Genomic DNA, 576,716 nt, shown 5'->3' with positions numbered 1-576,716 from the left:
TACATAGTTTATGGTCAGGATCTGGTTTGAATTTTTTGGTTGTTACACTTAACATTGAAGTTGTGTGTTTTATTTAGTGGAGATGGGGTTTATGAAGGATTCCTTTTCTTACCAAACGGAGTTCTAAACTGCAGCATGAAAGTGCCTTGAAAACATATATAAAATCAATAAACTGTTTTGTTTATAGTCCACACACTTCTGTTTTTGTGCTTGCTTTAAAGACCTGTAATGTACCGCGGTCAGTGCAGGAACACAACAGGATCCCATTGCCAGTAACAGCGTCAGTTCTTTCATTGCAACTGATGAAATCCATAGTTTTACATCTGTTTGTAGGGAGACTGTATGGTGAAATGCTTGCTTTATGTGATCGTTTCCTCATTTCCAGTCTTGCTCCTTGGTTATTTTTGTGGTAATGCTTTATATGTGCTGGTAACCACTACTGAGACGTGAAATCATTTGCAGACTGAGGTTTTAGCTGCAAAACCTTTGCATGGCATCACAGTGAGACGGGCATCGGGTCTCATAAATTTGTTGGGGAAAATGAAGCCCGAGCAGATGATTGAGCATTGATATGGGATGGTACCGAGCATCAGGACTTCCTGGAAGAACACAGGCAATAGATCAGAATAAATACATGCAATTTACAGTGTGTGACCGATCACAGTGATTTGCTCCAGCAATACACTGTACTTCATCTTGCATAGCAACTTTTGTGTATGGTACATGAAAGCATATTGATGCCTTCATAAGGGAGAGGCACGTAGGAAGCTGATTTGAGACATCAGGGAAGCTGCTTTGCTAGCAGAGGGCACTGAGGAAGAGATTGATTAGCGAGAAGCGGAAGATAGGAGGATGGGACAGAGACAAATACTCTGGGCTTACATGGAGTTTCTAAAAACAAGGGAAGGTCATTTGGAAGCAGACCCATGGGCTTGTTTGAAAGGCAGAGGTGATGTGCTGGGCTGTGCCTCTGCGAAGTGGGCTATGATCCACCACGCTGCTTGGGGAGCTCACCTCGCTGCCAGGGAAAGGGAAGAGCAAGAATCAAGATGACGAGTTTTGTTCCCATTAGAGGGGAGAGTTGTGCTTGTGGGGGATGGCAAGACTTAGAAGCTCAATTTGCTTTTTCTTCTGCTTCCTTCTGCAGCTGGCAGGAGATCTAGTAGAAGTAAATCTCCTATGGCATGAACATTTTGAATGTTGACTTACAAAGGTGGCTGCCTATCAAGAAGTCCACTTGTGAGGATTCACCAGGTCAGATCACTAAAATCCTTCGTTACATAACCATTGCCCAGACTGGCTGAGCCGAGTTGCCTAGGGTGTAACTCAGATGTTAAAGCCTCTTGGTGTGAATATTGCCTTAAAAATAGAGCTGCAGTGTTCCTAATGTCTTGGTCAAAGTGCAGAAAGGAACAGGGTGAAGTTGCCCAAGGTTTTGACTGATTGTAATCGCAATTAATGATTAAAGGTAAATCTAGTTGTCTGCAGACACTGAAATATATTTATAAGTAAGGCAACAGAGGTCTTGATTTTGAGTACTAAGCTAGCTGATGCAGGTAAAGATGGACCTGAGCTTAGTCCTTGAAAGAAATGAAAGCAGCTTGAGGAGTGATCTCATTTAGTAGCTGGGCTTGCACCACTGGGGCAACGCTCTAGTGTTGAGGTAGACCAGGAGGCCTCCCATCCTCCTAGGGTGAAATCGGCTCGCTCCCTGAAATGCCTGTACACCAATGCACGCAGCATGGGGAATAAACAGGAGGAGTTAGAAATCTGTGTTCGGTCGGGGGGCTATGATCTAGTGGCAATTACAGAGACTTGGTGGGACACCTCGCATGACTGGAATGTGGTCATGGATGGCTATGTCCTGTTCAGGAAAGACAGGCCACTAAGGAGAGGTGGTGGAGTTGCTCTTTATGTGAGTGAGCAGCTAGAATGTATTGAGTTCTATCCAGGGGCGGATCAGGAGCGAGTTGAAAGTTTGTGGGGGTGAATTAAGGGGCAGGCTGGCAGGGGTGATACTGTTGTGGGTGTCTATTACAGGCCACCGGACCAGGATGAGGAGGGTGATGAGGCCTTCTACAGGCAGCTGAGAGCAGTCTCGCAATTACAGGGCCTGGTTGTCGTGGGGGATTTCAACTACCCTGATATTTGCTGGGAGGCCTACTCAGCCAGCCATCCTCAGTCCAGGAGGTTCCTCCAGTGCATTGATGATAACTTTCTGATGCAAATGGTGGATGAGCCAACTAGGAGAGGAGTGCTGCTGGATCTTGTTCTCATTAACAAGGAGGGTCTGGTTGAAGAGGTGAAGGTTGAGGGCAGCCTTGGTTGTAGTGACCATGAGACGGTAGAGTTCAGGATCTCATGTGGCAGGAACAGAATAGCTAGCAGGATCACAACCCTGGACTTCAGTAGGGCCAACTTTGGCCTTTTCAAGCAATTGCTAGGGGAAATCCCATGGGACAGGGTACTAGAAGGTGAGGGGGCCCAAGATAGTTGGTTAGCATTCAAGTACTGCTTCTTCCGAGCTCAAGATCAGAGCATCCCAACAGGTAGGAAGTCAAGGAAGGGTACCAGGAGACCTGCATGGTTAAGCAGGGAACTGCTGGGCAAGCTCAAGTGGAAGAAGAGGGTGTACAGATCATGGAAGGAGGGGCTGGCCAGTTGGGAGGAATATAAGTCTGTTGTCAGAGGATGTAGGGAGGCAACTAGGAAAGCTAAGGCCTCCTTGGAATTAAACCTTGCAAGAGAGGTCAAGGACAACAGAAAGGGCTTCTTCAAATACATTGCAGGTAAAGCCAACACTAGAGGCAATGTAGGCCCACTGATGAATGAGGTGGGGGCTCTGGAGACAGAGGATAAAAAGAAGGCGGAGTTACTGAATGCCTTCTTTTCCTCTGTCTATACTGCTGGAGGCTGTCCTGAGGAGCCCCTGACCCCTGAAGCCCCAGAAGAAGTCAGGATAGAGGAGGAATCTGTCTTGGTTGATGAGGGCTGGGTCAGGGACCAATTAAGCAATCTGGATGTCCATAAATCCATGGGCCCTGATGGGATGCACCCGCGGGTGCTGAGGGAGCTGGCGGAAGTCATTGCTAGGCCACTCTCCATCATCTTTGCTAAGTCGTGGGCAACGGGAGAGGTGCCTGAGGACTGGAGGAAAGCGAATGTCACTCCAGTCTTCAAAAAGGGCAAGAAGGAGGACCCAGGTAACTATAGACCAGTCAGCCTCACCTCCATCCCGGGAAAGGTGATGGAACAACTTGTTCTTGGTGCTGTCTCTAGGCACATCAAGGATAGGGGGATCATTAGGGGCACTCAGCATGGCTTCACCAAGGGGAAGTCATGCTTAACCAACTTGATAGCCTTTTATGAGGATGTTACCCGGTGGATAGATGATGGTAAAGCTGTGGATGTGGTCTATCTCGATTTCAGTAAAGCGTTTGACAGGGTCTCCCACAGCATCCTTGCAGCTAAACTGAGGAAGTGTGGTCTGGATGATCGGGTAGTGAGGTGGATTGTGAACTGGCTGAAGGAAAGAAGCCAGAGAGTGGTGGTCAATGGGACAGAGTCCAGTTGGAGGCCTGTGTCTATCGGAGTCCCTCAAGGGTCGGTACTGGGACCAGTTCTATTCAATATATTCATTAATGACTTGGATGAGGGAATAGAGTGCACTGTCAGCAAGTTTGCTGATGACACCAAACTGGGAGGAGTGGCTGACACACCAGAAGGCTGCGTAGCCATTCAGAGAGACCTAGACAGGCTGGAGAGTTGGGCGGGGAGAAATTTAATGAAATATAACAAGGGCAAGTGTAGAGTCCTGCATCTGGGCAAGAACAACCCCAGGTATGAGTACAAGTTGGGGACAGACCTGTTGGAGAACAGCGTAGGGGAAAGGGACCTGGGGGGCCTAGTGGACAACAGGATGACCATGAGCCAGCAGTGTGCCCTTGTGGCCAAGAAGGCCAATGGCATCCTGGGGTGTATTAGAAGGGGTGTGGTCAGCAGGTCGAGAGAGGTTCTCCTCCCCCTCTACTCTGCCCTGGTGAGGCCGCATCTGGAATATTGTGTCCAGTTCTGGGCCCCTCAGTTCAAGAAGGACAGGGAACTGCTAGAGAGAGTCCAGCGCAGAGCCATGAAGATGATTAAGGGAGTGGAACATCTCCCTTATGAGGAGAGGCTGAGGGAGCTGGGTCTCTTTAGCTTAGAGAAGAGGAGACTGAGGGGTGACCTCATGAATGTTTATAAACATGTAAAGGGCAAGTGTCATGAGGACGGAGCCTGGCTCTTCTCAGTGACATCCCTTGACAGGACAAGGGGCAATGGGTGCAAGCTGGAACACAGGAGGTTCCACTTAAATATGAGGAAAAACTTCTTTACCGTAAGGGTGACCGACCACTGGAACAGGCTGCCCAGAGAGGTTGTGGAGTCTCCTTCTCTGGAGACATTCAAAACCCGCCTGGACATGTTCCTGTGTGATATGGTCTAGGCAATCCTGCTCCGGCAGGGGGATTGGACTAGATGATCTTTCAAGGTCCCTTCCAATCCCTAACATTCTGTGATTCTGTGATTCTGTGATTTACACGTGACTGCACAAAATACTGTTGAAGAGCAGCTCTAGGACTAAGATTAGACCAGGTGTAGAAGTAAGCAGATGTGGGACAAAGCACCTAGAAGAACAAGCAACTGCCTACTTCATAGCATCTCTTAGTCAATCTGTATTGTCCATCCCAGGTCTTATACGCTGATAGGAATGCTGCAGTATAACCATCAGTGAGACAAGTTGCCCATTTTCCTTCCCTAAATCACCTTGCTCCTGGTTGTAGGACTTAGGTTCATTTAGGCTTCCCTGTTGTGATAATTTCTGGGATTCTGAGATGTTTCTTTGGCGATCCTTGGTTCTGAGTATGGGATGTTCTGAGGATGGGAAGCCCAGTACTTCTGTGCGTGCCGCTCAAGAGCCAACAGGGTGGTAATGGTTGGTCACCCCTGATCTGTGTCGTGGCCTACTCTAATCTGAACACACAATTTACACTTAAAGACAGATTATACCCATTTCCATTTCCCTGGTTCCGCAGAAAGCCCCAAAGTTTCTAAAATGGGTTCATGATGCCTGTATGTATGATATTTCCTGTCATACCAGGCTGTTTCACAGAGAGAGGGCGAGGGCCTTCCCTCTGCCCAGCCTCTCTGCTCTGCTTCAGCTGTCTGGGAGAGGTCCTTTCTTGCATCTTGATGAGTGCAGCTGCAGAAGAAGACGTTGCTCTCAGGGGCTGTTGGGTAGTGGAGCTCTGCTCTGTTTTCATTGATTCCCCACTGCCACCCTGCTGGGAAATTCCCAGCCTGGCAGCTGTGAGCAGAGGGCAGTACTTTGCTAAGAAACCTAGAGGTACCCATGTTCTGCTTTAGAGTTTTAACTTCCTTCTTTTTTTTAAAAAAAAAATTCTTTAGTTTTTTAAGAAACATAAATCCAGAGCAAGACTATATAAGCATATACATAAATCAGAGCCTCTGCCAGGAGCAATTGTAATAGTTTAATTGTAAACAGTGCCTCACCTCCCAGGCGTTAGAGCTACCATCTATATAGGATGGATGTACGTACCTGAATCCAGCTTTGCCCATTACCTCAGTGACGGTTTATGTCGTCAGTCGTGGATGTTGTCATTTTCTTCAAACAAGTCTGACTGCCTAGCAGATTTACTTGTCTCTGTTATGGAACTGTTACAGGGTTTAATGCTCACTGGTCACAAGTCACCAATACTTGTGTCTTTAGTTTATGGGAAAGTTCGATGAGAAGTTGTTCCAGTATATAGATTTTGGAACGAAAAGTTTCTACTACTTCAAATGGTGAAAGTCTTTGTAACTCCAGAGCCCTTGGAGCTGATAAGCATATTTCAAGGAATAGCATGGCTGCTGTTGGCAACTTCTCCAGCTTTTATTGTTTTGGGAAAAAACAAACCAACCCTGCTACATATAAGTAACTCTGTAGAATAGTTTGAAATAAATAGCAAAATATATTTTGCCTTACCTTCTTCACACTCTTTTCTGATGATGTGAGACATGGACCTGTTTCTTTCTTAGCTATTGATATCATAAATGAAAGACGGCAAAAATGATGAGGCTGGTTGTTTGTGTGGCCAGTGCAGAGTCCACTGAGACTACGACTGCCTTTCCCTAGCAAGTGAAGAGCAGCTGTAGCTGGAAATGTGTTTTGGATGCTGCATGGGGAAGTCATCCAACTGGTTACACTGACAGCACGTTCTTAAGAAATACTGAAGGTGGATCTAGCAAGTATCTCATGAAACTATTTTATTTTCTTGTTTACAGTTTCCATAGAGGAACGGAAGTTGTTGTTTTCCTACTAGGAGATATTTATATTTACAAAGTACTCCACTGAGCTCAACTTTTTGTCCCATGCTAGAATGGACGACACAAGTGACTAATAGGTTCCACATAAGCATGTGATTCAGAGAGAAAGAGATGCCTGACTCAAAGTTTCTGCAATCTGCCTTTGAAGTCTCCCCGGGCACAGGAAACAGCACAGCCTCTCTCACTTTTGGGGCAGACACACAGGACTTCTACATCCTTTCAAAATAACACAAGTATTGGAAATGCAGACAGTTACACAGTGGATCTGAAGACTGGCTGGTTGGAAGTGACTTCTTTGTGCCAATTTGCTCCTTCAAACCTAGCTCAGAAGGATCTCTCACAGGGGGTGTAATGGGAGCAAACACCCCCTGTTGGTACCAGGATGTTGCTCAGTGTGCGAGGAACACAAAAAGGAAGAACATCTAGTGAGCTCTTTCACTCCAGGGTAAATCTCAACAAGGAGCTGGGTATCATCTGCTTAGTTGATAACGTACATCAGCATTTGTGAAACCTTCAACACTGCCACAGAGTCCTGGCAGTGCCTGGTTTGACTGGGAGATGCCAAAATCAGACTGGCCATTCTTTGGGCTTGCCTTAAGTTTACCGCTCTCCTCGGTGGTGGAGTAGGGAGCCCAGGGCTGGCAGTTCAGGGTAGTAAATCATCTGGCCCTAGCCTACAACTTGGCTGGGTTAATAAACCAAACTATGTGTTTCCTTGCTACTGTGTTTGCAAACCCTACATGCTCTGGGAAAGAGTTGGTGGTGGTAGGTAGGGATGGTGGATTGGGACATGCATATAATATTGGGGGAATCCAGGTTTAAACCTTCTTCCTCCCTGACTGAGAAAGCTGTCCTCCTCCACTCCCAGTAGAGAGCCCAAAGCTGTGAGCCAGAGGTGCTCTTTGCAAAAATAACGCATGAATAAGGAGACAGAGACTAAAGCATCATTTAGGGTGCTCTCCAGAGAACTGGGGTCAACTTTACGGTAAGTCAGGCGAGTGCTCTGCCCTTTCCACTACTGTGTGCAAAGAGCAAGGGAAAGGTATGTTCCCCTACAGGAAACCTTCCAAGCTCTCAGGGTAAAAGAGCTGAGCTGGTTTAGGCATTACCTGAGTCATTGACCAAGGAGCTCTGGGTTCTGAGTGGGCACTGGCCCTGTCCTGCAGCCAGCGACTGGGAACCAACCTCCCTTTTGTGATCCAGACTTTGTTCATTCCTCCTGGTTGGCCTGTGTTGCAGGCACATTTCACTAGCTACTCTGAAAACCCTTTTCAGATATCTAATGCTCCTTTGTACTGTGTGGATGAGTTTGTGTGTCTAACTCACTAGCTTGCAATTTTTATTTTTTTTTTTTATATAAAGCCACTGACTCCCAGCGTGGTGTTGTCTAAGCATTCAAATCTTCCAGGACAAAGGTATTCATAAATTTTCTTCTCCAGAGAACTTCCCTTAGATGTTAATGACAAGGGTTTTTTCTCCTCACTGTTTTACAACTTTTTTTTTTTGTTTTCTGTTTTCAGATAAACAATCCCACAAAAATCATATCATGTCTTTCTCTGCAGTCTCAGGCAAAGCAATTTTTCTGACATTTTACTGTCACACGGCAGTTACCCGACAGACACATTTTCCCATTGCTTTTGCAACAATGCTTACTTTCTTTTCAAGTTTTGATGAGTTATATTCATCTATGTCTGCTCTGTCTTGACAAGTTATTTCCCCATTGCTGCTTCAGCTTCTACTGTTACTCTAACATCTGATAAGAAAGCCCAGCTGGCAGTAGATGTGAATTTACCATGGCAGAGTCTTTCTCAGATGTGTACAACACAAAATCACACTCTTTCTTATAACCCATGCTGTTTTGGAACCACTTTACAAGAAGGTATTTTGATTTGTTTTTAAAAATGCAGGAGGCAGCCTTCACAGAACACTGCCTGAACTTGCTGCAGAACCAACTTTTATTAAATGCTGCTTTTAAGAGTGTAGGAATAATAATATAAGGGTGCGACATTCAACTTCAAAATCCTTGTGATTTGACATCAGGTTTCTGAGGTCAGGGCATTTCAAAACCTGGTTCTGTATGCAGCTGAAAGTGATACAAACAGCTGCACGCGTCTAAGCTACAAATAGATTAGGGACAGTATTGCTAAGCACAAAGAAAGCCCCCTCATCAAGTATAAATGAGAACGATATTTAATAGGAAGCTGGTATAAAATTTTATCAGCTCAAATATTTCATGCAGTCTGCACAGCCATCTTTGACATATGGTAAGGATGGTGTGAGGTGATGACTATGCATTGGGACAAGATGGCACAAAAGGCATATTAGTATGATGCTGTCATCTCTTCATTGAGTTTTGTGGGATCTCATGAAGTTTCCTAGTGTCTCAGGTGTGCTGATACTTCTTTTTGTTGTAACATACCTAACTAAAACCACTGATGATCTGGCACTGAGCCCAGAAGTTATCGGTGGTTCTCCTTTCCTTGTCCTCACTAACAAGGTGGTAATTTCTTTGAAAGAAATCACTGGAAGATGAAATGCAGCAAGATGAATGAAGTCTAACTTTCCTTGATTTGTGCTTTATAGGCCCTAGTCCTGCCCTTCCTCAGGTTCACCTTCAGCTCCTTCCCACATATCTTACACAGAAAATCTTCCATGCATCCTGTGGCTGATTCAGAGCTACATGTGTCCTGACAATCCAGCCAAAATGTGCCTACACGCTGGCCAGATGGCTGCTGCCTCTTCAAATAGAGAAGATGCTGAGTTGGGCCTGTCTTTCACTCACTGTGAGATACTAAATTTGGCTTCTTTCCTCTTTTTGGCTGCCAATTTTCAATGAACTTGTAAGAACTTAGCATCTTTGAGAATGTTGCACATCTTTCGAAGATGCTCATGCTGGCTGTTGCAATGAAATTGGAGTTAGGAGGCAGGCAGGCAGATGACATAGTTGCACAGGGGTTGTTCCTTTAGAAAACCAGGCTAGAAAGGAAGAAGAACAATTCAGAGTTCAAAGAAGTTTTCAGTGTTGCATATATTGGAAGACTGAAATGTGTAAAACAGCTACACAGAAGCAATCTGGTAAAATTATGTTTTGTAGATAATTGAAGAATGAGGAATTAAGTTTTAAAACATATTCTGTGATTGTCCAAGATAAATGCTATTACCACCCTGCTACAGTTTCTCCTTCGTCTCCTCTTCCTTGTGGTACTCTTAGTTATTGGGCTTTTTTTTTTTCCCCCTTTTGACCCCTTTCTTTCTTTGCTGTCCTTCAGTTGTAATGGGAGACCGGGCTTCTGAAAAATCTCCAACCACGTTCACACACAACTATATCTGAGGGAAAAGACTTTAAGTCAAAGTGGAGTTTGCCTCCTCCTAGGAAGCAGTGACACTGAACAGGAACTACAAATGACTAGAGGTGACAGTAGAAAACTGGTTCAGCCTGATCTGCAGTCCAGTGCTGTAGATCAAAGAGGATAATCCTTGGCTCTAGTGGCTTAAGGAAGAAGTATTATCTCCATACTGCATTGAAGGGAGCAAAAAGGAGCGTATTTTTCGGTGTTAATGTCCATGTTTGGAAAAGTAGTTGAAGTAGGAAAGGAACGTAAACCAGAGTGATTTGGTGAGGGGGAATATTTGAGGAAATCAAACCTCTCCCTCTTATGAGAAGACTAATAATGCACAATTTTGCTTTGCGAAACAATGACCAAGATCTGGCTTGATGATGGCCTGTGGAAGGTTAACAGGCAGCAGGTAACACAGGTAACAAAAAGAAGGCAGATTTGATGCTGACTGTGAAGAAATTTAGAAATAACAAGAAAACTTTCTGAGTGCACAGCTTAACTATTGCAAAAACATACTTGGGAATATTATTGTGCTTTTGTTTATTTGGAAGTCTTCAAATTAAGTCTGAAAGTCTTTCCTAAATATGTATTGTAACCCAAAGACATTAATAGGCTTAAACAGACTTAAAGTCTAAAAATTTATGAACTCAAGGAATGAATCAGGCCTTCTCAAGCAGAAGTGCCCCGGTGAAAGAATGAGGTGAAAAAGGAATGCCAGCAGCCAAGCAAAGGGATCCTACTCACCTCATCTCCTTGGGGAAGGGGAAATGAATGGGCTGGCCTATTTTGATGCCCAAGCACATCCTCCTGGGCACAGCACACAGAGTCTTTCCTTCCTGGCCTCTAGTTTCTCCCATCCCAACAATTTCCAGTCTCTGTCTCCAGGGGTGGCGAGTACTGCCTTCTGAGGTGGTGGGATGATCATTAGGCTCTTGCCTATCTCACACCTTGCTCTGACAGGCAAACTGGTGCCTAAAGTTCTCCTAAAATAACAAAAGATCTATACTATGCACTTCATCTCTTTGAATTACACTATTATATAGTATTCTGCTGGGCATTTTGGGGTGCAACCAAAGATACCTTAGATTTTAAATGTTGGCCGGAGAGCACTCAGTCTGTGTCATCGCAGATGTTTTTATCAAAGTCTAGTGAGACTTTGGTTTGGGATGGGAGTTAAAGGGTTGGAAAGAAGGAGCAGAGCAGGAAGCATTGCCTTATACTTCCTTAGGCTTTTGTTAACTAATACTTTTATTGGAAGAGTCAAGTAACCATCTGGCTGCAGCCAGTTGCCTGTGCAAAGCCCAGCAAGGGCGGTCCTCAAAGCGCCATGCTCGGAGAGCTCAGCAGTTCTCCTACTGCCCAGTGTGGAGGCACTTTAGGTGCTTCTCCATTTCTAAACAGAAGAAATTAATATTCCTTTTCAGAAGGAAATGACACTGGCATTTGTTCCTGAATGAACTTCTTATCTTAAAGAGTAAGGCAAGGAAATGTCTACGACACTGGAGGAAAACGTTACAGCTGTTTTGTCCTGCATTTTCACAGTATGTGTGCAGCTCATGCTCTTGCAAAATGGAGAAAAGCACACTTTATTTCTCACTTTGGATTCAAATTCCTAAAAGGTTTATAATAAGCAGCCATCTGGCTGCTCTTTAGTGTCCTCGATGAAGTAAGGACAGTAGTCTGAACTGTGTATCCACAGAACAGGTGTCCATATCATTGTAAATTACCAGAGTAATGGGTAAAGAGGCCAGAATCTCTGGGGTATATGTAGTCTTAAGTAACCTTTCTATAATGAATGGGCTTAATTTAATTTTTTAGACCATTAAACTGTAGAGGGTTTCTGGTTGGGTTTTTTTTGGTTTTGTTTTTCTAGACAAAAGTATTGTGAGACTACCTAATGTCAAGTTTTCAGTGTTGCTATATTTCTAATACTAAGCCCCACGTGATGGGTGCTGTATACCTGTCCTGAGATTCTTTGTCTAGAAATAAATGCACTAGTCAAATTAAATGAGACAAAATACAAATAAAGACAAGCTGATTCCTTTTAAAAAAGCTTACTTATCCTTCAACACTGCTATTTTTAATTCTGATAGTTAAACTGTTAGGGTGAAAACAATGCAAATTATTGCAATAGAGGAAATAATAGGGGAAGGACACTGTTAGGTTGCAGCCTAAGAAGTAAAAAAGGGTGAGCCTTTCCCAAGACAAAAAAATGCGGTATCTTTATAAGCATGATATGTCAGCAAAATAAATAAAATCAGGTTTGAGAAAATTCTTTTAACTTTTAAATCACAAATCAACAACAAAAAATATTTTGAGCAAGAATGGATTTGTAGTGGGTTTTCTACATTTTCTCTGAGTGGAATTTAAATTAGATTCAGTAATTCAGTAGTTTTATGGTTTTTAGAGTCACTAGATGATAATACCATCCCAGCAGAAACCTGTTTGCAGTTCTATTAGATAGATAAGCCACTCCAAATGGGGTGTTTTTCAACACCCTGAAATACTCGGATTACATTAGTAATGGCAAGAACTGTGTATTTTGATGTACATATTCAAAGCAGAGTATTTATACATTTGGGGGGTTATAGCAGATGTGAGAACCTTAATTTTTCTAATAACTTGGAAATATTATCAATGTGACCTTTAGCTTTCAAATGTCAAAGGCAGAGTATCTTTTGTCTCCCAGCTTCACAGTGAATAATGAATGACGCATAGTTGTGGTTAGTTCTGCCTGACATCCTTCTGTCGTGAAACCCACCCCTTTCATTACCCAGAAATTACTGATAGTCACTTGCTTTCATGGGAAAATATAAGTTTCTGTTTCATTCATGCTTACTTCAGTTGAAGTTGATGTATTAATGACTTTTTAAACAAAAGGGACATTTTGTATTCTAGTGTCAATTAAGAGAGCAGAGGATTCAAGGATTTAAGCTTAGCAGCGTGCAGGAACGTTAAGGGAAGTAACTAAAATTTTGTCCTTACGCTCCTCATGTATCAGTTCAGTATAAACCCAAATATTTTCACAATTTTAACATCATTTGCAAAATGTGTAGATCTATGGTTCCTCTGTGACCACTTGCTCTGAAAAGGAGGAAATCAGTAGTAAGAGGTAGCTAAATATGGAGATCAAGATTTAAGAAATCCCGGCTTCTAATCCTAACTGTCACTGATTTAGTCAATGTCTTTAGGTGAAGTGCTTTAGGGGAGGGACCATTTGCACATATCTTCAGGACCTAAAAATGAAGGTATCAAAAAAGCAACAGCTAAATAAACACCTACGCCTTGTCTTCTGTTTGCCTCAAATTTCTTGACTCTGAGCAATAATCTTTATCTTCACTGAACTGACACAAAGATTTACATATTCATGTTTTTAAAAGGATTTTGGAGTTCTTTATTTTGAATAAAGCGATGGAATTCAGCCATATGCCAGTCTTGGGAAAGTGAGAGATCATGGAAAGTAAATAGCTGCTAATAGGGGAACATAATAGTGAGAACAAAAACTGGTCTGAAAACGAAGGTCCCTGCAAGGGACTTAGCAGCAGTCTGGGGTGCAAAGGCACCTGCAGTACAGGCTCAGCCCTACTGCCTTTGCAACTCACATGCTCGCTGGCTCTCATGCAAACCACCCTCACATGCACCAGGCAGGTGGTCCCATGGACTGCAGTGGCACCCACCCACTCCTTTCACACCACAGGGGAAGAACCCACCCGTATCACCACAACTGTATGAGGTCCCACACCTGCTCATGCCTTTTTCCATCCCTCTCCTTGCCTTGTTCAGCCTGCTCAAATTATACAGCTAACTCTGCCTTTCTCCTCCTTGGTTCATGCCACAGAGCCCTCACCTACAGTAGTCACTCCCTTTAACTGAATTTAACTGGTTCAATCTTCCCTATATCCAGCTACTGCTACTTCCAGTTATGACTTTTTCAAAGTGTGGTGTAGTCTTGGTGTCTCAGTGTGGTGTAGTCTCACTTCATTGTCCAGATTTTTTCTATGTTAAGAGAGAACTCTTAAATACGGGATTAACATCTCTTCATGGGTGTTAGAAGCATACTAATGGTAGCAACTGGAGGAGGAAGATACCCACACATGTCTGAATCTGTCCTTCCAGCAATTCTCTGCAATGCCCCCTTCCTTGAAATAAACCTGTTCTGTGTTCGCAGGATACAACCATGCTACAGGCTCAACATGTTTCTTTTCAATGTGTTTGTGGAAAATACTGCTTTATTTTGTGCACTGACAAAAAAAAAGCATTTCCCTTGATTGTCATAGACCCCATCAAGACAAAAAAGCAGTGATATGAATGTGAATAAAGCTTGTGTGACCCTGCTTGCAATGTGTCTAACATGATGTCCTGGTTTGGCCTAAACCAGGCCGATTTTCCTTTCAGTGATTTTTACTTTCAGCTAAGTCTCCTCTAAATAACTGCACTTTCTGAAACTAACTGCATGTTTTTGCAGACAGTGTCTGCTTCCAGGACTGATAACGCTCGAAGTTTGTAGTTATCGCTGAGGCACCGGTAGGGATGTTGTGCAGTAAGGCTCTTGCTGTACTTTTTTCTTAGAGAAACCAAGGTCACCGCTGAATTCCTCACTGCTTACAAGTGAAAAGCTGAAGGGGGGGTCGCAGCTGCAGGGGGGAGCAGACAGGGCAGGTGACCCAAAATTGACCAACGAGGGTATTCCATCCCATACACGTCATTCTCGGTATAAAGCGGGGGGATCACGAGGGTCTCGCCCTCTTGCTCGCTCTTGCTCTTTCTGCTATGGCCGGTGTCCAAGGAGGACTCTGTCTGTTTTCCTGCTGCCCCCGATCCTGATCTGTGCATCCCTGAATCCAGCTCTCGACCGTCGCTAGGCCCAGCCTGGGCCTTCCCGGAGCCTGCCCTGCAGTGCCGGTGGTGACGTTGCTGACATCGGGGGAGCTCGATCTTGGTTTTGTATATATATTTGTATATATTTGATTATTCCAATATTATTATACTCTTTTTCATTATTATAGGTTTATTAAAACTGTTTTAACTTTCCAACCCGTAAGTCTCTCTCCCTTTTCCCTTTCCCTTTCCCTTCGGTTGGGGGGGGGGAGGGTTAACAGAGAGCGTCTGCTGCAGGTTTAATCGCCAGCCCAGCTTTAAACCGTGACAGATACATTGGCGCCCAACGTGGGGCTCGAGAGAAGCTCCAACAGGTTCCTCTGATAAGTCGAATCCCAGCTCCGGCGGGAGGAGACCCGGAGAGCTCAGCTGAGAGAGTATCAGATTTCTTCCTTTGAGATTTATGAGGGGTTGGAAATTAAAACAGATAGGGAAGATGCTGATGTCATTTTTGAGTACTGTGTTATCTCGTCTTTTTATAGAGTTTCTTTCACAGTTGAGTATTGCAATGATGCCTTACCTGCCGTGGGCACTGTGTTATTGTTTGCTTCTTATGAATGTTTACATGCGGTTTAGCAGTGGGCGCTGGTCGAAATGTATTGTTTTGGTATGGGGTTTGATACTGATTTATGCTGTGATAAACTGGGCAGTTACTATTCCGATCTCTTATCTCTATAACACAATGATGGGCAGTTTTAATCGCGAATCAGTAGCAGCGACTTCATCTGCACGCTCCAGGCGTCCTTTAGCTGATTGTGTTAATGATTACACTTCCAATTTTACTTCGGGAAATAGTACCTTCTCCTTTTCTGCCAAGCTGATTCCTCTAGATTTTGTGAAATTCGGATGGTGCTGTCTAGGTGGCATGTTTTTATTTTCGGTTGTCCTGAATGTGTTTCTGATGTGGGATAAGATTAAGTATCGGTGCAGGGACAGGTGTAGGTGTTATGCAGCCACCTCAGATCCTACAGCGTGTGCTGCCGCTACAGCTCGCACCGCAGCTGCTACACCCCCCAAGATGGCCACTGCAGCTACTCAGACTCTAACAAGTCTCAGCACTCCCACGACAGCCACTGCTCAGACCCCATCTACTCAGACCCCAGCATCTAACGAATCTGTACCAATTGCTCCTGTAACCAGGAAGAAATACCAAAAGAAATCAGCTCGTGAAGAGGAGGATGATGACTCAGAGCCTTCTAAGGCAGAGCCATCACAGGACCCAGGTGAGGGCCCTTCTCAGGCAGAGTCAGGGCCTGACACAGATGGGGGTTCCCTTGATCGTCATTTTAAAGCAGACCCATTACAGAAGAAAGGTCGTTCTAAAGCAGAACTATCACAGGAGGAGGACTCGGATGTAGAGATAACCTACCACTCCTTATCCCTGAAGGACCTGAGAAATATAAGGAAAGATTTCAGCCGTTATGATGGTGAGCCAATTATTACCTGGCTGCTCCGATGCTGGGATAATGGGGCAGATAGCATGCAATTAGACGGTAGAGAAGCCAGACAGTTGGGATCCCTGTCCAGAGATGGTGGTATTGATAAGGCGCTTGCAAGAAAGTCAAACACTATCAGTCTCTGGAGGCGACTCTTGTCAGCTGTAAAGAGCAGGTATCCCTATAAAGATGATGTTATGAGCCACCTGAGCAAATGGACCACTATAGAAAAAGGTATTAACTACCTTAGACAACTAGCTGTGCAAGAGATCATTTATAGACACCCACGGGAAATTGTAGATCCTGTAGATCCTGATGAAGTGGAATGCAACCGATCCATGTTCCGGAAGGTTGTGAAGAATGCTCCACCGACATATACCCATACATTGTCAATATTAGTCTGGGGAGAAAATGCTATGGCACGACCTAGTGTGGATGAAATGGCTAACTGTATGCGACAGTATGAAGATAGTATTTCTTCCCCACTGCAGGCCCGTGTCTCGGCTGTGGAAAAACTGACAAAGGAAAACAAGGACTCATTTAAACAACTGTCAGACAAACTGTCCAGGATCGAGAATAAACTTGACTCTCTACCTACACAGGCACGCGTTGCAGCTGTTAAGAGAAAACGCCCTCCTACAGGACCAGCTCAAAGGAAACGGAACACATCACGAGGTATCCTGTGGTTTGCCCTGCGTGGTTATGGGGAGGACATGAACAGATGGCATGGACAACCTACCAGTACCCTACAGGCACGAGTACGTGAGTTGCAAGCTAAAAGAAATACCAGAGAGAATTTTTCTAGGAGGATGGCTGCTCCAGTTACCAGTGAGCAGGACCCCAGTCAGGGTAGATGGGCCTCAAATTCCTTTTTCCAAAGTGTGAATAGGAGAAATGAAGGTCCAGTCCCTGTGAGCAGCACAAATCCATTTCTTGATTAGGGGGGCCCTGCCTCCAGCCAGGTGGAGGAAAGGGACAACCGAGTTTATTGGACTGTGTGGATTCGATGGCCTGGCACATCAAAACCACAAAGGTATCGAGCCTTGGTAGACACTGGTGCACAGTGCACCCTAATGCCATCGGATCATAAAGGGGCAGAATCTATCAGTATTTCAGGAGTAACAGGAGGATCTCAAGTGTTATCTGTATTGGAGGCCAAAGTGAGCCTAACTAAAAATGAATGGAAAAAGCACCCCATTGTGACTGGCCCAGATGCTCCGTGCATCCTTGGCATAGACTACCTCAAGAGAGGGTATTTTAAGGACCCAAAAGGGTATAGATGGGCTTTTGGTGTAGCAGCTGTAGAGACTGAGGACATTAAACAGCTGTCTACCTTGCCTGGCCTCTCAGAGGATCCTTCTGTTGTGGGGTTGCTGAAGGTTGAAGAACAACAGGTGCCAATTGCTACTACCACGGTGCACCGACGACAATATCGCACCAATCGAGACTCCCTGATCCCCATTCATAAACTGATTAGACAATTAGAAAATCAAGGAGTGATTAGTAAGACTCGCTCACCCTTTAATAGTCCTATATGGCCAGTGCGAAAGTCTGATGGAGAATGGAGATTAACTGTGGACTATCGTGGCCTAAATGAAGTTACGCCACCGCTGAGTGCTGCTGTGCCAGACATGCTAGAACTTCAATACGAACTGGAGTCAAAGGCAGCCAAGTGGTACGCCACCATAGACATTGCTAATGCATTTTTCTCTATTCCTTTGGCACCAAAGTGCAGGCCACAGTTTGCTTTTACCTGGAGAGGTATCCAGTACACCTGGAATCGACTGCCCCAGGGGTGGAAACACAGTCCTACTATTTGCCATGGACTGATCCAGACTGCACTAGAAAAGGGTGGAGCTCCAGAACATTTGCAATACATTGATGACATCATTGTGTGGGGTGATACAGCAGCAGAAGTTTTTGACAAAGGGGAGAAAATAATCCAAATTCTTCTGAAAGCTGGTTTTGCCATAAAAAGAGGCAAGGTCAAGGGACCTGCCCGGGAGATCCAGTTTTTAGGGATTAAATGGCAAGATGGGCGTCGCCAGATCCCGATAGAGGTGATCAACAAAATAACAGCTATGTCCCCACCAACTAACAAAAAGGAAACACAAGCCTTCTTAGGTGTTGTGGGTTTCTGGAGAATGCATATTCCAGATTACAGCCAGATTGTACGCCCTCTTTATCAAGTGACCAGAAAGAAGAATGATTTTCAGTGGGGCCCTGAACAACGACAGGCCTTTGAACAGATTAAACAAGAGATTGTGCATGCAGTAGCCCTTGGACCAGTCCGTATGGGACAAGATGTTAAAAATGTGCTCTACACCTCAGCTGGGGACAATGGTCCTACCTGGAGTCTCTGGCAGAAAGTACCAGGGGAGACTCGAGGTCGACCCCTAGGATTTTGGAGTCGAGGATACAAGGGCTCCGAGGCCAATTACACCCCAACTGAAAAAGAGATACTGGCAGCATATGAAGGAGTTAGAGCTGCTTCAGAGGTAATTGGTACTGAAGCACAACTTCTCCTGGCACCCCGATTACCAGTACTAGGCTGGATGTTCAAGGGTAAGGTTCCTACTACTCATCATGCAACTGATGCTACATGGAGTAAATGGATTGCATTAATTACACAGAGGGCTCGAATAGGAAACCCTAATCGCCCAGGAATCTTAGAAGTGATCATGGACTGGCCAGAAGGCAAAGACTTCGGAATGCCACCAGAAAAGGAGGTGACACGTGCTGAAGAAGCCCCACCATATAATGAACTACCAGAGGATGAGAAGCAGTATGCCCTGTTCACCGATGGATCCTGCCGTCTTGTAGGAAAGCATCGGAAGTGGAAAGCTGCTGTATGGAGTCCCATACGACGAATCACAGAAGCCACAGAAGGACAAGGTGAATCAAGTCAATTTGCAGAGGTAAAAGCCATCCAGCTGGCTTTAGACATTGCTGAACGAGAAAAGTGGCCAAGGCTGTATCTTTATACTGACTCATGGATGGTGGCAAATGCCTTGTGGGGGTGGTTAAAGCAGTGGAAGCGAAACAACTGGCAGCGTAAAGGTAAACCTATTTGGGCTGCTGAACTGTGGCAAGATATTGCTGCTCGGCTAGAGAAACTAGTCGTGAAGGTACGTCACGTAGATGCTCACGTACCTAAAAGTCGGGCAACTGAGGAACATCAAAACAACCAACAAGCAGATCAGGCTGCTAAAGTGTTCCAAATAGATTTGGACTGGGAACATAAAGGTGAACTATTTTTAGCTCGGTGGGCTCATGACACTTCAGGTCATCAAGGAAGAGATGCAACATACAGATGGGCTCGTGACCGAGGGGTGGACTTAACTATGGACTCTATTGCACAGGTTATCCGTGATTGTGAAACATGCGCCGCAATTAAGCAAGCCAAACGGTTAAAACCTTTGTGGTATGGGGGGCGGTGGTTGAAATATAAATATGGGGAGGCCTGGCAAATTGACTATATCACACTCCCTCAAACCCGCCAGGGTAAACGCTATGTGCTTACCATGGTGGAGGCAACCACCGGATGGCTGGAAACATACTCTGTGCCCCATGCCACTGCCCGGAACACTATTCTGGGCCTTGAAAAGCAAATCTTGTGGCGACATGGCACACCAGAGAGAATTGAGTCGGACAATGGGACTCATTTCAAAAACAGTCTCATAGATAACTGGGCCAAAGAGCATGGCATCGAATGGGTATATCACATCCCCTATCATGCACCAGCCTCTGGGAAAGTTGAACGGTATAATGGGCTGTTAAAAACTACCCTAAAAGCAATGGGGGGTGGAACCTTTAAAAACTGGGATAAGCATTTGGCACAAGCTACCTGGCTAGTTAACACCAGAGGATCTATCAACCGAGCTGGCCCTGCTCAGTCAGATCTTTTACATACAGTAGAAGGGGATAAAGTCCCTGTGGTGCATGAAAGGAATCTGTTGGGAAAAACTGTCTGGGTTCTTCCTGCTACGGGCAAAGGTAAACCCGTTCATGGGATTGCTTTTGCTCAAGGACCTGGATGTACTTGGTGGGTGATGCTGCAGGATGGTGGAGTCCGATGTGTCCCTGAAGGTGATCTGATCTTGGGTGAGAATACTTAATTCTGAACTGTATGATGTTAATTGCTGCATAATACTAACAGTGTTCATAAGTGTCTTTCAGGTTGAAGCAGTGGTGATGGGAATAGAGCTAGCTGCAAGTGGTGTCCAGTAACCTCCTCGAGACTGACATCTTTAACCTGCAACCCGTGGGCATGAACCGTGACAAAACTCATACCATGTCTCCTGCCCTGAGAGACTCCTAGCCAGATGGAAACCCACAATCCTGAACTAAATGAACTTGATGAACTTTTTTTTTTTCTGTATAGAGATGAATCATAAACTAATGTTATCTGTATATATTTTAAAATGAAAAGTTAGTGGTGATCTGAGTATGACGTGAATGGTATGGAATAAGGGGTGGAATGTCCTGGTTTGGCCTAAACCAGGCCGATTTTCCTTTCAGTGATTTTTACTTTCAGCTAAGTCTCCTCTAAATAACTGCACTTTCTGAAACTAACTGCATGTTTTTGCAGACAGTGTCTGCTTCCAGGACTGATAACGCTCGAAGTTTGTAGTTATCGCTGAGGCACCGGTAGGGATGTTGTGCAGTAAGGCTCTTGCTGTACTTTTTTCTTAGAGAAACCAAGGTCACCGCTGAATTCCTCACTGCTTACAAGTGAAAAGCTGAAGGGGGGGTCGCAGCTGCAGGGGGGAGCAGACAGGGCAGGTGACCCAAAATTGACCAACGAGGGTATTCCATCCCATACACGTCATTCTCGGTATAAAGCGGGGGGATCACGAGGGTCTCGCCCTCTTGCTCGCTCTTGCTCTTTCTGCTATGGCCGGTGTCCAAGGAGGACTCTGTCTGTTTTCCTGCTGCCCCCGATCCTGATCTGTGCATCCCTGAATCCAGCTCTCGACCGTCGCTAGGCCCAGCCTGGGCCTTCCCGGAGCCTGCCCTGCAGTGCCGGTGGTGACGTTGCTGACATCGGGGGAGCTCGATCTTGGTTTTGTATATATATTTGTATATATTTGATTATTCCAATATTATTATACTCTTTTTCATTATTATAGGTTTATTAAAACTGTTTTAACTTTCCAACCCGTAAGTCTCTCTCCCTTTTCCCTTTCCCTTTCCCTTCGGTTGGGGGGGGGGAGGGTTAACAGAGAGCGTCTGCTGCAGGTTTAATCGCCAGCCCAGCTTTAAACCGTGACAGATACATTGGCGCCCAACGTGGGGCTCGAGAGAAGCTCCAACAGGTTCCTCTGATAAGTCGAATCCCAGCTCCGGCGGGAGGAGACCCGGAGAGCTCAGCTGAGAGAGTATCAGATTTCTTCCTTTGAGATTTATGAGGGGTTGGAAATTAAAACAGATAGGGAAGATGCTGATGTCATTTTTGAGTACTGTGTTATCTCGTCTTTTTATAGAGTTTCTTTCACAGTTGAGTATTGCAATGATGCCTTACCTGCCGTGGGCACTGTGTTATTGTTTGCTTCTTATGAATGTTTACATGCGGTTTAGCAGTGGGCGCTGGTCGAAATGTATTGTTTTGGTATGGGGTTTGATACTGATTTATGCTGTGATAAACTGGGCAGTTACTATTCCGATCTCTTATCTCTATAACACAATGATGGGCAGTTTTAATCGCGAATCAGTAGCAGCGACTTCATCTGCACGCTCCAGGCGTCCTTTAGCTGATTGTGTTAATGATTACACTTCCAATTTTACTTCGGGAAATAGTACCTTCTCCTTTTCTGCCAAGCTGATTCCTCTAGATTTTGTGAAATTCGGATGGTGCTGTCTAGGTGGCATGTTTTTATTTTCGGTTGTCCTGAATGTGTTTCTGATGTGGGATAAGATTAAGTATCGGTGCAGGGACAGGTGTAGGTGTTATGCAGCCACCTCAGATCCTACAGCGTGTGCTGCCGCTACAGCTCGCACCGCAGCTGCTACACCCCCCAAGATGGCCACTGCAGCTACTCAGACTCTAACAAGTCTCAGCACTCCCACGACAGCCACTGCTCAGACCCCATCTACTCAGACCCCAGCATCTAACGAATCTGTACCAATTGCTCCTGTAACCAGGAAGAAATACCAAAAGAAATCAGCTCGTGAAGAGGAGGATGATGACTCAGAGCCTTCTAAGGCAGAGCCATCACAGGACCCAGGTGAGGGCCCTTCTCAGGCAGAGTCAGGGCCTGACACAGATGGGGGTTCCCTTGATCGTCATTTTAAAGCAGACCCATTACAGAAGAAAGGTCGTTCTAAAGCAGAACTATCACAGGAGGAGGACTCGGATGTAGAGATAACCTACCACTCCTTATCCCTGAAGGACCTGAGAAATATAAGGAAAGATTTCAGCCGTTATGATGGTGAGCCAATTATTACCTGGCTGCTCCGATGCTGGGATAATGGGGCAGATAGCATGCAATTAGACGGTAGAGAAGCCAGACAGTTGGGATCCCTGTCCAGAGATGGTGGTATTGATAAGGCGCTTGCAAGAAAGTCAAACACTATCAGTCTCTGGAGGCGACTCTTGTCAGCTGTAAAGAGCAGGTATCCCTATAAAGATGATGTTATGAGCCACCTGAGCAAATGGACCACTATAGAAAAAGGTATTAACTACCTTAGACAACTAGCTGTGCAAGAGATCATTTATAGACACCCACGGGAAATTGTAGATCCTGTAGATCCTGATGAAGTGGAATGCAACCGATCCATGTTCCGGAAGGTTGTGAAGAATGCTCCACCGACATATACCCATACATTGTCAATATTAGTCTGGGGAGAAAATGCTATGGCACGACCTAGTGTGGATGAAATGGCTAACTGTATGCGACAGTATGAAGATAGTATTTCTTCCCCACTGCAGGCCCGTGTCTCGGCTGTGGAAAAACTGACAAAGGAAAACAAGGACTCATTTAAACAACTGTCAGACAAACTGTCCAGGATCGAGAATAAACTTGACTCTCTACCTACACAGGCACGCGTTGCAGCTGTTAAGAGAAAACGCCCTCCTACAGGACCAGCTCAAAGGAAACGGAACACATCACGAGGTATCCTGTGGTTTGCCCTGCGTGGTTATGGGGAGGACATGAACAGATGGCATGGACAACCTACCAGTACCCTACAGGCACGAGTACGTGAGTTGCAAGCTAAAAGAAATACCAGAGAGAATTTTTCTAGGAGGATGGCTGCTCCAGTTACCAGTGAGCAGGACCCCAGTCAGGGTAGATGGGCCTCAAATTCCTTTTTCCAAAGTGTGAATAGGAGAAATGAAGGTCCAGTCCCTGTGAGCAGCACAAATCCATTTCTTGATTAGGGGGGCCCTGCCTCCAGCCAGGTGGAGGAAAGGGACAACCGAGTTTATTGGACTGTGTGGATTCGATGGCCTGGCACATCAAAACCACAAAGGTATCGAGCCTTGGTAGACACTGGTGCACAGTGCACCCTAATGCCATCGGATCATAAAGGGGCAGAATCTATCAGTATTTCAGGAGTAACAGGAGGATCTCAAGTGTTATCTGTATTGGAGGCCAAAGTGAGCCTAACTAAAAATGAATGGAAAAAGCACCCCATTGTGACTGGCCCAGATGCTCCGTGCATCCTTGGCATAGACTACCTCAAGAGAGGGTATTTTAAGGACCCAAAAGGGTATAGATGGGCTTTTGGTGTAGCAGCTGTAGAGACTGAGGACATTAAACAGCTGTCTACCTTGCCTGGCCTCTCAGAGGATCCTTCTGTTGTGGGGTTGCTGAAGGTTGAAGAACAACAGGTGCCAATTGCTACTACCACGGTGCACCGACGACAATATCGCACCAATCGAGACTCCCTGATCCCCATTCATAAACTGATTAGACAATTAGAAAATCAAGGAGTGATTAGTAAGACTCGCTCACCCTTTAATAGTCCTATATGGCCAGTGCGAAAGTCTGATGGAGAATGGAGATTAACTGTGGACTATCGTGGCCTAAATGAAGTTACGCCACCGCTGAGTGCTGCTGTGCCAGACATGCTAGAACTTCAATACGAACTGGAGTCAAAGGCAGCCAAGTGGTACGCCACCATAGACATTGCTAATGCATTTTTCTCTATTCCTTTGGCACCAAAGTGCAGGCCACAGTTTGCTTTTACCTGGAGAGGTATCCAGTACACCTGGAATCGACTGCCCCAGGGGTGGAAACACAGTCCTACTATTTGCCATGGACTGATCCAGACTGCACTAGAAAAGGGTGGAGCTCCAGAACATTTGCAATACATTGATGACATCATTGTGTGGGGTGATACAGCAGCAGAAGTTTTTGACAAAGGGGAGAAAATAATCCAAATTCTTCTGAAAGCTGGTTTTGCCATAAAAAGAGGCAAGGTCAAGGGACCTGCCCGGGAGATCCAGTTTTTAGGGATTAAATGGCAAGATGGGCGTCGCCAGATCCCGATAGAGGTGATCAACAAAATAACAGCTATGTCCCCACCAACTAACAAAAAGGAAACACAAGCCTTCTTAGGTGTTGTGGGTTTCTGGAGAATGCATATTCCAGATTACAGCCAGATTGTACGCCCTCTTTATCAAGTGACCAGAAAGAAGAATGATTTTCAGTGGGGCCCTGAACAACGACAGGCCTTTGAACAGATTAAACAAGAGATTGTGCATGCAGTAGCCCTTGGACCAGTCCGTATGGGACAAGATGTTAAAAATGTGCTCTACACCTCAGCTGGGGACAATGGTCCTACCTGGAGTCTCTGGCAGAAAGTACCAGGGGAGACTCGAGGTCGACCCCTAGGATTTTGGAGTCGAGGATACAAGGGCTCCGAGGCCAATTACACCCCAACTGAAAAAGAGATACTGGCAGCATATGAAGGAGTTAGAGCTGCTTCAGAGGTAATTGGTACTGAAGCACAACTTCTCCTGGCACCCCGATTACCAGTACTAGGCTGGATGTTCAAGGGTAAGGTTCCTACTACTCATCATGCAACTGATGCTACATGGAGTAAATGGATTGCATTAATTACACAGAGGGCTCGAATAGGAAACCCTAATCGCCCAGGAATCTTAGAAGTGATCATGGACTGGCCAGAAGGCAAAGACTTCGGAATGCCACCAGAAAAGGAGGTGACACGTGCTGAAGAAGCCCCACCATATAATGAACTACCAGAGGATGAGAAGCAGTATGCCCTGTTCACCGATGGATCCTGCCGTCTTGTAGGAAAGCATCGGAAGTGGAAAGCTGCTGTATGGAGTCCCATACGACGAATCACAGAAGCCACAGAAGGACAAGGTGAATCAAGTCAATTTGCAGAGGTAAAAGCCATCCAGCTGGCTTTAGACATTGCTGAACGAGAAAAGTGGCCAAGGCTGTATCTTTATACTGACTCATGGATGGTGGCAAATGCCTTGTGGGGGTGGTTAAAGCAGTGGAAGCGAAACAACTGGCAGCGTAAAGGTAAACCTATTTGGGCTGCTGAACTGTGGCAAGATATTGCTGCTCGGCTAGAGAAACTAGTCGTGAAGGTACGTCACGTAGATGCTCACGTACCTAAAAGTCGGGCAACTGAGGAACATCAAAACAACCAACAAGCAGATCAGGCTGCTAAAGTGTTCCAAATAGATTTGGACTGGGAACATAAAGGTGAACTATTTTTAGCTCGGTGGGCTCATGACACTTCAGGTCATCAAGGAAGAGATGCAACATACAGATGGGCTCGTGACCGAGGGGTGGACTTAACTATGGACTCTATTGCACAGGTTATCCGTGATTGTGAAACATGCGCCGCAATTAAGCAAGCCAAACGGTTAAAACCTTTGTGGTATGGGGGGCGGTGGTTGAAATATAAATATGGGGAGGCCTGGCAAATTGACTATATCACACTCCCTCAAACCCGCCAGGGTAAACGCTATGTGCTTACCATGGTGGAGGCAACCACCGGATGGCTGGAAACATACTCTGTGCCCCATGCCACTGCCCGGAACACTATTCTGGGCCTTGAAAAGCAAATCTTGTGGCGACATGGCACACCAGAGAGAATTGAGTCGGACAATGGGACTCATTTCAAAAACAGTCTCATAGATAACTGGGCCAAAGAGCATGGCATCGAATGGGTATATCACATCCCCTATCATGCACCAGCCTCTGGGAAAGTTGAACGGTATAATGGGCTGTTAAAAACTACCCTAAAAGCAATGGGGGGTGGAACCTTTAAAAACTGGGATAAGCATTTGGCACAAGCTACCTGGCTAGTTAACACCAGAGGATCTATCAACCGAGCTGGCCCTGCTCAGTCAGATCTTTTACATACAGTAGAAGGGGATAAAGTCCCTGTGGTGCATGAAAGGAATCTGTTGGGAAAAACTGTCTGGGTTCTTCCTGCTACGGGCAAAGGTAAACCCGTTCATGGGATTGCTTTTGCTCAAGGACCTGGATGTACTTGGTGGGTGATGCTGCAGGATGGTGGAGTCCGATGTGTCCCTGAAGGTGATCTGATCTTGGGTGAGAATACTTAATTCTGAACTGTATGATGTTAATTGCTGCATAATACTAACAGTGTTCATAAGTGTCTTTCAGGTTGAAGCAGTGGTGATGGGAATAGAGCTAGCTGCAAGTGGTGTCCAGTAACCTCCTCGAGACTGACATCTTTAACCTGCAACCCGTGGGCATGAACCGTGACAAAACTCATACCATGTCTCCTGCCCTGAGAGACTCCTAGCCAGATGGAAACCCACAATCCTGAACTAAATGAACTTGATGAACTTTTTTTTTTCTGTATAGAGATGAATCATAAACTAATGTTATCTGTATATATTTTAAAATGAAAAGTTAGTGGTGATCTGAGTATGACGTGAATGGTATGGAATAAGGGGTGGAATGTCCTGGTTTGGCCTAAACCAGGCCGATTTTCCTTTCAGTGATTTTTACTTTCAGCTAAGTCTCCTCTAAATAACTGCACTTTCTGAAACTAACTGCATGTTTTTGCAGACAGTGTCTGCTTCCAGGACTGATAACGCTCGAAGTTTGTAGTTATCGCTGAGGCACCGGTAGGGATGTTGTGCAGTAAGGCTCTTGCTGTACTTTTTTCTTAGAGAAACCAAGGTCACCGCTGAATTCCTCACTGCTTACAAGTGAAAAGCTGAAGGGGGGGTCGCAGCTGCAGGGGGGAGCAGACAGGGCAGGTGACCCAAAATTGACCAACGAGGGTATTCCATCCCATACACGTCATTCTCGGTATAAAGCGGGGGGATCACGAGGGTCTCGCCCTCTTGCTCGCTCTTGCTCTTTCTGCTATGGCCGGTGTCCAAGGAGGACTCTGTCTGTTTTCCTGCTGCCCCCGATCCTGATCTGTGCATCCCTGAATCCAGCTCTCGACCGTCGCTAGGCCCAGCCTGGGCCTTCCCGGAGCCTGCCCTGCAGTGCCGGTGGTGACGTTGCTGACATCGGGGGAGCTCGATCTTGGTTTTGTATATATATTTGTATATATTTGATTATTCCAATATTATTATACTCTTTTTCATTATTATAGGTTTATTAAAACTGTTTTAACTTTCCAACCCGTAAGTCTCTCTCCCTTTTCCCTTTCCCTTTCCCTTCGGTTGGGGGGGGGGGAGGGTTAACAGAGAGCGTCTGCTGCAGGTTTAATCGCCAGCCCAGCTTTAAACCGTGACACATGGAGAATGGCTAACATTCAAGTTTTCTCAGTAACTACGTTATGTCAACATTTCCTGGTTGCAATAGTCATGGATTTCTCTTTCATTGAAACATGATGAGTTGGGCAATGTGGCCTCTTGCTGGGCAGTCTGGAAAGATGAGGCTACAGACTGCACTAAAGTACAGCTGAATCCACTGTTGCAGATTCCCTTTGTCCTCCACACCCATGGTGTTTTGTTTTCCCTTTTGTTCCATGGGCACCTCTCCTTTTCAATTTCATTTTTCCATGGTCTGATGTAAGGTTAAAGAACGAAAGAGAGACACAGGGGGAAAAAAATAAGGGTGGAAAATACCAGGAAAAGATCATTACCCAGGTGCTTAAATAACAAGGCACTCTCAAAGTGCACAAAGAATAAGATAGTCCTTTTCTATTATTTTTTTCAAGTTATTTATTTCTCTAGGACTCTGTTGATTTAGGTAAATGATACAATGACTAAAGATGACTGCCTACATGTTATTCACTTTTCTTGAAACTTGCACCCGTTTGCTGTATTCTGACATAAGACAGGTGGTTAAAAGAGTGTTTGCTGCGATTGTATCTGAAGGCAAAATTTGAAAAAAACCCCAACCATCCAACTGATTTTCATAACAGTGGTTCATTTCATATATGCAATCTGCTCATAAAAATGTCAACAACAAAACTCCTATTGGCTTCTTTGGATTGAGCTGCTGTTGACTGTATTTGTTCTCTCTTCCCGTCCAGGAAAAATGAGTTTTAAATTTCATTCCAAAAGCACAAGGATTTGTCAGTGCTTCTATTTTTTTTCCAAAGGCAACTACCATTTTCCTATGTTAGCTGTCCAGAAAGCCATGTGCTGTGGCTCCCAAGTGCAGTTATCAGTTCTGGTGTTCCAGTGGAAGGTGCTGGTGGAGAGAAAAGGTCTCATATCATTTATGTCAACCTCAGAAGGCAGATGGAAAAGTTGGATTTAACCCAAGGTTAAGTCAGGAGACTTGCAGACAGCAAGGCATACAGTGATGGGTTCTAACCTGCTGTGCTGTGCATCCTCTGGAACAGATTTAAGGGCCATAGTATCCTTTGTAAATACCAGCTATTGTAATCACAAAATCTGAAGATCACAACTACAGAAAACATTGAGGTAAGAGCCCAACTTGGTGATTATGCCTATGCTGGTAAATTAAGCATAACAGAGATCTTTTTCTGGCACAGAGGCCAATCCTCTTAGGAGAGCCCACAGCCTATTAAACCCACTTGCCTTCCCGAATGTAATGGCCACAACTGGAAATTACCATGTCTAGGAAATTTTGGGAGTCTGCTTGTTGTCTTGGACCAAAACCTTGCTGAGGACAATTCTAATGATCTACTAGCATCAAGTGCCCCTGCCTAGGCACATCCCACAGCCCTATTTAATTCATTAGCACTAGTCTACCCAGCACAATCTGTATGCCTTGTACATTAGTGCAATGCTAATCCTCAATACACAGCTGGTACAACATAAGACAGGACCAATTCCGATAACTTTTTTGGCAAAGTTTGAGTTCTTGGACCCTATGTTTAAGTACATACATAAACTCCAAAATCTTAAGCCTCTTTGAAAAGAGAGATTTTTCCCCTGTGCACTGTAAGACTCTACTGGAGGAGATTACAACACAGGAACAGCATTGCCCTGTGGCTTGCAGCTGTATGTTCCACTGGTCTGGCATTGTCGTGTCCCAGCGAACAACAGCCCCATCCTCTGTGGGTCTGCAAAGTCCCCAGGGAGATTTCCTCATTGTCAAAAAAGAGAAAAGATTGTTCATACCAGCAAAATACAGAGACGAAATGCTTAAACTGATAGAGGATGATAGGAGAATATATAATCCCTGTGGCTTCGCAGTTATGTAGATCTTAGTTTAATGAGTTGTGCTAGTCAACCTTTCAAAAATACGTGTGTTCCCATGTACGGTTTGGCTTCCTGATTTCCTTCACACTGAATTCTTCTGCAAGACAAGAAGGGAACAGCTTTTGCAGTTTTTATATTTGAGAAATAAGCCATTAATAGTCAGGAATGCTCTAAAGGACATTCAGTGTGAAGGAAACGAGAGGAACAAGTGATCAGAGTGGTTTTCATGACCTCAGCACTGAGGAAGACAAGAAGTGACTTATGCCCTGTTGCTCGTGAGAAGTACAATGTCTCGGGAAACTGAGTTTTGTGAAACTATTTGGTTTTGTGGCAAAAAAAGAAAAAACAGATGACTCACTGAAAATAAACAGGAATTTGAGATTATGACCACAGACATTCAGCATATGACACAAAATGCTGAGTAAGTTTGAATAGACTCCTTTGCCAGCAAACAGGAACTGTTTACTGATCTAATGGCTTAACTCTGACATATTTTTAAATGAAATGTTGTAATTCTCAGGGTTAGTTGGTCTCCTGACCACAAAAAAAAAAAAAGGCCTGATCCTACCAGTTGCCACACATCACAAGTGCTGCTGAGGCTGTCTACGCTAAATCCAGCTTCTCAGCAAGGTGCCCCTTAACTTGCCAGACAGAGTATTAAATACTTTTCCCAGGGTAATTTTGCTCAGGTAGAAGAGAATAGACAGTGTGATCCCCTGAAGGAATAAGGAAAGGTTAATCTTCTAGCTGCACACAACTGAACTGAATGACCAAGTATGTCCATACTATGATCTAGCAGTTCTGGTGATACAAATGAGGACCCACATTTAAAAATGGAGAACCTAAGACTGTTCTTCGCTTCCTGGGGAATTCAGATTATTTCACCTCAGTGGAAAAAGCCTGATTTACATACATGTAGTTCCTGATTCCATATTGGCCTGTTCTGTCCTTAAACAGGGACAGAATTTTAAAAGTATGTTTTAAATATTCAGAACTAGTATTGCAGATTTCACATCATTTTAGAGTGATCAGGATCTTAGAAGAGATATCTAGGCAGCCTGGCATAGAGTTTTCAATGATTTAAAATTGTTTAATGGACCTGGATGAATTATTTATTATGAGTAATTCATGTGACCAACGTGGAAATTGCTCTGCATATAAATAATTCATAATTTTTAAAAAATTAAAATTATTATTCAAACTGCCTTCACAATTAACAAGGCTTAGAATTTGACCCTGCATACATTTGGTATGTCAAAAGGTGCGAAAAAAGATCTTTTATATTACGCTGGCTGCCTAAATTTATTTTTCTTCCTTCTCTTTGTTATGATATTTTGAGGTAGTGTGAACAAAAAAAACCCACAAGTTCCAAACGGAAAGAAAGAAGTGAGAGAGCACGAAAGTTCCTCGTCCAGACATTAGGTCATGAATATTCGTGCTGTTTTATGCTTTAATAGCTAAACCATAGGGAAGGCATCAATTTCCATATGCAGTTGCCTATATTGAGCAATGTTTAAAAAAAGCACAGTGCACCCTTTCCTGCTTCTCTGCAGTCACAGTATTAATTACAGTGAATTAATTGGTAAGTCACTTCCTTGGCCCCCTTTATAAAACAAAGGGCTGCTTTTGGAGAAAATTAAGTGTTTAAAAAGTTCTATCTATCTAGCTGAGATGGCACAAACTGATCCACTTTGATTTTTTGATTTGCAGATCTCCTTGGCATTTTCCAGTGCAGTTCGTGAACATGCAGTTCATTTAGAGAGAATGTAGGCCTGTTGACAGTTGGCTTGTTTTTCTGTTGCTGCTTGTGAATCTCATAGAAATAGTCCACAGATCATAAATTAAAAATAGTAAACCAGGAAACAGCACTGGAAAATGTTTTTAAATCACTTCTGTCATTTCATTTGCAGGATACAATGTCTGAATTACTTCAGACGAGGAAAAGAGTGCTTACTGTGACATACCTGTCACAAGTAAAGCTAAGGTGCTAATCCAGGAAGGCTGAAATATTTGTACATTGAATGATACTGGGAGAAGTTATGTATCTTCCTTGACATTCAAGAAAATAACCAACTGATAGCGATTTTCCCTCCAAAACTCCACTTTAAACCATATGCTGGATCACTATGTTAAAAAGTCATATTATGATCTGCATGTCAAAAGTAAAAGTATTTTCAGTTGTTGCTGGGTAGTCCCAAATCTTGCATGCGTCTTTGTGCATCTGCACTCTCCTGGGACCATTTTCATTACAGCCCAATAATCCAATTAATCCATTATCTGCACTTAGCCTTTATCAAGACAAAGTGACATATTGATTTTCAAGCATTATACAAATGGCCAAAACAGAGTGTGTCATTTGAATGTAAGTGTTCCACTGAAGTCACATTATTTCTAAGATTCACAAGGCCTTTCTTAGTCTAGACCTGTTTCCTTCTGAGTAGACGGACTCATTTATAGAAAAATGTGTCGTACATGGCAGAGACATAGCATGTTTCAAAAAATTCTCACTTGGGTGACAGTTTTAAGACTTTTGGGTGTGTAGTTCCCACTGATGATAGCAAAAAATACTGCCATTTCTTCCATGTTTGCAACAATTTATTAAGATGCCCTGTTCCACATCGGGTGCATATATCGGGTGTATATATGATATACATACCTATGGAGAGTGGGATAATTCCAGCAGCAATTTAAGAAGGTAGATATGTAACAAGCACCATACTGGAGCAAAGGCCATCTACCCCATTATCCTGTGTCCACTAGTGGCCAATATTGGATACTTTTACCCAAAACATAAATCAGGAGAGAATGCATACCTATTATTTATTCATATGCTCCTAATATCTGTCCATCTGTGAGTTTTCAGACTCAAAGGAGTGCTTTTTTTTTTTCAATAGCCCATGGTGGCTTTCTCTGCCATGATTTTGTTTAGTTGCTTCTTAAACGTATGTAATTTTTTTGTGTACCTAAGTTCCTATGGTGCAAGACAACAACTTGAAAGTACTTAGGTCTGTGTCTAGCGGAGTCCCTCAAGGGTCAGTACTGGGACCAGTACTATTCAATATATTCATTAATGACTTGGATGAGGGATTAGAGTGCGCTGTCAGCAAGTTCGCTGATGACACAAAACTGGGAGGAGTGGCTGACGCGCCGGAAGGCTGCGCAGCCATTCAGAGAGACCTGGACAGGCTGGAGAGTTGGGCGGGGAGAAATTTAATGAAATATAACAAGGGCAAGTGTAGAGTCCTGCATCTGGGCAAGAATAACCCCATGTACCAGTACAAGTTGGGGACAGACCTGTTGGAGACCAGCGTAGGGGAAAGGGATCTGGGGGTCCTAGTGGACAGCAGGATGACCATGAGCCAGCAATGTGCCCTTGTGGCCAAGAAGGCCAATGGCATCCTGGGGTGTATTAGAAGGGGTGTGGTCAGCAGGTCGAGAGAGGTTCTCCTCCCCCTCTACTCTGCCCTGGTGAGGCCGCATCTGGAATATTGTGTCCAGTTCTGGGCCCCTCAGTTCAAGAAGGACAGGGAACTGCTAGAGAGAGTCCAGCGCAGAGCCATGAAGATGATTAAGGGAGTGGAACATCTCCCTTATGAGGAGAGGCTGAGGGAGCTGGGTCTCTTTAGCTTAGAGAAGAGGAGACTGAGGGGTGACCTCATTAATGTTTATAAATATGTAAAGGGCAAGTGTCATGAGGATGGAGCCTGGCTCTTCTCAGTGACATCCCTTGACAGGACAAGGGGCAATGGGTGCAAGCTGGAACACAGGAGGTTCCACTTAAATATGAGGAAAAACTTCTTTACCGTAAGGGTGACCGACCACTGGAACAGGCTGCCCAGAGAGGTTGTGGAGTCTCCTTCTCTGGAGACATTCAAAACCCGCCTGGACGCGTTCCTGTGTGATATGGTCTAGGCAATCCTGCTCTGGCAGGGGGATTGGACTAGATGATCTTTTGAGGTCCCTTCCAATCCCTAACATTCTGTGATTCTGTGATTCTGTGATTAGGTCAAATATTGGAAAAGAAAGAGTTTAATCCCAAATCTCTTCATGGTATTCATGAGTTTATCAGTGTCTATAATATCTCTTCTGGTTTGCCTCTTTCCAGTCCCAGTCTACATAGTTCTATATTTTCAGCACTATATTTGTCTAAATGCATGTTGAATTCTGTGCCACCCTCAAAGCAGGTAGTCCTGGCCATGGCGAGACAATGGAGACACAGCCATTCGCAAACCCATAAATTCAAGTGGGTTGTCCCCTGGGGAGTCCCTGTAAGAGAAAATGGGTTTGCTGATAGAGATGCCTTGCAGGCTAATCCCACTTACCTGACTTGCTCTGCAAAACAATCCCTCCACCCCCAAAATGTAGTGTGTGTAGAGAATGCCACGCTCAACTGCTAAGCCCGTGTTAAAATTGGCAGAAAACATGCATTGCTGTCATTTTTCAACGGAGCTTGAATACTAAGCTCAGCTTCAATGACACCACTGTTCACCACAGGACCACTGCCAGCAATAAACTCAGCCTAAGAACGGCAACTGAAATATTTATTCACAAGCACGATTTCAGGCTGCACATGGTCGCTCTTTGCACATGCATTTCTAATGGCATGGAAATGACTTGTTTCCTACTTAGTGTTATTTCTGCTTCAGTTGCTTGGCTCTTGCTCACAGTCCTGGAGCCAGACTGCCAGGGGAACAAAAAACAATGCCAGATCTTGGAGACAGATGTGCTCTTGTCAGGAGGATCAATGAGCAAGGTGCAGGGCAGAGCAACTGTCTTGTACTGCGGCTCACAAGGCTGTGATTTGTTGTGCTACCTCCAAAAGATAAATGAGGTCTTGAGTCGGAGTGAATCTTCTAATTGAATTATCCAGTGTCCCAGATGGAGATGACCTTAAAAGCCCAGACCATGCAAAGAAGATATAATCTGAAAGGAAATCTGGTTCACATTGCACTTGTGCATCCTCCTGGGTTTTGCCCTATTTATGACCCAATGAACCCAGCATCTGCTATTTTTAATGTCTAAGATAAATATTTATTTCTATTTCTGGTACTGAGCAGCTAGTATAGGGAGCCCTTCTGCAGGAACTAGGAAGGCTTACAGCTGTCTCCTAAGCCATTGACAGTTCTCAAGCAGTTCAGGTGGGATTCCCAGCCAGGGCTCAGTTGAATGCCTGGCTATGAGGCTGTGCTGCTGTCAATAATGGGAGGAAGCAAGCCTGGGGATGCGGCGAGGCTGGGGATGCAGTGAGGCTGGGGATGAGGTGAGGCTGGGGATGAGGTGAGGCTGGGGTTGAGGTGAGGCTGGGGATGCAGTGAGCCTGGGGATGCAGTGAGCCTGGGGATGCGGCGGGGCTGGAGATGCAGTGAGCCTGGGGATGCGGTGAGGCCAGCATTTCTTGGTCCAGCGGCACACCCCATGCAGTGCAGCACCGCCTGTCTCTGTCCCAGGCTGCAACCCAGGCACCTGAGCAGCTGTGGACCCTGTCTGTGGTTTCTGCTTGAGAACCCTTCCAGGATATCCCTCTTCTCTGGTATGTATGGTCACTTGTCCTCTTGTACCTCTGATTCTGTGGCTCTTACCCACATGAGAAATTTTGTATGATCAGGATGGTTGGTGGAATGCTTTGCAAATATTGTGGCCCTGTCCTACAAAGAAATCAACACGGGCTGACCCTTATGGCTGTATCTTGCCTCAAGGGCAGACACTGCCTCTGTGCCATCACGCTTAGGAACTAGGAGGATCTAGTAGATCCTGCAGGATGTGAAAGTAGACAACGAGTAGTCCTGTCTTACTGTGAGGAAACTGAGTAAGGGAACTGACAGGGCACCGACAGGGCATGTCATTTCATTTGATTAGATCACCATTCCTGACAATTTCCTCCAGACGTTTAACATCCGGAATGGTAAAAAAAAAAAGGTTCCTCATTTACCATGCACATTTCACACAGAATCACAGAATCAACCAGGTTGGAAGAGACCTCAGGGATCATCGAGTCCAACCGCTGCCCCTACACCACCCTGTCAACTAGACCATGGCACTAAGTGCCATGTCCAGTCTTTTCTTAAACACATCCAGAGATGGTGACTCCACCACCTCCCTGGGCAGCCCATTCCAATGTCTAATAACCCTTTCTGTAAAGAAATTCTTCCTAATGTCCAACCTGAACCTCCCCTGGCGAAGCTTGAGGCTGTGTCCTCTTGTCCTATCGCTAGTTGCCCGGGAGAAGAGGCCGACTCCCACTTCACTACAATCTCCCTTCAGGTAGTTGTAGACTGCAATAAGGTCACCTCTGAGCCTCCTCTTCTCCAGGCTAAACAACCCCAGCTCCCTCAGCTGTTCCTCGTAGGTCAGACACTCCAGACCCTTCACCAGCTTGGTCGCCCTCCTCTGGACTCGCTCCAACACCTCAACATCTTTCTTGAAGTGCGGGGCCCAGAACTGGACACAGTATTCAAGGTGTGGCCTCACCAGTGCCAAGTACAGGGGGACGATCACTTCCCTAGACCGGCTGGCTACACTATTCCTAAGAGAGACCACGATGCCATTGGCCTTCTTGGCCACCTGGGCACACTGCTGGCTCATGTTTAGCCGGCTGTCGATCAGCACCCCCAGGTCTCTTTCCACCGGGCTGCTTTCTAAGCACTCTTCCCCCAGCCTGTAGAGCTGCCTGGGGTTGTTGTGGCCGAAGTGTAAGACCCGGCACTTGTTCTTGTTGAACCTCATGCCGTTGGTCTCGGCCCATCTACCTAACCTGTCCAAATCCCTCTGTAGGGCCTTCCTACCCTCCAGCAGATCCACACTCCCACCCAGCTTGGTGTCATCTGCAAATTTACTGAGGGTGCACTCAGTCCCTACGTCTAGATCATCTATAAAGATATTGAACAGCACCGGCCCCAGAACTGAGCCCTGGGGAACACCACTAGTGACCGGCCGCCAGTTGGACTTCGCCGCATTCACCACCACTCTCTGGGCTCGGCCAGCCAGCCAGTTTTTAACCCATTTAAGAGTCCACCCATCCAAGCCCCGGGCAGCCAGTTTGTCCAGGAGGATGCTGTGGGAGACAGTGTCGAATGCCTTACTGAAGTCTAGATAGACTACATCCACAGCCCTGCCCTCATCTACTAAGCGGGTCACTTTGTCATAGAAGGAGACCAGGTCGGTCGAGCAGGACCTGCCTTTCATGAATCCATGTTGGCTGGCCCCGATGCCCCGATTGTCCTGCATGTGCCGTGTAATGGCACTCAGGATGATCTGTTCCATCACCTTGCCTGGCACCGAGGTCAGGCTGACAGGCCTATAGTTCCCTGGATCGTCCTTCCGACCCTTCTTGTAGATGGGCGTTACATTTGCTAATTTCCAGTCAGCTGGAACTTCTCCAGTTAACCAGGACTGCCGGTAGATAATCGAGAGTGGTTTGGCAAGTTCATTTGCCAGTTCCTTCATTACTCTAGGGTGAATCCCATCCGGGCCCATAGCCTTGTGGGTGTCCAACTGGCACAGCAGGTCACTAACCGTCTCCTCCTGGATCATGGGAGGTTCACACAGCCCCCCATCCCTAACTTCAGGCTCTGGGGGCCGAGTCTCCTGAGGACAACCGGTCTTGACATTAAAGACCGAGGCAAAGAAGGCATTGAGCACCTCTGCCTTTTCCTCATCCCCTGACACTACACTACCCTCCTCATTCAGCAAGTGGTGGAGGCTCTCCTTGACCCTCCTTTTGCTGTTGATGTATTTGTAAAAGCTTTTTTTGTTGTCTTTGACTGTAGCAGCCAAATCGAGCTCTAATTGAGCTTTGGCCCTTCTAATCTTCTCCCTACACGACCTGGCCACGTCCCTATAGACCTCCCAAGTTACCCGACCCTTCTTCCAGAGCAAGTAGGCTCTCTTTTTTTCCTTAAGTTCTAGTCTAAGTTCCCTGTTTAACCAGGCCGATCTTTTTCCCTGACGGCTTGCCTTCCTACAGACTGGGACAGCCATTTGTTTAGCTCCAGCTTCCTGCCACAGAAGCATTTGCTATTTGAATTTGCTTAGGTAATAAAATTACTGAAACTTTCTGTGTAGTTATTTTGGTTAATATTACTTGCCATGTATGCATCATTCACTTCCAATGACACCGAGTAACCCTTACAAATATAAAGTAATGTAAATCAAATTTCTAACAGTGTGGTGTCGAACATTAATACTACTCAAGTTGAAAGAAAATCCATGCAAGTCAAAAAATGTATCAGACAGCAGTCAGGGGAAGGATGATTCTTCTGGGTCTATAATTGGCCGCTGTAAAGTAGGCCAGCAGAAGGTCTGAAGTGGAAAAGAGAAATCCTGACCTACAAAAGTCAACATGCCTTCTAGCTAGTGACTCAAAAAGTCTTTAGAATCTGGTAGTTCATTTAATCCCCCATTGTTTTTTTCCAGAATTGTAGGAAAAGGTACAAAGTCCTTTTTCCCATTTAAAAAAAATATTTCAGAGTGCTCTGGTCTTGGAAGACTCTTGTTTGTAAGAAATGAAATGCTATATATTAAAAAACACTGGTGATGCATGCAGGTGCCAGCTGAAAGTGGACACATTGCAATACTCTGTACAGGCTGTTTCCTTTTCCTTTGAAAAATACATTTCTGTTGGTTATGCTGAACTCATTGTGAGCTGCTTAAATATTGGCTAAATATCACATCAACATTTAAAAAGCGTCAGACTTCTTCATATCACTCCTACGATCTCTGAAGCAAGGTTTCTGTAGAGAGGAGACTTGGCATATGTATCAAACACATCCTCTGAAGATTCATCCAGTTGTATAGATGTGTCTTCAGATCAAAGCTTTGGGGAAAGGGAATGAAGGAGTTCTAAAAAGCACTGGATAACACCTGAGAAGGGGTTATTTCATAGTGCTGTGTTTGAAAACATGCCAATGCTTTTTCAATCTACCTGCATGGTATGGAGACATGCCATATAGATTAAAGTACTACAGAAGGTTCAACTTAACTTAAAAAAATAAAGACCAGAAAATTAAACACTTGAACTCTGCCTTTAAACCATTCATTAAAACAATACACACACCAACCATGCCTTCTCCATTAGATGTAGTGCATGTGAAAGGCCACCTCTGGAGTTTGAAGTTTACACATACCAAAGGAAGAAGTAAAGAATGGTCCTTGACAGGGAGGTGTTCTAATATTTGCAACAACATAGTTGAGCCCTAATCTAGTGCAATCATTTCACAGGCTGTTCTTTGTACCTTTTAGCATTGAGCTGAGTCAAAAGGCGATGGCTCTTATAGTGGTTATAGCAGGATAAATTAATTCCCAGTGGTGATTTAGGTTCAAGCCACAAAACACAGGTAAGCAAAAAGACATCCACTTCCCTCAGTGTCACTTTCCTGCACTCAGAACCTCCCTGGCATGGAGTTAAACCATCAGGAACTGAAGTCTTCCAGTTGCAATCCCAATTACAGACCAGCAATTCTGCATCACTACAAAGCTGTGAATACTGCATGACACTTGAAATCCTGTCCAGCTCATGACCCTTTCCCTAATGAGAAGTCAACCAATCCCTTTATTTCCGTCTGTTTCAATGCACAGACCTTTACATTCTTTTTTTCTGGAGGGGTACAGACCCCTTAGAAATGTCATATATATGTAAAGAGACATATAACGTATTTGGGTTTGCTATCTCGGTCACCATTTCAGGACCCCTGAGAAACACACATACATTCTCACACACATGCACATTCCATAGATCACTGGTTGGAAACTATGTGTCTTTTTCTCTAAGATAAACTCTTCCATGTCTCTAGCAATATGCATTCACAAAGCAGTGGATTAAGGATGATCTGTCTTTTCAGGCTTGTCTTGCTTCGGATTGTTGATTGCTGAATGCTGAGGATATGTGAGCATAATTCTAGTTTGCTTTCCTTTCTGAAAGGAGCTAACAACCCTGATGGCATCGTGGGTGGTCTAAAGCTCCTTTGGGTGTCATACCATGAGCTACTGAGATGCAGTTGCAGTTTAGGTATTATTGATTATTATTATTTATTTATTATTTATATTTATTATTTTATCATTATCTATACACAGGCCACTGTACAGCATATAGAAGCTGCAAAGATATCTTAGAGATTAGGCTGTGGATGTCATAATATAATATTTTCAAGCTTCAGCATACTGACACTTTGGGATGGGTTGTATCTTATAGGCACTCTCAGTAGATCTACTGAGTGAATTCTTAGTTGCTTGTGGCTGGCCATTGTTTATGCATCTGTCCTTAGCAAGGACTCTAAACCCTACTGAACTCTTCGGGAATCTGGCTGATGGCAGAACAGGATTGGATCAGACCCAATAAAATAAATAAATATTTATTTTCAATAAAATAAATTAATAAAGAAAATAAAAAATAAAAAAATTATAAAGTTTGCTAAATTTGCATTATAAATATCTGCCATGAATGAAGAATGTTACAGTTTTGGCCCGTATTAATATATTTTATGCTTATTTCCCCATTCTTTCCCTGTTTCAGCTACTTTCGTGTTGTTGCAAGGTGCAGAACTGCAAAGGATTAAAAAGCACAATAGAAGGAACATCTGCAGTTTCTCATCAGTTTTTATAGACAGTAATATCCTTTGGCTAGGCTATTTTAACTATCTTGATAAAACTTTATATTCCTTCTACAAAACTCCATAGGATTTTACAGGAAGCTCCAGAGACTGCTGACAAGTGCTGGACATAGCTGAGATAAAAAGTACACTGTTGCTTGCTGTGCAAGATTAACGACATATGATTTTCTCTGTTACAGTACCATATCCAGGAAAAATATTATTAGCCCTACACTAAAAAAAAGTTTTGCACACTCTATTTCAAAGGCCAACAGTAAGCTTGTACAGAATTTTTTGTAAAATCTGTGGGATTTAATGAAGGTCTCTCTTTTTGCAGTCCAAATGAAATGGGGCAGCAAGGATAAAAAACTGCAACTCTGCAATGTGAAATCAAGCTACAGAAAAGAGAACAGTTTATCTAAAATTCAAGTGGACCTTTTTCATGTGGGTGTGATTTAACTTGCAGTAACCATATAGAGTGCAAGAGAGCTTGCTAGACTAGTTACTAAATGTTCCAATTTGCTTTATTTGCACTCTACATTCTTCCATTTTTTTCATTCTTATCTCTCTACACTTTTGTTATTCACAGCCAGGAAATGGGTAAATATAGAAAATAGTCAGAAGATAATGCAGAGAGGTAGAGGAGAAAGAAAAGCAGAAACCATGGAGAGAGTAATGCATGCATTTTACTATTAGCCTACCTACAGTAAAGTCACTGTAAGTTTGATGTGGTTTGTTAGTAGGGGAGAAGCAGCTCATTTCTCTGACTCCAGGCAGGAGAAAGCCTTGACTGGAGCTTGGACAAAAGTGGAAATAGTCTACTGAACACTCATAGCTTTTAGTTGAGAAATTAGAGTCCTGGGCCTGAGCTCAGTTTCATCACGTATCTACTGACAATGACAAGGCACGAAGAGGTCACCTCGAGCACAACCTTGGTTTCATCATCAGTTTAGACTGGCATAAGTTGCCCCTGCAGGCTCAGAGCTGGTCGGAGAGGCACTGCCACCCCTCCCAGAGTCTTTTCCTTCCTTATGCCCCACTTCTTGCCATGTGCTGACACAGAAGTTTTCATGACTGTGTGCTGCACCCAGTCAGGGGACTGATTTTCTATTTTAGGGTAAAAATATGGTGGAAAGCAGTAGCAAATGTTGTCATAATCAGATGAGGGTACTGCTTATGAGGCTGAAACTGTTCTGGTTTCTAGATTTTTTTGATGAATCACAATGTCCAAATATTAGAGGTTTCTGAGTAGACAACTGGCTAAAGTGTGGAGGAAAGCAAGGAAGACATAGGAGTACATAGGAAATTGATAGAAAAAGTAAGAGGAAGGAAAAAGGAGCTAAAATAAGCATAGGGTGAACAAGGAGGAAATAATACAAAGCTGTGAGTGGATAACAGGAAGAATAATAGCAGCAGAAAAATGGCAGGTGAAAAATGGCAAATGCCAAAAAGCAATGGAAAAAGGTCACTGTTGAGAAATTTCTGAGTGTCTGTGAAGCACACAAACATGAAAACTGGAGATAGTGGTGGAAGCATGTTATGGCTGATGTCTGCCAAACTGTGATTTTTTTTTGCATCCATGTTATCACAATAGAGGGAAATGAATACTGTTCCATCAGTAGCGTCTACATACCATAATTTTTTTCTTTTAACTCTGTTTCCTTTGCGTACTTCAGAGAACTATAATTAACTTTTGACAGGGCCAGCATCTCTCAGATGGCAACATTATTTGAGCAACAAAACAACTTCACAATCCCCACCTCAATGAGTATTCAAAAACGTCATGAAGTCTGCAAGCTTCAGGCCTTGCTGATGAGACCATGGCACATTCCTGGGAATATGAGCCCCCTTTATGAAGGTCTAGGAGAAGGTTTCTATCTTGGGCTTTGGGGTAATTAAGGGGTAGGATGGGCACTCAGTACTATAAACTTCACATCCAAACATCTACATACTGAGGAAACCACATGGGAGAGGGCAGCAGGAAAATCAGATCTCAGGAATGTGAGAGAGAGTGTGCTGCTTTTCTCCCAGACCATCTTACTCTGCCTCAACAGGGGCATTTCCATCTCAGCTCTGGCAAGCGACTTTGCAGCATCTCACAGTCATTCCTCTCACCCTCTACTGACCTGTCCAACATCACCATTTCCTTTATTTTTGACTGTGCTACCCTGCCTTTGAATTTGCGACATGGTGAGAACAATGACAATAAAAATCTTCTAATAACCACTGGGGCACAAAGTTTTGTAAGAGGTGAACAAGATGCATGAAGGTACACATGGGGCTAATATGGCAGAACGTATGATTTATATTGAAGTTGTGTTACCATTTGCATGAATAATAACTCAGTTGCAAGTTACACCTCCATGTGAGTAGTTACCATCATCCAACAACCTCCAGGATGGGACTGAGCAAGTACCGGAACTGATGAACTTGGGAGAAGAGGAAGTGAAGGGAAAAATTTCCAGTGTTTAGAAAGCTTTACATAAAGTAAAGCTGACAGCATGCTATCTAACTTGAAATCTGGCCAGGAGAAGAGAGTGAACACACCTATGATTTCAAAATGTACTATGAAACTTTTAATCACTGTAGGTGTCAAGAGACTGATTTTTTTCCCATCATATATATTCTGGATGCCTTCATCTTTTATATAGCATTTATCATCATTATAACTAAATGCTGACATCTAAGAGGCAGTTGTATTTCCTCTGAGAGGAATAAGAAAGCATGAAGGAAATCCGAGAGTTTGTAAAAGGGAGTTTGTGGCAGTGAGCTGGCTCAGCTGAATGGGCGTGCCTGGCAGCACACAGATCTGCTTCTGTAACAAGTACAAACACTTAAAACTGTATCTTAATGAGGGTCTGAAGGGCTTCTTTCCACTTGCGAGCAAAACTAAAGTGGCTGATGGACTTAGCTATCTTTCTTTCTTTTTTTTTTTTTTTTTTAATTCAAGCTTTACCATCCAGTCAGTTTCCTCCAGGTCTGCTATCAATCAGCGATAAGCACAAACCACCCAAGGTAGGGTGCTTCACATTCTCCTTGCCTGGAGGCACAGACTGCTTCATACTTGTTGGGGCCATGGCATTCTCTGTGGAGCTGCCCTGACAGCACAAACCTGGGAAAGAACTGCACGAGCTGTAGCCGTGCTAGGTGTAGGCAAAGGATTTACCCCACTGCCTGCAATGAAGTACAGAACAGATCACTCTTATGGAAAGAAAAATAAGGTGTGGGGAAGAGACACTCACAGGTTGACTGGCAGCTTGACACGCGGCTGGAAACTGTAATGACTTCAGCCTTTGTTCCCAAGAAGTCGATAGGTGACAGATGCTGGATATGAATGTAGATTTCCCAAGGGAGAAAAAAGAAACAGTGAAGGAAACAGAGCTCTCAGCCAAGTAATTAAAACTATGGGGCCATACTGCAACACCTCAGATTAAAATGCACATGGAAACTAGCTATTTCCATAGGGCAGACGTGAGCTGAATGGAGCCTGCTAGCGCAGCAAGAATCTAAGACAACATCCATCATTTAGGAAAGATACCAATGAAGCTTGTCTTGCACCACATGATGAGATGCTCTGTGGTCTTTAAAAGGCAAATTTTCAGCACAGCCAACTAAAATGTAACCGTTTAGTCATATGTCACGCTGAAAATACACCCTGTATATGTATAATTGAATGTGTGGATAGAAGAGCCTATGTCAGGGCTCAAATATAGTATCTATACTAGAAAATATGAAGAATAAAAGACTAATTCAAATTAACTTAAATCATATGAACATGCAAAAGTTAACTCAAACTCTGGATAGTTGCAAAGCTCAACATATGCTTTGCTCTAAGCCTTTGATAACATGTTTGTTAAATAGCAGTAGAAGTGATTCCTGAATGGAGACAGGACATCTCATAACAGGGATTACACCTCTGCTTCTCTCCCTGCACTCCTCCATTCCTAAATACCGGAGTGACCTGGTGGTGCGTGTCCAATAAAGCTATCACATTTTCCCTGTTAGCGATATTCTCCAATCTTTCCCATGATTCATTCAGCTTCTGTCACATCCATTGGTAGTGTGTTATTGCATAGCAGGATACTAAAGAGGACTGACTGGCGTAGCAGTGAAACTTTCAGAAAAATCTTAGACGTTAAACAGATGAAGCTTTTACGAAAATTTACAAGCCTCCAGACTTCACTGACATCTGCAGGTTTTTAATAGCTTATGATAAGCTAAAGTTCTGCTTAGTTTTGTTTTGTTTTGTTTTAAGACTTGAAATTAAAATGAAAGTATCCCAACTGCCTGCAAGTCTAAAGATAGCCTCATGGGATCTGGGTGGAGTGCGTGTTTGTGAGAGAGAGGGCAAGAGTAAGAGAAATGTATAAATAGACCCTGGACTTCTGTTGAAGTCTCAAAAATTTAGAAAAAACAAATGCTGACTTTCTCACAGCAGCAGAAATTTAGCTACAAGAGACTTCCTATTTATGAGGTTTAAAAAAATAAATGGGATTCATACTTACCCTATCCTATCTGAACACCACGAAAAGTGAAACAATAACAACACATCCAGCTCCATCCACTGTGTCAGTCATTGTACAATGCTCCTCCTGCTGCAAACACTACCTCCAGGGAGCACTTTGTGATGACTCTGTGGACAGAGCATCAGCAGCTGGGCTGCAGTCCTTGGGATGCTTTTGTCCTTAGGCAGTACGATATTGCCTCTCCCAGCACATGGGAGAGGAGCAGGATGCTACTGATTACAACTCTTACTGGTACAAATACTTAAGAATAGACAAACAGACATTGTTTCCACACCTCTGTGACTAGTAGATGGATGATTAATGCACACTGGTGTGGCTGGGTGTTTTATTATCCCTGACACAACATTAATTGTTGCTTTTCTTACAGTTGGTACCAGGGCTGTAAACGGAGTTAATGGTGATGTACATGGTGTTCTCAACTCTGGTCACTTTAAACAGATTCCAGGCCTCCAGCCAGTCCAGGAGAAGCCATTATACCCCCTCATATACTCAACCTTTTATGCCACCCTTCACCCACCAAAGAAATTGGGGCTGTCTGATTGCAATCCGAGGCAAATATAAGGGAAGCTGAGACTAGGAAGGGGTGAGGAGAGGTGTTCTTTTGAGTGTTTGTTTATGGTCTCCATTTTTTTCTTTTCTTAGTACCCAAATCAATACTCAGAAGTTGGTGTTAATAGGCAGTAGATTAAATGAAGTAAAAATTACTGCTATGAGTACCAAGTCAGCTCTTCACCTGCCCTGGGAGGAATGCCTCTGACTGGGCTCGAGACAGAGACCATGTTGGCGCTGGAAAGAGGGCCTGAAACAGATCCCCATGGTGGGGCTATCACCCGCACAGCCAGTTTGTGGATACCACAAGAGGTGACATTGCAGCTGGGAGAAGAAGGACTAGGCAAGAGAGACCTGTGGGGCATGACCAAGCCCTGAGGGATGATCCAACTCAAGGGTCCTCAAATTTTGGGTCCCACACAGTGCTTCTCCAGTGCAAACCCTGCCAAACAATCACAAAAAGTCACCTTATCCATTTTTGAACTGAATTTAATTTGTTCTGGTCATTAAAATTTTGAGGGCTAATTCCATTTCTAGCATTTGCTGAGCAGATCCAAATATGGTTACTGTCGAAAGAGCAAATGAAAGTAACTCAGACTTGCTGGTTCCTTTCCCTAGTTTTATTCTAATATGTACTTGTAAGATTACATTTACATTTGCTCACTAACCAAAATACAGATTTTTAGAAGAAAAATGCAGCATTGTCTGAAGTGCATTCTGAAGTTCATCTGAAAAGTATTCTGAGAGAGATGATTACAAAACCCTCAACTCGAAAAGCTTTATAGTCAAGCACTGACCACAAAGCCTGTCATCCAAATTCTGATCTCAGAGCAGCATAAATCTAGTGTAATACCCATGGTTTTGGTGGAGCTACTCCAGTTTTACATAGCAGTAACTGGGAATTGAACTTGGAGCTTTGCCTTTTATTTTGTCCAAAAATGTGAAAGTAGAAAAAAGTATGCTTTCGACATGGAGTCCCACAGGAATTCAGAGGGTCATCACATTGAATCATTTTCCCAATAACTCCCCATGCCTTCCCACAAAAAAATTTCAATTCACAAAGCCCTCAGTGTTTTGTCAGCTCAGCTAGAATAAGAAAAATAAAGCACGGTTTGGCTGACATACACATACAGAGATTAAACATAGGTGTGAAACATTTTCAGTGTGAGACATTTGATAACCTTCTTAAAGTAGTACTGTGAAGATGAAATAGTTATTTTCAAAGGCTTTTAGAATGTGGAGGTGAAGTACGACAGCTATCATGTTAATAATTGTCATAAAAGGTCTTTAAGTTAATAGCAGAGCTCTGGGTACATGCTCTTTCATCTTTGCTAAGACTGAAGGCTCAGGTTTAGATTGCAGCATAAAGGCACAGTGCTGAGGGAATCTGTGGTGAACATGTAGTACCCAGGATGTGGTTAGAGGCCTCAGCATCCTTCAGAGTGGTGCATTTAGTGTGAGGGCTTGTCTGCATAGGGACTTACCCCTGATTAACTCCATGTGTGGACACTCCTATTCCAGAATAGCGGGTGGAGAACAAGGCCTTAGGCTGGAAAAGCATTGTCTCCATCTCAGTATTATCCTTGGCCATGACCCCAGTGATGGGTCTACACATCTGCTGAGGAAGCTGAGGACAATCTGGCAAGTGAACACAAAGATCGCCTCCCCAGGCAGTAGAAAGGACCCACAGGCTGGGGTGCTCTCTGAAACAAAAGCCTGGCATGATTGCTTTTGCATACAGCAGTATGGCAGTGTTCCCCAAATTGCTGTGCATGAGAAGGAAAATTGGAACCAGCTGTGTCAACATGCACCATAAATAGAATACATTTCTCAGGAAAACAGCCAGCAAAAGTAGAGTATAATAATGTTCAGCTCAGCATTTGCATATTACTAATGCCAGAAGAAAGTATTAGAAGAGGCAATGGAAGAGGATTATTCTTATTAGAAGAACAAAGCATTAAGAGGTATACTGACCGTGGTATTAAGGCACTATAAGCCTTGACAAAGACAGACCAAGTCTGTGACAACACATGAAAATTCAAGAGCAGCATTGTGGTTATTTGGAATAGTTTGAATTAATATAGCCCTGAAGAGTTTATCTGGGAATTCACCCACTGTGACATGTAGCCAAGACGAGCATATAAACCTCAAAATCCTTTAAGGAAGCAGTTTATAAAACTCAATGAAAAAGAGACTAAAGTATTTTATTAGAATCTCTTCTGCTGGACTGTGGAATCTAAATGCTGTATCCCCAAAGGAGAGACACAGCCCAGACCAATGCATAGACGTTGGCATGACCTTATGGCTGTAATCATCTTGGGTTTAGTTTTTGCAGTATGCATTGCTGGGTGTTTTCACCAGAGGGCCACTTGGTCTTGCAGCTGAGCACACCTTACAACAGTGTTGTGTTAACAGGGGAATGCTTGCTGCAGAAGAGGGAAGTGAAGGGCAAGGCCATCGCATTGTGAGAGGCTCTTTGCTTGTCTGTTTGGGATACTGAGGTCTACACATCCATAAGTTTTTCCTTTCCAGTGCTGCAGGGTGAAACATAGGCACAACAGATAGGCTGTTTTATTGAGATACTTTCATAGGGGATAAGATTTCTATTTCCTCTATGCACACTAGAGAAATTGGCTCTGCTTAAAAAAATACATCAAGCAGGGCATTTCTGATCCAGTCTTACTCTTCTTTCTGAAATAATTTTATCACCTCTGTGCATGCAAATCTCAAAAGAGGTTGTTACTGTCTGTAAGTAGATTGGCTTTATTGTTATGCTGAGCAGCAGAAGAGGAACGTGGATTTGGAGTGAAGGCTGGGAATGGGCAGCCAGCCAGCCCAGCAGTGCCGCCGCTGACTGATAGCACAGCCCCGTTTCTTAACATCTCTTATGGCAGGCTTGAATAGCTAATTCATTTGATTGAACAGCAGACAGTAGTGCCCAGAAGTAACGATAATCATAAACTGCATTAAATTCACTAGGCTGTGTTTAGAGGTAGTCAAATAATCATTCATTTTAAGTAATTCACCTTATTATGCATCTAATACTCCATCTGCCTGGGAATTAAACACATACAAAAGGTGATTCCAATTACCCGTTCCTCATTTGCACTTGTTTCACTAATATAGCGTGTGTAGATGTTTTAGTGTCTAGTTTTGAGTAGTCTATGCAAAATTTTGCTATTTATGTTTCCTTTTGACACCATCAAAGTCACATGGTGTCATTTCGATTTACTCTGTTCACATGTGCGTATGGGGGTCTGAGCACCAGCAACTGGAGTCAGACCGCTTGTCACTGGTCCTGTGTGTCCACAAGGCCAGCAACTGGGGCAAACGAGCATATGCAAGCGACTGTGGGATCACTAGCAAGTATCAAGCAGGACTCGCTGGTGAGTATGTCAAGTGGCCTGGGAGCCACTGTGGGATAAGTTTCTCCTTCTAGTTACTGGACCATATGCTAAAGCTTTCATTTGATATTACCAGATCTATAATTTCTGTAAGCAAGAAGGTGGCTTATTTCTAATTTTTGCTTCATGGAGAGATTATTGATATATACTGTTATCAGGCAATTGATAGGACAAGGGGTAACGGTTTTACACTGAAAGAGGGTAGATTTAGATTAGATATTAGGAAGAAATTCTTTACTGTGAGGGTGGTGAGACAGTGGAAGGGGTTGCCCAGAGAAGTTGTGGAGGTCCCCCCCTGGAAGTGTTTGAGGCCAGGTTGGATGGGACTTTGAGCAACCTGGTCTAGTGGAAGGTGTTCCTGCCTGTGGCAGGAGGTTTGGAACTAGATGATCTTTAAGGTCCCTTCCAGCCCAAACTATTCTATGGTTCTGTGATTCTATAAATTAATACACTATTCCAACATGAAGCGAAACATCTGACTTCAAGCCCTTTAAAAAAAGAGAGGTGCAAAAGAAATTGGGAACTTGTTTCTTTTTTATAAAAGATACAAAAAATGCAGAGTTGTCTAAAGAATGATATTGAAGGTACTGGTACCATTGGCCCTAATAGAAAGACCAGGTGGATGGTTTCAGTGGGTTCCTCCTGTTCCCAAAGGAAGTCGGATTTGAGAGCTAAGTGTCTCCTGATCATCCAGTGGCTACTATTCCTACACCCCAGAGCTAACAGAGCAAACAAGCTCCTGCTGACATCAGGTCACGAGGCATAAGGAATATTTTCTAGGTAAAAGGAAGAGAAGGCAAATCCATTACTGCATACTTAATGCTTTGTATTTTAAGACCTGATTTTTCAAAGCTTGATATAATTCTTTTGAACATCTGCTGACAACAGTTTATTCATAGTTGATGGAAATTATCTCACCTTATGCGTGGTTTGAGTAATGACTCTACCTGTCACTATAATAATCGATGACAGGATAGAAAGAGGCAAGTTTAGGATTTAATTTACCTATTTCTTAAGGTGGCCAAGGTGAATTGCATCTAAAATGTGTTTCTCTTCTCTAGAGCTAGAAAGGAGCCCAGGGTTATTTGTTCACCTGAAAACATATTCATTGTAGGCATCAAAAGCTAAGCAATATGATCCTTTATTGTTCAACTTGCCCTGGAGGAAGAAGTTTGCTTTTCATGCCATGTTTTTAGTCAAGCTTATTAGGTAGGATGTACAGAATTTCATAACAGTCAAGGAAGATATCATAATGGAGGTCATATTTTATGTTTCTATTAGACTCTGGAAAATTTTTAAACTGTGTAGTTGTATGAATGTGTTGGACCTCCTTTTTATTTTGCACATCATAGACACTGAGCTGCCTTTGCCAAACTCTTTTGGAGTCCCAAATATTTTTTAGTAAAAGAGTCTTTTAGAGGTTGCTATGACACTGTATTTTAAATAGACATTAATAATTTTTCCTTGGGAGATTTTGAGCCTGTTTAGCCTGATTATTCTTTATTTCCTGGGAGGCAGTTTCTATTGTGACCCTAGCTGCTAGAAATTCTCCAGGCAAAATACGGAGTTTGCATAATATTAATTAGACCATCTGCATTCAATCGATGACACAATGGAGCCCTTAAAGTAGCTATTATTTTCATCTGACTGTATTTAATATTTTACTGTGGCAATTCCCAGTGTGAAGTAATGAATACGCTTCTGAAACACTTGGCCTATATTCTGTGCTTTCGATGATGCACAGAGAAATATCTTGTTCTTAACAAGGGGCCACATCAAGAGAGGTTCATGCTAATCATAGCCAGAGTATATTTTACAACAAAGATAATCCAAGAGAGAGGAATGGATATCACCAAATGCTCTTTGAAAGCTCCTATCTTGTGATGCAGTTGGGTATTTGTTCCACACAGTTAACAGAGCAGTCTGTAGCACCACATTTGAGGTAGACATCTCCCAAGCATGCGATGTGTCAAACTTTGCAGTTCACCAGCTGGCAGCAACCAGCAACCATGCTTTACAGTTAGTTTGCACCTGTATCTGAATGTATTGATTTCTTGTCATCTTCCAAAAGTGTCTGCAAGGTGCTGGGGTAATTTTAAATTTTATGAAATCTTACATGTCTGGAATACATGGAGCAGCCATGGTTAGGTGTGTCTGCAAAGCTTCCATGAGAGATGGTGGCTTGTTTCTGCTTATAAGATGACGGTTATATTTTTTCATATGTGTTTGTGAGGAATTATCTTCAGTAAGAGCAGTTACTTGAGTGTTGCCCAAAATATACACAATAACAGTAGAGTTGTCCCAGAGAGCCTCTCTTTATTTCCTTCTACACCACCTGAGCCACTGCTTACAAGGTGGTACAATAGGCTGTGACATAAGCAGGTTTTAATTAAATCTGAACTAAGCTTTGCACACTAATGGGTTAGTTATTCCATGCTTTATGCTCACAAGAATGCTACAGCACTGGTCTCCGTGACCAAGGAAGGCAGGGCTGGAGCTGTTATGCTCCAAGACCTCTTACATTCAAGCTTCTACAAGTCTTTAACTAAAGCATGGCCCTCTCCCAAACATTTGGTTCATGGCAGAGGTGTATTTCTGGCTGGAGTTTTGAAAGCTGCACAGTTTTCCTTTTAGAAATGTAACAGTAGTCATTTCCAAGGAAAGCATTTGCTCATAAAACTCAGCAGAAAAACGGACAGTGGTACCCAAAGTTTTTACATGTATTCCAGGCAGTGTCTGCATTAGCAATTTGATTTGAAGAGATTTTGTTTCTCTGTTTATCATGTGCTGGTTTTGCTCTCCAAGTAGTTTATGTGTTTATCAGATTTCCTTCAAAGGGAACTAAATCAGATGCTCCACTCCACTGCCTGCTGGCATCTTTAGGTCCCACATCCATACATGAGCTTTGACTGCAAGTGGGTCACCAGGAAAGTACACAAAGGAGAGGCTTCCAGGTTCAGGAAGAGCTCCCACAGCACTCCAGCATGCTTTTACACTCCTGGCATCAATCACTACCCTTTAACTTTGGTAAATTAAATAACATAAATACCATGCTTTGAAAATCGCTTGCAGTGTATTCTGATAAATTACAGAACCTGAATCATGTTATAATATCACTTGGAAGGAATGGAAACCTCTTTATAGATATTACAAAGGCAGATGATATAATGTCTTTTAGAAAATGATGGGCCAGGTTCCTCTTTACTGTAATTCCACTGAAGCTCAGAATTGCACAAGGGGTGAATTAAGTGCAGTGTTGATTTCTAAAGATTATTGCTTAGATCTAGTGTTTAGATCTTCTGAATGTGTTACACCAGTGAAGACACACGGAGAGCTACCATACAGCTCCTGGTCATTCAGCTAACACCGTGTTCATGTGCTCAGTTCACCCTGTGGAAAGCCGGGGAATCACAAGAAATTAAGCCATTGATCAGAGAGGGACAGCAAAGACTGCATACAAAAAATACTTTAGTAGAATACATTGCCCTTTGTTACTTTTTTGTTTTTTGTTTCTTTCTTTTTTAATAAAACATGTACTTAAAATTCTCTAAGGGCCTTTCAAATGACCCAAGTTTTGCTGTCAACTTCAGAATTCAATAAAAAACAAATGGAAAATGTTTGACTTGAAACGTTCTTTGACATGTTTATTAGTTATAACTAGGAAAAGAACATATTAACTTGAGTGTATGGCTGCATTTGCCACAACAGAGTGACAGCTCTGTTTGCAGTGTTTTGCCATCTGATGCACTGGGAAAATTCATGCCTAGCATCAGTTTGGGGACAAGGGTTATGTTTCAGGACAGCAAGGCACCAAGTTCTTTCTAGACTCTGCTACAATGTCTGGGAAGCCAGGAGATCTAGTACCAACAATGGTTGATAGGCTACGCCTAATTCTGGGGCGGGTTCTCATTCCTGACACATGTTCAGCACAAGGGTTAGCTTAAGTTTAGGATCAGGATCACTGGGCTTAGAAAAATAAATAACGTTCATTGTCAGATACTGCAATGTCCATGGGTTTGTTGATGACACTGGTGAGCAGATAACGTATGACCAGTGGTGAGCACAGAGCTAAGATAACTGGTATCACAACACCTAAAATCCACACATTCTTTCTCTTGAGTAATGACTGAGATCCAGCCCTTTTAAACGTCAAAGCATTCCTATAAGAAGGCTGAGTAAGTCCAGCTGCTTGACTCCAACATATGTTCCCAGTCAGTGTTCCTATATGGGAGCCAAGTCTTTTTAAAAAGTGACAAAATCTTGTCAGCACTTCATGACCAAAAGGCTAACTCTTCTAGAAATGTGGCATGTTGAAAACAGTAACCGAGGACACCACATCTGTCCCCTCATGCTGACGGTGTCACGAGTTTAGGTTAAGCACTGAAGCACACACTTAGCTGCTTTGCTAAAGAGCAGATGAAGGGTGTGGTTGTGAGAAATGGGGTGAGCAGATCTAACATCTCATCCCTGTCAAAGGGCAAATCCTGCTCCCCTCCTCTGTCTCTGGCATGGTGGCTAGTGGCTGGTGGCTGCTGTCTGGTGGCTGCTTCTGTTCCTTCCCTTGTCCTAGTTCTGGCACTCACCTGATCTCCCAGTTGAGTAATTCAGCTCTCACAGATAGGACAAGGGAGAAAAGAGCGAGCTGTAGCTCAGCAGTCAGAGCTGAGTCTTACTTAGTGGCAGCCTAAAACTGTAGGTCTGGAGATGTGTCATAAGAATTGTGGATTTACTTACATAAAAGATCACCCTACCAATGAGGAAAAATACTCCACTGTTTGGCTGGTTGCCCATATTGCCCAGTGCAATTGCACCAGTTTCTATGACACCCTGGTGAAGAAGAGGCACCACATCCTTTCCAGCACACTTTGTTTATCCTGAGTAAAGAGCACCCTGTCACCAACATGGATGTACCCTTCCCATTGCCTGCATCTCCCTCCGTAACTTGCCTTCACCTTTCCAGCCACAACACCACTCTTCCCTGTGTCCTGATGAGTCATTAGCAGAGAAAGTTTCAGGAGCATTAATCAACAGAACTTCAAAAAAATGCATTTATATTTGAGATATGAAATGATCTTTTCAATAACACATATCATGTATCTAGTTACCTTAATACCTTAGTAATTCTCAACCACAGCACTTTAGGTTTGTTTCAACTATTCTGTTCTTAATCCTGAGCATTAGAAAAAATTTGGCTTTTTTTTCCCCCTGTGTTCTGTATTTATAATGGTTGAAACATTAGCTTAGGTTTTTCAGTTCTTGAAGATCAGGTTTGGCCATGAATTTAAAGACTGACTCTGATTCTGAATTTGTGTACAGCTCAGAACGCTCAGACAAGTCTCATGGTTCAAGAATATCCTCAGATAAAATCAACCTTTGACCAAGCAAAGATAACATACAGGCATCACTGGCTATTTCCTAGTTCTAGCACACAGTCAGGTAGCCATCAAAATACAAGGGTGAAACTGATAAACACTAGAAATTCGGAAGCTCAGCTGCCTTAGAATGAAGAAGAAATACTTCTGCTCTTTCTGGCATAGAAAGGGAAGTCTCATATCTTTTCCTTTCTGTCACGGTTTAAAGCTGGGCCGGCTATTAAACCTGTGGCAGATGCTCTCTGTTATCCCCCCAACTCCTCCCCCCAAAGGGAAAGGGAAAGGGAAAAGGGAGAGAGACTTCCGGGTTGGAAAGTTAAAACAGTTTTAATAAACTATAATAATGGAAAAGAGTATAATAATAATAATAGAAATAATCAAATATATACAAATATATATACAAAACCAAGATTGAGCTCCCCTGAAGTCAGCCACATCACCACCGGCACTGCAGGGCAGGCTCCGGGAAGGCCCAGGCTGGGCCTAGCGACGGTCGAGAGCTGGATTCAGGGATGCACGGATCGGGATCGGGGGCAGCAGGAAAACAGACGGAGTCCTCCTTGGACACCGGCCATAGCAGAAAGAGAGTGAGACCCTCGTGATCCCCCCGCTTTATACCGAGAATGACGTGTGTGGGATGGAATACCCTCGTTGGTCAATTTTGGGTCACCTGCCCTGTCTGCTCCCCCCTGCAGCTGCGACCCCCCTTCAGCTCTTCACTCGTAAGCAGTGAGGAATTCAGCAGTGACCTTGGTTTCTCTAAGACTAAGTACAGCAAGAGCCTTTCTGCACAACATCCCTACCGGTGCCTCAGCGATAACTACGAACTTCGAGCGTTATCAGTCCTGGAAGCAGACACTGTCTGCAAAACATGCAGTTAGTTTCAGAAAGTGCAGTTACTTAGAGGAGACTTAGCTGAAAGTAAAAATCACTGAAAGGAAAATTGGCCTGGTTTAGGCCAAACCAGGACACTTTCCCTTGTTGTTCCTTTTCACCATTATTGCAATACCTGAGGTTCCCAGAAACATCACGAATACTTCCATGCTATAGCTGTGTGTAGTAGGGAAATGTGATAATTTTTGTTTTACAGGTGGAGGTTAAGGCACAGAGGTTCAGTGAAACAGCCGCACGATAGACAGGAAGTTTGCTTGGGAGTTTGGAACTCAAACTTCGTCTCCAGGAATAACTTATGCTAACATGTAGGTTTTTCATATAACTTTTACACTAGCAGCCCAGGACAGATTTATCATTCTTCAATAACGCTGGTTTCTTAACTGATCGCGAAGGTACGGAGAGGCTGTGGAGAGCAGTCTCAGTTTAATGCTTAAGCCATGCCACTTTTGCCCTACTTTAAGTATCGAATATAGAACAGGTCCTGGAAAAAAACCCACATTCCTCAGCAAAAAAATATGAGCCAAGATGACAAAGCAGAAAAACTATCTGTAGCTAGTTAAAATGAAAGAGCAAGAGTTTTAAAACCTTTAACCAGAGCAGAGCAATTTTCAATATTACAAATAAATTTCAGTTCACCCTGTGCTTTTCAGGTAAATGCAGATGGCAAGGGAAAGGTAAGTGGAATTAAAAACAGTCCTCAGAAAGTATTTTTCTTGAGAAGAAGACTCAAGAAAACTATAAACTATAGAGGAAACTTTCCACAGAATTAAAAAATAGGGTTACTTATGAAATGGATGAAACTGCATTCTTAAATGTTTTAAGAATATTAGCATATCAAAATGTATGTATTGAAGAGAATTTTTGTCAGTACTCATCCTGAAGAAAACAAAGCTTTACTGTAATCCTACAAAAAGAGAAGTTATAAAAAAGACAGAGCAAGGCCCTTCTCAGAAGTGCACAGCCAGAGGACAAGAGGCAAAAGGCACATATCCAAATTGCAATTGGATTTAAAGAAAAAAAGCCTCATGATGAGAGTCATTAAGCACTGGCACACGTTTCCAGAAAGGCCATGAAATTTCTCTCCTTGGAGACTTTTAAAACTCAACTGATAAAAACCCTGAGAAACCTGCCCTAACTTCGAAGTTGGCCCTGCATTGAGCTGAGAGATGGACTAGATGAGCTGCAGAGGTCCCTTCCAACCTGCAATACTCAGTGTTTCTGCAGTCAAATTCTGTAATAGTGCAGCACAGGATAAGCTCTGGTAAATAGATCAGATATTAGGAAGAAAACCTTCGCAGTGAGGGAGGTGAGACACTGGAACAGGTTGCCCAGAGAAGTTGTGGATGCCCCCTCCCTGGCAGTGTTCAAGGCCAGGTTGGATGGGACTTTGAGCAATCTGGTCTAGTGGAAGGTGTCCCTACGCATGGCAGGGGGGTTGGAACTACATGATCTTTAAGGTCCCTTCTAACCCAAACCATTCTATGCTTCTATGAAATCTCTGGTACAGAAACTAGGGGTCAAACACTTGGAAAACTGGTGGAAGGATAATACATGAGTACGTGTCCACTGTGCCATTGCAGTATACCCAACCCATTCAGTTTTCTGTTGAATTATATAGCAAAAGAAAAGTGAAATACCTTAACTTAAACTTCTGTGAAAAAGACTTCAGTTAATTATTGTGACCTATGGTGTTGGTGTTTTGAGAGGTATTGGACTATTTGGACAAGTGGTTTGAATGACAAACTATGTTCTTATTAGACAGTTCGGCTTCATAGTTCAGTTAAATTGAAAGACATCCAAATACTTCTGATCTTTCTGAATGCATACATCACCTGTTTGAAGAAAGACTTGTTTCTTCTTAAAATCTGGGCCAAGTAACACAAACATGTTAAAAGAGGAGTGTCCCCCCTCTAGTGTTACCCACAGCAGTGACCAAGCGCTATCACAGGGACTCTACCACAGCAGGTCAGCGCTCAGCAGCAGCCTGAGGGATGGGTGCTGCCAGCATGGCACTGCTGGACTCCTCCCACAAACTGTCAAAGACTTTACAGAGGAGAGATGCCCCTGCTGCGGCAAGGGTTTGCTGATAGCATTTCAAACATTTATAACTTGAGGCTCTTTCAGCCTGTGCAGAAAAGTTTCCCACAGTGATTTTAACAGGCAGAAAACATGCTCCCAGAAAGAGAAGCTGGTGGTTGTTGATCACACAAAACATAATGATGCTTGCTAGGCTTTTGCAATTCCTATAATGTAATTGATGAGCAACTTAGGGGACAAATTGGTGAAATGATTAGAGAAACCATTAATCACACATACAAGTGATTTTACTGTGGAAAGTTCCCAGACACCTCTGCTAGGCACTAATATAGGATTACACATTTCGTTTGACTAAAACCAGCCTGTTACACACCAACCCTGCACCATGATTTCACAGTGATACCCTTTATTCCAGGAAAGAGTGGTGACAGGGAGGATCATGGATCCGTGATCTAATAGTGATAATCCACTCATATTTTGCAGAATATTTTCTGTTAAGTACTCTTCAAAGCAGTGTAAGCCAAAACCCAGTTGTTCCCCTAACCTCTAAATTGTCCCTCATTTAGTTGCAAAGTTATGTATGCAACATCTTCTATACAGTATATAAAGATTCAAGAAACTGAGGGTCTAGCATAAGTTATTGCAGCCATCTATGTCTAATGAGCAAGGCACAGACTTGCCTGACAGGTGCTTTAAAAACACAGTAAAAAGTGGTCTCTCTCTCCAGTTTTTCATTCCTTTGAGGGCACTGGTGCAACGAAGCACAGTTGCTGATGGGTGTCACGATTTCAAATGCAACTGAGTTTAGTGCAATCCATCCTTGAAGTACAAGCTGCAACAACTTGCATAAAACATCTCTCCAAATTGAGAAAACTCACTGGGAGTAATCAAGAGTATACACTTTCAGAGATTTCCTTGCACCTGCACTAGGTTTAGTTAGCACATTTTAGCTTATTTAGACCTAAATGTAAGTTCTTTGCTCAAGATAAGGCAACAGATTGAGGCACAGATCCAGGCAGAGGCTTTGGTATAACTCTGTGGTTACTGGATCCATGTCTTCTTTGAAAAGTACGGGTTGCCTGCATGCAAAGTCTTGTCTGTGCTGTAGAGAGCTTGTGAGTTGCAGTGAATAGCAGAGGTGGCCAACCCCAGGGATGCATTTTTCTGCATGTGGATTTCTTGTTAAGCAGAAATATAGGATATTTCTTCAAAACCCTGTGAATATTGTAATTCTTGATGAGAAAATTATCTATTTTTACACTATCTTAGTGTTACTGTTTGGAAGAGAAAAGGCAACTTTGATTTTAAATAATTTCTTTCCTTTGAGAGACAAAAAAGTGAGAAAAGAAGTCAAAATATATGGCAGAACGGTTTTCGCTCTTTTTTGTCAACTTCAATTCAGAGACTGCTTTGTGTGTTTTTTTACCTTTAATAATAAACAGTTATGTTGTTTCAGTAGGAATAGGAAGGAAATTAAGATGGAAAGAGAAAAAAAAAGAGATTAGATGACTTTTGCTAATCTTTAATGAATTTTTTTCTAGGCTATTTGCACGATAGATCCTTTTGAAGAATTACATTGCTAGTGAATATTTTATGAAAACGGATCTTAGATGAAATCCTGTTGAAATATTCATTGGAAGGATTTCAACCAGCTCTTACAAATAGCCTTTATCTTTATAATTTTCGTTACAGTCTGTTTTGTTTTCTAAACAGCAAAAGCAGTGAAACAGATTCCATTTACATACCAGGAACACAAAGGCAGAATAACTCAGCGATAGGATGCAAAACACAAATGCAGCCTTGAAACATGTCTGCAAAAGTAACTGGCCAAATTAATGGTAATTATTTATATTTTAAAAGGAAGGGTTTTAGCTCCTGTTACAAGTAACACAACTTTTCCCTTAAAGGTCACTTATCAATGTTTTTGGCAATACTCCCCTGCTGTTCGCCAGCACATCTATGGAAGCAAGTTTTGGCAGGTTTAGGAATATATGGTGCCTATGTTCCCTGCTTCCTGCCTTTGTTACACTTAAAGCTAAATTGCTGCTGGACTCCTTCCAACCATGATATGCCGCAGTGCCCTGGCAGCACCCTAACAATTTGCTTTAAAAGCCAGAAAATCTGGAAGTGATGACAAGCACCAGATTAGAGGCAGCCAGAGCTGACACCCTAACTCACGGGTACCACAATGTTTTCAGGGAAGGACTTTCAGGCCTTAGTTGAGCAGTTAATCATAGTTTAGAAAATCTTTCCGCTGCGTGTATACTTGAGTGACAAAACTTCAATGAGTGCTTGGAATGTGTGCTAAAATATTCACATCTCAGATATTTCAAACATTCGCATTTAGATAGATATAGATATATTCAGATAGAATATTCTTCCTTACTATCTGTGTGACTAACGAACCAGGGATAGAATATGCTGTAACATGCATGATCCCTGAAGGGACCGAGAGGATTGCAGGAAAACAGCAAGGGAAATGTGCATCAGCTCTAAGCTATGCATGACGCTTCCCTTTGAATTAAATAGCTGAAAGTGTGCTTGGAAGGGTTTTCCTTGGGGAATTTTGTTAATAAAAATGAAGGTCCTAAGCAGCTTATCTTAAAAGTAAAATACTCTGATCAGGACAGGAAGAAATAATACTTACTTTTACTTCTTTGGATTTGACACTCCAGTGCTTATTGACTGGCTTCACTGGGAGTTTTATTCATCTTTAAACTGTAGGAAAACAATTTTACAGTTAGCACTAAACATACACAGAATTTTGGAGAGGACAGGTAATGTTTTTTTCCTACCTTTGTACAAAATCCTTTTGAAGTCAGTCCTTCTCTCCATTATAATCTTAAAGCTTTTCCCCTGAGATCTTAAGCATTTTCTTGGAGGGGAAGGCCTGTAGTTCTTCAGAGAGAATAAGAATATTAATTCTGTAACTGAAGTGCATCCAAATTCAAAGCAATATTCTTGGATGCCATTAAAAGGAAAAGTTAGGATGCAAACACCGGCTATGCATTATGTTAGTAACCACTATTTCTGCACCATTGATTTCATTCTGATAATAGCTGTCACAATTAAATCAACTCATATACCTCATTCTTACACTGTCAGTGTAAAAACTCAGTCTGTTAAAATACAAGGTTTTAGTAGAAAGATGGTCAATATGCCATTGTACGAAGCGTGAGGGTAGATGTTGCAGAGCAAAAGATGTTTTTTTACAAAGCAACAGACAACTCTATTCTAGAGACAAAAAAAACCCACAGCTAAATACAATAAATCTAACTACATTACATCAGCCTCTCTTTATAATGTATGTTTTAGTAATGCGTCAAAATACACAGCAGTTGTAAAGTTCATCCAGGAGGAAACTGAACACCCTTCACATAAATTTAATGCAGCTTGTTACCCAAAGCTCTATCCTTGCAGAACACTGTTTGGAAAGCATAAGACTTTGTAGCAATGTTTTATATTAATTTCTGCGGTGGTGGAATTTAACTCCCAAAGAAATGTCTTGGAAAACACTCAGTGCTTTTTGCTTCACATGACCATGCCATCAAGAGGAGATGAAATATGAGCATCTGCTCGTTGCACTGCACAATGGTATGATCAGTGCATGAACCTCGTTGGAAAAGCAAAAGCCACAGCAATGAAGCAGGCTAAGACAGAATGAAGTCAGGCACAAGGAGCTTGGACATGTTGGCAAGATGTTGAGGTGGATGGTTTGTCAAAGCTGATGTGACTGGACGTTCCAGATCGGTCGCCAAATGGAGAGGATAAGGACCTCGGTCAGGCCTCACACCTGGCATTGACACCCTGACTGCAAGGATGAGGAGTAGGGCTCAGACAAGTGCACTGGCAGCCCTGTTTTACATGTGACCAGCCCCATAGTACCCCTTTCTGTCCTGTCCCCACTGCCTTCTTCCCCCATCCCCTACCCCTAAACATTCCTTAATAAATTTTGCACAGTCCCACAGGACTGTCTCAAATACCCCAAATCCTCATGTTCCTCCTGTTTTCCCCTTCTTATCCATTACAAAGGCTGGCCCTCACCAAAGTTGTGTCCAGAGTTTCTCAACGGCCCATCAGTTAGTGACTGGAGACTTTTTGTCTTTGGCAGTATCTCCATTACCCCTCATCTATCAGTCTTGTATCTCTGTCTTTGTTTACCACTCCCTGCTTTATATATTATCAACTTCACATGGAAAAGGCCCTTGACTGGATAACCATAACGAAGCAGATGCTCTCACCTTCCACGTACCCTTATGCTACCTGAGGGGATTTTGTAAAGTTTGCTTTATTTGACTGTTCTTCCTACAGGTTGTTTTGCCCCAAATAGTCCCATCTACCACAAGGCCTAGTACGTGCAATAGGAATGGGAGGCAGGGATGGCGGAGTCAGAACACAATTATTGACAAGCTTGGATTTATCTAGTAGGCAAAGAGCACTCTTCATTGCATGTTACCTTTGCAGCACTGTATGTGAGGCCACTTGATTAGGAAAAAAAAAGGTATTTGCATAAATTAGTCTGCTGTCAGTTTTTCCACGATGTGAAATCTCCAGGAACAAGATGATCCAAAATTATATAAATCACATATAATTTTAAACAAGCAATTGAGGCCAGAATCAGGATAGTTTAATGGTGCATCTCTCACAGCTGAATTTTCTGAGGTTACAGCTGGAAGCATCCCCCCATTTCATCTCAAGAATGGTGCAACTTTGGCTATTGGAAATTAACGTCAGCATCACTCTGCTGTTCTGTGACAACTGAATGTTTCCATTGCCAATCTAGAAACAGTCCTATAGTTTCCCTGTGCAACACATTATAAAATTCAGTGTTAATGCATTTGTAGAAATTATAAAAGCAAAGGTGGTGGACTGTAAATCATTGAACTTTTAATGGGAATTCTGAGAAGGGGGAAAAGTGACTTGTTTTTACAAATGATGCAATTCCCGCTATTAAAATGAGTCAATAAAATGCAGCAGGCACAGTAATTATCACACACAGTCATCTGATGTCTACTTCTGAACCTGTTAAGGGGGTACACCAGCAAATTATATAGTGAGATTCCTAGACACCCATGAAAGAGGAAAGGATACTGAAACTTTTACTTAGAGTGCATCACAATGAGGATATCATCTGAAGACAGAGCAAAAGGACATACCCAGGGCTCAGTGATTTCCAAGCTGACTGCTGAGTGAATGGTAGAACGAAGATCAGAAATTTTCATGGACTGTGCTGCTGGGGGTGATGCACAGAGTGGGTCTGTATAAAACTCAGCCTCTAGAAAACACCCGTGTATTTCCTGTTGATCTTCGGCGGCATAAAATTAATGTCACAAGGGCTGCTAACTGGTATTTTCTCAAGCTGGCTGGCTTAGCTTTCACAGTAGTAACCTTGCAATTTATGTAAACAGGAAGAATTTTGCATCGTACCAGAGGTAAAGGTATTTGGCTACTGCTTCCGAGCAAGTCTGAAATATATATTGTCATCTTTCTGGAACTTGTAAAAAATGTCCGAAATGTAACTATTTACAGGTACATAATATTGGAATGGAAAAGTTTTTACATTCCTAAATCATACTTAGATTTCTACTATTCCTCTTATTATTTCAGGCTTCCAGAAATTTCCTGCTGATAATTGCAGAAATTCCCTCCCCCCAGCATTGGGGCAGGCTGCGATTTTCAATAGCACTTGACACACAGCCACGTATTCTTGTTTTTTGCTACAAATACATGCTCTGGGTTTTAAGTGCTTGTTAAACACAGCTGCAGTAACATTGTGGGGAAGCATCCCAGAATGACCTCTACACGCTTGAAACAAAGCATTCGGTATACAATAGGCATCAGTCAAAGTTTCACAGAATAATGAGCACTACACACGACACAAAAGGTTTCTGTGGCTTGAATGCTGCCCTTTTACCAGGAAGTGAGTTGGAAAAGGCTTGGCTTATTTATAAATAAAACATAAGTGTTTGGATGCTCATGTGCTCAACAACATGAGTTGCTCAAAGCAGATGATCGTAAAGATCAGTTCTAATTCTCCTTTGCCTGGCATCATGGAGCAGCACCTCTAATACCAGCATTTTTTGAAGTGATGGGAGAAGACAACCAGGGTCAATATCATAGTCTGTCTTTTTATGCAGTGTCTTTTAAGATAGGAAGTTGCTTAATGGTGGTCTCCTGTCCTGATTTCTGTTATCCCATAAATAATGTTGAAACAAGTGTGGCTTTGTTTTTTTGAAGTATCCCAACTTCTGGCATTAACAGATTCAGCCAAAAGGAAAAGATCCATAAAAAGAGCAAACCTGGTTCTGCTCTCCCTTCTCTCTGTTTGTAGTGACTGTGGAGGTGCTGATTTCACAGGACTAACTCCAGAGTTAGCCCTGACTCAGCCAAGTCCTTCAACGCTTAACTCCAAGTACACAGGAGATACCCTTCCTGTTCAGCAAAATGCCTCAGCACAAATTAAAAGTTAAGCATATGATTTAGTCCCACCGGAGTCCCAGGGACCGAATCATGTGCCCAGAAGTTAACCACATGCTTGAATGTTTGGCTGAATAAGCACAGAGCAACTGAACCACAGCCTTAAGCTAGCACGGGCCGAAGTCTCACATCGGCGTTTGAGATTTAATTATGAAGAGGCAGAGCATATTACTCCTGCTTTGTCTCTCCCCCTCAGTGGCACTTTTACAAGCAGAGCTCTTGAGAGATGGCTGCGGCCCAGGTCCCCAAGGACTGCTGTTGCTCAGCTCCTGCAGCTCTGTGGTCACTCAGCCAGGGGCCATTGGCCAGGCTTGGGGGCATTTGCCTCCAGTGTGGGGATCTTTCCACCTTGCCAGGCTCTGCTCCAGTCACCTGTAATGCAAGAGCTCCTGGTGTGATTTCCCAGGCTCTGCTCTCACAGGGGGCTGTGCAAGCCCCAGTCTGTCCTTCGCTTTCCCAGACATCTTCAGGTAAACTTCTTCCAGCCCTAGCATCTCTAAATATATCTCATTTCCACTTGCCCCACATAGGCAGTGCCACCTCTGCATCCCCTTCTAAGACAGAGCTGTGTACGCACACTCCTGCCCTCCCAGGGCTACGGTCCCTCCTCCTCCCCTCTCCTGGGTGCAGCCCTCCTCTCTCCTTGTGCTTCCCCTCTCCCTGCTGGCAGGAGGCTCCCCAGATCCTCCATAGCACTTTTTCCCCCACATCAGGGCTCATTCTACACCCCATCCTTTCATTCCCCATACTGGGGTCCCACACAGTCTGTATCACAGGCCACAGTCTCCCCTAGGGATCCCCAGGCCCTCCCATGCCCAAGGTTATGTGCATTCATCTTCCTTGGGGGTGGAGGGGGAAGGAAGTTATTAGGGTGTCAGACATTATGGCCAAACCCTGGGAAGGACGAGCACAGCACTGCTGCACAGTGAAGCATCAGAAAGAGTCATGAACCGGTTGCTCGATCTACAGACAATTGCAGTGGTGCTCGGTGCTGTGAAACAGATGGCACGTGGGAGAACATGTGTCTCCCATTTCCCCCTGTTAGCATTCTTGATTTCCAGGAAAATTGGGGTGTCTAAGGCCCTGCTGCTTGTCCTGTTCCCGGGGGGCTGGCAGGACTGTGCTCCAGGCAGCGGGGCAGGCAGGCGGGAAGGGAGCATGTCCAGCCTTTGGTTGCTTGGCCAAAAGACAGCAACGAACGGAGGCAGGCTTTTCACCTCACCAGCCCAGCAGACAGAGCATGGCTTTGTGCTTGGTGCCTCCATGTAATAATGATTAAAAACTAGAAAGCCCAGGCGCTATCTCCTCTCTCCGCCTCAAGCCTTTGCTCTGCCTGGGTTTTAGCTAGTTAACTGTCACTGTGTGCCTCCGGTGGCAAGGAGCTATCCCTCGATTAACAGCCCCTGCTTCTCCAAAGACCTTCACCTTGCTGTAGGCCTACTCTTTGCTAAAAGCTAGCCTGTATGTCACGGTTTACAGTGTGATTCCTAAAAAACCATTCTGGGTTTGAGCCAAGTGTATTTCAGACTAAGCTGGTTTTACCCCAGCCAGCATGGAAAGCACTCATTCTGCTCTCACTGCAGTTTAAATGTTGTGAAGTTAAACCAGCGTGAAACTCCATGTACACAAAACTTGGGAGTGCCCTGGGTATAGCACACATACCTGCATCTGGGTGGGTTCAGCATTTGGCAGAGCATTAGCAGTGGTGTGTCAGGTTTGTTAATTGTATGTGGGCAAGACCTGATGTAATCCAGAATAAGGAAATTATGTACAGAGCAAACTCAGTTATTACTATGCTTGACTGACCTCCATAAATCCAGTAACAAACTTTAAGGTGCTGTTTCTCAACTTTGTTTACAGTGGAATTTTTTTCAATTATGTCCAATTAATTAAATAAGTAAATTTAACATTTAACTCTAGCACAGCCAGGCTACAAACCATTGCCTCTATGGAAAATTACTTCAGAACAGAGTCACGATGATTCATACAGAAGCCACTTCCTTCTGCAATAAGCAAACATTTTGGCCAGTAAGGACCTTAGGTCCATACAGCATGTTTCACAGTCCTTGTCCTTGCTGGAGTCTGCGTGGGTTCACCCGAGAGAGCACAGCATAGGTCCGTTCCGGGAGAAGAGGGAGAGCACAACTGCATCTCACCCAAGTACAGACTGGGGATGCAGCTGGAACACATATCCAGGCATACAAGCACTCTCATTGCCACAGCATAGGCCTATAAGGAAACAAAGAATGGAGGAAAAGGGAAAATCCAGAAAAAGGATAGTGAAATGTAGAGCCAGGGGGAGAGAGGAGCAGCAAATGAATATGGAGTATGAAGGCACAGAGCCCAAATCAAAAGAGAACTGCTTGCAGCCTTGTTCAGGTTAAAGCAGCAGCTGGCCTCAGAAAAGAACCACTCTTGGGAGAAAGAAACTATTTTAAACTGCCCTCGTGCTCCTGTCCTTTCACAGTGACTCACGCTGTTCTGCCTGCTCTCAGCTTCAAGGCTCAATTCTGTGCTAGGACACTGATTGAAAACATCTGGAGGCCTGTACATACCTACTGACAGCATGTTCATCTTGGCTTCTACAGAAATTGATGGTTGGGAGGGTTTGAAGCATCTCAAACAGAAAAAGAAAAAAACACAACTGAAATCACAAGGCTGCTAGGAAGTGCGAAGTGCAATGTCACCACCGTGCTTGCCTGTTGGGCCAGCAGAGGTAGGGGGATGAAATGACTTCTTTCCTAGCCACAGCAGGAGTTTTACTGAGGCTGTCAATAGCGTGTTTAAACCTGGACTCTAGAAAGTAGCTAAAGCAGTACCACCCAGAGAAAAATGAAGGCAAGAGCTTAACACTGAGGTATTCTTTTCACAGTGTGTATCTGGATAGAAGACAATTTGAAGTCTGATTCTGCATCTTCCCTTACAGTAGAAAGTATTTTTCAGTTAAGTCCTGAATGAAGAAACTTCAGACACGTGGTTAGTTCCAGCCTAGAATGTTTGTTCTGAAATAATCTCCCATAGAAATGGTGGTGCATAAAGAGTTGAAGAAAGAGAATACCAAAGAGCTAGAAAATAAATGCCCTGACTCTTACGGTATGGCTGCCTTTGCGTACAGTCAGACAGTGTCAGTGGTTATACAGTTGCCACTGTTAAATAATTTTCTAAATTCTGTCAGTTTTTGTTATTATAGCAAATCTGACCTCATCCTGGTCCCATGCCAGGACCAAAGAGCTGCTCTATTTACCCACTGTTGATGCAATGTCTAAACTCAAACGGTTTCCAATAGCTGGTTAGGATGGAGGGGGAAAAAAAAAAGCAGTGCTAGAACAGCAACTTCTGACTGAAATATAGGTTAAGGTGCTCACCAGTTTGTCTCATCTAAGTCGGTAAGTAAAGGCTTCTTTTTCTTTTTCTAGAGCCCATACTTCTGAATCAATTTTTCTGTGCTTTCAGGTCTAAAAGACTTGGCAGGGAGAGGAGGGACACTTCAAAATTAGATTTAAGTCCAAACCAAAATCCTGAATCTTACCAATGGGCTGTTTTCAAGTTATTTACTTATTTATCCTGTTTTCTTAATTTTTTAAAAGGCCAGAAGCGACCATGAGTTCGCATAATTTGACCTCTTACATACCACAGAATTTTTGTGTGTTAAGGACATGTTTGTCTGAGGAGCATCTTCTGGGTACTTTGCTCTTGATCTGAGGATTTCAGATCACCACTTACCTTGACAGTGTCATATACAACATGTTGATCACCCTCACCTCTCCTCTGAGGTCTACGTAGAGAGAAAATATCCTATATCTAACCAGGAGGCTAATGGTAGCCTACCGTGAAGTGGGATAAGGCAACTCAACAGCTCACTGGCCCAAAAAGCACTGCTCTGTCTCTCCTATAACCTCGTGCCAACTTCTCCCCAAGCAATTAAATTCAACAATTTAAAAAAAAAAACAATAACACTCAGCTTGGTTTAATCTGCTTATGGAAGGGTCTGACAAGTGCTGAAGCCCCAGGCTAGGAGCAGGGAGGGTGAAGCAAGCCCCTGCCTTAGAGCAGCAGCCTGTTAGATCAGCTCTGCTGCTCACAGACCCATAGCCTCAAACGGCCAGGAGGTACAAGGAACGGCTTTTGAGCTGTACATAAATTCAGGATAAATGCAGGCTCTACAGGGCTGCTTTTACTTACATTTAGTTACATGAACTGAGTAGATAAATGTCCGGTTGCATCCTGGGCCATACAGGGAGGGAAGAGCTGTTAACCCCTGTACAGCAGGGAGGGAACATCAGGAAGGTCATAACAGGTCTAATGTCTCTCTTAAGTCCTTAATTTTAAGCAAGGGTTTTAGTTCCTGGGATGCGAGTATACGCATCCTTCTTTGAGGATTGTGACCAAGAAATCGGGTATGGCATGGCCATGTTTTGAAGAAATATTCTCTGAATGGTAAGTGGGTGTCTCTGTTTTTTGGCTTGGTTTGAGTTTGCCATAGTGGTTGCTTAGTGTCAGCCATATCATTTCCTTGGGTCTTTGGTGTGCTGGAAATACACCACACTTCAGGGTAAACACAATAAATTAAATATCATAACTGTTTTTGCGTGTTCACAGCTTATTGTGTGTGTAAAGTGTGGTAGCTTTCATTAAACGGTGTGGCTGAGCAGCAGGGCAGCAGGCTGCTGCATTTGCCCTGTTTTGGCTCCACTTCATGAAGTCAGACAAAACCATGGGGAGGACGCAGTCCCTGCTCTGAGACCTGAGCATGATCAGCGGAGGGGAAGGAGAGGCTGGGGGTGCCAGGATGTGCTGCAGCAGTGGCAGAGGCCTGTCTGAGGCAAAGAGCAAGCCAGAGACAAACCTCGGAGATGCCCACAGAACAAGCAGACCTCCTCAAGATCTAGGAGAGACTCGCTACAGTTTCTGAGAAAGCCAGCAAGCTGCTGGAAGTTGTTAGAGTGAAAGCAGGAATTAAAACGGATGGACATTGCAAGGTGACCATGGATGGGAAGAGGGTGATGATGGTGGGGATACTTGCTTTTGGCTACTCATCCTGGTTTTAAAAACCTGCCTTATTTTAATACATGGTTTTGAATGCTTTTGGAGCCAAGCTGTCTCTATGTTGGTGATGTTACTGTAATTATATTTAGGCGTTGGGTTTGCAATAATTTCATATAACACTCGTAATCTTCCAATGGCTTTATATTAATTAGTAACACTTGCAAGTCAGAGAGAAACAAGACGTTCTCTTTTTTGAGGTTGGTATGCTTCCAAGAGCTCAAAAGATGATGGTGAAGAGAGACAGAAGAGCAATGCCCCCATGTGCCTATCCCTACCCCCAAACCAGGTCCAGCGTGTGTCGTTCGGGCCATTTGATTAACTCTCTTGCTCGACCCAGACCCTTAGTCCTTGGATAATCCAGACTCCCATTTTGCAAACTCTCCCACCCCAGAAGTAAATCTGCACTGCTCAGCTCCCTTGTTCCCCAAATCTTCTTCCAAACCCTGTCCCAATTAAGTCTGTCCCAACTCCCAGCCTGGCTGCAGCTCTTGGGCTCCATCACTGCTGACTAGCCAGGTATCACTTATCGGTGTCACCGCTGTACTGGTTGCTCTGACAAAGTCTGCCCAGATGAGACTCTGGGAAAAAAAGGTAGGGTACAGGCAGGTAAAAAAGCAAAATGCTATTTTTAGTCATGTCAAACAGGGGAAGGTTTATAGCAGACTCTTTTAAGTTAAAGCTCTGAGATTTCCTTACAGGGTACTTTTTTCCTTTCTTTTTTTCTGTTAGTTGAGCTACACCCTTCACAAAAGGAACAATCTTCCTGCATCAATGTATGTATAGAGCACTACACCAACCATCTGTCTTCTATCTTGGCACTTTTTTCCTTCAGTGCAAATTCCAATGAATCTTTTTGTTAAATAGAGAGGAAAATGTTTCATAGATGCCATAAAACCCAATTTTTTGTCTCTTAGCCAAACCACAGTAACTTCATAAAATGAATTCATTTTCCATAATGCATCAGAGATACTGTGATCAATAAAGTAGAGTGGAAAATAATCTGTTGTATATTTCTGACATGAGAATTACAGAAGGAATAAGAATGAATGTAATCTATGTCTGATAATTAGCACAAGAGTTAGTGCATACTTACACTATGTCATAAAATCTCTGAAGCAGAAACTGAGATCGTCTGTACCACAAACGATATGTGAATCTAACAAAAACCATAATGGGTATCTGGTAAATAATTTATATTATAACAGGGAGTTTTTTCTGTTGTTGTTGTTGTTACTATTACTTTTTTTTAAAAATTATATCAATGTAATGCTTTGGACATCCATCTCTTTCTGATCAGATCTTCCTGTTGCTCAGCTCAAGCTTACATTTGTCACTGGAATCTTGTTATAAGTTACTGACCTTTTTCTTGTTTTGACTTTTTTTAGGAGTGTAGAAATATGATGGAAGATCAGGTTCTTTCTTCTGATGTTGTCCTACTCACTCCACCTAGATCCAAGCAGATTGTTATATTTGCATTTCCTCCTCCCTAATAGGGAGGAAAAAGAAAAAAGGAAAAAAAAATATATTTTAAAAATATTTTCAAAATTCATGATGACTGGTTTGCAGAATAGAGCTAAATCCCTACTCTTTTCTGGGGAAACTGGCTTAGCAAAGAAATGGGCAAAGATTCAGCAGAAATCATGTTCCAGGCTGAAAGAAAAGGCTTAAAATGCTCACATGAGAAACTTTTCACATCTGCCAAGTGACCCAGGCTTAGCAGTGATTTTTTTTTTTCGTTTCTCGTTGTTGCTCATAAATCTATGAAACACGTTTATAATTTGGTATAAAATTCTTCTGAAATTTCTCTCCTTCCTCTGCAGATTGGTGACAATTCAAAAATGTGCCGGTGCCATCTTCCAGGAATCAAGTGCATTAGCCACTCTTGTTTGTGATGTTCAGGTCCTTCAGCAGCATCAGTGGTGACACTTGTGATGACACAGATCAGTCTTCCTCTTAGTCTGATCCCCTGGTTCACATCTGCATAACCACTTGTCCAAACATGCCAAAGCAGTGCATAACCAACCACCACTCAGGCACAACTGCTCTGTTTCCCAGAGTTATGGTTTTTCCCAAGCTGTTTCTCACTGACGCAACCAGTAACCTGCTCTTCAGAAATATTGTCAAATCACAGCCTTTCCAAGTATTTATTCTAGGTAGAAATGTGTTTGTGTACACTGGTTGCATGTAGCTCCCAGGAAAACAAAAGGCTTCAGGGATCTTCTTCCTCAGCTCCCTCTAGTGTGTCAGCAGGACAGCAGATTGTAGAGATGAAGCCAGTAGTATTTTTTTGTATTCTTTGTCCTAAAAAACCTCAGCACAGCTGAACTTTGCTCTGGCTCAAAATCCTTTTGCTCTCCTTGGGGCTTTTAACACACTAAGTCTTTCAGTTTTACCTCAAATAATTCCTTCCACCAAGTAACCCTGCCTGGACTCCTAACAGCTCCAGTGTTCCTTCAGTGAACTCCTTGGCTCAGCTGAAGCCAATGACCTAAGTCCTCTGGCCTGCAGGAAAGGCAGTATTTCAGCTCTCGTTCTTGCAAACTTTCTTCATCTTCAGTGTACCCCTTCATTTTTATTTTTAATTTCCTATTGTTGTTTCCTAAACCTCATTCTTCATTGCTGTTTCACAGAAATTTGACTCAAATTCTCCATTTCCTTGGCATGTGCTGCTCTTCAGATGCTCCACTTAAGTTTTGCATATGTGCTGGTTGGGGGTGTCTGTGTCCTGTTTCAAATAAAATCATCAGAGCCTTTTTACTGGCTGGGTACATTTAGTGCAAAGTCTCACTGCAGAAGTGAACGTTTGCTCAGCTCCCAGAGCTAGCTGTCTGTTCATTTATAACACCAAGCAGTGCCCATGTTCATATGCTCGCCTGATTGTTTTTTGGGGTTTTAGACCATTACTGGTGCTTATGAATGCAAACAATTCAGGGCATTTGCCTCCTGAATGCAAACCGAACTTCTGATATCCTGACCCACGCACATTTTTAATCCTTGATGCCCAAGTGCTGCAACAGGCGCAGTCTCAAAGAGTGACCTTCCACTTTGCTGGAATGTTGCCCAAGCCTCCTCCTCTTCATGGCTCTTTGGATATGATTAAAGTGCCGTGGTTTTGAGAGGGTTATTTGATGTGTGAATTGTTTTGACTGCCAGTGCAGCATGATAACGACATATCGTTAGTCATTGCTCCTTGGATTGAACATATTTAAAGCAGGAACTTGCAGTTATGTTTATAAATGCAAACAAGGAAAAAAGAAAGAGAAATACTGCAAGCGTGAATGGTGGCCTGCTGTCTCCTGTGAAAGGGATGAGAAAAATCTTTCTTTTTACAGAAAGAAATATTGATTCAGTCAATCAACTGGCTGCTGGAGTGGTAAATATTTGCTTCTATAGATGTGGAAATGATGTTTATTAATGAAGACCTCTACTTAGAACATACTTGTTATCTTGAGAACCATCATGTTGTGAATCTGCAGCACTGCTCCTCCTGGTTTCACCACATGGAAGATGCATTTACACTACAGTGAGATCCCAAACTCTCTTTGAAATGCCACCAAAAAGTATCTTTGTATTGTACCTGTATTCTGACTCTTTGAGGATTCAAAATCACTGCTCCTTTGGATGAGGAGCTTGCTGACACTGGTACCATTTGAAACTTGATCCTTCAATTGCTGACTCATACAGCAGTCAGCTTAAAAGAAATGGCAGTTCTATGAACGTCTGGTTTGTAGTTATGAAAACATCACCTCCTTCCCTGCAGGGATCAGGAAAACTTTTTATCTTCCTTTCTCTCTTTCCTTCCCCACCAATATTGATGTTCACCAGAATACTTCCTGTTTAATTTAGTTCACACCTGCTGCTTTTGCAGAGTCTTGATGCTGTTAGCATTTCTTCTAGCCTTTCTACATGGTAGAAAGCAGTAGTTTTCTCTGGAGTGTGGGATGTGATAACCAGAAGTGAGCTACTACCTGAAAACATATTTAGAAAATGGAATTTATAAATGTTGTCTTTTGTGGCTGGAGTTACAGCAGCATTATTTTGACTCCAGTCTCTCCATATTAAAAAACATCTTGAAAATCAAGAGCTGGGTGAAGGATCTTTTAAAAGCTGTATGCCATGCCTGTCTTACATTCTTAAGACACATTGTTCTAAAAATACCTAGTGGTTTGTGTCCAGATCATTTTACCCTGGACATTGGGGTAAATGCACAGGCATATCAAAATGAAGAATGATGAGTCTGTCCATTTCTAATTCCCTTGGAGAACAGACATGATCAGTTATAAAACAGTAATTAGTAATCAGTAATTAATTAAAATTTAATCTCTTTGAGTAGGTGGTAAGAAATTAGGAGTGAGTCACGCTAATCATGTCTAGGCTAAACTCAGAAGAATGAGCTTCTTTACTCCTTCCCTGTCAGGTGTGTTTGAGGGCCCATATCAGATTTTGTATCATCATTTTGGCTGGTTTTGTGTTTCCCTTCTGCTTCCAAGTTGAAACTGGCAGAGACTGGATGTGAACAAATATCCTAGCAGCACTCTGAATTGTGCTGCCAATGGTACTTGAATCTGAGTTCCCTGCTGAAGAGCTAACACAATTGTTTGGTGTCTCTCAAGCACCATTTTACTTGACTTGTCGTTTGGGAGTGGTCCTTGGAGTCAGCCATCTCCTTACTCATGTCCAAGTACTGCTTTGGAGGGAGCTGGCTAGAGGAGCCCTGAGCAGAGCCAGCATGTGAGCCAGTGGTTAATCAGCGTAGACAATTGTGCTGCCAGTGCTCAGACTCACTCCTGGCCCTCTTGTATTTGGCAGATAAGCAGATAGGCCTTTGACTCATCTTCTAATGATGCTCTGGGGCTTATGTGGTTTGTTTCTGCAGCTCTGATACTTAAAAGCAGTTTAATAACACGAAATCTGTATCCTTCCCTTCAGACTGACCTCTTCATGAGCCCTGGAATTGCATTTGAAAGGTTGTTGTAGACCAAAGGTGAGAGGTCACAATCTGGAGTGTTATGTCCAGCTCAGGGCTCCTGGGCACAAGAAATGCATGTGCCTACTGGAGGGAGTCCAGTGAAGGGCCATGAAGATGATAAAGGAATTAGGGCATATGATGTACCAGACGAGGCTGCCAGAACTGGGCCTGTTCAGACTGGAGAAAAGAAGACTCAAGAGGCATTTCATCTGTGTGTATAAAAACCTGCTGGAAGAGTAAAGCAGTAGGAGCCAGGCTCTTCTCAGTGGTGCCCAGTGAAAGGACAAGAGGCAATAGACACAAACTGAAATACAGGAAAATCCATTTAAACATAGAAAAATAGCTCTTTTAATCTGAAGGTGGTCAAATAGGTTGCCCAGAGAAGTTGTGGAGTCTCCATCTTAGGAGATATTCAAATCCTGACTGGACATGGCCCTGGGCAGCCTGCTCTATGTGACCCTGCTTTGAGCAAGAGGTTGGACTAGATGATTGCCAAAGGTGCCTTCTAGTCTCAGCTGCTCTGTGATGCTGTGAATAGAGAAGGATGTAAAAAAAGGTCCTTATTATTACTTCTTACAGAAAACATTAGCAATAAATTCTACAATTTTATTAACCTATCTGACACATATGGATGTACTGCTGTCTTATGCATATGCCTCTTAGATGCTTAAGTGGAGAAACACCCAATTTTGTTGTGCTTATGAAAATTATATACATACGAATACTGTATGTTTTTTAAAATTGGTGTTAACTATAGGTTCTGCAGATTTTTTTTCTCCCTCTCTCTCCTTGTGACAGAATGGCTCACCACAGCCACCATTTTCAACCTCACAGTGTTGAGGAAGTCATTGTTGTAAACACGAGGTCCTTGAAGAGGGAGTGAAGAGAAGCCACATCTCCCCTGATGTGCTAGGCGGTGCAAACAGCTCTGCCTGGCTTCCTTGCCCCAGCTCGGGGTCTGGTTCTGTGGCCAGCAGCAGAGTCGTGCTCACAAGTGAAAGGGACAACTTTTTTAAGGGATAGCCCTTATAGCTGGAAGCAGCAGCTAGCTGTACTGCTACTACTCTTCTCCAAATTTTCTCCAGTCAAATATCCAGAAAGTTTTGAAGGTAATGTGTGAGCATATATTTTTAAAAGTTAATAGCTTGGGGTCTGAAGCTGACTTGAGGCTGCCTGTAAGGTCATAACTGAAGGTCATAAACCGAAGAACTGCTGTGGGTATAATGTGCACAGGAGTGATGGGCAAAACAAGAACAGGAGCTGTCAGACCCAGACAGATGGGCACAAGGAAAATAATGAATGATATTCAGGAAAAAAATACAAGGTATAGGAACTAGGAAGACTAGTCCCGATGCTTAAAACAACGTAGTCTTGTGTAGAAAAATGGCAGGGATAGAAAATCTTTTTAATGACAATCATGTGCTTTTTCTGTGTTTTCCCCAAGGGTGGTGGAGTATTTTTGTGAATCTATGACTAATTTTTGAGTTCTGGATTTCAAGCCAACTCTACAGTTAGCTAAACCTTTTAGTATTTTTAGTAAGAGTACTATATGGATGCTTTCAGCCAAGTTAGTCACACACATAAACACAAATTTTTTACTAAATAGTCTATTATTCATTAAGGTTTAATAAATATGGTTGAGGAGGTAAACAAGGAGTTAGTACTTCTTTCTATAACAAAATTGATCGTATATTTGATGTGGTAGGTCAAAACTTACCCAGAACTAGGACAGAAAATAAACAGTGCTTTTACAAACAAAATGCCTGTCTTTAGATATGAAAGACTTGGCTTCTTTTGCAGAAACATTATGGAAGATGGGAGAGATTTTTTTGATGAAGCTGTGGACTTCTCTGTGTAATTAACTGGTGACAAGAGTAGCGAGGCTGTTACTAAAGAGAAGTAACCCAGCCTGCTGGTATTGCCTGGCTGAATGTGAATCTGCTGAGGATGCCAGTCAGTTTCATCATAATGAACTAGTGATGTGACTTTGATATTAGTTTTATCGTATTTCAGACCAATCTTTTTGTAATGTTATTTTGTTAAATGATAGAATTCTTATAGTTAATGATATACGTTACTTCTGATTTTTTTTCTCTTCTTTATGTTAGCTTCAGCAAACTCCAAGTTTTCTTCTGAAGTCTTTCAAATCTGTGAAGCTCTATAAAGAACTTTTTCTCATATTCATATTGAAGTAGCTGAGTTACATTGTATCTTGAAAATTTTTATCAAGTATTTGCAAAAAATGCAAGTCTTACCAGATGCACATAAACATTTTCCATAACACTAAGAATTATTATGTTGTATAATAAATAACCTTGTGGGTAAGTAACACAATTCTCACTCTTAAGGCATTAAAAACTTATTACTGGACAAAGCAGTAAAATTCTACAGTAGACAATACCTTGTCAAAGATACCTCATGGATTTAGTTACTATGTAGCAGAGATTTATTTACTTCAGGCTTCTTGGGTCCCTGTTCATCATTCTTTTTGGCATTTCATACTATTACTAGCAACCCTATGTCCGATTAAAAGGAATTGTTACAAGGACTGTTTCCAAACCAGAGTCTTCACAGGTACCTGTTTCTGTGTTACTAGCATAAAAAACTAGGCTTGAGGGCTGTAAAATGTGAATGTTCAACCTGTTTTGTCTGTATTGTAGTAAAAATATGATCTGTGTTTTGGGTTGCACTCACATCCATCTTATGTATTTATTTTCTACCATTACGACATCCTATATCACTTCGCTGAAATTCTTAGTGTGGAACTTACACTACAACATGGGAATTTAGAAAGCAGAAGAAATGTGGTGATATGTAGACTCTCACAGTATGCATCGTGGCTGTGCTGTTACAGTCTTTCTTACCTTGGCTCTCTGTAGACTAGTAGAGCTTGCGACCATCCCCTTTGTTGTATTTTGATCTCCATCCATCTCTCCTTAAAACACAAACAATGAAGGAGAGAGAATGAACAGCCAAAGACTTCTACTACCCTCACTCCCATGATAATGAAATTGAAAGCACAGCCTTCTCAGCTTGGCTGTCAAGGGGAAGCATCCTGTATGGCAAATCCAAGACTCTGATATATTTAGGAGATGTAAATAAAACACAATAGATGCCTCACAGGAGGAAAAGTTTTTGTTTGGTTGTTTGTGTTTTGCTTATTGACAGTGTTTCCAAACCCGCGCTGCTGGTTTGTTCATGATAATGTTCTGAGCCTCTTAATTAATCCCTCTTTGCTCATACTGCAGCAGTGCCGAGATGCTCCAGCTTTGTACATGGCACTGGACAAACCCTTAATAAAGGGCTGAAGATCTTTTTCCTCCTCTCAAATTATATGAAGTGAATAGCTCCAACAGTTGGAAGAGGTACAAGACATACCAGGCAATAGATGTGATTATGGCCTGTCCAAATTTGAGCCCGTTCTTGTGGGTAACCAAGGCAGTGGAGACGTGGTGACACGTTTCAACATATACTAGTGCCTGACGTAAAAATAACCCCTCAGTCCCAGGTGCAGAGGCTGATGTCAGGAGCTAAAGCACACGTCACCGTGACTTTACAGTGGCTAGATGGAGACAGCACAGTTTTAGCATGTATCATGGTTGTATCTTCATTTTTGTTGTGTAGATGTATAGGATCAATATGAGACCACACAGTAAACTGGCTGAACTCTGCATGCCAGCTGTCTAATACCTGCCAATATTTTGTCAGCTTTGGTGCAGAGATGGTTTAAGGAGGAAAGTGAGACAGGATTAGGAGTGTGATGACTTGACTTTAATTGCAGCTATTTTCCCTCCACTGCCAGGTGGGTTTGACAAGCTAAAGCTGGGGTGTTGAGCTGGTGATGCCATTGCAGCGGTATAGTTTGCTCTGCATAGAGCAGCAGGAGCGAGCCAGGAGCTGTGGTGGAGGGAAGGTGGATTCAGAGAGTAGCCAGACCAGTAACAGCAGGGATAGGTAGTCTAACTAGCATGGTTCAGTAATCTCAATCCTCAGTGAATTTGAGCTGCAGAAAGCAGCAGATCTTCATTTACACGGGCAAAATAAGTTCTTCAAGGACTATTAGAGGTATTATATGGATCAGACCTCCAACCTGTGTTGCTAGACCCTGGGAACAAGTCACTGCATTGTCAGTAAGGGATGTGTACCTGAACTCCCTACAGCGGTCTCCTCCTCCTCTTGCAATTACTTGATTTAGGGTGTTTGACTTATACACTGTTTTGGTGTTGAAAGGTGCTTTCTACCATTTAAAGCAGAACAGAAAATTTTTAGCAAATTACAAAATGCTTAAAAAAAAGAAAACATTGGTTTTGCACAGATTGATAGAAAGGAAATTGTTAGTGATTCTTCCCTAATTAAAATAATCAGGCTACAGAAGCATTCTTTTTTTAACATGTTCTTCTTTGGTAAACCTTATGTTTTATTGAATATGTTTTTGAATATTGTCTTTGTAAATCTGAGAAGATTTGGGATTGCTTGGATTGAAAAGGTGCTTTGCAAGGCATAACTTGGGCCCAGCTCTTCTTATTTCAAGTCAAATATTTTTCTGAAACAGAATAGGGATTTATTTGTGGATTTTTTTTGGAAATGACAATGAGCTTGGAGACTGTAAGAAAGAAACCATATGGCTTGGGTTACCTTACCTTCAGCAAATACTCTTAGTAATTGTTACTCTGAAAGCATATATCAGATTCATGCTAATCAAATCATGTGTTAACCCATCATCATGTCTTTCTGCTGCATCATTTTGTGATCCATAACCTAAACAGACAATCTTTCTTGGCAGTCAGACCAATCTGTTTCCATCATTTCTGCTGGCTGAACTGACAAAAAAATAATAATCTGCCAGCTAACTGGCATAATTAAGAATGGAATTTTGAAAGTACACCTCCCAAAACCCAATTACTGGCGGAGTATACACTTTCTCACTTACACATTGGCCAGATCCTGTAACTTCTACTGAATGATAAAGCTCCTTTGTCCTGGCAGCCTCCACTTCCCTGTGGATCCCACAAGCTGTGTGTAAGGATGTGCCAGTCCCAGGTAGCTGGCTGTCTCTGCTTCTGGCCAGCCCAGTTCAGTCAGGTCTCCTGCTGAAGGGTCCATGAACTGTCAGCAGGTCCAGCTGGATACCTGCATAACAGCATCAGGGACGTGACTCACAATGCTTATCCTTCACTTCTGACCATGGTGCTTGCAGTACCAGGAGGGGAAGAGCTGTAGGATTTCCATTTTGGAAGTCAGTAGAACTGACTGAGTAAGGACTCTGGCAACTTGCTTTGTAGACAAGCATCAGGCGTCAACTAAGCGTAACAGCTGACTGTCTTGTCATTGTTTGTCATTCAGTATGACATGTATACATATTGATATATATTTAATCTGTTCCTTGTAAATTGCTTCTTTTCAAAGGGGCTAATATTCAGTAACCACAAGAATAAGAATACTGATACACTTTTTCTTATTTCCTACTGGATTCTTTGTTAGAAGTGCAAACCTTCCTAGGCAAGGACTGGTTTTCACCCCATATGCTGCTTAGGAGCAAATCTCCCCACGTAAAAAATTAGTTCTGCATTAGATGCCAAACCAGGACAGATGCCTTACCTCAGAGGAGATCTGAATGAATCCTGGAACAAACACCTAAATGCTGGAGGGGGGATGGAAGTTCAGGTATGTTATTATCCTCAGTGATTTCAGTGCAGTAGTTTCAGGCAGCTCCCAGCACAGTGTGCCGTATTGTGGATTTGTTTGTCTGAGGCAGTGAACTAGGTTTGAAAAAGGGTGGGCTTGCAAACCAAACCTCCAGACCTTATATTTTCAAAAACTACTTTATTTCCAGCTCTTTCTTCAGGACAAATAATGATATGAAATGCTTCTTATGTTTAATTTGGAGACTAATGTAGGATATACCAAATTGTTCAGGTTCAAACAGCAGCATGATTATTATGGAGTACAGCGTAATGCTGCCATGCACCTCGCTAGGATGGGTGGGGAAACGCGAGTGTGCAGAGCAAAGCCGGGACTGGTACCTGGGCTTTCTTCCATGCACCCTCAGTACCGCCAGCCCTGCTGCTCTCTGGGGAATGAATGCCACAAACTGCCTAATTTTAATCCATTTCCCAAGCTGTGGGGAGGAGGCTGTGACCAGAGACAAAATTATATCCTTTCCTGCCAAAGCCCAAGTCCTCAGGAAAAATATTTATTAACCACTTAGGCAATTTTGTAAAAGCAAGCAATGAAAACAAATGCTTTATTTAGTGAGTTCTACAAACATTATAAAACCTGTTACTGAGATAATATTATTTAGCTGATTCTGTTACCACTGGTGTTGAACCTCTTTTTCTTTTTTTTCCTAGCATTAATCCATCTCACCTTACTGATTTTACATATTAACTGAATTCGTTAGTGGAGCAGAGATTTGAGCCAGCTGGATTTCACTCAAACTGGATTACCTCATGAGGACATGCAATCCATCAGACGGGCTAAAGTAAACACTTTATTGGGTCATAGTCTTCCTACAGCCCAGCCCATTTAAAATCCTGTATGAGATCACTGAAATCTCTAAGTAGATTACATGCTTCCCATTGTAACACGGGGAAGTGCATGGGAAACAAAGGATTTGCATCCAGCAGCCAGCCGCTCCTGCCTCAGCCAGCCGCGCTGCCGGGAGTGGGCAGGTGTCCCTGCTCCTGCCCAGGTGATGGGACGTGGCACTGGACCCACGCGCTTTAGTCATTCAGAGCATTCCCTGTCTAAAGGCAACGCATATTTTAAATAGAAATGGCATATCTTGCTTTGGTTTTATGGACGTATGTTTTATTATTTTGAAATACTTTAAGGGATTAATCTGTTTCCTATTCTTCTGTCAACACAAGCCAAATCTCAAAGGTGTGTATGGCAAAATACCCGTGAAACCAACCCCAGTGGCAAATGGAAGGCTGGATTAGCAAAGAGTCTTATCATCACAGGTACTAATTCTGCCAAACCTGGGTGTTCAGGTATCTCTGCTTGCCCGTGTGAGACCTCTGAGGCCAATGGAGCCCCTGGTGAGGCACCATCCTGCTTAGCTGGCTGCTGGCATGGGGTCCCCACTCCAGCGGGGAAAGCCCCATCCCAGCCCTCCTGCTGCACCAACCACTGTGAATGAATTCGTGTGAATCGTTAGCCTAATTTGCTAAATTGTCCCTAAATAATTCCTACCAGCTACACATTGCTCAGCACTACACCTCAGTATCTATGGAGCTGCTGTCTGCTGCAGCGTGGAGAGGGTCCGAAAGCATCTGCTCCATGCAGGGCTCTCATGGCTGCGGCAGGGGTTTGCTCCTTTGTTTCTGGCTGGGAAATGGATGTGCTGCAGCCCAACTGGGAGCGTTTAGTGGCAGATCTGATTCTCATTTTCCTGCCTCTGGGGTTGCCAAGGCAGCAGCTTCTTTGTATGGCAGGAACATGAATTATGTGTTTATGTTTCAGCCATCCTGAATATTCAAAATACCATACTGAGATTTATTAAGACAAGACACTTCTTAAACACATATTAAAATCATTGTAAGAATTAGCCTCTTCCCCCGCTCCCCCCCTTCCCCCCATTCTAATTGCAGAGAGTTACAGTTTGGGGAAATCTGGAGCAATGAGAAGAGAGGTAGAAGATCTGCTTAGAGCTCACTGGAGGGACTTCATGGAATAACATTGCTCTGAAATGTGCAATTGCAATGAAATACCTTATAAAGGGAACAGAGTACACAGGAACTGTTTAAAAATGGAAAAAATGTAATGTTTTCATTGTCTTTTGGAAAAGCTTTTTAAAAAGTATATTGTATTGAAATCAAACAGCCTGGAAAATCCTTTGGAATTTTTACTAGGAAGAAAACTGAATTTTGGGGCTTTTATCCAGCTTAAAATAAAGTCAAACTTCAAAATGTGAAACAATTTTCCAAACCAGAATTTCCATTCTTCATACGGCTATCAGTGTGTTGTCTGTGCCCTGCTTACATTGTGAGAACAGGATGTGAAGGTAGTTGCAAGCTAAGTTTTTGTTAGCGGTCAGACTCAAGGAGAGTTTATTCTTCCATACATTCAAATTTTCTAATCCTCTTCTTTTATTATTTTTTCCAGCTGCTGAGAGAGTTTCTACTGATTTCCTACTCGGAGGGAAATTCCACTGAAGTGTGGAAAGGAGGAAAGTCAGAATGGGAAGCCAATGCCAGATTAAAGAAGTGTCTTGTCAGTATTACACATGTGGCAGGGAAGCAGCACAATTCTTTACAAACAGCAGCTCCAGTGGAGACACTGTGTCAAGCTCCATTCTTCCAAAAGGATGAGAGTTTCCACATGGGATTACAAAGGACAACACAAGTTTGACTAATCTTCCTTCTGCATGAAATCCTTCAGATTAGTCCATTGTACAGTCCCAACCTTGTGACACAATCTCAATTACATTTTGATAGGCAAAGAAATGTCATAAAGCCCTACCCTATGTATCTCCCCTTCTGAAATATTCCTTGTGAAGGATCTCTGCTCAAATCCTTTGTAACTGAAGTCATTGGAAGCAAAGATTTCTCTGGCTCTCTTATCAGATCGCACTGCGTGATAGGATATGACTGAAAGCACACCTCTTTTCGCATCTGTTGTATTCATCTCATCTGTAAGCCTGTTGCTGTTTACATTAGCCATCAAAGCCAACATGAAATGCAAAGTGAAGATGAACAATGTCCTAATTCTTTACACTAATCAGGGCAAACTCCTTGGAGAGTTTGAGGCCCCGACACTGAGTCTTTCATCTACTGCTCAAACATTTTCAACTTTTTCATTCAAAAAAGGTTTTCAACTTTGCTTTCAGGCAGCCATGCACCACCCACTGCTGCTACAGAGCTGCTGTGGTGGTGATGCTGTAACTCACACAAGGAGCCCTCCACTTCCCCACACCTCTTCCTCACACGCTGTCCCCACACACGGGGGGAGGACGGCTGGGTGTATGGATGCTGTAGGAGCCTCTGTTGCAGCAGCCTTCCTGGGTGCTTTTGGCAGCTGCTGTAGCTTGTAGTAGCCCCAAAGAGCAGTTAAATCTTCAGAGATACTCGGCACGTAGAGATGGATTATCCAAGATGAAGGTGATCAGGGCTGCCTTGGGAAGGGCAAGGGTACCACTGCACAGCTCATCTGGATTTACACAATGGGATACTGTGTCTGTGTTTAAGAGTGAAGTTCCGTCCTAAATATTCTTGCAGACTGTTTGTATGCTAGAGGTGGCTCCATTGAAACGAATCTATGTCCCTCACCTTTTAAAACCTCTGTCTATAGACTCTCATTTGATAGGGCACAAGCACTTTTAATCTGTTCTGAAACTGAAAGTCCAGATTCCTCATCAGGATGTCTTCTTATTTGTGCTCTTTTTGCTGGTCTTGCTTCTCCTGTGTATTTTCTCTAATATACATTCTGTATACTTTTTTTTATATATATATATATATATCAATATATATTCTAAATAACTTGGAAACTCTCCCCTCCCTGGACACCTCAAACATTTGACAAATCATGTACATAATCAACAACATATCATCCAATTGCCAAAAGCTGACTATTCTTCTGCATGATTAAATCACAAAATCCCATGTGTCTGTCTTCTATGTAGGGATGGATTCAAAAGGCAGCTGTATTCTGACTTCTATTCTTTTGTTCGGAGCATTGCACAAGCCATGCTAACAATTACATAAATCAGCCTTTGGTTAACATTAACTGATAGTCTTTATTGATCACTGGCCAAACTTCTTTTGAATAATCTGTATTTAATTCTGTATTTAATCTCTCTTCTGAGTGTTATTATAAAAACCTAACCAATAAAAAGTCCTTTAAAAGAGTTGTTTTACAGTGTCCTTCCTCAAAATTCAGCTTATTGCATTCATTGCAAAAACCACACTGAAACATGCTTTAAATGAGTATGAATTAGGTGGAACATCAGGGGTTTGTTTGATCCTTGACTAACTTGGTATACTCTGGGAGTGGTGTTGTTACCAGCTGACCCTCCCCATCACTGGGACAACCTTAGTGCACACTGGTGAGTGTGTTTGCTCTCTGTGCCCTTGCCAAGCCGGTTGCACACCCGTGACCATGCCCTCCCATCATGGCCTTTTTCCTGTCCCACCTTGTGAGACAGGATACAGAAACAGGATGGATTCATGGCTTATCATTTTTACTATGCTTATTTATTGCTGCCTTGCTGTGTAAGCAAAACAAATGCGGTGAGATTTAGATTACAAACCCCAGCTAAGCCGTCCAGAGCTGCCTCTGGATCCCTGAGTCAGCAGCATCCCGCTCCCTGCCTGGACGTGGGGGGAGTGAGCAGCCCTGCAGCCTACCGATGCATTACCCCACAGCCTTGCAGCTGGACCCATGGGCCCCAGATGTGCCCCCTCTCCTTAGGGCGGCCCTTCTGCATCTGCACCTGCTGAGCTGGCAGCAGGGGAGGTGCGGGAGCCTGCTGTTAGGTCACCGTTCATCTGGTCTGATGCACCGTCAGCTAAGTGATCTCATCTCGTCTAATTATTGTCAAAAAAGGACTTTCACAGTCTGCAGGGGGATGGATCCCATCTGTCTCTGAGCAGCGACACGCCTGATCTTTGCTTATACACTGGATGCTTTCTCATGCCAGATGTTATGTTAGCTAGACTGGCCAGCCAGAAAAATTTTAGTGGTTTTAGAGGGACTGTGACAGCTCTTTGCCCAGCTGGGTCTGTTTGCCTACCATAGGCAGGATTTAATCAGTGTCGAAGACACTAAAGAAGAGCCAAGGAAAGACCACCTGCATTTTTGCTCTGTAGATGCAATCTGATATGCACTGGGTCTGCTGAGCTGCTTTAATGAGATAGCATTTGTATGTGAGATTTGATCCTAGGGCACTCTTGATATATCAGCTTCATATCGGTTGCCAACAGCCAGCTACTCGTAAAGATGTTAAGCACCAGTTTATTCCGAGCCTGGAAATAAATGAACTCCCTCCAGTATACTGGGCTTCCTCATTTCTTCCATCACTTTCTCTGGCAGAAGTGTTAGTGTCAAGGCTCTCTGACATATTTCACGTCTCTGGCCACAGATGTCCTCAGTACATTAAAACTGTTTTGAGATAGTTGTGGTGAATGTATTTAGTTCTGTCCTTGCCATATACATTTCTGAGAGTATTCATTTCCAGCGTGCTCTTTGTGCTGCCTTCATATTTTCAAGGAATCAAGTGTTTCTAAATGGCTGGGATCTTCTAATCTTTTAAAGGAGTTTTGCATATTCCTCATCTAGGCAAGGGTATATTGTTTTTGGCATTCAGATAGGATGGACTTAGATAAGCCCTGGCTATGCCTGATCTATATTGATGTCACTTGGAGTAAACTTATCTCTTGGCCAAGTTTAGTGCTTAGCATGTCACAGTTTTCTACAGGTACTGTGCAGGGCTCTGGGGATAAGACGTAGACATAGAAACCATAATTTGGAAAATAATGGTAATCTTGAAGAGAACTGGGTTATGGCAGAATTTTCAGGTGCCTGACAGAGTGTTGTCATGCAGCAGTGAGCCAAAGACTGAAGAAGCAATTCAGAGAGCAAGAACGAAAACTTGCTGGCTGCTTGAAGCTGCAGTTTGAGAAAAAAACAGAAGATAAATCCTGTTGTTTGTGTCCTTCTTCTCTGGTGCTGGGGGAGTGCTGTTCCGAGCAGAGAGGGTTTCTCTCTGTGGTGCTGCAGGAGGTACATGCCCAAAAGGAAATCACAAAAAGTAGTGGGGAAATTAAGGCCCAAAGCACACAGGTCGTTTTGCAGCGTCTTACTGATAAATCTGCATTCTCTGCTCATATTAACCAGGCACAGTTCAAATTGTGAGGCTTTTCATTAATTGATGTGAAACAGGTACTTACGTGTAAGGGGGAACATGATTGCCTCTGTAGTACAAGCCCGAGCAGGATTGCTCTGGCTCCTAAATCAGCCGAATTGTCTTGCAGATGTTAAAGCCTGTTTCTACTAATCTCCCTGCCCAGGTCCACATTAGAGGTAACCCCCTATTCTCGTGCACCCATGAAAGGCCTTGTTTGAATTTAATGTGCAATTGGTGGGTTTGGCATTTGTTTTTTTTCTGTTCGTTTATTCAACCTTAAATGTAAAATTGCTCTCATCCACACTTGGAAATCTAACCATACCTATCCCTCAAGTTACATGCAATGTTATTTTCCAGGTACTCAATTTCTCCCTTCACATTCCAAAATGCAAATAAGATGCATGGAAATATATTCAAATTCCTGTCATTTGGAGTTATGACTAAATTATAACCAAACCAACAGAGTATAAATATTAACTCTTCTGTATGGCACTACCTACCTGATGGGTCCAAATCAAGGAGAGGTTCCTGTAGCTACTGCATATTAATTTATTTCACTTGAGTTGCACTTAGAGGTAATAAAAGTATATTTTATGTTATGTTTGATGGACAATTCAAAAAACATCTTTAGCTTTCATTTCTCTGGGATGTAATCTGGGATACACATCCATCCTGTGTATCAGGGCTTTTGCAGCTTGCCAGAGCGTGAGCGTTTTGGAGCTAGAAAACCGTGGCCCATCTTATACTGCAGGTCCATTTCCCTTACCGATTCTTAAAACTAACAAACTATTCCTAAGGAAAGAAATTATTTATTCTTTTTATTTATTAGTTCTATGCTAAAGAAACAGGCAACTATGCTAGCTCTTGTTTGTGCAGGCGGTGCAGCCTCACTCTTCAAACGGCTTTGACCAATTCTGTGAAGGGCTCAGAAACACTCTGACACCTGGCAGCTGGGTTGTGCGAGAGCAGGTGCCAAAGGCACCCACCAGCTGTCTCCACAGGACCACACTGCCTCCGAGCCCTGGCTGCCCCATCCAGCATCCCCCTCCCCACCGCTGCTCCCTGCAGGGAGAGCAATGCTGCTGTCAGAGGGGAAAAATTGTCTTTCCAGCACCGTTTTGACCAGTGGTTCTCGTAAACTGAGCAAACTCCATTCTGACCTGCAAATATGCTCGAGTTCAACTTGTCTGATTTGAAACCAGATTGTCACTGGTGGGTCAGACTGACCTACTTTTTTTCTGCCCATGGTCCAGCCCGGAGGAACGGCCACTCTCCTTCCCCGCTGCATGTCCTGGCGCCCTGCACGGTAATGCACCTTACCCCGTGATGCAACACATTTCAGCTCATAATAAAGTTATCGGCTCATTCCCTGAGCCTCAATCCCTGGAAAGATCGCTGTCACAGGATAGGAGGGCAGCTCGTGCTCCCTCTGATGTCTGGCTGCTTTACATGGGGAAAGGAGCAGGGCAAGAAGAGTTAAGAGTGCATCTCCACCTGTGAGGGCAGAGTTTTTGCATTTAGCATACAGTTTTCGTTTCCCCCAGCTAACATTGGAAGAGGCCAAAAGAATTACTTCTTATGCCAACTTGAGCACATCAAAATGCTGTTTAATGCAGAGTCCAAGTTTGGCTGGAACTGTTTTGATTTAGTAATGTCTCTTACAAATACATGCCAAAGTATCTAGTTTTCCAGTAATAACTTCAGCACTGGCACTACGACTTTATAAAGCAAATATCAGGTTTTAAAACCTAAAATGAATGTGTTTGCAATTAGCTGTAAATATTAGGTCACTTTTGTGATTTTTATCTTTCAAATTTAGGAGCAGGAGTTACCCAAAATGATACAACTATGTGTTGCATAGGCATTAATTTGCTCTGTAAAGTGAAATTGGGCTTTGCTAATGAGGGAGAAACCAAAAAATTGCCTAATGTAAGACATACAGAAATTTACCTAGCTTTATAGAAAATAATTCCCTCTAGCACCTTGTTCAATGCACAACACAGCTGAGCACTATGATATTTCTGCACATCTAACTTGAAGTGATCTTCAAACACATTATTAAAGATTCAAAATAGGTTTTCGAGTGTGCAAATTCAAGAAGCATTCAGATTTGGGTTTTGGTTAGCGAACTTCCGTCTGAAAAATTCAGGTTCAGATTCTCAGTTCCTCCAAGGTTTCTGAGCATTTAACTTTTTTATTTTAGAGATATTGCCAGCCACCTCAACAGGGGAAGGTTCCTACTTCTTTATTTTCACCTCTTCTTATTTCAGTGATTACAAAGTGAGGAACAACTTTAAGGAAAAATATATTTGTGGGAAGTAAGTAACTTCTGGCAGGAATAAAATGTGATTTCTTAACAGACACAATGGAGCAATGAACTTATTCATCAGCCAGTTCATACCTAGCCATGTACTACGGCTGTGTCCTTGAAAGTAGTTTTGAATAATGTCTGCCTCTGAATCTTTTTTTGTCTTGTTTCTTCCCTCGCTTTCCTCCTCCACCCCTGCGGTCCCTCTCCAAATTGTGCATAGATTCTCAGTCCAGGATATAAAGTCAAATCCATGTTCCATAAACATCACAACCCTTCAGGCTTTTCCCGTCACATGGGGCTAAAAATTAGAGCACTGTTAGTATCCAACACGCAAAATATAAAGTCCCCTGAAATAACAGTATATTTTTTTCAGGAACACAGCTTGTCTATTACTGGTGTCTGTGAATATAATTTTCACTCATACACTCTTGTCTGCTATTGTGACACAAACACTGCAAAGATTTGGGAAGGTGTTTCTTGATTACACTGTTTATTTCATTGTTAAAAATGAAGAATTTGCTGAGTATCTCTTTAAAACTGTGTCTATTTTCATACAGGAGGCTCAGGCTGGACAGCAGCCAGTCTATTAATGCAGGAAACTGGTCAGCTTTTACAGAATATTTGCTAGTCCCTGCAAGATTCAATCTCCACTAAAACGTTCCCTGTACATTAATTGCAATACTAGAGAAGACCACACATTTTTCTTTTTTATTTAGTCATGACAAAGAACCCATTTTAGTTGTCAGCAGAGTTTACACTAAAAGCATCACATGCCTTAGGCTCTGCCTTAGTCTGCTATCTGGCTGTCTTGGTGCATTTGTTCTACTTATAGCAACCACAGATGTTTCCAAGGAACAGTTATTTTGGGAGGAACAAATATTGGAAGTGCACATTCTTGATGAAAGTATTGATAAGAAAAAATTCACTTAGTAAACTAGCAATTAATCATATGTGGCAGCTTTCTTACACTAGCACTGGTGACATCTGCACACCACTGTGGTGAGCAGGTGGAGAGCAAGGCAGCGCAGCGCGGTCGGCTCAGCCTCCAGCGGGACCTCCCTCTCTTGCTCCGAATGCCAACCTCCACTTTGTGTAGTAAGGTGCCTATTAATAATTTTAACAATGGTATGAGGAATGAGGTCTGTGCAGTGTGAAGCAGGTGGAACCGTTCGTTACAAACTGTCATTTGTACTTTTCCATCAGTTATAACACTGTGCTTCATCCACAGCTACTCTGCTGGAGCTGGAGTCGGCTAACATGAGTCTGACCCCAGACTCAATTCCCTTACCAGGAGCAGACTTGCTCCCTTCTTACAGCGACTCACAGGCCGAGCAAAATCAGACCCATTGTGTGGAGCCTGAGATTTCTGCATTGTTGAAGGAGCATCCCAAAATTTGGACTGCCTCCAACACAAGAAAATCCACTTCAGGTGTGGATTTGGCCCTGGAAAGCTGCTGTTTTTAAAGAAACATGCTGCTTATCTGTATGTGCAATAGGTCACTATTGAAGCCTCATCTCCTTGATAGCCACTTAGATATCCAGCTAGTACAGACTTTTATGAAGTGAAAGTCAGGCTAACTCAGCAGTGCAATGACGTGGAATGGTAAGGCATAATCTGTTTTCAACATACCGTTCTTCATACCCCTGTACATCTTGGTTGTGGCTTTATGGATATCAACATCTCAATCCAGCATCCTATTCCACATAAGAATTACTTGGTGTTACTGTGTGGTGTCAAATCTCTGTCCCATCTTCGGTTCAGAACAAATTCTGTTCTCTTTTAGCTGAGATTCAAATACTTAAATATTTTTTCACCTAATAGGAACACAGAATTTTCTTACTGATGGACACCTTTGAAGTCTTTAAAAAATTCACCAGGTGTGCAACCACCTTTGAGATACAAGGAAGGAAGAGGTGAAATCTTTTATCAGAGTAAGTAATGCAAATGGAGGAAAATACGCGCATTTTTGTGTATGCAACTCCCCTCATGATGTCCTGAAGAGGGAGCTGAGAAAGATTTTGCATACCCCAAACTTTATGAATTCTTGTTCTGTTTTTTTTCTTCAAGTGTTAGTTGCTACATTTATGAATACTGCTTCTCTTACAGTCTTAGATCATCATGACAATAACCACGCTAGGGCTTTAAAACTTAACATATTTAGGGTATGGGATGGAGTCTTCCAAATCCAATGGGAATATATGGAAGCCATTCACACCAGTTGCCTTGATTTAGATCTGCAAGGAGGACAGAGGATAACATTTTTATCTTGGTTATGTATATTTTAGTTAATGCATAAATTTCAATTCAATAAGAACTTTACCCACCTGTCTAGACTAGGAAATCACTAATAAGACCTAAATAAAGGCAGATTTGGAGGGCTGTTTGGGTAAGGAATAAAAAAATACATTCATATCCACCATAACAGAAAAGATTTGTCATATTAGGAATAATGATGGGAAATATTATAGAATCATAAAACCATAGAATGGTTTGGGTTGAAAGGGACCTTAAAGATCACCTAGTTCCAACCCCTCTGCCACAGGCAGGGACACCTTCCACTAGACCAGGTTGCTCAAGACCCCATCCAGCCTGGCCTTGAACACTGACAGGGAGGGGCATCCACAACCTCTCTGGGCAACCTGTTCCAGTGTCTCAACACCCTCACAGGAAAGAATTTCTTCTTAATATCTAACCTAAATCTACCCTCTTTCAGCTTAAAACCATTACCCCTCATCCTATCACTACATACACTTGCAAAAAGTCCCTCTCCAGCTTTCCTGTAGATGCCCTTCAGGTACTGGAAGGCTGATAGAAGGTCTCCCTGGAGCCTTCTCTTCTCCAGGCTGAACAGCCCCAACTCTCTCAGCCTGTCTTCATAGGAGAGGTGCTCCAGCCCTCTGATGATTTTTGTGGACCCCCTCTGGCCTTGCTCCAACAGGTCCATGTCCTTCTTATGTTGGGGGCCCCAGAGCTGGATGCAGTACACCAGGTGGGGTTTCACGAGAGCAGAGTAGAGGGGCAGAATCACCACTCTCAACCTGCTGGTCACGCTTTTTTTAATGCAGCCCAGGATACGGTTGGCTTTCTGGGCTGCAAGCGCACATTGCCAGCTCATGTTGAGCTTCTCATCAGCCAACACCCCCAAGTTCTTCTCCTCAGGGCTGCTCTCAATCCATTCTCCATCCAGTCCGTATTTATGCTTGGGATTGCCCCGACCCATGTGTAGAACCTTGCACTTGGCCTTGTTGAACTTCATGCAGTTCGCACAGGCCCACCTCTCAAGCCTGTCCAGGTCCCTCTGGATGGCATCCCTTCCCTCCAGCGTGTCGACTGCACCACACAGCTTGCTTGCTTTCGTCAGCAAACTTGCTGAGACTGCACTCAATCCCACTGTCCATGTCACCAACAAAGATGTTGAACAGCGCCGGTCCCAATACCAACCCCTGAGGAATGCCACTTGTCACTGGTCTCCACTCAGACATCGAGCCATTGACCACAACTCTTTGAGTGTGACCATCCAGCCAATTCCTTATCCACTGAGTGGTCCCTCCGTCAAGTCCATGTCTCTCCAATTTAGAGACAAGGATGTCATGTGGGACAGTGTCAAATGCTTTGTACAAGTCCAGGTAGATAACATCAGTCACTCTTCCTGTCCTGGTTTGGCCCAAACCAGGCCAATTAGTCTTAGAGAAACCAAGGTCACTGCTAAATTCCTCACTGCTTACGAGTGAAGAGCCGAAGGGGGTTGTACCTGCAGGGAGGAGTGGATGGGGCAGGTGACCCAGGATTGACCGGCAAGGTATTCCATCCCATACATGTCATTCTCACTTTCCTGCTTATCACTAACCCACTGCCTCCTTGAGGTGGGGCCCAGGAGGGAGGGGCCCTCCTGTCTCCCACTGATTGGTACCAGCTTTGCCAATTCTCCAGTTAAAAGCCTGCAGGTGTGATGGCAGGGAAGCTATTGCATTTTCCCCTCTGCCCGTGCTGGGGGGAAGCTATTGCATTTTGCCCTCTGCCCGTGCTGGGTGGAGCTACTGCATTTTCCCTTCTGTCTGTGCTGGGGGGAGGTACTGCCTTTTCCCCTCTGCCTGTACTGGGGGGAGCAACTCTGCCTCAGGAGGATTTCCAAGCTCTTGATCTTGGTTTTGTACATATTTGTATATATTTGGTTATTTCTATTATTATTGTTATTATATTCTTTTTCATTATTATAGTTTATTAAAACTGTTTTAACTTTCCAACCCATAAGTCTCTCTCCCTTTTCCCTTTCCCTTTCCCTTGGCGGGGGGGGAGAGGGTTAACAGAGAGCATCTGCCACCTGGTTAATAGCTGGCCCAGCTTTAAACCGTGACAGATTTATTGGGGCCCAACGTGGGGCTCGAGAGAAGCTCCAACAGGTTACTCTGATAAGTTGAATCCTGGCTCTGGTGGGAGGAGACCTGGAGAGCTCAGCTGAGAGAATATCAGATTTCTTCCTCTGAGATTTACGAGGGGTTGGAAAGTTAAAACAGATAGGGAAGATGGTGATGTCATTTTTGAATGCTGTGTTATCTCATCTTTTTATGGAGTTTCTTTCACAATTGAGTATTGCAATGATGCCTTACCTGCCGTGGGCACTGTGTTATTACTTGCTTCTTATGAATGTTTGCATGCAGTTTAGCAGTGGGCGCTGGTCGAAATGTATTGTTTTGGTATGGGGTTTGATACTGATTTATGCTGTGATAAACTGGGCAGTTAATATTCCGATCTCTTATCTCTATGACACAATGATGGGCAGCTTTAATCGCGAATCAGTAGCAGCGACTTCATCTGCACGCTCCAGGCATCCTTTAGCTGATTCTGTTAATGATTACACTTCCAGTTTTACTTCAGGAAATAGTACCTTCTCCTTTTCTGCCAAGCTGATTCCACTAGATTTTGCGAAATTAGGATGGTGCTGTCTAGGTGGCATGTTTTTATTTTTGGTTGTCCTGAATGTGTTTCTGATGTGGGATAAGATTAAATATCGGTGCAGGGACAGTTGTAGGTGTTATGCAGCCACCTCAGATCCTACAGTGTGTACTACCGCTACAGCCACTAAACCCACTGAAGCCTCGGCAGCTTCTACCACAGCTGCTACACCCCCCAAGATGGCCACTGCAGCTACTCAGACTCTCAGCACTCCCCCGACAGCCACTGCATCTACTCAGACTCCAGCATCTAACGAATCTGTACCAATTGCTCCTGTAACCAGGAAGAAATACCAAAAGAAATCAGCTCGTGAAGTGAAGGATGATGACTCGGAGCCTTCTAAGGCAGAGCCATCATATGACCCAGGTGAGGGCCCTTCTCAGGCAGAGATAGGGCCTGACACAGATGGGGGTTTCCTCGATCGTCCTTTTAAAGCAGACCCATCACAGAAGAAACGTCCTTCTAAAGCAGAACTATCACAAGAGGAGGACTCGGACGTAGAGATAACCTACCACTCTTTATCCCTGAAGGACCTGAGAAATATAAGGAAAGACTTCAGCCGTTATGACAGTGAACCTATTATTACCTGGCTGCTCCGATGCTGGGATAATGGGGCAGACAGCATGCTATTAGATGGCAGAGAAGCCAGACAGTTGGGATCCCTGTCCAGAGATGGTGGTATTGATAAGGCGCTTGCAAGAAAGTCAAACACTATCAGTCTCTGGAGGCGACTCTTGTCAGCTGTAAAGAGCAGGTATCCCTATAAAGATGATGTTATGAGTCACCTAAGAAAATGGACTACTATAGAAAAAGGTATTAACTACCTTAGAGAACTGGCTGTGCAAGAGATCATTTATAGACACCCACGGGACATTGTAGATCCTGTAGATCCTGATGAAGTGGAATGCAACCGATCCATGTTCCGGAAGGTTGTGAAGAATGCTCCACCGACATATACCCATACATTGTCAATATTAGTATGGGGAGAAGATGATATGGCACATTCTACTGTGGGCAAAATGGCTAACTGTATGCGACAGTATGAAGATAGCATTTCTTCCCCACTGCAGGCACGCATCTCGGCTGTGGAAAAACTGACTAAGGAGAACAAGGACTCATTTAAACAACTGTCAGACAAACTGTCCATGATCGAGAATAAACTTGACTCTCTACCTACACAGGCGCGCGTTGCAGCCGTTAGGAGAAAACGCTCTCCTACAGGACCAGCTCAAAGGAAACAGAACACATCACGAGGTATCCTGTGGTTTGCCCTGCGTGGTTATGGGGAGGACATGAACAGATGGCATGGACAACCTACCAGTACCCTACAGGCACGAGTACGTGAGTTGCAAGCTAAAAGAAATACCAGAGAGAATTTTTCTAGGAGGATGGCTGCTCCAGTTACCAGTGAGCAGGACCCCAGTCAGGGGAGATGGGCCTCAAATCACTTTTTCCTAAGTGTGAACAGGAGAAATGAAGGTCCAGTCCCTGTGAGCAGCACGAATCCATTTCTTAATTAGGGGGGCCCTGCCTCCAGCCAGGTGGAGGAGAGGGACAACCGAGTTTATTGGACTGTGTGGATTCGATGGCCTGGCACATCAAAACCACAAAGGTATCGCGCCTTGGTAGACACTGGTGCACAGTGCACCCTAATGCCATCGGATCATAAAGGGGCAGAATCTATCAGTATTTCAGGAGTAACAGGAGGATCTCAAGTGTTATCTGTATTGGAGGCTGAAGTGAGCCTAACTAAAAATGAATGGAAAAAGCACCCCATTGTGACTGGCCCAGATGCTCCGTGCATCCTTGGCATAGACTACCTCAAGAGAGGGTATTTTAAGGACCCGAAAGGGTATAGATGGGCCTTTGGTATAGCAGCTGTAGAGACTGAGGACATTAAACAGCTGTCTACCTTGCCTGGCCTCTCAGAAGATCCTTCTGTTGTGGGGTTGCTGAAGGTTGAAGAACAACAGGTGCCAATTGCTACTACCACAGTGCACCGACGACAATATCGCGCCAATCGAGACTCCCTGGTCCCCATTCATAAACTGATTAGACAATTAGAAAATCAAGGAGTGATTACCAAGACTTGCTCACCCTTTAATAGTCCTATATGGCCAGTGCGAAAGTCTGATGGAGAATGGAGATTAACTGTGGACTATCGTGGCCTAAATGAAGTTACGCCACCTCTGAGTGCTGCTGTGCCAGACATGCTAGAACTTCAATACGAACTGGAGTCAAAGGCAGCCAAGTGGTACGCCACCATAGACATTGCTAATGCATTTTTCTCTATTCCTTTGGCACCAAAGTGCAGGCCACAGTTTGCTTTTACCTGGAGAGGTATCCAGTATACCTGGAATCGACTGCCCCAGGGGTGGAAACACAGTCCTACTATTTGCCATGGACTGATCCAGACTGCACTAGAAAAGGGTGGAGCTCCAGAACATTTGCAATACATTGATGACATCATTGTGTGGGGTGATACAGCAGCAGAAGTTTTTGACAAAGGGGAGAAAATCACCCAAATTCTTCTGAAAGCTGGTTTTGCCATAAAAAGAAGCAAGGTCAAGGGACCTGCCCGGGAGATCCAGTTTTTAGGGATTAAATGGCAAGATGGGCGTCGCCAGATCCCGATAGAGGTGATCAACAAAATAACAGCTATATCCGCACCAACTAACAAAAAGGAAACACAAGCCTTCTTAGGCGTTGTGGGTTTCTGGAGAATGCATATTCCAGATTACAGCCAGATTGTACGCCCTCTTTATCAAGTGACCAGAAAGAAGAATGATTTTCAGTGCGGCCCTGAACAACGACAGGCCTTTGAACAGATTAAACAAGAGATTGTGCATGCAGTAGCCCTTGGACCAGTCCGTACGGGACAAGATGTTAAAAATGTGCTCTACACCTCAGCTGGGGACAATGGTCCTACCTGGAGCCTCTGGCAGAAAGTGCCAGGGGAGACTCGAGGTCGACCCCTAGGATTTTGGAGTCAAGGATACAAGGGCTCCGAGGCCAATTACACTCCAACTGAAAAAGAGATACTGGCAGCGTATGAAGGAGTTAGAGCTGCTTCAGAGGTAATCGGTACTGAAGCACAACTTCTCCTAGCACCTCGATTACCAGTACTAGGCTGGATGTTCAAGGGTAAGGTTCCCACTACCCATCATGCAACTGATGCGACGTGGAGTAAATGGATTGCATTAGTTACGCAGAGGGCTCGAATAGGAAACCCTAATCGCCCAGGAATCTTAGAAGTGATCATGGACTGGCCAGAAGGCAAAGACTTCGGAATGCCACCAGAAAAGGAGGTGACACGTGCTGAAGAAGTCCCACCATATAATGAACTACCAGAGGATGAGAAGCAGTATGCCCTGTTCACCGATGGATCCTGCCGTCTTGTAGGAAAGCATCGGAAGTGGAAAGCTGCTGAATGGAGTCCCATACGACGAGTCACAGAAGCCACAGAAGGACAAGGTGAATCAAGTCAATTTGCAGAGGTAAAAGCCATCCAGCTGGCTCTAGACATTGCTAAACGAGAAAAGTGGCCAAGGCTGTATCTTTATACTGACTCATGGATGGTGGCAAATGCCTTGTGGGGGTGGTTAAAGCAGTGGAAGCGAAGCAACTGGCAGCGCAAAGGTAAACCTATTTGGGCTGCTAAATTGTGGCAAGATATTGCTGCTCGGCTAGAGAAACTAGTCGTGAAGGCACGTCATGTAGATGCTCACGTACCTAAAAGTCGGGCAACTGAGGAACATCGAAACAACCAACAAGCGGATCAAGCTGCTAAAGTGTTCCAAATAGATTTGGACTGGGAACACAAAGGTGAACTATTTTTAGCTCGGTGGGCTCATGACACTTCAGGTCATCAAGGAAGAGATGCAACATACAGATGGGCTCGTGACCGAGGGGTGGACTTAACCATGGACTCTATTGCACAGGTTATCCATGATTGTGAAACATGCGCCGCAATTAAGCAAGCCAAACGGTTAAAACCTTTGTGGTATGGGGGGCGGTGGTTGAAATATAAATATGGGGAGGCCTGGCAAATTGACTATATCACACTCCCTCAAACCCGCCAGGGTAAACGTTATGTGCTTACCATGGTGGAGGCGACCACCGGATGGTTGGAAACATACGCTGTGCCCCATGCCACTGCCCGGAACACTATTATGGGCCTTGAAAAGCAAATCTTGTGGCGACACGGCACGCCAGAGAGAATTGAGTCGGACAATGGGACTCATTTCAAAAACAGTCTCATAGATAACTGGGCCAAAGAGCATGGCATTGAATGGGTATATCACATCCCCTATCATGCACCAGCCTCTGGGAAAATTGAACGGTATAATGGGCTGTTAAAAACTACCCTGAAAGCAATGGGGGGTGGAACCTTTAAAAACTGGGATAAACATCTGGCACAAGCTACCTGGTTAGTTAACACCAGGGGATCTATCAATCGAGCTGGCCCTGCTCAGTCAGACCTTCTACATACAGTAGAAGGAGATAAAGTCCCTGTGGTGCATGAAAGGAATCTATTGGGAAAAACTGTCTGGATTCTTCCTGTAACGGGCAAAGGTAAACCCATTCGTGGGATTGCTTTTGCTCAGGGACCTGGATGTACTTGGTGGATGATGTTGCAAGATGGTGAAGTCCGATGTGTCCCTGAAGGTGATCTGATTCTGGGTGAGACTGCTTAATTCTGAACTGTATGTTGTTGCTGCATAAGTGTCTTTCAGGTTAAGACAGTGGTGATGAGACCGGAGCTAGCTTCATCAAGTGGCGTCCAGTAACCTCCTCGAGTCTGACATCTTTAACCTGCAACCCGTGGGCACGAACCATGACAAAAGAGAGACTGCTAGCCAGAAAGACTGCTGAGAGACTGCTAACCAGATGGAAACCCACAATCCTGAACCAAATGAACTTGATGGACTTTTTGCATAAAGATGAATCATAAACTAGTGATATGTATATCTATATTTGAAAATGAAAAGGTAGTGGTGATCTGAGTATGACATGAATGGTATGGAATAAGGGGTGGAATGTCCTGGTTTGGCCCAAACCAGGCCAATTAGTCTTAGAGAAACCAAGGTCACTGCTAAATTCCTCACTGCTTACGAGTGAAGAGCCGAAGGGGGTTGTACCTGCAGGGAGGAGTGGATGGGGCAGGTGACCCAGGATTGACCGGCAAGGTATTCCATCCCATACATGTCATTCTCACTTTCCTGCTTATCACTAACCCACTGCCTCCTTGAGGTGGGGCCCAGGAGGGAGGGGCCCTCCTGTCTCCCACTGATTGGTACCAGCTTTGCCAATTCTCCAGTTAAAAGCCTGCAGGTGTGATGGCAGGGAAGCTATTGCATTTTCCCCTCTGCCCGTGCTGGGGGGAAGCTATTGCATTTTGCCCTCTGCCCGTGCTGGGTGGAGCTACTGCATTTTCCCTTCTGTCTGTGCTGGGGGGAGGTACTGCCTTTTCCCCTCTGCCTGTACTGGGGGGAGCAACTCTGCCTCAGGAGGATTTCCAAGCTCTTGATCTTGGTTTTGTACATATTTGTATATATTTGGTTATTTCTATTATTATTGTTATTATATTCTTTTTCATTATTATAGTTTATTAAAACTGTTTTAACTTTCCAACCCATAAGTCTCTCTCCCTTTTCCCTTTCCCTTTCCCTTGGAGGGGGGGGAGAGGGTTAACAGAGAGCATCTGCCACCTGGTTAATAGCTGGCCCAGCTTTAAACCGTGACACTTCCCTTACCCACCAACGCTGTAACCCCATCATAGAAGGCCACTAGATTTGTCAGGCACAATTTACCCTTAGTGAAGCCATGTTGGCTGTCATGGATCACTTCCTTATTTTCCACGTGCCTTAGCATAGTTTCCAGGAGGATCTGCTCCATGATCTTGCTGGGCATAGAAGTGAGACTGACTGGCCTGTAGTTCCCTGAGTCTTCCTTTTTTCTCTTTTTAAAGATGAGGGTTATGTTTCCCCATTTCCAGTCAGCGGGAACTTCACTGGACTGCCACGACTTCTCAAAAATGATGGATACTGGCTTCAGTATCCATCCAACTTCATCTGCCAGTTCCCTCAGGACCCACGGATGCACCTCATCAGGTCCCATGGACTTGTGCACCTTCAGGTTCCTTAGATTGTCTAGAACCTGATCATCTCCTACAGTGGGCAGTTCTTCATTCTTCCAGTCCCTGCCTTTGCCTTCTGCGACTTGGTCAGTGTGGCTTGAGCACTTGCCGGTGAAGACTGAGGCAAAAAAGTAATTTTTCTCCATATCCTGGGTAAGCAGGTCTCACACTTCCTTTCAGAGAGGGCCCACATTTTCCCTAGTCTTCCTTTTATCATCTATGTACCTACAGAAGCATCTCTTGTTGTTCTTGACGTCCCTGGTCAGATTTAATTCTATCAGGGCGTTAGCTTTCCTAACCTGATCCCTGGCTACTCAGACAATTTCTCTGTATTCCTCCCAGGCTGCCTGCCCTTGCTTCTACCCTCTGTAGGCTTCCTTTTTGTGTCTAAGTTTATCCAGGAGCGCCTTGTTCGCCCATGCAGGCCTCCTGGCATTTTTGCCAGGATATATCTCTTATTTTGTTCTTAACCTCCTCATTTAAATCCCAAACAAGGATAATACTACATTTAATATTGCATTTTTTTAATCTAATTACTGCTAATTCAGCAGGATAGACTTGCATTTTTTGTCCCAGAGAAAAGCAATTCAGAGAGTAAACCTTTCTAAAGTTAATACAGATGCAAATTACACGTTTCAAGACAGATGGCATGTACTCTAGTCCTTTGCATCAAATCCTAATGCAAGCAGATTTTTTTGAGAAATATATCAAAACCCACTATACGCTCAATGAAGATTCTGAAACTATTACAGTTAATTTTGTTACTTTCTCAAAGCACTGTGTATAGGTTGGTGTAATTAACTTCTGAATCTAGGAAATTGCACATCAGCACAAAATTTAAACTATGTGTGTATTTGGAAGAAAACAAAAAGAAAACTTGACTTGTGTGGTGGGTATGCAGTAGGATATTTCATTGGGAGCAGTTAGTAGTCAGAAAGGGGCACATTTGCTGGTGGCGATTATTATGCACCAGAGTTTATTTTGCATGAGCAGCTATTTTCAAAGTACAGACAATGGATGTGAATGCATGGATGTGTATGTAACTATACAGGCATTCATAACTTGCAATTGTGGTCCTGATATTTCAGGCAACAGAAAAGGCAATAAAAGATAAGGACTCATTTCAGTGCAAGCTTGTTTTGCACCCTCTACACATGCGCATGCTCACATCAACATACCTACAGCAAGCCGATCTGATCCCTTTGAGCAAAGCCCTCACTTTGCATGGTAGCACAGTTCTTCCTTTATGGCAAGTCGCTCAGCATGTGGCACTCCCACAGGCACAGCGACTCTCAGAAGGCAGCAGTAGTAGTATTATTAGGCTGGAAACCTGCCTTTAAAAATATAAATATACAGTTATTTCATGGTAAAACTACCATCAGATGGTATCTGTAATGAAAACCTCTCTTCCCACATCCATCTCCTCTGCCAAAGCTGTAAGGATTTTTCCACTGTTCCCTGACATTTCAAGCAGGGCTCTGGTCCTCTGATGTTTATGGCTGCACAGTAGTATTTTTCACAGTTGAACTCAGTTTAACATATAAACACATAATTTCCCAAATGGAAGTGCAAGTGTTTCAGACACAGACAAAATTTCCTTTTGGTGACCCCAACATGACTTCAACAGCTTGTCTTTACTGGTAAGGAAGTCATATTTTTAGCTTGAGATACTGACATGGATGTTGGCTCTCAAGAGAACTAGGGAAGAGACAAAACACCTTCTCTTCTGAGACCAAGGCCAGGTGGCTCCCATGGCTGTTAAATCCTTGTTCTCCCATTCCCGTAGACAGGGATTGATGTAGTTAGTTACCTTCTTGCCTGCTTACCTCAGACTCCCCAGCCCAAATGATTGAAGTTAAATGTCTTTTTTTTTCCCCTGTGAATTTTATCCTGGTATGGGCCAGGGTCGATGGCCAGTGGTGGGGATGACCCAGAGAGCTCAGAGACATAGACCTGTACGAGGGGTGGGACCAGCAGGACTCTGCAAGAAGTAGGGTCTCACACCACAGCCCCCAAACTGAGCAATAGCCATGGCTTTCCAGGGTGGTTCATGACTGGAAACATCTTGTTTCTTCAGGAAACACTGTCTGCAAATGAGTTTACCATAGAAAAATGTGACCTGGCAAATAGTTTTTAAGGGTGCTAGCTCTGGCATAGCAGTCAGTGTTGGTACGGGGCAATGAGCTTGGAAGGCTTGTCTGCCTTGGCTTAGGCATTCCCGACATGCCAATAAACATTTCCTTTTCTTCCGTGTGGGAAATAACACACCACTACACTCAAAAATCTTCTTTGTGGGCAAAGAGGAAGCATGCCATATATATAAATAACCCAACAATTTATTGTTATTATAATGTAAATCTTAACAGTCTAATTCAAGAATCATTATTAGTCTAGATATTATTGCAGGAAAAGGGAGACTAATAATGCAGTTAGAGGACTTCTGTACAGAAAAAGTCTCAATAATAGCAATAATAAAATTGTAACACATATATTTATTAATTTCTACCTCTTTTCTTGGAGTTACAGTCATCCTTCCACTGCTCCTTTGGACCTTCAAGTCAGGAGCTTTGGACCACTGGAGAGGATAACACTGTCAGCTGTGAGCCATCAGCCCTGGGAGTCCCTCATTGTGGGGAATGTGATGCTTGTGGTGCTGGATTCTTTCCTTCCCTGAGATGCACTTGGGATCATTTTCCTATGTTTGCAAATGCAGTTTTACACCTTTCTTCACTGGTCTACAGCTCCATGTTACAAACATGTTTACCATATATGGTACCATTTATGCATGTTAGATATTATTTTTTTGTTCTCTTTGTTATCCTTAAAACCAGTTTTGTCCAGCTCCGGGTCTGTATTTCTAAAACTGACCCACTGCCTCCAGTGCCAAGCCTGTGCCCATCTCATACCACCCCATCCCTGTACGCCTCTGTGCTGGACGCTGTGTCTCCACTTCTCAAGTCCTCTGCTGTCGTACCAGGCCTGTGTTTTTCTTCCCTACATCACCATGTCAGTCTTAAACATCTAATTCAACACAGCATCATAGCTTGCTACTGCCAGCTATATAAAACAATGGTTGTACCATGCAAGCATAAACAAAAGTAGAACAAATCAGCCATAGACACCTGGTCAATTAGAAAAATCAGCTGTCACAGCTAAACGAAGCAAAACAGAGCTGCGGGCAGGTCAAGAGATGTTCAGACAGGACAAGCCTGCCATGCCTCAGTCCTGAAGCCTTGCAAATTCACTGCAGAGCTCATGGCCTCTTGCTAGAAGGCAATACTACATTGCAGGGCTACACAGCAAAATGTTGTCTCTGGAGATACTTGTATTTCCTTAATCACTCTCTAACAGCAATACATTCACACAGCAATCGAAACATTTCATCTTCCAACGGTGATGTGTGTGCAGGGACTGGGAAAGCTCGTTTTTCTTTTTAAGCTGCTGGGTTGTACTAAAACCCACGCAGCAAGTGTCAGTGCTGTGTCTCTATGAGGTTAAGCACAGCTCTTATGGCCAGAATGACTGTGGGCTAAGATGGCCGTAAGCTGTTGTGGTGCTCTAGTGGTCTGGGGTGTTTGGGGGGCTGCAATACCCCCTGCAGAACCTGGTGTCATAAGTTTACTCCTTTAGATGTTCTTTGCATTTCTCAGTCACGCCTCCAGCACATATTTTAGGCCATTGCTATTGAATAAGTATTTTTTTGTGGCAAAATATAAATATTTAATGTCCTTTCATGTTGCTTCATCTCTAGCAAGGACAAATAAAGAAGTTTATAATTCCAGTGGTTTATCATATGAAAGAAAAATCTATTACTTATTCAGAAAGTATTAAGACTTTGGAGAAAAGGATTTTTACAAGATTGCCTGATCAGTTTGCCTGGTCCAGCACATTCAGGACACTTCATGGGAACAGGGTTTGAGAACTAGAGCAGTGTTTGCTGGCCTTCCCGTGAGATAGCAGCCCTGTCCCCAGTGCCGGCTCACCTTCTGGTGATTCACCACTTCTGGGCCTGGATGACAGCACGGTTTATTTGCAGACCCCCCATGAGCTCCCCCAGCCTGGGGTCTGCCTCCCAGCCCAGCCCAGCCCGTGGCATTGCTGGGCACAGGGAGCTGCTGAGCCCGCTGGCCAGGCACGGGGAGCAGCAGTGTCCCTGCCCTGGGATGCCCATCGCCGACTTCACGGGGGGACAGCCAAACAACCTGCTCTGTGTCTCTGACCAATTCTGTTCACCTCTTCTGTTCCTGTTCTACTTTAGGAGGTAGGACAGTGCGGGAAAAAGCACTTTGGAAGGGCATTGCCTGCCCTGGTGCCACAAAAATACCAAAGAAAGGTATTTCCAAAATAATGCTTTCCAAAATAATCCCCATCTCTACTTCTCAGTCCAACTCCTATTTGTCAAATGCAGTAACTAAGTCTTCAGCCAGTTGTTTCCATGTCTTAATCATCTTTCAAAAATGTTAAAACAAATTCAAACTCCAGCTGTAACAACTAGCTTAAATCATTCTTTCATACCAAACATATTTAACAGACACTGCATTATTTTACAGCACATTGGAACTTCAAATTGGCTTGATTTGATTATTCCATTGCTTTAGATATATTTCATACGTAAGCATTTCAGACATGCTGAACATTGCTCACTGTTGCTGAAAAGACCCTTGTAATTAAAAACTAAAAGAAAGGAAAAAACCCTTATAAAATATTTAAAGGCTGCAGTTTTCTAATTGGGATGCAATATGTGAAAAGGCCTCTAAAAAACCCACATTATAACAGAATTGTATGTATTTAAATATAACTCTATTAAAAAATAATAAATCTGATACTGTCTCTTTATTCCATCTCAGAAGGCTTTGAAAGGTTTCTCACATTCTATAGTTGCCATATAAGCACATGCTTCCAAAAAAATGAATTCAAGAGAGAAAATATAATTTATTACCCCAGAGTAATATGTAATGTGGTGATTCATCTCATCAAAAAGCAGCTGCTTTCTTTGTCATCTTTGTAAGTAGCATTCATTTTCCTGTCATAAGCGCAATTTACAAATTCATCCCGGTCCTCCCAAGATTCAGACAGCATCATTAGCATATATTTTGCAATAGCAGACAGTGAGCAGCAGGTACAAATGGCTGGCTGATGCTTTGGGCACTTTCCCAGCTTGTATGATAAGAGGAAAATACACTACTTCAAAGTCTGCCAGTCACAAACCAATTAGTGGAAAAGAATAATAAATTGACCTAAAAACTCAGCACTGAACTGGGGATATCGGTACACTGACATGTTGCCTGATGTATAGAATTCTAGTTAAGATAAGAAATTACCACCTGAGTGAGGAGATGCTTCATGATCCATTATATGATCCAGCCTCCTTTCCTACTGGTTGTGACCTTCTGACCAATAAATCATCTAATGCCCTATAGATTTGTTCAGCCTGTGAATTTCATTTCCATCCCAATGCGTGGTGGAAGCAGAAGGAAAACTCCATGGAGAACAGCTCCTCATGTTTTTCTGCATGCCCATCTCTTGTTCTTCCTAACATCAATGACCAAGCAGACAAATAGTGCATCTGAATTTGTTTCTTCGGTAAGAACACTTCAAACACGTAAACTAACCCTTGGGCAGATGGGAAACCTGCTCTCTAGAGGAAATTATCTTTTATAAACACTTGAAATTTTGGTCACTGGTTTCAGAAGTACTTATTGTCTGAGACAGCACAATGCAAGGTCACCCCATTTCATATGTGAGATATTGGGTGTTTCGTTGCTATTATACTGTACTTGGCAATTCTAATAATCACTTGATAACAAGACTGACACTAAAATGTATTTTGGCATTTGAAGAACCAATTTCCAAAGAAATGTGGTCCCTCAGCCACCGCAGAGGTCTGCATTGTGCTGCATCGGGCCACGTGCCCTGTCCATCTCTGCGTCTTCTGGCAGCGGCTGCAGGCGCCCCACTGGTGATGAGTGAGGTTCACTTCAGCCGTCACACAGAATTATTCAGGACCAAGAATTTGCTTAAAGCAGGGACCTAAAAAACAATGGGTTATTTCTTCCCTCAGCAGCTCCCTGCGATGCCTGTGGTTAGAAACAAAACACAACTTGGGCAGACGAGATGGGTAGCCTGAAAATGTGATTGAAACTCCTCTATAATCAGTGGCTGCTCAACCTCAATAGCATGTAAAACCAACCTTCTTTCAGCTTGCAATTTCCCAGGCCCTCTTTAAATCCACCTAGGATCCATGAAGCAGAATGGGCTCCCCCAGGTCTGCACAGCTTGCACACCTTGACGTGTCGTTGTTCACGTTCTCCCTGTTGATCAGGTTCCTTCCTGAGGAGAAGGAAGTCTTGCCATCTACTCATTTTTTTCCAGGTTATTTCTGTCTTCAATTCAAAGACAGTTTAAAGCAAAACAAACAACTAGCATTTCTAGCTAAGCGTGAGTTCAAATGCACCTCATATTTTGAATTTCCTAGAGAAAGGCTCTAGGCTCAGCTGGTAGGTCTCAGGTCTCACCCTTGGCATGTGGGTCTTGGGACTCATCCCTCTGGAGCCATGAACTCTCCTCCAGAGGAAAGCCTGCAGGGTCCATCATAGGAAATTGAGCCCACTTTAGGGTTTCAGTTTCTAGGCACTTCACTCAGGGACCAGATGGTTAAAAAAAGGTGTGTCAGAGCTCACTTTGCAGGCACCTGAGTGCTTTTTAATCTAGACCTTGTTTCCCTTTAGATGGCCGCTAGCACAACCATCACAACTCTAAGAAACTCAGGCAGAGAAATGCCCAGTTAATCTGTGCTGGTGAGTTTTAGATGGACATTGAGCAATGAGCTGCTTGACTCTACGAAGACTTGAGCAACTTTGAGGGAGGTGCAAGTGCACCTGAAACAGCTCCAAGAACTTAAACCTGAAAGGGCAGGTGGTTAAGGAATTAGGCGCTTCCAGGATTGAGCAGTGGCTGATGAAGGTATTTTAAGTACATAATTTGGGAATTAGGTGCCTAAGTGCCTCCTTGAATGTAGTCCCAAACCTTCTTGTTCTGCATCTCACTGCAGCAGCCTGTGTATTGTCTTCACTGCAACCTGGGACACACCTCTGCTCTGGGCTGCTTTGTGGTCGTAGGAACCTGAGATAAGGAAAAAAATAATTAACCAGGTTGTCTCCCTTCTTACTGATAGAGATTAGGTTCTGCTCAGTGTCAGACTACTTTCAAATGGCAAACCTTTGAGCAGGAATTAAAAATGAGCCAAGAAAGAGTTCAAATTAATCACTGAAACAATATATTGGTGACAGTTATTCTCAAGAGACAAAAAGTATCCTACAGGTAAAATCTTGAAAAAAGGTTTCATGAATGTTTAATGCAAGTTCTAAGAATATAGCCTGCCAAACTGGAGTAAAAAGTGAATGTAGAAAAGATACACGTATGGTACATTTATGCAAAACCAGAGTTGCTTCAGACAGAACATGCCTGATGCACCAATAATGAGGAAAAAGTTGAGTTGCCCCTACCCACAAACACATAGCTAACTTTGCCAATTGCTACATATCACAGACCCTACATGCCAGTTTAATTCTACCAGCCCATTTTTTGCCTGTTTCTCTTTGGTAGGGTTGCTCCTCCTCCAGGCAGCGGGGCGGTGATGGCTCTGTGGGAATGCAGTTCAGTGGAGGGTTGTTAGAAGTATGGCATGTTTAGTGGTAAGGGCAGAACGCATGTCATGCCTCGTACACGACATAGTGCATTTGCAGCAATGCTGAGGACCATGAAGGCTTGAAGAGCATGTACTGAGTGACAGCTACATTTTTTTCTCCCCCCACCTTTTCTGGTTTTGAGATTCCTGTAGATATGCAGCTACAGCTCCTGTTGGGAATCTGACCTGGACTGGAGCAATGTTAGCCTCTAATCCCACTTTTGAAAAGATGTTAAGAGTGAGAAAAGGTGTTCAGATTTTGTATAAGTCCCAGAATACGTAGCAAACTATTTGGGGGCTTTTCTGTGCAGGAATTTTCAGACTAGTTTTCATGTGTCAACTAGGTATGAGAACACTGGGCATTCTTGTTCAGAATTAAAGTAAACTTAATTTGATTTGCTTTAATTCATTAGCTGGGTAAATTAAGCTAAATGGAAATAACGTGAATTCTGAATGAGTACATGAACACAAGGCTTTAACATGGTTTAGATAATCTACTTCAGATCTAATGTGGACAAATTTTCCTGACTCTCCAAGTAGACAACTGTTTAAGGCTAGAGCCTACAAGGAACGTAGATCCTGTAAGCCTAGCTTAAGGTGCCTGGCTCACAAAGGGGACGTCTGCGTCAGGTAACTTGGCTCCGTGCACAGTTTGCATACTCAATACCTAGAAAGACAAGCAAAAGGACATCTAGAAGCAGCCAGTGAAGGAATGAACACTAGGGTCATGTGCAGCACAGCTCCCTTGGGAGCCTATGTCCTTCCTAACAGCTTCAGATGAATGCTTTTATAACCTGGGGTCCTAGAGCCCGGAGTCCTCTTTGGTATGAAGAACAAGGTAAAGCTCAGCCCTGACAGATGCTGCTGGGACTGCCACTGCCTCCTGCACGCTGCACTGGCTAGCAGCGGAGCAGCTTCACCCAGGTAGAGCGGAATCCCAGCTCCTTCAGCCTCAGAGGTTCAGGCACATACATCCCAGGAGCAAGTGTCTGTGATCAGCATGAGCTAGGGCTTCTCCTTCCATCATTGTCTCCAAGTGCAGAAGAATGGCAAGGGAAGTTGTGAGATGACCTTGAAGCCCATTGCTTTGAGCATTTACTGCCAGAGGTTCCTCCTTCCAGGGCTGCTCCTGTATTTTACACCAAGCAATAATGGATTTTAAAGAAAAAGTGGCCACAACTGCCTTCTGTGGGATACTTCATCCTTTTGATGGGCACTCATGTTCTCAGAGTGGTCCAGAGGGAAACCTGCAGCATCCTCCAGCTTCCTTCTCTGGCTGTCAACATGCAGCTCCCCAGTCTGGGCTTGGACTGCAAGGAAAGAGACAATTGCTTCCTCCTTCCTTCCCATCCTCCTGCCCTAACGAGTTCCAGACAGGCTTTTCTCACCACACTGGTACACTGAGCAATGCTCCAAAGTGCAAAGTCTGCCCTTTATCTGGTTACTACCACGAGCAGTTAAACTTCTTTCCTCCACACCCCCAGGCACCGGAATGCATATTGCTCAACTCTTTTGGCCAAACACATCCTTAACTACGGTTCAAAGTGTGAGCAATCAGTTCTTGAACTACAACATGCTGCTTCATCACTGTGTGTGCTGCAGGGGTACGGACATCTAAGCCTGGAAAATCACCTCTTTATTTGAGACACTGTGAGACTGAAGTGTCATTGCTTGCAACCACCTGGAGGAAAAGACAAGCAGAATGGAGTAACAGCTCCAGCTGCTCACCTCTGCAGGGTGATGCGTCAGCCACATTTTTATTCAGGGCTTAATGTGTATCATCACAACTCCAAATTTCCATCTGACTTTCATGCTACTCAAAATGGAGCTTAGAGGCACCCTGACACATTGTTTACCTTAATCAAAGCAGAGATCCAGCTGCCATTCAGCACACAGCTTGTGAGTGGATGCTGCTTGTGAACAGTCCAAGCTGTCTGAGAGCAACAGCCTGTGCTTATTCACAAGGGAGTCCCAGGGAGACAGAGGGAGGGGAAAAGGAAAACAAGAAAATGTATACGCTAAGTTTTTGAAATTGAAGACTCTGCTGAAGAAAGTAATTGAGCTTGAGTAGACAGACTTTTCTTACTGTCTAGCAATCCTTCATTATTAGCACTCCCAGTCTTGTTTGCATTAATCTAGTGGACAGACTGTGTTTCTGCGCTGCGGCTACACATGGGCACAACACTTTGACAGCAGGGACCTCCCCTCTGTTACAGCTTGCTTCACAGATCCTGAACAAGGGTGCAAGCAAACAAGATGTTTGCTTTCCCAACACTTACTGAGCTCTGAAAAACTCTGTATTTTGTTGTATTGTAACTGTATGAAGTGACATCTACCCACAGTAGATAAAAACTGGGACAGACTCGACTTGGCAATTGAATCAGCAGCATGGTGCTCAATGTCTTCAACTTAACAATTAGAGCAGTCTTCTTGTCTGCAACATTTCTCTGAACGAAGCAAAATGAAAGCCACTGAACGTGGCAGAACTCTGCCAGGATGGCACTGGAGGACTCTGTCACTTCTTATTTTGTGAGTGATGTTTTGCAACATTGCTCGTGTGTTTGCAACTAGACCAGAAACTGCCTGAGAAAATGAAACTGGTGCTTGTGGCTCTTCCTCCCCGTCACCTTAAGAAGCGTTGGGGTGGAGGTGATGGGTATGGTACCCTCCTGAAAGAAAGTGAGCCAGCTGAGTACCCCTCAAGGTCAGAGAAGGAACTGAATGTCTCCTACAACTCTCACCTGAGAGCTACTGATTAAAAATGGAAAGGGGGGGGGGAAACTCTTATAATATTATTTCACCACCTTTGTTTTTAATGAAAGAAAATCTTTAAAAATAGCATACGGTGAATCAGTACCGAGTGTGAGAAATACAGCCACTCTAACTCACTACAAATAAAACTTTGTACTACCTCACCTACCTCTTTAATTTTTTGTGTATTTATGTTATGCTCCTCATGTGCAGCATTATTTTGTCAATAAAAACTTAGCTGTTACTGCCAATTATAGGGATCAAAAGAGAAAAAAGATGGAATTAAAACCAGAATGTTTTCATGCTCTTTGGAAATGCCTTTTAAAACTAAAAACAGTAAAAAACCACGTTCCTTCTAATGTCATATTCCCTAAAACAGCAGGAGTGGATTTTTATTAAAATTACAGGAAAGAGCTTTTTGACAGGCAACTGCAAAATTCTGTAGCTTAGATTCAATTGTAAATCAGCAAAGGAGGGGAATGCTCTGGTCTGAACGCTACTGGATTGATGGAGGGATGTAATTTCCACTCGCAGAGCCTGATATTCTTCCCAGTGGAGTCAAGCAAAAAAAAAATTCCCCTCGATTTCAAAGTGGAACCAAATTAAGTGCTTAGTTTTAAATGGAGCTGTCAAGCATCAAGTCTATCATACAGTTGGTATGGGAGACACCTTTCAACTTTAGAAAATTAAGAGTTTTACTATATCTAAAAGTCTTACATCTTACATGTATTGAAATTAACTCAGTGCATGCCGGAGCTCTGCTGCTAACTGCATGAGTCTGAAGTATACTTCAGTTCCATTACTTGTATATATTACACAACTCATGTTTCTACGTACAGCATGTACTATACTGCACTGTGTTACATTGAGAAATTGCTGAAATGACAAAAGCAGCATCTTGAAACTTGGGAGCTGCCAGAAGTAAGGTAATCCATGTTCAGCTTCCCTGTGAATATGCATCAAAAATGGCTCCAATGACATGATCATGTACGATTTTTCTGGGAAGGCCCTTCTCTTTCCGTTCACTGAATGACCAGTACCTGACTGAGATTCCCCTAGAGGCTTATTTTACCTTGCTGCTCTACACATGGCCCTATCCCTTATTTCCCAAATAATACTCACACCTCATTCTAAAGACTAAGTATTAATTTCCTTAGGAGGGCTTGAGGTTCTCTTTAAACCTTAATAAAGCAACGTCTGAAAACTCTATGTATTTCAAGGAGTTTATATTTACAACATCACACCAAAATGAGCCGGGTTTATTATTCCCCTTTTGCAGCTGATAGATTACAAGTGTCCTCTAATTTGTGGCCGTCTACTTAAAGAAATGAATTCCGGATTATCTTTTTTCAGAGAATTTTGCATTTTGTAGCATTTTCTTTATTCAAAGTGGAATGTCCATAACCTTCAGCAAAAACTGTGAATGCCCAGAACTTTATTTTCAGAGTAAGTCCTGGGTTTAAACTAAAGTCTATACAAAATGGAAAGCACACCCTTCATACAAGTTATTTATTTTGTGTGGCTTATATTGCATAGAAGATCTTGGGAACTGGCAGGGACAGAGTTGAGTTCTCTGAGTACCATCCTGCAGGCTGGGGGGAACTCTTACTCAAACTTCACACTGCCTTTCTTTCTCACAGTGCAGAGTACAACTGATGATGCAAAGTAAGGATTATACAGACAACACCCTCCCTGAAAGACCTTAGTTGAGTAGGAGACTGCTGTATATCCTGTGCACTGAACCAGGCACGGAAGTGGTGGAAAAACAGTCATGTGGCCATGTATCATGATGTGCCTTGATATATTAGTTACACAGACAACTTTAATTCTGAATTTTCCTAACTTTTTTACATTTTTTTTGTTGTGTGCAACTTCCTAAATGGATTCATTCTTCCCTCCCCCAGAGAAAAAAAAACATATAATAGAACATATGGAGCCACATCAGCAGCCACAGAGGTGCCTCAGAGCCTGCATTACAGCATCTTCTTCAGCCCCAAGATGTACAGTTCATCAACAGAGTTAAACTTTTCAACTGCCATATTGGACCTTTGACCATCGAGCAAAGAAAGTAATTTCTAATGACAGAAACAACCTCACCACCAGAAGAACTTAAGTTACCCGTGTTGTGCCTGCTTATTATGGCTATTTAGTAACAGCAAAAGCACACGGGTGCTTTGGAAGCCCAAGGTATGATCAGGGACTGGAGGAACAGGCTTTTGTAGTCACAGGGCTTTCTGTCCTCGCCCTTTTCTGATCTTTGTTCCCATGTGTTCCTCCCTGACCATCTCTGACCTCCACCTTGCTGTAGCTGCCAGGCCCAACTTCAAACTTGCGTTCCCGGCTGCTGCTTCTCTCCTCCCGCGGCCAGGCTCAAAGAGCAGCCAGGCCAGGACCTACTGACCGCTTCTTTACTGAGCTTCTGGTGTGGGATGTTCAGCACCTTCTGGATGAAGGGAAAAACAATCACAGAGAAAGTCTCACTTAGCTGCTGCTTACTGAGGTTAGAACCAAGATTGCCTGGAGCAAAGGGAAAGTACAGGAAATTTTTCTGTAAATCTTGAGCACAGTAGGGCCTGGAGAAACCTTAGTTTAACTTGGAAATATTTGGACAAATTTTCACAGGCAGTGCAGCAGGCATATCTAAGGATGCAAAAGGTAACGAGTCTGCCAAATTTCAAGTCCTTGTTCCAAAGTATGAAAGAACTAAAGCTTTCCAGCCAAACTGTTTAGAGAATTTAAGAGGAGAAAAACTTTTTTATTTTTATGATCTCCTTCTGAGAAATAGCTGAACAACTTTAAGTTTCCCAGAAGAATTCAGCCTAGAGCAGACGACCAGCACGAAAGATATTAGCTGGAATAGTGAAGGTCTGGCAAAATAATCAGGTACTGCAAACAGGGTCTTGTAATTCACCAAAAAGATACCTGTGCCCCAAGAAATAATGTAGGTATTTTCAGCGTAGGCAGCTGATTAACATTTTCTAAAAACATACAAATTTTATATGCAACACATTCTTCCATCTTAAATTTTTTTTCAGGTTTTGTTGGTGCTTGTCTTGAATGCTTCATGGCCACATAATTTTCCTACTGATCTCTCTAAGCTGAGTCTTACAATACTTCTAAATCAAGTGTAACATTCCAGTGGACCCTGAAACTGGTAGAGAGAATCTAGAAAACATGCACAAGTCACAAATAAAGGCAACTGTCTTCTCTGCAAATACAAAGGGCTACAAAAGGGCTAGGAAACAAACTGTTCTTATCATTTTAGCAGGTTGTTAGTTTCTACATAGAAAGCCTACAATTTTAATAGAAACATTATTCACACTCCACTTACTGGTGATATAAGCAGATATATTCTCCTGATGGGTTCATTCCACAGTTTTCATTGGATTCAGCACTTTAGCAGAAACCAATACCTCAGTGGATCTTCTTGCAGCTTTCAATTGAACCTTTCTAACCCCCAACAAGTATACCAGATACTTACTACTTGTCAATGAAAAAACTGTGATGCATCAAAACCAAATTACGGGAATGGAATAAACCAAAGGCATTTAACATTATGCCACAGAGCTAATTTGCTTTCCTCCACGTTTATTTATTTAAAAGGATTCTGTTAGATTTCCTTTGATGCTCCCACAGATCCACACAATATAAATTCACTTAACTGTAGAGTACATTCGTATCTCAGACCACACCATCCAGTAGTCCGTCAGTCATGAGCGGTCAAATGTCATATTTGTTCCAAACAAAATTAAAACTGTAGTTCTCACATAGTGCAATAAGCATTAACAGAGTTCAGGCTCCCTACATCAGTTTAACTCCAATTCTATAATGAGTGAGGAAAAAAGGAAGGTGCTAATATGGATGCAGATTTGAACTTTTCCAAACTCTGCAAGAATTCAGATCCAGGATTCCAGTCAAGCTTTTTTGGCACATCAAATTTAACCAATTAGCACCCCCACTTCCACCCTGCCCCAAAAATTCACAAATGAGAAAGTAAGGTGAAGGCCATGACAGTTTATTTGGGAAAACTGTACCTTCCTGATAATGTTGCATGTATACATATCACAGCTTAATTTCCTCCTGGACACGTAAATGTCATTAATACTAACCTCCTAGAATACTTCAACGGGACCAAGATCAGTTTCTGAACATGTCTTGGTATTTCCACGTAGAATTAATTTGATTGTAGTCTGATCTAATTACTGCAAAGACATTTAATAAAACAGTATCTAGCTTAAGCAAACATAAGCCATGGAACTCAGCTCAAACCTTGCTCATCACTATCTCACATAATTAAACAACATATGGGAAGTTGGAGTACTGCTGGGAAGAGCTGTTAGGGGAAGTGCTGAGTTTTGAATGTAGAATGAGACACCATGAGGAAGATAAAGAGCAAGTCAGCCCTATGACTATGGTCCTTATTTTATGGTCAACTTTTGTTGTTTGCAGCACTCTTTTAACAGCCTGGAAATAGAGTCTTTTCTCACTGATTGCCCCTTCTTTTACAAATACTGGTTTTTTTTCCTCTCCATTTTTCTGTATTTTACTTCTTTGGGTACGTACTAGAAGCACTGCCAAACAACTTGCATAAAACAGCAATGTGTAAGCATTTGGGGATGAATCTTAAACTACATTCTTACATTTATTCCTGTAAAACAGAGGTGTGGGGTTAAGCTACAGAAACTCACATGATCAAGCGAAAGAACTGCACATTTCTGCTTCCTCGGTGAGGAATGATTTGTACTTAAATGTAACTGTTGCTTAACTTCCTTTTCCAGGCTTTCACTTGTTTAAGCTATCTTTGATTAATTTAATTAAAAACAAAAAAGTAAAAATTTTGCTTTGTTGGAAGGTTTTGTTATTTTTTTGTTTAGGAGAAAAAAAAGATAGGATAAATAAAAACTCTCTTTCATACTGACCTATAAGAAGGAAACCAATAGGTAAGAAACACAGACTTCAGACTTAATTCAAGGGAAATAAGCTAGAAAACTCTTTAAAAGATAGTGTTGACGTATATATAAATGCACCCTGCTTGTCAAAAATATTTATACAAAAATTAAGACAATTGTTAATTCTTGAGTGTTACAAACATAAAAATGCCACCTGTTTTCCAAGTCAGTTCAGCCAAGACTTATTTCAGATCATTTATATTACTGAACACACTTGAAAATTTGTAACTTAGTAAACTAATGAATCACAGCGGAGTTTCAACTCAGACAACTGGCAATGTAAATACAAGTCTGAAGTTAAACTGAATCAGCAACTGAGCAATAAGCAGATCATTTCAAACTTACAAAAAATGTTCCAGACACATAGCTTGCATTAATATCCCCTTGATATACACGATTTTTATTAGGCTAGCTCTTCAAATTTCCACTCACAGTAATGCTGTATGCTAAAAATGACCCTCACTGAATTATTCATTTCGGAAAGGGAATTAAGTGGTGTATTTTTGTATATGTGCTTAACACCCTAGTACATGTAACAAGTAGTCTCCATTTTCAGAGAAAGCATGAATAGATTTAAGTTCTCCTTTTTGAGCCAACATTTGTTGTAAGACAGTACTTGCTGTGCAAACTGGATTGCAGCTGATTTTTTTTCCAGTCAATATGAGGTTTCATAATCAGTTCCTGTCACAGGCATCAACCCTTCATTCATTCAATCATAAAAGCGTGACTTACTAGAAAAGGAAAAATAGAGTCTAAAGGCACAGAATCACATAGCTGCTCTAGTAGGAGTCTGTAAACAGAGAACTGTTTGAATTTAGGAAATCCAAATCTAGAAAGTAAAAAGGCATTTGAAGCAGGCTTTTATCTAGCCAACTTCCTTAAAGACCCAAAGGGTTTTGAGGTCTACAAAGTATGCACTAAAATACCGTATTTCAAAAAGCAATAAGGCAAATAGTATACTCATTATTTCAAAAAAGTTACAATGGTAGTGTAGGCATACACAGTATAACTCAGTTACAATGCGTGGTACTGTTTCTACTATATAGCCCTATAACTGTTTCCTTTCTACATAATCGGAGATTAAACCAGGGTTCCAGGTGAACACAAAACCATCCTTGTACCACCGTCTACCACTGGCAACAGTCCTTCAGCAGCAGCATCTGCTCTGCTGCCTGGTTCACATTCATGCCGAGGGAAGTCCACAAATCAAAGTTCAGAGATTAAACACTGTCATACTTGTGAAGAGCTTCTTCTAGCTTTTGTGTCACTTTTTGAAAAAAGAGTATTTGCTGTTGCAAGAAATGCTGCATCTGTGATTTAAAGTCCCTCACACGAATTTTGTGGAAGTGATTAATTTCTGCTAGGGTCGCAAAAGAAATAATGTTACAGCGTTCTTGAATGCCCTCAGCTTTTTGGAGCTCCATCTTCCCCTCTTCCACGTGTCGCTTACTCTCCTTTACTTTGGTAAGGGCTCCTGTGTAAAGAACAAAACAAAACAGTTGAACTTGAGGACAATGTAGTCTTGACTACTGTACTTTAACAAGTGATTTAGTAACAACAAGGATTTGTATAAGGCTCATTCTAAATGTATTTATCTGTGTGTATATATATATATGAATGAAAAGGAATAAAATAAAGCTTTTCCATATTAAAAAATCATAGAAGAGTGAATCTTGTTTAAAAAAACTTATTTTTTTAAGGCTCTAGCTTTAAAAGTTAGTAAAACATGCCTATTTCACAATCTCAAAAATCAGATGGTGTCCTTCAGAGAATGCTGATAAATATACCAGTAGGGGGAAAAAAGGAAAGCACTAGAAAACTAGTCAGATCAATTTAAGCCTACACAAACACCAGAAAAAAAAAAATCATTAAGAAATTGTACTTTGTGAAACATCACTTTTCCCAATCTTTGTGAAACGTCAAAAGGAGATCTGAATATACAAAATCTTGCCAACACACCATTCTGCTTTTACACTAGACACTCCAAAATTAATTACTGACTACTAGAGAATCTAAAAGTTTATTTCAAAGTTGCAGACATCCAGGTAGACCTAACACAGTCTCATAAGAGTTAGAAGAAAAACAGAGCAAGAGAATTGACAGTCTTCCTCCTACAAATAGCTAATTAAAGCACATACATCCTACAAAAATGAAATATCACCCAAAACAGACCTACCCAAAGCAGACTCATATAGTGACTGAGTATCAAAACACACTTTAAGACGTTAATTTTTTTGGACTCAATTTCCCATAGAGCAACTTCTTTGCATTAAATATTACATACATATTTTATTCATGTCACTAAATCCAATCAGACCAATACAGCTTTTCTCTTCTCACAGGATGTTAGTGATAGGACATTTTTCACATCCTTTATGATCACACTGAAGTTACTTGTTCCTTCCACTATTTGTAATGTCTTAAGTAATGCTTTCCTTTCAGATTACACTTCTTACTGCACATGTGAGAACAGTTCACTGACAGGACTCCCTTTACACCGCCTTGAAGAAATGCTTTTCTGTACTCCCTACAGTGGCACTAGCCAGCAAGCGAACAGAGAAACCCCTGCTTACATCTTCCAGAGGGACAATCTCCACTCTCTCTGCTGGGGGAGCAGGTTTGTCTTCTCATCAGCCTGAACCCACACGTATAGTAAACACCACTGAACGGTAAAAACGCAGTTCACCATCAGCCATACTGTCTTCTGTCCTTTCCTTCCTGTGCCTGTTTAACATGGCATTTCGAATGCGCCTCCCGCCCGTGCCGTGACACATCTCTGCAATTCAGATCTGGAGCATGACCGTGTGCACGGACACGTCTGGGTTTGCTGCACGCACACGTCTGGGTTTGCTGCACGCACAGTGGCTTGGGAGGCAACCGAGGAGCACGGCTGCTGCGGCTCATCCCCTGCCCCTCTCCAACCCCTCACCAGGCAGTCAGGTAGAATGGAGGGTCAAGGTATGCCCTTACTAGAAGCAAGTTAAATTATCAGATGATTTGTCAGACTCGGGGAAAAAGAGTTTGTTGCATTTTTAAACGACATGGGGGTTGTGTCTTGCAATATACATAAAATCTGGAATTCCTAAAATCAGAGAAGCACGCGTGACTTTTCTCCACCCAACTTCTAACAGCAACTTGTTAACTGTTGCAGTGGGTGTTTTTAATTGCAAACACTCTGAATACGTTTCCTGTGTTATGAGTACTTCTCTACTCTTACTAATAATTTTCTGCTTAATTTGCATTTAGGCTGTGCTGTACGTGCCACCAGCTGCATGCAGCCCTGGCAGGAGCTCTCAGTCACAAGCATAAGAAATTCCCCTCTGGTGTGACGTACTCACACAAAGACCATACGAAAGATCTTCCTTTTCTTTTTTAAACCGTTGTCAGGGAGGTTATTAACAAGGTAAGCACTGACCGCTGGCTGCACGACTAAGGGCGCTGGTATTCCAGTGGCGGAGGCCACGGTCTGAACCTGGTGTGCCAAAGAGCGGCCCGGAGGCCAAGGGCAGCGGGTCTCCCAGGGGGCTGTGAGGTGGTGGCAGGGCCTGGCTCCACACCTTCCCGGTCCCCATGGCCCAGGGGCGTCATGGCTAAATGCTTGGCACCGGCTGCTATAGCTGATTGACCTCATCACCTCTAGCCTGGCCGAAAAAAAACACCACCGAAAAACCTTTTCCACATGCAGTGGTGCCAGCAGTGGGACCGTGCCAGAAGATCTGTGTTTTCTCCTCTACGAAGTGAGGAATCTGCAAGGTAGGGCACGATCTGAAAAATATTTAATCCTGTCTTCTGCAAAAAGGGCGCTTCTTTCAACAAACAAAACTGGGCTTAGCAGAAATTTTCTCTGTGTTCAGCGGGCATGGCAGGAATCCACGCACAGCTGTGGAAAACTGAAATTTGGGACTTACTGGAAGCAGATGGAGCTGGTTAAATAAACATGACAACTCTTCAGCTGTGATGTGGGAAACAGCTTTAGACATTATTTCTAGAATGACCAAACTGGAAGAAAAATACTGAAATTTACACCATGAGCAACTGAAAGCATAACCAAGTTCTGGAGTATGCATAATCTTAAAATTATTTTAGGTCAATAAAAACCATACATTACCAAACACTAAACCCCTCCAGATTAGACATATTATGCATTGCATGTTTTTGCCATTAAAAAAAAATAAATTCATAATTAGAGAAAGGAATCAGAGGGAAAAACTTGCAACCATTAATACTGCTTTCTTAATGCATATGGATTCATACTGGTCCTATAGTGGAATTTGCTTTGAAACCTAGGCAGACTACAACCAGAGGTCAGCAATGTACGACAAGAACTTATACATACACTTATGTACAAACTTGCCTGTTTTTTTGAAGTGCCTCTAATTGAAGTGTTTAATTATTAGTGAAACAATTAGCCTTAAAATAAGAGGGAAAATTTTATCTCAATTTATGGCAATCAAAGAACCTTCCCCAAACACACAGAAATAAAGCCCATGTACTTTATTTTGAGAAGCAAATGACCACTTCTTCTAAAATGTCATTTTTAATTTGTTCAGCATCTACTGAAGTTTGCACAACTTAGTTTAGTAAATCTTAGAAAAAAAAGTGGTGTTAGTTTGCATGGCTTTTCAAGCAGCTTTACTAACAATGCCGTAACACATCTCATCCCAAGTTTTCTCCAAACACTCCTCCATAGCCTACAGCCCTTGTATTTGACTCTACATGAGTAAAAATCTGAGCTGGAGCAGAGGTTCATTGATGTCAAGAGTGCAATGACCTATGCAGGTTTCTAATGGTGAAAGGAGGGAGGAGGACAGGGTGAAGGAACTGGAAAGCAGAGAGCAGCCCCTTGTGAGCATCGCTGCTTGAAAACAAGGGTCTTGCTCAGAGATGCCCAAGTAGGGGACGGGTCCCATGGTAACATCTAATGCCTCCCAGCCCACATCTCCTAGCCCACCTTACCCCAGGCCATACACCATGAACTCCCTCACCTCCATCCTCACTAATCTATCCCCCACCCTCAGCACCTCATCCAGCACCTCCCAGCTCCTACTGCCACCCTTGCAGGCTGTTGAGGCTGAGCAAGCCCTCTCTGGCCTAAGTACTCCTGCAGAAACATCTCCTGGTTTCTGAATTTAATGATGTGAAAATCTACTATTGGTTTGGACAATCCAAAAAAAGCAACATATTTAAAAAACAAAAGCAGAATTATGGCAGCCCTAGAAAAGGCTAACACGCATTTTAGGGAAAAGAAACAGGAGGAGCCACCTCCTCATGCATATTAGCTCAAGGAAATCTCCTGCTGAATACATGTCTGGGATAAATATCTGCCAATGCACTGTTCCCAGGGGCATGGAATACATAAAAATAAATTATTAGGGTTTTTTCCTCCAGCTCTACAGATTCTGTAAGTCTTGCCCATGCATTTAAAGCTTCTGGTCCAATGAAAAGACCCTCTGTCAGGAGATCATGTTCCAATGATCAGGACTAGCTTTCAAACAGCAAAGAGTGTCTGGATCAAAGACGCTGCAAAAAGCCATGCCACATCTACTTCTGTTCTTAAAAGGTGGGGAAAAGCAGGTGTGAATGCTGTTTTTCATTGCCCAAGGCCTGATGTTAAACAGACAGTGGTGCTCACTGAATGCTGCTAAGGGCTTAAAAGAAACATGCATGTTTCAGGACTTGTTTTGAAGCATAAGATTAGACAACACAAAATGATATAAACACATTCAACAAGGAATATTTATAGTAATGTGCTAGCAGCCAAGAAGACAGGGACAACATAAAATTCCTGCTAGAAACAAATACTTCCAAGCTGTAAAACACACAACACGAACAGCAACTTAAATGGGTGCTGAGGAGTTATCAGGAAAAAAAGAAATGTATTGAGTCAGTACGATGCCCATGCAAACAACGAGGTTGCAATGAGGCAGGACAAGTTAAATACATTCATGAAAACGAAATAAAAAAAAATTCTGAACCTGAGAGCACTCAGGTTTGGTTCAAACAATATATTTTCACTTAACCTGCAGTTTGATTACACTAATAAATGCTTTGGGATTGTGTGAAGAGTCAACTAAGGGTGGGTTTGAATCCATACGTGAAATTGTACTCACTCACCCTCCGCATTGTAAGTATGCGTATATACATGTAAACCCATGCTCATGCATATGTGTCTCCGAGCTCTCCAACTGCATGGTATGATCAGCCTACCAGCAGCCAGCCCTACACCGATTCTTCATGCTTATTGTACATGACACAAGTCCAAACTGCAGCCTGCAACACAACCAGAAGGCAGAAGTTTTGAGGCTCAGCTCATGAAGACTTCAATCAAGACTGCTCTCTCAACTCCTTTGTCTCACTTGAAGCCAGGTCTGCCCTGCACCTGCCAGCACAGGTGATCAGAAGCTGAAGAAGAGCTGTAACCGCTAAGGGAGTGCCATCTTCCCACTGCCCCATCTCCACCTCTCCTCAAAGTACCCCAACATCACATTTTGAATGCTGCGTACAGCAGTCAGGAGTGAAATGTCAGCTGTGTCTGAAGCTACTAATCCAAATAGAGCCAAGGCTAGAGAACGGGATTTCTTTGGGGCAGGAGCCCTTTTTGCTCTGTATTTGCACAGTGCTTCCTACAGTGGACATCTGTTTCATGGCTCGGCGTCCTCAATTCTTAAAAACCACAAGCAGTGGTAAAAACCACTCACACTGTTCATAACGGTACCACTATATCTGAAAAATCATTGCTGTAGCAGCAATGATTTAACTGCATACAGTAATACTGCATATGGGATGAAACACAAAGAAGCATTGACTCAACACTGCTAGAATACAGCACTTGAAGCAGTGGCAAGCATCTTAGGATGTCAGGGAGGTCTGCATTTCACAGCAACTCTCAGGAACGTGTATCATCCATTAAGTCACCCATATATCAGTGCCTTCAGTATCTCACTCCAAAATACTGAAGTAAAAAACTCATCCAGCTTGTAGGAACCAACAAGTTATTTTTTTAGATCCTGTAATTGTAATGCCTCTATCACTGCAGTTATGAAAATACTTCTTTCACTTCGGTGATGAATCATGCTAAAACAGAGCAAATAGCAGATTTCTTTCACTCGTAGTGAGGTAACAGTTTACATGTATGTCAGTTACGATTAGTACAACACTGTCTTTCAGCAAATACCCATGTTCTTGTTACTCTACATACCTTTGGTCAAAGAATTATTGCAAAACAACTGCAAAGGGACTGAAAGAAGACCCAGGAGACAAAAAAGTCCTGTGCTTCCCCTTGATATCTTAAAAAGAACGTTATTTTTGGAAATACATTTTTAATGGAGCTTGTGGAGGAAGGGAGAGTGAAGCCGTGAGCTGGGTGCCAGCTCAACAGTACATGCTGCTCCTCCCACAGTGGCTCTTTGCCTTTCCACACTGGCTCCGGCACTGCCAGGAGAGAGGTGAGCACGGGCTGGCACACCGCCGGGGCCAGTGGTTGTGCGGCAGGTGAGAAGTGGTAACCATACCAAGGGACAGAAACCTGGCACCTGGCCACCAATGCCTCCAAGCACAAACCTGCACTTATTCTATTTGAAGGCCCTATTCATAAATGATACTGAAAAGGACAACAGCCATAAAAATGGCAGAATGGAAAAAAAACCCGAGGAGGGTGATCGTTCTGGCCTTGACATCAGTAGTAATTGGCAAAACCAAAGAGCGCCATATTCTTGACCACCGTCTTTGAGAAGTCCCCTGGCCAACAGGCTTTGGTGCGACAGCAAGACCTTGTGTTGAGGTCCAAAGGCTCCTCTGAGAGATGGCTCCCTCACGGGGAAGGACAGCCAGGGTCAGAAAACGCCGTGATCTTCAAAGAAACTCGCAAGATTAACAAAGAAAACCTCTCAGAAGTTGTACCTCAGAAATCTTGTGAAAATAAAATCACCTGTGGAATAAACAATTTTTCATCTTTCTACTACCAGCACGCTATAAAATAAAATTTGGTGCATTACTACAAAGTAAACCAACTTACATTTCCATGCCATTCAGCTGCCCCCATATTAAATGGTCTAACAGTAAGCATGATGTGTCCTTCAAAGCACGCTATTGAAGGGAGAGATTTGAACTAGTCTAAGAACTTTTGCTTTACTTTTATTACAAGACACTGCTCTAACATGAGACACCACCTCTAAAAGGAAGGGAGAAAACAATATATTCATGATGTTGCTTTCATCAAAGGATGCTAAAGCAGAAAATATAACTAGAAATAAGTTTTCTTTTCCTTACCTAATGGTAAGGTTACTTAACTACAGCTCTTTGCTTGAAGATTTCAAAAGGCAAACCCTGGGTAGCCCATGTGCATGTAGCATGGTTTTGATTTACCCTCCTTCTGAAAGAAAAAACTGTGGAGGAAACAACATTCTCTCTAATCCAGCAGACTGCTGCCAGAACAAGCCTGTCTACATGGCCGTCCCACTCACACCACATCTAGCAAAGATGTTGTTACGAGAAGACTCCAATGACTAATCCAATAAAAAACTGCATTTGGTCTGGAGGGGAAGGAGACGGTGGGTTAGTTTTATCGATGGCTCAGCTATGTGATCCAGCTCAGCCCAGGGCTACACAATCATCAACTCCAACACAAGGGAAGTTGCAGAAGCACCACAGGAGATTACACACAACACGAAACCCTACTCCGAAAAAAGTGCCCAAACTTCCCTTTCTCAACTCAAAGTGAAATGACGAAATTGTGTGTAGCAGGATAGAGATTTTACTACACTGACAGATTATTTGCTTAAGAATGCTCTGAGCACAGATGAACAAAAGAAGCCCACATAAGATTCTGCAAATTCTTTACATTTTCTGGCCAAGATTTAGAAGGAAAACAGCATAATGGGAATTTGTCTGAAATTAAAACTAGAAGACTTCTCCAGTAGGGACTGAACTGTATAAAAGAAATGTCACTGGGAAAAAGTACCATTACAGTAATTAATGTAGAAACGACTTGCTACTTTAAGATCTGGTTTTACAGTTTTAAACAGAAAAAAGCAAGTGATGTCCAGCATCAAAGGCAAAATGATGAAGTTACTTGTTCTTTCTGAAACTGCCAACACAACAGAGTTTTCAAAACCACTCTAATTAAATAATTATATTCTTCTCCTTAAGGCTGCAAAACTACTTTAACAATGTTCTATTTTCCATAATGAAAGTTAGAAATATCAAAAATAAAATATATAAAATTGCAATTACTTTAGTATTACAAGTGTTTTCTGTATAGGTAAGTGAAAATGGCTATAATGCTTTTAGAATCTGCAGCCTAAAAATAGTTAAAAAAAGTGAGGTTTATTTTTTTTATTATTTCATTGTCCGTTGCTTAAAAAACCCACAGAATAAAATAATAGTAACCTGTAAATCTAGGCTCATAAATCACAGTACTCTGCTAACATCCTGGTTAGTTAACATTAACTGACTGGAGGATTATTAATGTCAGACAGAATTATTTGTTCTTCTAGTTACCCTGTTGCAAAGCTCACCGAAAGCTGTCACCCAGAGATACATTCTTCAGTTCAAAATGAAATCACCTTCTAATCTACACAATCAGAGATCACACACAAATAAAACAGTCTTTGCTAGGGATTTCAGAAACTTCATTAACTCTAATCTCATCTGGTGGTTTTAACATTTAATTAATTGATTTAATTAATATATAACCGATTAACGATGGTGTTAGAATGCACAGCGTCAAATGCCACTCAATTTTAAAGAACTACCAGGGTTAATGGATACTATACATGTCTAACTAATCTTTTTTTTTTATTTTAAATAATGTGATATTTAAGACCTGATTAGACTCATTGTGCATACATCTGCCAGTTGGTGTACACACGCATACGAAGAGCATACACCGCCAATTTATTTATCCAGATCTACAAGGACTGTAATCATATCTGTGCATGTTCAGAGGCTCCAAAACGCTCATGCTACTGAAAAATATTTAAATTAACACATTGGCAACGTGCATTTCAGTTCCAGAGTCCCCCAGGGGAATCTACAAGCTTTGGTGTGCAGCACCTCCAGCACAGATGTTTTGCTGGGCTATGCTACACCACACTGCTATGCGAGCAACAAGCCATAGTTTGCCCTTGAAACAGTTGGTAATAGGAGGTGAGAGCAAGATGTCAAAATAAATGAAAGAAACATTACAGAATTATCAGTTTACTGCCCCACATAACCCCACTAACAAAACTGAAAGAGCCCATAGTGGTAGGTAACCGCATGTAACAACTGTGCAAAATCGTATGGAAGTTTTCCATTCAAATCCTGAATGCAGTGACTTTAAAACTAACATATCTTTAGATGTACTGTAAACAAACTGTTTTAAGCAAACAAATGACTATTTCAGTCAATAAAGCATGTTTAAACTGTGGTCATGAGTAGTTCTGACTTTACAAGTACCTACAGTGAAGTCTGAAAGGAGGCCTGTCAGGAATGATCGATCTTAAAATCCAGCTAAATTGTGCACATTGCTGTCCACTATCACAAACATAGAGTTTTGCGCCACAGCCTCTAGATAATGCTGGTTTGCCCAATTCTAAGGCAGCCTGTAGTTTTTGGCATTCACATGTACCATTTAAGTAGTTTTGCCTTTGTACAGCTTCAGCTGACACTGCAGACTCAGGGGACAGAAAGGAGTGAAACTTAGACAAGGCTGGTCACTAGAAATACGGTACATTTGCCCGTTAGAAAGCCAGTCTTTTTTTTCAGGGTGGAGACACTTGAAAATTTACGCAATCGCAATTTGCAGAAGTACCAAGATGAAACCTTTCAGTGATTTCAAGTACTTCTCACTAGCTTACATCTGAACAAGGCATCAAACAGGCTTTCAAGATAAATCTCTGTTTTTTCACAATTTAAGTTGGTCTATTACAGTTCAGTCATCGTAGGTTCTGAACACTAGTTTCTCCCAATTAGGATGCTAAGAACAGGCACTTTTCTGCTAGGAACATGCTACAGACACTTAACAGCTTCTGTAAACACCCTATTCATAATGCTGACTTCAAGACAACAACCTAAATCAGAAATGATGCTGTGCATGCGTGATATAAATTTATTTTCAGTAAAACTGGTTAACAGCATAAAAGCAGTAATGTCTTCTTTGGATCTATAGAAGACGAATATAATTCATGGCCAAAATGGATGTAAGCATCGTTATATCAAATGGTAACTTCTTCAAAATTTTCTTAAGATTCATGGGATGTAGGTGGACAGGAGAAGACATGTAACACTGCATATCAATATCTATATACCATTATCAAGAAAAGCAACTATAAATGCTGGTTCCACTGACTCATACATTCCTTCTTTCTTGGGGCGCTATGAAAGACCTGCTTTTGGATGTTGCTCTATGGAAAGGCTGAAGGGAAGCAAAGAGCGAGCACAATTTATGGTATTTGCTTGTCCATCATCATCTGCTTAGCCCTGCTACTGTTCTAAGATGAGCAAATACAACACGCATAGAGAGTTTAATGTAAATTCACATGAACAGAGTCAAGATCCAAATGAAATGCAGATGCTGCTCCACTTTTTCCCTAGTACCCTTCAAAAGCTCTCAGAAATCTGAATGCTGAAGTATCTCTATAAGGACAAAAAGAAGTAGACTCCTTGTTGCAGGAAAAATATGCAACATAAACCACCATTAGTGTAACTAATTAAAATATATTATATAATACAAAACCAGAACATGTGAACCTTATAATAATATAAAGCTATATTCATATTATATAGAAGAAATGCTATACATTATATATTGTTGTATTATGTTTATTAATTTAAAATTGTAAATACAAAAATTTATGAAAGTAATTGCTATATTATTTTCATAAATTATGAAATTAATTATGAGTACGTATTATAATATAGAGAGAATATTACAGTTTTATAAAAGCAAAAGAGAACTGTCTGCCTTTTCAGGAGGAAGGGATCTGCCCCTTTCAGTTTAGGCTTCCATAAGACTGCAAGCAACTTGAAAACATAGTGTCATTATCATGTTTGGTAAAATGGTTCTTTCTTCAGTATACTGCCAGTTAGCCAGCATAGCTATTCATGCATGTAAAGATTCAAAATGGTAAACCTGAAAAAAATAGAATAGTAAGTTGCTTTTTTACCATGGGACAAAAAGGCAATGTAACTCCCAAATCATACCATGAATCTGCTTTTCACATTGTTATGAAAGAGCTGCATGTAGGCCTAAAAAGGGTAGTCCAGTTCATCATGGTTACAAAAGTTGTCCACCCGTGATATGTACCCACCTAAAACAAAAGGCTGAAACAATCACTTCTTCCTGCTCTGCTACAGTAACAACCCAAAGTCACTGACAAGAACTGATTATTTATGTGTATATATTCTGTCACCAACTTAATGAGATTCCACTCCAAAATTTAAAACACACTTTTCACTATGTTTTTTTTAAATTTTATTTAAATCCTCATGGCCTTCATAAAAGATATAAGCAAGATTGTACAGGAAGCATTTGCCATTTGTTTGCTCTAGTCTCGTAAGACTCATGTTTTGAGGGCTAAGCCAAATGTGATTTCATTTTTTTAATTAGAATTTTCAAATTCTGTGCTATTTGAACCAAGCAATTTAAAAGTAAGGTACGAGGTGGATGAGTTTATACAGTCTGCACACATTAACTTGGCATTTTAACTGTTCAAACAAAGTCTAATGATGAAGTCATGGAAAGATGCTGGAAAGGCTGAAATATGTCCTTGTTTCAAAGGTGACTTGCAAAATAGAAAAATCAGCCAGCTTGTTTGTTTCTGATAATGTGCTTACAAAGACTTGGAAGAGCTCTGAGAGCTGCTTTCCATTTTCACTCTACCAATTCTTGTCTTCCCTGTTTGGATGGAAGTCCTTTTAGCAAGGAGTTCTCCGAGCTGCAAGAGAACCACCTCACCACCTAGATTCTTCATAAGCTTTGAGCTGAAAAGGTATTATGGAGTCTTTGAAATAAAATTACTTCCTTCTTCTACAAAATAATTTTTAATTCTTCAATATCTACACTGGCCTGCTACTCTCTAGCTGCCCACAAGGTTTCCCCAGTAGACAGGCCCCTCCTGCCTGCAGTGAGCAAGTACCTGTAGGAGCACAGGAGGTGACAATGCACTGCCTGCGGTCAAACCTGCTAAGGGTGTGAACTCTGATCAAAGCCTCTCCAGCCTGTTGGGACTACGTGGGCAGCCTGGATAGAGCTTCTGGTGTGCAGTAATGCATGCAGTCTCTCCCATGAGAGGAAGAGTTATACTCTTTCTCTGCTATCAATCAGGTTTTTGAAAAAAATCACTGGGGTTTTATCAGCTATGAAACGTGTCTCTGTCATCAAATGTGTATGATACCAGGCTAGCAGGTTTCAAAAGGTAACAGGAAAGAGAAAGACATCAGGACTGCATAAGTCTTGCTCCCTTAAAAAGCTAAGGTAAGAAGAGATTACAGGGGCAGCGGAAAATAAAAAAGCCCCATACTTCAAAAAGACCCATGCATCTTTTAGGCAGACAGAGCATAGAAGTGCTTTTTTTTCCTCTTTCTGTTTAATCTTCTTCAAGTAAGGCTATTAATCAATTTTAGTCTTGTTTATTGTTGTCCTCTGATTTTACATACACCAAGGAAGTTATAATTTCATACAGTTTCTAAATGTGAAGGTTCTTTCACATTTTAGCCATCTAAAAGTCTCAGTTTCCTTCAGTTTGCCTTCACATACTGGGAGGTAATACTGGTGATTCAGCAGCAAGCAGACAATGCTACATCATCACTGTAACAGCTACGGGGAGACACGTCATCCTGGAGCAACCTATCCTTTCTCATCGAAGTCCTTAAAGAGATGAAATGTAGGTACCCATCTCTTTTTACTGTTATAAGGGTTATCTGGCTAGGATTACATACCTAGCTCTTAGCCACTAGCTACCTGAGTTGAACCCCATGCAAAGTATATGTATCTGAGGGATAGAAGGAAAAAAAAAAAGGTGGATAAAAGGGAAAACGGGTGGAAAAACCATGTCTGCACAACAAATTTGAGGTTAGAAAGTAAGCAAGAGAGAAAAGCACTGCCTTTACACTGTGATATAAAATTTTAAGTATGAATTTTGACCAGTCTGATTTATTCATGAACAAACATACCCCTCCTTCCCCCTTCAAAAAAAAACCCCAAAACATTGCTGAAAATGTTAAGAGACTTCCAGGTTTCAGTGCTGTTTGGGTTTTTTTGATGCTTGAAATTTTGATGCATTTCCAGATGGAACTTTTTTTGCCTATAATTTTGCAAGATATTCTGAAAACACACCCACCACATTCTTTAAAGCCAATGTCTAGAATTAAGTTTGCTTCAGGCAAATAAGACCATTTACCTTATTTTACTTTTCACAAACAGTGATCAAGAAGCAAAACGGTCATTCAGATATTTTTAAAAATAATTCTCTTAAATCTTGGCATGCAGAGGAAACAGAATTGCTGCCTACATCTTAGAAGATATTTAGATCACTTTCTCAAATCTGTTTTGCAAAAATCATAACCAAAAGTTTGTCTACCGTTAACATCACAATGTTAAGAGAAAGGAGAAATCTGGAAATCAGAGATGAAACAGCAAGTTAGTCAGTATTTCTTCCACTTTCAGGAATCACAAAAGGCCAATTATAGTAATTGCTCAAACAAAACTTGAAAGAAAGAAACCTGAAAATCCGTAACTTCTCTACTCTCACTAAGCAAATATGAAGACAAGATAGCCAGACAAGCATGAGGTACAGTACTAGCATACACTATCTCAAATTCTTACATGTGCATAAATTTTCTGACCCTGAACTTGCATGGGCCTGCAGTGAGCATTTATTTTGAAAACTATTGAAGTCAGAAGATGTCATCAGTTGAGTGAAGCTCAGTATTTAGGAATTATTTTGCCAAGAATGCCTAGGGAATTTCCACAAGTAGACCTTAAAAACACAGAAAAGAAGACATTATTCATTACAAATGAAGACAGGAAGCTGCTTTTCTCCTCAAAATTAAAGCAATCTAGTATTTTGTGAAAGATACACTAGTTCTGCAAAAGAAAATTAAGAAAGTGTAGCTTAGTTTTTGAGCCTACTGAATTTAACATTCCTCTTCTACAACTGTTTGCCAGAGGCGAAGAAAACTGAGCATGAGTATATCTAACACATTTGTATCTTCCACTCCAAAAAGCACAGGTATGCACAGGAATACTTTCATGCAAGTACTTCAGAAGCATTTACCTATGGGGGGTTGAGGGCTAGATTCACACAAGCATTTGGATGCTTAGATGCTTGAGACACGGCTCTGCCTTTATCTGCCCCTACAGGTGCCAGTTTCCCCCTAATTGCTTAGTTTTCAAAATAAAACCTATAAAACAACAAGTCATTTGCAAGAGATGTAATGCCTCGGGGCTGATATGCTCTGTGCCAGCCTCAGTGGGACTCTGAAACCAAGAATCTCCAGATGGAAATGTGAGGTTTCCAACTCAGCATGTTCTTTGCTGTAGAGCTCAATCCAATGAAATCTTCAGACCTGGGCTGGAGTGCACACAAAACCAGGTAAGGTCTCTCAAAAAGCACTGACAAGTTGATCCTTAACTGACATGTGGGACAGAAAAGTTCAAATTCTTCCTCTGTCTCTTCTGGAGTAGGAAACTTTTCCTTCCCTCACAGAAAATTCCTTAAACACTGGGTGCTCCAGATGAAGGAGGCAGAGGAAATGGAATCTTTTAAAATCTCCTATGAGGCTACTACCATTTCATAAAATACTTACAATATTAATAAGATAACAAAGAGTTTGAAAATATTCCCACAGTCCATTGGTTTACATTTTACACAAGTGACCAAAGTGACAATCCCTTTCTGCACACTTCATATCACGTATGATGTCCTCAGCACAGGAGGCAGAAAGACCTGGACCCCAGAGCAATTAAAAGCACAATGGTTAACACACTTTCCTGCTGATACGCAGATGAAGCGACAGCGGAACTTACAAGGCTTTGGTTCATAATTCTAGGAAAAATGACAAAGCTCAAACAGAGGGAAATTTTTGTCTCTGACTTCCAGATTCTCTGTCCTCCTTTCTGCAGAAGCTGCAGAACTGATTAAAAAACCCCAGAGGTGCAGACTTCTCAGCCCATACCACAAAACACACTTCCAGATCGCATTTAGCAGCTGTTCAGCTATGTGCAGTAGAGCAAACCCGTAACAGGACAACGCAATTGAATATTCTACCCACAAACATGGGCATGTTTTGGGCACAGCTGCCTTTATTTTTCGGCCCTTCTCAGGTCTAAGGGAATACAGAAATGGAGTCTAGAAAAGGCCTTGTTTTTTATCCCAAGTGGACAATATATTTGCATTATGTAGAAAACAAAGGAGAAGTACTCCTAACTTCAGAGTTCCTCTTTTTAATGGCATGGCCATGTAAGCAGCACATCAATCATGCTGCTGTTTCTACCACTTCTAAGGCACTTTGGGTCATTTTATTGCACAAGAGGTTGTACGCTAGAAAATAAAATACTTGATGAAAGACACGTCAACCCTATTTTTCAGATGATCTATTATCACCAACAGATATTTGTTTAGTCTATACGGACAACAATAATTCTCAAAACTGGCAACTATCCCAGACAGTAATTTTAAAAGAAAGCTCTTACCTTGTGAGAACACCAAACAGTTCATATTTCCATCTGAAGTTTACAATTTGGAATTGAAAAGTTGTACCTTGTTACAAGTAACTCTTAAGAGTAGTAAAACAGCAATACACTGGGTGTAAAAAACATCTTCCTCTCAGTTTTCCTCCAGTTTGCCTGTTTTGTAATGGGAACAACAACAACAAACATGTAACCTGGTTCTAATCCTGTTCCTATCATGAACGTGGACACTCAAGAGACCAACCTCTCAGGCCCATGCCATTTTCTGATGGCAAGTATGTACCAGGGATAATATTGTGTTGAAGGCAGTGTCAGCCCAGAAGTGCTGGAGCATTAACACCTGCATGCAGATCTGCTGTACATTTCTCCAACCAGCTCCAGGACAGTGCTCTGGCACAAAATCAACTCTACATATGTCATGCTCATGCACTGCTCTATTGGAAGCTCATTTAGCTGAACTTTCTCTGGTTCAGCAAGGTAAACCTTACCAGTATGCACAAATTCAAACAGAACTATAAAAGAAACAGGGTTGAGTCAAGCACATATCTTATTATTCCCAATCCTCTCTTCAAAGTCTCGTCTCCAAAAATACTGCAGTGAAGAAATCCTATATAGCCTTAAAGCTTGAGGATATATCATTTAAATAGTATATATATAATCTGCTGGTTTCTTCCACCTAATAAAAAAATCTTTCCCTTTATTTTTTTCCAGAAGCTTACAGATAATCCTATTATTTGACAACTCATTTTGAAATGTTATCAGAACACAAAGCCACAGCAGCTAGCAGAACAACTCCTCAAAGGCTAAATTGCACACTTCCCTTGTCTCTTCAAAATAATATTAAGATTGTTTAAGTTTCCACTCTCAATTTTTTCCAAGATTTGACAGGAGAATGGATATCTGGCTTTGATGCATGCAATTTTTATAAAATGTTTACTTTTTTAAATAACAACAAATTGTGCACTTTGTACCAACTGTTTCCTCAGATTTTCCCAGCAATAATGCATACCTCCCACAGCCTGCCTCTTTGATCTGTCAAAAAAACTTGTTCCAACTCTTTTACTGTCAAACTCAAGGTACTGTTCCAGATGTGAAAACCCTGGAAATTACATGTAAGGGCACAAAAGACTGATTCACCATGACTGACAACTCAACCTCTGCCTCTTGGGATGCAGAATATCACTTATTAATCTCCAAAATAATTTTCAATAAAGCTCATGCAATTACGGTTACACACACCCATTTCTGCAGAGCATACGTGATGTTTTCTTGGTCTTTTTTACAGCTCCAATCCCCAAATCCACCCCAATCTTCGAGTTGAAAACTGCAGGTAAGGAATATAACAGCAAAAAGAATGAATGATGGGCCAATCTTCTCACAATGGTGAAGAATATATGAATACCATTAATTTCACAGCAGGGAAATCATCTACACATATACAGTACTACAAACTTCTATTTATCTGAGCAAGTGTCACTAGTTATATAACAGATAATTCTTTCATTTTTGGAGTTTCTATCTCTCTGACAGATCACAAAGCGCCACACAAACAGTAACCTGAACATCAGATTGCTAGAAAGATGCTGAAAGGGTAACAGGTGAGCAACATGCTTTTATGATAATAAGGGCAACGGATGAACAACTCCAACTAGGAACACCGTGGCAGATGATTATTCTTACAAAGGCACCACAAGAGTTTAATATCTGGCCGAACTGAGAAACCCCAGCGGCTTTAAACATCTCATCTGACTGTCTGACACTGCAAAATGCTTGCACCACCACGCGCACCTCAAACAAGCTGGTCATCGGAGGAGTACCTGCATCTTCAGGCTACTTCATATTTATTATCTACTAGATTAGAGATTTAAGATACCTAACGTACATTAAAAAGTAATAGATGTTTTCATACCACTTGTTCTCCAGGGTTTGTAAATAAGCCTATTAATCTTTCATGTATCAGCAGTATAGGCAGATGTGGTTTCTTTCAGAGATACACAGCCAAACACATCAACCTCTGACCAGTAAAACTCCCACATATGCCTAGACCTTTAGCACAGAACGAAAACCGTCACTGGTGTGTTTTTTGTATTTTTAGCAACAGTTTACCTGAGTAAACAGGGAAAGATTTAACCCAAGGCCAGCAAGCCAGACGCAGGGCAAATTTAGCCCTTGGTCCCTACATCTGTGTGCATACCATTGATATGTAAAACTTCATTGTTTCAGAAAACACGTAAGGGTGTTACCTTTCTGGACATGGATGATGTCTGGAAAGTTGGCCAAATGCCCCTGATACAGCGCTAACAAATCCATCACAGGATCTAGGTCCTGCCGGGGCTGATCTGCAAAGAGGTCCCCGATGGCGTCGTAGGCATCTGCAGTGAAGGCTATGGCTTGGTTGAGGCCAGCTGAAAAGGCCTGCTGGTCCAGCTCAAATGCCTGACTGAGGCACTTAAAGGAGTGCCCCACCTTCTGGTATTCCTTCTTGAAACCAGTGACTTGTTTGCGGGCAAACTCATTGGCCGTGTGATTAAGCTGCAGGGCGCTCTCATCCATCTTCTTCGTGAAGGCTTTGAAGCCATCCACTTGGCTTTCCACCTCCTGCAAGTCCAGGCTGGCCCCAGGGCCCGTGGGGACACTGATAGTCAGGAAAAAGTTGGCACCCACCATCTCATCCTTCTCAGCCTTGCGCTTGCCTTGTTTCCAGGCCTTCTCATCTGTGCTGGGACAGGTGAGGAAGTGCTGGAAGGCATCACACTGAGCCAGCACAGGGTGGCTGCACATGTGGTCCATCCACCAGGCCAGGCCTTTGCGACGTTTGGAGATGAAGTCCTCCTCGAAGCGGCCGGTGGCCTGCTTCTCCGGCAAGTGGGGCACGGAGATGACGGGGAACTTCTCAGCCAGGCGCCCGTAGAGCCAGTCAAAGTGCTTATAACGGCGGTGCACCTGCTGCCCCGTGTGGCTGGGCACCAGCTTGTAGGCGATGTAGCTCTTCATGCCCTTGAACTTGGTCTGCTTGGTGGGGTCCTCAATGGAGCACTGGAACGGGTAGGGGTTCTCCTGCCACTCAGGGCCGCAGGGGCCCAGCACCACACACAGCTTGTCCCCATCCTTCACGAAGCCCGACGCCTCGCCCAGCACGAAGGCCTCCCCGCCGGACTTGACGAAGGTGGAGAAGCGGTTGAGGTTGCGGCTCACCGTGGCCGAGCTCTTGGCGCCGCCGCCGCCGCCGGGCGGGTGCGGGTGGCTGGCCGGGTGGCCGCCGCCGCGGGAGCCCAGGGAGAGCTCGGACCGGGTGGACAAGCGGTAGCGGCCGGAGGACCCGCCGCCTGCCGCCTCGTAGTCGGGGTAGGAGCTGCCCAGGGCGCCCGGCTCGTCGGCCACTGTGGAGCTGTCGTCCCAGTCGTCGTCCCAGTCGTCATCGCTGCCCTGGCTGGCCTGGTAGGAGCCGCCGTAGGGCGCCGGCGGGAAGGGGTACCCGGCGGCGGCGGGGGGCAGCGGGAAGGGCTCGGGCGCCGCCGCCGGCGGGGGCTGCTGCGCTGCCGGCTTGAAGGCGGCGGGGGGCGGCAGCGGCTCGAAGCCGCCGGCCGGGAGGTTGGCGTAGCGGGCAGGCGGCGGCGGTTCGGCGGCGCGGATCACCTGCACGTAGGAGGCCGGGAAGAGGCCGCGGTCGCCGCGGCTGTTGACGCCCTCCAGCCAGCCCTCGATGTCCTGCTCGCTGCAGAGGCTCAGCACCTCGTGCTCGCGCAGCGAGATCTCCCCCGGGTTCTCCGACCTGAAGTCGTACAGCGCCCGGGCCCGCAGCGCCATGGCCCCGCCGCCCGCCCCCCGGAGGGGCTCCCCGGCACCACCGCCCCTCACCGCGCCGCCCCGGCGGGGCTGCGGCAGGAGCGCGCCGCTGCCGCCTCCTGCCTCCGCGTCCCGCCGGCGGGGACGCTGCGACGGCTGGCTCCCCGGGCTCCGCTGCGCTGCGGCGCGGCCGGCTCCGAGTCCCGGCTTCACCCCGGCGGGCGAGGCAGGGCGCGGGGGCCGGGCCGGCGGCCGTCCCACGTCGCCAGTTTCGCTAATCCAGAGCCGAGAGGCAGGGCGGAGGAGCCGAGCGCAGAGCGGCCGCCCCCATCGATGGGCCCGGCCCGGCCCGGCCTGGCCCTTCCCCGCCCGCCCCCTGGCGTCCGACCGGCGGCGGGGCCCGGCGGGGCGCGGGGCGGGGGCACCGGTACCCCACGGTCCCGCTTCCGAAGTGCCCCGTCCTGAGTGTTTCATTCCAGGTGTCAGAGGTTGTAACACCTGCGCGTTCAGCCTCTTTAAAGCTGTTGACCTATTTCTCTAAGTCTACCAGATTTCCAGCTCAAACACGAAACCAATCATAGAATCACAGAATACCACGTTGGAAGGGACCTCAAGGATCATCTGGTCCAACCTTTCTTGATAAAAGCACAGTCTAGACAAGATGGCCCAGCACCCTGTTCAGCTGAATCTTAAAAGCATCCAATGTTGGGGAACAACGATTCCTCCCGACCCCCCTCAAAGGTGTCTCAGCACTTCTCCAGGTTTGGCCAAGAAGCTTGCGTGCCTTCTTGGGTGCTTGGTTTTCTTTCCAGGGTTCCTGCATGGTGAGCAGGATGATGCTGTTGCTGCTTCAGCTTCTTTGCAGGAGGTGCATCGTGGAGATGCTATGGGGGGGTTGCACTGTTTCTGGAGGTCCTCCTCCAGCTGGTTGTTGTTTACAAAGAAAAATAAGATTAGAGTTAGGAAGCATGCTTTTTAGTTGCAGATAATGTGTATTTTAGCCCTCTTGAAAAATGTGGTCATGTTGCTGATGTTGGTTTTCTGTGGAACAGCCTCATCCCCATCCCCGAACGTTTTTCCCTGCCCTGATCATTTCCCCTTGTAACTCCCGCGGCACCTCGTCCTGTGTTGTCTGATCACATAGATCCCATCCCACTAATGATCTTTTAGCTCTCTTTGGATCCCTGGATACAAGCGTCTCTCAAGATTTCTGTCTGTTCACGAACAATTAGAAGTTCTCCAGAGGAGATGTGCCTGTTTGGTCCCCAGTTCTTCATGCTTTGCCATCAGCATCCTGCCAGATATGAAGTTCTTGCTCATTTCTCTGATGTGGTTCAAAGTGAATATTGCTTCTCACAGGTCTTTGTGACAAATAATTTGTCTTCATCTGGGGGCAATTTGCTGGAATGCTACAAGACCCACTGTTTCCTTTTGTTGCTGGTTTTAGTGCTTGGTACCTGGGTTTTGCTTTTGTTCACTTTTTTCTTCTGATCTTCATTTTTCCAATGTTAGTCCACATATTATCACAGTGCTTTTCTGTTACTGTTGCTTGGCTTGTGTACTTAAATTTTTTTCCAATGCATCAGCTCACCCCAGCCTAGCATTTTAGCCCCAAATTCCTTTATTGCTTAACTCTGGAAGTCTGTTTTAATTAGCCAATACCAGTAGCACCCAAAGAACCACACAGTTCACCACACAACCAGCTCCTCGGTGGCCAGCCCAGGGGAACACGTTCACATTGCATCACCTGTGCCACCATCTCAAAACCCAAGCACTAAATTTGCAGCAAGTATATGGAGAGCAATTCTGAGTATCAACATCAGTGCTAAAGCAAGAAGCATCAATGTCCTCCCAAGACAGAGCTGGCAGCTGCCCAGGATGATGCAGCTGAAGACCTTGACTTCAGACAACTCTCTAATCAAGGCTTCTGGGTTTCCCTGCCAGCTCACTCGGTACTGGTGGACGCACCCTGACCTCGCCGTCCCAGGAAGCTCTGAGGAGCTCCTCAAGTGCTGCAGCAGCTTCTGTCAGTGCTCTTAGAACTGCCAAAGCTCTTTTCCTTCAAGGCTAGTGATTGTCAGCGTTCTGTCATCAGCATCTGCCTTCGATGCAGACGTGGTTCTTTTCTGCGAAATGCAGAGATTGCCATGGCACCTGATCCATGGTCCAGCGTGCTGCCCTCCACCCATGTGGCCAACCTAGAGTAAGGACTAAAACCCCAACAGAAGGTAGATGTGGATCAGTTTAACCTTGGTCCTAGATTTCATCCCAAATTCTGACTACTGCAAATCAAGATAAGTGGTTGGAGTTTTGTATTCCTTCCAAAGTTACTCCTAACATTGATCTGGGCAGTCTGTGCATTCATGTGAATCCTCACAGGTTAAACTACAGAAAATTAGCTCCTGATCTGCCTTTTCTGTACCACTTACTGTTTTATATATATTTTACTGCACCTGATTCAACTCTTTTCCCAAACTTTTCAGTCCTATTCATCTTAATTTCAATGTCCTTAATCGTTAATGTTGTTTTCTCTGAAACAGTCTTTTTTTTCACATGAGGTGATCAGTACTGGAAATGATGCTGACCTACTTGATTTGTAGAAATAGACACATTTTAAGATTTGCTTTCATTGAACAACCTGGAGTGATGAATGAGATGTCTTGCGCAGCTGCAAATCCAGTTCAGGAACGGGATTTTGCTGTTCCAAGTGGTTGTGCCAATGCCTGCGGCTGCCATGGCCAGGGCAGGATGAAGGGACAACACAACGTTGAGCTGGGCGCCTGCCTTACTCCCTTGGGTCCGGTCGTGGAGGTGGCAGCTGTCCTGCTCCCCCCTGCCCCCATTAGTGCATTAGAGCTGATGTTTTCTTAGTAAGTACTGGCTCAGTATTTGTATCGCAAACAGATACAACCAAAGGCATCAAGTTTAACTGGTGCAAAAACTGCTACTAGGAGAATTTGAAGGCATAAGATCTGTAAAGCTGATGAGAATACTATTTCTTAAAGAAATAAATGTAAACTAGGGAAGTCGTTATTCTCTAAAATCTTCCAGTTGTATCTTGATATTTTAAAAAAAAATGTTACGTGAAATTGGGTTGTGGTTTTTCAGACACTAATGCCATCAATAAGGCAAAATTATGAAAGGAAAAGTGTGTTACATTATTTCCTTAGTGGACAAAACTGCAAAGAGAATTTGGAACAATAACGAGGTTGTAAATGACATTTTCCATCTTTCTCCCACCAGTGAACCAACTCTGATTGCCACTGTGTGCAGCCACTCTGTTGTGATGTTATAATTAACTTTTTTAAATGCTCAACAACTATTTTCAGGAAAACCAGCCTACAAAATTAGAAGCCACCCTTAAAAATATTTTTAAAGGGTTTGAAGATGCCAGTTTCTTAGGCCCTTGGTAACCATCTACAGTGCCAAGTAGAAGAACGGGATTGACTGAGCTTTGTTTCTTGTTGTTCAGACTAGCAGAGGCAAGGATTTCAAAATAAGAACAGTACATACACACTTACAGCTTTTAGCTGCACAAAGTGTGTATCTGAGTGTTTTGCTTGGTCAGAAGGTCGGGAATTTCTACCGTCTTCATTGGGAATTGAATTTTCAGAGTCAAAGTGAATGTTATTTCAATCCTATTGAGACTGATAACCTGTAATTAAGTAAAAATGTTTATTATTTAATGTGTTCCTGTGGATTTGTAATTTGGGGGGTGAAACTGAAAGCCAAACTAACTCCAAATGGCTACTGATGTCTATGTATGGGATATCTTATTGTTTTAATTTGGAGTTAGGCATCTCAAGACCCCTGAGAATATATGCTGAAAGAGCTGTTTGAAAGCAGCATGATTTATTTTTCTGCTCAGGTGCCAAAGCTTAAAATAAAAAATTTGGGAACATTTTGGGGAAAAGGTAAGGATTTTAGGCTATCTTGAATTAGGAAAAAGTGCATAAGTAGAGGCTCTGAAACCAAAAATAATAAAAGTGTGTATCATGACCTCTGTGTAATTTTCCTTGAAGCCCCCAAGTCTCTCCTTCTTTATTTTGTTAATTTTCCTCCAGGCTATCACTTTGCTGCTTTAGTAAGAAAAGCAAAGTGATTTTCTGTGAGAGAAGATGAAGTTCTGGTGGCACTTAGCCATTTCATTATGATGACACCCCTTTGTGGACCCTGGAAAAACTGTGTCTCTGCATATTGAACAATGTCCTAGTAGGAAACACACTGAATAGCGCTTTGTGCAAGGAAATGGCTACAAATAGGCCAATTTTCATCAATATAATATCTAAGAGCAAACTCAGTCAAGTGCTTACTCAGTATGCGATTTTTTTTGTTATTGCTATTTGTGTTGCATCTCTAGATTAGATTTTGTTTTGCTGGTTTGTCTTTTGCTGGATTTTGTTTTGTTTTCTCATCATAACTAGAAATTACTGTAATTTTTTTAAACTGTAGAGGTGGATAGTAAATTTCACTTAAAAGGGGAATAAACTGTTTTTCTTCCATTTCCACATCTGTAACTGTAACGTCCAATTCCCAGTCCCCTCAGAGCAGCAGTTCAGGGTGCTTGGCAGGGCTGCCACTAGAGGGCACGAAATGATTTTAAACACTGAAGTTGGACAGACTAAAAGCAAGTAAAGGCTTTGAACTAGCAAAGCAGTGAAGAAAATGCAATAAATGCAAAAAATATGTCATTCTAGGGCTCTTTTTTTCACCTTCTAAAAGATGACTATGATTAGCCTTTAAATGTTTTGTAGAATCATACTTTAAACCATAAAATAGGTATCAGAAAAGGAGACATTTTCTGGAATTTAGGAAAAGATGCAGTGGAATTTAGGAGAAAATAAAACATTTTTCAAGTGGGAACATAAAATAAGCAGAAATTGCTTTTTTTTTTTTCAGACTAGGCTGTGTGAAATTAGAGATAATTGAGCAGAAACACTGAGGGTCTTGTTTCACCTTTGTGATACGTATTTGCTATCTCAGCCCCAGTCTGTGTAATAGATGGCTGTTACTCAGAAATTCTCAGCCCTCCATTTAATATTGCTTGGAATGCATGTCTGTCTCTGTTCCTTGTCTGAAGAGATAATGTTTCATAACCGTCTAAGGACGCTGTCAATATAAATCCATTATGTGTGCAGATTTTCCCATGCTGTGGCAGTAGGAATTTGTGCTAGACAGACATTCTGGATGGTTCTGAGAGTCTTTCGTGGTTACAGATGAATGTGCCTGGGTTGACTACCAGTCCCTTGACATGCATACGGGCAGAATTTACCTCCTAAATGTAAAGACTGAGACACAGCAAAAGAGGATGCATGAGCCTGCTGTGCTTTAGCCCAAGCTGCACAAGTCCTTGAGGAGTAATCTCAGTCTTACATATTGCAATCCAATACCTTTCATGACAATAAACATTTTATAAACAGCAAGACTGTGAGCTAAGTGAGTAACTGGTAAGGAAATCCAGGTGAGGCCAACGTTATGTCCGTGTGTCATATAAATGTGGCATGAAAATAACGTTATCTCAGCAAGAAAGCCATTGTATAGAATGAAACAAGTATGGTATAGCAAGAATGAAGGATTGAGCATTCATTCATTTCGCACATGCAGGTATTTCTATCCTCACCCAGGATACAGAAATTGCAGAGAGGACCTTCTTAGTGGGTTCTGTACCCGTGTTAACTCTCACCACTCCCTACAGGGGTCTATCATGGGAAAATAAAAGCTGCTGGGTTCTAGAAATGCATGGGGCTTGGATCCTTTGGGCTGAAGAGGGTCACATCAACCCTGAAGTTGCTCATGCCCTGTGCAGAGAGGTGGCTGGAAGAGGCTGGCCTTAGAGTGAAGGACTAATCACTGGCAGCTCCTCAGTTATACCTGTTAATTGATCAGGATGGTTAAGCCTTAACTTGACTTCATGTGTCTATGAGTTTTTACTGTCCATTGTGGAATGTTATGAGAGTGACTTCTTGGTCTCAGCCTGGAAACCAGAACAAGTTGTCACTAACTTAAGCAACAGACTGGTTTCGAAGGCGGTTTGACCATCAACGTGTCTTCCATTCTCTCAGTGCATTCTGCTTAGCAGGAAGCAGAGATATTAAATTCTGAGCAAGTGAGATTGCTATCTTATCTTCAAGGACAAAAATTTAGCTTGTGTTGTTGCTTGAGGAGATGGACTACAGAAAGGATGGTCAAGGAGGTGCTCGTGTTGTCGGTTCGGTGTCAGGTTGAGGAGTTCTGAGAAGCTTGGTGGCTGAAAATGGCATTAAGTTACTCCAAGGTAAATGTTATAGCTTCTGGGTTTTGCTGGTCTTTTGTCAAACATAGAGGCCTGCAAAGGATGAGGTGGTGAAGAACGTGCCTGCTGTGCTTGTTTGGGCTGTGTATTGGTGAGAAAGTGAATGGCATGAATTCCTTATCACAGGTGGTGCAGCCTGTCACTTCCTTATTAAACCCTTGTTTTACAAGGGATGTCAGTGCTGGGGACATACTGGGCATCCCACACCATTAGTGAAACATTAAGAGATGATAATTTCCTAAGCGAAACAGTGTCAGAACCTGCCTGTGGTGGTTCTGTATGCATTTAGAAGAATGTTTTATTAGCTACCCAAAAATACAGAACTGTATTAATGTAAGCAGAATTATCTGAATTTAAAATATATTGTTATAAAAGGGCAAGTGAAAGTAGAAATGGAAAACTTCAGAAGTTGATAGCAAGCAATACTAAATGATAGTTATGAGCAAAAGCTAAAGGTATATTAAAAGTTATATGGCCAGTGGGACAACAGGCAGGACTTATTCTGGAAGAAACACAATCCTAACAATAGTTTAGATGACTATGGCCTGAAGATGACAAAACTAACAATGGTGATACAGGAGAGATATTAAATATATCCAAGGGTACTCAATAATATTTCTGATGCTCTCTGTGTGGAAAAATGGTATTAACAGTTTTTCACATCGATGAATTCCCTTGTGTTCTATTAGTAACTAAAGAGGATGTATAGCAGTGGGTGTTAAACTTTTATATCTTTGTAACTCACAACATCAGGACAGTACAAAGACTGTCCCAAGAGCTGTCCAGACTATTACTTTTAGTTTTAGGGTAAAATTTACATCACTGAGCAAATCTCACCTGCTATTTGTTGGCCATGGTGATTATTAGCACTTGAACAATTTATGGAGGGGTGTGATGAGTTTTCCATCCACTGAAGTGTTTAAATAAAGATTTGATGTCTTAAATATGTGTTCTTTTTCAAACATGTTTTGGGCTTCATGAGGAAATTAGCAAGTGAGATGATGTGGGATCACACCGGGGATCATCACTGATCCTTCTGACCTTTAAACCTATAAAACTGGAAACCCTAACTGTCTCCACAACAACCATTTCATGCTGAAGTTTCTAGAATGTCTCAGATAAATATTTCTATGGGTAGTACGATGGAATGAGTGTCAGAGTTCATATTTCTGCATGTATTTACCTCAGAGACTCCTAATCTGCATCGAGTCCCTATTAGTTTCATTCCTAAGGCTTCATATATACATTAAGGCAGAGACTGTATTTATAGTGCATCTTGTACGGTACGTACTGATCATGACACCAGGACTTGGATAATTGTGGTGAAGTTACAAACAATATACTTGAAATACTATTAAAATTCATACAGCTGTCACCACTGCAGATAGCTCGTGGGTTTCTGTCTGCCTTGTAGGACAGAGTACAAGAATGATGTTTTTATTTGTTGAACCATGCTCTGAAAATCATTTCATTTCATTAATTTTTCATTATAGATATGATGTAATGCTATCGCTTGTAGTTAAGACTTGGACTTATTTAAACCCAACATTCAAACTCAGAATCAGCTCATTCACAGGCAAAAGCTATGCCTGCTCTTAGTGCCTACACCACTGCACTTCTGAAGTGTCTATGGAACAGCTAACTCCAGTGTCCAGGCTAAGAGGAGAGCGAGATACCCTGGAAAATGAGCAGTGGAACTAATAATAAAGGAATTATTGCCACTGGAATCTGAAATGTCTTCTGATCCCATCATGCCCCTTGTGCGGAGTCACAGACATGCAGGGAAGCACTCACATTGTACCTTTTGGATATCTGAATCAGCTGCAGGAGCAGCCAGCTGAGCTTTGCGCTGCATCTGTACTGTGGTGGGAGAGAGCGAGATACCGGTCAGCCCTGGAGGCTGCATGGCGTCACCTGAGAGAGGAAGTCTTGCTGGATCAATCCAACTCCATACAGGGCCAACAAGAGGGATGACTGCACTTGTTGACTGGTTTACAGTGAATCAGTAAACCAGTCTGAGGTGACGAGGGCTTGACTGTAGAAATTTTGTGGTGGCTAGTTCAGATAAGGCACTCACACTTTGATGCCCATGTCATCCAATGTTGCTAAGAGCAAGTAAAACTTGTGGAGGTTCTGCCATGGTATCTCTGCTTACATGATGGTAATGTACAATTAATGGATTGGAAAATTGAAGGGTTGTGCAATTGGAAAGAAACATAGCTGAAGATAGTAGGTAACTTATTCTTTCATCCCCACACACCAAGGGTTTAGTCCATGTATGGTATTTCTTTTCTATTAACAACCTAAATCTTTTAAAGTCATTTTGGAATGTCTTTCTCAGCCCTTAAAAATGCTCATTTTATCAAAAAGTCAAATATTTCCTGTAGGAGGTTTAAATATTATGCCTTAAAATCTTTATATATATATATACACATATATTCTGAACCAGTTGGAGTGTTTTTCGTGCTCCCCATCCTTGGCTGAGACACCTCTGGTGGGCTTCCTTGCTGGCTACATGCCGAGGCCCACCCTGGTCCTACAGTTTTCTGTCTCATCTCCGTGCACAGACCTGCCCACTGCTCCTTCTGTATTAGCTCACAGGGCTTGGGAGCGGTGTGCTTCATTAGCAGAAGAGGGGTACTTGCTGGTCTCAGAGCCAGCCCAAAGCACAGCAAATGCACTGAGGAGCATGAGAGGAACTGTAAATGGTTCTCTACTTGCAGCAGTTCTACTTGTGCAAGCAGCTACGAGACATACTTCCCCCTCAAAATGCTGGCATGAGCAGTATTACCATGTGGCTAAAAAGTGTGTCTTTTAAGGAGACTGATGGGTTTTGTGGTAAGGCGACAGCCCACTGTGGCACAGAGAGCCAAGATCCCCACGCTAGCACTAACTTGGCTGGGGAGTCCTGAGCTGTAGTGCCATGTTTCTCCTGTCTCTCCATCTGTGAAAGTATTTTTAATAAGGGGTGTTTTTTTAGCCTGAGCACAGCAATGGACAATCTGGGCTTTCTGGACCTGAGTTGGCACACAGGGACAGTACTTCTGGCTCCAGAGTCAGCACGAGTGGGGCCAGCTCAGGTATCTTGGATGTAATGTACATGTCTAAGTCCTTAGCCTTATCCCCTGCATTCACAGTGTATGGCCATTGAGATGCTGTCCTCCAGATAACACGGGCCAGCCGTTGTCTCTAGTAGTCATCAAGACAGAGGTCAGAGTCTCTTTCAAATAAGAGAAGGTGCACCCAATATTTTCAGAAATATTCCTACTCCCATTAAAAGCCAGGTCTGGTAGCGTTACTCGGATAAAAAAGTACATTTTGGTTCCTGGCTATGAACTAAGTAAGGAACACAAGACCTACCCTTCTTAGAGGGAATGTTGCCACCATGACAGCCCAGGGGTTTCCTTTCCTCTTTTCCAATGCCCAGGGCTGTAGCTGAGTGGTTACTGAGTGACTGATGCATGTCAGCCTTGGTTCACTGCACCACAAGTATCAGATTGTGTAGAGAGATCTCAAATGCCCTGGATGCAGCAGAAACTATAAAAAGACAACAAGTCTAAGGCATTTGTGGGCTTTCTGCCTACGGGGATCGCATTGAAATGTTGTTGCTTTTCTTTTGGAGACTAGTGCTGATATTGAGACATTTTCTTCTTCTACGAAAGCATTTTTCACAGTGCTTAGATTCATGCATGAAATCATCTTTATCCATTTGGAGGAGCAGTCTGATCAATTATGAAGGTAATCCTTCGGTGATGGGAACTGAGAAGGCTCTGTTACACTTGCTCCACAGGCTTGCAGCAACATTCATTGCTTATTCTGGGCCAGGGTTTTGCAGGCAGCCAGTGTCAAGGTTCTTAATTTAACCACATCAACATGTCTTAAACCAGTCTTAAGCTGTAGCTGTTCTGAAATCCTTTGCTTTTGATAAATTTCTCGTTCTGCTGTCCATGCACAATATTAGTAGCTTTCTCCATGACATCCACATTCAGTTCTAATCAAATTATAAAAGTAAAACATCACATACAATTTGTGAAAACAGCTCTTTCCAGGCAACTTGGAAATGCTCTGCCAAGTACCTTGAGGCTGTTCTGGTAAACATATAAAAATAATTCACCCAAGTACTTTCGATAAACGTCCACTAAAAAAAAGGAGAGAAGCACATTCCTCTGCGTTGTTCTTGGTGTTAAAACGCAGGAAGCCAGCAGCAGGTCCATACCCCAGCGTGGTCCCTGCCACACGAGCACTCTGGTGCTGGGCCAGTGCAAGTTCCCATTCACCAGGGAGCATGCATTAGGCTTTTGTAAAGATCTGGGTACCACAGAAGGTAAAATCCTCCTGGGTACATCCTTGTTGTGTTTGGCTCAGTATGTTCCAGTGCTTTGTAACTGACAGTGTGGTTAGCAAGTACAGACCTGTGCATGGAGTGATGTGAAGAGACCTACAATGTACAACAGCCAAATGCCAAATTCTCCATCCAGTTTTGTGAGGCAGGCCTGTGTACATAAGCAGGGCTGTGTGTAACCATGGTACTAACATATATAGAACAGACGACATGATTTCGTCTGTCTGGTCTAACCCCTTGCCAAGTTTCCAGTAGTTTAATCATGATCTAATTTGAAATAATTAAATCAGTTATGTTTTTTTAGAACTGCTTTTTCATCTCTACGGCTATGAATACCATCACTGCAATCACAGCTAAAATAATTTTTTATAATAACCTGTAATTTTATGTGATCAAATTTACAAAATTGTCTGTAAACAAAAATCACCAAAGCAGGTTACTAACTGGTGATCCTGAACTCTATCCCAACAGTTGTGCCATGAGGTGATGTGTAACCATGGGTCTAAACTTGTGAGCTTTTATAAAGTTGGCATGTAAAGTTTAAATCCAGACCTGTATCTAGAATTTGTTTTTTTAAATCCAAGTTACATCTCCTATCAGATTCCTGGCTGAGGAAGTTTCTTGACCTAAAAGCACTGAAAGTCTAGATCTGATTTTCTAGTGTGATCATTTGTTATCTTAAACCAATACACAAACTAAACACAGACAATATGAGGGAAAAGTGTGGGGTGAGTGGAAATGTAGGGCCATACATTTTATATGTGGTTTGGTTTGTTAGAAAACATTAGGTTCTTGACTTCTGCTCTATTCAAAAAACAAAATAACTGCACATGATGGAAATTAACAATACAGACCTTATTCTGCATTTCTTGTACAAATTCCTTGTGAGTTTTAGCACTGACAATAAATAAAATGCAAGAATTGGACTACCCACTTTTCTAAAGTCAACTGCTTTAAATATGTTCAAGTCTAAACAACCATGACATAAATCTTTCTAATGAATAGACATGTGCAGAAGTACAAGCTTAGGGCTTTCATTTTAAACTAAAGGAACTCTCTCGCTTCAGCTAGCGAGAGCCTGGGTTTTGTTCATCAGATTTTTCTCGTATTCTTGAAATTGTATTTGTATTCGGTTTCATTTGAATATGTTTTTGATTTGTCCAAACAGCAGATGGCTATCATAAAGAGTCTGTATTTAACTTGGTGCTTTCCATTCCACATTCCTTTACTATTCATAGCACAGCAGTCATACTTATCTCCAGTACACATAAAAGGAGGCAGTTTGACTTGCAGCTGCAGATCTCAAATGTTTGAGTATTTACAAACTCACTCATAGCATTATTTTTTTTAATGTTGAGAAGACCAGATACTAGATATAGTGGGTGATTTTTTTTTTTCATCTCTACCACTCTTATGAAATGAGAGAAACTGGGACAGAAATTAAACTTGTGTCTGTAGTAAGGAACCCCTGCACTTAAAATTGGATTCATGTAGAGCCCATGTTGGTATAGGGAGAGTGGGACTATACGTAGGCAGAAAAATTTTCTCTTGAAGACACAATCATCAAGCAACATGAAGAATAAAATTTTCATCTGATTGAGAAATAAGACTACCTAAAATGCATAAGAATAAAGGCATCTGTACTAGAGTAATGCAATTTTATTACTGGGGCAGGACAAGGAAGAATTTGATCCTTTTGAGTATTTGTAAACAATATATTTTTTCTTCAGTTGCTAACAGCAGAATATGTTAAATAAAAATAATTTTCTAAATGTCTTTGAATATTTTCTTCCAAATTAATTTGTCTTTGACAGAAAGTATTTCTACTTACTGTGTTTTCAAGCAAATGTAGTCAGTGATTATTCTTTTTTCTTATAGTTTCAAACATGTAACACACTTCTAAAAAGTAATCTCTCAAGGGTTTTTTTGCATACAAGCTTGAATTATGGAAATAGCTTTTTTTCCTGATAGTATCCTTCAATTTGCGTGCTTTTCCAGAGCCTAAGGAAGAAGACTTTAATCTTAAAAATTAGAAAACAGAATTTTTGGTATGTAAATTAAATTTCCATAAGACTCACAACCTGTCTATTGCTTCTTTAATGATTATGTATGACAAATGCTTATTCCTTAGAAATACAGCTCCTCCTACTGAACTCATAAATGTACTTTACTTTCAATATGTTATCAAACAGATTTTTTTTCTTCTTGCTATGACTAGCCTGAATTTTCTACTGTTCAAAAAGCCTGGCTTTCCATCACGTATGTAGCTGGAGGCAAGCAGTCTAACATTTCACATCAAACAATAAACTTAGCATACTGAAAAACATATACAAAGATTTTCCTTTGCTGTAATATAAATACAGCCACATGCTTAGTACACTCTACAGCGTTGCTCGAAGGATGTTATTTTGTTATATTAAGAATGATTTTATCTCACCAATAAACTATGGACAAGACTCTAATTCTTTCCCACCGAGTTCTTCATTTCAACAACCAAAATGCCATCATGGCAGAAAAGTGCAGACAAGTCTTTGTTCTCCACTCCATCAGGTAATTTGTATTGTCTGGTGAAGCTTCTGGATACGAAACCGTGCTCGTCCATCCTGGGTCCGTGCTGAGCTTTGATCAGAAGCCAGCCTTCAAAAGTCTGAATAATGATATCTTCGGGACGGAATTGCACAACGTCCAGCAAGACCTGGAAGCCTGTGTTTTCCTCCTCCTGGCCGCTCTTCCCGGCCCCAGCTGCACTTTCCGCGATACACCTTCTGTTGCCCAGTGCAGCCGTAGACGGTCCCGGCAAAGCGTATAGAGAGTGGTCCAGTTTGTATGCTTCCAGCTCTTGGACAGCAAACTGCTCTTGGTAGCGTATGGGAGTTTCCACCCAGTGTCTTATAACACCTTCTGCCATAGCTGAGGCAGGACGACAAGCTGCCGCTCCTGTGTCGTGTTGGGGAAGCTGCAGAGTCAGAGCAAACTCTTCCCAGCCGTATGCCTTACCCGCAGACTGGTTTGTTGGTTGATGTCGCCTTTCACTTTTAGCACAGGCAGAGCTTAACATTTAATAGGGTGTGCTGTGCTCCAGTGCTGGGAGACTTGTTTCATCTTTTATCCACTAACAATGGAGCACTATTTATAGTGCTGGGGTCTTGAGTGGCTTCAACATGTGCACAGCTTTCAGGCATGAGTAGTAAAAGCAGAATTTTAACGCACCCCCGATTATTGCAATATTGTGCTGTTTGTCATTATGAATAATGAGCAGATAAATAATGTGAAAGATTCTTTGATTTAAATGGAAGTTTAATGATTCTGTTTTTCCAAGGGATACATGGCAATAGATACAAATTCTGCATTTCTTCTAACTGAAATACAAAGTTACCGAGGGAAAGGATTTAATTAGCTTGACAGTAGAAATGGAGCAGATTTCAGATTAGGTAAACTACAAAATTATCAAGTGCATAGATATTGTTGCAGAAGTTGTGCATAAGTGAAATACAGGCATGGTTAACCATGTTATTGGTGGGAGGAGGGAACCATAACTACCCCTGCCCAAAGAAGGGGTGCCTGAAGGGCTGGGTCTGCAATCTTAGTGACCTACAAACACAGCAGAGCTTTCTCCAGCATGTCGGGGAGTCAGACTCAAGAGTGCAGGGAGAACTACAGCGAAAGGTCATGTTTCACAGCGTCCAGGAGAGGGCAGAGTTATTTTTCCCCAGCAGAATAGTAAAGACAACTCAAAATCCTTAATGCTCCCACATTGTCCCATAACCTTCATCATCTGGGGCTTAACAGCTTGAATCTATGATCCCGTCTACTGCATATGTCTGGGGAGCAGGACTGATGACCTCAAAGGCTCTCTGTGGTGTAATCTTCTTGCTCCTCACAATCTCAGGGCAAATAATGCCTACAAGCATTAATAGTTTGGTTAACAAGACGTAAGAGGAAAGTGCAGTGAAAAGGGAAAAACATTTCCAAGTTTTAGTATGTTTGCTAGAAGATCTCTCTAGCTGGGCTTGGCAATGTAAAGCAGAATGCACTATGGCAACTGATGGTCAAAACTGTTTATTCCCCTCAGTTGCACTAGGCTAGAAATAATCAAACGAGATACTTTTATTCCTTCTTGTTTAGCTATTGTTGTTCAGAGCTCTGTCGCTCTCTTGTCCTTATATCTTCCATTACCATGAAAATGGCAAGTCAGTTTATACGGGATCTTTGGTTGCTAATGGACTCCCAAATAAAGAGGCATTTGAATTTTGATAGCTATCAGAAACTTCTGTATTGAGTCGATAGCAGACCAGGATTACTAGACATATCTATAAAGCTCTAAGGTTGCTACTTTAATTTAGACTCATGAAGGATGCATTGCAAGGTAAGGAAATTTTCGAAGGTAGATCAAAGGTTCAAGATAACTTACATTGATGTCCAACCATTTAATTGAGTATTGTGGGAAAGGAGCGTTATGCTACTTTATTGAACTATTGACTCTTCTCCTGTCAAACTGTCCTCCAGAAATAATTTAAAAATGTAATTCTGAATGTATGGCTTGCTAAAATAGTGATAAAAATAACCTGGAGCGTTGCCCATTATCTATTCAGCAGCTATTTTCTGTTTTGCTAGCCAATGATTCACTTGATGAGGAAAGTTTAACCCTGAAGTGAAGCAGCATGCCTGGTTGGTTGTGATACTATGCTATTAGAGATTGCTGAAAGTCATTGCTGTCCCTACTGAATTCTGTGATGATAGCCTGACTTATTTTACTTCAAATTTGCACTTCATTAATAAATGTACTGTGCAGGAATACCACATTCATTTATTTTTTATTTTATTTTAATTATTTCCATCTTCTCTGGAAAGAGGTAAACTTGCCTATACTTACACTTTAAATGAAAACAGAAACCACCACCTCAGTGCAGCTCACTGTGAGACAGCTATATCTATTCCCAGAAACAGTTGTGTTAGTCTTTCAAATGTCTATGTTAAGCATACTTGGAACTATCTGTCAGGTCTAATTATGACAAAAGATGCATTGAATACCCTTTAAATTCATGTCATGTGCAAAGCTCTACAGAAGTTTATAGGATCCCTTTCTACTCTGTAGGACAAAGAACTGGAAAGATTTTGGTACTGAAGTCATATATCCTCTTTCTGCCCTCCCATCCTACTCTCTCCTCAGTCCAGCCCCCTCTTCCCTCTGCTTGCCACCTAAGGGCTCAGGAATTAGCACCATCTTTCTTATCTCTTTGCTGCTAACATGGAGAATATGTCAACTGGAAAAAGAAAACACCTTTGAAATGCAAACACCACAGCATTTTAAGATATATTTTTGGGCTTTCAAATTTAAATATGGACGTGGTGCTGTAATTCTGAGGAACTTCTGATGCTTATGCTGCTATACCCTTCAAATATCTGTAGCACGCTTCAGTTGAGCAATGCATTTTAAAAACAATTAGAATCATAGAATAATTTTGGTTGGAAAGGACTTTTAAGATCATCGAGTCCAACCATTAACCTAGCACTGCCCCAAGTCCATCACTAAACCATGTCCAGCACCACATCTACTTGTCTTTTAAATACCTCCAGGGAAGGTGACTCCACCACTTGCCTGAGAAGCCTGTTCCAGTGAAGAAATTTTTCCTGCTATCCAGTCTAAACCTCCCCTGGGGCAACTTGAGGCCGTTTCCTCTTGTCCTATCGCTTGCTACTCGGGAAAAGAGACCGACACCCACCTTGCTACAACCTCCTTTCAAGTCATTGTAGAGAGCGATAAGGTCTCCCCTCAGCCTCCTGTTCTCCAGACTAAACAACCCAGTTCCCTCAGCCAATCCTCATCAGACTTGTGCTCTAGACCCTTCACCAGCTTCGTTGCCCTTCTTTGGACTCGCTCCAGCACCTCAATGTCTTTCTTGTACTGAGGGGCCCAAAACTGAACATAGGATTTAAGGTATGGCCTCACCAGTGCTGAGTACAGGGGGATGACCACTTCCCTAGTCCTGCTGGCCACACTATTTCTGATACAAGCCAGGATGCTTTTGGCCTTCTTGGCCACCTGGGCACACTGCTGGCTCGTATTCAGCTGGCTGTCAACCAACACCCCCAGGTCCTTTTCTGCCAGGCAGCTTTCCAGCCACTCTTCCCCAAGCCTGTAGCGTTGCGTGGGGTTGTTGTGCCCCAAGTGCAGGACCCAACACTTGGCCTTGTTGAACCTCATACAGCTGGCATTGGCCCATCGATCCAACCTGTCGAGGTCCCTTTGATAACCAAGGTCAGCACAATTGATAACCAAGGTAATTTTAAACCTTCAGAGCAGATCCAGCAGGAGCAGGATCGATGTCCTTCATTGCCAGCTCCGTGCCTTGGATTTTCTCTCCCTGTTTTTCTGTGCACACGAAGGCCTCGCCACGTGCTGCACAGCGGGTGGGAAACCACCGATGGGCGTGGGAAGTATTGTGGAGCTGCTCTTTGCAAAGCTGGAGCCAGGCAATCAGTTACCGCGGGCTCGCACTTGTCAGTCCATGCTCTCTTTCTCTGATCGCACGTAGTTATGCTCTCAATATCGTCGGGGGATTTTTGAAGAGGGGGGACAGGATCCGCGAGCGAGTTGCAGGAGTTGGCTCGGAGAATCGCGGTGCCGGTGTAAGCGGGCCACAGCGACATCTTGTGGTCGGACCGGAACATAGCTGCGAACGGAGAACCGCGGCTGCCGGCGGCACCCGGGCACCGGGCACCGTCATCGGCCTGCGGAACACCTGCGTGGAAAGACAAACCAAAGGCAGCAAACCGCGGGAGTTTAACTTACAACAGCCTATTTTCACGCTAACACAAGCTTCTTCCTCAGTATTTTGGAGGGAGAGGGGAATAAATATTTGATTCGTGTTGAACTCATAGAAAACACAAAAAGCAAGCATCCTGGTGAGGCTGTGAGGCTCTACTGCAAACTGCAAAAATGCAAGGTGCATGAACTCGTGAGAATAACACATTTTTGATGCACGTCTTAAAGAAATAAGGTGCATCCTGCTTGACACAACTTTAAAATAATAGATTGCCTTGTAGCAATTCTCTGCATGCTTGATTTCCCGAAGAGAAGTATGTATTTCAACTACCATTGAAATACAGTAACTGCTGAAAGGGGGGAAAAAATGAAAAGGATGGCAGGATGAAGTGAACAAGAACTCTTCTAGCAAAAGCTAACAGGTTAAATTCAAATGAGAGCCATGTAATTATCCAGACGAATTTAGGCAGAGCACTGCAATTACTTTTACCTAAGTACCCAAGGATGCCACTCATGATCTACTTCACATGTCATTCAAAAGAGATACCATCATTTCAGACTTGGTAATACATAAGAAACGTAAGGAAGAGTAGGACTTGGTCAGTTTTACTGGTGCTGGCTCTGCTATACACAATATGGGAGCTTAAGCTTTGCGGTGATACCAAAGAGTTAGATAGTAAAATAAAATGTAAGTGAGAATGGAAGGTGTATTTTTGTAGAGTGAGAAAATTACTGTCTCCTGCTTGTGTCACTTTGAGTCCATTACTTCTTAGAGCTATGAGTTGTCCCATTAGCTGGATTGTTAGATCTGCATATGTGTAAGCTCTGAAGGAATCAAAAATGTAATCACAACTACTGCAAGTGTCCAGTCAGCAGATACCAAGTGTTCTGCTTTCAGGAAATATTGAGGGATTCTTTTTTATTAATGTCTCATTCCGATCACATGGTATTTATATTGGTCAGTGAATCACAACATAACTCTTTCTGCAGCAAGACTTCATGCTGTTATAAAACTTCTTGCAAGCTGTAAAGGCTGTGTGGTTACATAGCCAGCTTAACCAAAGGAAGACTTCAGCCTGGGGGTCATGTCCTTCAAAACCTGGAAAAGGCTGGATCTGCCCAGCCTCTTGGAAAATCTCTCCAGGGCACTGATGCTCACTTGTAACTGTAAACTCGACCTCCTAATTTTAGGAGCCTCTTAAGAAGTGGAAAACTAATCTCAGCTTTTGCACTAGGAATCAAGTGTTTGCTCATTTGTTAGGAAGCTATGTAAGAGATATAAGTAAGCATGGAAAGGACTACCATTTTGACATGTTATATCCACCATTACAAGCGTTTTTTTTGACATGTTGAGATGATAGAAGAGCAGATGAAGGATGAGGATGAGGGATGACAGGACCACAGGGGCCACTGTTGGAACAACATCTTTACAGAACAGTGAAGGAATAAAAATACAACTAGTATAATAATGATTTTAAAATTCCAAGTTACTATAAAAGTTACTCTAAAGTGATATCATGGAACTCTTTACAAGTATTCGCTTTGTTATTCACATGGCTTGTTTTCTAAATATTTTTGTGTCTGTTATAGGCAATGCATCTGTGCCTCAAAAATTCTCGTGGAACTCCTATAGAAAGCAAACTATAGTATTTTATTTAGAGTGATGATAATCTGTTCACTTCTTGCACACAGAACAGTAGAGAGGAAATGGATAATTAAAAGAGAATAATGTGCCTAAGGGCTTGGAAGCTCTGTTTTGCCACTGAAAGGCGGGATCTAATGCACTCTTGATGTACAAAACAGTCTTATTGTTCACCAGTTACAAATTAACTAGTGTTCCAAGAAGAATGCCAGTTTTCAGGTTTCCTCCTCCTCTGCCTCACTGGTCTTGACTTGAGACTTGATAGGAATAACTCAAGGCAGTTGAGTACAGTAAGACTGGTGTATTTATTTTGGATCTGTTTAAACTTCATAGCAAGTGCTCACTTGCTTATTTAGGATGCAAAACATTTATTCCATGGATCAGACCGTCAGGTTTGCATGTTTTGAGGTTGACCACTTTAGTAAAAGTAATAGAAGTACTGAAAAACTCACCTATGGAGTTCTGGGAGTAGGAATATTTCTGCTGTTTAAAATTAAGTACTCCCTAAGGCTTCTAGGGGTAAGGGCTGGAATACCTAGGACCTAAATTACACATAAAACATGCTAACCTGTAATTAGCACAACCCCCCCATGATGTCATTTTGTTTAGTTTTTTCCTAAGAACAAAGGTAAGACTGAAGTTAAATAGATGGAATAACATGAAGACCTATGGTCTACTGATGCTCTGGATATGTCTGTCAAAATAATTACTTGCCAGAAAATAATTGAACTTACTAAACGAATTTTGAGATTTAAAATTTTCACTATGTTGAAGTGTTGGTATACTAAAGATATAACTGAACACATTTTGTTGCTCAGTTACCATTAAAATATTTTATTACGACATGAGTGATAAGAGTCAAAACTACATTACAGAATACATAGTTCCATGTATTTAGGAAATCTTAGAGCTGTGGGCAATACTTTCTGAGTATTTACTAGCAATAAGATGTCAGCTGAATGGCCCTTGATATGAAGGTGGCTTGTGGCTTTAGCTAAAATCTACAACTTTGGCACTGGATGCTAAATGAAGCCACTAATTTAAAGCATCCTGTGCTGCTGCATCCTGCATCCTTTGTGACTGTGTCTTGTAGGCACAAGTGGGATCAATGAGATTCTTCTTTAACATCATGAATCCATAAAAATTTTTCCAAATAACATAAAACTCACCCACCACCATACATGACAAAGGTGGATTAGTTACCTAGGGCCAAGCAAAGGTTCCCTGATCACTCAACCCAAAATTCGTTGAGGCTGAGATTCAACATGTTGATCTAGAAGGTCGTCAGCTAGAAATTCCAGGGTAGAAGTACCTCATCCAGAAAGTCCTTAAAGAGCAACTGCTGTGATTTTTGAAGGATTTACAGGAAGAGTTTGCTATGGTTGGTGAACAAATCCTTTCTGGAGTGACATAAATGTGCTGTTCAATGTCAACATAGCTTGGGATTTAACTTCTATGATGAGCATCTGTAACCGATGAGGAGCAGCTGGATACTGGGTGGGTCAGTATTGAGAGTGGAAAGCTTGCCCCAAAATCTCAAGTTTAGAGTGACTGATAGGGGATTCATACTGTCTTCATATGCTGACTTAGTGGATAATGCGAAATTCATTGGTAGCCATGTCTCCATTCTATGGGCCACCTATTTGTATCACAAAGTCAGCCTCTTCCTCAGGTTTCCAGTCTTAGAAGCAAAGCCAATAATTCATTGGCAAAAATACTGCCTCCTCTTGCCTGTCCACATGGAGAAAGCCAACGAAAATCTGTCTCCTATGTCAGAATTGTTATTTCCTTCAGTGTTGGAGTTAGAACAATATTCTCGTATTGTCTTAATTTCCTGACTTTGGTGATGCCAGGAAGGCTGCAGAGGTTGTAAAATCTGATGTTAGAAATCTTTTTTTGTAGATAGAGTTTTCAGTTAAATCTGAGGACCAAATTCTTACATATAAATGACATAAACCTTTTGTCTTCATTGGAGTTGCACATCACATAGTGTATATCAGTGCAGAGCTTACATCCTTAATTTTGATATTATCATCCGTACTAGTTCTGAAATTGCATGTTCTTTCATAGTATGCATTCAGCTCAGAAGACAGCACTTGGCCAGATTTTTCTTTCAGATCACAGATTAAGTTTACTGTAAATCTCAATTTACAAGACTTGGACAGTCATGATCTTCCACAGACATGAGTAGTGAGCGCTTCAATGAAGTGTTAAGCCTGAAGTTTAAAACTTATTTCTCTTATTTGAGCTTCTGTTCATACATGTTAGTCTTTGAAAAATCTGAAAACATGTTTTCTGGCCTGCTTTGTACACTTACCTATATGCAAAGACTCCATGCCATACAGGTTGGGAAAAAATAATGGGAGACTTGTTTTTCTTCTTAAAAATGTAATCGTATCACATAACATACTGGCAGAATCTGACTCAGTCTTTATCATACCCTCTAAGCAATGATCTCTGTACATGTAAGCATTCATAACATATGACCAGATACCTGGTTAGTAGGTAAGGTAGCACTTTCTTTCCATTACTACAATACTTTCCTCCCAACAAATATTTATCAATACAGCTATTTTTATAATAATATACAGCAGAATTGCTGTGCGAAATCTATTGCTTGTGTATTGTTCCACTGAAGGCCAGAAGATCCTTAATTAGACTTTATTATGCTAATATTTATGTTTAAATAGCATGTTGTGCAACAAATAAAATACTTGTCGTGAGATCGTGAGAGAGTAATAATGTTTATAAAGGCAGATTTAACTCCCAAGTTATAGAAACTGTTTTATTTTCACAGTAGAAGCTCTTTTTTCCATATTAATCTTTGCTGTTTCGAGTAGGTAAATTAGGTCTGTGCAGGCTAATAGGAGAGTTCTGTAGCCATATTTGTAATACTGGACTTCTAAGTGATTACCTATTCTTGGAGAGAAGTTTTAAAATATAATTCAGATCTTTACTGGGCATTTTTAAGTGTGTTAGAATATAAATTGTAGCATTCTTTGGGGCCGGTCAAACCTACTTACAGATGGCAAAAGAGTATGGTCTCTGTTATTTATAAAGTGAGGTGGGGATTCTTCATGATAGGGATGAACAAAGCCACAGGAAGATCATTCAGAAGAGTTAACCATAAGCAGAACCACAAACCACAGAGGGAGATTTGACACACAGTGAAAGGAGTTAGCACTGTTGGCATTTTTGTATCAATTCAAAATATATTCGGTTATACAGAGAATGACCGACGGATGGATAAAGTTAGAAGAGGAGAATGAGTGAAAGACAAAATTAATTGAGAGAAATGTTCTAAAACAGAGGAAGTTTGATTACTAGTGTACAAACAAGCTCTCAACTCAGCTAAAAATACTGAGTGATAGTAGCCGAAGGCAACTGGATGTTGAATAACGAGTGATTGTCTGTCCAGTTCACCAGCTCCCTACTCGCATTGCTGTTCCCATAGCATTCAGTGGGGATACTGGAGAAGTAAAGGTTGCAGGATTAAACCTTATTCTAGCAACAATCTGGGAGAGAAAGAACCACTAGATAGTTTCAGATGGACTCTACTCTGTCTCACTGTTACCCATTTTCTGTCACTGCTGGAATTTAGCTGTGGAAACAAATAGCAAAGAAAACAATAACAGGATTAAGAACAATGGCAGACTATTAAGTCACATACCAGTGGTTTACAGCCTATGGCATTTTTTTCCACTGGTACAATGTTAGATTTTCTTTTTGGCAATAGTTTTATATTTTTTATGTACAACATTTTAGGGTTAACACATGACCCAACTGAGGAGGGGATGCTTTCTAGTTCCTCCCTGGGAGCCAAGGGTCCGCTTTGATACAGTTTGCACGTTGTTCTTGATCTAGTTCTCCTACCTGAATATGTGTAATTTGGAGAGAGGCCCCTTTTCTGCTCAGGAACAAGAATTAGGGCCTCAGTTACCAAGCCATGCTTCATTCTTCCTGGGTATAGGAAGCCATAGAGAGCTGTTAGCAATCAGTGAGCAAACAATAGCAATGAACTCTTGTATGAACTGTCATTCTGGAAGGGCTAATGTGCACAGACTGCATAGCAACAGAGATTTGGGACCAACGTACAAACAACTGGTAATTCTGTAATCCTGGGCCTAGTCTAGCACCGTAGAAAAGCAGCATCCTCTAAGGTTAGGTACTGAAATAGTACAAGAGGACTCTGCTGTTTGAGAGATCAAATTCAGTTTCCTCCTCTTCTTATTTTACTTGTTCCCAGAGTCAACAATGCATCCTGCCTATACTATAAAAAGACACTGAACTATTCCGCAAGCTGGAAAAGTGCTGCAGTTCTGCACTCTGATTATGTAAAAATTCAAAGTTAATATTTCTTCTCAGTAGATGTTCAATTTATTTAGTCTTTGAAGTCACTTTGCATACTCTGATAATATTTTAAATTTCCTGGTCTAAAATGTCCAGCATTATTTTCACATATTTTAGGCTTATTTTTATCCATATCCAAGTATGAAGTAAGCACTTAGATAGCTAAGTGATGCGGTTACAAAAGATGCTTGCTACACACCAATTACATATCAGGTGCATTACCACTTGCAAAATTCAACCCCATTTGAATATGCAATAGGCATTAGGGCCTTCCAAAATGCAGCTGCTGCAGTCACTTGTCTTCAACAGCTTGTTACCCTTAATGTCCACATCTCATAGATGGGGTGAGCTCATTAAGGGGTATCTTTCTGCCTTTAAATTGGCTGCCATAGGAGACTGCTACATGTCAGCTATGCCTTTTGTACAAACTAATATGGAGTTAATTACCTGCATTTACAGAATGACCGGACTGATCCCTTGTGTTACCAGATACAACTCCCTGCAGTTATTACCTCCAGATGTGGGGAGAAAGGCTAGCAGAAATACCTGGCTCCATTAGCCCATGCTTTGTTGGGCCACAGCAGGTCTGAGCTGGAATCATAGAATCATTTTGATTGGAAAGGACCTTTAAGATCATCAAGTCTGACCGTTAACCTAGCACTGCCAAGTCCACCACTAAACCGCGTCCCTAAGCACCACATCTACTCATCTTTCAAATACCTCCAGGGATGGTGACTCAACCGCTTCCCTGGGCAGCCTGTTCCAATGCTTGACAACCCTTTGGTTGTCAACCCTTGGTGACGAAATTTTTCTGAATATCCAATCTAAACCTCCCCTGGCACAACTTGAGACCATTTCCTCTCGTCCTGTTGCTTGTTACTCAGGAGAAGAGACCAACACTCACCTGGCTACATCTTCCTTTCAGGTAGTTGTAGAGAGCAGTAATGTCTCCCCTCAGCCTCCTTTTCTCCAGACTAAACACCCCCAGTTCCCTCAGCCACTCCTCATACGACTTGTGCTCTAGACCCTTCACCAGCTTCATTGTCTTTCTTTGGATGCGCTCCAGCACCTCAATGTCTTTCTTGTAGTGAGGGGCCCAAAACTGAACACCCCAAAATGAATGTCAAGACCTGGTCTGCACCATTGTTATGCACTCAGACCTGTACTTCCAGATAATATTAAAAGTGGTCTAGGATGCTACTTGATGCTAAATATTGCAGAATCCTGTCTGTCTTATATTAGGTACCCAAAATCAATAGATACTTTGACCTTTACCTTTCTGTGCCTCAGTCGTGCTTCTGAAAGGAAGCAATAATAATATTCTCTCATCTTAAAGGATTGTTGTGAAAATGAACTAATTAATATCTGTGAAACACTTAGAAAGTATCATAACACGTGCCAAAGCAATGAATAACTCTGTCCTCAGACAGAATTTGACAAGTTGTGAGTAAATAATACATTGGTTCACACACAGCAATAATAACAGGAAAGAGAAAGGAATATTGAATACTGAATAAGATAGTAGTCAAGTGGAAAATATACAGCAGAGTTATATAATTGGACACCACATCATAATGGATAGGCACATGCAGACTGAATTAAAGCTGCACAGGAAAATTGAAACCTAGCATTTTCTTCCTAAGTGCCTAATTTCTACAGTGGTTTTAATGTGTCTTGAACACTTACTGTACTATAGCCACAACTGTTAGGTTTGTATTCCTCTTCTTGTTTTTCAGCATGATGATACATAATTTGCTGTGAGGGTGTGGGATATGTAGATAGAATCACATTTGGGAAATAATTCAGATAGTAACGTCAAGTTTTCTAAAGTGAAATTAGATCTGACCACACTATGAAGTTAGATCTGACCACACTATGAAGTTAGATACGACCACATCTACTTCTCCTCCATGAGAATTACGAGTGAGCTGATGTGGTAAATGGAAACCTCTTGGCAGTTCCCTGTCTGGAGACCGAATCCATCTAGTATGTGCTGCCCACTGTCTCAGTTGAGATAAACCAGAACTTCCCCATCTGCAGCAGGAATGATATCAGGAAAGGCAGGTGGGACCTGGTTAAAATGCCTCTATTGGAAGGGTCCATTTGCATCCCACTGAAATGATTGGGAATTTCACCAATATCTGTTTCTATGCAGTAATATGTCTTAGACCTCTGAAACCTAGATATGAAGCAGCAAACATGTGAGGAACATGACTTTTGCCCACGACTCATTCAGTTCTGAGACAGTGCATTAATATGCATGCTGAATTGCTAAACAGGGTGAAAATGAAGAATTAGTGATCAATACTAATGAAGATCATTCATTTGCTGTAAATACAAATGTACTGTACTTTTTGCTCACAATATATACAACTTTACTCAAAAGATTCTCCCAGTCTCTTGTTGTTTTCGTACTGCTACTTACAAATTTTCATGTGTTCAGAGGAACATTAATCTTTAGCCTTAGTTCCCTCAGTAAGTATTAACAGAGTTATACATTAATGAATAAACAGACTTAGCTTCCTTTTCTTCTTAAACCCTCCATGTAGAAGCAAGTGATCAAATTTCATGTTAGTTATACAGAAAGCTTCAGTTTACTGTTTAGCCAGGACTACAAAAATCAGATATGATCCAAATCTATCTATCCTTCATGACGAAATAAACCAGAAATTAAATAGAACAGGTATTCCTCCTCACATATTCTTCAGATGGGTTAAAGACAAGAAGCCTGTGCTTTGGCTGCTGGCTTCTCCCTCAAGGTAAAAAAAGAAAAACACTTTAGTGAGATTCAAAGGACCCTGTAAAGCATGCTTTGGACTTGCTCCTATAGCTGAAATCTATACAGTTGCCACAGAGAATACCTAATTTTTTAATGAGTTTTTAAGAAAACTGACTGTTGTGACCTATTTTCCTGAGCCGAGATTCAGCTTGACTTAGAGGTCTGTCAACGGCTTTTAAAGCGTGATTCCCTTCCTTCCTTCACGGGCCAGCTACTTGCCAGTTTTTCCTATCCTCAAAAATATGTGGAAGATGCTCAAAGGACAAATGCAGTTTATTCCTAACCAAGAACTATTCAAGATGGACTCAGAATATTCACTACCTTGTCTTGCTTTCCCCCACCTTTGGAGCTGTAATTGCATGTAGGATAGATCAAAGAAATGCACCGAAGTGGCTGAATTCACACGCTGTCTTTACACCCTCATCCCAAAAATACGTAGGAACAGTGGGGAAAGGGGGATAGTGCTAGTGTAAAGTTCCTGCCCACGCAGTAAAATGCCCGAGTGGAAATGCATTTCCAAGTGTGCGTGCCCTCTGATGTATTTATTCCTAAACCCTTGACTGAAATGCAGCTGAGCTTCTTGCCTACATAAGTCTGCTCCCTCGTACGTCTGCAGTGTTACTGGGTTTGTGCTGTTCAGACAACCACCACTAACTGGTAATTTATTACTCACAAGACAGGCTTATAATCCAGCTGCCAAGACATTAGCAAGAAAGGATGGCTGGACTTGTGGTTAGGGCACTGACTTGGGAGGTAAGAAATCCAGTCTTGGTTTTATCTCTCCTGCAGGCTTTTCTTTATGAATTCTGGCAAACCACAGTCTTTCTGTCCCACTTTCAAAGAGTGGGGGAAGAGGTATCAGGATTCTAGCCCTATTTGGATTATCGAGCTTTTCAGGAGAGACAGTAACTTCTAATGCATGTACGCAAAAACCCTTACACAGAGACAAGATAGCATGTGAGGCCTTTAGAGGAAAAAGACAGAGCAAACAAGGATCATAAGAATTATAAGTATGAAGCTGTACCACCAGTGATAAAGACAAAACTGAGTTTAATGTGAATACACCTTTAATATTCCTGGTGAAACCAAAGAACAACTTGCTGACTCAGGTATGACAGGTGGACTTATGGGAAGGGATAAGCCCTCCACCCTCCTCTATTATGGCACCAAGTATGTCACTTGCTTCATGGGATGTGATAGCACAGCAGTGGATGACTGCATCCAATGCTACAGGCTGGGGCACCACCATAATGCAACAGAAAACACGGGGTGCAGCAAGTAGAAGGTGAGTATACAGAAAATAAGAAAGCATGTAGTAATCAAAGTTTGTCAAATGGACGCATATTCAATTGAAACAAAGATGTTTACAGCAGATTTACCTTTTGCTGCAGTTGGCAAGTAAATGTAATTGTATTGCTGTCCTGTTTGGCTGATGATCTTGCTTTTTTGTTTTATTCACCAGCAGAATATTAGTTTGCAAAGAAAACACAAGAGTGCCCATTCTAGGCTTATCACACTGTAGTACTACTCATGGATTTTGTCTACAAAGAGCTTTTTACAAGATGAAATTGCTTGAGTTCTATTTAAAATTAATGCTTGTAGGCCCACCTTTCAGACCTCTCTTGGGCAAAGTTCATATTGAACCTGAATTTTGCATGTGTAAGGACTGAAAAGGAGCAAAAGGACAAAAGGATTAAATATTTATTTTTATAATACCTGTACTGTAGAAAGAGTAAAAAAGCCTCATAGACTTGTTGGACATTAATATGAAAAAATGTTGCAGTGATAATAAGTGAGATAAGTGGCTATATGTGCCAATGTGCTAAACTGCATATGTGAAAAATGTTGAAAATATTTGTGGATAATTGCACGCACAAAGGCACAGCAGGAAATTTATTGATGGAGTTATATTTTCTTTAAATCATCTTAGAATGTCAGATATTAGGTATAGTCCCCTGCTACCCTGTGTGGTTGAGGTACAACAAATACTGTCAGAAGCAATAAAATAACTTATAGTGCATATTATACATACACTGCTCACTCTATAGATACCATAACTCACACTTCCATGCTAGATGCTAGCAAGAGAGACAACATTTAAAAAGTAAATCCCAGACATGAGACTTTCTGAGTATAGACTGAAAGAAAATTCTGTTTGTATGAAGTGTGCCTAGATATTACTATGAATGTGAGGATTACCGCTTGAGTAATTAAAAAGCAGCTTGATCGTAGTTGCTGACAAAAACCCACATAAGAGGGATTTCAGATAAGCAATCTTGACCAAACAAATCCTGGTATTAGCAAGTATTTCACTGACCAGATCTTACATCACTTTTTCCTTACATCCCAATTTTTGTCTTTTCCTTAAGTCTATGCTTTGTTGGCTGGTTTTGTGTCACAGGAGATATAAAGCTTTTCCTGTTACACCCTAATTGTTTTCATTGTATTGAAAGTGGGAGATGTTTAGATGCCTTGTTTATCTCCCAAAACATCTTTGATGACTATAAGAATTCCCTTGCTGGTGGTGTGGTTTTGTTTGGTTTGTTTGTTTGGGGGTTTTTTAAATTGAATCTGGAAAGAAAAATCTTTAAAAGATCATTCATTTATGAGTTCTTGAAAACTGGGGTTCAAAGCACAGATTCTCTCTTGGTTTACACAGGCTCCTATTCATAAAGCTGACTGTAGGTACTAGAAAACCCCTAACTTGACCTCATTAGCCAATGAGAAGTTATAGGAGTTCAGGACTGAATTCAAAGTTAAAGTCAAGAGGAGTCTGTTTATGTCTCTGGATCAAACGGTTGGAAATTTACTACCTTTTCAGATCGCAATCTTTCCAAAGAGTATGCATAAAAAACAGGTTCCTTTCTTCCTTCTTGTAACTTTTCAGGTTCTCCTGATGTTTTTCTGGGTAACATGCAAAGGAATCAGAAGAGCTGACTAGGAATACACAATTTTCATACTCGCTGAAGTCAAAGCTCCTATAGTGCACTTTGACAGGCAATAGAGGCACTTCTCATAGCGTTAACTCCTAGACAGGTTTTCACACTCCTCACCATCACCTAAAGAAATTTGCATCGTATGATACCAAATCTGTCAAAGATAACAAAAGTTTGCTAAAAATCTAGACCTATGATTTTAATTACCTTTTTGAAAACTTTAGATATTTATATTTAAGGGCAAGTCTTGATACAGTAAAATAGCATTGAGAACAAGTGTTAGGAAAAGACTACCTTCATTTCAGTCATTAACTGAAAAACAGAAGGACAGCTGAGTGTGTATAATTAAGTACAACAACTTAAGTAGTATTTGATTTACAGGGAAATTCAGCTAAGACAGAGTGTGACCACAATCTGAAGAGTGTATGACAATGAAGTCGTACACTCTTCAGGATTACCGTAAGCACAGTTGGCGTAAACCCCATGATTTTCTCTCTGAACTGTATACTTGCGATTTCCTGTAAATAATAATGCCAAATACTAGCTAGTCATTTACCGTCTGTATAAAAAAAAGCAAGCTATAAAAGAAATGAGCATTCTGCCTATTCTTAGTTTGTAATTACATTTTACTATAAAGTATATGGAATGGTCTAATTCCTGAGTCTCTGCAAGTCTTAAGGCATATTTAATGGTGCAGACGTACTGCAGAAAGTCTGTCAGGAGGAAGCCTTATCCTGACAGAAATCTAGTCATGTTTCCCCATCCTGAGTCCCAAAGCACGTTAATAGAGCCTGAAAAGAGAGAGGCAGTGTCGAGGAATGCTCAGAAATGTCCTAACTCAAGACAACTTGCTTGTGCCTGCCAACAGAACAGCTTTTTTAGGGTTCCTTGCTGATATTTAAAATCAGCTATTTTGCTGATAGGCACCTCTATTGTCCCTTTGAATCCCTTTGGTTAGAAAATACTAAAGGAACTTTTTAATGTAGTAGTACACTGTGTTTTTAAATACAGTGACTAATTGTGATTATCTCAGACAAGAGCAGTTAACACAGATCTGCCCTTGGCCACAGTAAGGGCAAGTTCGCATTTAATATAATTGTCATTGAACATCTCTATTGATTCGGTACATCTTCCCAGTAAAAACAAGCCAATGACAGCAGAGCACACTCTATTCTTTCCAGACTTAGTCCATGCTTTTGTATGAACAAATCATTATATATGTTTCATACCCTTAAAAAGTCTAAATGTCATAGTTAATATACTAGGGAGTTACAACAGGCTTTGCCTCTAGCTGTTTTCTACACCTAATTTTACACAGCATACATAAGCAGAATTAAATTGTTTAAATAGTGTAATGCTGTACAGCTAGTTCAGTCAATAATGTCCTTAACTCTTGCTACACTGTATTTTTCCCCATAGGATCATATGCATTTTACCTTAACTATTATTTTGCCTTGTTTGAGAGGGGAAGAAAAATTTCTCAAAAATTTTGTTCTGCAGGGAGCAATAAAGAAGAACATAAATGATGTCTATACTGTTATATGTTCCAGCAGCTGACAGAGGCATCTTAAAACTGCTGTACATATACCACCAGCATCCAAATAGCTCTGCAAAAAGTATCAATGGCAATAAAGGCTTCCTCGACCTTCCTCCAAACACCCAAGGAAAAAGGGCTTGCTAACAAACCATTCCATTTTTACTCATGGAAATCAGACGAAATCCGTGGAAGCTTTTCTCACCCACGCAGTGGCCATAGGCAAGTTTAACTTCCAGGCACAGCCAAAGTAAACAACAGTGTGTGACCTTGCTCCCAAACCTGGAAGGCACGGTGCTTCAAAAACATTTGGATTACCTTCATGTTATTCCTGCAGTACAGATTCCATTCAGATTTGTGTATGTGAGTTGCTTTTGGAAACCACGGAGACAGATGAGTGACTTGACTTAAAAACACAAGTTATTTACTTAATAGCGTCAGTACAGAGATATTACTGGAGCTGAAAAAGAAACAACATTTTGTTACACACATTTGTTTTCCTTCTTCCAGACATATTTTCCAGTGTAGTGCTATTTTCTTAAGTTCCCATCTTCAAAATACATCTGCTGTCCTAGTGGGGGAGCATGAAGTTGATTTATCTGGATTCTTTTGGCGTATCATTGCTTCAAACTTTTATAACCTCAGATGTATAGAACTGTACCTACAGAAACATCACAAAGTGCCTCAGGAACAATTACAATTGAAACAAACCCTTTCGAGAGATATGATTTGTCTCTAAGACTTCCCCTGTTGGTTTCAATTCACAGCATCTCCTTACTTACTACATCTATTTTTTTCCTCAATAATTAGTACATTGGCCCATATTTCTTGCTTTTCAACTAAGTGGGAATCCTTTAAAATGATCTGCAGTTGCTATAACCTTTTCCCTATTCCTTGTCTTCAAAAAGTGGCTGAATCACAATCCTTTTAGTAAATACATCTGACTGACACAGGATTATCCTTCTGGACTGGTATTGTTCAAGGCTTGTTATGATTTCTTGAGGCACTGATATCTATACCTCAGATTTTGCTTCCAGAGTCTTATGCTCTGATATTGCTTTTTAATCCTGTTTCAGCTGTATGTTGATATGTGTGCCTTATCATTAGTTATATACTTTAATTCATCAGCAATATGCAGCAAAGCGTTTAAGCATTTAAGCATGCTTTAGTCAGCAGGACTTTCAGGACGTGTTTTAAAGAAAAAAAGAGCTCCTCGGGATATGCTACATAGCAAAATGCAGGTTTAATTATAACTTGTGTTCACATGCCTGCATAGCTTAAATTAGCTAACATGAATAAAAGTAAAAGAATTACTTTTGGGTGAACTGGTAACTAGAGTTCAAACTCTAAAGCATGTGTACCACTTTGCCCTTTCTCTTCTTAACATACTACCTAAATGAGGCTAAAATCTGGGTTCATTTCTGCCATAAAGGTATATCCATACCAACAAATTATTTCTTACTAATTTTGAGATTTTACTCTTTTTGCTAAAAGACATTTTGCTTTGCATTTCAGATTCAGAAACAAAGTAAGTTAAAATGTAGAAAAACTTCAACCACTGAGACCTTGTATCTGGTGTTATTTCCAGCGAGAGATGAAATTGTCATTTCCACTGATAGCTGCAATGCTTTGCTGAGCATATTCTTAATATATGCTATATTTAGACTACAGGCAAAGTTTGGTTGCACAGGTTTGTAGTCATACTGACTTCGCAGTAAGTCATGACTTTTAAGGAAGGTACAAAGCTGAAGTATATAAGATGGCTTAACATGTTGCATGTAAATATGAAATACAAGGTCATAAGCAAAATGCAACTTCTTTTCTTTCAGAAGTATCTGTTCTTTCATTTGGTTTGAGACTTCATATTTATTCTCAGCAATTCAGTGATGTTACTGAATCTTGCTCTTTCAGAGTGAAGAGAAGGACTGATGCTGACAGCAGTCAGAACCATGTTCCAGGTGTCTGCACAGCTTTAACTGAGGCACCACCTTCCCTTCCTTTGGACAGGCAGACCTATGGAATGAGCACTGTTAATCTCCAGCCACAACAGAGGTATTATGTAGGTCATAAGATATATTGTCTTTTACCAGTGCAATGGCATTTTTTTCACAACTTCACAAGACTATGATTTGAGAAGTTCTGAAAATATGAAGAATTTTCTAAGACCAAATGGGAAGGTGGAAGGCTTTAAGAACTGGATCCAAACCCAGCCCATTTTATAGTTTGAAAGAGACAGAATATTCTCTCTCTAACATTTTTAGGAATTTCCAAATGTAAATTTGGAACACAAGTGTATTTCTGGCCTAACAGAGTTCACATCATCTGATCTAAAACAAAGGAAAAGGCTACAGATGAAAACATGTATTTGTATGTTAACACTACCATAGTATAACTGTATTGCTTTTATTTATTTATTCAGTAAAAAGGCAAACCAATTTGAACACGAGAGAGAAATGTTTGAATACTCTGTAAACAATATTTATACTAGTAAGAAATGTATTACAAACTCTAATCATAAATGTACCACTGAAGTCACAAAAATCTGAAGGTTCAGCTCATCCCAGAAAGATAGACATTATGTGGAATGGGACTAAATTTCTTAAGTGTTTGCTTCTTTGTTGATTCTCAGCAGGGACATGAAGGTACAGCTTCTAATCCATCTCTTGAAGGTATTTCCACAGCGCCCCAAGCAGTAGAGGGTTAAATCAGATTGTAACTGTGAAATTTTTTTTTAAATCTTGACAACACCTTGCCAGAGGAAAACACTATTTTCTACATTTCACAGAAAAGGAATCACACAAAGAAAAGTCAAATCCTTTGTGAAGTGTGTATGAGAAGAAACCCTAAAGCCCTACATCCGTGGCTTCCAAATTCCACAGTTTCTTAAACACAGAAACCCTGCTACCAAGGGAGATTCCCTATCTGTGATCAGTTAGTCCTCAAACTCTGCTAGTAATTCAAACAAGATTGACAGTTTAAGATTAGGACTCTTAACTATTGTTTTTATTGCTGTGGGACTGTTTCATGACCTTCCATTGAAGAATCATGAAACGAAAAATGAATCCACAGCATTACCAACTCAGGCTGGGGTTACACAGAAATGAAAAAATATATGTAACTTCCAGTCTGCTCAGCAATATAATCTATTGACTAATCTATTCAAATTTCTTCATGCAAATCTTCTTACATTACTTTGGAGTACAGGGAAGAGTAAATAACCTATATAAAATTGTAATATTACAATTACTTTATTCACATCCCATAGGTTTAAATTAATTATTCATTAAAATTATACTAGATTTATATCTGTGTAACTACAGTCAGAAACTGGTTTCTACTTTTGACCTTTTTTACCATTAATTTTTGCTTTTAGACTGCCTGTTGTTATTTTGCCAGCAAGGTTACCTAGAGGACAGACAAGTATTTCAGGAAACAAGAAAAAGGAGGAGAAGAGGTGATAAAATCCTTTTCAAAATCTGCTTGCTTGCTTTCATATCCACGTGTTCGTTTGTAGGAAAAATGGCCAGCAGTGTGCCCTTGTGGCCAAGAAGGCCAATGGCATCCTGGGGTGGATTAGAAGGGGTGTGGTCAGCAGGTCGAGAGAGGTTCTCCTCCCCCTCTACTCTGCCCTGGTGAGGCCGCATCTGGAATATTGTGTCCAGTTCTGGGCCCCTCAGTTCAAGAAGGACAGGGAACTGCTAGAGAGAGTCCAGCGCAGAGCCACGAAGATGATTAAGGGAGTGGAACATCTCCCTTATGAGGAGAGGCTGAGGGAGCTGGGTCTCTTTAGCTTAGAGAAGAGGAGACTGAGGGGTGACCTCATTAATGTTTATAAACATGTAAAGGGCAAGTGTCATGAGGACGGAGCCTGGCTCTTCTCAGTGACATCCATTGACAGGACAAGGGGCAATGGGTGCAAGCTGGAACACAGGAGGTTCCACATAAATATGAGGAAAAACTTCTTTATGGTGAGGGTGACTGAACACTGGAACAGGCTGCCCAGAGAGGTTGTGGAGTCTCCTTCTCTGGAGACATTCAAAACCCACCTGGACGTGTTCCTGTGTGATATGGTCTAGGTAATCCTGCTTCGGCAGGGGGATTGGACTAGATGATCTTTCGAGGTCCCTTCCAATCCCTAACATTCTGTGATTCTGTGAAATACCTAACCATAGCACACATGGAGACCATAATGTCAGAAGGTAGCAAAGCATTAGAGCACAGAGAAAGAGAGGAGTTTTGACTGAGACGTCTTGCTTCTCCCATAGCACTCATTTACCTTTGCCTGTAGTATCTCTGCATGTTGACATTTGTCAATATATCAGATAAAGAGTTGCAAATCGCTTCAAGTTTTATTTACTCAGAGCAGCTTCTCTTTTGCTGCTAACAGTTACGTGGGTTTGTTTAACAGCAGGCTCCGAGACACTGAAATTAGATCTGCAACTACAACTGCCCACTGCTCTGGGCCTCTGTTTAACACTCAGACTCTCCCTATGAAAAACTCCAGTCTTTGATTTCTATGTCGTTCTTTTTTGCATTTTTATGCCCTTCCGGATCTTTCTAGGAAATACCTTTGGTGAGAACTGGCCACACACATTTACTGTTAACATTTATACTTAGAAATCTATTACCATTAGACCAAATACTTTTTTTTTTCTCCATCAGTTTTCCAGCTGCTGAACCTCAGAACTCCTCTAACTAGTCTTGCTTTCTGTCTCCAGCTTCTTGTCTGTTCTGACAGTGAAATCAGAGACTGTTTTATACATCATTTGTCTTTTTGAACTAATCAGAATTTGTATCTTTTAAGGCATCCAATTCTAAATTTCTAGCCATGTCTAATAAGGGGATTTCATAGCATTTGGGAGCATTTGCAGTACTGTATGAGTATCTTGAGTCAAAGTGGTCCATATTTTTATTTGAGGCTTTTCTCTACAGATTTTATTATACCACAGTAAGGATTATGGTATTAACATGAAACCACATTACAAAGTTTTGCTTTCCTGCTGCTAACTATCCTGTGACTTGCTGAGATAAGAGTTTGTGTATGGCCTCTGTAACAACCTTGTACTATGGAAAACTGAATGTTGAAACATAACACAGTATGAGTAAGGTAGTCTCTTTCAGTACTCTCAGAGATATCAAATGCTTTATCTCTGTTTCTTAACTTTAAGAAGTTTAATAATGGGGAAAAAAATATTACCCTCCTAATTAAACAGAGCTATCTGGGCACCTTATATCAGTAAAAACTGAAGATTAGTACAACTACCTTCTTGCTAGTAAAGAAAAGGTCAGTTGCCTTTCACCTAAGGTTATTAGAAAGTAAGGCAATTGGGCAGGATGGGGGAACAAGGGGAGCACAAACACACCCTGCACTTTGTTCTCTCAGTGAATGAAATTATTCTGATGTGGCAAAGTAGTTTAGATGGTCTCAATCACTGATGTACTACTGGGCCTCTTTGCTTTAGGGCACCTTTTATAAAACACCCAGTGTTCAGGTCATTTAAACCATGACATGGGAACACCAGCTACACTGTTGATACGTACTGCTACTGAATGAATAGCACTGCTTTCTGCAGGATTTCTATACAAGTATTATCTTTGCCAGAATCTATTTAACCAATGAGACCAGAAATTAAAGGGATATGACTAAAAGGTAAACTAAAGTATGCCTGTCCCTCAAATTATTTTCCAAGATAATGCTTGCTGGACAACTTGTATCTATACAGCTGCCTATACAATTCTGAAGAAAGCCCTACTAATTACATTCAGATATGTTTGGAAATAGGCATATTCATTGGTATTTACATTTTAAATTCCCATCTTGCTAATATCTACTTTATCTACTAATGAACAAATAAATTTTATGTCAGTTCCACCTTCAGAATTTGTTGACTGCTAGTGCCATAAGCCCTTGAATTTGGCAGGTGGCAATCATAGGTTAAAATGTTCAAACTCATTAAATTGCACTGACATAAACAATAGATAATTAAATGCTGTGCTCAGCACTTCTCAGGGTCAAGGCCTGAGTAAAAGATTGATTATTTCTCATACAAGTTTTAAGAAATAAATTTTTGCAAGAGGATTTAACTGAAGATACATGTGCACTTCCGCAAAGCAGCTCACTTCACTTTTTTAACCCAAAGTTATTACCTAATAGCCACCACATGAGGTTTTGCCCCATTAAAATACTTTGATCTTTTCCCTTCTATCTTGACATGTTAGTTCCTGCTGACAAGCTTCTTTATGAAGCATTTATGCTTCATAAATGTTAGCACACTTAACACTGCATTAGGTATATATTCCAATACAACACTGAACTTCTTTTTAGATGAAAGAAATCCTACAGGACTTTGCTAGAGAAATCTCAGCAACATGATGACTGCTATGTAGGCTAGAAGGCATGTGATGTAGGACTTGTATTCTGCTGTTGTTCAATGTTAATCTTCACTTTGTGTCATAAAATGAATGCGCCATAAGGCTACACAATGGCCAAATGACTCATGTGTTTACAGTGAAGAGAATGACTAATATCCAAGCTTAGGCTTGGCTTCTCTCTCAATCAAGTCTGTGGGATTTGCAGTGTATACATTAGCATTTTTTCTGATTTTGTAAACCTATGTTCTGTTCAGTTCATGAGGACTTGTTTATAAGCTATAAAGAAAATTGCATGTATAAAATAGTCATTTGGGAATAAGTACTTTTCTTTGCATGTATAAACACATTTCATCTTCATAATTAAATCTATCAGATTCATATAAAACAGAAGGGTGTTCTAGCTCATTTTCTCCAGATCAGTGCTAGATAAACCACACCTGAGTGGTGTTTACGTAACTCACAACTACTCTCAGAAATTCTACTACTTTTGGTCATGATGTCTGTCTGTGCTTGATTACCCTTCCCATTAAAGTGTTTTCCAGTGTCTGACCTAAATCTCCCTTGCTGCAATGCAAGCCAATGACTTCTTTTCCCATCACGACATCCTCTCTGCAGCAACACTCTACATATGGATTCTATTTTCCCCTCAATCAGCTCTAGAATAAATAATTCCCAGTCTTTTCCCATTACTTGCACAGGAAACCCTTCTGAAATCTCTGCTTGTTCTTGATGCTCTCCTTTAGATTCTCTTCCAGTCACCTTTCATTTAGAGAAGCATCTAAAGGCAGCAAGTCTCAAGAGTGATGTATTACTGCTGCTAAAAAGAAGAAATAAAGGGTTTTAAAGGTTAAGGGGAAAGCACTGCAAAATGTTAAAAATCACATGCAATGACAGAAGAAAGATGAAATCCAAGTTCCTGGCAGCTCCTTTGTTACAGTATTTGAGAGGCGTACTTTAGCCACCTCTGTTCACCCTGTAGTTCCCATTGTCAAAAGGACATCTCATGATCAGCAGAAAGTTGCCAGCAATGGCTGTGACTGTATGGAAAACAGTTAGAATACTGAATAGCAGGTAGGGCCAAGCCTGTATCCCTTCTTCCACCCCTTTGCTATTAAAATACCAAAATTAGCAAATTTCTGAATGATTTAAAGTAAACAAATTAATTTGTACTCACCTAAATTAATGTGCTATGCAGCTGTATTTGACATTGATTCCCAAAGTAAAGTAAGGAAGGTCAAAGGAAGCAAGTTTTTTCTAGACCAGACACACGAGGAAAATTAATTAGCCATTGACAAGAACTACCTGCCTTTTGGGCAGATGGGGGGAACGCCTTATCAACACTCTCTGACACTGACGGGATGTAGTAACCACGGCTGTTTGCAACTGGATGAAATTCATTAGAAAAATCAGAGCAGCAATTGCAATTACGCTTCCCCCCACCCTAGTTTACTAAATCTAGGCCAACTGCTTACTAACGTCCTTAAAAATACACATTCCTGTTTGCTCCTGAATCCTCATTTACTCCTTCTTTCCTCTTTGCTCCTTTCCTACTTTCATAATGCTTTTTATTACAGTGCGGGATTTTTTTTTGATGAATTATCTCACTTGATACTGTCTTTCCAGATTTCCTGTCCCACACTGACACTGAGCAGCTTCCTTCTACTTCTCCAGCAAGACGGGTGTTACTGCTAACGGTACAGGTCTGCGGAAGAGTCTACGGGTCAGACGTTAGCTTGCAGTACAAGGCAGGAGCGCTGCTTTCACAGCTGGTTGGGGGAACTATGCTACAGGATAAAGAAGATAAACTTCTTACCTGCCTACATCAAATTTCTCAGAAACGGGTTTACTCGGAGGTTCTGCTGAATGTGGTTTAGCTACTTCGGTCCCTCCCGACGAGACCTTGTTTCTACAGGGGTTAACACATAACTCCTGTCCCCACCCGCCAGGAGTAGTCCGTGTTTGCGAACCGGATCGCTCTCCGCCCGGGGCGAGGAGCCACTCTCTTCCCGGGGTGCTCCGCCAGCCGCCGGGCGAAGGGCCCCTGCCCACCCCGCCTCGCCCCGCCACGCCGGGGCACCCACGGCGGGGGCCTCAGACAGTTCAAGACGTCCCGGCAGTGGAGGCACCGGGGAAGCGAGCCCCAAGAGCACGGCCCGCGGGCCCGCTGCTGTGCATCCCCCACGGCCCGGTTCGCCGACACCTCCACCCAGCCGCGCCTGCCGCTCGTCCGGAGCCCGCGGCTTCGCCCCACTCCACCTGCCGCAGCGGGGCCGGCTCCAACCCTCGCCTCCCCCCCTGCGGGAGAGCCCCAGTGCCCAGGCGACGCGCCCGCCTCGGAGGGAGTCCCGGCCGCCTTCCCATGGCGCGAGTACGGGCGGCCCGCCCCACCACGGGCGGCCCTCCCCACCACCGCAACTACCGCGGGCCCTGCGCGCGCGTGCGCCTTTAAGAACGCCCTCCTCGCGCCCCACGTGTGCGATCAGCTGACAGGGACGTCGCGCGGGGCGGGGCGGAGCGAGGCGTGGGCGGGGCGGGGGCTCTGGCTGCTGGCGAGCGCTGGGGAGCTGCGGGTGCCGGGCTGGGGTTGGCTGTGCCGCGCCCGCCCGCCGCGCGCCCCTCCCCCTCCGCTTCCCCCCCCCCGCCGTGCGCAGGGCCGCTCCGGCGCCGTGAGGTGCGGGCAGCGGCAGCGACTCTGACGGCGGCGCCAGGGCAACGCCGGCGCCCCCGGACCCTCTGCTGGCCTTCGCGGCGGCGGCCGCCGAGCCTACCCCAGCTCTGCACCTTGCGGCCGCGGCCGAGCCCCCCGCGCCTCCGAGGCCGGCGGGGCGGCGGCAGGAAGCGCCGCTCCCCGTGACGGCGGGGCTCCCGGTGGCCCAGCGCCTCTGTCAGCCGGGCGGGCGCTCGCGGCCCCGGAGACGTCCTCGGCAGCGCGGCGCCCGGCGCCACCCGGTACATGGATTACCTGGTAGGTCCCCCGGCGGGACCGGGGCGCCCCCCCCCCCCAGCCGCGCCGCCCCCCGCCGCCGTCCCGTCGGACATCTTACCGAGCGCGCCGCGGCTGAGGCGGCGTCCCCGGCGGGGAGGGGGTGCGGAGGGGGCAGGTGGGGCGGTGGGCACGGGCGGGGGCGGGGGCGGCGGGCAGGCGGGGGCCGCCGCGCTGCCTTCTCCCGGCCCGCCGGGCCGTTGCAGGGCGATAAACCGGCGGGGTTCCCCTGGAGCGTGCGGCGGCCCCGCTCATTTGGCCGCTATTAGATTGCTAAAGCCGTGACCCGGGTCGCTGTTTTTTTCCTAAATGCATGAGTTTAGGGTACGCTTGAATGAACTAAATTGTCACCCAGGGCGGGCTCAGCTCTGCGCCAGGCAGCTGGTATTCAGGGATAACGTTTATGGCTCTTTAATGAATATTGGCTTCATTGGCCTGCGACAGATCGTATCGCAGGCGCGCACTGTAGGCTGGGGTCGTGGCTGCTGTTCACTCACCGACGTACAGTCGGCGAGTAAACCCTGTGGCACGGCCAGGTCATGGGCCGGTGGCTTTATTTTAGTGCGGTACCTGCTTACCTGGTCTTTTCAGTGTAACAGCGGGAGAGCATGATGGGCCCATCTGTCGCTCAAGTTTTGTTTTCTTTGAGCGCTACCCCATAAAACTGTGCCGCCTCCTTTGCTGTGAAGTGCTGCGAAGAGTCAGCTGGGGCAATAAGGAGTAGGGCTCCTCTGGCCACCTCTGTTCGCTGGTGGTGCCTGGTCTGACCAGTCAGGAGGTATTTGGAGTCCGAAACTTGACTCGGCCTTTCTGGTGTCTTCACATGAGGTAAGCATGGGTGTAGCCTTTCAAGAGAGGTTCATCAGCCAGTCAACAGAATCTCAGGACATGCTCTTTTTAGTGAATTGATTTGAAGATTTGCCATATTGAGATGAGAGCTGCACGCACTGGCTGACTTTTCCTTCTCAGTTGATGAAATTAACTAAATCAGAAATATATTAATTATTTACTTAAATACTATTGTTGTGTCCATGTAGCTTAGATATTTTGGGGTTTTCAGCTTTATACAAAAAAAATGTTTTAGGCTTTCCTTCCTGAATTCGAATAACAGAGAGAGAATAGAAAATGGATCCTGTGTGGCAGAAATGGTAGGTAGACTTCTCTTTAAGAACCTAGTTAATGAAATACTGATAGTAAACTTGCTATGTGCCAAGTGCAGCCTTGTAGCAACTTGAGAGCCTGGAGCTGCTTCTTCATTTTTTTCCTTTATAAACTTATATCCAGGTGAAACTGGCCATCCTGTACTTTTTGAAATGCCTGCATTAACCTTTGTGACTGCTACAGGCTGTTGTGTGGGAGGCCAACCACTCAGAGAACAATAAATTTAATAAGCCTTGGAAACGGAGAGCATGTTTTTGTATTAACTAAGGGGGGGGAGGGGATTAAATAGCTCTACATATTTTTCCTTACTCTTTTTCTCCAGTTGATCCTTTTCCTCTTATCTATTGTGTGGTCTTCTTTGGTGCCGTCTCTAAAAAAAGTGAATCTTCAGGGTAATGATATCCTGAGTGTTCATGCAATTTTTGTGTAATGTTTCTGTTGTATCAGGGAGTATCTATGAAGACAGGCTTTCTCAAGGTCTTATCAGTCTCACAGTGCATGTTGTAGTGCCATATGAAACATAAAGGATTCTTCTGATGTAGAAGTTGTTATGCATCAGCCAAGTTATTTTTCATAGATAGTGAAAGCCAGGGGTTGGGGATAATGGTTTAAACAGGGTGCTGGTCCACTGATGCTGCGGGACAATCCAAGATGCCTTCATATATCACTGACCAGAACTTGTTGCTGGGGTTACCGAACTTCATGTACAGTAGGAATCCCTTGATCTTTTGAATACTTGTTGCGACTGGCATAAACTCTTTTAAACCAAAGGAGAAAAAAATGGGAAAGTTTTTAATTTTTTGCATCTGTGTATAACTTGGAAAGAAAACAAGTTCTGTTTGGCAGTTCAAATATTGTCTTGTGCATTTCTGCTGAGGACTTCTCCTTCCAGTCATCATCTTCACCAAATGCAGAAGTTTGGTCCTCCTCCGCCTTTCTCTGTTAATGGTGGTAAATGGAACAGCTCTTTTTGGTAATGAACAGCTGATTCAAGCACATTAGAAAGTCTGCTCTGACAAAAAGAATTGATGGTAAGGACTTAGGCAACTAGTTGTCTACAACTCACTTTAAGCCTGAAGGACCAAGATGTTGCCACAGTCTGCCTTAGTGTGAAGATGGGCCTACTCTTTATTTGTGCAAGACTTGCATTTATAGTATGGACATTAACCTATAGATGTAGAACAACCACCTCCTTGTTGTTTTCATAACAGCAGTAGCAGAAAGCTGTATGTGTTAAGGAATTTTGTGTTTTATGCATTTATGTTGGGATCTTGCAGCTATGCGGGCTTCAGAACTTAAGCAGAAGGTCCCTTTGCTGTTCCTTACGTTGAGCACCTGTGTGCAGGCTGCAGGCAGTGAGGTCTTCTCCTCTGCCTTTAGTGTGAAGCAGACAGTAGGGCAAAGGATGCAGTTGTTTCTGGCTGCGGTAGTCCCTTGCCAGAGCATTAGAGAAAATTTTGGTTAGCAGTGGGGCTGAATGAGGGAGATCACCGCAAGGAAAACTGCGGTCAGATTGGCTGCAGCACAGACTCAGGAGTCCTTCCGTCTTGGTGAGGAGTCTTACCCTCAACTAGCTCTTCCCAGGCTTGCATGGGAAGGTTCTTTTCCTGATTTTTCCTGGATGGGGCCTACATTGATGGAGACTTTTTTTCTTCTTTAAGGAGCTGATCCCAAGAATTACTGAATGTCTGCAGCACGTTCAGTATCAGCAGGTTATTGAAAATGTTCAAAACCCACTCAAAGACAAGTCAGTTTGAGCCAGCTTGGACTATGGCCCTGAAGCTTGTATGCTAGATACCCAGAACCTGTGTAGGACCTCTCTTACTTGCAGTGTAATCTTTGATTTATGGCTCATGCCGTTTAATAAAGCACTGGTATTAGAAGAGTATCTTGCGTGGTGCTCTGATCTGGGTTTGCATTGTAACAGAAGAGTAGCATTAGCCCCTGTATGTTTCATAGCTAAGAAGAGGCTCTTGAGCCTGATGCCTGTTTTATTTTTGTATTGCTATAATTACAGTGTTACGAGTGGTGTGGGTTTTTGGTGGGTTTTTTTAATCAACATAGCTAAACCAGGTTCAACCTCTAGAAAAGAATCCATCTTCGCTCATTTAGAGGCACCTTTTACTCAAACAGTTTTTTCTGCTTGTGTTGAAGTTAACTCCCATAAAACATACTACACGAACACAGCTGCATAGATGCAGATTTGTAGGGTTTTGTGACTACATAATCCATTGGTGTACCTGCAACCTTCTTCTGCTTTGTTCTTGCTGCATTGTGTCTGGAAGGATATAGTGTATACATAGACTTGTGTTGGCTGGCCCATGTTCAGTAGACTACGCTTAATTTAAGAAATTATGGCAAGATGCATCTTGTGAAAAGCATGGCATGTGACCAGTCTTACAGTTTTTGCTTGGATAACTTGTGGGGAAACAATAGCAATGCTTCAGTTTTTCATATGTGATACTTGCAATGCAAATTTTAAGCTGCTGAGTAGACTTTTACAATATACTTCTTCAGTGGCATCCTCTGTACTAGATAAGGATCTTGCATTGAATGGTTGCATGTATCAGCCTGGTCCGTGTAGAGCTTTTAAAAGCTACTTTAGAGGGTGATGTAGAAATTTGAATCAGTGTGACTTTACAAAAAAAGAGGTCTTGTATTGCCCTGAGAGTTTGTAAGATAAATTTGATAACCTGTTTAATTTTGTATATTTAGCATTTTCAATACGCTTATGCTTAAATTGTATCCTATACTATGTAGTATCTTAGTTGTATGTAAGAATGTTTCTTGGAAAGGTAATGAAGAGTATATTCCAACCTGAAATGGAAAATAACACTTCTTGCATGAACAACCCTGTCAACTTTAATGATTTTCTTTTTCTTTTTTTTTTCCTGTTCTTAAAAGTTAAGCATGAACATGAGTATTGCAAAGTCAAGAGAGTGCACATTAGTGCAGTAGAATCCTTTTGCTTTGTTGCGGGTTGTTTTTTTAACTATAATAAGTTTGGGTTTTTTCAGTCCTTTGTACATTTGTTAGCTGTTTTGAACTATTTTACTTCTGTATGCATGCACACAGAAGCTAAAATTTGGGTAGTTTTGGAATAAATTGAACTAAATTTTAAAATTGTAGGTGAATAGGCCTGGAAGTGACTTCAGAGTTTCTTGGTTTCTGAATGGTCTTGACCTCAAGTTGTGGATAGTTAGTGTTCAGGTGAAGTCTTTCTTCACTGGGGAAAGCTGCGTATACCAAGCTGTGGTGTTCTTAAAAACATGAGGTGATATTAAAAAAAAAAAAAAACGCAAACCAAACTGTCTCTGAGCAACTTTTCTTTCTTGGACAACTTACCTTTAAGACCTTTCCTTTTATTTAGTTGGACCCTTTAATTTAATTGGACAGGTTGATTTAGGAAGTGATAATACAGGATAGATCATGATCACATAATGGTTCTGATCTACTTCAGATTCTGTCTTTCCATTGCTGTTGCCTGTTCCATTGTTTGGTATCTGCAGGCCATAGAAAACAGTCTTTCTTATACTACAGTTGGCATTATGGAGGCATCTGTTTGAAGGTTAGACTCTTAATTCACTGAATCTTTGTAAGCCAGTAGCTGCTGTTATTTGAATAAGGGAAGACAGGGGAAGTTCTGTACTAGGAACCCTGGACTTTTCCTCTGAGGCACGTATAGGTTTTTGGTATATCACCTGCAACATGAATAACAAAGGTGTATGTAGCCTTGCCCTCTTGTCATTTGCTAAACGTCCCTCTCGTCGTACAAACTTTGTCTTTTGTCTTGTAACAATAAAGATTGTTGGGGCTGTCTGTTGACTCATCTATCAGCTATAACATCCTTGAAATGTTATACCCTCTGTAGAGCACAAGGACTTGTATCTTAAGATACTATCCCTCCTTCAGTTTGGGAAGCTGATTAGGCACAAGGGTGAGGGGTCTGGCAGTTGTTTCAAAATAAAGATATAACTGAATGCAGAAAAGAAGGCAACTAACAGGTGTAAGATCAACTAGTGTACAGGGTGCATGCAGCTGTATTAGTGTTTGGATCAGATGAGAATGTTTGAAGTGAATCTTAAATCATCTCTAGTTACTGTACGTAGGTTTGCATTGCAGAGTGATCACAAATCACATGAACTTGATATTTTCCAGATGAAACCAGACTGGAAGATGCATTCAACTAATTAGTGGATTTTCAGTCCACAGGACCAGATCAGAACTAGTCTGAAGTAAAATGACTGAAGTACGTAGTATGAATACTTCGTCTCCAGTACCAGCTCTTGCTATGCTGCACTAGTTGCTATTGTACAGATAGCCAGGGTCACTTAATCTGCAAGTAGAGAGTGTTGCTGCTTCTGATTACTTTCTGCATCAGCATTGCAATGTAGGAAGAAACCCAAAACAAATTTTTGAGACCCTCACCCAAAGAAGTTGTTGTGGCTAGGTTCCTGTTGGTATTTCAGCTCTATGAAGCATGACATGCAAATCTAAATCAACTGGGAATGGCAAATAGAATCAATTCAGGGAGATAACCTCACCTGAATGAGCATGCTTCTGATTTAAGTAAGTTTGGGGTTCATGAACCTGATCTGGCTGAAGTCATGGAAGAGAGGTGCTCTGGAAAACAAATCATTCTCCTTGGTATAATCTACCTAGCCAGTATTGCAAACAGTTTTTGCTGAAAGATGTAATCAGCCATATAGAAAGGGCAATAAAAATACTGGTGACTTAACTCTCTGGAAATTACCTGTCTGAACACAGATGAGCGAGCAGAAGTGTAGAACTTCTTTGCAGTAGGTAAGTGTCAAATGCTGCATTTGCCCATCCTGCAATAGGAAGCACTATTTAATTCCCCAGGTAAACTTTGTTTCAAAGGTGGCTGTTACAAACAGTGAAACTTAATATAGTTTCCTTGGGAACACAAAAGAATGCCTTAATGTGATTATAATTCCAGCACAAGATTCTGTGATGTCACAGGAGTATTGCAGCACCAGAAATTTCATTTTCAGATACACACACTGAAGAAACAAATGAATTAGCACATTTAAAATCAAATTACTTTACCATTTTGCCTTTTCTGTGTTGAGGATTGCATTGGAGTGGTAGATGTTATTACATCAAAAAATATGTCTTGGTTTCTGCAAATGTGCTAGTCTGTGTTTGTTACGAATAGCCCTATAGTGCCCTTATGAATTAGTCCCAGGTTCAGTATGTGTTGGGCCCCATGTTGCTCTGCAGTGTGCTGCTCCTGAATTCTTCAGGTAGCCCTTCAGGCTGGAGGCAACATGGTGATGAATTTCACAAAAGGTTAGAAATAAAAGCTTTTACTAAGTGAGAAAATCTGCATTTAGTAAGGACAGAGTATTCCTTCTAGTACCCCATGCTGATTACCATTTTTGGCTTGTTGTCAGTGTCATCAGCTCATGTTTTTTAATACTGCCAGCTTGTGATGTTTATTCTTTTAAATGGAGTTCTGAAGTTTTGTGATTATGTGAGGATATCAGCTTTCCATTAACAAAAGAAGCATTTTTAGTTTCAAACTTAAAAGCACAGATGTGGGCCCAATCAGCTGTAAAGCCATAAGGAAAAAAAACATATGCAGTACTTAAAATCATGTGTTTGGGTTTTGGCTCTAATACTCTGGAGTATGTTGGTTTTGCTTTTTTTTTCACGGTGTGCGTAGCAAAACTTTCTGAAGTGCAAACTGTCTGACTATGAAAGTCCTTGGGGACATAAACAGGGTATTTACAGTTGAATAAAGAGATTGGCTTATCTCATGCTGGAGCTCTTCAGAGTATGGAACTTTTATTTTGTCTCACTGGCAGCCCGGTAAGGTGACTATATTAATTGCCAACATGGGGATTAAGTAGCTTCCTGCTATCTGAGGAAGAGACAGAAAACAGTAAGTCTAGCTGGCAAGTCCTCTTACGTTTAGATGCAGTCCTGCCCTACAGCTTTGTTGCTTGTAAGGCCAAGTGGCAGGAAGAACATGAATCTTTGTACAATGCTATGCTTTTATGGTTTGTGTTTTGGTGGAGCAGTAGAAGAAAAATTTGTTCACAGGACCACATTAGCTTTTGGCATTGAAGAGCCTGGGGAAGCAAGGTGGCATCCAAGAGCCGATAGGAACTGTAGATATTGGGGAAGTGAGTTTTGAAATTTTTTTTTTCTTGCTATGACTTGGAGCTTTTGGATGGAAGAAGCATCTGTTTTCTACATTTTATTAGCTTTTTACAGCAACTACTGCTTAATCTTCCTTTATACGATTTTTTCTCTAATAGAGATGAAAAACACTGAAGCAATGAAGTAATTGTTCTGTAAACTGTCAATAGTAAGTCTCATAAATGAGCATTGATAGCGCTGCTTTGGCAGTGAATAAGAGGGAGAAGAGAATGCAGGGATTACAAGGGAATTTCATGTTTGTGCTTAGTTGTATAAACTGCATATGCTTTGGGTGGACTGATGCAGAGACAAATATTAAAAGTGTATATTGAACCTGGGAAAAAGATTGTAGTCCTCCTTTTGATATTGGTGATAAAATGGCAGATGAGATTCAGTGTTGATAAATGCGAAGTTGCATATATTTATAGTAGAAGTCACGTGACAGTACAGATGCATGGATAGGCCCTAAAATACTATCAGTGCTCAGGAAAGGGAGAGAGGATCCTTCTTTAAAATGTCATCTCAACCCAGACAGCTGTCAACAAGTTTAGAGTATTAACAAGGAAACAGAAGGAAAAATCTCATTTTTTACACCGCTTAAATGCAAGGTTTTCTGTTGTCTTAAATGCTACATTTCTGGCTGTATCATCTCAGGAGGAGTATTGTAAAACCGAAGAAGATACAGAGAAGAATGACACGGTAATTTAAAGAAAACAATTGCTTCCATACAAGGAAGGATTAAATAGTTATAGCCCTTCAGCCTGAAGAAGAGACGGCTGAATGGTGTGGGGAGCCAATATTATAAACCTCTTTGAAATCATAAAGAGTGGGTAAATAGGCAATAAGTTATTTCTCCCAACAGAAGAACTTGATAACAGTTATAATCCAGGAACTGCTTTTTCCCATGAGTATAGTTGAATTCTGGGTGTCACTTGTGTGGTAACATTAGGGAGGCCAAAATGAGTAGACTATGAATTTGTCCAGTTTCTCAGAAGACGGGTCTGTTGCAGGGGGGGGGCCATTAAACATGGTGTTCAGATGCGATGGTAGGCTTGTGGAGATCCTGAAGCTGTGATTGCTGGAACCTGAGGATGTGTCCGTCAGATATGAGTCCCTGTATGTCCTGGTGCTTGTGCTGTGCGCTAAACACTCCTGTGTTTAGGTCTAGCTGTCCCCTCCTCACTGAGGGGACAGCTAGATCTGGTTCCAGGACAGGAAATTGCAGTTAGAAAATGGAGGTGCTCTGGACGGTGTCCAGGAGCACTCCCCAGTGTAAGCAGAATTGCATTGACTGCACAGGAGGTGAGACTTTTTAATTCAGAGGGTTTTATGAAGATACTTAATCTGGAGCTAAAGGGTTCCTTCTGCTTGGAGGTGCTGCTTTGACATATGAGCAGAGGCTATTGGCCTTCCAGCATTTGTATCCTAACCAAGTTATGAGTTCATATGTAAGGCCCACAACACTGAGTGAACCTGAAAGTGGATTGACAGCCTGTGTAGAGTGCAGAGTGATGATGCGCTCTATAGTGAGTGATCTCTTCTCTCAGTGCTTTATTCTTGCCTAGAAACTTGCATAATTTTAGGTTTCAGCAAGACTGGAGAAAAGGTCCAGAACAGTCTATGCTGTTCTTGCAGCCATTCATTTTGTGTTGGCTAATCTGCATCTTTCACTGTCTGAACCATTGCAGTCCTGGAAACAGTCATGGGAAACTGTTCTAGTGACAATATTACCTAAAAGAGGAGAGAGCACTGTTCTCTGGTGCATCCACTTGATTACTTTTTATGATGACAAGGGAGTTCTTGGACCCAGTCCTGCTTCCTGTTCACATATCATTGCTTTTCCATCAGCATCAGGTTTCTTCTAGTCTCTAAACTCAGATTTATTTTTCTAATGATTATGTACAAGAAGGTCAGTATTTTAAAAATCTAATTATTCAGCATTAAAGGATAGTATGAAAATCTTTTGTGTGTCTTTTATCTCTGAGAACTGTATTAAAAAAGAATTTTGGGAGTTTAAATTAGAAATGTTATCAATGGAATGTTCTAGAGGGCTGTAACATCTAGTGCAGAAAGAGGAGACTTCGAATTACTACTTGGAGTTCAGTACACAAGCTTAGCAAACATCAGTTCTGGTCAAAGTTCCTGTCACCTGTACTGTAGCATAGTTGTGTGTGCTTTTGGGTACCTACACGTTCTTTAAAACACGTAAGTGCTGAGATTTTCTTTCAGGCTCCATACATATAGGTACCTTAAAATCTGCGTATTGTTTACACTTGTATTGCTAGTTTTCACATTCCTTATGCACCGAAAAAGATGCACATAAGGAAGGGGCAGAAAAGCTTATTGCCTGGAAGGTCCAGTGCTTCCAAGTGATTACTGGGGTGGACCACTTCTTTATAAATGAGCAGGAGGGCATCTTTATTTTACTAAAGCAACATACCACCAGAAAGAAACCAACAACTTCCTTTTCTCATATTGCTATCTGGTTTTGTGGTTGTGGAACTAGTCTTAGTGCCATAATTTATTTAGAATTATGGCAAAGCAAGCTGAGTTCAAGGTGAGTCCTTCTGTTGGCTGGCAGAATCGTGGATACCAGCTCCTGCAGTGCTGGCAGGTGTCGAGCCTTTTGTCTCTTTTCCGAGAAGCTGATTAGAATCCCTTCTCCGCTTTGCCCACCAAGGTTCTTGAGACTAGTGCTTTCAACTCGGTGATTGCAACTTCAAGTGATCAGTTGCAGAACACGCTCTTATTAATCTCTTCAAAATTTGCTCTTTTATAAATATTATGGATAGGAATTTAATTCCATATTTGCTGAAGATATAGATATTAAAGCAATGAATTTGTGCGGTTGCAGTCTTAATGTGTGCCTGTGTCAGAGATGTATGAGTTGTTTTTTTTAAAACACTGAATACTGAAATTGGTTTGTACTGATATGTGTACTGATAGCTGAATCCTTGAAAAAATGGACAGAAAAAATGCTTGTTGTGAATGAAAGGTTGCACAGCTGCAAGGCAGACATCTTTCTAAGTCATTATGAACAATCACAATTTACAACGTATGATTAAAATAACAAAAGTTTTGGGCAAATATGTATGTTTGCCATGAGTTTAGTTTCTAGCTGGAGAAATTATTTAATGTTTGTGAGATGACCTTTGCCTAAGCAGAAGGGTACACAGTGGCAGAGATACATGCTTATGTTGTTTAATATATTTGACCTCATGACTCCGTTTCTCGCTTTAGATGTGTTGACTTCTGTTAAGAGTAAGTCTTTGTAGCATTGTATCAAAGAAGGTATCTTTATTTTGTAATATTTGTAGGTATATTTTTACATTATTTTTTTTCTTTTACTTTCATGCTTACCATGTAAAATCCTTTCAGAAAGCAACAATAAACTGTAAGTAAATTAAATGCAAATTCTCCAACAATTGTTTTGTTACCCAATTGTATGGTCCAAAATGAGCCGCAAAACCAAAGCAATGAAAGATTACAAGTATCAAGAATAAATTCCCCATTGTAGCAGCAGATTATCACATATATTGTAATTCAGTGATCAGAGCTGTAGTGTAGTATCATCTAATTATTTAAGTCTATTCCTGACACTTTTCCAGTGATTAAACTGAAATAATATTGGGGGGAATGTAAATTTTCAGGGTGGAGGAGGGATGAATATGAGAGAAGTTAATAACAGCATTGGCATTAGTGAGCTTTTTTAACACTATAGACTGCAGATCATAAACATTATCTTGGAGGCTTAGGGAAGGGATTAGTGTAATATTTCATTGGGAAATGCATAGGGGAAACATTCACTGGTGCTGTATGTGACAGTAGGAAGGGAATATAATTTTAGAATTCATGCCTTGTAATAGCTTGTTGATTTCAAAACATTAGCAGTAGCAAACCCAGCAACAGATGAGTAAGGTAATGCAGTTATATTTAACAGTTACAGCAAAAGAAAAATGTTGCTACATTTTTTTTTGTTACTCATAATTCATAAGAGCCACTCTTTTAATTTTTTTAAATCAATTCTAATTAAATGGGTGTTTCAATTGCAGATTTTTTTGGGGGGCACGGTTGGAAAGCAGAGGCCAGGAAAAAAAATGTCTTCACTGATACTGTTTGGCGTCTGTAGCAACCAGCACTTCACCTTCAACATCTTAAAATACATGCAGATGATGTGTGAACTTGTTAAACGCATAGTAAAAATGTTTCACTAGATTGCTTTAGTTTTTGCCTAATGTGACTTCTCAGATATCTTATCTAAAGTAATTCCTCAATTACTCTTCTGAATAAATAATTGTAAGCCTAGTTTATTTTTCCTGACCGTATATATGAAAATGGCAAACTTACAACAGGTTTTATTTTGGTGGTGGGGAGTTGCATTTATTTTCTGGCTTCTTTATGCTATTTAAAGAAGGTGTTTTTCATCTGTTTCATCAGAAATTCATAGTCCATCCTCAGCCTCTCTGGGTGACTGCAGAAGACATAGAATTGTTACACCACAGCAGATTGGAAGTTGAGCGAGTTGAGGGTAAAAACTTTTAATATGATTATTCACAGCTGTAAGAGCAGATTAAGTAAAATATTCAAGACAGTAGAGAGTTCTATTTTGAACATGAAAATCTCAGAAAACTAAAGGAGCATGACTTCAGAAATGTGGGAATGTTAAATTATATGCGTTATTTTGGTATACAGAGGAAGAGAATTTGAATGATGATACAGGGAGAGAACTATAATATTTAAACATGGAAGCTCTTTACAGTCCACTAAGAAGCCAAAAAGCACATTACTCTCTTAAAATGTCTCTTGCAGATTGTTTTTAAACCAGAGCAGATAAAAATAAATGGGACTGAAAGCTTGCATGCAAAATATTAATGTTGTGTACAGGCATTTTGGGGAGCATAGGTAATTTGAGGCCTATAATGAAGTACCAAATTAGTAAGTGCAGTGGTGTTGCCAGCTGCTTCTGTATGAAAAGTAATAAGTATATGCATAATATGAATTGATACAGCATTCTTCTCAGCTTGTTTAATACAGCCTTATAGGAGAAATGTAATATACTGTCATGTGTTTCTTTCAGGGGAGAGGGGAGAGATGGGAAGAAAACGAATTCTTAATAATTAGCATTCTTGGTAATGTCTTTATTTTAATTTCTTTAGACTATGTCTGAATGTATCCAGCTCTCATTTGCTGTTTGTAGAATTGGCATTTACACGGTAAGGCAATGTTCTAACTGAATAATTTTTGTTAGTGTTAATGCCATTTGAATGAAAAGAAGTTACTTAGTTTTTCAGGATCAGGATTAAGTAATGCACTTAGCAAAAGGGATTTGTCATATTAGTTTACATAAACAGACTACAGCATGGTTTTATCCTGTCAAAAGATTTACTAATACCAGGACAGAAAAAGTATTCTCCACTTTAATTAAAAAGGTAAAGGAAAATTCAGCCAGCCTCTTAAAGTATAAGAAAATTTGGAATTTGTGTGTATTAGTTGCTGAGAATTCTGGCCTAATGTAATTGCTGAAGGGTTCATATACATTTGCTTTTAAATATCCATGATGTTTGAGTAATGTCATGTATTAAAACATGTTAGCTAAATGCTTATATTGTTATAAGCTTTGTCTGGAGTGCCTTAATATTCTCCAAGTCCTGTTACACCTTAATTAAGTTACATAAAAGAAATATGAGGTTTACTTCAAACATGTGTCCCAAATATGCTAAGTTATTTTTTTTGCTGCTCCCAGTTGTTCCAATTATTGATGAGAAGAGTTAGATGAATGGGGTGTTTTGCAGAAATCCACTGTGTGAGCTCTGCTTACGCAATGTATAAGATACTGTTGCTCAAATCATCCTTCAAATCCTGGAGCTTTTGGAGTGGGAGTGCTGCTCCTACTGTTAAATACTTTTCAGGAGGAAGCCTGGCACATACCACTTCCCATTTTATTAGGCTGTTCACTCAAAAGGGTAGGTGACTTTTGAACAACTGTGGTGACAATGGTGTAACAGCAGTCTGTCTTGAGGATAGAATCGCAAAGCTTAACATTGCTTTTGTTCTTAGAATTTGGTTCCAGGTAGGGTTTAATATTTGCTTGAGGTTCTTCCCATGACATTTGCCTGCATTCTGTTTTGAACATCTAAAAGACTTTTTTCTAAATGATAGAAAACAACGGATTTGGGCAATGTGGACAAAATCTTCATGGAGGAAACTGCTACTTGCAAAGTCAAAGGCACATTTTCCTGTGGTATTTAAGTTCCTTAGGAAGACCTTCTCTCTCCAAATTCCTATATGATGGGTATGCTTATCTTGAAGGATCAGAAAGGGTTACAGTGTGAGGTTTTAATGGCTGCAAGGTATGCAGACCATCTGCCAGCTCTTTAGAAGGCTGTACTAAGCTGTCCAAATTAATTTGAGAGGATGTCCAAGTATAAATGTGTTTGTAATGCAGAATCAGGTGTAAGCAGGTATAGTGTATAGCAAAATACACCCTCTGACAATAATTGGTTTTATTTCAGTTAAAATAGGTAAGTGTGGTGTCTATACCGCAGTGCACTGCTAAGTTGTGGTAGTTGCAGTTATAGTGATAGCTAGATAACTGGTACCTCGTTGTGACCTTTTGAGCAGCGTAATATTTAATTTCATCAAACGTTTTATATTACAAAATATAAAGAGGTAGCTTCATTTATGAAAATGCTGAGAGGAGCCAATTTTATTGACTGCTGGTACTTAAGGGAGGAGAGTGAGGAGGATAATGAGTATGCTTCAGGGCATCCAGAGATGCACTGTTGTGGCCACAGTGTAGAGGGAGGATGTGCGTCCCGTGTAAAGTGCATTTGAAGGCTAAAATAGTTCCTTTAGGAAAATACTAGATGCCAAGAGTACTTGCTTATATAGAAATGCCTGTCATTGGAAAGGTGAGTTTCACGTGATCTGTCTGGAGAGTGGACAGCTTTGGTGTCAGAGTGGAGACAGAGGCCTGCTGAAGTGAGAGCTGTGCAGAACTGCAGTGTGACTGTTCCTTCATCTGCAGTGTGCTCTGCTCGTGCTCAGTCGTGTAAGTTGGTCACTGGATTTGTTGCTCTGTGTCTCTGTTCAGCTGCTTATATAGAAATGCCTGTCATTGGAAAGGTGAGTTTCACGTGATCTGTCTGGAGAGTGGACAGCTTTGGTGTCAGAGTGGAGACAGAGGCCTGCTGAAGTGAGAGCTGTGCAGAACTGCAGTGTGACTGTTCCTTCATCTGCAGTGTGCTCTGCTCGTGCTCAGTCGTGTAAGTTGGTCACTGGATTTGTTGCTCTGTGTCTCTGTTCAGCCCATGTCCGGGGCTAAACAATAACCAGCTGTTCTGTCACCCAGTGACCCCTCCCCAGCCGAGACAGGGAATTGGGAAAGGGAAAGGAGACTCGTGGGTTGAAATGGAAACAGATTTAATAAAATAAGAAAACCAATATTACTACTAATGCTAATATAAGAGCTATACTCAGCCCATATAGTGGTCATGAGCTGCGCGCTCCCAGCAGCGAATGCCCAATGTCGAACACTGCAAGCACCACAGCTCCAGCGACAGCGCGATGGTCACAGCGAACGGGAGAGCGGCCTCGGGAGCAGAGTGATGGGCGAGACCCTCCCGGCATGGCGACCATTGAGAAGAGCGGGGCCGTCCGCAGCAAACTTCCCAATTTATAGTGAGCTGGTGTTTATGGTATGGAACACTGCCATTGGCCAGCCCGGGTCAGCTGCCCTGGATTTCGCTCCTCCCAGCTTTAGCACCTGGCTAACTTGAAACTGCTCACAGCCTTGATCACTGTGGGAACCCGCATACCATGGCTGGCCACCAACTAAAGGTGTCTTACCAACTTTGTTCCCGCCATATCGGGTGCTGCAGTCTTCTCAAAAGTGCAGCTTTCCTGAACACAAGAGTGATTCTATGATTCTGTCCCGGCAAAACCAGGACACTCAGGTATGCGAGCATTCTGGCAGCTAGCAAGTATGGTGCTCCCTACTGATGTCAAGAAGCAAAACACAAAACTCCATATTTCCCATTTAATTAGTTAATTGTATCTTGCATCGTGTGCTTTCTACTGCATGCTGTTTTGCAGATTAATAGATTTTTTTTGTTATTTAGTTGATTTTTATCCAAAAGCTAAGCAGTCTCTTAAACGCCAGTCCTTACCAGCACCGTATGTTCAGTTTGTACTGTGTTACTTGGACACTTCCTGTTCTGCACATCCTTGTTGTACAGTGCTGCGTCTTGCACAGGCTCGTAGTCCTTTGGACTACAGACACCTCAATTGTTAGTCTGTTATCAGGCTGCTTATCAGTAACACTCCTGAGCACCCATTACTTCAGCTGCACTACTCCATTAAATAGGCTTCCTGTTTTTCAGGCCTGTGCAGATTATGAGATGGAGGAAGGGTTTATATAGTTATCCACGTCAAAAGAGCCTGTGCCACCTTCAGCTACCGTGACTAAGAGGATAAAGCTTCGTTGTCTTGAGCTAGGAAAAACATAGATCTTTGCACGAGTGCAGAAAGAGATGTGATGCCCATTTTGAGGGTTTAACCAGATGAGATTACTTAGAAGTGTATACCCTTGAAAGGGGGAGTAGAGAAGCAGAAGTGGTTAATATAAAAACCATATAGATATCTGTAAGGATCTGAAGCTGAAACGTGTATCCTAAAATGAAAACATTATCATAAACTTAAATGAAATCTTTTGGGATTAAAGAAGACAACCAACCAACCAAAATAAAACTCAATTTTCTGTGTGTGTTTTACACAGCTAGTACCTTCTGGTAGAAGTACCAGTCTTTTCAAACGCATGTTTCTGCTTCTTCCACCATACTAGTGTCTGAGTCAGATGTGTCAGTTGGAAGTGTGGGAACAGGCAGATAAATTACTTCTTGAATCTGCATGACTGTGGAGATTGTAAGCATATGACAGCTTGTAGCAAAGCTTATCATTGTATTATCATTAACTTGCTTTCTGTTTCTGATTTAATTTGCTTAACCAGGTAAAAACCCAAATAAAATAATGATGGAGAGTTCAACCTACACGAACTTCAGAGGAAAAAGAATCCAAAATTTGTTGTCTTGTAAGACAGTTTTCATGATGGGACATTTGCCACCTTTATAGATATTTAGGTCTCCACCTCAGAAAGAGTATGCATGATTGTATGCTTACACATATTCTCTGGAAGGTTCTCTGATACTCTGTACTGGGCTTTGAGGCTTTTTTTTCTTCTCAGCTGTTTGCATATAATAGTAAGCTTTTTTGAACAAGAGTAATAAGGTATTCTTTCCTGTCCCTACCCCCTAAATGTGACTCCAGGAATAAGGAAAAAGTAATTTTCCTATTGCTTGTTGTTTTGGATAACAAAACAAGGACAGAAGCCTCTGCAGTGGTGAGAACCATGCAGAAAAACTAAGCAGACTTAGTGAAAGTGTGGTCCTTTGCTGGTATGCATTAGAAACAAAAATACTGAGAAAGAACATTTTCCCTTCTCAGGAAATTAGAAAGTAACAATTTTCCTTGATTGCAGAATATGTCATCAATAGATAAACAATTAGAAAACACTCATTTAAAAACAAATCAATAAGGATAACAAAAAGCCCTCTGTAGAGCTTTCTGCTTCTCAGATGCTGGGTATGGCAAAAGTGATGCGCTCTAGCATCAATGTTGGCATCTTCTTTCTGAAAATGATGAGTAATGGATATTTGGCATTAGTAGTCTTTTGGCTTGAGTTTGCACAGTGAGATGTAGAAATAAATGATGCATTTATACAGCTGTGCTTACTATAGTTTATATATGGGAAGTGTAGCAAATGATGCAAATGTGCTTTTAGTTCTATGGCTTACTTTGGATTAACTTACATTTGTCTTTGTTTATAATTATAAATTCATGTCTTGAAATGGTTTGACTGGAAACAGCTGGTGTGCTAAGGAATTTGTCTGATGTTAGAACAAAACAGAAATAACATTTATTCACACAGCGGTAGAGGGAAGCTCTTAAGAGAAGGGAAACCAGCTGAGGTGGTAGCTAAAGGCAGTCATGGAATAGGAGGTAATCATGGGAGCATGTTTGGAAAGGTTCAGGAGCCAGTCTGTGACTTACAGTATGGAAAGCTTCCTGTGAGACTTTGCCCTTCCCTGATGTGGTTTCCCATTGGAAAATGCAAAGTTAAAGTAATAACAGAGCTCATATAGCATATCCTGTCTACTCCTCCCTTTCCCATGTCGTGTCCTTGACATGAGCAGCAAAACAAAGGCACAAAAGGGCAGCAGGAAAAAATCCTTTTATGTGCTACGCTTTGGGAAATGTGGACAATTCCATTCACAGTCACGGTTCTTGTTCTGTGGGTGGACTGCTGGAAAGGAAAGGTATAAATGTTTTCAACTTCCAGCCTTAAATAACAGGTGCTTGCTATCACTAGAGTCTTGGCTGTGACTTGTGTTTGATGGGAGTATGTCCACTTTGTTATTGCAAATCTGTAGTCAAGCTGCTTGAACCATGCTGGTTGTGGTGTGCATTGCTACCAACCTAAACACAACGTTCTGATGCCTGTGTTTTTCTGTGTATGTGAATGTTAGATATACTGTGGATTTTTTTGCTATGAGACTTTCCCTTCTACTTTTCTGAGATAAAGAATTGTGACACTTCTTAATTTTTTCCAAATGGGGAAAATAAAGACAGGTGAAGTGGGAAATCATCAAGGCTGGGCGAGGAGTGAGGATCAGAATACAATTCTCTACCCTTTCTCTCTGCAGAGTTCATGGGTTAATCTGTACTCGAATTGCTGAGCAGCCTTTCCTTGTGGCCAGAGCTCGTTTTATCTGCTCAAAGAGTTCAGCAGCTTGGTCCAATCAATGTTGCTGTGACAGTATTTCTTCCTTAAGCTATTAACTGATACACACTGTACTTAAAACCCTTTGACAACCTCTGACAACTAGTAATTGATTTCACTGGGAAAGGTATGGTTTGCCAAATTAGCCTGTTAATTTTTTTCAGAATAAAATGTCTATTTGACAAACCTGCAGGCTAGAGTAGAGCTTTGTCCTGAACTAGGGACATTATGGGCTTGGGTTGTGTTCCTTCTGACTAGTCTCTGCTCTCCATGGCCCCTTCCTGTTCTGAAAACAGCAGTGTTGTTCCACAGACCATTAACTTTATGGAGGACTAGAAAAAAAGCCCAGATCCTCATTACAAGAGTCTCAAATCTTTTATTTTCAGACAAATTGCTATTCAGTTTGTATTTCTTAAAGCTATGTGGTTAGTTATCCTGTACATAAACACTGTTTTGCATCTTCCCGTTGGAAGTCAGGATTCCTGATCTTCAGTGTTGCTGTCTTTCCAGAAAGCAGTTGTGTAATGTACTGGCAAAATGTCATGTTTTGCCTTCAGTGGCTGATCTGCATGAAAGATAAACTACTCCAGTAGGCTCAAGTGATGCAGGGGGTGATTGTGTGAGCATGGAATTTTCCTGATGGTCTCTGCTGAGCATCCTTTTTTTGTGCAGTTTGCAGAGTAGCCTCTTTAATTATAAAAATAAAAATTAATTATTTTAAATGAATAATAGATTTAAAATGTAAATTGCATGTACTTTGCAAAGCAAAGATATTAAAAGTCCTGACGATCTCCTATTAAAAATATCACAGAATCACAGAACGGTTGCAGTTGGAAGGGACCTCTGGAGATCATCTAGCCCAACCTCCTGCCAAAGCAGATTCCCCTAGAGCACGTTGCACAGGGTTGCATCCAGGTGGGTTTTGAATATCTCCAGAGAGATATTCAAAACAGTGTGCCCAGTGTGCCCAGTGTGCCAGCAGTGTGCCCAGGTGGCCAAGAAGGCCAATGGCATCCTGGCCTCTATTAAGAATAGTGTAGCCAGCCGGTCTAGGGAAGTGATCATCCCTCTGTACTCGGCACTGGTGAGGCCGCATCTTGAGTACTGTGTCCACAACCTCCATGGGCAGCCTGTTCCAGTGCTCTGTCACCCTCAAAGTAAAGAAGTTTTTCGTCGTATTTAGATGGAACTTCCCGTGTTTCAGTTTGTGCCCATTGCCCCTTGTCATGTCGCTGGGCACCACTGAGAAGAGTCCGGCCCCATCCTCTTGACACCAGCCCCTAAGGTATTTGTAAGCATTGATACTGATCCATGCCTGAAATTTGAGCTACCCTGTGACTGTGGACTCAGAAAGAGCAGTCGGGTATGTTGAATTACTAAGTGGCAAGTGTACAAATCCAGCAGTTAGCTATGTCATTTGAATTACTGAAGGGGCAAAAAGGCTAGAAATGGCTTTTCAGTGAAAGTGAAATTATTCTTTCCCATTCTGTAGTCCAGAGGTTGGGACTGTGCATAGCCATGAGGTTTGGAAAAAAAAAACACAAGTTAATTTGCAAGGATTCCTGGAGTCTGGCTGGGCAATTCTAAATTGTGGTGAAAGATTGCCCTATGATTATGCTGAAAGCAGGTCCTGCTTGACCAACCTGATCTCATTCTATGACAAAGTGACCTGCTTAGTAGATGAGGGCAGGGCTGTGGATGTAGTCTATCTAGACTTTAGTAAGGCATTCAACACTGTCTCCCACAGCATCCTCTTGGATAAACTGGCTGCCTGGGACTTAGATGGGTGGACTCTTAAATGGGTTAAAAACTGGCTGGCTGGCCGAGCCCAGAGAGTGGTGGTGAATGCGGCAAAGTCCAACTGGCGGCCGGTCACTAGTGGTGTTCCCCAGGGCTCATTTCTGGGGCCAGTGCTCTTCAATATTTTTATAGATGATCTAGACGTAGGGACTGAGTGCACCCTCAGTAAATTTGCAGATGACACCAAGCTGGGTGGGAGTGTCAATCTGCTGGAGGGTAGGAAGGCCCTAAAGAGGGATCTGGACAGGTTAGATGGGCCGAGACCAATGGCATAAGGTTCAACAAGAACAAGTGCCGGGTCTTACACTTCGGTCACAACAACCCCATGCAGCGCTACAGGCTGGGGGAAGAGTGCTTAGAAAGCAGCCCGGTGGAAAGAGACCTGGGGGTGCTGATCGACAGCCAGCTAAACATGAGCCAGCAGTGTGCCCAGGTGGCCAAGAAGGCCAATGGCATCCTGGCCTCTATTAAGAATAGTGTAGCCAGCCGGTCTAGGGAAGTGATCGTCCCTCTGTACTCGGCACTGGTGAGGCCGCATCTTGAGTACTGTGTCCAGTTCTGGGCCCCGCACTTGAAGAAAGATGTTGAGGTGTTGGAGCGAGTCCAGAGGAGGGCGACCAAGCTGGTGAAGGGTCTGGAGGGTCTGACCTATGAGGAACGGCTGAGGGAGCTGGGGTTGTTTAGCCTGGAGAAGAGGAGGCTCCGAGGTGACCTTATTGCAGTCTACAACTACCTGAAGGGAGGTTGTAGTGAAGTGGGAGTTGGCCTCTTCTCCCAGGCAACTAGCAAACAGGACAAGAGGACATAGCCTCAAGCTTTGTCAGGGGAGGTTCAGGTTGGACATTAGGAAGCATTTCTTTTCAGAAAGGGTCATTAGACATTGGAATGGGCTGCCCAGGGAGGTGGTGTAGTCACCATCTCTGGATGTGTTTAAAAAAACACTGAACATGGCACTTAGTGCCATGGTCTAGCCGACATGGTGGTGTCAGGGCAATGGTTGGACTCGATGATCCCAGCAGTCTCTTCCAACATGATTGATTCTGTGATTCTGTGATTCTGTGAAAGTTGCATGCGGTGCTCTGTGTGCGTGGGTGTGCAATCACATCTGCTATTTGGTACAGTTGCATAAATCAGAATCTAACAGGTGATTTGAAAGTGGAAATAGTGAGTATTGGTAATATATACCATTCATAGTATTTGCATACAGCTTTTTAGTTGCATTTATTGTTCTGTTGTTACACTCTTCCCAAAAGTGGTGTTGCTTTGGAGTAATGAATTGTAGATTGTTTCTGGTTTGTCTGTATTTGCCTTTAACAGCAGCTGGACAACCACAATGTATTAGAAATAGTATTTCTTGCAGGATAACGACCTTTTTCACAAGATGACCTGTTAGCAGAAGTGGGATCAGTCTATTCATGAAGTCTTAGACTTGTTTTGATACTGTGAGCTCAAAAGCTTGTCCGTTTTCCTTAGACTGATAAAAGAGTGCTTTAACCTATGAACATGCTTGCAATGTGTCTTGAGGGCATCAATGATATAAGTGTTACCATTATGATAACTACTGTAAATAGTTCAACTCTTGTTTTGTGAAGACATCCTGCATTTGTTCAAGAATAGGTATCATTTAAGGGAAGAGGTCGTACAAGTAGATAGTAGATAAAAAAAATTAAAGGAAGTGCATCAAGTGCCACAAAATTTAATCTGTTATGAGTTAGCTTTTTTTGGGGAAAAGACCCTTCTAGTTCTCTCCATTAGTATGTGCCTGTCCTTGGTGTTTTTAATGTTCCTCCTCACCATAAAGTTGAAAATGTTTGGTCGTGTGTTTACGTTAAAGTGGTCTACTGAATTTCTTGCTGCTACAGCTTCTTCATAATTACAGTCTGCTGTCTTCAAAATGCTTTGAGATTGTGTCCACGTGTAATTAAAGCCATAAATGCTTTTGGAAAGACTGTTCTCCGGCATCCTTTAGATCCTTCTAAAGTAACTAGCCCTTTTTAGATCAGCCTTCTATTGCAAGTTTGCATTTTGATTAGTTTGATTATATTTCACACAAATCTTAAACCTATTTATATTCTGTAGTGTGAAGACCTTTGAAGAGTGCCCCTTCATTTTATTGGCAAGGATTTCTATAGTACAAAATTGTGTTGAGTTTTTAATGGGTTTATGTTGCTGGGTATTATGTTGTTGAAGAGTAGAAAACTAGAGTGTTTAATAGATACTGTAACTTCATACAATAGTTTCACTGGTTTGGATGTTTATAAATATACATACTTATATTTCAAAATGTAGGTTTTGAGTAATTAAGTGTATTAGTATCTTCCATTAGCATCTGCAGAATGCCATTCTGGGCAATAGACTTCTAGGAATTGGTAAGAATGTGAGAAGTGATGTCAAGGATGTCTTGTTTCCTGGAAAGCAGAGGTTACTTGCAGCTGTCACATGGCGTGTTGTAACCAAGACTTTACTATTCTGTTTCTGGAATTGTCACAATTGCCTCTGTGAACGTAGGCAAATCTCTTGTACCTCCCTTTGCAGCTGTATTTGTTCCAAGGCTTCCCAGACAGGCAACTTCAATTTCTTAGCTTTATTTAATACTATCAGTTAAAGCGCTAGACTCATGTTGTTTCACCCAATCCTTTTGATGTCCTCCTTAAGAGCACATGAACACAAATTATTTGTTGTGCAGTTATTTTATTACATGTTGCATCTCAGGCCAAAACATGACCTACCCTTTTTGCTTGTCTTGTCTTCTTGCTCTTTGAGGAGCAGTACTCCTGTGTGCTTTCTGTATGCTTGCTTCTTGTTGAAGAGAAACACGTTGCGCAATGCAGGGGCCTTCCTCAGTCCAAGTCATATGAAATACATCTGTATGTCCTGTTTGATATAAATAGACATGGCAGAGGAGCTGCAAGACTGCACAGAGGTCATCTCATTTGCAGGAGTTCTAGCTAGCACAAGGTTGAAGCCAAATACTTTTAATCTCTGGCCATTCTGTGGCAGTGTGTTGGTTACCTGGTCTGGGAAACATCCATAACTCCTTCTTTGCCTCCTCAAAACACCTGAACATCAGCCAGGTCGTATGGTTCTGCATGTTTAAGTGGTTCTTTTTTTTGGTTCAGCTGCTTATGGAATTACCTCAATGTAATCTGCTAATGTTTGTCACTGTCTTTTGTCTTTCATACCACAGTTCAGTTATTCATTATTTTATCTATTTTCTACACTCCCATCCTGCTCAATGGTCCCTTAAGCATCATGTTTGTTTTCTTCACCTCTCTGATGTCGTTCTACTTCATCCTGGCCCTCTCTGTTAGATCAGACTTCTTGCCACTGACAAAAATAATGCTTTTTATTCTGTACAACTCCTTGTACCTCAGACTTGTTTCTTAGTGGTGCTTTATTCATTTCCTCTAGTTTTAGCACAGAGTGCTTTATCATTTCTAGTTTTTTGTTGGGGTGAGTGGTGGTGGTGGGAAGGTGCATGTGCAGATGAAACATTCTGAGGTAAATTGTACGCTAGAATCTCTTTCCCTCAAATTCCATTGATAATGGCTTTTTAAAGCACTGTTCACACTGTAATGCAGTCAGACAACATATACTTCAACTTATGGAAGATGATTTGTTGTTCCCTAGTTCTAAAACTGCATGCATTTCCAAAACGTAGGAGGTTTTGTTTCTTAGCCAGGCCTGTGTTGTGTTAGTGTTCTCTTGAAGATCTGCTTACTTCATTTTGTTGTCATCTTGAATTACATGGAAGACATACCAGTGGATCTATCTGGATTATATACCCTTAATTAATAACCCCTCTGTTTATGATCATACCTAGGGGCCCGTCAGAGGTTGATACTCTGTTCGATTCCTAGTGTAGTCTCCGCTGTGACATGCAGACTACAGGCAGATAGGGAATGTATCTTTGTGAAGATACATTCACAATGATCTGTTGTGAAATTGAACCCGTGCAGACAAAAGAGCCTGGAATGATAAAGGGAAAGACGGCCGAGCCTGTAGAGTAAAACTTGACAAGGGCTTTTAGTTATTGACATCAAGGTTTGTGTTTTGGGTGCTTGTGCCTTGCTCTTTATAAGAATTGTGTGTGTTTGTTTCCTGGTTATTTTCTCTGATTTAATTTATTAGCTATGGAAGAGAATGAATCTACTAAGAGAAAGGCTTACAAGAGCATGTTAGGTCACGTTGTGGGATGTTAGAGGGTAGTAACTCTGGTTTCAAGGGTCCTGAAATGCTGTTCACTGTAACATCTCACTTGACTTTGAACAAGGAGGTAACTCTGAAAGGGATCAAGTGTGGAAATGCACACCTTGCCATAGCAGATTAAAAAGCAGAAGCTCCAGTAGCACGAAAATCCCAAATACCCGACCTCAGCCTTGCAGGCAAGAATAACATGGGGGTCATGAAAGTGAGTTCTAAACCCAAATACCCCATAAATAATGTATGTATATACATAATGTATATATATAAAAAAAGTTTCTGTGGAATGAGCTATGCTGAACCAGTGGAAATGTGAGGCTCTAGGACTATGAGATAATGAGCAAGAAAACTACAATAAAAGAAATGGAGGTTTTAGGTATATAAGGTTTTTATATAAGCTATCACACTCTAGTAATAATCTAGTGGATGATAAATCAGCTTCAGATGGAGAACATGAATAAACCTCTCAGTAAGTATGAAGTCAGGATGTATTTGGAAATGCCTGTGGAGCTCCTTCATGATGGTTTTATTATTCTATCTGCTTGTATTCCCGAATCTTGCAGCTAGTGGTTCAACTTTCCAAACTTCCTGATGAGACACAAGCTAATTATTTTTTTCAGCAGGGTAAACTGAGGTGTAAAATGTGAACAATTTACTGATACTCCACAGCAAGTTCTAGACAGGATCTTGTGGTTCTGAATCATGATGCCTTGCATGATTGACGTCTGGGTATTTGAATTCTGATATTAGCTTTCTGCTCTTTTTACTGTTGGAATTAGAATGCAATTAGAAAAAATATGTTGCGATTGCAAATTTGCTTGTGAATTTTAGCAGGTGATTGAGAAAAGATAGGCTTGTTTTGTGTGAGTTAGGGATTTCCCCTTTTAAAGTTCTGTAGCGTAGGAAGCTTTTTCCTGAAGAAGTTAGTAATTTGCTCTGTTTCTTGAATAATACTGCGAAGAATACCATTTGGTTTCCTCTTGTCACTACCCTGGCCCCTTTCTGACCTCTTTCAAGCTTCTTTTTTAGGATTTCTTTAGGTGAGATAAGTGTGCCAGGTAAGCTGACATCTTTTAGCATCTGGTTCTAATTAAGTAACCATTTTTTCCCATAGATGCTAACTGTGGTATTGTATGTGACCAGGGTTCAGGATTTTCTATTTTTGATCCCCTGTTCCCTTCATTGCTAGAATATTTTTGATAAAAAAACTTGTGTTATGTTTCAGTGTGTGTATTGCCTGCTTACCGCAACAACTGCTGCAAGGAAGGTCTTCTGCTCTTAATAAGAAAAAGTATTCAGTGGAGAACTGAAAAGAGTGCATAGCAAATGTGGTGCCAAAATTTTTGTTTATTTGTAAAAGTCATATATAAATTTTTACTATTATATGCTCAATAAGTTGAACTATTGCAGGTCTTTGTGTTGCTGTTTAGGCACCGGGCACTGCTGTATTCCTTAGCTCTTAAACTGACTTCAGTTGCTTTCTGATGATTATGTCTGTGTTTTTTACTGAAAACGGATTCCTTATTTGAAGAGCAAGCTTTGATTCTTGGTGGAGCTTTGCAAGAGTTATTTGGGATACCAAAGAAGGTCTTTCTGTAAAGGTCTTTTCAGTGGCTGTTTTGGGTTTGTCAAGGTTGAAATGCCTCCTTCTTAAAGAAGGGCTTAATCAAGAAAAGTGCTTTACAGACAGATGAATTAATGGATTGATGTGTTCCTGATGCAAGATTTCATGGCATGGATTGGTAAAGTGTAAGAAGCCTCAGAAACAGACAGTTTTATGCACAAATGATTCTGTTTTTCATGTTCACATGATAAATCATAACAAGCAGGGCTGAAAGGAGTGACAGTCATCTAATTCATCCCTGGCTCAGAAGCAGGATGAGCTATGGCCAAACCAGCTCTGACCAGACTGGTTCTTTAAAAAACCCTAGCAGATTCCGTAATCTCCTCTGGCAATCTCTTCCTGAGCTCCACTAGTCATACTCTTCTACACACTGTTTTTCTAAGATCTAACCTAAATCTCCTGTTAATCTCCCTTGTTACAGTTTAAGATCTTCTTTGTCTTAGACATAGCAAATAGGGAGAAAACTCTGTTCCTTTGTTCTTTGAAAATTGGTTGTCACATACTTTTTCTGTAAATGAGTCATTCTGTACAGACTCCCAAATTTACAATCAGAGTGAGGAGTTATTTGTGTGGCAGGTTACAATTCAGAGGCGCTGCTATGTAGCTCCCCTTTGTTCTTTTCCCTTATTTACTTCAATAAAACAGGAGTTAGAAGCAGCTTATTATTTTCATGCTGAATGTATTAAATTGCTTGATGAAGATAATTTACTGGGTAGGCACTCGTCAGTCAGGGGTACCTGGAAGGACTCTTAGAAGATAAGCTTCACCAATGTTAGCACTTGATTTTATTGGACAATCGAAACAACATAAATATACCTGGATGTTCCTAGAACAGTTGGTGAAACCGTGAAACAGATTCAATGTTTTTTCTTTCCTTTTTCTTAAGAGACCTACCTATTGTGACTCAGCACCTCTTCTGTAGCAGTTGGGAAGATAGGGTTTTTACAGTGACAAGATTTTCTCCTTTGAAGAATAGTATACTCTGAACAAAAGAGCATTGCAAATGCTTCCATCATTGAATGTAATTTGGTTAATGGGGAACTTGAATCACTATGAAATTAGACTTCAGGCCTTAAATTCTTGTATTTGTTATAAATCAATTAACTTCAGTGCAGCTGTTTGCTATGATCTTTTACAGAGAGAACTCATTCTATTTCTGATTTAATGATAAGAAAGTTGCTTTTTAAAAACCTGGAAATCTGTTTATAGAGTTGAGTCAATATATGTGATTTTTATAGAATGTAATGCTGTTTCTGTCTACAGCTAAAAACTGGTAAATTTGAACAAATTTTAAGTTTGATTCATGTTCTGATTGCATGCCACCAAAAGTCAACAACTGGCTGTTAGCACTAGGGCACTTGTCAATTTATTTAGGACAATCTACCTGATGGGATTTATAGTCTAGTAGAACTATTTCCTGCTTGGTTAAGATTTTAGGAAGAGGCAAGATATGTAGGACTTTCAATGAGAGTAGGTTTTGTTGCTTAAATTAGAGAGGGTGAGGTTAAATCACTTTTTATGCATAAGCATTAATATGGTTTTGGTGATTAAATTGTAAAACTAAATGGTTGGTGTTCCTTCAGATATTTGTTGCTTCATATAAAATGGATTAAATGGTTTATTGCCTTGCTGCATTTGAAGGAGTAAACAAAGTACAGATTTCAAACCAATTAAGGACCACTTTTCTACTTACCGTTATTTACAAGTTTCTGTTTAGACTAATCTGCAGTCTAGAAAGTTTCTTTTCTGTCGTGTTTGTTTGCTTTGGAGTTTATCCAAAAGGCACTTGCTTAAGTATTTTCTCCTAGCTTTTAGAAATCCACATCCCAGTTGAAAAAAAATTAATTTGTTTATATTATTTTAGGTACATAATTTGTAATAAATTCTGTATCTTGTCTGTTTATTGTTCACATAATATATGAAGTATAATGTCTATTTTAAATTTTCAGATGCTTTCAGTAACCATAGAATGTGCACCAAGAAACAGATATCACCATCAGAATGCCAAAAAGTACTGTGAAAACATGAATATTTCCAAGAGATAGATTTTTCTTGAAGAACGAGTAGCTGCATATTTTGAAGGATAAGTTGAGTTATGTCGCCCTCAAAATTCCAAATTATGCTTGGCTTCAGCTTTCAGTAACACTGTGGTGTTCTCTAATATGAGAGGTGGCAGTCAAAAAGGCTGTTAGATAAACCAGTGAGTTAGATAAACCAGTGAATTAAATGAGTAATTTAACATGTGTGAAACAGGTAGCTCTGGGATACTTACAAGTTAAGCGTCTTTTTATTGATCTTATTGGAAACTATGAAGTTGATGTCATATGCAGGTTCTTACTGTGACAGGAAAATTCCCAGCTACACGTCATGCATATATGCAAATGTAAGTGGTTTTCGAATGGAAAATCTTGCTTTAATTTTAGAAGTCATGCTTCAGATGTTACTTGATCTTCAGACAGTTCTTGCTGTCTTTCAAAACTTAATGTTACATTAACGTAACATTAGATTACAACATTGTAATAAATTTTCAAGGTTTATTCTTAATTTGTAGTTTAATGACATGGTCCTACTTATCAACTGCATTTGAATTAGCAGTTTAAAAAGCTATTAGAAGTTTATTAATTTTTCTTTGAGGACAGTTTCTTGATTTCCCTCAGCAATTTTGGATTGTCCTTGTGAGCTGAAGGGGCAAATAGCAATACTCATGAAAGAACATGATTTTCTATCATGATTAAGATAAAGAACATGATTAACTATCAAAATGGCAAAGCTGAGCTATGACAAATCCAGCTGGTTCAGTACATTTAAGAGTAAAGAGACTGTGCAGCTGGTTTTACAATCTCCTGACTTTGAAATGCCTCTATACAGTCTCTGAGCAGCAGTTCCAAACTGTTTTATGTGGTGGAATTAATGTTTGAGTGCTGCATTTTGCAGGACAGTTAATGTTAATTCCCTTGTTTAAAACAGATCCCAGCAAACAACCAGAAGTGGAATGAAGTTCAAGAGCAAAGAGAAGAAACAGCAAATTGCTTAGGGAGAAAAAAAAATACCACTTCCCCCCCGCCTCCATGGTGGAAGTATGGAATGAATGCTCAAAATAGGGTAAAACCAAACCCAGAAAAATGAAAACCACGTGCATGAAAACTAATTTTCAAACAATAAGTTTCTATTGGCATTTTTTTGGGCAATATTTGTAAATAACTTGGGTTTTGGCTAGTTCCTGTACAGTAGAATTAAAACAGAGGTATATTGTATTGTTATATGTTTATTATTATATATATTATTATAATATTTAATTTTGAATGACATCTTTATTGGAAATAAAACCCAAGTATGCAAGAGTCAGCTGGTTTTGTGTGGTGTCACGTGAGACAATTATCTAATAATTTGAGCAGATGGCTGTAAATAGTTTTTTGTCTTAGAAGTACCTCTGTAAATGAGAAAGAAAAAGTTATATTTTTAGAAGTCATCATCATGTGTCCAGCTCTGGGGTCCCCAACAAAAGAAGGATGTGGACCTATTGGAGTGGGTCTAGAGGAGGGCCACGAAGATGATCAGAGGGCTGTAGCACCCCTCCTATGAAGACAGACTGAGAGAGTTGGGGCTCTTCAGCCTGGAGAAGAGAAGGCTCCAGGGAGACCTTCTAGCAGCCTTCCAGTACCTGAAGGAGGCCTACAGGAAAGTGGGAGAGGGACATTTTACAAGGGCATGTAGTGACAGGATGAGGGGGAAGGGTTTTAAACTGAGGGTAGATTTAGATTAGATATTAGGAAGAAATTCTTTACTGTGAGGGTAGTGAGACAGTGGAACAGGTTGCCCAGAGAAGTCGTGGCTGCCCCCTCCCTGGCAGTGTTCAAGGCCAGGTTGGATGGGGCTTTGAGCAACCTGGTCTAGTGGAAGGTGTCCCTGCCTGTGGCAGGGGGGTTGGAACTAGGTGATCTTTAAGGTCCCTTCCAACCCAAACCATTCTATGATTCTATGATACACTTTTTTTTTTTTCCAAAAGCCTGAAAGCAGAATGTGTACTTCAGAATGGTGATTTAAGAAATGACTTACATTTTACAGTGATCATGATATTGAGATAATTTAAAGAAATTTAATGAAAAATCATTAAAGAAATGATCTTAATTAAAAGATCATTTAAAGAAAAAATGATTCTGTATTTTCGAGGGTTGGTTGAGCTTGATGTGTTTTTTGGAACTGACGCTTTTTTTTTCCTCCCCTCTGCCCTGGCAGATAAGGATTGTTTCGGTCTCCTGTTACAGAAACATAGTATACGAGTTGTACTTCAAATCATATTTCTTTTAATGAAATATAGGATTATTCCAGTATATGACTTTCTTCTTGGTCAGCCAACAATACTAATAAATGAAATTGAAAGCAATTACGTATGGGGCCAGAGAGGTCCTAGGCTAGCTTGTGTCTGATGAGTGTCTGTATCTAGAGTACCTTTTGTGCTGTAAAAATGCTTCAGACTCATTTTGGCTTCTTATCCAGGGTTCTCAGAACGTGGTATGAAATAAAAGTAGTCAGCTTTAATAGTTTACGTCCTCAAGCTTCAGGAAATACAAGTAGATTCACACTACTGAGGGTTAATTTCTGTGCTGGTTACTTTATTTCAATGCTGGCTGTCACCTTCTTCGCTCCCTCCCTGTGGATGGGGGAGTTCCACTTAATGCTTTTCACCTCCTGCTGTGCTTTGGCTGGACTTTCTGTATTTTGTCTTTGACAGGAACCCAACTGCACCTGCTCTCAGAAATGTGCGTGTAAAGGAGAAGCATGTATTTTCAATGAAGAATAACTTGAGTAATTAAGTTTGCCTCAAGCTTTAAAAGACTAATGCCTAGTCATGAGAGACCGTGCGTGTGTATGCTGGAACATCCTTGTAAGATAGCGTGAGAGGGTGCACAACTAGCTTGAAGATGAGGAGCACTTGATCGTAAGCCACAACTTCTTGAGGTAGCCTGCCTGTCCAAAGTGCAAGCAAACCTCAGTTATATTTCAGTGCAGTGCTGCTGTAATTAAGCCAGAAAAGGGTCCTTAGGTGGTCTCTGTGCCCAGTCCTCCCTCTTTCAAAGGTCATGAGTCTTAGGAACATGCAGAAGGCTATAGAAAAACACTTGTGCAGAGCTGTCGCTTGATGAATATAGCCTTCTCTGGCAAAGCTTGTTTTTGGCTTAGTCAGAATATTTTGATGGAGTTACATAGACCTATAAACAATAACATGACTATTTTTTTTTTCTATAGTTCAGCATCCCCTTTATATTTCTTTGTTCAAAGCTTAAAACCAACTGCTTCACGAGGAAGTGATAACGATGGCTTTATTTTTGTTGGGGAAATCGAGGTTTAAGTTTCTGAGTTGCCACACAGTGTGAATTGGAGGATATAAGTACTGGGGCCCTCCCTCTTTTGGCAGAAGCCTTTTTAAAGCTTTACACAAAGGAGTCTACAAAACATGAACTAAACTTTTTTTCCTAAATGACTAAAAAACAGGATGTAGATATAAATAATAATTCAATACAAACTTATTTTGATGGAGCTTTCTCACACACAACTTCTTGTATGTTGAGAAATGTAGTTTCCTTTTAGAAAGAGCGCTCTCATTAGTTTCCGGACAGTGCTTAAGATGAATTCATACCATTTAAAAAAAAAAAAAAAAAAACCAAACAAAAACCCACTCTTTTTCCAAGGTGATGTAATTTCTCTGTGTTAACAGTAATGTGGTTTGTTTTTTTTTTTTTTAATTTGGTGGTTTTGAAATGCATTGTTTTTAATCAAAAATTGTTAAGATTTTTCTTAACTCTTCACAAAATATTCAGAATGGTTGAGCAAGAAGGTGATCAGGTACTGGAGTAGAGGCTTCTCATGCATACTATGTTAATAAAACAACTGTACAGATTCTGTCTTTAGAGTAGTCCTCTTCTGGAGGTGAACATAAATCTACAGAACATTGTCCCCACAAAATTGCATGGCCGTCTTTTGTAACAAATACCACTTTAGCACTTTAAAACTATTTATTTTTGTTTTGTTTAAATGTACCTGCTCAGTAGCTTTTCTGTGGTCTGTTCTGTAGAGCCAGTCTCTCTTGCTGACACGCACATTCTACATAGCAACAGGGAAATACTTTTTGAAGGTACCATAGACAGAGGTTTAAGGGCAGTGGCAGAATGTGAAACCACTTCTAATTCTGGCTATATACTTGAATCTGTTTAGTCTGTATCTTGGAGAGACTGTCCTACCTTGAGGGCAAATCATGGTTGATGTAACCTGCAGGAAATAGTGAAAGCCACGATTGGCTGTCATAGGAGAGTTGGGAAATACCTTTGTATGAAGGCAGGAAAGAAATGCTTGTCAATCTTGTTGATACTATGTTACCTCATGTTCAGACAGGCTAGTTTTGAATCACTGGAGTCTCTTCAGTCTTGAAACACACTAGGATTGAATTTGAGCTTGGTTGTTTTTTGTTTTGGTGGGTTTTTTTTAACTATTATTTTAAATAGCCTTTCTAGTTAACACCTTTGGTTTAGCCACATTGGTATGGAAACTTCTTTGACAACTGGTTGTCCCATTCAGCTATTTTATTCAATCAGTTTGAAGTGTGAGCCTCTGTAAATCTCTTTTTCCCCCTTTCTGTCAGCAGAATAGTTTGTATCAAGTTGTTTCTCACTTTGAGTGGTGTTACCATGCATCAGCCTTTGTATATTTTTATTCTTTTGTATTTTCCTATAAGCTTTATATTCTTTTATTCTGTAAAGTTAACTAGCTTTTCTCTGAAATGTTTCTTTTTCCACCCATTTACCTCTTCTGGTTAAATTTGAGATCATTCTCACAGTAATACTACGCTTGTCTAACTGTGTAGGTTTGCTGACTTGCTGTCTAATTCATTCTCCCATGGACCATCTTGTCTCAGTAGAAGTGGTTTCTCCATCTTGTCAGGACTAGTTTATAACACTTACCTCTTTCATATGAATATCTGAATTGTTGAGGGGAGCTAGGATCACCTTTTCTGTCAGTGCTGGTGAGGGCTGTGTGCTTTGCCTTCTACGTTTGCTTCACTTGGTGTTAGGGATTTATGTATTTAATTTTGCATGTCCGTGGCTCAGCTTCTGCTTCACTCATGCTTTGATGACATAAATTTCAGCCTTCTACTTCTTGAACTGTGACTAAATGGAAGGTCTCTTGTGACACTCAAGCTGAGTGGTTTTGTCTGTTGGCCAAAATCACTCTGCATTACTGTACCTCTGTTGTGTATATACAGGGGGTTTTGGGGGAGGGGGTTCTGACACCCAAGAGGTGTATGCATGCAATGTGCACTCATTGCTTTGCCTTTTCTATGATGGATTCTTTTTCTTTTAATTGTAACAAATTTAGTGCTTACTGCCTCAAGTGCAGGGTCTGCAAGATGTTATCAGCAATTTCTATGAAAGTTCCTTCTGTTCTCCCCTCTCCTTTTTTTTTTCTTTTATTTTTTTAATGGTCCACCTTTTAAGCCAATTGTTTGTCTAAGCCCTGAGTCACGAGGCTCTGTCTTCTGTAAGTTATGGACTGCTAAATGTTCTCTGTGGCTCTTTAGTTATTATCTGGGTTTTTTTCTGCCGCATTTCTTGACTGAGAAGGAAGTTGTTCCTCAAAGACTTGTTCTGGTGTTGTCAAGCTCAAAACATTGGTAATTTCTTCTTTTTTGTTTTCTGAAGAAATGTTGGTTTTCTGGCTTTGGAATTTTATTTTGGCAATCTTTAATCTACTGTGGGGAGCTGGGAGATGATCTGCAGCTCACGATGTGTGCAGGAGGTGGGAGAACAGGACAAAGTGAATGTTTGAGATTGTTCGAGATAGTCCATCTCAGCTATTTATGTGGATATCTGCTTTTGTGGAAGGTGGAAATTAGTGACTCAGCATTGATCCTATCTAGTCCTGTGTTCCTACTGAAAGTGGAGTCACCACAATGCTTAATCTTGAGTTTACCAACAGTGTTTTCTACCTTATACTTAAATTGTGCTGAATATCTCTCATGCCTCTCTGAAGTTTTGTGAGCCCTTATTCACAGCTTTTTAAATGTGCACTGTTGTTATATTTTCTTCAATCTATAGTGAGTGAAAACTTCCCCTAAATTAAGGGCTGTGGTTCTCAGAGGCTGATAACATGTATCCTCAGAGAAAATTTCCATGAAATATGATCATGATTGTAGCTTTGTTATTTTTTTTAAAAAAAAAGGAGGGAGAGGGGGGAGAAAATTTGTGTTTCAGCAGTTTATCTGGTCATCTGTAAGATTTGGGGAAGTTGAATATTGTGCTGAGCAATTGGTTAATTTTATCGTAGCCTTTTCTGAAGCATTGGAAGGAATGTGGAGAATGGTGGACAGTGGTCTTGGTGTTCTTTGATGCTTGCCTGGTCTCTGGTTCACATGAACAGAGTCAACTTGACTGGTAGATCTGAGATCAAGAAGGTATTTTTTCTGTCTGTCTGGGGTGTGTTGCTTCTTTCATTTCCAGTATGTTGGGAGGCAGTTTGCCCACTGGGCAGCATATTTTACCAGCTCCGTGCCCTAGATGTGGAGCTTGGGCGTTGATAATACCCTCATACTGATAATTCTCTGTGGCATTTGATCGAGTCTCCTGGGGGCTGAAGTAATTTAGTGTAATTGAAGTCCTGACGTCTGTTTTGTAGTAATATTTGAGTAAAATTAATGGCATACAGGTTAATGCACTGAATACCCTGATGATCGATCTTTTAGCTATGGCATAATTGCACTTTGTAAAATTAATACTAGAAGCAGTGATGATACTCGTAAGCAAATTACTCAGCTGAACATGATCCGTTTTACTGCCTGAGCTCTAGTCATTATTTTGGCTAATGCTTGTGCGTTGCTAATTTGACTGTTTCATACCATGTATTGTTAAATTGCTGTCTGCTTCAGTTGTCTTACTGCTCACTGTGTGTGCTGCATGACTGCTCACAAAAAGCACATTCTACAGAGCTATTCCAGGAAGACTGCATGCTTCTATACCACGCAGATATTGACTGATGTCTTGACACACTATGGTTGTAAAGCGGTCTTTGCTTATTAAAACTCAGAAGAGATTGCTACTCACAGTGTGTGTGTTTTCATGTAAAATTACTGAGAAGAATCCTACTAAGTTTGGGAGAGTGATTGTAAATCACTGATTTCCTATGTGAGAAATGCTCGACTGCCCTCTCCCTTCCAGGAGTGTGGGTTTGAATACTGAGGGACTGTGTGGTCCTTCTCTGCCCTTAGTTTTCAGGTGGGCATTCAGCTATCAAACGTGTTCGTAGTTTCTCTTTCCTGGTATCTCCAAGCCTTTTCCAGACATTCATGGAGAATTTAAAAGAAGCAAAGATTACCTGTTCTCCTTAAAGTTATACTAGTGTTTCTCAAAAAAATTTGCAGTTTCAGTTGGTCTTTTGTATGTGTCTGTCTTCAAATAGTCCTCTGTGTTCCCCATCACTGTCTAGCGAGAGCTTACATTACCAATGGTTAGTTTATCTTTAACTGCTAGTAGCAGCTTGTTTCTTCCGGGTCAGGGGAGTGAGAAACAGCTGCAATTTCTGGATGGAGGTGTAAAAGTTCACTCCCTTGTCCTGAAGTGGCTGAGCTATTGCCAGCAAAAGATAGATAATTGTTCCCTGGATAATAGAAGTACTTCAGTAGCTATTGTGAATTATGTGTGTTTTAAAGCTGGCTTGATATTGTTGAATCTGTTGACTGATGGACTTTGGGCATAAAAAAGCAATATTAAAATTCTATTTTGTCTTTCATCAGACGCTAAATGAATAGGTACACAGACGTTGAACGGACTGTGGCGTAAGTTATGATATCAATATACCATTTGAAAGCTGTAATTCAGTGCAGGAAGTGGGCTCTTGTAGATGACATTGAATTGAGCGTTATAAAAACATGGTCTGACATAGTCTTGGTATGTAAACCAATTTAGTTGTAAATCAATTTAGTTGTCTAAACTGTACACAAAGAGATTTCTAGATAACCAGTTCAATGCATGAAGTTAATGAAAACCAGAAATTGGGTATGTTGCAATTAGAAAGAGAACAGATTAGCTGGGTTCTAAAGGAGAAATCTGTACCCACTCAGAAATTACATGCTTCGTGTTTTAGTGAATTTGAGATAAATGACCTGTGCAGCACGAATGCATGATGAATGAAATAACTACGTGTGAAGGCCAGAGCAGTGGGTTTGTGTGTGTATGTGTGTGTGTAACTCGGCAAAATATTTCATGGGTATTAGCTTGACACGCAAGCTGAGAAGTGACAAAGCTATGACGATTCAGGACAGCAGACTGCTGTCACTGGGTAAAGCTTACTAGCCCTTTCTTTTCTTTAGAAAAAAGCAAACATCGATACCAAAAATATGGTAGTGATGCAGTTAGATAAATAACTGTTGTTTACCTAAAGCATGACAGAGGTTTTGTCACATCTCTCCTCTAAAAAATGCTATGGAAATAAAATACCTCCAGCTTTCTTTAAAAACAAAAAACCTGGTAATTTTTAAATCTCTCTGACAATCTGATATCAAAAAGGCCAATGCAGAATTCGGGACTATTTTCTTAGAATAGTGACATTAAAGAGGAAAATGAATAATTTTTGTAGAGGTGATAAATCAGATGCTCCTGGATTATCTTTTTCAAAAACAAGTGAGGCATTAAATTTCTTATTTTGTTTCCTTTTAATAAATGTTGCACATTTTTTTCATAGTATGTAGTGGAACATTATGCTACAAGATAGTTCTGGAGTTAAGAATTTAATAGCATTTTAAGGATTAAATGTTTATATGGGTATTTAAGTCATATTTGCACTAAAGAACAAACATTTTTAGAGAAGACATTAAACCTCATGTTTTCACAATATAACCTACGAACGGTATTTCGTAGTCCTATACACATATACTTCAACTCTCCTTTGTATATTTTCTCTTAGCAGCCACTATCAGGCATAGAAACTTAGCTGGAAATTAGTGTTTTGCTCTTCCTGCTAAAGCAGAATCCCTAAATGTCTGCCTGTAAAAACAATCAGCTTTTGTGAAGTTGCAGTCTATGTATACTTAGTCAGCCCTGTTCAGCATTTCGACTCTCTTCTGAAGGTTATGTCCTCGAAAAGAACCCAGGATTAAAAAAAAAGAATAAAAATCTCTCTTCCCCTTTGACAGATGCATCTATTAGAAAAGTCAGCCCAGTTTTATAACATCATCAGCCATCGCCTTCTGGTTATGATCCAGTGCAGAAGATAAAAAATAACTTTTACAGCAGTATCTTTGTAACTGGCAGAGATGTGTGGAATGTTCCAGTCCTGATGACAAAACACTTCTGTGTCAGTGTGCTGACATCTGATTTCTTCTTGTTCAATAACATCTATAGCTATGGTCATATGCACCTTTGATCTGCCTGGAATGGATGGAGAGCGGTATGGCTGCCCAGCTTAGCTGCTAGAATATAGTTTTGAGTGCTCCCGTATCTGCTGGAGTACAAGGTCAGCCGGTTTAGCTCAAAGAACCATCTTTGATAGCTTACGCAGTTGTCTCTTTCCAGGATGCAGGGGAGATTCTTCACATATTCCATTCCATAATTCTGATGTGTGAGTGGCATTCTCCATCAGAAGACCCATATATCAAACTCTTCCAGACCATTGGAAACTTACCTATGCCGTTTTAGAAACAGGAGCTGTACACGGGAGATGTTAGAACTGTCTGGTGGCAAAGCCAAGCTATCTTAGATTGGGAAATGGACAAGAAAGTGAATCCTGCCTAATTTGCCTTCTGTGTTTCATGCATGTTTTGGTGTAGTCTTTAATTACTTACATTGCTTTTTTTTCCCTGTTCCTTTCCCCATAGGACCCATGAGTCATTCATTGCACAGGATGGGTGGTGGTAATTTAATTAGGTGCTGTGAACAATTGTGGAGAAAAACAGAGTTAGGTGTTGTTGCCTTATGTTCTTTTCTGCTATTTGAACACTTTTATGAAGGTAGAATTAGAACACAAAAATGGCCATATTGGGTCAGACCAAATACCTCTCTTGACCAGCAACGTGTTTTACAATAGCCAGAAACAAATGCCTGTGGAGGAGTAAGAGCAGGAAAAGTGCATATGCTACTATTACCTGATATCTTACAAGTTTGCACCTCTTAAGTGTAGGCGATGTTGGAGTTAGTTGTGGTTTATGTCCTAATTAACATCAGTAGATTTTCATCTCTGAGTATGTCCAGTTTCTTTGTGAAGTCACAGCCTCCTTTGGCAATGAGCTGGAGGTTCTTCAGGTGAACTACAAGTTATATAATGAACCACCTCTCATCCTTTTGTAGCTATCTCTGATGAGCTTTATTCACCAGATCTTAATCCTAGTATTGGAAGAGACAGTGTGCAGTTACATGGTACCACCACCCTCTAGAACCTACTTAAAGCTTCATAAATTTGTCAGATGTCTCCAAAATTCTCTCTTCCAGAATGAAAAATCTAAGATTCCTTAGACTGCTTCTTGAAGGAAAAGCCATTCTATATTTTTATCATCCTTTAGGAATCTCTTCTGGTTCTGTAATCCTTTTTTGAGATAAGGGGTATAAAAAAAATACAGTGTTAGGTATAAACATGGTTAGATGGAAACACAGATTTATACAATGGCTCAATGATGTTCCTGTCCTTATTTCTAACACTTGATTTATTTTTTGACAACTACCAAGGACCAAACTGCTGTTTTCATGGAACTGTCGTAACCCAAAATCTCATTCCTGAGTAATACAATGGTCATCTTAGATCCCATCAGCTTATTAGGACTGCATTTTTTCTCCCTCCATGTAGATCACTTTATTTGTTGAATGTCACCTGTCATTCTGCTGTCCAGTCAGTCTGACAGTGTCCCTCCTTGACTCTTTAGTCTTTACTATTTTGAATAACTGGATGTTGCTCACTGCTCACCTTTGCCACAGAAGATCCATCACAGATCCTTGAGAAACTTCGCAAGTGGCCTTCCTCCATTGCAGGAATTGACCATTTACTCTTACCCACTGTTTCTTGTCACTTAACCAATTACTTGTCCATACAAGGCTTTTCTTTTTGTGTCATGACCACTTGGTTTTTGTAAGTGTTTGAAGAATTTTCTAGAAAGCTTTCTGAAATTTGACTATGCTTTTCTGGGTCTTTCTGTGGCAGTCATGGCTACTATGTCTGGGTACTTCACAAATACTGAATTTTATTTAATCATATGTCTGTGAGGTTGTAAAATTTCTTCAGTTTTGGAACAAAGCATAGAGTAGCTGAAGTCTAAGCTGTGTAATAACTTAATGTCCAGTTTCAGACTCATACTCATTTTTTTCCTCCAGAATTCTCAGCCTCCTAGAACATGCCATCCATTCCCTGTATGGATCCATAACGCTGACTGTAACAGCAACTAGTGCTTCTCTAAATCACACTTCAGCATCTCATGTTGGCTATCTAAAATATGTCTATCTTTGAAATGCGTAAGTATTCTAACAGAGCCACTCTGTGGCAGAAACAGCTGTAGAATTACGTTTACCAAGCTGGCAGTTTTCTGCTTGCATGAGAAAATCCCTTGCCTTGTTCAAATTTCTGTAACAAATGATGTTGCAGAGCCTACATACTTGTATGACAGATGAATTTGCTGTGATTTGTCCTGTGTGAGTCAAGGATCGTTGCACTGCCGTTGTCTTCACTGTCAAAAGACTTAAGGAGGACAAGTTAACATCATTACCAGAGATGTTTCTTTGTCGTTTCTTTGTCACTTCAAATCTGAAGTTAGTGTTTCTGACACCAGCTGGTCCTCTGGCACCATCCAACATAGTAGGCCAGAAATACACACATTGATCCAAATAATGACGTATTGCCAAAATGCAGCAGTGTGACAGCAAACCATTTTTAAATCTTGTTCACTGACAGTGCTCATTTACTCTGCCCAGGATTTGTGTGCAAATGTTATTACTGTGTAAATGATTTGTGCGCTTGCATTTTGAACTGCTGTGGAACATACCCATCTTCTGAATTTAAAAAAAAGTGTTATGTTGAAATTTCTGGAGAACAGAAAGTAAAATAGAATGTATAACAGGAAAGAGCGTGGAAAATTCTCATTTTCCGACTGTTTTATTGTAGTGGAAAAGCTGGGCTTGGAAAGAGGTGGGTTATGCACATGGATTTTTATTCATATCCGGAGTAGAACTGAATTTGATCACAGTGTCCTGGCATCCTAAAGTGAGGTCTTATGGTCCCCCGTATTTGCTGGTAGTCAACACATGCTGGGGTGTGCCCGGAAGGTTGTGGTAGCCCAGACAGTCAAAAGGTTTTTGCCTGATGCGATCTTGGAGCTGCAGGAGAGCGATAAATTACGACTGAACATACAGTATATAATTGTCAGTAGATAATAAAGTACTGTAGATAGTTGTCTGATCTACTGCTTCTGTGCTGAAGGAGGGAGGAGTCACAGAGTGAGGGAAAGGGAATGGGTAGGAGGAAGGAAGCAGGGAAATGGAGGTTTCCTTCAACCAGTAGCCATCCTCTCATGCTTCTGTTCATCTTGGCATTTCCCCAGGGGGAATCTAAAAAGATTTTTAGGATTTTTATTAACATTGTAGAGTATGTTAAAACTTGTACTGTTCCAGTATTGCCATATGTAAAGCTGTTTTACCACATGCACAGATGGAGTTCTTCATTGGTGTAGTTAGAGTACCTGAAAACTTTCTGTGACTAGTAAAGAAAACAGAAAAGGAAGAAAAATAGAGTAAGGGAAGGGGAAAAATAGATCAGTAGATCTAGAGAGCGTATGGTATAGACTAATTTGTAGGAATGATCATGTACATGCATGTACATATTTGTACAAACCTCTTCCTTGCCCTCCTCCCCCCCGCCCCAGTTGCTTGAATATCTGGGACAATTTTTCCTGTGGCAAAAGAGAATTTTCTACAGAGGGTGGCTTTTAGGATCTTTTAGTATAGGCCGCATAGCTGACAGTACAACAGGAAAAACAGGGAAGTGTGTAGACGTTGTGCAACTATGGAAGAAGAGAGTCTTTCTGCTGAGTCTTAACATGTTGATTTCTTGCAGTGTTTTTATATGTTACTAATTAGTTGAGCAGAATTTTAAATTCATATGTAGATGGATTCTGTCTAAGTGAAGAACAGGAAGGTCAAATGCTAAATTTTATTTCTCATTTCCTCCCCTAGTAGTTCTCATTTTCCCAGTAACATCTGTTTTCACTGAGGCTGTGATGGATGTAGGTTAGATACTGTACCTTAGCGTGGATGGAGCTCAAGATGATGACTCACAAGCGACAATGATGTGTTACTATTACTCTGCTTCTGGATGTTGGACACTGCAGAGTCTTGAGGTCAATAACCAGATGAGGTGGTGATTATTCCAAACATTGGGAATCTGTATAAGAGTTTGTAGTGTGGGTTGAGAGTATAATGCCCAATAACTGGTAAATCTAAAAAAAAGCTTCTTTTAGTTATCAGTCATTAAACTGGTTATGTGGTATTCATTCCTCTTTGTGAGCCTTTCTCAAACTGTTGAGGATTTGTCTGTTATGGAAATGCTAGGTTGGGGTTTTCAAAGTTGCTCTCAAAGGTTGGTATTTATGCAGTCCCTTCTACTTGTTCTTCAAAATCTGAGACTCCTGTAACTTACAGCCATCTCAGAAACTATTAACGGGTTTCTCACATCCCCTTGTCTGACTGCTGTAGAACATGCTCATTAGCTGACTGCACTCCCTCTGAACCTTCCCTCCCTCCTAAAGGAGACTGGAGGATTAACAGCTGTTTCATACGCCACTTCGCATCCAAAGAACTTCATACACGCTACTAAATTTTAATCAGTTTACTTATATGAGAATCAAGTCCTCTGTTACTGAAGTTCAGTAATCCCTGGCTTGAGGACTACAGACAGCAAACCTTTTTAAAAGCAAACATCGGGGTTCTACTAATGAGTTGGGTGGTTTGACGAAACTCTCACATGTCCTGTGTTGTTTAAGCGTTGTGATGTACCACTTGCTACTGCTTTGGCAATTTTGTTTGCTAGCACAGGGGCTCTGTTATCACTCTGCATGCCAGCAGCACATCTGCTTCCTGTTTTCCCTGATGTAGGTCAATCAGGTCTTCTCATTTATACTCTGCCTGTGATAAGTTCTGTGATCTATGGAACTGATTTTTTCTTTTTTTTTTGGCAATATATTTAAAAGAATGAATTTAGGTTCAGATCAAACAAAACTGTATGTTTTGTGTCTGGTACTGATTTTCTTGAATTTGTGTTTTATACTGACTTCAGGTGGAGCAGTACTGAGCTCTGGTACATGTGACTTTGTTGTTACTGTATTACCTGCTTGAAGAGTCATGCAATTCTCTTCTTACTTCTGATGAGCATACGTAACAGGCAGTGTGATGGTACTTACGAAGGCCTCTCCTCCACAGTCTCCAAAAGAGTGGGAGATTATACCATGCAGGCTTGTGGGTCGAAACTAGTAGGTTTTTCAGACTTTTCTGTGTTTTTCTTCCATGACAGTGGCTTTGCAAAGACGCTGTCAGCTTACAGATTTGATTTGTTGTAGGATTCTGGTTACCTATTAAATTAACAGGTAAGATTAATGTAAATGAAAGGTTAAAGAGCTCGTTAGACTTTCAGTTTTGCATTAAAGCTTGACAGCACTGTAGACAGTGTCATGCCACCGTTAAGGTCGGAGGAAATCTTGAGGGTCTCTAGTCTGACTTCCTGCTCAAAGCAGCGTCAGTGAGGACGTCAAACCATGTGGGAGGGCTTTATGCAATCTGTCTTGACAACCTCCAAGGACAGAGACCACACAATGCTTCTGGGCAACCTGCACTGCTGCTGCACTGTCCCCATGGGGAGAAAGGTTTCACTTTATCTCCAGTCTGAACTTGTCTTGTTTCAGCTTGTACCTGTTGTCTCTCATCCAGCCACCATGACAGAGCCTGGCTTATCTTGTTAGTGAGCTGCCTGTAGGCAGGAGAAGGCTGTGCTGAGGTGCCCCCAAAGCCTCCCCTTCTCCAGGCAGAAGCAGCCCCATCCCTCAGGGTCCCCTCACAGGGGAAGTACTCCAGCCCCTGAGCTGGTGGGCTTCCGCTGGGCTCGCTCCGTTTTGGCAATGTCCTGGACTGGGGAGTCCAAACCAGCGGACTCAGTATCTTATCTAGGTATTACTTCCCTCCATCTCCTGGTTGTGCCCCTGCTACTATAGTGCTGGATGCTGATGGCCTTCGCTGCTGCCAGCCCCAGGGTGGCTCCTTTGCAGCTCTCTATCCCCCAGGGCCCCAAGGACTTTTCTGCAGAGCTGCTGCCCAGGCAAGCAGTGTCTAGCCTGGACCACTGCCTGGGGCTCTGACTTCCCAGGTGCAGGGCTTGGCATTTCTCTGTGCTGAACTGCACAAAGAGCCGTTCCTCTGGATGGCAGCCTTGCTCTCCAGTGCATTGGCTGTTCCCCCCAGTTTGGTGTCATCTGCAAACCTGACAAGAGTGACTCTTACCAGGTCACTGATAAAGTTGTTAAGCAGGACAGGTCACAGGTTGGGCCCCTGTGGTTCTCCACTTTGTTACTGTGGTCCAGGTAAAGTATGAGCTGTTAACTGCTACCTCTAAGCTAATCATCCAACCAATTTCTACCCATCTAAGTTGCCCACCTAAGCAGACTGTAATGTTTTTCCTCTTATGGAGGTCTTGCTTTGTGACTTTCCCAGGGACCAAAATTAGACTGATCAGCCTGTAGTTTACTGGACAGTTCTTCCGGCTTTTTTTGGAAGATGGCATGATATTTGCATTTTTGCACTTTTTTGGGACCGCCTCCATCTTGGTCACCATTGCAGTCAGCCAGCATCATCTTTGGATGCAGCCGTTCTGTGGGTCACAGTCTCTCACGTAACCCCTGACTCTGTTCTCACACACTGCTGGAAATTCTCCTCGTGGAAAGTGTATGGGTGATCTTTTTGGCACAGTAGTGAGGACAGCAGTTTTTCTGAAGGGGAAGGGGATTGAATGTCTTAAACTTGTAATGCAGCAGCAGCAGCTGAGGCACAGCAAAGAGGCAAACTTCAAGTAAGGTCTTCTAAAACATCAATGTTTTTGGTTTATTTTCTGACCACTTCTTATATTTCCTCATCATTGTTATAATCTTCAATTTAAAGAACATACCTGAACATGACTAAGGTGTGTAGCTGGTCCAGATACTTAGGATACCTCATTGTTGGGTTTAAATAAGTGAAAGCCAAGGTAGTAGCCAGTTGGATCATTCAGACTTCTTTCATTTCTTGGGAGGAAATCTTTAATTTGTGTCTTTACTTTTACTGTTTTCTGATACTGAAGGTAAGACTCAAGGTCAGATTTTTTAGAAGATGTTAGTAAAACATTCCCACTCTCCTTTTGTGTTAACAGAGTGTGAAGTGCTCCTCTGGTATATACAGTATGTAGGTTTGTATGGTTGTCTTGAATCCCCTAAACATCCCACTGGGTTAAACTGAATTTCTGTAGTCGGCTCTAGAATTCCCTGTGTTATGGATGTGGCTTCGGGTTACGGATTTGTTCTGTTAGGAAGAGCTAGGACACAATGGCATTAGCAAATTACTTAAGAATTTATTTAGCAAACTGTTATTTTGCAGATTAAAAAGTTGTACACTGACAAACGCCCTCCAGCAAAGGTACAGAGGGAATTTAGCAGGTGAGGCTCCTAAGCAGCCTTTGTCTAAATACCAGCTCACGGCCTTCCAGAAAGTCAGCCGCGTTTTGGTAATGAACCACTGAGACTGCAGTTCACAAGTCTTATCAGTTTAATGTATTTTCAGAGAGGTTTTTTTAAAGTCGGGGGGTAAAAAAAAACCCCAACAGACAGGCAAAAAATAAACACCAAAAAAACCCCATCCCCAAACCCCCCAAAAACAAAACCAAAGGATTTTTCTTTTGAACCTAAATTCCTGCGGTGTGTGTTGCCTGTCGCCCGCCCCCCCGCCTCCCCGATCTCCCCCAGACCCATCCCTTCCCCGCGCCTTACGCATCACCGTGTGCCGGCTTCTCCCGGAGGCTCAGCCCGCTTGGGCAAAGCAGAAGGGAGGCTGAAAGACGAAGGGCAGAGGGGTACCCGTGCACCGGCGATTGCCTCGTTCAGCCCCCCCGCCTTTGCGGGGAAGCGCGTTGCGGTACGCAGGGAGCGCGGCCGGCCGCCGGCAGCGCGCAGCGGGGGCGGAGCCGTTCCCGGGGCGGGGCCGAGCCGGCGAGGGCGGCGTTCCGCAGCGGCCCACGCGAGGGCGCTGTGGTGCCGGCAGGCGGTGCGGCCCGGCCGCTGCCTGAGGCGTGCGGCGGCCCGGGGAGAGCGCGGAACCCCTCTGCTCCTTCCGTCAGGGGAACAGTCCAGCGTCTTACCCAAGCGCCTTCGGGTCGGTCCCTGTGTGTCTCTTTAGCACGAGGCTGCTTTCTGTGCCTGTCAAACGTGTGACGGTGTATGTGCAGCCCGGGTGCAGCTGTGTTGCTGCTGGGGAGCAGTCGGGGGGGCAGCTGGGTGAGGATCTGCGTTTCAGTGGGGACCTGGCATGCCGTGTCGTTATGAAAACACAGCTTGCAGACAAACTCTAGTTTTAAGCTGTGGTTTAAGACATGGAGCCCTCATTCCTACGGGGGATGAACTGATTTTAGATCGCTGCCAGTGGGGAAGGTGTGAGGAAGAAGTTTTGGTATGAGGAGAAAGATGAGACTAGGACAAGTTTAGGAAGGTGAATTCTGATTCTGGAGGCGGGGGGGGGGGAGTGGGTGGGGAGAGGAAGCTGCTTTTGTTTGGGATTTTTCCCCACCTTTTTTCCGTAGTGTTATCGTGCCTTTAGTACAATACCAGGCAACTGGTAGCCAAGCAACTTGTGAGCATCTAGAGCAATTACTGGGAGACTGTGTGGTCTGAGGTACAGGAGGCTGGAGGGAGTGAGGAATAAAGCTTGGAAGCAAGTGCACCTGTAAGTTAAGGAGAAGAGGGATGGCCTTAAGCTGTAGAAGAGCACAGAGAGCTTGCGAGGCTGGGAGTAGCTTGCCGGTGGCAGTGAACATTGCAGAAAGTGAGAGCTAGTTTGGAGCGGTTCATTCGGGGCATGTGAAGTGGTTCAGTGTAGCACCTCATGGAAACTATGCACTTTCTGCACAGTGGAAGTTTTGGGCGTGTGAGTGCCTCAGCCTGACATCTGAGAGGCATGGTGGTAGCGAGAAATTAACAGTGCGTTAGTGTCATGGCAGAGGGATGTAGAATCTAGGAACAGAAAGGCAACCTTTCTACCTGCAGCCCAGAAGATTTTTGTCCTGTGGGAAGCCAAGAGAGAACCACCTTCTGCAGTGCTGCTGCTCTTCAGGGAGGGTGACAACCCACAGCAATCTTCCCCCTTGCCTAAATGGGAGAAAAACGGGGAGGGAGGATGCTAGGGATTGTCCACAGTGGTTTGTTTGTTTGCAGTTGCCTTGCAAATCTGTACAGCTGTTAGACTCTGTTTTGTTTGCCTTAGTTTTGCTGTGTTTGGGTTTTTTAAATTTGATTTTTATAGAAGTAAACCACCTGTGGCATGTGAGTAATGCATCGTAGAACTTTTACTCTCTGTAGCAATTGTGTGGGAGATAAGAACATAAAAACTGTCATACTTTGTGCCTATGATCCAGCTGGGAGCATAGTCTTCAACATTCAGTGAAAACACAAAAAACTCCTGTAGTGAACACGTGGAATAATCTGCATGTTTATGAGGATTTTATGCAATGCCTAGTGATTAAAAGTTGGTTTTAAGCATTTTGGTTTTCTTACAATCTGTCTGTTTTTTTCCTAGCATTGCAGCTCTGTGTGCTTGCTGCTGTGTAAATGGCTAGAACCTCGTTGTTTCTTGTCAGTTACTGGATTCTGTAGCATCTTACAGCAGTGGGTTTTTACTGTCTAATTATATTTTGTGTGTAGGGAAAAAAACCTTTTTATTCTTCTTTTTTGGTTTGTTTTGAAGTAGCCACTTTTTTAGCTTACTGAAGTAGTTGATGTTTCTTACTGCTTTTACACCTTTTTCATCTCTGGGTCATTGTGCGATTTTCCTTGGAGAAGGAACCTTATCCGTCTTTTGTTTTCTGATTATAGAGTATTTACAGAAGAGAAATACCAAAGTGGTCACTGTGACTTTTCAAGGCAGCATTGTTTTTACAGAGCTGATTCTTTGAAATAGGTGCAGGATTTTTGAGGCGAGGAGAAGCTGGCTATGACCCCTTTACTGCTCTGTTTGCCTTTCTGCCATTTCCATTATCTTGACTAAGCTATTAGGCACTCTGGAAAAAGACATGCCAGGAAGATAGATTTGTCTGGTTTGAAAAGAGAACCAATGTAAATCCCTTCTGGTTAGACAGTTGTGTCCTTGGCGAGGGGCAGATTCTGAATTGTCTCACCTTAAGTCTTATATTGCAAAGCTCGTGAACATGTAGTGCTGATGAGTGCCAAGGACTACAGAGAAGAAGAATCCAAGATATATTTGAGAACAAACAGGTGGGATCGAGAATTAGGAAAAAAATATTTGGACAGTTCTGAGCTAGCATGTGGACACCCTGTTGATTCACTGAAACACCTACCTATTTCATAATGTTATGGATAGCTGTCACATGATATTTTCAAATTCTTTTCTAGATAAATGTTCAAACCTGTAAAATGAGATAATGGTTAGAATGAGGCTTCATGGGACAGCTGAGCTGCCAGAAGCAGCTGGCTGCTGAACGGGGAGCCTTGCGCTGAGGTTTATGACCCCACCTTTCCCTTTGCTTTGGCATGGGGGATAAAATGTGTGTACGTGGTGCTCGTACTCTCCAAGACCTGTTTAGTTTTCTGCCAGTTTAGCAAACTGGATTTTTTTTTTTTTCACCCTTATGTTAGTTTTCTGACAGTTCAGTGAACTGAATGGTCTCATATGAGGGATCAGATTTGCACCAAGGGCTGGTGGCATGTACGGGGCAGGAATATGCAGCTGGGAAGGGATACAGAAAGGGGTGAGCCTACCCTTTTGACAGCAGTGAGCTGTTGTCTCATGAAACCTTTTGCTGAATTCCTTTGAGTTAATATAGACTGAAAAATGTCCACTTCATGCACGCCCTTGTGTTGTACCATGAAGGAAAAGGTCATCAACTTTTATTTTCACTGTAAATGAAATGCTGAAGCATTTCACTGTAAATGCTCCATACAGCACCTGTTAGATCATTTGATGAACCAACACAGCATGTTTGTAGCAGCACTGTAAGTCCTGCATTCAGCTTACTTGCAGTATGGTACTGAAGTTTGAGTTGGTATTGTTCTCAAGATTTATAGAAGGTAATGCATGGTAAGGCTAGTTCTCAGGTTTTTGCAGAAAATCGTGAAAAGACAGCTAATACAAAGGAAGGTGATCAAGGGGATTCTGTTCATATTGTCCTGTTCCTAATGGACAATGTACTGAAACAATGTTTATTGATACAAATCCTTCAGTTTCTATGAAAAAAAATAGTAAAGTCTTGAGACTTATTCTGAGACATTATAAAATCTCCAGTGGAGGCCTTAAAGAATTCATTCAGCTGCTCAGTGAAGAGTTGACTTACCAACATCAAGTTGAGTTTCCACAAACCTTATTCCTTTGTACCTTCTAGATCTTCTGGATTGTTCCCACTTGTTGCTTTTTCATCTGTTTCTTGTAGTCTTTTAGTTGCTGATTGTCCCAGAAACAGAGGAAAAGTAAAATGTCAAAGGTGGAATACTGTGACTCAGTGAAGTTTTGATGCTAGAACTAAATTGATCTAAAGACTTAAGCCCAGGAAACTGATCAGTTTTGTTAACAGAATTATTTTTCTGCTCACATGATTCCTGTATTGCTTATGTAAGCTGTAGTGCAGGCAAAAGGGAAGCATTGGTTTTGCTTCTCTTACAGGTTTGTGATGCTTCAGATCTTGCTGTTCTTTCATACCTTGTTGGCTGACTAAGTAATCTCTTCTGTATCAATCCTGGCCCTGTGTTTTTCTGATAACCTTTATTTAGTTGCTATTATTTAACTGCTATAGCTCCTAACAACAGAAGCCTTTCCTCATAAGATTATATTAAATATTCAGAAAATTATCTTAAAACTGTATTGTTACTCTTGTATGAAAGTGGGTCAGTCTTCATGAGGCTTCCGTGAATGCTCTTGTACTTCTGGCATTTTCCAAATCATAGAATTGGTTTAGTTGGAAAGGACCTTTAAGATCATCAAGTCCAACCGTTAACCTAGCACTGCCAAGTCCACCACTAAACCACGTCCCTAAGCACCACATCTACTCGTCTTTTAAATACCTCGAGGGATGGTGACTCCACCACTTCCCTGGGCAGCCTGTTCCAGTGCTTGACAACCCTTTTGGTGAAGAAATTTTTCCTGATAACCAATCTAAACCTCCCCTGGCACAGCTTGAGGCCGTTTCCTCTCGTCCTATCACTTGTTACTTGGGAGAAGAGACTTAACACCGGCCTTGCTGCAACCTCCTTTCAAGTCATTGTAGAGAGCAATAAGGTCTCTCCTCAGCCTCCTGTTCTCCAGACTAAACAACCCCAGTTCCCTCAGCCGCTCCTCATAAGACTTGTTCTCCGGACCCTTCACCAGCTTCGTTGCCCTTCTTTGGACTCGCTCCAGCACTTCAATGTCTTTCTTGTACTGAGGGGCCGAACACCGAACACAGTATTCAAGGTGCGGCCTTACCAGTGCCGAGTACAGGGGGACAATCCCTTCCCTACTCCTGCTGGCCACACTATTTCTGATACAAGCCAGGATGCTGTTGGCCTTCTTGGCCACCTGGGCACACTGCTGGCTCATATTCAGCCAGCTGTCAACCAACACCCCCAGGTCCTTTTCCACCAGGCAGCTTTCCAGCCACTCTTCCCCAAGCCTGTAGCGCTGCGTGGGATTGTTGTGCCCCAAGTGCAGGACCTGGCACTTAGCCATTTGAACCTCATACAATTGGGCTCAGCCTGTCCAGATCCCTCTGTAGAGCCGTCCTACCCTCAAGCAGATCAACACGCCCACCCAACTTGTTGTCACCTGCAAACTCACTGAGGGTGCACTCGATCCCCTGGTGCAGATTGTTGATATTAAAGAGAACTGGCCCCAGTACTGAGCCCTGGGGAACACCGCTTGTGACCAGCCGCCAACTGGATTTAACTCCATTCACCACAACTCTTTGGGCCCGGCCATCCAGCCAGTTTTTTACCCAGCAAAGTGTACGCCCGTCCAAGCCATGAGCAGCGAGTTTCTTCAGGAGAATGCTGTGGGAGATGGTGTCAAAGGCTTTACTGATGTCTAGGGAGACAACATCCACAGCCTTTTGTTCATCCAGGAAGCGGGTCACCTTGTCGTAGAATGAGATCGGGTTAGTCAAGCAGGACCTGCCTTTCGTAAACCCATGCTGACTGGGCCTGATTGCCTGGTTGTCCTGTACATGCTGTGTGATGGCACTCAAGATGATCTTCTCCATAACCTTCCCCAGCACTGAGATCAGACTGGCAGGCCTGTAGTTCCCCAGATCCTCCTTCCAGCCCTTCGTGTAGAGAGGTGTCACATTTGCTAACCTCCAGTCAACTGGGACCTCCCTGGTTAGCCAGGGCTGATGATAAATGATGGAAAGTGGCTTGGTGAGCACTTCTGCCAGCTCCTTCAGTACCCTTGGGTGGATCCCATCTGGCTCCACAGACTTGTGTGTGTCTAAGTGGTGTTAGCAGGTCGCTAACCATTTCCCCTTGGATAATGGGGGCTTCATTCTGCTCCCCATCCCTGTCTTCCAGCTCAGGGGACTGGGTATCCAGAGAGCAACTCGTCCTACTACTGAAGACTGAGGCAAAGAATGCATTAAGCACCTCAGTCTTTTCCTCAGCCTTTGTCACTATGTTTCCCCCTGCACCCAATAAAGGATGGAGATTCTCCTTAGCCCTCCTTTTGTTGCTAATGTATTTATACAGACATTTTTATTGTCTTTTATGGCAGTGTCCAGTTTAACTTCTAGTTGGGCTTTGGTCCTTCTAAGTTTCTCCCTGCGTAGCCTCACGACATCTTTGTAGTCCTCCCGAGTTGCCTGCCCCTTCTTCCAAAGCTTGTAAACTCTCCTTTCTTTCCTGAGTTCCAGCCAAAGCTCTCTGTTCAGCCAGGCTGGCCTTCTTCCCCGCTGGCTCGTCTTTTAGCACCTGGGGACGGCCTGCTCCTAAGCCTTTAAGATTTCCTTCTTGAAGAACGTCCAGCTTTCCTGGACCCCTTTGCCCTTCAGGACTGCCTCCCAAGGGACTCTGCCAACCAGGCTCCTAAACAGGCCAAAGTCTGCCCTCCGGAAGACCAAGGTAGCAGTTCTGCTGACCCCCTTCCTTACTTCTCCAAGAATTGTAAGGTCTATCATTTCATGATTGCTATGCCCAAGACGCACTACCCACATCGCATTACCCACAAGTCCTTCTCAGTTCGCAAAGAACAGGTCCAGCAGGGCGCCTTCCCTAGTTGGCTCCCTCACCAGCTGTGTCAGGAAGTTATCTCCCACACCCTCCAGGAACCTCCTAGACTGTTTCATCTCTGCTGTATTGTATTTCCAGCAGACACCTGGTAAGTTGAAGTCCTCCACAAGAACAAGGGCTACTGATAGCGAGACTTCTCCCCGCTGCTTATAGAATATTTCATCTGCCTCTTCATTCTGGTTGGGTGGTCTATAGCAGACTCCCACCATGACATTTGCCCTGTTGGCCTTCCTCCTGATTCTTACCCAGGAACACTCGACCCTATTGTCACCATCCTCAAGCACTAGACAGTCGAAACTCTCCCTAACATACAGGCCACCCCACCGCCTCTCCTACGTTGCCTATCCCTTCTGAAGTGTCTATAGCCATCCAGTGCAGCACTCCAGTTGTGCGAGTCATCCCACCATGTTTCTGTGAGAGCAACTATGTCACAGTTTTCCTGCTGCACAATGGCTTCCAGCTCCTTTTGTTTGTTGCCCACGTTGTGATGCACTTCAGTTGGGCTATTGATCCTGTCACCTTTTTGGGGGGAGAAGCCCTAATTCCTACGTGACCATTCTCAGGTGCTTCTGTGGTTTCTAACCCATCAATAACCCTTGTGTCTTTGCTGTCGCATGGCTCTCCATCCCCTGCCTCCAGTCAGGCAGCAGACCGAAGGACCTCACTAGCCCACTGTCCCACAAACACTGGCGTGCTGCCCCCAGGCTTATCTCTGGCGAGCCTGGTTTTATCCCTTCTCCCCCTTCAAATCTCGTTTAAAGCTCTTTCAATGAGCCCTGCTAACTCCTGTGCAAAGATCCCTTTCCTCCTTTGAGACAGGTGTACCCTGTCTGTCACCAGCAGGCCTAGTGTCATGTAGACTGACCCATGATCAAAAAACCCAAAATTCTGCCAGTGACACCAGGCTTGGAGACAGATATTTATGATCAGTGTCTCCCTGTTTCTTCCCTCATCATTCACTGCAACTGGAGGGATAGAGGAGAACACTACTTGTGCTCCTGATGTCTTAACCTGTTGACTCAAGGCCCTGAAGTGTCCCTTGATTGCCCTTGGACTTCTTGTTGCGACTTCATCACTGCCTACCTGAAAAATCATGGTATCCAATAATGGATAGTAAGTCTTGCCTGCGTGTTAAAGGCTTTTTCCTTGTTCATGTGAAATTGATGCACTGTTGATATTAGACTCAGAAGCATCAGGTCCAAATCAGGATGTTAATGAAGGCAGCATCCCAGTGCCAACTTTGCATCACCTGGTTCGGTATAATTTGCTGAGAAATTCTCATAAGCTTTTCTTTCTTTCATTTTGGTTTCACACTCAAAGGAGGAAAACCTTATTTTGAACTGGGCTGTTGTGTCTAGGAGACCTTTATAATCAGTCATCAAGGCATTAATTTTGTAGGCATATGTGCCAAATTGTGTTCTCAGATGTCCTTTATAATACTTCTGGGCATTGCTATTTGGGTTTTTCCAGATCATTAGTCTTGATGATAATTTCCAGAATTAGTCCTGATCTTTTCAGATTAGTAAGTGAGAAATGCCATACTCCAGATAGGAATTGTTTGCTACACATGGGGACTGAAGAGTGTTCTGTGGCATTAGTGTGGCATAATTAGATATTAGGAAGAAATTCTTTACTGTGAGGGTGGTGAGACACTGGAACAGGTTGCCCAGAGAAGTTGTGGCTGTCCCCTCCCTGGCAGTGTTTAATGCCGGGTTGGATGGGGCTTTGAGCAACCTGATGTAGAGGAAAGGTGGCAGGGGGGTTGGAACTAGATGATCTTTAAGGTCCCTTCCAACCCAAACCATTCTATGATTCTATGATTCTACGATTCTGTAATTCCTAAATAGTGAAATAAAACAGTGCCAGGTAGGAGCGTGCATTCTATTTGCAAACTGCTATCTGCAAAATATGATAACTTGATTTCAACTTGATGATAAATTGCTTCAGGTAACACACTTAAGCTTTGTTATGGAAAAAGTGTGGTTTATACAATTTTTGTATGCAAGTTATTAAATGTAAACTGAATTTTCAGGGGAGATTTTCTTAGAATACTGTGTTGTCTATTTAGCCCCATCTTCTTCATTTTGCTTCACGGAGAGGACTGACGACATTTGTGTTGTGGCTTGCTGAGAGCTTCATGCCAGGTAGAGTATATTTTTGTTGGGTTTTTTTGTTTGTTTGTTCTGTTTTTATCCACATTGGTTTAATTTAACCTCAGATTTAGCTCATATTTAAGACTCTCTTTTGTTTATGCCTGTTTGGCTCATGAGAACATCTCCAACACTCTTAAAGACCTCCTGTAGATCAGAATCATTCCAGGCTTTTCTAACTAAACTGTTCTGAATTTGACCTGAATAACATTACAAATGACTTTGTGCATTTTTCAGGTTTTTTTTTGATTCCCACGCTGTGCATGGTACAAACTTGTTATTAAATAGCATAACAAACTAGAAAGCTGTTGACATCTTATGTTTTCGTTGCTAGCAAGTATTGTTTGCATAAGATTTATCTCCTGAGAGGCGAAGAGATTGCTTTAGAGAAACACGCTTGCCTTTACTAGCCTAACAATTGGCAATCTGTTCCAATGTGGGTGTGTAGACGCACTCCTCTGAAATGTCTTCTCAGTCGTGAGGTTTCCCTACAAGTTCCCAGCTGGGAAAAGGAAGTGTGGTTTCAGCAGGAACTAATCTTGTCTTATTTCTGAAAGGCAATTTGGTGAGTGTCCTTCCTTCGAAGCTTACTGCACTTAAGGTGAATTTTCTCTACTGCATTGGTTTGAATAAAAACTGTCTAAACTGCTACCAGGCAATGGTCATCTACAGACACCATTTCAATTCTTGAGTTAGTGCAGACTTTGCAGACGTGTTTGCACGCACACATAGACTATTTTTGGATCTAAATGAAAAATGTGTAGTTTATTACTTCTCTTCTCAAAATGGAGCAGATAAAAGCTATTACTGTTTAAGAACTGTCTGCTCCCCGTGTGTTAGGAGCTGGTTCTACTTGCTTTGCTGACTAAAATACTGCTGTGTTTCTGAGCCTTCCTGGGCACTCCCAGAACAGTTCACTGAACTCCAGTCACAGTTGGGCACATCTATTAAAATCGCAGGGATTGCATACATGTCACCAGCAGCATATATTAAGCGGGAGAACCTTTTGCTATTTGACGTAAGAGAGGCACACAGCACATCTTAACTCTTGGATCTGAATTTCTCTGGAGTGATGCCTGCAAGCAAAGCTGAATTTCTTCTACAAAAATCTGGATGCATTTCTGTGGAATTTGGTGAGTTGCACCAAACATGGAACAAGAATTTCATGTTTATAAAAGGCTTTCTGAGTGGACAGCCAGATAAAGTACACTGAAGCCAATACGGTCCATCTTTTGGTAGGCAGTCATTTTCTGTTCTCCAGTCTTACTCCATTTGGCACATGGGAGTGGACGAGCAAAATGCTTCCTCGCTTGTATTCAGCTGCAGGGACAAAGGAACGTGCTGTGGCCTCTAAGGGATAGCAGGAGTAGCAACCATGCCACTTAAACACCTGCAGGTTTCCTGTCGTTCCTTAACCAGCTCCTGCTGCTAGCTTCATGGCTGGAGCAGGAAGGGAAAGCAAAAATGACAAGAGGGTGTTCCTGTTCCCCCTCTGCCTCCTTTCTTTTCTTCTTTCTCTTGCAGAAGTCATTTCTGCCTGTGCATGTTTTGCAGTCCCTGTGACAGGCCAGGTAAGCAGGAAGCTTTTTCTGCTGCTCTGACCCAGAGGAGATCCCATCACCTCCATGGAAAGGTTTGCTTTTCCTCTTGGGCCTGACGTGCACTGGTGTCCTGAAAGAGGTCTTTCTCAGCATTGAAAAGGCTGGGCTGCTGTGTTATAAATGGGGGATTGTGTTTACTTTGTGCTGTTTGCTTTGTCTGAGCCGTCTTAAGCACAATAAGGCAAAATTCAGCCTCTAGCAGTTGTAACTTAGTGAACTGTGTATTGTCTGCGTTAGAGTTACTTCTGCTCTGAATGTGAGGTGATCTCCATGTCTGGGATGCTTCAGCATAATACAGGCTTCTACCAGCACTGCAAGATGTTGAACAGTACACGATGGTACTTGTGGAACCAAGCACGGAAATACTTATCTTGAGGACACCGCTTTCTCTTTGTTTTAGGAAGGCCACTGTTGTTGGTTATCTAGTGTAAATGAATAGATGTAAATCCAGAAGGTATTGTTTTCATTACCTTGTCTTTATTCATAATAAAGTCTACACATATCCTCTAAACTAAAACATCTTTTTGGGGTGAGGGTCAAATTATCAAACCCTGAATTACCACAGAATTTTTTCTAGTCTTTCACTCACTCTAATGACTCTTCCCTGACCTCTTTGATTCTATTTTTCTGGACATTTGAACACTCTTCTTCGGGGACATCAGGACAGACAACATCAGTGCAATGGGAATTATTGTTGTGTCAACTACAGAGATCATAAAACCTTTCTTTTCCAACTTGGTAATACCCTAATCTCCAAAGCAGACATCTGTCCTTTGGGGCTGTGACTGGTCCTTACAGATGCCCCATGAAAATTTAGCTACCATGCCCAAAAGCATTTTCAGAGGCATTATTTTCCAGGGCAGAAAGTACCATCATCTTTTTTTTTTGTTTCTAGATGCAGATGTGTGCACCCTTGGGTTTCTTGTTATACCTACCGTTACCTGTGCTCAGAATAGTCAACGTGGCCTGTGATTTGCTTTCTGCGACTTTCTCTCCAAGAAACCCAGTGCACATGCGGTCACTTGAAACAGGATTATCTCCTGTAGATTTGTTCAAGGAGCATCTCTTCCAAATTATATTGCTGTGCTACTAGACACCTAGTAATGTATTGGCAAGCTGTCTTTTTCATTATTTATCAGTATTCTGTCTATGTTGTTGATGATCTTGGGCTTTTTTGGGATGGGTGCTGTTAAATGTCAGACAACATGGGCAGGTCCCATGGGATCACACTAGAAATGCATCACTCGATGAAAACTCCTTGTTTACAGGTATATCCTGGAGCCCATAAATCAAATAAACTTATACAATTTTAAAAGTGCTTTGTTGATATTGGATTGTTCTAATGGATTAAGCAAAATGTCTTGCAGTGCCAAACTGAATGTATTCCAGAAGACTAAGACTATTACATAAAGACATACTTTTTAAAACCCAGTTTAAAAACAGTAAGTCTGTTGTCTGTAGACCTGTTGATTGGCATTCATTGTGTAATTTAATTTAATTGTTCATAATCAAATCTCTCATCAGCTATTTCACTGTATAAAAATTATTTTTCTTCACAAAATCTGCTTCAGGCAGACAGGCCTGTAATTATTTAAGGCATCCAGTTTGTCTTTTGTAAATATTGATATAGCACTTCTGTTCTTTCTTGTGAATTTTTCCAGTTCCAGTTTTTCAAACCTTAATGACAGTAAGCATTACTAGTCCAGCCGGTACCTATGCCATCTCTTTCAGCACGCTTGTATCCAAGTTATCCAGCTTTGCTGATGTAGAAGTGTCCAATTAATAGCTGCCTTTTAACATCATCTTGAATTACTGTTGGAATGGAAACTATTTCATCATCATCATAAGAATGTTGTTTGCATTTTCTCAGACAGATGTGTGTATCTCCTGCTTTCTTTGTTACTGTCAGCAATCCTACAATTTCCATCTAATAATGGATTTTTTTTTTTCACCAGAAGAGGACACTTCAAAAATTTTGTTTAACAATTCTAGCTACTCATTTCTCTTTCTGATCTTTTGCAACTTACATGATTTTCTTTCAGTGTTAATTCCCAGTCAGAAATCGTCTTGTGCTGAGGGCAAAACTGATACCCTATTAATGAAGAAAAGATTTTAATCAGGCTGCCACAGATGAATTTAGTATCTTTTGCCTAAGAGCAATGAAATAGCCTAACTCATTTTCAATATGAGCATCCTGTTGATAACTATTTCTTTACTACAGGTGGGATTTATGTCTCCTAAATCTAAACATAGAACAAGTAGACCTGTGAATTCAGACATTCATTTTAGAATGAGAAAAGTCTTGCTTTTGGAGGTGCCTGTTTCCTTTTACTGTCTGTAAAGGGCTGTAAAGAAATAATTCATTCTTAGGTTTCTGATTTGTAGGTGACAGATTGGGTGCAAAGCTGATCATCTTTCTTCACATATAAAAAGGGGGAACTAGCAAGAGAAGCATCATGTAGATTTCAGTTCCCAAATTTTGCTTTTCTCAAATCAAGGTTTAAAAAGTGGCTGTTTACAGGTAGTGTTTGCCTTTGTCTCTTGTTCACTGGTGACTCCAAGTAAAAAAGTGAATGTAGCTTGTAAGAAAAAGGTAACAATTTGTATATATCACATCTGACATCTGAAAGTTAATTTCTTTATGTTCCCAATGGATTCTCCATGTTGAATTTGATAGTCTAGCAGCTTGCAGATTAAAATCTGTTCCCAGATCTGTTGGAGAGAGAGAACAATTAATGTGGTCAGCACTTTCTGGTCAGAACTGTATGAAAATTGAGTCTTTTTAGCTTTTCAGTTCATCTGTATTTCTTTTTGTCTATCGGGTATAGAAAATAGAGAGAAAGCTGTGACTTGCTTTTGTGGGTTCTGCAGAATAAGTATATTTAAACATTCTCTGAAGAACTGTTTTAACGAGAAAGAGAGATGGAGTGACTGCACAGGTCTTTTGGGTGAGCTTTTTACATCTTAAAGATAGTATTGAAAGAGAAATATGCAGGAGAAGCTACACAGCAAAAATAGAGTAAAGCTAGGGGGCAAAATCTTTGGATGATCTTTGGCTCTGTGAAACAATGCAAAATTAAATGTTGATATCTTGGTTATGTTTTGATAACAGATCGTTTTGTTTAAGAAGTTCCAAGACCACCATACCTATAAAATCTCTGCGGATGTTAGGGGCAGACTGCATCTGTGGTTTCTGAAAGGTCATTCACATTTTGATACAATCTGTCTAATAAAAACAAAAACCCAAAATACCACACAACAACAGCAAACCAAAACTCTCTGAGTGTGTAACTTGACAATGTTGTAAATACAGATTTCACAATTACTCTCACCTTTTTAAAGTTATCTTCAACATCTGCCAACTGTCACCATCCACTCCAAATTGCTACATATGGTAACAGGTAACCTGCTTTTATTGCCGTGTAATCTGTGAGACACGAATAACTATGTACTGTAATTACATGGCACTTGCCTTATGATTGAAGTGATTGCATGGCTATTTGTACCCTGCAAAACAGTGATAACTTTTTTTTTTTCATAATGGGAATTGTTCAGTTTCTCTTCAGTGTATTTACAGATTAAGTTTCAGTAGTTTCATCATTATGATTACACTATGTGAGCTGTCTCCATTAACAAAATCCGTCATCTCTTTTCTTTAAATTATGTGTGTCAGTTTCTAGGGGATCCAAATTTGTTGTTAGTTGGAAGGGCACATTTGGAGTGGAATTCTCAAACGTAACCCTTAAAGCTTAACAGACAAATTTATTTTCTTTTAGTAAGAAAGTCAGTGGCACAAATAGATCATTGTGCTTCTCTTTTACTTAATTTTTCATCATATCAAGATTGTGATTGACATGAATTGGGGATGTCAGTAACTTCCTGGCAACTCTTTTAAGCAGCTAAATGAAATATCTTTTCATTAGGTAGTGCATGGTTTATCTTCAAGCTTTATTTTAAATGGAGGTGTGATTTGAGTCCATAGCATTTGGTAGAAATAATTTTGCTATGCTAAAATTTGAAAAATTAATGATTGTCATGCTTACAACACTAGGTATATAATTTGTGTAGCCTTGTGATGTTTGTGTATGTGAGAAAATTTGACAGCTTCTCAGGATACAAATAGATTTATTTATGTCTGTTCTCTGAAGAGGACTGAAAAAAGGAAAAGGGAGTGTCAGTGTTCACGGAGGGTACAGCTGCGTTGGTGGGAAAGCAGAAGAGTGCACCGCACAGCTGCCTGGTGACCCTGAGTGCCAGTGCCACTCTGGGGAGCAGCTGTAGCTCTCCCTGCTCTGCACTGCAATTCTGTGCTGCTTAGACATTTAATTAAAAAAAAAAGCCTTTTGTTTTGTTTTATTTTATGTAGAATTATAGAATTACTAGAGGAGCTTACTGGTGCAGGTGTCTTCTCTGAGCCTGGCTTCTCAGGGTTCAACCTTTGATTCTGCTCTGTCTGGTGCTCAGGAGAGGAGGTGGTTTTAAGCCGGAGGTGGGTTTTCGGAGGTGTGCGAAAGGCTTCTGCTGCGGCAGAGAACAGTAGATGGCAGTGCTGTCCTGTGGCAGTGCTGGGAGAGGCGTCATCAGCAATTCCAGACCCTGCGCAACGTGCCCTTCACTACGTGCCTGCTGCTGAAACGCTGATATTTAGGTTAAATATTGTTCTATCTAGAATGAGGTTAGTTCTCTGAAGGCAGTTGTCCATGTAGAGATTTGGAGGGGACAGGAGGTTATAGGTATTTATTTATAAGTAGATACTCAGTGCATACGTATTCTTCGGTTATCTGTTTTGTATGTGATTCAGCCATAGAGGAGCCTAATGCTACTATGGTGCTGTTTAATGCCATTGCAAATGTAATGAGAAATCACTGCGATATGTACGCACCTAACTTTTTTTCCTCACGGGGAGTTGCTTTCTGCAGAAACAACTGTTGGTTCGTGATGCACAGTTCATTCCTGTAAATCTCCCACTTCCCCATACTGAAACATCTCTACAGTCCGAAAACTTGATGACTCATAGTTTGTCAGTCTTTTGAGTCTTAAGTCAGGGCCAGGCTCTCGTGGCTTTTCTAGTACTGGAAATCTTTGTGGAGATTTTTTTCTGTTTATCCATGAGCACACTTTGAACGTAAAGACTTATTAATTACTTTTTTTTTTTGTCCTAAAGAGTCATCTGATTGCAAAAATAAGTTCTGTCTGTCCCCTTTGTCCTGTCCCATCCCCCTGCCCTGCTTTTTTTTTTTTTTGGTTGGAATGTTAATCTTCTAGAAAAAAAAGATGGAATTGTATTTATTCTATATCACTTATAAAAAAGGTTATTAGAATTGGCCCTTCTGATTCCTCAGAGTATTTCATCTCCATAACAGTCTGAACTTGTTTCTCTTCTGAAATTTTTATTAAAAGCCATGTGTAGAACTTAGATATTTCAATTTTAAGACAATTGTAAATTTCCATACAAGTACTGAGTTAGAGGACCATGAGGACTGTAGAGTGCACTTTTTTTTTTACAGTTGTATTTCAGTGGTGCACTACAGTAGAGCAGTGGTAACTTCATAACTGTACTCTTAAAAGTATGTATTTTTTCAAGTTAGACTGAGAGTTTTATTAGATTATTTCTGTTTGGAAGTTTAGTTCGAGTGATTTTTATATGTTTCTATGCAGATTTACAGGATTTTTGCAGGTTCTGTAAAGGAGCTAAGGAGTTTATTTTTCTACAGTAATTTTATGAAACATTGTGGTAGGGATGCAGTATTTTATGACAGCCCATTCTTGTTAACATGCTAGTTCCATTTTTGGGGAATAAGGAAATTACTAACATCAGACTATAAAAGTTTAAAATGCATTTTAGTAGTTATTTAACTTGCATTGAGCTGCTTGTGATGGCAGAAATAAATTTTGCCATTTTGTCATTTTTTTATTTACAAAGAAAAGTATTTAAAGAGCTAGGGTTGTGGTCTTGCCCAAAAGTTTTCTATATGAAATACCTCTATATGCGTATTTAGATTGCTTTCAAGAGATTGGAGGAAAAGACTTAAATGATAAGATGTCAATTTTTAAAGATGGAGCTTGGATCAAAATGGTTGTTGAAACCTGACTTTGCTTTTTTGTCTCGATGAATCTTCAGTATCAGCAAACTGGCTTCATACTACAGTTTTTCCAGAAAGACTAAAGACTGCTTGTTGTAAACTCCGACATCATAAATAGAAAACAGAGTTAAATGGGAAGTACAGTCTAAATGGTCAAAAGGCTGGGAACAATATAATTACTGGAAGCTTAGTATTAGCAGATACTTCACAGAAAAAAAATAGGTGGATTTTATGACAAAGCTAAATGTCTTGTGCAGGTTGTTGAATTTGTTACATAATGCATTACATTAAATACAAATTAGAAGACCTCTTGAATGGGAGTAGTTTGAAAAGCACCCCAGAAACTGTTGGAAGTGAGCTATGTGGAAAAAACCTCCGTAATGTTTGATTTTTTTTTTTTTAAGTGGATGAAGCTTTATCAATTTAAAGTTTACTGTATGGCCATATAGTAGTTTTGGTACCTTTTTAAGCTGTATAATGGGAAGACATGTTTTGTTTTTTGGAAGCAGAAAAAAAATGGGCTTCACTTTTAGTTTCTGCATAGCCAGACTTGCTCTTATGTTTGTAATATTTAGAGGAGTTCAATAGGGGGCCCTTGGTGCTTTGATGTAGTGCCATGGTGCAGTTTAATGAGAGAGGGATTTTCAATATTGTCTGCAATATTGCAAATTCTACCAGCTCTGTCTTAAATAAAACGCAGGATTTACACCTCGGAAACCTCCTCGTATTTCTGGTTACTCTTTCTGTTTGAAACAGGTAATTACAAAAACCTCCGGATCAATTTTTGTAAAGGGGCACCCTGATGGGTGCCATGACTGAAGTGTGACATGAGCCTTTTCCAATACAATGGGTGGCCTAACATTCCTCGAGAAGGCCAAGCTCATTAAATATTCTCTTCTTTTTTTTCCACTCTCTCCCCCTCTTCATGCACTTAGCTTGAGTTGCTCTAAGTCTGAGGTTTCTTCACTGAGGACTTAGGAAAATTGCATAGAGTTCTCAGATTGAATTTTTTATGTGTATGACTTCATGATGGCATTAGCATGTGCTTTGATCCATGTGTGAATGGCACTGGGTCGGCTCTTATTGCCATATCCAGATGGTGTTACAGGGAACAAACAGTTGTGTTTTAGGATTTCTCAATAGACTGTCTAGACTGGTCTTGCAGCAGACAGATACAGCCACCCATCAAATTAGCGTTTGTCAGATTTATGGTAATGGTTCACCAAAGCCTTCCTGTCATTGACATTAAGATTTACGCCTCCAAAGTTATTTTGTCTTCCGCAGAGTGTAAAGTCTGATCGTGTGTATGTGTGCGATTATCTATATATGTAGGTGTATATTTGCATATATAAATTTTTAACTAAAGGGGAGGAAAGCAACTGAAGAGAAGTAATTGCTATGGTAAGAGGCAGAATTTTTAAAGTATTTTCTTAAGAGGCTGATTCCTACAGATGGATTGATTAGGGAAGCTTTCCCTTGCCTGTCTATCCCCTCCCTTCAAACGATAATACGGATGTTCTGTTCCAGTCAGTGTCTCCCATATGCCCTTTTTGGAAAGAAAAACATGTATGTGGATTACTACGGCTAGATTTTGCACTTTCATGTTACACTGGAGTAATATGAGCTGCTCCCTGTACGCAGTGGGAATAACCTTTTGACAGGCAGTATGTCCATTCTCAGTAGAAATGTTTTTCCAAGTCTGGCCAGGGCTCCTTTGATCGTGCCACCTCAAATGTAGGGGTCATAGCTACTATGCGATGTGAGAACCACTGATGGTTGACCAGGGGAGAGATGATTTTGAGGACAGCATATTTAAAATAAGCCAAATGTTGTGGGGTTTGAGGTATCTTTTTGTTTTTATTTTTTTAGGGCATCAGTAATTTGTGTTGCAAGCGGGAATGCTAAGCAGGAGAGTTGGGGAAATTTTATATTAAGCTGGACATGCTGCTACATTCAATGGTGGAAACAAGAGGTGGTGTAAATTTCAAATAGCTGAATTGCAGTGGCGAGCTTTGGGCTTGAACATGCTGGAGCATGTTTTGAAAATGTTTTCCTGTTGTAAGGATATTTCAAGAATAGCAAAGGGAGTAATGGGATGATGAAAGGATCCAGATGTTATAGTAAACTCTATATTTGGGGAATGCTACCACTTAATGAAGAAACAATTTTACAAAATACTTGAATTAATTTGCAAGTCTGTCTGTGGTATGTGCTTTGGAAAGTGTCTCCCCTGTTTGCTAGGAATAATTGTTACTGATCATGAATAAGAACAAGAACTGGATTAAATACAAAGTTATTTTATAGACAGTTTTATCCTCTGCTCTTGCTATTTGTCTTGCTTGAAGGAGCTTTGTGACATTGGAAGAAAGTAAATATATCCAGTAAATATGTAAATAAAAAGTAAATATGTAAATATTAACTGACAAGAATCAGCTCAAGGAAATCAGAGCTGGTTCCCCAGAAGGCAGTTCAGTATTCCTGAAAAATATGCGTGTGCTCCCTGTGCACTGTTTTGGGGGCTCACAACCTCTCTGCTACGCAGCAGTGGTGTACCACTGAATCTTGGAAAAAGCAGCTAGTTTATTCTTTGCAAATCCACGGTCAGAGATTGTGATGGTGTAATCTTTGTTTATTGGGTAGATTTCTGTGATTTATGTGTTCTGAACATGTTTGACTGTTACACAACTTTCCTCTGTGCAAGTTCTTTAGTGACAAGAATAGAAGATATCAGAGAAACAAATCTTTAACAGCAGAATAAGAATTCATTTCCATTATGCAGGGAAGGCATAGAGCTGTTCTTTTTTCTATCCCCCCTCCTCCCCCTTTTTTTTCTTTCTTCGTCATATTATCTGTGGCTACTGGGACTAACAGTTTGTTGAACTTTGTCTCCCTAATGTATCTTTCCATGGCAACATAATTTTCTGACTGTCTTTAAGTACAACAAGAGAAACATTCCTGGTTTTGATTTTTTTCCTGTGCTCCAGTTTTATCAAAATAAGCATATGTTGCATTGAGATATTGTAATTAACCAGTTAATTTTCTATATAAACTTAAAATTAACTAATATTAATACAGCATTTAAACAATTGAGTAAGCATTTAAAATTCACTATAGTTTTATCCTAGTTTTAACTGGGTGTTGTAAAATATACTTACATACCATAAATACAGGTGGTATTTTTTTTTCAAGACTCTTAAGTTACACTTGGTTACTTTTTATTCCTTGCTCAAGGTGCATTAGAAAACCTTACACAGCCTTCCAGGCTTTAGATGGGATATTTTTCTTTAAAGTTTAAGAATTGAGATTTTTCTTTCAGTGTACTTCTGATTTTATTTTGATATGGTGAAAACTTGGGGTGAAACCTTACTTCATGCTTAACTTGTCTTAATCAAGTAAAAGATTTTATACGGACAGTTTAAATTTTCAAGAATCATTACTTCTACAGCAAGACAACAGAGTATTATATAAGCATTCCTCACTTTAATGAACATGGCTTACTGATTTGAACATAACTTTGTTGCTTATTGGAAGTGAATTCATCAGAGGTGGGCTAAAAGGTGCATGTTGTTTTTTTGGGTGGTTTTTTTTGTGTGTATGTTTGGTTCCCTCCCCCACCCCAAAAGTTTCACTTTTGGGGAAGCCTGAGCTTACAAACAGTAACAGAGGGCCTGATAAAAAAATATTTGGCCTGGACAGGTTCCCAGCAGGATGGCGTGTTGCGCTGCCCAAGCTCACACGGGTGCCTGACGGTGGTGTATTACAAACCATTGTCAGTGCTGAGAGGCAAAGACCCCTGCTGCCATGGCGAAGGACAGTCTGCTCCGTGAGCATGTGGCTGGAGCAGAGAAGGAGAGTTTAGGAGCTTCTGGTTATCAGTGCCGGGTACTGCCATTGGAATGGCCAGAGATGCTCCCTCCCAGTATGTCCTTCTGGAAAGAGGTGGCCCACGGGCGTGACCTAACTCTGGAGATGCGCAAGCAGCGGGACTTAGGACTTTTGTAGGGTTTTGTGCTTGAGGGAGTCACTGTCATTTTTTTTTTTTTTTTTAAGGAGATTTTATTGACAGGTGATTAACTAGGGAAGAAAGTGCTGCCATCTCCCCTTTCCTCTGAAAGTGAGGAGAGAGAAGTGGGAGCGGGGAGGAAACAGACTGTGGTAACTGGTGTGTGAGGCATGGAGGCAGAGGAGTGGAGTAAGTAGTGAAAAGCGGGTGAGCAGCTGAGAGAGGGGCCCGATTTTTAAGAATAAATTGAGGCCAGCCTGTCCCTGCCAGCCCAAAGGCGCTGGTGGTACCTGCAGCTTGCCTGCCCTGATGGCAGAGCCAGGGCGCTCTGCCGCTGGGCACTGGCTGGGCCACCCCTCCTGAGGCGCCGGGTCCGTCACCCACACCCCAGCTGCAGCGCAGCCTCGGGTCCCTGCCCCTGCCCCTCGCTGACTGCGCTGTTCAGACCTTGAGGAAGACAGGGTGAGGGGGAGAGAGGAGCTGCTTGAGCTGACCTGGCATCAGAAGAGACGTCCTTTAGAGCTGTGGCTTAATTCCCTTGTCAGCGCACGCCGCCCTCACACCCAAATTTACGAGTGTTTTAAATCCCAGCTAGCTGGCCCAGCTGGGAATATAAACTAGACCTCAGGTATTGTTTAAACTCAGTCTGGCAACCTGCCCACCGTGCAAATGAGGATTCTGAATACATCTGGCAGTCCTTCAGAGCTGTCTTACAGCTCTCCCAGAAGCACAGGCAGATGCTTGATGTAAAAACAAAGCAAAAAAAAAAACAACCCACTGTTGTGATACACCTCTGGAAATGTTTTCGCTGGTAAAGAAACAGTAACTTGGGCAGCGGCTACTCACCCTGTGACTAAGCTGATGCGGGTGCTTGGGTTTGAGCACCTGGGTAAAAGTGGCAGTGAACCAGCATGCCTGCATTGGAGCGAGCAGTCTGTGGAAGTCTATTCAAACTAATAAGCTGTTCAAGATTTTTTTGAGGCCCTCCCCAGTGATGGTAGCTTTGTAAGGGTGCTGTGAACTTACAAACTGTATTTGTTGGAAAAAGTCACCTAAGACTTGAGTAGATGAAAGATCACAGAAGAGCTCTGTAGACTTTGTGTTGCTTTCACAGGACAATTGAGGTTGGAAGGCATCTTGGAAGGTCTGTAGCCCAGCCTTGTGGTCAAAGCAGGGTCAGCTTGAGGTCTGACTAGGTTGCTCAAGGCTTTGTTCAGCTTAGTTACGGTGTTAAAAACCAAATGGAAGAAACCATCAAAGATAAGGACTGCAGAGCCTCTCTGGGCACTGCTGGACTGTTCCCGTGGGGAAAAAGTATTTTCTTATATCCAGTCTGAATCTCTCGGGCTTCTGTTTGTCCATTGTTTCTTGTCCTCACTCTGTTTACAGCTGCGAGTATCCCTTCAGAAGGTTCCCAGGACATTTATCTGGGTATCTCAATTTTTTGCTTTAGATTGTCTCAAAGATTATTCTGTGTTTGTACTGCTGTGCAGATTTTATAAGTGAGATTTCTTTTAGCAGAGGGTGCAACTCAGACTGCAGTGTGATTTTTAAAAGTTGGCACATTCAGTATGCTACATGTAGTATAAGTACAAAATAAATTTGAACAAATAGAAATTTGTACTTTTGGCAGTATTGTCGTCTGAAACATAAGGAAAAAATGTGACGCATGATGCATTTGCATTAACAAATGCCTGTTCTGAAAGCGGGAAATCAGAGTAGCTTTGTAAGTAACAAAGGGAAATGGATTTATTTATTTTAATATGCTGCTGCATTTAGGGCTTGGAGTTGAGAGACTGGGTGATTTGAGTTTCACACAGGAAACTTAGGGCATTGACAAAGACTAAAAAGCCAACACAACCAGAAGACAGCAACATGTTAAATATGCTACTATCTTCACATAGCAGGGCAGCCTGAAATTCATGTTAACATAATCAACTCTATGAAAATAGATGTCTTAATTCTTTCTGCTTTCCAGGTAGATTTTTCTTTAATGTCTATCAAGTAGGTAAGTGGTGTTTTCAAGCACTGTTCATAGATTTCTCTTTTGTTTCCTTATGCCTTTTTGATACTAAGTACATGCTGAGCTACAGTCTAGTCTATGCACAAGTTGCAGCTTAATTAAAATTGATTTAAAAACAGTTTAGGTACGTAAACACTAACCTGTGTGTGAAGATTCACTGAGTTAAGTTAGGCTAACTTGCATCATGCGTGTATGTAATGTACGGGAGTAATAAGAATCCACTTAATTCATATTTGCTTTCTGTTTGTGCATTATCTGAAAGGGCTTAACTATCACTTGTTTGTGTGTAACTCCACATTGTCACTTGAGCTGTCTAGGGCCTATTATGACTGTGTAAGATACATCACTTGTTTTATTTTTAAATCAGTAAAACCCCACTTTTGAAAAGGGACAATGTTATGTTCTTGTCTGCCTGGTCTGGATGCACTGGAGCTTTTGCTGTATTTCTCAGGATCTAGAATGATTGCTTTCTAAAGCCTGTGCCTTAGGTATTTATTTTTCTGCAGTGGTACAATAGCATTCTTGATGTTCAGAGCCACATATGAATAGCCAGTATTAAAAATCTAGCATCAAGGCTGCAAAATATTTTCTAGTACAAGACTTGACTAACAAAATGTACTGTTTACTGAAGTGAGTAGCTTCTTTAATAGAGCAGAAAACTAGGAGTAGCTGGAACAGGGGAGACATGGGGAATCTAAACTGTGGAATGGTCTCTGCCTTGATTTATCTACTTACTTATTTTACTTCTGTTGCATTAACTAGTTTCCAACTGGCAAACAACAGAATTGGGTAAAAGAAATCTGTCACGTTTTTTTTTTTTTTTGGCCCATTCCTACTCTTACTTCTATGTAAAGCAGCATTTGTCACGTTTTTCATGCGACTTCTTAAATACCATTTTTTTGTTCAGACAAAAATGTGGCAGGCGTACATGCTCAAAATACATGGTAATACGATAGGAGTGCCTACTGAAACTCAATAGAGTGCTCTGAGATGGTGCTTTCCATTTTTCACTTTACAGGCATTGAAACTGTTCCTATAATCGCAATGCTATCGCAAAGGAAACTTTGCTGAACTAATAATTGTTTTGCGGTTGAGACACCACCACAAGTATTTCGCTGCTGAAGTCAGCTGCTGTGGAAATGAGCCTCCCTCCCCTGATTTGTCCCATACCGGTGATCTCTCAACTGCCGTCATCACAGAAATTCATGGGGAAACGGATCCACTCCCACTCATTAGCATGAAATCAAGCACCAGATCTTGGAAAGAATCTGGTAACAGACCAGCAGGCACCCCGGCGCGGTGAGCAATCCCCCCGCGCCTCTACGCAGGGCAGGCTGCCCGTTGATTCAGTTGAAACGCCTCATCCCTGGGGTGTAGCGCTTGGCGATACTCAGCCTAGGGGCGATGACTACACGGATAACTATCCTTGAATCCACATTCCTGGAGAAAGGGTGCAGTGTCCTGGACAGCCAAAGATGGCAAGAGTTTTTAGCTACTGTTACTATGTAAGCATCCAGGAGTACTACAAATAGTTCCCAATTAAAAAAAAAAAAACAAAACAAACCAAATCCCTCCTCTGCTTTTTGGGGTGTGGCAGTTCTTTCAGTCTGATTTGGAAGCTGTAGCGTACCAGTGTCTAAAATTGGCAACAGCAAAAGGAAAAAAATAAAAACTATATTCCCCCCCAAACAACAAACAAGCAAACCCCCCTGAAGGAATGAGGCTACACTGTAGGTAAGGTTCTCTTCTTCATACGTTGGTTTTGATGGGCCCCACGTATGTGTAGCATGTGTTGATACTGAAAATGAAAACTTGGCCTTCACCATGCAGTACAGCTTAACATGGCATGATGTGACTGTAGGATAAGCACAACAGGGGAATAGCGGCTTTTCAGTATTGAAACACTTCTCTATGGGTGTTTGGATGGAAGCATTGACTGAAGTGAATTAAGCACAATTTCCTGTGTTACTAGGCCTTACAAAAGTACAGAAAAAACATTTGTAACTTGCTGCAGTGTTCTAAAACCTCTTCCTACAGACTTATGAATTAAAAATTCTGTAATAATAAATATTTTGAATATTGGCTCAGCTGGTAAAGAGAAAAGTATAATTACTAGATAATGTGTGAAGAGCCACTGAAATACTGTAGGAGACTTTACCGTCATGATGTTGAATGCCTCTAAAACTTTTAGATGCTCGGGTTTCTGAGTGAAACTTTCCACCCTGCTGCAAGTCCCAGGTTCCATGTGTTGACAGTGGTCAAAGTTGACTGCTCATTCGTTCACCATGTGGACAATACCCAAGCCACTGAGTACGATATACTAAAGGGTATGGCTGACATTTCTGCCACGTGATAAACAGTGTAAAGTGGTTGAAAACTGCAGGATCATGATGTCAGTATTTTTTGAGGGGAAAACATGGTTTGAAAGCTGTAAGCTGAGATTGCTCCCTGCGACAGAACAGAAAATAAAAGATTTTGCTCATTCATTTTTGAAGTCTTCTCATCTCTTGTCTGTATTGGAAGGGGAGGATTCTGCAGCATTAGAACAGTATTTTTTCCTATGCATGGGCAATGGAGGAATCAAGAAAGTATAGAATGTATGCTTTCTTTGCCAGTATTTGTTTTCAGTATCAATTTATAACGGCAAAAACGATGACATCAATATCTTTAAAAACAAATCCATGCAATCTGGTTTTTGTTTTCACTGTCCTAAGATATCAGTGATGAAGTCTGTTTTTAATAAGTAGCTAACGAGCCACTGAAATAGCTCTAGTTGCTGAGTTTCTTTCTGGGAAGATTGATTAAATTCTTCTATATACTCCAGTAACAAAGTAGATCTAGAGTGCAACCAACACAGGAAATATTATGAGCCAATCAGTCTTCCACTCATGATGGTTCTTAGGCTGAAACTAATGAGTATTTCAGAAATTCGGAATGCAGAAGAGGACTGGTATGACTTTTCAAATATAGTTGGAATTTGTGGAATGGTAAGCGTTAGCAGTCTTGCTTGTTTTTTAACCCTGCTGTGACTAGCAAAGTATTTATTTTAAAATTTTCTGGAGTTCTTACTCTGCTGACCAGAGATACACAGACCAAGCATATGGAGATGGTCTTACTCTGCTTTAGAAGGATTAATAGTTTCATGTTAAGATCAGAAGAATGTCCAATATAGGTAACACATGATGCATCTTAATTTATCTTAAGCAAATACCTATATAACATTGTCCTTCACCTGGCATGTTAGTGAGGCAAAGGAGTTAAGAGTTTAGATTTTGTCTGAGCCACAAGGTAGTGTTAATTCTTGTTAAAATAAGTCATCCACAATAAGCACTTAAGGGAAATTCAAAGCTATTACAGCAAATGGCCTGCCAAAAATCTTAAGTCATTTATGACAGTCTAATAAGGTTAAATTCTTTGAACATGTGTAAAAATGGGGAAATTTGCAGGTCTAATTCCTGAAAATGTGGGCAGCACAGAATTGTATGATAACACTGATAAATGAGTGGCACTGCAAATTCACACAGTTCTTCGTTATGTGCAGTTTGATTTAATGGAGTGTGTAATTGTTGATAGAAGTTCAGCAATTCCTCAAGGAAAGAATATGTTTTTGTTTACCCTTAATGAGCTTGTATGTGGCACCTGCAAGGTAACTTTTTTTGTCACTATTTTTGTCTAGTCAGGTACCACCAAATTATTTTTAACCAGAGAATTATGAAAAGGACTTTGCTATTCTAAATTTCCACATACAAGCTGCTTTGGTTTTCCAAATGAAATATGCATGATCATGTAGTGGTGCAATACGATAATGCTGCTTGTGTAGACTTTTTCAGTTTATTTTTACTGCAGTCAGTCTTTCACAGCGTCCACTTTTCTGATCCTTCTGAATCCACATAGCTTTACAATTATGGAGTGAAGTCCAAGTCACATGCTTGATACAGTTAAATTTTGCTAAAATGTCTATAGAACTACTCCATTTTTTATACTGGTAGGTTCAGTAAGGAAATTCTTAATTTCTTGCCTCAATATTACTTCAACTGGAATCTGTGGTATATCAAGCTGTCCCTGAAGGATTTTATTCTGTGTTTATCTGACACACAAGAAAAAATTTTCTAGGAAATACCACTGAATAGTATGGTTGATTGGAGCAGAAAATATGTTGCTATTAGGCTGGAATGTAAGGCTTAGCAGAAGAGAAAAGCGGTAGACAGCAGGAAGAAAAATTATGATACATTTGTCATTAAAATACTTCAGTGTGCCTGGAAGTCCAAGTAGGTTTTAATGTTTTTACAATGGACTTTGTATGTACACTTACTGCAAAAATATTTACCTGGTTTCATACTATTCAACACTGTGCTTATTGCTGTCAGTGTGATTTTGCTCATGTGAACATTTCCAAATCAATTTATGGTCTGTTGAAACTTCAACTTATTTGTAGAAGATTATTTTTCCTTGGATTTTTATTGGGCTAGGACTTAACTGTTTTTACCATTTAAGGCTGCATAATGTCCCCAGCTGAAAAATCTTCAAACATTTGTACTACAGCTTAATAGTTTTGATTCCTGTTTCTGGACAAGAGTCAAATGTGAGACTTCTAAGCTCAGTTGTGTCCTCTTACAATAAACTACTTTGAATTACTCTAGCTTCCTTGTGTTAGATGGACATTGCAATTATGTGCTTATATTTTTTTGTTGCCTTTAAGAAGAAAACTAGCACTGAAATTTGCATCTAGTAATTTTTTTAGACCATGTTTCTATGCTGAAGGACTCTTTTCCTTTGAACTGTATATAGGTTGAATCAATCCCAAAACCAAATTCCAAGTCTGAACAAAATAATAAAAAAAAGCCATATAATTATTACTTCTCATTAGCGTACGGAACTTTTACAGTCTTTGCTGCTTGACACACATTGCACTGTGGTTTGCATCACATAGGACTTCAGTGGTATTTCAGTGGAAGTAATAGTGTAACAACATAGTTTTTCCCCTTCCGGATAGTATTCTTGGATCTTTTTTCCAGCTCTTTGGCTGAATTTTACTGTTCAGGCTGATACGATCCTCAGATTTGTGAGGTTAGCTACGTTTAAAAATAGGTTTAATAAAATTTGCCGAGTTGTTTCTAAGAATAAAGTTAAAAAATAACCCAACATGCTGCTAGTTTGTCAGTTTAAAAATTTAGGTGATGGCACATTAGTTTTGGAAATCACAGTTTGCCTCATAATAATCAAAGGCCTTTCACTGTTTTTTAGGAAAATGCCTTTAGATTTGTGAACTTGAGACATCATATGTTCACTAGAATTTCTTACGTTTTGCTTCATCTTGCACTGTCTGCCTCGCTAATTCTGTCCTTTTCCATCAAAATAGCTCCAGGTTTAGAGAGTGCATTTGGTTGCTTTAAAGATCTTAAGTTTTTTAGTTTCCTGTGGTAAGGAACTTGGAAAATTCAATAGGAAAACAGTAGCTGTTAACAAATTTTCAGATTTGAGCACTGTAGTTAATAGTGGCAGGAGAATTTCTGCTTCAGCATTCTACCTAACTGGATGAGGCTTGAGGAGTGGTCAGGCTTATGCTTTTTTTATACGTTGCTCCATATTTTTTAGTTTGATTTTCTTGGCATTCATTAGTTGAGGATAGTGACCTGACACAATTTGCAGGTACTTCAGCTCCTTCTCTTGCAGGAGACACAGGGGCTCCAGGCTTATACTTTACATTGGGCACCAGAAATTTTGCCTCTTGCCAGGGAACTGCAAACAGCATGTTTTTCTCATTTATAAAGGCTTTATAAACAGCTTGTATGAAAATGAGTAGAAAACATTCTTTTGCAGTAACTACTTCAAATTCTAATCTTTCTGCTCTCGACCTGCAGATCTGGAAGTGACTGGAGTCTTAGAGGATCTCCTCTTTTTTAATTCCTTTGGTTCAGTATCTATCCAGAAAGTCCCCTCTACTTCCTGCTCACCTGTGCAAGTCCAAGGAGGTTGTATGCCCCACTGATGCCCCACTACCAGCTCTTTTTCTGTTGGGCTGTGGGGTTTGGGGCAGTTTTTGCTTCCTGCTGCTCTACAGTAGTGTGTTCATTGATAGTAGTACACCAGCACCTTGTTCTTGTCTCTTCTCTGCAAGTCTACCAAGTGAAGGTTCATTTATGTGCATGATGATTCCACCTAGGTATGAGATGAGGATCTTGTGCAGCCCACTAGGAAACCAAGGTTTAACGTGTCTTAATTTAATGAATGTTTATGATAAGACATTTGTTCTGAAGTACTTTTTTTCTTCAAATGTCTCTCTTCCTCTGCTTTTATAGATTGCCATTTCTTCCCAATTAAGCATTGATCTCTTTAAGGCGTAATTTGTGGTAGTATGCTTTTGTATCAAGAAACTTGATAACATGAGCTTAAGAATTTCTTACAAGGATGAGGAAACGTGATCATTTACACATTTCTTCAAATAAAGAAGGATGTGTTGTTATTATGTAGGAAAGTAAAATACTTCTGGTGCTTTTTCAGTCACTGTGATCTTTATTGACACGTTTTAGTGCAGTTAGTTTTTTCTTAAATCCTACACTTCATAATTTTATTACCCAATAACACAATTAAACTGTGCTGCACTCCTTAATCTTTTTGTATGAAATGATATGATACATCCTGTGCCTTACTGTATCTTTTAATTGTTATAAATTGCTTTGGAGAAATACTTGTGAGCTGTGAATGCTTCCTCTTCAGTGAAGAAAATCCCTGTGGCATGAACACAACTGTGTGCATATCTTCTCATACTCTATATGTTCCTTGTGCTTCAAAAATACTGATCTAATGATGTGTCGGTAACTGGCAGTTACTGAAGTTTCACTGTGAAAGTTGTTTCCTTATATTACAAAACCCTAGCTTCCAGTTCTTTATTACAATTCTTTAATAACCTGTCAGTCCTTAGGGAAGTGAATGTAAAAAATTAAAAATACTTTAAACAAAAAGGTTGAGTTAAAGCCAGTGTTCTGCTTTTACAGCTAATCATATGTCTTAGTCTCTGAAAGACAACTATCTTCCATTTCTTAAGCCTGTTTTTATTAATTGTTTCACTCTGAATTATGCCACCAGCTCCAGACTGGTTGTGTTTCTCTGGTAGACTCTTATCATTGTGGCAATTCTCCTTGGTCCTCAGTGAAATTCTCTCTCTGGCCAGCAAAAGAAGGAGTTTCCCAGCTTGGCAAGATTTATGCTAATCTAGAATAAATGGTAAAATTTTTGTTCCAATAAGAAGCAGTGAGTCAGTTCTTACTGAGGTGTCTGCAGCCTCCTTAGAACTGGTATTAAATCTCTCACAGCTGTGCATTAAAGCAGGTGAGAGACTGGGCACCCCAGACCTGTGCTCAGTTATCTGAATTGCATGTTGAGTTTATTTCTGCTTGGATTTATGGTCATCTTTTATCAACATAAGGTATATTCTTAAGTAACAACCTGTTGCTTTTTTAGCGTAAGAGAATTTTTATGAAACTATTGTGTAATAATTGTCTGAAAAAAACAGACACTCAGCACACTGTCAGTGAAAGCATTGGGAAAGGGATGGCACAGGAAGGTTTCAGGCTGAGCGCTTTTACTTCCTTTAAAAGCGTGCGTTTGCTAGAGCTGCCTGGATGCTGCACCTACGCAAAGTAGAGAAATTTTAATCCCCTTAAAATGTTCTCAGCAGCTCTGAAACGAAAAGTGGAACTTTCCCACAAAAAAAAAATACGGCATATGATACTTCCTGTGGTTTGAAGTATTTCATGCCCCTTAACTGATAAAAAGTGGTTGTAATTTCACCAGCAGAAACTTTTGTTGGTTTGGGCTGCTTGCACTGCACAGACGGCACGCTGACATAGCCGTGAGTAGGCATAGCTATATGGCAGGCTGTTTTGTGAGCAAGGCCACAATAATCTCTGTTTCCACAAAAAAATAAAGCTGATTCTTGCCAGCTCCCACTTTCCCCAAAAAAAGTTAAAATTCAGCTGTGGCTTTTCAAAGGCAGCTTAACCTCTAAGGATGTCCAGAATTTATCTGCAAAATATTCTTTACCTTTTCTCTTTTCTTTTCCCACCTAACTCAAGTAGATGAATAGGTATTGATCAATATTTATTAAAAAAAATCTTGTTTGAACAGATCAGTGTGTTGGTTGTGTGGGGTTTTGTGTTCTATTTTGTTTGGTTTTGTTGGCTTACATTTTTTAAGAGTGCAAGCATATGAAAACAGCCTGTATCTGTAGTTGACCAGTTGCTCTGTATGTTCCATTTCCTTCCCTGTCAGCTGAGAATCCCCATCTCAAATTGTGTTGTGTTCCCCAAACATTCAAGCACTAGAAGCAGAGCACCTGTTGGGTTTCTCTTCGAGACAGTTTAAAGGCTGTGCAGTCCTTGATCCATGCATGCTCAGCAGTGACAAGTTTGACAGTTCTGATTTTACAGTGCTAGATGAACAAAATAGCCAGTAGAGTCTTCATCAGCAAACAGATCGGTGACAGTTGAGAAAGTTGGTGGTAGATGTAGATACATAGCCAGAAAAAAAAAAGCCAAACTTGCACTGGAGAGAGGAGAGATGCAAAATGCTTGTATTGGAGCATGAAATATTTTCAATGGCTGAAGTTTCTCAAACCTAACTCATTAAGAGTTTAACTGCAGCAAAAAACTGATGTAAAAACTGTTTTACATTCAAAAAGGCTCGCATTGCTTAAAATTTGAAGAATTTTTAATGATACTTCAGATTCATGTGCCTTCCTCTAATTGTGTATTTTGGATTAATGTTTTTATGTGAGTCAGTCTTCTGTTTCCTCCCACAGTAGTAATGTGCTGTGCTAGCCAAGTAAAACTCTTATGCTATATAAAGGGGAAAGAGAGGTTCCTGTATATGTTACTACATCTTTCATATTCCTTAGATCTTTTGGTCAAAATAGATCTCCTCTTAGAGGTTCTTATTTTTGTAAATACAGCATACTGGGAAAGTAAAATGAGAAGGGCACGTAAGAGTGAAATCATTCATAGGGAGCCTAATGAATAAGAGATGTCCATAGCCTGCAACTATATAATGCTTCAAATTCAACCCTGGAGGTTGATTACACCATGAAATGGTAATAGAGCACACCTGTTAGATCTCCCATTTGTGTCTCTGCCAACGCTAGTGTAGTTCTTACTCCATTTTCTAGTGCTGGAAGGCAGTCTAGTCTTTAGTGTTCCAAGCAGAAGAATTCTTTGGCCAGAAGACTTGCACTGCCTGCAAAATCCAGCTATCCTTGTTCTTCTGTCCACCTCCTCTTTTTATCTAAATCCATTACTTCTTGTTAGACTGCATGTACACTAGTAATGCTTTTCACCCTTGTATTTAAATGTTAACTGCATAGACTGTTTCTGTTTTAGTAACTTTTTTTGATTCAGTCTCTACTGGTATCTTCTTTCCTGTGCCTCCCAATAATTTTAGAGCCACCAAACTTTCATTGGTTTACTAACTTCTTGGTTGGGTAATGCATAAGTTTGCTATGGTATGATTCTTGTGCTGTATGAGCAAAGAGAGAGTTATTAGCTGGGACCCCTGAGCAAGTAGGTTTAAAAGTGACAGTTGAAACTGTACTTTCCTTTTTCATGTACCGTCACACTAGCATAATTTTGTTTAATTTTGCTTTATGGTATTTTGCAAAATAAAAAACTCAAAAGGATACTCTTTCCTTTACCAATGGGTTCTTCGCTCCTGTTCTGTTTTTTGTACAGATTTTCTTACTTTGACTGATACCCTCAATCTCTTTATACTTACTATTCTACCTCAGCTATGAACATGTTCAGTAAGACTGGACTTAATAGAAAATAGTCTGGTCCTTAGTCTACTGTCCTTAGAGATTTCTCCTCTTTTCTCTTAGATTTGATGGTTAGTTTTGAAATCTTTCATAAGAAAGAACAAGATGTATCCTGGGGCTTAATCTCAGAGGAGGCATTGCCTTAAGTAAACATTAGACATTTCTTCTTTTTCTCTCAAAACACACTTGGAGTTTCTGTAGGTTCCTTTGCTTTTTGATACTCAGAGACACGCATGCAGCCCAGGAGCTGTTTTCTTTTAGTTACGATGATGATGCCCAACAACTCTGAAAGCGTGGGCTGAAGCTGGGTGGAAAAAATTCTCTGGAGTTTGTCTGTTTCTGTAATGTTACTGATACAGTGGGTGGAAGAATTCAGATCTTCTTACTTTTCTCAGGGATATATTGACTAGTGTAACCTGAATCCCCCTTGAGATCTTCTGGCTATCAGTGCAGGAGGGCACACTTCTCTTGTTCGTCATACTTGACCATTCCTTGTGCTTTTTCCAACTATGTTTCAAATGAATTTGTTTGTATTTATTTTAACTTAACTGAAATTTTTTGAGACCCTTTTTGCTACATAAATCCTATTGTAACTTGCAGAAGTCTCACTACACACTTAGTGATGAGTTTTACTTTCCTAGTGTACTTTGGATTTTACCTAGCAATTTCAGAGTAGGACAGCAGTAGCCTTCCTTTTTCTTTTCTTTTTTAATGTATGGAATACAATGCAAGTCTTCATTTACCTTCCTCTTCACCTAGTGAGAGAGAAATCCAGAAATCTGGATTTCTGGAAGGGTTTCTCTAATTTTGTTTCTTTGAGGTTCTGTAACCCATTTGGGCATGAGATTTGGATATGTCACTGTACTGTTTCCATAAATCCTCTTTTATATATTATTACAAAAGTAATACTATGTGTGCCATGAATATCAAATATGGATGTCCAGGGTCTTGTGTATCAGATTGTTTCTTCATTCTCCCCGAAAACTTAACTGTGCCATTGCATTTAGGTGACATGTAGTCAGCTTCAATTAGAAATATCAAAGAATACCAAGTGGTCTATATGCTTCTTTCTGGTTTTGTGATCCCATGTGAGCTTACAGAACACAAGTAATTATTCATGCTATGCTGAACAAATGAAAAGTATTCTGTAACCTACCTTGAAACACACATGAATCATGGAAAAGCTTTTTATAATTTGACTCAGAAACTGTAAAGGGTTGACTTTTAGCAAGCCTGAAAGCTCTCAGCTTTTTTTTTTTTGGGGGGGGGGGAGGTATTGAAAAATAAAATCTCAATATATCTCTCATCCTTACTAGAAACTAGAAGTGACAGGAGATGCCACATCCTTAACTTCTGCACATTTTGGTGGTGCTACTACTGCCTTTTTTGCTGGTATTTTCAATGATTCTTTGGGCTTTTTTACTATGGTTGTGTTTCCTTAGGTTGTGAAACAAACTGTTTGCAAAGGCTTTTGTTCATCTTTTTTGTTGCCTTTGTCTCTTGCTGTTAAATGTGAATGGACTGAAGTGTTGAAAGAGATGAGTTGCTCTTGTGCAGCAAAACAGGTGGAAAGCAAACTGTCAGAGATAAAAAGCTTGAGTAATAATTCTATACTTGATGAAACCTGGAAGTGTCCGACAAACACCCTGGAGCTTGATTTGACACTGCAGTGAAGTGAGTGATTGTCGTTTTCTGTTCAGAGTAGCACCTGTGCATATGTTTAACTGTTTTGCTGACTCAGCATTGGTTTATCATAGCATATATCGTGTGCGATTTTATTTTATGTAGGCTTTTAAATCATACTACTGCACTGAATAGCTGAGTACATGCAGAACTTGATATTGTTTTCCTTCATGCTTTCTTCAAGCATAGTGTGAGTGGAGTTGAAAGTCCTAACTTGATTTTGCTCTTCTTTCATTTATAGGGAGTGTGCAAGAGATTAAGGTCAGAGAGGCTCATTTTCCATTTTGGGCATGAAGTTTTGTGATTTGTTTTGGCTGACAGTAGGGAAAGGACTTCTGTTGCCTTACAGCTTCTTTCATGGAAGTTATGTTTTTGACTGCATTTATCGAATTTTTGTGGTTCCCAAAGCCCTGAACTTCTGGGTGAAGCCTTCACCCCAGAGCAGTCCCTCTGATATCAGCTAAAACAAATGATCTCCTGCCTTCTGACCAGTTACTATACAAACAAAGATACTGTCCTTCATCCTTGTGCAGTGTGGCAGCCAGCAGCCTGACCATCAAAAACTGAGTTGAAACCTTTATTTTATCCTTGAGATAGTGAAGACTTTATTTTCTTGAGAAATCCAAAAGTTATTCTGGATTTTGGACAGTATTCAACCCACTGTGATTGTATTATCGTCACTCAAAGGAAGAATGCACTGTGACCGTGAAGTGTTTTGAAGTGATATTGCTCTGAACAGCAGTGTCATATCTGGCTTGTCAGAAGTCAGCCAGTTCTTCCTCTGTGACCTTATTTCCTCCAAGCCTTCTCAGCTGGTAGCGGAGTTGTCAAACATGTTGAAGAATGAATAGCGCTGTGTCATTTGTCTGGTTTTGGTACTTGAGCCTCTGTCTTATGTCTCGTTCAGATGGTGACTACATAGGGATGTTGAAAGTCATTTGAGGTGGGATTGCTCCTTTTGAGACTTCAGAAGTGTGTCTCATCTGAAATACCAAGAAATTTTTTACAGGGGTTGGTGAATAATTTCAACCAGTGAATCCAAATGTATTTCTTTTCTTGGTGGTCTGAAGGGAGAATCTGAGATTCCTGCTCCAAACAGTATGTTGCTTGCTATTTTAGTGTCATGTAGCATTTCTGTAAGGTAGGACATCACCAGGACTCTGCTCTGTAAAACTGCCTCACTTCTTTGAGAATTTATTTTCTGCTGTATGTAGGTGCATGTAGAGGAAGAGTGCATTTGGGTTCAACCAGTGGGCTGACCGTGTGCTCATGAAGATTAGCCAGGTTAAACGAGAGGATTACTTTGTCCTGTGGAGTAGTGGTGCAGGAGGTTAGCAGGCCTTGGGCTGGTGTCCCTCTATGGGAGTTCGAATCATCAGTCTGTACTGGGATGGAGGAGCTTGAGCATAGCGGCCACTGTTTAATGAGGTTGTGAGTTGTCGAAGGTGACTGGTCATGATTTTAGTATTTTCATCTGTGCTGAACATCATTTCAGGGTCACAGTGGCTATGTGAGTATTAATTCATCTCTGTTGGTAGCCACCGAATGAACAGCAACCTGTTAGGGTTTGTCCTCATTACTGTTGTCGTACAGACAAAGATGAACGTTATCAATCTGAGGTTTTGAAAACATGAAAGCAGTGTCACTGGTTGTGTGTCTTAAAATGGGTAGTTTTTTCCTCTTCCTCTCTTTTTTTTTGTAGTGGTAAAACCAGCTGTGTGTCAGTATGGAAACTGAAGAGTCTGCAGCTTTAGCTCACATGGTCAAATGCATAGATTTTATTGTACTAGTTTAACATTAAGGTATTAATACAGTTAAAATTTAGTTTATTTATATGTCCCTTTCCCCCCCCTCTCTCCTAGCTCTGTGTAATTTCATTCAGGTGCCTTGAGTATTTTATTATTGGCATTCAATTATTCCACTGCTGTCCCCAGTTATTTCCTATCCTTAGTATTATAACTGCCTGCTTTGTCCCCCCCGCCCCCCCTCCCCTTTCACATTATCTCTTCAAGGTTTGAGATTTCTTTGTGCTTGTGTGATCTCTTACAACATCAGAAGTATGGAGCCTGCTGTGTGTAAATTTGACTTTTTAAAATAATCTCCTTGAGTTTCCATCAGCAGCTTCAGATGGTTAACCAGTCCTCTGGATATAAGTGTGTGCTAGGTACTAGAAGTTTGTTTGTTTGAAGGTACCTTAACTGAAAAATAAAATGTGAAGGGAGACCATATCCATAACTATAAGCAAGAGGGGGAGAGGAGCAGAGTTATGGTTGAGCTTTCAGCCTTAATTAAGCCTAATTTCAGGCTTAATTCAGCCTCTGAATGCTTGGTTTGTTAGCATTAATGTTGCACTAACTTAGAGTATTTTGCATGAGAGTGTGTGTGTTTAATCAACTAAGCATGAAATCTCTTGCTTCTGTTTGTTCCTATTAAATAGTGGCAACAAAAGAAACAGACAGGAGATGGGTCCAGAAGAAAGCAGAAATAATGGAGTATTTCACCCCAAAAAGGAGAGTGAAACGAGAAGTACAATGAATACGCAAAGACAGACTTGACGGCCGGAGGCAGTGTAATGTGTTGGAGAGAGTAGTAATTCTGGGACGTTTTCTGCCCAGAGCTTCAATCTGTGATCTGTGAGCGGCACATATATCAGAAGTGTTCGGCCACCCCTGCTATAGGCACAATATTTAATGCTTTTCCTGGAAGAAATCTCTGTAGGGCTTTAAAGGGACACTGTCTAGGATTGTCAGCTCAAATACGGATCCGCCTAAAACTGGAATCATCTGGTTGCGATAGAAATCCCTAAGCAGGCATAGGACTGGCTAACTTCTTCCCTTTGCTCTTGTGCAAATGGCACAAGATTATCCATGCACATGGCAGCATGCATGCACGCATATAAGTAAAATGAAACTAACAGTGGTGCTGAATATTGCACGGTTTTCTGCAGACTGCAGCACCTAATTATTCCCAGTTTCCTGGATAAATACATCCTTTTTTCCAAAACTGGCTAAATGCATACATTTTTTCAAGATGCTGTATTGTTTTATTTTCAGTACTTTAAAATCTGCTCATTCATTTAAAAAAAAAAAAAAATTAACTCCAGAGTCTCCCTGCCTGCCTCTTAGCCTGCTTCTTCTCCCCATCCGATGGCTATAATGAATAATTCAAAAAAAAAAACCCTGATAGGATGAAAGGGGTCCAAAATATACTGTTCCTTTTTTTGTTGCTAGCAGTGGGGCTGAAATGCATGACCACACCCAAACAACATTTCATTGACTATGCCAGCTACCTCAGCTTGGCCCTATATTTACGGTAGTCAAATGTTTTCTTTCTGTCCTCTCCAGCACTCCCTCTGAGTGGCCTCCTTTGGGTTCAGAGTTTGTTTTGTAATACCTAAAAGACAGCCTTTTATTGGACAGTCACTCATTGAGCGCATCAGGTTTGGGAATCAGTGAAAGAGTCTTCCAGGTCCATATCTGACAGGTGTTTCAAGACCAGTCAGGCTGTTAATTCACGTTTCTCTTATGCCCTTTGAGTTGTCCAAATGGAGTGCAAAGTATGCCAGTTTTGGAAAGGACTGAGTGCTAGTTGTGAATTGAACAACTCTCTCAATGTTTTTGAGATATTTCTGTTTTGGATTTCACGAACAGCTTCTTTAGTTACTAATACACATTTCTTGCAGTTCTGTGCAGTTCAGACTGCACTGTAATATGTGACAACATCTTAAATAATGGTGTAGCTCTAGTCCATGCTTTGTAAAATATTTCAGGACGTGTTTCCTGTCCATAATCAAAAGCAGAATATAGGATGTGATTTTATTTGCATGATCAATGACCTCTGAATTTTCTACTCTCCACAGATCTTGTGCAGCTACTAGATGCAGCTGCCAAAGTTGTGACATAGAGGTTTAGTCTCTATAATGGATGCTTAAATAGCCCTGACTTTGTTAGGGGCCAGGTAACTTTAAGCTGCTGAGAGAACAGGGAGGCAGTGGTCGAACTGTTTGTATAATGATATTTCCAATGGAAGACATGTTCATTGAGCTTGAGTAAGGAGGACTGCGAAACAAGTTTATAAAATTTAAATATGTTATTACAAGTATCCCCTAAAATGTGCCGTAGAATTTCTCATGTCAGCCAGTGGCAAGTGCTATACACAGCAGCTTAAATGTCAGCAGCTTTTTGCAGCTAGACTATTTAAAGTCTTGTTTTCATTCCAACCAAACAAAACTATCTACTGAAGGAAAATAGCCTTGCAGAAGGACAGAGGCATGAACATAAAAAAGATAGGGGAATCATATGAAAAAAATATGAGAGTGGTCTGGAGGGAGCCATTTCCCTGTCCTCTGGGTTCTGTGTCCGCTGTATCTCGGGAACTTTCATACCTTACTGTGCTTACTGGTGAAGGATGAGTGAGTGGGTAGCAGGTCTTTGTATGCTGCTTTGGACATGTAATTTAACCTGGATTTTTGACTATGTGTTTAACCAACAGCAGGTAAAGATTCTCCAGACTAAGTTAGACTTAAGGAATCTGCAGTAAAGAGATACTGAACTTCACAAAACCAGCCTGTGGAGCCCCTCTGTCACCCACAGAGCCTCCATAGCAGTAATTGTCTTTGACAGAACTTCAGGTTATTAAACGTTGTCAGGGCTGCAAGAGTCGTATCTGTTGGCATAAGAACTGGCACAGTGTCTGGATGGAGAGGAGCACAGACTTTCATCAGCTCATCTATTCCTTCATGTTTTTCAACATGACATCACGAAGTTGTCGCAAAGATGTCATGCTGATGGGGAATAAGTGAATCCTTTTTAAAGACTGGCTGCAAAGGGCCTGACGCACAACCTTGGGAGCTCTGGCAAGCTTCGAAGAATTTTATGTGGCCTTCAGCCTGATACCCATTAAGTGGAAACTCTGTTTGAAGGAGATTATGTTGTGCAATGAACTCAATTGGCCTTTCTCACTTAAGTACTGGAGTAGAATATTTGCTGTGGCTTTATAGAATCTGTGAGATGAGTATAAACTAACATCAGTGAATAAAGCTAGAAGGCATGTTTGCTCCGTTTAGCTACGGACACACGTATAAGAGCAAACCTTCTTGAAAAGAATAATTTTTGAGTCAAGTTTTACTGGAGGCAAAGCTTTTATTTTTAAAATCTGTTGCCTTTGTTCAGCTTAACTACTGATGTAAATGTTTTTACTCCTAAAATATTTCCTTTCACATTTTTAAAAGATGGTGAAGGAATTTTGTAACTTTCCCTGAACTTATCTTTTGCTTCTCTAAACCAATGAAGACTGTTTTGGCAGCATGTATAATGACTTACCATCTATACAAAAAGAATCCAACAAAAGTTCTGCATTCAGTGAGCTGTCTTTTTATAATCATGTTCTTTTTGGATGACTTGCTCACAGAGCCAGAGCCCACTGTTTGCAACAGTGCCTTACTGATGTCTGTTCAGTTTCTCTACTCCTGCAGTAGTCCTCAATGAGAGATCCTGGGTAGTCACGTAGAGACGGTTGTAAAGACTGTATTTCTTTAGCCAGTGCTGTGATTGTCTTGTGGTTAAGATGGAAGAAAAGAGCTGGGACTGTGTAAAGACAGAATGCGTGAGAGAGGAGTGATTGCACAAACATCTTTTCCCTTGCTTGTTGTAGCAGATGTATTCCTCTGATATGAAGGTGGCAGATAGTGGGGGAAAAGGTATTTTTATATATTGGGGTGGTGAAGGTCCATTTTGGACAGCAGCAGGTAATTATACCCCATACTTTAAATATAAACTTCCTAGCTTTCCCAGAATGGTACATTTTAGATTTTTACGTAAACGTTTTCCATTTTACATATAAAGGTAGGTCTGACAAACCTTACTAAGGGCATAAAGGACCTTTTGGATGAGCTTCACCTACTTTGGCAATACTGTTTAAAAGCAGAACTCTTAAAGTAGGCTTTGTATAAGAGATTTTTATTCTTTATATTGTGATTAATTTATACTTCACCAGGGAAAGTGAGAGATCTGCGTATTTATGACTAGAGCTATATCCAGCAAAATTTATTTCTTTACAAACTGTACTCTTTAACAGCTGATACTGTAAGGTAAAACACGTGACAAAGCAAGCCCAGGAAGGGCATCAATGGAGCAAAGTTCTCTGATTCTTTCCTGTGACAACAGGTAGAGCCTGGCCAGCAGCTGCTCAGGAGCTGCTGTGATGTTCACACCAGGTATTGCATGAAATTAGCACAGGAAGCAAAACTCTTGCACACCCAACCGCAGAGCTGAGTAGGGCCCTTGCCTATCTTACTGTATGTGCACTGTTTGTGCTATTGGGGAAGTGGATGTCACTTTCCTCAATCCATGTCTATGAGGTTTAAGTGAAAAGTTAACAGGTATATTTATGTTTTCTTATAAAGCTATTCCAGATTTTAGTTGAGGTGGTGTCAGTCTATTAATTGTTGATTTTGTCAAAATAGTAAGTTGGAATAATAATTTACTCCTCTCAATGCCTTTAAATTTCTAAACTTGATTTTTAGAGCCTTGTTGAATGAACATTTGCAAAAAAAAGTGACTTCTTTTTGTTTTGTTTTGTTTTGTTTGTTTTTTTTGGTGTGTGTTTTTTGTTTGTTTGTTTGTTTTTTGTTTGTTTTTCCCTACCCTGGCAGTGTTTTAGAGCACTTTGCTGCAAGGGACCACCACCACCACGACCTGAATATGACTTGGTTTGCATAGGCCTCACTGGTTCTGGCAAGACAAGTCTTCTGTCACAGCTTTGCAGTGAAAGCCTGGAGAATATAGTGTCTACCACAGGTAGGATGCTGCCTTTATTCCGCGCTGTGCTATAACGTTGTGCAAAGGTAACTTTAGAAACGTATATAGCAGAGGTGGTAGAGAACTTCAGCCTGGTTATCTTGCTTTTGAAAGTACCTAATGGATTGCTTTGAAGGTACCACTACTTACTCTTTCAGTGTTTGGTCATTCATTGGGCAATATCTATGAAAACATACAATTTGGAATCTGTTGAAAGTAAAAAAATACATTGTGGTGTAATAAAGTAGAACCACTGGAAACATACAGTAGCAGTGTAGTATAGACACACATTAAAAGGTCTCTTTCTTCTCTTTTTACTTTCGATTTTTAAGCAGTCTTGTTATACGGACAGAAAAGAGGAAAATGTACTATAAACCAGAATGGGACAGTGATGCTCTGAAACTTACAATGGAATTTATTTCTTCTCAAACTTGGTCAGTACTGCTTTGTGGTATGTGCTAGGAACCAAAAGAATAAATGTAATGGAAATGTTTATTTCTGTTGATAATCCTTTCTTTTTAGATCAGCAAAGAGGCTTGTTTATGAAGTAAGGGCAGATTGAGATCAGAGAATCAGTTTACAAAGTTTCAGTGGCATTGAGAAGATACATAAAACCAGACACAACAACCACAGCTGAAAGGTGTCTTAAGTCCAAAAAATTTGAATATGCATGCTGATATAGATGAACCATAATGCCTAATAGTGAAAAGGATATTTTGATTAAAAAACCCCCAAAATCAAAAAAACAAAAAACAAAAGAGCACCAGAAAAACCAGAACCAAACATGCGGAATGAGAAAAAGGAATACCTGGCTGCAAAGTTCAGAAAGAGGACAGATTAGGTCATAGAGGTGGAAGAAATCTGGTTCTGTGGCCACAGCAATTTACTAAGGTTGATTTGCTGAGGGAACAGATAGTGAGTGTTGTGCGAGTAACTTGCGTTCATAGTTACATAGTTCTATATTGTAGCTGTGGTTCATAGGCTTGGGTTTTATGATTGTCTCTTAGCAACCCTAACTGGTTTTCGGTGTATCTTTGTTTAAATTACAAGACCATAAGGTTATTTAATACAACTGTAAGTAAAAAAAGTAAAACAGGTACAAGAAAATACTGTTTTTTCTCTGTGATTAGTATTTAACCCATTGCCTTCACAGTCGTGTTATTGGGAATGTTAGAGAGATCTGATACTTCATTGTGTGGAGAAGATGTCAATGCCTAACTCAAAAAGTTAGAAGGAAATTATAGAGTAATTCAGCCTTTTTTTTTTTTTCCTTTTTTTCCCCTCTCCTGAGCTTTATCTTTAGAGTTCACCTGGAATTAGGGCAAATTATACTTTAACATTTTAGACCCTGAAAGAAAAAGTAACAGCAATGTAAATAGCAGTACAGATCTATCAAAGGAAATAATGAAAATATGATTAATTTTAAAATTAAATTTCTTACATGTTTCTAGATAGTTGCAACAAAATACTATTATTTAGTTAGGCAATTTGAGGAATGAAAACAGACTCTAGAGAACACTAGGCAGCATGCAAACCAAAATGATGCGTATCTAGGCTATTCAGCTTATAATAAATCTACCCATATGTACCATATCTGTGCTATATTAGAAATATTGTTGAGAATCCAAGAATACAATGTGACATCTTCTGCACTCATTTTTCAAACTATAACCTGTATTTTTGCTTTTCTCATCAATGCTACTCAAGTTCATTTCAGTTTTTCCTCCTTTCTCAAAAGAGTTTAGGATTTCTTTTAAGACAACATCTACAAAAGTATTTCATAATTTTTCCCTTCAGATTTTCTTGCACTTTCCTCTACTACATCTAGCACTGACTGTGGTTGGAGTGCTGGAGTATCTTATTGGTCTGATTTGGGAGAAAAAATATTGTTTCTGTTAAATTATAGCTAAGGAACTTTGAGCGAAACACATTTTTTCAAAACTTCTTTATGCAGTTCGCAGGTATGTAATCATGTTGAAACTACTTGTGCTAGATGGAAATAAATTTAATGTCTATCTAGACATTTTATCCTGGGAGAGCAGACATAATTTTTCCTATATGAAGTATTAGATACACTTACATGCATGTATGCGTTAAACATGCAGAATTTAGTACATAATATATTGATGGATTGCTGGGAGACTTTCACATTCCCTATCTCTTGGCTGTCTGAATTTTCAGTTAAAGGAAAACATCACACTTTTCAGAAATTTTTTAGTTTTAAGCATATAACAGGCTAATAGAGGATTCATAGAGCTTTTAGTGTGCTTATAACCATTTTGATACATAACAGTTAGGTCTGTAAAATGACCTTTGTGTTAACAACATTTGTAGACAGGATTAATACTCTAGGTATCACCAAAACCTGTGAAGTTTAAATGGAAGACAACAGTGATTTGAATTGCACATTTTCTTCCATGTCTCCTAAAAATTGCAGAAGGATCACTTCACTGGTAGTCTGAAATCTAAACTTTAGTTCTGCATGCATTAAAAGATGGTTTTGTAAAGGTGTATTCCGTACTAGCTCCTTGCCAAATGGGATGGCCTGCATGGAAGTTTTGTGCTGAATTTTATGTGTGTCAGCTCTTTAATAGTATCATTGCAAATTTCATTGCTCATACTGATTTATTCCCCCCTCCCCTTATAACTGATATTTTTTAACATCATATTGAAACGGAATTTCACATGCAAAATCCTGGTTCTTGATGAAAACAGTCTTTTCTGAATGTATGCAATTGATTTCAAATGACCTCTTTAACAAATAACTTACTGATACTCTTTATTTGTGTTCTTAGGTTTTAGTATAAAAGCGGTGCCATTCCAGAATGCCATCTTGAACGTAAAAGAACTTGGAGGTATAGCATTTATTAATTTCATTGTAAAAACATACAGTGTCTAAATCTCATCATACCAAACTGTTAATTGTTTTAAATTTAAAAATGAGAAATCAGTGAGGCTGGAAGTTAAAATCTGTGTTTCACCACAGCAGGTAAAGTTGAGAAAAATTGTACAAATGCTGACTACAAAGAACAAAAAGTAAAAAGCAGGAGGAGCAGAAGATGGATAAGTGTGGTGTATCTCAATGTAATTTCTTGGATTGCAGTGGATAAGTTATACAGAAATACAAACTGGACTGTAATTGTAGTATGGCTTACATGGCAGCTCAAGGAAGTGCATTCCCTGTTTTTATTGTACGTATAAGCTTTTACTTATGAGCACTGGCTCAGGTAATTAGGTGAACATTTGGCAAACCCAGTATATTTGCTGCACCACTGGAAGTGTTGCAAAGGCAGCCAGCTTCCAATGAGTTATATTTTTTTGAGATCTATTCTCTTGTTGGATTTGTTGGGTTTTGGAGGGGTGCTTGTTTTATGGTTGTGTTTTTTTAATTGTCTTTATACAGGTAAGCTGTTTGACTGCCCAGTTCTGACCCTGAGTCTTAAGTGATCAAGCAGTAACTGTTGAAAGGAAGAAAACACTCTCCTAATTAGAGTTCTTTTGGAGTCTATCTTTATCTAATGTTCTTATATTTAAAAAGATCTTCTCTATATTCTAGAATTTCTGTAGATCTTCTTTATTATTTGTGTAAATATGGTAGAATGAATCTTGAAGATGTTAATTAGATTTTCAGCAAGGATGAAACCTCTCAAACACTCTGGAGTAGAAGTTAACTTGGTTCTTGAAGGAAGTTTCATGAGATCAAATCAAGTTTCATGATGGTTGTCTTATCTGAAACTGTTTCAGGAAGGCTTTGAATAAGCACACATTAAAGGATAGCGTTTCCTCTTTGCTACCATTGGCCCATGGGTTTAAACGTACATGTTCTTGTTTGAGCATGTATCCTATAAAAGAAGCAGAAGTTTTCTTTGATGAAGGGACCAGTCCACAGGGATAGTCTTGTTTCTGCTTGAGTGTGTTATCTGCATGACTTAGGTAACTTTTTTGGATTTTTTTTGAAATACAGTGAGTCATTTGCAGCCCAATTTATACATTCTACTGCCTAATCTCTATGAAATGTATCTTTCGTATAGGTAAATGCAGTTTTTGCATCAAGAATTGAATCTGAGTATTCTGTAGCAGATCCTTGTTAAAGTATCTTCCTTAAACTTTTCTGATCATGCAACTTCTATTTTATGCAGCTATGTGTGTTATGAGAAACCTTATCTCAGGGGAGTGCTTTCATATCTCATGACAGGATGTCCTGAAGTAATCCAGAATATTCGATTTGTTTTTTTCACCCATTTATTTCTTCCCAAAGGCAGAAGGATTGTCAGAATTTTTTTACTCCACCTTTTAATTTCTTTTCCCTTTAACTATGGGTGCTTACATGTCTGTACTTAGAAATGGTATAGTCTGTTTTTTATGTGAGATATTGGAGAAAAATGCTAATTCTGCTAGCTTTTCATTGCCTAGAAGGGAGATAAGGTAAGCTTCCCAAAGTTTGTTTTTCTTCCAGAAGTTCGTGGTCAGCGTTTAATGTGTTCCTATTTGATGAAGGTGAAGCCTGAGCTTTCTGGAGTATGCATGGTTTCTGTTTTGCTGCTGTGTGAAAATAAAGAAAAGCATCTTACATATTTAATCACTGCTAAATTTTATTTGGGAATTTCTGCTTCTGGTGTTGAAGAGAAGCCTATGTTTTTGTTCTTATTCATGGTTTTTGCCTTCAGTTGTTACGGTATTATTATCTAAGTTCTCTTTACTGTTATAGGAAGGTCTTGTCCAGACATTTGATCTTGGAAACCTGGAGGAAGGTAGAAAGGCATATGTTTTTAACAATCACTGTCCATTATTGCGTGTTATTCAGAAGGTGAAGTTCTATATAGTTTTAATTTTTTGATACTCTGTTTTAAAATTATCTTTTAGGTTTAGGTAATTGAAAGCTTCTTATGACTTCATACAGCAGTGTATTAACAGCCAATATTTAAAAAAACTACAGCAGAAGTCATACTGTTTAAGGTTCTTACATTGAGCATGTGAAACAGATGCTGACTGTGTAGTATCCTTTTTGTTTGGTTGAAGCAGTATCCTTCCTGGTCTGATTTTTTTTTTTCTTCCTTTTATCTCTTCCTGATCTGATTGTTCTTCATCAGCCTTTAGGATTAGGGACATAGAGCAGTTTGCTATGCTGTTTTTGCAGAAATTTTTCTCTGAAGTACATGATACTAGAATATTTAAAAAAAAAAATCCCATTTCTTGATTTTTTTTTTAATTGTGTTTGTTTCCTAAGCCAGGCTGCATTCCTACCAGAAAAGAAGGGTTTTATTCAATTTCATAAATGTTAAACATTTTGTTTCAAAACACTGAATTTGATCCCAAATAAGTACGAATATATATAGCTTTCAAATCAAACATAGGTCTGCTTGAATTACTTGAAAAGGAGGTCTTTCTTTATTTACTGATCAAGTTGAACTGCCCGTTCTCTTAAGTTTCTGTTGTGATATACCAGTTATCCATTCCTGCTCCCTGAGAAATTAAAAAAAATACCATTTTCTTTCCAAAAATTTAGTCCATAAAATAATGTGTGTAATTTAGATTACTGTGAATATGTGCCGTGCCCTAGTCCACATTCTTTCAGAATGTACTCTTACCAGGATAACTGAAAGTATCTCTCTATATTATGCAACTCACTGAGTAATGGTATAGAAGGAAATTACAGATTTGATGATTTCCTGTTACAGTGCAGCAATCTCTGGTGGGAACTAAGGACGAAATTGTGTATGATGAACACACAGGAGATGAGGGCAGGGCTGTGGATGTAGTCTATCTCGACTTCAGTAAGGCATTCGAGACTGTCTCCCACAGCATCCTCCTAGACAAACTGGCTGCCTGGGGCTTAGATGGGTGGACACTTTGATGGGTTAAAAACTGGCTGGATGGCTGAGCCCAGAGAGTGGTGGTGAATGGGGCAAAGTCCAACTGGCAGCCGGTCACTAGCGGTGTTCCCCAGGGTTCAGTTCTGTGGCCGGTGCTGTTCAATATCTTTATAGATGATCTAGACGTAGGGATTGAGTGCACCCTCAGCAAATTTGCAGATGACACCAAGCTGGGTGGGAGTGTTGATCTGCTGGAGGGTAGGAAGGCCCTAAAGAGGGATCTGGACAGGTCAGATAGATGGGCCGAGACCAACGGCATGAGGTTCAACAAGAACAAGTGCTGGGTCTTACACTTCGGCCACAACAACCCCATGCAGCGCTACAGGCTGGAGGAAGAGTGGTTAGAGAGCGGCCCGGTGGAAAGAGACCTGGGGGTGCTGATCGACAGCCGGCTAAACATGAGCCGGCAGTGTGCCCAGGTGGCCAAGAAGGCCAATGGCATCGTGGTCTCTCTTAGGAATAGTGTAGCCAGCCGGTCTAGGGAAGTGATCGTCCCTCTGTACTCGGCACTGGTGAGGCCGCATCTTGAATCCTGTGTCCAGTTCTGGGCCCCGCACTTGAAGAAAGATGTTGAGGTGTTGGAGCGAGTCCAGAGGAGGGCGACCAAGCCGGTGAAGGGTCTGGAGGGTCTGACCTACGAGGAACGGCTGAGGGAGCTGGGGTTGTTTAGCCTGGAGAAGAGGAGGCTCAGAGGTGACCTTATTGCAGTCTACAACTACCTGAAGGGAGGTTGTAGTGAAGTGGGAGTCGTCCTCTTCTCCCGGGCAACTAGCGATAGGACAAGAGGACACAGCCTCAAGCTTTGCCAGGGGAGGTTCAGGTTGGACATAAGGAAGAATTTCTTTTCAGAAAGGGTTATTAGACATTGGAATGGGCTGCCCAGTGGGGTGGTGGAGCCACCATCTCTGGATGTGTTTAAGAAAAGACTGGACATGGCACTTAGTGCCATGGTCTAGTTGACAGGGTGGTGTCAGGGCAACGGTTGGACTCTGATCCCAGAGGTCTCTTCCAACCTGGTTGATTCTGTGATTCTGTGATTCTGAGAAGGGGGAAAGACTGGAAAAATAAGGCAGATTATAACATTTGTTGTTCAGAAGGTTCTAACTGTGTTTTGCTGAAAGAAGTTTGAGATGCTGAGCACTGAGGTTTATTCTCAAGACAGATAATGAAGGTGCAAAGGCAATAGGAAGCTTTTTCTTTGATTCTAACAAATTCCAGCCTGGAGATACAGTGCCTGAAACCATCATTTTTTCAGTGTGCTTATTCAGTCATTTGCTGTTGTAATGCTGTCAAAACAGAATGTGAAGTTGTGGTGTCTGTTGTGATGTAGATACTTATTCAGGCCTAAATCAAGATTATAGGTCCATTCTGGAGGTAAGCTCATAATTTACAGTTGTTTTTTTAGAATAAGTCTATTTTATAATTTAGTTTGCTATCTTGTAAATCCAGGCTTAGAAACTGCTGGTGAGATGCCAAATACTGAGCCTGGTCAAATTTAAAAGTGTTATTCTGGATGTGAACAGCTCTTTTTCTTCATATCAAGTTTAAAAATACTAACAACATGTTATAGGGTTTGGTAACATTCTCTGCTTTACGTACTAAAATACATTGTCATATGTTTGTGTTATGCTTTTGTAGTCCACCCAAAGGCCTTTTTCACAAGAGTAGAGAATCAACATGTTGTGTAGTCATCTTTGAAACTTCATGTAAGACAAAATGTGTTAAGTGCTTAGCAAGAGTGGAGTGGTTAATATCAGGGATGCTTGTGTCTCCAGTTGGTTGAGCATGCCCAGGAAAAGAGAGATGAGAACTGTCCTCCCCACTGTTGTTCCTTCTTAAGCTTCATGACCAAAGTCATAAATTCGTGCTCTTAGGCCAGCTAAATTAATTGTCTAAGTGAGAGCTTGAGAACAAATAACTTCAAATAGGATTGGGTAAACAAGCGTGCGTATTTTGCCTTAATTTGGAAGTAAGAGAAGAAGAGAGAGTGGGAGGGGGAGTCACACTGTCGTGCAATCCAAGTTGAATGGAAAATATAAACCCCTGGAGAAGATGGCCACAGTTGTTAGGTAGCATCTGCCTTGTGAAAAAATGAGGGAGGAGGGAGAAAATAGTGTTGAGCTATTAATTAGAATTTAAAATTTGAATAGGTATGGGAAATGATTCTTCTTCTCCGCTTTGTGGAGGTAGGGGAGAGTACTGAACACCCTTCTAGCAACATAGCCTGGCAGAGCAGCTAAAATTTCATCTAGTTAGTCATCAGAAAACCGATCCCACAACTAAATGCCAGCCTAAGTCATCTTCACAGGGATGAACTAACACAAAGCAATAAAATCTCCATACTGTATTTGACTAAAAGGCAGTTGACACCTCTACAAAATCTGGTTGTGGAGTGCATGCAATGCCATCTGCGACGTAGCTGCGTCTAACAGTTTACAGAACATCTTAGCAGATGAAATTTTTAGATGACCCTGATGAGCTGTCCAAGCTGTGAGTCTCACAGAGACATTCGGCTTCTGAAAACATTAAAGTCAGATCTGTTTGCTATCAATCATACTCAGCCTGCTGTTCAAATGGTGCCTAAGCCCAGGCTCTGTCACATAGTTTCGTCGTTTCATAGATAAGAGAGATCATTTACACCTGCTTATGGATCTCATTAACATGAGTCCTGAGGAAGCTCTCATAAGGATTCAGAATGAACGATTTTTCCACTGTTCTTCGGAAATATTGTTCTTTTTCTACAATTAGCTTTTTACAGTGTGAATAGACAACCTGCTGCCTATCTTATTCAAAACAAGTAGGAGCCATGCAAGCAACGCCTATCAAAGCTATGTACAATATGATAAGCAAACCACAAAATCTCCTAGTTACATTTTTTGTGGGATGGGGGACTGGTTGTTTTTGTTGATGGGGTGTTTTGTGGAGAGAAAAGTAGAACCTTTGGTTTGCTAAAAAGCCTCTGTTGGACTTCCAACTCCATTTTCTTCGGGCTGAATCAAAGGATAGAGTATAGCAGCCTAGTTTAGCCTCAGAAATTATACCCACATTTTATGAACTCCCCCCCAAACAAAAAAAAAGTTTTTGATTCTAGACAGAAAAGGCCTTGATCCTTTCAAAGGCTAAAGCAGATTCAAACTTTTGTGTGCCCTTCAGCAGAAGGGCTAGACAGACAGAAATACACAGCTGTGGACTTGCTGTGTTCTTTACATGCCTGCTGGTCTGAAGTGCCATAGAGAAAGATGCGTTTTGAGCTTTATTTGAGATTACCTGCACTGTTTCCAAAGGTGTGACTGCAGCTCGGAGGTGGGTACATCTGAGCCTTGCTGGGTGCTGGCAGCAATCATCAGCCTGGGGAGTTGTGCTGCTGTTTCTGAGATCCTGGCTGTTATTAAGTGCTCCAGCAGAGGCGAAAAAAGGGCAGAGATGGGGTAATGGGTAGAGAGGAAACTGGCAGCTTATTTTCCTGTTGCAAATCATTCTTTGCTAGCCCTAGAGGACTTACAGTGTGTTTGTGCCTTTTTTTTTAAAAAAAAAAAAGCAGGGGTGATGTTAGAGCATATTTCAGGGCACGTGTTTTCTTATCTTCCTTTGGAAATAGTCTGTAAGGTTTTAAAATCAACTTTTAAAATGAACTTCATGTTCCTCACTAGAACAGGACATTTTTGTTTCTAATTGCGTGTTTTATTTTAAGATGGTAGTAAAATACACACACCTAAGTAGATCAAACTGACTTTCTGCAGGCAAGTGTAAATATGGTGTTTTTAAAACTTCCAAGTGCTTGCAACCTAAATGTTATTCTAACAGTTTTAAATATCAGAGTAGGTGGAGATTCAGTTGGAGACAGCACCTAAGTTAGCTAATAGGGAGAATACTGAAGGCTTGACTTCTAGATTAATGTCACTAGAGAAGCCTGGAAGGCAGACAAGAGATGACAGAGATCGTTTCCATAAGCTTCAGTTTGATAAGAAAAATAAAAATAAGCACAATAAACTTACGTGTTTTTCTGGTTTTTGTACAAATTGAATATAAAGGCAGAAAATTTATTCCTCAGCATTTTTGTTTTTTTTTTCTTTTATGCCGTTTGTTCAGATTGTTGTTGAATTGCTGCAGTGAATATAGCTGATCTAGCATTCTCAAAATGTTCCTCTTTCAGGAAAAAAGCTTGCCAATTTCCTGCTGCCATGCTTTTTGTGTGATTGCAGGAGTGCACTGCCTGAAAGGCTAGAGAAGGCGGGCTGTGATCACTTGGTCTTAAACCCTGGGAAACAAAAGTCCTGGGACTTGTGAACCTTGAGGAAGGTTTTGGTTTAGCACCTGTATTGCTGCTTAGTGATAAGCTGTAGCAATGCAAAATAGCCATGGAATGGTGACTGACATTACACCCGCGAGAAACTTCTGTATCATGTGTGTGTGGATGTGTGTGTCTGTGGACAAATTGCACATACATACAAAGCAGGTGTCTTGGAAAGGATTTATAACTTTTATTTGTAATAAAAAAGGAGCTAACAGCTAGTGTTAAACAACAACAAAAAATCTGTATGCTGTATTTCTTCAAGGGGAGTACTGGGAGACCTAAACAGAGAGTGTGCCCGAGATAGATAAGCAGCCGCCACATCTCTTAAAAATGTATTAAGATTTCTAAGATTTCAGGCATCTTCCTGATTGCCTAAGAAAACATGTCAGTTTTCCTTGTGAGGTAATGATGGGAAGTGAAGTTACAAACCTTACATGTATTTAGAAACACTTATTTCAAAATTCTTTTCATAAGGTTTTCTAAGGGCAGGAGGGTAGGGTGTATTTAAAGATTTTGCAAGAACAGAGAAGAGATTTCTTTTTCCCTTCTGTTCCTTTTTACTCCCCCACCCATGGGCCAGTCTTTCATGCAAAAAGGTTTTGTGGTGCAGTTGATGTGTTTCTTGGCATCTTTTCACCTTTTTGCTAATTAGAAATGGCCTGTTTAATATTAGCAGAGGAATTATATATATAATTTATTAATCAACTATAAAACCTTCACAATAGATGGGTGCCTTTGTTTCAGGTGAGTGGATGTTATGTTTGAAGTGGTAGAAAAACTGGTGGCAGCCTACGTTCTTTCATGGCCCCAAGTTAACTATTTTTGAATGGAAGGAAAAACAGTTCTTCCCTGGCTTTGAGACTGTAACTTCTCTGGAGCTGTGATGTATTTTGAGGTTAACAAGAGCTTTCATGCACAGACTAGATGATCTTGAAGCAGCGGCTGCGTGACATTCATTGTGCTCTCGATGGAGACTTGCTGCAAGTTTGACAAGTAACAAATTTGACAGCTTTAAATTGCTTTCAGTGATTTTTTTCTGTAATGCTGTGTTCCGTTCTCCTGAAAGTACTGAAAAGGAGGGATTTGATGGTAGCCTCAAACTGCTATGAATGAAGATGTGGACAGAAGTATTCATAGTTGAAAGGAAGATTTGCAGTTCTGCTTTTTGCGTAGTATTTACAGGAACGCATGATTGTGCAAGCTGTTTTGGATGTGTATTAAACTGCACATAACTCAAACTCTTCCCCTTCAGCTTCCAAGGGGCATTTGAGAGGGTACAGTTGGCACTGATACAAATCAGAAATGGTGTTAATATGGACACGCTATACCCTTGGCTGCTAATAAAAAAGAATTTATTTATTTGATATTTAAAAAATTGTAAATGAAAACTTTCTAAAGTTTTGAACAGTTTGTTGAATGGACTTGCCCTGTAGTAATGCTGAATGGGGTTTTTTTTCCCTTTTATAAAGTAATTCAAGCCTATGTTTGACAGAGTACTATCTTTGCTTTTCTAATAAGTAGTGTGATTCTGTTGTAGTGTAGTGTCCTCCCCCAGTTTATTTGTAAATGGGATGTTTTAGTCACATCACAGGACTCAACCCACTCCCATGGGTTCATCACTGAGGGAAACAAATCATACGCCTAGGCATGAGTTGTGGCTCTTGACTGTGTCTGAGGAAAATACTACACTGAATGTCACATTTTAGTGAACCTTTTGCATAGCATGTTCCCTACGTCTAATGTGAATTGTTGTTACCTTTTTCTGATGTTTTGGAGATTTTTACCTGAGTTACTTTTTCTTTTTATTTTTTTATCTTAGTTTAGGAAAAAAGTGGTTGAAGAAACAGCCACATGTCTGCAAAGCTGTTAGAGAAACACATGATATTAGGCTCACAAATCTAAATGCTTATCTTGTCTGTGGCATTTTATCAATGTTTGATAGGACATTTTGGGTACCAGTTAAGTTTCTGGTTTTATCTCAGCACTCTCTGAGAGACTGGGGATATTTAATGGATGCAAGTTAAATTCTGGATTGCCGAAGAACTCAGGCTTTGAATTTCCATGTCTTAGAAACCTTTGGAATAGATTAAAAGATTAATTCATGGGATAGTTTGTGCTAAACTGCACCTTAAAAAACAATTGCTTGTGCTATAAGACTGAATTTGTCATGCTGTAAAGCGTGATGGCTGGATCACTATTCAGAGGCCAGCATTTCCTGCCCAATAACTCCGCAACATACTACCTAATGTTCTGGAGAAAGAAGTTGAGAGCAGGTTATGCTCCCTGGATATGAAGATTAAAGGCAAAAGAATATAAGCTTATTTGTCTTGTAGAAATTGTGATTTCCAGTTGCTAATAGCTTATTGATGCCAAGAATTATTTTCAAGTGCATTTGCCAGAAAAATGAGTTAAAATGGCACCCCAAGGTACAGACTTTCTGAGTCTTTTTTTCTTGTCTGCTTAGTGCAAATTTTTTTTATTCTTAAACCTCAGGCTGTGGTTTCCTCACAACTGAAGTGTAAGCAAGTTCAGAGCAGGTCATTATTCTAATGGAAGATCCCGAAGGAAATACCAAGTTTTGTTGGACATTATTAGTTGGTTCTCACAACTATGCCATGATGACTGGCCAGGGCTGGAGAGAAAAGAGCTACTATGATTTGGTAGTGTCTCTTTTGGGACAATTGATGTGGAGAAACAAAGTTGGGCAGCTAAAGAACCTGAACCAAAAAGACAGAACCATAAGGTCAACAAATCAGCATACTGGTTTTCTGGCTCCAGTGTCCCATGTAGGGATCTATGAGCTGCTTTTTTCCATGTGTCTGGATACAAGAGGTCAAATGCTCTGCAGTTCACCACACAATTTTTCTCTTTAGAAATAGTACAGTTACGAAGATAAGACTCAGGGTCTGGCAGTGATGTCATTGAAAAGTAGCTGACTGAAGCTTGGGGTAAATAAGACAGATGTTGCTAGGAAAAAAAAAAGACCTTCAAAGAACTGATCATGTTGTTGGCCTTTCAGTTCATTGAAAAGGATTCTCTACCAGTTTTTAAAGTAATGTGATACTTCAGATGCCTGCGACACTGCTGTGTGTGGCTATGTAAATAGTGTCCCTCTGGCAACTTGCTCTACTTAGTTCTGACATAGACAGCTGTTTGGAAAGACTGGGACGTCTAACAGATGCTATGAAATTCTTTACAAGTGTAATTGGTAGATATTCTGGTGATACAGAAACATAGAATTAGCTTTCAATGCAATCCCTCTTCTGTGTAAGTAATGTTAGTCTTCAGAAGTTGATGATAAAATAAATGAAACAGCTGTCCTATTTGTGCATTGTTACTTTGAGTCTGGTTAAATTAGTAGAGGAATTAAGCAAGGTATTGACTAAATCGTATGACCATTTACCTTTAAGTAATCAACTCTTTAGAATTCTTGCAGAAAAAAACTATTCAGGTATGACTTCACTATTCTCTGTAGGAAAAAGTGTGTGTTCATGACGTTAGTTAGCCACCTAAATTGTGGTAGGTGCACAAAACAGAAACGCAGTGCTTAAGGTTCCAGTGTGGCCAGTACAGAGAAGACAGTAACTCCATGGGGCAAGATTTTAATAGAGTTGGATGCCTAAAGTATATGGTGTAAATTCCTTTTTAGATATTTATTCCTTCACCTTTGTTTAGTGACTGTTTTTTCTGTTGGACAATGTATAAATTAAGTGAATATTTTAAGTATCATAACAATGTTTTAGTAATCGTGTTGCTTTAAATTCTCATTTTGTGCCTACGTGTTGCTCAGAACTTTTGTGTAGTTTTGTTTCACTAAAAATGGAGGTTTATTATTATCAGCATTTGATATCTGTGTCTACATTAAAGTTCACTTCATCTAAAAGTAAGAAAAGTATCTGTAAAGGATACCTTCAGCACATTTCTGCAAATCGCTGTCTTGCAGACATGTCAAGTTTTCTACTAGAGTATTGCTGCTGCTGTTCACTTTTTGATGTTAGTCCCCATGAGTGTAGTGCCAGATTCAGACATACGAGGAATAGCCCATATCCAAATCATAGTTTAGATAGTTTGACAGCTGTCAAATACAATTTTTTTTCCTACCTTAATGTTACAACATATGCTGCTCTCCAGGGGAGACAAAAGCTTTCTGTAGGTAACCTTATTGCTTGGCTTCTGTTGAGATGGCTGAGTGCTGCTGAACTGTGTCCTAAAAATTACTGTGGCGCATATGCCTGTACAGTCATTCATGTCTGCTGTTTGGGCTCTTCCAGAATCCTTAGTGTGGTTGACAGAGTGAAAGCAGTTGAAATGAATGCCTTTGCATGTTGTCATCATAGCTCCTCATTCACTGTTCAACTCACTATTGTATCACCATTCTCCTCATTAAGTGTCTAATTACTTTAATAGGCTTTCCTGACACCTTTTTTTCCCCAATTATGAAGTGTTTGCCTGATGGTTTGGAGATGAACTGAAAGACCTTATCATGCTCAGAAATGAGCTACTGCCATGACAGAAGCTACAGGTTATGGCAAGGAGCCACAGGGCTAAGAAAAAAGAACGGGCAAAGGTTTAGATATTAGTACCAGGGTATTTCAGTGAGGAGGTGTAGGATTAGGCTATGTGGCACTGAAAGCATGGTAGTTCTGCCAGTACTCATTAATGGAGCAGAAACTTTCAGGGATGAAAACTGCATTGAGTCAAATTCCTTCCTTATTTGAACAATGTTCATTTGACGTTTGTGTGTGTGTTGGATTAATGGTTGCTTTTTTCCTTTTTATTCATTCGATGATGATTATTTAGGAGAGAAAATGTAGTCCATTGCTTTGATTGTTCTAAGTAGACGGGTTATTTTCAAATACAAGTGTTAAATCTGTTTAAATACTCTTGTTTTAATTAGTTCTTCTTATTGTCTTGAAAGGGGCTGACAATATCAGGAAATACTGGAGTCGTTACTACCAAGGATCCCAAGGGGTAATATTTGTGTTAGACAGTGCCTCCTCTGAAGATGATCTAGAAACAGCTAGAAATGAACTGCATTCTGCTCTCCAGCACCCACAGTTATGTACTTTGCCGTTTTTAATACTGGCCAATCATCAAGACAAGCCAGCAGCTCGCTCCGTACAAGAGGTATGTTAACACGGCAGCATCTTGCCTGTTTGTATTTGCTATCTGCACACCACTGACCCAGTATTACTTATTACTCTGACATCCTAGTTAAGGCCTGGCCTCAGTTACTCTTTGCTGTAAGTATGCAGACCAAGAACAGTCCCAGCCCCTAAGAACTTAGTCCAATGCACTCTATACAGGCTTAGTTGTTCTGGAAAACAGACAAGTAATACTTGGATACAAACAGTTCTCCTGCTTTCACCATATTTTGCTCAAGGGAGAAAAGATGTTTTTAAACTGCTCTTATCAAAAGCTGCTGGGACAGTGATTTTTTATTTTAGCTTTTTTTTATTTGCTATTAGTTTTAATCTTGCAGTGCCCCATTACTCCTTTCTTGCAACTGCTTAAAGCAATAGATTGCAGCCATAGATTGTCTTTTATGTAAAAGCTTTTTCTCTGAACTGCTATCTACTGATGTGAGGGCAGTTGCAATTCCTGTTCTGAAGTCCTTAACTTGTTCTGATTTTCTTCTTTTAAGGAGTTATGTCTTTGTCTAATTTGTAGCTATCACATAGTAGATTATATAATTGTTCTATTCAGTGTACTTTTTGCTCAAGTTTCTGAAAAATTTGTCTTACCTTCATTCCTGTCATGTCACGTACCTTTGAGGAAATGCTGAAAGTTAGTACTTCTTCATGAGAAGCTCTACTTACTCTTCTGAAGTCGTAGTAAGAAGTTAAAATTTGGTTATGTCATTCTGTTCATAAATGTCATTTAAAGGACTCTTCCTATTAAAGATGTGAAATCTCCTGTTTGTTCTGTGAGTGGTGTGTTTTATTACAGCAGAGTGAAAACTGTTTCAGCACCTTATTGTGTTGCTGCTTTGTATTTAAACTTGCTGCTTTCTTAGATGCACTTCTTTGTCTAAAATATGATCTTTCTGAAGAATGCCAACTCAATTCAATGCAAAACTTTCTGATCTGTAGGATAACTGCTATTTGTACAGTATAGTTGTACGTACTTCCTGTACTGCTTTATTGCTGTGTATGCCTCCTTTCTTAGCTGAAAGAAATAGAGGATAAAAAGTTAAGCTTATTATGTGTTAAGAAGGAGAAGTGTAAATGTGACTGGAGTATAGTGATGTTTTTAATGTGAGAGGAAAAGAATAAGTGAGAACTGTAAAATGTTTTATTAAATTGTTGGTGCTTTACTCCAAGAATCCATGTTTGGGGTGGGGGGAGGGGAAGGGAATTTGGATTTAGTATATCAAGTTACATAAAAAGGTGAACTGAAATGATGCAGGAATAAATCTACCAGTTCTAGGTCTTGTTCATGTAAAAATTTAGGAAGAAGTAACGAATATTTAAAGGAAATGTAATATGGACTTTTATATATCAGTTTATCAATTTCTTCTACTTTATTGTGCAAGGTAAAAGCAAAGCATATAATCCTAAACCTTCCACTTAAAAAAGGACAATATCCTGAGACACAACTGATTTCATTTTATTCATCCAAATATACCCAAGGTGTTTTGATTTTTAATTTTTTCATAGGACAATACAGATTACAATTTCCATCAACGGAAATGCCTTTTTCACATGATTTAAGTATTTTTTATTTCACTACCTTTTCCTTTTTAAAATGGGCAAATTTGGTCTAAAGTTAATTGAGGATTTTGATTATAAATATCATTTAAGAAATGTTCCTTGTCAGGTTTCGTAAGAATAGTGAATACAGTGCCAGTTAGTTTGCTTTACAGGAAATCATACATGTAACTCCATTTTGCAGGTGAGCCCATGTGGATAGACTTTTGGGCCTGAACTGAATCTTTCGTGTATTTAGACTTAGCATTTCTTCTCTTTTATTGGCAGTACTCTCATTTTCTCCTGATTTGTCATTACCAATTGCTTGATATCTCAGTAGAGAAGTAGATCTTTATATGCTTACAGTAGCATTTAAATATGTTTCTACTGCATACTTTTTTTTTAAAAAAAAAAATCTTCCAGTGTATTTTCATAGCAGACAAGTCTTGATTGCTACTTTGAGTCTGAAATGCTCAATACAAGAATTTTGTTAAATGTGCACAGCTTATGCATGTTATCAGAAAAAAACCCCTGTATCAAGAGGTCAGTGTACACCTTTGAAATTCTTTACTTAAGAATAGTGGAAAACAAATTTACAAAAAAAAATGGAGAATGTCACAAAGTTGTTACTTTGTCCCTGAAAAAATGATGTCCTCTGCTTGCTGCAAAGTGGGAGCCTTATTTGGTCAATTTTGCCAATGTTAAAATGGAAATTTCTTGCTTTTCTAAAAGCTTTGCTGTGCTGTTGCCCTCATTATTGAGATGTGAAATGAAAGTAAAATGCTGAATCATAAGACCGTTGCTTATTTCAAAAAGAGAATATTTAAGGATTTAACAAAAATAATGTGTTAAGCATTGAGAGTTTTATTAGACATTTTTGCAGAACTAAGTCAATTAATTATAGGTATTTCCTTGCTTTTTTATGTGTCAGAAGACACATGAATCTCAGTGGAAATTTAGACGTATGTATGCATTCTTTTAGGCAACAAATTGCCTTTCTTTAATGGATATGAAAGGGGACTCTTTGGAGTATAATTAAAGAAAATGTCTGCATTGAGTGGTGCGTAATAGGAATTGTAGAAAAATATTTGTCTACAACAAAATTCCTTCACAAAACTGTACAAGTGCCAAGCAGTTTCTGCAACAGATGGTAGTTATATTTATTGTTGGAAAGTGCAGTTGCTTCAGTTTTTCAAATTTTTATATTTTATTTTAATGTGTTTTCTCCACGCATTGCATAGGTAGAAATGATACTGTAGAAGCTGCATGCTGTAAGTATTAAGCAATGTCGTGAATAGTTCAATTCAAAACTGTAATTACTGTTTGTAAAAATATCCAAATAACTTGTGTAATTTATGACATGTAATTTGACCTGATTCATTTTGCAGGCATGATTGGAGAATAGACCTCATATTATAGAAATGATAAGGAAAAATTACAGGAGAAGCTAAGTTGAAATGCTAATCAGTAAATGTAATCCTTTTTTCATGTGTTCAGTTGCTGTTTGGCTCTTTCCTAGTTTTTTTGATTTTTAAAATGAGACCAAGAAAGTAAATTTGACATTTCATTCTAGAAACTATAAATGAAGATGTAATTTTAAATATTGTGCCTCTTATTTCAGCTTCTGTGGTGTTTATTCCACCTTCCCATGTCAAAGATATTTGCAAGTTGTTTTGTTGTTCCTGTGACAGGAGCACATATTTAAGTGTTTTCAAATAGCTGCTAAGTGATTTCAACTGAGCCATGCTGAAATAAAGACTGCGTCTATTAACCAGACTAAAACTCAGACAATCGTATTTGAGTCAATAGGTATGCTGCGAAATAACCTTACTTTAGATTAAAATCGCAATAATGAAGAATTAATCATAAGTAAGTCAGTTCAAACTGCTGTTTTGGAAACCTCCTGAATAAGTAAATAAAAATAGTTACAAGTGAAAAATAAATTTAGTTACTCAGCGGATGGGAAGATGGTCGCGTATCAGTTTGGCCACTGTTTCCAAAATACAGGGTGCAATTCTAAAACAGTGTACCTAATTATATATTTTTTTAATAAGTATCTTGTTGACAGAGTGTGCTTTTGGTTTTCCATACGAAAGTGCTTTTGATTATAACAAATGTTTTTGATTAGTCAGATTTCTGTTTTACAGGCTTAAAATATGACAGGAGATTTATGGTGATAAAAGCACTGTAAATTGTTTTGCAAGGGAACAGCAGCATTACTATGATTACCAATTTGTTGGTTTTTACTTTGGAATGTATGCTAGTTTGTGTAATAATATTGGAAGCTGGATATTGCATTGGATTCCTGTGGTTTGAACCAGTATGCAAACTGAGAGTCACTTTCCTCCCAGGTCAGAGCAATATTTAGGCGTCGCAGATAGGATGTGTTGGAAGTTGTCTGTAGCCACTGTATTTTAAGAACAGGCTATGCTGAGCAAACACTCATCCGACTCTGTTGAGGACTTCTGGAAGCCATGTAGGACTGGCCAAAGAAGAAACCAAATTGAACCATGAAGCTTTGCCACTTCAGTGGTGAAGTGGTGAAGCAGCTACGTGTTTGGCAGCATGTTTTGGGGAGTTTGTTTTTTTTTTTTTATATTTAAGACTGTTTTCAAGATTGCAGTTGGACTAGATGATCATTGTAGGTCCCTTCCAGCTGAACTATTCTATTCTAAGATCACATATGTGAAGACATTCATGGAGTATAACCTTTTGGTGGATTTTCTTTTAGTTATCCAAAAGTGCAGGGAATTAATACATTTCTTTCATATATAAGAGTTGCTGATCACTAGTACCAGGGGAGATAATTGAAGATATGTTCTAAACTCCCATTTTAAAAAATGCTGGAACTTTGTAATGTAGACTTACTAGTAGACAGTGAATCAAAAGTCTTCTCAGACTATTTTAAGAATATATTATCTTTTTAAACATTTTTGTCAGGTGAAAAGGTTATGTAATGTGTGGATCACAAGTGCTTTTTTTTTGTATTGCAAACAAGATCTTACTTTAAAGTTGCGATACTGATGGGCGTGTGAAACTCCAGAGGAAAGTCTTTCCCATTTTCCTTTCTTCTTCAATAGAGCAAGATTAAAAATATCTTTGAATTACAAACAGTATTTTCAAAAGCAAGTGTGAAAGGTTGATTCCATGTTTACATAGATTGTGATGTATTTATCTATTTGAGAATATTTTAAGGCATTTGGGTTTTGAATTGCACACAGCGTTTATTTGGTTTTCTGCTAGCAGAAAAGTGGAGAGTGGCTCTCCCTATGAAAAGAGCCACCTTAGGGATATAAGGACTAATACCTGTTACTCTGCCAGTTTCTTCTCTGTTGTTTACATCTGGAAATAATTTTGTAGATAAACAATGTCTTCTTGATGCCTTAAACGTCTTAAAGTTAAGTAGCTATTGCAGGAGAATGTCCAGGTTTGTCAGCATCTGTTGAGGCTCTTAGTGGTGCCGGGGAGCTGGAGCACTCTAGAGACTGCACTTTCTCGGCCTGCTGATGCTTTACGGTATGAGTTGGCTGCGTATGACAGGCTTAATTCCAGGATGTAATTACTTCTTTTTATTGTGGCGTCTTCATACCATTTTGCCATACTTCATGCCTTTTGTAGTTACTGGTAGTTATGGGAAAATGGTTTCTTTTGGAAACCCTTTCAACGTACCAGTTACAGACATCATTACTAACGATCTGAAAAACTGTGTTGAACAGTGACATGTGAAGAGGTTTAGTTTCAGAGAGTATGAGTATCTCAGCTAACAGTTTTGAGCAGATAATACCTCCATCCAGCAGCAGGTACTACAAAAACTGAGCCCGAAACCAAGAGTGAAAATAGAACTGCTCTCTTCAGTCTGTCCCGTCGTCACCCTGGTCAGGCCTCTCAAATTAGTTCACCTATCTGGATTCCTAAAGACCAGCTGTTGCAAATCTGTGTACGTTGTGACAGGGACATCCATAGCAAAGTTAAATCACGGCCAGATTTTTGGTTCCTCAAGAAACTGTTTCTGAAATGATTTATCTTCAGATTACTGCAGCAAATAGCAAAATATGGATTCCTACCCTGTTTTGAGATCATAGTGACCTTAATGACCTTAATATTTGCAATCCCCTCACTGCAAATACTTCTTGTCTTCCAAGGTGTATCCCCTGATATTTGAAGATTGTTTTGGAGCTGGACTCCGCTATTTTGAGTATTGGCTGCTTCTTTCACAACTGTGGCCTTTTCGGGAACAGAGGAGTTATTTGTCAGGCTTCAGTTATGAACACATTTGCAGGAGAGGAGGACATTATTAAACTGATGTTTAGGAAATATGAGTTTTGCCATGTTTAGAACAGTGCAGAAATAACTCCTATTTACGTATCTAGTAGGAACTCCTGTTCTGATAAAAGAATTTCTTCAGACCTGTTAGGAAGATCATTTAGATATAAAAATATCCTAAAATAAAATAATCTAAATAAAATACAATATAAAAAGATAAACAATTTAATAAAAATAATCTGTGAGCAGATACACATCCTAGATAGATGTGAACAGCAAAACAATTTCCTACAGTTGCAAGACTGTGTTCAGTGTAAATATTTAGCAGGTAGTGTTTGCTTTAATCATTGCGTAGTTAGAATGATCATACTAGTAGCAAGTTGGGTAGTAAATATTTATTATTGTAAAATGCAAGTGACCATAAAAAGAAATTAAAATAAGAAACGGAAAATCTTGGAAGAAGCCGAGTTTGTCTGTTCTCTTAGAGTCACTGGCATGAGGGGAAATAATGGTGAGCAAAGAAGAAATTAAGATGATCTGAAAAGGAATTGTACAATCTTTTTAAGAATTTGTGTAAAGAAATCTATCTAGAATGGCTCTACTTTTTGTGGAACACCCTTTATAAAAAGGTGACATGAAGAATCCAAACAGTAAGCATACTTTTTCTTTGCATGGATTTCTGTTTCAATTCTGTTTTACAATAAACAAAGCCATGGCAGATAAAATCCCCAATATATTTTCATTAGATTGAAAGATGAATTGGAATTATTGATAATTTTTAGGTGAATAATACATCTTACAAATAACCGTTCTGTACCAATGTATGTGGCCCACTTAACAAAGAAAAGTATATCTCTGAATAGTAAATTCCTAGCCTGCTCTTGACAAATAAGTCTGCAAGGAACTGAGTTGAAAGAGTGCCCCTAGAAACTTTGAACTGGAATGACTCTTCTGAAGATGACAAAAATGCTTGAGCACACCTGTGAATGTGCACATATTGCACAATGTACAGGGAGTTGAAGAACAGGGTTAGAGAGCTGAGACACAAGTGGAAGTACTGTCCGTCTACACCAGTTTCACAACATCAAACTGCTCTTTGAGAAGTCAGTCATTTGAATGGCCCTTGCAGCTAATGGTGCCAAGTACAGGTCTGCAAAAAAGCTGAATGTTTTCGAGTAGATTTTGAAGAGTATTGCTGTGTATAGTTTCAACATCAGTAACCTGATTTTTAAAACACTTTTTGTGTCTGCAAATCGTTGTTTTATATGTATATAAATGGGTGTACTTCTTTTATCAGCAGTATTGGCTTGCACGCTGGCCTCTTTGCCTATCCCATCCTTAAAGTCTGACAGTCTAACTGTTTGTGTGACCATGTGATGAACTGCTTTGGGCATAAAAATTACTTAACTACACCCCTCCTTTCTCCTGGTCTTATTTTCAAACAGACTCAGCTCACAAGACAATTGGATAAGTTAGTGAACAGGCATAAACAAGAGGTGGGAGGAAGGTGAGAGTGGAAATGGTACTGGTGCAGAAAAATGGTAGTGTGGAACTCTAAAACCCAGTGAGACTTGGCCACTTTTCTCACTTGCCTTTTTTTGCTTATCCCACTACAGTGAACCTCAGTAAAGGAAGGCTGTACAGGAAACTCTGGGAAATAATTTTTCCCTGTTACTTAACAATGAAAGTTCTGGAGTAGGTGTGCAAGTACTTTTACTGGGGTTGAGAGAGAGGTATTAAAGAAGCATTTGTTTTCACTATGTGCTTGGAAAAGTAAACGTCCTGTCTTCCTAGCTAAGGAAGAAAAAAGAAAATGCCATTCAAAGAGAAGGAGTTGGTTGCACTTGCAGAACTAAACAGAGTGACTGTGAAGGTAGAGCATAGTCTGTATAAATAAAAAGTGATTAGAGAAACTTACAAATGCTTTCAGATACAAAAATCTCTATTCATCTTTTCATAAATATTTGTATACTTATGAATGCTTACATAGTATTCACTAAAGATTGCTGGAGCTGAGAACAACACAGCTTTTAGAGTTCCCTCTGAAACCTTTTTGACTTGGTCAAAAGTTGCTGGGCTTTAGTAGATAATTAAATGAAATCCTGAGGCCTGTTGGATACAAATCTGACTACATGATCATTATGATCCTTTTGGGTTTCTGTGTCTGTGAAACTGTTGTTCAGAGGAATTCCTGAGTGCTCAAAAATTTAATTAGTATTTGAGACATTTTGTATGAGCAAGAGAAGATGTATTTCTTTCAGAATAAATATTTCAAATGGAACAAAATAGTAGCTATATGAGTGCTTTCCAAATACAACTCTACAATTTGTACAAAAACGGTCTCAGGATCAGATGAAAAAGAATGGAAAAGTATTTAGTAATGCATGGGATCAAGTCTGTGAAAACTCTGCTATTGTACAAGTGATTCAGATATGTATTCCTTTCAGACATCCTTCTTATATTTGTTAGAATGAATTCTCGAGTGCAAGAATACAAGCTGCTGCTTTGTAAAAGATGACAGATCCTTCTCTTTTTTCTTTTTTTTTTTTTTTAAAGAGGAAGTATCAGAATGTCTTCAGTGCTAAAATAAGTTTACTGATTGAAGGGAAGTTAACTATATTGTGAACCTTCTATTTACCAAGCAAGAGGCTCTCTGATTATTTTGAGTAGTTGAACTTTTTTCTATATCACTTATATTTGGTACTCAATGTAACAGAAGTAAATTTAAAAAATTTTTTTTCAAGTTGATTATGATCACACAATCTTCATTACATTAGGGTAGGCTTGCAGTGTATGAAATGAATCTCTGGTCTCAGTCAATTCTGCGGGAATTAGATACACTGCATGGAAGATCATGATGAGCATCTTTGTTGGTCATGCCAGGGAGGTTCAAGAATAACTGAACAGGAGAACATCTATCAATTTCATATCCGTGTAGGTATTTAAAGTTGGAATTTAATTATGTGCCTCAAAGCGGAAAATTTTCAGCTGCGTCAGCACTACCTGCACTGTGAAGTAACATAGATTAACATTGTAATTCCCAACATCTTGAAGAGCTTGCTGGGAGCATGTGTATGCAGAGTTTCTTTAAACCGGCATCAAATAGAAGGTGCTCAGAGTTCAGCCTTGGTATGGGATGCTTTTGGTGCTTATTAAAACTCAGCATTTCTGAAGGTGCTTGAGGGGAATTTCTCTTGAGTATGAGTTGTAGTATGAGGGAAAACAAAACTGAAAATTGATGCATCATTGGCCCATCAGAGGCTGAAACTGCTTTAGGTGGGTGAACATAAAGTTCCTGTGAGAGGGAACGAGCCATGCAGCTCTGGACGTGTACATGTGTAATGGTGTACAAGTGAGACTTCACCAACCAATGATATGTTTCCAAGTGACAGGATAGGGAAAGGATCATCTTTGCATCAGCATTCTGGATGCATGTTACTGGGACAACACTGCAGTTATCAAAGACCATGAAGGAAAGACCTACTATTATAAGGTGAGATTAAATCCTTTCCTATCCATTCTCGGTTCTGAACTGGTTTTTTTTCCCCTGGGATTCCTTCAAGCCATTATGCTTGGCATCTTTGTTCACAATAAGCCAAACCCTTCTGTTATTCTGGAAAAATCTGGGATGTTGTGTGGGTGTGAGGGAAGCTGACAATCAAAGATTGTTCCCAGGTTATGAGCTTGAGTATTGGACAGGACACTGTAGTTTTTGAAACTGGAATAATCCAGAGATAAGGAGTAACAGGAGGAATGGAAGGGGACTGGTGACAAATCTCGAGCATGTCTTTCCCTGCCACTTCCAAAGACTACTCTCAGTAAAGCAGAAGAGATAAGTAGAGAGTAATGGGGGTTGAAACAGAAATGAAGGATGGAAGGGAGTTCAGCAAGTTCAGAAGTGGTAAAGTGTCCCACAGCACAGGGAGAATGAGGATGGAGTACTTCTGAGTTTTTGCTTAAAGCAGTCCATTGGTGGCCTTCTGTAGGGATGTATGCTGAGAACAGTGTCCATTAGTTTTTCAGAAATATCTTCTGTCCAGTGCATAATGACATTTGGTTCAAAAAGAGGAAACCCTTCTTCCATCCCCTTCTTGCAGTGATTCGGCAGCAGATGCAGACATACCCCTGAAGAAACATGAATTATCCACTTTCTAGCATCTGGGAACAATTGTCTTCATAAGACTAGAAGCAGAGTTTTGAGTATAATGACATTATTCTAATGATGATTTGTTGATACTGTAGCATATCATTAGTCATGCTGGAATCTTTATAAGTGTAAATGTTTTCTCAAAATAATTTAAATGTTTAGAAAATCTATTACAGCAGTCTGACATGAAACAGTAACTTGTTCTGCTGGAATCTGGACAGCCTGAATTTTTGAGTTAGTCTGGAAAAGAATTATTAGTGAGGGATTATGCAGATAATATAGGAAACATAATTAAAAAAAAAAAAAGACAAAACTTGAAATTTTTTTTCCTTGAAAATGTGGTAATATACTATTCAGATTTACACAGGTCATTCTTATTTTTTTTTTCCTACTGTTTACAAGAATACAGTATTAACAGTTCATTGAATAATCCATGGTGATGCATACACAACATTTCTCAGTATCTTTACTTTTCTGATCTTCTCTGTTACCTTTGGTTGTTCAGATTCTGCTCAGATGCAGAGTTGCAAGGGTCAGAAATACTGTCTTAAAACTAAAGACTTGGTATTTGTATGTAGGCCTTTTTAAAGTTAATGCAGGCTGAAGTAATACACACTGCAAGACATCTAGCAAACTGTTAAAAAATCAACAACAAACACCTCAACTTCCGTTAGTGAATGAGCTTTTCTTAAAAGGCTGTTCATCTTATCCACACGTATATATAGAGGATAATTTGAGTTACTGTATATATTGTTATATATTTGCTACAATTACATTATTTATTTAAAATTAAGTTGTCCCATCTATCTCTGTCAATACAGGTTTGTTCTGTAAACTATTTCCAATGTTTTTTCATAATGTATTATCACACCATTTGCCATTCTCATTTTGGTTTTTATGTTACTGTGATACTAAATGCTAAGAAATTATTTACTGAAATTGTATGAAACATTTGAGTATTTTAAGGATTTCTTTCCTTTGATTTCCTATAGCTTGTTCTGTTGCAATAATACCTTGCAACAGACCACATATTAAGTACAATTCTACTACCAAATATTCTGTTCCAATTTAGATATCTTTGTTCCTCACCTTTACTAATGGCTGAGAACAAAGGAAATAAAAGAGTGAAATTTGAGTTACTCTCTAAGGCAGAAAAATAAAGCTCTTCAGAGTTGTAAGTGAAAAGATACTCTGTCACCAATATTGCAGGAGACATTGGGGTCCCCTTAGCTGCAGCAGTGTCTTCATTGGTGGCACAATGTCTGTTTGTTGTTTTGAAAATACATAACTCATTTTGAATAAGCAGAGTTATCTATGTGATTTTTAAAATGCATTATGTAGGTTCATCTTGTCATATTTCATTCATTCTGGGTAAGTAGAGACTATCCAATGTTGATTTCAAAAGCACATGTGTGCACAGAACTTTGTTAAACAGCCAGTACTCTTCATTGAGTAATTTGGTCTGTTCTGTGTGTCAAAATTCATTACTTACACATAAAGTTGTTATTTTATTTTAAGATTTTTTTGTTTTGTTTTGGATTTTTCTGTGGTTTTCTTAGTTGTCTTTAATAATTTGCTATATGTTCTTAAAAGAGGCTACAGAAATGGTGCTACACATTCGTCAAGTATTGCATGTGCCTGCACGTCTGTCATGTACCAGAAGAGTTCAAACTATGTAATTTTGGTTGGCTAGTTTTTCTGTGGACGTACTACCTGTATCATTTCTCATGAAGTTCAGAACGCATAATTTGTTTAAATTAAAGTAATAATTGAAAGAAAATAGATTTTAACTACTTTTTTGAATAATTTAAATATTTATGTGATTGAGAGAAAATCCCCAATATTTTCCATTATTATTTCTCTTCTAATTTTCCTAAGGTAATTCTGAGGTTTATTGAAATCTCACTCTTAGCACTTAAAGAATAATCTTACTCTTAGAAAACCTTCTGAAAAACAAGGTATTCCTTTTTAAAGCCAAAATGGAGTGTTAAGGGGGAGAAAAAGCTTAGTATCTTTGTATTCTGATTTATTATACAGAAGGCTGTTTTTTAACAAAAAGGGACTTTTTTTTCTTTTTTCCTTCCACTATTCTCAGTCTCTTTTGATCATTGATCTGGGTGACCCCACGCTCAGGGGTTTTTTCTTCATTTGACATAGACAGATTTTTGAAGTATAGCTCTCCTTTGGGAACCTCGGGCAGTTCCACTTGACTAACCTGTGATCTAATGAGCAGTAATGCAGGGTTACAGTGACCATTTTGTTTGCTTTGAGGGAGGATGGCTAGACAGAGAGTGGGAGAGAGGCGGTGTCTGTGGAGAAAAAAGATGCAGGGTGATCGAACAGTGTGAAAAAGACTTGTTAGCCCACATTAGTGTGCCTGATTTACTTCACAACAGGTCAGGAAAGGCCAAAGGCAGGGTTGTCATTAAATTGCAAAGTTGAAAATCCTGGTATTCGAAAGCATTCAGATTTCTGAAAGTTGTAAATTACAAAGTTTGTGGTTCATGTTGAATTTGCCGGGAAGATGTACAGAAGTACCAGCTTCTCTAAAACATGAAAGGTACATTATAGAATCATGCTGTAAATATAAAAAGAAAACCAGCTTTTTAAAGTGCTTTCATGGTTGACTGTTTTACAATGAGACTGGGTGCGAAAGAAAGGCCAAACACTAACAAGGTCGTTGCACTTTCTTTATGAGCCCTGGGGACCCCTTAATTATGTGCCCGTGCTGCTTATTTTGAGATCTGTAGAGTGTATGTGTGCACGTGTTCGTATAATATATAATTTTTATTTGTATTTATTAAATACACACACATATATATAGACATATGAATATATATGTAAAAATAAAATTCTAGCACCAGTTGCCCAGAAATGTAGATTTCAAGTCTTCTGCAGCATATTATGGGGTTTCTTCCCCTCATATCCTTTATTGTTTATCTTGGAGTTAACATTAAACACTAATCTTCATGCCATTTGATCATGAAATGAACACAGATTTATCTTAAATTTACATTTACAGATGCAGAGACCAAAAAAACCAGTGTCTTTATGTTCTGAAGAATTATTTTTTCTAATAGTAAATGTTGCTTCCTAACACTTTAATTGGACTTGCCAGCCCGTTTTTAAGATAGGCCAATATACTTTGTCATATTTGGTTAATACTTGCAAGTTTTTTATTGCTGCTTCACAATTGCAAAAAGAAAAAGTTGGAGCGACCTGTTTCTGAATTTACATTTTCTCTTGTGTTTCATCACTGACTTGGCAGTGGCCTGAATCTCCATTATTTGAAGAGTACAACTACCATGCAGAATATCCTTTTAAGCTGCTGCATTGATAGCTTTTAACTCATAGCAAACTCTTGTCATTGCTATTTCTGATCTGGCTGGCTTTAGTAAAAATTGAAGTGCAGCCTTTTAGCTATATTATCATTGTGCATTGAAGCAGTAGGTAATAAAACAAATGGGTGGTCTTAGCAGTAAGGTACTTTTTTCTGTCTGCTACCAGAAGTTTCACTAATTGATTCTTACTCCTGCTGGCTGTCAAAAATCAGTTTTCCACAACTGGCATACAACTGTGTTAACTTTTAGGTTGTACTGTGCAGACAGAGTTCGTTGTCTTGATCTTTGTGTGTCTCATTATGACTAGTAAATATACAAAATTGAACATCTGAGAACAGCTGACTGTAATTAAGACAATTTTTCTAACCTGCTTTCAGGAACTGTGCTCCCCTTGATCATTAAAATAATTTCATTGACATTAAGGGAGTGTCTGTTCTTGTTTAAAAGGAGAAGACAATAGGATGTCAGGCTAATCATGTTGAGCATTAACTTTTGGTTTTTACTTGCATTGGATTATGTATTAATATTAATTAAGATTATTAATATGTGGTTCCAGATTACTATTGGTTTGTCTCGATTCTCTTTTGTTTGCAGTGAACATATCAGGAGGCAAAACTACACTATAAACTGAAGTTTACATGACAGTTGAATGTGGGAAACAAAGTACATTTTCTGTATACAGTGCTGCATTTCTTAATGACTTTCCCAGTGTGTCACTCCTGTTTGTACCACATTGTAAAATTACCTTCTTATTAGAATTTTGATATAGAATTAATTTAATTTGAAACAGCATAGTGTCTGAAGTAGCTTAGTGGTTACTAGACTCAAAGGCTAGTCTCAAAGGATTTTACCAGGGTACATTCCATTTTCTTGATTATTTTAACTGATGTTTAGTTGCAGCAACTTGGTGGAGATAAATTCTAGGAAGCTTTGCACTTGACTAGCTTTCTCTGTAGCTTTAGGTCATGTTAGTCAATGGAAACTTATTAGGGCATAAAATGATGGGAAAATGTTTAACAAATCAGAATGCTGAATCAAAACACACTTAAGCTTTACTACTATTCTCTTTCCACTGACTTTCTCCATTCCCTAAATAATGTTGTCCGTGCAGTGTCTATGCACTCTTTATTAGCTCTTCTATTTGATTTAATTATTCAGTTACTCAGTGCATTTGAATTAAGTCATCTCTGCCAATCTGCTTATTACAAAGCATTTGGTCAGTGAGAAGAGACTAATGTCATCTCACTGGACTAGTTTTTGAGGGTGTTTGTTTAGGGATCAAGACACTGGAGCAGCATTTCAAAATTGGATTATAAACGAAAATCAGTCCAGGAGTAGATTAATGTACTGATACTGCCAGTTGCAGGCAGTGGAAGAGTAAATATTAGTTACCCATCTGAAGAACATGGTAAATTTTCATATATTCTTGTTGACTTTCTTAAAGACTTGAATAGTTTTTGCAGCTTGGTGTCTGGAAATTATTTTAAAAAACACAAAAAGTTTGCCACCATATAAATTGTTTTCAAATAAACTTTCCAGGTATTATCTGAAAAGATTAAGGTCTTTTTTTGATGGTAATATTGTTGCTTGGTTCAGGAAGATTGCTCACAAAAGGAGAGAGGATATGGCCAAATGAAGCCTTTTGGAAAACTTTCCTTCCAGTTCATAATTGCCTTTTAAGAAAACATTTCTTGTGAGACAGAGATATTAACTTTTGATGTAGGTGCTAAAATGCAACATAGAAGTTTTTTCTGTTTATCTATATATCGCGATATATAACCTGCAGCAAAACATGGCACCTTCCTGCAAGTTAAGCTACAGTTCCTGTAGGTTATCCACTGTAAAATCCTTAATGGTGTGAAGTGGTTACGATTTAGTCCATGTCGTGGATGGATGCAACCACTAAGGTTTAGCAAAACAGGAGAAACAAAATACAGAAGTAGTTGCAGGTGCTCTTTTACTAAAGAAAATGGATGCGCCCTCTTAAGTCATTATTTGTGTCTCCAGGCTATATTTGAGAACTATACCTCTAGAAATGTTCTAAACTGGGAATGCAATAGCTAATATGTTGCATAAAAATGAAGTGTTATGCTATACCAATGGACTCTGACAGTTCAGATTTCAGTAACTGTAAAAAGAGCTTAAAACGCTCCCCAGATGTATTTGGCTACCTCTCCTTTTGCAAGTCATTCCTCTCTGCAATAGGAAAAAATCTTGCTTAAGTAAGAAAATTAATTCAATAATGCCACCCTTCCCCTGCATAAATAAGAAGGTGGGGGTGGTATTACTATGGTCTGGGAAAGGAAACAAAAATGCATATATCCCATTGCCGGCTGTTGTAGAAAATGTGCTTGCCAGCAGTTTCTGGCAAGCTTATTCTTTCCAAACCCTCTCCAAACTCTCCAGGCATTTAAAAAGTCTTTCGCATGTTAGTCACCTTTCACTTACTTGTAGTGTAGAAGGAATGTTTATTGACTGAAGAACTGCCCGTTTTGAAATCAGGAACATTGAATTAAGTTTTTGTTTTGTTACACATTAGTTTGTTGACACTTACTTGACAGCATGGTTGAGTTAGGAAGATGGCTTTTGGTGGCCAACCTGGGTCAAAGCCTAAAGGGTCTGTACTTGTGGGTAGTAAGGCCTAGGATTTGGCTGATGTTTTTTGTACATTTAGAAGGCAGCAGATCGTCAAGTCCCTGGCCCCTGTGCAGGTGGATGGATATTTCAGAAGTGAGCTGTGTTCAAAGGGTAGGTCAGCAAAGTGGCATCTCCATTTTTGGTAGAACTTGGCTGAGAGAGAATTTAAAAATCTACTATGTCTGGCAGTGGGGCTCGTGAAGCCTCCTTCTGTTAGTTTGATTCAGTCATGGTCTGGTGTGTGAATCCTCTTCTGTGTATTGTTGATCAGGATGTGCATGGATCTGAATCTCCATAAGGCATTTGAAGATGAAACGAGTAGTGTGTGTTAAGTATCACTCAATAAAAATGTCATTTAGAGTCTGCAGCTGTAACCAACACTCTGCTGGGGGGAGACCTAATACCTAAGGACTATGCCCTAAAACGCTGATGTAGAAGCCAGTCAGGTAGAGAGGGGTTGGAGGAAGGAAACAGAGATAATGAAAGAGGAGGAACTTGACTGATGTCCTAGGTAGAACCATGGCTGACCAGAGATTAGAAATCTAGCTGCTTGGATGCATAATATTTTGCAACACTGTCCTTCTTAGGAAGGTTCAGATTCATAACTATATTTCTGTTCTTTCCACTCAATTTTGTTCTCAGAAACACAAAAACTGGATTAAAGAGAGGCCTCAGTTATAAATTGTCACTCAGTTTTGTTCTCAGAAACACAAAAACTGGATTAAAGAGAGACCTCAGTTACAAATTGTCGTACCAGAGACAACTGGAGCTACATCTGGGACTGCACTGCCCCTTCCTTCGTGGTTTTTAGGCAGAAGGCTGTCTAGATCTTTCCATGCATCTTGCTCCCCATACTTAGGTCTTTAACTGAAATAGTAGTGTAGTATCGGACCGTGTCAGTTTTTTAATGTATTTGCTTGTGATCTTTGACATAAGGAAACAGCCAGCTATTCATTTTACAGGAATTTAAGCACTGGTAGACTGTCAGCTACAACCACAAAGCTAATGGCCATCTAATTATTGGTGGTTCAACTGAGAGTTTGAATCTAAAGCAAGAATTAAGGGCTTAATGCAAAAGTTAGGACAAACAAAACGGAAAACAAAACTATGGTCCCAACTGGTGCTTTCACTCTAATCATTGAATATTTCCATTTTCCTCCTTTTCCAAGATGCTTCTGATTCAGCCAACATCACAGTGTTTTTATATGCATAGACACTGATATATGCAAATTAAAGAACTGTGGTATCAGTCATAAGAATTGTGGTCATAAGGAGTCCTGCACTTTACATATCACAGAATCACAGAATCAACCAGGTTGGAAGAGACCTCAGGGATCATTGAGTCCAACCGCTGCCCCTACACCACCATGTCAACTAGACCATGGCACTAAGTGCCATGTCCAGTCTTTTCTTAAACACATCCAGAGATGGTGACTCCACCACCTCCCTGGGCATGTTACTGTTATGGTCACGGCATTGTCTTCTCTGACTGGCGAAGTTACGCAAATCATTTAAGCAATAAACTAGTGTGACAGTTTTCTGGTCCTGGGGCTTTACAATTATTTAAACTTCTGTGTTTAAACTACAATTTTAAGTATTGTGAGAACCTGCAGTGAGCAACTGAAAATGCTAGAGAATACAGTATATATTGTCTGAGTATTGTGATCAGGCAATGAAGGAAGGGTTGACTTGCCCTGCTCAGAATTATGAGTCAGGGACTCATAATAGTCATTTGACTAATATACGTCTGGAAAAATGTGCCAAAGCTCATTAGGTTATTTTAGTGCAACTGAAAATTAATTTTGTTTTTTTGAATTAAGATTGGATTTAAACTTTGAATTTAAATTCAAAATACAATTTTTAGTGTGCTTACATAACCTGTCAGTTTGTAACCTGTTTGACAGCAATAGCTGCAAATTAACTGAAAGAGATAGTGATGTTGCTCTGACACTTGAGCGTAGTGTCATTCAAAACCTTTTTTGACCCTTTGAAAAAGATTTTTATTTGTTTGATATCAGTCTGGATTCTCTTTTATTGTAATAATTGGAAATAAATAGAGCACTGTCAAGTTTTGAAGTGGCATTCCTGAGTTACCCAATACATGGATAATATACAGTATCTCCTAATAGTTATCTGTTATGAAGAAATTATTCTGCATACTACATTCGTTTTAGTATGTCCAGTCAGTTTCACTGCCTTCTTATTAAGGATGTCTGATGTAGAAACAGTTGTGTTGTTCTAGGAGTTGAATGTTTTGTGAGATCTATAGTGATTTAATATTCTCTGTTTGTGTGATCATTTTCCTCCTTGTTAATTGAGCTAAGGTGTTAATGCAGAAATAGTATTTCTATAAAATATTTTTAGATATGTGGAACATCCATACTGAAGCAGTGGTTTTGCTGGACCCATTTAAGACCATAATTTTCTCTGTCTTGTAGATTTAAAAATCTCTGTTACTGTTTAGATTATTTCAGTTGTTTCCATTTATTTTCCTTGACTGTATGTTCTTAATGGAGTTTTAATTAATCTTCTGTGCCAGAAAGAATTGTTCCTATTTAGAAGTGTTTCAGAATTAATAAGTCAGAACGTAGGTGCTAATATTCAGAATATAAGTGTTACTATACAGAATGTAAGTGCTAATACATAACAACTCCTTAATTTTGTGTTCATAGGCAAAAAGTAGTCTCAGTTAGTTTGTGTAGGGGAGTTTTTGCAAGCTTTGATAAAATTCTGAATTTTTCCAGAGATGAAAAAGAAAGTTTTAAATCTGATTCCCAGTTCTCTTTTTTTGGACCTTATTTGTTGCTTCGTCAGTTACTTTGTTCTTAGTTTAGAATGATGAGGCTCTTCAGGAATCAAGTTTGTGGGAGTTTTGTGAAGATTGGTATAAAGTTTTGCTGCTGCTAAGTGTGGCAGTCCTGTACCTATTAAAGGAATTTGCAGCTTGAGCTCCACAAAAGACTCAGCAAGAAACCGATGTAGTTCTATAGAAATGCAGGAAAACTCTACCAGAAATCCTGCAAAACACCACAGGATTCCACAAATTTAGCATTTTTCAGCTGACTGCACTCGGGACAACTGCCCTCCCTCTACAACAGCAATAGATCTGATCAGGACCATCAGTTTCACAACATCTATCAAAGTTCCGTCTGTTGTAGCTCCACACTTTGCTTAGATGGCTGCTCTATGCCGTGCTCGGAAATAGAGAAATGTTTTCTTATCTGCAGCTTTTGTTTTTGGGACTGATGTGAACTATTATTCATCACCATGATGTTTATAATTATCTTACTTGAAAGCACTCTGAAAGTCTTAATTTCTGGTGATAAGAGGAGAAAATTGCAGTCTGTTCTTGTTGAGCAAATTTCTGCTTCATGGCTATTGAAAATAGTTGTGTTTCAAAAAGAGTTTCTGTTTGTCACCTTATTATTTAAAACCTCTCTGATTTTAAATTGGATTTCTATGTATCTACCCTTTAGTAGAATACTTCCTGTTCCTACAGAGGAAGAGTTATGGATACCACCATCATAACCTTTCTGTTCATGAGCTTTGAGGCACTGAGGATAATTTCCAAAATAAAACTTCATAATTTTCTATGCCAAGCATGGATCAATACCAGAAACCTTCCAACAACCCTGTACTACTATTCCTTCAAATTGTGTGCTGGGTACTGGGTCCTGCAAGGTTTTACTGTGCTACGGTACTATATTTTAGGGCCATATCAGCTATTTTGTATTTTATAGCACTAGGGAAACGTTATTATTTACATGTAGTATCTAAAGTTTAGCCTTGTAAGGGCCAAGCCACGTGTCTCTTGCAGTCTGTCTCTGGGGCTGTCAGGCTATTGTTAGAAAAGAAAAGGTTTGTTTTTGTCATGCAGTAATAATCTCTTGCTTGTCTTTGCAGACCTGAGTATTTCATCTTAAATTTGACAGGCAAACAGCAAGGGAGAAGAGATGGAGAGGAGAAAAGCAAACTAGAGTCCTAGAAAATTCATTTTCTTTCTTTTTTTTTTTCCTCCCATGAAACTAGTTCTGCAGGGAAAAGAATATTTACAGACTGGGTCTGCCAGCTAATGTCACCAAGCATTCAGTGGAAAGAAGAATGGTAAAAAGCAGAAAATGACAGCTGTACTTGCCTGTTTGCCTCCCTGAAAGAACTGAAATTGTCAGTGTTTGAAATTCCTTGTCAGAAGCTCAGAGCCTCACCTGTCTGTGGTGCTCTGCAAATCTGCTCTGGTGACCATTGCACTTCACAAATGTGTGTCTGAGAGCAATTAGAATTTTACCAAAGAATACTGAAAAAAAATTAGGTACGTGTGTGTCATGTAGTTACTGAATTCTTTAAAGACAAAAACAAAGGCCACCACAGAAGCAAATTAAAGCCCCTGGGAGCTGACATGGTTATTGAAAGCTTTAACATAGCTGCCCTGCCATAGAAACCTTCTTTCCTATTGTCATTCAATTTGGTCTCTGAAAAGGAATTTATGATCAAAGTTTTGTGTGAGCACAACGTAATGGCACAGTTAAGCACTCGGATTAGATTTCGGCAAAGTTAGCCAGGATATGGGTCTTTTTTTTTTTTTTTTTTAACCACGTGGCACTCATCCTGTAGCGAGAAAAGCGTTTTACACCTTAAAATGTTTACCCTTTAATATAGAACTTTACTTGGGGTGGGTTTTTAAGGCTACTTTTAATCATAGCTCCATTAAAAAGAAAAAGTGGAAGAATCTGTTTATGATATTTTTCTAGTTACATTAGATCTGTTTCTTGTTTTATATCTGCTAGTACTATTTCATCATAAACTCCAATCTAGAGCATCTTTTGTATATATATATATAAACTGTGTATATTTAAAATATTTTTAATTATAAGATGCTTCTATTTATAAAGTTTCCAACTTGATGACTCTCCAGCAAGTCACTGAATGCCCACTGTCCAATTTTTCAGTTGCTATCAGCAAAAAGAAGTTATATTTTTGACAACTAATATACCGTAATATAATTCTTTTTCATCTTGCAAGCTAATTACCAGTTGTTTCATTTGATAACACATGCAGTTTGCTTTAATCCGAGGGGGGCTTTTGCAGGAGAGAAATTAAGATGAGAAATAACTGTTACTTACAGTGGCAGAAGTCATTACAATTATTGAGATGTTAGGAACTGCAGGTTCATTTCTTGTCTTTGCTGTAGACTTGCTGCCCAAGTCTACAGTTGTGGAAACAGGTTTTTTCTGCACCCCAGTTTATGTCCATATAGAAAAGTCTTATAAATGCTCTAGAATGGTAATGGCAATCTGTAGTTTCGAATAACTCAGAGACCCAAGTACAGGTGGAAGAAACGTTGATTTCTGTGGTAAGAAGAACAAAGCTCCACAGATTGTGATGGTGAAATGAGTTATGTAAACTGATGAGAGGTCATTTAAAACAAAGGTCAAGAAAAATCTGAGTGTATACAGTTCCCTTAACGTACAGTCATGCTGGTATATGTTGAAATTTTAGAAGTAGCTTTAGAAATGCTGTCTCGTGGTTTGATCAAAGCAACAAGAGCAATCAGCCAGTTTAAGTTTTCTGTCTTGAATGTCCATGGGAAATAGGAGTATTTGCCTAGTCCTATATATGAGGTTTATAAAAAGGATGCATTGAAAGCTAAATAATGGATTTAGAATACTGCCTTTGGAGTGCATTGAAAGAAAGAAATCACAATAGAGGTCCCCCTCTGCTGGTAGAGAGTTCAAAGTTCAAGACAGTGCAGTGTATCTAGACACTGAGGTAAAGTCGATTGAGTCTGAACGTGTTCACACAATAAAAAAGCCACTGTTACACAGTGTGAACTATTCTAAATCTACTAAAAGCATTTTAAAGTGAAATACAGTACAACTGAAGTTATCAAGTTCCCCATCTATTCATTTTAGCTGGCACATAAGTAATTCATGTCAAGTGCCCAACAGAGAGTGTACACTGTATTGTCAATTTGTATTATACCTAACCTGTGTCACTCTTCAGCTTGTTGTTTACCCATTTCAGTGCTGTTTAAGAATTTTGTCCTAGGAATCAACCTTTGCACTTATCCCTGTTAAAAGATTTTCAATTCAGTTTAATTAATAATCTGCTTAAAATATTGTTGTACGTGTGCTTGTCAGAATTTCTCAAGTCCAAATTGTACCAAATTTTGCATGTTTGAGTACTCGTGAAGAAGAGTGTAAATTTTAGGGGTACTGGAGACAAGAGAAGTAGGCTATTCATGGTGAGAAACAGGTACCATGATCCATGAAGAAGTGAACCAGCAGGAAATTACAGATGAACAACAAACAAAAAAACTATCTTAAGTGAACCTCTCAAAGACCTGCGTGAATTCCTGCTGTCTAGTGTGTTTGTCCTGAGACCAATATGAAATCTGTTTTACCAACAGCTCCAGCAGTGTGATACTTTTTCCTCTACTAGAGGAGCGATTGCCCATTAGGAAGGGAAATAATTGTACCGTCTCTTTGCTGGTTTCTTCCGGCTGCTCTTTTTCATCTTTGGCTAGGTTAAAACTCACTTTTAGCTTCAGATTTCGTGTTACGTAAGATCATAGAGTCATAGAATGGTTTCGGTTGGAAGGGACCTTAAAGATCATCTAGTTCCAACCCCCGTGCCACAGGCAGGGACACCTTCCACTAGACCAGGTTGCTCAGAGCCCCATCCAATCTGGCCTTGAACACTGCCAGGGATGGGGCATCTACCACTTCTCTGGGCAACCTGTTCCACTGTCTCACTACCCTCACAGTAAAGAATTTCTTCCTAATATCTAATCTAAATCCACCCTTTTTTAGCTTAAAACTGTTCTACCTCATCCTATCACTCCATGCCCTTGTAAAAAGTCCCTCTCCAGCTTTCCTGTAGTCCCCCTTCAGGTACTGGAAGGCTGCTAGAAGGTCTCCCCAGAGCCATCTGTTCTCCAGGCTGAACAGCCCCAACTCTCTCCGCCTGTCTTCATAGGAAAGGTGCTCCAGCCCTCTGATCATCTTTGTGGCCCTCCTCTAGACTCGTTCCAACAGCTCCATGTCCTTCTTCTGCTGGAGGCCCCAGAGCTGAACGCAGTACTCCAGGTGGGGTCTCACGAGAATGGAGTAAAGGGGCAGAATCACCTCCCTCGACCTGCTGGCCACGCTGCTTTTGATGCAGCCCAGGATACAATTGCTCTTCTGGGCTGCAAGTGCACATTGCCAGCTCATGTTGAGCTTCTCATCAACCATCACCCCCAAGCCCTTCTCCTCAGGGCTGCTCTCAATCCATTCTGCGCCCAGCCTGTATTTGTGCTTGGGATTGCCCTGACCTACATGCAGGACCTTGCACTTGGTCTTGTTGAACTTCATGCAGTTCACACAGGCCCAGCTCTCAAGCCTGTCAAGATCCCTCTGGATGGCATCCCTTCCCTCCAGCGTGTCGACAGCACCACACAGCTTGGTGTCATTGGCAAACTTGCTGAGGGTGCACTCAATCCCACTGTCCATGTCACCAACAAAGATGTTAAACAGCGCTGGTCCCAATACCGACACCTGAGGAACGCCGCTCGTCACTGGTGTCCACTTGGACATCGAGCCGTTGACCATAACTCATTGAGTGTGACCATCCAGCCAATTCCTTATCCACCGAGTGGTCCATCCGTCAAGTCCATGTCTCTCCAATTTAGAGACAAGGATGTTGTGCGGGACAGTGTCAAATGCTTTGCATAAGTCCAGGTAGATGACATCAGTCGCTCTTCCCCTATCCACCAGCGCTGTACATCTGTTGTAGAAGGCCACCAAATTTGTCAGACATGATTTGCCCTTAGTGAAGCCGTGTTGGCTGTCACCAATCACCTCCTTGATTTCCGTGTGCCTCAGTATAGTTTCCAGGAGGATCTGCTCCATGATCTTGCCAGGCACAGAGGTGAGACTGACTGGCCTGTAGTTCCCCGGGTCTTCCTTTTTTCTTTTCTTGAAGATGGGGGTTATGTTTCCCCTTTTCCAGTCAGTGGGAACTTCACTGGACTGCCACGACTTCTCAAAAATGATGGATAGCGTCTTAGCAACTTCATCTGCCAGTTCCCTCAGGACCTGTGGATGCATCTCATCAGGTCCTGTGGATGCACCTCATCAGGTCCTGTGGACTTGTGCACCTTCAGGTTCCTTAGATGGTGTCAAGATTGTGAATGAATTCCTTATTTTAAAATGTAAAATATTATGGCTGGTTATTTACCTCTGTGTGTATGTATCAGGGGGGTGTGTGAAATAAAATGTGGATGGTGACTATTTTTATATAAAACATGCCAAGGTTTTAGATTCTGAAATATATTCCAAAATTGTTTTACTTTGGTATGGCACATATTAATGTAACTTTGATTAAGTAATTGGAATAAATATTATTATATATCTCAAGAAACTCCCATTTCTTATGAATGTAATTAAGACTCTATTACAACTGTAAATCAAAACCTTTCTGTAGTTCATGTATGCATATACTAGCAGAAGTGTGAAAATTACTCTCTTGCATAGAAAATACACAGAAATTAACTTTTTTAAATGAAGTCAAACATTTGAATATAAGAGTTAAATTTGGTTATGCTAGCTTAATGTTGTCTCTCTGTACATCTAGCCAGTGTAAATGAGACAGAATGATGTTTTGTTCCTCTCAGAAATATAAATCATAAGGGGACTATGGATGAGTCTAATATGATCATTCAGCTAAGGCTGAATGGAATTTCTAATAGCAAGAAACAGCACCATCAGCCAAAGGGGTTTTAACCTTCCCTTAAGCAATGGGCAGTCTTGGAGTTCTTGCAACATGTTTTTGTACCTTTTTTTTACATGAAAAATGATAGACAATGTTAATATTGTCCCCCTTCTTCCCCTTCACCCCTGTGTTTAGTATGAATTGAATTATTTTAATGCCTAAGAAAGCAAGTAGGCTTTTTGCCACAAAATCTGATTTTGATTTTCACATTTTTTAAATACTGCTGGATTTATAAAGGCCTTGTTGGTCATACTCTCTGTTTTTTTGAGAAAAATAGCTCTGGCTTTTTAATCACCTAATTTGTTTTTATATAACTGTGTCTGTGGCAGATATTTGTATCTGTTGGAGTTTTTCTGTTTTGTTTACTTGTGTTGGATTTAAATTAAGAACAAGCATGACTTCTCAACCTTCGGTTTTATGCTTGCCTTTCAACATGGTATAGCCTCTGTTTACTACTAATCTTTTATTTTGTTTTGGCCAATACAGTTAGATTTGGAGTGGCATATTTTCTCATTAAACTATCGATAAAAATAAGCAATTACTGTTATAAATGAAGTTGTAATTGCAAATTTTCTGATAATTTCATTTTGTTTAATTTTCTTTGAACTTAGCAAATTGTTTTAACCATTTTCAGCTAAGTTTTGAGGCTGAATATTCAGAATTTCATTATATGCCTTCTCTATATACTAGATATTAGTATAAACTAATGAAGAATAGAGTTGACTTGAAAATTTGGCTACTCCTGTATGCATGGCGAGTTCAAAATTATCCCTGTTTATACAGCCTTTGGCAGTTTGAGCAATGTATTTTGTCACCTGCTTTGCCGTCTCATGAAGCGCTGGAACATTTATGAAGAAATAGAAAATATGACTTTGAATCCTTGACATCTTTTAAATAAATGCACATATTGATAGTGACAGATTGCTAAACTTGGCGTTAGACACTTAGCTGTGTTACTTGCCAAAAGTAATCCAGATGTGCATAATTTATCCGCCTGCCATATGTGCACTGACATGTCTTTCTATAATCAACTGTCTGTTGAGTATTGTTAAACAGTTAAACATTCTTTATCAACTATCTTTTTGAATAACGCTAATAAGTCCTTTAAGGAGTTAAGGAGCAGCAAGACCATAAAAACCAGCTTTCTTAAACAGAAGAAAGCAACTTCAGATTTTTGATTGTCCAAAAGGCATGCATGGTCAGAAAAAATTCATTGGTAAAAGTAGGTTATGTAAAGACCATTTTAGGAGGTGTTATACAACTCAGGAAGATGCATATTTCACGTAATCTCGTTATGATGGGACAGATCTTTGTTGTGACAGTGTAAAGGAAGTTGCTATGGAATAATAACATTAATTAATAAGGATATTTTTTGTATGAGGTGCTTGTTGAAAGGAGAAAATGGACTTAACTTGACAAGCAGTAACCAAACATGTCCTGGCATTAAATTCAGAAGGAGTTGTAGGAGGACATTTGTGTCGTTTGGAATATTTCGTCATATTATCGGAAGAAACAACTCCTATTTTATGGCATGTTTTGCACTGGATGTTTGTTCTTCAACTGTCCTGGGAAAGTTATTTATTGATTAGTGGTATTACATCACCTGAATGGAAAAATTCGTATCCAGAAAGAGTTTCTGTCCAAGGAGTTCGCTAATCCAAAATTTTGTTTGCAAAGAAAGCACTAATCCATAGAAATATTCCCTTTTTGTTTCCTGTATGCTTATCCTTTCACCCCATTGACATGTTACCAGAATATTAACATGGATAATCTGGCTTTCATCAGTCTCTGAGTCAGATCCCAGTGTTCACCTTGGAGGTATATAGGAAGGTGTGTGGTGGTCATGTAGAGCAAATGCGCGTAGTGTCTCATGGTTCTGAGTTTCCCCTGAGGAAAAGGGTGTCTGGCTCTGTCTGATGTTCCTGTGCATACAGGTAAGTATTTATCCCTACAGTTATATAGATACCTATCTGTTGTACATAAGCCTGTGTTTGTAGCTATCTGCTTTGGTTTTTGAACTCCCCCCTAGCAGTTGCATAACTTGTGGCATGATTAGCAGCTCTTCTTCATCATCCTGGGAGGTCTCAGTCATGACCTTTCCAACTGCTGATCTTTGTCATTAAGATGAGAATAGGTGTACATAAGCTGACGAGAGCACCAACTGTATCATGCTTATTTCCATAAGGTCATCCAGATTTGAGCAACTCATCTTGGTTTGTACAAGGGAAGAAGTAGAATGCCTACGTAATGTCCTGAAATTGGATTACTATGCTAGGCACAGTAAAGCGGCAAACAGTTCTTGCTACCATCCTGTTAGAAACCATCTTTGCTGAAACGGTCAAAAGATGCTCCTTAGTTTGTAGGAGCATGCTCCTAGTTTGTAAACTTTGCTGTTTAAACTATAACATTTCAACTTACCTCTCTGACCAATGCATGTAATATGAACGGAGATACTAATTCAGTGTTTTGAGATGTTACAGTGCTGTAGTTATCAAAGATACAGGCCATGTGGATATGGTATGGCAGAGTACCCTTGTGCAAATGCTGGCGGTAAGCAGGAAAGTTGGTGGGCTTCTTCAGGAAGGTTTGTTGGGTGTTAGTGAACAGTTCAAAATCTTGTGAAGTTGTTAGGGTCTTAGTTAAAAATGCTTGTTGATCGTGGATTAACATTGATCCATGCTGCTTGAACTTCTGTACTCACTAAACCATGATACAGCTACTCTACTAGTATCTCTGCCCTTTCAAAACAAACAAACCAAACACCAAAATCAAAGGTCTCTGGTGTGTTCTTAGCTGCTTCTGGAAACTGATCATCATATTGAGCTGTTGCCTAAAGTATAGAATTTTTGTCTAAATTTTAAAGTTACTTAATGTTTACGCATCTAACGGAAAACTGGTAGCATGCAAAATACCGGGAAGCACATTTTCTGAAGATATTATCTTTGTTCTTGGTGAAGGTGTAGCTTCTTGCACTTGAGAAGCACTGTGGAATCACAGTATTCCATAACCAACCAGAGATTTGCACCATGGTTGGCTCTCTGTACCCTGAAAGGAAACCCAGACTTATTTCAACCGTTATTCCTTGTAATGTAAGTTTTCTTCAATAGTGTAAATTGACATTTTTGGAAATGTAGATACTTTGGGATTAGGAAATGCTGTTAGAATTTTCAGTGCATTTTTTTCTCATTGATTGTTGGTGTTTTGCTCTTTGTTCTAATCTTTAGTAAAATGGTAGGTGTGAATCCCCCCTCCCCTCACCCCTTATTTTAAAAAAACACATCACCAAAATCCATTGTCATCCATGATATTCCTTCAAGCAATGTATTTCAGGGATTAATTCACTCCTTTATTAATCTGAATTCAGCATAGTACTTTACCTCAGCTTTATAATAATTTACTAAAATGTATGCTTTGTTATTTGATCACTTCAGTTTCTGAGAGAACAGTATCTTTGTAAAGAACTCGAAGTAAGAACGTACGTGTTTTCTCTTTAGGAAATGCTAACGTAAATCTTAAAATATATATTGATTCTTGCACTTTGTGAAATACTGTGATATTTTCCATTGCTCGTATCTTAACTAGTTTTATAAACCTCTGAGAAGCCTTCAGCCTTCGCAAGCCAGTGACATACATGGATTTTATGAAAAAAACTTTTATGCTCTGATTACTTATGTCCTGAATTTGCTAGAGCTGTCATTGTTTGCTGCAGAATTATGCTCCAGAATCCAGAAAGTTTTTAACTTTCTTACCTAAACTGTTTCCTTCTCAATTCTGGGAGCCAGAAACTCTTTTTAAAAGTAGTACAGGGTTTAATAAATGCTACTACATTATTGTATTACATGATCATCTGAAAATTAATGATGGTGGCATTTTGAAATTCTTATTACTTATCAAGTAGTCAGTATCAGTGGCATCTTGGGCACTTCTAACATGGTAGTGTTGTCATTACAGATGTTTTCTGGAATGGCAGATGAAAAGGGGGAGTGGGGAGGAGAGGAAAGTTCATTCAGAATTAACCTGGATGTGTGTGTGTATGTTTACATTCGTGCTCCAGACAGTGCTGCAGTGAATGTCAACTGAAATATTGTGTATTTGCGTGCTGTACTTTAACAGCCCAGCAGCATTTAGTCAGTTTAGTTTGTCTTCAGTTACAATTACCAAAAGACTAATTAACGTACTAGAAGAGTGGTTTTGGCCAACGAAGACCTAGCCTGGCAACTGAACTCCCTCATTACATTTCCATCTATCTGTCTTGCTAAAGTAGACAAGACCCTGAATTGACTATAGTTTGAAAGGTTACTTGAAAAGATTAAAGGTGACTTGTAAATGGAAAATGGCAACTTTGTGCTTTTGAATTCTAAACACATCTGGTCTAGTGTTCCTCTTGTTGAGTGGTAGGTCTGCCAAGACGTGTTGCAGACTTTGTAGAGCAGTAATAATAAACCTGTTCAGAGAGTTTAAAAGAACTTGGCATGCCATATGACAGGTTCTCGAGTAGTTCCGTCAGGAGCCAAGTGTACTGTAATAGACTCCTTTTAAATTGTTGGCTTACATGAAAACTGGAGATGTCTGCGTTTTCTCCTTCTCTCCCCCCCCTCCCCTGAAGTACAAAAGGCAGATGAATTTATTAAAATACTTCTTTAGTGTATGTTATTGAGCTGTGAAAGAGACCAATAGATAAACATTATTTTAAGTTTGCAGATGCACTCTCATTTATGCCTGTAGGCAAGATAAATTTATCTACTTATGTTAGAGAAGCCTTTAATCAGATAATCTGTTATTGCAAGTAGTTTAGATCATGAGGTGAGTAGTTTTTAAACAGGCCTTTACAATGTGTGTAGACTTTGCTGGTCCTGTTCTTCATCACGAGAAACATAAAACACAATCAGGTATAAAGAACATAAGCAGTATCCTTTTCTCTCTTACCTTCAATACAGTGTATGTAATAAAGAACATAAGCAGTATCCTTTTCTCTCTTACCTTCAATACAGTGTATGTAACTGCAGACGTATACAATATTTCTAGATGAATATACAGCCCATAAAATATTGCTCATTAGATTATAGAGAAAAGAACAGATCCAGACGTTTGGATAATAACATCCTTCTAGAGAAGTAAAAAAGTGTCAGGGGGATTGAAATATATACAGATAACATCGAATGAAAAATCTGACCTCGTATACCTAGAGGTAAAGGAGATTGAGAGTGTAATAGAGGCCTAAGCTTGTTATGTCCAGCATGAATTTTCGTGTGCCGGAAAGGTCTGTGCTTTTGTAAAGAATGAGTGGCTCACTGTGATGTACACGTTCGTGTTGGTCTTCAGGTCTGATATTTATGCTGGTTTTACGAAACTCTTTACACAAGGAAATCTGTGGTTCAATACATGGAGACCTTGCTCACCTTTGACACTATTGACACTTTGACTCTATTGCTGTACTGAAAAGGATATGCTTTTCTGAAAGCATCTTTGTCTTATTCAAGATGTGGCAGGAAGTGGATGACAGATAGAGATGCTTTAAGTGGTTGGGCACAAATTTAGTGTGAGAAGAAATCCTATGTTCATGCTTCTTTCTTGCATACAGGCCAACCATTTAATGGTTGCAGTGCAGGGTTGTATAGTTGAGCAAAAATCTTTTGGGGCAGAATCACTTCACTCTAGCTGTGTGATCGATCTTGTTTTTAATCTTCTCTCCTTTCCTCTGTGAGAGAGGGAGAGGTCATTAAGGAGGAGATAGCTCAGAAGTCATCAGAAAAATCCCAGACCTTCTTTATCTCTGAGAAGTAGTCTTTTTAATTTTTTTTATTTGTAGTGGTTATTGCTTACAGTAGATTTAACAATCTTAATTTTCCCAATGTTTTCAAATCCTATTGCTTTCAACCAAGCAGTATCCCCTTAATGCTTCCAAGAAAGTTTTTTATGGGTTTTTGTTGTTGTTGTTTTCAGTGTTGTTGGGTGTTTGGGTGTTTGGGGGGTTAGTTGTGGGTTTTATGTTTGTTTTTAATTTTTTAAAGCCACTGAAAACTCAGCTAGTGACAGGAAAAATCACATTGTCATGCCAGTAATGACTGTTTAACATTATGGCATCCTGAAGGAAGCTACTTTGCAGCTTAACATAGAGGGGGGACAAGACAGCTGGGAAAGGAGAGAGGAACTTGAGAAGCACAGGAGATTTTAGAGGATTAAGAGAATGCTTGAGGAGTGATCATCTAATCTGCTCATCCCAGATAATATAAAAGGGAAAACAGGAGGAAGAGGAGACTGAGCAGGAGTACTAATCTGTAGCAATTGCAATTAAGGGAAAAACCATTCATGTGTCTCCTCTCAGAGATTTCTAATGATTTGGCCATCTATAGTAATTTTTTTTTTAATACAGTAAAAAAAATATTCCACTACCTGTTTCCCTTTGATCACCTAGAAGAAATTGATGTTACACAAATATCCAGGAAAAGAAAGACCAGTTAACAGGCCTCATATTCTTCCATCTCTCTAACCCCAAAACCTCAGTCCTCTTCCTCTCAGTAAAATGTAGAGTACTGCAGACTTTGTTTGGGATAATTGAGCAAGATTTTGCACTAAAGCAGAAATGACAGACATGAATGGTGGAAGCTGAATCATAAATTCCAGACTTGTGAATGTAATACAGTCCATTCAAAAAGTTTTTTAGAGTAAGATTAAATATATCTTTCAGTATGATTTTCCCCTGAATTTCAATAGTATTAGCTTTTCTTAACATTACTTATAATGGAAATCTGCTCTTCTAAGAAAGGTTCTCAGGTCCATTTTTAAGGATTCTGAAAAGGAAGTCAAATACGCAAGTCTTTGTCTCAGGTTTTAGAAAGTGATGGGGAAAAAAGTTTTCTGAAGGTATCAGTCAATTGCATTTGCTACAGTTGTGCAGCTGCTTGGCTCCTCTGCTCTGCCCAGCTCTGATGAGGAGAAGAGAAGCAGCAGCTGACTGGGTGTGAGAAAGCATCTCTGCTTAGGTTCCCTTGCAAGAATAAGGATGGGATACAGAACTGGACTGAGGGATTTGGGTCCAGTGATCAAAGCCCGGAGTAAATGTTTCAAGAAACGATAGTTAGCTTAATTGCTGTCTTATCTTTGACTTCTTTACCAGTGCGGCTGAACTGGGGGACACACACATACACACGCACACCCCCCACCAAAACCCAACTTTTAAAATAGTTTGTCTCTGTTTTTCTGGCTTTGATTTGGTTTTATATGTGTGATGGTAAATAGACAGGAGGCAGGATTTTTCTGGTGGTGTTTCTGACCCTGTGGTTCTTTCCCTGGGTTCCTATGTCCTTTCTTCTTTCCATCATCCTTATTATCATACTCTAATCTCATCGTTTTTTACTGAATATTCTTTATTTGCAGGAGTATTCTGTGCTCAGTGAAGGTCAGTATCAACACCAAAGTAGTACCACTTTCCCAAGGAGAAGTTCCACTTAGTTGCTTGGCTGTTTTCTTCTGGCTGTCTCCTTTGTATGAGAGTCTGCTACAGTGCTGCTGCTTTGGCTGATGTTTTGGAGATGCAGTGTGTCAAGGTGGGGAGTGGGCAGATGTTCCTGAGGTTCAGAGAGCAGGCTTTTTGGGCTCTAAACACAAAATCTTTTAGAGAATGTTTTACAAATTCTTCAGATTTCTAAGGAACTTTGCAAACCTAATGCTTTATCTTCAGCATTGTAAAAAGCAAGGGTTTGTAATTGGCATTTTCTTGATTCAGCTGTATCACTGTGAAAAGTAAGGTGTAAAAGTGGTCTGTGAAGAAAACACTACTGAAAGTTACTAACCTTTATTGAGACTATTAAGTAGTCTAGTTTTATAGCCAGTACCTGGCATCGCAGTTACTTCCATTAAACAAGATAAAATATACTTAAAGCTAAATGTGAAGCTGTTTATTAAAATAGAAAGTGCAAGACAAAGCAGTGTAGTTGTTTGCTATCCAGGAGAGTTGCGAAGCCTTGGAAACAGAAGTATTTTGGCTGTTCCTTCTGCTGCACCGTGGTGGTCTTCACACAGCCTGGGCTTGTTCAGGGGGTCATTTCTTGGGTTCTTGGCTTTTCTGTAAACATGAAAAGGGAGATGGTGCACAAGTGCATGCATGACCAAGCCAAACAGGTAATCCAAATACAAATATTTAAGAAATAGCCCCTAGCCCAGAATCTTCTGTGCAAGATGGGTTTTGAGATTTCATTTCTCTGAAGAAAAGGACTTGACCAGTTTTAGAGGCAATTAATAAGATATTTTAAAGTTTTTGAAATCCTTAATAAGCTGAGGAGCGGAAAAGCTTTATTTTTTATGGATTTAGATTCTTTTTAAAAAAATAAAATATTTCCCTTTTTTAGGATGGTCTTGAACTTTCCAGCTTCAATCTTTTTTCTCTTAAAAATATGTTTACCTCTAATTTATTCGTCTCGCTCAGTTAGGATGTCTTCTGTTTTGCTTCCTAGGACAGAAATCTTCATTGAGCTGTCCACTTGTTTTGAGCTGAATTCTAAGAAATGGAGGGACAGAAGTGTAAGCATGATCTGCATTACTGTCAGTTCTAGATTAGTGAGAAAAAACATATGATCCAACCTTGGAACAAGACTTGGTTAGTAAGGCAAAAATGGAAAAGTTTGTCTATGAATGTCATGTTTCCCAAGTGTCTTGGACTAATAAATGTACAATCATAATCAGGTCAAGTGAGCAAACTGCTTTTAAAGATGTAGTTTCATCAGTTGTCTGAGCTGAAAGAGGGATTGCCATTGCCTGCAGGAGAGGAGAAATGCACTTGGTCAGCCTGGCAGACTCCACGTGGTCATCTGCCCCTACTCTAGTTGTGAAGCTGGTGGGCAGCTTAGAGCTCAGTAAGGTGTTTGTGTAATTCATCTCACTCCTTTCAGAAGCCATTCACGTGCAATTACTGTGACTGGAGACATCTCACCTCATGTAGCCCTTCATTTTCTTTGGCTAAGTCCCTTTGATTCCTTACATAATCTGCGTCATGATTAATATTGCTTCATTTATAATTTTTCTATATGTGTACATGTATTAATGCAATAATAATATCATAATTATTCAGATATGCATGTACATTAATATCAGCAGAAAAATATTTTTTATTTACTGTAACCTATTGATAAAAAAAACCAAGTGATTTTTACATCCATGGCATGTTGAGTTACAGTTCTGTAAACTCAGTCTCATTGTTTAAGGTGGTGGTTTTGTGACATCTCAAAGTTTTTCTGGTGTTTGAAAATTTCAGTGTGCCCCACTTAGAATAGAACTTGAGATGGCGTTTAAAATGCAGAATGTGAGTTAACTTCATTTCTGTATGATGTAAAGCTAAGAAAATAAAAAGCACTCAGAAGTCTCATGCAGCAACCAGTTTTCAGTATCCTGCCAAAGAAAAGTTATGAAGACAGATATCTTACAAGATCAAATAAGAAATAATGTGTAAAATCAGCCCAAGATGAAAAGTATGTCTGCACACTATTTTCCAGGCAGCTGCAGGAAGACTGTGAGTATACTGTGAGCAGACCAGGAGTCATGCGGTCGTATTAGTGTGGCACTGAGCTCAGAATGTCCTGGCCCTCTGCACACCACTGCAGGTACTCTCCCTTTGGACTGAAGTCATGACTTTGCTCTACATGGTTGAAGCCCAGGCAAAGGAAGCTCAGGTCTGCCTTCAAGACAGATTTTGGAGATACCTATATAATGGTCATTGTGATGTACTAGCACAAAATATGTATTATACTTTGGGATTATATTTCTGTGCATATTCTTATGGTGCAGAATTAAGATCACATTAATTTAGGCATGTCCTGGCTGAACTGAAAGATGGAGCCACTGTATTAATTAATGCTGTTAGCTTTATACATACTATGTAGAGACTTTTTCTACTACTGGTCGCTGAGACTGTAATTAACAGAGAACAGAAGATTACGCTGTATTCAAGGAAACAAATGTTCGGCGAAGTACAGAACTGGCAGATGAATGACAGTGCTGCCTTAGCACTCACAGTGCAGTTACTTGCGAAGTCAAACTGTTCTGTGGTCTGAATGCAGGGCTTGGTACCGTGCTTGCTACTGCTGTCCAGCCTAGCTTCAAGATGAAGATGCATTTTACAGAGAGATTGCAGGGTGACTACAGTGTGAAAATGTTAATTATTTTATTATTTACTTCTCCTAAATGCCTTCTGGAATTAAAAAAGTAGCTGTGCAGGAAGCTTGATCCTTCATTTTGCGATGTTAAAGGAACACTGATAAGTTTTTTTTATTACTATTTTTCTTGGTGCTTTTTGGAAATTGTCGTTACGGTTAGAAAAAACAGTAATTCCTGTTTTTAATTGCACAGAGGTGACCAAAATCTGGAGATGCACATTTAGGGAAGAAAACAAGTGTTGTGTTACCTTAATTGATCTAGTTTGCTGTCATGCAGCATCACTGCAAACATAGATGCCTTGTGATGTGATGGGCAGCCTGCAAATAACTAATTGACTCTGATCTCTGTTAATTAGTGGAAGTAAATCTTATAATGAAGCTTTGAAGAGATCATCTGAAGTAGATGAAAGCTGAGGCTTTACTCAGTGTCAGGGCCTTGATGTTAATTATTTAGTCCTGTGACCCAGCAAAAGGAAGACTCACTGATAAGGTGGTCTTAACATAGGAACTTCTGTTGTTGTAGTATTTGACAATTTGCATGAATTGTATCACCACCTCTGTTTCACTATTGCAGTACTTCAGCACATAACATAAAATAATTAGACCAAAACCTGAGGAATGGCACCCCTGCATTATGCTCCAGACACAGTTTAAATACAGAAGTTAGTTTTCTAATATAAAGAAAAATTAAAATCATAGAATAGTGTATTTATATTAAAATAGCATTTTTGGAACACATAAATTAATCTTGTGTTACTAAAAAAGCCCTTGACATTTTTTTTTCCCTCCTGAAATCTGAGATTAATCTCTAACAATGTCAGGCAGTAGACTGATCATATTTCCATTTTATCAGCCTAACCTTCTAGGTGTAGGGAGTAATACTTTGTAAGCTAAGGTCTCAGTTAATTGTTATTTTTTTATGCTGTATAATTTGTTTATTTTATAAAAATATGCATTACAAGTTTTATAAATGAGTAACAATGTTAAAAAATTGCTATGAACTGTTCTTCAAGTATCAGACTTCAATGATCAGAAGGACTAAAATGAAAACTGAAACACTCTCAATCCCAAATAGACATTGGGATTGAAAACATTTATAGGCTTTGACGAATTTAAAGAGTATAAATAGTTCCCAGAAATACAAACCAATAAGGACGAGAAAGACTGAGTGTTCTATTATGAATGGGAAAGATTGTAAGTCATCTTTACTGGAAACTCCTGATGATATGTGGTGTTTGCTCTCTGTGACCTAGTAATTTGAAACAGAAATTTTTTGTGAAACTAGTTGTGTCTTCTTTATAGGGGCTTAATTGGTGCACGGTAGACAGCAAAAGATTAGGCTTGCAGCTCTGAAGTTAAACACTTTTTGATAGTGGCTGTCTGATCAGGCTTGTTGCATTCTTTCACTAAAGCAGACTGACTTTGTTAAATTAGAGATGGCCATGTGAGATACTCTTGGAGTTTCAGATTTTTTTCAGGATTTTATATTCACTGCAGATGTCAAAGGAGAAAGTTGTTTCAGAAGAGTTAGAAAGTAAGAACAATTTTAATGGACTCTGATTTTTGAAAGCATTTATTTTTAAATCTATTTAGAGTAGTGTCATGATGTAATTTATGAAATTGCATTGCTGTGTAGAAATTACCTTTGAACCTAAGTTCTCAACACTCATTGATAGAAGGTGGGCTAAAGGACCCAGTTGCTAGCTATGGAATTGGTCCTAATTTTCAGATATAAGAAAAGATAAACTGTGTATTTTGTTAGTCTGGGAATTGGAAATATGCCATAAAGTCAGTGCTTTCTTCAACATAACTTTAATACACAGGAGTTGTTTATTCATCTTACAGCTATAGAAGATGAGGGGTTTATTTTCAAAATAATTATATAAAAATAATCATTATTTTAATAGCTAAAAAATATAATATTTATGTTCGTTAATACTAGGAGGCAGTGCTCATTAAGGTGGCTAGCAGTAGCAAAACACTTGCATAGAATAATTGGATATAACGTTGGTAATTAGAATGATTTTTCTCACACTATTTATAATTTCCATCAATTATTACAGATAAAGGGCATCACTGTAGGAGATTTTAGATGTTAAGAAATGCTAGAGAAATTTGCCTTCCAAGCATGCAAAATTTGCAACAGAAAATTGAGTTTACATAAGTTAATTAAGCTAGTTTGTGTGGCATAGATTATAACCAATGACAAAAACAGAGATCCGCCAAAATACGGCAGTGGAGTTTCCTAGTATAGTGGACAATCTTGTATAGTGCGGAGATGCGGAAACTCCTGCTTTATTCTGCTTTGTCACAAACTGGATTATATGTGAAAATAGTGCAGCCTAAAGGAATGTCATCGAATGTGGCCCAAGTTACCTGCCTGAACTGTATGCGGAAGGACCAAGAAATGCACCCAGCAAAAACAGGGTTTTGTGAAATGCGTGCTTTATGTGAGTCAGGAATGGCTGTGTTTCCTTTTGTTCCGTGATGAGAGATGCACCCTTCACTGAGGCTGTGGCTTCATCAGATCTAGGAGCTCGCAGTGTCAAGGTCATGATTATTTCCTAATTGTTCCCTGCTGGTGACTTGGGCATCGTTTGTCCCCAGCTTGTTCCTGAGACCTGTTTGCCAGGCTGAGGAAACAGGGTAGGGTAGGACGACTCCCCCAAAACAGGATAACCATGTCACCTGATGTGGGAGAGTAGAGTAACTATGTTAAGTAGAATAACCATGTAGGTTATCAACACAGGGATAGGGTTGGTTCTCTGCCTCTCTGCATTGTATGGATGGAAAACTAAGTTTTTAACCAGACTCTCTCCTCAGAGATACAAACAGTTTTAATATGCTGTTCCTTACCTGCCTTCTTACTGCAGTAACAAACTAGTATCTGCTTCCTCAGCTTTGGGCTCCAATTTTGCCTGGTTTTATTTAACATGATGTTGAACTATTTCCCCTGTACCAGCTGAAGATGATTTGATGGGTTGGTTTCTCTCTGTGTAGATGCAGGCTGGACCTGGGAACATTTTGAATTTCTTTAGCTATGTCCAAACTAAGTTTTACAGAAAAATATCCTGATTAACTTGATGCCAAAACCAGTGAGCTAATTCCTGGACACTGTTTGGTAGTCGGTGTTCCAGGGACAAAGGCAGTTTCTATGAGGCCACTCTGTTTTGCAGACTATGGGAGTTTACCACCCTAGACACATGTCATTTTGTACCAGTTGGCCTCAGTTCCCTGGAATATACTCATGGACATGTTTAATTTACTGTTGCAGATGTATCTGAAAAGTTTGTTATAAAGGCTAACTACTATGTGAAATTCTTCCATGCTTGGTGACAGTGAACAGGTAGTCACTAGCAACTTCATCTGGTTTTGCGACAGCTCTGTGGGCATGGGTGAAACTGCTCATGTGTGCTGAATTATATAGGCAGCAGTGCGTATAGGGTGCTGCTCTTCTAACCTACATGACTCTTGCATGAATGCTGTTGTCCTCTCAACTCTGATTCTGTCTGCTAATACCTTGCGATTCTGCAGATGCTCATAAAATGTATGTAGCTAATCATTTTATTTTCTTCCTCTTTTTGAAGTCACAGTATCTATTGCTGCATTTTCCTTTTCTCATTTTAGTTCAGGTTTTCCGCCTTTGGTTCTTATACGGTTATCAGAATTCATGCATCCCAATTCAGATTAGCATAGAAATACCGATTTCTGAGACCCCTTCATACAAATACTTACTTTATAATTAAGTTATGAATGATCTGTTTCAAATACATTGGGCATTAGGTATAAAAACTATTTTTAAAACTCTTGAAGATAATTTCTTCTAAAATATTAAACTTGTGACCATTCTAAACAGCTTCTAAACCAAAGAGAGTGAATGTGCATAGACATTTGCTTTCTTGTTTCTTATTTACAGGAATACAAGTAGCGGTAGGGCTTGAGCTCTTCCGTACTTTTGCATGAGGATGAGGGTTCTGTCCAACTACTGTCACTGCCTTGGCTGTAAAAGGAACTGCTGGCTTGGACTCTAGACTCTAAATAGGACCATTGTGAGTAAATTGGTCTTTGTGCAAGTTTTATATAAGCAAGCATTAAGTCTTTGGTGTAATATAGCACGAGTTGGAAGTAAACAGGCTATGATTTCAGTGCTAGACACTGCCTTAAGGCATAAGAAATTACGCTGTCATGCAGAGGATATGTAGCTGCTGCTATTTTGGTGTTTGATTTCTTCATTGTCACATAGTTGAAAGCTATCCAGAAGAGGAAGAAGTATGAACTGACAAGGGAAGAAAATGACCAGCTTATGGAGGATATAGGAGTGAGGAACAGCATATATACTTAAGAGTTGTTTGTAGTACTTGCAGCTTGCTTCTGTGTATTGGTTCATTTTTAGTGAAAGTATTGGCTCCCAAGAATAAAATGCTTCCAAAATTGGCAATTATCAAAGACTTAAAGGGTTAAACGCTGATGAAATGTTTTAGAAATCAGTCATGGAGGTGGTTATCATCTGACTGATGGAAGTGAGCTTCACCTTGTTAAAAACGTACATTTTAGTAATAGCTATGGCTTTTAATATACAACAATAGTTGTCTCAAGTTTCGAAGAAAATTCCTGGAAGTATCCAGTGTTGGAAAAAGGCTTGTTTGTAACAGCATACGAAAAAATGTAGACATCACCTGTGTCATTGTGTGTTTCTCCAAAAAAGTCAGTGCTTTTTAGTCCTAATTTGTAAGTTGGAGATAAGCAATTTATTAACAGGTTCTTTTAAATACGGTGCTGCTACTGCTAATGAATGAGCAAATGGCTAACGAACTTCTGGGAACATATCCATAACAAGTTCAAAAAAACCTGGGAGGTATTAACACAAGGCATACGTAATTGAAGCCTTCAGAAAGTACTAAAAAATCCTGGTAATAGCTGCCAATAAATCTCACTAGAGAAGTGAAACATCTCTGATCTTCTCAAGAATGAAGTATAATCGTACGCAATGGTATTGCATGCAATCACCTTGCATATCTTGCCCAGACACTTTCAAACATCTCAGTGCCAGGACAATAACCACCAGCATTCTTGCATACAAATTGACTCCACATTAGAGAGGATGCTGGGACCGATTTGTGAGGAATCAGTAGCAGGGCTTAATATATACAGTTTAGGTACATGTAGGTTAAGTAGGAAATAGCTGCCTGTAAATTTTTGAAGAATATTAAGGAAGGGAAGGGATTGTTCTGACCTGTAGTGATTGAAATTCATATTGATGACATTAAACAATGAGAAGAAACTTGTGTATGGAATACTATCATTTTGTGGGATTGTCCTCTCCAATGATACTGAAGGCATTGGAAGAGAAATGGTATAAAGCTCAAGAATTACAACCTTTAAAATTAGAGCAGGACAAATACTAGAATCTTATTGTAAGAAGTTGTCTTGTATTGGGAAGGTGACACCAAAAAATGTGTTCTTCAGGATGCTTTGCTATAGCTGTTTGGACACATTTTCATTGCCTTTTCTTCAGTGTTTCCAAAATACAGAAAGAAATTAATCCCAGTAGTTCTGTGAGGAAGCTGAAAACTCTTCCCTTCAAACTGGTGTGGAAAGCCAAGAAGCTGGCTGGGGTACGGGGAAGAAGAGGTGTGATGACAAACTTATGGGCTTTCCTGAAGAAAAGTTGTTCCGGATCTACCCAGGTAGCTGTAGTAAAATCACACTGGAAAATCCTCTGCTCCTTTCATTAAGAGCAATATAGGGAGGTAAATACGTAGATTACCATAGTTTATTCCGCCACCCTAAAGTGCTTGGGTTTTGTGTTACCAGAAAAGCGTATTATCACCAATGAGAATATTTTCTTAAAAAGTAAATTTTTGGCTCTGAATTCTTTGGGCAGATAGAAGTACTTTTTTTTTAACAGGATATTTTGTTGAATTTAAGGGAACCAATTGAAGGGACCAGATTCATTCTGTTTGGGGAACTGGTGTTAAAACTAGAGCAAAAGGAAAATCTTTCATGAACAAAAATAGCTAATTAGATAAATATACCTATCAGCATCTCTGCCAAACACTTTTCAGTTGTAATTGTATTATCATATAGAATTACATCTTTTGTAACACAGGAAATCATTGGGTGTGCATTTTGAAGTCTTTCAAAATTATGACAGGGAGAAGAATGTTACTTTATGACAAGGAATGTGTTGAGTACCATAGAATATATATCTAAATGTTTTTTCGCTGAATTAGCAAGTTAATCCCTGTACTTCAGTTTTGGATATATTTGTTGGTCATCTTAGTATATACTCAGATTTCCATCAGTCAAAATGGTTGGGAAAAAAGGAACTATCTTTTGTGTGGAGGCTTAAATTTTCTCCTCAGTTGCTGGGAACAGTTAGTTGCAGGGAATATTAAGAGATATCCCTGTTCACCAATTCTCCCTTATAAATTGTTACCGCTAATTACTATGTAATGATACTTGGTCATCACCTTTTTTCATAATTTCTCTCTTAAGTATAATAGCCAGATATCCCATATAATCAGAAAAGTTTCGTCAATGTGAATGAATCTCATTCTGATTTTTTTTCTCAGGGATCATACTTTTTAAAGTATGTTTCATGTTTTTACTTTAAATCTCATACTATTTTGAAATGCCGTAAAGATTTCACTGCTTGCTATTCTCGGTTTTTTTAATGGCAGCCACATTGTATCATTCTAACAGTTTTACAAAGGTTGCTAAATTCTTTCACTGTGGCTCAGAAGATATGTTGCAGTAAAAAGAACGGGTTACATCTTCCAGTCATGCTAGCATTTTCTCTGACACCTCAGCTCTCTGGAAGGAGGAAAAACAGAGGATGGCTTCCTCACCTTGTCAGATTTGGACCATCCTTTTATGTTTCACTTTTGCATTTCATGCTGTCTCATGAACTGGGAGAATAATTTTATCTGCAGTTTGACCGCAACTTCGTAAAGAAGTGAACATTGTACTGGATAACAGTTTCTTCTCCAGTGTCTGAATGCTAGTTTCCTAATACCTACTTAGAAATGACTCATTTCTGTGTAGATATTATTTCTATTTAGCCAAGTTTTCTAATGAGGTTGTATATTTCTGTCATAGAAAATGAACTCTTAAATATGTATTGACTCAGTTGGAAAAAATGTTTGTATATATATTATATATACATACAATAATATGTATATAAATGAGTTTAAAAAAAAAATCATAGCTCTAGGGCCATCAGCATGAACTTGCAATGAAACGAATTACATCACTCTAGCTATTAGCCTTGTCAAGCACTGTACTTCATAATCATTTAATATATTATAATTTTCAAGATGCTGGTGATGTATCCCGGCTAATGCTTTTTATGCTTTTTATGCTTTTTATGCTTTTTCTTTACTTTCCATCATTATTCTGTCATTTAAATGAAGTCAGCATTTCATATGCAACTTTGTGCTAAAAAATCCAGACTTCGAGCTTTAGCTTAAAGCAAAGATTAATGAATACTTCAGTATCAAATTATGTGTTTCTTACTAAAGATTATCAAAGCATCACTGAGCTGCATTCAGTTCTGCTTAAAAAAGGAAAGCAAAGAGAAGATGGTAGACAGGTTTTGTAATGGCTAAATAAATAGGCACATAGTGTTATGGTATATTTGGGTTATGCCAAGCTTTATGAAGTAGGTTGGATAGTCCAGTGTCTTTCCAAACAAGAAAAGTACATCTACAATTGCATGGATACCTGTTTTAATACTCTTGTTTCCTCACAAATGGTGATACTCTCTTTTTGTGGTGCTTAAGTTTCGTCCAGTAGCTATCCTGTTTTAGGCTGAGAAACCAGGGCATCAACAGAGTTGCTGAGATAACATCTTGGTTGCTGACCTTTTTTCCAACATATTTACTGTTTCAGGCTACCGTCTAAATAAGAAAAGCAGTTCTAGTGTTATTACAAAAAATAAGTTCTTACTATATAATAGTATGCAATAACATTTGGGAAATTCCTCAGTTTGTGGAGAATCTGCTACAAAAATCTCAAGCCTTCCCCCCCCCCGCCAATTTTACAGGCAACTTGAAAGTATTTTTCACTTGGCATAATTATGAGGGTGGAGTCCTTTTAAAATCATGATGAATGCATTCAGCTGTTGTTTTGGGAATTTAGTGATCAAGTCTGTTTCAGCATCCAGAAACAGAACAACCTATATAATGACTGAAACTATTTCTTTTGTGGCATTGAGGTGAGGTCTCAGTTCTCAATTTTAGTTATTAAGATGTATTTGTATACATTATAAAACCTGTAAAGTTCATTCTAAAAATAAATTGTAAAGTGCATTTTAAAAATGCTTAGTGTAAAATTAAAAGTCCTCCACACTTCAGCAAAATTGTCAGTAGAAAAAAAAAAACAAAAAAAGCTTTGAATAAGAACATGCTGATTTAAATAAATTCCAGGACAAATTGAACTAGAACAGTCCATGTTCAGGACTCAGTCCCTCTGAGAATGAAGCATTTCAGTTTAAAAGTCCATACAGCTATTCTTCTGGAGTAGCTCTTATATGAAATGCTGGAGTTTATACATTTCAGGGTCCCAAGATGGGAAGTATATTTACTTCTGAATCTGTGTTCTGTAGTTATCACACTTAAGGAGAATAATTGACCATATGACACATTCACAGTATCTTGAGAAACTCTAGAAGGTGTCTGCAAAACACAGGCAAATACCTGTATTTCTGGCCCATACAGCTTGGAAAGAGAACTTTCAGTGTGTCTGAAGATTCATCTTCACAGCATATGCGGTGTTTCTGGGTGCTGTTAAAATACAAGCTTCTGAACAGTACTGAAATATCTGTGACAGTTTGTTATTTCACTATTTTTCATTACTGGTTGAGAGGATTTCAGGTTTTTCCTGTTGTGTTGTCCTAGTGTGGTTTGTTTCTTTTTATGTGTGCAGAACCAAAGGTGTGACAGCCTGGCTGGGGCTCTGCCGTGCCCCACACATGGCACAGTGGGAGCGAGGCCTTTCTGAATATGCAGACAAACAGTAGCTTTTGAAGAAGTATAACCGTGATGACATTTAGCTTTTTAGCTCTTCCACAGAAATACCCAGCAGCAGTATTCTGGGATCATATCTGGAGTTTCCAGAGGGAGCTACCACACTTCTCCATCATTTTCAATCATCCTTACAGGAAAAACTGCTGGAAGAACATGCAGCCCCCCTGCCCCCTGCTTTTTTCTGTTTTGTTTTTGTGGAAGGTATGCTAGATGACAGCTAGCATCTTTTAAGAGCTGTCCTATTCTAAGATAACTGCAAATTGATAAGAAGTGGCAAAATTGTAGAAAACTGGAGATAATGGATCTTAGATTTTTATGCCTTTGTTTGGTCTGGGAGTAGGATTTTTGCTGCAGGATGTTTGCATGAGAAGACTGTAGTGTCAGGATGGGCAGATAAAGACAGTACAATGCTGTAGTTGTCCAGGTAAGAGCAAATGGATTGATGAGAGGTTTGTGCAGTCTGTGCACAGGCTACTGTTGCCATGGGGCGCAATCACTTGTGAATATGCGTCCTTACCTGTGGTTAGTTTGAGCTTTCATTTGAAACTGGGCTTTTAAAATTGTTTGGCTGGTTTATGCTGAAGATCTTAATGTCAATACCTCAGAGGCAATTAAGGTCCTGCACATGTTGTGGAAATAGGCAGCTGGGTGGAGACGAGTCAATACCACAGGAGAGGGCTGCAGCATGAGATGCCAATGGTCAGAGCTGTACGGAAAGCCTCGCTCTGTGCACATGGGAGACTCACCTTGTAAGTGTAACTAGAACCAGCTTGAGTTAGGTTTTCTTGGTTGTTTTTTTTTCTTAAATAACTTGCACAAAAATATCCTATTGGCATGTTTGTTTAAGGATGGTTTGAAACTTTTCTTCTTTCTGCTCCTCCTCCTCCCCCCCCCCTCCGCCCCCAGTCATCCTCTAAAAAGTAGCTTGTACAACTTGTTTTCCTGCCTTTGTTCTCCCATCAAACATATTTGGCCTATGCTTTTAGTTAAAAAACGTGAAAAATAGGGTAGTCTCTTTTAAAGCATGGAGTGTTGCTCTTACTGGCCTTGGCAAAAAGAAGATGCTTTGAAACTTAGTAAGAGAAGGATTTTTTTTTGTTAACCTTTTTTTACTCACTACATGTGTTTCCAGACACAGCCCATGAGGTACCAGGTCCTAGGGAGGTAGGAAAGAAGACAAGGTGACAATCTCCGTAACAGGAGGAGGACACCGCATTCCCCAGATGCACCATTTGGGTGAGGGGAGGTCAGGTCAGCTGCCTGACTCATCTCTCCCTCACATTTTCAGGTTTGCCTACCTTTTTCAAAAGTCTCTTGCTCCCGTTGACTTCACAGTTTTAGTAAACTGTGGCATGCTACAGGAATTCATCCCAAATACTCCTTGTTTATTTCTGTACAAGCGTGTATCAAAAACACTTGTGAAAATCCAAGCAAATGTGGGGAGGTTTCTTCAGCAAAAACAAAAATGAAAACTTGAATACTGTAATTAAAATGAACTGGGTAAAGGATGCAAAGAGTCTATTTAAACTTCCCAGACTTGAAGTATAAATAGTAATAGAGTAAGTACATTACTCCTTTAAATAAATAAGGAGTAATAATAGTAAGGGAACAATGTTTTTACTCTTTTCGTCTTTATATAAGACTCTGTGTACAATCTTTCTTCCGTTGCAGGTTGCTTTTAGAAGTTTGAAGGTCATCCAGTGAAAACCGGTTGATTTTGGATTTAACATATTACATTATTGTGTAATTACTTTTACTGGCTGTACTGCTTGGACTGGGTTGGTTAGTTGCTGTCTGTTGCTTCCAGTTTGGAAATACCTCCACCCCTTTTTGCTACAATGTTTGTGAGGGTTTTTTTACAGCAAGCTGGGACATACTATAGCTGTCAGAGTGAGAATAAATGCAAAATTAAATCGTATTTGATACAAGACTTGGGTGACAGAAGTTTCCTTTGTGCATACTTAAAAATGAAAAGTGGTATGTTCTAATAGTCTTTTGACAATTTGATTTATTACCAGTTTATTAGTTTGAAAAGGATTTGGCGATTGGAACAACATATGTATATTTTTTGTGTTACGTTAGCCTGAAGAATTTGACATTCAACCATGTGCATGAATTAGGTTAACTATTTCTGGACCTTCAGTTGGAGAGGAACAGGAATGGGGTTATTTTCTTCCCCTGGTCACCTCATTGGTCATTACAGGTCCTCTCTCTGTAGTTAGAGTGCTGGAGAACAGTCTTACCCTTTTGCTCACCCTTGCAGTTCCTTTTCCAGTTTGAGTAAACAGTGAGCAGGGTCTTGCTTTTTGATCTATATTAAGGCTCTCCTCCTAGAACTTGACCGTTAGGCTATAAAATTAACACAAGAGCTGGGAAAAATTCTGCGCTTAACAGAATGCAGTTTGTTTATTCATATATGTGAGAGGCAAGAGAACTCCACAGGTAATAGCTGCTACTGTATTTTTCTTGTTTTCCTGCTGACTACTTACCTATTTGCTTTTGTGTGGGTTTGTATCACAGGGAGCCTGGGAGTACATTATCCTGCTAGTTAGGTGAAAGAACCAGAATTGTATTATTACTCTTGATTTTAAAAGCAAATTCAATTCTGAATTGATCAGCTGCTCCATTATACACAAAAGCCATTACTAGGACAGGTCATTGTGTGTCTTCACAAACATCTATAGCAAGAAAAGGTTTATGGTGAGAGATCAACTGTTAAAGCTGAAAAATTACGTGGGCCAGGAATACAGAGGCTTTTCTCCATGTTAACAATATTGTAAATTTTTAAATACATCAATTACCACTTCAGTCAGACTTCCCTACATTAGTAGCCTGTGTAACAGAAAATATTCAAAATATGGACTTGCAATACGATTGTAAATGTAGATGCAACATATAACTTGCAGCTTAGCTTTACCTGAAGGAGTTGTGTCCAAAGCTTGTTTAAATTACATTTCAATGTTAAATTAGATTTTCTGTGTCTAGACAAGTATTTGATCTGCTCTATTAATTTGAGGCTTTTTCTGCTTTATTGGTTTAAGAGAGCCCTCCCCACTACCACCCCATTCACAGGGGTGCATCATATAATCAGGTAAGAGGATTGAATCTGAAGTGTTTACAAAAGAATAACAAACATACTAAGGTGATGAAAGGAGTCATTTTCATTTTGTCAGTAAATAAAGAGTTTAAGAATGTATAGTTTGTGCTAAGATAATCAGGGACTGTCGATACTGATTCTTCTGTGTTTTTTTTTTTCTCATGTGATTTTAAACCTTTTAAAATCAGGACACAGATAGGTATACAGCATGGGACTACAGCCAGCGTTAGGATCTCAGGCAGCATATCGCTGGTTATTTGGCTTGGACACTTGCGTTAGCTTTTACAGTGCCTGTGCAAAAAACCAGCAAGTTGGTTTAGCAGCCTTGGAAAAGCTCTAGGTTGCTGGTGTTTTGAGGTGGTGTACCTTTTTTCTTGGCACTAAGTTTCCATGTGAAAACAAGTGCATTAACTGATTCCATAGGTGTCTCATTTGCACGTTTTGTCAGTAGCTTGATAACTTTCTCTCTGAAGAATGACTGTTATAGTTCCAAATTGCAATATCGCAGTATCTTCATGATTTCAGAAATCTGAAAGTGAAATATCAGCTGGTTTTGGGGATATCTGTCTGAAATGTGCAGCACAGATGTAACATCTTCCTTATCTTCCTGAAACAAAAGAAGGGAAGGGCTGCTGTTTAGGATGATGTCCATTCACAGTTCTACATTTAGAGCTATTCATCTGTTTTCCTTTAGTCAGTATTTCTACTTTTCTTACACACATGCTCTGTCTGGCAACAAATAGCAGTCTCGGACCCCATGGACTACTGGAATGCTCTGAGTACTGAGCACATTATGGTCCCAGGTGGGAGAGGATGGATTGACAGGCTGAAAGTATTAAAAAAATAAAATATTTTTTAAAAAATAAAATATTTTTTTTAAAAATCAGAAGACTGAAGCTACTGGGAAATATGTTTGCTTAAAAGAGATGTAGGGCTTCACTGTCTCTGCTTTGCACCTAATCTAGACTGCATGAAAACTATTGAAGAAAGATAAAACCTTACCAAAATAGTATCAGTGGGTAAAGCTTTCTCTTCAGGAAAAGCATGAGGGGGAGCAAATTAAGAGACAAATATTTATTGGGCCCCATTGCGTGCTGGTGGAAAACCTCTGTGGGTCATGCGACAGACTGCATTGTGGCAGTCTGGGAGTAGAATCAAACATTTTGCTCCCGTAAGTATTTTCTATGATTCATGAAAGCATTTTGCTATTTAAGCTTAGAATCTGTTTCTGTGTTCATGAGTTGATCATAGAGATTTATGCTTGGCATTTGCTATAGATCATTTTAGAAAACTTCTGTTTCATTAGTGTTGGAAGAGGGCAAAAGCAGGAGTTCGTATTGTAATTGACTTTAATAAAATTAAAGCTAATGAAAATAAAATCTTTCTAATCTTAACGAGTATTTCCCAGTGTATTTTATAAACTAGTTATATTTTGTTCCTTACGGAATTTTAAGTTGAGTGAATTTTGAAATGTATTTTAAATAGTGGCTCTAGACTTGTTGGTATTCATAGTAGACACATCTAAACATAATTAATCTCCTTTTGGCAAATACCGTATTCTGTAGTTGAGCTAAAGATACTCTTTGCTATAGAGCCTTAGGGATTACACCTGAATTTCATTAAGGAAGTCTAAGTAATATCCAGAGGAATCTCCCATGTAGAATTGCTTCGGACTGGTTAGGACAAGATGGGATGCAGCTCCCTCGCCCTCCCCGCCCTCCCGCCTGCCTCGAACCAGTTGTATTGTTTGCTTTTTGTAAGAATAAAATTGTATTGAGATTAACAGGATATTGTCTGTGAATAATTCAGAGACTGAAGACAGATCTATTGTGCTGGAGTCACATTTTCAAGGCACAGTATGTTTATAAGCTTTTTTTTTTAAATAAAATTGTCAGATTTTAAATCAATACAAAGAGTTGGTGTACAATACAGGATGTTGGGAAATAGATTAATTGTAAGAACACCAGTTAAAGCTTAGTGTGCTTAGGTGACTGAAAATTCACAGGATTTATTCAGTGATCATATTATGGTCCATTCATCTGCCAAAGAACTTTGATACTATAGGCTCTTCCCCACAGATTATTTGTTTACTATCTGTTTTTCCACAGGATACGTCCCTGCTTCTTTCATCATCTGTTTCTGTGTAGAAAAATTGATAGCAGAAAGATGTGAAAATGCTTAAGGCTTCTAGTCTACGTTTTGTTTTGCTTTTTTTTTTATTTAGGGGGAAAGAGTCATGGTCGTCTTAGGTGAAAAGGAAAAACTAATTTACCTGCTGCTGTGCACAACAGAGCCCGCTTAAAGAACTGAGTTATGTACGAAAGGTGTTAAGAGTATTGCCTGTGCTTAATGTCCTGCCAGAGTAGAAACATGAGAGGAAATTTTTGTCTTACCTGAAACTAAATGCTTGACACAGATTTTGAAGTATTTCTTATTAATCTTAAGTGCTGCATTTTTGCTTTGTGCTGTATACAATCTCTGTCCTGGGATTTTACGTTTTAAATTTGGAGAGCTGTTGAAGACCAATAGATGAGTCTGTTGGAGATCAGTCCAAAGCTTGAATTACCTTGGTGCTTCCTTTCTCACAAACCATTTCTGCACAGTATAAACCAACTTTTGTCTTTGTCACAGTTTCCTCTTGAGGATTGAGTTCCGAAACTGCTTAAGCTCACTCACCGGGCATTAAAGTACCTGGATTTGAAACTTCTAAACAAGTTTCTTTTCTGGGAACACTTACTCCCAGTGTTTGTCAGTGTTATAGCTTGGACTAGACACAACTCTGGTATGACGGTATCAGTTGTGCAAATGTATTCCTGAAGGCAAGACCTTTAAGTTTACAGAAGGATTCCAGGTCTGTTTAAGGTTCTAACTAGGTCAGTTCAAGGCTTATATAGAGAAAACATTTTTTGAAAATCTTAGCTTTCTGCTGGCTTGGCCAGCAGTTCCAGACTGTCATGCAATAATGAATTTCCTGTCACTAAGCTGATTGCTTCTGTAACTAAATAGACTTTTTTTCTCCCTCTTACTTAAAATACCTTGCAAAAGTATATGTGGCAAGTAATGAAAGCTTATGTAATTAAGAGCTCTATTGTATAAAGTGAGATAGTCACTATTGTATATAGTGAGATAGTCTCCTGAAGACTCAGGTGAGCCCTGTTTATGTCTAGTACTGTATAGGATTTTTCAGAGTTATGAGGAACTCTATACAATTAGTTGTTATAAGTTGTTATCTCGATAGATAGATTTTTACCAGTAAAACAAATTCACATTAGAAGTCCTTCAGGTTTAAACAACTTCTGGTGTTTTTACAAATGTCTTATCAGAACTGTGGAACTGGGATTTTACAAGATGAAGACTCATGAGGTTTTTACAGGCAGATAACTGACTATTGTAAGGGAGTTTTACTGTTGTTTTACCATGGAGATAATGTCTGAATTTTTCAGGGGAAGTACAAATTTGCTGTACTTTTGGTAGTTCTTTCAATATTAATGTTTCCCTGTTTGAAAAGCTCTTACTTCCAGCTATTTTTATTTACTTCCCCTCCTGCAAAAGAAAGGTAGAAAGTAGGAGGGAGTCTTTTGCTAGCTCCTTGAAAAGTTTTGGAGACTTGAGCAAGTTATAAGCCGTTGAAAATTATCATAGTCTGTCTAGCTTTTCCTTTGTACAATGTGTTCCTGGGTTCCTGCCAAAATCACTAAGCATTATTAGCATAACACTTGAACCATCTTAGTGTCTTGCGTCAGTATGACACACACAATTTAAACTCCAGACAGGATGCAGATAAAATAGTGGTGGCTACGGCTGCAGCTGCTTTCCTCCCTCTAAATACCCTTTCGCCCAGACAAAGGTGTCCTGGGGCAGGTAATCAGAAAAGCATGAGATCAGGTGTCATGTCTGCTGACTGATGTTAATAATCTGTGCTTTCATAATCGCTCGCTCTCGAGGAAGGAATTCTGACCTACCCAAGGCTACTCGGCTGTGAATCCTCTCTGGCGGCCTTCTTCTTCTGAAGATGCCTAACCACCTTTTGAAGCCTGGCCCTTAAACCAGGAATAAAGCCCCAAAACAGGCGTTTCTCACCCTATTTTGCACTGTTCATTGCTCCCACAGAAATCAACTGCCTTTTGGTAATTGTGGATTTCAGTGTAGGAAAATTAAACTAAAATTAAGAGCTTCTGGCTTTCTAACTGTACAATAAAAAAGTAGATCTCTGCTGGTTAGCTGCAGAGTGTCAGGCAAATTGCATGGTTGTGCTTTCTTCGCTTGGTCTAACCTGCACGTAGAGATGGAGAACTCATTCTCCAGAGACTCCCCACTTGCATGGAATCAAGAAGGCATCTTTACAGAAAACAGTATGTGATGTGTATAATTATTTTGATATCTTAATGGCAATTAAGAGGGCAAAATGCAGACTGCATGTGCAGTCTTACCTCACATTTTCTTCATTTCTGAGTGCTTGCTTTTACAACCTTATTGAAATTTCAGGAGCAGAGGATGATTGGTGTGGAATTGTCAGGCTAACATATAGAGGGACTTCATGCTAATGGCTGTGGACTTGCTTTTAGAGAAGCAGCTTTAAATTTGTTTCAAATGGTGAGACACATAAACGATTCTGGCAGCTGGTTTGATGCACAATGAATAGATATGGGCAGCAAAGGAGTAATGTTCAAGCCAGCTTGGACCCAGAAGCAGCAATGGGCTCTTGGAAAGGTTTTTTAGGTTAGAGGAAGAGTAAGCCTGGCAGTGCCGCTTCTGACTCTGATATGAGTGTTTTCATTCACAGAGCACATGCCATTTGGCTAGTTTGGGTGCGCCTTCTTGAATTGTGCTTTATGTTTTCTTACATCACAATGTCATGAAAATCCTATAGGCCAGATGAAATGTAGCTGGCAGGCTGGATGCTTGACATACCCCCTTCAGAAGAGACAGCTTCAATGATCAGGTCTGAGAGTTAGGACTGCTATGATAGTCTTCTGCACTTTAGCAACCAGGTTGTATCATGTAGAAAACAGCTATTAGAAAAATTCAGAAGCCTTTAAGAGTTCAAGGTGGAATGAGGGAAGCAAGAGACTGAAGCTGGACTGTAAAATAGCTAGACATGAAATGTGTCTATTTCTCACAAAATGTAGATGAGTGGATGAAGGTGAAGAGAATGAATAAACAGCAGATGGAAACCATGCAGACTGGAGCAGGCCAGAAAAATAATCACTTTGTCATTGAGTATGACTCCCATGTATTTTTTTTTCAAGACTCCCCACATCATGCCTTTGAGCATCTTCTCTAACCAGGTCATGAAGGGACTTGTGATGATGTCCAGAACACTTTTGTTTTCTGCAGTGCCCCATTTGTTGTCATGTTGAGAACATTTTTCTAATAAATGGTTTTACATTTTTTGGCCTTACCATCCTCTGAGACTGAATAATTGATTTCCAGCAGACCTGCTTTTTGTGTGCTCAAACTTAGGTAAGCATGTGCCAAAATAACAATGATGTGCCAATGTCTCTCGAATTTGTTTACGGAGAAAGCGAAGCACTCATTGTGTTGCTTTTTTAAGTGTATGTGGCAATATATTCAATGATATATGTGAAACACAAGTAACCATTTCAATTCCATGTTAAAGAGTTTAAAACTTGTAATTAAGTGAAATAAACTCATTTTTGTGCAATGTTGATAATGCTGATAAGACAGATAAGTATAAGACCGGGTATTGCATGACAAATGAGGGCTATTTAGTGATATATTCTGTTACTTTGGCTGGAGTTGGCTGCCTGGCAGAATTTCTTCTGCTTTTGAAAAGGGAGAGACATCTTGCTTACCTATTCTCTAGTTCTTCATTTGATAAAGTATGAAATTACGTTTTGTTTTGTATGTAACTCCTGGGAGTTTGGAGTTTGCTGTTTTCTATCTTTAAATTATTGGATGCCTCTCTCCTGATGGATGTATCTGCATAGTTGCACATGTTTTCTATCATCATAGAACATTTAATGCACAGTGTTAAGTTTTGAATTAGCAACGTAACTACTATATCAGTAATTTCCTCTTTCGAAGATGAAGAAAAAGAACAATTTCAAGCTGAGACCTAAAGTTTATGTAAGTGTTTCTGGAATTCTAAACACATCATATCCTAGACTGAAACAGCAAGTTTTTTAATGTTTGTTGTTTCAAAAAATACAGAAAATGCTAGGGAACTTTCTTTTTAATTTGGAAGGAAAATTTCCTTGTACGAAGGAAAGATAATAGTGAAAACCTTCAGAACAGGACAGAAGAATATTCAGACTTCACAGTTTCTATACAAATACTTGATGAAAACTTGTTTATGTAGACCAGGCCTTCTATAATGAGAAGTATTGAAGAGTTTAGAGGAATTGGAATGCAGAATACCTGGATCTACCCACAAAGTTGTTTCCAAAAGACTGAAGCATTGTGGTGGATGATGTAACATTAGGAAGTATGCCAAGAAAGGTATCCCTTAAGGCTTGTCTACATGGAGAAATAACCCAAAATGTCTGTCAAGGAATAGCTCTTCTACAGTAGCTCTCTGAGAGGATGTTAAGAGTGCCTTTTTTAGTCCACTTTGAAAGTGGATTAAGCTAAACCACAGAAAAGCTTTTAGTAAGAGTGTCTGTGGAGAAGTTTGGGTGGAATAGCTGTAGTACTTCCACGTTTTCACAATTGCTTCCCCACATAGACAAGCCTCTACGACAGTTTTGACCATTTCTAAGAGAATTTTCCTTTTGAGTTTGTGACAGCATACAGCTTCCAAAAACCTTTTAACTGTATTTATGAAGTAATAAAGAGAGAAATTAAGGCTTTCAAAAATGATATGAATGTAACTTAAATACTGGGCGTGAACAGTTAAATATGCTATACAAACATTGATTATTAATTTCTACCTCCTATTTGATAGCAGAATACAGGGAAATAAATTCAATCTGTACAACTTCTAAGATCATAAAACTCCTGTATTTTTGGTACAGAGGAGGCCAAAACTTTTTCAAATAAGCCAGGTAGGAAGTCAGGTTCTGGAATCCTTCAGCCTTTAAGGCTGAATCTGAATAAGAAAGCGAAATACATACTGTGAGCATGGTCAGAAACAGTAGTCTAATATATTTTAGCACCAGCTTAAGAAAAGTGTTGTTGCATGTTTAATGCTCAAAAAGAAGGTGCTGCTCAGCAGTGTCTCACCAGAAGAACTGAAACTGTGAACAGGATGCAATTCAAGTTATCATCCTTGTTGCTATGATCTCAACAGGTCCTTCTAGTATTAAAAAATGTAATTTTGTAAGTGCTTCAAAAATAACGTTTACCACTGTCATCAAAGGGGCCTTGTTAGGTAGATATATTGTTCTAATGTATCATTTTGCATGTTCACAAGAAGATTAAATTGCTTTATAGTAAAACTCCCATGTTAAAAAGCTTTCATCTGTACATACTATACTAAGGTTTAAAATGTGATTCACAAACAAAAGATAACATAATTCATTATGAATCCTTTTTTAAAAGTGGGTTAAATGCATTCTTCTCTGCGTGAAGGAACTTCCTTGTTAATCCAGTAGTGCATTCTCACACTTTTCTCATGCTTTTCCCTGCTTCAAACGGGGTATTTCCACCTCTTCCGCAGCAGAGAACTCATGTGCCAGGAAGTGTTCAGCACAAACAGAAAGTATTGTGGAGTTTCCCAATAGGACGATGTGCCTTTTTAATGTTATTTAGATTCTCAGCTCCATGGGAAAGGTACAGACCCTAACCCATATGTTGTATACTGTGTGAAGAGTATTGGTGTGTAAGAAATGGGGAAAACCTGAAGGTTTTAGTGTTTGTAGCATGTGACCTGCCCTGGCCAAAGCACCCAGCAGCTCCCAAGAGGGCCCTGCAGCGTGCCAAATGCCACGCAGGCAGCGGGTTCTGTCAGGTTTCCCCCCATGGAAACCCCTCTTCTGCAGAGACCCGACAGTTGTTCATGTCTGCTTTTTACATGGTAAAATATTTATCCTCCGGTTTTGTTTGCAAAATAGTTCTGGAAAATGTATGGCTTGTATATAAGAGCCAGTCTTAGTGGTAGGACAGGAAAGGCTATTAATGACTGGGAAATTGTCAAAGAGCAAAGCTTAGTAGAGGCAAAATAGTAAAGAAATTGATCCCACTCCTCCGCCAGTTTAGTCTGCACGTATTATCTGAATGTGATGCCGTTCATAGTCAAAACAACATGGGCAGCTATAACAGATTAAAACTGCTTTTCGACTTTTTCTTCTTGAAAGACCAAACTTTTCTCTTACTGTGTTTGTGACTTTGCTTCAAGAACATAGGGCTAGACTTTACGGTTTGTTTAGCTATGAAGGGATGACAGACTAGGGGGGTGGTAAGGGGAGCTTAGTTTTGGAATGTAAATACATGTAGAGCTCTTCTCCTTTTGTTTAGCATCTCTTTAAACTAAGACAAAAAAATCAGTGAATGAATGAATAGCAGCATGGTGAAATACCTAAATGTTTGAGTTAAAATTTTTGGATGTTTGAAATCCTATTTGGATCCTTTTCCCAGATCGCAGTGCATTCATATGCACTCAGCAGGAAACTTCATGGAGATGCACATTTGGGCAGAAGGTCTTTGGCGGTGCCTTTTTCTTAACTTGTGTCTTTTCTTCTTTTGAAGAAAGTAATGGCTTAAGTCTGACTGAAGAACAATCTTTTTTGTATGTTCCTTATAAGAATTTACTTATGGTTCACAGATTTTACCCACCATCTACGTCTGCAGTCCTTTGGATTTAAAACAGCATATATCCCTCTGCAGACAACAGGAAACGCCAAATTAAAGACTTAATGACATACTGCTGAAAGAAGACAAAAGGTGACAAATTATAAAACAGCCAGCTAAACTTTTAAAGAAAAAGCTGAAAAAAATCCCACATTCAAGCAGCTTGAAAAGGATAAGGGTATTGTTACACTTGCAGACATGTTAATAGAAATTAGACTGCATCATGCTGAATATGAACTTAAGCATTTAAAAAGAACTAACGGGTTTCAAAACATAGTAATTTCCTAGAACAATGAAAACAGGCTTCTGACTTAAAAAAAAAAAAAGTGAGTACTTTGGTATGTTTTAACCTTGTTGTTATTGGTGACTAAACCGCAGACTCCATTTTGGTAATTGTGAAACCAGTGAACGTGTGACTTCTACCCTTTAAAAATTATTAACTTCTGTTGCTTATGCAAGTGCAGTTGCGTTCTCTTTCCCTGCAGTTGTGCCCTGGCTGTGTGCTCCAGCCTGGCAGCCTCTGGCTTGATTTACAATGGGTGGAGCATCCTTTGATCTCCTGTTGAGTTGTAGAGAGATGGTGGAAGAGGAGTGAGATGAGTGAAAAAGAGAAGGGAGGGGGGAAGTATACAGATGAAAAAGCAAGGTGGCAGACCTTTCCTCTCCAATCCCAGTGGCCTTGATCCCCTAATTTATTTAATCGTTTTAATATTAACATTCTTTGATGGTAAACATTTTATGTTTTAGTATCCTTGATGCCATGAACTTAATTTTGGGCTGTAGCACTTAGTAACTTAGCAGGAGGTGCTGCTCCTAGTTGGGAGACGGCAAGAATGTGAACAATGGTTCAACTGGTGTTTTTGAGAACAGTTGTGTTGCATTTACATTAGGTACTGTTCCCAGTTTACCTTAAGGATTCGTACTTAAAGGGTTACCTACTCAGTAGCTTACTGATACAAGTCTAAAATCAGATCAGAGGAAATCTGTCAGTAAATTCACCGTAAACAGTCATCATGATAGGACTGTGGTGAATCTTTTTATTCATATGCTCCTAAAATTACTTTTTATATTCCTGTCACTGCCACTGCAATATTTAGAAATACACAGGACCCATTTGATTCATAAATGCTGTTGATGTATTGGGTTTTTGGATTTTTTTATGCTTTGGAAAAAAGAGGAATGATTGCTTGGGGATTCCTAGTGGAATTAAATTGCATGTTAAGAGAGAGAGAGCTCTTTATTCATTACTCCACTTCTCATGAAAAAAAATGTTTAAATAGGAACATTTGCCAGCCCATGTGAAGTGTAGTATTCGTCTAACTCCATTTGTGATGATAAATTCCATTGCTCATCTAACATTCAAACAAGCATCTTCATCCTCTGTGTATGCTTCTCTCCTCAAAAGAAACTTTTTATATATATATATGTTTAATATATATATAAAAAAAACCAGTCATCTGCCAGTGTGCTGTGAATATTCTGACCAGCTTTATCTCCATCTTAGATATTGTCTGCATCCATCTGTTGTTTGTGTTGTTAAACGTGCATTGTAAGCTCTGGGGCTGAGCTTCTGTTTTGCATGTGCAGCATCTATTGCAATGGGTACAAGTCAACAGCTGCGCATCGGGCGATGCAGTAAAACAAAATAATGAACGAGTGCGTGTGTCAGATGAGCTGCTATCACTGTGAATGTGCAGCACTGATAAACATCGTGGGATGAGTGAAATAGAGGAGACCCACCAAGTTATTGTATTTGGCATTGTTCTTGATAATACGAGAGGACAATTTTAGTTCTTTGGTTTAAAGCTGGACTGAAACACTTACCCCACCTCTTCCCATATGGAAAAAAGTTTGCCATTGCAAAAGCACTGCTTTTTGATTGCTTCAGCAGTTAGAAACTTGCTTGATTTTTTTTAGTTGGGCTTGCTTTTATAAAGTGTCAAAGTCCATTTGATGTTCATCTTCTACTGCAGTGCTCCTCAAAATGATTTTAAGCCAAAATGCTACCTAGTCTTTTTAAAAAATATGTGGATAGTCAAACTCGAAAGTATAGTCATTGCTTGATGGTCTGTGCTCTCGAGGGTGTTATCCAGGCTAGTTTTGAAGAACTGAACAGCCACACTGTATTTATGTGCATCATAGGAGAAATACAGATTTGTGAACTCTCATGAGCTGGAGCCGAGTTGTAATAGATGTCTGTACAGCATATCATACAGTGGGGCCTCAGTCTCTAGTGGGGTTTGTAAATTCTACCATGATAAAAATAATAAAGGAGAATCTTCTTGAAAAGATAATTTAGCCTCAGGGTGTTGCCTTTTGGTCCACATATATATACACACACATACAGAGACACAGACACTCAGCTATTTAATTATTAGCAGTTCAGCCAAAATTTTTGTTTTAATACCTATGGAACCATTAATTCCTCATTTGAAATAGAGGAAATATGCAAATTGAGAAAAATACTCCAAATTTAATTTACAAAAAGTGAAAAGCAAAGATGAAATATAGGAACTGATTTTAAAAAAAAAAATTGTTTCCCTTATTCATATGACAAAAAATATTAATCAGAATATTCCCGAGTGATTTGCAGCATCTGGTAGAATTGGAGCAGCAGCAGCAAAAGCCTGGAATATGATAATCTTGCAGAAGAAATAAGTAACCACAAACAGTATTTAGCAAGTGAATTTTAAGTTTTAAAATGTAGGCTCTCTTCTTGTATAATTCTGCCAGAAAGCAAAAACAAACAAGCAAAAATCGGTAATCTCAGACAGACCTGAGACTAGGTACAGTGAAGGAAGTCTCCTGATGATGAAAAATACCTTCTCACAGCATCAAGGGCCACTAATCCCTAGAGAGGGAGACAGTGAATCTAACTGAGTTTGAGGTGGTTGGTTGGCATGGAGTGGAAGAAAGGGAAAGGGATGCAGAGAAGGAGTAACAGGATTAGGGTTGTTCCTTCTTCAGGACATTGTACCTTTCCATTTGTGGTTGGAGCAGGATGAGAGCCAAGTGTTGGCTCACCTGGGTTTTTCAGGAGCCTCTGGTGCCTAAAATTAAATTTCATGGGTGTGGAGAACATCTTTTTGTTACATTTAGGTACTAGCAAATAGAAATAGTTTGTAGGTTCTGCTGAAAAACAAATAATAGTTACACCCAAAGCTAATTTTGTATTAAAGGAAAACACATACTTTCTGAGCAAGTTCAGGTACAATATTCCAACCATACCAGCATAAAATTAGCTCTCTTTACAGCTATAGTTTCTCTTGATGCAAATATTATTTTAAACTTAGTTCAGAGTCTGTGGAGAGTGCATGGTGGTTAGTCCTAAAAACTGTCCTGTGTTTATGCCCAGAAGCTGGGTGCCCGGTGTGTTACAGCCGTGACTTCAAAAGCCAGTTTGCAGGAGAGGGAAACAGTGGTTTTACTCCTATGCCACTTCAGCCTTGGGTCTGAACTGCAAAGCTGCCAAAATTGCTAGTAATCATGGTAGTGTGAATCAGGGGGTTTGTTCATTACTGAGAATACCAGCTATTCCAGAAATCAAGCAAGACCCTCTATTGTATTTGTGCAGGCTATCAAACTATCATCAAATGGCATCAGCTTTTTAGTAAGATATGCAGTATTATCTTCTGCAGTGAAATCCCTACAGACGTCGAAGGAATGGTGCTGTGAAGAACAGACCTGCCACTGGCAACGCTCCAGCCCTGCAGATGTGAGGCGGAGGAGGTTCTGCAGGATTAGAGGAGAGGAGAATACGCTGTGTTCAGCCTGAAAACTCTACCCTGGTTTACAATCCTAGATTGCTCAATGTGGGTAGGAGGTGACAGAAACTAAGAAGGTTTCATGAAATTGTTTAGGCAAAAAGTGAAAGCGAAAGATGAAAAAAAACCCGAAAGTTGAACCGTGTTTGCAGTAATTTAGAAAGCAATTGTAGTTCAGCCTATGTACAAAAGGGCTTGTAACTTCTCAAAAATGTTTAAATAAAAAAATAAAAAGCTGTGGTCTTAAGACCAGCCCCATGAAAAATGTCAAATGTGTTTTGAATGAATGATTTTAGTGGTCTGTTTGCCATGTATTTTTGATGGCGTTGAAACACAACTCTCCTGTGGTGTGCCGGACATTTTAAAGTGGTTTATCACTGTTATCTTGGCTACCACCACTATTCTGTGTTGAGCCAGTGGGACTCTCTACCACTCCACTGAAATTTTCTAACCACTGAAATGCAACGTAACACAAAACCTAACCAAACATCCATAGCTTACCCTACGTACTTATTGAAATTGAGAACCCAGTTCCTCACTGTCTCGTCTGATTTTCTAGGGCCATGGGGTGCTTTTTTCTTTGTTTGTTTGGTTTTGTGTTGTTTTTTTTTTTTCTCCTGGTGTTGGTCCTATGGCACCCTAAATACAGCAAAGTAAAAAACAAACAACACCCCCTCCCCCCCCCAAAAAAAAACCAGACCCTGCACTTATTTTTGTTAACTAGAAAAGTCAAGGTCTTTATTTTAAACTTAAGAACTGTATGGGTTTATAATTAGGAAGCACTCACCTAGTTTTTCACTAGGTTGCTTGCTCTCCTGTATGAGCCTTACTGCCTCTCCTTACAGTACCTTTTCGTTGGGATGGCCTGCTCATAGGGACATTCAGTTTAGCTGTCCTCCTTCTGGAAGTTCGTACCCTGCTCCCTGCCTGCTGCTTCTTGAAACTTCCTGAAATTTGCCAGTTACGCAGCTAGAGACACGAAGTAGCCATTTGTCACTTGGCTGGTGTCTCCTTATTCTTTTTCCTCCTAGATTATATGTTCTCCTCTTGTGTTTTCACTCTTAATGTGTTTGTGTAACACTTATCAGAACAGATCCAAACAGTGTAATGGGTGTTATGTGTCAATGATAATCAAAGCCATGGTATTTAAACCGCTTAGCAAAGGTTTGGGTTTCCTCAGTATTCTGAGGTGTATTTGGAAACAATTAGGTCTCTTTTTAGGAAAGACATCCTTCAGAGTCTGAACAGTTTTTCTTATTCTGGATTGAAAAATTACAACAGAAGCAAGTTTTCTATTGAGTGGTTTAAATAGTTCTAGGAAATTACAATCTAGATTAATTTTTCTATATTCCAACTTTACTGTGAAATCATCTGAAAGATGCTGTTACCGCAACACTAATTAAATATGTAGTATAATAGTCCTCAGGCAAATGCTGAGTTTTGTAGGCAAGTTTGTATTATTGTCATGTCTCTACCAGGACATGGGTTTCAATCAGGGTTTAAGGCGGGGGGGGGGGGGGGGGGGGGGCGGGCGCGGAGGAGGGGAAGTCTTGTAGCATGTAGTGTGTATGTTTTCCTGAAATCATTTGCAAATAACCACATCTGTTAGCTATTGGTGTCCTTGCTTAATAGTCAAGTTTAAAATAACTGCTTATACTTATGTGCTTCTGATTCTTTCTTTTGCAAAACAGATGAACCTCTGTATTCCAAGAATTGTTCCAAATTAAATTTGCTGGCAGTGCTCTTACCTTTAGTCATTGTATGAATTAAAATATGCTTTCCAGCTCTTGCCTAAGTTGTCAGAAAAAAGTCTCTATAGAATTAACATGCATAAAGTTTTTGCAATCTTTTTCTTCTTTTTTCCTTTTCCTTTTCCTTTTCCTTTTCCTTTTCCTTTTCCTTTTCCTTTTCCTTTTCCTTTTCCTTTTCCTTTTCCTTTTCCTTTTCCTTTTCCTTTTCCTTTTCCTTTTCCTTTCCCTTTCCCTTTCCCTTTCCCTTTCCCTTTCCCTTTCCCTTTCCCTTTTTTTCTTCTTCTTTTTCTTTTTCTTTTTCTTTTTCTTTTTCTTTTTCTTTTTCTTTTTCTTTTTCTTTTTCTTTTTCTTTTTCTTTTTCTTTTCCTTTTTCTTTTTCTTTTTCTTTTCCTTTTCCTTTTTCTTTTTCTTTTTCTTTTTCTTTTTCTTTTTCTTTTTCTTTTTCTTTTTCTTTTTCTTTTTCTTTTTCTCTTTTTCTTTTTCTTTTTCTTTTTCTTTTTCTTTTTCTTCTTCTTCTTCTTCTTCTTCTTCTTTTTCTTTTTCTTTTTCTTTTTCTTTTTCTTTTTCTTTTTCTTTTTCTTTTTCTTTTTTTCTTTTTTCTTTTTTCTTTTTTCTTTTTCTTTTTCTTTTTCTTTTTCTTTTTCTTTTTCTTTTTCTTTTTCTTTTTCTTTTTCTTTTTCTTTTTCTTTTTCTTTTTCTTTTTCTTTTTCTTTTTCTTCTTTTTCTTTTTTCCTTTTCCTTTTCCTTTTTCTTTTCTTTTTCTTTTTCTTTTTCTTTTTCTTTTTCTTTTTTCTTTTCCTTTTTCCTTTTCCTTTTCCTTTCCTTTTTTTTCTAAGCAATGTTAAATTTGCTTGAGCAACATCTCTTTGTTTTGACTAGTGGAAGATCTAAAAATACACTACTGTATTGACTGAACTAATTACATTCGCATTCTAGCCATTGCCATCTGGATCTATCTCTGGTTGCATTTTCATTGCACAGATTGCACACAAGTGATTAGCACCATGAGCGGCTTGTCCAAATTTTGTTTTGGGTGTTAGCAGCAGCTCTTCAGGGCCACACGCAAGTAGCTATGCACTTAGTCTTCTTCTGTAGATACTGCATTTCAGCTGGGGGGTCCCAGGTCAACAGGGATGTGGAGAAAGTGGGGAGGGTCCAGTGGCAAGCTGCCAGGGTGGCCAGAGACCACCTTCTTACCAAGAGAGGCTACAAGGGAGCTAGGCTTCTCTAGCCTGGCAAAGAGAATGCTAAAATGCAATCAGAATAGTTGCTTACTTGAGAAGCAGTTAGAAAGAAAATGAAATCACACTCTTCTTGGTAGAGCCAGGTGATGTGATGTAAGGAGTAACAGGCAGAAGTTGTGGCTTGGGTGGCTCAGGCTAGACATCAGGAAGGAAATCTCTCCCAGGAGAGCATGGCTTTACCGGGACAGAGGAGTTGCGGAGTCTCTCTTCAGGGGTATTCAAGACTTGCAGAGATAAACCACAGCTGGCCTGCCTGGTGATGGTGTTAGTACAGGCTCCTGCCTGAAGTTACGCTAAGTAAGCTCCAGAGGTCCTGTTTCCCTTTACTGGCATTCCCTGGTGCCGGTGAGCAGAACGTGGGTGGGATCTGAGATTCCTACCAGTGAATTATAGGCAAAATTTTCTGCTAAAGGCAGGTGCTCTGCGAGGCCACAGGTTTCAGCTTTGGTAACGTAACTGAAACTTTCTCCCCCAACCTTTTCAACCCATGCATCACTTAAATAGAGGATTTTACATGCCTCACTATAGTATGTAGCAGATACCTGAGTGGTACAGTTTAGCTGTGACAAATTGCAGGCCAAGAGGTACGCCGCCTGAGGGAAGCCTAGCTGAAGCTATCAAGATGGGTTCAAGTTCAAGGGTCTTCTGAGCTTGGGTGAAAGGTTCTGTTCCACAGGTGTAGATTAGGCAGTAGTGCTTACATGAAGTAATAGGGTAAACCCCTGGCAATACTTTGTCCTTCTTTCTCTGTTCTTTCTGCCGTTTCTAAGGTCATTTTCACATAGTGTTTTCTGTCTCTGTGTTGTAAGATATAGCTTTTTGCCATTAGCAGAATGTCTCAGGGGATAACTTGTGGATAAAACACTGAAACTGGAGAAAAAATGGGACAGTATGACTGTGTCCCCATCAGTGAAAAGCAAAGCTCTTTTATTTATGTGCCTAATAAGGAGTTAGCTAGCATTGCCTCTGAAAAGTCTATAGAAAGCTTTCAAAACATAGGAGGTGTTTAAATTGTACCAGCTCAAGTCACAGGATTTGTAGTAGAAAGTTCTCAAAAAGCAGTATTTTGATTACACAAACCACCAGTGTTAGCAAAAACAATGATGTTCTCCCAAGCAACTTGTAGAAAAAGGACTGATACAGTGACCTTGGTCTGTTTTACAATACAAACTAGTTCCTTCAAAGAGACCTCAGCCCAGAAGCTTATCTAATCATTGCATTTGGACAGCCGTCTTTCCTCCTTTTAACTCTTGTTCTTTAAGACATCTGATGTTAGAGACTAACATCTCATGAATGGATGCTGTTAAATCTAATGCTATGTGCCACCTCTGCTTTTACGTACGTCAGTTTGAAGTATTTAATACTAGTTGAGTGGAATTGTTACCTGAAGATGTGTTGCAAGTAGACCTCATGACCAGAATAGGCAGCATTTGAGTTACTAAACTTTATATCTTAACAGTATAAACTTAGTCCAATTTATTCAACCTTATTGACTGTGTTTTGTTCGTACATTCATCTGATACTGCAGTACAGATAATAGATGGTCGTATTCACTGCAGAAATTTTTTATTTTTGTCAACCAGCCAATAATTTAAGAATAAGCACATTTTAGGGGAGGCTGTCAACAGCAAGTAAGGTATGAAGGCAGTGCTGATCAGCTGGGAGCTATGTACTACAGTGAGGTATGAAAAATTCTCAAACAATTCCAGTGGTGCATGGGTTGAAAAGGTTGATGGAGAAAGTTTCAGTTACATACTGGATTTAACAAGCCAGCCTGGGTGTTTTGTTTTTTTAGTTTTTTTATTTTCATTTTTTCCTCTAGCCCTGTCCTTGGCCACTTTTTCCTGATTCCCAAGCTGCAAATTTGCATTCCTGATAGCTGTACTAACACTGCTGTTGGAGGCGGAGGGTGGAGATGTCTTTGCTGTAAACAGAATCGCTAAAATTCTGCATCCTTTGATGCAGCTTCCTCTCTTTTCGGAGAGAGATGTTTGTTCTAGGGTGGCTCCATGATCCTTTTTACCGTGCAGCCACACTGCGCTGCCACACAGGTAGGGTGGGAACTTCTTCTAGTCACTCTGTTGAAGAAATGGGCAAGTGGGATACTTCCTGAGAAGTGTGAACTTGAGCTAGTTCTGCTTCCACCTTGCTAGCTGTTTTCTGTCCCATTATACTACCCAACTGTTTGCCAGTCAATACTATGTTAACATGTAATACCATTTTCTCGTCCGATTATTTTCCTTGTGTTTACAAAGCAAGGCTAAAACATTATATTTTTCATTTGTATAGGTCTGTTTTCTATGTTTAGTCATTAGGACAAAGCAGCTTCTCTTCAAGAGGGATCAAAACCAGTTTGTCAGTGATAGCACAAGGTTTATGACCTGCTCCATGGGGCATAATTAAACATGGAATTCAGCCCCTTTTTGCAGAATAACTTTGACGCATCTGGTTTAAACAGTTTTAGTGCAGCGACGAGATAAGTAGAAGTTTCTTTGCACAGTAGATTAGTTTCAGATGAGGTATGGGATCCCCTTGAATTCAGGTTCACATAAGAAGTGCACCAATGGGACAGCCACCCAAGAAAAGTGCATAGTTATCCATTGAATATGTGAAAATAAATGGTAGACCTGCACTGCAATAAAATAAGAAAGAAACCACCAAAGATCTTGTCGTAGCCCCAGAAGGAAATGTAGGGTAATTGCCCAGAAAAGGAGAAGGACCAGTGCTGAATTCTTTTACAAAATCCCTATTCGTTCCCTGCTTTCTTTGCCAAAGCACCTCTGATCCTGTTTTATTCCGTATTCGTCTTCAGTATGTGCATGTTTTTACAGATATAGCATGTTTTATGACACCCACTAAAGTTATCTGCTGTGAAATTCAATTGTTTAAATACTTTGTCCTTTTGTTACCCTTTTCTAATGTATTGCCAGTACATACTGCTTTCTCATCAGATGCTCATAGTCCCTTTAGTAGACTTTACTATTCTGTAAAATGGTGATGACCACACAATATGGCTTACAGGTAGTGAAGTACAAAGTACTTGTTTCAGCACTTTGCTCTCGAATAGAAAAATACAGTCCATGTCTGTTTAATATTCACTACGCTGTCCCCGTGTTTAAGGCATGTTGCTGGTAGATACCTCTCTGAACATTCAGGCATATTATTACCGCATACATTTTACAAAAATATTTTTACTCATTTTAAAAGACAATTAAGATATGGAGGAGACGTTTAGTAATATATGTATAAATTAAGGCAGTATTTGTGAAGGCCTTATGAAGTCTTAATAAGAACTGTGTTTATTTGCATTAAAATGTAGGAGACCTGGCCTGAATGGCTGACTGCTGGGAGTCAGTAGACGGGCGTAAATAAAGGATAGCACATCATCATGGAGAGTAATTTTTAAGTAAATTATTTCTAGTTCACATTTTATTGGTTAAATAATGTTCGGTTCTATGTTTTCTCAAAGTAGACTGGTTGAGAATCTGAGAAATCTTGATATGTAGACGGTCAGTTGTAAAATCTTTGAAGTAGCTCAAGAAATGTCTCATTTTTGCACAGACAGCAGAAATACAGTAGTTCTTGACCAGTCTGTGTGGGAAAGTTGAAATGATATAAAAGACATTGAACAAATACAAGTATTTTTAAATTTAGTTGGAAGTATGTACAGTTTAAGCCACTGTAGGTGGTCTCAGTAAAGCCATTTCAGATGCGGAAAAGGGGTAGTGTTTTCATTCCCTTGTGTTATATGTACATTATCATGGTTCAAGTTAAACTATTTCCAAAATAATTGGAACATGAGGAAGTTGATAACTAGCAAAGTTAATTCAACCCACCTCCTGCTGTAAACCTTTTACTCTCTAGAGAGGATACATTTTGTTAAAAAAAAAAAAAGTTTAAAAGAGAAGTAAAGTAGAAATGTGTTGTTCTATCATGTAATTAAGTAACTGACATCTTTTTATAATACATTTGGGTGGTCTGTTCTTGAAACACTTGATTTGTTAGGAAACATTACCATTTCCGCAAGGAACCTCTAAGTCCTAAATATTTTGAAAAAAATTTGCATTGCGGTATTTCATCAGTGCATTACTCACCAGTTAAACTCTCTAAACTGCTGTCGCTTGGCATTGGAGAGGGCTTACAGGTTTTTTTCTATCAGCAAAAACTTCTGTAAATTATAATATTGCTTGGCAGAGCATAAAGAATAAATGCTAGAAAACCAGATGATTTAAGAGAAAATAAATGGAAAGACTTGAATGTCATTTTGCTTTTCCTTGGAAAAAGAAATCTCTGTAGTTTACAAAACATAGAAAGTTTGAAATTGCCTTCAGCCGCAATGTTTGTTTAGGTGTGGCAACCCTTTTGTATCCTTGTTCTAGTTTCCTCTCAATCAGCACAATTCTGATTGTCCCCACTGGACACTGGAGATTTAGAGGCTTGCTTGCTGCAATGAACCTCAATGATTTGAGGTTAGGCATGCTGCCACAGAGTCTAGCATCATTTTAACTGCCAGTGGTAATGAGCTGCTGAGTTTTTCAGATTAAAAGAAAACCAGCTTGAATATATTTAAATATTATGCTAATGTACATAAACACTAATAAATTGGATAACATTCCTGTAACCAAAGCAATCTACCCCAAACGAATTTTTGTAGACTCAGCTGACTGTCAGGTTACTCATTCTGTGCACAAATGTTTAAACTTCAGGTACCAGGAGGGAACAGCTAATGCACTCGATACTTCCTATAGTTTATAGTTGGTGAAAGGTCGATATTAAAATGTTTCTGTGATGCAGTTGGTGAAAACGGTCTATGATGATTTTTCCTGATTTGCAACGCTGTTGCTTTACTTTTCTAAATTCATAAACATCTGTAGAATCAATTTTTGCAAAAGAAGCATACTCATGGAAACTCAACTGGCCTTTTTAAAAAATACATATTTAAAAAAAGAAACAAAAATAAAACCACAATCAAATTATACTTTCTTGCTTAAAGATTTTAAAGATCAGCATTCTTCTCAGTTTATTTTCCATGTGGTTCCACTGCTATTAAGTTACATGTTTTGTTATAAAACAAAAATGACAATTGGAGTTGAAGTAATCTGATGCTTGAGTTATTAAGGAATTTAGGACACTGGTAGATTTCTTTCTTTAGGACATTCAGGAATCATTGTGCTATCATCCCCTTGTTCCAAACAAGAGCAAAGGTGGGATGTGAAACTAGAGCCCTTTGCTTCCCTCTCTTTTACTCTGTGCATGCTGCTGTAGCAGCAGCCGAGCTATGTGGCATGAGTAGCTAAATGCTCTGACTGCATCCTCAAAACGGGGATTTGATTGCTCACACACGAGTTCTGAGCCTACACAGTAGGTACGACCTGGCAAGAGCTCTTAGAAAGCTGTGGGGTGATTATGCTTTTTGTTCACAGGTGGGAACTCTGCTCAAGAGAGGAGTCTCTCTAGGGAAAGAGCAAAATCCTCTGTTGTCATGGCTCACAGGCATGCTGATGCCTCCTGCTAATGCTCAAGTTTCTGCTGACTGTCTAGATAGTTTCCATTCGGTAACTCTGCTTTTGTTTGTTATGATGCTCTGTGTCTGCAAAGACCATGCTCGTCTCTGACAAGAACATTCTCTGTGGCTTGATTAAGTCAAAGTGATCAAAAACTGTAGAGGCAGGTTTTCCCTATGAGATTTGTCTCGAGTCATTAGTCATATGCCTTCAGCAAGTTGTTTATCATTCTTGAAGTTAGGAATAAAGGTTTTGATTTAAATAGGAAGATCAGACAGTGCACAGCTCGTACCGTTCGCAATAATTTTGCCTGTTCTGAGGGGGGAAATTGCCAGTGCTGGAAGCTTTTTAACTGTATTATTTCTCAAGCCAGTAGAACTTCACTGTGTCCTCTATATATACATTTACCATTGTAAAGCCTGATTTATGATAACTATTTAAAAAAAACCCACAAACTCCCACAAAAAAAAAACAACCCCCCTTCCAAAAAACCCCACACAATATGAATGATTTTTGGCAGATATCTCTGAAAGCTGATAATAAAGTAAATACCAACAGTTCAAGAAAATATAGTTCTGTATCTGAGATAGGAGAAAATGGAGAAATATTGATGCCTTGTGAAACAAAGTTTTTGCTTTAGCCACTGCAGACTCTTAATTTCATTTTCCTAAAATCCTGGACTTCTAGGACTCCTGGTATGGATGCTGATTATAACTTTCTTTAGGAATGGCACTATTAATTTTCCTTTAAAAGTTAAATTTTTGACAATTGCAGATATATCTTCACAGCTTTGTTTCCTGGTACCAAGCAAAGAGAGTAGGCTTGTTGTAGCAAAAATGGGTCATCTTTCTCACTGTCTTCAACTTGAAAATGTAATTGCAACAACCAAAATGAAAATGGAGCCAAGTCTAGTTTTGTGTGGAGCAGTCACAAGCTGTTGCAGAAGTTACCCCACAAAACATTGATTACTGGCCCTGAACTGCAGTGACATACCCAGCAGTGTGAGAGCTCCTCTCTGGTCTCTGAGCAAAGTAAAATGGGCTGGTGTAATCTACTGATGAAGACAGCTTAAACTAATCTTTTCTTTGAGCTGAAATGTACTGGAGCTTATACAATTAACTACTTTATCTTGCTCAAGTGAGTGTGTGTGGGGGGAATGGCAGTAGAAACATCTGCAGAACGGTAACTTTTTATATAGTACTACAGATGTTAAGAAGATATCTGGTTCCCCTTGGATCCATTTGTATCTGAGATTTGAGAAAGGAAGGCATTTGTACCTACATCAAGTGCTGTGTAAGCGGTGGGATATGCCACATTCAAGCATTACAACCTTACATCCTTCAAATGTTTTGTTAATCTTGCTGTGATATCTTGGGTCTAGATAAAATAAAATAACTTATACAAATATAAGATCCCTGGCCCTGTTTTGAATCACTCGTAATAATTTTCTTTTTTTAATTCTAAAAGCAATGTTGTTACTATTTTTAGTATGTTTGAATTCCTTCGTATGTTTTAATCATAATTCATGTAATTACTCCTGGAATGCTCCAAATATATATTTTGTTGTTGCTGTGCACTAGGGTTTGCTGTGATTATATAATTAAGATGATTTTTGAAACTTAATCAGTCTCCTCTTTGGGTCACTTGTGTTAGTACTTCATAGAAATATTTATATTTGGATCAGATGATTTTCATGTCACCACAGAAATGTCTAAATGTGAGTAGATGTGGCTGTGCCCCATGTCTTTGAACTGTATGGGCAGTATTGCTTCCTAAGCAGACAGTGGGAAGGTTTTGAGGCATGCTGAGCTGGAGCAATAGCCGCTTTGGTGACCTGAGCGTGTAAAATGATGCCTAGCAGAGACTTGCAGCGCTGCTACCTGAAGTTCGATCTCTCATTTTCATTCGATGCTTCTTTGGGTCTGCCAGAGTTGCTTCAATCGCTTGAGCCACGGCAACAGCCCTCCAGCTGAGCTCTCCTCAGCGGGCCGATGTGTGAGTACAGTGAGGGCGTCTGTTAGATGGAGGGTCTGCAGAGATGCTGATGGGGGCAAGGGGTTCACTGGTGACTAGAAATATATTGCAGCTGCGATGTCGTGGTCTCCCTCCCTCTTAACGACTTTTCAAAGTGAAATAGTGAACAGAGAGGAGGAGACTGGGCCTGTCATGCCCTTAGACCAGAATAGCTTCACGTCTACAAGCTCACTGGCACGCTGCTCTGAAATTGCTTTGAGTCATGCAACATGCAGCACCTTGGTTAATCTGCAAGGAGGCAAATGTATCGAACGGGCGAGTAGTAACAGGTTTCCCCAATACGGGAAAATGAAAAGCGGTTCAGACAAAACTTGTTTACTTAGTTGGGTCTCAGCTGATGGCGGTAAGCGCTGCTCTGTGACCTGCTCCTCTTTGTTTCACGGACAGACTGCTCTTAAGGCTTTTTCAGCTAGTTCGGTGGATGTTTGCCTTTGTTGTTCAAAAAACTGTGGAAAAATTAGTTTTATTTGGGGGAAATATGTTCTGATCAACTATAAAACTCCAACTGTGGACTAGTGCCTGGATACTGTTAAACACCATATATGAAACAGCACTGTATTGTCTCTCTTAAGGATCGTACGTATACCAAGGCATGCAGCAAAGGATTAAACAGACATGCACGTAAATCTCTCCCATAAAAAAGATATTGTGTTATATTGTATATGACCTGTAGCCCAAGACACTTTTATGAACTGCTTATCCGCTGCCATCCCAACCCTACTCCCCTGTCTGGTACCAGCACTCATTATAAATCATCAGTGTTTCTCTCTTTCTCTTAATATCTTCATGCTCTAGTTGCATTCTAATTTTTTGTAATCCTTAAATTAATATTAAGAAAAAGATTTTTGTTAAAGACTTTTTTTTTTTGCTGGGTTTTGCCTTTAGGTTATTCTTTGTCCAAGTGATTACCCTGATTTTAAGGATAGTCAGGGTAAGAGAACTGCTACAGGAACCATCTGTCTGGACTTACTAAATGACCAAGAGGGTGTCTGTCTGGGTGATCTGCATTTAAATTGTATCATCTTATCCTCATTATCTTTTTGTGTAATTGTCTGGGGATTTTTCTGAAGGATTCCTTTAGCATAAATCACAATGTATGATTTCTGATACCTCATTTTTGTCTGTGTGGCTTAAACCAGAAATATATTAAATTTGGTTCTTAGCATCCTCTTGGGTCATTCTTTTCTTGTGTCTTTACGAATTAAATCCCTTTCTCCCTCTCCTCTTTTTTTTCATCTCTGGATTATTTGTCCACTGGAAAGAGCTGATGCCTGAAACTTACAGGGGGTGTGTGTTCCCCAGGTTTTCAGACTGTATTTATGTTAACATACTAATGTATTTTTTCTCATATAATCTTGTGATTTTTAATCAGTTTTGAAGGACCATTCTCAAACAGTCTGGGAAATATGAAAAATATTCCAAAAGGAGCTGTCTGACTAGGTCTAAGATACTTACTAGCAAACATCCATAAATTCATAATTGCAGACTGGCTTCCTTGTTTACCATTTTTCTTTCATAACGACAATGAAACATGACAGCTAGTCTCAGGGGATTACTGCACTTCTCGGCTGGTTGATGTCACTCTGCCTTTAGACCTGCATCTTGCAGAGCAACCAAGGGACTCACTGATCTCCCACAAATGTGCTACCTGTCACGTCTTATTGTCTTAAAACAGACTCCTCTGATTACTGAAATGGAGAAATATTTGTGCATAAGGGTTTAAACTCATCTTAAAAAGACTGCCTCCACTTCTGTAACAGATCCAAAACTGAGAGATGGTTCAAATTAAGAACATAGGAAAAACATTTCTGTTTTAAAGATTTTGTTTGTGAGTCTGCATTCCTTTATTATGGTGTGGAAAAAAAAACAGACTGTGACTTTCAAATAGATTGAGGCCTTCCACTCTAACAGAAGCCTTCTCATTACATGTTTGTTACTCGATTTCTACTCAAAATTAAAATTCTGCTGCTCGGTAATTTTTCAAGGTGAAGTGAAAACCCGATGCCAGACTTTCTCAAATTTAACTGGTATGCTGCAGAATTTGGTCAGAATTTTGTTTCCTGCTAAGTACAATGACTTTTTTGGCCTTTATATTAACATGCTTATGTACATTTATTATGATTATTAAGTAAATGCTGGTTTTGTGTGTTATAAATTCTTTGGACTGATCTGGATGTCCCTAGATACTTCTCAGTTGGCTGCTATGTTCTGCATTCTGGACAGAATTTTGAACTGGTGTTTGGATCTGTTCAACTGTGCCGCTTAAACTCTGATTGTCATTTTTGGACTAAAAGAGCAAGCAGAATGTTTCCCCAAAGGTTTGGATGTGTTCATCATTCAGCCTTAAAACTGTTAAGCTTGCAAACAATTTGAACTTGATTACTCTTCTGCAGAGCTGTGTCTTCCAAACAAAATTAATGGCAAAAATACTTTTGGATTTTTCTGGAAATAGAATCAGGCTCTTAGAACCTCATTCAATGTGCTTACCTTTCCAAAATTGTCTCAGAATTGGTATTACCAGTGTATTTGCAATGATGCTTCAGCCTTTGGTCTGCATGGCTGGTTAGTCCACCAGTATGGCTCTACGACTGAAGAGCAGGTTTAGCCACCTACCCGTGAGGACCCCAGCTGTGCCAGGAGCCCCTCCTGGCAGCCCAGCTCAGGAGGTTCAGATGGTGGCTTCCCATGCTAGAAGGGGATCAAAATTTCTTGTGTACAAAGCTGGCTTCAGCTTGATTGGTTACTTGATGAACTCCGATTACTTGCCCGACTCAGAAAGAATGTGCATCCTACTCCGGCACATTGAGATTTGTCAAGTTTCTTGCTCTAAGAATCGTGAAATTGTGAGTCCTTGCATATTAATCACTCCTAATGCCTTTGATTTTGGTGCTGCTTGCCATCCCAACGTCACGGTCTCACTTGCTCCCTGTATGTCCCATCAGGCTGGACACGGTTGTTTGGGCAATGGTTTTATTTCCTTGTGAGCCGCGTTAACGCGGGAGGCTGTGATACCTGTGCAGCTGGGGGAAGTGTGTGTGACCCCCAGGGCCCTGTGTTTGGGGACCCTGCTGGGGCACGGTGCCCTACGCCAAGCCAAGCCCTGAGCACCCGTCGCATCCGTCCCTGCCTCATGGTCGGTCAGGTACACCAGGCAAATCCTGTCTCACAGAGGCTTGTCTGTCACTGGCACCTGTCAATAAAGGGGTATTTGCAAATTCTGCATGATCCTTCCACAAGTACCTGATAGGTCATGTGTGTCCCCGCCCATATTAAATGCTGCATTACTGAAATAGAGGTAAAAACCCACAAACCTTATCACTGGGACAAGAAGCAGTAACTTGGACTAGTTTCTAAGTATTTACCTGTATCACTAATTTAGTAATTAGTAAATAATTAGTAATTAGTAATATGACTCACACTAGTCGTCATGGTTTGACACCTCACAAATTTCAGCCACTGTTTTTAAGGGAAGACAACAACCTTTGTCTGGAAAAGTGACATTGTGACCCATTCCAGCCTCATCTTTAATTACATAAAGCTGGCTTCTAAGACAAGAAGCCGTAATTGCAGAAAGACACAAAATATCTCCCTAATTACTAGTTTCATAAAGTACTTGAAAATGGTGAGAGGGAGCATATTGCAAATCTCTAAAAATAAACAGTTTGTAAAGTCATAATCATTATAAAACAGATTTACTTGTGAAGACAGTATTACACATGTTAAGTGTAGTCTGTCACTTACGATGTGTAGTACATATGTGACTTGAAAAAACAAGCCAGTAAGAGCTGTATTAATGATGAATTTTATTTCTGTTCTGTCATTTTAATTGATATAAAATTGTGAAAATTAGGAAGGAATTGATAATATTTTTAAAAATTTAATTTAATCCTAAAGACATTTTTTTGAAATGAAAACCTAGTTTTTGAAAACATGAGCCTACTTGTATTTTGTGAAAACAAAGTAGAAGAATCCCCTTCATCAATAGGTAATCTCTCATTTTGACCACCCCACCAGTTCTTGTTTTACTTTCATTTTTTTTAACTTTTGCTGGCTATATTGGAAAACTACTAAAATACTATCATTTTCCAGATAATGTTCTTAACTTCTTGGCATATTTTCCTTCTTTCAAACCCCTCAGGATAATCCACAGCTTCACAAAAACATGAGTCAAATACATTACAAATTTCCCTCAGAGAATCAACATCTTTTCCAGCTGTTTGGATAGTCTGTCTAAAACCTGACCAGACCTCTCATCTCCCAGTATTGTTTTGGGCTTTTATTTTTTGACTTTGATTTGTTCAATGTTATAATTTCTGAACTGAGCCAATAATTTCAATCTCTTTGGTTTTCTTTACAATACTTACACTGGACAATAAAATGATCTATTATCCAAAGAAGATTGCATTGTTTTCAACTGTTTCTATTCACTAGTGCAAAATTTCTTACCCATGTCAACAAACCCCCTTTTAAAATCTTCCGTAGGCAGTTTCATATATTATTTATGGATTAAAATATCTCCCAACCATATTCCTAAATAGACCTCTACTTGTTTTGATTGATTTCAGATAGGTGCACAGCAGTTATGGCGGCCATATAAAGCTCTTGGTAGATTTTCTATTTTAAATATAGTTCTGGCAACTGGATAAGCTGCTTTTTTTTTAAAACAAGAACAAAAAAAAAGAATGCATTTGTGATCATTCCAGTTAATTCCTTGTGTATTTTGTCTGGCAAGGTAGTATAAGTCTAGCTGTAACAGCTTTGAAGATTGGCAAGTTACCTAGTAAGCAGCCTAAGGTGGGAATTGGGCCTCAAAAGTTTTCCATCTCAATTAGTAAAAATAAGCTTATCCCCAAGCCTATCTACCCAGGACCATTTATTTTCTTCAAACATTTAATAAGCCTTCATTGACTATGGAGAAAGAGAATTATGTTAAGAGAATTCAGAGCTGGACCAGTTAATATCTGTGAACAGTACAGTCTCCTGCTCTATTTTTCATTTGTTGCCTGCAAGGGGAAGAAAGCAAAGGAGGTTATAACCATAGTAACACTATGTCCCAAATCTCACAATGTATTAGATCATACTTTTAAAGTGCTTTATTAAATACGATAGCCAGCGATCAGGAAAGTGTTTGTCACTTGAGTTGCCCAGGTCTCTCTCAACGAGGCACTAATTGTGTGTTTTTGTGCTTGATGATGGACGTTAGCTGCTAGTTCCTCCTGAAGATGGGGACTAACACAATAACGGCTTTTTGACATTACCAGCCACAAACGGCTCTGGCATTCAGCAAGCCGGGGGCTGGCTTGTCCCTGTAGGACATGGTGCTGCTCCACTGGCAGCCCTGCTGAGGATCCCAGTCTTATGCCTGGCCTGACTCTGAAGACCCTGAGCCATCCTGCTGGTGCTGGGTCACTGTGGGTACATGCTAGTGGGCTTCAGCCTTTCCTTTCCCTCCTCCTCTTCCTTGTCTCTGACTGCTAGTCCTCTTCTCCTGCAGCTGAGCAGGGGGAGCTTGTCCCTCACCCCTAGCTCCCTCTGCTCACCCTGCGTGCCTCCCTGCCCCAAACTTCCCCACCACTGCCCCTGCTGCAAGTTACCACCCATGACATAACCCATATGGTTGCTCACCAGCCTCATTCCATCTGTAAGCTTAAAAAAATGTAAAAAAAAAAATAAATTATACTACTGATGTTGAAGCTAGCCCAGATCATTGTAACTGAACTAAGTAAGCAAATAATTACTCAAGCAGTGATGCCAGCAGATTGTGGGGAGAGGAAACCTCTGGCATGCCGGGGTTTTAGTGAGCATGAAATGTTAGAGTTTTCGATAGTGGGTGAAGTAAGGAGGGGCAAGAGCAGAACTTCTGCCTTAGATTTCCAGCGGGCAGACTTTAGCCTGTTTAAGAGGTTGGTGGACCGAGTCCCTTGGGAGTCGGTCCTGAAGGGCAAAGGAGTCCAGGAAGACTGGACATGCTTCAAAACGGAATTGCTAAATATTCAGGAGCAGGCTGTCCTGGTGTGTAGGAAGACAAGCCGTCGGGGAAAAAGACCGGCTTGGTTAAACAGGGAACTTAGACTAGAACTTAAGGAAAAAAAGAGAGCCTACTTGCTCTGGAAGAAGTGTCAGGTAACTTGGGAGGTCTATAGGGACGTGGCCAGGTTGTGTAGGGAGAAGATTAGAAGGGCCAAAGCTCAATTAGAACTTGATCTGGCTGCTATGGTCAAAGATAACAAAAAAAGCTTTTACAAATACATCAACAGCAAAAGGAGGGTCAAGGAGAGCCTCCACCACTTGCTGAATGAGGAGGGTAGTGTAATGTCAGGGGATGAGGAAAAGGCAGAGGTGCTCAATGCCTTCTTTGCCTCAGTCTTTAATGTCAGGACCGGTTGTCCTCAGGAGACTCGGCCCCCAGAGCCTGAAGTTAGGGATGGCGGGCTGTGTGAACCTCCCGTAATCCAGGAGGAGACGGTTAGTGACCTGCTGTGCCAGTTGGACACCCACAAGGCTATGGGCCCAGATGGGATTCACCCCAGAGTAATGAAGGAACTGGCAGATGAAGTTGCCAAACCACTCTCTATTATCTACCGGCAGTGCTGGTTAACTGGAGAAGTTCCAGCTGACTGGAAATTAGCAAATGTAACGCCCATCTACAAGAAGGGTCGGAAGGACGATCCAGGGAACTATAGGCCTGTCAGCCTGACCTCGGTGCCAGGCAAGGTGATGAGTAGTAGATGAGGGCAGGGCTGTGGATGTAGTCTATCTAGACTTCAGTAAGGCATTCGACACTGTCTCCCACAGCATCCTCCTAGACAAACTAGCTGCCCGGGGCTTGGATGGGTGGACTCTTACATGGGTTAAAAACTGGCTGGATGGCCGAGCCCAGAGAGTGGTGGTGAATGCAGCAAAGTCCAACTGGCAGCCGGTCACTAGCGATGTTCCACAGGGCTCAGTTCTGGGGCTGGTGCTGTTCAATATCTTTATAGATGATCTAGACGTAGGGATTGAGTGCACCCTCAGCAAATTTGCAGATGACACCAAGCTGGGTGGGAGTGTTGATCTGCTGGGGGGTAGGAAGGCCCTACAGAGGGATCTGGACAGGTTAGATAGATGGGCCGAGACCAACAGCATGAGGTTCAACAAAAACAAGTGCCGGGTCTTACACTTCAGCCACAACAACCCCATGCAGCGCTACAGGCTTCAGAGAGAGTGGTTAGAGAGCGGCCCGGCGGAAAGAGACCTGGGGGTGCTGATCGACAGCCGGCTAAACATGAGCCAGCAGTGTGCCCAGGTGGCCAAGAAGGCCAATGGCATCCTGGCCTCTCTTAGGAATAGTGTAGCCAGCCGGTCTAGGGAAGTGATCGTCCCTCTGTACTCAGCACTGGTGAGGCCGCACCTTGAATCCTGTGTCCAGTTCTGGGCCCCGCACTTCAAGAAAGATGTTGAGGTGTTGGAGCGAGTCCAGAGGAGGGTGACCAAGCTGGTGAAGGGTCTGGAGGGTCTGACCTACGAGGAACGGCTGAGGGAGCTGGGGTTGTTTAGCCTGGAGGCTCAGAGGTGACCTTATTGCAGTCTACAACTACCTGAAGGGAGGTTGTAGCGGAGTGGGAGTCGGCCTTTTCTCCCGGGCAACTAGTGATAGGACAAGAGGATATAGCCTCAGGCTTCACTAGGGGAGGTTCAGGTTAGACATTAGGAAGAATTTCTTCACAGAAAGGGTCATTAGACATTGGAATGGGCTGCCCAGTGAGGTGGTGGAGTCACCATCTCTGGATGTGTTTAAGAAAAGACTGGACATGGCACTTAGTGCCGTGTTCTAGTTGACATGGTGGTGTCAGGGCAACGGTTGGACTCGATGATCCCTGAGGTCTCTTCCAACCTGGTTGGTTGATCCTGTTGATTCTGTTGATTCTGGGAAGAAGCTGACATGTGGCAATGACAGCCGGGTTAAGGAATCTCATCCTCTCACAGAGCTCAGCTGCAGGCAACACCAGTGGTGCGGACACCACCCCACGCATGGCACCATGCTACCTTCTGTAGCCCCAGCCCCACAGCGTGCTCATGGGCTGGGGAGGATGCTCTGTAGCTGCGCACTGCCGCGTTCAGCTGCAGTTCACCACAGTTGGATGTTCAGCAGCTTCCAGTTTTTGACCGTTGTCTTTCAGAGGTGTTTAAAGGGTTGGCACCTGTGCACTTGCCTCCAAAACAAACCAACCAACGTACCTCAAAAAAACAACAAAAAAACTTCTACAGAAGAAAATCTGACAAACTGTAATGGATCCTTTCCCTCGCCTCCCTTGTCTACATGTAATCACACATGCTTGCTTTTGCATCATCTGTAGGCAACTCAGCAAAACTTGGGAATGAGTCTAAGAACGACCCAGATGACTTTCCATAGTGCCCGTGTTCTCTGAGTTGTCCTATATACCAAATTTCAAATGTGCTGCATGTTGAACTTTGTCTGTGTGTGTAGTTTGAGTTGAAGACATGAAAGAAAATATCATTTGCCAAAAGAAAAGGTGTTCTGGTGAGAGCTTTTTTGCATTGCTAGGGAGCCTGAGGTGAGCACAGTCAGCAGGCCTGAACACAATGAACTTCTTAATACTTCTGCTAAAATGTTATGTGCAGATATCCTCGTAACACTATTTGAGTGTACGTAAAACTATGTGTGGAGCTGATATAGTGCGTGTGTGTTTCTAAAATGTAATGGGTTTTGCATGCAGTGAAAATTTGAATCTCCTCGTCAACCTAAACACCCTAAATTACTCCAGTTACTACTCTGTGAATTTAGGAGGTCTAATAAAATTTTATTTAGTGCTACTCATGTGGGGATTAAGGCTTAACTATTATTTATGATATTCTTTAAAAATAGCCATACCTTGGTGGTGTTTCAAAGAAGTATGAAAACCCACAGAGCCCAGCATCCTGCAGTGGGGAAACTATTTGGTTGAGCTGAAGAGGTCGTAGTATTGACCTGTTTGTAAGAAAGCGAGCACTTGCTATTTGATCAGACTTTGAACTCCAAAAAAATACCGTGTTGAATGTTTTGTAGAATAGGTATTCTCTGTCTCTTAGGGCTGTGAATAGCTATTTGATAAAGGCTTTAGCAACTCTGATTGAGGAAACTTTCTTGTTTTGTGAATGTAGCTGATTTACTGGGACATCAGTTAATATTAATCTTTCTCATTATAAAGACTGCATTTAGCTTCTGGCAGTATGCAGAAGTCATTATTGTCACATGTTTCTAATTTCTGAAAATTAATGTTTTTAAGATAAACACGGAAAGAAAAAACTCTGGACACTTCATTAACAGGGAAGTAGCTGAAGTTCTGCCATAAACGCTTATGAAAAACTGTATAATACTGTTTGGCCCCATATAATTTCCTGGGGAATTCAGATCCTTGAATAAGTAATAGTAGTTTTATAATATTCTGTGACAGACAGAGCATGCTTGTTATGTAAACATAGTTACTAAAGATACTAGGACAGATGTGTTTAATACTATAAATTGATCTTATTTGAGCATAAAAATGACTGAAGTCCTTTTGAATACTTTCTAATGCACCTAATGCTTATGCCAAAAGTGCAGAATTTATCCGAATCTTTGACCTTTGTTAAGCCTTTTTTGTCTTGCGTATATGTTTCTGAGCTGTGTCTCAAGTTTCAAGCTGCTTGCTTTAGAAAATCAGCCCATAAACTTTTCTTAGCATAACTGAATCTCTTTTCAAGTGCAGAACAATAATGCTAGGTGAGCACTGATCAAGATACTAAACGCTTGAGGTGGCACATTTCTTATGACATCTTATAAAGAACCTGAATTCTCTCATTTTCACTGTGTGGTCCTCGCTTGTAGGGAGCGTATGTGTGAAGCACATTCTGAAAGAAATTGCTGGTATAATGGCACTTGCCATGAGGAGCAGGAAAAAATGAAGCTACGACCATAGGGCCAAACTTCCACCAAAATTGTTGGTGTTACTCTAGCTCTTATTAATGAGTGATTTCCTTTCCTGCTGTTAGGAGGATGGTGATGCTGTGTGAGAATCAATATAGGTCTTTGTTCTCCCCTACCCCTGGAACTTCTTCAGATTGTAACTACTGCATAGTTCCTTATCTTTGTTTCTGGTTTTTGGAGTTTCTTATTGCTATAGTAGGGTCTTGAGCTTGCCCGTGTTTATGTAGGCACATCCTCTTGGCTAATGGCTTTTATCTTTGCCAATAGCATCTGACTGATTTTTGAGACAAAAAAGCAATAAGTCTATGTTTCTAGTACAAACTTCTTTTGAGTCTTATGAGCTGGAAAGAAATGGATTAAACCTTAAATAATATTAAATATTTCTCAGATTATTAATAATTAAAATCAATGGCAATCTGTATTTTACCAGTCTTAACATAATACTTTTTTTGTGTCAACTGTTTTGTTGATGAGACTTTAATATATTAATTGGGCAACTAGTGAACCTTGCCTAACCATGTCACTATGTGCTCTAAGAATGGTGTGTGTGCAGCTTCTGGATTGATTGTAGCTCTAAACATGCTGCTGGCAGATGTCTTTTCGGTTGGGACATAGCACCTACTGCATACAAACAATTTCTTCTTCCATCTTGACTGCCATGTTGCGGTATGGTGGTCAAGAAACTTGGGTTGCTTTGGTCTTGGATAAAGTTGAAAAAGCCTCCCAAATTATTATGTTGAAATAGTTCTTTGTTTAAAAAATGAAGAAAAAAACTTTTGTGGAATCTGAAATATGTTGTGGGAACCTGTCAGTTTTGATGGTACAGCTCAGTATTTTGCTTTATTTTATATTGACAAGATTGTTATAGTGTTCTCTGCAGCAAGGTAGTATTGAGGATGAAACAAAGGTATTAAAATAATAGATGAAATTGTTGCATTTTGAAATCTAAAAAACTAAAACTGGCAACTTTTTCAAACCAGCTGGGAACGGTAATTTTGTAGCCAAGACTCCCACAATCTCAGTTTTCAAATTAACTGTTATAAAATTTCCAAATATTGGAACTAACTAGAAAAAAAAAAGAAATTCTAGCTTTTGACAATACTGTTGTGAGCTTTATGATTTTCCTACAGTTGTACACTAAGTAAGACATGATCATTATGAAGTAAAATATATTCAGTGATAGATATAATTTTGCTTTCCTCTCTGAACCCAAATGTCCTAATGTGACTGAAGATTTAATTACAGGAAGTATGATAATGAAGTTCTCAGGTTCTGTAGAGAAGCTCATTGCAATCAGTTGATGAACTGAGAGCACGGAAGAACCATTTATTGTTGAATTTTTTTTTTCATGTACGATCCTTTTTAACTTAGTACCGGAAGGAGATGATGAGTTTCAGATAAATAATTTAAGAGAGTTGGGTTCTGGGGTACCAAAACAGTTATGAATTTCAATGCTTCCTCTATTCCTCATATTTAATTCTTCAGGCCTTAGAAAATCACAGAAAGGGTTTTCTACTTCAAATTTCCTAATCCCTAGAGCAGCCTTTTAGATTTTTGCCCCAGGAATGTGGTGAGAACTCTCATTATTAAAATACATGATATTTCCTTCTTTTTTGCTGTCATGTCACAAGTGAGGTTTTGCTTTAAAATAAATATCCTTTGAGGAATTGTTTTTGAACGTGGTTTCCTAAGAAAACAGAGCTCATGTGATGGTCCTTTCTGCGTGTGTGTGCCTGCCTGTGTGCCCTACTAGAAATAACTTTTGACTGTTGTCCAACTTCAACATCTCTGGGTGCTCTCCTGAAAAACAAGTTCACTCCATGCTGGATACCAAAGAATCAGTGCAGGGCACAAATATGTGCTGTACAGAACACCAAGTTTTACTCGTTCAGCTGCTTATGGAATCACTTGTGTCTTATGTAATGTACAAGTTTAATTTGCTGCTTTTCCAAGCTGGGAAAGATTGTTCTTTTTAAACTGATTCTTGCATGACTTTTGTCTTGGTCCAGGCTGGATTGTTTTGATGGGGAGTTGTGAGATGACGGATTTAGTTCTCATACAGGTGTGCAAGCCAGAAGATCTGGCCCTGTTTTTATGCAGATTTTGTGTGATCACTATTCCTAGTTTTCCTGTATTATGTGGCTTGAAAGTGTGGACACTTGCCTGAAGTTAGTGACCGTATCACCTGTTCTTTGGTTCTTTTGATTTCAAAGAGGTATTTTGGATTTTCTGTAATCTGTTTTGGGGTGTGTTAGTTGATATTGAGAGCATGATTCTCTGTTGTCTCCAGCACGACTGGCAAGCCACTGACATTTCCATCCTTGCAAGCCTGGTTGTCCAGCCATACCTGCCTCCAAGCTTCAACTGAAAGCTGAACAGAGGAGAGACACATTTCTCCTTTGAACTATGTTTACCTTCCCCTTTTCAGTTCAGCATATCCCCCGCATCAGTCTTGGGGAAGCTAAAGGAGCTCTGCCACTCTCCAGTTATCCTACCTAATTGTTACTTACTGGTGTTGTCTCTTTTTTGTAACAGCTTTACCCCAGACGTCCTGGTCTTCCACCTCGACAAGGGTAATATTTCCTGTGTGCTCCTGCCTTCCTCGGGAGGCTCTGCAGCGGCAGCCAGGCAGGCTGCAACGTGCTCCCCTCTCCCACGCTCCTCCTCCTAACCTGTATTTTGTCGCCTGTCTTTGCCGCAGCCGATGGACTTTCCTTAAAAAGGAAGCGCTCATATCATTATGTGCATGCTATTTTAATCTGCTGCTTAAAATATAAAGGAACGATCGTTTGGAGTTAGCTTTCTAGCCTTCCCAAAAATAAATTGTCTGTCTTTGAAAACCAAAGAATATTTCTTTAATTAAAAATATATAGCTTTATACTTTGCTACACTGTCAGTGAAAAATAGGAGTAGGACTTTCAGACTGCATTTAGTCCTGTCCTGACACATTTATTCACTGAATTATCAAATAGTAGGTGTTCAATCATTTATTTTAATTTCTTAAATTGAAATAGCATAGACTGGTAACTGGTAGTATCTGTGAGGAGAGTTTAGGGAACATTTTTTTCTTACTACTCACATCTGCAGTGCAGCAAGGGGCTCATCAGGTCCTGGTGTCCCCAGGCACACCACCTTTGTTTCTGTTCATTTTGTTTGTAATCATCTGACACGTATTTCCACAACCTTTTGAGTTATCAGTCACTTTCATAAGGAGATTGGTAAAGGCTTTCTAATAAAATTTTATTGTTTGACTCTAACTTTGAGGGTGTGTTTCCAAGATACTGTTGTTCAGCAGAAAGCAGGCTTGCTCCTTTAAATGTATGCTGCTTGCAGGCCAGGCTCTGAATCCAGGCTGTGCTTAGTGCCTCAGTCTCAGGCTTGTTCTGTTTGGTTTGGGTTTGTTCATTTTCCACCACAGCTAAAATGCCAATGTTTTGTCTAGTAGTAAAAGTGCTATGAGCTTCTGCATGGAAAAGTATGTCTTATTTTGTTTATGCAGATAGGTTTTATGGATTATTTCGTCCTTTATCTACCATCTGTTGTTGACTCTTATTCTTTCTGGAGGTTCTTCCCCTCCAACGCTCCCAAATATTTCCTTTTTTAGCAAATAACTCGTGCAGCTCTTTTTTTTGTGTGACCCTGAAGAATCCAGTCTGTTGTTCAGTGTATTGGTCACTTAGATAAAAAATGTTTGAATAACAATGACTAGAGTTTTAAAAAATAAGTATATTGCTTTAGACACCTGACCAATACATTCTGAGTGCCTAGTATCTTCTGCTGAAACTGAACGTGTTTCTGTTTTTCAAGAATCAAAATAAGAAGTCCTTGGAAGAAAGTGGGAAGTGTTGTGTATTCATTAGTGAAAGGCAACTTACTGATCCCTGAACTCATTTCTGAGTTCCACAGAACTAAATGTAAAATAAGGTCTTAATACATCTAGCTTCGCTTATTTAACTTAGAACATAAGCTACATGTTTTGAAGGCAGACATATAAATTAGAAAAAGTAAGTGGTCTGCATGGCATGAAATCATTTGAGATTTTTATTTCCCTCCTTTTTCCATTCTGTCGTTTAAATAGGTATATTTTTATGTGGCATAGTATTAAGCATAGATTGACATAAGTATTTCACACTATTGCAAATGAAAAATGTAAATTTGAGAAAAAATCTGTAGTTACAAAAACTAAGCTAACCATTTTAATGTCAGTTCGTTCATTGCAATTCATTGCATTGAAACACAAAAACACAAAAACCAAAAGTGGTTTTTGATTAAGATCTTCACATATTGATAGCTCTGACATAAATTTAACTCTGATATTAGCATGAGTGGAATGTATATTAAACCTTCCTCCCTGTTATATCAAATGTGCTTTTTAATTCCTACATCTGGGGTCTCTTTTTTTGTTGTAGCTGTATCCTTTATGGGAGTGTTAGTAAAATAGTCATAACTAAGTATTGATTTGGATGAGGATTAGATATGGATATTGCTAGAAATGCTTTACAAGATGTGCGTGACATTGTATTTCCACAGCACAGAGGCTAATCATGGCTTCAGTTCCTCTTAGCACTGGTGAATGGTCACATTGCTGGTCAAAGAAGCATAATTATCAGAGGAAACCTTAAATTGGGATGGTGAATTATTTTTTATCAAATCACAGTAAACAGTAAACAAATCACAGTTTTGTGAAATAGCAGTGCCATCCTCTAATACCTGTGCCAATACGTCTGACTGAACTAAAACAATTTTAGTCTGCTGTCTTTATTAGAAGAGAGTGTGTTTCTCTGTGAAGCTTTGCAATTGATTTAAATTAAATTATAACTGTGATGACAAAGTGCTTTTCTTGAGTGCTTTTAGGTCAGATGGATATGTGCCCTTGCACGCTGGAAGGATGCAGAAAGCATTGTGCTCAAGTAACTGAGATTCAAGCGGTCAAATTGGCATGAAAATTTCAATATTAGGCAAAAGTCGGGGCAGGAGTTAGCTGCCATCAGAGTACAAAGCTGAAATCGGGGGTTTGGTGTTTGTTCGGTGGTTCATGAGCACCTGCGAATCCTCTTTGGGATCCCTCACGTGCTGGTGGGCAAGTGCCCGATGGGTTGGTTGTTCCTGCAAGTGGGTACAAGATCCACCGTGCCAAAGCAAGGGCTTATGCAGCCACAGTCATCAAATACTGCCAAAGTTTGCCAAAGGCATATAAACAGACCCGTAAAAGATCAACCCTGGATTGATAAAGACAAGCGGTGTCAAAGAATACATGGAATCTGAATGGGTGTATAATATTGCAGGAATTCCTCTTATTTTCAAGCTATGCTATGACTTTTTGAGTATCCAGGTATTTAAAAATAACAGTCCATAGAGCTGTACTATTTTTAACGGATGAGCACAGACAGCTTTTTATGACTAACACTTCATTTGTTGGCACATTATCTTTTCAACTTGCTAGGTCAGTGTATGCAATCGCTAAGGACTGTATGAAGAAACTTTCTATTTTTTATGAAAAGGAAGGTATGTAAACACGAAGGGCCAATCTGGACCAACTGCTAGTTGGTTTGCATCCCCTGAGACCTTCCTATGAACTCCATGTGGCAGGAACTACTGCTGAAGTAGTGCATGAGTAAAATCTCAAGTTACTACTTTTTGGATCCACCGTTGAGTGACTGACAGGAAAAGGCAAACAATGCCAAAAGGAGAAAAGTAAAAAAAAATTCCACAGACTACCATTTTCTTTTGTCCATGTGTCTTCATTCAGGTTTAGACAAGCTTAAACATCATTTATTTCCCCTCAAATTCACTCTTTTAGTGAGGCAGGCAGAGGCAAGCAGAATTAGAGCTGGAGAACTCTCAAAATGTCTTTGATGCAAGATACATTCAACTTACTGAAAGAGTTTAAATTAAACAAATTAATTCCTTTCACATAATGGAAGAATCAAGCAGTGATTAAAAAAATAGGACCCTCCTGCTCTCCCCACCCTGAGAAAATCATTAAACAGTTCAGGCAGGTGAAATCAGTGATGATTGTCCAAAAGTCAAGACCAGGCAGGTGCTGTGGGTGGCTTTTTTCTTCACTTTTTCTGTGAAAACTAGGGCAGTTTGCTTAAAGCAGCAAAAGAATTTGCGCTGATTCTTTCAGACAGCTGCTGCAGAAGATGTATTAGAGAAAAGTGTTGAAATCAGAGGCATTAGAGAAGATCACAAGCATCTGACCGTGCTTCAGAGGTGGTGAAAATATTCAGAGGGCAGAGATGTGGCACAAAGAGACCTGGAAGAGACGAATAAGTTTCTTTTGAACAGTTGTCTTTATATGAGAGGAAAAAATCCCCTCTGTGTGTTTCCACTTCTTTTTGCAAACCAGCTTGTTACTGTGCTAGCGGATTAGAAGTCACACCCAAACACAAGATAGACCTTACACAAGTAGCTGCTCTTTATCAGACTGATGCTGATCAATCAGTTATCCTAAAGTGACTGTTAGAGCTGTAACATCTTATGAGTTTTCCCAAAATCTTCCCATTAACTCTTCTCTCTCAATCTCTCCTGATAACAACAACGAGAATTTCGTATGTTATCAGTTGTCAAAAATAAATCCAATTAAGCACGAAAGGCTTTCAGAAGGGACACCTTAATATTTGTTGTTTAATGTTGTATCAAACTCCATCGTTTGTCTCCGTGGGAGCTACAGAGTAGTGAATATCATAAGTACAAGGATTTACAATTAGTGTGATCACCAGTGTTAGGTGGAGGTGTGTGCTGTTGGGGAACTGTCTCTATCATTAGGTCTATGTGAGGGTCTGTTCTCATCCTATAGGGGTTTTTTTAGTCACAATGTAACATAAAGGTCAGATAACACAACTGAAATTTCATAAGAGATTTCTAATTGCTTCTTAGGACAACTTAGAGGTCTGGGCCTGAAACAGGCAAGCTGTTGTGCCTGTAGCTGACTTCATTAGGAAATGTTAATGCTTCTCCAGATAAGGATGCTGCTTTGGTTCCTTTAATAGTGTATCCAAATCTGACATCCTGGTGTTATTGTTTTGCTTGATTATGCTCATGTCATCAACATTTTATAGGATAATTTGGCTGGAAAGAACTTCACTTTAGTACACAATCAAATATATATAATAATCAAATATATTGCATTGCATAATTTTATTACATATTATGATATTTGAGGATGAAATATTTTGCAAATATAACTTCTTCTATTAAAGAATAATATGGCTTGTGATATTCCATTAGTTTTGCAGTTCAACCATATAAACCACAGCTGTATTAAATGAACAGAGCATTTCCACTTAACACTTTCTATGCAAGCTAGGCCGTTGTTTTTGTAAGGTATTATGATATGTAAAGAGGTGTCTGCTCCAGTATTTTCCCTTAATGCTTAATTTCTTTGCTTTTATGGGCTTAAACCAGACCCTTTATATTGCTTTAATGTATTTTTTGCATGTATTATAAACACACCCACACAGGCATCAGTTCAACATTCCAGCAAGGCAGCTGATTTAAAAAAAATGTTGTTAAACAAGTTGAAACTGGTTGGCACATATCTGAAGAAAGAAATCAAATAAAACTGGCAACTAAAGAGAAAAGGAAGTTGATATTGGCACTTCATCACAGAGGTCTCTAGGTAAAACATATGCAAAAACCCTTAAAATGTAGTTCTACTTTGAAAAGTGACTATGTAAAAATGTCACCTTACTCAACAGATCTATTCCTTGTGTGTGCTCAGTGTTGCATCTGCTTGCCCTTGTAATAAAATACGTATTTTTTTCTTTGATCGCTTTTCCTGTTAACTCTACAGTATCGACACAAACCTGGCTTGCATTTTGACATTTTTGCTACCAAAGGTCAGTCGCTCAGCACAGTTTGCAAAGGATCTTAGGTGCAGGTTCTCTGATGGATGGACAGCAAGAAAAGATCATACTTAAGCTGTCAAATTCCAGCCTGCTACCTTAAACTTCACATCTCCTCTTTTACCTTTTTGAATATAAGTTATCCCAGTTCCTTTGGTAGTAATGCTCAGACCGAAGTTTTAGCTTCAGTAGGCTAGTATTTCATGACAGAGCATAGAAAATGATATCTTGTAATTTAAGTCCATGATTGCAAATGGAGTAAAGCTGATCTGAAGAGCATGGGAAGAAGGAACCACTCTAGCTATTTCTAGAAGAGCATAGGAAGAAGGAACCACTTTAGCTATTTGTAGAATTACTTTCTACAGAAGAAAAATACTGCAAGTACAACTGGTACAAATATTGCTTATATTATTTAATTACTGGGGTTTTTTAAAGGTTTAATAATGTGATACTGAAAGGGACTTTTCAGTCATGTCCTTTTGCCTTAAGTGTAAAATTGCTCAGAATAGTTTTTTATTGCTAATTATTATTTTGCAGGATTCATTTTGCCAAGATAAGGGTTTTTTTGTATCCTTTTATCATGATAGACGCTTCATTAGGCATGCTGAAAATATAATTATGCTTGATCACCTACTTCTTACACCCCTGAATTGATCTTGCCATGGTGCAGGTATTCATTTGTGTATCTACTTAACTTGTCTATGTGCTTACTTAAGTTTCTTACCCTTACTAGATGTAAAGTAGCACTGAAACATGCAAATAAATGAGAGGTATCTAACTATGTGTTAATCAGCACTCTTAAAATCTAATTATCAGTGTTACTTGTAAATATAATTGCCTGTCCTCCAGTCAACCTGTGTTTTTTTTGCTTTTATTTCTTTTCTCTGTTCTTGTATGGTAGTGTTTCCCTTCTAAGCTATGCGAAAGAAGACCAAAACATGTCCAGAACTGACAGAGACATGCGGAATTTCAAGCTGGACGACTGACAAAAGTGTTACTATAGCACTTCGATAAGCTCCAAGCTTAAAACTTGAGGTTAAAATACTGCATGAGTATCAACATTGCTGTTTTCAATCCTGATTAGGAAATGGGATGTTCCAAGAATTTTGACTTGCTTGATGTGAATAAAAAAGGTGAAGATAGGTGAATTAGAGGCTTTTGTTTTGGGTATTTTTTCACAAAGAAAATTTTCTGAATGGTTTCAGATTCTGTGGGCATTGACATATCGGCTGGCGCAGTGCAAACACTCTTAGGTGACATCACAGCTCCTGATGGGATCACAAAAAGGTTCAAAATTGCCTGGAGAATGTTAGAAAGGCTTAAGAATTTATTCGATGATATTCTAAAAAAGCTAAAACTTAATCAGGATGACTATTGATTTTTCTTGGCATTGTAAATCTGTAAGTTGGGGTGGTATGACAAATACTGTTCTTCACATCTTTCTGTTTTTAGTGTTGTGAACCTGGAACCCTACCTAGTATTTGGCTCCTGGGGTGATCGTATGGTCAGATGTGCTAAAAAGCCATGCACTGCCATCAAGCTTGAGAAACGCGACAGTGAAGCAACTGTATACTCAGCAGAGGACTTTGCCTTAGCACCTTTTTTTTAATTCTTTTGGTGAGATGCTCATAGTCAGCAATTTGCTGCTGATCAAAGCTGTCATTTCAGCTAGTGGAAGGAGCCATCTACATGCAAAACACTTTTCTTGGATATGTGTTTTATCCTAGTCCGTTTTCCTTACAGCTCTAAAAAGGTTTTATAGTTGATGTGTGTGCACTGAAAGAGGCCCCTACATGCTCGTATCTCCCTTTTCTACACTTGTGATGCTAAACAGCTCTTTTTTTACAGGTCAGGCTAAGTACTTTGGGATAAAGGTACGAGTTCACACAGAATCACAGAATCAACCAGGTTGGAAGAGACCTCAGGGATCATCGAGTCCAACCGCTGCCCCTACACCACCCTGTCAACTAGACCATGGCACTAAGTGCCATGTCCAGTCTTTTCTTAAACACATCCAGAGATGGTGACTCCACCACCTCACTGGGCAGCCCATTCCAATGTCTAATGACCCTTTCTGTGAAGAAAGTCTTCCTAATGTCTAACCTGAACCTCCCCTACTGAAGCTTGAGGCTGTGCCCTCTTGTCCTATCGCTAGTTGGCCGGGAGAAGAGGCCAACTCCCACTTCACTACAACCTCCCTTCAGGTAGTTGTAGACTGCAATAAGGTCACCTCTGAGCCTCCTCTTCTCCAGGCTAAACAACCCCAGCTCCCTCAGCCATTCCTCGTAGGTCAGACCCTCCAGACTCTTCACCAGCTTGGTCGTCCTCCTCTGGACTCGCTCCAACACCTCAACATCTTTCTTGAAGTGCGGGGCCCAGAACTGAACACAGGATTCAAGGTGCGGCCTCACCAGTGCTGAGTACAGAGGGACGATCACTTCCCTAGACCGGCTAGCTACACTATTCCTAAGAGAGGCCAGGATGCCATTGGCCTTCTTGGCCACCTGGGCACACAGCTGGCTCATGTTTAGCCAGCTGTTGATCAGCACCCCCAGGTCTCTTTCCGCCGGGCCGCTTTCTAAGCACTCTTCCCCCAGCCTGTAGAGCTGCATGGGGTTGTTGTGGCCGAAGTGTAAGACCCGGCACTTGTTCTTGTTAAACCTCCTGCTGTTGGTCTCGGCCCATGTATCTAACCTGTCCAGATCCCTCTGTAGGGCCTTCCTACTCTCCAGCAGATCAACACTGCCACCCAGCTTGGTGTCATCTGCAAATTTGCTGAGGGTGCACTCAATCCCTATGTCTAGATCATCTATAAAGATATTGAACAGCACCGGCCCCAGAACTGAACCCTGTGGAACACCGCTAGTGACCGGCCGCCAGCTGGACTTTGCCCCATTCACCACCACTCTCTGGGCTCAGCCATCCAGCCAGTTTTTAACCCATGTAAGAGTCCACCCATCCAAGCCCCGGGCAGCCAGTTTGTCCAGGAGGATGCTGTGGGAGACAGTCTCGAATGCCTTACTGAAGTCTAGATAGACTACATCCACAGCCCTGCACTCATCTACTAAGCGGGTCACTTTGTCATAGAAGGAGACCAGGTCGGTCGAGCAGGACCTGCCTTTCATGAATCCATGTTGGCTGGCCCCGATGCCCCGATTGTCCTGCATGTGCCGTGTAATGGCACTCAGGATGATCTGTTCCATCACCTTGCCTGGCACCGAGGTCAGGCTGACAGGCCTATAGTTCCCTGGATCGTCCTTCCGACCCTTCTTGTAGATGGGCGTTACATTTGCTAATTTCCAGTCAGCTGGAACTTCTCCAGTTAACCAGCACTGCCGGTAGATAATCGAGAGTGGTTTGGCAAGTTCATCTGCCAGTTCCTTCATTACTCTGGGGTGAATCCCATCTGGGCCCATAGCCTTGTGGGTGTCCAACTGGCACAGCAGGTCACTAACCGTCTCCTCCTGGATCATGGGAGGTTCACACAGCCCGCCGTCCCTAACTTCAGGCTCTGGGGGCCGAGTCTCCAGAGGACAACCGATCTTGACATTAAAGACCGAGGCAAAGAAGGCATTGAGCACCTCTGCCTTTTCCTCATCCCCTGACACTACACTACCCTCCTCATTCAGCAAGTGGTGGAGGCTCTCCTTGACCCTCCTTTTGCTGTTGATGTATTTGTAAAAGCTTTTTTTGTTGTCTTTGGCTGTAGCAGCCAAATGGAGCTCTGATTGAGCTTTGGCCCTTCTAATCTTCTCCCTACACAACCTGGCCACGTCCCTATAGACCTCCCAAGTTACCCGACCCTTCTTCCAGAGCAAGTAGGCTCTCTTTTTTTCCTTAAGTTCTAGTCTAAGTTCCCTGTTTAACCAGGCCGGTCTTTTTCCCTGACGGCTTGCCTTCCTACAGACTGGGACAGCCTGCTCCTGAATATTTAACAATTCCCTTTTGAAGCATGTCCAGCCTTCCTGGACTCCTTTGCCCTCCAGGACCGATTCCCAAGGGACTCGGTCCACCAACCTCTTAAACAGGCTAAAGTCAGCCCGCCGGAAATCTAAGGCAGAAGTTCTACTCTTGCCCCTCCTTACTTCCCCCACTATCGAAAACTCTAACATTTCATGGTCGCTACTCCCAAGACGGCCACCGACCCTCACATCTCCCACTAGTCCTTCTCTGTTCACAAACAACAGGTCAAGCAGGGCCCCTCCTCTAGTGGGCTCATTTACCACTTGCATGAGGAAGTTGTCCTCCACACATTCTAGGAACCTCCTAGATTGCTTCCTCCCTGCCATGTTGTATTTCCAGCAGACATCCGGCAAGTTGAAGTCGCCCATGAGTACAAGGGCCAGCGACCGGGCGGCTTCTGACAGCTGCTTGTAAAACGCCTCATCCGCCTGCTCATCCTGGTTGGGTGGTCTATAACAGACTCCCACCGTAATGTCTGCCCTGCCGACCTTCCCCCTGATCTTCACCCATAAACATTCAACCTTGTCATCCTCACCATCTTCCTCAATTTCAACACAGTCCAAGCACTCCCTAACATATAGCGCTACCCCATCGCCTCTCCTGCTTCGCCTGTCCCTCTTAAAGAGCTTATAGCCATCCATAGTTGCACTCCAGTCATGAGAGTCATCCCACCACGTTTCTGTGATGGCAACCACATCATAACCTTCCTGCTGTACAGTGGCCTCTAGCTCTTCCTGTTTGTTGCCCATACTGCGTGCATTGGTGTAAACGCACTTCAGCTGGGCTAGCGGCCTTGCCCCCGACACAGGCCTGTCACCCCTAGGTTTATTTGTGGCTGCCCTGGTCTTATCCCCCTCCCCCATCGAACCTAGTTTAAAGACCTCTTGATCAGCCCTGCCAACTTCTGGGCCATAACCCTTTTCCCCTTCTGATTCAGCTGTTCCCCATCCGGCATAAGCAGGCCTGGTGTCATGAAAGCCGCCCCGTGGTCAACAAACCCAAAATCCCACCTCCAGCACCAGTCTCTTAGCCACATATTAATCTGTTGTACTTTCATAGTCTTTTCCCTATTTTCACCAAATACCAAAGGAATTGAAGAGTATATCACCTGCGCACCTACCCCCTTTACCAAATGCCCCAGGGCCCTGAAGTCCCTTTTGATTGCCCTGGGACTTCTCTCTTCAGTCTCATCCCTACCCACCTGGAATACTAATAGTGGGTAGTAGTCAGAGGGGCCTCACCAGTTGAGGAATCCTCCTGGCAACATCCCTTACCCGTGCCCCTGGGAGGCAGCAGACTTCCCTGTGAGTCGGGTCTGGCCTGCATATGGGGCCGTCCGTTCCCCTTAGCAGGGAGTCGCCTATAACAATTACTTTTCTTTTCTCCTTTTTGGAGCTGGTTGCAACCCTCTTACTTGGTTGCTTCTGTTGACGTAGCCCCGTAGAGGATCTTTCACCTAGATTTGTATCTTCCTGACACTCAGGAAGATGCTCAGGCTCCAGCGCCTCATACCTATTCTGCAGGGGGACATGGGGAGGGGAGGAAGGTCAGGATGGGATTCGCCTGCCACCCCGAGCAGGGACCTGCCTCCATTCCCCCCCATCCCCTAGGTCTCCTCCTGCTCCTTCTGAAGGAGGAGGAAGAGGATCCTCCACTACCCGGGGAGCATTAGGCCCGTCCGTTTTCCCCAGGACAGGCAGGGAACAGCACTGCCCGCCATCCTCTTCCTGGGATGCTCTTGCATCTTGCATAATATGAGTTATTCATATACACAGCCCATACCTTGAATGTGTTTTCTGACCTGGCTTTCTGTTTATGTGATGTAGAGAGTACATGAGGGAATTTGTGGCAGTCATGATTTTTTTACTATCAAACAACAAACTAAATCTGGTGAAAATTTTCTAATCTGGTGCTTGTTACCATGGCAACCTAAAATATGGCTTTGTGTGTGTTTGTACTATAAGCTGACTTAGGATGCTAATGTTAGTGAAAGTATGTTGAATTACTTTGCTTCCATCCTCCCTGCAGTTTCCTTCCAGCCTTCCCATGCCTAACACTTACTTTGGGATAGTATGTGATTGTACCTCTGAGAATCAGGAGTGTTGCATGTATCCTTCAGCTCCAGTTTTTTGAATCCTCAGTGAATGGGGTCCATGAGTTACCAGTTACCAGTCATTGTAGTGATTACATGAAATGCCGCATGAAATGTCTCATGTGTGTTATGCGGATTGTTAAATCAGGTGATCTAATGATCTCTCTGAACCTTAAATCCATGGACTGCAGTCTTAGTCGGCATGTCAACACTTTGAGGGTTTTACGTATTCAATTCAGTAATATTGAAAGTCTGACATGTCATGTTTTGATACAGTGGACTTTCACTGGTCTCAAAGAGGAAATGTCACACACAGTTTTTGAGGGATTTTTTTTTCTCGTTGTAATGATGTGGGATCTGTCATGGCTATGCCAAAAATCTGTTGATGCAATTTTTGTTGCCAGTGCTTTGAATCAGGGAGGGGGGGAAACTCAAAATAAAAACATATGTCATAGAATTTAGAATTTAGATCTAAATGCCAGCTTCTCATGATGGCCATAGGCATTATCTGTCTGTAGAAAAAAATCTACACCCACCACCACGAGTTATTGTGACATGCATATTTTTCAATCAAGATATGGTATTAGCAGATAAAGGGTTATTCTCTACTTTTCATGTCCGCTTTAGAGCCATAGAAAGAGACTTGGCAAAACAGTCCCCTGTAAAGACTGGAGAGAGATGATTATGTTTTTTCCTTCTGCTTGCTTTTTTTCCTTTCTATGCTATCTGCCAGAGCTCTTTATATCCCTTTTCCCTTAGCTCCCCCCAAGTTAGGAGTTCTGTTTTATCTACATTTTCATACTCCACAAGTATATTTACCAGATTTAAAATCCATCGTTACATGTCCTAGAAAGCCCATCATATTTTCTTCCAGATTAGTAGTGAGACAGTGGAACAGGTTGCCCAGAGAAGTGGTAGATGCCCCATCCCTGGCAGTGTTCAAGGCCAGGTTGGATGGGGCTTTGAGCAACCTGGTCTAGTGGAAGGTGTCCCTGCCTGTGGCAGGGGGGTTGGAACTAGATGATCTTTAAGGTCCCTTCCAACCCAATCCATTCTATGGTTCTATGAATGCTGAGATGAGGGTACTTAAGAAGAAGCAAGGGATTACAAAATAATATCCTAAAGCAATCCTTCTAAATATTCTAGAATCTTACATACTAGCTTTCTTGATCAGATGTAGCAGTATCTTAAGATCTGATCCTATCATACAGTACTTTGTTTATAGAGTTTTGTGAAGGGTGTCTTCATTTTTCCCATCATATTTGCCACATCAATGAATTTTGTTGTAAATCTGAACAGTCTATTTTAATTGAAAGTGTAATTTAAAATATAATGTGGGATTGTCATTTAATGAAATAATAACAATTGGGGATTAATGTTAGATGAAAGGGAGTTTAAGGGCAAATAATCTAACTGGATGTAATTCAAACATTTTAAAAAGAAAAAAGTTAATTAGGGACAACCAACGTGAATTTGTGAGAAGGCCAGCCTGCTTAGGATGTTGAGATGGCAAACAAAGAAAACTGAGTGGATGTTTATTTTGACTTCCAAAAAGAATGTTAGAAATTAATCATATCCAATACCGTTGGCTAACGTAAGAAATCTTGTTGCCAATATAATACGATTTGTTAAATAGAAAACTGGCTTACAACATTAAGCAAACCATAGCAATAGAATATAACAATTATTTTAATAGTCAGAAATTACTAGTGCTTACCGTAGGGAACGATTGTGGGTCATTTAACTTATAAACATACAAAAGTTTCCATTGTTGCATCACTGTGGTTATGAATTCAGGAAATGAAAATGATATGATTTATAAAGTAAAGTTACTTGGCTGTGTTGTACTTCATGTGTTTGTTATAGTGCTCAAACAGACTTTTAGTACTGTTGATTCAGTGGACAAATCTGATTTCAAATGTTCCTTTCCTGCAAAACATTCCCCCAGGGAGTTTGAAGAAGTTCTTTTCTTTTCTCTTAGGGGAACTCTCCTGGCATCAAAATCCAACAGGAATAGAGAGCTGCAGGCCTGTTGCTGTCATAATCCTATCAACAGGAGCTTTTTTCTTTCAAGATTGTCTGAGCAGTCTGTCACTGTATTTTGGTTGATGCACAAAAGTAAATTGGCTGGCAGAAGCTCAATCAAAAGAAAAGAAAGAAAATACTGGTTCTAGTTTAAGGAAAACTACCAGAAAATTTGGTGAAGTATTCATGAGCTACAGATCCTGCTAAATTCCTAGCTGTTGGCAATGCTTAAGTAGCATCAATGGCCAAAAAACATGTTTCCATCTGTATTTTTGTAGGAGACTGAGAGTAGAGCACTGTTTAGTGCAGACTTCTTTTGTCTGCTTGTGATTAGATGTTTGCAACATTATTGTATTGAACTGTATTTTAACCTGCCTTCATAACCCAAAGCTGGTAAGGAACGTGGTAGCCTGCTTATTTAAGTGGCTCTCTTCCCAACAACCCTTTTTATTTAATACAACAGGTGAGTTCTTGTCATTGCATGACTCTGGAAACTGAGGTGTGAAAAAAAATCAACAAATATCCTGAGACTCACGGTAAAATCCTAAGTTAATAATGCTGTTGGTGTTCTTGGAGTGGTATTTAAAATATTGACTTTGGCCTATGGAACACCTGAAGGCTTGGAACTTGTCTAGGCAGTTTATTCTAGTAGTGAGCAACAGGGGAGCTCGAACAAAAGATCTCCATTTAAAGGAGAGCTGTGACTGGCAATGTTCCATCAATATTGCACTTCAGTTTTCTCATTGCCCCTATTTTTACCTTACTAGTTTATTGCTGGAATTAGAAGAGCTTGCAGAGATTTTGTAGGGTTTTTTTCCCAACAACCACAATGAGAGTTGTATGCCATTAGCAATGCTGAATCTGCCTTCATACTGGATCTGCAGAAAATTTCTACAGATTAAAAACTTTCTATACATATTTGCTCATATTCCTGGTTTGTCATATATTTATTTTGCAAATAAAGTTAAAGATCTTAGCTTAAGTCCACGTGGCTGTAAAAACAGTTTTTATTTAATGCATTGTTGTGAACTGCAGAGAGAGCACTGTGGTTGAGTGGAATGTCAACTCAGAAGGTTCATGCTTATTACTAAAATGTGCAATTAGTGTTGCAACACACACCTAACAAGAAGTGTTGGAATATTTAAATAAATGCCACTTGAGTTCAAATCAAAAATAACATGTATTGCCTGATACAACTTTTGGAAAACATGAAAAAGTTAACTAACAGTTTAAAAGTGTAATCTTTTGCCGTGTTAGAGCTGAGACACACTTAACTTTGCAAGAAATTATAAAGAAATAATTACTTGTAGCTTAAATAGTCACAGCTTATGAGGGTAGTTGGCATTGCGCCTCCCTGACAGGAGCTCTGGCATTGAAAGAGGTGCACAACAGTGGATACGTCCTTTCAAAATCCATAATACGTGTCCTCCAAGTCCTGTATCCACACACCTGGGTATGTTCTGCAAGTCTTCTGAGATCTGGAAAGTCCTTTCACCCTTGTAGCTGAGAGTCAGACTGCAGGCCCCAAAAAGGTGTGTGCTAGAGACAAGCATGCCTGTGTTCTGACTTGAACAGCCTCAGTCACAGTGTGTCACCAAGTATACTCCAAATCTGCTAATAATAAAAAGAATTGTAGATGTAGCAAACAAGAAACAGTTCAACTGTATTGTGTCAAGTGATCTAGATATCCAGGCCAGTGTAGAGAAATGGCAGCTTCATTAGACATTCATTATGTAAAGGCTTGCAGCATAAAGCAGAAGAGCTATAAGGTGTGGTTAAGTTACACTTAAAGGGTACAGGCTTGTTTGTGGTGGTATTTAATCTGCTGACTGCTCATAGTCAAATAGAATTTTGCTTATTGCTTCTACTCTTGGCAATAAATTAAATATTGAAATCAACAACTTGTTACTACTTATATCTCTCATGAGCAGCTATCTAAGTGACAAGCAGACATTGCTTCTGGGTGAGAGTGGGAGGACGGAAAATAGCTCGCTGTTGCAGTATGTGGAAAAGGAATCCAAAGGAGATTTGAAGGTCTACTATATGCCAGCAACACTTTTTTTTTTTCTTTTAACAGAGAGGTTAGTTAGAGAATGAAGAATACCACTTAAGCATATTATTTCACTTGATGTGCAATCACGGTTAGATGAAACATGGCACAGACAAAGTGAAATGAGGTTTGTAACATTGTCATTTCTGTCTTCTCTCTGATGCTTCAGCTTTGCCTTAAGAGAATAGACTTCCTTGGGCAATGATGACAGCAAAGCTTACTTTGAATACCAAAGAGTGTAACTGCCATTCCTAATTCAGCTAAAGAAAGCATTGGTTTAATCGGTCTAAACACTTTCTAGTGGTTTTTGTCCCCATTTCTGACAGATCTAGAGCCAGCTTTTTAGAGTTGAAGTGTTAAGAGTATCTGATTTGAGATAGAGAAAAATCCCTTGCTATTGGTTAACATAAGAAGCTGTGTCTCTTATTTAATCAAATAAAACATTCAGAAATTACTGTACTGTCACCTGTAAGTAAATGCATGGAAGATTTTGAATAGAAGGTGATCTTCAGTGTGATGGTGAGGGAGTTAAATACAGAAATAATTTCCCATATTCCAGTAAGTGCTTGGGAAAAAAAAAACAGTTGCAATGGAATACAATCTTACTACATGTCAACTCATTCATGGTCATAGTCCATGCCCACTTAGACTTCAGCAAACACAAAGCAATTTGAATGAGCTTAGTTCTCAGAGGATGTAAACTATCTTGAATTTGTAATGGGCCAGGGTAAATACAGGAACCGTTGGCATGATGCTGTGGTGTATAGTAACTCTTTGTTCCACAGTGGCTTGTTCCTATGTTGAAGCTTTTGCAATTTTTAAAACTAGACCAGATATCTTGCTTAAAGTTTGGTTCTAGTTCAAACAATACTAGCTGAGATTTGTACAGAAGCTCTGTGGATTGTCTGTAAGACCCGAAATTCTCATAACTGACGTAACTGTCAGTCTGTCAAATCAATGATTGACATAACTGTCCTTTCTAGCTCAATTACTTTTCCTGCAGAAAGGAATTTAAGGCCAAGTCTAGTTAACACTCTAAGCTGAAGTTTCTAACATTATTTTACTGTCGACTATGCAAGACTTAGATTTACTCCACATATGGTTACATAATAAAATGTCTTCCTCTGAGTATTAATTAGTAAATATGACCTTTCTCATAGAGCTAGACACTAGACAAAGCAACCAATTCACTTGTAAAAAATTGATTTCTGCATGATTACATGTCCCAGTGTTTTTAACGCTGAAGCAGACAAATTTTTAAATTGAAATTGAAGCAGTAAATCTTTCCTTAGAAAGACGCACACTGTACTGTATACATCATTACTGAAACTGTTTTACTTTGAAGCACAGAAGGAACACTTAATTTTTATTTACTATTATGAAGGAAACCCTTTGATTACAGGAAAAAAAAGCTGACAAATATGAAAATATGACTGTGATTTGGGCAAAGTTCCAGAGATGGGAGAGAGTGATGCTTTTATCTTCAGAGGGTCTTTGACTGCTGCATTTATTCCGTTAATAGCTCCAGTATGGCTAATGTCATGCTTTGTGCATTTGCCTCTGTGTCTGGCCTTTGTATAAACTACAGGGGAAGGTATTTTTATGTTTAACTGTGCTACGAAATATGGTGGAATACTATAATGTCTCTTATTTCCCTGGACTGCATGAAACACCATGGTAAAGTTTAGTTTTTGACAAATGTGTTTTTCCAAACTTTTTTTGAAATTGCTTTCCAATTTGAATATTAAACCCATTGCATTTAAAATATAATTGAACAAAAGTCATTGCAAGTTACCTATACTTATGAATAGTTTCAACTATAGTTTCAACTATTCAGAAGGCTGTAGTGAAATTATATTTGACCAGACAAACGTTAACAGTGCTGACCAGTCTGAAGGGAAGGTCAGATCCTACCCATATATAGAAGGAACTGAGGAATGAAAGCACATGTTTGTGGGCTTCAGTAAAGCCTGTGTGATTTGTGATCAAACCCACCATCTACACATGCATTCATTCTGTTCTCATTCAGTACTTATTGTTAGGTATTGAACCCTGTTTAACACAGAGATGTAACAAGCAAATGCACTATAGTTCCTATTCAGCTGTTTCCTGTCTTAATTTCTGCCAAACAGATGAGTGGAGAATGTCTATGGATATAGAGATATATATATAGAGAGAGAGAGAGAGAGATGGGTTTAATGCTGAATAAAATCATAATGACTTGTAAATTAATTTTAAAAAACAGGTGAAGAAAAAAATCTGTCAGCTAAAATTATTTTACATTATATACTTTAGTTGAAGTGAAAGGATTCCATCTACACACACTAATTTATGTGTGCTGGAGGAAGATAAATCACAGGACCTGGAACTTACATGTCATTGGGCATGCCAAGATTTTGGAATGCTCTGCAGATGTTAATGTGAAAATATAGCCTACCTAACCTTGCCTTCCAAAAACAAAGATAAATGAGATCACTGTATAACTCAATGAACTTCAGTCTGATCTCATTGCGTTGATTCTTAGCCATATGCTTCATGGTGACAGAAAGGCTTGAGAAAGAACATTGCTGATATATGCCACTGTCTCAGTACATGAAAAGCTATTCTGTTTAGCTGGAGATTATACATTTAGGTTGTTATTATACTATACCATTTTCAGCAAAGGTGTGTTCTTCACAAGTTCTAGTAACAAGTTTGTGTATAAGTCTTTCAGTTTTCAGATAATTTGATGAATGTAATTCATTCCTGCTTCTGAAAGGTAGGTCAAAGTAAGTGTTATCTACATGTTACAAACAGGAAAATACAGTTTCTAGTTGCCTTTGCTGGGAATAGGATAACCAAGCAAAATTAAGTCATCCAAAACACTTCACAGTGGTGCAAAAAGGTTAGATCTACAGAACTAATAACCAGTCTTTTAAAATACGGAGTACTCACTAATTCCATATCCTGAAGGGTGTTCCTGAAAAATCAAGGTAGTAATTTCTAAGGATTCCTAACTAAGCTTTTTAATTAAAAAATGTATTTTGTAGTATAATAGGACCTTGTTTTGTGCAGGCATCTCTTCATAGTGTGGTTTGGAAAAGTCATTCTGGAGGGAAAAAATGCTTGTAATTCACAAAATCTGTGATGTGAAACAGCTGAAAAAGCCTTATGGAAATTATGGGAACAGGTTAAAAAGCCTGGAAATACGTGAGGGAAAAGATATGGATTCTTAACACAGTTTTAAAACCGTATGATAAGAACAGGAGTTTTGTTCAACCACTTGTGTCCACTGGAGCTAATATTTTGGTCCGTGTGTATTTTGTTTTGAGTTAAATCTCCTGATACAGAAACACTTCTGTGCAATAGAAGGGACATACATTCCTGGCTGCTCTTACTTTTGGAATGTTAATGGCACTTTTTGTTTCCTTCTGTCAATGCATAAGATTAATGTACAAAAAAATCAGTAATAGCAGGGATCCATCCATACTTGCCCCCATGCCACCCTCACTTTCCCTGAACATCTCTATCAGCCACAGATTTTCAGTCTCCTTAAGTTTTTATGCCTATGCACCAACCAAAAATAGAAAAAAATTAGAACCTAGGGGACATAAGTTAAGGAACGTGGTGAGCAATCCTGTGCTTCGGTCTTGCGATACCTCCTGCAAAGTGAGCCTTTTGGCCCACACTTGCTCCTCACTGAGATCCTGAGTAAAATCACATGGCTTTTTTTTTAATATCTTAATGTTTATAATATGATTGATTCCCCAGCATGTTGTTGGTGAAAACAAGGTAAGATTTAGTCTGGATTCTTACATAATACTTTACATAAATTCCGTTTACTTCTGTTATCCATCATGTGAAAATATTCTTCCCATAACTGACCCAGGGCTGACTGCTAAGAAATCCAACAGCAATCTGTAACTTTAAAACATTTTGTTTTGTTTTCCTTTTTTATATACCCAAAGCCAGAGGAAAAACAACCAGGAAGTCTGGGAGGGTGTGTTGTATGCATGAGGTCCTCCACTTTGGTTTGTAGCTCAGCTGTGGATATCTTTTGGTAGCTTTGAGTGATGTTTAAACTATTTATGGCCTTTCACACTATGCTGAATATCCCGTGCTCAGAAAGCCTCCGAAAGTCAAGTCCAACAGGCAACTATCCAGAGTACAAGGTTAAAGCACATACTACTATTGTTTTTAACTAAAGTAACATTAATAATATAAGGCAGAATGGTATGTGATAGAAACCTAGAAGCTGCCACGCCAGTCATGTAGCAGCCTAATTACTAGTGTTTTATACCTAAGGAATATTTCCTTCTTCCCTGCAAAAGCACTCATAAATGAACTGCATCCTATCACAATATCACTTCTTTTGGCTCAACCTTGCAATCTTCCCCTGAAGCACAGGGATTTTTATACTTCTTGATGTCTTAGCCTCCCAGTCCTTTTGGAATTTTTACAATTAATTTGTGTTGGTGGAAATCTACAACTGGCTTCCATGGATTAATATTTTCACTACTGGTTTTTAATCTCTCTTTAATTTTTATTTCATTACATCATGTAGTTGGTTTGCTCCCTTGTTTAAAAAGAAAAAGACAGGCCTTTAATGCCATTACATTTCCATTCTTTTGGGTTTAACCTTGTTTTTCCTCTTAAATTGAAACCCAAATTCACTGATTCTGATTCCGAGCTCTGTTTCATTATACTGATGTTTGTCATTATTTACATTAGAGCATGAGAGGAGTGCAGCCCCACAGAACATTTGCTATGTGGTGTTACTTTGGTTAAGTTTTCACTCTTTTAAAAGAATTACGTTTTATTGTTAATCAAAACTACTCCCCTCCTACCATCTACCATAGTCGTCTTGTTCAGAAATAGTTTCATTTTTTGAATCTGATTTTACAAGGGTTACTTTTAATATGTATTCAAATACTACATAGGAAATTTTAGTTGTATTTTCTTGTTTATGGGAGCTGATGTCTGATGCAGCTGAGTAGCAGGAATTGCCCATATTCCAGGGTGTTTTACTCTCGGACACATCCTAAGAGTTCCTATGATCTTCTCAGATACTTTAGCATCACTTCCTGTATTTGGAAAGTGAGGGGATTTTTTTGTATTTATAGAAACATCTCATCATGGACTTGCATTGTGGCAAAGATTACGTCTGATTATTGAAAGGATTTTTTAAATAATTCTAAATAATTATTTGTTTTGGAAGATGATTAACACTCATATTTTATGATTATAGGTACAATATGGGTGGTTTGGTTTGCAAGACAATGTAATGCATTTTACATTTCATTAGGGGGGGTGTGTTTTAAGTCTTTTTTATCGATCAAAATTTAGAGCAACTTTCTTAATTTTGTAACATTCCTACTAATTTGCATTAATCCTCGTTTTGTTTTCCCCACACCTTGTTGGTAATCCTATACTATGTTAATATAGGTATTGTCCATAGGTGAGCAGCACAGGTATGCAGAGTTGCTAGTGGTGAAGCACAAATATACAGAGTGGTGGTGAGGTTGACATAGTCATCTGTACATTGGCTTCACTAGCTGGTTTGTGGCTCTGATTAGCATTACATTTCAGTTAATATATAAAAGACATATGTATGATGCAGAAGTTAAAATGGCATAAGGCAGATTGTGTTTCAGATAAAAGCTTTAATTTAGAACTGCAAAACTAGAAATGCTGCTCACGTGAAGAGTGTAAGAGCTGCTGCACTTATTCACACCAAAGGCTCATTTTTCCCACTGCCCCTTTCTGACTGTGGTTGGCTCAGACTCCCATTGTACATGTGAGGTATACAGCGATGCTTCACCCATTATCCTCTCGCAGTTTACAGTACTCTTTAGGTATTTCCTTACTGTGCAGATTGCGTTCACACCTTTCTACCTAAAAGAATGCTTCCTCCGTGAATTTTTCAAATTAATTGGTGAATGTATTTATACTTCTGGCATCCATAGCGTTCTGTGGCAGTGAGTTTCACAGTTTGGTTGTACTTTGTGTGCGGGAAATATACTCCCTTTGAAGGACTGATATTCATAAGTAGGTAGACAGTTTCAATGAGGGAAATACAGATGCTGACAATATTAGCTGGGGAAAAAAATTACAACATGCAGTCTTATTTAACTAGATCAGTCTGATGTGGTTGTATTTGGTTTTAGGTGTCTAATTTTCCTTCAGTGAGTTTTGTCTGTTTGTGACATATAGTATACGGCTTGTGTAAGAGGAAACAGATGTTGTGAAAAACACTGAAGAAGTTGCTTCTCTCCATAAGTTATGTTTTAAAGTGCATTTTCTCCTAATAAAGTGTTCAGTAATTCAAGTTGCAAATAAGAATCAAGAAATAATGCTAGGCACCAAACACTCATCATATTACATTTTTTGGCAGATGGAACTGAAGCAAATGCTCAAGTATGTGGGCTGTCCTAAAACTGGCAATTTATTAGGAATATTACAAACATTCCAGGTGTCTTCTGGTACAACAGTATATGAAGTCATTTATTGCTCTATACGTATAATATGACATTTGGGTGTGAAAAAGGGAATTGTAGGAGGAAGAGAATTTTCCCTTTTAGCTCCATGAGAAGCTGTTTTTATGAAGATGATAGATGTGCGTTTGTGTATGAAGGAGAAAAGTGCTCTCCTTCCAAAAGGAATAAGGTTGCTTTTTTAATATATAGATAAACGTATAGAAAAATATCTGAAAACATGCATACTATAGCTACATTAATATTGTTTTTAAGGGAGAAACGTTCTCACCTCTATATACCCTTTCATCCCGCTGCAATTTCATCTGATTACAGAATCATCCTGATATTGTGTCGGGCATAGATGATTGTTGGTGAATTGATCTTGGTGGTCAGTATTGCCACACTGAGAAGAGTTTTTCTCTTCCATAGAAATGACTTTTCTGGCTTCTGATTGTTCAATGAATTATTTTGAGAAACAGTTCATTTGCTTTTTTGGAACCTGTACTAAGGTTCTGCCCTATGTGTGTCGCTTCCAGGAGTACGCGAGATAGGATCTTGGTGGTATGTGGGAGAGAGGGCTTGCGCTTCGGGCACATTTCTCTCTATAGGTTTCTGTTTCTCTGCTAATCTTTTGCATCAACAGCAAATGGCAGTGACCAGTTATACTCAAGTCCTGCATGGACCAGTGTCTGAGCAGGTTTTGTATAGTCTTTTTTTTTCAGTTGTAATTGTTGGTCTTATGTTATCGGTTGGTAGCATGTAGGATGGTGTGGTCTCCCTTTTAAGCATGCTATTGTTTGTGTTCGGTGTGAGCTGCATTCTTTTTGCTCTTTGTAATAGATAACACTTACGTTAGTTGGATGCATAATTCTGTTTTATTTTTAGTTTTTGTGTGGATGCATTTCAGCTGTGGGGTGATTTGGCCATCTATGGAAAAGTTTTCTTTGTCTGAATGATTTACAATCATATTCCCAAAAAAACTCAATTGAGAGAGGAAAAAATGATTCAAAATTGTGTACAACAAAGAATGTCAGTACTTTTTTTTCTGTTTCCATGTTAAAAACTAGCTGTGGAGAATACTTTTAAAGGTAGCTTTCTAGCTACTGAAATTTGGGTTCAGGTAGCTACAATGCTGGAACTGCATACTGCTATAAAACAGAAAGTCACCATATGGTTTTGGGTGCTTCTATTGGTCGTTTCATTGGAATAAAGTAGTGACTAATTTTAATTTTCTCATCAACAAAATTTTAAAACAAGTCAGTCCAGCCTAAACTTATGTTACATAATTCATATTTAGGTACTTCAACCAAGGGTTTGATGTTTCAGTGATGTTGAATTTCTGAAACTCTGAGCTTTGCAAGTTCTCAATGCCTCTGAAAAGTGGCCAGTGCTCAGGTCAGCATTCAGATCTGGGTTAGGAATCTTAACTGTAGGCATCTCATTTGAAAAATCTGGCCTAAATTCATTCCTGATTTTTTTTGACATTCCATATTGGTGAAACATTAGTATCAGTCATGCGATGTTGTGCTCTTGACATTCCTGGATGTCACCTTCCTTCTGCAGCTTCCTCTGCAGTGTCTTTGTGAAAAGTATTCTTCACAGAGCTTAGTACCAAGTCTGGAGAGCCAAAAAAAGGCCACCAGGCAGGCTGAAGTACATGCAGATACTTCTGTGGTAACGGAAAAGAGTAAGATTCAGCAAGGATTCTTCTGGGGATCAGCCGTTAGTAATACTTCTTAGTGTTTAAGCCTTGATTCAGCAAAGCTCTTAAACAAGGACTTATTTTTAGAGATGATAAGGGTCCCATCTCTGGTCCTTGAAGCTCTTCAGTGTCTTTTTAACTACTAATGGGACAGTTTAAATACTTGAAGTTCAGCATGTGCTTAAAAGCCTTACTGAATATGGGAATTTTGCTTAGTGTTTTACTTAATCCTGGTCTCTGCTGGATTCCTTGGAGCAAGGAATAGGATCAGTTTGGGAGGATATGCAAGGCAATGCACAAAGTTGAAGTGATGGTTGAAGTGATTGAATGCTTCTCTATCTGAATGCCTTTGTTACAGAATTTTTGTCTAATGCCCAATAAACCAGTGGAACTTAGCATTTTTGAGTGGTTCCTTATGGTGTGTTCTCCCAGTTCTCTTTTCTTGATACCCAACTTGAGAGAACGTTTCTGTGTTAAATACTGTCAATCAAAGACTCAGTAGGCACCTTTTTTGAATCTGGAAAGCTCTATAAAATGCTAAGAACTTTGACAAATCAGACAATGAATGTCTAGAACTCGGAATAAGTAAAAAATGTTGACCTTTATTTCTGTACCTCAGTTTTTTAAGGTAATTGATTTGTTCATTTGCAGCTGGTATTCTTTTCATGCAGTTTCTGTGTATGTTTATCTGGTTTTTTTTCTGTGCAAATGATTTACCTGAGCCTCCTGAACTTAGTTAAAAAAGATGTGGTCTCACATGTAAGATTTGGGAGAGTTTCCATGGGGTTATTCCCATCAGAAAAAGCCCAGTCTCTTCAGGTTGACATTTCCCTCTTTTCATCTAAGGGCTCTTTATTCTCAGTTTGGGGCTTTTGCACTCAGTCGTATTGCTGTTGCATGAGCAGTTTGTAAGCAAGCATAACCTGGCAGAGCTTCCCATGTGAATGGTTGCAGTTGAACTTGTAGTTGCCCTCAAAGGGAGCAGGGAAGGACATGGTCTCTGTGAACCTCCATTCCTCCATTGTCACAGCATTTATGGTAGTTACTGAAACTTCACAGTCATTTGCTTTGGAGCATCAGGGCCTTCAAAACAGAAAATAAGCTCCTCTGAGCTTGAGATACCTGCCTATAGATACAGAAAGCCAATACGCAGGAATAATTGCTTGAGTAGCACATTAGCTGTCTGCTTTCGGTCTGATGGCTGTGTTGCCTCTTTCTTTCTGCATCCCTCAGTAGTCCTGGGGGAGACAAGGTCTCATCCTGATTCTCCAGTGGGGGAAGCTGGAAGAGCCACCAGCTGCAGCAAACAGATCAGAGGTGCTTCCTTCTGGCTTGAAGCCTGTTGCCGAAGAGTTTCTTATTTTGTGACCCATGGTATTTGGTTGGTTTGTAAGCACAGACATTAAACTTCTGTTGTCATTAGCACCAAATTATTTTTACCTTAGAAGGGAGAAGGCTGTTCTCATTAAAGAGCCAGGTACCTTGTAGTGTTAAAGCACCACAGATCTCTGGGTTGGAACAAGAACATTGTTGTCCGAGGTATGACCTCCACTGTGCTTTTCTCCTCACTTGTCCCAGGTGAAGAGCTTTTGCCATATTTCCTGACATTTGTGTTCAGGTCAGCTAGCAATGCTTCAAGACTTCTTCTTTTTTTTAGTCTACAAACCAATGTTGCTGAATTGCTTATAGCTATTAAGAAAACACCTGTCAACAGCAAAAGACTCTGCCTAGCAGCCAGCAAAGTTGTGAGTGGTTTTTATAAGTACCTCTGTGTTTGGTACTGCTGGAACCCTTTTCAAGAGTGAAAAAGCACCATGGAAAGAAATTTGCAATTTGCAATGAAAGTGAACAGAGCACGATGACTTTGCAGACTCTTATTTATTGCCTGTCTTGATGCTACCAGTCACCTTCCTTCTGTCTTCTAGCAGACATCAGAAATGCTTGAGGAAATTGCTTCCTTGTTTTTTTCCTTGCCTCCTTTTTCTGGTTCTTGAACTATCATTAATGGTGATATTTTATTGAAATACGCTTGGTTGTGCTGCCTTGCTGTCATGTTCCAGAATTTTATACTGGCTTTTGAAATATTTTTTAAATTAGTGAAACAAGGCATTTTGCTGTTCCTGTACTTCAGTTCATGTATCTCCAACTTGTTTTATAGAATCATAGAATCATTTTGGTTGGAAAAGACCTTTAAGATCATGGAGTCCAACCGTTAACCTATCACTGCCAAGTCCACCACTAAATCGTGTCCCTCAGCACCACATCTACTCATCTTTTAAATCCCCTCCAGGGATGAAGACTCCACCACTTCCCTGGGCAGCCTGTTCCAGTGTTTGATAAACCTTTCAGTGAAGACATTTTTCCTGATATCCAATCTAAACCTCCCCTGGAGCAACTTGAGGCTGTTTCCTCTTGTGCTATCGCGTGTTACCTGGGAGAAGAGACCGACACCCACCACTTAGTATAATACAAAAGTTTTAATGGAACTACTGGTCATATTTTTAATTGGAAAAATAGGCAATGTTTATGATACTAATTAGGTAGTCATGGTATTGCTTTGTATCAGGTGCTCTCAATGCAGTTATGATACTGCCATCATTAGAATATCAGAGGGAGACTGTGGTGAACCTCTTACGTAAAGAACATGAAGAATAACACCAAAGAAAGGCAATGCTATTTAACTTGCTTATTATAGCTGTCTTTCTGTATGAAGATTTCATCTCTCCGTTGTTTCCATATAAAGTACCAATAGGAAAGTCCTTCTATTGACTTCAGGTGATACCTGGATCTTTTTCAAGAAAATGGTTCTGAAAATATTTGAGGAGTTGTTTGGGCATTTTTGCAGTTTAGTTGATTTTTGTGTCTTCTTTGTGCGTTTAGGGAGAGGATGAGGAGAACATAAGGGAAGCTCAGTATATAAACATCTTTCTTACTATGATTTAATTACCAAAATAAGTTCTACTACATAGTAGGCAGGAAGGAATAAGGAAGCATGTGTTATAATTCCATCTGAGTTCTTCTGCTGTGGCGTTTATTAATTTTTATTATTTAAAGATGTTCTCTCTCTGGCAATAACCTCTCCCCTTCTCTGTATCATAAAAATCTATTTGTGAAGTCGACTCACATGAATCTGTGCATGCTTTACTGACTGATGGATTAATCAAATCACTAAAATAACCATTGCTTTAGCACAGCAAGGTGTTAGGACTCCAGGTTTTGTTCTAAGAGGTCCTCAAGAAATGCAAAGAAAATGTATTTATGTGATACTACTATAGTGTTTGACGTAGTTTGATGAAGCATCGTTTAAAAAAAACACATCAACAAACCCAAGTTGTCCAGTGTTAAACTGAATTGCACATCTGTTCTCGTTCAATGTCGCAAAGTTTCACTTCAGTCTGCTTCTAAAAGGCACTTATTTGTCATAGCTGTCTGCTAGAACACATTTGAATTATTTGATAATAGGCTTGGTGAGTGGCCGTAAGAGGGGTGAATTAGTTCTGTGTACAGCAGCGGCAGGTTGGCCCAGCAGACTTCTTCTGACCCAGAAGGATCCTGAGTCACCACAATCTGTTCTGTGGGAGATGGAAGGCAGTATGACCTGGCTCTTGGACACGTTTTCTGCAGTCGTGAGAAAACAGCCTGTGGGCTAAGTGATGCAATGGTTCTCCATGCTGTTCCTGGCCTTGTGGGCTGTGGTGCTGCAGCAGATGGTTCTTGTCCAGTTGGGTGGATTTGAAAGATCAGAGCAAGGTAAGCACAGGAAAGGCACTTGATTGAGGCGAAGAGGGGAAGGAATGAAGAGGGATAAACAGGCCATGTTTATTTTCTCCTTTTTCTTTGATGTTTTTCCTTTCTATCTTTAAATTCTGTATAAATATATATAAATATCTTAACAAGTAAACAGTAAGACCATTTTGGCGGGGGAGGAGGACAACAAAAAACTACCGTTAATGTTTCCATACTCAACTAATCTTCTGACTTTCTGTTTGTATTTACTTGGAGAATCTTCAGTTGTGTTCGTAAACTCTTTGTCCACAAACTTCTCAAATGCCTTAGTGGCTAAAATGAATTAATATTAGCTTTGTAGTGACACAGAAAACAAATGAGAAAGCCAAAAAAAGAGCCTGGAACTTCTTAAACATCCTTGTTTTTATAAATATAGTCTTTTCGGTATTTAAATACAAGACTTTCTACAACCATAAAATCTGGCTTCTCAGGACTTAAGTGTTTGAGGAAATATAAGATCTAACTTACAAAATACTTTATACTCATTTTATAATCTATTATGAAAAAAATAGTAATTTTATTTCTGAGACTTGCTATATAAAATTCTTGACTAATGGCCAGACATACTTCAAAATATTACTTTTTGTAGCCACTGACAGAGATATAGCTCTAGCTTGCAGCATTCATCTTCTGGACTGGGCAAATTTTCTGTGCGTGGAACAGCTATTTTTACCTTGTTTAGACAGAGTTTGGCGGGTGGGGGGCGTGTTTTGAGCTTTTTAGATAGTTTAGGATTTTAAAGTGGGAATTCTAGTTTCCCAGCAGTACTTGCTATGTAATTACTGTCATTGATAGCTTGGAAGCATTCAGTAATGTTTTAATTCCTTTAGAGAATCTCCACGTTCCAGAGAATATCAGCTTGAGAAATACAGACAAAATCTATGCTAAGTCTAGTCAGGTTCTTTTTTTTTTTTTTTAATTAGCTATAAATACTGTACTGTCTGCATACTTTTTCACCACTATGCATCTGACACAAGTCAGTTATATTGCTGTACACGCTTAAATGGTCTATTACTAGTCTGCTGCCAGGCACTAATAAAAATATATTAACCCTCTGATCAAATTTTATTATTTTTCTCATTTTCTTTCTAGACAGTTTATGGTTCCACAGGATGCTTTAATTCACAGTCATGATGCACTGTTAATAGGCTTTAGTATCTTGTCTTGGCTTCATGCCAAGCAGAAGTCTCAGCTATCTTTTGACCTGCTATACGTGTGGCAAATACATAGCACTGGGACTCCTAATAGAGCTGTAAATGTGGGGAAATGGGACAAAAATTATTCGACATATTGCAGTTCTTTATACGTAAATATACCCATAAGAATAAGAGATATATTTGCCAACAAAACATAATTTGTATAAACTTGGTCCTGCTCTATTTTAAAACCCTTGAATTTGTGTATTCAAACTTACCTGGAAGGGAAAAGAAAATTAGCACTTTATATGGTCAAATCACAGTGATGTGAAAAAGTTGAAAGATGAGGATAAGAAAGATTACTGTATTTACAACGTGTAATTAATTACACTGATAGATACTGGGAAAGAATTAGTCAAAAATTCTAAATTTTTCATTATTCCAAATTATTGTAATTTACTACTTCCCAGTATTTGATCTAAAGAGAGACAGGTTATCTTCATCTTCAGAGCAAAGCAGCCCTCTACACCTTTTTTTCTGTTACCTGCCTGGCAGCCTAACTTTTGTCTAGTTAACTGACTGAGAGCCTGGATGTATTCACTCATTTATAAGGAATTTACTGAATAGGTCGTTGATAAGCACTAATTATTCCCTGTGTTTTCCAAAAAGACAAGGACCTAATGAAAACCCAGAAACATGTCACAGCTCCTCACCACCTCACCTGTCTCATTGCCTTTCTGGGGTCACAAGATTTGCTAGTTCCAGGTGCTACCAGAGCCCATTTGTAACTGAATCTATTTTAGGAGACAGTTTCTGTGTAGAAATGACAAGTTTCCTGAACTTCTCCAAGGCGCAGACTCAGAAAAGAGCAAGTCTGAGGTGGTGTCAGTTCCTAAAAAGTGTTGTTTTTCTTCTGGCTAACCATTACCTAGCTGAGCTTATTCCAGCATACTTGGGATGGGGGTGGGTGGGAAGAATTGGAAAAAATTGCTTACAGGTGAGAGTGAAGTATTTACTCACCTGAGTGGGACTGCTCACAACTGGTAACCAAGCACTTGATGAAATAACTTGCCAGTTTGAGGATTTTAATCTGTACTTTCAGCTTTCCATCTGTAAAACTGGGAAAATAATAATTGAGCTCACAGGGATATATGACATTTCCTTCATTAATTATCTCTAATGTCAGATGGTATTCTTGCACAAAAGCCTTCTAGAATCCAACAATTATTTTTGAGAAAGAGATCTGGTGTCCCTGTTGTAATATGTATCAATCTAGAGCTTATTTATGCCTGCATAAGTAATGCCTAAAGTAGATGTGCCCTTAAAATGAAAGAAAGCAATATAGCAGTAAATAAACCAAATTTGCTGAACTCATAATGCTCATGGGTTATGCGTTTACAAAAAAGAAAAAAATTCCAAGATTTGAATTTTAATTTTATTGAAGACATGCTTTGAATGTTTTACCTTCTCTCTAATTATGGTATATGATTGTAGATATTCTGTTAGTTGAATAGTAGATCCTGTAACTGGGTATGAGGATGGTAAATGTTTCCATATTGTTTTATTAGCCGTGCTTTCAGGGAATGTCATAATGATGATTTGCAATTGGTAGTGGTATTGTTGAACTAGCATGAACAATAGAGTGATTTGCAGTTGGTCGTGGCATTCTTGAATGAGCAAGAATCATAAAAATTCTGCTTACATTGAAGCTTTTGCAGATTAAGGTGGGTCTGAAAGGCAGGGAGTAGTGTGGTCTTCTTTTAACACCTCAGTACCATTTGAAAAATACAATTTTTTTTAACCTCTGGATTGTATCCCAAAATATGGACTTTATGGAATGAGAGCTTTCAGCTGACTTCTGAAATGAATGGGAAACACTGGAGATAAACAAGTAGCTGTAATGGAAGGTGAAGTTCTCATAAAATAATGCCTCATATCATCCTCTTGCAACTTCCAATAAACAAAACTAATCTGAAATTAATCATGATCTGAACTCTCCGCTTTGAGTTCTACATCATTCCCTTTGCCTTGATGTGTTCCTAATGGAGCATGTCTTTCTTTTGCTGCCTGTTGCCTCTGTCCTCCACCATTTCTTCACCTGTTCCTACCTTCCTGGGCTCTCTTTTGGGCTGAATTAGGGAAGAGAGAAAACGTTAAAAATAACCCAACTGTATAACCCCTTAGCTCTTTTTACTTCCATTTCTGATGGCCAAATTTGACTTAATTTTGACGTACGCCCACCAACTGGAGCTCCAGTCACCACGTATTTGTGGAGGGCTTCAGTCCTGCAGCGTTCACCTTTTTCCCTGAGCCACATGGGCAATTCTACTGCTACAGTGAAGTTTGAATAACAAATGAAGCAGACTGAGCTCATGGCCAGTGAACACAAAGAAAATTTCCCTCCCCCTTGTTCCATCTGGCCAGTCAAAGCAAAGAAGGTGATCCTTTACCCCTGCAGTCTGGAGTAAACTTCTTCCTGTTTGACTGCTGCAGATATGCCAAATTCTCATCCTTCATCCTAGCTGCAGCTGAATATTCAGTTGTCACTGGGAGCCAAAGGTGGGCTGCCAGCTACCCAAGTGAAAACTGTGCCCTGCACATGTGTTTTAGACAAGTTCAGTCAAAAGTTAGCTATGACTTTGAACTTAAATCAGGAAGGAAATGACAGGGCTTTCTGGGAACACCTGATCAAGAAGCTGGGCATAAGCATACAGCTGCAATATGCCAGTGCTCTGCATATGATTTAATTATCATCATCTGTAGCAACAACCTTTAAGATAGTGCATTTTTTTGTTTGAAAGTTAATGTCAAAAAATCAGTTTCTTGGTCACCGGAACAGAAAAACAGACTTTCCAAAACCCAGAATATAATGAAATTATTGAAAATTAATTGTCACAGAATTACATGTGGGGTACTTTTGCAGTACAGACAACTCTGAGAAGTGGAGCACTCCTAAAGGTGAAGAAGAGCAGTCACACTAGTGCTGTCAAACATCTCAGCTGTGTATGGCTGTAGGGCGAGTTTCAAAAGTACAGGTGTCACTACATCCAGTTGCGGGTTAGCTGTAATTAGCAGCTGGCCTAACTGCTTACTTGCCATTAAAATGTATGCCTTTGTCATTTATTTTGAATAGGGTCAATAAGTTGTTTTGGTCTGTCAGACCAAGTTCTGCTCCTAATAGTAATATTAATGAACTGCAGCTTTGTAAATGTCGTGGGAGAGTGCTGCTGTCCAGACTCCTGTCCCTCTTCTAACTCGCAGGTCTGTCCTAGGGAACGACGCACTGTTAGTTTTCTGAAGGGACCAATTTCTTGTCTACAGTTCTATAGTTTCAAAAATTGTATTTGTACTAATCTAGTGGATTTGTTAAATTGTCTCCATTTCATGGGTTTGTAATAGCAAATGTGCTCTAATACATTTTTAATTAGTTGTTGAAATTAAATGATTAATTTGAGATTATCTTTTGCAAAGCAGATGAAATTAGAACAGGAATAATCAAACATTAGTTATTGAAGAACATTTTACTGATAAGCTGTCTGATGAACATGTTATACTGCAGATGTGTGTTAGGGAAAATAAAACTTCCCTTTCTATAACTTCAACTCCGAAACAGGTAACTGTACCTAAATCCCTTGCCATATAGTCCTCAAGTGTAAGCTGCAGGTGAGCTTTCCAAAGCACATCTCATCTTTTGCCTATGAACTATGTTTTTTAGTATTGGAGGAAACCTTCTTATTGACATTGAATTAACGCAGATATGCAAAATGCTTGTTCCATATATTTTTTTCTATGGTACCGCTTTAAGGAGTAGACACCTTTTAATTGCCTTACTTGTGTGTACAGAAACACGGTAGTTCAAGATTTATCTAATATACGTCTGACATTACAGCTCTATAAATTTGATTAGTTTATAGAGGGTGGTAGTCTTTTATGGTACAAGATTGCTGGCAAACCCCCTTTTATTGCAAATACTGACAATAGATTTTAGTTTTGGGGTTACTGCCTTGTTGATTCCCTTTGCTTTCACCTCGACTTTCCTGCTGTTGGTAGTTGGCTGTCAGTGCAGCTCTACATTGTTGTTGGTTTTCAAAAAACATTTGATGAAAGATAGTGTGTTTTGCTTGATTTGCACATGAGGAGTCAAAGTACACATATATTGGCAAGGGATTCAAAAAGTTGGAGTGTAAATGTCAAATATGAAGGTTTTCTCTTGAGCAAAAACTCACCTGCTGTCCAGTAGGACAGCTACATAAAAAGCATTAAAGTATGAGCAATCCGGCTAAACCAGTGACAGAGAATTTAAAGTGTTTTCTGAACTGAAAACTGTTGTACTGGATAGTCAGAGAGCTGAACCATCCCCAGGTGGACTTGGAAGCATCCAACCCAAATATAAAAAGGAGAGTGAGCTTCCAAAATAAATTATTAAGAGTAGACATTTGTAGTAGACAAAGCCAAATATGTTTTCCCTCTTCTGCTTTTATATCAACAGATGATGGAAGTTACTTAGTTTATAATGAAAATGTTGGAATGTGATAGTCGAGCAGAATTGTCACACCTGTGTTATGCTTTCCTGGTCGTCTAGACATTCCAGCCTCCGTTCATTCCTGCGGATCTGAATCCATCACCTGTGCTTAATACTTATGTCTGTTGAAAAAAGTAAATACTCCTCCAAATGGTGTGTCATGTACATGCTCTTCTAACTTCAAACAGGCCTTTAATTCTCTTGGGTTATGTGAAATATATTGGTGTCAAGATAGAAAGATTACTTTCAAGGAACCAGGTGTTCATTCTTTGAGATTTTTTTTTTGTAGACCTACCCATAGATCTCCTGCTGTTTTCAGCTACATCACAGTGAGGAAGCATGTATTTTTGACTATGGTACTGCAAGCTTTTCAAACGTATATGTGAAGGATGCTATCCAATTTTCTGTAACGATTGTCCATTTGTGTGTCCTTCTTTGTTGCAATATGGCTTGTAACACCTAATTCAATTTCCTTATCTTGAAAATGAATCTTATTCCATCTTTGAAAATATAAATTTATTCTTTGTACTTGAGACACTGATACCACAGTTCACTCCTCTTTTCCATACCTCAGTCATCTGTCATTTTTCCAAAGCTTCAAAACTCTCAAGAGAGTACAATGCATGTCAGATGTGAGAAGAGTGCTGTCTCAGTAAGATTGACCTGATCGGGAAAATTCCCTTCTTCTTTTCTTCTCCTCCCCTTTCACCTGAAATGACTCCTTCAGGAAACATGCAATCCTTCTGTAGCTCAGTGGATCAAAGCGCTGTATTGTTGGATCTTAATCACATATGAATGGCTCCAGAAGGGATCAGAGCTCTCTTTGTTCATTAGAGGCTTCTAGGCCAAAACCAGTGCCAGCAGCCATAAAGGAAATATGTAAACCTCTATTTGGTCATTCAGTGAACTGTGTCACTCTAGGCTTGACCTCCACTTCTTTGCACAAACTTCCTTCTGCAGGAAGGTGGCTTAAGTCATGGTCCTAAAATATATTAATGCTAAAAATTGTATGGAAAGGGAATTTTTTTCTTCTGTTTGATGTCCCTCTACTAATTTTTCTCCTCTCAGTTTTCCGCTTCTGAATATCCTCAGCTTTAAGTACAAACTAGGATCAAAATGTTCCAGACTTATCTCTATCAGGTAGAGGCATGGTCTGTATCACGGTGATATCACAGTATCTTGCAATCTGTAGTGTTTTTTTAAAAAAGTACAAAATTCCACAAACCACTGTTAGCTGGGAGAGGTGGTGTTGCCCTCTATTCTCCCCTCTAATTTTGAGGTCAGGTGAGTAGCATGTAGCGAAGCCCAATGCACTATGAAGAGGTCTGAACAGTAGGTGTTTCTACCAGTATAAAGAAATAGCTTTAAAATATGTTTGAATGGGCAATGAGTAATTAAATAAAATAGCACTGTTCCCTCACAAAGAATACTTATAAGAAGGAATCTAAAAGCTTTTTGAATTGGGTCTGTTATGTAGTTATAGCCAACATACAACTCCTGTTTTACTCTCTTTCCCTTCTCCTCATTTTTCCATCCAGTCAATTGTTCACTTGTATATATTGTTGTTTGCACAGGTGTGTGATTACAAATGAACTTGGGTCTAACTTGCAGTGGTAAAAATGTACTATGCACAAGTATGTGCCCATATCAAAGTATAAGACCATAGATGTTTTTTTCTTCCTGTTAAATGGTTTTCTGTTGCACTGGATGTGTACTTATCTCCACAGACTGGGACTTGTAATAGGTAGATGAACTGTTTGTGAAAAAAAATTACTTGACCAAGTGTTTTTACTTCTTTATAGCCCATCAAGATGTTGGGTGTGCTTAATGAGGCAAAACAGTATTGGATATGACATTGACAAGACGTTGTATTTCTCCTCTTCCTTCAGCTGGGCATTTTTGTGCAGCCGTTTTAATGATAATGTCACTTTACCTTTTTATATGATACAAACTGAGATGTTCTTCTTGCGTGTAGACTAATGTGTAGCTGATAGCTAAAGTGCAATCCTGTGTCTTTCTTACACTGTTGTATCAAGCGTGAGTAGATTACATAACTGATAATAAACTTACTGTCATCTCTGAATGTTAGTAGTGAAAGAAAGATAAAGAATGAGAAGCTGCATGTCATCCAGGGTGTTTCTGCACAAACACAAGTGATGTTGTTTATTGGGTTATCTGTTTGTGACTGCCGTGCTTTGAAATGTCGCCCAGTGAAGAACGAAAACCAAACGATTTAGCTGATCAATCATATACTGTGGATAATGAAAAGCAAATAATTGAACTGTTCATGTTTACCCTTTAGGTTAGAAAATTCATTGTGCAAATTAAATGCCTGAGTGTGTTCGCAGAAATAAGGATTTGTTTATATATGACTTACACAGGCTGTATTACTAGAGCAATATAACTTCAAATATAGTTTCATTGACTTTTTATCTTTATATACTATATCCATAAATACAGACAAGGCTAAAAGGGAAGGAACTTAGTGTTTTAACTAACACTTACAATAAAATTCACAAAATTCACATATGTTAACCTTTAATAAAAAATAGAATGTACAAATCCTACTAGAAGCGTTATGGTGTTGTACGTGTTTTGTATAAAAGAAGCAGAACTGTTCTCTTCCCTCCCCCAAGAATAGCTGAAGATCCAATCGGACCACCATCCAGTGGATTTTTTATAGGATCCAGTTGTACTTGTTTGTCCTGCATTTGTCTTTAATCTAAACCCATTTGATTGCATTTGTACCTTATTTTTGCTGATAGATCCTGTTAATACATTTTAACTCTTAGCAAGGGAACAAATGATCCATTTTTTTGTTTCGTGAGACAAGTGTCACTGTTTCACCTTGATTTTTCTGAGCATTGTCCACTTTTCAGTATATTCTGCTTCAAGTGCTGTCAAGTCCATTTGCAGATTTGTGACTACCAGCTGAGCTGGAATTTTTTTCTTTTAGTATGATGTAATTTCTGCTGCGATGGATTAGACATCTTTAGAAGCAGGACATTTTATTGCTTGTAAGTCATCTAAAGCCATTATATGTGGTTGATTTCTTCACACCTTTCTCTGTTTGCCCTCTCCAATTCCTGCTGCACTGCCTGTGGTCTGACTGACATGATGATGACACTGTCCTTTCTATTAATCTGTCTACAGCTGGGCTTATAAAACAGCATGGCTAGTGGCACTCTTCACTGGATGTTGAGTAAACTGCTGTATAATGTGCAAATATGTCTTCATTCGAAGTCTGAGAATTTGATTCTTCTCCAAAACAGTTTTGCAGTATGCCACATAGTACCTTTTCCAGCTTTTCTGGAGCAATGTATGAAACACTTTATTTGTTGTATTGATTTTTAAAAAAGACTATTATTAGTGCTTCATCTTGTAATGAGGTCTTTTCTTTTTTGAGAGGACAATTGGAAATGTTCCATTAGTAAGACTTCAAATTTTAGCTGTTACCAAGTAGACTTTTTCTGGTTTAAGTCTAAACTAAAGCATCTGTAAATTATTAGCATTAAAATATTACTGTTAGTACACTGATTCATATAAACCAACAGAACCATTTTCCAGTTATGCAAGCAAACATACAGTGTTAGGTTTACAGTTGGACTTGATGATCTTAAAGGTCTTTTCCAACCTAAATGATTCTATGATTCTATAAAATATTACTTTGCAAATTTTAGTCTGTTCAGCAACCCTAGCATGGTCTATCTGTCCATATTTTTAGGACCATGCTAAACATTCAAATTTAAAATGTTATCGACAAACGTTTTTTTCGCTTTTCTTTTTTTAATATATTCAACTCCATGATCTCCTTGCAATGATTTCTTCTTTTTCTTTGAAATCTGAAGCACTGTAAAGTTGAAAACTGAGTCCCTGAGCTGGAGATAGAGGAATATTCAGTAGCTTGTTGCTCGTTATCACCTTCTCATGCTACTCACTGCCTAAAAGGCATAATAAAATAATAATAGTGAATCTAACTGGAAGTGTCAGGTGTAAAACAACAATATAGTGCTACTTTCAGACTACAGAAAAATAGCAACTCAGATTTATTTTTGATGCCTGTGGCTGAAAGATGTTCTATTTGTTGTTTTATTGTCTTTGTACTACTTTGGAGCTGCACCGGCTGTGGTGGAATAACACTAGATCCTATGCAATACATCTTGGCATAGAAATGGCAAAATAGTTTAGTCGTATTAAACCTTTCAATTACTGCCCTACAAATGACTATTTGTTCTTGATGAGTTTCTCATTCAAGTAACCCTCGACCTCATAAAATACTAAACTGATACTGAAACCTACGCTTTATAAGCCAGATTTTTTTCCCATTTTCGGTTTACGCAGTTAACTTGTATCAAGTTTAAAAATAATGCTTTAAAAGAATCAATTTCATGGTGAATGCATCTAGTCAAACAAGCCATTTAAAGAACATCTTACTCGTGTGTAGCAGACCGTTTTACAAGAAACTGAGAGTTTTACAAGCCTGTGTTTCAGACAGGATAATTGGTTGTTTCTTATATGTGAGTTTGGGACTTAAACTCGTTAACTTCAATATACAGAACCTTTCCTGGCCTGGCATGAAGTACTTAGTTAAGGTCTTTTTAGCTGTAGTCATATTTAATAGTTCATTACCAAGAAGTGGTAAAATGGTACAAATTCCAAGTATGTTCTCAAAAAGCTAGTGATATACACTATAACCTTTTAGCTTGTCACTAGTGGTCAGCAAACTTACCATATGGTGATTTCTAATGTAAAGTAAACTCAATTAGTAATTGCAGATGTGCAGAATTAAGACTTATCTTGAGCACCAGAACCCCAAAATTTTAAGAGGTGATTATACCTTCATTAGATCACAATTCTGAATAAGTAGGTTACGCTGTAAGGTGAGTGGAAAGTGCTTAGAAAAATCTGTTGCATTAAGATATTTTAGTCAACTGATGTTAATCTTCTCATCCTCTTAAAAAATTAATGTCAGCTATATATTTGCTATATACGATTTCATTTCCAGTGAGAAGCTTACCCCAGGTGTAACGCTAGGACTTGTTGGTAAGACTGCGAGTCAAATTCAGAGAAAGAGGGAAGGAGCTGCCTGTCAGCTTACAGAAGTCGGGTTTCCCTTTCTGCTGTAATTACTTGACAAATACCTGCTTTTGTTTTTCATTGATACGATCACGAGAATTGAGACATCACCAGGACATAATCTTCATGCCTTCAGGTGCTTCTTCAGAAATAATCTGGCTTTTCAATGACACTGTAAAGGCACTCCATAGTCCTAGGTGTACGAGGGCAAGCCTTAATTCACTTAATCCAAGTAACAATAACTTTATTACAGATCCTGTTTTAAGCATCTTCAATATTATTATCAGTAGCCCTCCTTTAAGGAGGCCGTAAATTTTATAGATGGTGCCTGTCTGCCCTAGAGTTTGGGCATTCTTTGGAGAGGAGAATGGTTTCTTTGGGTATGGGGGTTTTTTTGTGTAAAGGTTGATATCCTGCCTGAGATATCAGTGGATCTTTCTTCTTTTATGTATACGCAACTCTTGATCTACTGCCTATTATTTCATCTTTTTCCTGGAATTGTGGGTCAGCATAATGTAAGGCAAGTATAATGTAAGGTATCTTGATGCATAAGTGAAGAATATTCATTACCCTTTTGCTTGTCCCTTCGCATGGGACCTTTTTACTAATAGACTTCTCAAACAGGTCTCCCTGCTGCAACCTGCAGTGATGGAAGGAATAACACTGGAGCTTGGAAAAAGAGAGATTCTAGCCTATTACCTTTAAGTTCAAGAGTCAAAAGAACCATATGCTTCTTCAGCATCTCGTTGTATTCACTCATCTTCTCAAAATCCTTGTGGTCATCCCTGGCGTTTCCAGCATCATTGCTGCAAATCTCTTCATTAGTTCACTAATATTGGTTCACAGTACTGGAAATAGTTCAGTTACCTGGCTTAAAACATCCTCTTTCAGTGTAAAGTGCTCCCTTTTTTCCGTATCTGTGATTGTTCATACATTTCCTATCATTTTAGAGGTAATGGCAAATTGGTTTGGCACATGCGTGTTCTGTATACCCCTGTGTACAGGACTGTGTCTGATTTGAGAGCTGTGTAATTTTCCTCTTGGTATCCTTGTGCTTTATGAAGGAATCTGGAAGCTCTGAAGGGCCTTACTCCAGCAAGGTCCTAGTCACAGGGAATGAAGGGGTTCTGCCATATTTCTAGATGAAGAATTATTAAATATCAAGAAATGGAGATTAGTCCGGAGCTGCCTGGAATACTAGTTTAAAGCGGTGGCTTTCTGTGAGTTTGGAAGCATTGGTGCTTCCAGAGGCCTGGACCTAGAAAACCCAAAGCACAGATTTGCCTCCTCTCACCGCAAGGCGAGGAGGAAATCCTCAGAAACAGCTTCTGCAGAAGTCCCTGGCACTGGAGGAACTGGAGGGTCGCAGAGCCCATGGCGTTCTGGCAGCCAGGAACTGAAGCAGGTGGTGGCAGGGTCTCTGCGACCACTTTTTGCTTCAGAAATATGGTATGTTAACTTCTTCTAAAACGGATTTATTTCACAGTTTCTGCTTTCGAAACAGAAATGGTTAATTGCAGTTAGTTCTGGGCTTCCATTGCCTCTGTGTGGACTTCGCATAACTAATAATACTCCCACCAGCAAAGGACCTGAGGGGAGGTTGAAACCATTCTGCATTTATAAACTCTGCTCTGTACCTGGTATGGAACAAGTGAAATAGGTACGACCGCTGTCTGATCTTCTGTGCATGAGAGCACACATCTCGTAGAACCACAGCTACTGCTGAATAAATGGCTTTTCGTTTGTGTTCATACAGGCTGTTGGCTTGGAATGGTTTCAGCAGAGTAAATGTGGGGAACAAACCACAAAGCCCTTAGAAATCCTGTTCTTTGCTGTTGATACAAGAATACATGTCCATACAGTGTTTTGGTGCTTTGCAGACGTGGGCACGGTATACAGATGTTATTTATTCAAGTGCCAGATTTATATACATGTTCAGGCAAATGCAGATGAATCATCACATATGCACCTCTCCAGAAAATACTGTTTAACTGTTATCTGAACAGAAAACATGGCATTTGCAGAAGGGATGTCATAATAAGGATTGATCTTTGGACTTCTCATCATTCTAAAGGTTATTTTGACATTCAACATCACAGGTAAACTTTTTTTTGGGGGGGTAGAAAGTCAGCACTTGTGTACCTGTGTCTCAGGTTTTGTTATAGTTGAAACCACAATCTGTAGTTAAAGCTACCATATTTTGCTGCTGAAATCAGCGTGGTCTGTTCTTAGTATTATATTCTGAAGTAAACCATGAATATCTGCAGTCTATTTAAAAAAAAATGCTATGAAAACTCCACAAGGGTCTGAAAGATATCTGCTTAAAGGTCTTGAGTGTTGAGTTTCTACTAGTTATTTGTATTCCTTAAGTTATTTAACTGAAGATGTAACAAAAAAACAAACCTTAGTGTGAGAAGGTAGGGAGGAGATGAGTGGTGGTATAGTAAAAGCTTTTAATAGATTTCTTGTAAAATTATCTTTGGATATGCTCCATTTTTTTTTTAACAGATTAGGGCAATGATAGTAATTTAAACAAATTATCCTAAGTTTAAATTGATCTTAAATTCAATCAGTTATTTTTGGTGTATCTTAAGAATATATTTGGATATGCTAAGAATACAGTTATATAGAAAATTGTCTTTATATGCAGTAAATTGGCATTTTTGTGTCTGTGTAGTGTGTGGGAGGGAAAATGTGATTTTTAGATGTCCTCCAAATAGCTGACTTTAACTAAGGCTAATTTTCAGCATTACTTTCTAGGATTTTATATTCTAACACTTTAACTGTAAGTATGTAGCTGCCAGACAGTGTCTGTTGCAACCCAAAGTACTTCAGAAAACACAGTGGATAAGAGAGGATGCAATAGGAGCAGTAACTTAAAGGGTTAGTTGTAGTCTTGTTGTATTAAATATGATGTCTGATTTCCATTTCTAATTAATTCTTTGGAATAAGTTAAAGAATTAAAGCTGTAGATATTAGAGGAGAATATTTTACTGTGCTTTCATTGCATGCATTTTTTTATGATGCCTCCTTCTCTGTTCTCGTTGTTTCACTTGTCACTCAAGGAGGGATGCTGTTTTGCTCACTCAGGGGTTGGGTATTGTGAGCCCTTGTATTGTTTTTCCAGCGCAGCACTGGTTGTATGAATCTTCATCTGGAAGACTGGTTTTCTCTATACAGATACACTGCTGCTGTTCTCATGTTATCTCTATGTCTTCCAGTTGTAGGAAAAGCACACGCTTATATAGAGAATATATTGGGTGAATGAGCCATGGAAGGCAAAGTATAGGTGTATGTATTTTGGCAGCTACCTGATTCTTACTGTTTCTTTTGAACAAATTAACAGATTGTAAACAAAGAAATCTAATATGCTGTAGTACATTGTTGTGTGGTAAAGACTTGCATGAAAAGAGCTGATAGGTGCTAGTAGGTCTTTGCTTCTTCTTTGCTTCCATCCATGTACATGCAAATCTCAGTAGTACTTTTGCACCCTCAGCAGTTTTCTGTCCTCACTCTCATCTCTCTTATTTGTCCCAGTCCCATTGTAATATGACCATATGTATCTATATAAAAAATACTTATCCATTTAAAAAATCTTCCACTCCCTCCATCCTGATAGATGATGCAATATTTTATATTTTACAGTAAGCACCCTTCTGTATTCATCTTCCAGCTCTCTAGCTCACTCCCCTTTTTCTTGTCTCATACTTGCGTTTGCCAGTACTGTGTGCTCTCTGTTTGGAATAGCATGTCTATGCTGATTTGCCAGGCATCCTATTTCTTCATTCAGAACAGTTAGGTATCTTCTTTAAAATACATTTTTTTCACCAGTCACTTGCAATCTGAAAAGTGTAGTGTCTTGTGGCCACTGGAGATAACAAGGATGGAAAAGTGCATCTGTTCCACAAAGCACTGTGTAAATTATTTTGTGGAGTATGTGTATAAGTGACTCTATTCCTCTTTGTAAAGACTTAGCCAAAAATATCAGCCAGGTCTGTTACTAAGCTAAGTACAAAGCTCAGTTGGAAGTGTTTCAAGTAATCTTTTGTGAAAAGCAAAATTAAAAAAAAAAAAAAGATTGGAAAGCTGTACAAACTAGAAATGCTAATTTGTGAAGTATTCACCACTACCTATGGGAGTTGTACCAAAAGGCTTCAGATGGTTTTGAAATCTTATCTAGCGAAATTGCTTACTGTGCCATCACACAGAAATGCTGAAGACAACAGTGTTGGGTTTTCTTTGTTTTTACTTCAGCAGGTCATATTTTAAAAACAAAAAAAAAAAGCAGCTCAGTTCCATAATTCTGATTATCATAATATGTGCTTCATTACTTCATTGCAAGTTTTTAACATTGCACATACAGACTTTGTATTCAGTGGCACATAAAAGTCAGCTGGCAGTGAAATATTTAGCTTCAAAGAATTAGAATTTAAGAGCGTTTCTATGGCTCATAGTGTTGTTTAACCTCAACTGGCATTCCTGGGAATAGCCCTGTGCATAAGTTGCGCCAGACCACATATCACTGTTGTTTCCCATCAGCTGAGGTACTTTCATTCCCCTCCCTGTTGCGTAAGAGGTATCCCATATGGAGTCAATAAATATGAAGTTTAGGTGTTTTAGGAGGAGTGCTTATGAGACATAGGTGCATTACAAGGATCCCTCTAGACATGGATGAGATCACTGTTATGAAGAAGCGTACGAGCAGGCACACATGAAGTATCTTTTCAGGAGGATATGAAGTGTCTCTGTAGGAAGAATAAATGTTATGAAACTTCTGCTGACAGTTTTGCACGTTAGAGCAGCTGTTCTGGTCAGACAAAAGGTCCTTTTTAGCCAAGTGGGGTGTCAGATAAAGAGATTCCTAGCAGATTTTTAGGGAAAAGCATGAAAGTGTTAACTCCTGTACAACAGTGGATTGAGCGAGCTGATTTAAGATGAAGTGGCTACCGATCCATTCCATCCACTCTTGTAAATCACTATACTCAGAACAGGACTAGCAGAAAAGGACGTGTAGCAGCTCAAGAGGCTGTGCAGTTTGCAGTCCAGCACACTAACATAAACTAGAGTGAATTTCAGTTTACTTTTTAGCATCAGTGGTGATTTAAGCAATGGGTTCCACTCTATGGTTAGTAGGTCAACATTTGTGGTTTCTATTTATTTGCCAGAATTTCCTTTCTTTTGCTTTCTGTTTTCCTTTTTTAGACTCAACTTCTTTTACCTCTAATACCATCCTTTTCCTTACTGCAACTGTTGAAAGCTTTTTTTGTTTCTTTTAAAGTCTTCTGTAGCAGTATAAATATACTCTGAGCCTCTAATTATGGTGTTTTTTTTCTATGCCACCTGCAAGCATTTTACCTTTTTAGCTGCAGTTAATTTTCTTTAAGTTACTCATTTTATGTCATTTCCCTTTTTAAAACTTAATGCTATGTGATGGACTTTTGGCTTTTTCTCTTCTCCAAAGATACTGAGTTTGTGCACGCTTTGGTCACTGTTACAGGCATCTTGCCTGTTGTTCATGGACTCGACAATCAAAATTGCCTCTCTCTCCTGCATCTGCTAAACAGTTGCTCCAAAAGGCAGATTTTTATGATGTCTGAAAAAGTAAACTCAGCATCACAGCTCAATGAAACTTTCACAATGTGAATATGGGGAACCCCAGTCTCCCATTATTACTGCATTTCTTGTCCATGCAGATCTGGGATAGATAAATGAACCATTTATTGTGGTTAATACACAGATTCAGCAAATTAGGTAATTTTAGTTTAATTCATACCTCCACCAGTCACCCTCTTGCAGTAGTACTTGCTTGATCCTAAAAAAGTCTTTGAAAAATTTAGGCTAGTGGGGACACTGACGTGACTGTGCAGCCTTTGATTAGATATAATACACATATGTTGTTACAATTTCTTTCCCCAGTAAAATTGTTTAGTAAAACAGCAATGGATGAAAAAATATTTTATCCATTAATTCTCCAAATACAGCCTGGCAATATAAGTGACTACCTGAATTTTGTATTTATTTACAACAGATTAATCAGAGTGGGTTGGAAGCCTTTTTGTGTTGGTGAAATTTGGTATTAAAATTTTGTATTCGAATGAAAATTAATACTTTCAGTCAGCTTTTTTCATGTTGAGTAATAGATAGAAATTACTGTATTCGTATATTACAGTATCTAAGTTTTCCTATACGTCTTATGTTCATGTGCGTTGTGAACTGGCTAGATGAGGTTCAGTAATAGAACATAAAAAAGCTTTCAGCAGGGCCTGGTTACTCAGCTTATGTATATCAATTTAGTAACATCGGTTCCACACTGCTATGCTAATTTACGCCAGCTGAGATTCTGGGCACCAATCCTTATATTGTGTCTTGACTTTTCTAGCACGTAGGTTAAGCAACATTTGATAACCATATGCTTAGTGTATTGTGCCAATAGAATAGGACTTAGAAGGTGGTGTGTGGGAAGAGTGGGAATAATTGCAAACGTGTATTGTTAGATTTTATTGACTTCAGAATGTGGCATAAATACAATGTCAGCTTCTCTATAAAACAAGGCCCCCATGTGGAGTCAAGACATACAGTGAGATCGTGTAAAATAGTAAAGTCTTAAAATTATGTGGATTTAGTTGCTTGTATTTTCTTCTAAGGTTGTATCTTAAAAATTTAGCAATCCTAAAGTAAACACTTAAAAATGCAAAGTCGGTGTGTAAATGCACGTCTAATGAGTCAGACATCTGAATCATGTTTGAGTCTTTATATTTTGCTTTGGCATCCATGAACACGCAGAAAGCTTTTCACCATTTATGCAAGAGGGGAAGACAAAAGAGCTTCTCTTAGGAACTCACTCCTTTTGTGCTAGTGCGATTGAAGGGAGCTGTAAAATGGTTACTGCTGATTATCTGATTATGCAAGAACTACCTAGGTGAGTGAGTATTCAGAGAATTTCAGCTTCCTTTGGATATTTCAGTGATGAGTGTGTATCCTCCTAGGTAATCTGGTAGGGAATGAGTGTGAATGATGGTCATCAGGGCAGAAAGCAACTAGAGAAACTAAAGCGCATGGAGAGCTGAGAGCATTCCAGTGGAAAACTCAACTGTATAAACAGTGTTGGGCATCTGATTGTGTTGGTCTGGTTTTGTGTAGTTGTTTCGTCTCTTGCATGTAAAAAAGGGTTCCTTTTTAAGTCTAAAAAAGCTTACTTGTTTTTAGAACTGAGTGACATCTTCTGAGTTAAAGGGGGGAGAAGTTATAGTAAATTGGAAAATATTTGTGTCTGCAAAGGTCTTTCTGGAAGTTTCAAAGTCATGGAGCCCACTTGCAAAGCTCTGGGCTTTAGCAAACTCCATTGTGGTGTGCAGTTTAAATGAGGAAATGTAGTAACATACAACAGAGTGTCCCTTGAGTTGTGGAAAATCACTTCTGTGCTACTTCTGGTTTAGTTATTTATTATTTGTAAGCCAATTAGTGTTAGTTTTCTATATTTGGATTAGAGACAAGCCATCTAGCAAATCTTTTTTTCTCTGTAGGTATGAACAAAATAGCTATTAGTTACGTGAATATAAGCAGCTGTGCTTTCATGCCATTATCAAAACTTCCCATTTCAAAAGCCACTGCTTAACGATCACTTTAATTTCAGCATTCATCTAGGGCCTATTAATGCAGATATTCTGAACTGTTTCTTAGGTGTGGAAAATGATGACAGCACATTGCTGATCTTGTTACATTTTGATTACACACCTAGAAATAGAAAAAAATAAACTTTAATCAACATTGGGCATCCAAATAAATAATTTATCTGCAAAATTTATTTCACTAAATCAATTGATGCTGTTCTTACTGCTGAAACAGAAATTCTATCCTGGCATCTGCAGTCACTGAAATATAGCTTAAAGTCATTGTGTTTTTCTTGGCTAGAGGCTATCTTGGTGAGAAACGTTGTATTTGCCCACAAACGCACAAGACTCAGTGCTATTCTGCTTACTGTCATCATTTCCATATGTATGTGTTTCTAGATATTTAATGCTTTTAAACACAAGCACTCTCCTTACAATGTAGTGGCCTTTTCCTCATAATTTCTTCATACGGTATAGCCTTGATTCCAGAGGCTATGTAAATAAGATTGCGGACAGACTTCAGTGAGCTCAAGGGGCTGATGGCAATAGTCTTCCAGTAGAGGGGGTGTGGTGGACATCCTCTGGGTTGTGAGTTTGAAACATCTCAAATTACTCAGCCATGTTGTCAGCTTAACACCAGCAGGCTGCTCTGTCAGCTAGCTGCACTGACACCTTTCTTTGTTATGCTTTTGTGCAGCTTTTACTTCCTCCCCTTATTTAGCAATCAAGGAGGCTGTTGCTGATACAGGCAAGAGAGCTTTCGTACCCTGCTTCTCCAGTGCTATGATAGATGCCATTAATTCAATGTATTAATGGTGGTAAATTCAATTTGTTGTCACTTTGGCTGCTGGAGACATTGCAATGTATCCCTTATAGAGGTTAGTATTTAGGTTCTGATCACATATAACTGTGCTAACATATCAGATACGGCACTGAGATAGCAATGCTAAAATGTAGGTATGCAGATATTAAAATACTGCTTGTTGAAGTCCCGTTTATTTCAACTCGTATGTTTTCTGAAGTTTGTTTGGGGGGAGGTGAATGTCAAGTACTGCGCTTCATTTTCACATGTTTGCAGGTTGTTATTGATATAATTCTGCTTTGTTGGAAATAGATTTTAAAAGGCTTCACCTGTATCTTAGCTGGGGAAGCAGAAGTTCCCATCTCAAAACCACCCTTTTTTTCCCTGACATTTATTACTAAACACTCTGCTCGAAATTCCCTTCTAAAGAATAAGGAACCCTTCCTGACACATTGTCACGGTTGAATTCTGATTTGTGTGAGTTGATACAGCTACAGTTGGTTTCTTCTATTAGAATACATTACCAAAACTGTTGTATAGACACTATAAGTACTGCATAGAGATGTTGCAGCTTGTTTGGGCTTTGGAAGCCTTTTTTTTTTTCTTCCTTTCTTTATTCCCCCTGCACATGGAGCCTTACACAGTGTGGCTGCAGTTGCCTGTCTAGGTCCTCTACTGCCTACCACAGCACGAGTAACTGTTCCTGTTAGGCATATTTGTGGCGCAGTCTGTGATAAAAGAAAATTAATAATATTTGGCAATAATTACAAGGAACAAGAATGTACTAAGTCAGGACTAAATACTTCTGTTGGTATGTTGACAATAGCAAGTATTGATGGGTATAATTTTGGATATAAAAACTAAATGTCTATTTTGACAAGTCAAACATGAGTGGACTTTTGGATCAAATAGTATTGGATCAAATACTATCAAAGACTAAAATTTTGATGAAAACAGTAATCTGTAGACCAAAATAACCTGCAGGCTGCTGTCTTCTGCTAAGAGACATGAAACATATGTTTTGATATTGTACTTGCTATTTTGAAAAGTGATTGGAGTATACTACTAAATGAAAATCTTTTCTTTCTCAGTCTTCTGTGGGTCTGTGTTTCTGCCTTGACAGCTGGTGTAATTAGCATCAATGATGATTGGTCTTTCCAAGAAGCTGCATCTTCCACAGTTATTTTGTCAAGGCTTATAAACACCTTAAAACTTGCAATTCTACATGCCGTCATATTCCTATGCCTCCTTGCTGCATGGTTGCTGCAGAAGTAAAAATGGAATTAGTTTAATTAAAAGGTTTCCTTCTTTATAGACATTATTAGGTATTGTTAGTAAGCAGCTGCTATACCTCACCTTTGACTGGAATGTTCAGGATTTGTACATTTTTGACAGTTCATTTGTGTATAGTCTGGTGACAAATTCTGCATCTTAAGTGTTTACCAAGAAGAGTATTATGAAACATACAGCTTTAACATTAAAATACAAACATAACCTAAGATTTCTTAGTTACTTTTGCTGGTTTTGCTGGTTTTGAACACTTGTTTCGTGTGCTTTACTCTTTGTCTTAAGTCCATATAGTTCTTCCCCAGACCTCCCATGCTGTTAAATGTATGGGTAGAATGGTAGCTTCCAAGCAGGTCACTCACCCCTAACGAAAACACTTTCAGGTCACATCGTATAACCTGTATTATAAGAACAGCTGTGGGTAAGATTCTAAAAATGAGTATCCTGATCTTTTTACATGGGGTTTTTCGATGTTTTGGTTTTGTTTGGTTTTTTAGATGAGAGACAAGAGAGTTGTCATTATAATATTAATATATTTGTCTCTTCTTTTTTTTTCTTACTAGATAAAAAAATATTTTGAACTTGAGCCACTTGCACGTGGAAAGCGCTGGATTCTTAAACCCTGCTCCTTGGATGATACGCAGGCAGTAAAAGACAGCTTCTCCCTTCTAATAAACTTGTTAGAAGAGAGAGACTTCGAACCTGCGAGAATGTGAAACGCAAGAGAGAAGAGTGGTTCTCCAGACATCACTGTACCTGCCCATTCTGCTAACAGCTTAATTATGGCATGGTATCAAGACTGTGCTGTAATATGTTGTTCATACACAGTTAGTGCAGAATGTCCTTTTGTTAAAATAAATATTCTGTGAATCAGGTACACTACTATTTCCAGTAAAGTTGTCTACACTACTGAAATAGGGAGTTCCTCTTTGTTTACCACTATTTCTGCACACTGTATGTTGCTTTCTTGCATTGCGATCATCCTTGATAGGAAATTTTACACGCACAAAAATAACATAGTCTGTTAAGGAGGAATTCTACCTGCTACCTTGTTTTTTAAAAAATAACTAATGTCTTAAGGATTTGGGAGACTAATTTGTATTAGCTTGTTTACTGACCCTTCAGTATGGAAAGCACAGCCACTGAGAACCTTAATAGGATACCTTAAAGGCAAGCAGTTTTGTGTTAATGCAAAGGTTAGTCCTGAAGTTTTACTAAGTGAAAACACAGTTGACAAGTTAGTTAGTTGATTCCTCTTCTAAATCACAGCATAACATTGTCAAAGGTAGAACCATTATTTTGCTGGAAGTTTCCTGAAAGGTAAATTATCAAACAGATGTGTGCAGGTAACAGTATTGGGGAAAAATAGGTGACATAAACAGGTGGTCTAAGTAACAATATTTTTAGAAAATATACAGAAGTTGGATAAATTAATAATTTTCATTGAAGGTAGTTTTCGATAAGAGAAGCAAAACAAATGTCTGTTAATTCAGCTGTGGAGGTTTTATTACTAGTTAGAAGTGTGACTGATTTTAAATAAGGATTGCTTCCTTTATCACTCACTCATAGAGTACTACTGTTATTGTAACATTGCCAAGGCATCTATACCATAACTAAGGGCCTTCCAGTGTTTGTACTATAAGCTTCTCTTTTCAAGGGATTATAACTTGTTCTTTCAAACTTCTTCTGGGCTAAAATGTTACTTAGAAGACAAAAAAGTATTCAATGGAAACAACATTTGTAATACATTTGGAAAAATCCCATTTGGTTCCAGTAACACAGTGCATATTTCCTCTTTCCAAGTTTTCCCCATTGTAGGTTTGCAGTTTTTGGCTGCCTTCTGTTGATTTTCTAAAACCTTATAAGCCTATTTTGTCCATTAAAGAAACATGCCAGGTCACTGATTCACCATTAAGTCAGTCACAACAGGGTATGTGCAGATCAGTCACTGGACTGGTGCACACCTTGAGTGTTGTGCCTTGTGGATTCAGCTACCCTTGTGCATGAGTGTCTGCAAACAGAAACTCTAGTGATGTGTCAGTGGTTCCTCATCGATTCTGCTTGTGTTTTGAAACTCGTAACTCCTTTTTTCAGGGCTTTGAGCAATATATCTTTCCACTCTGAGCATTTATTTTTTAAGTTTGAAGTTTATTGTAGTTTCGCACTAGTTTATATGGGGATAAGAAAATAGCAAGGATCAGCTTTTAAAGGCTTATAAAAGCCAGTTCTCTATTACTTGCAGTTATACTCTTTGTTTAAAAAAAATGTTTTTAATAGGTTTTTTGTTTACTTTTAAATTTCGACGGATTTCTTGCATTGCTCCCTCAGAATTATTTCTGACCAAATGCATGGCCTGATGATCACTGTTTTAACTTGCTTCCTGTTATTAGAGAGAAGCTGGGAAAACTGGTAAGCTCCTTGTTTAATTTTGTGATAGAATAGGCAGAAAGCCTGAAGGGCATCTCTTGCTTTGTTTTTCTTCTCTTTCCTGCCAGGTCAATCGCCTCACTCCTGATACTCTTGGAAATACCCAAGAACTGGAATTGTACATTTTAGAAAACAGAGAGGAGCCCTGTGTTGGTTCGGTTCTCTATGCACAGTTTAGATAGGACCCAGCTGCCCATCAGTTTCTCTTGTGTGGGTTAAGGAGGCTTCTTTCCTTGGATTTAAAGAGGAACTGGGTCTAATTTACAGTTCCAAACTCCCTCTTAGCTGATGTGATCTTAGGGACTGCAGAGTCCCCAGATTTCCACAAGGTCCCCATATTTCTGTCCTGCTTAGGGACAATGACAAATAAGAAGTGGTGGGGAGGAGTGAGAGAATTATTTCCCAGAGAAGGCAGGCAGTTTGGGAAGGCAAAAGGAGGGATTCAGAGCTTTTACTGGTTTTTCACTGAGCATTAGTTAGAAGATGAGAGATAAAATTTTTTTACTGTTTTTCTCATTCTTTCCCATAGAAAAGTTATGGATCAAAAGGTACAGCAAATGAAAATATGCCCAACTGTATTACATTCTTAAAACCATACTTATGGTTTTAAGACCAGTAAGTCTGGTCCAAAAACTTTAGTTTCCGAGTTACATTTGGGTCATGATTTCCCAACTATGCACTGTTGGAAGGTGCTACATGACTAACATGTGAAAGACCCAAGCAGTTGATGAGAATATGGCTTTGGCATATGCCAGTGGCCACCTAGACTAGGACCTTTTGATGCTTAATGCTTTTTCTTTACAAAAATGGCAACTGGACAGGACCAGTGATTTTTTTTTCAGAATGATTTTGAATATGCTTTTCTTACTAGTACAGTGATCATTCCTCACCACAGGCTCAAACAATACCTCATAACTGCTTAAGGCTAAGACCAACACTTAACTTTGCTTTGAATGTAGTTCTTCTGTGGTTTTGTGTTGTGGATGAACTTAATGGATGTGTATCTTTTTATGTCTATAAACACCTTCACCTTTTTATGGGGAATTAAAAGTGTTCGTAGCAGCTCACATCACGCTTCCTAAAGTGTTGTTGAATGCTCTGGATATGGTAGAATATGTAAGCACCATGCAATTTTTACACAGATGACCAATCTTAATTGTTTCTTTTTTTTTTTTTTTTAAATCTTTTCACATGTGTTCATCATTTAGGTGAAATAAACCTGGGCACTAGGCTCTACTTTCCATGCAAGTTCATTAAGGAGTGAACATTGTCTTTTTAAAAAAGATATTGTGCTTTAATGTTCTTTAGCCATCTGTTAAATTACTTTGTGTGTGTATGTGTGTGTATGTGTATGTGCCCACATTGGGCTTCTTCTCAGACCTGTGGCTGTCTGCAGTGTCTCAGCTGTCAGAATGAAAACATTATCAATCAGTATCCTACAACAGCTGGTTTTGACAAGCTTCTGTCTGCTGCCTGATGCTTTACAACTTGTCAGTAAGACCTCTTTGTCTACCGGCTCTAAGCTGGTTAATCTTACTGCTTCCATGTTGTGTCCTGTACTTGTACTTCTAGCATTTGTATGGAAAAAAAAGTTAAATCTTAGTGGGTTTTGACATTCTTCCTTGCTGTATAATGCTCCATGTGTATCTTAGCTTGCCTCTTCAAATGCGCTATACAAAAATCTGTGATGTATTATTTCATTTAACTTCTTGCATTTCATTATATTTATAGAACTTGCAGATTTTTGTACCGTATTAGTTAATACAGTTGCCTTTTTGTAATGGCAATTAATTTATATTACAAAAATTTGTATCTTTACTGTAGTCAAAAGTATTAGTTAACTGCCATATTATCTTGACTTTATACTAAAAGTACAGTGTCTATAAACAGAAGTTGACCCATTCAAGTGGACAACTGCTGACGTGAGGAACTTGTACTGTTTGTGATTTATACTTGATTTCCACTATCCAAAAAAAAAGAAAAAAAAAAGAAAATAAACACTGTGTAGAGTTGAGTTGCTAAGTTTGGATTTCTTGAGTAGTAGCCAGTTCGGGAGTATGGCACATCACCTTGATTCGGACTCTTCAAGATAAATTATTTACTCCTAGATGAAAACAAGTATTACTGTGTAGTCATTGCTAAATTATACATAGTTACACATTTACACACATACATGTATAAAACAGAAACTTCCAGAAATTGGCTGATTTATTTCCACGGCAAGATGCTGTTACTCTGGAAATATATCTGAAAGATACTGCAGTTTTGTTGGTGCAACAGAGATTGGAATGATCTTTTTACAATTATTCCATAATGTTAAACTGAGGGACAAGTTTATATGGCTAGAAAATATTTTTAAATAGTGACATGGCAAAGTACCTATACCAAAAAAAAAAGCTACAGAAGTTGAGCAAAGGAAAATACTGTGGGAAAAATAAAGGCGTGCTGAGACAACTGAATGTTATCCTATCAAGCACTGTTTGAGTAGAAGAGACTCTCACAATGCAAGTTGCAACAGCTGATGGAAGTACAGCTCTGCTGAGCCAGACTGGAGTTGCTGATTCAGCTACTGAGGTATGTTTTTTCATTTTATTATTTTTAAATCTGCCTTTTACCAAGACGAGGATGTAAATGAAAGATTTGTAAACTTGGAATATTTTTTAAATTCTTTTGTTTCATATATATAGGAACTGAAAATCTGCTAATCATGCCTAATTTGATAGCTCTTGAAAGAATTTTCATTAGCTCATTAGCCCTTTGACCTAATAGTTCAAACAAATAAAAACATCTGTTTGTGTGAGCTGTAGGGCCTAGGTTAACACCAGGATGAGAGAGTCCCATATCCTACGTGAAAACAGTATCTTTTTCAGTATCTGCAGTTGAAAGGGACCCCTGAAATCAAGGAGGGCTGCTGAATTCTGTTAGATGAAGAGACTGAAAAAGATCATTACCCTTCTCAATCCTCAGCCGTCATGAGTGAACTAACTTCATTGTGTGGGCTGGACTGAAGATCAGGTCTAATTTAACTAGTTCTGAGACATTTATGCTTAATGCTAGCTGCTTATAATGTATTTTAGCTTTTATCACAGCTATATTTAGAGAAGCCAAAGTATGCTGTATATATTTCTTGTTCATTCACTAGATTTCATAGGAAAATGTAATATGTGGTATTCTGGTGGGTTTTGATGGAATATATTCAGGACATGTATGTTTGTGCATCAAGCATGTTAAGCACTTCCATTTATGATGTCTTAAATATGCCTTAATTTTTTAATCACTGAAACTGTCTAGAAAAGGCAGATATTCAAATGTGAATATTGGTGCTAACACTAGTCTGTGCAGCTCCAGTTATCTGTGGCAGTAAGGTGGGGAGAACAGAAGAGAGATATTTTGATCATCTGGTTGTCAGGTTTACAGTAAACCCAGCAAAGTGTTTAGCAAAAGGTCCTGTGCTAGTTTGGGATGATTATGGAAAATTAAGAGTTGAGGGTGTGAAGAGGAGGAATGACATAATCCATGCCCAGCCAAATTACTATTATGGGAACAGAGGGACTCATTGCCTGAAAATAGCCTGGTTTTGGTAAAGGCCGTATTTGTAATGAAAAGCTGTTGTATAGTTGATTTCTAAGCACAGAAACATTTCCTCACACATGAAAATTCTATACATGTTTTTAAGAATCTGCCCACATGCTAATAAATAAGAGATATGAATTGTACCTATTATGCTTGTGTGCAATATCAGGAAAGCCATTCACAATTAATTTTCTCAATTCTCACTATTAGATTGTGAGCTAAAACTGACAAAAAATAAAGCCAGCAATCACTACGTTTCTTCTCTACCTGTCACCTTGAAATAGTGAAATGCTGTTGTTCATTTTTATTACTATGCCATGTAACTATAATTTATTGCATTTCAGTGTGCACTGGAAAGTATTTGCATGTATTAAGTAAAACAAGACAAAAATAAATCCGTTTGTGGTTTGGCAAATTCCATGTATGTAGAACTGCCCTCCTTCTAAGAAGACATTTACGGTTGGAGTACAGAAGCCTCATATTATAGCTTTGTAATAAATCATGGAAATCCCAAACAAAAGATCTGGTACTGTTTAAATGCATAGTCCCAAAGAGTGTGGAGGAGAGAGCAAAATCATGACTTGCATATACATGCTGCAAAACCAAACCAAGTTTAGTGGCCAATCACACAGCAAAGTATTTGGTATTTTAACAATGTGGCAGTCTTGGATTTGGAAGGTTGATAGATTTTTCAGGATCAAAAGGGCATTTTGTAAAAAGTTTAATTTTATGGTTGGTTACATTTTGGGCCTGTCAACTTTGACACAGTCCCTTTAAAGCAACAAGCAACAATTCCTGCTGTGTGTTAAGGCTGACACTCTAAAAATGTCTTCTATAGAAATTAATCCATTCCGCATTCTGTTAGCACATGCTGAAATAGAATTTTCTGTCCTGTGTCCCCTTATCTCCTTTACTTGAAAGCACATACCCGTTTTCCCCTAATACACATCTTGCTATTTCTTGAAACAAAAGCTTCGTGTACATCTCATAGCAGGCTTTTTGTGCTACTGTATTGAATAGCATATCCTCAGAGAAGCTTGTACACCCAAATTACAGAATTACTGTATACCTTTCAGAGACCCTATTGCAGCATACTAAATGTGTGTATTTTTAATGCTCATAACACCAAATGTCTATTTGCAAAACTACATCAGAATTCTTTTATTATAGTGTTCCCATGTATGGTGTTTTTGTAAGACCTAGAGATTCAAGATGTGAATGGGATTGTACCATTTAAAATTAACACCGATTAAACTACAATATCGGGGAAATTGCTTTTTTTATTTAACAGTAGAATGAACAATGCAATCTCATCATTGCCTCAATATTTACCTTGCTATAGAGAAGAAATGAGCACTCATTGTCAGTAATGTAAATTATAACGGCCTTAGTCCATCTTTACTAAATTGCTTTGTTTGCCAATGAGGTAGTTTTAATCCTCTCTAGTTTACACATGTGCGTCAGTTAAAGTTGAAAGCCTTCCTTCAAGTATCTGAAACTAAGGTTAATTTAAAAAAAAAAAAATGCTAATTGCCTTTTCTAAAAATACTTATGTACATGATTTGCAGGAGTGTGACTGATGCAGAAAAGTTCACTGTTTACCTTTAAAATATAGAGCATGACCTTTTGGTTACAGTAAATACAGTACTGCAAGTCTGGTAAAGTCATCACATATACTAAAGGTATTGAGACCATTTACCTCACATTCCTCCCTATTAGCTTCCACAATTAACATGATCCACAGCTGAAAAAATAATTCTAGTTGTCAGTGATAAATGGGGTGAAATCGTCAATCACTGAAGTTGACAGTATTATTTTAAAAAGATATTGCAAACAAATGTTTACCCGAAGATAGCAGTATGTTGCTGAGAGTTCGTTCCTCGGGACTCTCTCATTTCATTCACATGGCAAGCTAACTTTAGTGCTCACTTTCAGACTAAAGAGAGCTTTTTTTCTTTTTTTTTTCTGTAGCATGAAGAGTACCAAACACTCAAGCACCAAAGTCTTTAGCAGAACCAGGAACATTCCTGGTAACTCTCTGAGATCTGAGATAGAACTTTAGCTTTTTGTTTATTTGTTTTCTTTTCTTGGTATGATGTGCAGACCTGAGGTTTCGGTTCAGGCCTGTCTCTACTGAGAGGTGCCAGTAATATAGGAGTCTGGTATTATGGGCTATATAAATATCTTGCCTATTTTTAGCACTTGCTTTTGATCTCTGAAGAATTTTACTATCAAGGTCCGGTGGTTTCATATGTAGATGTATTGGTGACCTAGACATTAAAGAAAATGCATACAGTGTTTGTAGGGAAGAAATCTCTTGTTTTTTTCATTCTTAATGCTGAGGAGAAATCTCCCATAAAAATGCTTTGGGATGGTGGATCTTGTTCTGGTTGCTTGTGAGAGATTCAGCAGGCAGTTTTGCCTTTAGGTTTGGGCAAAATCAAATGGAGGAGAAACTGTGCCTGCTTTTAAGTTTGGCATTTTATACTACGTGGATACTGGTGATTAGCATGTTCTCAAGCACTTCATCTGTGAGAACCACTTCATGTCTAACGTGATTAGGGTCTGCAGGAGGTGGTCACTACTAATCAATGTTTCGAGTCACTGATTTGATCCTTTTAATTCCTGCCTGCATGTAAAGTTTAAAAAAACCCTCGGTGTTCACACATGTTCACACATCTCTCTCCTGCATCGTGGAAGTGTGCCCTCAGAGTGGTTGCTGAGGCAGGTCTGGAGTTCCCCTTGCCCTCAAAAGGATCAGTTCATTCTCAGTTGTCTCCAGTTGAGACACAGTATTGTGGACTCTCTTCATGAGAGTGTGCATGAAGACCCATTTCTCACCACCTTTTGCATTTCCATCTTTGCATATTTTGGATGGAAAGTCTGGTTCATGCAATAACTGATCTTTCATGATGGGTTTATCTTTTAGTAAAGCAGGGGCTATTACAGGAGGACTAGCTCTGAGGTTCTGTTTTATGATTAAAATTACAGGTTACAATGCAAATAGTAACTAGAAAATGTAACTGTTAGTCAATGGGTTTGAGTATGACTAAAAGCCAAGATCAAGCATGACCTGGTCCAGCTGACTGATGCTGAAAATGGATTCTCATTTGCTAATCTTGGAATTAAAGCAGGAAAAGTTGCCAAGAATAGACATTGTCCAGTTCAGCAAGAGGGGTGCAGAAGGTTAGCCCAGTGTAATTGGAGATATGGGCCACCATTGCGAATGACACTGAGACCTCTGTCTCTTTGCTGGGAAGCAGGGACAGCCATTTGCCTGAACCTGTGACCTGTAGACCATAAGATATTTAATACGTCCACCACAGAGCTGAGGGGAGACACCAGTTTGAGGAGATACTGGTAGTGGCTCTACCTTGCCAGGTCATGCAGACCTACATCTCCTTCCAGAGGAGGGATCAAATGCCCAGCGGCCGCTGTCCAGGCAGACCCCGCTGCTCACCAGCAACATGCCTCTGCCACGGGAGCCCTGCCTAAGTTGTTATGAGCTGCATGGAGTTCAAGAGCCACAAGCCAGCCATGCCTGGCTTTCTGAGATAAGCACTTTTCAAGACAATGAAAGAAACACTGAAATGGGAAAATCGGTAATGGTGGCATGCCTCCACACCTGTCATGCTGTGTTACAGTTTCAGTCTTTGATTGTTGGTCCCATAAAGGTGTCAGTTTTTTCATGTTATTAAAGCAATTAGAGTTATTATACTAAATTTGTCCTTTCTGAAGGGAGCAAGAACAAATGAGGGAGGATTTGCATACAAATTGAGCCTGGATGTGGGGGGAAATCACAGCAGGTCTGCTCGGCAGACAGATGAGGTGGTGAGGAGACATTACAAAGGATCACGGGCTGGAGCCACCCTCCTTTGCAGCCCTTTGGTGGTGACCCTTTGAGGAATGTCTCCCAACTGTCTGGCAGATTCATTTGAATGAGAGACAGTTTGGCGCGCTGTCATCCCGGGCAGATCAAAGCCCACTCCTCTGTCGGCTGGAGGAGACATGTGGAAGGCTTCCCCTCCCCCAGCAAGGCCTTTCCCCCAGCGCCGCTCCGACCTCCCTACTGCTTCTCTCAGAGAAGCACCCCTGTGTAACGGCAACTGTCCCACCCTGTGCTTTTGGGCATATCAGCTTGCCTCGGTAGCAGGAGCATGGCGGTGGTCACCTTGGAGCCGGCGAGCTGGGCTTCCGGGTGGCTATAGTGGGGCTGTGCCATGTGTCGTGTCCCAGGAGGGGCGTCAGGTCGCCATGCAGGTGTTTGTAGTTCAGAAGAGCAAGGCGAGGCGGACAGTAGGTTTCAAAGCTGGTTTAAGTGGCAACAGAGTTGGCTTTTGGGCATGGGAAGCCATTTGCAATGTCTAGGCTTCCCGCCCTGGTTGTGTTTCTTTACACAAAGTTCCCCTTGTGTTTCTAGGGACAGGGGGAGGGTGTTTCTTGCTCACAAAAATGCTATCGAAAACTTAGAAAATATATTGATTTTTTCCCCGTGACTGCATTTTATGCCCCAACTCACTGCTAAACAAAGCATGCCCCCATGAAGATCAGTGACGTAAAGGAAACATGAGCGCATGGCCCTCTCCAGGGACTCGATGAGCTCAGAGCGTGCACATTGTCACCTACAGCATTACGTTTGCCAGAAAGTCCCTGCTCACCTGAAGCAATATGGCCCTTTGACTTTAAAAGTGAGCATTGGTAAAGGGGGGAAACACAGACGAGAACAATGAATTCTTAAGTTTTAGTCCTATCTCTGACCTTGCTTCCATGACTCTCTGAGCCTCTTCATGGATGTGATACTTTTTTGCTGCTGCTTTGAACATAGATACAGGGCTTTGAGGGTGCATTAACTTCTGTGAAGTGCTCAAGTACACCAGAATGTGGGATTTTCTGGTGGCTATGGGGCTCATGCCTTTACTGGTTTGTAAAGATTTAGCCTATAACCTCTGTGATAGCCACCTTGCACCCAGAGATGTAGGGAGAAGTTTCTAAGTACTTTGGGTATTCCACAGCTGCCTCTTTAAAAGAGAAACTGCTGGGTAATATGGAAACTAGAAGTTTTGCCACTTCAAGCAATCAAATTTGGGAAAGTTTATGATCTGGTTTAAATGTTGAGAATGGATTCCTTTGTTAGGTTTGGACTAATTTCAGCCCAGCAAATGTGGTAGTGAGTAATTGATGTGTAAATTAATTTTCTGATATCGCTAGGTATAGGGTATCTGCAAAATACATTACTTGCAAATGAACCTTTGGATCATTAGGTTGTCCTCACTGACAGCCCTGGAACACACTGTTTAAATAAGGAAGGATGCTGTTATACTTTATGTAAAGTAATGTCATTTGATGCTAAATGAGATGCTTTGAATTCCTATAGGTGTAAAAAATAGCAGCCTGTTTCTCTTTTTTAGGAAAAAAAAAAAATGGTTTTGCAGTTGTTTTTGTAAGTGGAAGAATGTTCTCAGGAGGTGTAACTTCATGGGTCAGCATTTTCACCTATATTATAGGGTGAGAACCAAGTTGCTTTCCTGACTTAACATATACAACTCTAAGATATCAAAAACTATGAAGGTACGTTGCATTGTTCATTAAAATTAAAATGGCAAGCCTGTCTGCTTGAAGATACACATTACTTTTTAAAAAGTCTTTAACAGTAACAAGTGTAGCAGACATCCTCAATTAGAACATGCGGGTAATGTCAGATCATCTCCTTAACTGTTTTGAAGAGTTCTCTGTGTTTCAATGTCAGACCTGTTTCAACTGTAAAAGAGTAACTGGTTAGAGTATGAGTTACCAGAGTCGTGTCTGTTGCAGTAGTTGTCATCTACTGCTTAACAATGACAACTGTTCTGCCTTTCAGTCGTGGTTCGAGACTGATCCAGAAATATTCATTTATTTGCATAGTTAAATCAATGATACAGAAGTTACTGTCTGGGCATTCAAATAAAGGATTACCAGGTTTTTACTTGGGTATCGTCCTCCATAGCTGCAGAAGAAGTAATTTCCCTTTTTGCACCATGCTATTTAAATTTGAGAAAACAATTGAAAGGATAATGAGGCAGGAAAGCTAACTCTCCTCTTCCAGGCAATGAAGAGAAACCACTTGGCAGGTAAAACATCCTGCTCTAAAAATCCTTGTGGACTCATTGATTTACAAAGATCCATTCAGTTGTCACAGTTATTAACTAGTGGTATTAAGATTTGGAGGACATCACCAACTGGTCTTAGTCACAGTGCAAGTAATCAAATGTCTCTAATGTCATATTTTTTGCTGACTTTTAAAAACAAATAATCAAACCTTTACTTCTGACCGCTCCATGGGTTAGTAACCTAACAACAAAGAAAATAGCTCAGGCTTCTGAAATTCAGTGATGTTTGTGAATATATTTTTCCTTATAGTATTTGATCTTTAAAGAATACAGAAATATTTTTCTCTCTTTTTTTAAATCAATATTTTAAAAATTTTTACTTGCTGTATTCATTGCTAATTTTGCCCTAATGAGGGTTTTTTCATAGATAGAATAGAATAGTATAGTTCAGTTGGAAGGAACTTACGACGACCATCCAGTCCAACTGCTTGACCACATCAGGGCTGACCAAAAGTTAAAGAATATTATTAAGGGCATTATCCAAACGCCTCTTAAAAACTGACAGGTGTGGGGCATTGACCACATCTCTAGGAAACCTGTTCCGAGTGTTTGATTACCCTCTTCATAACAAAATGTTTCCTATTATCCAGTCTGAACCTCCCCTCATGTAGCTTTGAACCATTCTCATGCGTCCTGTCACAGGATACCACGCATCACTCCCATAAATAGTGAAGATGCTAATTTTTTGGATTGCAACTGTACAAACTTGTTCAGAAAGCATTTTCTGCTGTAATCTGTTCCATCAGAAACCTGTTTTTTCTTTTCGTCTACATCTGTTGCTCAGTACTAAACCTCATACTACGCCCTTTCAAGCATTCCCCTTGCATACAAGGTTCTCAAAAGCAAACACTTTCAAATATGTTTCTGCATTCCTAGTGAACAAAACAGATCTCAGGATGTTCAAATAACATACAATATGTTTTTATTTAATGCGAAGAGATGCAAGAAAAAAACATGTTGACCTCTCTCCAGTAAGTTTTCTCAAGAACATTGCAAAATACATATAAGCTCCCTTGGCCTATTCAACCTTTCCAGATGCATTGTTCTCCTGGGTAGCTAGACAGATGTAGAGTCAAGTGGGAGTGCAGATAAGCATGTTGGATACCACCACTGTACGGAGATATGTAGGCCTCCATATGGTAAGGTAAATGCCATCATTTTTTCTCCATTTTAAAGTTTGCTGTGAGGGAAGTTTAGCCCTATCTGTCATTACAGAACAAAGGAAAAAAATCTTCTTTATTTGCATTTTATAAAATAGCTCTTTCATTTAATCATTTATGGGACATTATAGCTGGAGTACATAAAACGTTACAATACTTATTTCTCCTTCAAAATTGCTGGGGTTTTTCCTCATCTGTGGAAATGGCTTGCTCTTGCTGAGCAGTGTCTGATCTACATGTCCGTATTCTGTGGTTACTTTAACACCACAGTAACACCACAGTTAGCAGATTCAGTTTCTTGAACTAAAAAGTATAGGAAATTCAGAAAGCAAAATATTACCAAAGTAATTTGATTAAAGAGTGCTGTAGGGAAGATTGATGTGCATGCTCAAAATGGCCCTCGGAGAAAATGTTGTGTTGAAAAACAATAAAAAATATTACATCGGTGTTTCAGAGGATGTAAATGTGAGATTCTGTTACCAGAATCACTTTAGTGTCAGATATAATTACCTATAATTGACTTTATTTTGAAACTTTGTCATCTATCCTCACGTCACTATCTGCCTTTCTAATGCATCTTTCCAAACAGCACATGGTCTGGATTTCATTCTCAGTAAAATTCCTTGTCCTGCTGCAGTTATCCCCAGTGTCAAAATTAGGGCATAACTGGCCCACATTCATGCTAAAGCAGCTGATCAACCCTGTTACAGGGACTTACAGCTCTTGTTTTTCAGAGCTATGGGGACCATGGTGCTGATGGTCTCACAAAACATTGGGATTATATCTTTTTCCCTCCATCTGTGAATTCTCTTCATGTCTGCAGCATTTACACAGCATGGAATGAGTCTCCAGTGGACGAAGTCTTCAATGGATGAAAAGACAGAGCAGAAACATTTGGAGCAAGGGAGCACTTCCACAGCAATGACAGAGTGCAGGGTGAACTTGGCAAATCTGTACAAACTGTCTAGAGAGGATGACGGGTATCACCTTCCCTCACTTAGAACAAATGTGTTTCAGACACAGAGAATTAGTTTCTTGTTCCAGCATTTGCAAAACAACCCCCTGATCCTTGGTCATGGTATCCTGGGCTTGGACTTGAACTCAGGTAGAACAGGTGAATTTCTTCTCTCTGGCTGGCCAGATCACTCTGCTTGCCTCCTTTCCCCAGAGCAGGCAGGTTTACTTTTTTTTTTTATATCTCAAGGCCATTGTGCAGGTCTCTGGATAGGCAGGTCTAGTGCCTACCCAGAAACTTTGACTAGTTCAGAACATTGATCCTCATCTTACCTATTCAGCTAAAACCATAGAAACCCAGTAACCTGTCATTAAATTCCTGCTTCACTTCTTGATCTTCAAGACCCTAAAAAGGCCCTATCATCCAAAGGACCATGCCTCCTTGTTGTACAGCCCTAGTAGCTATGAGGCCTGGGAATACCTTGAGCAGTGACCTCTGGGTGGCTGCAGACATCTTCTCAACGGAAAGTGATGTCTGTGGCACAGTTCAGCACAAAGACTAACATCACAGCTTAGCTCCTCAACAACATGGCACAATGCCAGTAGCTCTGATCAGACTGTTGCTAGACAATGTCTAAAAATCGTTCTGGGAAATGTTTTCTTAATTGGCTATTTATCTCAGATTCCCTCTCACCCTTTCAAGCAATTGAAATCTTGCTGGGAAAAAGGGCAGGTTTTAGAATTTGACATACAACTTAGTGTTGGGAGTATTAAGGAAGTAATGTTGTCTTTCAAAGCTGCCAGTTATGTCTGGAGTCTTCCACAGAATCTCCATTGCCTATCTGATGGGAGCCGAAACCCATCATGCTGCTGACATTCAGGTAATCATCACATGTACACAAGCGTATGTAACAGTTTGAATTATGCATGCTTTTAGACGCTGACTGCTACACGACCTGTAGCTAAACTATCTTGCCATCCAGACAGAAAAACAGTTAAAATAGATGAAACTGTGTCAATATTTCCCCATTTTTATCTAGGTTTTATGGAGCGCCCTTGAATGTCTGTCTGGGCAGTACTATCTGTTAGCTCTCTAGGGAACGTGTTTTGTCTGATATAATGGTGGTTAATCTATTTCTATCACTTCTCATCCTCACATCAATATCTAATCAATGCCGTAGTTTGGTGTTGTTGGAACATCCTGACTTATCATCGTTATTCTCCTATGGCTCTTTCTCCTTTGTTATCCAAATAGCTTTAAAAGCCCACAGAATTAAGCCTCACAACATCCCCTACAAAAGGGAGGACTTTTTTCTTCCATTTTGCAGAAAGGGAGATCAAATGCAGAGTGATTTTGACCTGAAGATCATCTGGACACTGGAGCAAAGCTGCTGTTTGAACATAGACTCACTGTAGTGCTTTCCCTATGCAACTAAGGCTTTCCAAAGATGAGACCAGCAAAGCAAGGCTGTAATCCTTTCACGTTAAGCTTCCCAAGGCACTTTGACTTTCGTAACCCAACCAAATTTGTCTGGTAACAAGGGGCTTGATTTCATTAATCACAATTAGCATGTAGTCCTGATGTACCTTGCGAACAGTTGTGACTCTCTGTTTCAGAGGAGACAAGGTGGTGTCCCAGCATGGCTTGGATTTTAGTTTTTTCAGAGACTCCTTTGAGATAAAAGCTGTTTTGCATTGCAGTACTATGGTTTTTATGGAGGCAATGTGTGTACAATAGTGTAATTTCACCTGATACAGGAATTGTATGCTTACATCTTGGCTCATATTAAGATGATGATTGAATGGTGGCTTTCATGAAAGACTAATTTTAAAGAGTGTTTTGTCTAAGCAGTTCATAGATTTTGGCTTTGTCTTTTTGATGTGTTCTATACAAGAAGGGATCTATTGGATGTAGTTCATTTCTTTCAGCTGCAGCTAAACATTCACATGTATTTTTTGAACAATGTGAACTGAAACCCAGTAAGCCACAAAGAAAGCATATCTGTTCACAATTTAGAATCTGTTCTATTACATATTTCAAACCCTCTCTATTGGATTAAATTACACTACCAACTATCTCAGATTTATGGACAGTTCATGTTGTTATTTAAATGTATTATTCATTTCTTTACTATAATTCAAATCAATTAGTTTCTAATTTTCAGGCAATAAGAAATTCGGATTTCATAGAATCATGGAATCATAGCATACCAGGTTGGAAGGGACCTCAAGGATCATCTGGTCCAATCTTTCTTGGCAAAAGCACAGTCTAGACAAGATGGCCCAGCACCCTGTCCAGCTGAATCTTAAAAGTGTCCAATGTTGGGGAATCCACCACTTCCCTGGGGAGATTATTCCAGTGGCTGATTGTTTGCATTGTGAAAAATTTTCCTCTTGTGTCGAATCAGAATCTCCCCGGGAGTGACTTGTACCCATTATTCCTTGTCTTTTCCATGTGACTCCTTATAAAAAGGGAGTCTTCATCTTCTTTGAAGCAACCCTTTAAGTACTGGAACATAGTGATAAGGTCTCCCCCCTTTAAGTACTGGAACATAGTGATAAGGTCTCCTCCCTTTAAGTACTGGAACATAGTGATAAGGTCTCCCCTAAGCCTTCTTTTCTCAAGGCTGAACAAACCCAGTTCTCTCAGCCTTTCCTCATATGTCAGGCTTCCCAGTCCTTGGATCATCTTTGTGGCCCTTCTCTCAACCCTCTCCAGCCTGTCCACATCTTTTTTGTATAGAGGGACCAAAACTGAACGCAGTATTCCAGGTGTGGCCTGACAAGCACTGAATAGAGTGGGATAATGACTTTATCTCTGCTGGTGATGCCTTTTTGATGCAACCCATCATCTTGCTGGCTTTTTTTTTGCTGCAGTAGCACACTGTTCACTCATATGGATCTTGTTGTCCACCAGGACCCCCAGGTCCCTTTCCACAGAGCTGCTCCCCAGCCGGGTAGATCCCAGCCTGTGCTGCACTCCTGGATTATGTTTTCCCAGGTGCAAGACCTTACACTTGCCCATGTTGAACTTCATAAGGTTCTTGTTAGCCCACTCTTCCAGCCTATCCAGGTCTTCCTGCAGGGTGGCTCTCCCTTCTGAAGTGTCCACTTCCCCGCTCAGTTTGGTATCATCAGCAAACTTCATCAGGGTACATTTGATCACATCATCCAGATCACTTACAAAGATATTAAACAGCATTGGGCCTAATATTGATCCCTGGGGGAACCCACTTGACATGTTGCCAGTTTGAAAAGGAGCTATTTACCACGACCTGCTGGGTGCGACCTGTCAGCTAGTTCCCCACCCACTGCACAGATCATTTGTCTAGACTGTAATGCATCAGTTTCTTTAAGCGGAGGCTGTGGGGAACTGTACTGAAAGCCTTGGAGAAATCCAGGTAGACAATGTGCACTGCTCGCCCCAGATCAACTCAGCTGGTCACTTTGTTGTAAAAGGCCATCAGGTCTGTCAAGCACGATTTGCCCTTGGTGAATCCATGCTGGCTTTTCCCAAACACGTGCTTCATTTGACTTGTGATAGCCCCCTGGAGGATTCATTCCATAACTTTCCCAGGGACAGAAGTAAGACCGATGGGCCTATAATATCTTTTTTTTTTTTTTTTTTTGCATATCAGCTGAATTATGGAACTGTGTACTGTGGTTCTGAAAGCTCAAACTGATTCTGTTTAAACCAAATGGGTTCATGTGGCTATTTCAGCTTCAAATATTTTGAAGTATGTTAAATTTATTTACAGTTTTAGTGGAAAAATAGTGACAGAGATTAAAATTTTCTTAAAAAGTAAGTTATTTAAGATTAAGTAACTTATTTTTAAATGAAAATATACTTGCAAATAAGATCTGCCATAATTTTATATCTCTTCTGAACATGGTATATCCATCTGTATAGTTATCCCTGACTCACCAGAGCTGAATGGCAATTGAGCAGTTGTAATACCACACAGTGAATCACCAATGCCATTTCTTACAACCCATACTTGGTTTTTCATTAGGTCTGTATCTGCCTACTGATCTGAAAGGACTGCATACAGATATATTGCAGCACATGCTTGATTTAGGAACATGTGGTAAGATTATATGCCTAGTTTCTTTCTGGTTTCCTTCTGGAGTTGTTTTCTCCATACTACTTCATACAAGATTAATTTCCATCCATCTTATTTTCCCTGTCCTAATCCTTTCCAATACAATGCTTTGGGATGACTAATACCCAGGTGAAATTTCAGGCTCCCTCTGGTTACTTTGGTAGTGGGTTTATGGGGAGAAGGGTATTTCTGCCTTACCCTTCTCCCTTGCTCTTCATCTTCAGACCCTGGAGTTAGCACCAGTGCTGTAGCCTCAATTTCCACTACAGCAATGTAGAGGAACAGTACTGGGAAGCAAAGTTTGCACTAAGCAGTGTATCCCTTTCTCAGAGAAAGCCAATCTAAATAATCTACCACACTCTCAAGTTTTATAAACTTTTGTTTTACTTCATCGTTTTCAAGCTAAAATAAACTGGTTGACTGATTAAGTGTAGCTTTATTGTAAATCTTCTAACAGTCATCTATCTTCTACAGCCTGCACACACCAGGGCAGCAAGCACAATCACAGAGCCTCACTGAGCGGAGATATGTTTGCTGCAGATATTAAACATATGACACAATTTTTGTGCTGTATTATTTCAGTTTTGTACTGGTATAATTTCAATTAAGAGATTGCTGTTTCTTTTGTTCATAGAGACAAAAGGAAAGAAAGCCAACATGTAACAGGCAGTCCCTGGTTTGCCGTATTGAAATAGATGAAGCATGTTTCACTATCTTGACTGTATCAGTGCACTCAAGCTGGATAAACAAACTGAAGAGGCCTCTGGCCCTAATTAATGGTGTTAAAAATGCCTTCTTCAATTATACTGAATACGAACCAACTCTATTTTTAAGAGGTTGTATCTACTCTGTCTGTATTCAGTCCCATTTCTCCCCCCACATCCTCCTGCTGCCTTTCCTTGTTAATTCATTTAAACAGGATTTCTTTCTGCTCAATTTGCATTCAAATGGCTGTCAGAGGAATTTATGGAAATAATATAAGTGCTTTTAGCATTGTGTATTTAGTCACTTGTTCTAATTTTCAAAAGATGAACTTGTCTAGCATCTTAGCAGAAAAAAGAGTAAGAGTCAAGCACCAGCCTTGTCATGGCTACAAATGCCCAAACCAGCGTGGCTGAAAAGTAAAAACAAAATCAGAAGGTCGAATTAATGATTTCTTGGCTCAAATGATATATCTTTGTCTGTTGTTTTAGATGGCCCATTCCACCGATGATCTGGCAGAGCTTTTCTGCTTCTTCCTCCTCCTTTGGTAGCAAAAACTACCCATTTCTAGACCCAGGATACAATGGCATCTCTTTCTTCTTTGTCTTTAGCAGTGAAACACAAATTTACTGAGTTTTGGAAATTTCACCTTGTGTGATGTTTCTTTTCCTTAATTGATGTTTCAGCAATAGTGGGGCATATCTCTTTTTCTCTCAATTAGCAGGAACTCCACAATAGCCACCATGAAACACCAGTGGTTACCTGTGTGGATTGAGTCTCTGAGAGCTGAATCTGCCCCCTTTTCTTCTCAAAGTGGCAATCGATAGATTCCCGAGCCCCCCACTGTATTTAGTAACATCTTCAGCAAATTCACAGCCAAGACAAAATTGATTTGGACCAACCATGGCACCAATGGTTTATCAACTTGAGCATGTAGTTATTGCTTAGGCAACATGAAATACTTTTTGGTCTGGCTTATTTCAGACCCAAGTAACTTTACTTGTTCTTTTTGGCACTTGATGGCAAATACTTCCTCCTCCCTTTTCCTGAAGATTGCAGAAATTAGTAAAAAAAAGATACTTCCATAAAGCATTTAAGTTGTTAATAAAAATAATTAGTGGCAGGAGTGTGGTGGTTTTTCAGACAAAATAATAGAGATTTCTTTTTTAAGATATTTTTCTGATCTACCATTAAGCTACCACAATGGCAAATTACCCATTATACTTTTACATATTTTCTAAAAGAAAGGGAGAAATTGTGCAGTGTAAACATGAAAATGACACATTTCAAGCCTTTCAACCTAGTGAGCTGTTAGATCATTTGTGTTATTATGCCCTTCTTATTTAAAAAGTATATAACTATTATATAACACCAAAAAAAGAGCACAATTCATTATGTGAGTGCTAGTTACTGATTTATTTGTGAAATTCCTAAAAGGGAGGAGGGTCAAAGGGGGAGCCACAAAAGCTTTCGAATCTGTAGATCAAGAAAAGTAATGCTATGTCCATATATATTTAGTGAATGATAATGCAAACCACAGACAAATATAGAGAAGAGGAGAAAATAAATTCCCTGGCTCAAGCTGGGAATTTATTGAATGCTTAGAGCCAGAGAAACAATAATTTAGAGGGGAGTATTTCCCTGGATTCTGCAGGACTAATAAATCATTGCTGGTCGTGCAATTTTTAGTGGTCCCAATAATGATTACATCTTGCATACACTGGTCACACTTAGGAACTACGTATTTTTCTTTGTTCTATTCTCTATATTACTAATGCTCTGGGTGCTCTCAGATGCTAAGGAATAACATTTTCTGTATACAAAGAGGTGTGTGTCTGTCTTTATGCACGCACACCTATTCATATGCATACACCACCCCTTGGGTCCAAGGAAAATATTATATATGACTTTTTTTTTTTTCAGAATTTCCATCAGGAAATAGTATAAGATTTTGTAGAATAGGTAGAAATCCTGAAATTTAAATGAAATTCTATTTCTGAATGTATTTTCCCTGTAGAGAGGACAAGAAGCAACAAAACCTGCCAGTCTACCTCAGCTGGTGTGAAAATGGGTTATTTTGTGTTCATAAATGAGGTAAGATTATTTGGAGAAAGGCAATTACTGTGAGAAAGTATTATCTCATCAGACTTGCAGTATACAATGTCTTTACCTTAAGCAATTCTGATTCCTAGGGATGTGAATGTGGGTAGGAAAAATGCTGTAGTAAACTGGGGGAACAGCCTGTAGAGGTGGGTGCTGGTAAATCACCAGACGTAAGAGCACAAAGTCTGCAAAGTGGTGGAGGAAGGAATGAGAATAGCTCACGTATTTTTTCAAGGGAAGGAGTATATACGCATTGTCCAAGCCACTGCAAGAGCTTTCACTATTGTAGTTATGAAGGAAGGTTATGAAAGTTTGTAATAATTGTTGAGTCAGAAAACCTTTTTTCCAGAAAGGACAAAAGGTGAAAATACCCAATGTCCATCAGGTCAAGAATAACAGAAGTTACCAGAGATTAAGTGGTAGAAAGCTTTAAAAAGATCCTTATGAACATCTGTGAAGGACACAGAGTACTTTCTGGAAGGCAGAGTTATTTCTCCATCCCTGCGGAGCTGGTGGAAGGACAGCCCAGAGACTGCAGATGAAAATCCTGGCACCAAGCGGTAAGACCATTGCTCAAGGAGAGCCTGCCGAGAGGAACAGTGAACCAGCAGCCAAGCCCCAGCGGTGATGGAGAAAACTTTCTGCAGACTACAGAAGAACTCTGCCAGGTGTGCTGCTACTAGGGAAGCCACTGGGTTCACTGGAGCAAAGCATGGAAGCAAGATTTGATCTTCCTTTGAAAATTCACCAAAATAAAATGTCAAGGCAAATCTATTGCAAAGCTGTGGGTGACTTAGGTGTTGTCACAGTGTTGAAGAACTGTTACTGATTTAAGAGATAGCACAGCAAATCGCAAATTAGAGGATATTTTTTTAAGTTTGTCTTTTAAGCAGCTCACTAATGTACTTAAAGCAGACACTGGGTGAATGATCTTCTAGAGCTTCTTCTAGGCTGAAGATGTGTAACAACAGAAAGAGCAACAGAGCTATTGACAATAGAAAACAAAAGTGCAGAACAACATCTGTAGCTTCCAAGCTGAATTGACTAGGTGCAAATCTCTAAAGAGCTAAGGGAAAAAAAAAAAAGTTATCTTTTAAGTTAGAAATGTATGAGTGTAGAGCAATTTCGATGTCTTTGAGTGAAATGTCCAGTCTCCGGTTTTCTGCATTATGGATAAAATGGGACGGATGATTATGCCAGCCCGCAGTCACTCTGTTTGCACTGCTCCCTCAGTCATGTGGAACAGCAATCAGGTCCTACAGTCAGATTCAGTTATGTTACAACTGGCAGCCTCATCTGGTTAGTTCAAATAAACTGAAGAGAGTTGTTCTGTTGAAGCTCAAAATGCTTTTCTTTATAGAAGAAAACCTCAGCTAGACCAACTAATAAAGCCAAGTGGAAGACATAACCTATTTGCGCATCTCAGTGTTAACTATCTCCCTTGACAACACCCATTTCAGAAATACTGAACTATTTAGTGTCTCCGAAACATCTGGACTTTCTACTTGTTTCATAAGTCTCTAACAAAAAATATCTACACATCATCCATCAATCCATGGCCACATTCTTTTCTCACCCTATCATGATTAGATTCCTTGGGAGGTTGTAGGGGTTTTTTTCGTAATGCTTTTCTCCCAGTTTTTCTTGGACATCCTTGTATTATTAATGGGCTCGATATGTGCTCACTTTGAGCCATTAGCAATTTAACTAGTGTTTTTAGTAGTTGTTATATAAGCTGGAGAAACAGGGACTTTTGGGGACCTGACCTCTTTCCTTAGCCACAAAAGACCCATTCTGGCAAAACTGAGACAGATCTCATTCACTGTTTGAAGAAAGTCCCCCTTCTCTTGAGATGTGGATAGCAGTGGTGCAGTATCTAAGACAATTTTTGATAGGATCATCCAGGTCAGATGCACTATTGCTAGGGCTATCCTGCCATAAGTGAATGGAAACTCCTAAATATCCCTTCTCTAAACAGGTAGATTACTGCTTTCTATAGACCAAGATCCACGCAGAACAGTGGCTCCCTGGAAAAAGAACTACTTCTTGTGTAAGGGCTGCTGAACCTTCCTTTCTTCACAGTACAATTGGACTTGGGAGTGTGGCAAAAATGGATCAGTGGAAGAAGTTCAGCCCTGCCAGGCATTTGGCACCAATGGTGCAGCTGAGATCTTGTGTATTTGGCCTCTGGGTGGACCTTGTCTCAAAGAACTGTTCCTGTAGTGTAAGCAGTCAGTGTTTACCTGAGCTACGTCTATCATGAAATTAAAAAGTAATTACATATCCTACTGTGGAAGCACCATTCTCCTTCCACCATAAAAGTCGGTGAATGGATGGGGAAGTCTGCCCCATCCACATGGGCTGGTACTGCGGAAGATTTCTCACAGAAGGAGGAGGGCAACTGCTGTCAGGTGGCTTTAAGCAGAGGCCAAGCCCCTCTGGCCAGCACACATTCCTCCCCAGCTTATGCTGCTGGCCACTTTGCTTTCCTACCTCACCTTTGCACCAGTGTCCTTTTTCCACATTAGTTTTCAGCCAGATTATTTCCCTGACCCATCTCAGTATGCAATTGCATGCATGCTATCGGTGCAAGACAGTTGTAAAATTAGTTAGCTGTAAAACTGCTGAACTGGGAGCATGAGGGAAGGTGGGGGCAGAGGAATCCGGCCTGGGACCATCTGGGGCTGCCACAGCAGAGTTTCTCATACACTGAGCAACCTCTCAGAGCTGGCCAGTTTGCTGCGAGGTAATGTGAGGAGCCAGCTGATAGCGGAGTCTTGTTGGGGATTGTTTCATCTGTCAGGCTGCCAGTGAATACACAACAATTACAATCTCCACCTATCCTCCCTGCCACAAAGATTAGGGGAGTTAGTCATGTGGAGCTGGGCTACGAGACTCTTAGAAGAGATTATAACGATGCACAAACATTAGACTGGTGTAAATATGGAGAAAAAGGATGGTTCAAGGTTGTATGTGATGAAGAATAATGGGTTGAAGACAAAACAACTTTTTATATATGTGACTGTTTTTATATGACCTCTGTCTGGAACTCAGCAAATAAAACTAAGGAGGAATACACAATCTCCTCAAACAATATTACAAAGTGAGACCTTGCCCTGAAGATAAATCAGTGTGTCAGACTTCAGCTCATTGATTTTATTTGTCTGAATCTCAGGCTAATTAAGAAAAAACAGTCTGAAGAGCAGACCCTGCTTTCTGATCAGCCTGTGAAATAGCCCTGTAGGGGGAAATTGAGGGATGTTTTGTATAGTTAAAAATCCTAGAAACCCTGCTGTGATTATCAAATAATTCATCTGTTTTCAGTAATAATCTTGATAATAGAACTGGTCTGAAAACTGAGTATGTCTGACAAAAGGAGTGAAGAGTGTATGTAAAATGTTATTATTCTCCCTTCTGACCAGTTTTTCTACTAGGCAGGAAAATACCCAGAAAAACATTGGCAGCAATATCTGGACAAAATAGCTTTTTTTCAAACAATTAATCAAAGGTGCCCTGTAAAAGCCCAGACCACAGGAAGAGAAGCTGGCACCTCTCCCTGTCCCCAGGCTGGAAGGTAAGAACCTGCTCTCTCCATGTGACATGAGTAATAAAGGTTGAAGGCATGGTGAACTGGGGAGGGCAGAGGTGTCCTAAGTGCTGCTGACAAGCCCCAATCAAACATCCAGCAGCTGTTAACCCATGGTGTAGTCTGTTAGCATTCACCACTCCAAAGCCAGCCCAGCTCTTTAACCAGACATTTGCTTTGGCACCAGATGCTTGGGGTGAGGGGCTGCATGTGAAATCCCAAGTATTTGCTGCTCCCCACACATGGTAATTCTAGGAGATGTGGAAAAGGGACACAGGGTCTGAGACATCCTCTGAGGATGCAGGTGGGGTGACAGAGTGTGGAAAAGAGAGGAAAAGGGAATGGTGAGACAAGGAGGAAGGAGACAGCAGAGGAAAGATGGGAGGGTGGTAGGAGCAGGGGAATCATATCATCAAGGAAATGGGAGACAAGTGGACAAAGGAAGGAATACTTTAGACCAACAACACACTTCAGGCATATAAGATACTCTCTGTGTGTCTCTCTCTCATTTTATCACAGTGCTCATCCATGCTTTCTATGCCACGCTGCTGCTTCTATGTGCCTTTGCTCAGCAAATCCTGCTGAACAGCCAGCTGAGCATACGCCATGCTTGTAATACACCAAGGCAGTTGCAGCTGCCCTTCCAGGCTGTGCTGGAAACTTGGGAAAAGGGGAAAGAAAAGAAATTGCATTCTGCAAGACCTGATATTGTTCCAAGTACTTGAGCCAGAAAATAGGTAAGTGTAATAGGGATTTAATATCTTGTCAGCTTTAATTAAAGTCATGCCTTTGCCAGCAAAGCCATTACAGACCACCTTTTCAGGCACTTAGGACTTGGCTGTAATCATATGTTCTAGGAGTAACAGATTTTCTCTAGTTATAAAATGAAAAGTAATTGTTGGGCTGTTGAAAAAATGGAAGCTGGGACAGACAAAACGTAAGCATCAGTGGGGGAAGATGGGAACGTATGGGAGGAGGAATAGCGTCTTCTCACAACTCCTTTGAGATATTGAATAGCAATTAGAACAGAGATAAAAGTAGGGCTCAAACTTAGGCAACTACCTTAAATTAATAAACTCTAGAGGTTGTTGTAGGATTTAATTAAAGGCTGGTATAAACAACTATGATTTTCACTGTCTTCTGAAACCTAATAACCACAGGCTTTGGCAGGTTACCAGAAGAACCAGTCTCATCAGTGGGGATCCCAGAACTGCCTTGCTTCTGCTCCTGGAAGATAAAACACCATGAACCATGAAGAAAAATGAATGCAGCAGATTCTAGAAACTGCGCAATGAGATAAAGGGAAAGAGGCCCTCTGTCAGGTAGGTAGCTCTAGGATTACTTAGGGACTGAGAAAAAAATAATCAATACCTTTTATTACACTACAGAACTACTATAGCAAAGGGTTGAGCAATTGGCTTCTCCCTGACTCAGCTTAAGGATTCTTCCACCAAGGTTTGTAAGTGAAACTAGGGAACTGATCCTTACAGATGTGTCAAATATAGCAGGTAGTAAGCATAAAACTCATATAGTTCATGCTGCCCTACATCTCCCCTCAAATAGGGCTGCAGCGCACACACTTTCACAGTACTGAAAAGATCCTCAGTTGCAACCTGATGCAAAAGTGCATCCTCTGACACGGCACTGCCTCCTACTTTGGGGAAGGTAATCTTGAGCAGTGGGAAGCTTTTTTTCCACTGGATAATACAGGCAAGTGACTTCTTCTCACAGAGCACCTGAGAACCTGCAGCAGTTTGTCTTAGTAGCCATTAAAGGAAGAACAGGGTCATCCCTGACTCATCCACCTTATTCGATGTGAATCAGAATATTTCTGTCACATTAGTCATGCCACACAATTTGAAATTCATGGTGGCTTCACACTAGCTGCAGAAGGGACTATACCTCATGGACCACAAAACCTGTGGTTAGAGCATTAACACAGTAACACTCTTCAGACAAACTGGATCTAGCAGTGTGAGTTTCCACTGCATCACAGCTTTGCAGTGTGTGGCATTTCTGGTCCAGTATCATTGCAGCTGGCTCTAGCTGGACCATGGTCTGATCTGGCAGTAAAGGTCATCTAATGCTGAAGAGATACACAGGCTTAGTCAATGTATACTATAAAATGTATATGCAGAGGCGGGGGGTGGAGGGGGGGGAGGAGAATGAGGTTAATGAGTTAAGGATTTTAAAATTAGACAAGATATAACTCGCTGGCAGATGGCCTCAGTACAGTGGCCAGCCTAATTAAGCGTGTTATACCGTATCATCAATAATCCATTAGAAGAGTGGCAATAGTTTATATGCAGCAACAATTTACTAAAAGAGCTCCATGTATTTCATAGCAATGGAATTTACAATTTTGTTCAGAGGGGAAAACAAACAAGCAACCCTTTTAGTTTTGAAGTATAACTTTAAAAATATACGCTGTAATACATTGCACTGTCACGTGCTTGACTCCAATGAGAATCTAAAACACTACCTCTAATTTGTGTAAACTGATCCAATTAATCTTAATCCTGGTCCCCCAGGCTCAGGGCCGATATGCTCAGCGAGGCAACGGCTACGTAATTTGGCATTTCATCAGCATGCCACCAAATTCAGCATTCCCTTGTGGAATTCCCTATTTTGCTGCAGGCGGTTGCTCAACCTTTTTGTTTTCTGTCTTCTGACTTGCCTCTTGCCTCCTCTCCTTTCCCCATGGGGAGGAGGTAATTGGATTACAACGCATGCTCCCTCTGCTGCTTCATGGAGTCAGGCAGCAGGGGGCTGGAAAGCAACCATCCGAGTCCAGCCTGCGGCCAGGGAGCGGAGAGCCAAGCATATTGGATGACATTCTGGGCCTCGCTGGGAGCAGAGCAGCCGCGTGGAGCTGGACAAGGGCTCCTGAAACTGGCTGTGAAAGCTCTGTTTCCCTGGCACACATGAGAATAGAGCTTTAAGTTTCCAAGACAATATCACGGGAGCTGAGACCTGGGCTATAGAGTAGGGCCCTTTGAAAGAACCATAGAAAAAATCCCACTCTTGGGAGTAATGGGGACAGGAGGGTGGTTTTGTAAAAAATCAAATGTTGCCAAGTCCTAAAACTAGCACTAGTCATCTTCCTTCTTCTCCCAAATCTTGACACAAAATTTTGTGTTTTAGGACAATTACTTTGTTTTTTTTATTTTTTTAATATCTACATAGATGTTTGTGTGTGGGGCAACCTGTTCATTGTCTTAGAGCTCTCCCACATGTATGGAGCCAAGTGATATTTTGGCTTGCGTCACAAAAAACTTAAGGGCTGCCTGGTAATGCACAGCCTCCAGTTTTGCCTAAGCCCCCTCCACCCCAAGTTTTTACTCTTTCCTCTGACATGCCCACACTTGCCAATCCTCCATTTTAGCAATTACACAAATGGGCCACAGCAATTGTTGTCCCCCCACCCCAGCACCTCCAGTGTGACTGCTCCACTCCTGCAAGCTGGATCTCCCACTAGGACTGTCGGTTCCTTGCTTGGGAGACGTGAGTTGTTGCATTAGTGTCACCTTCTCTCCTGCTGAACAGGGGCCAAATGTGCCAAAAACTTTCTGACAGCCCCTAGTTCCCTTCCAGCATTTGCAATGTGCTGCCTTGACTCACGCAGGGAACCTGAGGAGACCTAGAGGACACCACTTGGGGTTTCCTCAGCTTCAGCTCTCCTCTGAGACCCTGTTGCCCACCTGGGTCTATGTGATGCATTTTGGTCTTGGCTGCAACATGCACCCTCAGCCATGGCTTCTTCATTCCTCCTGGTCTTGTAATGTTAGCTTTCATTTTTTATATTAAGGAACAGCACTTTGCTTTGGAAATCCTGAAAACAGCTAACACATTTTAAACTATTTAGCTGAAATAAATATTAGTGACTTTTTTGTGAGGCTGGAGCACAAGGCAAAAGAATTCTTCAGGGTCATGAAAAATGTCTACAGATTGGTAAAATGGAATTTAGTCCCATTATGCCAATGGAAGGCTTTTTCTTGTGGAATTCTTGCAATGAAGCAATTCTGAGAAAGAAATTATTATTGACTACTACATTATCTTAGCTTTGTGAAGCACCATGCTATGAATAGGCCCTTTATCCTCATAACTGCACAGTCATATTAGAAAAAAAAAAAGTAGTTCTTGCACCACAATAACTTTCTCCCCTTCTCATTTCACTATGACATAATGAAATTGGAACAGAAGGGACAGGATAGGATCCTGAGGGTCATCTCAGTTCCACTGCTTCAAGCTCAGAACAATAGCAGAAGGTGTTTGCAACAGTGCAAGTTTTACCTTTAGATTTATCAACCTTTAAGAGTTTGAAATCAACTTTTAACAGATGGGTTTCAAAATAGAACTGTGGGGCTGAAAAAAAATTATTTTTATTTTATTACAGTAAGTAAGTAAACCCCTCTTGTCAGGATGATGTGTCTCTGCTGGGCGGTGGGCTGAGGTTGTACAGGGGCAGGAGGTGTACATGGAGGCTCCTTCCCCTTTCACAATACAATTCCAGCCAACAACTCTGTTGCCTTTGGCTGTGTAGCTGTGAAGTCCAACTCAACCTTGAAAGTCACTTGTTTTTCTGTAGTGGTATAAAAGTCTAAACAGATCAGCCTTTGTTTGTCTGCCCTTAAAACTTACCACCGGTGTTGTTCATCTAAGCATTCTTGATTTGTGATTGTATCTTCATATGGAATAGCAGCTTTCCTGCTTGTAGAAGGAAAACAGAACTCTCTCTGTTTTTTGTTTTATGCACGTGTTTGTGTGTATGTTTGCACACACCAGTGGCTATTAGCAGGGTATTGACCTACAAGACACTGCGCCTGGATTGTGCTAGGAAATAGGCGCAAACACTGCACCTAAATAGCAGGAGAGAGGAACAGGGAACACAGCATTTTGCTATTGTGCTACAGTATTGTGCTGGTGACCCATGATTTCAAGTACTTTGAACTAGGCTGCAAATCAAAGAGTTGTTGCAATGTGCTGCACTAAGAATCCCCAGATAAGAAATTCCCTTTTGTGGCCAAATGTGACAACAAACTAGAGCTGTTTTGTATAAATTACCTAAGGTTTGGCTGCATCTCCTACTCTTACTTTGATAAAACACTGGTATGATGTTAACAAATGATAAATTTCCCAAGGAAAGGGTATGCACTTAATTAACAGAGATTGCCTAGTCCTAATCCATAAAAAGAATAGAAGCTCTAGCACGTTTCAGGATATTTTACTTGTGAGATCTGGGTCCTATAAGAACTTGTGTGCACGCTCACCTTCATTTCTGCCAAGTCTCAGGAACTTAACGGATGAAGTTAAATGTGTGTGTAGAATTTGACCACTGCTCTTAAAAACCTCAAGCAAGTTTAGCAAACAAAGCCAAATATAGAAAGATTAAGATTTATTCTGACAAGTGCAATATAAATTTGGCTGGACTGCATCAACAGAAAGAATTTTGTTTAAGAGCCTTCAACAAAATTTAGTAAATGTCTTTAAAGCCCTATGTGTTTTTTAACAATGCAAATGTCATCCTTCTGGGGGGAGTGGGAAGGGACATGATGTGAAGACCCTTTAGTTTCTAGGATGTCATGCTGCTTGCTTTTCATAATACATAATATTGCAAAAATGTCTTAACAGCCTCTTTTTCATTAGTGTTTCTTTGTTCATTCCTGAATCCATATAAACTGAACATATACTTGATAAAGGAATCCTTTTCCCATAAATCATCATAACCAGGCTTGGTTGATCTCTTTACCTTTCTCTGCAGTTTGTTAAAGGATTAATGATGAGAAGTATATAAAACAATCTTAAAGTGGAGAATTAATCAGAACTTTAAGAAACTCATATTGATATATTTTGTTATCTACACGTGTAATTATGCTTTGTGTATTAAAACACAGTCATTAGCCCAACAGAAAAAAAATTAAACAGTTAGACTTTATGAAGTTTTTACTACTTTAATTTTTTTAAACATATTTTTAAATTTTAAAGAATTCTTTAAATTATTTTTAAAACATTGGCAGAAATTGTACATACAGTGAGATTAAGATGTTAGCACTTCCCTGCAGCTTTGCTGAAAAAAAAAAAATCAGAAAATAACAGCTGCTCATTTAAAACCAGTAAGGTTTCTGAGAATTTCCTTGTTAAAAATAGTAAAAAATAAATAAAATAGCAGAGTTTTGTGACCCTTTCACTGAAGTGATTCATCATTCAATTTATATCTTCTGTCTTCCTCCAAAGGGCATAGAAATTAGTCGGCTGAAAAAAAACCTAGTGAAGTGGCTGCTATTCCCCTAGCTTGTTACAAGTCTTTGTGAAAAATCACATTTTCTTCCTATAAAGTGCCACTTACTTAGATCTGAGGAAAAACGCCATAAAAAACTGCACAGAACAGAGCAAATTTTTTCCCCCGACTGAATAGGTCTACTTAATTGGTGAAGGCGCAGTCATCTCCCACTAGCTGGTTTTTAGGTGCCAGTTGAAATACAATGGTGGTGTTGATGTTTAATCTGGGATAATTTTCCTCGCTTAGAAGGTGCTGTGACACAGTTTAAACTTTTCAAACTTGACTGTGATTATTTTTTGTTGTTGTTTGGAAAAGAAAAAAATAGAAGACTTTATGATAGATAGATCCTGTGCCAAACTGGCTCAGTGCAATCTGTTTTAGACAATTGTCTAACACAAGGCAGAAGCTAATCTGTGTGGCAACAAAGCATGCCTAAATTTTCAGATGCTTCAAAAGTTCAAATGTTAATTTTCAGTTCACAGACTATCAGAATTTTGCTTATGTTGCTGATTGTAGACTGAGCAGATCTGTCAGTTTTGTGCTATTCCAATAGTATATCTCCAAATTAATTTTTATTAACAAGGGGGAAACACAGAATTTATAGCACATATTTGGAATATGAAGAAAATTTTATGAACTATTGGGGACTGCTATTTTCATTTGCTACTATTTCCAGGTTGCCGTAAATGGTATGACATGGGTGAAAGACAAGGAAGAACTCGACTTGAAATTCTAGGATTAAAAAAAGAATCAGATCTCTTTTGCAAGACAGTCACCATCTGATTTCACTGCAGATGGAGAAGAAAAACCCTTAAGTTTTAGTCTCCCATGCCCCCTCTTCATATACTACAAGGGAGAATGCATCATGTTCACTGAGTGGGAGATGTATTGCATTTTTAAAGAGTACATAAGGGGGTTTTTCTGCTCAGCAGGGAAAGTATATAACACAAAAATTGTTAACTCTGCATCAAATCTTCAACTTGCAAACAGAAATCAATCATTCTGAAAAAAAATCAATGCAAGTGTCTCACAGATAGTGAGGTGATATTAAATGAGAATATTATCTAGAGATGTTTCCATTTGAGTATAAATACGTCTTGGTTTCATGGTAGCTCTGGGAAGCAGCTGAAAGAGAGTAAGGGATACTTGTTCCTACTCACTTTTGGTGTTTATATAGAGTACCATAACCACGATGGGTTTCGTTGGATGGGGCTACTAATTATTTTGTAGTCAAAGTGCTCTATAAAAGGCATAAGAGGGTAATTCAATGCAGTTTCCTTTTATCTGCCTTGCCAATTGATGTCTATACAGAGCAAGCGGGGCTCCCCAAACACGTCAGTCTGTTTCAGATAAACAAGATTAAGTAGCAAGTGACATTCAAGAGCAATCGGCCCACCCAGGAGGAGTGAAGCCAGCGGAAAAGCTGTCAGATTCCGCCTTTTCTCCATTAATCTTGAAGCTTTTCAATGCTGCCAGGTCGCATCTCCATCAAACAAGCTGGGAAGAGTGTGGGGCTATTTTCTTTCGTCTCACCCTCCCCTCCTCATCGCCCCCCATTAACCCCTGCCATGCTAGGTTCTGTTTTGGAAGCAGTTCTTGTATTATCCCCAGTAGGTGGGGCAGCATGTAGGGCTGGATGGAGCCCAGTGTGGACCTTGTTTTAGTAGCAGGCTGATGTTTACGTGGTTGGAGAAGAGTGTGGCAGGGATTTCTTCCAAGAGGGAACTGTTTTGAATGCTTGTGCAAGAAGGAAGGAAATAGCAGGTGCGTTTGTCTTCTACAGACAGGCTATATAATGAGGTGCTTTCTCCCAGGTTGGTCTGGTTTGAGGGTGAGCTGTGTTTTCCATAATCAGATTAGAAGAGGGAGGCGTTTACCCTTTCCTTCATTTAGGGGTAAATTTTTGCCATTCATAGTTGAGTTGGCTGCATCAGGCGAGATCCAGGATTTGACCATGGCACAGATACATACCTCATTCTTGCCCTGGGTAATTCCACCAGCATGTGGGACACATCGTGTAGCTGTCACAGAGGAGGTGTTCAGGCTGGCGGCAATCTTCAGAAGTTGAATCATAGAAGCAGAGGGTGGCTGAGTGGCCGGAAAGTGGCACAGATTGGGAAGTGCACATGGCAGGGATAAGTGATAATACATGTTGGAACTGGAGCCAAGTGACTGTGTTCCTCTGATATGAGGGGATGGGTCTGACTGAAAAGAAAGAGGCCTCTTTCCTTCAGTTCCTAGGGATTGCATCCTGAAGGTGATATTAGGGAAGGTGTGGTTTTGAGAGGGAGAAAATCATGGTGGAGGTGAAATCCAACTCTGAGAAACTAAATCTATGAGCATAAGAATGGCTGCAGCACGTAAAGCCAATGATCCATCTAGACTGTCTCTGATAGCAAGTGTCTTGGGAATGTTACAGGAAACATATAGGCATCATATAGTGATAGCTCCTTGGATAGTCTTCTAGTTTGCAGTAACTTGTAGAATAGAATCATAGAATGTCCTGAATTGGAAGGGACCCACAAGGATCATCGAGTCCAACTCCTGTCCCAGCATAGGACAACCCCAGAATTCACATCATGTGCCTGAGGGCATTGTCGAAATGCTTCTTGAATGCTGTCAGGCTTCGCACCATGACTGCTTCCCTGGGGAGCTGGTTCCAGTGCTCGACTGGCTTGTAGATAAGGAATTTCCCTATACTGAGGTGGCATCTCTGTCAACCCCTTTTTTTCCTGTAATAATATAGTTGTGGTGTTTTCTTTATTCTTCTCACTTAAGAAATCTCTTATATTCCTCTTTCTACAAGAGATATTTGAATTTCTGGTGATTGCAGATGTAAGGACAGTGGATTTGTTACTACCATAAAACAGAGTGAGAATTATGAAGGAAGTGTGCCCTGACACAGTTCACATAACAGTATTCCCTTCCTCATTTTCAAGCAGTATCAAAACCAAGCAGAAATGGTCAGAGGCTGCAAAGTAAAATGATCTCAAGTCTCCAACACCTGAGGTGACTGTTCTAGTCCTAGAGTGACTGAGTAGTAGGAGAGGGTGGCAATGGTCAAGCTCCAGGAATGTTTCCTTGTATCCTAACCTGATAGATGTGCTCTGAGAGTGCCCACCAGATTTTACTTTGAAAGTTAGAGAGGGGACAATTTCGTAGTGATTCACTTGTAAGCTGTCCACCTCCCAAATACCTTTTGTTATTCTGTCTCTGTGCAGCTCCAGGAAAAAGGAAAGGAATATGCTTTAGTTTGAAGGGTTTGGTTTTTTTAAAGGAATTTAAGAGTAGTGTTTTACTAATACAATCTAGGTCACTCCTAGTTTCTCCCTACTAGTTACTGTTATACCAGATGTATTTTATTTAAACATGCAGAAGCTGCATTATAAAATACATTCTTCAGTTTCTACTGAAGTATGCCACTAGTGAATCTGTTTCAACACATATGGTTTCTTAGGCTATACTTGTAGATAACAGGCCTTCATAATTTTTCTAGGATGCTGCATTTAATGGCTAGCTGTGTGTAGTTCATTCTGTTCCTGCTCTTTATCAGTCTACAGGCTGAGTAGGCCAGTAGTTGTAATTGGCCTTTCTTCCAATACAGTACAACACTGCCTGCATCCTAGTCTATGTAAACTCAGTCAATTTTGTATTCAGACAGTGCAATATCCAGCAAATGGGCTATTAACACATTTAATGGTTGTGGCAGAAGAAGCAGGTTATTGGAAAAGCAGTTGTGTTGTTATCAAATGTGAATGCAGAAGGACAAATAGTGTGTGAGGTACAGAATAGTGGGGGGGGAAAACAGCCAAAGGTGAGAAAAGGCAGAAAATGGATACCTACAAAGTAATAGCTGTATACACAGGAATAGTGGGAGAAACACCATCACTGTGACTTTGTTCAGACTACACTGAGTAAAGGAAAAACATGCTTCACAAAACAATAAAACATCCCTGCGCTGGCTGCAAGAGCCAAATGCCCCTGTTCAGTATGACAGCAAAAGTGAGACCTGTCATTCTAAGGAAAGAAGCAGACATGGAGATGTCTGTGCATCTAAGAGCATCAACAGGCTTAGACACTTAAGACTTCCTACTGGAAGGCTGAAGTCTTCCAGGGTGATAACCTGGCAAGTAAATTTTCACCCATTAAAATAATGAATTTTAGGTAATGAAAATTTTGTATGTCAGAAGAGATAAAGACTTTAATATCTAACCAGGTTTAATCTCTGACTGATGGGTTTGGGCTGGAGATCCTGCTGTGCATTGTGAACAGGTGTGATGTGGTGTCATTAGAAGGTGTGATCACACAGGCCTTTATAAACAATCATCACATTAAAGGTGAGCCCTTTCTCCTCTGCCATTGCGTTGAACAGGCAAGCAGAAACATGGATGTGCTGAGATAGTCACCAATGTAGTTAGTGTTTACTATTCTTTGGTTTGTACTCAGAAGCCAGAGCAGGAGAAAATAATGACATTACAGTGCTGGTGTAAGAGCTGAATAGACCACTTGAATAGGACACCCTTTCCCAATGCTCACTACTCACCCACGCACCTGGCATTCACCAAGCCCACACAGCCAGTATGTCCCACTCCTAATTTTACACAATGGCTAGACATGAAGTTTTTCCATTATGTTCATCTATAATTCAATGGCATTTATCTTTACTAACAACTACAGTAGCTGTCTGTTCTCCATAACGGATTACTGTCAATATACAGAAATGCATGACCTTAAAAGTGTCTCCCTAAATATCTCTCCACAGTTTCTTCTCCTATGCACAGTCTCCACCACACTCCCCCCCTTTCAAACTGCCTCCCCACCTCAGACTGAAAAAATAAACTGGTATCAATTTCCTCCTTCTAAACCAAAATTGTCCTCCCACCTTTCCCTTTCTCTCCATTACCTACCTCTATCACCTGTGTCCTTTTCTTGCTCTTTTTTGCCTCCTGTTGCTGTATCTATTTATTTCTTGTTTTGCCTGTCTGGTTCTGTGTTCCCAGTTAAAGATAACTGATCTGTTCTATAGCCCTTATGGCATCTATACTCACATTATGCCACACCTCTCTATAGTCATAACTACTTTTGTACTGCTAATTGCTCTAGTCTCCTCTCATTTACATTTCCATTCAGACCTTTCATCATCTACAACGAGGTTTAAGCTCCAGTGCCTTTCCTTTCAGTCATTTGAGTTGTATTTCTCCACATCTTAATCTTTTTTATAGGCATAAGTTAAACACAGGGTTTGGGACATTTTGTTTGTGCCTGCTAGGCCATGCTAGTTAAGGCCACAGGACCTTCCTGAATCGCAGTCTCAGTGGTACTTCTGGGTAATCCTATTGGATAGCAGTATATAATTAATTTTGGAACCAAGTTTTTCTCCAAATTTCTATGCAAAATCCCACCTTAAAAAAAAAAGGCGGGGGGGGGGGGAGCCTTTGACATCATCTTCACATAAGTGTTAGTGCTAGATACGGTTGCTGTCTTTGAAATAGCTCCTTTCCCTCGAGTGTAATATGTTCCATTTCCACCAGTTTATCTTCCTGGATAGGGCTCAGTGTTGCGTAATGAAAAAGAACTAGAAATTCCAAAGGTCATGAAAAAAAGTTCATTACATTCCTGCCTGTGTTTTACTTTCTTCCTCCTCTGTTTCACTTCCTTCTTCTTTAATCTATTTACAGCACAGTTCAGACACACATAGGTTAAAAAAGAAAACTGATATAAAGCTACAATCTGTGAACAAAAAGATGTTGCTTTTACCAAAACAGTCTTTTGAAACCTGCGCTATTTTTTCCAGAAGCACAAATATGACCTGGAAAGAACTTGATTACTACTTTATTGTCCGTCTTCTTCGACTGTTTCCTAAAAGAGATTCTGATCAAGAGCCTTCACTGGATCAACAGCTTCAGAAATGTGTTTTCCTGATAAAGGTGAAGTGTTTATCTAATGCATATGGCTAAAATAACATGTTCTAAATAATTGCAAGCAATCAGTCTTCGACCAGACTGGCTCTACAGATAAATATAAGTGAAAATGATGGTAAGGTTAACATCTAATCTAGCTATTTATTGAATTCAACAGTGATGTTTCTCTTGTCAATGTCAGGAAAATATAAGTAAACTTTTGGCAGAAGAAAATATTTGGGAATACTGTGACACCATTAATACTTATTTCTATTGGGGATCATCATGTTCTTGCAATGATTCTTAGGGCAACATGTTGCAAGAACATTTCATTTCTTGTGGAAAAGCTCAAAGGAAGTTTGATTCCTGACTTTCATACACATACAATATAAATAAAGGTAATCTGAATGTACTTTACAACCTCAAAGTCAAACCGAAAAATGGAAGTCATGAGTCTGCCTAAGCAAGAAATAAAATTATTCAGGTGCTGTGTGTTTCTCTGAAAGGCTCACCTGTAATGCTTAAAGGTTAAAAAAAATTAGGATACTTTTTTGTCTGTATGGCATAAGGTAACATACTAAATAACTACTCTAGAGGAGCTTTTATCTCTGCTTGGGTAGTAAATCAGAAAAGAACTCTGGGAAAGTGAGTGTAATTTTGCTGGAAAAATCTAGATCGACTTGAAAACTGAGTCAGCATTTTGAAGTATTAATATTAGACCATTTTGATCTGCAGTGAGGCTTTTTGGGGAGGGGGGAATAGGGTGGGGTGGTTTATTTTATCTTTATGAACCTCATGGCTTTCCTGTGATTCACACAGATGCTTATAAAGTCAATTAAGACTGTTGTTTCAAGGCCAGGAAGACAAGCAGCCAAAAGAGGTAAGGAAGTTCAGCAGAATTTCTAAATAGACTTCTAAATCTCTTCAACCATATACTCAGCTGGACTTTAACATCCTTTTATTATCAGATTTAAAAAATATTTGTGATTTTTCATGAACTGTTTTATTCTATGGCCTGTTTGGAGTTCTTAGCTCCAGTCTACTTATTGCTGGTAATTGTTTTTTTTTTTTTAATTATATGTTAGAGTTTTTAAAATAGCCTTTCTTAGCCAATATAGAAATGGTTACATTTTCTGTTATTTCACTATAACAGTGATGTAAACAGGAGCTATGGACCACAGAATGTACAAAACCCAGCAGAGTCTGGCAGCTGTCTAACAGTGGGAGACAAAACTGAAGTCTGGGTTTGAAAATGGATGTTTCCATATAGGTATCATTGACCACTTGGTTTTATGTTTACATTTCTGACCACTCCTTTCTGGCCCCTCCTCCCCTCCCAGTTCTAAAAGAGAGCTCGTGCAAAGTAATAAAAGAAAGACAACTCAAAGCTACAGCCTCTGGGGTTTCAGAGCAACTGCTATATATTGCATTAGAGGAGCCAGAAGCTATGACATATAACCTCAGTTTTCATGTTGGATGTTATATTGACATTACTCTCTTGGTAAAGTGGAATTCTCCATATCCCTGTGTAGAGGGGACATGTCATGTTTTCAAGAATCCACACAGGATTCATATTCTACACATGTAGCAAAAGTTTCAGTGACTGACTGAGTTAGAAATCATAACTTATCTACAGTACAGCAGTAACATAGTAGTATAGTAGCTAAATGATAGACCTGAATTATGTTACTTTTTTCAGAGTGTGACAAAGAAATGCACCTCTCTCCCTTCCCAAAGGTATTTTGTGTCCTGGGCATTGTCCTTCTTCCTCATCAGTACACATGCCTGCTTTAATTGTTACTCACATATAGTCAGTCCAAAGAATAAGAGCATTCGTGGAGAATTTTTTAGCAGCAAGTTGATTAATTTCTGAGAAAGTGGATTTTAATACCAGAAACTGTGACAAGATCATCCTTGTAATGGTGCTGTGCAGCAGTAGAACGTTCAACAGAGAATCTTACAGTAGACTTGCGAGAGAGAGAGTGTGTGTTTATGTATGAGAGGCAATGGAGGTTTTAAAGAACAATATTGTACAAAACAAGAATAGTATATATTATTCATTATACAGATAATATTATCAGGATGAGAATAATTTGTTGTTATACATAGGAATCCATGAAAAATGTCCATTACATTGTAACTTTCTTATGTGCAGTGCATGTTGCCGCATGCTCATCTCCGTAAGCTCTGGGACAGCCACTGAAATCCCTGTAGAGGGCTATTGCACAGGTATACCAATGCACAACAACTGGATAAAACATTTACGCCTTGAAAAGCTGCATCTATGGAAATGTGTTTCATGTTGCCTCAGTCCTTGCAGACCTCCGTCATGTTGCACCCTCCCTATTAAGACACAGCAACAAAGATTTAGCAAGGTTTATAAAGCTCTGGTGGGAACAGACCTCACTGCCCTCCTGCCCTCCAGGTAAGAGGCACCCTTGGTTCTGTTTTACTACAGAAAGTTTGCTGAGCCCACAGCCATTGATTAACTCCTCCTCTTGGTGGGAATTATCTTTGGCACAGACCTTTTTTTGATATTGTGCACTGGTCAGGTACTTCACAACAATAATGCTGACTGGCATGTAGCTTCTTTCGCATTAAGAACAAAACACATTCAGATTGATCATTGCCTGGTTGATTTATGATCACTCCATCTGTCATGAGCTTCTGCCATGCCTCGGCAAAAAGGCGTCAGATACACCTGGCAATAAAGGACACCAAGTGGAAAAGAACACAAGGGACAGGCAATGCTCAGCTGAGTTAGCATCCCTTTTTTTATTAAAAGGTGGTGTTTCAGGATTTGTTTAGTTTTCTAAATTAGCCATAAAGCTTTTAATTCTAGATCTTACTTGAAACACAACATCCACTGCAACAAGAGGATTCAGGCAGTGAAGTCACGGAGTGAGAACCTTACTGGCTTACCATGCTGGATTGAAAGGACGTGCCTTGCTCGCTGACATGGAGAAGACACTCACAGGGTGTGTTTCTTATTACAGCATTGTTCTATTTTTTCTGGTCTGGGCTTCCTGAGAAGTTATCATGGCTCATAGTACCAACAACTACATTTTTAACCATATGTGAAATGCATAAAGAGAAGAAATGCTTGCTGGTACACTGTTTTGAAGGGCAACACTGTCTTGGCAGCTTAGGCCAGATGCTTTCTGGGCAGGTGATGTAAGAGCAACAGGATACACTTGCTTCTTCTAATCCACCAGTTCTGGATGGTCTTCAAGATACCATGTTCAAAAAACACAGCAGCGACTTCATCGTTCAACAATGAACAGTCAGTCACAGTCTGTTTTGGTGATTTCATCTGTACAAACTTTGTCTCACTTCTGGAATCCTTCAGCTTGTTCTTAATGACAAAGGTGACTTCGGCAGATACTTGAGGATTGTTTAGCTTACACAGTATATTTTATTCTTGTCTTTTTATTTCCATTGTTTACATGCTACTATTTTATATGACAGTCAAGGGTTGTTACTACTGACAACTCAGAATATTAATCTCCCTCCAACAGCTCTTCCTTGGCAAAGATCAGTAGTTTCCTCTTCACTGGAACACCCTAAGAAACAGCATGTTGTGGCAAAAAAAAAAAAAAAAAAGCCACTGCATTTCAGTTTTAAAAAAAACCCAGATTTGTGTGTATATATACTTTATCATGCATTTATTTTTCACTGTTTTTCAACGTGTTCCGTGCCTGTATCATGAAATGAAGTTTACTACCTTACATCTGTGATAAGCAACGACTTAATTGCTTGACACAATTTTTTGAGAACATGGACACACAAGACAAAAGTGTTGCTAATACCATCTGATCAACCCGTAGTTTCCAAAACCACTTTAATGCCAGAACAGAATGGAACTTTTTATGGTCATAGCCAAGTTTCAGCTCTTCACACACTTCCCTCTCCCCTTCCCTCATCCAAACTAGTATGTATGTATGTATATCTCACCTGGCATCTCCCTCTGTAAAAAACTACCTCTAGTCATTACACTGCAATGTATTTAAAGGACTTGTTCCAGAAAGCTGTTTCAGTAAAGCAACTGTCCAATTAAAATAGCTATGTGTTACATAGTAACCTATTCAGTATATCAGTTGTTGTCAGTTTTTGAGAACCAGAAAGTTCGAAGGATAAATTTTGCCACAGAACTTTGGAATTTCATGTTAAAGCACATATTCTGTTTGGCAGCCTGACAAAAGTGAACTTTTCTTGGATTCGGATGAAAATTTGATTAAAATTGACTTTGCTTACATTCTTTGTGTCTTTTAGAATAAACTGTTATTACTGTTGTGGAGGGAGCTAAAGTCTTGATCTGCTGGAAACAGGCAATTTGATGATTTAACAGAGTTGCTAGTATTAATTTAATCCAAACCTACAAATTTAGTTATGGTGTTCGTCTTAGCTCTAAGATTAAGTTATAGTTTGTTTAGCTGCATGATTAAGGGAATATGCTTTCAATGAAATTTTACAATTTTTATAACAAACACTTCTTTCTTCAGTCATTAAATAAGGAACAGAATAGTAAAGCTATCAAAGGAATATCTTAATACATTACCTTTCCTAAGCAATTTGACCTTACCAAATCAGCGTTTCAACAGTTGCAATCCTGATATACATTGACCACTGTCACATTGCAGTCTGCAGTCTTGATGAATAACTTCCCTTTCTCCATCATCTATCTTATTTGTGACTACAGACAAATAATCATTAGATTAGCAAGCTGTGTTGCAAATGGAAGGTAAATACTAGTAGTCCAATCACCACCATGGGCACTGTCATTCTAGTAAGAAAACAACTCCCATTTGTTATTTGTTGACTATATTCTGCTGACTTTTTCCTTGTTGTTTTGAAGTTTATAAGACAAAGTTTGTAGAGAGAGATGATAACATTTTCAGGCCAAACGATGATAGAGGTTTCTTTGAAAAAAATACCAAATCAACAAAGAAAGTGAGAATGGAGATCTATCCTCAGTACTCTTAATGCTCTAAATTTCTCTCTGTTTTAAGATAAATTTCTTATTTTTATATTTAGTCTAATCTAGGTCCAGGGAAATGTCTTCCATATTGAAATAAAACTGCTAAACGCAAAGTATTTCAGTGCCATCAGAAGGCAGTTAAAAACTACAGACTTAATCAAGTCCATGTTTGATTGCAACTTGCTAATGAGTTAGAAGTTATTTCCTTGAAAACAACAACAAAAACCAGAACAGTAATTTCTTTTTCTCAGTGCTTATCTGAAAATTTTCAGTGTCTCCATTCAATACATTGACCAGACTGGTATTCTGGACTCCTTACAACCCAAGTTTAGAATCTGATTTGCAAGTCTGTGACAACTTTCAGACATTTTCTGTTTCTGAGAAAATTCGTAGGCTGTGATGTTTCATACTTACATTATCAAATGCTAGTTTGGGTTAACTGCACTTTGTGGCAGAAATATGTTTCTTCCATTTCCAGAGCATCATCAGCTCTAACGACAACAAATCAATTTCTATTCCCATTCTGAATAACATTTTGGCTTCGCATTGGGCATGATTTATGGATGAAAGGAAGCTGGCTCAACAGCAGCCTTCATGTAAGCCTTCCCTTTTGTCTTCATGCTGAAACGTACTTTGAGTATAGGAAGAGGCTCATTCTTTATGTATGGCCCTGCAACACAAAAAATGTTTTATAGATACATTTATCTTCTAACATTGCCTGGAGACAAAGCTGTAGAGAAAACTCTTGCCAAAAAAAAGAAGTGACAGTGTCTAAAATTGTATATGCTCAACTTGGAGGTGCTTGTCTTGCTGTCTAGTAAACTAGCTGGTCTTAATAATATTGAAGACAACCATACTTGCTATGAGATTAATAGTGCTCTGAAAGTGAACTGCATCCAAAGCTCTTACCACTTATTTTACAAAAATAACAATTTAACACAGCAATAGCTACTAAAATTATTTGGGAAATGGCAAGGCATTGGCATGAGAGGAGATTAAAGACAGAGTTTGATGTGTTTAGTTCAGTAAGGCTAAATCAAAGGCTAAAAAGGAATCTGATTAGGTATTTTAATTCAGAAAGCACTTACCAGAGAGGGAATATTAGCTAAATAAGTGGAAAGGTGTATAAACCGGTTATAAATAACACTAATCTGGAAATAAGAATAGAAAAATCAGTATTTCAGAGATGAGCCATTCTGGATGGGTCTTTGAAATGCAATAAGGACCACAAGGAATACAATGTTTCATGCTAGCAACTCACAAGTGTGTAAGTGGGATTTGATGACAGGCTAGATGTGATCCTGCTGTTGAAAATTAAAACTTGTGATTTGTATCTTTGGGTGGTTAACTTCTTGTATCTGTAACAGAGGCTTGAAAGGAGACTGCATTTCCATATATATTTTTTGCACCATATTTTAAATACTTTAATCCTGCCAGCTGTTTACCTGCAGGGGCCAGAGAGATTTACATTTGCCCTTGGTACATAATTTGGCTTTTGGGGAATGAAGGTAGGCAGGGTTATTTTCTTTTGAAGCATCAGACAACGGCCACAGAAAGTGATGGGATATTGGGGTAGAATTTACTGGTATTTTTGTGATACTGAAAAAAATTTCCTGCGTCTGTTCAATTGTTTAGGAAGACCTTGATTGTTAGGTTTGGAGTCACACAGATTCCTCTCCCCAAATTCAGTGTGTTGACAGTCTTTTGATAGTCTTCTCCGTTTTCTGCCTTTCTACATGGTATTAGGCAGTGCTTACTTTCTAGGATCCCCTGGGCATTTTCTCTTCACAAATGCCCTGCTATTGCTAAGGCCATGGTTGGGACATCAGTGACATGTTTCATTTTTCCTATTTTACTCTTGCATCTTATCCTCTATGGTGATTTTTTTGTCTTTATACTGAATGTTTTGGGTTAGTTATAGAGTGACAGAAACTTTTACACAAGGTTTTGAGGTTTCATGGGTATGGTTGCACACTTAGGGCAGTCAGAGAGAGATTTTTGTAGATGGCTGTGGAATATCTATTCATGGTTGGCTGTGATTGATTCCAGGTCCCCCCAAAGACCTATGTTTCTTAGTATTTAAGTTCACCAAACAGTTGTCAAGTCTCTGTGACTATGACTAGTTGGAATATGTTTGGTGCCCTAGAGAACATTAAACATAGGGAACTGCTCCATATGTCCTTCACCTGAACATACTGAGAACATGCAGTTTACACTGGAGACGTGATTTTTTTTTTTTTTTAAATGTAGGCACTCCTATGCTCTTGTAGTAAAACCTGCTAGGCTCTGTTTCACTGGTTTGTCAGCTAGAAGAGTAAGCTCAGGCTTCTGGGGATGCAGGAATATAATAGCCACTTCATCTAGGTTTCCATTCTAATTGCATCATGTAGGCAGGTTGGCAACATAGCAGGATTTGGTCTTTGGATAGTGATGCTGAAGATGTGATGTTAGAATCATAGCCTTCTATGCCGGGTGGCATAAAAAACATCTCTGCAACTTACTTATCATTATTTTTGGTACCATTCTGAAAGCAGCATAGAAGATTGGACAACCTACAGTATGGACCTTGCCCAGCTTTATAAGATGTCACTCGCCGCCTCCTATCCTCAGTCTTGACACTTGGAGACTATAGGCCACTTGGTTTATTGATTCCGTATGTGGAAGTCAGCCTCTAGTTCTACAAGTGGATTTATGATGAGTGAGCTATTTTTTTGGAGGAAGAGCAGTAACTCCTACTAAGCCAGCTCATTCTATGTGTTCATCTGCACTTTGATGGTGCTGCCATGCACACAGCAACAGGAAACGCTCCTTTCTAGAACATAAGAAATTCCAGATAGGGCTAAAAATGCTTTTCCAATGTATTATGAATTCTCTGTTAAACACACTGACTGACCAGAGCAGATAGGTTATGCAAGAAAGGATCAGTCTTGGAAAACCACCCTGAACCACCTTGCTGGAGCCAATATGATATCCATTCACTGAACAGAATTGTGAAGATCCCTTAAAAGAAAAAGCATCTATGTATCCTCATTTGTTATTGAGTGAGTAGCACCTATTTGGAATTACAGCTCAGCTGTGGATAAAATGGGATGGGATATAGAATACCCAGCGCTGGCTAACAGTATGCAGACATCAGACCAGTTGGATGCCCTTAGGGAAACATTTGAACATAAGCTTATTTGATTAAGCAGCATTTCAATCTTTATTTAGCTAGATGGTAAACATTTCTTCCTATCACTGGATTAGCATTTGCAAAGTACCAACAGCGAAATACATAAACAGTTACTCAAAGGAGACCAAACTGTTGCTTCTCCTGTGGTTGCTGACTTATATAATCTATTTGTGCAATAAATCTTCACCTGTTGTACATATGCCATACATGCATATGTATGTAAGTCAGAATACTTAATCCTGAGCTGTTAGATACAGTGGAGTCCCAGATATTTCCTTTCCTTATAAATCTGTTAAAATCTTTACAATAGCAGAGTACTGAATACATGCGTACAACACAATGAACACTTAATTTGTGGAAATAATTCAAAGGAGAGAGAAAAGGTATCACATATTTTACTCTTGGACACTACTTCAGTGGCAGGAGGTAATTGCTTAGTGTCTGACTGAAGATTAAAGTACCACTTTATCAAAATAAGCATACAACCCAGACTTGTCCCTCAGGGAGCAGCGTTTCATAAATGCACAAACAGGTGGCATAGTGCATACTCCAAAGATGGGAATATTTCTGAAAGAAGTTGCAGAAGCTTTTTTGGAGTAAATCTTTATCTGACTGGGGAGAAGGTTCTCATTTAGCTATCTGTTAATGTAGAGTATTTGAGTTAGCAATCGATATGGATTTGTTTTGGGAGAAAATCTGCAGCACGGCTTGGAAAATGCTTTGTCCTTTTACTCTTTCAACAAAACCAGTCACCTCAATTAGGTTGTGAATGTTTTTGTAAGATGTGAGTCATTGAAAATTGTTCTAACATATACAGTATATGATGACTTTATAGTAATTCAGTTATTGACATGGAAAGCTGTCAACTATTTTAAGGAGAAATTTTGCTTGGGGATTAGGGTAAGGTGGACTTCTATTGGTTCTCAAGAAGCAGAATTAAAATGCTCAGAAAAGGCCCTGTATTCACACAAAGATAACTTAAGAAACAAAACTAATGAGTCAAAAAACAGTTCCTGTTCATTTCACCTGTGATGCTAGAAAGGGCTCAGTAACTGCAGAGTACCCACACAGCAATTTTTTTTTTTTTTTTCAGACTATAACAAGCTGGATGGATTGCCGCTAAGTTAAGTACAAAGAAACCTAGCTACTTGATCAGACTCCCCAGGTCTCAGGGAAACAGAAGGAGAGCTTATTTGGATAAACACAAGATTGCAAATTTTTTTATCAGCATCACTGCAGGTGAAAGTTGTGAGAACAGCCTTACATATACTGTAACAGGATCCTTCCACCAGACATGCTAGAAGGTTTTAGTCTCTGAACCAGGATGCCAGGCCAGAAATTCCTGCATATAACAAAGGCAAAATCTGGCTTCAAGAGAAATGGACGTGCCCAATGGCACATGACTTAAGTATTTTCACATTCAGGCTTATTACTGCCCAGGGATTTCTCTCAAATTGAAGTGAGTTTTACTGATTCCTGTTGATGCTCTGAAATCCAAAGTTTGCAAATTCTATTCTGCAAGATGGCATTAGAAATTATATTTCTTTTTCATTCTAAGCCAAAATCTGGCAGAGATTTGAGAGGCAGCATATTCTGCCTGTGATCTGGCAAAGAAGACACTCTAAATTAACTAGAAGTGGGTGGGGAAATATTATCCCTGAGGATCTTGCCTGGAAATAAAACCTGGATCTTTTGAAGTTCCTTGCAAAGAAAAACAGAAAAGAGCAACAGAGACATAAACTAGAGCAAATAAGTCACAGCAGCTACCTAGGAGACATAAGACCCAGACTGAAGTTCTGGTTCCAAATCAGACATTAGGGCCTGGGTCATTCACATACGAGAGGAGTACCCTAACAGTATATGGAGTCCTTGCTTCAGTCACTTCTTTGGAGCAGTCCTATTTTGTGCAGATAACTGGGTATTAGTTGGATCAGCAAAAAAGGAGAGAAATTCCTTAGCCCAACAGTTACAGAATTTACCTGGGATGTAGCAGCAGCAGGTGCCAGTCCCTCTACTGTGCCAATAGGCTTCCTGCTATTGGCTGCTCTCATGCAAGTTCAGTGGTTTTGATCTGAAGTTAAGCCTGGATGCAAAATATTTCAAAACTAATGTTTACTTAAGCCAGAATTTTCCCACAAATCACAATGACTTCAACAACTCAACATTTCCCAATATTACTTAATTTTTTACAGAATATTTCCAAGCTGCCAAGATTCAGAGAACTTTTTATGTTGCTGACAACTCAAGCAGCAGGACTCTAATAGGTTAAAACAATTCCAAATGAAGCCTAAAAATAAAACCTTTTGGAGCTAGTCTAGTACTAGATTAATGATATGCCACAGATAAAAAGAGTCAAGCACCTAGACACGACTAGCAATTCTAATCACAGATGAGACACTTGGCTACGCTCTGCCATTTTATGCCCTCAGGAGGTGGTGAAGGTCATTTAAGTGCACAGATGTGGGGCGCTGAGCCTACTGGCCAAAAAAAGACAATCCAAACTCCAGAAAACGTAGCACCGGGATGGAGAACACATAACCACATCACTCAAAGGCTGACTGCGAGTCTTTAAGGCAATGCTTATGGAAAAGAATAAAAGGCCCAACAGGCACCAGTAAGAACTGGATTTTTGTTTCTGTGACACCATTTGTTTTCTATTATGGATATTTGCGTCTTAGGTTAACATTCCTCTGAGATAAGACCTCATAGCTGATAACATTCATCCCCAGGCCAGGCCACGCATCTATGTCCCTGGCACCATACAACTATTTCTGTCTGGAATCAAAAATACTCCCAAGAACCACATCAGTTTGTGTTCAAATTGTTTTTTTTTGTATAGAGACCTGGTCAGAAAAATTGTCCGGGAAGAGAAAAATGAATTGCAATCCTGGAAAGAGACCCTGAGCATGTATGAAAGACCATACGGTAATGATCAAAGTTGAGGAAAAACAAAAAGCTGCCTTCCACCTGCAAAACAGAATTGTCTGAAGATAGTGAAATGGGAATGCTTTGAAGATAAGCCATCACGTAGTGTGGGAAAAGGAGGCAAGAAGCGAAACCTGGTATTGGGACAGTTTCCTAAGGTGCACTCTGTGATTGGTGAGTGGGGGAGCCAGGTGCTGATTATTTTCTACCCTGTTCTAACATGTAGAAGTCAGCAGAAGAAGTGCTAATTGTATTTGTTACCTGCTTTTCCTCATAACCTGCTTTCCAGTGGATAGAAAGCAGGCAGGGGAGGAACTGAAAATGATCTCAGCTCTTTCTTTCAAAACATTTCAGGTAGTAAGTCATCTGCCCTTCCTGAAACGGGATTCCTGTATTGTGTTCCATGGTCTTTTCCTGGCTCTCTTCAGGAAGATAAAGGCTTAACTTCAAACATGGGCTCTGCAATTCTCTCTCCTGTGCTTCTTAGTAAGTCTGAAATACGAAGGTAGGCACTGATGGGAAGTGAGGATGCTATTTTTGAGGTCACATCAAGAGAAGTGAGTATACCTAACTCTCCCCACTCCTCTGTTGCACTCATTGGTAGCATCTATGCCTCCTCCGGAAAGCATATGGAATCTTGAGACATAGGCAGGACTTCGATACTGAACTAAACTACTAGTCTGGAGGGGGGGGGGGCGGGGAAGTAAAAAAGGCATTTCTTAGCCATTCTTCGTAGCAGAGCTGGATGCTTCAGCCATCAATTTAAAGGAGGCAGAAAAAAAAACCCTGAAGGAACTTGAGATAATTGGACAAAATAAAAATATGTACATAATTCAGTCTTAAGGTTTGCAAAGCAAGAAGATTCAGATCTAGAAATAAAAATTCAACAGTTTCAACATCCCTCAGTTACATATTTTACTGACCAGAAATGAATTCTCTCTCAGACATGAAGAGTGGTATTGATGATTGAACTTCAGGTGTTTACAGTGGAGATGGCAGTAGCTTAACTAGTCCCTGTTTATAGTCACGTAAGTGGTTATAAGAACATAAAGGTGGTTATAGTGGCTCCATCTAGCCCAAGTCCTGTCTCTGATGGGGAGCGAATGTACACAGTCGTCTAGCTCTGCAGGGATGCCTGGTGCATCACATACCTTTGAGTGTTCTCACAGCCTCCAGCCATTTGTGCTGTAGTGACTCCTGCGCTGGAGGTGGCTTCTATGTGTTTGATAACGCTTAATGATATATTTTTTCCCCAAAAACCTGTTTAGTCTCTCTTTTGAGACATGAACATTTAGCATTCACATCACACCCATGGCAACAGACAAAAAGGTACTTCCTAAGTCTCAGTGCATCTTACCTCATCAGACTTCTACACTAGCTAAATGAATCAAAATCCACCAGCTATTAAAGGAATCCAGTTTCAGTGTGGATATCCACGTTGTGGACAGGTGGGTAGTTCTCACATCACCTCACTTTAAAGCAGATACTATAAGATGTTGGCATTTGCAGTTCTACACCAAGTTATGGTGATGGGCTGCAGCAAAGTTGTTTCCAATTTACTGTTATTTTAAAATTTGGATTATATTCACAGTGGCAGACTTTGCTTTTTTATAGCCTAGTTATTTAAAGTAATTTTGTTTAAATCGTTTTACTTACATAGTTATTATACATGTGCAAGTGCAGCTTGTGGAATCTAGTTACTGCATATTCTCAGTGCTGGGTTCAGTACTCCCTGTTGAGACAAATGTACCTTTTGCTCCCAAGTTCTGTTTTATGTATAGCTGCAAAGAGCAGTTGCAAACTAAAGATCGTGGAAGTGGGAATTAAAGAAAACTTATTTAGCTGAAGTGGTAAAATATTTAGTACTTTCTTTTGCAGTGTCTCAGTGAAGCTCCTCGTTTGTTATAAATGGGATTTTATGTCTGTTCCAGTTATTGGCTATTTTATATATTTGAAGGCTACATTTTAGGATGTTGACTAGTAAAGGAACTTTTCTACCAGTACCCCAACAATAAACTGGAAATCTGTCTTGCCAGAGAGAGAGAAAAAATGCACCATTAGAAAGCTAAAACTTGAATGACCCACGCAACAGATGAATGAATAAGACAGTCTGCAATGTAAAGGGCACCGTAACTGCAGCATTTCCCCAGCCATGTGTAGCACTCAACAATATTTTCTTAAGCACAGTGCAGACATTCCAAGTGAAGCAATAAAAGTGGTCAGGTAGGGGAAAGGGAAAGAAAGCAAAAATAGATTTCATTTCTCACCAGCTTTGTAATTTTGACAAAACACCTATTTGGCAACAACATCAGATCATATGTAAACCAAAAGAGTGAAACATTTTGGTTTACATATGAACAAACTGATCAGAAATGGTGCTGTAATAAACAGAAAATGTATTAGGCACTGCTTGTAATAAGCAGTATGTTCTGGTTTTAAATTTACAGTATTTCTCAGTTTGATGTTTTACTTCCCTGATCTGGTAAGGCAGAAGGCAGCAACGACAAGCTTGCATTCGATTAGAAAAATCATCTCAGTAGACTGACTACAACTTTGCATACATATTCCTGTAACAGACAACAAGGCATGCTAAAAGACAAACTGCTTTACTTGATAGACATGCTAAGAACTTCCTCATCTTCTCTACCCAATACAGAGAAATTAAAATATCTTCCAGTATTTATAGGCACAATACCAGAATAAAGTTTTCTTCACTTCTTCTGACTTAGCAATACCTTTTTAAGAATAATTGTACTTATTTATCAAATTAAGCCATTGTTTTACTGGGATGTTTTAAGAGGGTAAACTGTACATACATGAAAATATTTAATCTTCATTTAAATACTTCTGCAATCTCGGACAATAATTTTGAATCTGTAGAATTTAGCAACACATAGGTATCTGAATAACATAACCTGTTCTAAAAAATCTGATGATCACTGAAGATCGTGATGGTTAGTACTATATGGCCAGAAGCTCCATCAGCTTCGAAGTGGAAATGGTTTGCTGTCATTTCTGCACTCTGAAGAATGTATGTAATTAATCACAAAACATTGACAAACACAGTAGCATGAAATGTTTGAACGCCATACTGGCAAATCGTACTAAGAACCACCATTCTATGCCAGATCAGGATAACTACCTGGAAAAATCCCAGCTTTGGCAGTGGCTAATACTGACTGCCAAAGAAAGAACATAAAAACTGGGCTACTCCAAGGATATCCTTTCCCAGCTGTCAGCACCCTTCAGCTCAGGGATATTTCTAAACAGGAAACTATTTTATGTTTAATGCAAACTTTTATTGATGCATTTCTTGTGTTGATTTTGAGCTAGATCGTTTTGGTAGCTAAAAAATGTTGCCAATGAATTTCAAAATCTGCTACATGAAAATATACTCGCTTATTTTTAAGCTGCATCTGCATGAGTTTGTTGATCTGCCTCTGCATGAAAACGGTAAGTAATTATACACTATTCTCTGCACCACTTGTGATTTTAGAGGCCACTAGCATACTCACCCTCCTTTCTCTCTCCTGTAGACTGAAGAGCTAATTCTACCCTACATATTTGGCCCTGAAACAAAAGATAGTTATGTCTATAAATATGCTGTTGCCTCTCACTGTAACTTGATAAGGACCCTTTTGAAAGCCCTCTGTACATCCAAACGGACTACTTGAATCACCTTGTCCCTATATTCACCAGCTCCTGGGTAGAACATGAAAGTGAATTATGTCTTAAATAGCCAAATCGATGCAACTTTTTATATCATATCTGTTCACAGCACTATTTATTATAAAGACTTCTTTTGGGGGGAAGGGGAACTCCCAAAAAACTCAATAAACCAAAACTTGTCACCTGTTATTCAGGTATATGGAGTTTTAAGCAAAACGTTTAACCCACAGATAATAGTAGCAAAGTTTGAAATTTGAATTCCTTCAGGACTTTCCCAATACAACTGTCTGACCTTTGTATTTATTCTAATCAACTTGTCCAAAAAGGTTTTCACTCACATTTTCTGTGCAGGAAGGGTTCAAGACAGGGACTGTTCTATTTCCCTCATGGTGAATGTGGATGTGAACAATTAATATTTTAAATCCAACTGAAATCCACATTTTAATACAAGTTCAAAATAATTTGCCTTTTTTTTTGTTCTGTAGGCATATTTATTTCAGAAATATTGTGATGTTGGTGATACACTCCAGCAGTAATCAAATACCAATTAAAGATAAATCCCCCTCAAAATGTAGGAATAAGAACAGGGACTTATCAAAGCAAGCTGTCTTTCCAGACATACTATAACTTACCATACAACTGTCTACAATTATTTTTTTTTAGGTTGTTTCAGGTTTCTTTATTTGTACTTTTTTCTTTTTTGGAATTACAAAATATGTTAGCATGCCCAGTAACCAAACACAAGGTCAGATAACTATATCTCTGGCAAAAGTGAACTATGCCAAGTTCCTGGTGTGAAATTACAGGCAAAAGCTAAAATTAGTCCAAATTAGCTTCTCCCTTTCTACCACATGACAAAACTTTGCAGATAAGGGTAATTAAATTTTCCATTTCACAGTATCACCTAATAGTCTGATTTGTTTTAAATTATCCATCAAACTGCACAGTTAAGGAATACACTGCTAGAAATCTGAAACTGTGCTTTTAGTTTCCTGACTGTCTTTAGGTTTCATTACAACACCATGATTTTAAGAGTTGCAGGGCCTTTGTTATAATAAAAAAACCTGTTTGTTGGAAATATGAATGCTGCTAATCTTCAAAATAACTTGGTATCCTGCAAATGCAATTTTATCACAACAGAACTATGCAAAATATATCAAAGTATTTGCATTATTGTGGAAAGTCTGCACCCACATTTTGTAGGGAGTCCTATACTGCAAAGTAGATACTGTTCTCTGTAGTTAGCAACAGAATGCGGAGCATTTACTTCTGGCATTTGAATTTGGCTTAGGTAAGAGAAATGCCATGAAATATAAAGATTAGGCCCCTCTGAGCATTCAGAAGACAGCTCAACAGGGTTGGTTTGGGTTTTGCTTTTCTGTGGCTCACCACTGAATTGATGTAAACAGGCATACATTTAACATCGCAAGGAACTTGGAGAAAAAATGGCAGGAAGTGGGAAATGCAAATGAGGGATAAAAGAAAAAAAAAAAGGGATTATTAGTAGAGCTAAAATTTCACCAAAACATTCCTGGCTGTAAACAGAAAGTATAGTACTGGAGTGGCCAACCTTTCAAAACTCATATATCAAATTTTAATGTGGTCAAGAGACATTTAAAAAAAAATAAAGATATGTGCCACATACCTGGTAGAGCTGATGGGAGCAAAAGCAGTAGCATATGGGAGGAAAAAGATGATGATGTTGCTTCTTCCTTAAAAGAAGGAACTTTCAAGCAGACTTGACCGGAATAATCCAAATCTTACTGTGACATGTCGCTGGCAGAGACAGCCATGACAGATAATAAGTCTTTTTCAGAAAACAGGTGATACTATGGACTAATTTGCTAAAAACGGGAAGGGACTTTGACCAGTAGCAGAGTTCTGCCTCTAGAACTTCACACAATGTATCTACACAAGTCCAAGTGTAAACTACTTCAGATCAGCCTGTTAATTTTTTGCATCAGACTTTCCACAATAATGGAAGCTACAAAACTGTAAAGAAAACCTCTCAAATCTACACAGCTCGAGACAATGTAAATGTAACATCTATGTAAAGCTCCTCTACAATACTCGCATGCAATTGTCTTGTAATTCTTTAATACTCTTTTGGTTGTTATTGCCATGTAAGGTAGTAAGGTACCTCAGATGCATGCAAATGCATGGTGAGGGTGACCGAACACTGGAACAGGCTGCCCAGAGAGGTTGTGGAGTCTCCTTCTCTGGAGACATTCAAAACCCGCCTGGACGCATTCCTGTGTGATATGGTCTAGGCAATCCTGCCCCGGCAGGGGGATTGGACTAGATGATCTTTCGAGGTCCCTTCCAATCCCTAACATTTTGTGATTCTGTGAAATCCCACTTGGTAAAGAAAATGTTCTATTTGTTTGGAAGCTTTAAACTTTTTCTTTCCCCATTAATGATTTTGATAATTCCAGAGGTTTTTAATACTACTGCCGTGAAAAGCTTTGATTAGTTGGATGCAGCACAGCTAACATCTACCACCAAGATGAATCTCTAATCTCATTCAGCATTTTTATTAGCCTGGAGTCCTCAAAATCTCTTTAGATTTCCATTTTCAGATCAATGGTTACTAAAAACACTAATTATGGTAGTTTACCTGTTGTGCCTTTTGTTTTGACATATTCTGTATTTGGGAGCAATTTTACCTGTCATAACACTGCAGAGTAAATAGAAGCTGGAGTTCACCAATGAAACATTCACTTCTGAAGGTACTTAACTAAAGATGGCCAGATCATCTTCTACAATTTCACTTGAAGCCTAGTGCTGTAGCATTCTGATAAGCTAACAAAAGGGGAATGAAGTTTAGTCTCTTGTAGATTTTTTGTTTTCTAAAATATATTCCTCTTGGCACTGATCTTTTGTCTTCTGCAAGCTCTTGCACTCAATTTGACTTGCAGGGTTTGAAGACTGTAGTGATGACAATCAACTCTCTTCCACTGTCAGCATGCTCATTCTTAAGAAGCCATCCAATAGGAGAAAAAAAAGTCCAAGTCCTAGGAAAGTGATCAGAGGAAAAGAAGGTCTGGGCTCAAATGACTTAAAGCTTCAAGGTGGGGTGCACACTACAGAATCATAATGAACATATGCATTTAAAAAAAAAAAAAAAAAAGAAAAGAGAAGAAAAGAGAAGAAAAGAGAAGAAAAGAGAAGAAAAGAGAAGAAAAGAGAAGAAAAGAGAAGAAAAGAGAAGAAAAGAGAAGAAAAGAGAAGAAAAGAGAAGAAAAGAGAAGAAAAGAGAAGAAAAGAGAAGAAAAGAGAAGAAAAGAGAAGAAAAGAGAAGAAAAGAGAAGAAAAGAGAAGAAAAGAGAAGAAAAGAGAAGAAAAGAGAAGAAAAGAGAAGAAAAAAAAGGAAAAAAGAAGAAAGAAAAAAGGAAAAAAGAAGAAAGAAAAAAGAAAAAAGAAGAAAAAAAAGAAAAAAGAAGAAAAAAAAAAAAAAGAAAAATCTTTCTTTCTCAGGATTTAACAAATTCTCCTTTGAATATATCCATTAACTTAGCAGGAGAAACAAAAAATGTCCTCTATGTGAAACTGATTCTAGTTATGACAAGTAGAGATTAACATATACCAAATTCATATATTGTGTGTCCAAAGGTAATGTTAGGTATCTAATATTTATCGGTCATTTCCCTGGACTACATAATTTCAAAAATCAAGCTGTGCATCTGCTGCATTAGATATCCAAGCACTTTTCAATTTTAATGTTGACAGCTATCTTACAAAGCTTGGAGACCACTTAAGATCTTGCTGCTCTTCACTTGCAAAAAAACAGAAGAAAAAAACCCAACAAATGGCTTTTCTTATTACTGTCTCCTTAGTAAGATCAGTATATTAAGTTTAGCTGGAATATAAAGAGATGCAGTAGATTTTGGACTGTTGAGATTCCGCTTTGGCGTTCCTGGAGGACTCTAGGCTCCACTGCACAATGCAGCATTCAAAATTCAATAGGAAGATGAATTGGAATAACAGTTCTTGTCACTACTTTCCTACCACAGACATCAGCCAACTGGTTGATTACACTGAAACTGCGTCAAAAACAATGCTTTAAACAAATGTTACCCAGCATATAGTGCAGCTGGTTAAAACCGAAACAAGAATATAATCAAATCTGGGTAACACACGGTAGTTTTATGCCCTCTTTTAGCTAGAATTCAGTGCATAGCACTTAGACCATTCTTTAGATCTTGTGGAGAGAGCTGTCTCGACTGTTTCTTTTGTGACAGTTGGGATAAAACTCTCAGTTGCATATCAAAAAGGTGTACCCTCCCCCAATCTGTAGTAGATATCACTGACACTGTGTTGATATCTCAATTTGTTAAGTAAAAGTTAAAGTGAATAAATCAAAACCCATAGATATGTAACCAAGGATTCCAAACATAATATTGTCCATTATTATAATTAATGATTTAATGTCATGTAAGACAAACTGAGTTTAGGGTATATATTCAATGTTACGGCTGAGATGCTATCACTCTCCTGTTAGGCAACAGGAAACCTCAATGCAGATAAACATGTAACTAGCCATAAAAATCCAGAACTATAATTACATAATTAGTATATGCTGATACTGTGTGAGGCACCCGACACTCTTCTGACTTAATTCGTAAATATTTAACTGGCTTAGTTTCACTTTTGAAGAACATCACAGAGAAACAACTGCAATCTCAATCTTTTGGACTAAACTTCCCCCATATCCAACACAAAAACCAGTGCTTTCTATTCTAGTCATGAATGCTTCTGGAATAACGACAATATTAATTTGGGCAGAAAGAAGGTTATATAATATACATTTACACAGAACAGTCTAAGTTATACTCAAATGTTAAGTTTTATATATCATACTTCGCTCTTCAGTTGATAAACTTCTCTTGTATAGAAAGAGAAAGAAAAAACCCATCTTCTATTGAGAGAATTTGTATATGCAAAGCTGATAAGTTTTAACAAGACAGTGAATATAAAATTACCATCAAAGATAAACCATAATCTTTAAAGTTGCAGCTGATTTCAAACATTCCTTTAGATTGATTCCTAGTACAGCAATTTTTTAGAAGTATGAACACTCCAAATCTCCTCTATTTATAGGGAAGTTTGTAACAGGTTCAACTGGAGACATCAAAAACATTTTAAATAGACATCACAAGATGCATCTGTAGTTTAAAGGTCAAATTTATTAGGAGATTAAGAGATGTATTATACATGGACTATAAATATAGCACAGCTGACTTTATTCACAGTCAGACAGACAATGCCAACCTATTTTGTAGACACCCTTGTTCTTTTGTTCCAAGAAAAGTTTGCACCATAAGACTTGGATTTAGGTTTCAGAATCTTCTCCTCTTCAACGTCATAGCTCCAGCCTGGAGGTTACAGGGGAAATGGTGGGGGGAGACAAGAAACAAAGAGAATTCTAAATATTCTCAGCATACAATATAGAGAAAATGCAACTTATGCCTCTTAACTTTAATATCTTTTTCTCCATGTAGGCATCCACTAGTTTTTTCCTTTGTAGCTGGCAGCAGAGAATACTGAAATGCCATAGATGTAACCTATGCCCATCCTCTCACTTGGTAAGACTTCACCATATTACATAACTCCATTTTCTTTACTCCTGCAAAACACTTGACAGTCATCAGTGAAAAGCTCAACATGGAACACTGACTGTCCTGTTCATGGCTCCATAACTCCATAGCATCACAGAAGCACTAAGGCTCAGTGTATGCTGGGACAGGCAATGAAAATGAAGAAGAAAATGTGGAAAAAAATAGCATACAGAAGATCAACCCCAAAGGCTGGGAGAGAATGGAGACCTTGGAAAGCTAGAGAAAAAAGAAGAGTGGGAGGACCAAAGAAAGGAAGAGCAAGGAAAAAACTTCATCATTAGAAAGGAGTTTAATACTTAACATTTTTAAAAGAACATAAAAAATTAGGAGTAAAAGAAAAGGGAATGAAGTGATAGAAGACAAGTAAATTATGTGATAGTTAAGCAAGAGAAATGATAAAAAATGTCAGAAAAGAGGAGGTGGAGACATTAGTGTTTATGTAAATCAAAATGCAAATTGGTTGCAGCCTCCAGGTGCCTGGAAAGTTGCCAGGGCAGCACTCAGTATTCCAAAGTTTGGTCCCTTTAGCTGCAACATTTCACTCAAAGTTGAGATACCTGAGTTGAAGCTAAAAGTGGTTAAGTATGCAGTTTTAACTGATACTAATTAAGATGATACTTTTCTTCCTCAGTTTTAAAACAAAAACTTGCTGCTTCCTAGAAGGTTTAACATAACATGAATTTTTACATTTAAGGTGTTCACAGAAAACACTCAAGGTACATCTACACATCAAGACATGTTTCATAAGATACACAAGTTGTCACGTCACTGTGCCTCAATTTTCTGTATTCACAAACGTCACACAAACATTTTCTCATGTTTATTGGGCTGAACCAATGTTAACTTCCAAGTTAACTATTCTCCGTAAGAAATAGTGGAACAGAAGTTTTAAAGTATTCTTTCCATCTGTGAGAGGACTGGCTTTTGCCTACTGTTCTGATTTAAAATGTAAGCTTGAGGAAACAGCCAGAGCTAGATCCAGAGACAGACTTTGGTGTTGCAACATTCAGCATTGTAACACCTAACTTTGAGGCACTTGGCTGCTGGAATGGAATCTACAGCCACAAGTTATTACTTCACCGTTTCATACACTAGATAGAGAGGAGCCGAGTGCCTCCAAAAGAGATTCACATCTGCCAGCACAATGACTTGGGCTGCCATAGCTATCCAAAATCCACTGAGTTAGTTACATCTAACTTTGGAATGCAACAGGGCGACATATGTGATAAGGTTTCACACTCTGTAACAGTCTCGAGCTAGGCACCTTCAGTTGTTCATGTAAGAAAGCAGAGGTGACTTTTATAAAAAGACCACAATGGTGGGGGAGGTTATTCTTGCCCACAACCCTGCCATACACACCAAGTGGACAGAAAGCAGATTTCATCATCTCTGGATGAACACCCTCATCACCTGACTGAAGGTTATTGTGGAGTAGAAAAACTCTCCATCCTTGTTACTAAAGATGTATGTTTTTAAACAACTACCTCAGTGATGTCAGACAGGACAAAAAGAATTTAGGTTGACAGGGTAAACTTTTATTTTCATCCAGTTACAAGTATTTCCTCCTTGCCTCAACTTCAGACCATCCTCATCTGTCAAATTTTGCGCAGAGATCTCTCCCATTACTGTATTCAGTGCTGTTATTCCTACATTAGAAAACACATCAGATGGGGCAGGCAGAAAGATAGCTTGCCTCAGGTTCCTTAAGTTCTTAGGTGAGAAAGAACTCTTAGGTTTCCCAATCATATCAGAATATCTGCAATATCTAGAATTTGCAGTAATTAAATTTGAGATACTTAAGGAATTTTGTAATGGAAAACTTGGGTGGTTCATACGGGGAGGAGAGAGAGGTAAATATTTGTGTTCCTAGACTTAGACATGTTTCAATAACATGTCAGTTTAGAATCTAAGTTCCACTGTAAATGTATGCCTAAGTTTCTCATTTCTTTCTAAAGAACTAAATATTGTAAAATTTATATTTCCAGCTACATTTGATACTGAAGCTATTACTACAGAAAATATTGTGCACGTATCATATGCATAAAACTAAGCCACCTTAAATAAAAAACAGAATAATAACTTAGGCAAGCCGGTATCCACAGAAAAGTTTGGTACAACTCAATTATGGTAAAATAAAGGGTGCTAGCTAAGTGAATATTGAACAGATAATATTAAGTCACATCCTTAGTTTAGTTGCTGAATTTCTTTGTTGTTTTCCTGCACAATGAAGATTCATTACTAATTCAGTGAAGGCGTAAACTTCCTACACTGAACAAATTGAGTATTTTACTTGTATGTGAATTTCTGAAGGACAAAATATAACATGTTCAAAGAGATGACACAAGTAGCTCATTAATTTAGTGATATACAGGCCACAATTCAGTTTTTTTCTCTTATAGGCTGAATTTCTCAAGAAATAGAAATAGTATGAACAATACAGAAGCATACGTAAAGCAACACCAGATTCTCCAAAATTTCATATTTGTTCATAAAACTTTACAAAATGCTATTAAAACTGCACAGTAATTGGTATATCCAATGCAAATATGACGACCCAGACTAAATACAGTTGAAAGCTATAGACCACAGGGACGCCTTCTGAAGATGCTTACACTCCATGTGCATTCTTCCTGGCTTTAACTGGGTGCAATTAATCCTCCTCACATCCATGAGCATTAAGCATCAAGCCTAGCTCTTTAAGGAAAATTAAACTGATTTAAAAAAAAAAACCCAAAACCAAAAATACAGCAAGAAATTCATACCAACACATAAAAGGACTGCTGAATATTCAAAAGGCTGAGATTATGGATACTGCTTTCGGTACCATAATTCTGTGAGAAAATACAAGCCTCAAATAACCAAATAAGTTTACAGATACAGTCCTTCTGATACATAATCAGCATTGAAAATACTAAGTAATGATACTGGCTTTTCTACTATCTTTTTGTCAAATATAAACAATCATCAAGCACTTAGTAAGTGTTTAGACTTCAGTACTGTACTTGGGAAGAGTTAGGTATAACCTCCACAATCTACAACTTCCTTACAGGGGGCAGCAGGTGGGGAGGTGCTGATCTCCTCTCTCTGGTGACCACGAACAAGGACATGAGGAAATGGAATGAAGCTGTGTCAGGGGAAGTTCAGACTGGACATTAGGAAAAGGTTCTTCACCGAGAGGCTGGTTGGTCACTGGAACAGGCTCTCCAGGGCAGTGGTCACAGCCTGTCAGAGTTCAAGGAGCGTCTGGATGACGCTCTTAGTCATATGGTTTAATTTTAGGTAGTCCTGCGAGGAGCAGGGAGTTGGACTCGATGATCCTTTTGAGTCCCTTCCAACTTGAGATATTCTGTGCTTCTATGATAAATCCATTCTGCAACACAGCCAAAACTGAAGCCCAACATGCTTACTTGGTAGTCACTTAATTTTAGTTTTTCTTATTATCAAACATTCACAACGGTTCTGACAGTCTTTCCTTAACTAGAATTCAGATGCTTATGTCAAGCCTTCAGGCAAAAATCCCACTGTCATGAAGCTAGGGCCCCTGGCCTGCGACACTCTTAAAGCATTAACATTAACTTTCCTCCAGGACCTAAGCAAGGCTCAGTTCTCATTCAAAACACAGATACTTGCAAAAGCACTGCAAAAGTAATGCTAAGAGGCTGGAACGCTTTTCCAGAAAGTTGAAGGCCTAGACTCAATGCCTTCAGCACCCTCAGAAATATTCCCTCCCATTTTCCTTGTCCTCAAGCAGAGCACTAATGGTCTATCAATTTTGTGGAATAGAGGGAAGGTACTTTATCGTATACTTTTTCTGTTGTTAATACTTTGAGGTCAAGATTGCCTATAGAAAGCTGAATCCCTCATGCCCAATATGTACAATACGTACCATTCTTTTCAGCAAAGGCAATGGCATCTTCTTTAGTAGAGAAAGTCAGAACCATGTTGGATAAAGGATCAGCTCTGTAAGAAATCGGACAACAAATTTTAAGCAAATTCGAAATACAAAATAATTATATGTGTATCTCAAATGCTAGTCAAATGCTGTATTACACGACTTTTTGTAGTATGAGCCATCCAAAATCCCTTTATTGTTAATTATTTCCAGGATTAATACTTTCTTCAAAGTATTGTTTCACTCTCTCAGTCTGTTAAACTTCTGTCCCAACTCCTTGCAGAAATTAAGTTTTCTATTAGACAAACACGTCTAACCACCTGCTGAGGTTATAAGCAGTGCTCTGCAACAATCTTTTTAATTTGTAAAGCTGTGTAGTCCTGCTTTAGTAGACTTTTTGGAAGATGAGGAGGCTTAAGGTAATTTTGAACATTTCAAGGAGGTACTACAGAAGTCTGTAGAGCAGCTAGGGGAAGAATAATCTTATATAGAAAAGAGCAGAATATCAAAGTGAGCAGAGCATGAATTAATCAGAGACTGAAAAGTACATAAAAACCTCAAGAGTTCAGCTTTGGCTGAGGTCACATGACCTCCACAATTACTCCAGTACAGCAAGCAGATCACAGGCCACCACTGAAAAAGAAGCTCAGAAACATAAACTGCTAGCCAACTACATACACAGTGGTTAGTTTTAGATGATCAGCTATTCCTCAACTGCATATCTGAAAAGAATCAAATAGCAAAAAGCTTTTGGAACAAATTAAAATTTCAGTTAAAAAAAACAAACTGCCTTATCTGTTGCTATAAAAGCTCAATTTAAGAACAATGACAAAGGGTGATAAAAAAATAGGATTCTAAAAGTTAATCTACAAAACTTCTGGAGAAATAAGACACCAGTTGTAGCAGCACAATGATTAGATAATGCTTGCCTGAGACAACACTGCACATGAGCCTGGGAGACAATCAGGAAGACAAGACCAATTTGCAAGAAGCTATTGAAGGAGCTGCCTCTCAACTGTTCTCTCTTTGAAGCTAGAAGGTTAAATGAAGAGAAAAAGCAACCAAGGATACATTGAATTCTCTACAATAAAGGACAAAGCCTGTGACTGGTGGAGGGGGAGGGGAACAGGGGGAATCTCGCTTCCAGCAAAGACAACAATGTAATTTTATCTGATGCACACATGGAAAAAAGGAGTTCACTATATATCCAATATATTCCTCCCCACACAAAAAAGAACAGGATAAAGGCAGAAATTACGCTTTCACAAGCCACTAAGATGGGGTCTCTTAAAGACATTTAAAGATTTCTCTCACAAAGGCAGTATGGAAAATTAGGAACTAAGAATTAGTCCATGGCATGATCAGTGGAGAATCAAGCAACCTAAATATAGCACAATATTGTGACAACTTTTGCTTATCGTTCTTCTCCATGACTGGGGTTGGGAAAATCTTCTCAACGCTACTAAGTGGGAAACAAAGAAGTTTTAAGTCTGAAGTGTAGTGAGGGACCAGTGCCTGTTCAGTACTGCAAGTCCAGCAAAAACCTTCCAGGACAGAGGCAGTTGGGAAACGAGGATTGTGCAGAAATGATTTCTTCTGTTTGCATGTGGGATCATCTTTCACCCAACCTAAATACAGCTTTTTGATTTCTTTCCATAAATGAGCTATCCATGTTTTTAGTTTGTGATAATCTCTGAACAAACTGGAGTTCAGAATGGCCAGTACGATGTCCTAATAGTGTCAGCAAAAGCAGTGCTGCAGGATTTCCTATGCCTGCCCTAAGCTGTTTTATCAGTCACTACAAACTAGGAATCCAAATTTTGTTCTCTTATGAGATCCTGTACAATGGAAACCATGCATTTCCCATGTTTCTTTGTTTACAGCTTTATATTAAAAGATGTACTCAACAACTATCTATAGGCATTCCCATAATGAAAGCTCACAATTAAAAAAAATGCCCTGGGTCCATTTTATTTGGATTTACAACTGGATAATTTTCACTGAAAATAACTACATCCAAGAAACAACAAATGCAACATAAAAGCAAACAAGACTGTAAAATGACAGAAATATAGCAAAGATCTACAGGTAAATAAGTATACTGAGTTCAGAGGAAAAGGGCTTTAATCCCTAGACCCTAAAGGGCTCTAATCCACTAATCCCATTACATTATTGAAAAGTAAATGGGAAAACTTCTAAGAACAGTTCTCTGCTGAAATCAATCAGAAAAAAAGAAATTATTCTTAGATATTTCTGAGTGTTGAATGGTAATTTGAAATTACCAGAACGTGTCCACTAATAGTTTTTGTGAGAGTTCCTTAAAAAATGAACAAACCAGTTTACAAAACCCTTGACCTACTGTGTCAATTCTCAACACAACACTTGCTTTTGGCCTACCTACAGCTTGCTTACACAGGAAATATCCCTTTCCCTACCCCAAAATAAAAACGCATGCAGAGATGGATTCATTCAAAACACCCATTCCAGTTTAAATTCCCACAATAAACTCACTCCAGGACAACTTAAGATACAGGTAATACCTGTATCTTAATACCATGCCTTAATTCCATGGCACGTTTTTCTAGGTGGTTTATTTAGCACAAATAGTTGTTGACTGTCAGAAAGACTAAAAGCCGTTGTTTTGGCTGAGATCATGCAAAATCCCACCCAGAAAATAATTTGTCCGGGGAGGTTAAAGTCAGCTGGAAAGCAAAGGGGAATTAGAAGAAAAGTTAAATTCAACCTGAACTAAAGCAGGTGTTACTGGCACCTGCTACAGTATTATAATCTGTGCAGTGCTATAAACAGACCACGCTTTAGTGGCTAGACTCCTGGGGGGCACACGAGACAGGAGGGAAAGGTGTACTGCTGGTGAACAGTTTACCATTCAACTAATTTAGGCCCCGTGAATCAACCTGGTCATTACTTGCTAAATGTTGTAGCTACTTGTAGTAGTCGAGTCATCCAAGCCATACATGTATTAAATAGTTGAAATCTTATCCTCTGAAACAGCAATTAAATATGCTTAAGACGAAACGGTGAAAAACCCCAGGACTTGCTTAAGATTAGGTCACTGTTATACACAGGCTTAAAGTTTTAAAACAGGTATTTTAACAGGCTATTTTAACACAATTAATGTTTTAATTCATATTCAGTATTTTTTCTCATCTTACGATAGTTGAGCTTAGCTTCCCTAATGCTTTGCAATATCAACACAACCGAGATGTTAGAGGTTGTGAGCCTCCTCAATTTTTTATGGGAAACCAACAAAACAGAGTTATTTTGAACTAATATTTCTGGATATATTTATTTTATAAATAAATAAAAAAAAGAAAAAAAATAATTATGTGACCAGATTTACAATGTTAATAAATGTCAAAAATGCATCCTCAAATTATTTCATATTTAAGGTTTTAAGGTTTTTTCCACAGAATTTTGTGTTCTTTGATCGTAATTGCTAATATGATTGCAGCCGGACATTTTCAACACACATTGTATCCTTTCTGAAGTCTGAAGAACAATCTCTAGTGGTTGGTTTTTGTTTATGTAGAATAATTAACTTTTCTGAATATGCCTCAAACAAGACAGCTTCAAATCAAAATTACAATATTGTCAGAATTGCTGGCACAGGCCTTACAGTTTACAGGAATTCCAACCACACTGTAAAATGTAGGTAGTATATTTATATAGCGAAAAAAGAATTAAAAATTAGCTTCGCCCACGTTATATTTACGTCTCCAAATTATACCATATTTAGATAAGATTAGTATTTTGCTGGATTTTGGCATATTTAAGAGTTTTTACTACTCATATGAGGAGCATTGAAAGAAAGAGTGTAATATTTTAAATAGGCTTGTTTTCTTAAAAAATTATTTATGGCTCCTCATTTCAGATCTTCAGAATATTTATAAAACTTTGTAAAAAAAAAAAAATCCAGAAGCTAAGTATTGTTATTTCATGTTTAACCAAATTTAAAAGATACAGCTGAGAGCTGAGAAGGATTTATTGCTTCAGGTAACGAATAACCTTCCTTCCCTGATGCTGCCATACACTAGCATCACCACAAATGTTATCGTTGAAGTTTCTGGTTGCTAACGCTTTTTTCAAACTCTTCCACGTGACATTAAATGAGCTAAAATCTGCTTTTGAACATAATAGATCATTAAACATATGACTAACAAACCCAACCACTTACTGCAGTATTGTTAAAACACAAGTAGATTTACAGGTAGAAAGGACATTTCAAAGTTAAAACTTACATGACTACTAAGAGCCAAATAGAGAAGAAAAGTATTTCCAAATTCAGTAACTACTCACGTAGATGCCCAGCCCATTAAAGGGTTCTCCCAGCGCTCCCTGTTATCAAATTCCATCTTCCATTTCTTTGTATTGTTAACTCCTGCCTGCATTGCATTACGTGCTGGAACAAAAATGTGAACTTTTCTGGTTTTGATGTGCTCATCTGGAACACCGGTTAGAGCAGTGATATCCTACGAGAAACACAATGGAACTTGTTAAAAAAGGGTTCACATAAAAAGCCCGTAAATTAATACTGCTTGTGCTTTTAACATAATTTCATGCTTTATTTTTATTTTTTAAGTTACAAGAAAAGAAAAAAATGCAGAAAAGTATGTTACAAGTCCAGCTGTATAAATGTAAAGCTAATACGTGCTGGGGCTGCCATCATCCTGCTTCCCCTGGCTGAAATTAGATTTTGCATAGATTAGTTACCTGAACCTGTTCATCTCCCAGCTACACAACAGCTAGTGCCAGAGGAGGGACAGGACATTCTCTCCCATAGTCTGACCACAGCTGCAAAGTCAGGACTGCTCCAACTTGCACCAGCTAAAGCAAATGTGAAAATGTGTAAACTCTTCTTCCTCCCTTAAAGAAAATACTAGAGCACAGACTGAAACGATTGACAAATCCCAAATTTTTACTTTACCATTAGGAGCCTAAACTTCATACAAACAGGATTATTCACCAAAATCCTAGCCAGCCAACTATGTGCTGCAGTATAAGTGCTTCTACTTGGGCTTAAGTCTGTATATAATTAAGAGGCACCAACATCCACACTGGCTGAAGAAGCTATGTCTAGCATGAAGGAAGAGGCAGGAGGTTATCTTTTGCACAGTAATCTATTGATTGTTTGAGACTGCAGAGCAGGTACTAGAATTCAGCTCTCTTATTTCTCTAACCATTAGTTATTACATAAAAATGACCCCCTGGTCGTGTTTCAAGCTATGAGTATCAGCTTTTGAGAGTCAATTCTTCTGTTGATGTTCAAGATCAAGAAGGAACATTTGATACAGGTAACATTCTTTGGTATTTTTGTAAAGGACAAAAGGATTCAGGAGATTCCAACCTTCAAAGAAAAGAAAGGTTTGAAACCTTGTATATAGTCAGTAGTAGGAAGCCCTCCTCTACTAAGGCTTGGCTTGTGAGCCCTCAACAAATAAACATAACAAAGATAAAAACTGAAGGATCACAAAAACAGCCTAAAAATATTAACTGACTTTAACAAAGAATAAGATAGGGAAAAAGCTCACAAAAATTGCTGTGAAAAATTACCCTCAGCAGCATCTGATATAATCAAAGTGAACTTTCTCGCTAAAAACTAAACAGTAATTACATAAAATTAACCTGTCAGTTCACCCTAGTAAAGTAAAGAGTGAAATCAAACATCAAATCCATCTCTAAGGATGCTAAACTACTCCTGCTCCTTACATACTTAAAAGGCCAGTGGGAGCTCCTTGGTCTCCCTCCCTCCCCTCCTCTTTCCACGAACAAACGGTAAACTGGTAACAGTCAAAAAAAGTGCAGCAAAACTCTGGGCATATTGAACTCATCTCGCCAGTACTGCCATGACTTGAATTAAAAGGCAAACAAGTTTAAATAAAACACTGTGGCTTTACATGTCTGTAGCTACTAACTTTATGGGATTTTGTGTTGTGGCAAACTTAAAAGCTCTTAGTGCTGTCACCAGATCATCCTTTGAAATGAGGCAAGTCTCATTTTTCGTTTTACTTCAAAAAATACATTTTGGGAGATCAGTCCCTCAGAACTATACAAGGGAGCAAGTTTAAAGCATTTGACTTTTATTTGCAATTAGAACAGCAGGGGAAACAAACAAGCATGCACACTGATTTTCCAACTTCTGACATTTCTACCCAGACTACCAAGAGAAACTGTCAAAATATCTTAACAATTACATTATAAATGCTTTCATTAGGACCAAGTAATGTTTATTTTTAATATGAGTCTAGCACTGATATGAAAAAGAAACATTACCAGTCACTGGAATGTTGCAACACCTATGTAAAACACCTCCTGACAGACTGGCATTTTTGACTGCTGAAGCTTAAACCACAGTTTTAGAAGGAAATAGCTTCAAGTTTTCTTATTTGAATTGGCAAAGTGCTTTGTTTAACAAAAAGGTTTTTTTACCTGCAGTAAGGTTTGGTGGGGCTTCAATGTTTTAGCTTGCCTGCTACAGGAAAAGCCTACTACTTTAGCCTTTATTTCTGTATTTATCAAACATGTCTATTGAGAAAATGTAAGAACATTCACACAAAATTTCTTTTTCCCTTCTGAAATAATCTGCTACATGCAAAAATTCTGTTTGTTATCATCAAATACCGCCAAAGATACAAACTTCAAAATAGCTCAAAATTATGGTTTTTTTTTTACTATTATTATTCTCAGCAACTCGTATGTCCATTAGGAATTTTAAGCTTCATATTTAGAGGTTTTGAATTGTTGCAGAATTACCTGGAATCATTAAAACAAGATACTATGTTAAATAACATTATGGACATACACAGTTTTGTCTTTTGAAGCCTCCACACCAGAGAATCATAAAAATACTACACATTAGTGCCTAGAGAACACAATCTAAAAAGAGTATTAAAACCCAGCAAATGCTATATTTATGAGGTAACTGTAGTAAAGAAATGCCTAGACTTGTTCATCTGGATGAAAATAAAACCAACACCTGAGACAAACCATAAGTTCCTTCAAGCTGTGTTTTTTCGGGCACTCAGTTGACTCCAAATCAAAGTTATTTCACTAATAATATAGGATTCATCCCATAAAAATCTTTTCAAGGTGAAAACTAAAACCTGCCTACTTTCCAAAACTAAAATACCTACATGGTGTTGTTAGTTTTTCATACTTTGATTCATTATAGCTGAAGTTTCTATGCCTTCTGGGAATCTAGCAATTGTTTATTGATATCTTCCCCATTTTAAAGGTGGCAATTGAACAGAGAGTTGTTAGGACAATGAGTTTCTGGTTTCTGAAGCCCAAGTTGTCCTGACATAAAATCACTGTTTTTGCTTGCTGTAGACATGTAAGGTACTGTAGCATAGCTGAGCTGTTGCCAAAGATATGGAATAAAAAGGCTTGGCATCTATCACATACTTGACACCTAAAGAGCACAGAAGCTCTAAAATTCCTATTCCCTGTAGACGCACTCTTAGTCTAGACAAACTGATTTCTCACACTTTTAAAATGCATTACAACACTCTATTGTGATCATTTCATCCACACAGCTCCAGCTAGTGACAGAAGAACCTGTCCTTTAAGCGACATTTCAATGGGCTAAAGCTCCCACTCCAAGATGGCATTAAAACAATATAATACTTGAAAAGAACTATGCTGCACTGGGTTGAACTCTTTACTGTGTCTTCAGTGCTTTGTTCTGAGTTCAAGTTCTCATTGAAACTACCTGTGAACAGCTTTCCAAAACAAAGATGTTTTTGACAGCTGGTTTCACATTACTATCTCATTTTTTTTCAAGTGTTCCTTACTGAATTTTGCTATATTAGCATATTAAAATATTAGTGAGGTGTTCAGTGTTCAAAATTCTAAATAATAAGGTGACAATATAAAAGACTTGAGATTTGAACTGCATAGGTTTGCTTTACTAAAAATTAACAACCCTGCTTCACATTTTTAACACAGGCTGTCATTTAAAAGGTGGATTCTGACCTGTTTTTCTTAATATATATAGAGGTTTTGTTTTTTTTTTAATGGCAACCTTTACATTTTTTTGTAATTAGAAAAAATTAAAATACTCATTTAGAGGCATTTTGTCTTTTCTTGGCATAAGCTGAGAGGGACAAAACACTTTCTTTAAACAGCAGAAATCACACCAAATTTCTTACAAATGATGAGGAGGTTTTGTCTTCATTATAACTTAGAATATTTAAGAACACTAGTCATGGTGGAAAGCCTGGCAAAGCTGTTCTGGAAAGAGTAATAAGAAATGATAAATGTGCTATACAGCAGGGAGAAAAGCTGGTTTACAAAGGCAGAGTCAATGAAAGCAGTATTCGGCATGAAGATGACTTTTAAAGGAAACAAGAATTTCCTTCTTTTAACTACCTCACTAATAGCACAAATTCCAAAGGGGAGAATAAATGGAACTCTATAATTCAAGGGAAAGAGACAAAACGATTGAAAGTATCTCTGAAAACAAGTGTTTTTGAATAGATGGGTCAGGTGTGCATAAAGGTGTCATGTTTCTCCTATGACATTTCTTTCCATGCATAGACAAAAACTGTACATAACCACTATGAACCATCTACTATTTAGCACCCCCTCTCTTTTTTTTTTTTTTAAATAAAGGAAACAGGGAACAAGCAATGGGAAGTTGATGTCAAAACACAGAAAAACCTCCCAGCAAGCTTCCAGCAACCACCCAGGATTTGGAGTCTTGCTAGCCGCTCTCTTTTCAATACCAGAATTTCACACATTTCAATGACCATTATGACTTCAAAGAATCAAATTTTCATCATTGTCCGTCATCTGCCGGTTGATTTGTATAAAGGAGTTCTTCTGCATGCACTCCAGACAAAGGACTCCTTACTTTCGTGGCCATATATCAAGTTTAAAAGTTTTGTTTGTGACAGTTGTGTCTGTGGTAAGTTAGAGTAACACTGAAGGAGTGCAGCTGCTCTGCAGGAACCTCCTTTTTGGCATCATTTCACTTAAATAAAAACTGAATAATTAGCTTCTGCCTTTATTAAACCGCAAAAATGCCACTGGCCTTAGTAATTACTTCCGGTTGCCCCACCTACTTAACCTCAATAGTTTACACTTGTTAAAAAGGAGGGAAAGTAGAAGTTTTCTGTACTTTATAGGAGTTTGCTCCTATCAGCTTGCTCTCTTCCCCACCCCCAACATGTTTTACCAGACCAAATGAATAAAGTTTTGCTATAAATTCACGTTGCAATACACTTTCTTTAGGAGCTGTTATATCAAAGCACAGAACATGTTGCATAATACTCAGTAAATAGCTGCTGTGAAAGGAGCTTTTTATTTAGTGTGCTCAGCTGCTTAGGCTGTAAGTCAGGATAAGAACGTTTATGTTTCTACACTTCAATACGGTATTTTTGAAACAAATGCAAGAGAACAGAATCTACTATGCAAATTGCAAGTGAAAAAAATGGAGCAGAATGAACTAAACGTGGTCAGGCAACATTTATCTAACAGCTACAGACATAACAAGAGGACAAAAAGCTATTTGCCCTTAGGAAACTCTGTATCAGACAGAATAGTTTTCTTTCAGGCTTCACAATCATTCTGCATTATCACAGTAATCTGTGAAAAACATGGTGTTACCTGTAACCTGTTCTCCCATCTAACCATCCTGCAGAATGATTAATAAAGAAGTTGTGAAAAGCAGTGAAAGAACCGTATTTTGAAAAAGAAAATCAAACATTGTAAACAGGAAACGGGATTCAATAATAATGACTGCATGAAAGCTTCTATTTAAAGAAAATCTCTTTCCACAGGCAGTTTTGCAGAAAACACTAAAGAGAAACTGGATCTGGAGAAAAGTGGGTCTAGCAGAAGTAGGAATTGTCACATTACTGGAATCAACAGAAGCCCATTATAATACTTTTTAGTTGACTGACTGCCATTATGCAGAGGAGGTGTCAGTATCCAAAACAGTCCAACATTTGCAAGTGCTGTTAGCTTCAGCAAACGCTACTCATCATTTTGTATGTCACAGCTGAGGAGATGCTGCTGTAACAGCCATGATGGCTAAGCACTCGCTGTTGTCACAAAACCTCCTTGTGAACTTCCCCATCATCCCACCGCACGAAGGCTCCTGCCACTTCCCAATATTTTGCATTGCCTGATATTATTCCATGCTGCTTTCATGAGATAGTACACACATAATGGCACAACACATCCCACATACCATTAAACCAACATCACTTGCATTTGTTCAGAGAGAACACGATGAAAGGGTAAACAGGAATAATTGATTTGACTTCTAAAAATCCCAGGTGCTCTCTACATATTGGAACACAACTTCACACTAGTAAGTAGAAAACTTCCCCCTCACCAACCCTTCTTTCACATCTTAAAACACCGCACTTAAGAGTCTGCATTACATTCCCAAATTTTGTATTCACGTTTGCCTCCTGCAAAAGTCATAGAAAGATTGCATTTATAAAAGTGATTAATCGTGAAAGTTAATGGCAAAAGCTGCTGAGTTGTGCTTTTGTTGGTTTAAATCAGACTACTAAAAATAAAAACAAAAATCTCAGGTTTTCACCTCTCAGTGCCCTGAGAAGCCCCAAAACAGAGAGGCATTTTTCTTGACAAACATGCAAAAATACCTATCATTCAGCCTGCATTCTTGATGGACAGGTAAACAACATTTTAGAAATTTAAAAATGAAGCATTCAAAACACGTAAATCCCACTTTCAGGACAGACAGATATTTCATACTCAGTATAGTTTTTCTGCCAAGAAAGAATCAAAGAGCAAGACAAAATGATTATTTAATTATTAAGAATGTATTTTGTTCCTCTAACAGTATGTCTTAGTTTTGTAAATGTTGTCTGGGTAAATATCATGAAATTAAAGAGAAGGGGAATCAAATATCTGGGTTTACACTTTGCAGTTTCTCCATAAGACTGAAATTAAGAAAATCATTATTAAATGGAGGAAAGTAGAGGCAGTCAGGGGAGAAGAACCTATTTCATAAAAATAGACTGATGTTGCTACTAGTAGTTATCAGAAACTCCAGCATGGTCATGACATTCTTCAAACTGAGAAAATTATAAACAGCATGCTTATCTCAAACAGGGTGGGAAAAAAGTCTGAATAACTTAACACCAGATCTTGTAAAACTACTTTTTCTTCTAACATGACAAGATTCAGAGAGAACATACTTTCTAGAACTCATTCAAAGCATAGGTAAGCAAATCTTCTGCTTCCGCACACACAAGTGGCTGGGGTTTTTTATTACCTGCAAGGCATTTAAAAATACAGAGTTTACTACAGCACACAACTTTCAAGCATTCTACAAGAACTTCACATTCCTCAGATCAAAAACATGCAAAAAAATCAGTTACGAATAAGACAACAGCAAAGTCTTTAGACTGTAAACTTTCAAATAAAAAGAGAGGCAGTCTCAGTTTACTTGCATTTAGAAAAAGAAAGATAACTGAACAATTGAAATAATCTGATTGCCCTTAGAATAACTTACAGTTATGGCAACACTCTACTGCTTCACTACCATAAGCAACTGTTCTTACAGATATTATTTCTCAGTTTGAAAACAAAAAACCCAGGCAGGAAGGAGCTTTAAAGGAAAGAAGACAGAAGTACTAGCAGCTAGAGTCCATCTAGAATAGACCGCTTTGTATTGATTCCCCTGATTAATAAATAGTATATTGTAGTGCACTTGTAGTCCAGTGACAGTGTATTCTTTCAGAAAAAATTTACTCTTATGAGGAGAGGCTGAGGGAGCTGGGTCTCTTTAGCTTAGAGAAGAGGAGACTGAGGGGTGACCTCATTAATGTTTATAAATATGTAAAGGGCAAGTGTCATGAGGATGGAGCCAGGCTCTTCTCAGTGACATCCCTTGACAGGACGAGGGGCAATGGGTGCAAGCTGGAACACAGGAGGTTCCACATAAATATGAGGAAAAACTTCTTTACGGTGAGGGTAACTGAACACTGGAACAGGCTGCCCAGAGAGGTTGTGGAATCTCCTTCTCTGGAGACATTCAAAACCCGCCTGGACATGTTCCTGTGTGAGATGGTCTAGGTAATCCTGCTCCGGCAGGGGGATTGGACTAGATGATCTTTCAAGGTCCCTTCCAATCCCTAACATTCTGTGATTCTGTGATTCTGTGATACTCAGTTTGCAGTTCTGATTATTTATGCTATACTCCTAGCGTAAGTCACAATAAGCAGACTGGCTTGCAAAGCTATATGTAATATTTCAAGAGTATCTTGGTGAATAATACACTAAAGATTACTCTTGAGCTTACAGTCTATAAAACATAGTTTTGATCATGGACACCCAGCCCCAGTCAGCAGATGAGGGGAGGGTCTTCCATACTTTAAGTGAAAGCCAAAATTCAGGCTACTTTTGCACATTGGGAATAGTTTCTTTATTTTTTGTGTGTTTCTGATGCCATGTTAGTAAAGTTCTTATTTTTAACATTCATTAAAAGTTACCTGTATTTACAAAATAAATCATAAGCATATGACTTAAGTGAATTTTATAAAGTTACTGTTTCCAGGAATTCTGTCAGTAACAAGAAAATTAACAACTCTGATCTGCTTTATGTCCATTTGAAAACCTTACAAAGCTTCCTTTAAGTGCCCAGTAAGAAATTTTCCAAATAAGGCCTGGGTAGAGTTCCCAAGATGGGCACCACTTGTTCCATCATCTTCAGCCGTTGGAGAGGAAGGGGTCTAATCTGTGTTAAATGTGTGGCTGGGGTGCCTTTTCTCAGTTTTGTGGAAAGCTCCCTTACCAGTTCAAGCTGCAAAAGACCCAAGGGAGCATGATGTTCAAAGCCTAGCAGTGAACTTGGACACTACTTACACATAAGTAAGTGCAACTGGTGCTGTGAAGCAGGAACACCTGGGCCAATTCATACTCTAATCTGGACAGCAAATATCCTAAGGTCTGAGCTGTTGAGTTCAAATTTGGACGAATGGCAAAGTCTAACACTTGATAACTCTAGTAAGATTTCTTATGATGAAGTCGTAAGAAAGAGTATCATTACAGTAGATGAAACATTGTGGATTCAGCTTTCACCAGCTAACAATCTCCCTGGGCTGGCAGCTAGAACACAGAATACTAAATTTTTTTTTTATTTCATATCGTGCATTCTGGTATTCTTTTCCTTTCACCTCCCAATCAGCTATTATTTCCCTATTTAATGGTAGCTGTGCAACACCATTCAACTTTAAGGGTTAAAATTTAACAAACTGTTTATGCTTTTGTTTATTAAAAAAAGACATTCATCAAAGGTGGAGGTGAAAAAAAGCAAAAAATAGTGTTTTAAAGTTTAATTTGACAATACTGTCACACTAGTGCATGATCTGCTACTAAGAACAATATGAGGAAATCTGAGTTGATGTAAACCAATGCCTGTCTTCATTGTGACACATGTTCTCTGTTCTTTACATCTCTTTTATAAAGAAAGTGATTTCTGTAAGATACTTGCCACATAGTAACAAGTGGTGTGAGACACAGGGGAGAAAAACAGAAGCAAATCCCCAATCAAGAAATGCAAATTAGAGCAAAACCCCTATTGGTGCATGCTTTTTAGAAGAAAACTTGCATTTAAGAAATTACAAGGAAGCCAGACCTGTTAAAAGCTGTCCCTTACCCTAACACAAGATGTAATGCTTTTATGTAATATGCATGGACTTTAAAAAGTTGAAAGCAAGTGCTAAATAGTGTACACAATTTCCATACACAGCAGGTAGTGAAGAAAGGAACTGACACAGTTACCCTCTTTCAAGAGATGCACAATAGAGAACTGTTATGCAGTGTTAGCATACTGAAGGTATACGCATCAGGGACCTTGTGGCTATTAATGGCTTAAATGTTCACTGTATTTTGTTAATTACTGCATACAGCTTTTAAGCCTTAAAATGTGTTTTAGAAGGTTCTTTTCTAACAGTAACACAGTCATTATTCCCTGGTGGCAATGGGAGGCATTGATGGGGCTTCAACTGCTTCATCATCATCAATAAAGTGCACAGCTTAATACCACTGGACAAAAGCAGTTTCTTTAAATTTATCCATATGGTTAGTTAAAATGCAAGCTTTCTACGCTCTCTCTAAAAAGCTGAATCATAACTAGAATGTGTTAGTGTTATTCCACAAACTGTTTTTAGCTTGTGCTGTCTAGAAATCTGTCTCTGTAATTTGTGTTTTGGCCTTTATATGCTTGGCCTTTAAGGTTATTTATAGGACAGAAATCATGGTGCTACACTTGCTGATACAATAGAGAGAAACCTTCACCAATTAAATTCAGTAATTCAACTTGATACACTACATCTTTCCTTTCAGTTTTCCATTACTGTGGGGGAAAAAATCAAAGGAGAGTACAATGTACAATCATGTTTACTAAACAGTGATAAAATAGTAAGAATTTGTATTGGAAACAGACATTACAGAAGAAAATATTCAACTTCTATATATATTCAATATAAGAAGATATGATTCTTCTTATCAGAGAATCAGAATTAGCTGACCCAAGAATGCTTTCAAATGGAGCAGGCATGGCAACAAAAATGTGGTCCTAAGAAAAAATACAAAATAGAAGAATAAAGAGTAAGTTACTAGTGCAGACTACAATTTTAATCTTAAAAAAGCTTCTGCCTGCTTAACATGCTACTCAGTGAAAACTTCAAAATATACGATTTATGATAATGATGTTGGCCTATATAAAAAAATATTCTTATTTATTTTTATACATGAATATATGTTCACATCTGCAAAGTTAATCTAAGGAAAAACTATATACTTCTTCAGATGTTTGTAATGAGAATTACTCACCATAGTCTTAATTTTTTTTTTTAAAACATTTTCAACATGATTATAACATCTTTAAAAAAATACTGTATTTGGTCTTATCAGCACTTTGTAGAAATTCCTTATAGCTCACCTTCTTCTCACTTGTTAACCCAGTTTTCAGGCTAACAGGTAATAGGATAAAAGTTATTTCCACATCAAGCAAAGATTTTCTTTTGCACTAAACGTAAACCAATGGGCTTTATGGAGTGAACAGAAATGAGTATGCCAAAAAGACACATAAGAGATTGAGCAATTTCCCTACAGTGCATGCTTCACAACACAAGAACTAAGTTGCATATTAAAACTCTGGATCTGAACACCAGATGCTCTCTCCATGGTCCATGTCCCCACTTAACACAAGTTAACGTTCCTAATTTGAGACTGCAGCCATCAAAGTAGTTCAAAGATACCTCATAAACCAGCCATCAAGAACTGCAAGAGCATCTGGTTCCATTTCATCATTGATCTTCTGAGTAGGGAGAAGTAGTACTGAAGAAGCACCAAGCTCTTGCCGCATAACCAAGATGTTCAAGGATTCCCACAGGATTACTGGGCTTTCCAGACAAGTAAAGCTTTTCCTTTCTGACTTGATAAAACTACCCAGCTAGAACTTAATGACTAGAAACAGCTTTCAAGTCTGTACACAGAACTTTATTAGTTAGGCTAGGATATGTGTCTTAAATCTACAACTTAGATATACTACAACAATGCAGAAAGACACATTTGATTGAACAGAAAAGCAAACCCTCTACAAGGAATTGTTTATTCACTGGTTCCGACAGAACATGAAGGATTCACGTCATCTACAGAAATATTTCATGACAGGGGATACTAACTTAGGTGTTCTAGAAAAGGTCCAGATAATGTTTTTTTTTATGAGAACATGAAAATACTATCTAGTCTTTAAAAAACAAAACTACTAAACAAAACAGTTCAAAAAATGAAGTTACTTCTTACTCCTGTTGATTACTAAGCTGTATCAATGGCTTACTTTTATTCTTTCTAGCAGATTAGAAACACTGCTTGCATATTGAGACTTACAACACCAAAAAAGTATTTGCATGTTGAATAACCCTTTGGAAGCCAGACAAACTAAACATGGCACAATGATACTCCTTTAATGTGTTCTGAGCAGCCATCATAGCAAGCTCTTCAAAACCAGTATTCTTTGATAGAAAATTAAGTACTATGTAATGAAACAAAAAAAATGCCTGCATACCCTTCAAAGAGACATATTCTTTGACCCAGTGCTCCAGACTGAAGCCTTGAAATTTTTGCACAAGAATGCTGCATGAAGGAAGCCCAGACAAAACAGACACTCGAGATGTTAGAAGGTTGTGTAACCTCAATCTCAGACACTCCTCCTTCCAATACCCAGCAGAGATAGCACTACCATGCACCAAAAGAAAAGGCTCTCAGAGGAAGAAATCAAAATCCTTTATCCTATCCTAAAACCAAAATAAACCTACATAGGGATGAGAGTGCAATTGCTCTCACTGATACAACTACGTATCACTTTATACAAGGTTCTGCGATACTTGCAAAATGTGTAGTTTTCTAAACTGAAAAACAAAATTATCTCAAGCTGAGATTTAGTAATATTTATTGCTCTTAAAAGACAGACAAAGGTGATGGCAATTTCTTTACTTGGACTGTCCAGAGTTATAGAAAGCTTCTTTATCATGGGGAGTAACTTGCTTCCTGCAGACATTCTTACAGAAAGCTCTTTATCGGTATCCAGCCAACCAGGTTTTCTAAACCACAAGCTTCATCAAACTATAATTGCTTACTAAAACAAGCTGCAGCAAGCAGTATAGGCTGAACTGAGCTATGATATTGCAACTCGAGGGATTTAGCAGCCAAACAGCAAAATATAGTGGATTTGCAGTGCTGAAAATGCGTACATAGCTAGACAATCTGGTAACTACACACCACACACACCTACACCTGAGCTTGTACTGTATTTAAGACCAAATGCAACTACGAACTGAAACTGTAACAAAGAAACTGCCAAATTATTTAAACTAAAAATAAATTTTTAAAAATCACTGTTCAGAAATGAATATATGCTCTGGCAGACCAGTGTGGTGTAGATGAAGGAAGAACGATTATCACCATCCCCGAAATCATTAAAAACTTTAAATATTATATTTCACATTAGCTAAGTTATCCAAGACAGTTTTTTCCCCACCAGAGCAGTATTTCCTAGTCTTGGGGCAGGGGGGGTGGAGAAAAGAAAAAAAAAACACCCCACAACTTTTTAATAGATTATGTTTTGCAGCAAAAATGCAGATTTACAAATAAACTACCAGTGACCACAACGAGTAAAGGCCTCTCAGTATTTAGGTCTATAAAAGTTCACTCTTAAACTAGACACTTTTATTAAAGTAGATGCATATATATGTTTACTCGCAAAGTGTTCTCTTTTGAAAATTCCGCTTTTATTGAAAGAACGCATTTGATTTTGAAATAATTCTAGAATGTGGTTTTATACCTTAAACACCTTCTACACTGGAAAACAGTATCATTCAGGCGTCAAACATGACAACTGCAGACGACTGAACGCAAACTAAACACTAAGTATTGCATATGAAGTGAAACGAGAGGACAAGACGCATTGTATTAAACATTTTATAAACCACCAGCAAACAACTTCTTTTTTATCTTGAAACCCAAGTAAAACAGTTCAAATAAGCTGGTCACCTGCTTACGTGACACAACTGTGATAGAAGAAAGTACTTCTCCAAACCACAGGCTTCATATACAAGGCTATTTTGGCCAAAACTAGAAACTGTTTCTCAAAACATATCTGCAAAGTAAAGGGTGGAAAAAACACTTCCACTAACCTCATTTTACCTAACAGTTTTGACTGTACATTTTTATTCATTTTTCATTATTCAGAAGCAAAACGCAAGCTGCTGATCTAATTGAGAGAAAAAATAAATAGAAGGAATACAACTGGGGTTAGGTGGAGGGAACAGGTGGTGGTGGTAACTCTCTCTGAACCCCCACACAAATTTCCATCCTGGTACCTTGTGCCCTTTCAATATGACAACTCCTTATCCCAGAGCCATACATATAAGGCACACAAAAATTTGTAAGTTACATTTCTCATCTAAAGAGGAAGGCTGTCCTGAACTGGATCCTTTATGGTAACCGGCTGAATAAATACCACAGCTAGAGTAGACTAAATGAAGAAAAGATTATTCTAATTTCTTTTATTCTGTTAAATTACTTTAAGAACATCTTGAACTCACCCTCAAGGAATAATCCACAAGGGGTTAACAGCATTCTGAAAAACCAAAACATAGGATATCCACTATATCCTTATTATCTATCACTGCGGTAATGCTTGGAGAATTTTTGGCTGAATAGTAGTTTCAAGAAAAGGAAATCTAGTAAGCCTGTCTTTAATAAATGCATACTTTGCGAAGTGTTTCTCTTCACCAAGTAGCAAAAACAGCTCCTATACACAGTCTTCAAATGCAATGTCACACTGTCTCTCAAGTAATTTTCTGACACATTACTGCTTTGTTTTTCAAAGAAGTATATTATATACTCTCAGCTCTTGGGAAAGAGCTGCTGGCAATGATCACACTTCGAAAAACACATTAAAGCTTGATTTGCTATGTCCTTTGTTTCACAGCACTGCAGACTATCAGATTGAGATTTGAAGATGTTTCATCATTCCAGGCTACTTCTCACTTGTTTGTATATTTTATTTTGAGCTGCAGTATTAGAGTTTATTATAGTAAAGTCTATGCTTCTCTAATCAAAGATTATACAATTTCACTAATTTCTAAGCCTAGCCAAAGCTGGGATTTGGATGAAGGTGAACAAACTGTGACTCAATCCTGAAAACATGGTGTGATGTTTGCTAATACTGCAGTCTTCTACAAAAATGGAGTGTTTCTGCAACTTTTGTGCTGACGAGGTTTATGTTCTGAGAATCCTATTAATACATTGCTACTGCTGGATTATCCAGTAGTAAACACTTACAACAGACACTAACTGCTGCCTCTGGACAGCCAAGAGGAAGCTGCTAAGATTCTTGATACCAATTTCACAACAGTTATTAGAATCATAGAATCATTAAGTTGGAAAAGACCCTTAAGATCATTGAGTCCAACCGTTAACCTAACACTGCCAAGTCCACCACTAAACCATGTCCCTAAGCACCACATCTACATGTCTTTTAAACACCTCCGAGAATGGTGACTCAACCAGTTCCCTGGGCAGCCTGTTCCAGGGCTTGACAACTCTTTCAGTGAAAAAGTTTTTCCTGATATCCAATCTAAACCTCCTGTGGTGCAACTTGAGGCCATTTCCTCTCATCCTATCACTTGTTACTTGGGAGAAGAGACCAACACCCACCTCGCTTTCAGGTAGCTGTAGACAGCAATAAGGTCTCCCTTAAGCCTCCTTTTCTCCAGTCTAAACAACCCCAGTTCCCTCAGCTGCTCCTCATCAGACTTGTGCTCTAGACCCTTCACCAGCTTCGTTGCCCTTCTCTGGGCTCGCTCCAGCACCTCAATGTCTTTCTTGTACTGAGGGGCCCAACACCGAACACAGTATTTGAGATGCAGCCTCACCAGTGCCAAGTACAGGGGGACGATCACTTCCCTAGTCCTGCTGGCCACGCTATTTCTGATACAAGCCAGGATGCTGTTGGCCTTCTTGGCCACCTGGGCACACTGCTGGCTCATATTCAGCCAGCTGTTGACCAACACCCCCAGGTCCTTTTCTGCCAGGCAGCTTTTCAGCCACTCTTCCCCAAGCTTGTAGCGGTGCATGGGGTTGTTGTGACCCAAGTGCAGGACCCAACACATGGCCTTGTTGAACCTCATGCAACTGGCCTTGGCCCATCGATCCAGCCTGCCCAGATCCCTCTGCAGAGCCTTCCTACCCTCCAGCAGGTCAACACTCCCACCTAATTGGGTATCGTCTGTGAACTTACTGAAGGTGCACTCGATCCCCTCGTCCAGATCATTGATAAAGATACTGAACAGAACTGGTCCCTATCCTGAGCCCTGGGGAACACCACTTGTGACTGGCCGCCAACTGGATTTAACTCCATTCACCACAACTCTTTTGGCTTGGCCATCCAGCCAGTTTTTTACCTAGCGAAGCAGAAGCCCATCCAAGCCATGAGTAGTCAGTTTCTCCAGGAGAGTGGTGTGAGAGACTGTGTCAAAGGCTTTACTAAAGTCTAGGTAGACAACATCCACAGCCTTTCCCTCATCCACAAGGTCCACTTATTAATCCACTTTGGCCTATGCTGCTGCAGTATACAGCATTTACTGCTCCTCTTGAACATCATCTGAAAAGTATAAACTGCTCATCCTCAAAAAGGGGTTCAGATTTTCTGCGCCCTATTTGGTTTATGCAAGTTATCTTTAGGGAGTTATGTAGTTTGTCTACAATCAGAAGAAAAGTGGCCCTCTGCTGAGGTTGAGTACTGAGACTTCTGAACCATTACTGAAAAAAAAAGTTAATTAACAGGATAGACAAAACAAAAACATTTCAGGACAGGAGTTGAAATGTCAATAGCATCATTGTAGTTAGCCTGTCGTGCCTGTAATAGAGTCTGTCCCTACATGTTCTCACAACACTGCAAAAACTACTTTAGCACCATTTCAATTGCACTTGATAGCACTGCTCCTGAATGCTTAATTCGGTGTAGCAACTCTTCCTATTTTATCTTGGCCTGATACAGAACAAAAACATCTGTGAGATGGCTGCAACTAATAGCTGATCCTTAACCAGAGTTCCACAATGTTTCTAGTGTCTCCCCAGTGACCAAACTCTACAACTGCTCTTGCAACAAATTTTGCTTTGAGCTACAGCATATACATTATCAGTGGAATATTCTTCTTTAGAGAATGGAAAGGATATTTTCTGGCAGTTGTTCTAATTTTGAAATGTTCTTGCAATATTGATATGATTTAACCACTACAAAAGTCCTTTTATTGGCAAATATTTGGCGGTAATTTAGTATGGTACCTTCCAGCTGCAGACAGCAACTTTCACAAAAGCGCTTAGCCTGTAGAAACTCCAGGCTAGACACCCACAATGCAGCGTTACCAGCACTGACTGGGAAGCCTGCTTAAAGCACACATGCCGAACTGGATGACTTTTAGCCACAACAACCAGTATTGATGCACTCTACTTAAAACGACTGAAACAAATCACAGTAATTTAAAACAGTTCAAACCTCCATTTTAGGCAAAACTACCGAAGCTTTTTATAATGATGATGGAAGCTATGTTATTGCACATGCACAAACAGTTAAATCATTTGGAATGTTACCTGAGGGAGATTTGCTGCCGACAGTCTTTGTCCTCTATAGCCCAAATTTCCTAATGCAAGCAGGGTCTTGAGAGACTACTTTTCACCCAGCTATTTGTCCAGACTCTTGGAATATGACCTTATTGGTGGCCAGAGAGTCACAATGTGATGCAACAACTATATTTTAGTTTAGCTTTGTTCATTTTGTATGTTATTTTCTTCAGATTTAACTGTTCATTAAAAGTTATTTTATTCAATATTCACTGAAAACAGGTAGTAACTGAGACAAAGATATAATTTCTTGGATGTGTTCTATATAAGCTGAGCATTTAACTCCTTTTACATTTAAAAGTCTCACTTTTTCCTAATATGAAAAATGAATGTGTTCTAAACCACTGTATTTTTTACTATTTCATTAAAACTCATTTTTCTGTTGTATCTGATACATGCTGGACTGCAGTAAGAGGGTGACTGACTACTGCTTAAAAATTCAATGTCAGGATGCTATTCCCCCTTCTATTTCATTTGTGTTTCCCAAGACAAGGAATATTTTAGTACTTACAGAACCATATGGGACCCTAGACAATTCAAAGGAATACCTGTTGATCAAGTTCTAGCATATGCATGTATGCATAGGAATACAAGGTCTACAAAAGCACTGGCAATAGATTAATTCAACTACTATATGCGGTTAAAAGTTTTCAATAACCACAGTGTAAACATCAACTCTCAGAAGAGTTCAGTTTCAAAATAAGTTACAAGAGGCATAAGGCAAACAAGGATAACTGTATTCCATTTTTCGTCTGTTTTTTCTTCTCCTTTCTGATACGCATGTAAAAACTACCCATAAGGTGATGCCAGGCTTTAAAAAAAAAAAAAGTATGCCAAAGCTAACAAATCCATCAAAATATGATTTAATAATTTCTAACAATGGGATGCACATATCTGGCAATAACACAAGGGGAGGGATCTTTTTAAATTAAAAGTTAAGCCTCAACTTCTGAGATACAGTTTAATTACAACTTGCATGGAAATAATAGTTTTATTATGCTTAGTAACATTATTTTAAAACCAGAAAATTCATGTAATGTGTTAAATTAGTTTCAGTGGGTTGCAATTAATCTTACTTAAAATCAGGAAATATACACCAAAAACCTAAAATAAGTTAATACAGTACTCTACTTTTCCATGAGGTTTAACAGGTGTCTAGAGAACTTCTCCTAATCCTGAAAGAGTTGAAAACCACATCAAACATCTTTGTGAAGATTTTCCTTGCTAATGGGATACATATTTTTGCCCATTAATAGAACAACAATTATTGGGTATTTTATGGCATTATGGAAACTTCTCCAAAAGCGTAACTAAATCTACAAATGAAAACTTAAAAACATTACTCTAATTTTATATAATTTTGTTTCAGGCCCTACAATAATCTGGAAAAAAAAGCTTTGTGCACCTAGAATGTGCACCTACATGCACAACATTGTAGGAAAGTACTATTCATTCTGACATTTAACCTAATACTTTAAAGAACTGAGGATAAAATAATCATTTAGATACAGTGTATGTAGCAAAATTAAATAAACTTATTGAATGGCTGCTACTATCAGATATTAAAAAAACCCCAGCAACTACGATATGAGCATTTTCAAATTGTTGTGAATACATTAGAAATAACCACTTCACTTACAACTCATTTACACTAACACTGACAGAACAGAATAGTTGTATTTCAAATTAGTATCACTTTAACTCAACTGGAAGATAAACTCTCATAGCTACACAGGGTAATGCACAATCCTAACAGGATGATGTACATTTAAATACAAAATGGAAGATAGAAGAGTATTTATTTTGTGGGTCGGTCTTCGCACTGTAGTCTCTTTCAGTTCTATGTATCCATCAACCAAGGTCACAATAGGGAAATGCGATACTGTAAATTCAGGCATTGTAAAAACTCTATTTAGAGGGTTTTTTTAATGTTAAAGAACAGTGCTACAATAATCAAATGCAATTCACAACGAGTTTAGGGAAATTTAAGTCTATTGACTTGGTGAATCTTATTTACATAGTGACTCATGAACTCTTGTATATTAAATGAAATTTCCTGAATCCCAAGTTATGCAATTAGATTACCAATTCACATTAGCTAGAATACAGTATTATATTTTCCCTAATTTTTAAATCTAAAATTATACAATTACTTTTTAAATTCAGAAAAAAGTTTACAAAATTTTCTATCTGTGAGTAGATTATTATTGCTACATATATATTACAAAGCATGAGAAAAAAAAGCCCTAAAAAATTCTTAAAGTAGGTGTGCTTTGTTCCAATAGCCTGCTCAACTTCAGCTGTCTCAACTTCTAGTTATCATTACAAATGTTCAATTTATAAATATAAATTCCAAATATTTCTTAAGTAGTTAATATAGCTTCAGGAATACAACAAAGCACATACAATATGAACTGTCTAGTACATATGATGGGTATTTTTTTTCCTGAAGATTCAAAAGCAATATGAAAACCAATGAAAAGCATGCTTCTGCAGTGACGCATTTTCCCCAGAAGTCTTACAGAAATTATACTATTGAATAATGTAAACATAAATGTCAGGTTGCATCTAGAGTAACAGACCACACATTATGGAAGAACTTAGAAGAAAAGATTGCCAAATTTCTGATCTGCTACTGATTAGCAGAAGAATGTTATGCATTTGTTCCTAGTTGTAATCTAACCTTCATGCATATTCAAAAGCTAGAGTATATGTACATAGTAACAATAAGCTTGCATGATGCTTCTTTACACAGTTTCTTTAGTAATATGTGTCCTAATGAAGATAATTTCAGGAAGCTGGCAAATACTGTATAATTTCACTACACAGAAAATATACCCAGATTTCAAAAAGAACAAACTTGTTAAAAATTACAGCTCATACTGGTCTTTGGCCACAGTATAATAATAATAAACAAGGTACTCATCATTCTATACTGTTTAACACTTTGAATGCCACATTTCCTTCACATACTTATGTTTTACTAATGCTCCCCTTTTAAAAATGAATGCTTTGTAGTTCACATTCATACGGCTTTCCTAGAAGAACACAGAATACCATACTGAATGCCTATTGTGCAGAAATAACCCTGAAGGCTGTATCATAGCAGTATGCAGCAGAAAGCCCTTACCAATTTTTCATCAACTGTGATGAGTTGCGTGTCTCGAGTTTGGTCCTGTGCCAGCCGCCATGTGGAAGTGCTCAGTGACCTGCGGTGTAAGACTTGAAGTTAAAAAATGATTCATGCAATGAGAAAATAGAGGCAGACAAATCTTACATAAACAAGTTACTTTAACAATATCCGTCTTGTAAAAAAAATTGAAGAGGGAGAGATGAGGGCACAAAAATCCTTTTTCTCCCCAATTAGTTCTGTCTGCTGAGTTTTTGGCAGACTCCCACTTAGCAGTTCACAACAGGCTGCACTTTATGTCAGCCTACAGGCTCTCTGTCACAGAGAGACTGCCAGTGGCAAGGACTGTACTGCTCTATATGAATATACAGTAGCTGGTTTGTCACGAACAGACAGAAAAATACAAGGCTGCTGCAAGCAATCTGGAACTCTGATCCTTAAAATGATGGCATCAGAGGAAAAAAATCCTAAATCTATTCATAATGGTAAAGCTCCAGTTCTACTTCTACAATTTATCAACAGAATATTAACAAATTTAAAAAAAAAAGCCCAACACCAACAAAACACAACAAAAAACAACAAAGCAAACCCTAACTGATAATTCAAACACAATTTTCTGGTTTTCAGTGAGCAAATCTCACAACTATTTAGCTTCATTTCTAAATCAGTATGGGTCAGCTTATTATTAATATTCTTGCATAATTACTAAACCTGTAAGGTAAAGATGGAAACACAGAACCCAATTCCACATCACTGAATTAAGAAGTAAAATTTGCCCTTAATTTGCATTATGTCACTCATGTCAGGATTGGGTCCTTTGAGTAAAAATCTTCTTTTGGCAAAATAATGCAACAGCAAGTGAAACAAGCCAAAAAGCCCACTTCTCTTAGCTAATAGTGTGCTTCACATTTAATTAAGGTCATTTTAAACAAATGAGGCACAAAAATGCAAGAATACAGACAAGTGAACAGTAAGAGGGACTAAGCCACTTTCGTTTCAACTGTTCTTCAGAGGATTACCTAATTTGGAAAGCCAGACATGCTTGCAGATGCAAATGAACTTTGAGATATTGCCTATGGGATATTTACAACCACACTTCCAGTAATTTAACGCTATTGGTAACATTTACCTGACTTTTGAGGAAACCATCCATAAGTACCTTTAAAAACACGACAGCTTTCAAAGCCAAATTCCAAGACTTCCAGAAAATTTGCAATACTATCCAAACTAACCCCTCCTCACATAAACTCTACCCGTTAAATAGCCAATAATGTGAAAAGTGTCTCAGGACCAGATAACTTGCACATAATCATCCAAAACCTGTAGAATTAAAAGAGCGTTATCTTCTACGCCATTTTACTAAGCCATGGAAACATTAAAGACCGAACTGGAGGAACAGTCCCCATAACACATGCATCTACCATGTGTTCGAGTCTTAAATCCCTCCCTAATTTTTGTCAATTCTGGTAAGAATGCATTTGAAGATGAACTTGATCATTTAATTAATCTAGCAGCACTGGATTTAACACATTAACTAAACAAGCATTCAATTTTCAGACAATATTAGCATGGTCAAGTTTTTAGGAGGTAAAACCTACACTAGAAAGGAATTTAAAATTAGTGACTATAAAGCAAGCCACAAGAATCTTATAAAACTAAACAACTGGAACAAAGTTCAGTTCGGTAATATTTCAAATGCAGATTCTGACAAACCTATACTTCTAACACAGATTACGCTCTCCTAAATTACCTTCAATCTGCCAGTAACAACTGCAAAAAATCTCCACATCATGAAAAACAAACTCAAAGCACAAAATTTATAGAATTACCCACCTTTGTGACACGGACAGACACTTCTATTCCTATTTAAAATTACAAAATCTGTCTGCAAAGGTACTTTGAAGAACAAGATGAAGTTTTCAAGTGCAAGGGAGCACAAGGATTTCATAAACATAGAAATTATAACTACTCTGTTAGCTCAAAATCTCTGTCACAGATAGCTTCTGGCTCCACACAGCTGTCACTTTTTAATTTGTACATATAAAACAATACATCATAAAAACAGAACAGACAGATACCATGGTGCGCTACAAGAAATGGCTCTTAGATGGTCCTTATTCAAAAACATGCCAAGAGAGAAGTTATCCTAAAAGCCTTCAGAACAGCAGCATTACACTCGAGTTCCAGCGACAAGTAGCTGAAGCCACGCAATTTCCAACCTTAACAAGGCAAAACATTGTAACAGAAAAGTTAGTTTCTCGCCCATTCCAGGAATTTTAGTATCAAAGTAGTATTCTGCTGGTATTCTAGAACTTCATGTGATACAGTGTTCACTACGCTATTTAATATACGGCCACAGACGGACATTGGATTATGCAATCAAATTGGTCCTTTCTGGACAGAAAATAATCTAAACTATGAACCAAGAAGTTCTCTGAATCTTGCTCTGTGGAGGGGTCTGATGAATATGTAAAGATATGAGTGTGCCAGGATTTAAGTAATATGGCTGATCAGAATCACACTTTTTCTTGTAATATAAATGCAATTTGGAACAAAATATAGTACAATTCAGTTCACTTTTGGTTGGGTTTTTTTTAATTTGTAAAAGCATTAATCAGCTTTGCAAAGTACAACTGCCATGCCCTTCCAAAATTATTTCCATTCAGCATTACGTCACTTGATATCGTTTTTACTCATAAGATTGCTCATTTTGGAAATTTCTGTATTTGCAGAAAACAAAAATTTAAAGAGATTTCATACCACTACAGCTAATAGGGAAGAGCAGGCTAAAAATCCCACCAGATTAAAGGTGGGCAGACTCTGAGATGCCTCTACACTGCATACAGAGGGAGCTGCTTTTTTTGCACAAGATGTCTCTGTCAACTGGGATAAATTGCAAGGCATCACACCTTACAGCTCTCCATGATGTTTCAGCTCTTCTTCTACAAAAGGAGACAGACAGTTTACAAACCTAAGTCAACTTCCACTCCTCTTCATCATTTTTCAAAGCCATTTCTACACCATTCTGGAAAAAGCCCAACTGTTACTAGAATTTGCAACCTTGCATGTTTCTTCAATGCCCAGACTTCTGTCCATCCCTGCATTGCAATGAGTTGGAAAGAACATACTTTCCTTAAGAACTTACTATTTGAAAACTGGTTGAAAAATGGCATTTGGACTAGACTAGGAATGTGAACCATAAGTCCATGGAGGTCCCTCTGTGTAAAAATATATTAAAAAAAAATACCAGTTTTGCTTTAAAGGTGACAGGCTGTTGATATTTCCATTTGTTGCATCTCTCACGGGAAAGTAACCTGGAGCTTAGAAATAACAGCAACTCTGAAATATCATGTGATCTGGAATACTACTATTTAAAAGTTAATGGAAAGTGTTACTTGATTCCCAAAGCACTTGTTTAATTTTCAACAGGTTTCATTTCAAGTTTGTCCCTAATGTCAGCCACTAAACTGAGGAGATAACCAGGAAACAGACTTCTTTCACACAATCTTCTCTTTTCAAACTCCCACAACAAGAAGTATCATTTCATCACTCAAGTTTCCCCTTAGAAATTGTATAAACTTTACAATATTTATTTTACCTTCAAATTAAATGAATATGCAAACTAAATCATTTAAGTGACCACTGAATTGAAACCTTTTATTCTGTCCTCAACAGTAAAGTAATTCTCACAGAATTCCCAATTAATACTTGCCTCTGCTCACATCCACCCTGACCTTTAGGTAGCTTTTGCGATGGATAAACTTGCAGAAGTATAAAACACAGTTTTTACAGTTCCATTCTCACAAGGTTCTCCTCCTTTCTTATACTACTGACCTCTGGAAAGGTAATTTGCTTTCTTCCTTTCTCTTTGTAAGCGATTATCCCATTTTGCTGTTTTTTTGACTGCTTGTGCATTTTTTTTCCTGTCGAAACGTCTTGGGATGAGGCCTTAAGAGCAGGAAGTTCCATTTCTTACCCTGTTCCAAGACTAATCAAACTGATTTAAAATTACTGTACACAGAATACTTGAAATAATAATAAATAGATGAGTAATAGAATTCACAAGTTCAGAAACTATTCAGAAAGTTTTACATGTAATAGCTAGCAACAACAAACTCTACTATCTTCTAGGCTCATTAATGTCCCATTCAAAACACAGATCAGACAAACTTCTTTCACAGTTACTTTCTAATAAACAAAGAGTGACGAGACTCCAAGCTGGCCACAGCTCCGTTGTGGATCTGCCCAAATATTTTTCTTATAGTGAGCTCCCTAGTGACGAACAAACAAGCTTTCAAATGTAAAAGCCTGGGTTTACTAGAATAGTTAGCCTTTTGAAACAAAAACCTTCAAAATTACATAGACAAAAGTAAAATTAAGGTTTATTAAAAAAAAGTCACCCATGTCCTTCATGATCTTGCAGATACATAAATGTGGGACACTGTAGGAAAGTATGTGGCTAATCCAATCTGCAGCTTCTTGGTTTATAATCAACCCTTCACAAGGTCTTCTAGTCCATAAAAAGTTTTTCTTTCATCAAGGAGGCCTGGCTGTATGGCTGGTGAAGCTGCCACACTTAACCCCCAAGGACTCAGACAGCAGAGTTCTCTTGCTGAAGTTTGTCTTCCTGGGCCTCTTCCTTCAGATGCATCTGGCATCACATTCCTCCTCTCAAGTATATTCCCTCTCTCAAATCTCCTAGTCACTCTCTTAATGGAAGATTCCTTCTTTTTTCCGTACATGTTAGTCTGTCACACAAATATGGAGGTGTCTTTGTGTTTCCACAAACACGGATAACTTGGCATGAACGTACAGCAGTGCCTTTGGCTACAGAGACCACCACTCTCTCTTATCATCTGGTTTGCAAATATGAAAATGGTATTTTCTCCCCAATCTGTGCTATTGTGTTAGGCATTTAAATTCCTTAGACTTGATCTATATGTTCCTGTATCATCATTTTACACTATTATCATTTAATAATTCCTGTAATTTATTATAAACTCATTATGCTTATTTCTACAGTTCACTTAAAATATAACTGTATAATACAATTTTGTCTTTAACATCAGTCTGATCATGTCCAGCTTCAGCCTGAACTCTGCTCTAACATCTGCTATAAAACAATACATTTTAATGATTTTTCTGGGTTTCAGTGTTACGAATTTAAAAAACGTTAAGGCTACTTTTTCTTCCACAGTTCTTTAGAGAGGCATTATAGACCTGAATGTCACATCTAGACTGGGTTATGGCTACAATTTGTTATTTTAGAGCCTCACAGTAAAACTAAATTTCTTTCATACTGAGTAAAGAGACAAGAGTGGAAACTTGGCAAAGACTATACTACATGGTCTTCTTAAATACTTGTAAAAATACTCTTACATTAGCTCAGTAACATAGAATGAATTAATGATGACTACTAGTGAAAATGTGGATTTGTAGAGTCCAAGAATTTCTATAGGTATCACGTATCTTGGAAAAACAAATGCTGTGATCCTCTGACCACGTGTCTTCCACGAGAAGCGTGTACTCCCCTTCCACCGTCATCTGCTATTCCAGCTGAGCCACAACTGGGTTCCACATCTCTGCTACACAAATGGTACACAAAAGGTCCATTGGGAAGCCATTGGAAATTCTCCAGTCTTCACTACAATACTCACACCAGAATCATGTCTCTCAACCATCTTATCCCATTGTGGGATAAAGACGTAGCACAGTTCCTTGTTTCAGGGAACATACTCATGTCTTCTCTTCCCTTCTTACATTACAGACCCCAGCTCTGTTGATGCCATTAACCAGTTCTGTTGAACTGGAGAAACCAAGCAGTAAAAAAATGGACAGCAAAAGTCTTCTGTGGTAGCAGGATGAAGGATATTAAGGCATTTGACTTGAACATTTATCTTGGTAGTTTTGGACATTGTATTCAATCTCTAAAATTCAACAAATTTGAAGTTCTTAACTATCTGCTAAATAACCTATGCTTAACCCCTATATGCTTTTGTTTTTTTAACTGCCTAAACAGAAAAATAAATGGAAGCCTTACAGAAGAGAATGCCTGCCACAGAGCCTCTGGAAATATCATGAAGAATCCCTCACAAACCTAGTGGAAGGTGAAAAGCAGCCATATTTACAAGACATGAATTTGTGTTCCACAAAAAGCAATGCTATGACCAGCATGTTACACAACACCCAGATGCGAAAACTTGTATTTACCTGATCTAATTCAGTAGCTGAGATTTAATTCATTTCACAAAAAAAACCTCCTTAACCTCTTTATGCAACACATCTGACTTTAATCTATTAGCACCCCCTTTTGGTCAACTGTTGGAGATATGTTAAAGAAAAGCAGATATCACAGCACAGGTAATCAGATCACAACATAGAGAAGAAACAAAGTCTTGAAGAAAACCTCATGTGCCTCATGAAAAATGAAGGCACTCATTAAAAAGTTAGTCTGAATGGTGTTTTAAGTATTCTGATACTGAATGACGAGAGTACCAGCAGGTCAACATATGCATATATGCAGAGGCCATAATGAACCATTCAATACATTGAACAGATAATCATTCTAAACTTTTTTAATATTATGGCATTGATCAGGAATAATATAAGCTTCACAGCATACAGCCACCATAAAGCCATTAAATTCTAAACAAAAAGAACATGGAAACACTGCCAGCTCAGAACTTCTATAGCATCCAACCTAGTCATGTGTCGCAACTAAGCGGACTAAAACCAAATCAGTATAATGTTCTCTCATATAAAATACAGACATTAATGACTGCCTGTTATATGATGTCAAATATAGTACAGATCACAGTATTCAGCCCCAATACAATGCATTTTTATAAAGCCAGCTTGTAAAGTTGAAATTGTGAGAGATGAACTTAAATACAGTGGGATAATACTTCCTTTGTAGTAGATTCACTATTGTAATTAAAGTGACAATGACTTAACAAAGTCAATGGTATTTTAGTTTTACCAGGATACATTTACTATTCTTATAACATCCCAACATAAAGAAAATATGCAATATAATGTGAAATACTGCCTGTGAAGACCATGTAGTTCTGTTTTGTAGTACGCACTGCTGAGTAACTTTTGGGTTTAGAGGAAAAGCAAGTTCTCCATTTATAGTTACATTCTCAGACAATATTGGCACATCACAATTTTTCCTCTGCCTACAAAATGATGTTAAATTATAAACACAGTGAATTACAGAATCATAGAATAGGTTTGGTTGGAAAGGACCTTTGAGATTATCGAGTCCAACCGTTAACTTAGCACTGCCAAGTCCACCACTAAACCATGTCCCTAAGCACAACATCTACGTGTCTTTTAAATACCTCCAGGGATGGTGACTCCACCGCTTCCCTGGGCAGCCTGTTCTGGTGTTTGATAACTCTTTTGGTGAAGAAATCTTTCCTAATATCCAACCTAAACCTCCCCTGGCACAACTTGAGGCCGTTTCCTCTCATCCTATCACCTCTTACTTGGAAGAAGAGACCAACACCCACCTCACCACAACCTCCTTTCAGGCAGTTGTAGAGAGCGATAAGGTCTCCCCTGAGCCTCCTTTTCTCTAGACTAAACAACCCCAGTTCCCTCAGCAGCTCCTCATCAGACTTGTGCTCCAGACCCTTCAACAGCTTCGTTGCCCTTCTCTGGGCTCGCTCCAGCACCTCAATGTCTTTCTTGTACTGAGGGGCCCAAAACCGAAGACAGTATTCAAGGTGCTGCCTCACCATTGTTGAATCCAGGGAGAAATGTTTCAGAATGGATGAAAGGAATACCAGTTTATTTAATCTAAACTACTGAAATTTCTGTATTAAGTGGTGAAAAAGATCAAAATTGAAATAGAAATATAGAAACACTGCTTCTACTTGCTAAAAAGTTCATATGCAAAAGATATATTTTCCAGGTGTGTGTCGGAAAACAGGGCAGGAACTGATTGTGCTTTTCTGTCAGGCAAATCTGCATTATGAAAAGAAGCAATGGCCATATAGATGCACTGAATAAACATGAAACTAACTTTAAGCATCTGACTTGTGACTTGTAACTTAGCATGAATCTTCCAAGCTAAATGTTAAGCTCACCTGCCTTTAGAAATATTAAATGAGTTAAATTTTCAAGCAGTAAATACTTTATTAAGAAGAAAACAATCAAAGTTTAGTTATTTTAGGTTCTACTTTAATTATCAAAAAATAGGAAAATGCTTTTGACCTACCTACAGACAATCAGCGTATCAGCTGAACCTATCAGCACTATGCAAACACAGCCGCAGTCCTTCCAAAACTACTGTAAGATCAGAGCACTATAGCCATTCCTGGCACTCCAGTGAAGTCCCCGGGACAAAAATCAGCTATTTTAAGACACAGCTTGAGTTCCCACCATCAGTTTCCTTCATTTAAACAGCTTTCTAGGGTCAACAAGGAATAAGAAAGGTTAGCTCTTACTTAGTGCCAAGTCTGCACTGCCCCTGACTCAAACAGGGGCCATTCGAGCTGCTCTCTAGGCAGCTAATTGAGCTGACACCACTGGGCACACAAGGATCAGCACAGCCCTTCAGCAGGCTCTGCAATGGCCCAACAGTAAGCACAGGCAGGCTCAACCTACTCCTGCAGAGCTACACAGGTGTCTCCACCATGCTTTTGAGTGGTATGCCTTGTAGAGCATTAGTTAGGCAGGTACATGCATGGCACAAGCATACACACAACGAAAACAGCTTGAGCTGAGGAACAGTTCAGGAAAAAATCCACAGAGCTAGCCTGAGTTCAAGTCAGCACACTGGCAAGCAAGACATGCACATCCTGATACAGTTCTCTGCAACTCCCAGGCTGATACCAGACTGTTTCTTGATCTGCCTGGACATAAAATCAGTCATTATTTGCAACTAAGCTTCTGAACAAAGTCATGCCAGTGCTTCTAGACCCCCATGCTCTTGTAACTCAAAGTATGCCAGTGGCCTCTCCCAGACTGCAGCAGACTAGAAACACTTTTGAGAGAGGGGCTTAACATGTTAAGATTAAAATGACACAAAATTATTTCAATATTTTTGTAGCATAAATCATAAAACTCATTATGAAAAACCTTGTATACTACTTTTACAGCAGCAGAATACATAATTTATAAGAGGTCCAACTGCTGTCGGGTGACAGGAGCTCTGAACTGCTGCCACCTGTACAGTTGCTGATCAGCAATTTCATTACACACTACTCTTCAAACCAGAAGACCTCATCTTAGAAATTAACCTCAGATCACAACCTGAGAACAGCAGGTTCCCCACGGACCAGTGGTAATCTCTTGTAGGCAAGTCAGCCGAAAGACAAATAATACTAGAAATGCTGCATAGCCTATATCAACTATCAACTGTATTTTACGTTATCTAGTTAGAAAGCCTAATAAGGTTAAAAAGGAAGAGGAAGAAGTTATGTAGCGGGTAAAGACCAAATACACAGGTGACATATTTGCTCTGTTTGTGCTTTCTAAATGTCAAGCTTCTCCCCACACATACACATTCAGGCATTCAGACAATTAGACAATAACTAAAAACTGTGCTCTCTTTATAGTAAGAACAACAACAGTCAAAGGGTTTAATTCCAAAACTGTGAAGAATGAAACTAACATTCCACAACCCACCTCTGTCTTAGGGAAGTTTATGCATTTTGAACAACAGCCTTTGAATCACGTAAAATTAAACAAAAAAAGAGTAAAGATTCCTCTACATTTGTAAACTGGTTTATGGCGTAGCACAGTCCTGTACTTTATCCCTATCCTTTCCTCTTGATTTAGCCTTTCTATTTGACTGCACTTACAGGCTTAAGTAATACTTATTCTGATAATCTAAGGTAATAGCAAGTTCTGTAAAACATGGCATATAAATAAAGACAACTTCTTTCTTATTAAATGCCCTCCAACATTTGAACTGTAAACTACTAAACTAAAACCAAACCTTTAAAGTGTTACTGGAAAACTACATCCTGGTTTATAATGGTTCATAAAAGTCAATGAAGCGATTTGGCTAGTAAGCCTCAGTTGTTGGGCAGCTATGAAAAAATGTATTTAAGAGCTATCTATTCATTTATGTTTGCAGGACTTCCTCAAAGCCTTCGAGACAGCCAAATGCCTCATAAACGGAATGCAACACACAGAAGCAGGTCACTTTTCAGAACTGTATGTTCTCAGCAGTTGTTCCAGGTGAGAATAGGATAATCTAGCTAATATTATCATGTATGATTTTATTTCACCCTTGCTTTGTCAACTTTGCCTTGTCTCAGCCACTACTCTTCAATTTCCTTCCTGACATCAAGCTTTTGTCCTCAACTCCTCTTTAAACTGTTGCCATTCTACTTATCAGGTACCTTAGCACACCTTAATCACACCACAGCCGATTTTTTAATTCTTCTGCCTGTCCACATCATTCCTTTGTTGACATATTTCCAACTTCCTTTTCACACACTTCTGAGTGGAACAACCCTCATGATATTTCCTGACTGGACTCCCTGGATGGACCCTGGACCTTGCTCATGTCTGTGCTGTGTCTGGGGCTGTAATGGACAGCACCTAGCTCTCCTTAGGTGTAGATGCTGTGGGACTGTGCCCTGGTCTGTGAGGGTACTGTCCCTGCTGGGATCACCCTCAGCTTCCAGCTTGCCTTACCTTCAGGAGCCCTGACACTTTGCTAGTCATTAATTCCTACCAAATTCAGTTTTTCCCAGTGTATGCAATATATTTGCACTTGTTACTCAGCCTCACCACTTTGCAACCAAAGCATAGGACTTAATTTTTATGTAGTCTCTCTATAATGACCAATTTTAAATCTTATCTCTTTTTAAGAAGATACTAACCACACATGTTTTTTGTTGTGGGTACCACTGTGATTAATTAGCTTCTACAATACAGAACTGCCCTTAACCTAAAGCAAATGGTTGGCTGCCATGTAAGCAACCTATGCAAGTGTCCCCAGTGGAAGTTTTAAAAAAATTATCACACCAAAACTTTTAACTGCTATTCTACATGCAAATACAAGCAACAATTACATGGCACTAGTTTAGAAAAAAAACAAGTCCTTTCTTCTAGAGAGTACTGTATCAGCATCTGCAGTTTTGGGACAACAATTCATTAAATTGATGAAGGATAAATTATTGCGTGTTACAAGAGTAATACAATGCAACTACCAAGCTACTTAAATGAAGTCTACTTTAAAAAAAAAAGCTTGAGTGCCCTGTTGTCCCATAATCATCTTACTTCATTTTCTTTTCATTTACCATTATTTATTAATGCAAACACACCTTACAAACATTTTTCGAGAACTCACCTTCGAGAGTAAAAATAACCTCATCAGCTACCCTATTTGTGTATTCTCTTGTACTGTTACTTATACACTGACCCTCTCCTCCCCCACTGGTACTATTCTTTCCTTTTGCTAGTCTCTTTTCATATTCTTACTATCTGAGCAGTTATTAGCTCTCTGAAAGGAGACTGCTAGCCTTGCTATTGCTCATTCTTCTCTAAAGTGGAATAAACCCTTAAGGCAAAACTAGTGCTTCAAATGCAAACCTTAATTCTTGAATTCCAGTTCAGACAACAACATTCAGATTGTTTGTTTCTTTCTCTGGTAGGCACAATCACCACTGACATGACAAAACATCACTGCTGCAGAATTTCCCTTCAGATAACTTACAAAGCACGTACAAATACTCCTTCAATACACGACAGAACAGCCTAAGCTACTGCATGAAGCAATCTGCGTTTTTTTCCTTCATTTAAAATACAGTGGTTCTACTGAAAGTAGTAAGCCACTTGTTTATTCTTGGGTCTTTAAATATCCACAAAATACATCTCTGGTTTTGTAATGAAAGATGGTACTTCTGAACATTATTGACATCAGATGCAAAATCCATAAAAATCTCTACTTAAAACTACTGGAAATATACAGAAAATATGAAAAATTAAGCAGTTATCCTCTGCAACAAAATTTTGGTTTGGACTTTAATACAAATGGCATCACTAACATTTAGTAGAACATTACTTCATTAGACTGATAATAAATGACGACATCAGAAGTAGCATTTACATGTAGAGTATACATTCACAAAAGATAGGTCTTCAAATATTTTATATAAAATACATCAAATCTGATTTTTAAAAAATAATGAATAGAAGCTGTTTATGAAGTCTTCCATGTTAACACTCCAAGAATAAGCAGCTGCAAGAACTATTTGCCCACACACATTCTGGAGCTGCCTACAGTCTGTCTAGTTGAGTCAAAAGTTAATTTACTTTACCAACATCAGTCACAGCTTAAAAGAAGATTAAGACAGACAGAAATTACTGCAGCTAGAAATTGGCTTGTTAACAAAATGGTACCTAAACATACTGTTAAACTGCTGGGAGGGAACAACTGCACTTTGAAACTCAGACAGAAATATGCCATTCATTTCTTAGGAAACACAGAAATATGCATTATAAAGAAGGTAATGTTAAGTGTTCAGCTTGCCTCCTGCTAGTTTAACAATATCATTTATTAGAAACAATAAAGAATGTGATCTTAAGACAGTTTGGAGGTATACTTTGTAACACAGAATCAATTCTTACAAAATAATTTAAAAAGCTTATCAAAATTCACTGTACTGTCATGAGAACGAAAACATGTACAAGGATAAAATGTATAAAACAAGACGCCCTTAAGGATTACCTGAAACTATTAGTATAAAAGAAGACTTTTTAAACTTGGGCTTTTTTAAAACTATTTGTGAGTAGGTTCAGACTTCCCCTCTAACCACGTAAGCCCCTCAGCATTTCAATCTCTTACAACAGACAACTTAATCTCCACCAGACAATTCGGCCACCAACCGAAAAATCAATACCTGCCTGGCGGGGTGAGATATCTTTAATTTCCATTTTTTCTCAAAATACTAAAAATTTAATTTCAGGCCCTATGGTAACAAAAAAAAAAAAAGGCAGACAGACTTGTTCAAGCATGCTTAAAGTTCACAAATTCCTTTAAAAAAAAATAAAACATTGACAGAAACAGCCATAAGGTTGGGAATGATGAGAAATTACCATACTAAGTAGATTATTTGTCCATAGAATAAGGTATACAAAAACAAAAGTTACATGTCAGCAAAAGCAACATTCAAAATTGAGAATGCAGATAAAATTTTAAAATATCAACCGTATTAACTGTAATTAGCATTTCCATCCTCAGTAATCACCAACATGTGCTTAACAATAGGCGACATTTCCCGCAGTGCCACAGGGAAGACCTATTACATTGCTCTAATACACTGAGAGCTATACATTGGTCTAATAATTCCTACTGTTGATTTGATTTGAAGTTATTTCCTCCCCCCCCCCAAAAAATATCAAATACCAATTTTGCTGGTGTCTCGTTGTGAGTGAAAGGCCAAAGCAGCATGTTATTGAGGTAGATAGTATCAATTAACGTCTCAAGTTACTTTGGGTTTTGGAACTTAACTTCTGCATCTCACTTGCACATTTTGATAGTGCCTGGTTTTGTGAAGAACAGCTTTGAAAGTGACAGTTCCTATCAGTCAGAAATACAACCCAACCCAACTGTCTTCTGGGCTTTTGCAATCATATATAAATATTGCATCAAGTTGAGATATATAATGGAATAACAAGGTTAATTGAATCATAGTGCTCAAACCTACACTAATGCAACATCAAGGTCATTTCTGTAACCCAGAAAGTAGTATTTTTCCATTATGAGTTAAACCTGCTGAACAGTATATATTAAACCACAATCACTAAAGCAAATTTTATTATTTTGTTAACATAAGTTTGAAATTCTGTCTATTGACAGCTGGCATTCGAATTCCCCTTCTTCTATGTATCCATATGGCATTTCACAATCTTTCTATCAATTTATTTATTTGACAAAAAAAATGTGCTTGAAGTCATTGTAACAAGTTCTACAAATTTCTCTGAAACTTCAAGATACCAAATATTTGGTATTAGGAAATATCAACATGAAACCCTTTCCATAAACAGAGTTTGAGGTTTTGTTTTGAAAACAAAGTAAGTGTCATTTTCAAACGCAGTGTCAGAACATATTTTAAATTGTTTGGTCCTTGAAGGAAACTATTGTCCTTCTGTTTCAGGATACCAGTGCCAACAAACTTCACCTCTACTCTCCAAGGTTTTTTTGTTTGTTGTTTTGTTTTGGTGAAGTTTTGGGGTTTCATTCATATACCCACTCCTCTTCAAATCTTCAAAGTAGAGAGAAGACTAGGTTCTCAGATCAGCAGATTTGGGGAAAAAGTTATTCTAGCATGTAATTTTTCTTTAAAGATATGCCAAACTTCAGGCAAGTGACCTGCAGTTCTGAGCTCACAACAACTAGTTGCCACAGAGCTGGTAAGAAAAGCTTTCAGCTGTTCTAGTGCAGAAGCAAGCACAAGATTTATTTACTAGTAATCTTTCCACACAAACATACTTTAAACGTCTGTCTGCTTGCCTCTATTAAATCTTCTCTTGCTGAAAAGGCTGTCATTCCTCACCCTTTAGGTTTCTAATTCCAAAAGTGAAGGAACCAAAAGTAATTAAAATAAGTCACTCCAAGTTATATGTCCAGCAATGAACAGCAATTTAAGAAGCCTCATCAGGAACATTTTGCTGTCGTAACTCCTGCTCTACTTACTTCTCCATAATTACATTAGAAAAACAGCCATTTCCAGAACAACACATCTCTCCCTGGCCCCCGTTCTCAAACTCGCGCTCTCCCAACCTTTTTTCCCCTTCTGCCCCTCTTACTTTCACGTCTTTCTACCGATCCTCTTCCTCACCTAGACCAATACTGAAAATACTCGAACTTTAAGAAACTTTATGGGAATCCCACACAACTTTACGAACAAGAATGATCTTGATCTTAGCTCACTAGGAGACAAGTTGTGTATTAGAAGAAGGCTAAACTACATGACACATGGTATTTTTCACTTTTTCATTTCTCTAGTCTATGACAGAATTCTTCACTTTGACAGCAACATCCTACTGCTCTAACGTTTCATTACATCCAACATCTTCTTTCCTCCACGGGGGCTTTCCAAAGCTTCTTCTTTCCACTTTAAAGGAAACAGGGAGCAGTCCTACACCCTACTTCCCATAATGCCAAACAGAGAAGCCAAAAGCAGGAAATCAAACACACCATCCCGTTCACCAGAGCCACTCTAACCTTGTAATAAAGGTGCATACCCATGAACACCACACCAGTCATGAATAAGATAGTATGTTGTCCCATCAACTCTTACAGGACAGAAGCAAGTAATGATGGATTAGCAGCTTTGAGATCCTACATAAAGTTCTGCAAAGGGACTCAAGTCATCCTACTTGTCAGGAATATCCTCCCTCAAAGCATGCAAAACTGATGGGGAGACACGGCCTTCCTTCACAAGAGCCAGACACCAGATCATCATCAAAGGACACAAGACCATTAAAAATAACCACTGATGATGCTTTCAGTCACAGTGAATACGCAAGATTTGGCTGCTAGACCCTCTCTTATCCACAGAATCATAATTTCAACAGAGTGGATAGAGTCAAAGAAAATGGGTTTTAAATGAATTATATACTTACATATATGGAACATCTACTTCTCCCAAACTACTGCTTCAGGCTGTCTGCAAGATCAGACGAACACTCACTGCTGCCTGGAGTCGTCTTCAAACTTATGCTCATTAAGTGTATAAACTGCAGTGTGTTTCATCTTTTTCTCCCTCGCTATGTCCATTTGTCTCTCCACATCTTTCACCTTGAGTCTCCTCCAAACCTCCACGTCACCACAATCTTATGACCAAAAAACTTCCGGCAGCTTTATTCCATATTTCAGTTTACTGTTATATTGTAAGATAGTCTGATTCACTGTACTTTCTCTGATATGTATTAAAAACAAAATACACATTCAAGATAAAATTGTAAAATTCAAGTTAAATGTGTATTTTAAAAGGTCTTTTTTCCCCTATCAATAAACAAAATGGAACTATGTATAAACACCACTTGTACAGCAAGGGCAAGACGTCAAAGAACTTTTCCCCCTTGTCTTATCTTGAAATTTTAGTCCAGGTACTGTTTGCAGATGCAGTTAACTATTGGAATTAATTCTGATGAAGTTAAATGCTGCAGAACTATTTTTTTCTATTAACGAAAACCAAAGCTTCTGATGTGTCTGAATCTGACACCACCACACGTACATTATGTCACACATTATATGATAATAAGTAGCAGACATGCATTACAGCTGGATGAAATAATAAGTAATACAACTGCTACAACACACTACTTATTCCAAGTGGAACAAAAATGCCACACTGGCTCGCACTAATAGTGGCTAAATAGTGCTTCTATTAACCAGACACAGTCAGAGCTGTGTACATCTTTGTGTAGCTCTGTAGTCTACCCAGATCTAGATCTGGGAAGTTTACTAAACCCTATTTCAACATATGGCTTAGTATGAACATGCAACAAAAAAGCCAACACTACTTTGAAGAAAGGAAAAAAACCCAAAACAAACAATAACAGAAAAGAGTAAGTTAGTTATCTTGAGAGGAAAAAACACACTTTTTTTGAAAAGTTAATAAACATTTTCTCTATTAGTCATGAAAGAGCAAGACAGAAAACGAAACAGGTTTCTTCTGCATTTTAAAAGTCCTTTATTTCCCCACAAAAATAGCTTCCTCCTCTTTTTACTGAGGGGGAAGCTTTCTTAGGTATACAATAACTTAAGAATAAGATTTAAATGGCATCCTAAGTTTCCTTATTCTCTTGAGCATATAGTATGAATTGAATAACAGGCTTTCTACCACACAAATGTCTATAATTCTTTGCTTTCATAACCTTATGTATCCATTTATGATGAACTAGCAAAACATTTGCTATCATGCTCAGAGTCTTTACAACAGAATTACAAGAGGAAGGTAATACATTTTGAAGAATCATCATCTATCACTGCAAAGTGCCAAGAACAATCAGTTATTGTGAAATGCAGGGACCGTGTGGCCAGGTATTACCTGTCTGTGACCTCCACACACATGAAATACTCTGCTTCTGCAACAGAATTTGGTATCTTCGTATCCTGACTGCAATACCTTGTGAAATAATGGGACTCTCTGAGATACTAAGTGGTTTTGTAACAAATAGATGATTCCCAGTTCAGCAGAAATTTCTTTGAAGTTTTCTTTCCCCAGCTCCACCTACCCGTATTTTCTAATGCAAGGAGACACTGTAATCTTTCCCAAGACAAAGACATTTAAAGAGTCCCTCCTCTGCTTTCCTCCAATTCACATGAAACTTAAAGAAATGTATTATTTAAATTATACTCTTTAATCAAATTTTGGCTGAAGATAACTAAGAAGAAAATTTGAAGTAATTAGGTAAGACAGACAAAAAAGGTACATCTTTCTTCCTGAAGAGGTCAAACTCAGAAGAGCACATTCAACATAATTTCAAGCTCCTGAAACCTTGACAGATGTTACAGCATGAAAGCTCCAAAACTGCGATCTAAGCAAAGGGGGCACGTCTACCTTCTGTATCAGCTCAAACCATCTGCTGATGGTCTATTAGGCTCACCACCAGACAGAATAATGATGGACTCAGTAACCACTGCTTCACTGATTTAAACTAGGCACACAGAACTTCCTAAAGATATGAGGAGCGTTGCTGCATGTTCTCTTAACTTAGGACTGAACACTTATTTCCTTGTTGTGTTACCAGTAATCAGTTCAGAATCATCAGAATCATCACTGGCCATGCATATTTTGAAGTGCTTAAGCATGTACTTATAAATTCAATCTTTGCGTTAGAGGATGTAATAATATTTGTGAGAAACAAATATAACTCATGGAAATGGAGGTATTTAAAAGATGGGTAGATGTGGCACGTACGGACATGATTTAGTGTTGGACTTGACAGTGTTAGGTTTACGGTTGGACTCGATGATCTTAAAGGTCTTTTCCAACCTAAATGATTCTATGATTCTATAAATCAGAACAGAATCTTGCTTGTGACTACTGAAAAGTAATGTTGGGAATTGTTTTCAAAATCAGAGGCAGCTATATTATTCTGTAATTGAAGTTCTGAAAACTGGAGAACTATCAGAAGTTTCACATGCAAAAATCTGCAAAAAACACTGCAAATAAAACTACTGCTTGAAGGCTTTAATTTTAATCCTACAGTGCTCAAACTATAAGTTTTATTACTCTCATAACCTAATTTAGGCGAATAACATGAAACTGCAATTCAATCAAGTTGTACCAAACTTGACCAAATCTTACTTTGAATCTGAGTAAACAAAAGCATAGCGCTGAGGTGATGGAAGTATCATTCAAATGCCCTCAAGGATAACAATTCCATCATCATCTTCAGTCATCTCCTAAGAACAGTGTTATCTTTAGTTGTTAGCAATTCTAACACCTGTATTTACTTTAAGACACATACCTAGCATACTGGTATAGTACATTCTTTCTACAGATTGACAAATACACAGATTACTCCAATAATAAATTAGACAGACAAAGACTTTAAATATACTCCAAATTTGTTGTAATAAAGAAGCTACTTGCACCAAACTCTATCTGTCAAAATGCTTTTCTGAGAGACAACTAGTATCCAGGATCTGTATATCCCATCGCAAGATACGCTGCAAACCATTGGCTTCTCAAAGAAGCAGACTTTTGGATAGTTGCTGATGATTGTAACTAGAAAATAAGCTTAAGTGGTTTGTATTATAAGACCACTCACAATTTTGTGAGGTAGGGAAGTTCCTTTAACCCCTTTTTACAAAATGAGATGAGATACTAAAGCTAGAAATGGTACTTGTATACTGCCAAGCTTTGAGGCATCTACCTGTCTACTGAAATTTATGATATTGGAGTCATCTAGATTTCTGGTAAAATATAAAGGATTATATCATATGTAAAAAAGGTATCCACAAAGCAAAATAAACCAGCTGCTTTCAAGAAGCAATAGAAAGTACAGAAGCAAAAGATACACTTTCTCCCATGCACCTCTATCTAATTTCATTACCTTGCTATGAGCTACAGGAAAACATCTTGAATTGAAAATTTAGAGCCCTGAATCCTTTTCTGAAATTATGTACCTTGAATCTTCCTTCCAAGCAGGGAGACTGCAGAGGCGTCTTAACAATATTTCTCACATAAAACAGTAACTAAGAAGAGGAAAGATATATGTTTCAGTGCCTACTTCATCAATAAAATAATTACTTCACAAAAATTATGCAATGAATGACAGCCTTAACTGTTCCTTCATACTGTCAAAACTACTATCTTATTTTGAAACATCTTTTCCTTGTTCCAAGGATAATCTTATTCTCACTCTTCCAACATGCAATGATTGCAAAGATGTGTAAAACTTTAAATCAGAGAGACTCATAGTGCTCTTCCTCGCCTCTTCTCCAAGAAACCTGCAGATTTATGATCAGACCACTCTCCTACGAAATGCGAAGCGCAAGTTCCAGTCCCCCTCAGGCAAATATCTTCAAACTCCCTCTTACTGAAAATATTAAGGGACACTAATTCTTCAGTCTCCCTCTGTGGCAGGGAAGGAACCTAGGGAACTATTTCAAAGAAGAAATTTCCTGGAAGAAATGCCAACTTAAGAGTCCCTACCTTGCATTTTCATGTTGTTCATTCCCACCCCTGCTACCTAGTATTTGTTCTGGAATAACTGCTTAAAAGGTAGAGTGGTAAAACTTTAAAACAAACAAAATTATTTTTAACCTGAATCAGTTGGCTGATCCAATTTACCACATGGCACAGGGAACAGTTGTGTCAACACCACAGAGGACTAAAAGAAGGGCAGAAACAAGCAGTCAAACATGAACAGTAAGTTTCTGCATTAGCATAGAGGAATTCCTAAATTCATACGCACAGATTCCAAAGCATTTTTATGAGACTGAGGATTAATCTTCAGCATTGTAAAACAGGTGCCATTTTAAGAGACAGGAAGCAGCAGTAACCGATGGGACAGTCAGACCATAAGAAGTGGAAAAAACAGTACAGCCATAGTCCTCTTTCTCCCTCTATGTGTGTATATATAGCTCTCTGTGTGCGTTTATGTAGATATATAGAGAAATATATATAAAGACCCCACAGAATTTAAAAAATTACTGAAACTATCTTGTATGTATATTTATACATAAAGATTTAAGTAGCATAGAAAAGCAAACCCTCCAAATCACAGTTAATGGCATTGAACTATATTTTTTCTCCTGATTAGAGGGGAGTCTTACAACAGCCTAAGTCCTGGGACATGCACAGAAGTAAACAAATGCACAGATCTTCAACTAGAGGTTGGGTCATGCACTGGACTTTCAACACAGGTCTCTGCATTACAGGAACAAACGCCAAAGTGCCACGAAAAATTATAAAGTGATCTCCAGCATTAATTCGAGGAAACAGTGAAAGAGTAGCTATGTTATCGCTGAAAAAAGTAACAGATCTTGGGGAGGGGGCGGAGGAGGAAAGCTACAGAATACAGAATAGGGCAAAGGGGTGCAAATCTCTGGGAACACCGTGCTGGCGATGGAAGGAGCCATCGCCCTCTCCGGCTCCCTGGCAGCGGGGCAAACGCTGCCCGCCACGCCGGGCACGGCGGGGCTCCTCTGCCGTTTCGACCAGCCCCGACCTCCGGGCGCCGCAAGGACACCGGGCGGGCGGTCACGGGGAGGAAGGCAGCAAGCACAGACATGGACAGAGACGCACAGCCCCGAGGAAGGCCTCTGCCAGGCGCCCGCTGGCAGCGCGGCTGCCCCCCCCGCTCGCGGCGGGGCCCTGCGCGGCCCCCCCCCGGCCTAGCGCCCGAGGCGGCCACGCGAAGCCCTAGGCCCGGGTCAGCCTTCTCGGCAGCGCGGCCGCCTCTGCGGGCCGCCGCCGGCGGGCCCCTGGCTGCAGCAGTGCCGGCCGGCCGGCCGGCCGGCGGAGCGCCCGCGGTGCCCATTACCTGGCCGGCGACAGGCAGGCCGCGGCCAGCCCGCTCCTCGCCACAAGGTGCCTCAGAGCCGCTGACATTGAGAGAGCCGCCGCCATGACGCTCGCCGCAGCCGCTGGGAGACGGCGGCGTCGCAGGGCCAAACCTCCTCCGCCCAGACAGGAAATGCGAAGGCGAGGGCGGAAAGAGGGAGCGAGCGGGAGCGGGCGGGGAGGGGGTTAGGGTGCGATGGAAGGAAGGCTGGGGAAGGGGAGAGGGTGGGGGGCTGCTGGCACCCCATCGCCAGCAGTGAGGAAGGTCAGGCCCGATGCCCAGAGCCCTGTGGAGGAGCCACACAGGCATTTGGGACGCAGGTGCCCCCTTTCCCCCAGCCATGCGTTCGGCCCAGAAACGTTTTCTAGCGCTTTGGGCGTGATGCCATCTTCTCGATGGCTGGGGACGGGCCTCCGGGAGGGATGTTGGAACGAGTCCAGAGGAGGGCCACGAATATGATCAGAAGGCTGGAGCACCTCTCCTATGAAGACAGGCTGAGTTGGGGCTCTTCAGCCTGGAGAAGGCTCCAGGGAGACCTTCTAGCAGCCTTCCAGTACCTGAAAGGGGCCTACAGGAAAGCGGGAGAGGGGCTTTTTACAAGGGCATGGAGTGATAGGATGAGGGGGAACGGTTTTAAACTGAAATAGGGTAGATTTAGATTAGATATTGGTAAGAAATTCTTTACTGTGAGGGTAGTGAGGCACTGGAAGAGGTTACCCAGAGAAGCTGTGGCTGCCCCCTCCCTGGCAGTGTTTAAGGCCAGGTTGGATGGGGCTTTGAGCAACCTGGTCTAGTGGAAGGTGTCCCTGCCTGTGGCAGGGGGATTGGAACTAGATGATCTTTAAGGTCCCTTCCGACCAAAACCATTCTATTCTATGATGGCGCAGGCCTCTGAGGCCAGCGGCTTCACAGCCCGCTGGCAGGGTGGCTGGGCAGGCTGCTGTGGGTGTCTACAGGGCAGGCCTGCAAGGCAAGGAGGCAATGGAGGCCTCCAAGCCCTGGCGTCCCAGCATCTGGAGCCCCTCCTCCTTGGGCACAAAAGCTGTGGGAAGGATGTTTTTGGCCCCGTTCTTTCTCATTATGTTGCAGAGACAAAATGGCACACTCTGTAGAAAGACATCAAAGCTTTGATGTATCTTCTTGCACCTGTTTTTTAAAATATTTCTTAGTGTCACTGTCTAAAATGGATCCACATTCTTGGTTCACTAAGATAAGCAAGTCTCTAACATGCTGTGGTACTTTTAGGAGCTCAGTTTTGCTTGTTAAACAATTCCAGCCTTATTTCCGATATTCAAGCAAGGAAGACTGGCAAGACCCCAGTTCTCTTCAAATGGAGTCATATTTTTACTACATTTAACTGTAAAAGGGAATAACAGTACTTATGCCCTGGAAGCATTATGGTGCTGTGTTTGTGGTTAAAGACAACAGATTGCTATAAATCAAGAGTCAAATACAATAGTATTCAGTGCCAAAACCTCAAATGACATAAAGTTTCCAGAAATGCATGGTGCAAAGTGTTATAGTAGGATCTGTAATACTGTGAACGACTGAAAAGTTTGTCGTTCGGGGTAGGGTGGAGGTGATATTTTAAAAATTATTCTAATTATTTTTATATTAAAAATCTGCTGACATTTTGGAAAAAGCTTAGCTAAAGTTTCAGCTTCATTTTTACTGAAAAAATATTTAGAAGTTTGTTAAAAAAGTGACAAAATTCCTACAGGAGGAGATGTTCATTTTGACTAACTGTTTCTGCGTTGCTCCAGAAGCTGTCCTTGTTCTTGATTTTGACAGCACAGTTTGACAGGGTCAGATACAAAAATTCTCCACAAGCAAGTAAATTCAGCATTTTCCTGCCTCAAATAAAGGAAGATGGAAGAAGAATAGTTCTAATGAAAAGTTAAACAAACTTTCAACAAATGTCTTCTGCAGTTATCAAATCAACTGAGCATTAATTTCTGATGAGAACAAACAAGCAACACCCTGTATTATATAATCCTAATTAAACATCAGACCTAGAGCCATTATTTCATAGTCTGTATTAGGCAAAGGTTGCAAAATACTTTCTATTGTACATCATCCTGCTAGAAATTTCCACTCTCAAGTACGTAATTTTCTATGCTTTCTTCCTGTCAAATATTTCTGAATTGTGAGGAAATTAAAATGTGTACTGTTTTCCCCTTCCAAAACAGCAACAACACTGCAGAAAAAGAAGAAAAGTGAAAAATCTTTCCGGGCAGCATGATACAGAGACACAGTAAGGACAGTGATTTACAAATAAGAGTATTTAAATTTAATATTTCAATCATTATTGAATATGTTCAAAGTCAGATGTAGTAAGATAGACAGCAGGAGTATTTTGTAGCAACAATGAATTGAAGTGGCTTATATGGGGAGGTGATATCCTTTGTTAAATGCAGGTGGGAAAATAGCCCAAACTTTTTAACTTAACAGTTTTTCTTCAGGGGTTTTGAGAGAAAGACTTGAAAAACTGTTCCTCAAAGTTTTTTGTGATTTTTTTTTCAACTCTATCTGTTATCAGCCTAATAATGCATGCTATGTCTCACACTGAACTTTCAGTCACACGCAGATAGACATAGTAAGAATATCTGCATCTCAGGAAATTAATGATTTTTTCTCACTCTCTTCCAAAATCTTTTTCCAGTGCGTGAGTGATGGTAAGTTAGAAGAGGCGTTCACACCAAATCAGGTTTACTTCAGCCAGTCTAAACTTGGGGGAAGGACAGAGGTAGCACACGGCAGCTGGAATTTGGAGCTGCCACCTTATCAACTGCATCTGTCAAAGGCGGGTGCCAAATTCAGGAGCTGCCTTTGGCAGCTGCAGAGGCAGGACTGTCTTGTGCTAGATCACAGCAACTGATGGGCTTGAGCATGTGTGCAAGTGAACGTGCTGCTAATTGCTAACACAGTCCCTGGAACCGTTTTGGCCCTGGCCAATTAGCACCGTCCCAAACAATGACTGAGCACAGTCTGGGAACTAGCGTGGGCCTGGGACTGTTCCTAATAAGCTGTGTGGATGAGGCCATTCTGGGTTTTGGATTGTTTTTTCGGAGCAGGGTAGAATAGGGAAAAGAGTTTAGCTCTGTGGATGTGAGCTGTGCCACGTAAGCTGAGCTGCATCAGGGGTACAAAAGGGTCCTTGGACTGTTTATTTACTAATATAAATGTAACCATAGCATTTGTTGCTGAAGTATTATTGTATAGTAGTCACAAACACATGAGAGACTATTTCAAGACAAATAACCATAGCTCTCCAGAGACAGCATGTGTGGCAATTCCAAGTACACAGTTTACCGTGAAATTAATATGCACCAACAGTCCCTTGCAGTCTGGTGCCTGAGTAAGGGAGAGATACGAATTTTTCTGTCTCCCACTATTTCCCCAGTTTTAGAAGTAGACCTGTAAGATACTCCAACATAGGTTTAAGTTGAATGTATACTGTTTTATCTGATTGGCTTAAATTTGTGTAAATGTATTCACACGTATAATACACCACCTTTAAAAAGCATCCTGTCTTAGGTTAAACTAATGGATTTATGTGCGTAACAGTCTTAGAAAACAAAGTGTTAAATGCTGTATTCCCCCGTATAGTTCAATGCATCAATTTTTGAGGTGACTGCAGAAGAATCATTCTAAGCCCGTACTTTATGAAGGCTTAAACATTTCATTCATAATTCTGGCTGCAAGCTGGTCTTCTGTCACTGATATACTGTGAAACACTGTCCCTCAAGACTGAAACAGTTCATGTGCCAGCACGTATTGTGCTGTACAGTATGCTCACAGTTTGTATTGTCTCACTCTATGAGAAAGCTTACTAGCTTAACTATGCAGAGTTAGAGTCATACTTTCTCTTCACATATGTGAGCTGCACACATTGTGAGAACTGGAGAAGAAAATTTAACCTTTTACATTTTCCTGCAAGACTGAGGTTGCACAGCTTTACTGCATGCCCAAGCAAATAAATTCTGGTACAAATAATTTCATAGTCTCGAACAAACCACAGTTAGCAGTGACAAGCAGAATTCTAGAGCTATTCCTTAATGTATTGTTGCTTTGAATTGGTTTGTTTTCTTCTGGGTGGCGTAGAGGAACTATGTAGGAAACAATAGCATCAGTTTCAAAGATATCGACAGTCTAATGCAGCAAAGAACTGGTAGAAAAAAGGTACTGCATACAAGCAAACTGATTATACGGGCTATAGCTGCGTGTATTCCCAGTTCCGTTTTGTTTGTTGGTTATATTGCTTTTACATACAAAAGCTATGATTTCAGTGTTGGATAAATCTCAGATTCTGACCCTTCAGACATCCAAGCATGACAGCTTAATACACACTAAGTAATTCATATTAATTAACTTTTATAGGACTGGAACTAGTTTTTAAAATACTGATTTTTATTTTGAAAGTTTCAGTTTGAAAATTTTATCTTTGTAAGAGCTTACTCTGTCAGTAGTGGCTCTTTTGGCTCCATTCTGTCCAAAGTAATTTCTTTTGCTGATGAAATATCAGCTGCAGTTATGCTTACAGTTTTTTTGAGTATTTGCAGTGGGACAAAGACTATTCCTCTTATACAGTCCTTTGCAAACCTTACCATGCTTTAGGTGTCGGGATAAATGTAATGGGAGAATTTGTCCCAAATGTCAATTTCTGCATTAAAAGATGAGTTAGCATAAGAACATGATGTTTTGGGATTTTAGTATTTATTTACATTCTCTCTATGGCAGCCAGGTTGGTAAGGGAGCTGACAATATTCTCAAAGTCTGTTTGATTGCGTATGAAATTTGAAGTGCAGTTGGATGTGTCTGGATTTAATTTTTCCCCCTCTTTGGTATGGGGGAATAAAATATCCCAGCTCATACGGGAGAAAAAAATTAAAACCAGGCAGAGCCAGCCCCATTGTAAGCTTCACATGCAATCAAACAGCCTCACAGGGAAACTCCCCTTCCTGGCTGCACTGCTGCCACTGGTGAACCACAATTAAAAAAAAAAAATCACTTTTTATACTCCCTGCTTTCAAGCTAGACATTGACATGTGAACCAAAATCTTCTTTTTAACTATTGCCCGGGAGGCCACCAAAGAATCCCAGCTGACCCCCTGCCATCAGAGTGAGTGATGGTCGGCTGCTGGTGTTGCAGCTCACTTCCCCCAGGCTGCCACCCTGAGAGATCCCACCATCCACCGTCGGTGTGAGTGACATTAGCCCACTGGGCTTTGAAAACACTTTTCAGGTCGGTCATCGCGGAGAGATAGCTTCCTTCACACACACCATCAGGGTGAGTGACGTCAGGCCACTGGGGTTTAAAGTACAGACCCTCAGGCTTGCTAAGCTGACACTGCTGAGAAAACTGCTTTTATTGTTTTACATCAGCAGGGACCTCTTTGTCTTTTTTTTGCATTGTTTACTTAGAAGCCAGCCTCCCCCTTCCCTGACTCCCACCCCAGACAATTATTAACATCTGTAGGGTAATTTCTACTACTTTTTTTTTTTAAACTGGAGGTAAAGCAGATTTTAGTCTCTGAATTTTATAGCCATCTACTTTCTCATATGATTTTTGAAAGATCCTGGGTGTACTTGAGTATTTGTTGGTGGGAGAGTCTTAGGATAATAAAAGGAGAGCAATTCTTAGAGATTCTAGTCCTTTCAGCTGTCCAGGTCAGACGCTACTTGATTGATAATGCTAATGATAGTCATTCCTCCTTCTTAGCTTTTCCTGAGGTTCCTGGAAAATTAAGACTTCAGGAAATGTTTCTCTCCAGTCTTGACAGAGTATGGCTCTTGCCAGTGCTTGGTCTTCCAATTCATCCTGCAAAAATTAAAAGGCTCCTCTCTAGCCAACCATTATAGAAATCTATACCTGACATTTTGGATAGTTTTTGAACCCTAAATTCAGATGATGAGATTTTAGGAGCTTTGTGAAATAATACATGGGATTTCGCGTAAAAAAAACTAAGCTTATTAATATGGAATAAAAAGATTTAAAACTGTCATTCTATAATATTGCTGAAAACATTATATCACATAATAATATGTAGTGCAGTAGAAGTACCATTTTTCTGAGCTCTATTTCCCTTTCATTCAAAATTAGGAAATGTTTCTTGATAAATTACCGAAAAGTAGTGATTTTTTTCAAGTATTTATATCTAAAGGATTCTAATTCCTTATGAAAACAGCAAACATAGGTAAGCTAAAATAAATACATACATTTGAGAATTTAGGAACATAAATTTTGATAAAGATTACTTGGTTAATTGTTAATTTATTTAAAGGCATAGAATAGCATTGAAACTAACATTTTTTTGTCTGATTTGTGACTTTATTTTCATTGCTTTGTGCAATTTGAAGCTCTTCTCTCACTGATCTGATCTTCATTTGGATGCATAAACTAATTTTGGAGTCAGACTTCACAAGAGGTACTGTGCAGGGTACCGTTGCTATTTAAGAAGAATTTGATTGCTTAAAATAGTCTCTCACTTCTTCTTCAGTTTGCCTATTTTTTGAATGGCATCAACTACAGATAGATACTGAATGGCACCGGTTTCATTGAAGAAAGAGTCTTTGTAATGTTTTTGAGAGATTAGCAAGAAATTTATTGAAAATATGTAATAAAAATGTATTTTGATGAAGCAACTGAGCTGTCCAGTAAAATACATTAGAAAATAATTTGCTTTAGCCTTATGAGAACTGAAATCTAGAACAGAAATATATTAACAGTGCAATACCAGATCAGACTGAGGTCTTTCCATGTTAGCGTGAAAGTAGCCCCTAGTAGTTACCACTACAAGATGTTTCTGAGGACACTGCAGGCAAGGATGACACTGAATCTTCCACACTGAAGTTCTCATCCTAATATCCTTAAACATTAAGGTTTTTCCTACTCATAAAAGTTCTTTTAAAGGTGCAGTTTTAATGAGCTTCATAGTATTCTGTGGTTGTAAACACCACAAGCCGGTTACATATCATATGGGGTTTTTAAAATAATTGTTCTAAGTTTTGAATAAGTCGCACCTCACTTTCATATAAACGAGACTTTCGGGGCCAACTGCTTGTTTCTGCCCCATACAGACTGAAGCAAGAACTGGACCCTGGACTTCTGCAGTTCAGAGCCACAGACAAGATTGGGAATCTAACTGCTGTGCTATAAAATTTGCATGAGGTTTTAAGGAGTGCTTTTGCCTTTTCTCTTGGCTGCAGCAATCTGTATACAATTTGCCATTGTGGTCCTGTTTTCTTGACCAGACTGGAGAAAGCACTACTTCTAGATCTCTTTGTGCTATTCGCAGGAGTTCATGTGTTGCTCCGAGCACACTGGTGTGCCGGCTCTCTTACTAGCAGCACAACCCAACCAGCTCTCCTGTCTAGTGTGATCTGGGAAAGGGCAGTGTATATTCAGTGCTGTGGAGTTTTGGGATTCCCCTGCCTTGGAAATCCTGAGGTCTCCATCTGGTCAAAAGGCTGACCATAGTATACCTTGTGTGAGGATTGATTCGTTTGTCACAGACCTAGCATTTCAAAACCTGTCTGTTCAGAAATGAGAAGTAGTTCCCAAATGTCATGAGTTTGTTAAAAAATTATAAGAAACAAAAATAAAAATAAAAATATGGGTTGCCTCCAGACATTTGGGCCTTATTGGTTTACTCAGTTTGCATATTCAAATTATCCTACAGAACTATGAGCATTATTTTGGATCTTTGTTGTAAGATGAAAATTAAGTTTTCTTTTAAGTGCACAGCTTGAGAGTCTAAGATTCACGAGAGCTGCCAAAAAGTCTGCAGTATCTGTGACTGTCCGTATAGAAATTAAATATGTATGTCCCTATAGCAACTGGAATATGGAATCAAGAGATTGCAAAAAGGAAGGCAACAACCCAGTTGAGTTATGCTTGCTCTGGCTCTGAGTACTTTGGATAAGGAATTACAAGTTCTGTATCTGTCTATTTTATGCACTGGCATGCCAGATCTGGAAGAGACCACTTTCTGCACCTTCTGTATTTGGATGGAAGACATCAAAATCTTCTACTAAAATGCAGCATGCTATGTAGTACTTCAAATTTTGATTGTGACCATCACTGTATTAACTGCATCAGGAATGCTGATCGTGGTGACACAATTAGTTTCTGCAAAAAGGATTGTAGTGCCAGGAAAATAATATTATTTCTGTAAAGAAGCTGTTGGAATTCTTAAGGATTAATGATTCTGTTTCCATGGAAGTAAATTACCAAAATATATATTGGCAGAATTTTTTCTAATTAGAATATTTAGAAAATGTCCAGAAAAAACAGTTCTGAGTCATTTGTAAGAGAAGATGTTGAAGAATGTGCTGGTTTTACTCAATACACTGGTGAAGGAACACTGTGCCCTCCTCAAAATAACCCCGGTCAGGTTACATGCTGTAGGAATACATTTTTTTAATACAGATGCTTGGCAATGGCAGCTTTATCTTGCCCACCACACCTTTCCCAAAATGTGCTGTTAGTTTTACGAGTTAAGGCACCCAATTGCTTATTCACAATAATTCTTTTATCTTCTCTAAATGGCTTGCTATAAACTCTTTATTTACTGGTTAAATCACAGTGACACCAGTGATGCACATTATTTTTCTGCTTGCTAAGATATTATAGCCTGTATAAAACTAATCACAAAACTGAAGTTCTGAAAAATGTTGTCTGCTTACCTGTGTTTCTCAGTATAGTTTTGTTCTAAAGGCCTGAGCTCTGCTTTATCATTACTAGCATACACAGTTAATTACAAGATTATCATTCTCGTAGTCATGTAATTTCTATTGCATACCATAATTTGTCTTGATGATTTTTGAAAGTGCTACAAATTAGTAATTTCACTCCATTTGCATCGTCTAATTGAATAAGATTAGGACTACAAATGCCACAAGATTTCTACTTACCAAGTCAAATGTTAGGGTCTTAAAATGAAATGATAAGTTGTAGGCCTGTTTCAGCATCTGGGGAGAACAGGGTGGTTCTGCCCTACCCCACTAAAAGCATATTAGTATGCTTGCCACTATCAGCCATTCAGCTGCAGGACAGCATCGTACTGAGGAACAGATGACTTACACCCAACAGAAAAGTGGCAAAGCAGAAGTGACATTAATTCCCTGTCAAATAAAATGAACAATTATTTTGCAATAAATCATTTAAATTAAAACAATTCCCTAAACATATAATTAAAATATAATGATAATAGAAAGTAGTTCATGCGGTCCTTTTTTAATTTGGAGTAACTTTTAATTCCATTTTCTATGACATTTTCTTGACTAAATTGTTGTTGTTTTGGTTTTGTATCAGATTTAGTTTTCACCAAAGGCAGTTGTATTGCAACACAACAAAAAACCACAGAAATAAATTTGTATTTCATCTGAAACAGAAACTGTTAGACACAAATAGGTCTTTTCCCCCTCGTTCAGTATTCCTGGTGAGTTTAATTTTAGCTGATACAAATAGCAAAGTTATTCATACTTGTGCCTTTTGACTGAGATATTAACATGTCACGATGAAATCAGGCAGGATCTAACTCATCCATGTGTCGTGAAAGCAAGGCTCTTTCATACAAAAGGCTGTATGTTCATTACTTTTTCTCTTCCTGTGCTTCAGTGAAAGAGTTAAGCATTTGCTAGATTGTGAAATTACCTCATCTTGGTCCTTTTCTAATTTTATCTATATATTTATTATTCCTCTCCTTACCTCTCTTCCCACATTTGTTCTGACCTCTAAGCCTTACATTAGCAATTACCTTCCTTTGAGTCATTCTTTTCAAAAAAATATTCATTTTGGAGAGATTATCTCATTCCAGAAAGAAAGCAGAAACAAGTTTAAATGAGAGAGACTTCATCAAAGAGACTTGTAATCCCTGTTGTGTCTGTGTATTCTTCTTGTCAATTTGGAAAGTATCATAAAAAAACATGTTCTTTGAGACTACTTTTCTCATGTATTTTCCATTTCATACTATTGAAGTGCAGTGGAAAAACAGCCAGAAAACTAATACTGTAACTTAAGTTACGTTTTTTTTCCCTATTTCATAAACAGCAGGCTAAATACTACTATAGCTCTCATATTTCTTTCTTTGTACTTTATTTGCCATGTGAGACTTTGGAGACCCTTCCTCTTTCTCATTTTCTATTTTCCTTATAAGAAGGTGAAGTAGTAATATTACAAAAGGGTAATAAATTCAGTGTACACATGTACATGTCAGTGGTCACAGAAATTGTGACTAAAATGACAGATACAATAAGTATTCTTCAGGGTCTTTTGTTAGTTTAGATTTAGGTCACAAAGTGTATTTCCCAGGCTGTCATTCTAAGATGAGCCAGTCTGACAACATAAATGTTATTTTAGCTTTCTCAGAGCATTGGCTTTGTAGCAGCAGTGAATTAAGAGTTTTCAGAACTTTTGCAGTGTTCCTAACAATCCACATTAAGCCATAAAGATTAATTTTTAAGCAGTACTTTTCCTGCTCAAATCCTCTGTCCATGTTTCCATATGGTTTCATTTTAATGCCCGTGAATCCATACTTCTATTATTGTTTGCCCTCTTTTACGGGAATGCACTGGAGGAAAGTGCTATTAGGGTTTTCCTTTTTGCAGAAGGGGATAGTTGTTCTGAAAAGAGAGCACAAGATGAAATAAAAGGGTACATTTATGAACAAAATGGACATAATGATCAAGGTTTTCTTTTGAATGTTTGTGGTCTAGAGAGGATCGCTGGCATTCTGAACGAGAACAAAGGCTCTCAGAAAAAAAATAAGTAATTAGCAACATTTTTTGGAAGCTTATATTTTGTCTTATGCCTCATGTCCCTTTCTAATTCTGATGAATCTTAGAAATGAAAAAATAATTCATATTTATTCACAAAGATTATTTTTTGTTAAGGTACATAACAACCATATAAGTAGCACCTGACAGGTTCAGACAATTTAAAGGGAACTCTTTAGCCTTATGTTTAGCTACTTGATGTATTGGTAATTTATATTACCTGACTAGAAATGCATATTCAAGAACAAATGTATTTTGAGTGCATTTGAACCTAAAATACTTGATAGGGTCTCCTCAGATGTGTTTAAAACCCAGCTCTATTTTTCACATTCATGTAATGAATGAAAAATGTCCTTCATGCATTCAATGGAGATATTCATGGCCCTAAAAAATTTGGAACATGCTAATATACTTTGCTGAATTGAGGCCTCCAATTCCAATAAACTGAACCCCCCCACACAAATAACTAGCAAATAACTGCAGAAAAAGTGCAACTTTTAGAAGAAGCTTTAAAAAAAGCTTGTTACATTTTTCTTCTCTGATAAAAACAAATGCAAAATTTTGCAGTGACTTGAAATACCCTCTGTTCACAAACTTGGAACTTGCATTTTGGAAGGACAACTGGAATCATAAAGTATATTAAATGTAGAGAAGGAATTTTCCCTTTTGTTAGTTTTCTTTCTTTAAGAACACAGACAACAGTGTTGAAACTTGTTTTTATGTGTTTCTGAATTTCATTGTTTTAGGGATATTTCATGAAAAATGTCCAAGTTATGAAGTCTATACACAACGTTCACAATTTCTGTAGTTAAATAATGAGCAGTGTTTGATTTGCCAGCAGGAAAATTGTATATCCAGCAAAAATCCAGAATTTTCAACATTGATATTAGACTTTGTTTAATTGCTACTGATTTGCTACAAATGAAGAGGAATTTCAGGAATACTTATGTAAATTATTTTAAACTTTGTCTTGAATAATCATCTTTATGACTTTCTCCATCACTACAGCTTTCAGTCTTAAAGGTCTCCCTACAAAGGCAAAGCCCATTGTTTCTTTCCTATATTTATTATGGTTTGAGTGTTGTCTCATGAGGTTAAAAGTTATCCATCACAACTTGGATTTCTGTTTTCAGATTCTTTTCTTGAATGCTTAAGGGGTTTTGCAGTGATAGCTTCTCAACATGAAGAACTGGAACAAGAAAATAAATTTTAATAGAAAATGGTTGAATGTAGGTTATTGTGCTCGTAAATCACATTTCTAGAAATAGTGGCAAGGTGTTTTGGTCTTATTAAGCAAGAACATATAGGGACTGAAAGGGATCTTCTGGCTCATCCAGTCTCCTCCTGTTTCAGGCAACCACATCATATAACCCTTTTAATAAATTGATAAAGTTCCATCTTAAGGTGATCTGGGCTAATTTTGCCCCATTGCTCCTTCTGGAAGACCATTGAAGAACTTCATTGCTTTTTCTATCCTGTCTTGGGATTGTGTTTGACTTGCAGTATGTCCATATTACACAATTGTCTTGTATAATTGTTAGTAGTCCCTCAGTCTGGAGTCTCATTCTTTTTTCTGTTGCAACTAACCAATGATCAATGCCGTCCAGTTCTTTCTGGTTGGCATCTGTGTCTTCATCTGTACTGACCGTGTATCCTAATGTTTGTTATCAACATGTGGATGCTTGGATTTTTTCTCAAGGTTAAGTTAACAAATACATTAAACAAGATGTTTAAGGAGGACTCTGGTCTGATGCTTCATTTCTCAGGACTACTTGTGATCATCTCCTTTTTCGTCTTTTCGGCCATTTTTTTACCTGCCTTACCATTCTTCTAGTAATCCTCACCTTCTTCTAGCATAACTAAGAATTTCCTTTATGGTGTCATAACACAATTTTTGCTGATGCCCAAGTGGATTATCTCTTTTGCATTTCCTTTGTCTGAAAATATGTTATCTGATCAACGAATGTCAGCATCTGACCACACAATGTCAGTACGACAAAATTTATGTCTAGCATTTTACTCATCTCTTCTTGGCTTCCTTTTTTTTTTTTTTTTTTTATTTATTCTTGCCTTCTGTTATGAACTTCTGCACATTCTTAGGGTCATTCTAGTAAGCCCATAGCTGCTTATATCACTTTCCTGGCCCTTCTCAAAAATAGATGTAATGCTACATATTCTCTGATCAGAGGGTGTCATTATAGATAATAATCTTATCTATAGGGAGCCTCATGGAACCTGAAGCTTTTTCTGCCAGATCGTTAAGAACTAAGAATTACGAGATAGAGATTTCCCAGAATGTCATTCACTTCTGCTGTTTGCTGTGTCAACCAGATGAAATATGTAAGACAGAAACTGAACTTTGCTTACTAATGGAAAAAGACAGCATTGGGATGTCTGCAACTGTAAATATCAGTGAAAGTTTTAATACTTGCATGCAAAAATAAGCTCCAAACTCAGACTTCCTAGGGAATGTTTTTATTGGAAGTTGATTCTAGCCTAGTCCCATTTTATTCTTGTTTTTGTATTATTCATTCCCTTTTTGACAACTCACCAAGTCATGCTTTTTCCTGGCATAGGTCATTCTCCTTTTTATAGCAAAAGTAGGTGGAGAGGAGTCAGCAGAAAGAAATCACAAAAGGTCCTTTATATTTCCATATCATTCTACCTAAATATTTGCAGAAAGGTTGTATTTCTTTGTAGTATCCTAGGTACCTGATGTCCCTATCACCAGTTCCTGACAATAGGTTTCCAGAATTAGAATACAATTGCCATGTAGCCTGTCCAAAGATGACTTGAAGACCTCTTGCAGACTTAATGACTTTTGTTTTCCAGCAGCTAAACCCCATAGCTTTATGGATCTTGACTGCAAACTACTAGAAAAAAAATACCCTGTTAATTTGCAGGATGGTTGTAGTAATCTTTCAGAATTTACATCTTTTTCATTTTATTTTTTTATATAGAAAAAAAATGTACAGGTTTTTAAAATATAAATGACATTTTATTTTATTTAGAGCATAATTTCTAGGGATAGACATGACTTCCTTGGTAAAGGGCTTCTTGACTGTATCTCTTAAGGGTGTACAAGCAGTCTAGATACTTCGATGGAAGTAGAGATGATGTCAAAAAAGGCAACTGACTCACAAAACCTCATGTCAATAGAGAAATAAAACAGTCTTTTCTTCCTCCATGCATGGACCAAGTTAAGTTAGATCAAGACTTTATTTTCAGATGATAATTTTATGACAGATGTCTTTAGTTGCAATTAGGTCTGCTGGATTAATTAATAAATCGTAGCGAATCACACTGCTAAATTAGCCTCAGAAATGCAACAGCCACTATTTTGTAGTTTTCTTGTACCTTTCTCACTGCTTATCTTTATGTTGCTAGAGCCTGAATTTCACTTTTACCAAGGCTGATTGCCTGTTTCCTTTGCAGTGAAAATTAAGTTAAAATCACCAAAGTGCTGGTGGCTATCTGAGACCTTCAAACAGTTCCACCCAAGACAGAAAGTTCTTCCAATGGAAGACTTAGAGATTAGCTCATCTTATTGCAAGGGGAAAAAAAAGTGGATCTTCCAAAGAACACCAAAAGGGAGTACAGCTCTCACGAGTGGAGGAGTAATACTGCATTGGGCTTCTGGGCTAACCTGGGTGCTCAAATAGGGTGCAGATTTCTCCAGCTGGCATTGCAGTGAAGCCTTGGAAGCTGTGGCTTCATTGCTTTCTTTTTTTGCCTGGGTTTTTCCCTCAGTGGGTCAACTAGGACCTGATAACTAAGTCTGCAGGATCCTAATGGAGACAAGGCAATTATCTTAGTGCTCTGAAGTATGAACGTAATAGCATTGGCTCTGCTTAGTTACTTCTGGAAAAATAGAATGCTTTCTCTCCACTAGGATGCTACAAGCAGGTAGCTTTTAATTACCTGCTGTAAAATCAGCTTTCTGGAATAAAAACAAAGGCACATAAGCATCTGTGATTTAACTCCTTTTACTCACTTACTAAGAGTAGTAATCCATCTGGCTATTTTAATATGATATATTGTCATGTGTTCTTCCTTTCTTTCTATGTTTTACTGACGGATTTTAGTATTTGCTTTAACCTTGTAAAAATTCCTGTGAACCTTTCTAAAACAGAACTTCATTATTTGTTTATGTTTAGTAGGTCAGATAACTTGTTCTTATGCAGACAGATCAGTGACATACAAGAAAGGAAGTGTGAATTATCTGCCCACATCCCATAGTTTAGATAGCATCTCAGACTGAGCTATGCACCTGGGATATTCCTAGTGATATCAGGAACCCATGAGGCGTGTCCAATAGCACTTTATTCCTTCTCATTCCTTGCTTCAGTCTGCCTAGCTATATTTGTGCAGACAGCAGCTCTTTAATTTAAGCATGAAAGAAATTATTCTAAGGAATTTTTTACTGAGGGTATCTCCACTCTTGAAGTAACATGTTGATTCCATGTACCATTGAGACTGTATTATGTAGTTCATTACTCAAAATATCAAGACAGAATTGCCTAATAAGAGAAGCATAAGACAAGATGATTTGCATAGCTCAGTTGAACTTCACAGTCTGCATTTCTGAGCAGGAGAAAACGCCAAGATTCCAGGCAACTACGTATTCCAAATCTGGCATTTCTCCTATTCAGAAACACAGATTGTGAAGTTCACTTGAGTTATTCAAATCAATCAATTTTTTTCCTAAGTATTTTAATAACAAGCACATTTTTTGTTATTAGTGTTTTACTTGTACACTATTTGCATATTAAAATACTGAGTATATTCACTTCCTGCTGTCTCTCTTTCCTGATTCTCCAAGAAAAATCTCTGTAGTACATTTAGAGGAGTAAGGAACATAGACAGGTTGATACATGTGTGCCTTTGGTAGAGAATTAAGATGAGTATCATGCACAGCTCATTTGTGGCTTTGTCTTACGTCATTCCATCACTTGCAAGTTACACAAGCAGTTCCTACTCCATATAAATAAGGAGGTTCACACATAAAGCATGTAAATCTGGCTTGAAGGATGTGTCTGTATTAGTGAATAAAATGGACTAAGAACTGTTCTTTGGTCCTGAAGCTAACTGGAATGGCAAACCCTATGTCCATATGGCTAGCTCGTTTGCCCTCTGACTATAATTAACCATTTTCTTGTTGGGGATGATTCCTGGCCTGTGCAAATCCCTGAAATACAACTTTGAATTGTGGGAGAGAGGTAGTTGGCCTGAGCCAAAACTATGCCAGGAATCTTGATAACAATTTCATGCTGCACTCTCACACCCGTGCTGTGGTCCTGCTGAGCTTATCAGTGCAGTGTTATAAGAAGATTTTGCTGTATCCATGCCTGCCTCAGGGTCCCTTTCTAGCTCAGTAACCTAAGCCCCAGCCCAGCTCTTTGTACTGAACCTGGTGGCTTAGGGCTACTTGTCTTCACAGAATGGGTGGAAGGGCAAAAAACTCCACCTCCTTCCTCAGCCTAGGTTTATTTATTGGCAGCAGTGCTGCTCCATAACTTGGGGAGAAAGGGGGGAAAGAAAGCACGTAGCGGTGGGACTGCCTAACCCCCCTCAAGAAAACAAGCAACAGCTGTTACACTCCAGCTACTCTGTTGAGCCACCGTTCCCCCATAGAGGCTTTCAACAAAGATACCATCTATGATCTGTGCTTTCTGTGAAACCCAAGGAAGCTTTGAGGATTCTGTGCACATGACAGTGCAGCCAATCTGCCTGAGGCAGCACATCAAGTGATTGTGTGTGCAAGTAATGACAGTTATTTGGTCTGAATATGCAAATAGTGTGTGCAAGCATTTTCCCATGAGTTGTTGAAAAATTAACCTTAAATATTTTGCTTTTCATTAGAAAAGATGAGGATTCCACAATGACAGATGTACTCAATTCTTCCTCTTCTGTGGATCAGATATGTCAAAATATTACGAGTTTTTTTCTTTATTAGCATCATCAGAACAAAGAGTGAAAACATAGGTTCTGGGCTCGATACATGCTGTTGAATATTTTACAAGACTATAATAAAAGCTTGTTTGATATGTTCTTATATGATTTGCTACTGTAGTGAAAAACATAGCTATTAAAACTTTATAAGAAGCTGTGGCTACTTGCTCCTGAGAAAAAGCAAATCCCAAATGTGAACTTGGTTTCTGTGGTTCTTCAGAAAACAGTGTATTCAAGCCTGGTCTATACTTAATAAGTTTTACTGACATGATTATGTTTGCTAGCAGTGCAATTTTTTTCATCATCATAGTTGTGCTTCACACTGACCTACTGCAGACGTAGGTATGCTGACCTCTTGCTGAAGATATGACTCTTGCTTCACTGACCAGAAAGACGATATACCTTTAAAGTGTGTTTAAACTAGAATTACCATTTCTAGATGAGAGGAATGGTTGCCCTATGCAGGACAAATAAAAAGAGGTGTTCTTAAGTACAGACAAGGCTTCAGTTTCATAGACATAGAACAGTTCTGAATAAATAAAGTCCTCTCTGCTGGCAGTCAACCACGACTTTATCATGTTTTTCAGTATTTGTTTTTGTTTTGTTTCTTATAATCCTCAAGTTCTTGCATAACGTGAATGATGGAATTCTGTGCTTCATGTTGGACTGTCTTTCTAGCATTCATAGTTGTGGAGAAAAAGCTTGAAAATGCTCTTGCAATCCCCACTTTTAACACAGCAAATAGAAGGATCTGAACTGCTCAGTATTTTAAAATATTGTAAGTTTTAAATCAAATTCCTTCTTTCTGAGATCTCCCCTTTTTATAGTTTTGATAATAATGACTTCTAGAAATTTTATTTGCCTGAGTTGATTTGAAATGTGTTGGATCTCAGGTATCAAAATGTTCAGACAAAAATGCCTAAGATGTACTTTTTAATAGGATTGCATACATTAGAAAATTATGTTTTTGAGATTCAGGTCTGCTCAAAATCATGGCTGCCTTCTTTTTGAAAACATATTACAGTAGGTATGCTTATCTTTTTTAGATGTGCTTTATGAACTAAAACTTAGAAGTTGAGCTCTCTGCAGAGTACTCGTTATTAACATTCCAAAACAAGTAGATTTGAAACAAATTTCACAAGCACAAGACATCCCATGATTTTGTTAAAATAAACAGTGCCCATGAGCCTCTCAGATGTAGCATCAAGAAGGAGCTTTCTGCCTGTATGTGACTGTACACATCTATTAATTCAGAGATCTAAATGTGAAATCTAGCACTCCGGGACACCAGGTGGATATTGGATACTCTCTGAGGAATGCGGGCTTCATAAACCATTGTATGGCTTATTCACAGCCATGCATTTTTTTCCTTGCTTGTGACAGAAAAAATATGGGTGAAATATTTGCATCAGTAATTAATCCTGGTATAAATCAATACAAGTTACTAATAAATGAGAAACAGAGACATGTCACTGCCAAAAATTAGCTGTTAATGTCTCTTCACTTACTGAAATGGCATGCTTCATATCACAAATGTTCTAACTACAAAATACTTCTCTAGGTGAAAGTCAGGAATATTCTCCAGCTCTACTGTGAAAGCTGTAGTCATAGCACAATATAATTGAGATTGGAATAAACGTGCACAGAGCATGAGAAATAAGGAGATACAACTCCTTTTGTCTACTTTTCACTTACGTGATGTAGGAGCCTAAGGGCTCAATTCACTTGTCCACACATAGGGATCTTGTTCCATTCACAACTCATTAGGGTATTAATCACAAGCTTCCTCATGGGGCTGTCAGATGTGACACAGGAGCTATGGAAGAACAGTCTCCTTTGGGAACAGCAGCTGCAGACCAAAGAGGATATCCTAGGATGCCTGAAGCGGTACTAGATGAGTGGGTACTGGCAACTGAACCCTTGAACCTTCAAAGTCCAGGCTCAATTCAAGCTTAGGATCTGTTATTGAAGAAGGTACCTGTGCCACTCCTAAAGAATAGAGTAAGGCAGTCTCTTCTTCAGAGTGGCTATCCCCTTTTATTCAGTATGCTTGCTCAACATACCGACTCTTTCCTTAACGAAACATAATTGTTCCTTGCCTGAAGATCGTGCAGGTGGTGAGGGACAACCCCTACCTCCCCTGGTAACACTGTGGAGTTGGGCAAAACCCATAAACTTGGCTCTATCCCACAGTGATGCCCTGGTGGTAAGATCACCCTCCTGAAAAATGGCAGAGGTGGGTGTGATTTCTTCAGGCCAAGGATTGTCAGGGAAGTGCTCTAATCAGTAGACTGCTGCTGCCCATGGATATTTTAAAGAAAATGGTGGATATGTCTTCACTACATTATGGGCCTGATCTTTTCAAGATGTAGTACTCACAGTTCTAAATTTAATTCTCAAATCTCTCTTTATGTACCTGAGACCTTTACTTGAATCTGGCAGTAAATCAGTCAGAAGTGAGAGTTAAGTCTTCGAGAAATATAGGCACTGTTAAAAACTACCCCTCGGTAGTGATTAAACTCGCCATCCACATAGGGGTCTCACCTAGTAGCACAACATCAGTGCTTCCCAAAGTTTTTCCTTAGCAACCCTACTTCCAGGGTCACAACCCCACTTTCATTTTCACTTCCAGGCTTGCAGGCCCCAAGTGGGGTCATGACCCTAACTTGAGAACTGCTCTATAACACATTGAAAAAATTAACATACCAGCCAGTAAATACATCAGCAAAACAAACCCATCCAGTCTACCCAAGACCCTGTGCAGTCTGCCATCCCTAGAGGCCTTACCTATTAAACATAGGTCAGATTTTCAAAACCTTGTATCTACTTGCCAGCTCTTGTGCTGCTTTGGGTATGTGTTACCATTGTCTTGTAGTCTTCCTTTGTGCTATTTAGCTAAGTTTGGTGTTGACAAATATGTGCTAACACTTCTGAAAATATGACCCCTTTTTCTTGCTCATTCATATGTTGGAGGTGCTGCTTAGATTTATTATTTGCACATAATAGAGTTCACAGTTATTGTGTGTCAGAAACAAGAGCTGGAGAGTCTGCTGTTCCACAGCTGGAGCAACACATAAGCATCTGCTAGAACTGCAGTGTAAGTTGTATTGTCCTTAGCAATTAATCACTTACACTGTATTCTATTAACTCTCCTCCTCCTTAACTCCTACTAGTCTTTACCCTCTTCTGCCTTCTTCTTCCTCCGCTGTCTTCTGTTCTCCTTCTCTTCTGTGTCTCCCACTTCATTTTTTAACATCTTCTCCAGAAGTGCCAAGTTTGGACATGGAGATGCTGCTGCAAAAGTTCCTACTTCTCTTGCAGAACGTTCTACCACTAGATCTCAAAGAGCTTTGCACAGGTTGTGAAAGCACAGAAGTTATGAAATCTTAGTATCTCCATGTTACAGTGGGGAGATTAGAACACTGTTCTAGCAAAGTCTTTTACTCACTGTCACCAAAAAGTCAGTGGCAAAGATGAATCTCCTGTTTCATGTGTCCCATGGTGGACTCCAAGCAACGTGGTTAGTTAGCACAAGACATACCAGTAGATGGCACTTCAGCGTTCACAGCACTGCTTGTACAGCTGAGGGGCTGGTAAAAACGGGCTTCTTGTGTGTAGTTCTTCACATATGACTTTTAGCATAATTTTATTTCTCTTTGGTCTCATGCTCTTTTCCTGGGATGTTTTTCTCTGCCTTTCTCTTTTTTTTCATTTTCCTTGCTGTGACACTTTTCTGTTGCTTCTCCACTTCTCCAGTTTTCCATATGCTATGTCTCATTTTGAAAAGAAAGAAAAGAAAAAAAAAAGAAAGAAAAAAAAAGCAAGAGAAATCTTATAAAGTGGAAATCCCTCAATGCTGTTTTTCAGAAAAGAGTTATCTTGATCCTGGCTCATTCCTTACTGAGGAGAACTGGGGGAGTGGTGAGCAGGAGCAGTAAGATTTACATGCAAATGTTCTTAAGGTCCTAAGTATGTATCTGAATGTGAGGCTACAAAAGTGCAGTGCAATGACCCACTTGCACGTACAGATGAAATGGTATCAATACCACAAACAGACCATCCTAAGCCTCACCATGTTTTTTTTTTTGCAGTGTGAGTTGAACAACTATTTACTAATTTGCCGTATATCTGTGAAACACATCCAAACACACTGTATATCCTCAAGTCTATATGTTACACTACCTTTGCTGTACACAGGCTGCAGCTGAACTCTTCAGGTTCTGGCCTTTCTTCCAGATAGGAAATGAAGGTTTTGTTTGGGCTTCTGCTTGGGGCCCTGGCTGGATTTCGCCCCGTCAGCACATGTGGTGTTGCTTGCTAGGTTGCTGACAGTGGCAAGTGCCTTTCAATTAAGGCTGAAGTTCCATCAGAGCCCGTAAGTGGAGAATGCCGGGGAGATTAATAAACGAATTGTCACAGCTTCCAGGCATACTGGGTTGCAAAGTACGACTCTCGAGTTGTGGGCTGTGTAAAATTGGAGCGCTGGGTCTGTATCTTTATAGAGATAGACTCAGTCCCTTTTTTCTTTCTCATAAAATGAATGAAAATTAACTTCTTTAAAGATGAAATCCAAATGTGGAAATACTCAATATTTGTATATCTTTTATGCCAAGCATTTTCGACTTCTTGCAGTTTTGGTGGAGTCACCATTTGAAACAAGGATTTGAATTGCTGAGACTAAACCATCTGTATGTGGGAAAAGATTATGGGAAACGTCCCTGCAGGGCTCTTTTTAGTTGCTCCAGTGGGCATTATCCATTATTTTTCCAAGTGTCTTGCCTTGGGGTTTTCTTTGCTTCCCTTGCTGTCTTGACCGATCTAGCTGGTACTGGTTATTGTCTCTTTGAGAATTATTGTTAGTACTAAAAAAAAAATTGCAAATTTGAACAATACAATAATCTTAAACTGCATTTTAACTGCTTCACTCTTTCATCTTATTTGCTTGTTTTCACTTGAAAATACAGACACACATTTCTGTGCATTTGCTCGCATTTTCTCCACTACACATTCTAGTAGGCACAGAATGAATATTCTATTGAATAGATACTGTGTTCCTTGAGCAGCAAAAAGTTTCACTAAAATCAATGGGAAACTAGTATTCATGGGAAACTTCAGAATCACTTAGGGGTCATGTAAGGGAAAGACATATTAAAGAAAGAACATTCTATGTTCCTGATGACAATTGCATCCAACAACTGTGGTGATACATTTGTTCCTTGAATATTTCTTCAGGGAATAGTTTCTTTTTAACTGGACATTCCTTTCTGATTTTGGAGTCTGTGAGACTTAAAAGTGGGTGGACATACTTCTTCATAGGACCATAGGATAATTCAGCTTGGAAGAGATGTCAGGAGATCATCTGCTGGATTGTCCTCATGGGGAAAAAGGTTTCCCTTATACCCAGTGTGAACTTCTCTTGTTTCATCTTAATGGCTGTTGTCTCATGTCCTGCTACCATGCACTGCTATGAAGAGCCTGGCTCTGTCTACACAATGACCTGCTCGTAGGTGGGAAAGGCCGCTCTGAAGTGCCCCCAAAGCCTTCCCTTCTCCAGGCAGAAGCAACTCCATCCCTCAAGCTCCCCTCGCAGGACAGGTGCTCCAGCCCCAGAGCACCCTGGTGGGCCTCTGCTGTGCTCGCTTGTCATAAGTGCCACATTTGTCTACATTGTCCAATGACTTGCATAACTACCTGTCTGGTTTATCTACATGTCTTGCCCTGTGACTAATTTTAGCAATGCTTCTAATTCGGAAATCAAATGGTAGCATGTTTTAGTGTCTTCAAAGTGTTTCTAACAACGGCCACCTACCAACATCATCCTTGTAGTTCCAGGTGCCTCTTAAAATACAAAGTGATTGAAACTTAAAATGAAGAGTACATAACATGAAGCTCAGCAGATCTATAGGAACACTGTTATCTGAATAAGAGCATTCCAAATTGCTGAGGGATCTTGCAAAATATAGTAAAACTGTTCTTATTACGTAAAACTGTATTTTTGCATACAACCATGCTTACAGAGGGTAGGAAGGATTTTTTTTAAAATGCCACTTTTGCTGTGAACCTCTAACATTCTATGAAAAATAGTTCCAACATTCACTTTTAAATACTTTAAAAATCTTTAAAACCAGGTGACTAAAATTTAGTTCTTGAATGTGAGCGCTGTGGTTTCACTTTGAGGAGTCCTGAGTATCTGTAGACCTCACTGAAGCACTGGGAGGTTCAGATGCTATTACTGAGTGGCACTGGTGGAAATTCAGGGGCCTTTACACATTCAGGTCTATGCTGGAACACCTTGGTAAACTCTGGTAGGTCTGATTAGCTGTTATCAAAGTCCAGAATTCCTTCTCAGTTTTCTGACACATTAGAGCTCTTCAATCCCATGGTGAAGTTGAACAAATCTGTTTGAAGATTAAGAGATCAAAAGAATGTACCTGTAAATTACGGGAATATGAGCCATACGTGTGGTTTTAACTCCAAATCAGTCTCTGAGCTGAACATTATGGCTCGCACCTTGTTTTCATGTCATATTTCTCCACTGTGTGATAATTTCATTGGCCACGTTGTTTAAGAGTAATGAATGAATGTGAATTATACAGATGATCCCCAAAGAGTGTCAGCAAAATCCAGCCACTGAGGTCCATTACCTATTTATGTCTTTCAGAAACAAAAATATGGTAAAGAATTAACTTGTAGGTACTATTTTTCATATACTACCTGCAAAATTCTTGCTGCCATAATGAGTCAGGCAGGCTTTGGAATTACAGAAATATCAAACAAAAAATGTAATTGCCTTATCTTTAGAGAGTTATGAATTTAAAGTCTGATACCTTGTGAACCCCTTGGTCTATGTACAAATGTTATGCTTCACCAGAAAGCATGGAATCCTAGTTCTTCAAAGGGATAAGATACAGATGTTTCTGTGCTGGTGATTCATTGTATAGTAAAATGTCACTGCCTAGAGAACAGCACTGCATACTGAAATTTAATTTCACCTGATTCCCATTTGGAGCATAGAAGGAAACATTTTTATGTCATTAAAAAAAAGGAATGGCAGCTGTTTGAAATTTGTTGAGAGGCTTGGAATGTAGTTTTAGTTGAGGTGTATTCGCAGGCAGAAAGCAAGTGAAGAGGTAAAAGGTGCAAGAGAGGTCCATTATACTGTTCTTAGGTCTGTCATATGAACACAGCTATCAGGAATGCGTTCAAGTGTGATCTGAATTGTGTATGGTCACTTGCATGTATTGTGCAGAAGAATACATTTGGGAATCAGGGCTTTAGAGGCAATATTCTTATCATTCAAATGCTTCAAGCTGGTTCTCTTAGAATTAAGCTGATTTTACTTAAGTGCCAGAATACGGGTTTCTGTTTTCAAACATACGCCCTCCACTCTGTGTTACTGTGCCTGCATTTGTGGATGGAGTTCACAGACCTGGGATTCAGTACCAAAGAATACTTCATGGTGAACTAGGAGTTTCAGAAATGTGATTTACAGCAATAGGAATATGTATGCCAGACGATAGCAAACACTGAAGAGAAAGATATTTCTGAAAATTTATTTCTCTTCTGGTTTTAGGAGCTTGTGCAAGATGGTTTCAGAGCTGGAAACCACCTTCTTGTACTTAGACATCCAGACATCTCTGTTTCTTCATCCGGAATAGCCTGTGCATTAAGAGAGGAAGCAAAACCAAACCAAACCAAACCAGAAACACACACCAAAAAAAGACAAGAGGTAGAAAAAAATGGATTCAGCACCTTTCTTAGACTGGGGGAATTAACTTCACATTTCTACTTCCCAGGAAGTTCCCCCGGTACAAGCCTGGAAGAGAGGATGAAAAAAGTAAAGCCTCTCCTGTTGTAACTATGCCTCAGTGTAGAAAAAGGTGTGAGATTTGTAATCTTGATTTAAGCAGAGAGTTACACATGTTTTCATAGCTCAAGGATGGAGGCACTAATCTAGTGGGGGAAGGAGAAGGGGAGGTAACCTGGATTCTGGGCCCTGCTTGAAGCACTATTTATGTATGTTACTCAATTACAAATGCAAAATGTGTAGGCAGCCCCTGGGGAAAGAAACCAGGACTTCCTCTTCCAAAGGAACACTATTAGGGTTGCAAATTATCCTCTTTCGATGAATCTTGCTTCCTCTCCAGTACAGGTATGGCTTCAGCAGGCATGACAGACAGTTCTCCAGCCTGAGCTTCACCTTGAGTGGTGGATGCACTCATGGGAGATGTGGGAAAGATCTCTGGAAGAGACTGGCAGTGGACCTGCATCTCTCACTTCATGAACAAGTGTCTTATCTACAAGTATGATATTATGTAAAATGTTGGCAGTCGTCCTGCCATAACCTCTGGACATGTTTCTGGGAGAAACTCTCTGGGGCTGTTGTGCTTCATGATGAGGCTGGTGTATGTTGGGCATGCTCAGAAGATGCTTACGTCATGAAGCCTCTCAGGAGATGCCTCACCTCTACATCACAGGTATGCTTTGGTGCAAGGTAGGTTTCAAGATTTTTGGCTGTACAGAAACAGCAGTAGCAATGGGAAGTGCAGTAGCAGAACTTTTTAGATAATTTTATCACCAAAAACCTGAAGTAGATTTTTGTGGCCATTTCGCGCACATGTGCACGCGTAAGTATAGCTTCCTGGCATTTTTGTTGCTTTTTTGAATTTGTCTGTCCCCGACTTTCTCAAAGTTATTTTGTGATCAGCAGCAGGACATAAAATTAGAACCCAGAAATCCTGCTCTGCTACAGTCTCTCTGTAAGACATGTAAATATATTTACAATTAAAAACAGTCTTTTAATGTTGTCGTTTTGTTGGAAATGAAGTAGCTGGCACCTATCTGAATTTAAGAAAAATCTCCTCTGATACTCTCCACATCTATTAAGCATTTTGTCTCTATGTCATTGTCATGTGTTTATTAGTTCCTCGAGAGATTTTCCAATAGGTTCCTTTTCCATCCCTCTGTTCTTCCAGCCCCTGTTCTCTTTTATTCTGGGTTCTGTTCCCTTAAGAGACCAAAATCCTGCTCCCTTTGCTCCTCTCATCATCTACTTCCTTCCAAAGAGACTACTTGTCTAAATGAAGCAACAGGAGGATGAAGGACAGAAATTTTTTTGCTGTTATTTTGAATACAATATTATAAATGCATGCCTGTAGTTTTTATGTATTCATAGATGAATGAATTATATTTGCTTTAAATAATGCTAAACAATCCATAACACATTCAAGTTTATAGTAAAAAAATTACAGAATACTATAGCAGGGGCAGCCTTCAAATATGATTTGTATTTAAACAAAATGGGTAAATCAACTTCTGCTCTCAGACCTCAGTTCAGCAAAGTACTTAAAACGCTATTGAATACGGTGCTTCAGTATGTTTTTAAGTTTTATGTAGCATGATAGAGAAATTTTGGTAAGTGGGGCCTGATTTGCGACAACAGCATAACCCAGGTAGCATAAAACAAGCTTTTGGTCCCTGCTGCGCTTACGGCTGTTACCTTTCCTCAGTTCACTGTATTAACATCCACTCTTAAAAGTGTGTCCAGTCTGAACATTGGTTCACCAAAAATAACTTCTGAATTAACCTTCCTTTTGGGAGAAAAGAATTACCAAGTGATAATGTGCTCTTTGATGGTTTGTTGGGAGGGTTTTTTTTGTCTTTTGTGCTAATTGTTACACATATTGAATTTCGGTAAGTAGGCCATGTTTTGCTTTTTCTATTGGTCACCATCTAAATGGTGATACAACTGCAATCCCAGTAACATGGATCTGAAGCTTAGCAAAATTTCAAATGCATATTCAAAACCTCCTAGAAATATGGAAGTTAAAGATGTCCAAGAAACTACAAACTTTTTATTTAGAGGATGGGGAGGGAAACAAAAATGCCGAATCTCTTCTCCTCCATCACTGTACTTGGATTTAAAATTAGTTAATACCAATGAGCTGGAGACATTGCTCCTGTCTGAAAAAAGGGTTTCTTCAGCCAGTGTCAGCTGAAAGCTTTGGCCTTAACCAGTGTATTTGGCTGCTATGCCACGCACAAGCCTCTTTTACCCTAACCACCAGTATGCCTTCTATACACCAGAGGGCCAGAACCCTTTATAATCAAAAACTGAGGACTGCCTCTAGGGAAAATTCCATTTTTTATTTTTTCACTCATCATTTATTTACAAATACACATTATAACTTTTATATACATTGCACATTTACATGGTAGAAAAGTACAAAACTATATATTTAGATGAATTTATATTTAACTCGCCATGTTTGAAAATATAAAATTGCATCAGAAAAAAAGTATTATGAAAAGCAAGAAACTTGAACTGATAAAGCTTTCATATAACTTTTAGTGACACACTGATTGGAAAAACTTTGAAAGTGGTACTGCAAGACCATCTTAAAGGAAACACCTGATAAAGCACTTATGCATGTTACAAAAAATAATAAAAATAAAATAAAACCTTTATTCTTATTACCGTTAGCCCTGTAGCTATTAACAACCTTCATAATCCGATTTCTTTGGGTCCAGAATTCGTATAGTACGGCATATATGCTCAGCACATTGAGATCACTTCAGTACATGATGTGATCAGAAGTAGCGAAAAGCGGAAGAAGTTTCCTTAAAGATCGCCTCACTGCACCCCGGAAGTATACTTAAGCCAGTTACAATGCCTTTTGGTCAGTCAAGATTCCTTGTAAACAAAAATCTGAGGGATCTTTTATGTACAGAACCGGCAAGAAGAAAATCCAATAAATAAACATAACAGAAACCGACATGCAAGTTTGTTAAAGTGGAAAAGAGTTAACATCAGTGAAACAAAGAAATGAGATCATGTGGGTAAGCTCTAAGGAATGGACTTTTATAGTTTACAAGAAAAAAGAAAAGCTTTACTTTACAAGCAAGAGACCTCACAATAAATAACACTGCTCTTCCCGTAACGAATAAATTTCTTCAAAAAACAAGGTGTACAGTCAACCAGACATTTTATGTATAAATTATAAAACATGACACAGTATAAATAAATGTCTACGAGACTCAACTATATGTATACTTTTTTCTCCCCAAAATAAATAAGCATACACTTATTTACAGTATGGACATTGATTTCGTGCCCAATGGCTGTTCCAATAGTGATGGAGGTTTTACCACTCTAGAATGGAAGATATAGGAAAGCTGTAGTCCTGGTCTTCATCTTCCTCTTCGTCCTCTGGGTCTTCATTAATGGCTAAATGGGGGAATACAGGGGAGCTGTTGTTTAAATAAGGACAACAACAGCGCAGAAGCAGCTCAGTGCATGTTTTCAAAGCCCTCTGAACAGCCATAATACAGCGTTGCATTTTATGCGACTTGTAGTGAGATGCTTTTTGGCATCTGCTGTTATACAATAAGGTTTTTTATACATAATCTATGAAGTCATAACTGCAGAAAGTTCTGAAGAATCAATGGCTCAGGTTTTATTGGCAGATTCCTGAAATCAAAAAGCGCTCTTGTGTTCTAGGTTTAACTGCTTTGTGTCCTTCATTCAGAGTTAGTAGAGGCAACTGTGCTAAACCAGGTGCCCGTGTTCTACCATTAAGCTTGTTCTTTTGGACCAAGTTCGAGTTTATCCAGGTGTTAATAAAGCAATCAGCGAAGCACACAGGAGCAGACAAGGTAGGAAAAAAATCTCTAGAATTACAGTCCTAGGGCAAGCCTTTTTGACAAAATGACTTGTCCTCAAAATATCCCCAAAACCCCAACTTCAAGGCCAACTGGCTGTTGGAGATCTATTGCATTTGATCTGTAACCAAAGATACATACTTATATGGCACCTGTACCATATCTCGAATGTCTCAATCAAGCTTTCTTATGTTTAAAGATGTAAGTCTTCATTACCTAGGGTTTGCCTTCAGACAGTTTAACTGTCTGCAGAGCTAAAAACCTCACTTACAGTTGCAAGATCCAGAGTGCTTTACTTCTAGAAGCACACCCATGGAGCAGGCTGCCTCTTTCATGGCACACTCGCTTGGGTAAGTTGTGTTGTCGCTGGCACAGACTGCCTCGTCTGACTTGCTTTCAGGGCATAGCTCATCGCAGAGGGCACACCGACCTCTGCCAACCTTAAAATCCCACAAGCATTTCTTCCCAGCGCTGCACTGAATGTCTTCACAGGATTTGGCTTCTAAAAATATACACAGGATACTAGAGGTAAGTGAAAAGACAAAAAAGACAAGCAACAACAAACAACCCCAAACTCCCTTTCCCTTGTGAACTGTGCATAGACAAAGCTCAGACGCAGTAGATGTGATGATACTTGCTGATTTTGCTCAAGCAAGTAGTCCCTTGGACACCATTGCCTGTCTATATGTGGGGGAGGAAAGACAGCTGTGCCAGCAGAGCTTGGCCCTGGGAATACAGAATTACATTTGCCTATTGTACATGACCTTCCTATTCCATTTAACATCAGTGGAAATTCAGCTCCCCAAATTAGCGGTAAGTGCAGAATTTGCCAACACATTCAGCATTTCTAAATCAATTATTTTTAAACTAACCCACAAGGAGTAGCTGTCTACAAGACTGGAAATGGAATTCACCTCAACCTATGCCAACTAAAAGCAGACTGAGACTCCTGCAAATTCCCCCAGCAGTTTTGGGGAGCAGAGACTGCCCTGAAGCTGCTTCCTCGTAGCACGCTTCACTATCAGTCCTTTCTGGAAATCACAGTACAAAATGTCAGGATGCACAGAGATTATTTTCCTGTCTTCACCCAGAGTCTCCAAACTCTGCAATACTTCTAAAGAGGAAAAAGTGATCAGATGTTTCCAATTAAATTAACACAAGCTTTGCCAAGACCACTTGAAGACAATTGTTTCCAGGAATCCAGATCCACTGAACGTGGAGACCTTGTTACACTGTAACCATGTCATCATCTATTTAATGGCAAGTACCTCTCCCTTGGACACTAATGTCAGCACCCACAGCAATGGCAAGAGAAGCAGGATCAGGCACTCTACTCCCCCATCCCTTTTGCAGTCTTTTCTGGGGCACAGCTGACCCTGGCTCTCCTTTTCCTGGAGGGGAGCACTAACCCAGGCTGCTGGAAGTCTCCTCCTCCTCCCCAGCGCTAACTACATCCATCCCATTGCACACACGGTACTCTGAAACAGCTGATCAAGGAAGCTCCCCCCACCCTCACCCTCTGACCGAGATACCTACTGATGCATTTTCCTTCGTAGGCTAATCCAATGGATCTGCCCAGTAGGCAGGTAGCTTTCCTCAGGTGGCAGGCGCTGGCGTAAGTTATGCCGTCATTCCCGCAGAGATACTGTTCAGGGGAGGCAGGCTCTGGGCAGATTCGATTACATGTCACGCAGTAGGCGTTATTAGTTTGGTCAACCACACACGTGGAGCTGCCTGGGCATAAAACATCCCTACAGGTCTCTGAAATAAAGATGGAAACACACAGTGATTAGTAAGACATCCCAGAGCACCAGCAAGGAGTGAATGGGTGACACAATGAAACAAATGATCAGATAAAAGCCTTCAGCAGCTCTCCTCATTTAAGGGCCGCTGGAGGAGACCTTCCCATCTCAGAGTAGCTGGTGGGACACAAGTGCTGCTAGACTATGGGGAACTCTCAGTCCAGCTACGTCCTTGTCTGTTGAGTGTGGTTTAGTTACTGTCTCCCAGCATTTGGAACATCACTCTGGTTCCCGTGGGGAAGTATGTCCAACAGCTCCTCCTCCCTACACTCAGACACACACCCTTTGGCATTTGAGGGAGATCGGATTAGATTTGCAAACCTACTTTTGCATTTGCCCTGATACTGGACTTCAAGTTCGGGCTGTTCTTTACATCTGGCTTTGAGAAGGGCACACTCGTTCCTGTAGGTTTTCCCATCTAAGCCACACACGGGGCCCTTCCAAGTGATTTTAGAGCAATCCGGAGCACAAACACACCGAGGTTTGTTCTTCTTGTTCATTTTACATTTCTTCCCGGGTCCACAGTCCACGTTCTCGCACGTTTCTGATGGAAGGAAAGAGGCACCACTTTAGTACCGAGCGGGCAGAACAGACCTGGTGTCAAAACTGCTTAAAGAAAAAAAAAAAAGACACCGTGACCCCAGAGCACAGAGAGAAAACACCTTTCCCCGCCTCCAGGAAACACCACTCGCGGGAAATTCCCCCCGCCAGCGAGGGCAAGGGGCAGAGGAGGTCGCTCCCCTCCTCCCCGCGATGTGCACGGCGGCCGAGCAGAAATGGGGGTGTCCGTGTCCCGTCTCCCCCGCGGATCCCGGGTCTGGTACGAGACGCCCGTCAAAGCCCCACCGAGCAAGGAAGCGGGAGGACCGCGCTGCCCCCCCTCCAGCTCCTTCCCCGCTCCTCCTCCCGCAGCCCAGTCCCTGCCTGCACCGCTCCGCAGCTCGCCAGCACCACCACCCCCCCGCCTCACCTTTGCACGGGATGCAGTTTGGGGCTCCCCCATTAAAAATCATCCACTTAAAAAGCGTGTTGTCGTTGACGTCCTCTTCTGTCCACGAAGTTGTCAGGCGGCCGCTCTTGCAGCACTCCTCCTTGCTGAGGTCGGTTTTGTAGAGGACCTGGCAGCGGCCGTTCCGCGCCTGCCGGAGCCAGCAGTTCCCAGCTGCGGGGGGGGGGGGGACGGACACAGGGGCCGGGGGAGACACCCAGCCGGATCAGTGGCAGTCACCAGTGACCCAGACACAACACGTGTGCCTTGCCATGACTTTTACTAGACTGTTTACTTTTTATTTGTCCCGTTTTATAACCCGCAGCTACTCCGGCCCATTTGGGAGCGCAGTTTAAAAAAAAAAAAAACAACAGAAAAAAAAAACCCAAACCAAAAAGCCCCAAACCACAAAAGAACAAACCGGAAAAAAAAAAAACAAACCCAGAAAGAAAGAAAGAAAACACCCGAACAAAACAGGACGAGGCAGTTTTCGGAGGTATTTATTCCATATGTAGAGCAGAACGAGCACTGCCGGCACGTGACAAGGCTTGAAAAGGATGTGCATTTAAAAGGGAATAAAAAGAAAATCGCGCTTGCAGATTCCTTCCTCCTCCCCCTGCCCTCTCCTCCCCACAGCGGCTGCACAGCAGCATTGTTTTAGTGCCGCACAGAGTTTCAGTCCCAGCCCATTTTGCAATCTGCACGAATTGGGAACATTTGCTCTTTGCAAAGTCTTTCGAAATCTCCACATTTTGCTGCTTCTATTAACAAATGTCTTTCCTTCACTAAAATAAGTCAGCAGAGCTCCAAAAAAGTGAGCAAAGTACGGAAAATACAAGGGCACATAGAGTAGGAGGTCCCTACAGAGTTTTAAAAATCGATCAAGCTGGAAAAGTTATAGGTGCCATCTCTCCCGCAAGCATTTCAGAGGAAAGTACACTGTCCTTAAACTGGATAGAGTGGGTTTTGTTGGGGTTTTTTTTCCCTTTTTTTTTTTTTTTTAAACTAGTATCCCTGCTATTTGTGGAGTCAAGCCAAGAACATTAGTCCAAGCAACTCCCCTTTTTTTAGCTGGAGAGTTTTGGTTGGGATGAGTCTTTCGTGAATAACCAATGTGACTTCTCCAGCAACTCAATACCAATTGATTCTGGTGCTAATCCAGCCAGGGCTCGATCCTGCCTCCTTACTCCGATGGGAATGTACCGCAGCGAGGGGTCAGGATCGGCCAGCCGAGATGTCGCTGAGCGCGGGGGAAGATTGCCCCCCCCCGCCCCCGCCGGTAAAAATCATTTAACAAACAACGCCCTTAAAAAAAAAAAAAGTTTTGCGTCTTACAGTTGCCTACATTACATTAACCGAGCTCTAGCTCGGTAGTGGGGGAGAAAAGAAAAAAAAAAAAGGAAAAAAATTATAAAACAAGCAATGATAAGACATCCAGGTTGTGGCTGGAACACGATCAAGATAAGGGGAAAAAGCCCCAAAACTAAAAATCAGTATTCCCTTGTGTCGAAAGAGGGCTCTTAAGAGTTCTCAATATCACGTTCGGGTTTGTTTTGTTCGCATGGGAAAAAAAAATCCAACTTATTTAAGCATACTCTTCAATGCAGGAGAATTTATAACACTAATATTTATTCACAAAAAAAGAAAAAAAAGAGAGGGGGGAGGAAATCCCAAAATTAAAGGAATGTCCGGAAAATGACCACTTATTGGTTTCTAAAAATGTCAGCTGTAATCGTGGGGCTCCCCATCAGCACCTCTCCTTCCGTCAGGCAGGCGAGATAAAAACCTGAGCTAAATTACCAACAAACTTTGAGCACTCATTCGGGAGACCAGAGTGGGAAAGTTCCCTCGCGATGCTGCTCTTCATTCATGCTGCATAATAACAATAAATACCAAGAAACATCCTCATCTGTCCTCTGTGCCTGTGCAAAGCAGTGCGAAGATCCGATAGAAAAGGAATCTAAATGACACCTCTGCACCTCGGTACAAAGCAACCCCATGCTCACAGTTAACTTCTGTCCTGTTGGACCTTGGAGAGAGGCGTTTAGTACCGCAAGCAAACTAAACCGTGCCCGAAAGACAGAAAACAATAGTAATAATAAAGAAACATATCTGCGAATAAACAATCTGGTCTTACCCTGCACTGTGTGATCTTCCATGAAGTGGCACAGAAACATCAGGAGTAAGAGCATGCCCGGGTGGATTCTCTGATTTAACATCCTCAGTGTAGCAGGGAGTGAGAGAGACACAGGAACAGCGTGAGGGGGAGTAGGGAGAGGGAGCGAGCACTAGCCAGCCTGCTTATGATCGCTCTATTGAATGAACGTCAGGCTCTGAATGCAGTCTCTCTTTAAATCTATACGGGGGTCTTAGCTGTCTGCGGTGGGCGGTCTCCTAATGTGTGTGTGTCTGCTCGGGGGTGGGGAGATTTAAAAAGTTCAGTGTGAATCAGGTGACATTTTCCACCTTCTGGAAACCCTCTCCAATGATCTGCTCTAGGTGCACGCACACACGGGCGCGCACCGGCGCGCACCCCCAGGCGCGCACCCCCAGGCGCGCACCGCGCAGCCCGACGCCAGCCCTGCGCGGCGGAGCGGCCGGAGCCGTTGGCACAGCAGCGGGAGGCAGCGCAAGCCCCGGCCTCCGCGCCCGCGGAGCTGCCTGCGCCCGCGCAAGCCGGGGCTGAAGACCCGCGGGGGGTCTCACGGCCGCCCCCAGGGGCACCCCTCGTCCCCCCGACGGCGCGGAAGGGCGAGGGCGCGGAGGTGTGGAGGCTGCCGGGGCGCGGAGCGGCCGCCCGGGGCGGGGGGGGGGCTCCGCGGCCGCGGGGCACTGCCGTCCGGCGCGAAGTGGCTGCTCATATTAATTCCCACTCCCCGCACCTCCGACGGGCGGGAGGCGGCTGGCGGGCACACAGCTCGCTCGGCGGTGATCGGCCCAAAAAAACCCCAAAACCACCAACCGACCGACCGACCAACCCCAAACCTAAAAAAAAAAAAAAGAGAGAAAGAAACAAATAAAAGTTTAATACCTAGGGCTGCGCCCAAGTGACAGCCTTTTCACTGGGAGCCCGGGAGGACGAGACGGGAACGGGGGCGACGTAGGCGGTCTCCTTTCAGAATCAGAAAAGATTGCAACATCGATAATGAACTTCTAGGGCACTAGTTTATTAAGCACAGTCTGGCATTATTCTCCCCTTAGAAAAGTTGGCGGTCTCTCATTTATAACATTTTTTGGCACCGCTGAATGAAACTGAGTAGGCGATATTTCCTTTTATACAAAACGATTACTTAACGGAAAATGGTATTGTTTATTCAAAAGCTGCCTTTTTAATTTCGATTCTTTCGCTTTTCTGAGCTACCAAAGGACAACAGACTGCGAAGTATGCAGACAGGAATGCCCGGACAGTGCCGGGTCAGGGGCCGGTGCGCCGCGGCCGCCCGCGCCCTCCGCCCGGCCCTCCTCACACCCCTCCTCCCCGCTCCCGCCCCCCGGCTCCCCCCACCGCCCGCCCCCTCCCCACAACTGCAAATAACTCAGTGATAACAGATTTTTTTCCACCAACTGCAGGAGATAGTGCTAATCTTTTAATAAAAGATCCCATTACAATGGGATCTGTCTGGACAGACTATAATAGATCCAGAAATACAGCCGTGCTAATATTAGAAGACAGTTGTTTGGGTGCCTCAGACCGGGCCTGGTCCTGCTTTGAAAGTGGGCATGAATCACAATGTCCCTCGGTACCACCTGCGGTCACACGCATTAAGAAGCAGACTGGTAAATGATTGACCTCGCTGCATATTTTTTTTTTTTTTGTTATTATTATTATGATTATCGTCCTGAGCAGCGCCCGGGCATTTTGAGCACTTCAGAAGCTTCGGGACTCCACATCCTTTTGAATCTTTTCCCAAATTGGTGCCACTCTCTCTCTCTCTCCACACCGCCGCCCCCCTCCTCTCCCTCCCCTCCCGGCGAGCAGCGCTCATGCAGGGTTGCTTAGTGCCCTCTAATGGCAGATGGCATTAGCAATTAACAGCAAACCGCCCCGGGCCCCCGAGCCGCAATGAAGGGCCGGTTTCAAAAGCTGCCTCTCCTCCCACAGGGGACGGGTCTTGGGCGCAAGGTGCCCCGCGGGGCCGGTGTCACCCCCGCCCCCCGTTCCGCAGCCCCCCCAGCACGGCTCAGCGGCGGGGCAGCCCTTGCCAGCTGCGGGGGCAGCGAGCTGGGCTGGGCCCGTCCCGTCGCGGGGCGCGCAGGGAAGGGCGCGGAGCCCGCTGAGGTGCGGGGCCGCAGGCCCGGCTGCCACCGCCGCCCCCTCGGTGTCCGCCGCCTCGCCCCGGCGGGCTCCCGGCCACGGCACCACCGTCCCGCACCTCGGGAGGCTCAACGGCCGCCCCCGGGGCAGCGCCGGGGCCCAGCCGCCGCTCACCCCAGCGCGGGCGGCCCGGGGCGGAGGGGTCCCGGCGGCAGCGCGTGAGGGCACTGCACGGCCGCGGTGCGGGGGCGTGCTGGGGCGGCCGGCTCACCTTCCCTGACTCGTTGTGTGTGTGTTTTTTAATAATTGGCCAACACGGTGTTTATCCTGGTAGTGTTTTCAATTATAGAGAGGCATTTTCAGGCCATATTCCTGGAAATGAGGTGCCGGTTGGGTCGATAACGTTTGCACATGTGCTTCATGCGTGCATCATCAGGAGATCAATATGATTGCACTGGTATGGAGATTTGTATCACACCTGTTCTCTGACATCACATAGAAACAGCTGCTGTTTCTTTTATTTTCTTTTTTTCTTTTTTTTTTTAAATGCTAAATATTGGGTTTGTGTGTAAAAACATGTCAGGGATATATTGTATAATCAGAAATGCTTTCTTCTTTCTCACTGTGTGCCTCCCTGTACGACTCCCCCACCCCTGTCTGCTTTGCCAACAATCACGTTTAAATTACCAAAAAAACAATAGGGTCGATCTGTAGCTGCATGGTCGGGCAGCACACAAAAAGAGTGTTGTTCTCAGCCTGACGGGTTTTAAAACTTCTTTCTACCAAGAAGTGTATGCATTTTAATATACGTTTTTGGATGTGAATCCAATCGTGGCAGCTGGCCCTGATCTTGGAATAATAAAGCCTTTTAAAAAACCCGTATATACTAACATCTCAAACTTTCGGAAAGTTCAGATTTAGCTCTCAATTTACATAAAATGTATGTGTTTGTCCTATCTGTAATATAGCTGTAGCTACAACAGACTCCATAATCCAAAATATTAAGTGGCTGGTCTCTGAGAAAAATTGCAGCAGAATACTGAGTAGGAGGAAAAATAATCCCCAAGTGTAACCTCGTGTGACATGTGCTATTAACATCCATCCACATATATATACACACACACCTACATATACATATGGGGAATCTTTATTTAGTGATAAGTCTGTATTCATTGTACTATTATAATGCATTTCCTTTCACTCTTTTCCTCTCAACGTGCTGCCTCTCAACAGAGGAGTGGTTGCCTGTATCAAGAATGGACCACTTCTGGACCCTCTCTTTGATAAGAAGCATGTCTGCCTACAGTTTTTTTTAGGATGTAGATAGGACTCCAAGCAAAAGCTGATTTTTTGGAAGGGATCTGGATTTTGGGCAAGAGAAATTGTCGAGGCCTATCCTGGCATTTCCCAGCCTAACATTCAAGGAAGAGGAAAAAGACTCAAACACCCTCCTGTGGTCCTGGATGTATGCATCATCCGATGTGGTTTCTCACACAACTGGCTTTTCCTACAGAGCAAGTACTCAAATAAAGGTAGAACGTCCTCTTCTGGTAGGAGAGAAGACTTGTTAGCCTCCTTTATTCCCAATTGTCCTGATTATCACAATAAGAAGGGCCTGTTCCTGAAAAACTGCATTTTTACAAAGGTTTTCTTCTTCTGCATCTCAGATACCAGATTTAATGACTTTTCTGAGTGCCATTGCATGATTCCATTTTATAAACCTTCCCTTTTATTTTTCTTTTCAGTATAGGGCAATGCAAGCCTTCAACAGCCTTTTCTGTAGAAATTTCATGTGCTGCTTCTCAGCATGAAGTAGCATAAAAATTTGGATTATAAAAGTTCATTTCTTGATTTGGCCAAGACTTTTCCATAAAAAACAAGCAAACCAATTCCTGATAAAACTAAGCTTGAATATGTATGAACTGAATTTTGATATTAGGTAGTGGATACGTGTCCTATTACGCTGAAATTATTCCTACACCTAAGTGAGACTGTTAAACATAGAACTTGTATTGTATGCTATTGATGAGTGTTGTGCTTATTAGATGAATACAGGTACATTGAACAGTTATTTTTTCTTTAATTTGACCTAAAAGTTGATGTCTGTTTTCAGGTAGTGGGCAATGGATTGAGTTAAGAAGTAGTAGGCATCTTAGCTAATAAATACCACTGATAAAAATTGCAAAGGGAACATAAGTTTGACCATCAGTAGATATTTGGCAAGTCACACCTGAAAAGCTGTAATCCCTTTTGACTAAGACATCTGGAAATGGGTACACTATCTGAAACTTCTCCCTGTGGTTCAGTGGAAGGAAGGAACTGAGCATCACCAAGAAGTCCTCTTGTAGGTGAGCAACTTGCCACCCTATGACAGATGCTCAGACTGTCTGGAGGGCACCCCAAAGGTTTAGCCTGATTTCACTGTGGTTCACAGGGAGAACAGGAGTACAGTGTGACTGTGAGTACTCTGATCTTAAATATGGAAAGTTTCTGGTAGCCCATGGAGGTTTAGCATCTCTGTGTGTTTGTGACGTTGTTCATACTGTAAAAAGGGCAAGTAGACAGCTGGCATTCACCTTTTAGGTCAGATAGAATTGGCCTGTATTTGGTATGAGCCAAACTGACCCCTTTCCTACCTTCTATTGGTGATCCAGGGAGTAGTAATAGAATTGTGTATCCCTCTACAGTTTGCAGAGACATACACAGTTTTTTTCACTTTCTCCTTGTTGTAGGCCAGAACATGACAAGCTGTCTTAGACACTCCAAAGATATTTTCTTCTCTTGTGTTGGCAGTACCACAAACCAGCAAGGAGGAAGTGCAGCAAGCCTTATTATTCAGTACTCATTGCAAACAGGATGTGATAACATGAGGTTTAATGCATGAGTGGAATGAAGACAGGTTGCTAAATAAATTACAAAAGCTTTCCAGGTTATTGAAAATTTGGACAAAAGTACAAAATTCCAGCAGAAAATAGGAGTGGAAAAAATTTTAAGGAAAGTATTAAAATCATTAACTATCTGCAGAAGTTAAATGAAAAATGATAAAGGAGTATACTGATCTGTGGCTTACTGATCTGATCTGTTGATCAGATACTTTTCTGTATAATTTCAGAGAACAGAAAACAACTAGAAACACGCACAGACCATGGAATTTCTAGGACACAAAAAGTCTCTCCCCTTGTTGGGACTCCACTGTTGTCAATAGCAGCAGTAATTCTGACACTGATTATAAATGAAATTTTGAAAAATTAAAAAAAAAATAGAAAATGTCGTTATTGCTGGAAACCTGCTCCAAACAGCTCTTTAGGATGCTACTGTTTTCAAGGAATGCCTAAATGCCAGAAAGGCAGCATCACCAGCGCTAGGCAAACCATTTCCACATAAAGGCTAAGAAGTGGCGTAGCAGGAGGGAGTGTAGAAAGAGCAAAGCTGTCAGATAGAACAGCCCCTGGAAGGCCATTTCAGCTTGGGCAGCATTAAGCTAACCTTTGGCTATCTTAAGTCATGTGCTAAGTGCAGTATGGCTCTTGCCCAGCTTCCTGACTGGAAAATTGCCTTTTCTACTTCTACAACTCTGCCAAGAGGAGCTATGTCATACTTGGTGATAAAACTTCAAATTTTTATGTTAAAATTATAGGTGAGGAGCATGGTGCTTTAGGAATGGAGGGGTTATGTGTGGTTATTGTACTTTTAAGGTCTGGAACTTTTTGTGTGGTAGACTTCAAAAGACATGTCTGTTGGCACTCAGTTGCAGCTGGAACAGGATAGGAGACTAAACCCAAGATTAAAGTGATGACATAGTTTGTAAATAACTGCTGTGAAAATTAGATTAATTTTTGCCCTTACTTTATTTTTCTTCTTGTTCGTTTGATTCTATTAAAGTTAATGTGGAGGCCATATCTGATTCATTGGGTATGTGGAGTCACATCATTTTCTAATCCGAAAAAGGCTTTGTTTGACTGTAGATCCTGGCTTGGATCTTAAATGGAATAAAAATCACTGTTAAGAGTGATACGCATAGCCAACTGTGACAAGCTGAATATAGCATGGCAAAAAGGGTAACAAGTAATGAAGTAATGAAAGAACTGGCAAACGAACTTGCCAAACCACTCTCGATTATCTACCGGCAGTCCTGGTTAACTGGAGAAGTTCCAGCTGCCTGGAAATTAGCAAATGTAACGCCCATCTACAGGAAGGGTCGGAAGGACGATCCAGGGAACTATAGGCCTGTCAGCCTGACCTCGGTGCCAGGCAAGGTGATGGAACAGATCATCCTGTGTGCCATTACACGGCACATGCAGGACAATCGGGGCATCGGGGCCAGCCAACATGGATTCATGAAAGGCAGGTCCTGCTCGACCAACCTGGTCTCCTTCTATGACCAAGTGACCCGCTTAGTAGATGAGTGCAGGGCTGTGGATGTAGTCTATCTAGACTTCAGTAAGGCATTTGACACTGTCTCCCACAACATCCTCCTAGACAAACTGGCTGCCCGGGGCTTGGATGGGTGGACTCTTAAATGGGTTAAAAACTGGCTGGATGGCTGAGCCCAGAGAGTAGTGGTGAATGCAGCAAAGTCCAACTGGCGACCAGTCACTAGCAGTGTCCCCCAGGGCTCAGTTTTGGGGCCGGTGCTGTTCAATATCTTTATAGATGATCTAGATGTAGGGATTGAGTGCACCCTCAGCAAATTTGCAGATGACACCAAGCTGGGTGGGAGTGTCGATCTGCTGGAGAGTAGGAAGGCCCTACAGAGGGATCTGGACAGGTTAGACAGATGGGCCGAGACCAACGGCATGAGGTTTAACAAGAACAAGTGCCGGGTCTTACACTTCGGCCACAACAACCCCATGCAGCTCTACAGGCTGGGGGAAGAGTGCTTAGAAAGCGGCCCGGTGGAAAGAGACCTGGGGGTGCTGATCGACAGCTGGCTAAACATGAGCCAAGAAGGTCAATGGCATCCTGGCCTCTCTTAGGAATAGTGTAGCCATCCGTTCTAGGGAAGTGATCATCCCTCTCTACTCGGCACTGGTGAGGCCGCACCTTGAGTACTGCGTCCAGTTCTGGGCCCCGCACTTCAAGAAAGATGTTGAGGTGTTGGAGCGAGTCCAGAGGAGGGCGACCAAGCTGGTGAAGGATGTGGAGGGTCTGTCCTACGAGGAACGGCTGGGGGAGCTGGGGTTGTTTAGCCTGGAGAAGAGGAGGCTCAGAGGTGACCTTATTGCAGTCTACAGCTACCTGAAGGGAGGTTGTAGTGAAGTGGGAGTTGGCCTCTTCTCCCAGGCAACTAGAGATAGGACAAGAGGACACAGCCTCAAGCTTCACCAGGGGAGGTTCAGGTTGGACATTAGGAAGAATTTCTTTACAGAAAGGGTTATTAGACATTGGAATGGGCTGCCCAGGGAGGTGGTGGAGTCACCATCTCTGGAAGTGTTTAAGAAAAGACTGGACATGGCACTTAGTGCCATGGTCTAGTTGACAGGGTGGTGTCAGGGCAATGGTTGGACTCGATGATCCCTGAGGTCTCTTCCAACCTGGTTGATTCTGTGATTCTGTGAAATGGGCAATTTCCAGCTCAGTGCATGTATCTGGTGACGTACTGGATCTTGTTCCTAGACTGAGAGAGTAGGTGCTTGAGTACGTCAAAGTTACAGCCTTGTTACGGACAGATCATTAACTTCTTATTGTGAGGATTGTATTTACTTTAATGCCCATCAAGGAAGAGGATCAGTTTTAATGGTTTACTTTGAGAGATTAATGGAACCAAATGGATTTTAGACTGCTGTTTAGTCAGTGGCAGCTTATTGGGACATTATCAAAATTGTCCTACATGATACATGTTGATAAACTCCAAATGTCACCTTCTCGTATGGTGTTGCACATGTTGGTGAATATATAGCACATGAGGAAAGAAATTAACTAGACAGAGCCCTCAGCAAAAGTAATGATCTAAATGAGACTAATTGTGACAAAGAATTTTACAGAAGTTAAGGTCATGGCTACGGTGGAAGCAAAGAAAAGATTTTTTTCGCAGTTGTGATGAGCTGCTTTAAAAAACACTTAGTGCTTGAACATTTTTGTCTGAAGATGTGGTATAGCATCACACATGTATGACAACTCTTCATAGGTCACCAAAGTTTTTGGTCCATTTTTAGCACAAATTGAAGGTATTATGCTATATTAAGTAAATGGCACTGCAAGGAACTCAGTAGACTTATCTTACTGCAGTGCGAAATAGTAGAATCTATAGACCTTCTAAAGTCTTATTTTGAAGTCAGGCTTTTATGGAACAAATATGACTAGAAATATTAGCTAGTAGTATGGGAAGGAAGAAGAACCCAGGGTAATTTATGCTTTCTTTTGGGACCTATTGCACACTTTTTTTTGACATGGAGGCCCTGGATGGACTGCACAGAGTTTGTTGGCTCCACAGTATGTGCTGTAAGAATTGTCTCCCTCCACTAGCACAAAAACTGGATTATGTCCTCCTAATACTCCCCCAAGAAGGGGGTCTGGGAGGAGCCCTGTGGCTCCTGTTCTGTCCACTAACACATATACTTTCTTCTATGCTTGATCAAGAGGTGTCTTGAGGAGCCAGAAGTCCTGAATAGAAGGATTGATATCCAGACTGGCAGTCCTTAGGGTATGGTAAGTTCTCTTCTTCCCTGGATGTCTGGAAAAAGAGGAGATAGTACATCTTCTGTGCACAGGGTAGCAAGTTCAGTCATGGGTTTGCAGGACAATCCAGAATGCATGGGCTCGAGCTTCTGCTTTCTTGTGTCTGCCCTGGCCCTTACATCTTCTAATGATCAACCAAGTCCTTGGTTTCATCCTGTCATCAGAGTGGGGCTGATACCTGTGGGATCTCCAACCTGCTAATCCTTAACAATTTCATCTTACAAGACTGCTATGACAGCAGGAAGAGTAAACATGGGGATCCTCTGCATCTCAGATGACAGGGGTTGAGATACAGGCAGGAAAAGGGCTTTAGCCATTTTCCCACACAATGTGCCTATCCTGTGTGACTCCAGCCACTGCTCCAGAAGTGTGTGGCATCACATCTGCTAGCCTTGTGTGAATAACTTAGGTACACTTGGACTTTGCAAATGACATTAAATGTCTTTGTTTAGGCAACTGAATCAAGCACAAAACGATGTGCTCAAAGGCATATGGATAGCCTGTGGAATACCAGGGAGAAACCACAAATCTCATCTAAATCTGCCTCCACTGGCCATCCTTTCTTGCTGCTGTGTTACTGTATCTCATTTATGCATGCAAAAATCCACGGATTGGCCCCATGCTTTAAAATGTGAAATGATAAAGAAAAGTTGATTATTAAAAGAAAAATTGTTTCATGAATGCATCATAAAATCCTAGCATTCAGTATTTGGTATGTATTAGGTGGCTATCTTTTATCTATATCTATTGCATTTCCTGTTGAATCACATTTTTGAAGACAAAAGTATTATCTGAGGTTTGCTTGTGGAGTTTATGCCACTTTCTTTCATTACAGGCAGTAGAGGGTGACAGTGGTTTGTCCTAGGGTCCATGTATTCATTATTGCTAGCCTCATAGTTCCACCTTAATTGCACAAACTTGAAAGTCCCTATTTCCAAGTCTAAACTCAGTCTGTTTCTAGTCCCTCATCACATTCATTGGCCATATCCTGCTGAGCAAATTGAAATTTTTGAGCTTCCTTCATAGGATTCAAAAAGAAGATGAAATTCTGTGGTGGTGATGGTGAGAAGGCGCTGTAGTCTCCTTTTCAGCTTTGTATTATAAAGGAGGCCATCTCTGCAAATGCAAAAAGTCACAGTATATTCCAAAATTGATCCGTAAGAGCATCCAAATTCCTCCTAACCTGAATGCTGTAATAGTACTATCTGCTATGCAGGAGAAAAAACAGCAAATCTGAGAAAGTATTGTCAGGCCCCTGCTTCTCTGTAGCAATGGCAGTAATGGTTAACTATAGTATGCCTTAGGTCTCACTCCTCTCATTACAGGTTCTCATGAGGCTTTGCTTTTAATGGCTGCTTGTCTCAGTGAGCTGCAGTATTGCCAAGGTCAAGTGTCCTGAATGTATGCATATTGTGAGGTTTGACTCAAAAAAGTGAGCTTAAATAAGTAGTTTTTAATTGAGTTCTCTCTCTTTCCTACTTTCTGGTTTCTGAGACAGCAGTCACGTTTTCAGGTCTTTCTGCAGAACAATGACATTTTGCAAATAATTTAAAAAAAAATGAAATTTGAGATTCTGATGTGATGTCTGGATTCCAGCAGCTAGTGTTTTAAGAAGAACATCAAATATGTCCTTGATAGAAACACTAGAATTTCCAACTAGGGAATTTAGGCCTGCAAGGTATGGGGCCGTGCTGGCCGTGAAAGATGTGAAAGCAGAATAGCAACAGTGGCCTACTTTATGGAAATGTGATCATCAGAGGAAGATACCTTTCTTCATATTAATTTACAGAAAATCAAGAGCTTTTGGTGTAGGGGCAGAGAAGACGGAGAGAAAAGGAAAGTGTAGTAGTAAATAATGGAATAACTAGAACCTCCAGAGAGGACTGTAGAGAGTCAAAACAAACATGTGCTATTAGATTTCCATTGGTGTTCATAGTATTTTGGCAGAGAAAAAAAAATGTAAAAAGGGATCTTAGCAGAAAACAGATAGTAAGGGAAGTTTTGAGGAACAACTTGAAAATCTGAAAATATATCAATTTAAAACAATGTTCACTGCTCCAAACTGACTTATATCTACAAAGAATTCATAAAATAAGAGAGACCTCTTGAGGACTAAGGATGAATTCCATGAGCTCCAGTCTTCTTAGATGTCTTTGATGTATGTGTAACTTGCTCATCTATTGGTAAAACAAAGGAAAACAGAATAAAGGAAAGCATTCCTGAGAAGACCTAAGTCAAAACTGATTTTATATTCATTAGGTGGAAAGAAAGTACATCTACAGCCAAGTGAATGCTTTATCCACAAAATTTTGAAGCATGATTTAGTAACCTGATACTAGTAAAACACAAATTCTTAAAAGAACTCATTCTGAAGTATCTCAAAGATGAAGACATAACAAATCTAGACAGTCAGAGAGACATTTAAGCATCAGACTCTGTGTGCTATTTGTCTCAAACGGCAATATCCCAAAATTCAGTACTGCAAATGAAGTAACTGACTCTTTTGAGGAAAATAACAACGTACCAACAACATAATTTGCAATGTCTGGAACCACTTACAAATGAAATAAAAGTACTATTTTTACCCTGTCTTGTTTAAAGATGCACATAATTTTTAAGATCTTCTCTAAGCTTTCTAAAAACTTTGTTAGCACATGCTCGTCATTGTTATCCTGCAGCAGGACAGATGCAGGCAATTTTTGTCATTTTCTAGGATATTCTAATACGACTGCAGTATGAGGGTGTTGATTGAATTCATTTAGTTAAAGAAAAAAAAAAAAGAGAAAAACTCCAAAATGTTCCTGGAGCTTCTCAGAAATAAAATCATATTCTTTTCATGGAAAAGGGAGGTTAAATCCTGGACAGGTTCCAACTCCAAAGTTACTTAAAAAAAGCAACAACTTGACACAAAGATGAATGCTCACAGATAAAAGTATGTCTGGATGTGGGGAAAGGAGGTAGATTGTAGGGGTTTATTTGCAATTAATTTTTTTTCCGTAATATTTTATTATTTTACTGGAAGTAATAGGATGTTTGTGATTCAATTATAGCAATGTCCTTTTAGATGCAGAATCAAGATTATCTTCAAATCTGATCCCTCTTTTCTGAGCCTTCCTGTTCAGACAAGATATACAAGTAGAGATGATGTCTGTTACTAGACCAGGACCTGTCACTTTCTCGGTTACATGGTTATGAATGGCCTGTTATTTCAGCCAAACTCTTCTGAAAAAAATCCCTTTTTTATGCTGTAAACATGTTTTATCTTTAAAAAAAGTAGTTCTATTGTGTGTCGAAGGAGAAGAGACATCATTTAGCACCTTCTTTTTTTTCTTAATATCTTACAATCAGACAAGTTTTCTTGTTCCATAGGCAGCAAACTCAGGCTAAGAAAGATTTGTAGGGGAGCTTTGAAGGCTCAGAGACACAGGCAGGGGAAAAGGACAACATTTAGCGGTTTTATGCATCATAAATTGCTCCTGCGAGAAAAACTTGTGGTGTAGAATAGAGCCTGTACCTCTGTATTCGGACAATGAAGATTAGCACTACACTGAGGCAGAGCACACCGTCCTGCCTGTTGCTGCTGCTGCTTAGGCTTGTCCTTTAGGCATAACCCTCTAGTGGAACAGGGTGGGATTTCAGTCGCATGTGGGAAATGTCTCCAGTGTCTTTCAAACGGTGTGCTATGAGGGATGCTCACCCTGAGACTGCTTGGATCGCATCCGAGCTCTGGCGCCCTGAAAGGCTGTGTAGAAAGATAGATGTTTAGCAAGTGGCTGTCCGGAGGGGCATTTCTGCTGTGCTCCTTGAGGATTGTTTTCATCAAGTCCATGGGAACCCGACAGTGTGAGGTCTACGATGCAGTCTGCCCTCTCAGATGTCCTGCCTCTGCCCGGTTAACTCATATCACATTGAGAATTACACATGGTTGCTCTGAATTCCCTCATGAAGCCTCACCTGCTTTGCTGTTGGTTTGGGAGCTTTAGTGACCATTCTGTTTTTGTGGAGAAAACAGAAAATAGCAAACTGTTATTAATCTGAATTCCTTGTAAATAAGTAAATAAATATCAGCTGCAGAGATCCCAAGATGAAAGAAAAACGGAAACTCTAGGGGTTTTTTTTAGGGAGATGGGTGGAGGGACACCTTCAGAATCATGAAACTGATTCCTTTTAAATTCAGCTTGTCAGTAGCTACTTCTTTTGACTCTCTTTTCCATTAATTTCACCAGATGACCTTTTCACACTATGATGACATCTTGTTTTGTTCCTGGAGTTGCTTCCTTTCCCCAGGTATCTGCTCTAAGGAAAGACGGAATTTGATGTACACAGATCAGTTGCTTTCAGGAAATAATTGTTACCGCTGACTGGGTATATTAGCTGCTGCTAGATTTAAATGGATTATTCATCCCATTAGAAATAGCTGGGAACCAAAGAAACTGGTTTTATTTCTCCCAGGCCTTAGGGAGTTAAGCATTTTGTAAGAATACCTTCAGGAATACAGTGATAAGCAATAAGGTATTGGATATAAATGGACTGACATTGTACATGTAAGGTTAATTTGCAAAGGAGAAAGATGGATTTGGGGTTAAAATAGAACATAGCAGTTGGAAAATCCCTACTGCTCTTTCTTGTGTCATTCTGAGAAACTAATTTCATTTGTTTTGTCCTAGGTCACTGTAAATTTACGGTAATGATGATATACCTGCATGTTGTAATCTGAGTGCAATTATGAATGAAATATTTGGTCCTGGGCTAGTTTGAAGCTCTCCAGTCAAATACAGAATGTGCACCAGGTAGCTGCAGGGAAAATATAGTCACTGGTGCTGGGATTGCCTGTCCGATAACCCGCATGAGGGAGGACCCACCCATGCGCTGCACTGGGGGTGGGAAGGGAGCCTGCTGCTGGGGAGGGTAGGAACGTGCTGCCCCTTGGCAGGTTACATCTCTGCTGTCACATCCTAGCAGTTCTGGTGGCATGTGCTGAAAGAGGGCACAAACAGCTTGTGCCTCCTAACTGTTTCCCTCCACTACTTGCCAGCTGTGGGGCAGAAGGGAAGGGGAGAAGGACAGGTATCTGTGCAGGTGAGGGTACAAACCAAGTAAGTGGAAGCATAGAGTAACTTCCCTTGCTGGCCTTGAAATCAAGATAGACTGTGGCTGTGTAAACAGCCTGCACCTCTGCTATTGGTACCTTCACTCCTAAACAGATCAGTGCAAGTGCCCGTTGTTATCCGTCCCAAGCCTCTGTTTGATCCCCACAGCTCTTTATCCTCTTCAGGTGGGATACTCATTCCAGGATTGTGCAAGGCTTTGCCTCTCAGTCTAACTTAAGTCGGTATTTTTAGATTTTAAGGAAACCTTGCAAAGTATCTATGCAATTTGTTCTTATTATTTGAGGGATGTAGAATGGCAGACTGAGTACCCATGCTGTCATCCATAGAGGCGTAACAGTGAAGCTTCTGACATAATTCACCCATTTTATGGGTAGGTTAGCAATTAAAAAAATGCAAGAAACTTGGTCAATGAACAGACTTTATAGGTGCAATACATAGCCAGGCATGACAGTTAAAATTAACATTTCAGCACGACGTAGCCACCTATATATTTCATTAAGCAGAACTTGTAAAGGCCCCTGTGGAAGCACCATCTGCTGATTTCCAATAAAACTGCAAATGCCGTGGAAACTTTCTGCTGTTTGTTCTGTGTTGAAATGGGCTCAGTGCTAAATGCTAAACCTAAGGCGCTTCCAGCTTGGATCCAGATTTGAATCAGAATGAGTTGTTTATGTTGCTCTGTAGTTTATGGAGTGCTTTTCTTTCCTGTACAAGTTAGTGGAGAAAAACTACTACAACCTGAACTTCTCCTCTGTGCTTTCCAGACCATGTGACGTATCACCTACAGGATTGTTCCTCGTACTTTTAATAATGACTCTTCGAGATATTTATAAACATCCTAGGAGATTCCACTTCCTGATTACTTACATGATAATTATACAAAACCAAACCACCTAGGTCTAGTACAGGGCCAAGATACAGTATGCCAGCTGAATACACTAGAGTAAAAAAGCAATGACTCATTTACAGACCTGTTCTCCACAGTTATTCCTAAACAAAAGGAAAAAACATTTTCAAGGAAATAGTGGTTGAATGGATTTTCATAATCCTTTCTAGGTAGAACGACATGGAATACATTAAACCCAGAAATCATGAAGGGGATGTGACATTTTACTATACTGAATCATATGTGAGAAGAACCAGGGCATCCTATTGCATTATCAGATTTCTTTTTATGTGTGGACTACTCTCCTTCATCTTACGGGATTTAGTCTGAAGAGCTCAAGAGCGGGACATGCATTGTGCTTCAAAGTTAATGAGAATACTCTAAGTAATGGTGAGAGCTGCCTCATAATGCTGCAGAGTAATTTTACAGAGAAGGTAAAGCATGATTCTCTTCAGACTAGTTGTATAAATAAAGTTTGTGGGACTACTCACATAAGTAGACTGAGAAATATTTGACCCATGATCTTACATATCAAATATCTTTACATATTATTAACAATCTATAAAGTTGGACATAAAAATGTCACTTGTTAATGCCAAACTTATGTCATGTGGAACAGGAAGAGAAAGAACAGAGTTTCCTATACGATTTGTCAAGACCTTTTTCAACAAACTTGTAAGTGGCCCATGGCCATAGGTGCAGATTATAAATTAGCTTGGAGGCAGGTGTTTCCGTGGCTGCAGGGGAACTAATGCCAACACATATTCACAGACCGTATCCACAATATCCACACTAAAAGTATGTGCCAGTGCTTGCAATAGACAACAAATGGAAGTCAGCTTATGATGCTGGAACAAATTTCCTATCTACTGAAACTAAAACTGGAACATTCATAAATGCTACTGCTGGAAGATTATTTTTGATCTTTGCCACCATTAAGATTCTCATCTCAGATGTTTTGCTTGTAATAGTTCTGTTTTGATATGTACAAAAATGAAAGATGGTGTTTTCCTCTCTTTTATTTGTTCCTCTCTCATACATATATGAAGATAAAGGGTAAAAGAAAGGAAAGAAATGTCAGTTCTTTATCTGGTACACAGAAATGATGATGCTGAGTGGGCTGGTGCCTCAGTGCCGTCGACTATCTCTGACAGAGATCACCTCTGCCAGAAGCCTCCGAAAAGGGCGGAGGAACTCCAGGGCAGACAAATGTGGAATAATGTGACCACAGGGAAGAATCTTCATTGTGGTAGTCAGTTAGTGGTCAGCTCTGTGTCTGAAATGTGCATCGATGCTCTTGCTCTTACTGAGGGAGGGGGATCTGTCTGCTGTATGTAACTGGTGGTTTTTACCTGTCACGGAGTGTAAGCCTTTCGAATCCCCCGAAATTCTTTGCCTGGGTTTTTGTCTTGTAGCAATGAGTTTAACACTTAAATAAGCAGGTCTTTTCATCACTCCTAAAAATAACTCCTATTTTGATGGAAATGTGAATTAGAAACACACAATTCAGGACCACAGCCGTTTAGATTCTTATCTCTGATGCTTTCCAGCATTGAATGCTCCAGAAAGGAGTGTTGAGAAAGACATGATGTATGACACAAAACGTTTGGAGTATTAGTTGAAAACATTTGGAGCTCCATGCTTCAGTACTGCTTTTTTGTCACCCTGAGCTGCCTGGGGTGGCTGTGTGCCAAGGGAGGGTAGTGGTGATGGAGGGAGGGAGCGGGGGAACTTCAGCCCCACTTTCTGCACCAGCAGTTCCTTTCAGTGTCCCAGGCGCTCCAGTGGCGAGTGAAAAAGGTCTTTTTCAAAGACAAGCATGCTGTCCTCCTCCTTGCCAGCCTGTGTTCATGTCAGGGCGGCGTCTGAAGGTGGCAGGAGGCTGGGCTGCAGAGGGGCTGGGTGACACACCCGTGGGAGGGCAGCTTGCTCCCAGATCTGTTGCCCTCCTGGGTGAGCAGAGGATGCTTCCGAGGGGTGCATGAGCCACACTTGGGGCTACGTTATAGGAGTGTTTCCTTTTTAATATTTTAAATGTGCTGCCTTTTAAATTTATTTGTCTCCTTGTTGTTTTATGAGGGCAAAGGGTAAATGAGATTATTTTTGTTTGTTATGGGATTGCCTAGTGACCATCTGTGGGCCTCATGTGGTAGCCGTAGTTCAAATTTAGAGTAATAGACAGTTCCTAATTCTCATATCTCAACATCTAAATAGACCAGACAGATGAAGGGTAAGCAAAGTGGCAGAAAATGTAAGCAAAATAAGAGTATTCAATTTACATCCTTCATACCACTTTATTTTATGGTGTATGCTTGCACTGTGGCTCCTGGTTTTATTTATTTCGAAGCTAAATAGTCCTAACATTTTAAGACTATGGAATCCTTCTCATGGTTGTAACATGCTTATCAGCTGTCTCCAGTCACTTTCTATTTCTGTTAAATCCTTGCTTAGGTGGAGTAATCAGAACAGAACATAATATTCAACATGAGGGCATACCACTGATTTGCATAACAACATTCAGATATTTTCAGTATTATTCCTTATTACTTGCTGACCAAGGCAGTTGGAACAGATGTTTCCCCTGAGCTGTACACAATGACATCTAGCTGTTTTTCTTGAGTGTATAAGCAATGCAGAAGTGGTTCAAATTATGCTTGCCATTGTACATTGCTTCCTGAATTAGTGTAGTAATATTATTTATTATCTGCTCATGCTCTGCAAAAAAAAAAAAAAAAATCTTTTCACAATAGGCTTTGTAAATGGGGATGGTGGAAGGCTTCCCCTCCATGAGACTGCAAACATCATGCCTTTTTGATGAATATATTATTAAAAGTTTTCTTTGCTGAATTTTTGGACATGGAGAAATTTCCAATAGCTAGGAATGGCTGTAGAAAGCCAAGACTTGGGAGGCTGTGTAATTACTACATACTCCTCATCTCTCATAAGACAGGCTTATCTACAGGCTGCAATTCTGCACGAGCCAAACACTTAGGCTTGGTAGCTGACTTCTGCCACTTGCCTTTCCCTTTTCTGGAGCTCTGCCTGAAGGAGTCAGCCACACTTTCTGTGGTGAGTGCTAAGGGTGACTTTCTTCTGACCCTTTTTAAACATACACTTCGGGAAGCTTTAAATGGAAATAATTTAATAGACTCTAGCCAGCAGTTCCTAAGGCTAATGCAACCATAGCATCTTGTTTGTAAAATAACAACCAAGCCAAATGCATTCAGTCCTGAGGCTTTTGCCATGACGTACAGATATGATTTAACAACCTTCCCCTTGTATGATGCATAACAAAACAATAGCTATCATGTACTTGTGGGATAGTTGTACTTGCAGAAATCCAGAATACAGGGTTTCCCAAGTTGTATAGCACAGATAACTTTTGTTGTCACAATATTCATGCTTTTAATTTTTTTTTGAGAGTCATTTTGTGTGTGAAAAGGATTTATCAAGAAAGTGAATACAGTTGTGTTGTGTCTTATGCCTTATTGTCAAGTAACAGAATCACATGTCGACTACTGCACCTGCACATACCCTTTATTTTATGTTTTGAGGCACGAAAAGGAAAAATTCTGTGATATCCCATATTGAGACGTATGGAGCTGGCTTCAAGGCAGCACAGACCTGTATGAAATGAGAAAGTTTGAGGGCTTTGTGAACTTTTATAGAGGATCAGAAGAAAGCTGTTTGGCACAGGTGTTTCTGTAATTGTGATACACTGGAAAAATTCAGCGTGTTCAAGGGCACTTATGCTGTGGCTACAGCTGTTCTAACTCATACTTCTGCAAGGACAATGTGTTTTTTTAGTGTTAGCACACTTGGTTGTGTAATATAAAACAAGTAGGAAAGGGAATATTAGCTAGGCCAAGGTGGTACTCTTGCTTTTTTTGTTGTTTTATGAGTTTTTATCCCTCCTCTTAGAAATGCCACTGGCAAAAGCTGTGTCATGACAAAGTGACTGGGGTGGAGAATGGCCAGATATCTCCTAACACCTCTGCTTCTCCCTGCTGTTCATCTTCATGTGCCACTTGGTTTCCCTGAGGTAGGAAGCATGAAGAACAAATGCAGAGGGAGAGACCAAGGTGGGGATGTTTTGAATCTCTCCTGTGGCACTGAAGTATGGCAGTATAAGTTACTCTTTTTCTCCTTGGCTTGCAGTTTTTTCCTGTGCATTTAGAAGAAAAAGGGTCTTGAACTGCAAGGCAACTGGGTTGCACAGAACTGCTCTCAAATCTGTCAGGGTTGTACTGTGTGCATCTGGTGATCTGAATTCATTTCAAAACAGGCACTGGCATTATCATTGCTGCTATTATCTAACCTTTCTATATAGGGCAACAAGTTTATTTCACACAGACGATGAGGATATGTATACTCGAAGCTTGCAGTCTGCTGTTACTGGGATGGGTGCTGGCTCAGGAAGACCTGTCTGAGTGGACAGCCTGATCCTCTAACAAGCTGGCTTCGCTGGATGACAGTGAGGTTATTTGGCAGGTCTCCAAAAATGAGACGGTGCATCTGTAGCCACTTGGGCATTTCCACAGCAGTTTGAAACAAATTTAACAGCGGGTGGTAGACTTTATTCCTAGTAGGTCTATGAACAGTGAAGCTACTGAAATACACTTTCTTACAGAGCAGTATTTTGTAGTTAGATTCCCTAGTGTCTAATAAGATACAGACTCACGCCACAGCTTTTCCAGGGACACTGGTAGGAGCTATTTTCTCATTCTGGCTATCTCTTTTCATGAAGCTCATAGAAACTTAACATCTCTGAGAGCAACTCCCCTCTGCCATGTTGGTTAATTAAACTGTGTAATGGCTTCAGAAGCTTTGAAGGATGGCCAGAGTTGGTGAGAGAGAAATACACAGATGCATAAGCATGTGCACAGACACACACATACACAGAATGCTCACCATAATTAGGCTTATAAGCTTAACTTTGCCTGAAAAAGAGAATGAGGAACAAAGTTGGTGAAACTAATGGGGGAAATTCTGTAACATAAACAAAAACTTATCTTGAGCTTGATCTGATTTCCCTGATGCTTCTGGTTCTTTTTTTCATTAATCTTGACATGTCTATAATAATTTCAGTGTCATTCGTTGTCTTATTCACAGTGGTGTAAGTGAACAGTGAATCAGACCCAGCGGGATGAACAGAGTGTCTCTTGGTAAGGGATTCTGCTGTAACCATCAGCGGTGAGGCATACAGGAAGGGTACATTTTTGGACAGTTTTAATCTAAAATCCATCGTCATTTTGGAGATCAAGCCTGTTGCAGGAACTTCAGTGGAGTGATGCCAATTTATGCCAGACACCAAGCAAATGAAGAGCTTTGGCTTACTGATTCTAACATTTACTGTACTTGTTTATAATTTTCTTTGTACCTAGGGTGACTTGGCAGAATTCACAGGATGGTTGGAATTAGTATCACCTACTTTTATTTTAAAAAGTTAGATGTTTAGTATGCATTAGTTGGCTAGCCTCCTGAGGGAGAGAAAGAGGAAGAGGGCAGTCATTTTAGTGATGATTTCAGCATGGAAGAAATTGCACTTTGGAGGTACCTTCGTAGGCAGCATCGACTAGTAACTCAAACTAGATACTTTGCATTCGAATTGCTAATGTGAGGTAAGATTAATATTACCTAGAGCCTCTGCTGACATACATGGACTATGCTGAAAAGGTCTTACCCAGAGATTGCCATGCTTAATATGGCTTAAAACTTCTTACTACTTATGAAGTGTCTACCTCTTTTCATGTGCTTGGAGATTTTATTCCTTTTCAAAGATTTGCAAGTTGTTGATGATGGAAGAATTCCTGTTGCTGGTGTTCGTTTCACTAGGAAAATGTTCATGGTGCTAACATGTTCTGCTTCTCATGTATCTACATGGTAAATTGAGTGAACCCCCTTCACAAGATATTAATGGTACCCAAATGTTTCTACAGTTCTGTCACACATTATGGGTATGAATGACTGCATATTACTTTTCCCAAAGAACAGTTCTGAAGTGGGGAAACTGAGAAACTGGTTTTTGTCACCGTATTGTCTCTCCTTTAAACAATGTTTCCCATTAGATGGCTCCATCAATCTTCTTATAGAAGGGTGATAATATCTTATCAACACACAGAAGGTAACATCCGTCTTCCATTTCTGTCTCATGATTCATACCATTTGTATTTGCAGTTTCAGTGTGGTTAGAGGTTGACAGATATACAGTTAGACTTTTTTTTTAAAAAGGTAGTGAGTTTTATTATTTATTTAAATAGAACAGAATGATATTGTGTTTATTTAATAGGCATTTCTTTTATCAAATCTCCTGAATTTTCTCTTAAGGGATCATACGGATAATCAGGTAAAATTGTAACACCCCTTACACACAACTTACAATATCTTAACAAAAGTTAACAATAATAGCATATCACTTATTAAGCCTGTAAAAACCACAGCAGACTGGTAATCTTACTGCTGATGATAAATTGAACTTTTCCATTTCTACTACTACTCTAATAAAGAGGAAGAGTTAAAGACCAGCCACTCTGTATGGGTTGAATATTTCACCCTTTCCTGGACTAGAAATATGTTATTTTCTGTTCTTATTCCTTTAACAGACATACATATAAAAAGGCTACACCTTATTTTATGAATGTATGGTTGGTGCACACATCTGTTCATTTAACTGTACTGTACTGTTGTCCTACAGCTGTCTTCGGGGCATTACGTTAAAGCAAAATCAGTCCTGCAAAACCAACTTATTCCATTTGCTTCTTTTCTCTCTCTAAGTTTTCCTCATCTCCTCTATCTATCTTCTAGACTTATTGGATTATTTAAATTCATTCAAAGTTGAATTTTAGTGTCAGATATTTTTTTGGGCACCCCACAATAAAAGTATCTTGGTGTATTTTGCATCCAGGTGAATATGGCAAATTAGCATTTTATTTAATCCAGTAAAGTTATGCATCACTTCACCTATAATGATCTTTTCCTAAAAAAAAAAGAATAAAATCAGAAATCAAACTTAGTATCTTATCAGACAGTAAAATCAAAGTTAACTGCTCTGTAAACAGGTTCGTGACAATTCAGAGATCTATGTTGTAAGATCCTGATCTAGTAAACTGTTACAATAATACTAAGATATTTGCCCATGGGCCTTTAAAAGAGATGCAAATGTGCTGACCTTCCTGTCTCCTCTTGTGTGACCTGACATACAAGGAATATTCTGGAAGAATCAGTGAAGTGAACAGTAGTAAAGCCAGAGAGCAGAAACCTGACCTCAGAGATGATAAGCATGCTATGAATGCTTTGATAGAAAGGCAGGGAGGCAGACAGAGTTCAGATATAGAGAGTTTCATGGAAGGCAAGGCTGCAGGCAAAACTGAAAAGAGAATCCAGAGAAGACAATTAGGAAGAAATGTTGTCAGCACTGACACTGAAGCGGGAGAGAAGGGAGAGGGAGAGGAGCTATAGCTATGGGGAATGGAAGGGATACAATATCCTGATGCTGTGTGTGAGATGTTCAAATTAGGCTGTGAACTGTGAGTTGAGTATAAGAGAGAGTTTGGGTTATCTGGAGTCCCAGCAATTACAGCAGTGGTAGGAGATGTTGGCAGGTGTTTGGCCAATGGTGTGTGAGCAAACAGGATTTAATGAAGGAAGACAGGAATGAGGGGATTCTGCCATCAGTAGGATTCTACAGTGAGGACAGAATTTTTTTTTATTCAGGTACACTATTGACAAAACATCAAGACATTCAAACAACAATTACTGTTTGGAGACTGCTGGAGAAAAGAGGTCAAGATGCTATAGTTCAAAAAGCCAGGTGATGGGCAGGCAAATGTTGTATATTGTGAACGTTTCACTGAGCCAGCAAAGAGCAAAGATGGAGAGAGCTACAGAAGGAACAAGGCATGGCTGAAGACAATGTTTCTAAAAGAATGGTAAAGAGGGAAGTGACTATGATGCTTTGCCCTTAGAACACATTGACGTAAAGGTTTATGATGTGAACTGGGGTCTAAGGAGGAACACTCTCTATGAGGCTGCAGATTTCCTTCCATGGATGAGTTTACCTTGCTCCCAAGCTATTGGGTCTCAAGTTGTACTCAGAGGTCCAGATTCACCTTGCCTAAACATGGGTAGGAAGTACTTGTGTCAATGCCAAACTGAGGTTCTAAGTCAGGGATCCCATCACCTTGCACTCTCTTTTCAGTCAAACTAAATGAGACATTACAGTTAATGGCACTGGCAATGGATTAGGGACAAGGTCTCAGTTCTGCATGGAGGGGGCATGAACAACACTTGGGATTCTGCATCTGCCTGTCATTTATGAACAAGACTTGAGATCATGTATCTGCCTGTCATTATTTAAGGGAGACCTGGATGTTTAAATGTACATTGTAGTGTAGTTTCATATAATAATTGAATTAGTTATATGCTTTACTGTCACAAATTTTGAATCTATAATTAATTAGAAATTACCAAAAGGCAACATATCACTTCCCAAGTTCATAAAGGCTGGAAAATATTTTAAATTGAAATCATCAGAAAATGGCAGGGGGAGGGGGAGTGGGGAAAAAATACGGAGAAATATTTCACAAAGGGGTAAGAAATCAACTACCAGCCACATAGCCATGAAAAAACAATCTGTCCATAGTGAATTACCAGGGTCCTGCATTATTGTTGAAGGCAAGGAAGAATAACTCTAATATTACACAACACATTTGTTTTCACATGTTTAATTAGATTTTGTAGAAATGGAAAAGTAATTTGTTTTTATGGAACTACTATCAGTCCGTAACCCAAAACCTCTTTCGATATTTAAATGTTTTAATATAAACCATTCATACTGGACTAAGTAAAAAAATATGTCCAAAATGGAAATAATCCAGATAATATGCTCTGCTTTCTTTTACAAGCCTCAAATAGCTTCCATTTTACTAACAGTTTTATATCTGTATAAATGTAGGTAGAAAATGTTTGTAACATAAAGATGTATGGCCACTTTTTACATTACTGAATGGGTTGTATGCCAGCAGTATGTTAGGCACATTATACCTCAGTCTGACTGACTGTGGTGTTGATTTCTTTGTAGAGTCATCAGAGAGTTACAGAAAGCCATCTTTTGAAAGCCATTGAGGATTACTTTGTCATCAGACCAGTTGGATCTCATCTGGAGTGCTTGTCATCAGCTCGCTGCAATCATTTATTGTGTTATCACAAGCACAGGCAACCTTTTCTGAGGTTTGGCCGTTAGCTGATTGTGTAGCATTCTCTGTTAATCCAGCGGAGGATTGCAAGAATGCCAAACTGAATGAGTAAGCAAACAGAGATTCATGTTGAGGGGACCATCAAAAGTTAAGCACATGCTAGGCACCATTTTGCAAAACTTTTAATGACTTTCTTTGGAACCTCTCAAATCACATGGTGAAATCTTTTAAAAAATTAATTAATTCACATTGAACATTATCTTATACTGAAGGTAGTTCCATGGAAACAAGTGATACTATTCAGAAGACCAAATGCAAGTGCTGTAGAGCTGGTTGGTGGGAACTGTGCAATAACCTATACAGCATTTTATGAGTCCTTTGAATTGGCTCTTACAGCTCTTGTGGGTGACACAGTTGTATCCGATTCCACAGCATGCATGTGGATTCACGTCAAAACCCGTGCTTGGAGTCCTGAGTAATGTTTCAGAAAGAGACTTCCCTCTCCTGAGTGCAAACAGTATTTTTTTTATTTTAAGTCATGTGTCTCACTTTCTGGCAGAGGTCAGACTTAGTGAACCTACCAAATGAATAGCTAGAATAGACATTTTTTATTTAGAAGTATGGCTATTGTCTACTTGTCATCCATTCCCAGGGCACATGCAAGGCCCAACAGTGCTGTCCCAAAATATAATTTTCTTGTCAGTTTGGATTGTCTCGGTTATCCTTGTCCCTACACTGGATACTAAGATTAACTTTACAAAAAATTAATAATCTAAACCTGAGGCATTGTTCTGAGATCGTAGGAGTCAAAGATTCTCCATACTGCGAAATATCACACCATGTAAGGAACTCTAGATGAAAAAATATGTTGTTAGGTAGGAGAAGCCAAAGGAAGTGTTTGGGTACATGAGAAGAAAAAGATGCTTAAAAAAAACTCTCCATAGAAAGTGCCTTCTGACTGCAGCCTTGACTGACTCTGGAGTTTCAGATACTGATCACCAGCAGAAGGGCTCTCCACCAGGTGTGCCTCAGCCCAGGAGGACTGTGGTAGTCCATGCAAGTTGCATATACCAAGAATGAGAGGGCCATCCAAACCAGATCAAGAGCTGTGACAAAAGCTTCTTAGTGATGCAAAATAGCTCTCAGATATTGCTATGTCCAGATATTAGTACTGTCTTCCATCTTTCTTTTTTCTCCTTCAAACATTTTTTTCCCCAAAACCCAAATGGATATAACGGCAAATGTTAAACAACCTTCTATGTAGTTAAAGGTGGGGAAAGGGTAACTTCCTCATTTATCTGATAAATCTGATCAGAACAGTGTGGGTAGGAAGAACAGGCAAGCTGGAAGGACATAGTTTACATTCTACTCAACAACACTGAGTTTGGAACCTGTTTGGAACAGGTTGCCCAGAGAAGCTGTGGATGGCCCCTCCCTGGCAGTGTTCAAGGCCAGGTTGGATGGGGCTTTGAGCAACCTGGTCTAGTAGAAGGTGTCCATGCCCATGGCAGGGGGGTTGGAACTAGATGATCTTTAAGGTCCCTTCCAACCCAAACTGTTCTATGATTCTATGATTCTATGATTCTATGGTTGTTAAAATCAGTTTGGAGGCAAAACTAACAGACCTCTACAGGAAAAAATTTTCTACTTTTTAACTTACATTTGCAACATCTTTTGAGATCTTCAGGAAAAAACCTCCATTATAAATCATTTAAAGTGTAAATCATGATATTACGTTATTACTGCATTTGAAATATCCCAGTTGTTTGGGGACATCAGTTTAGAAACACTTTTTGTCTTCCAAGTAGAAGATATGATCCTGTGGAACATATTTCTTTAACTGCTATATTATCTTCAGAAGTTTTTGTTTTTCCTTGTCTGTGTTTTCAGTGAGGGAGGGCAGGAAGTCAGAAATGATTCATACCATTTTGGGATGTGCTGCTTTCTCTGATGACATCTGATTACAAAGCTGGGCCCACTTGTTAGCAAGAACATCACAGAGGATGTTTTCAGCTCCATCCTCTTATTAATCACTTCTTAGTTCTTGTAAATAATCTACGCAAGTACATCCTTCATACGTCATAGGCACTCTAATGAATAACTGGCAGTTCAGCTTTGAGAAATATAGCCCAGAAATTTTTATATGTATTTTCTCACCATTGTGGCCCTTTTCTTTCCATTCTGTTTAATTTGTCTGAGGCAATTGTTTTGAATTTTAGAGTCTTGAATCCAAACACTTCTTTTTTGCAGTTATTTTAAAATACATTCCCACCTCAAAAGAGGGGCTTATTCAGGGAAGCAGGCTTTTAAAAATCAGGAAACATGTATAAAAAGTAATCTATTAAACAATGTTTGTCTGGGTTCCCATTGATATTTTTACTGCAATTTTTAGAAACTGTTGGTATTTTAATGAGGTTTTTTTTCCATCCATCTGCTTCTTCAGCTTCATTTTTGCAGAAAAGATATAAATCCTGCATTTATGACATCACAGTTTGTTGCCATGGAATTTACTATGCTATCACAAACACACTGTTATGATTACATGACAGTTTCAAATCAGACGGTAAAATACATTCCAAGTGAGAAAACATGTCTTTAAGTCAAGTAAATATAAATGGGAGAAATAAATCACTCCTCTTAAGTGCTGAGCACCAGTGTGATGCTACACAGACACAGAATGAGGCATTTTTTTTACTTCACAGAACTCCCAACCTGGTGCAGACAGAGGCATTACAGGGGAGGCTTGCAATATGCCTGGCAGGAATATAAACTTGAACCAGTTGTGAGACTGACAGTTGTTGCAGTTGTGTTGGAGAAAGGGGCTGGTGAAAAAAGAAAAAAGGAATTGCAGAGCCAGTGGAGTTAGAGATACTCCATGCACTTCAGAAGCAAGATGAGCTAGGAAAAAAATAGGGTGAGTTTGTATCTACAAAGGCAAAGTTGCTCTATCACCGTGAGCAAGTGAACTGGAGCATGGAATGTATTTCCAGGGAGTCAGAGAAGGTGGCAAAGCAGTCGGAGGAGCCTGGGCAGAGCAGAGAGCACAGAGGGAGAGTCACTGTACCTTAGGGCAGAGGTGTAACTGCAGCTCTGTTGTGCAAACTTTGAAGGACTGACTGCACCCTGGCACAGAAAGGATAGTGAGGAATTCAAAGGGATGAGCACTGCGTTCTTGAATAGTGAGAATAGGAAACGAGTCTGGGCAAATGAGAAGAAAGAGAAAGAGAGTAAGAGAAAAAGATTGTGGAAGTTGGTGTAAAAAGTGTCTAAGGCACAAGTAAGGCTTTTAGTGGCAGAAATGAGGAAGAAAGGATAAATGCTGGAAGAACATGAAGGAAAAGCAATAGGATTTTTCAGGAGTTTGGCTACAAAGGGAATTCAGGTAGAGACATAGGTAGAGAAACCTGTCATGCAGATATAAACAGAGCTCTAAAGCTATAGGCTTACTGAAGGTTTGGGATCTGTCTAAGAATCCAAGAGAGTGGAAAAATAAGATACTGATTAAAATACTGAGAAGTGTGAAAGCAGTGGAGGGAAAACAAATGCAGGCTGCATTTGACATGATAACCAGGAAATAGTCAGTGAGATATTAGCGTGGCAGTAGGGAGAAGTGAAAATGCTGGGAAACTAGGGAAGGAGGTGTCTGAGTAACTGGAAGAGGAGCTCTGGGCCCAGACGCCCTTCCATGGATAGAGCGTGATGTCTGCGCCGTTTCTACCTTGTGCTTTTATTGTTGTGGCAAGTCTTGCAATTCCCCTGGGGAACAGAGTTCCCAGGAAGTGAGTTAAAAATCTGAGTATTGACACAATTGAAAATAGAAGTGGCAGGACAGCACTGTACACATACATTGCACATACGTTACACACACATACAGGGAACATATGTGTCCCTGTTCATAAGTACATTTATAACAAGGTTTCTTTCTCTATGGCAGAAATTTTCCACTTTGGTACTAGACAACTTTTGTTATTGCAGAATGATGAAACTGTTTGCTAATACATTTTACGCAGCTACTGCAGAAAGCTGTAGCCATTTAGCATGAATAAACCAGGCTATTCTTGCTTAAAACCTCTGACTTGGTTAAAAGTGTACAGCCCACTTTACAGTGTCATGCATTCCCTGGCTTCATGTGGTAGTGGCACTGCCACAGCCACATAGGGACAGCTTTTTAGCTTCTGTGAACTAACTGTTGGTTCACTGACTTCAGCTACAGCTGTGCCAACTCAGAACATGAAAGAATCAGATCTGCCATAACTATATATTTATGGCTTTCTGTGGTGTGGCAGTGTGTATGCTGCCTCCAACTAGGAGCTCTTGCAGTGGGATGTGGATCTGCACAGAGAGTGCTCAGTTCTTGTAATGCAGCCTCAAGGAGTTATCCTGGAAACTTACTGGGCAAGACGCACAAAATTAACTTGCCTATCCTTTCCCCTAGGGATGGTAACACATGAAAAAGAGTTTTGTGCTTTATCAATAACAAAATGCAGACATAAAGTTTTGCAGGGCTATTGAAATACCTATGTAATACTTTTTTTTAAAAAAAGCATTCATTATGCTTGGTGTCATGTTAGCAACACATTCAGATGCTGGCACAAATTATTATTAATTCCTTTGGTGTTTTTGTAACAATGTTAACCACCACGAATTCATTTGGTACCAATATGGATGTCATAAGTACTTTATCAGATTTCCAACTCAATTCATGACTAATTACCTTTACCATTATTTTAAGGAGTTACCCAGATGTGCTTATGATAGAATTGAGGTAAACAATGACTGATGCTCAGAGGTTATGATTAGAGCAGCTCTACATGATTTGACAAAACCTCATGTGCCTTTCAATATAAAGCACCTGCCAAGCCACATGTGCACCAGATTTCTCAAATTCCTTGTCACTCATTAATGCAGATGTAGCCCACAGTTTAAAAGTCAATGTGTAGAAAGGAGATTTTTTTTCAAAAACCAGGCAGTCTTCCTCTTCAAAACTCACAAACATTGTCACTGAAATTTTTAGTGACCCACTTGTTTATTGGTCGAAATACTGTTGTCGTGTGATCTACAGGTTTTTTCCACCCACTTCGGTATGCCACTTTAACAAGAAATAACATGCCTAAAAATGTATTTTCACAAAATGGTACAATTTAGGTATGAGAAAGGCCTATTACCTCAAACTATCCAACTTCCTGCCTTTGTCAGGCTGTTTCCTAATCTAAGTAGGGTTTAGTAGGGTTAGTTCACTCCAGTTTTGAAACTCTCCATAGAGCCTAACCACTTCCCCAGCGGAACTATCCCAAAACCTAATACGTCACAATGTCAGTACACAATTCAACCTAATTACTGCGTATTTGGTGTTTACATCCTTTGGATATTTGAAGACGTTCACCATGGATGTTCTGCTTCTTATTTCTGCAGGCCAGTGGGTGGGAATTTTAATACATTATTTAACAAATATCGGAGAAGTTTGTTTACAAACTATCTGGGGAACATCTGATACCTTTTGCTAACTACGTATTTGGGTTATGTAGTGGAAGAAGGCGGGGGAGGGGTTGGGGTGGGAGACTATCACACAGTGGAATGGCTGGTTTGCTACATTTAAAAGGGTGTATCCAGCTCATCAAAGAGTGAAGAGGAGAAAAGACAGCTTCTTTGTTTACCTTGGCCTTTAGTCCTGGATTTCAAAGGTGTAGGAAGTCTAGACTTTGCAGACTGTCTAACTTGAAAGGACTGTGAACACAGCCCATCTAGAAACCTGGCCATCATTCTCATTTTGTTCTGCCACACAGCTTCCATTACAAGGAGTCAGGCATGAGGAATTAAGTAGATTTTAAGCAATAAATGTTGATCATGTGAGATAGGAAAAAATTCCTCTGACTAATAAAGAACACAGTCCTGATCAATAGTCAGTGGGAGCTCATGGTGATCCAGGACTTCACCTACATTTTTACATGTATTATTTCTGTCCACAAAATTAGAGTTATGTCATTTCTTGCACCTAAAGTCTTTAGGTGATCCAGGTACATATTTTATCCATGCTCAGAATACCTGCAAGGGACATTTTTTCTTTGACTGTGCCTTGTGTAGAACCACAAAATCACATAATTGTTTGGTATAATGTTGGGCCAGTGTATAGGGTGGTGAGTACTGGATGTGAGTACTAAAAATGAAGCCCATATTTACTTCAGTGCTTTTATTCTATTCTTTCAATAATATCCAGGACTTATATGGCACCCATATCTAAATATCACTTGGGCTTAAATGCTTAAATGCTTTGATGCTTTGGAAAATCCTTTGTCTGCACTTTTAAATGCTTAAAAAATTGAAAAAGTAAGTAACACCTTAATGAACCTTACTAACATTTTTGACATACTAATCTGTTTTGATTTCTTTCTCTTCTCAGATGAATTTTTCCTTTTTCCCTTTATATTTGCAGTGTTTACATGGGCAAAGGTAAATCAGAATAAGTACATCCCACAAGAAACGAGATTGTTCTGAGGTTTCTGCTTCAGGTGTCCTTTTCTATTGATGTGCTGCAGTATTTAATACTGATTGAATGAGGCAGGTAAATATTTATGGAGACTTAAGTGATCCATAAATTGCTTATATTTTAGCTTTTAAATGTAACAATTTAGCTTTTTAAATGTAAAAATACTGTGAATACTTTGAAAATACCATATTTTTCAAACACTGTGTTACAATACCATGGCAAGGCAATTGTAGTTCAGTGCTTTTACACAATTTTCATGAACAGTTTGTTACCAAAACTATTTCCAAACAACAACCCTTCTAGCAAATTTCCCTTAAAGACTGACTTCTTTGATCTGCTTGAAAATGGGAAAATAAAACCAACAACATTAGAACACTCCAGGAGCTGAACTATTTTATAAGAAATTTCATCACCTAGAAAGAACTTTGCCCTAAAAAAACAACCAACCAAATGTCCTGAAAAACGAAATCCTGCTTCACTGTGAGAGCTGGTGGAAAGGAGTTGAGAGTTTATTTTTGATTTACTATGTCTGTTATTTAACCACTTAATGTATAAAAGATAAGGAAATACTGTCACGAAAGTTATGTCAATGTCGTCCCTTCTGGACTTAATGTCCCTCTCCGTCTTACATATTTTACTCCTGTGTAACCACTGCTTGAGACTTTTACCAGAGTAAGCATGAAGAGAATTGGGCTGTTTGCTTCCAGTGATTTTCAGTAGTTGTACAAAATACTCTAGTTTCTTCAGTACTCTCAAACCAATTTTTTTTTTTTATGGATCGATTTAGCAAATATGT

At 40.1% G+C, this 576,716-nt stretch overlaps 5 protein-coding genes and 1 long non-coding RNA gene across 7 annotated transcripts; 1 reads left to right on the top strand and 5 right to left on the bottom strand.

Moving 5' to 3' along the window:
- Positions 1–112,805: 112,805 nt before the first annotated feature.
- Positions 112,806–134,595, bottom strand: SNX18 (sorting nexin 18). Its single transcript, XM_068422836.1, has 2 exons — positions 133,024–134,595; positions 112,806–115,582 (listed from the first exon to the last, which is right to left on the bottom strand). Exons 1-2 carry the CDS (start codon positions 134,585–134,587, stop codon positions 115,329–115,331), a joined length of 1,818 nt encoding a protein of 605 aa, XP_068278937.1. The 5' UTR covers positions 134,588–134,595; the 3' UTR covers positions 112,806–115,328.
- Positions 134,596–146,874: 12,279 nt separating this feature from the next.
- HSPB3 (heat shock protein family B (small) member 3) lies at positions 146,875–148,258 on the bottom strand. Its single transcript, XM_068423586.1, has one exon. It carries the CDS (start codon positions 148,256–148,258, stop codon positions 147,659–147,661), a length of 600 nt encoding a protein of 199 aa, XP_068279687.1. The 3' UTR covers positions 146,875–147,658.
- A 218-nt stretch (positions 148,259–148,476) lies between these two features.
- Positions 148,477–173,978, bottom strand: LOC137676531 (uncharacterized). Its single transcript, XR_011050098.1, has 2 exons — positions 173,393–173,978; positions 148,477–151,943 (listed from the first exon to the last, which is right to left on the bottom strand). It is a non-coding gene; the product is annotated as an uncharacterized lncRNA (long non-coding RNA).
- A 410-nt stretch (positions 173,979–174,388) lies between these two features.
- ARL15 (ADP ribosylation factor like GTPase 15) lies at positions 174,389–410,103 on the top strand. 2 transcript variants are annotated; one of them, XM_068422693.1, is made up of 5 exons: positions 174,389–174,544; positions 259,863–260,007; positions 262,803–262,862; positions 275,093–275,301; positions 406,190–410,103. In XM_068422693.1, exons 1-5 carry the CDS (start codon positions 174,533–174,535, stop codon positions 406,340–406,342), a joined length of 579 nt encoding a protein of 192 aa, XP_068278794.1. In that variant the 5' UTR covers positions 174,389–174,532; the 3' UTR covers positions 406,343–410,103. The 2 variants fall into 2 exon arrangements, with proteins under 2 accessions (XP_068278794.1, XP_068278793.1); XM_068422692.1 differs by lacking the exon at positions 174,389–174,544 and adding an exon at positions 187,051–187,104.
- A 52,367-nt stretch (positions 410,104–462,470) lies between these two features.
- On the bottom strand, positions 462,471–512,249 carry NDUFS4 (NADH:ubiquinone oxidoreductase subunit S4). The gene is made up of 5 exons (XM_068423406.1): positions 512,110–512,249; positions 491,137–491,215; positions 471,132–471,304; positions 466,809–466,882; positions 462,471–462,679 (listed from the first exon to the last, which is right to left on the bottom strand). Exons 1-5 carry the CDS (start codon positions 512,193–512,195, stop codon positions 462,576–462,578), a joined length of 516 nt encoding a protein of 171 aa, XP_068279507.1. The 5' UTR covers positions 512,196–512,249; the 3' UTR covers positions 462,471–462,575.
- A 26,880-nt stretch (positions 512,250–539,129) lies between these two features.
- FST (follistatin) lies at positions 539,130–545,631 on the bottom strand. Its single transcript, XM_068423393.1, has 6 exons — positions 545,450–545,631; positions 543,295–543,486; positions 542,650–542,868; positions 542,059–542,283; positions 540,794–541,024; positions 539,130–540,088 (listed from the first exon to the last, which is right to left on the bottom strand). Exons 1-6 carry the CDS (start codon positions 545,529–545,531, stop codon positions 540,006–540,008), a joined length of 1,032 nt encoding a protein of 343 aa, XP_068279494.1. The 5' UTR covers positions 545,532–545,631; the 3' UTR covers positions 539,130–540,005.
- Positions 545,632–576,716: the final 31,085 nt, after the last annotated feature.

The sequence above is a fragment of the Nyctibius grandis genome, chromosome Z (genome assembly GCF_013368605.1).
Source record: "Nyctibius grandis isolate bNycGra1 chromosome Z, bNycGra1.pri, whole genome shotgun sequence".
NCBI classification, from domain to species: domain Eukaryota; kingdom Metazoa; phylum Chordata; class Aves; order Nyctibiiformes; family Nyctibiidae; genus Nyctibius; species Nyctibius grandis.
This window is presented reverse-complemented; position numbering and strand designations above follow the sequence as displayed.

Bases quoted from the DNA above. Each gene is read 5' to 3' on its own strand.
- ARL15 (XM_068422692.1), top strand. From the start codon at position 187,051: ATGTCTGAATGTATCCAGCTCTCATTTGCTGTTTGTAGAATTGGCATT. The intron at 260,008-262,802 runs GTAGGATGCTGC...TTGTGTTCTTAG, and splicing joins GAATATAGTGTCTACCACAG to GTTTTAGTATAAAAGCGGTG. The intron at 262,863-275,092 runs GTATAGCATTTA...TTGTCTTGAAAG, and splicing joins GAACGTAAAAGAACTTGGAG to GGGCTGACAATATCAGGAAA.
- FST (XM_068423393.1), bottom strand. From the start codon at position 545,531: ATGTTAAATCAGAGAATCCACCCGGGCATGCTCTTACTCCTGATGTTT. The intron at 543,487-545,449 runs GTAAGACCAGAT...CCCCCCCCGCAG, and splicing joins GGAAGATCACACAGTGCAGG to CTGGGAACTGCTGGCTCCGG. The intron at 542,869-543,294 runs GTGAGGCGGGGG...TCCTTCCATCAG, and splicing joins AAACTGCATCCCGTGCAAAG to AAACGTGCGAGAACGTGGAC.
- HSPB3 (XM_068423586.1), bottom strand. From the start codon at position 148,258: ATGTTAAGCTCTGCCTGTGCTAAAAGTGAAAGGCGACATCAACCAACA.
- SNX18 (XM_068422836.1), bottom strand. From the start codon at position 134,587: ATGGCGCTGCGGGCCCGGGCGCTGTACGACTTCAGGTCGGAGAACCCG. The intron at 115,583-133,023 runs GTAACACCCTTA...TTCTTTACACAG, and splicing joins CATCATCCATGTCCAGAAAG to GAGCCCTTACCAAAGTAAAG.
- NDUFS4 (XM_068423406.1), bottom strand. From the start codon at position 512,195: ATGGCGGCGGCTCTCTCAATGTCAGCGGCTCTGAGGCACCTTGTGGCG. The intron at 466,883-471,131 runs GTGAGTAGTTAC...GATTTCTTACAG, and splicing joins TTAATGGGCTGGGCATCTAC to AGCTGATCCTTTATCCAACA. The intron at 462,680-466,808 runs GTACGTATTGTA...TGTAACCTCCAG, and splicing joins TGCCTTTGCTGAAAAGAATG to GCTGGAGCTATGACGTTGAA.